At 43.1% G+C, this 576,716-nt stretch overlaps 5 protein-coding genes across 8 annotated transcripts; 1 reads left to right on the forward strand and 4 right to left on the reverse strand.

Annotated features, from left to right (window-relative positions):
• Positions 1-41,672: 41,672 nt before the first annotated feature.
• MTCL2 (microtubule crosslinking factor 2) lies at positions 41,673-147,734 on the reverse strand. Of its 4 annotated transcripts, none has more exons than XM_060231020.1 (15): positions 147,004-147,734; positions 114,482-114,706; positions 104,214-104,372; positions 80,499-80,561; positions 73,326-74,564; positions 69,425-69,589; positions 68,219-68,344; positions 67,000-67,230; positions 62,463-62,570; positions 61,316-61,486; positions 48,183-48,434; positions 47,065-47,136; positions 46,113-46,183; positions 44,204-45,647; positions 41,673-42,487 (listed from the first exon to the last, which is right to left on the reverse strand). In XM_060231020.1, the coding sequence occupies exons 1-15, from the start codon at positions 147,730-147,732 to the stop codon at positions 42,338-42,340; spliced, it is 5,205 nt and encodes a 1,734-aa protein (XP_060087003.1). In that variant the 5' UTR covers positions 147,733-147,734; the 3' UTR covers positions 41,673-42,337. The 4 variants fall into 4 exon arrangements, with proteins under 4 accessions (XP_060087003.1, XP_060087002.1, XP_060087001.1 ...); XM_060231019.1 differs by having other exon boundaries at positions 61,316-61,483; positions 69,425-69,592; XM_060231018.1 differs by having other exon boundaries at positions 69,425-69,592.
• Positions 147,735-212,555: 64,821 nt separating this feature from the next.
• TLDC2 (TBC/LysM-associated domain containing 2) lies at positions 212,556-230,589 on the forward strand. The gene is made up of 7 exons (XM_060231024.1): positions 212,556-212,882; positions 219,211-219,375; positions 221,158-221,310; positions 224,985-225,080; positions 225,675-225,748; positions 228,530-228,720; positions 230,360-230,589. The coding sequence occupies exons 1-6, from the start codon at positions 212,850-212,852 to the stop codon at positions 228,663-228,665; spliced, it is 657 nt and encodes a 218-aa protein (XP_060087007.1). The 5' UTR covers positions 212,556-212,849; the 3' UTR covers positions 228,666-228,720; positions 230,360-230,589.
• Positions 230,480-268,478, reverse strand: SAMHD1 (SAM and HD domain containing deoxynucleoside triphosphate triphosphohydrolase 1). The gene is made up of 16 exons (XM_060231025.1): positions 268,098-268,478; positions 262,830-262,896; positions 261,060-261,132; positions 259,538-259,698; positions 255,026-255,141; positions 252,660-252,730; positions 251,224-251,373; positions 249,913-250,013; positions 249,454-249,562; positions 248,503-248,594; positions 247,818-247,933; positions 247,406-247,545; positions 240,021-240,116; positions 236,700-236,804; positions 232,616-232,753; positions 230,480-231,622 (listed from the first exon to the last, which is right to left on the reverse strand). The coding sequence occupies exons 1-16, from the start codon at positions 268,303-268,305 to the stop codon at positions 231,521-231,523; spliced, it is 1,845 nt and encodes a 614-aa protein (XP_060087008.1). The 5' UTR covers positions 268,306-268,478; the 3' UTR covers positions 230,480-231,520.
• A 1,504-nt stretch (positions 268,479-269,982) lies between these two features.
• On the reverse strand, positions 269,983-324,322 carry RBL1 (RB transcriptional corepressor like 1). Its single transcript, XM_060231022.1, has 22 exons — positions 324,134-324,322; positions 320,925-321,058; positions 320,051-320,251; positions 317,471-317,535; positions 317,255-317,383; positions 317,004-317,164; positions 315,171-315,220; positions 314,043-314,226; positions 310,708-310,874; positions 305,529-305,641; positions 304,334-304,437; positions 303,137-303,274; positions 302,390-302,554; positions 301,861-301,996; positions 290,991-291,257; positions 290,452-290,660; positions 289,657-289,833; positions 279,903-279,974; positions 279,677-279,749; positions 276,809-276,972; positions 273,066-273,230; positions 269,983-272,802 (listed from the first exon to the last, which is right to left on the reverse strand). The coding sequence occupies exons 1-22, from the start codon at positions 324,290-324,292 to the stop codon at positions 272,632-272,634; spliced, it is 3,204 nt and encodes a 1,067-aa protein (XP_060087005.1). The 5' UTR covers positions 324,293-324,322; the 3' UTR covers positions 269,983-272,631.
• Positions 324,323-328,521: 4,199 nt separating this feature from the next.
• CHD6 (chromodomain helicase DNA binding protein 6) lies at positions 328,522-457,397 on the reverse strand. Its single transcript, XM_060231026.1, has 40 exons — positions 457,179-457,397; positions 427,024-427,193; positions 425,961-426,104; positions 413,425-413,477; positions 396,508-397,025; positions 385,689-385,836; positions 382,637-382,786; positions 381,217-381,282; positions 380,658-380,716; positions 380,117-380,234; positions 377,830-377,916; positions 376,307-376,441; positions 375,486-375,607; positions 374,972-375,215; positions 374,137-374,313; positions 373,256-373,399; positions 371,012-371,267; positions 370,240-370,450; positions 369,103-369,298; positions 368,480-368,644; positions 368,141-368,320; positions 367,018-367,128; positions 362,597-362,799; positions 361,967-362,166; positions 357,828-357,987; positions 356,597-356,686; positions 351,228-351,331; positions 350,336-350,465; positions 349,244-349,304; positions 348,858-348,912; positions 346,760-346,979; positions 345,764-345,972; positions 342,923-344,524; positions 342,246-342,394; positions 340,948-341,154; positions 339,951-340,397; positions 338,405-338,587; positions 338,204-338,323; positions 334,722-334,826; positions 328,522-331,480 (listed from the first exon to the last, which is right to left on the reverse strand). The coding sequence occupies exons 4-40, from the start codon at positions 413,455-413,457 to the stop codon at positions 330,581-330,583; spliced, it is 8,265 nt and encodes a 2,754-aa protein (XP_060087009.1). The 5' UTR covers positions 413,458-413,477; positions 425,961-426,104; positions 427,024-427,193; positions 457,179-457,397; the 3' UTR covers positions 328,522-330,580.
• Between the last annotated feature and the right edge of the window lie 119,319 nt (positions 457,398-576,716).

The following is a 576,716-nucleotide window of genomic DNA, read 5'->3' on the forward strand; positions in this document are numbered from 1 at the left end:
ACTGATTGATCCTACCTTGTGACAAGGGCAGTTGCTGCAGTTCTCACAAGACGTCTCTAAACAGGGCCAGCTATTGGACCAAGCCAAAGATAAAACCTTGACATGTCAACATATGCCTTGCTGCCAAGCAGCTGCCATCAGATGGGGGAAAAAATAGTGCTCATAGTGAAACCATGTATTTATGGAGTTTCAAGGGATGAAAGGTATACTATACACAATGCACATGAAATACTATAATCTGAGATCAGAAATAAGGAGGATGGGCGAGCTCCTCTTATGCAGTCAGAGCTGGATTTATGTGCAAGCTAGAGTTTAGAACCTCAATTTATGAATGCCCTCCAAACGCAAAAAAACAAAATTACTACAAATTACTAAATTGCCATTTTTGGCAATGCTATGGGGCCTCTTAAATTTGATATAGCTTAGGGCCTCAGCATATCTTGATCCACCCTTGTATGCAGTAGTTAGTACTTAATTAATGCAAAGTACCTGGCAATTTGCCTTTGTAATTCCAAGCAACTTTATTGTTATTGGAAAAAGCATTCTCTAACTCTAATGGATTCAGACTTCTTCAGAGGACAATTTCTTACCGTGTGTTATATATTCAATAAATGTAGTACCTAAACACAAGTCAATAAGGCAATTAAGTGAAAGATGCTGAGCAGATCTAGGGGGTGGAGTTACTGCAATCAGTAACATTGCCCAGTGTGTTTCCATTTAGCTTCCTGCAAAATTTGTCCCAGAATCATTCTTTTTGTAATCTTCTGTTAGAGAGATCTTTTTTTCCTAATGGATCTTCTTTCTACTATGAATGGGTAACAATTTATTTTAATATATAGATGTCTAAAATGACCAAATGAATATTTCCTTCTTGTTCCTAGCTGTCATGATTCTGATTGGAAATTAGAATAAGTGTCTCCTAAACTAAAACATATCTTGATAGGAGTTCCTCATTATCAGAGTATGGAACTTTGGTGCTTTACTCCATTTAGTAGTCTGAAAACATCCATTCATATATGCACAATGTGCATACTTTCTTCTGATTAATTTATTTAATGTTTACATTTATTGGGCTTAAATGCTGGTCAGCCCCAAGGAGTTCTTACTTATAGAGATTAATTTATACTTTTTATATCCATTGTTCTTATTCTGTTTATATGCATTGCAAAGCTTTTAGAATGATATCTGGCTTTGTTGACTCAAGTGATCTAGAAAGAAATGCAGCTCAGAATAATGCTGGCAAGGAATAACAGCAAATAAAATTATGAGAGCTGGCAACAAGTTGTAAGAATATCAGAGAAAGAATATTTCCTGAACTTCAGTTATATGAACATAGATTAAAGCATTGTTCCTCTCAGTGCTCAATGTACTTTGAGTTCACTAATACAGTATGTTGTACATAAAGAGGAAGAAGAAGCAATAAATGAATGGCAAAGAATGATTGGTCACTGGCAATGAGGCAATATGACAAGAGGGGAGATGTGCTATAAATATTCTTGAAAGTGTGACATACTTCTCCCTTCCTTGCAGCACCAAATTCTGAAAACTTAAATATGATTCTCGTTTTCTGTGAATTTGTCAAAACTACAAAAGTATCTGTTTCCTTCATTTATAACACACCTTTCTCCTCGGTGGGGACAAAAATCACCTTGAATAATTTTCCATTGTTCCATTTTATGCTCAAAGCAACCTTCTAAAGTAAGTTAGGCTGAGAGCACATGACTGGCCTAAGATTACTCAGCAAACTTCCATAGCACAGAAAGGATTCAAACTTCCCAAATCCTAATCTTACTCTCTAAACCAGAGATGTCAAACTCATTGGTTACAAGAACCAAATCTGATATAAATGTCACTTTATCAGCTGGGCCATGTGTGACATAAAATCTAACACCAGGTATACATCCTTTATAAAAGACATAGACAAACCCAGTTAACAATATTGTTATTCAAAATACAAACATGTTTAAAATATTAACACTCTTACAGTATCTCCTTGATTTAACACTCTTTGAAAATTGACAGTTCATGCTCTGAATTAGTGCATCAAAATCTGAAGTCAACATCTGTGCTGTAGTAATCTTGGGTATGCTGTTTAAATGTATTATCTGTAAACTGAGAATGTACTTTTGATTTATTGACCTTTATTACAGAAAAGAGCTGTTTACAGACACAAGTAGTCCCAAACATTGACAGAATCTTAGAAGCTGGTAAAATTTGCTAGTGCCAACTTCAGAAAGCTTATCCTTCAGTACAGCATCACCCTGCTCCCCCACCTACCTCTGATTTGTGGCATCCTTTCATTGGTACGTGGGGAGCAGTGTGCATGTCCCATTTTATTGACTATGTATAATCTGCCTTGAGTATACCTCTCACTTTAGATAAACTTTTTCTGTCCATCTCCCTGTCTGTCCCCAGCACAAGTAATCCCAGGGGTCCTCTTCCTGCTCTGAAAATATATTCCTCTATGCCGTGGAGTTTTGTGAGCAAAAATTCTACTTTGTGAGCTACTGGCATTAAAGTTGTGAGCTACTGCATAAATTAGTTTGCTCTGGGGCCATTTTTCCTGAGCTAAGACAAAAATATGCAAGTCAGAGGCTAAAAAACTGTAAGCCAACTCACGCTAACTCAGCTTAAACACTGTTCCCCATTACAGTAGATCAGCAACTTTCTTCCTCTGCAACCCTTGATGCATTTTTGTGTGTGAAGCAGGGTTTTTTCTCTCACTTAGAGAGGTTTACCCCAGAACATACACATATAATACTCTCAAGGAACTGGAGCCACTGCCCTCAACACTTAATCCTTTAAAAATAAAATCATGAATCTTCCACAGATTCACCAGCCACCTGCCAATGACAAGAACTCTTAAGTCAGCCCTTTTCTCCTACCACCTCTGTGTGATTCATCCACACCAATTCACTCTCTTCCAGATCTCAACTCTGCTCCCACTGAACGCTTCTTTCCTTGCACTTCAGTCCCATGTAGAGAACAGATCTGCCACAAAAGACACATACCGATTTCGCACTAGGTTTCTTCCGGGTGGAGAGCCCTTTTGCTCCCAGCACTTCTCTCAATTTTTGCACAAGCTGCCACGGAGTTGTGAGTTGGTGTGCCACTTTCCTGCAGCAAGCAAGATCCTCTTACAAGCAGTTTCTACTTGCCGTGGAAAAGCAGCATGCCAAATTGTAGCTCTGCGGCCGCTTGTGTGAAAATGGGGAGAAGCGCCAGGAGCAAAAGGGCTCTCCACCCGGAACAAGCCTAGTGTGAAATCAGTCACACATAAATGCATGGGGACTAACAACTAGGACACCCAGGTTCATAAGCTCCACTCTGCCATGGAAGTTGCTAGGTGACTTTCGGCCAGTTACTCTTAATCTAATGTACGCTGCACAGGCTTTGTGTAAGAACAAAAGCATAGACAGGAAGAACAATACTTGTAAATTGCTTTGAATCCCCATTTGGATTCTTAGAAAATAAAAATGATGGAATAAAATGTCATTAAGTCTAAGGTGGCTCAAGACTCATGCTTTATCCAACTACACCCCTGCTCTTGAACGTCACTCCCACAAAACACAAACACTCAGCACCTTTCCTCACCTCAACAGCTATATTTCTCCTCCTCTCCCATGGCTTTCCAAGTGTAGTTTCCACTATGTACCACATTGCATGCACTTCAGCCCTTCCCTTTCATGCCCCTCCCCCCAGATACATTCTGGCATTCCCATTCCTACACCCATTTTTCTTAGCAGCTCCTCATTACCACACCACCTTCACACATAATGACTTTATCTCTCCCTTCTTTCTTCCCTCCTCCCAAAGGGCTGCTTCTCTGCCATCATGGTAGACAAAGAGAGGGGTGGGCAGAGGAGGAGAAGATGGCAGTGACAGTGGTGGAGGCAGCTTCTGCTGCTGAAGTGAAGGGGGAGGCCCAGTATGCATGTGCACTGACAGGGAGGTGGTGACCTGCCAATCTCTGACAGGAGGGGGAGAGGGGGCAGTGGCCACACATACACAGCCTGGCCCAGCTGAGAGAGAGAGGAGTGGGGGGGACCCTCCAGGCAGCAGACCTGATGTAGGTATTTTCATTGCACTTGCTACCACCCTTCCTCAATAACAGACCTGGACAGGCCAGTTCTGGGCTGTGGGCTGCATGTTTGATACACCTCCATTAACCACTACATCCCACTGGCATTTGGGAAGGGGGGTTAGATTTAGACTCAGAGGCGAATCTTAAAACTTAGACACTGACTAGGTAGTCTTGGGAAAATCAATATTCCTTTGCCTAACCTTCCTCTAAAGGTTGCTGGAAGAAAAAATGAGATAAAATAATAATAATGGGCACCGTGTTTGTGATATGAAACAAGTGTTGTTGTTCATGGTGTTCATCTCAATAATTTCTAATAAATATGTTTTGCAGGGTTTTACCATGCTTCAGAAATCTGGAACACTTCTTCAACTAAAATGAATAGGACAAAAGGAATGACTGACCTACTTCCCAGGCCAGGGTGCCTGTGCCATACCTCTTAAAAACTGTTGCCCATGTTCAATCTGAGACCCTAACCAAGGACGTTCTGATATGTCCCCACAACAGTCTTGACCACACAGACTCAGGGGATTGAAAAGCATGGCCTCTCCCAAAAATCTTAAAAGGTGGATGCTGGCATCCATACATATTTCTTGCTATTGAAATATGCTGTATTTTTGCTTTGCAAGTAACAATATGGAAGTCTCTTTAGCATCTTCCTGTTAACTTTTGATGCTCTTACATCAGCAAAAGTTGTATCTCACATACTATGTTGTTTCCCCTTTTTTATCTGTCACATCTGTGTTACACAATGCTGCTATATGTGTTTGCCCTCCACACCTGGATGTCAACAATAATTTTAACTGATACAGGACTGGCCACACATTTTTCCTTCTAAATGATTGAAAGACTTCCTCAAGGCCTCAACACTTAATATAACTATTGGATGCTAGCAGACAGGTTTACAATAGGGCACCACTCACTGGCCTTGCGAGTCCTAAGAGAAGCAAAACAGCTTCCCCAGGGGGCTGAAATAACCTATGTGAAGCAGCTGAAGACTTCTGCAAACCAAATAATAAAATGGAGATATGTTTTCTTTGAAACAGAGACTAGAAGAGAAGGTACAGCCTAAATTGAAGGGAGTTGAAGAAGAAAAGATCAAGGCAGATGGGAGGAATTTGAACTGACATTGACAAATACTTGTCGTGACTCTGCAGCTGGGAAGTATGGAAAGACCAGGCTGAGTCTCCCTGAGATGGTATCAATTTACTGCTTGGACCATGAAGATAAAAGGACACTGTCAAGGAGAGTTAAACTAAATTGGACTTGTCTGCTCTGGTAAGTTTCCACTATCAGACTTTTGTGTCAGGAAGCATACAAGAGCATGTGAAGAAGACTTTTATGAGCCCAGCTGGAAAAGCTGGGAAAAAAACTGAAAATAAAGCATCATGTTTTAAATTCTATATAGTGATTATGTCAGTGTTCCCTGTAGTCTCTTCCTAGAATATGGTTGCCAATCTTCAGGTGGTGGCTGGAGATCTCCTGAGATTATAACTGTTCTCCAGGCGATACAGATCAGTTCATCTGAAGAAAATGGCTGATTTGGAAGGTGAACTCTATGGCATTATACCATATTGAAGCCCTTACTCAAACCCTGCCCTCCTCAGGCTCCACCCAAAAAATCTCCAGGTATTTCCCAAGCCAGAGCCAGTTTGGTGTAGTGGTTAAGTGTGCGGACTCTTATCTGGGAGAACCGGGTTTGATTCCCCACTGCTCCACTTGCACCTGCTGGAATGGCCTTGGGTCAGCCATAGCTCTGGCAGAGGTTGTCCTTGAAAGGGCAGCTGCTGTGAGAGCCCTCTCCAGCCCCACCCACCTCACAGGGTGTCTGTTGTGGGGGAGGAAGGTAAAGGGGATTGTGAGCCACTCTAAGACTCTTCGGAGTGGAGGGCCGGATATAAATCCAATATCTTCTTCTTCATCTTCAACTGTATTTTAGGATCATTAAAATGTTCCTTCTTCCTTAGCAACTACCAGTGCAATCCTAAACAGAGTTATGCCCTTCTGAGTCTATTGATAGAATTCTGTTTAGGTTCTGAAACTCACCAAGGTCAAAAAGAACTTCTAAATGAATGAAGAGAGACAAGCTCTGGAATAACCAAGTGTCTGTCAAACTGGCTTGTCTTCTTTTTGCGTAAGTGCTCTATTTACCAAATTGGATAGCTAGGTTTTAAGTCCAGTAGTACCTTAAAGACCTGCAAGATTTTCAGGGTATAAGCTATTGAGTGTCAAAGTTTGCTTTGTCAGATTGGATAGAATCCTAAACTGGGTACAGATGGGCAGCTTCGAATGCACTGGAGACGTCCCAATCAGACACTCCCATATGCTGCACTCATATATTGTGCAAGGAGCGCTTTGTTGCATTCACACAGTTGTTGCAGACCACCCACTTAGTGCAGTTTGGATTTCTTTTTTTCTCTTACATTTTTAGTGGCCATGTGCTCATGTATTCATGCATGCATGCATGTACTCTGAGCATTAAAAAAAATACTGATGAGTGCCTAGAGCAGATTGGCAGGTTCATACCACCAATCCACCTCACTTGCTTACTCCCACAGTCAGATGCCTGGAAAGACGGAGTGTGGCCAAAGAATTTGCTACCACTTCCCAAGTGGTAGCTATTTGGTCCATCTCAGATACTTTGGAGGCTCTCACAGAGGTCTGAGAGGAGCAGAACAGAACAGAGCAGCTCTGATAGCTGAGATAGCTGGAGAAGTTGCTGAGAATTTCTGAGTTTTGAAAGACTTCATTCTGAGGTTTGTGTGGCTGCCTAAAATTCTGAGTTGTGATAGCTGGGGAACTGCTCTTTGTTTGCTCTTTGTTTGGTTGAGTGGGCTAAAGGTGAAAGAGATTGAGAGTGATTGAGAGTGATTGCTGCTGATTGCTTAGGAGTGCCTCTGCTCCACCCTCTTTGCATTTTAAGCTGCGCCTTGCCAGAGAGCTAAAGGGCTCTTGGCCTGTGGTTCTTCGCCTAGGGGCTCCCTAAGGAACAGGAACCCAGATCCCTGATTTCCTTGTTCTCCCAATAAGGTAAGTTGACCCTCCAGAAGGGGAGCCACTTAAACAAACAGCTTTTAAAGAGGACTGTATATTTAAAATATATATATATATATATATCATGAAGATAGAATGCCAGCAGGGGGTTGGGGGCTTTCCAGTGTCACATGTACGACTATCTGCCCAAAGGACAGAAGTCTTGGGTGTGTCCTCGATGCAAGGAGCTCCTGGTCCTCAGGGAACGAGTTCGTACCCTTGAGGCCGAGGTGACTGCCCTGGAGAAGCAGAGATGGTCAGTTAGGCACTTGGGGAAGACTCTCGGGGATGTATTAGATGAGCCCCGCTCTGAACGTAGCAGCCCCGTTGCTGCCAGAGAGCGTGAGGGTTGAGAGGGAACAGGGCACCGTGCTGAGGATAAGGGGAATGCGCCCTCAGAAGGGACCTCTTCTTCGGTTGGTGAGCGGGAATCCTTTCGCACCAAGGAACCATCCCTGGGCAGGGGGAGAGGGGGGGGGTGGTAGTTGGTGATTCAATCCTTAGGCAAGTAGACAGCTGGGTGGTGAAACCGCATACTGACCGTATGGTGACTTGCCTGCCTGGTGCGAAGGTAGCAGACATTACATGTGTAGTAGATAGGCTGATAGACAGTGCTGGGGAGGAGCCTGTGGTCGTGGTGCATGTTGGCACCAACGATGTGGGAAAATGCAGTCGTGAGGTCCTGGAGGAAAAATTTAGGCTGCTAGGCGGGAGACTTAAGGTCAGGACCTTCAAGGTAGCCTTCTCAGAAGTGCTACCTGTTCCACGTGCAGGGCAGGAGAGACAGGCACAAATTAGAAGTCTCAATGTGTGGATGAGACGATGATGTAAGGAGGAAGGATTTAAGTTTTTTAGGCACTGGGATGCTTTCTGGAACAAGCGGGAGCTGTACAAAAGAGACGGTCTCCACTTGTCCCCGGATGGAACCAGGCTGTTGGCGCTTAAAATCAAAAAGGTGGCAGAGCAGTTTTTAAACTAAATCTTGGGGGAAAGCCGACAGGAGATGAAATGTCTCTGGTTCGGGAGGACTCATCTCAAAGAGATGAAGGGTTGGCTGCTATTTTTCTACCAGGTAACGGATCAGAGTTGTCCACTGTGATGGTGACAAACAGTATGGACTGTCTGCCAGAGTCTCGAGGCGGCAGGAGGAAGGTGGCGGGCCTAGCTTGCCTGGGAAATTATAGATGTTTGTATGCAAATGCTAGAAGTGTTCGAAGTAAAATTGGTGAATTGGAATGTTTAGTGTTGGAAGAAAACATAGACATTGTGGGAATTTCAGAAACTTGGTGGGATGAGGAGAATTAGTGGGACACGGTGATTCCTGGATATAAGCTATATCGGAAGGATAGGGAGGGAAGGGTTGGAGGTGGGGTGGCTCTGTATGTCAGAGAGGATATACGGTCCAGTAAGACTGAGGTCAGAGAATTAGATTCACTTTTAGAAATGCTTTGGGTTGAAATAGAGGGCCCAAAAGGAAATTTAACTATGGGAGTTTGTTATCGCCCACCAAATCAAAAGAGAGAGGACGATTATAATATGATGGAAGGCTTAAAGATAGCGGCTAAACATAAAAACTGTGTTGTAATAGGTGATTTTAACTACCCGCAGATTGATTGGGTCAATATGTGTTCTGGTCGAGAGAAAGAGATTGAGTTTCTTGATGCTCTCAATGACTGTGCTATGGAGCAGATGGTCTCAGAACCTACCAGGGGTGGGGCGATCCTGGATTTGGTCCTAAGTAATGCCCAAGACTTGGTGAGAGATGTAAAAGTGATTGCGCCGCTTGGGAGCAGTGACCATAATGTTATTGATTTCACCGTTTGTATAAATAGGGAGTTGCCCAAAAAGACCGCCACAACCACATTTAACTTTAAAAGGGGTAAATTCACTGAGATGAGGAGTCATATGAGGAGGAAACTGAAAGGAAAGGTAAATACGGTCAAAACCCTTGGGGAAGCTTGGAGACTATTTAAAACTATAATCCTAGAAGCTCAGATAAAATACATACCACAAGTTAGGAAAGGTACAAACAGGCATAAGAAAAGGCCTGCATGGTTAACAAACAAAGTAATGGAAGCTGTAAAAGGTAAGAAAGCGGTGGAAAACCAGTCCAAGTGAGATTAGTAAAAGGGAACACAGGCTGTGGCAAATCAAATGCAAGACTGTGATCAGGCAGGCAAAAAGGGACTATGAGGAGCATATTGCAAAAAACATAAAGACCAACAATAAAAATTTCTTCAAATATATTAGAAGTAGGAAATCAGCCAGGGAGGCAGTGGGGCCCTAGGATGACCATGGGGTAAAAGGATTACTGAAGGAGGATGGGGAAATGGCTGAGAAGCTGAATGCATTTTTTGCCTCCATCTTCACTGTGGAAGATGAGAACTTTTTGCCCGCCCTAGAACCACTAATTTTGGAACGGATGTTGAAAGACCTGAGTCAGATTGAGGTGACAAAAGAGGAGGTCCTACATCTGATAGACAAATTATAAACTAATAAGTCTCCGGGTCCGGATGGCATACATCGGAGAGTTCTGAAAGAACTCCAAGTTGAACTTGTGGATCTTCTAACAAAAATCTGTAATCTTTCATTGAAATCTGCCTCTGTTCCTGAGGACTGGAAGGTAGCAAATGTCACCCCCATCTTTTAAAAGGGTTCCAAAGGAGATCCGGGAAATTACAGGCCAGTCGGTCTGACTTCAATACCGGGAAAGTTGGTCGAAACCATTATCAAGGACAGAATGAGTAGGCACATTGATGGACACGGGTTATTGAGGAAGACTCAGCATGGGTTCTGTAAGGGAAGATCTTGCCTCACTACCCTGTTACATTTCTTTGAGGGGATTAACAAATGTGGACAAAGGAGACCCGATAGATGTTGTTTACCTTGACTTCCAGAAAGCTTTTGATGAAGTTCCTCATCAAAGGCTCCTTAGAAAGCTTGAGAGTCATGGAGTAAAAGGACAGGTCCTCTTGTGGATCAAAAACTGGCTGAGTAATAGGAAGCAGAGAGTGAGTATAAATGGGCAGTCTTCGCAGTGGAGGACGGTAAGCAGTGGGGTGCCGCAGGGCTCGGTACTGGGTTCCATGCTCTTTAACTTGTTCATAAATGATTTAGAGTTGAGAGTGAGCAGTGAAGTGTCCAGGTTTGCGGATGACACTAAATTGTTCAGGGTGGTGAGAACCAGAGAGGATTGTGAGGAACTCCAAAGGGATCTGTTGAGGCTGGGTGAGTGGGCGTCAACGTGGCAGATGTGGTTCAATGTGGCCAAGTGCAAAGTAATGCACATTGGGGCCAAGAATCCCAGCTACAAATACAAGTTGATGGGGTGTGAACTGGCAGTGACTGACCAAGAGAGAGATCTTGGGGTCGTGGTAGATAACTCACTGAAAATGTCAAGACAGTGTGCTTTTGCAATAAAAAAGGCCAATGCCATGCTGGGAATTATTAGGAAGGGAATTGAAAACAAATCAGCCAGTATCATAATACCCCTGTATAAATGGATGGTGCAGTCTCATTTGGAGTACTGTGTGCAGTTCTGGTCGCCACACCTCAAAAAGGATATTATAGCATTGGAGAAAGTCCAGAAAAGGGCAACTAGAATGATTAAAGGGCTGGAACACTTTCCCTATGAAGAAAGGTTGAAACGCTTGGGACTCTTTAGCTTGGAGAAACGTCGACTGCGGGGTGACATGATAGAGGTTTACAAGGTAATGCATGGGATGGAGAAAGTAGAGAAAGAAGTACTTTTCTCCCTTTCTCACAATACAAGAACTCGCGGGCATTCGATGAAATTGCTGAGCAGACAGGTTAAAACGGATAAAAGGAAGTACTTCTTCACCCAAAGGGTGATTAACATGTGGAATTCACTGCCACAGGAGGTGGTGGCGGCCACAAGCATAGCCACCTTCAAGAGGGGTTTAGATAAAAATATGGAGCAGAGGTCCATCAGTGGCTATTAGCCACAGTGTGTGTGTGTGTGTGTATAAAAATTTTGCCTCTGTATGACACAGAGTGTTGGACTGGATGGGCCATTGGCCTGATCTAACATGGCTTCTCTTATGTTCCTATGATGGGGTGGGACCAGCAGTAGCTATGCCCGTCTGACCTTGTTTTTTAATCCACCTGGGGGCCATCCCTATGTTGACTCAGTGTGAATTCAGCCCCAGACTCACTTCCAGATAGCTTCCCTTTGGCATTCTGGGTCAAATTGATGGATCTACCATAATGTCTTACATGACTTCTTGTTCCTTTCCAGTTTTTGAAGATAAGAAGCTTAGCAGGGCTATCCTCAGTTTGAAATTGGTTTTGATGACAAAGCATCAATAAAAGAGAACTGATGTTGCCTGATTTTTAAAAAATCCCTGGTTCGAATGTCACCTTTTGCATTAATTCACAAGGGAGCCTTAGGCAGTTTATTCTCTCGGTCTCAGCCTCCCTCTTGCGGTATAGGTAAGGCAGCCAGTGCTGGGTTGGGAAATTCCTAGAGATTTTGGGGGTGGAGCCTGGGAGGGCAGGTAGGGTTTGGGGAAGGGAGGGACTTCATCAGGCTATAATGCCATAGAGAACTGCTTTGCCAAATTGAAATTGAATAGACAATTGTTCTGCTCGAAATGAAGCATCTTTTGACTGTTATGCTTAAATAATGAAGGCTTTCAGTTCTGTCTGTTCAAAGATCATGGAAGCTCACTGACACTCCAGAATAGTACGCTGACCACCTGAAATCTCTTTGGAACCCTAATTCAGGGACTTGTGTATTTTGTGTATTGACCCAGTAGGGACTCTTGTTATATATGCTATTGTGCTTTGGGGCTCCTTGGGGCTTTTTTCAAATGTGTATTTGATGCATAGACATGTTGTAAAGAATATAAATAGTATAAATTGAATGCTGAATATAGAAACTGTATAATATACTTTCTGTATAAAATAATTACCATAACATAGAGATTTTACTAGCAATGTTGCACCATGCTTATTTTGTTATAATATAATGGAGACCAACTCTGCAAGCATCCATTTTCTTCAGGGGAAGTTATCTCTGTTGGCTGGAGATCAGTTGTAATTCTGGGAGATTTCCAGCCACCAGCTAGAGGCTGGCAACCCTAAGTATAGGAACAATACTATTGACTGAATTTACAGGGCTGTTGTGCAGATTATAATCAAGTAATGTATGGAAAAAGCTTTAAGCAAACTGAAAGTGCTGTGAAATCCTTTGTTATCAATGTCAGAAATTCTTCCCGGATTTGTTTATTCCAGTTATTCTTCTGATCGGCATACAAAATGGTAGGAATGAGCTTATTCTGCCTTTCCTTCGAGGAGCCCAGGGTGGCATACGCTGTTCTCTCTTCCTCCAACAACAATCCTGTGAGGTAGGTTAGCTTGAGAGCACATGGCTGGCCCCAAATCACTCAAGCAAGTTTCTTGTAGAAGGGGGTCTGGATGTAGAATTCCCAGGTTCTAGTCCAGCACTTTCTCTGCTATACCACACTGGCTTTCAGCACAGTCATGGGTTGTGTGTAACCCACTTGTGATGTTTCCCCCAGAGGCTTATTTGCTCACAAAGCTTTTCCTCCTTCATAGATGCAATTAATCAGTGACTTAATTACTTAAATGGGAGATTCCTGAGTTACATTTCTCTGCTAACTTCCCTCTCCAAGCTGAAAATAATTCCCCATCAGTACAAGGAAATAAGGGAAACACACTCTGCACATGTACAGATTGTTTACAGTCTTGGCATTCAGAGCAGAGAGCAGTCAGTTTTTTAGATCTTCCCCAAGACCTGATTTTTCTGCAGAGATATGATGGCTGTTGACTGCCTGGACTTTATGCTCCTTCAGCCCTTTTGCCTTCTGCAGTGAAGTATTTCCTTCTCTGTACTGTGAGGTTCTGGAACTTAATCTTGCCTGAGCATTATGTCTCTTCAGTCTATTAGCCCTAATCTCAGGAGAAGTGGGGACAGGAATCAGACAGTAGTTATTCATTGGTGAGTAAAGGCAGTTTTGTACGCAGTTAGCAATTCATTGTTCTTTGATTCTAAAACAAGAAGTGAACCTAACTGGAAGGAAAATATACCCAAGGAGGAGGCGTTCCTGTCTATCAAGAGTCTATGGCCATGAGGGGTTACTCTCCCTCCCTTTGCTTGCCATTTGTCCCCCTGTAAGTATCCTGCACCCATGCATTCCCACTGCCTTTGCAATCAGATGACAAATGTGCAAGGATAACATGCCTTTCTTCTCCAAGAGGTTATATGCACGCATCACTATAGCAAGATAGTTATGGCCCTTTCAGGAGTGCACTGTTTCTTCCATGCCATGCTTTGCACAAACCAGTTTCTTGCAGGGAGTGGGGACAGTCTTCTTTAACTTGAAGCAGCACTGGCCAGGTTTGGGAAACCCTTAGACAAGATGCCCCCAGAGAGGCCCCTGCTTTGAGTGGACTCACACACTGCTCTTCACTCCTTTCCTTTTCCCCTCTGGTCCTAATCCACACTGCTACCTGGAGGGAGAGGGAGAGGTGACTGACAAGAGCTGTGCCTTTTCCTTCCTTCTTTCAAAATGATAGACAAGCAGACCGCAAAAGTGCAGAAGAGAAACAGCAGGGCCAGGTGGGGCGGGGTCATAAGAACATAAGAAGAGTTCTGCTGGATCAAATCACTGGTCTATCTAGTCCAGCATCCTGTTTCACACAGTGGCCAACCAGTTACCTCAGAAGGCCAACAACAGGGCATAGAGGCCAAGGCCTTCCCCTGATGTTGCCCCTGGCTCTGGCATTCAGAGGTTTAGTGCAGGGAGTAGAGGGTGGAGCCCCTTTTAGTCCATGTGTCTCGCTGGCTCTGATTTAGAGTAGGAGTTGCCCTGCTAGGGAACAAGATGTTTGATTAGTGATGCTATTGTTACTTTTGTAAAGTTTGGGGGAGGTGCCATCTCATGTAATGCAAGTCTTCCAAGTGCCACAAGAATGCTGGTTGCTTCTGCAATGTCATTATGGTGGACAATCTGTATAGAGCACAGTAGCACTTGTTTTAATCTGTTCTTGAAGTAGCCACCAAAGTGTGTGACATCTGACATAAAAGGTTGAGTATACTACCCTCTGCTGAACAAGTATGGATTTGTTTGAAGTCACTTGTTCCTCTTTTGTTAACCAGTTGGCCAAATGCACACTCTGGAGTGTGTTCAGCAAGAAGTGTAAATGTAAATCACTTTTCAGTCTTTCTCATATTATTTATATTACCTCTGATCAGTGTTTAGGCGGAGGAGAATGCAGAGGAGCGGAGTTCTGGCCAATATAGATTTTACAAACTGGATTTAAATGAAAGTCAAAAATAGCCCAAGGGCCCCTTTTTGCTTTATGTAGCAGCACTCCCTATTTACTATGTCCTACAGCCACACAGAAGACCAGTGTTGAGAAACGGAGTCATATTTTCAAACAGCTCACAAGGATTGAGCTGCATCACAGTGCAATTTATATGCTCTCCCAACACTTCCTGCCCAGAGGAAGCAAGAGGTCAGGTTCCTAGCATACCATTCTCCCTGACATGCTTTCTTTCTACATGCAGGGAGTTATTGTTTCATAGCCTAGAGAAGTCTTCAAACATAGAATCCCCTTGCACCCCAAGAGGGCTAAAACATATTGATTTTTTTCTTGATCATTTGAATCTGCTCACATGTAAGCCATACAAAAAAGATGCATATATTACACACACACCTCACCATACTTCTCTCATTTTGTCCATCAAAATGTTTGGGTTTCAGGACTGATGGTGCAACCCTAAACAGTTAAGTTGTCTAAAACCATCAACTGCAATTTACTTAGAAGGCTGTAACTCTCTATTTAGGATTGACCATGAGGTAGCTATTTCAAATGCCATGACTCTACACACAGTCTGCTTCCAGCATGAGAAGTGTTTTATGGGACTTCTTGTAAAATGCAGTATGTTTTAAGGCTGGGCTTTTAATTGTTTTATCAATTGTTATATCTTTGCAGTGTTTTAGGTTCTTCATCTGTTTTAGCTACTTTAAACAGACTGTATGGAGAGGCATTGTCTAAGTAAGTAAAATGTCCTCTTTCTATCCATGGCACTCCGTTTCCTGATTCCCTTCCCCTTTGTTGAAATGCTTGCCTTGTGGAAATGTTGCTTGATTTGTCATTCTTCAGGTTTCATCTTCTCTGTTTCATTCCCACTCTAGAAGTGCAATCTCTGAAATGGCTCTTGGTGTTTACTGTGTATGTGTCCATACACAGGTGGACTGCCTATGTAGGAAATTTTATAGCACCATTTTTAAGTTTAAATTTGAAATTGTTTACATGTGTTTTGATTTTATAATTATAATATATTGTTATTGTTGCATTATGACTGTGAGCCGCCCAGAGTCCGCATGGAGTAGGCGGCATATAAATTTAAAATAAATAAATAAATAAAATATACATGGACCATAAGATACCAAGGCCTGCAACTTCACACACTGTAGCTGCAGAGCTATATTGAATACACATGAAGCTGTCTTATACCAAATCAGACTCTTGGTCCACCAAGGTTAGTATTGTCTACTCAGAATGGCAGAAGCTCTCCAGGGTCTTAGGTGGAGGTCTTTCACATCACCTCCTTCGTGGTACTTTTTGCTGGAGATGCAAGGGATTGAACCTGCAACCTTCTGCATCCCAAGCAGATATTCTACCACTGAGCTACAGCCCCTCCCCAAACTTTTAGGACAACAGTAAGACAATTATCTTTTTCTAATTTATCTTTAACAACTAGGCTTCCCAATCCCTATATCCCAGCGGGGGACCCCCCCCCCCGGTTTTACAGGCTCTACTCTGCCCCCAGCCAGCTGGCCACGAAGGCGAAGCCCCACCCCCACAGCCAGGTTTAGAAATCTTCAAACAGGTCCCGTTTTAATGTGTGTGTGTGTGCCTTTAAATTTGAGCATGAAGCAGGAAGTTCTTCATGGGGAAGAGTCAGCAGCAGAGCGTCCTGAGAGCACAGTCCCTCAGTTTGTTTTGCTTTCATTTCAGAGCAAGTAAGTGTGTTTGTGTGAGTGTGTGTGTGAGAAAGAGAGCAGTGTAGCCCCTGTACTTTTCAGATGTCCTTGTGGAGGAGCCACAGCCAGTAAGTGTGTGTGAGAGAGTGAGAGAGAGAGAGCACGCACAGCCCCTGTACTTTTCAGAAGTCTTTGTCGAGCCAGTAAAAGTGTGTGTTTTTCCGTGCTTGTTTTGCATTGTTTTCAGAGTGCCTTACCATGAGTTTACAGACAACTAATTTTAAAGTAAGATTCAGACCATGAATGCATTTTAAAGCAAGAGGAGGTTAGGGCACCACTGTAACTTAGATTTTCTTCATATACATTTTTCAAAAATCTGTACGTTAAAACAAAGTCTCCTGGCTCCACCCCCAAAGTCCCCAGATATTTTCTGAATTAGACTTGGCAGCCCTAACAACACATACCACTGTCTTTGGCTTTTCAGTTAGTGACACTCTCCCCTCAGGTATTGTGCCACCTGAGGGTGTTGAACATATGAACATTTGAAGCTGCCTTATACTGAATCAGACCCTCGGTGTTGCTGAATAATGTTGCACCATGGTGAGGCCAGCTCTGCTCAGCGTATGAAGGGACACTGCAGGTGACTCCACCACCACCCCCAACTGCAGGTGCCTCACCATGAGTTTACAGACAACTAATTTTAAAGTAAGATTCAGACCATGAATGCATTTTAAAGCAAGAGGAGATTAGGGCACCATTATAACTTAGATTTTCTTCATATACATTTTTCAAAAATCTGTACGTTAAAGCAGTCACACTGCCTTTCTGTTTCTCATGCATGCCCTGGAACAGTGGGGGCAAGGCTGAAAGTTGTTTAAATGGAACATGTGAAGCTGGCCCACTGAGAGCACAGAAAGTTGGTTCCTAGCAGCCCCAATTGCTATACAAGCAGCAAAATCTGTTTGGCAGGTTGCTTATTGCTAGCTGTCCACCAGAGGGCAGTATATAATTATAGGTCTCTTTCCATGAGGAGTTTTGCAGGCCAAGATGTAACAAACAGGGCAAACAGACAGCATATGTAATTGTAATTTTCCAGTTCTTGGTTTATCCCAGCCTCGTGTTTGACATGAGATGTTATCAGATCCACTGGGTTACCAGAAGTCTTATTTTCTTGGTGTCTCTTTTTTTGGGCTCTTTTTTTTAAAAAAATGGTGAAAATCTTCTCTATTGGGGTTGAAAGATTAGAAATATTCTTAGTTAAGTAGCAATTATTATCACAGCTTAAATAGTAGAGGTACTTAAAATGAGATTTGTCATAATGATCGCTTGTTTGAAGTACTCAGTCGAGAAATATGTCCTCTTTTTTGCTTTTCAAAACATGACAACCTTAGATCTGTTCAGCAACCTGGAGCTAAGTGTGAGAACGATAACACTACAGTAAAGAGCAACTTAGATACATAGTAGTCTAGTGTGTGCCAAGATTTGTGTACAATATTGTGGGTGGCTAGGGTTGCCAGTTCCTAGTTGGAAAATACCTGGAGATTTTGAGGTTGGAGCCTGAAGAGGGCAGAGTTTGGGGAGGGGAGGGACTTCAATGGAGTATAATGCCATCAGGTCCACCTTCCAAAGAGGCTGTTTTATCCAACTGAACTACACTCTGTTGCCTGGAGATCAGTCACAATCCCAGGAGATCTCCAGCCACCACCTGGAGATTGGCAACTATGTGTGGCAGCCTGTCCTGCTTCTTTCCCATGGCAAAGCAACCTCTTTTTTCTCCAGTAGAACTCATTACTTGGATGCCTCTTGAATGCACAGTGAGAAGGCTTGTGACATGACGCACAATGACAACCTGCTTGTTCAAACTGTTCACATAAGCAGCAGCAAGTGCCACAAACAAAGTGGCCCGTCCACCATGAGCACTGGCACAGAGCAACAAAGCCCGAGTTTTCTGGCATGTTTGGCCAGTTGCTTGGTGTGTTATTTCTGCCAATTTGCTAATCTTATGTGTTTGTAAAATGCCATCAAGTTGCAGCTGAGTTGTGGCAACTCTGGAGAGTTTTCAAGGCCAGAGATGCTTAGAGGTAGTTTGCCGTTGCCTTCCTCTGCATCCTGTGGACAAAGGGGACCCAGTAGATGTTGTTTACCTTGACTTCCAGAAAGCTTTTGATAAAGTTCCTCATCAAAGGCTCCTTAGTAAGCTCGAGTAAAAGGACAGGTCTTCTTGTGGATCAAAAACTGGCTAATTAATCGGAAACAGAGAGTGAGTATAAATGGGCAGTCTTCGCAGTGGAAGAGGGTAAGCAGTGGAGTGCCGCAGGGCTCAGTACTGGGTCCCATGCTCTTTAACTTGTTCATAAATGATTTGGAGTTGAGAGTAAGCAGTGAAGTGGCCAAGTTTGCGAATGACACTAAATTGTTCAGTGTGGTGAGAACCAGAGAGGATTGTGAGGAACTCCAAAGGGATCTGTTGAGGCTGGGTGAGTGGGCGTCAACGTGGTTCAATGTGGCCAAGTGCAAAGTAATGCACATTGGGGCCAAGAATCCCAGCTACAAATACAAGTTGATGGGGTGTGAATTGGCAGAGATTGGCCAAGAGAGAGAACTTGGGGTCGTGGTAGATAACTCACTGAAAATGTCAAGACAGTGTGCTTTTGCAATAAAAAAGGCCAACGCCATGCTGGGAATTATTAGGAAGGGAATTGAAAACAAATCAGCCAGTATCATAATGCCCCTGTATAAATCGATGGTGCGGTCTCATTTGGAATACTGTGTGCAATTCTGGTCACCGCACCTCAAAAAGGATATTGTAGCATTGGAAAAAGTGCAGAAAAGGGCAACTAGAATGATTAAAGGGCTGGAACACTTTCCCTATGAAGAAAGGTTAAAACGTTTGGGGCTCTTTAGCTTGGAGAAACGTCGACTGCAGGGTGACAAGATAATGCATGGGATGGAGAAGGTAGAGAAAGAAGTACTTTTCTCCCTTTCTCACAATACAAGAACTCGTGGGCATTCAATGAAATTGCTGAGCAGTCGGGTTAGAATGGATAGAAGGAGGTACTTCTTCACCCAAACGGTGATTAACATGTGGAATTCACTGCTACAGGAGGTGGTGGTGGCTACAAGCATAGACAGCTTCAAGAGGGGGTTAGATAAAAATATGGAGCAGAGGTCCATCAGTGGCTATTAGCCACAGTGTGTGTGTGTGTGTGTGTATAATTTTTTTGGCCACTGTATGACACAGAGTGTTGGATTGGATGGGCTGTTGCCTGATCCAACATAGCTTTTCTTATGTTCATTAACTGATCAGGAGTTGCCTGGTATACAGTTTTCTTATTTTTGTGTTACTATCATCCTAAAATGGACTCCATTCTATGCTAGATTCCTGGGCATCAGCAGAACTCTAGATTAGAATTCCTATAGTTGCACCCCACTGAGCTGCCCTGTTGGCTTCTATGGCTGGTCCAGAATTGCTGGAATGTGAATCTCCAGACAGCACTGAAAGTCTGAAAAAGCAGATTCCCGCCTAGTCTGACAGATTCCAAAGGTCCTGGTCTGGATGCAAAGTGGCCCTGGGTGCTGAATACCTGGTGGAGCCCTATAAAGAAGAGCTTTTCCCTGAGGTGTATCATTGAGGGAGGCAGTCACAGGAGATCAGTGTTCAGAAGAGCCAGTCTGAGGAAGTGTCATATCAGAGCAAAATACATAAGGGAGTGCAGGTAGAAGGGGAGACGGTTAGGAGGATTTAACTTCCCCACACAAATGGGGCAGGCTTCACAGACAACCAGTAGCATGTGGGGAAGCAACACCCCCCATCAGTTCATTCAGAGTGCTGCCTACACAGCGGGAAGGAGCAATTGTAAAAGCTACAGCTCTGCAGGGATTCCAGCTCTCTCCCCACCCCTTTCCATTTCTCCTCCATTCCTGTTTCCATAGAAGCCACCAAATCTGTTTCCATGGAGATGATAGTGATTGTTTTGAGTTCAGTGCAATGAAAACAAATGTGGGGGCTTGACAGAGCTGCAGAGGCTCTGGAGGGTAAGCAGTAGAGGAGAAATCATCCAAAGAGGGGCATGGGGTCAGCCAGCCTGAGGATCAGGAACCAAAATAAGAAGAGCAAGGGGGTGTGCAGTGTACTAAAGGGGGTCTTTCTACATGCCACCACTGCTGTCTTTTGATTACATCCCCAGTGTCCCAAGGGGACAAAGTGGCTTTGAATACCAGATGCTAAGAAGAAAGGCATACAGTTGCCATCCTCCAGGTGGGACCTAGAGATCAGCCAGAATTACAACGGATATCCAGATGACAGAGATTGGTTCCCCTGGAGAAGATGGCTATTTTGGTAGGGGGGATTCCATGGCATTATACTGTCCTCCCCTCCTCCAACCCTGCCCTCCCCAGGTTCCACCTCCAAATCTCCAGGAATTTCCCAACCTGAACTTGGCAACCCTATGACCAGGCATGATGTGGTTATTTCCCCTCATCTCCCTTTTAGCATGGCAGCTGCGTCTGACCCTGCTTATGGTAAAGGGGTCATCTGATTTGATCACCATGAACAGAGGCTGAAGTTTCCTGCGCTAGCATCACAAACTGCCTTGGCAGGGATGAGTCAATAACATGCAGGGCTCAGGTTCAGCTGGGGGAATAGACCTCAAAACAGGTCGAGCATGGGGAGCAAAAGGGAGGGGTATCCTTACAAAGCAGGACAGTCATCATGTGCCCTCATATGTATCATTGTGGTTTCTACAATCGCACAAACGAGAACAAAATCCATGTGGTACCTTTTACCAGACCAACCAAATTAGCTCATCACCTGGAATTTACCAAGCATGTGCTGGTAAATTTACCAAGCACGTGCTCTTTAGCATGTGCTGTCCACACATTAGGAGCCTGACAGAGATAAAATCTCATCATTATAGCAGAAGGGATTATTGTCGTGGAAGATAGGGGTGAAACATATAACAAGGAAAAATCAGCACAGGTTTTATAAGGATGAGCTGCGGGCAGGATAGGAAGGGCTCCTGCTTTCAAGTCTTTCCTGCAAAACACATGCAAGATTTTAATTCAGATATAATGCTGGCAAAGTGTCTTCTCTACAGTTACCAATGCACTCCTATGGAAGATAAAGAGTTCCAGCGCTAAAGCATAAATTAACTAACTTTATGTAGCAGCATGCTTCCTTTGGGATATGGTGTGCACTGTCTTTTAATTAGACTCTAACACAAAAGATTTCACCATCAGGACTGAGTGCAAAATTGAAGCATAAGACTAGAATACTTTTATTAAAATTGCCATTACTGAATTGCAGTAACAACACATAATGTTGCATGCAGGGCTAGCTTGACAGCCAGATCACTCCAAGAGGAGGAGGAGGAGGAGATTGGGCTTTATACCCCACCCTTGCTCGGAGTCTCAGACTGGCTCACAATCTCCTTTCATGTCCTCTCCCCACAACAGACACCCTGTGAGGTAGGTGGGGCTGGGAGAGCTCTGAGAGAACTGCTTTTGGGAGATCAGCTGAGAGAACTGTGACTAACCCAAAGTAACCGAGCAGCTGCATGTGGAGGAGTGGGGAATCAAACCCATTTCTCCCGATGAGTCTGCCACTCTTAAACACCAAACTGGCAGTGGTCCTCCTGTGGTTAGCAGATCCAGCATCTGCTCTGCCTTTCCACACCTTACCCAGTACAATTATTGGTTCTGAGACCCCAGCAGGTCAGACACCCCATCACACACACAAAGCAAGCAGTTCATGGGAATCTCACTGCTCTCAGCTACTAGCCATGGTGACTGAGGGGAACCTCCACATTCAGAGGCACTAATCCTCGGAATCTCAAAGCCTGGAGGCAACATCAGGGGAAGGCCTTGGCCTCTATGGCCTGTTGTTGGCTCTCCAGAGGAAATGGTTGGTCACTGTGTGAGACAGAATGCTGGACGAGATGGACCACTGGTCTGTTTCAGCAGGGCTTTTTTATGTTCTTAGGATTACAATGTACTCTGTTGTAATTTGTTGTAATTCTGTTGTAACCCAGCATGGCTGGATCATGGGAGAGGTCAGGAAGTTGACAAGTAGCTGAAGTGCACCGGACAGGAGGCATGGAAAAAATGTGGAGGCAAATCTGACTTGAAACTTTAACAGCAGTGGTCACCATTTGAGGAGAAGTGCAAAGTGTAAAAAGAAGTCCAGTCCTTTCTGCAAGCAGAGTCCCAGGGTGGTGTGCAGTCAGCCCTGTTCTGTGCAGAATGGCAGCTCAGCATGCTTTGCTACTGAGTCTCTCATTTTATCCTTGCTTCTCCTACAAGGTGCAGACTGCACTGACAGCACTGAAAGCGTTGGGAGAAAAAGACAGATATCAATGAGCTTGCGGGAAAGGGGAGGGAGCTGGTTTCAGTTGCCATTTGGAGAGATTTGCTTGCGCATGGCTGCATATGATGGGATTAAATGGTAGAAATATGTTTAGGACACGTTCTTCTACAGCCAGTGGCTCTGCAAGAACTGCATATTGTGTCCAGTGCTATTAGTTTGGGCAGCAACGTCTTCAAAGAGGGCAAGCAGCCAGAGCTCCCCTGAATCAAGGCTACTGCAGTACATAATTCATTGCATAACATTCTCCACTGCAAATGGAGAATGCAAACACAACTGCTCTTGCCTTTGCCTTCTACTGCCATTACCTTGTGTGTTAAATGCAAATCTCTCAGTACTTGTTTTTCAGAATGTGTTTGCATTGTCTCTCTTTCGTACAATTTGGACAGGAAGCAGGTACAGCCCATAAAAGATCTCATGTTCTATACAACTTCCTCTTTTTTGGTGTGTGTGGGGGAGTCACATGAAAGAATCTCACGGAACAGACACTTACCTTAGTGAGCACATTTCAGCATACTCTGTGAGCCGGCCCCTCTCCTGCTGCTCCTCCTATTCTACAAAGGGCTTTTGTTTTAAACTTGCCCATGCAACTCCTATGGAATAGACAAATTGTTTCTGTTTAAACTGTCTCACCAGAGAACGATCTCTGAGGATAGATGGAAGAAAGTGGGAGAAAATACACTGAAATTCTGCAAATGATCAGACAATGGAAGAGACAGGCCAGGGTAGGTAAGGAAGTTCCTTCCCTCAAGCCAGTTTCAAGGGCAAATAAACGCAACTGTTTTGTCATTCCTCTGATCCCTACCACCAACCTTCATCATGAAATAAAAAACAAACAAGAAGGGTCCAATGGCATCAGGCTAAGGGTGCAGTACCCTAGTACTCTGCTTCCAGTAATGGCCAGTCAGCTGCCTTCAGGAAGCCCCAAAACAGGGATTGAAGTCAACAATCCTCCACCATGGTTTGTTCCCAGGTTGTTTCCATGTATATTGCAAGGTGGAGGGCAGCATTTCAACACATGCATCTTTCATGGCCAGTAGATACATACATGTATTAAAAAAATCTAAACTCATGATCTTTCACCCAAATGTAAACATTTAAGAGTGAATCAGCTCTTTGTGTACTAATGCATGACACCCTTTCGCTTTGCTTTAACAGGCTGAATTGGATCATGCTTTGTGCTTGTGATCCACTGTAGATATGACCACTGTGCACAAGCAATTAAAATCAGGGCTGTTGGTGTATTACATATGAAAAAGTTACGTGAACCATCTCTAGGAGAATGGAATTCAGCCACTGCATGGTTGCCCTTGCTCTCTCTTCTATCGCTATGGTTCATCATCTTCTCAGTACTACTCCAGCCATGAGCATGGCCCACTACAGCTGCATCTACACATCACTGGGTATTGCAATCTTGTTGCACCTATAGCCTTCATTCACCTCTGGGATAGTCTTGTCCACACAGGAAAATCCAGCTATGAACAACTGCTCTGGGGCAAGGGTAGCACAACATCAAATGATATGTGGATTTTTTATTTTGCTGTCAAATCACAGCTTACTCGAGGCAAGAGATGTTCAAAAGTCTAGCACCCCTAGACTTCTAGTGGTCTTCCATCCAAATAGTGACCAGGGTTGACCCTGCTTAGCTTCTGAAATCTGACAAAATCAGGCTACCCTGGGCTGTCCAACATCCAGGCTATGAGGATGCAGCTTATGTTTTTGATGTATTTCATCTTCTCAGGATGAAAGCACCATGGCGCCGCGTCTCCTCCCTCCCCTCCATGCCGCCCCCCATGTCAGTTTCAACGCTGGGGAACCTGTGGTCAAATGCTGCTCTCCCCGGCTATCTAAAGGTATCCCCCCCACCGGTCAGCTGATTGGCAGCAAAACTGCAGGGCATTCACTGTCCATGCCCAGGGCAGGCCAGCAGCAGCAAGAGGAGCGAAGTCTGAAAGTGCACCACCTCCTTCCCACTTCCTGGATGGGAAGGAAGTGGAAAGGAGGCAGTGGCGTGCTTTCAGACTTTGCCCTTCCTGCTGCTGGCCTGCCCTCGGTGTGGACAGTGAACGCTCCATGGTATTACTCGCCAATCAGCTGATTGGGGAGGGGGACACGCCTTTAGATAGCCAAGGATAGTAACATGTAACTGCGGGTTCCCCAGTGTTGAAATTGACATGGTGGGGGAGAAGGAGGAGGTTGGGGAGCAGGCAAACTAGGTGTTTGTCTAGGGGGGAGGGGGGAAAGACCGAATTCAGTGCACCTGCCCTGCCAGCACCCTAGGCAACCGCATAGTTTGTCAAGTGGGTGAGCCGACCCTGGGTCCATTGCCACTGATGAAAGCCAATCTCACTTTGCATGTCCATTCTGAGGTGGGGAAAATCCATGACCTTCACAGGGTTTCTGTTAACAGCTAGTTTGAGGCACGTATTCCCAGTATGTTGCATGGCAAAAATAACTCTGGGTGTTAACAGGGACTGCCAGGAGATGGACTGGCCAAGTTGCTACTTTTCCTACTAAGAAATTAGGGGGAAATGGCTGAATACATCTATTTCCTTAAACATGCTTGACAGAAGAAAAACCTGGATCTAGATTCAGTATAAACATAGGCCTGGTCCACTCATGGTGTAAGAGAAGCAGCAAGAGTGCTGAGGGGATGGAACCACTTCAGATGGTGCAAGAGGGATTACTTTCTTAATCCCCCCTACATGAATAAAGGTGCAATGCAATCCAGTGCACACTTACCTGTAAGAGAGCATCCTGTCCCACTGTGGTCAGAATAGACATGCACAGGTTTGGACAGTAATCCTCCTCAAGTGCAAACTGGCACATGTGAAGAACTAGGCCAGAACTTCCCTCCATGTTGAACTAATATTTTGCAGAGAGCTTTTACACAGAAGAGGAGTCAATTGACCCTTTCCATACCTATAGTCAAAAGCAGTGCACCCATTTCTACCACCCCCAGAATTTTACCATCTCATTCTGCTACATTAGCTTTAAACATTTGTTTCCTGCTTTTTCTCCCCCAAGAGGCTTCCAATGGTGAGAAATGCAATACAAATGAAACAACACACAAGAAAACTGTCTAGGGCTACTGCTGGATTCAGTAATAGGCTGATACAAGGGGCACAAGTCAAGAGCCAAAGGAACAAGAGCCCTTTGATTCTTACATCTTGAGACATCCCTGAGCTTTATATGTGCGACATGAAGGGAAAAGCAAATGCTCAACACAAGGTCAAGACTAGTAAAGAGGTTTCCTCCGATCTCTCCATCCCTGTGTGTATGGACCAGGCTTCAGTCTATCCAAAAGTGCCGAAGCACATGGTGTCCTCATAACCATTTGATTCCTTACAGTAGACAGCAGCATCTCATTCCCTCCTTCTCTGAAGGACTCACCTATTCAGACAAATGAGATTATTTGGCTTCTTAAACTGTAATCTTTCATGTGTTTGAGGATAAAGATACATCCTGGAAGGAAATCCCACAGGACTAATAATAAAAGGAGGTAAAGTGAATTTTGTTTGCTTCTTGCTATAGCAAAAGCAAATTATTTCACCCTTCTATTATTTGAGATCTCAGAGAAGGCACAAAAAGCCCCTTACCCCATTCCAATTTGTTTCACTAGGCCAGTGGTGACGAACCTATGCCACGGGTACCAGAGCTGGCACTCAGAGCAGGCTGTGGAGTCATATATTATTGAAACTCCTCCACTCCCCAAGCTCAGGCTCCTTCCCCCAAATCTCCAGGTATTCCCCAACCCAAACCTGGCAACCCTAACTGGGCCTCCTTCAGAGAGAGAGCAGGGCACGCCAACCTTTTTGAGCTCATGGGCACCTTTGGAATTCTGATTGCGGGGGGGGGGGGGTGTGCAACCACAATGCAGCCCCCAAGCACAATACACAGAGGAAAATTCCTTGCAGTTCCTGCAGTTTTAGAGAGTGGGTTAGATGGGACCCACCTGGGCAGGGATGGCCAAACTTGCTTAACGTAAGAGCCACATAGAATAAATGTCAGCTGTGTGAGAGCCACCAGACACGAATGTCAGCTGTCTGAGGGAAGGAAGGAAGGAAGGAAGGAAGGAAGGAAGGAAGGAAGGAAGGAAGGAAGGAAGGAAGGAAGGAAGGAAGGAAGGAAGGAAGGAAGGAAGGAAGGAAGGAAAGAAAATAGAGGGAGGGAACAGGGAGAGGTGGAAAGAAAGCAACTTGAACTTTAAATGCATTCTCCAAGCTACTGGCTGGCTTGGCTTGAAGAAGTGGTTTAAAGAGACAAATGCCTTCTCTGGTGGGGGCTTCAAGAGCCACATGATGTGTGTGAAAGTTTGGCCACCCTTGCACTAGAGAGATGGGTATAAGACAGCTTCACGTTTTCATGTGGCCAAGACCTGGTTGCGTTTCATATTTCAAAACTCTTGTGGCACAGTCCAAGCCAAAGGGAAGAAGAGAGCATGGGTGTGTGGGGATGGGTGGAGAGAGATCAGGACCTTAAATCAAGCACATTTTTTGAAGGGATGTCGGTTTATTACAGGAAATGTTGGATTCCACTAATCTGGCAGAAACAGCGGACAGGATCACCTCTGGTTTAGGAGTGGAAAGGGAGGAACTGCAGGCTTCCTTGCTTTCAAATACGATGCTTCTGATAGCAGTATCCTTGTTTTCAAATACAATGCTTCTGATAGCAATATCTGAGCAGAGCTCTTTCAAGCTACAGGGACCATAAGGCAAATTGTTGATAAGCTATTTTTGAACTGTTACACTGCTGTTCTGGTCTTCCAGGGCATCCCTGACAAGTGTTTGTCCAGCTGCTGCTTAAAGACTGCCAGTGAGAGGGTCGATTGCACTGTTGAACAACTTTTACAGTTAAAAAGTTTTTCCTATGCCAGTCCTCCCCTCTGCTGTCAGCAGGAACAGCTCCCTGCCCTCCTCTAAGTGGCAGCCCTTCTAATACTTTAAAAGAGCAATCATGTCTCCCCCCTCAACCTCCTCTTCTCCAGACTGAATATCCCCAAGTCCCTTAGCCTTTCCTCATTGGGCTTGCTCTCCATGGTTACTCGGAAGTAATCTACAGTGAGCACTGTGGCACCTACTTTCTACACATGCACAGGACTGCAGTTTTATTTTAAAGAAAGAAGATATTGGATTTATATCCCGCCCTTCACTCTGAATCTCAGGGTCTCAGAGCAGCTCGCAATCTCTTTTATCTTCCTCCCCCACAACAGACACCCTGTGAGGTAGGTGGGGCCGAGAGAAGCTCTCCCAGAAGCTGCAAGTGGAGGAGTGGGGAATCAAACCTGGTTCTCCCAGATACGAGTCCATGAACTTAACCTCTACACCAAACTGGCCCTCCTTTCTCACATCAGACTTTCTAATTAATACAATTCAGACTATCCCTGAAGGGTAGCTGTGCTGGTCAATAGTAGAACAACTAGATTCAAGCCCAGGAGCACCTTAGAAACCAACAAGATTTGGGGGGAGGGGGCACAAGCTTTCCAGCATTAGAGCTCCCTCGATTAGATAAAAGGAGCTTTGACTGTCAAAAATCTTGTTCTCGAAGGTGCTGCTGGACTCAGATTTAGCTGTATAAATCAGTGGACTCCTTTCATCAACTTAATTTATTAACTAACATCATGTATCCCCTGCCTTCCTCCCCCAAAAGGACACTGAAGTGGTTTGACACACTCTCCCCTTCTCTTTTATCCTCACAATGAACCTATGAGGTGGGTTAACTCAGAGTATATTACTGGTCCAAGGTTTCCCAGAAAGCTGCCAGGGCAGAGTGGGCATATGAATCAGGACCTCCCAGATCTGATTTGGACACCCTAACCACCAGCTCCTACTAAACACACTATATTTTAATGTATTCTTTTTTCCTAATGGCAAACTAGAATGTTGTTTATAATGTATGTTCTATGTTCAAAAGTAAATTAAGTGGACAGGAACACCTCTGGGAAAGGCATGTTCTCAGTTTAACCCAGACCTGCAAGGAACAGAGCAATGAACAGCCTCCGTTTATCGCCTTATGACACTCTCACCATCATTCTCCCATTCTGACATGTTACTATTTTGTTGGTTTCCTAAGCAAATGCTATCCAGACCAAATGTTCTTTCAGTTTGTTAATTCCACTATGAGTTGTTTTTTCTAAACTAAAACCTCCGTATTCAGGTTAAATTGCTGTGTTGGCACTTTGCGATAAATAAGTGGGTTTTGGGTTGCAGTTTGGGCACTCAGTCTCTAAAAGGTTTGCCATCACTGAACTAGTGAAATTTTATTGCCACGAAGCACCTCTTTGTTTAAAAGATGTTATCAGCTGAATCCAACAACTGCAGAGCTGTCACCAAGAACTTTCCTCTAAATGTTTGTGTTGTCAAGATGCAACATAGTGGTAGCACTGTTAAGATGGGGATAAGGGTCACCATGAGACACAGGAGAGAAAACAATCTCCTTGGAATGTCAGATCGAAACAGATTTGTTATGTCTTTTCATGGAGACAACCACAGCTGAATGTACACAAGTGTACAAAGTATAATAACAACCAACCACCACCACCACCACAATAATTGCAATTGTGCTGTTTTCTTTTCACATCTTCTGTGATTGAATATGAACAATAATGCAAAATATTATGAAAAGGGCAGCGGGGGGGGGGGGTGGAGAGTGACAATAGCCCTGACATCTTTGTGCAGTGCAGAGCCCCCCCCCCCAAGTCCCTCACACCTTGCAGCACAGCAACACAACTCCACACTATGACTATGCTAGTTGCTATATGTTATGCTGAGGCACACAGTGGATACATATTTACAGTGCTCCTCTGGTAATTCAGAGGCACATTACAGATTCCACAGTAAATAAATGGGTACTTAACTAGTAACACCAATGTAATTGAGAGTCATGAAACCATTTAGACATAAAGTGTAGCTCTTTACTGCATCTGTGTCCAAAGCCACACACTAAAACAAATGGCCATTGATTCCATGAGTGCTATATAAAATCTTACTTTCATATATAATCTGTAGTTTCAGAAAATACCTTGAAGAACTGAAATTCTCCAATGCAGTACAGGATCTCAGGTTTAAAACATCAACCAGTGACAGCTTAAACAATGACAACAGAGACAGGTTTTTAATAGAGTTTTTTTTATTGGCTCTTAACAGACTTTTATATTCTCATATTCTACAACAATTCTGTGTAAAAAGCCCCAGGACCATATACAAGAGTTTCAGAATGTGGAGTAAAAAAAAAAAAATCCAGCTTAAGGGCATTGTGCAGCTCCTATGATTAGTTCCACTTGCTTTTTAATACAGGTAGTTACCCCAAGGAAATGGACCAGACAGAACATTTCAACTTAAACACTTGAAAAAATAAAACATCAGATAAAATCAAAACCCTTTTGTTATAACACTAGGAAGACATGCCCAAATCCAGAATGAGTATTTACAATCCTTTTAGCAAGGAAAGGCATTGACTGGGAACAAGGCTGCCTGGTGGCAAACTTGCAACTCCACATGAGAAGAGTTCACTTCTCTGGAATACAGCAGGATGGATCTCAAGAATATAACAGTGAAGATAGTGGGTGTTCCCCACCACCACCCCTTGAAAGGGCAGCTGGAATATTGTAGGTGGCACCCAGAACCTGGGCTCTTATCCCCATGTGCTAGCCAGAAAATCTGAGCCAACCTGGGATGAAGCTAGCAAGGCACGAGGCAATGTCTTTCCTCAGAGTAAAATAGCTGTCCCTACAGAGTCCTAAGAACTGCCAAGAGGTGTGTGGCCTGTTCTTATGTCACAAACAACCCCACTGTTTCCAAAACTTTTAAGAGTTAAGAGTTTTAGTAAAAACCTATATTTGAAATATTCAGAAATTACATCCAAGAAAGACTTGAGACACCATTTTGTTTTGCACAAGCATACCCTTTCACATTAGATGTGCCATGCATACAGACAAAAAGAGAATCAGCCCTAATTGGCACTGCTGCTTTAGGAATGTGGTCTTCTAAAGAGAAAAGGATGCCTCCTCCTACATGTAACAATTTGTACACAGATGCAAAGCATAACACTGCATTCTGTGTGAGGGAGATGCTCGAAGAATGCCTTTCCCTTGCACAGACTGCACAGAGTAAGGTCCTCATGCAAATACACCCATTTTGAAGTATACTGTTTTTGCAATCTGGAATCAAGAGATGAAGAAAGGTAGGCAAGTGGAGGAAGGAAAGCACAATCACTACTGGAAGGTAATCTGAAAGGAATGTAGAAAATGTATACTCATACACCAAAAATGAAATTCAGAGATGCAACCACATAACAGCATTGTCTGAGATCTCACAAATGGGAAAATCAGGATGGTGTATGTATCTCTGCACAAGATAGAAGCCTTCTTTGTGTGTATGTCGTCTTCAATGAAACAACTGGAACCAGCATCACAAGTGAAGCAGCAATAAAGTAATGACGGAGGAACAAGAAAAGGAGGCCGCAGCAGTATTCTTGTGAACAAGGCCAAAAAGGCTTATGCAGCCATGCTGAACACTAGCAAATTGGAAAGACACCAAGATGGCAAAGCACGAGAGAAGCAATAAGAGTTAACAGAAATACAGGAATTGCGTGCACTGAAGAAGATGCTACAGTGGGAAGTAAGGCGCATTTGATGATGATAGGAAATGGTGGAAGAAGCACACTGTGACTTGGTGAGCCTAGGGGAAAAGCTAGAGATGTGAAAAAACAACAGTGAATTAGCAACAGAATCATGTAGGAAGCACATGCTGGAGAATGACTTAGGAGTGAAGTCATAAGAAAACATGGTGATACATGATAAGGCTGGAGATGTACAGTGCAATCCCAAGCAGTTACAATGTTGCCAAGCTCACAAATTTAATGGACTTAGAAGTCTGCAACTCTGTTTAGGATTGCACTGTCAGTCAGAAATGAGCAGACAGAAGAGTCAAAAAATAGAGAAAGGCAATGAGACAATAACAGCACTCTGGACTGAAATGAAAAGAGGAGTAGGATACTGTGCAATTGGCAGAGGCAGGCAAAGATCAGAATAGGAAGACACAAAGTCGGTGATGGATGGAAATGAGAAAACAAGCCGGTGTCAGATGTGCCAAATATGCAAACAGACCTGGCTGGCAATTATGCATCTTCATTATAGGCTCTCCTCATGGTGCTTCCACTTTAGAATTTTTGCTCACAAGACTCTACAGCTTAGAGGGAATATTTCTAGAGAGGGTCTTTTTTGCAGTGATGTTGATGCAGAACTTCCTCCTAACTCATATATGCTTGATGTACATGCTTAGCATCATTTAGGTCACAGGTTCCATTCTTTTTACCCATGTTCTTAATTCTATAAGAAATATACCGTTTTGTAGCTGATTTTATTATTTCTGTTTTAATTGGGTTGAATCCTAGAGGTGCTACTGGACTCAAACTTTATTACTTCAGACCAACATGGCCATCCATCTGAAGCTAATGAACTGAAATTAAATCAAAAGGGTTTTCAGCTAAACATTAGGAAGAACTTCCTGACAGAGCAGTTCCTTAGTGGAACAGGCTTTCTCTAGAGGTGGTGGGCTTTCCTTTTTTTAAGTTTTCAAGCAGAGGCTAGATGGCCATCTGATAGCAATGCTCTGTGGATTGAGGTGGATCATGAGGGAGGGCAGGAAGACATGGTCAGTGCTTGGCGCTCGTGTCCTTTTCTTACATGCCGAGGGTAATGCTGATTGCCACTTTGGGAACTTATCTCCAGACAAGACAGGCCAGGGATCCTGGCGGTTTTTTGTCTTCCTCTGGGCATAAAGCAGAGGTCAGTGGGGGAGCGGTGGGAAGGTACTTGTGAATTTCCTGCATTGTGCAAGCAGTTGAACTAGATGACCCTTGAGGTCCCTTCCAGCTCTGTTTTTAATTCCTTTCTGCTAAGTGTGGAGCTCCCTCCACTGAAGCCAGCCTCCTTGCCTAGCAGAAGGGAGTTGTTGAACCCAGCCTCCTGGCTTGCCAGCTGTTTTGAGTACCCTTTAAAAAGAAAAACAGGATAAAAATCTCTTCAATAAATAAAACACACTGGAGACAAGTTATTATGTGTATGACAGGAACCAAGGAATGACAGAAGGAGATAAGGAGTGTGCTCTCTGAGTATGCAAAGCCGTAAGAGAAGCAGGAAAGCCCAAAAAGTGGAAATAGAAAAATTATGACAAGCCATGCAAGTACACAAGAAGGTACTAAAGTGGCAGACCTGAGGTAGAATTATATCAGCTCATGGGAATTCGAAAGCACACAGATGGGGGAAAGGGGGAACTTAGATGAAGAAATGCTCATGCTCCCAAGCAGAAGGGGCAGCACTGCAAGAAGAACCAAGAAGCATAAAAGCAGGTTAGGAAATGACAGGTGGAGGAGATTAAAAAGTAAATATGGACAGAAATGATGCAGTGTGGAGGATGGAGGATGAGAGCAGGAGGACAGTGCAGCAATTTAAAAAGGAAAAATAGAAAAAAGCAAAGGGAAGACAAGGAAAGCCTAGTGATGACTAGAGGGAGGAAGTCGGAGAGAGCTAACTCAACCAAGGGTAGGATGGAGGGGAAACCTTTTACATGTTTTTTACAGCCCCCTCAAATGAACAGCATGTGAAAAGAAATGCTTTTGATGAGGGCAGGGGGTGGGTGAATTCTTGCAACTTTAAAATACTACAGCCTTTGCATGCTTTAGGCAACCTCCATGGAGAGGGCTTGGGTGTCAGAGAATGAGGGGAGTTTGCAGAAGCAGAACAAGAAACCCAGATGAATCAAAATAACAGAGAGGGGAACCAGTTCACACGGCTGAATTTCCCCTTGGAATTATATCCAAAAGGCTAGTATGAACCAGTCAGCTAGCAGCCAACTAGCTGACTCCAGCTGGAAAAAGTGCAGCCACAATTTTAAAAAGATGGTTCACAAGCCTAGTTCACATGGCCACATGCAATATGTGATTAGTGAACATGGTGATTTACAACTGAAAGAATGAGTTGCCCCCACCAAAAAGTTCCTTGAGTGAGTGAAAGGCACTTTTGCTTGAACACGGGAGGGAATTTCATTCCCACTCCCAATTCTAAGCAACCATCTTCCAAGCCTCATCCCCATCTTTCTAGGGCTTTCTTTGCTGGCAAAAGTAGGTGGAAGTGAAGTGCAAGGGCAGAAAAGAGGGGACAGGAAAATCCTGTTGCAGAACTGGATCTCTACTTATGGCTGGTCCTTTGTGTTACAAAAATTCTCAGTGGTGCTGAACCTGTGAGGGCTTACAGAGGGGACAGCACTGCGCAAGCTGCCACGAGCTACTCAGAGGAATGAAACAAACTGATACCCCTACATGAAAGCCCCAAGTTGATGGCGTGATTACCAAGGTATGAATACTGGTGTGATGACCCAGCCCAAACAGTTCTCCCCACAACTGCTTATGACCATTCCTATCCACACGGAGACATTCAACTGCAAGTACAAGCTGAAAGATAGCAGTAGAGCTAATGGGAAGGAGAAACACAAAGCATGAAGGAAATGGAAAACAGAACTACACTGGAAAGAGACAAATGAAGATTAAGGAACCAGAGGAAAAAGGGACGCAGTAATAGTGGGAAAGCTCCCTAGAAAGTAACACACCAGGAGCAAAACAACTGCAGAAGCATGGAAGCAGCCATGATTGGAAAACTGGAGGGAGGCATGTGATACCTTCCTTACCACTTCACAGGATGATTCCAGCAATCATCAAACTATACAGAGGAGGTAGAGTTGTCCTTGGGTCACTCTGTCTAGTGTGACATCAGAATCAGTTTGGTGTTTTATCTTTCTTCCAGATTTGATCTCATCATTGCTACCTAAACCAGAGATCCAAAAGGTGAAGGCTGAAAGAGAAGTTCTCATCAGGTTTTAGGGCCCATTTCTTTAGAATGCATTAAGAGAGTCTGAAAAATCAATTTACTAAAAGCATAATAAAGCTACTTCTGATGTAAAGCAGCTAAGAAAAAATGAAACAGGGAGTTGTTTGTAAAACATGAGCAAAACAGGGAGTGGGTTCAAGCAAGATCTTTTCAGAGACCTGAAGAGGGTATGAAGTCATTGTCACTTTCAATTTTTAATTTTTAAAAATTAATTGCAGTATTTCTTCAAACAGGCTTTTCGAGCGCTTCAAAGATTTGCAAAGTTGATTTGCAAAGGAAACCACAATAGGATAGAAAACACAGATGTTTGTTCCACAGCTCCATCACCCTATCTTCAAGTCTGTGAAAAAAATTATATGCATTGACCCTGATTATTATTTTCAGAGGTGCCACACACTGAATTCAGTATTTCAGTTTCATTTTGGAAACTATGTGATAAAAATTCCATGAGAAAGAAAATGGCAATTTACTGCAACAGAAAAAATACTTGAAAACTAGCATTCTTCATGACAGAGGTTTTCATTTTCACATGGGAACTGCCTTTTTCAAATGAGCTCAATGCATGAAAAAAGAAAGAATTCTACTGCCTGAGAAGCACAGACCAGCCTTCTGGGAAGGACAGGAGACCACGGTAAGCCTTTGTCAGAGGAAATCTCCCGATCTCCTTCCTTTGCTACAAGAAAGCCAGTGTCATGGACAAACTAGAAGTTGCAAGCAATTACCTGCAATAAAGCTCCAATATTTTTTTTTCTTAAAAACGGAATGAAAAGCAGCCTGAGAAGTCTGCAATTTTAAGTGGGGAAGCAGTGAGTGAGGGGATACTTCAGCCTTCCCTCTTGATTATTTTTCTGTCCCAAATTACCCAAGCTGTTTTTCCTCATAGTGTCCCAGCTGTGTTCATGTAAACATTAGACCTGTAAAAATAATGAGACAAGAAAGGGCTAGAATTCTCCACAAGGTCTGAAAACTGCAGCCTCCTTAAGTTCCTTTTCACTCAGAACAGAACATTTGCTGTGGCTACATTACCTACAACAATCTCGAAGAACTGGACTGGACACACAATACGAGTCACTGCGCTGACATAAGAAGACATAAGGAGGAGGAAGAACAGACACTGACTGAACTGAACTAGTCATCTAGTTGTATATGAGACCTCCTGGTTTCTGCAGTGCCCTTTTGGGCATGCCAGACTAAGAGCCAAATGCAATTTATGGGATGCACACAGCCTTCCTTGGAGACAAAGGGAAATGGAAAATGGGACAAGATTGTCTCAGCCCGTTGTGCGGGGGGGAAGCTTAAGCAATTGTTAAGCTCATGTTCAAATCTGAGCAAACCATTTTTAGATTGGCCTGTCCTCTAGGGATGCTTGTGAACATAGCCCAGTTTTTTTGTTTAAACTCCATTCTATCAAAATTCAGAGCAGAGAGATTATAAAGAATCCATTTTGGAGATTAATAGTTTGTGCGCTGCCCACGTCTCAGGCTGTGTTGTCAAGAAAAAGCCCAATTTGTGGCATATGAGATATGCTGCTAAGTGGGGCACTACAGGCAAAGGAGATGCCACAAGCAGGCACTGCAGGACATCTTGCCTGAGGAACAAGGCTGCAATTTGCTGATGACAAACTGTCCTGGAATCTACTAATGCCATACTCAAAACAAAACAAAATCCATCACTGCTATTTACAGAGTAAGACAAAATTTAAGAATATACAAATAATTAAAATACATTTATTTTAAAAATGATCCCAAAATCACAATCCAAAAAGTAGAAGATTCTTTTTTAAAAAAAGTATGCTAATAACCATCTAAAAAGGAAGTATTTACATCAGGAGTTAGCAAGCACGTTGAAGCTCATACCCTGCCCACCCACCTCTTTATACAAGTTCATGCAAAGAGTAGAACGGGGCTGCCCTAGAAAAGCCAGTCCAGCCCTGAGCCGAGGGAGCTGGTCAGCTGCTGGTGCCTGCTTTGCATTCTACTCTCCTTCCTGTGAGAACAGGCCTGCCTCTGTAAGTGGGAAAAAGACAGTAACAGCCAGGCAGACAATAGTTCTGTTTCCCCAGCACAGTAAGGCGCTTGGTGGTGAGAGCTCAACTCAGTTGCTGCCAGCCCCTCACTTGCTAGCAAGAACTGAAGCACTCTTATGGTGGGATATAGACTGAAAACAAGGCCACAGATGTGATATTTGAATGCATCTCACCAGTATGCCAAGGACAACAGCTCAGCTATGTAGGCCTGGGATAAAACAGTTTACTGAGCTGTAATGCCAAGTAAGGCTGTGCTTAGCAGGTTCACTCAGGAGTTCACAGTCCTGAATGCAGAGACCCAGTACCTTGAGTCCCACACTGAGCATCTATTTAAGGGCACGGGGCTTGCTGCACCTTCCAACTGATTTCATTCCAACACTTTTAGCCCTATCTTCCACATCCTCTGTGCATTATTGCCATTTTGATTTGTGGTACATATGACAAATGGTTTCCAATGTTACTTTAACGGTGCTCACCTGAGGGAGCAAAAACATGCTACAAGCGCCTGCTGATTCCCTGCAGTTAAAATAACATATGATGGGGCATTTCTGCTTCTGAAACTGAAGTACCATTAGAATGGGCTCTAAGAAAATCCTACTACTAGTAACAGGAGGCTTGTTCCCTTTCCCTTCCTCTGTTGAACTTCTTTATATCCAAGCAATTACTAGTATCCAAGCAATTACTAGTAGCTGTTCCAAGAAATGCTCATTTTTAGCTGAAGGTTTTAAGTAATGTTCCTTGTAGAAGAGTTAAAGCCTCTCCAGTCTCAGATTTTTACTAGTTATTTATTGGGTCATTTGCTTTCCCTCTTAACTTGTCTACTAAACAAAGGGAACACAGGATGTAGCACAAAGACGATCCCAGTAGCTGCTGCATACCTGCAGTCCCATTACCTGAGAGGTATTCTTATTTCAACTCATTTTCTATCTAGCTCACCTTCTCCAAGTCCTCACAGTTAGAGAACATCCATTACTTAAAGTGATTCCTTTGTAGCAAATGTGCTGGTTTCTCTATCCCTTAATCTGTGCTCAGTGTAGCCTATTAATGCATCAACAGAAGAAGATGCAGGGGGGGTTGGCAGGATTGGGCCACCTCTTTAACTAATTTTGTGCATGTGTGTCTATTTGTAAACAATCAAAAAGACAACCTGGATAGAAAAGCACTAGAGTACAAATCCATTTAAATTTTCCATGTCCATTTTGTTTTCTTTAGCTGGCAATCCTATGCACACTTACTTGGGCCAAAGTGCCACTGAATTCAATGGGAGTAAGGAAATACGAAAAGGATAAGTCCTCTCTATTAGAAATGGCAATCTAGACCATTCATCCCAACATGCCTGTAATGGGCAGGCACTTCAACTCCAGAGCAAGGACGGCTGAGATCAGAGCAAGTGCCTGTCAGTCAATGTGGAAACAAATCATCCAAAGGGCAAGCACTAGAGCACACACAGATATCTCCATGGGAATCTCAGAGGAACCATCCATCCCTCAGCCACAACAACATGAATGGCTTTGATCAGGGATTAAAAACCAAGTGGTTTTTTTCATTCCTAGCCAATATAGATTTGCAAAAAAATGGCAGAGCTGGACAGTGCAGAAAATGCAGGGGGAAAGCCAAGGGAGACTTGCTCAAGTGTTGCTTGCAAGTGGAGTGCAGGAGTCCCACAGCAGAAATATCGCTACTGGGATACCCATGCAGACTCTGGTTTGGAGCCACCAGAGCATCTTAGTAGATGGCTCTCTGCCCATAGAGCACAACTTTCCCCTCTTCCCATCAAGTTAGTGGGCTTGGAGGAAGAAAGATGCACTTCATGGGGGTGTTTCTGTGGATCCAAGCCATTCTATTCTCTCTCACAGATATGATGCTTAACAGAAACCATGTTCTGGGCATAACAGGGCAGTCACCTGCTGGTACAGCTTCCCAGAGTAGAATTGTAGGTTCAGTGTAGTTGTGCATTTCTCCCTGAGGGCTTTCTTTCATCAGGTAAAGCAGATGCTAGAAGCGGAATTCATAGGGCAAGGATAGACCCTTTTTTTCCTGCTCACAACCGCTGCTTCCACAGCTGCTTTTCTCCCTGAGAAAGCAAGGGATCCATATCTTTGATCTGTCAGGGAGAAAAGCAGCTGGGGGCGTGCCAACCCACCACTTAACACAAAGCCATCCACTGCTGCTTTGCCAGATAAAAGAAAGCCCTCAGGGCAGAAAAAGAACAGCAGGGAATGTGTGTGTAAAGTGCCACTAAGTTGCAGCTGACTTATGGTGACCCCAGCAAGGGGATTTCAAGGCAAGAGAGAGGAGAGGAGGTTTGCCATGGCCTTCCTCTGCAGTCCTCCTTGGAGATTTCCCTTCCAACTACCAAACCTGCTTAGTTTCTGAGATCTGATGAGACCCATTATCTGACATGGTCTATTTATATCATTTCAGAACTGGATATTTTTCTTTCATGACTCATTAGAATGTATGTTTGGGATAAGATTGTGTGTGTGTATTAGTTACTAGTTCATACCAGGGTCAGAACATTTTAACTACAAAGTCTTGGATCCAACGATGCTCAAGCAGAAACATGAACAGACTTGGTACAGTTCTACTTGTTCAAGATCTTGTGAAGTACCTAGTGCTATCCTCCCTATATATCACAGTGCCCAGAAATCTACTGCAGAAGATCTTGCAAAACTGGAAACTCAAGTGGGGATACAATAAATTTGACTTAAGTGCTACCGTGGTCTTTTTCTTGCATTTCCAGTTGACACAACCCTATCTCTTCAACTGTAAACATTTCTTTAAAAATCAGAAATGTTCTTGTTTGTAAATTCTATTCCACAGACAATTATATTGCTATGTAACTAATGGATATAATTAATGAACTAAACTAGGGACTCCTGAATTATATCACTCAAACGATGAAGAATAAAACTCATATTAATGGGAAATGCAAATAAAAATAATTGTGAGATATAAATTTAGCAGTGTGTTCAAGATCAGTGAAAATTCACTGAAGCTTAGAAAGTCTACTGAAAGAAAGTTATTGTTCACAGTGATCTAATAATCTGAGATGCTTCATATTCATTTTGGGTTTCTGATCTAAGTGAATGAGGGAGGATAATTTCAATCTTCCCCACTGAATAATGTGATAACCAGTCATTCCATGGCAACAATGTGATCTGCCTTTCATGGGTCCGTCAAGTTCTAGTACGTCTGTCCTGAAGACCATTTCTCCTTGATGATCTATATACATTTCTTAAAAGGATGTTGCCTTCCTGAAGCTTTCCCACTTTATTTTATTTATTTTATTCGATTTATATCCCGCCCTACCCCACCGAGTAGAACATACTCTCTTGAAAGCTTTTGCCTGTAGAAGTTAGTGCATCAGAGAAAAGTGTACTAGGTTAGCCTTCTCCAAGACTTGTTAATTTTCTATATGCAGGGAGCCCTGTTTGTTTTTCTAACATGGAGAAGCTTTCAAAGTTGTGACACCTCGGCTGGATTCTGAAACGGTACAGCTTCCGGAAGAGGCCATTCTTTTACTCTTTAGAAATATTATTCCCAGGAAACTGGAGAGCCAGTTTGGTGTAGTGGTTAAGTGTGCGGACTCTTATCTGGGAGAACCGGGTTTGATTCCCCACTCCTCCACTTGCACCTGCTAGCATGGCCTTGGGTCAGCCATAGCCCTGGCAGAGGTTGTCCTTGAAAGGGCAGCTGCTGTGAGAGCCCTCTCCAGCCCCACCCACCTCACAGGGTGTCTGTTGTGGGGGAGGAAGGTAAAGGAGATTGTGAGCCGCTCTGAGACTCTTCGGAATGGAGGGCGGGATATAAATCCAATATCTTCTTCTTCTTCTATGCCTTAGTCCATCTTGCACTTTGGACTGTACACAGTGGCATGTATCCAACCAGCTGGAAACTTCAAGGAGTGGGACTTTCTCATGTCATATGCCCAATGCAGCCCACTAAGCCCCACCTGAAATTTTGTTTCTGGACATCAGCAGACTCTCAGGAATGGTACAGGGGCAAAGTGAGGACCTGCAGCAGAAGGGGGAATGGTGGAAATCACAGTCTCCTTTTTTACAATTACAATTCTACTAGAGGAACTGCACAGTTGGATAGATGCCAACACAACTGGTAGCCTATGACATCTGAGTCATGAGATGACACCTGTAGATTTTTATATATGTTTGTATATAAAAATCTACCTTTTCAGATCATAATCCCTTACAAGTATGGCACTCAGGGAGGTGAATCATAAACCAACTCTACAGTACATATTCATTAGTGGTGTCAGCAAAACTTCCCCCAATCATTCCTCAGTAAACCAGGGAGGAACTGTCAGTCAGTAGAGAGAGGGGCTTCTGCAGCTGTGAAAACTACCTACAAGAACAGTTAATGATGGGCTGGGGACTGAAGGGGCATTGACAAAGAAGACACAGCTCTTCATTTCTTTGTCCTGGCTTAAAGTTAGCTCACATTAACTACAAAGCATCAAACAGACTGTAAACGAAGTGCTGTCTATAACAGACTAAGAAGGTGATACAAAAGAAACCCTGCTTTGAGATGTGAAGTTCCCAGAGATTTGGAATGTTGGGAACTCTTCATCTCTGGAAATGTGATACCTCCTCTACCTATTCTCTTCTCCCAGCCATGTGAATTTTCACTCTGTTGGATTTGTCCTTGCCATTTCTCCCTTAAAGTAACTTATTCTTAGGAGGCCAGCTTATCACAAAGATTTGAAGCCTCCATTTTCAAAAAAAGATGCACCTGAGTTTCTTTAGGAACGGCAACATCTTCCCTTTGTGCAAGGCAGGTACAGGTAGAAATGAGATTGGTTTTGGAGACATAGAGATATTTCTGCATTTCCCTTTTCATGATCTCTCTGGACTCAACCACACCCAGACTAGCCAAGAATGAAAACAGATGCTGATCACACAAAGGAGAGATTGTTCTGATCTATAGAAATCATTTGCCTAAAGAGGAAAGGCAGGCTCTGCTAACACATTTCACTAACCATAGGGAGTCAGATGCACAGGGACAAGGAAGGCAACGCAAGCCATTACTTGCAGATCAGATGCAAAAGTGATCCTCGTTTTATCAAGAACAGACATTGGTGCTGATATCAGCCCTACAGGCCCATACTATGCCAATACCCAACTGCAGCACCCACTGGGTGGCTGGCACATACAGACACTACCGTCTCAGTATACTTGAGGAAAACTATCCATGCACAGATGGCCATAGAGAAGAACCAGCCATTTCCAGCCTACTTGTACACACCCCAATACCCAAGAGCAGTGACCTTATTCAGATTCCCCCCCCCCCCCAGCAAAGATTAGATCAAAACAGATTCTCCCCACCCCACACTTCCCTCTATATAACACAAGAACCTCATTTTTGGGGAGGAGGGGGGATTCTTTATCATACAGCTTTTCTAGCAGATAATGGCCCTCAAAACCAGCTCTGCACTGTTTCTGAAGGACTGTGGTTTCCGCTCCCTTTAGACCAAGGCAGCCTCTTTGATGCTTCCCCAAATTCCCTGTCCCTTCTCACCATGACGCCCTTTGCATGGGAAAGGGGATCCATCTCCTCAAACTGGTGACCATTGGGGAAAACCTGCCACACTCCACACTGCATACACACACCATGTGCCATGGAAACAGCACAAACTGCTTCATTACACTCCAGCAATGCTCCTCTGTTATGGAGTGTGGCTGAAGGGTTTCCAGGGACAAGAAGCCACCCCACCCCGGCAAGGCTCCCACTCTGTCCCCTAGCTCTATAGCACAGCTTCTGTGTTTGCCAGCACCCCTGCTAAGGAGAGACAGGAGATGCATGTTACTGCTCTGAGTGTCTAAGAGTGGAGCCCCTCAGGATCTCTGCTGTGTCTGGCTTTCTCAGAGGCAGCCAGTCCTTGAGTTGCCAAAGGGACCAGCAGGTTCAGGGAGGAGCCGCTCTTCCATCAGCACAGCAGCCAGCACAGCAGCCCCTTTCACTCACTCAGTGGCCCCACCCTCTCCTCTGCCCGGCTGCCATCAGTGGGGTGCAACTTGCACTTGGAAGGGGAGTGGCGGACAGATGAGCGTGAGGGCCGAGCAAAACAGGAGGTCAGCGATTGGGAGCTGCAGTCACAAGCAACATCCTGCAAAGAGAAGGAGAAAGTGGAACAGTGAAAAAGGATGGGCAATAAAAGGAATGTCACTAACTGAGATCTGGTGATGAGTAGGGACTAGAGAGTTCCTTGTTCAAAATCCATCTCCATCGCTAGGCAACCTTAAGACAAGCTTTCAAACCTCACCCTCCTCTAGGTAATAGGGAGATTATCACAGAGGTCAACCTCACAGGGGTGTTACACTGATAATGTCACTATGAACAATGGAAGTGCATGGAATAAATTAAACATTAATAACAACTACTTGCACAGTTACTGTGCAGAGGCAAGTGATGGCAAACCACCTCTGAGAGTCTCTTGCCTTGAAAACCCCATGGGGTTGTCGTCAGTCAGCTGTGACTAAACAGCACTTTCCACCAGCACCACTGTTTGTACAGGTGCATTGCAAGTATGGCTTCTACATTAAGGTTTAATATCCAGTTTGCTCTGTTTTTAATCTATTTCATTTATACTCCACCTTTCACCCCAATGGGGACCAAAAACCATTTTCATCATTCTCCTCTCCTTCAGTTTCTCCTAACAAGAACCCAGTAAGGTAGGTTTGGTTGAGAAAGTCTGGCTGGTCCAAGATCACTCAGCAAGCTTTCTTGGCAGAGTGGGGGCTCAAACCTGAGTCTCCCACATCCCAGTCAGACACTCTAACCACTACAACACACTGGCTCTGCTGCTGTTGCACTTTGGATTTACAACTTATCAAGGCCACTGTGTAATTTGTCTGCAGCTATTGCCAGAAAAATGCATATAATTTATCAGCTGCCTTACCCAAAGCAGACAGGACACACACTTGACCACTAGATATGACAATGTAGGTTTAGAGGCTAGTGGAGGTTTTGTTGAAGTCTTCAAACTCTATGTTAGGGATTATTAGGAAAAGGAAGGAGAATAAAATGGCTAATATTGCAATGCCCCAATATAGATCTATGGTGTGGCCACATTTGGAATACTGCACACAGTTCCTGTCACTGTATTTCCAAAAGACACTGCAGAGCTGGAAAAAGTACAGAGGAGGGCAGCAGAGATGTTCAGGGTATTGGAGCACCTTCCCTTTGAGGAAAGGGTGAAGAATCTGGGACTTTTCAGTTTAGAAAAGAGGAAACATTATAGAGATGTATAAAATTGTGCAGGTGCAGAGAGTTGGCAAAATTTGTCTCCCTCTCCCAAAATTCTAAAACTCGAGGGCATCAATGAAACTGATGAGCAGTAAGTTCAGGGCAGACAAAAGGAAATACTACTTTACACAACAAGTGGTTAAAATGTGGAATTTGCTGCCATAGGATGTAGTGATGGCCACAGGAATAAACAGTGTTAAAATGGGATTAAGTGGATTCGTGGAGGATAAGTCTATCAATGGCTACTAGCCATGGTGACTGAGGAGAACCTCCGAACTCAGAGGTGCTAAGCTTCTGAATTCCCATGGCCAGGAGGCAACATTAGGGGAAGGCCTCAGCCTCTATGTCCTGTTATTGGCCCTCCAGAGGAACTGGTTGGCTGCTGTGTGAGATGGGATGCTGGACTGGATGGACTTTTCTTATGTTTTTATATTCTTTGCTCTGTGGCCCCTTCAAGTTTTCAGAAGATAGAAGACATCCTATGCTACATTTTACCCCACAGAAGAGCCTTCAGGACACATCAGACCAAGGCAGTTTGTCTGCTAGTATGTTATTTCTTGGGATAGAAAAATGTTACCTCATTGGCAATAGTAGCAGAAATGATGTCCGGCTCCCTTAAGGCTCTGTCCTTGCCTCCTTGGCTCAAAGTGGACAGCTTTGGTTCCTCAATGCAACCCTGCTTCAAGGGTTTTTTGTCCAGGGTCTTGGAGGTACTTTCAGACTGGTGAGGCACAGTTAAAGATGGATGGTCTGCCTTCTTGCTGCTGCTTTCTACTGCTATGGGGTCCTTCTTCTCAGGAGGTAAAGTGGGGCTCTGAGTTCTGCCACACACATTCCGGAAAAACTCCTGCACTATCCCGTACTTGGGTGCTTCTGGCTTGGCTTTGCTTTCCTGGCACCCTGGCTTCCAGATGGATTCAGTACTCCCAGAATGCTCCACAACATTGAACAAGCTAGATAGGCCATCATTAATATTGCTAAGGACTGGACTGTCTCTGGTGGTTGTAGAACGAGCCCAAGCGGACCCATTTTGCTTACTCTGATGGAGGTTCCACAGGCTTCGATCTTTAGAATTGTCCAGCTTAGAAGATGATCTTCTCTGGAGTTTGGGGGAGCCATACTTTGGTGAGCAACAGGGCCGTTCAATTCTGGAGTGGACTTTGTCCAGAGATGAGGAAATCTGCTTGCTGCGCACAGATATGAGGGAGGAGCTCCGGGGGGACCAGCTTTTGCTGCTGTGAATGCTGCCTCTGGGCATGTCCGTCTGTAGGCCAACGCTGACAGTCTGGATGGTCTGAGTACTGATGCTGGTCAACCCCACTGTCTGGCTGGAAGCGCTCTTCACCTTTCTCTCAAGAGAGCTGGAGCGAATAGCCTGCCGGACACAGTTGGTGATCTCCTTCATGTCGTCGCTCATGTTGCCAGAGATCTCCAGGTCATGCAGGGAGGATGGAAATCTGGGGACGGAAGTCACAGCTTTTTCGCTAACAGTACTTCCATCAAGCAGCTCACGGTGCTGCTTGGAGAAGTTGCACAGCCACCTGCTGTACATGTTTTCTGAGTGGTCCGACTCCTCCTTGGGCTTGGCCATTGTGAACAAGAAGCCAGGCTCAACCATAATCTTCCCCTCTCTGTTCTGCACTAGAGGCGCTTCCAACCTTCGTACCACCGGAGGGCTATAGTATATGCGGATCCCAGTCTTGTCTGGGGCTGTGTGGCTCCTCTGCATTTGTTTCTGGGACTGATCCTGCACAGACAAGCTGCTTGTCTTGGTACAGTCACACGATGAGACAGGGAGGTCCTCTGTGGCCTGGTTCTCAGATCTGGGTTGCTCATTATGAGCACAGTTATTGTGGGTGACCCCTACTGTTTCCTTTAATGTGTCAGGTAAGATCTGAGTAGCTGGGGATCCCTTTTTCATGTTGGCATTATCTGTGATCACTGGGCTGGTCTTGCCAGGAAGGTAAGGAGAACAGTCGAGCAAGCTTTCAAATTCAGACATTGAGGAAACCGACTTTGTCCTGGCCGGAACAAGAAGGGAATAGGTACAGCATACATTAGTGACAATTTTGAGAAGCGGATTATTTTTGGCTCCTGACTCAGAACTTCCTAAGAAGCACTTTTCCATGGCTAAGCTATATACCTAGCTGTGTGCCTCCATATCTCTCACCAATAAGGGCCAATTTTGCTAGTTTTCTTACTCTATCTTAAATGTATGGGGAAGGCAGCAGAAGGTAGCGGAACATTTTGTGTTATCCAGCCAGCTGCACAGCTAAGCTGAGCCTGACACAGTGTCCACAACAGCAACTTCTAGTACACTCAAAGGAAACCAGTGTTGCTGCTTCCTATGGATGGATGTGCTTCTCTTTCTAATCATCAAGTGGGGGTGCTGGCAGAGGAGCATGCTACCTACTTTTGGACAGCTAAGAATGGAGAGAAATAAGCCGATCCCTGGTGCTTTGCAAGACACACTGCATGCTTCTTACCTTTTTAGATTACTTTCTTTGATGTCCGTTTCAGAAATGGTTTCTTTGTCAGTGATCTTCTCGTTGAGAGTCTGAAAGAACATTGAGAGAGTTTTATCATCATCTGTGCTTTGTTTGATTTCTGTACACTTAAAGGTCTCGGTTGAGACATAGCAGTAGTTACAGGTATCTTGGTAACTTCCAGAATGGACTACTGTAATTTGATGTACATGGGATTGTACTGGAAAAGGGATAACTTTGGTTCAATTTTCACTAATTTCCAGTTTGTTTCAGGGTCCAAAACGCCACATATGTCTTCCAAAAGCAGCCTACTCAGAGAGACCTTGTTCTGCATTCCATCACTACAAGAGACTCAATAGGAGGCCATGTGCAACAGGAACTTTTTGGTAGTGGCGCCAAGACTTTGTAACTCCCTTCCCTGGGCAGTGCGTTTGGCTCATGCTCTTTAATTTTTAGAAGGTAGATAAAGACTATCCTTTTTTGGTAGGCTTTTAATTTGAATACATGGTGGTCATGGTGAAACCTTATAGATATTTAATTTGAGTTCCTGCTGACATCAGAATATGGTGATCACTACTACTGGATAACTCTTTGATTTCTTTACATGCCTTCCTGACAGTCTTAAGCAGTTATATGGCAAAGAGAAATTCAATGGGTGCAGCTTTTTTCTAGATTTTTGGCTATAACACAGCTGTTACCTTCTCAGAGCTCCTGTCACAAAAACACATTTGTTTATTTAGATTTCTGTGTCCCAGAAAGGTATTTTTCAAATACCCGTGGTGCTCCCAAGCATAGCCTGAAGAGGGATGGTCACCTCTAAGATTTGTCTCCAGAACAATTACACAGCTTCCCTCCCCTTCTGCGATACAATTTTACTTCAGAAGTCTAACTGCAAAAGCCAAGCTTATTCTCTCCTGGATCTTGCAGCAGAGAATAAATCCATTCCTCTTACCTCTTTCCAGCTACTGCCATGCTTCTCCATCTCTGAATTTTTCAAAGCCCAGCGGTCAGCTCCCTTCTGCAGCTGGAAGAGGATGCACACAAAGCAATTTGCAAGCTTGGCTTGTACATAAGAAGCCTACTGTCCTTGACATGTCATTAATTTGGAAGCCAATTTTGCTTCAGTTTCCATTGGGCATATTGCAAATTCGAACTGCATGCAGGGACTTCCCACTAACACAACAATACCAGGAGATTACCAAGTGTCCCCTACAGGACCCCACATATCATTCATTGGCTTGCTTACTGTTCTAAAAGGAAATCAATCTCTTAATACAAAAACTGGAGCTTAGAGGCAAATTTCCAGCTTGGCATCCAAGCTGACACAGGGTCATGCTGAGGTTGCATCTGTGAAGCATTAACTGCTAGTAAAGATAAAAGTTCGGTAGGTCACTAGGAGGGAGGCAGATCAATTTGACTGTGTCCATTGAAAAAACTGAGGAAACTCCCGGAAGATATTTTTGCTACAAAGGAGCGTCCTTCAAGGAGGGTCCCATCATACCTCTCCTATGTTCACAACAGAGACTCTTTAATCAGAGAATAATGAACCATCATTATAGACAAAATAATTGTTTAGCAAGTATCCACAGCTTATTATGATTTTCCTTGGAAAGAGTCAAGGTATTCAGGGCCTGAGTAATCACCATATTTGGGATCAAAAATGAATTTTCCCCAGGCCATATGAGCCAGTGACCTGTCTAGAGCTGGGGGTAACTTGTATGCATGTCTTGTTTCATAAGATTTACCTGGAGCAATTTACTATGCAAGTGAGATCTACTATAGTTTACTTTGTTTGCCTAGGCTCTTTGCTTGGAGAAGCAGTGAGGTCTATGGTGTATACATGTGAGGTCATGCCTGACTCATACCTGCACATGTACACGCATACTAACATTCTTGCTGGACATGGTGACACATATTAGGAACTCAATATATGTATATTCATAGCAAGAAACAGACATCAGTTCTGGAACAAAATGCACACACATATGGGATATATTCACACTTGTCCAAGTACAGAGAGATGCACTTAAAGGAACAGTGATTATTTAGGCACATGTGCTTAGCTCCTACCTGGTTCAGCTTGTTCTGCAGCTCCCGCACTTGCTGCTCTGCTGCCTGCTGCTCAACCTTGAAGTGGCCCAAGAGCTCCAGTTTCTCCTGGTCCCAGTTCTTCTCGCTGATTTGCAGCTGTTTGGTCAGGTCCATGACAGCACTGTAGGACTCAGCCAAGAGGTGCTGGTGTTCTTCCCGCTCCCTCTTCAGAGCTGCTTTCCAGTCAGAGAGTGCTCGCTCCGTCAGGCCTTTCCCACCCTTGGATTCCAGCTGCAAGGATCAAACCAGCAACTGTGTCAGGGAACCTGATCAAATCAAAAGGCTCTGGACAGAACATCTGTATCTGGTGACAGGAAACTGCTCAGCACTTTTTCACCTGTCATCTGCTCTGTTAAAGGATGAGCAGGTCCCTTTCCCTTCCGAAGGGAATGCTGGGAGCAGAATGGGAATAGATTCTTACCGAATTCACTATGACCGAACTTCTCCTCTCAGTATGATCTGTTCACTCACTGGCACATCTGTGATGCCTTTTTTGTCTACAGAATCACCTAATAAATTATTAATAAATACATTCATTAACCTGTTTATGTACCTGTTTGTCTACATACTTAATGCTTTCCAACTGGGATCCAACATGCCTCACATCATTATTCTTCCCTTCTCCATTTTGTCCTCACAACAACTAATTGAGGTTAAGTTAGGCCGACAGTTTTTACTGGCCCAAGATCATCCAGTGAGCCTCCATGGCAGAGTGAGAATTCAAACTTAGGCCTCTCAGATTGTAAACCAACATGCTAACCAGTACACAACACTGGCTCTCTTGCACTGAGATATATTTCTCAATGCAATGCCAGAACTAAGCCTATGCAGCCAGAGGAGGACCAGCTGATCTCAGAGGGCAGCCTTTCACACCTCTTATCTCCCTCATCCAAAACCTGCAAAACACAGAACAGTGTATATCTGAAGTGTTCACTCATTCAAATGCATATGAAATGTCATACTGAATAGCAAAGTAAAATACATATTCAGATATGTACTTTCAGGTGCAATGCAAAAGAGAGAGAGAATTCTCAAGAGAGGAGTGGAAGGCTAGAGGAATGGAATGTCTGTGTGCATGGGGGATTTGCTCTTTCCCACGCAGGCGTTGTCAAGCTAAAACAACAGTCCACAACGGAAGCAGAAAATATGCCTGCAGCTTTCAAGCACAATGTAGTGACATCTTTCCTAACGTGCCAGTGGGGGGGAGTAGAAAGAGGGAAAACTCTGGCTGCATGGAGATCCCCAGACAGATTAGACATTTTCACCCTTTTCCTCCAAAGAAGCTAACCAGTGGATTTACTTACAGCCTTAACTTGCAGATGGGTTCTTTTTGTTGTTTGTACACAGACTACCCAGACTGCTGCCGCTCTGTACGCTTAAGATACTTTTGCCAGGAATTATCAAAGGCTTGGTTATGCTTCATGCCTTTTTAAACACAGCAGCAATCAACATGTGACAGAAGCCCACATTAGAGTTTCAAGAGATGTCCCTTTAATGGTAATGGTAAGTACTTGCATTGGTGAAAAACAGAAGGAAACTATATGAAAAATGAAATTATACAAGCTACCACTGCATCAGCTGCATTATCAGAATGATTTGAGGCACTCTGGGACTGAATACAATATTCTGAGACTGAATTCTACTTTTGGAACTAAAACAGTCTTAGTTGCCTTAACTGATTATCTCTGCCTTGAGAATGGCAGGGGAAAGCAACCTTATTGATTCTTCTGAACCTTCTGATAGCTTGTGATACTACTGACCATGGTTTCCTTTCCATTAGACTGGCTGAGTTTGAAGTTTGGGGTGTGCAAAAAAAAAATCATTTTTAGATCCAAAAAATATTGGTATTCCTGAATACCAGTATCAGCATTGTTTTGGTATTTGAGTACATATTTGGGAAACTTGAATTTATCAGATTTCATTCACCAAGTCATATACGTGCTGGCACAACATGGTGAGTGAACTGAAGGCATTTAAAGTTTAAACTTTAAATGCCTTCAGTATGTTTGCTAAATTAAGCTGCCGCTGAGGCTGAACTCAGCGAGAGAACTGAAGGCATTTAGCCATGTCCAATAAAAGCTGAATAGTACCAACTTTTATTCAGGTGTGGCTATCTCTGATCCGTATTCAACTGAATAAATACCCAGAAAATACAAATAAGGTATTTTGGGGTATTTATTTGGCTCAGTATATACCAATCATACACCCCTACATCACACTCCTGTGATTCCATTCATACTTGACCAGCCATCTCCAAAAAGAGGTACTCTGGAACAGCTGCTCATGGCATTTACACTAGAGAGTTCTATTCCATCTCTTACTTTATTTCACATCTAGCTAAAACCACTGGGTGAGACTGTTTGGGGATTTCAAGTGAGGGACCATAAATATGAGGATGACACCCAGTTCTACTTCTCTTTAACAACTGAGACTGGTGTGTCTGCCAAAGTTCTGAACAAGCATTTAGAGAGCATAATGAAATGGTTGAAAGCCAGTAAACTTCAGCCTAGACAAGCCTGAGGCGCGGCTGGTAAATAATTCTTTATTGGGGAATAAGCAGGCAGCCTGTTTCGGATGGAATTGCATCCCCCACAAAAGCAAGTTCAGAGCTTTGCTCTGAAGTGCTCCTTGAACAACCTACAGCTGAAAGCTCAGGCTGCCTCAGTGGAATGTACTGCCTTTTAGTATGGCTTCAGCCATTCCTTGTAATGGCTTCAGCCATTCCTTGGGAAGTGAGGTCTGTAATCTATGTCCACTAAATCCAGGTTAGATTACTGTAATGTAGGGCTTTTTTTGAGCATGAACACACTGAATGCCATTCTGGCTGGCTTGGCACCAGGGGGTGTGGCCTAATATGCAAATGAATTCCTGCTAGGCTTTTCTACAAAAAAGTCCTGTGTGAAACAATGGTGATGTCAGGAGGTATGGCCTAATATGCAGATGGATTCCTGCTAGGCTTGTTCTAAAATAAATAAATATATATCCCCGCTGTAATGTGCTATACATGGGGTTGCCTTTTAAGATACCCTGGGTGCTTCAATTAGTACTAAATGTTGTTGAGGTTTGGATACAGAGAACATATCAGCCCTGCCTTGGAATATCTACCCCAGCATCCTGTCTGTTTCTAAGCACAATTTAAAAGTCTGGTTCTTACTTTTAAAACCAAAATGGCTTAGGACCTAGGTACCTGAATGGCTACCTCCTCCCATATTGTCTGGCCATTCAGTTGAGATCTTCATCCCAAACTCTGCTCTATGTGCCACTTTTCATGATGTGAGAAAGCTGAGGGCTAGAGATAAAGGCTTTTTCAGTGGAATGTTCTCTCCCCAGAGCTGCATGGTGCCTACTTATTTGGTCTTCAGGCACTAGGTCAAGACTTTTTTACTTGCAGGCTTTTAACTGAGCTTTCTATATTTACCATCTTTTTTCTTATTAGGTTGGTCATTTTTATATCTAATTTATGGCCATCCTATTTTATTCTTCATTTTATTTATAAAGTGTGCATGCTGCCTCTCCAGACTGCTTGAGGCAACAATACCACAAAACCAAAAGGAAAAATTATGTCAATAAAAATATGTATCAATAAAACTAAACTAAAAATTTAAAAGGGCAAAAACTGCCAATAAACCAAGCCTAGGAACAGTCCAAAATGATACTGATAAAACGTCTCTCAACCTTAGGTGACCATAAGACATTGAAATAAGACAAAATTCCTTCAATAAAAAGCCTGGGTAAAGAAAAAATTTGAACTGCCGCCTAAAAGAAAGTAAAGTATGTGCCGACAAGCCTCCTTGTGGAGGGCATTCCAAAGGCAAGCTGTCGTGCAAACCCCCTACCCCTGCATCTGGTTGCCACCTGCCATAACTCTGGAGGCCATAGGAAAGGCAGCAGAGCTTGAGTACAGGATCTCAGACGGCTGATGCAATCCCACACCCTACCCCTGACAATAACCTGGCTGCTAACACTCTGGATCAACTGAAGTTTTCAAAGATGGATTCATGCCCAGCATATTACTGTAATCTATCAGGGATGTGATCACATAATGGGTCACTATGGCCAGATCATGTTTTCTGAAAGAAGGTCATAGGTAGAGGAGATCTGAGCCTCCAAGAGTAGTCCAGGATCCAGCAGCACCCACAAGTTACAAACCTGCTCCTTCATTTTGTTATCCGACAGGTTGCTTATCAGTTTTCTGTGGGGTTTGGATATATTTTAGTTTTTGATAATGTTGCATGTTATTGTTTTACACTATACTGAGTTAATAAAATGTCCCTTTGCTGGCCTTGGTTGTGTGCTTGTATAGAACTGCAATGCAGAGGCCCAAATCAGTCATCTTCAGTAATCAAGTTCTGTAATCAGTTCACAAAGAGGACAATTAAGGTATGGTCATCCAGAAGTTTGGATGTGGAATGTTATAGCATTCATCAGATCTCAGGAGTTAAAGCAGATCTCAGGAGTTAAAGCAGAGTCCATATTTGGATGGGAGATCACCAAGATAGACTTTGCAGAGGAAGGCAATGGCAAATCACCTCTGCTTAATCATTGCCTTGAAAACCCTATGGAGTCACCCTAATTTGGCTGTGACTTGATGACAACTTCTCACACACACACACACCATAGAGGTCAGAACAGCTCCAACAATTCTGCCATGCATATTATGGAGTGAAGGTCAAACTGCAGCATCTGTCAAAATGCTTAGGGGATTCCAGTAATGTACTGATGCCAAGGAAGTCAGTTGCATAGTCTCTTGTCTAGGAATATATATGGGGCAGGGAATATCCTTGTGGTTAACATTCTGAAAACTCTCCTTTGCTTTAAGGATGCAAACAGATTAACATAATTGTTACCAATGCCTATTGTGGGCATGCATAATATTGTATCCTTCAGATAAACTCAGTACAAACCTATTCACAGCAAGAGATGGATTTGTACAGAGCTGAGAGTTGACTCCTCATGGTCACGCATACATACCCACCCATACCCCAGCCTCTTTAATGTACACCTGAACATAATGTGGATTGGTTGACCCTTGGACCAGTCATGAAGACACCTCCAGTCCTTCTTGGAGCAGTTTTTTTTTTAAGTGTCAGAGAATTTTTAAGGCATCTCCAACAAATATCTGAACAGATAAACATCGGGGGGGGGGGGAGTGGAGACCAGGAGGGGAGCCAGAGACTGTGTGTCAATTCAGCCATAAGGAGGTTAAACTGCTCCCTGCAGCAGAAAAGGTCACATCAATTCCTGTATGAGGATATATCTGTATACTTCATAAGAATGGGATAAGACAAGCATGACAAGAGATAATGGCAGGCAAATTTTAAGTGAAAAGCAATACAGAATATCTTTACTTTTGTACACTTGCACAACCATATGGACAGGAGATAAATAACAAGGCAAATCAATCTATCGAGAGGAACAAAACAAGATGCATTTTTGGACACAAGTTAACCACATGGACCAATTAGGGGAAAAAAGCTGAAGCTCTAAACTCCTACAGTGCTCCAGAGAATGGTAAGCTAATTTTAAAAGCCCCATTTCCCATGCTCGCTGGCACCTGACAGTTCAGATAGCTGAAGAGGAAATGATTATTCTAATCAGATAATAATTGGGCATGTTTACTGCATTTATGCATAACTGCCGTTCAGCACAGATGCCATTCTGGGTGATAATGGGCATCTGGGGGTGGGGTGGGGATCCACAAAACATCTCATAATGGCATCTCTGGAGTACAGTATCAGCAAGTGGGTTATTACTCAAAACTTCTTTATTATAATCCTAATGAATTTTCTCAGAGATGCTGAAATTAAGGTGCAATCAAACCAAAGTGGCATCAATTCACAAGGATTTCCTCATGAGTTATAACTTGATAAAATAACTAATCTAAGAGATTACGATGGCTGGCTTCTAATGCTTTCTGCTTGTCAAACCCCCACAACGTATGTTCATCAGTAGGAGGCTGGGGGTGGCAGGAAACTCATACTGTTACAGTAGGACAATGAACTGATAGATAGATCAGAGCACCCTGCAAAGTTTAGCACTGTCGTAATCTCTAAGGACTCATCCAACAGCTTCTGAAATTCCTGAGGAACAATGGGCTCTTATTTGCCCTGAGACAGCATCATACTTAGCATGGGATGACAGCTGTATACACTGCACAGCCAAAGTCCCTCTCCACACTGTGTACATGCTATCAACCACCAGCGTGGGATGAAGCATGCCATAAAGTTATATTGCAAGAGGATCACAGATGCTAACACAGTGCTCCGTTCTCTAAATTAGGGCCATTTGCACATGTCGTAACTATTCAAAATAAATGAAGTATCCGATTTCTCACTGCGTGTTACCAATGGCTTGAGTGCACTGAATTTGTAGCTGGTAACTGTAGTTTAACACCAGTCTATAGCCCATTAGGGACCCCAGACATCTGTGCAGAGTGCAGGATGATAATCAAGGGGGCTGGTCAGTTCAGCTCAGATGTTCTTGGCTTCCACAAAAAAAAATGCTTGCTCACTCACTGCCCTCAAAATTAATCAGACTGCCCAATTTATTGACATCTAAACAGCAGGTAACTCTCAGCTGCTAACAATGATGTGAAAGCACTGCATGTAGAGATGCCTTTGGAGAAAATAAGTCAGATGCATTAGGCTTCTCTCATGACTAAAAATCTATTAAAAATCATACTTCCTATGTTGCCTTCTCTTCAAAGGAAGTTGTTACAGGTCCTTATTGATGCTCCCTCTAAGCTGTGGAGCATTGTGAGCAAAAATTCTACTTTGTGGGCTACTGGCATTAAAGTTGTGAGTGAGCAATTAGCATAAATTAGTTTGCTCTGGGGCCATCCTTCGTGAGCGAAAACAAAACTGTGTGAGCCAACGAAGGCTAAAAAACTGAGCTAGCTCACACTAACTCAGCTTAGAGGGAACACTGGTCCCTACGTGTTATATATGCTTGGCTGCTACAACAGAAAGATCATTCACATGTTATGAATATTCTGTGATATGTGAATATCTGTTCACACAAGCCATCTACTCATCTGTGCAATGTAACATTCAAGACGTTTCTTAACAGAAGACTCAGAAGCAATTAGTGGTGAATGCTGAGGATAAGGGAACCCCTTGTACATAGAAATGGATACTTCTATACAGGGGTTGTTTTGTAGAAAAATAGGTGGTGGAGCTCATCCAGGAATTGTTATGCAGCTGCAATACTATTCAATGGACAAGAAGGTGGAACTCTCAGGAGGAGGTGGAACTCTCAGAAAGATTCAGGAGCGGTGCTCCTGTGAGCTCCCACTGAATCTGAGGCCTGCTTCTATATAATATGTGAGTTTCTCCAATGTTCATGTGTATCAGAGGTAATTTATGAAGTGGCACATAATCAACTTCAAGTTGGAAAACATATCTCAGGATTGCTAAACTTCTGCAAATGTCAGTGTCTAGAGCACAGAGTCTATGACAATGGAAATCTTATACGCGTTTATAACATGATAAAAGTGATTTCTAAGTGAGAGGTGTTCATTGGTTCTAGTTTGGCAAAACCACCAGAACCCCTCAACGCAGTTTGCTCATCTCACTGTCCACCTTAGAGTGTCTTTTTTTTGGGGGGGGGGGGAGCTGAGAAGCAAGACATAACTCTTTAAAATAAATATAACCATGAGCTTCTCATTGACAATACACAACTAAAGTGCCTACTATCTTCTTTTGGAAGGTAGGCGCCATAACACCTCACCCACATACACAAACATACACTATCGTGTCTGATTCAAAACAGATTCAGCATTATTCTCATGCTGCAAACCATAGGATGGACAGTAGGGCTTCCAGCAGTCCAGCTAGATCAGAATGAAAAATATTGATCCACATAACTCTGGACAAGGACCAAGTGTCTATTAATTGCCTCCTAACAAACATACTTCCTCTGAGGCCCAAGGTGCGGCACACATAACGCTGAGTATCTTCCATTCATCTTGGCCAAACGTTGGGGAGAGAAATCAATAACATTCATGAATAGAGCTTGCTTCAATAGTAGCCATTAAGATTCTGATGATGTCAGGCTGAAATAGCAACTGCTTAACCACACCCAAATGCTTTGTGTGGTGCCAAACACAGAGCTGGCTATAAGATGGCAACAGCAACTGATGCACACAGCAGGGCCAAGTTTGTTTGTTTGTGCTTTTGTTTTGGAAAAAGCCCGTGGAACTGACATTACACACCTTAATAGGACAGATCATTAATACTGAGTTGAAGAGGTGTTAGGAAAGCTTATGGAATCAATCATCTTGATGAAAGCAAAATGAGAACCAAACAGATGGGGAGGTTTTAGGGGAGCCTGAAAACCCCATCCTCTCACAGATAAGAAATCCTGTCACACAGATATCAGATGATGTCTGCTTTGGCTTGCTGCCTCTGGAGTTGACAGCCACTTTCAGTAGGTAAAACACATACTTCCGCAAGCCTCTGCTGAGGTTTCAGAGTTGTAATATGTAAGGAACTAATGCATTCCTTCCTTTGTACTAGCAACCAAGTCAATTTTCAGTGCTTCTGAATGGGAAGAGAGAGATAGAAACTGTCACACTCACACAGCATGTTATCCAGCTGATTTTTCCAGGTCTTGTAATTAACAAAAAAGACTAACAGTCATTCAACTGTAGGATAAGCCAAACACGATAGAATATCTAAGACAGTCATACATCTTCAGTGCGTGAAAGTGCTGCAGTGAGGAAGAAGTCCAATGCAATGCTAAACAGAGTTACACCCTTCTAAATGGGCCCAGAAAGGTGTTACTGTGCTTAGGATTGCACTGGTACGAGTTTCTCTTCTTCCTTTGTACAAGTTATGTTACACTCTTAACTTCTACTGCCTGTCTACACAGGTTGTTCATCTCCTTTTATACTTCTCTTTTCGGTCTCTGACCTCACCTGGCTACTTAGCTTCAGAGTTTCAAAATATATCATTTATTGCTCTGAATCACCACACAAACAAAAACACAGCATTTCCCCCTTCCTTCTTTTGAAGTTCAAACCAGTGTATAAAAGCAAAACAAGGCATTCAGGATTGGAGCCAGGACCAACAGTGTGGGGATGCCGCAAAACCAGCAAACTGTCCAATATAGGCACAATCCACAACCAGCAAAACTCAAGCAATCTGTTTGTTATCCATTTCCTTTAATGTTCAGAGGAAAGCTGAAGCACCACTGGGCTGGGTCTGACAGAAGAGGGGCAGGAGTTCACTGGGGTTACAAAGACCCTGAAAAAACTGGTATAGCATCCAGAGATACACCTTTGTTCCACAGGGTTGCTGATACTTAACATGGCTTATCACAGGTTGTTCAGACATGTTCAAGATAATTTTGGAAACCATTTTCATTCAATCGCAGCTGCAGGGCACAAGGCAAAACCAAACAAAGATTTCAGCCAAAATGAGATTAAGAGAGAACAGGGTGTAAGGTCACACTTAGGTTTTAATGGGAGACTTCAGGAAATTACTAAGATCCATTTCCAAAGACAAGGTGTTTTTGTTTTTTTAATTCACATTGTTTCTTACTGTACTGGAAAGGAGCTGCAATAATGCAATGTGAAAGGCTACACTGTTTTTATGATGAAATAGTCCATGATGACAGTGCTGAGCAGATCTGAGTACAAAAATGAAAGCGGCATTTTAACAAATGATGGGGGAGGGACAGGATATGAACCTGCTTCTTCATGAGTTATTTTCATGGCAGGGGAAATCAAGGAGGTGACTCAGCAAGTCACAAAGGGTGAGGATGTTACTCTTCATTTTAGCCACAAACCAGCCAGCTCATTTCCCTCTTCCTACACACTAACCTAACATATGCTCTTTAGGAAAATTGTGCACAAGCAGCCTGAAGGATTAGTGCTGTGCAGTCACCTACATGCACACAAACACAGGAGTCAAAAGTGTGACTAAGTCTTCTGTGATGTCAGGTTGCCAGACTTTCAGAAATCACTGCCAGTGGACATTATGGAGGAGTAGTTGAGATGTTATCAAAACATGAATACTTCTCTTGACGTTTTCCAACTGCTGATGGAGCCTCAGGAACCCACAAAGCATAAGAAAACCCACAAAGCACAGAACAGAATGGGATATATTGTTTCTTTCCTCCACTATTACGGACAGAGAATTGGACATCTGACTTCAAGGAAGGACACAAGAAATAATTCTAAGGGGTCTGTAGGCAATGGCCTGGAGTACTCTTCTATTCCTGGAAATTGGCAACCCCAAATGTTCTCAGAGTAGATATGTGGCCCACAGCACAGCTGGAGAGTCAAAAACAGGAATAGACTTGACATGGCTGTTATTAATGATTGGTTGGCGTAAAATGTCCCTTCCCATGGAGGATGTAACATATGAAATGGTGAATGCCTGTATACAACTGCAGCTTCCAGTTTCTGCAGTCATGAAAATTTGTGCTGGTGGTGGGGAGTCAGCCACCCAAATCATCAACACTGCTGTCTGTAAACTGTATCTGCTCATGTATCCTTCATGCAATCATAGGAGTGCATTTGAATGAGGGTAACTCAGGGTGAACTGGATGGACAAGCTTCACACCACATGGACTAGATGACTGCATTTACAAAAGAAACAGAAGGAGGATGCCCACAGGGCTGTCATGGGAATGCAGTAATGTTTTGACTTTGCAGAAGCAGAGCACAGGAAATGAATAATTTACTCATAAGGTTTTAACACATGTGTATATAAAAAACACTTCTGCTGTGCTTTGAGTGGCTGCTTTGAGTTTTTCTGTTTTTGTAGATTTTCTTAAAATAATAATTATTGGATTGTAATTGTTAGGTCAGCCTAAGGACTGATTGGTTGGGGTACTGTATGTTAAAACATATAAATGTTTTAAAGAAATATGTGTGTCTGCACCCTGAACTTGAATTTATAAAGGCATCATACTGATGGCAACATTTACAGCCATTTCTTTGTATATATCTGGGGATTTTGTTGCAAGCATCCACACAGCCAGAGTGTTTTAAAACACGCGGAGAGGAAGCTTGTGAGCTGCATGCAGCCTGGTCTGAAGGGAGCCCTTTGTTGGTCAGAACCAGTGGTGTGCAGCTATTTCCACAGCAGGCTGCTGCAGAGCTACAGTAAGAAGACTCCAGTTTTATTATATTCTTCCAAAGCCACAGTCCAGGGCTGAGTGCCAGATTACATTAGTCCTAACGGTATGCTGAGTGACAAGAGGCTTTTTTACCGTGTATGCCATACGGAGTGGGAGGGAAATAAACACAAAAAAGAGATATGCACTGGGTTCCATATCTGCACAATCTCATGCATGTACCACCTGAATGCAAAGGTCAGAGACTAGACACTAAAAACTGCAGATGCTCTGTCTTTTACTCTCTCTTCCTCATCTCATCTAACACAAACAACAAATGGTGATTCATCATTGTGCTGCTGCAAATCTTCCAACTCCCATCTCACAGGAAAGATTATGCAGGCAGGGCGGGGAGAGGCAGAGTGTGATGACAGCACACTACACATTGTTTGTATTAGACAAGGAGAGTAAGGAAACACAATGCCAGCTTCATGTCTCTTACAAAATCTAGTTAAAAAGATCTGTAGCATGCTGGTTATTTTTCCTCTTAGAATAGCAGCAGTTCAGGGTTGCCTATGTTTTTCTAGCAGCCTTTGCAACTTGCAACTCCATGCATGAAAAAGATCCATCATGTGCAGCCATCAAAATTACATAAGGTCTGTCACAAAAAAGAAAAAGCTTTTACTCCTATACTAATTCTATCTAGACCATACTTTTGTAAGAGTGGCAGTTTATGCTCTTATCCAATCTCATTTTTTCAGTGCCACTTATACACTGAGGACATGAAGCTCTGTCCTTGAACTTTCCCTTTCTATACAATTGCATATCTCCAACTGCCTGTCTGAGGCAACAATGAGAAATCCAAGCAGATAAGTCAAACCAAATCCTTTCCAAGCATCTCCTCTTTCCATATTCATTATCTCTTCATATTGTTTTTGTACCCACTGACAACATCAATATCCACCTTGCTGATCAGATTACAATCTTGCTTTTATCTTGCAATCCCCGTCTCATTTGCTCCCCATATTCAGTCATGTTGTGTTACTTCTGCCAGTACAACACTGCGAAATGTACAGCTCTCCTTCCCTTTCCCGGAGCAAATGTCTGACTCGTGCTCTGATCATGCCTTGACTACTGCAACCTTCTCTTTCCTGGTATCTGTCATCTCTAAAGAATCTCACCAGTATCCACCCTGTATTCCTCACCTGTTGATCAGACATGCAATGTCCCCCCAACGAGAGCTCCACACTGACAACATGTGTAGTCTCAAGTCATCATATATTCCTCATCCTCACATTTAAAGCCCCCCATGTTTTTGCTCACCTCATCTTTGTTCCCTTCCCTCTTAAGATTTCTCTCTCCTTGACCACTGCTTCTCCAGTCTTATCTCCTTCTCTCACCCAAATTCTCCTGTTCCCTTAAACTAAACTTCACTTTTTCCCTTGCTGCCTCTTATGCCTGGAAGGCCAACCATGAGTTACAGAATGCCACTCCACAGTCTTCCTATAATGCTATCTTACCAGTTGATGAAGCTACAAATATCCTAGAGTTCTGTGGATTTGATGCTCCACTGCTAAAAAGCATCACCTTTGATTTCAGAGGCCTCCTGCCTCCCCATCATGGAGCATAACTGAAGATCTCAACAGGAAGCACAACCCCTACTTGGTGTAGGGTTGCCAAGCATAGCAACTCTACATAGCAACTAGCAGGAGACAGGCAGGAACATAGGAGCCGCCAGCAACAGCATGATGTCACTTCCGGGGGAATCCAGAAGCAAAGTCCCTCTAGGAATCATTGAGAAGTCTATAGTAAAATCAGAGGTTCTAGTGATTCCTAGAGAGGACAGACACCACTTCCAGGTTTTTCTTGGAAGAGAGTTCATGTTGTTGCCAACAGGAGGGGTTTTTTTTTGTTTTATTTTTCTCCCACTGGCTGCAAAAGTGGCAGTGGGAAACTGAAGCAAGAGGCAGGGGAAAATGGTACCCCTAGCCTTGAAGAAGGCTCACACAGGGAGTTAAGAGAATAAATGTGATTCTTGAAAGTCTGACCTGAGTGATGAGACACTTGAGCTCCGTCCTCTCCATCTCCCAGGTCGCTTTGGCCTTGACAAACTGTTGCTGCAGTTCATTCATGCCTCTCCTCTCTTCATGCAGCTCTGTGCACAGCTCCTTTAAGATCACCTTAATGTCTGACAGGGTCTTAATGTACTCACTGGGCTGCTAAAATGACAAAAAAAATGTACCTAGTGAGTTCTGATGTATTTTGGACAGTGTAGCCACTGGTTACCATCTCCTATAACCTTTCTTAGTTTTCAGAAACACAGCTTCAGAAATTCCTTTCCATTACATTTTTACTACTCTTCCTCCAGAGAGGTCAGGGACATAAGCACAGTTCTTCTTTCTCCTATTTTATCCGTTCAACATAATGGTCTGCAGTCACATAGTGAGTTTGATGGATTTGAACCTGGTCACTCAAGTCCTAGGTCTGACACTCTTAACCACAATATACACTCTGCCAACTTTGACAAAGCAGCACGTACTGAAAACTAAGAGCTATACCACTTCTCACAAAGTATGAATTCTTGCGGGGGTGGAATTTGCCTAGTTTGATAACTAGTTTGGGAAAGCCCTGCCCAGCCTCAGAAATTATATGTCTGTGTTTCATAAAGTGCAGGCAAAAAGGTAGAAGAATATGCTACCTAAGTGAAAGTGACTGGTGGCCACAGAACAGAACCTGAAGACCAGCTCAGAGGAGATGCTGAATGCAGCTGCCAGCAGGTTTTAAAAAAAAGTTCAATGCTGTGGGGCCCAGTTCTGGTAATGACTGTGGCATCTGGGGAGTGGGGTCATGCCTTCCACTTCACACCATTTCCTGAATGGTATAAGAACCCTGAAGCCTGGTTGCTGAATTTGTAAACCCACTGGGGACTTTGTTGATGAAATCCCTGGAATCTCCTTGTATACATGAATGAGTCATCTCAGATCAAAGTCTGCAAACAAAACTTTCACATCATAACAGGCAGAATTAAGTCAGCTCATATATTCAGATGCATGCAAATAATCAAGTGGAGCTATTAAGGAATGCAAATGAATGTAGGGCGTGTGTGAGAATCAGTCCTAAAATACTGCAAAGAATCTCCAGAAGTCCAGGCTGCATAGATGTTGGTCCTCCCATTGCTCCCAGGTCTCATCTCACCATGTTTTGAAACCAGCCGTCTCCAATACACGTCTTGTTATCTGCTGGCTGCTGGGGGTTCAGTTCCTCTTCTTCTATCAGCAGGTACAGTTCTTTCATGCTATTCACCTGCAAAAGCAGAGAATGAAGCAAAACATGAGCAGGAGAGTCTGCAATGGCTGCACTACATGTTTTGTGTACAGAAAAACAATATGTGACCCACTGAAAGTCCAGCTGGTGGTAAAGGGCTGAGGACTATCTGTAGCAAGGTAAATGGAAGAGATTAGAGCACAAGATGAGGCTCTCTGAAGCGTGTACAAAGTTGCTCCATTGTCACATCATCCTTGTTGCTTTTTCCGTACCAGACACTCTACAGTACACTTCTGTATGAAGAGAGAGTCATCATTTGAATTCTTCCCTAGCCTGCTCTATAAAGAGGCTGTTGTTCTGAAGCCTACAGTCACTCAACTGCCCACAGACCATGCATTCTGCTTTCATCAGGAATTAATCTGTTGCAATAGCAAGAAGCCATTTTATTTCTCTGTTTGACTATGGTTCCCCTTCTCATATTCAGATGAGGGACTTCTTGAGAGGAACCTACTAGGCAATCTTGGACTTGGTCCTAAGAAATGCCCAAGACCTGGTGAGAGATGTAAAAGTGACTGCATTGCATGGGAACAGTACCATAATGTTATTGAATTCAACATTTGTATAAATAGGGAGTTGCCCAAAAAGACCAACACAACCACTTTTAACTTTAAAAGGGACAACTTCTGTGAGAAGAGGGGGCATGTGAAGAGGAAACTGAAAGAAAAGGTAAAAAAAGAAAGAAAAGGTAAAAAGGGGAAGCTTGGAGACTGTATGGAAGCTGTAAAAGGTAAGAAAGATTTCTCTAAATGGTGGAAAGCTAGTCCCAGTGAGGTTAACAAAAGGGAACACAAGCTGTGGCAAATAAAACGCAAGTCTGTGATGAAGCAGGCAAAAAGGGACTATGAGAAGCATATTGCTAAAAACATAAAAGACAATAAACATTTCTTCAAATACATTAGAATCAAGAAACCAGCTGGGGAGGCAATGGGGCCCTTGGATGATCAAGGGATAAAAGGATTACTGAAGGATGACAGGGAAATGGCTGAGAAGCTGAATGTATTTTTTGTCTCTGTCTTTACTGTGGAAGATGAGAAGTGCTTGCCCACTCCAGAACTGCTGATTTTGGGAGGTGTGTTGAAAAGACCTGAGTCAGATTGAGGTGACAAGAGAGGAGATCCTATAACTGATAGACAATTTAAAAACTGATAAATCACCAGGCCGGGATGGCATACATCTAAGATTTCTGAAAGAACCTGTAGATCTCCTGACAAAAATATGTAATCTTTCATTTAAATCTACTTCCATTCCTGAGGACTGGAAGACAGCTAATATCACTCCCACCTTTAAAAAGGGTTCCAGAGCAGATCCAGGAAATAACAGATCGGTCAGTCTGACTTCCATACCAGGTAGATTGTTAAAAAGAGAATTAGTAGACACATTGATGAACAAAAGTTATTGAGGAAGACTCAGCATGGGTTCTGTAAGCAGTGAAGTGGCTAAGTCTGTGAATGATGCTAAATTGTTCAGGATGGTGAGAACCAGGGAGAATTGTGAGGCACTTCAAAGGGATCTGTAGAGGATGGGAGGGTGGGCATCAACGTGGCAAATGAGATTCCATGTGGACAAGTGTAAAGTGATGCACATTGAGGTAAAAAATCCTAACTATAAATGCAAGTTGATAGGGTCCAAACTGGTGGAGACTGACCAAGAGAGAGATCTTGGGGTCGTGGTAGATAACTCACTGAAAATGTCAAGACAGTGTGGACTGCAATAAAAAAGGCCAACACTATGCTGGGAATTATTAGGAAGGGAATTGAAAACAAATCATCCAGTATCATAGTGCCCCTGTATACATTTCATGGTGTGGCCTCATTTGGAATGTTGTGTACAATGCTGGCCACCACACTTCTAAAAAGATACTATAGCACTGGAAAAAGTGCAGAAAAGGGCAACCAGAATTACTGAAGGGTTGGAAGACTTTCCCTATGAAGAAAGGTTAAAGCGCTTGGGGCTCTTAACTTGGAGAAACGACGACTGAGGGGTGACATGATAGGGGTTTACAAGATTATGCTTGGGACAGAGAAGGTAGAGAAAGAAGTACTTTTTTCCCTTTCTCACAATATAAGAACTCGTGAGTACTCAATGAAACTGCTGAGCAGTTAGAACGGATGAAAGGAAGTACTTCATCACCCAAAGAATGATTAACACATGGAATCCACTGCCACAGGTGGTGGCAGCAGCTATAAGCATAGATGGTTTCAAGAGGGGATTGGATAAACATATGGAGCAGAAGCCCATCAGTCACTATTAGCTACAAGGTATAGATAGAATGGAAACAATCGGTGCTTGCACAAGGGACTACTTTTACCTTTTTATAGCTAGAACTTTCTGTCTGGGGCAAGTGATGCTCTGTATTTTTGGTGCTTGAGGGGGAGGCAACAGTGGGAGGGCATCTAGTGTCCTGGCCCCACTGATGGATCTCCTGATGGCATCTGGTTTTGTGGCCCCTGTGTGACAGAGTGTTGGACTGGATGGGCCATTAGCCTGATCCAACATGACTTCTCTTATGTTCTTATGGGACTTATCAGACAAGTAAAAAAACCCAAACAAAATGATGCTTCTCTAAACAAAAGCAGGGTTAAAGTGGATGCATGCTACAATGGAACTTATAGGCTGCCACATGGAGTCAAGATCTCATCTTCAGGCAATAGTAGATTCTACAGCTCTCTGCATTTATGCAGAGGCCAATTGTCTTAGCACATTTTCACCTTTGATAATAAAGAACACCTTTACACTTTTTGTGTTCCCCCCACTCCTCAACCACTTGTGAATTTTATTCATGCAGGAGAGAATTCAGAAGAGACACCAAATGCACACTGCAGCCATGGTAGATTTTCATTTACATTAGGAACAGATCAAAACTTATCTACGCTCTTCTTGATACGCACTGTTTGAAAGAATATGGCATCATGTGCTCTCTTCTTGGATAAATAGTACCATGAAATCCATCCATCCTATTATCTTAATTTTATATTTCTCCCCTCCCTTCCTTATTTCTTTGCTACAATAAAAATTCATGGGTTATAGGAACTGGAAAAGAAGTTGTGATGGACTCAGGCAAGTTAGCCTGGAAACTGGGGAACAGTCTTGCAACGATTGGCTGGGCCGCAGCTATAGCAACAAAAATGTAGCAAATTGAGAGACGCTTGGAGGGAAGTAAAATGCCTGAGAGTTGAGCTTTAGGACAGGAACAGTTCAGTTCAGTCTGAGAACTGTGGAGTTCAGTCAGAGAACTGAAGCTGATCAGTTGTGAAAGCAACTGGAAAGGAGCTGAGACAGCCTGTGGGCTGAGTTCCTTGGGAAACAGAACAGTTTCTGTCTGTGAGAGAGTTATTGGTCAGAAGGAGGCAAAACCAGGCACCTTCTGTGAGGAGAAACTCTCTGAGGAGATCTGTCAGCACATTAGGACAGTCTCCTGGTCTAAATAAGAACACTCTAACACTTAAATACTGGGAGTAGATTCTTGTGGTCAGGAAGGATTCCCAAGAGTCAGACAAGGAATCTAGCTGGGTGGGACACACAGGATTGAGGGGCTAGAAGAGAACTCAAAAAGGTGTGAATCCTGAATGCTAATGTGTGAATCTGAGGGAATATTGATCTGGCACAAGTCAGAAGTCTCCAGTGTGTATGGAAAAACAGTATGATCGTTTATTATTTTTATGACTCAAAGGAGCCTGAGCATAGGGCTATTCCATCTCTGCCTAGAGTTCTTAGTACCAAGTAGGCATTGCCTGCCTGTCAAAAGATTTTATTACTAAAGCCTGCCCGATGTTAGTTCATAGTTATTACTAAAGCCTGCCTGTTTATATATTCTTAAAACTATCTCAGCCTGACAAATCTCTGGAGTTTAGAGATTGTTTATTTTGAATTCCTGCCTGCCAACTGATTTGCCTTCAAATAACTAATTAATATTATTTTACCCCTCTCCCTTACCTTTTGTGAACTAATAAACATTTTTTGTGGCTTTTGAAATTCAAAAACTGACCCTGACCAATTCCTCACAGATGTAAACTCAGCAAAAACTATTAACAAAAAAAATGTGTGTGAATGCCATAACTGCCTATTCTAAAATCAAATGCATTTTGCATTTATTTTGTATTTATTTATTTACATCTCACTTTTCTCCCCAATGGGGACCTAAAGCAGCTAGGAACATATTTCTCCTCTCTTCCATTTTGTTCTCAAAACAACCCTGTGAAGTAGGTTAGACTAAGAGTGTGTTACTTGCCCAAGGTCACCCAACAAGTTTCCACACAAGAGTGCTGATTCAAAGCCAAGCCCTCCCAGTATTCTAGTCTGATACTCTACCCACTATGCCACACCAACTTTCAATGATAGTACAGAAGTTCCCCAGGGACTTGTTTGCCCTAGAGAGGACCAGCATGCTTGTACTTGCAGCTCACCGTACCTCCAAGAAGTCATTGCCTTCATTCTGCAGAATCTTGCCCTGCCTCCAACGTTTCAGGAACCACTTGAGCTTCATGAAAAGGAGCAAAAAATTTTGCTTGAACTGCTGGGATTCCTGCACCAGAAGATTTTTTTCTTGGCTCCAGAATTTCTGCTCCAGCCTCCTCTGAAGGTTCAGGCTCTGCAGCTCAAATTCCCGCCTCAGGAGGGCCTTCTGGTGATCATCCTTCAGCTGAAATAAAATATACATAAAATATACATAGAAGCCTCACTAAAAGCACCAGGAAACTGTCTTATTTCACCTACATATATCATTACAGGATTTCAACAGAAAGGGCCAGGAAACAGTTTTTGGATTCTCAGGCTTGCAAGACAGCATCCTATGCAACTCTGGTTCTTTAGCTAGTGGTGGTGCAAAAACAGCATATTAGAGATGCAGTGAAAGGCTATAACCACCCTTATTTGGTGTCATTCACAGCACAGTAGGCCTTGGATAAAGCCATGGTGACAGGATGGCCATTTTTATTTGTGAACAGATGCATCCAGCTGCTCCAGAAACTTGCTCCCAGATCTCCAGCAGTCTTTTATGGCTTTGAAAAACCACCCAAGTTGCCCAGCTTGGTTATGACATCACAGTACGCATGGTACAGAACCATCTCAAGCAGCATACACTCAACATATAGGGAGATTATTTATTTATTTCAATTTGTACCTTGCCTTCCCCGCAAGAAGGCTCAGGGCGAGTTCCATCATAAAAATCCACAATATTAAAATCAGAATAACAAGTTAAAATACACCTAAAATAAGCAGAACATTAACAACTAACTGGTGCCTCAACAGATAAACAACCGGTTGGGTCTCAGGTGGTCACTTGGATTTGAGGTTACTGGAGGGAAAGATGGATAAAAAGTGGGTGCCTACTGCCTCAACTGAAGGCCTGGTGGAAGCTCTCTGTCTTGCAGGCCCTGTGGAACTATGGTAGCCCTGATCTCTAATGGAAGCTCATTCTACCAGGTAGGGGCCTGGCCTGAAAAGATCCAAAGACTCAGCCAGATGCATTTGTCTTTTTAGCTAAAGAAGGCAAGGGGCTACTTTGTACTTCCACACATTGCTGCACTTGGATGTGCCTGAAGCAGTAAGGCCTGTACTAAAAACCTCTGTGCCTTTGTGACATGTATGCCTCACGGCCTGAAGAGTAGCTCCAAGCAAATCTCTCTGACCTGGCAGATTTTCTGGGTAAAGTTCTCTGCTTCCTCCTTCCTCAGTTGCCTCTCCTGGGAGAGCTGTTCCTGAAGGCCCCGCAAACTCTCATTGGCCTCTGACAGAACCAACTGCAACTCCTTGATCTGCAAAGAACAATAACAAAGACAACAATCACAGGGGACATCTTAGGGGGAATACTTTATCTCTCTTTTTCATATAAGATTTGCTAACCATAAGGGAACAGTGCCTGTCTCCATCAGAAGTGTCTTAGGCCTAAGTTTGTGATTCTGTAATTTCAGGTCACTTGTACCATTGCAAACGTCACTGATTTCCTATATTTGTTCTTTACATTTTTAACTGATCTGTTGAATAATGTGACGTTAGAAGAAAACAAGAAATCAAGTAGCTTAGAAATATTTGTTTAATTAGTGGGTTTATTTGTAGCCACCAAACAAACTTCCTTGCCTGGCAAACTTCCAATACAAGCTGAGTCACAGAGTTGCTCAGAAATAGTCACAGAGCTGGTCTGAGTCTTGATGATCAGTAGAAAAGAGGGATATATTTTAAATAAAATAAACTTAGTGCTGATGCAAAAACAGCACTACTTCCTTTTTTGATTATTTGTACTGAAAAGCTGTTAAATCAGTAAGCATGCTGTCATTCTTAAACACTAGCTTTAAAAAATAATTGCCCATGTCTCTGGGAATTATATGTTAGTGTTGTGTAGGAACACAGGAAAGTAAGAGAAGAAGAAGGAAGAGGAGAAGAAGAATTTATACCCCGCCCTTCTCTCTGAATCAGAGTCTCAGAGCAGCTTACAATCTCCTTTATCTTCTTCCCCCACAACAGATGGTTGAGGCTGAGAGAGCTCTCCCAGAAGCTGCCCTTTCAAGGACAGCTCCTGTGAGAGCTATGGCTGACCCAAGGCCATTCCAGAAGCAGCAAGTGGAGGAGTGGGGAATCAAACCCAGTTCTCCCAGATAAGAGTCTGCACACTTAACCATAAACCAAACTGGCTCCTCTGGATCAGCACTGAATACGAGGAACTGTAAACTTTCAATTGGAAGCTTTCTGACTGCTACATCTGTCTTCATGCCCATTCCTTTCCCAAGTTTATTTTGCTCCTCACTAAAGGCGTATATCTCTTGAACTGCCATTTCTCCAGCCAGGACATTCTCCCCAGCATCTCTCTCCTCCCTTCCCTGGGGTCAGTGAGTACATACCTCAGATGCATAGGAGTCTTTTTCCTCTGGTTGGTATGACTTGTAACTCCGGTCAAGTTCCACATTGGCATCCACATCAGTGGTGTTGGTGTTGCTACTGCTGTGGTAGAGGTCAGAGGGCCTGCTCTCCCCGATGTCCCAGTCTGGGGCCTCCCTAAAGTCAGACTGCTGCATGCATGGGCAAGTTAATGAGAACAAACCAAAAGAGTAGAAAAAAAGAAAAGAAAAAACAAACAAAACAATGGGTCTCAGGAACAATAAGAGAGCTACAAGACAACAAAAAGGATGAAGAGGAGAAGGAGCTTCGCTACTGTGGCAGAAGACAAAGTGGAAAACAAAAGGAGACACAAAATGAGCAGACACGTGGGCTGGATTGTTTGGGGGAGGGGAAAGAGAGAGAGAGGGAAAAAATGCGCAAACACCAGTTATGGTGCCATGCAGTGCCAGGGGTGGGATTGGAGCTAGTTGGGTTGGAAGGGGATGGCCAGCAGCATGCGCAAAAATAGAACTCTGAAAAATTGGAGTGTGCTTTAGGAGGTTGTCAACCCAAATACAGCTCCCCAAAACTCCTTCCCCTCCTTTTAACCTTTTCTTGGATTGTGGTCTAATCATGACACCAGTTCATGATGAGCAAAGAAGGTCTTGACTACTCTACCACTTGGTGTTCAGCAGTATTCATAATATTGCCAATATTGTTTTTGTAGAGACATCATTTCCAGCACCTACTTTTAAGTCCAGTCTATAAAGGGCAAATGCAGTAGAGCCTGCTGACACATGAATAACACCTTACTCCCATAGCCCCCATGAACCTCGAGATAAGTGCCTGCATCAACTGAACCAAGCATTTGGGCCAATGGTTGCCTTCTGATGCTACAAGGCACTGCAGTGCAACTCCCTTCAGCTCTCTGAACTAGAAAAGATGAGACAACACTCAAAATCAGGAAATAGTTTGATCTTTCCTCTCTCTTCAAAGTTTGTCAAACAAGCCTTGGGCAATACTTTGAAGCATAATTCCTAGAGTTAAGAAGAAATCTAATCTCCTTCTTCAGTAAACACTTTCCACCTTTTACACCCATAAATTATCATTGTCCAAAATAAAGATGGCCTCATGCTCTTGAATTCATGTGGAACAGCCAATACCAGGTGTACAACATAAGAACATAAGAGAAGCCATGTTGGATCAGGCCAACGGCCCATCAAGTCCAACACTCTGTGTCACACAGTGGCAAAAAATTTTATATACACACATACACTGTGGCTAATAGCCACTAATGGACCTGTGCTCCATATTTTTATCTAAACCCCTCTTGAAGGTGGCTATACTTGTGGCCGCCACCACCTCCTGTGGCAGTGAATTCCACATGTTAATCACCCTTTGGGTGAAGAAGTACTTCCTTTTATCCATTTTAACCTTTCTGCTCAGCAATTTCATCGAATGCCCACAAGTTCTTGTATTGTGAGAAAGGCAGAAAAGTACTTCTTTCTCTACTTTCTCCATCCCATGCATTATCTTGTAAACCTCTATCATGTCACCCCGCAGTCGACGTTTCTCCAAGCTAAAGAGTCCCAAGCGTTTCAACCTTTCTTCATAGGGAAAGTGCTCCAGCCCTTTAATCATTCTAGTTGCCCTTCTCTGGACTTTCTCCAATGCTATAATATCCTTTTTGAGGTGCGGCGACCAGAACTGCACACAGTACTCCAAATGAGACCGCACCATCAATTTATACAGGGGCATTATGATACTGGCTGATTTGTTTTCAATTCCCTTCCTAATAATTCCCAGCATGGCGTTGGCCTTTTTTATTGCAATCACACACTGTCTTGACATTTTCAGTGAGTTATCTACCACGACCCCAAGATCTCTCTCTTGGTCAGTCTCTGCCAGTTCACACCCCATCAACTTGTATTTGTAGCTGGGATTCTTGGCCCCAATGTGCATTACTTTGCACTTGGCCACATTGAACCGCATCTGCCACGTTGACGCCCACTCACCCAGCCTCAACAGATCCCTTTGGAGTTCCTCACAATCCTCTCTGGTTCTCACCACCCTGAACAATTTAGTGTCATCCGCAAACTTGGCCACTTCACTGCTCACTCCCAACTCTAAATCATTTATGAACAAGTTAAAGAGCATGGGACCCAGTACCGAGCCCTGCGGCACCCCACTGCTTACCGTCCTCCACTGCGAAGACTGCCCATTTATACTGACTCTCTGCTTCCTATTACTAAGCCCGTTTTTGATCCACAAGAGGACCTGTCCTTTTACTCCATGACTCTCAAGTTTTCTAAGGAGCCTTTGATGAGGAACTTTATCAAACACATTCCTGTGTTATAAATTTTGAGTCCAATGGCACCTTTAAGACCAACAAAAGTTTATTCAAGGTACACACTTTTGTGTGAAAGCACATTTCTTGAGATACTCTGTGTATCTGAAGAAGTGCGCTTGCACATGAAAGGTCATACCTTGAATAAACCTTTGTTGGTGTTAGGATGCCACTGGACTCAAAAAATTTTCTACTGCTTCAGACAAACACAGTTGCCCACCTGGAACTAATTTCTGTGTTATGTTCAAGATCTCCTGTGAAGCCCAACACTTGATACTCTGAGTTCTAGTACACTGTAGACTTTAAAGCCATACTCCACTTGAAATACTCCACTTTAAAGCCATACTCCACTTGAAATAAAATTTTAGTGGCCATGTTGATCTGTGTAAGTAACAGTAAAATATTAAGTCTTCTAAGTCCACTGAAATCAATGGGCTACTTAAGCTTGCACAACTAGGCACAGTGTTGGGATCTCCCGCTAAGTTTTTTTAAAATTGTAAACTGCAACAGTAGAGACTGTAGAGACTCGAATCCAGATCAGGATTGTGATATGTTCGAAAGGGATTCATCCTTTACCCCCCCCCCCCGCCCCCCCACTGGCTATATCCCTGATCTCAATCTATATCCCTCAAATGCCCTGTGACATAACATATACAAAACCTTTGTGTATTCCACAAAACACAAACAGTAACCTCAGGGGGCCAAGAGCAATTGAAACTGGAAAAAAAATGTCAGAGGGGGGTTCCTGCTAAATCCAAAATCTGTGGCTTTGATCCAGATTTTTTTTTCAACTTATTTATTTGTTTGTGAACCTCCCAACAACACATCTATTTGCGGCTTTAAAAGCTGGGGTCTGAAATATCAGCTGGTGGCATAAGCAAAGTGCTATATTAACAGAATATTAAGCTGTTGATAGCTCATGAATTGTTAACCTTATCACTTTCTACCTCCAGAACAATTCTTAAATGAACATTTGAGCTGGTTAAACCAATACTTTACCAGTGTAATTCTCAAGGGAAGCTATTTCTCTGAAATAATCTCCAGTGTGAAAAATCTCCCAAGTTATCTCATCATAGTTCAATTCTACCCCTACCCCACCCCGCAACCTAGTTAACACTACAGTTTCACAGTGGCACTATTTCAGGAACTCTCTCCATATGTGAAATTGGGTTGTTAAAACTGAATGTTGGCTTTTCCCACCTCAAAACCTAAATATGTTAGGCTATCCATGACATGGAAGCCCTCTGGGCAAGGGCTATGGCATTTCTCTGTTCTGCACAACACCTGCACTCCATCTGACACTAAATAAAATAAAAGTCAGCAGCAGCCACAGCACAGTATATGAGTCTCTCCACCTCCTGCCCAACGCACACTCTGCTAAACCAGAGTCCTATCTCATTGGCCTCAGTTCCATGCAGTGAGCCAGTTGTTAGTGTGTCATTTCACTCTTAAGAGGCAGAAAGGGGGAGCTACATTAATAGGTTCTAATTTGTTAAAGCAGGAGAAAACAGCATGGCAAATAAAGCAATAATCACTGGAAAGGAATCATTGTCAACAAACCTGGGGGAAACCCTCACCTGGAATTCAGAGTTATGCTCTTTTCGCAAAGCCTCTTTTGTGGCATCCTGGGAGCTGGAACTTGGCAATGAGTCTTTCTGGCCTTTCAGGCAGTCACCAATGTGATCCACCTTCTTCATGAAGCTGTTCAGCTCCTGCTGAAGGACCCCAAGTCGCATCAAAATGGCACTTATTAGTTTAGAGTCCGTGGTGCTCTCATTATCCATGGCCTCACTCAGCACAAGTTCTGCACAGTCATTATCCATGCAGAGCTTTAGGCTGGAAGTGAAGCCATTGGCATCCGAGATCAAGACATCGATGGCTTTGCTGACCAGCGCAGCCTGGTCCCTGATGTCAAGGAGGGTCTCAAAGTCCTTGGATCTGAGAGGCCAGCTAGGGCTGGTTTCATGGGATTTGCTAATATTGCTAAGACTATTTCCAGGTGATCTCTCCTTAGCATCATTCTCTCCCCCAACTGGCTCCTCTCTCCAAAGGGACGTTGGAATGCATTGGGCAGAGTCTCCAGCCTCAGCATCTGTCTCCAGCATGGGCCGGGTGGTCTGGCATGAGGCAAGGTCACAGCGCTGCAGATTAGAAAGCAGCACTCGGTTCTCGTACTGCAGCTTCTTGACCTTGCCGCTCAGCTCACTGATTTGGACCTTGGCAGTGGCCAGCTCTTCTTGGGAGGTCTCACTGATCACCGAGCAGCTGTCCTCAGAGAGGGTGATGTCCAGATCATGATCTGACTTGTACTTATTGAGCTCATTCATGAGGAGCTTGTTTTGCTCCTCCAGTTCCATCAGTGATCGCCTCAGCAGTTCCGCCTCCTCCTCCACAAACTGCAAATGTCTTCTGAGTTCCACTATACTCTCCCCTGAGTCCCCACAGTTTGTCATGGAGAAGGAAAAGCGGATGTCTTGCCCCAAGAGTTCTTTGTCTCCTTGCACCTTCATGTCATCCATTTCCGCCCTCAGCCCTCGGTTTTCAACCTCAAGCTCCACTATCCTCCGGCTCAAGATGTTAGCTTCTTCCTCAACAAGTTTCAAGTGGACCTTCAGCTCTGCCTCTCTGGAATGAGGGGAGTCAGCCAGCTCCTCTATGGAGAGGGAACTCTCCAGGTCCCCATACAAGGACCGATATTTCATCAGTTCCTCCTTCATACTGTCATTCTCTTTGGCTACCTTTGTCAGTTTTTTGCACATCAGAGCAGACTCCTCCTTAGCAAAATGCAATTGACATTTGAGGTCCGCACTGTCCTCCTAGGATTAAGAAAGGAAATGGTACAAGAATGTTTTAAAACCCTGAAATTTGTCAGGTGCTAAAAAGATATTCATTGAGAAAAAGGTAGGACCCCAAAATTATTCATCTTCCAAATTCTACCCTCATGCTGGCAAAAGATCTTAGGGGATTTCCCTCCATATCGGAAAGATAGCAGGAGTCAAGACTATACATAGCTATTTTAAAAACTTGCTAGAAGAAAAATAATTGGCAGAACAAGTTGCCTGGGGTAATTCCAGGATTCGGGGATGGGAGGGTGGGTTAATAGGAGACCAGTTCAGCAACTGTTATGGATGGTATAACCTCTACAAGTCCAAAGGCTAAGGAATGGTCTAACAGAGCTTCAGAGAATGCCATCCAGACAAAAAAAAATCTAAAGGCCAGATGATTGATGGCAGTATGCCTACAGTTTTCAAACTCTACAGTTTGGAACACGTGGGAAAGTATAACGTCTGTGAAAAGGGTAAGTTTAAAAATGCCAAAAAGCTCATGAAGGATAATCAACCATCCTAGAATGATGTGGCAAACTGCTATCACATCTGCTTCATAATTCTCTGGGAACTTCATCTCAGGAGAGTCCAATTCTCATGGCCAGATTACCCATGCACAGAATTTGCTGATTTTTCAAAATAAAGCAAAATAAAATCGTTTAACATGTAAACATTCAGTACTTTTTACATGCTTGCTCCCACAGTGGCTTTCTACCACAGGTCTGCTAACAACTACTAACAATAAAACAAACTTTTTAAAGTATCAATAGAGTATCAAAATGTTCATGAACAGTAAAAATAATAATGAGAGAATAAAAACCAATTAATAAATAAAACAGCATCATTTGATCACAGCATCACATGAAAACAATAATAACCAGAGTGGAGCAAGGGAAGAATGGTCAAGGGAAAAGAGCAACAGAATTTTTTTCAACAGGAAAACTGCCAGAACAGAAGAGATTTAGAAAAGACTCACTTTGCCCTGGCCCAGATAGCCCCGGCAAGCTCGATCTCATCAGATTTTGGAAACTAAGGAGGGACAACTGTGGGTAGTACTTGGGATAGGAGACCTCCTTGGAATACCAGAAGTCAGGAGGTAGGGGCAGGCTTTATTCAGCCACGTGAATATCCTCCAGGTCCCCAGAGGTTACCACAACTACCAGGTGCACACATGTACTCACACATGCACACACACATTTTTTTTAAATAATACCCAAACAGAGAAAGGGGAGGGAGGCTCACTGTCTAGGATAAAAACTGCTGGAAGTATAATTTCAGGGGGTTGTGTGTGTGTGTGTGTGTGTGTGTGTGTGAGAGAGAGAGAGAGAGAGAGAGAGAGAATCTCCACAACTGTAGTGAAAATCGTTGTCTTTCCCTAAATAGATTACTACTTGCCTTGTATCTGACTCACATTACTATTCATTAAAAATACGACACTAGATCCTTACAAGAACTTCCCAGTAGGAGGGTGTGGGGCTCTCCCAGAATTTTTAAAAACTTGGACTTAACATCACCAATTGTTCTTATCTTAGCCCTAAAGGAAGGAATTGGTGTCTTAGGATTCAATAGAGAGAAATCTTTCTCTGAATCATATGCTTTATTAGCTTTCCAAAAAATAAGAAATAAACAAGCCTTGTGCCAAATACATACTAAAAACGAGAAAATGAGCAGTAATTTTTAACTATGATAATACAAAAATTGTAATGAAGGCCAATCTATTCCTCCTCATAGGCTAAATTCATACGGTTTTCTGTACAATACAAATCTTCCACATTATTTTCAGAATCCAGAAAGATTTTACCTTCCTTTCTTCAAGAGCATGCATGGATAAACAAGTCCACTATGTTTTCAACTCCATGCACTCATTTTTTAAAATATATTCTAACAAGGGTTTGAGGCTACCACTACTCCCAATCTAAGCAAATATATCTTTTTCTGAATACTACATTCTGCCACAAACTCCTAGGTCACCTATTCTAGTCCAATCTCAATGCATGCTTTACTTCTTCCAGTCCCCCTTTTAATGTTTCTTTTCCTTGGATTTCAATTATGTATTTTAAAAACATTCCCTTAGTTTCCCAATCCATCCAATATATATAAGGAAAGCCTTCCAATAAGTGGTACAGCCCAGGCAGAAACATTTCATACATTTTCCTGTGCATCTGAATTGCTTGTAAGGTTGATTTACTTTGTGTGAGGAGTGGGGGTAGAATTCAACCAACAGGAAACAAGATGTGAGTTGATGGCCTAATCCTGCCAAATCTTACAATTCTATCACTTGTTCCTAAATAAGCCCTAAAGAAGAAAACAAGGCTACAGTTAGGACTGTGTTTCTAGCTGTTTCCAAACATAGCCAGGGAAATGTGACTAAGCCACTGTTTATACATTTCCTAGTGCTAGATCTGTTCCCTTTCCTGAAAGTAATGGAAGAGGGGGACTCAGCTCTGTTCTTTCAGACTTCTGAAAGCAAGAAAACCGTTAGGAAATGCTACACAGTTTAGAGAGTTCTTGGATTCCCTGTGGCAATTTGAGGATTTGAAATTTCCCCCCTCAATAAATATTACCTCATAAAAAGTGACCGTTGGTTTTAAATCTCAGTGCTCATTTCCTGTTTCCATGGCTCACTGAGGGGGGAAAAACCCAGACAAATCTTTCCCCCTGTAAATACACTAGGCACTCAAGAGCTCCTTTCCAGATGGCCAGTACTGTATGAACATTCAATTGCAGCCGTCATGCCTGAGATTGCATCAGCCCAGAGCTGAAAAGAGGCTATTATTAACTCTTAGACTGTTGTGTTACATTTACAAAAACTTCATTGCACTGGATTCTGGCACAGCATGAAGAAACACCAAAAACATCACTGTAGAATAAACCACCCGTGAAGAGCTGGAGACATGGTAACCTTAACCTCTGATGCAAGCAGGTATTTATGTTCTCTCAAAAACCAAATGTAGTTCCAGCTCTGGAGTTCAATAGAATCCCTTTAAGAGGAAAACAGCATACAATGTAACATGCTTCTAACTACTAGGGGCTGATTTTAAAATGCTCACTGTCCCTCAAAAAGCTTACATGTCAAATTCCAAAAGCAACAGTAATATAATAGACTTTTTTTTTGCCATCAAGACTCACCACAGACTTATGGCAACTCCATAGGGTTTCAAGGGGAGAGACATTCACAAGTGGTTTCCCACTGCCTGCCTCTGTCCAGCCACTCTGGTATTCCTTGGTGGTCTCCCATCCAAATACTAACCAGAGCTGACCCCGCTTAACTTCCCAGATCTGATGAGATCAGGCTAACCTGGGCTAAATGGATCAGGACCTTTTCCATTAGAATCAATCAAAATATCACAAAACAGTGAGCAAACCCATTTCCCAGTCTTCATCAGGCTGGATGTTCAGTTTTTAAAAGTGTGTGTGGGGGGGGGGAGGGTGTTTCATGGGGATTACAGAGAAGTAGCCATTTCTGTAGATGTTAGTGTGTGAAATGATATGCCCTTCCTGCCCTCCACTTTGTACCAAAGATCCAGTCTGATGAAAAGTTCCACTGTTTTGATCACTGTTTGTGATACTCTGGTTGGGGAGAAGTTCCTGCCAAAACTAAGTGCAATGTAAAGGGGGAGAAACCTGAATGGCATACAAACCACACTAGTGCAACTCAAGCTGTGTTTGTGGCACTTTTCTTCTGCTGTACTGGCAGGATAGAACAAAGAAGCGGTGGATCAGCTCAAGTCAAGTGTACACTTGCATACTTTTTCAATATATGCAGCCCAACACTATGCATATTTACTCAGAAGGAAGTCTCACCATGCTCATTGGGACTTGCTCCTAAGTTAGTGTGTACAGGATTGCAGAATTTGATGTTTTGAGCACAGATCGCTCAAAGCCTTCTAAAGAGAAGCCAATTACCTAAGAGGCTCTAGTAATTTGTGTATAAGAATGGCTAAAACCACTAACCCAGTATTACCAACTGCACAAATGGCAGTCATGGACCTACACAGAGAAAATAGATGGGTCTTTTAATTTCCTGCTAAGGTTATTTTCCTTTCAAATAAATCATGTACTGGAGTATGTTTGGCAGATATATGTGGACAGGAACTCTCAAGAGGAATGAGTAGCTTGGGAATCCAAACTGACAGGGAGTATGGCATGTAACCTTTCTCCCACGCAGCTGTATACTCTCTACATGCATCTGGTCTCTTCCCCAGACACTGGCAGTGATGGGGGGAGGGGGATAATTGGTGCAACCACTGTCTTTTCCAGGTGTCCATAGAGCACAGATAAAATTTTACTCTAAAAATTCCTGTATGGAAAGCACTTCCGTCTACTGCCTAGTATTAGGGCTTTATCAAGGAATACATATTCTGCCATTTGCCCATCTCAGCAACCCTTTCCAAGGCAATAGAAGGAGAGGATGCTGATGCCTGTTATGCTGCCCTTTTGACACCTGAGGAATCTGAAGTACAAAGAAAGATGCCATATCTGGCCTTGGTGTTCAAGGGCACAAAAGAATCCTAGTTTTTAAGAACCATAACCCCCCTGATTATTTCTGTTAGTAAGATAAAGCTGCTCTTCCAATATATTATATGTTCTAAACAGTTTGAAGGTCCCTGAATAAATTATGAATACACTGGCACGCTACACGGACAACCAAAATCAGGAATGCACCACTTATTTCAGTAGAAATAGGAACAATTCCCCTAGCTATTCATATAACAAATGTTCCTGCACATCTACAGTATCAATTTTTGTCTCGGTGAGGGGCATAAACTCCATTTTAAAAGCAACAATACATTGCAAGTTGCTGAAACTCATCCCAGTTCTCATTCTGCTCTGCAACTGATCTGTTTCATTTTGCATCATTTCTTTCTAATGGCACCCCTTGGCATCATTGTGGGGGATTTGGTCTCTTGACATTCTACGGCTATTTGGGGGTCGGCCAATGAACTACAGAGTATTTAACTACTAAAACCCTGCACACAAAATTAAGTGAGAGGGTTTGCCAGTTTGTTCTGCGACTTGTTTAAAATGTGTTCATTGACATTCCAAAACGTTCAACAAAAGCAACTGAGTGAACAACCACCTCAAAAGTCCTACTGCTGTACTCTTACACCTTCAGCTTTGATCCTTTGCATCATGGTACCATTGAATTTAACTGCATTTGGTAGATTAAACCCCCCTCAGCTTATTAGCTGACCGAAAGTACTTATTTATTAGAATGTGTTGCAACTTTTAAGTATGCAGCAGCAGGGGAGAGGTGGGCAAGCTAAGACATTTTGGAAAATTTACAGCTCTGCTGCCCATTCCTAACTAGGGCTTTAATTACTGTGATACTGCTGCAACCATAAAAGCTAAAGTGGCGTCCAATGAAAGAGGAGCAAAGCAGAGCTCACCACCCGGCTTGCCTAAAAAAACTCACTCCTCACCCAGTCACCCTATTTATTTGCAGGATTGGGCCACTCCTTACGCTTTTTAAAATGCCACACAAGGGTGTATGGCTAAGTTTGAGCCTTAAAGCTCACTGCACAGCTTTCTTGACACAGGAAACAGCAATAGCTCCCCATGTTAGGTCACGGCCACACTAAGCTTAACACACCTGGCTCAGAAAGCCATATGCTAGAACTTCCTTTCATAACCAGCATAAATATTCCACACAACCAGTCCTCAGGAATCAACTGTGACTGATGGTATAAAAAGCAGGAATACTGTCCTTGTATGCTAGGTTAAGCAGTGATTTATAATCTCGCATCGCCTGTTGAATGTATTATATTGTTTTGTCTTCCACAGTCTGCCTTGAGTCTCTTTGAAAAAGTTGGATGATAAATAAATATTCCCACAGCTAGTACGGCCTTTATGTTAGCACGCACTGCAGGCTGCATTTGCAAAAGACAGCAGAAATGTATGTACAATATGACTTTAGAAAGATACCTGGACAGATGATTTTTTGTCTGTCTTTCCAAGAGAGCATGATCCTCTTTTCTTCAAAGAATTCTGAAATAAAAGACAAAATGGATTAATGATTGGCTAAACACTGATGCTTATTTCTCAGCATGAGTAGACTTAATACCAATTCCAAGTCCTCCTATTTTTGTATTGTTCAGGTATCTCCACCTACCTGGATATAAATACATGGTAAGAAGGATGACAACTACTCTGGATTAAGTGCCAACATGAAACTTGAGTGATTTACTCCCTCTTGAGTGTTAGATTTAATTCTAGGTCTGAATCTGAGTAAAAGAAATGTGTTATTATTTGGCATCCATAGTTACAGTTAGAACTAGAAATATAAAATTTTCAAAAATGCTGAAGCCATGGAAAATGGTTTTTAAAAACTTAATATATGTAATACTTATTTTCATATCAACTGAACTTATTTTACTGATTTAACAACACAAACATGCATAATTTTAACAGTTCCCATATAAAATTGTATTATTTGGTAGATTTATGAATTTTTAGCTATAAATGCCTGTTTTCTATAATATCAAAAACATTCAACCATTCAATAGTGCATCATCATCATACCTCTTATAACTTATTAACTGTGGAAAACATTAACCACATAAATAAGCATATGTTTCAAACAATTTCATTAGTAACATATGGTAATAAATTTCAATTTCTTACATAATTAATAACTACTTTTTAAATCTATCCCATATATTACTTTCTACCCACCCCTCCCCCCATTACTTGACCCCCGCTGGTGTTATATACTTAAAATATTAATATTAAAGGTACCCTTAATTAATAAGAACCAAAATTAATATCCTCCTCCCTCTTGTACTTAATCATTAGCAAAAATTGTCCAATGCTCTTTTATTTTCCACTCTTTTTCTATGTATCTTCTGAACTTTTTCCACTCCATCTTAAATACTTCTATATCATAGTCTCTTAAGGTTCTTGTTAACTTGTCCATTTCACTCCATGTCATAACTTTTACAATCCAATCCCATTTCTCTGGTATTTTTTCTTGCTTCCACAACTGCGCATACAGTGTCCTAGCAGCTGAGAGCAAGTACCAGATTAAATTTCTATCTTCTTTTGGAAATTTTCCATTTGTAATCCGAACAGAAAAGTCTCTGCAACTTTGTTAAATTCGTATCCCAAGATCTTAGAAATCTCTTGTTGAATCATCTGCCAATACTTTTTCGCTCTTTCACAAGTCCACCGCATATGGTAGAAAGAACCTTCATGTTTTTTACATTTCCAACATCTGTCCGGCATCTTAATGTTCATCTTTGCCAACTTTTTAGGAGTCATATACCATCTATACATCATCTTAAAACAATTTTCTTTGATACTCTGACATGTTGAGAGTTTCATAGAGTTCTTCAACAAATATTCCCATGTATCCATCTGTATTTCTTTATTTACATTGATTGCCCACTTAATCATTTGAGATTTCACTACTTCATCTTCCGTAGACCATTTTAAAAGTAATTTATATAATTTTGAAATTTTTCATTGTCTCCAAGCAGAACTTTTTCCATTTCTGTTTGCTCTTTTCTTATTCCTTCAGTTTTAATGTCATTCTCCACCAAACTCTTTATTTGTTGCATTTGAAACCAATCATATTTATAATTCAGCTCCTCAGCAGTTTTCAACTCTATTTTACCGCTTTGTATTTTTAATAGTTGATTGTATGACATCCATTTTCTCTCTCCTGACTAAGCTGTTATTTTTATTACTTCTGCTGGCACTATCCATAGTGGTTTTCTCTCATCGCCATATTTCTTATACTTCATCCAAATATTTAGCAAATTATTTCTTATGTAATTGTGAGAGAAAAAACCATCCATCTTTTTCTTCCCATAGTACATATAAGCGTGCCAGCTGAATTTATTTCCATGACCTTCCAACGTTAAAAGTTTTTTATTCAAAAGCATCACCCAATCTTTTATCTACACTAAACAAACTGCTTCATGATATAATCTTAAATATGGTAACTGGAATCCTCCTCTTTCTTTAGCGTCTATTAAAACTTTAAGTTTAATCCTTGGTTTCTTTCCAGCCCATATAAATTCTGAAATCTTTCCTTGCCATTTATTAAATTGTATACTGTCTTTCACAATTGGAATAGTTTGGAATAAATACATTATTCTCGGCAAAATGTTCATCTTAATTGCAGCTATTCTACCAAGCAATGACAAATTAAGCTTGTTCCACTTTATCTTATCTTCATCCATTTTACGCCATAACTTTTCATAATTATTTTTGAACAAATCAATGTTCTTCATTGTTATTTCCACACCCAAATATTTTACTTTAGAGGTAACTTCACATCCCGTTAACCTCTGCAATTCCTTTTGTTTATTTACTTGCATACTTTTACATAAAAGTTTTGATTTTTCTTTATTAACATAAAGTCCCACCAATTCTCCAAAATCTTGTATTTTAGCTAACAACAAAGGTGTTACTTGTATAGGATTTTCATTTATAAACATTATATCATCTGCAAATGCTCTATATTTATAGGTAAATCCTTTAATTCTCAATCCTTCTATTTCTTCATCATCTTGTATTTGCATCAATAAGATTTCAAGAGTCATTATAAACAACAATGGTGAAAGTGGACAACCTTGTCTTGTACCTTTGCTGATTATCATTTCATCTGTAAGATCTGCATTTATACATAGCCTTGCACATTGTTCAATATATATTACCTTTATCATTCTTATAAAGTTTTCCCCCAACTTTATTTTTTCCATTACTGCAAACATAAAGTCCCAGTTTAAATTATCAAAAGCTTTCTCTGCATCCACAAAAAATAATGCAACTTCCTTCTCTGGATGTCTTTCATAATATTCTACAATATTTACAACAGTTCTAATATTGTCTCTTATTTGCCTTTTAGGGAGAAAACCCACTTGATCTTCCTTTATAAAATTTATGAAATATTGTTTAAGGTGTTCTGCCAAGATTCTTGTGTATATCTTATTATCATTATTTAATAATGAAATTGGTCTATAATTCTTTACATTCGTGACATCTCTTTCTTCCTTTGGAATCAACGAAATTACAGCTTCTTTCCATGTATTTGGTATTTTCCCATTTAATCTTATCGCATTCATCAATTTTTGAAGTTTCGGTACTAATTCTTCTTTAAGCTTTTTATAAAATTTTGCTGTATATCCATCTGGTCCAGGTGCCTTTTCAATTTTCATTACATTAATCGCTACTTCAATTTCTATTTTTTCAATTGGATCATTCAAAATTTTTTCCATATATTCAGTTAAGGGTGCTATTTTGATTTTTTACAAATACGCTTCGATCCTTTCTTTCTTTACTTTAACACCCTTAAATAATTTAGCATAATACTTAAAAAATTCTCTCTTTATTCCTTCTTGATCTACCATCTTTTTTCCATCAGCCACAATTTTATTAATAATTTCACTTTCTCTCTTTTTCTTCCATTGCCAGGCCAAGTACTTTCCAGGTTTGTTTGCTCCCTCAAAAGATTTCTGTTGTAATTTTTTCAAATTCCATTCCATTTCCTTATTTAACAAATGTCTCATTTGTGTTTGCAATATTATAATCTCCCTTATAATTTTCTTTTTTCCTGGCCTTCTTCTTAATTCACCTTTTTTTCCCTTAATTTCATTTTGAATGTCCAACATCTGTTTATCTTTTGCTCTCTTATCTTTATTATTCAATGTTATTAATATTCCTCTCATTACTGCCTTGCAGGCATCCCATACCGTCTGAAATTCTATATCTTCTCTATCATTGACTTGGAAGTAAGCTTTAGTTTCATTTTCTAAAGATGTCACTATTTCTTTATTTTGTAGTACATCTTCATTTAATCTCCATCTTCTCGACTTTTTAGACAATTTTGTAATCCACATTATTGGGTTATGGTCAGCTACTATTTTGGGTAAAATCTCTATCTTCTTTGTTATAAGTCCCAAATCTTTGGTATCCCACAACATGTCAATTCTAGAAAAAGAATTATGTTTGGCTGAAAAAAAGGTATAGTCCCGTACTTCAGGATTGAAGTTTCTCCATATATCCTCCAAATTCTCTTGTTTAACCAGCTCAAAAAAAGACTTTGGCAATTTCCCTTCTTTATCAATGTTTTTTCTTCCCAGATCTATCTACTGTGTTCTGAATTGTTCCATTAAAGTCTCCCATCAACAAAATTTGCCCACAGGTCACTTCATCAAGATGTGGCGTAATATTTTTAAAGAAAATGTCCTTTGCACCATTTGGAGCATAAAGTCCCAACAATAAAGTTTTTTTAGCATTCAATGTAATTTCCACTGCTATATATCTTCCATCTTTATCTTTAAAAACCAATTTTGGGTCTAATTCTTTTTTAATATAAAAAATTACTCCTCTCTTCTTCTGTTCAGCCAATGTATAAAATTCTAGTCCCCACTGCTTATTCCATATAAATTTATAAACCTTTTGTCTAATGTGCACTTCCTCTAAACAAACTATGTTACAATTTTGGTTTTTTTATCCAATGAAATGTTGCCCTTCTTTTTTGTGGTGAGTTTAGTCCATTTACATTCCAAGATATCAATTTGTAATCCATCATGGTGCAAATTCTTTATTTTCTCCATAGAATCTACGCAATTCCTGTGTGTTTGTAATTATAATCCTTTTCCCTTGAAGTTCAAAGCTCAACCCTTCAGGTATTATCCATCTGTATCTCATTCCATTGTCGCATAATTTTTCTGTCAGTTTTTTATATGCATTCCTGTCAGTTAACACTTGTCTTGGCAACTCTTTCATAATGCTTATTCTACTACCTCCCACTATCAATGTCTTTTCAAAAATTTTGTTCATGATTTTTCCCACCATTTCTTTTGTCATAAATCTTATGACCATATCTCTTGGCAGATTATTCTTTTTTGCATAGAGTGAATTCACTCTATACATATAGTCATACATATTTCTATTCCCTTCAGGATCTTCCTCCAAAAATTCTGCAATTATTTTTATTATGTATTCTTTCAGATCTGATTCTTCATCTTCTGGTACACCTCTCAGACGGATCTGTGCCTCCATCAACTTGCAGTCATGTACTATCACTTCTTGTAATTTTAACAAGGTGGAATCATGTGTTTTCACTCTCTCTTCCACCTCTTGTACTTTTTTTGTTATTACTACAGTTTCATTTCTGAGATTCTCTATTTCTTTTTTTAATTCTTTTTTTGAATCCTCAATATCCTTTCTTATTTCTTTTTTAGAGGCAGTTATCATTTCTTTCACCCCCTTCCTTATCCTGGCTTCCTTTCCATCTAATTGGGCTTGCATTTTCTCCATTGAAGCAGACCTAGCATAAGTTTGCTTTGGGTCTGACATGTAAAAAAAGATCGAAAATTTTTATCTCACCAAATTAAATTTGGACCATCAGGTTTACTAGAGTGAAGCTTGCCCTTTCCAATGAACCCAATTTCGCCGTCCTCTGAGCCTCCCAGGCTCAGATATTAATGTTTAAAGTTTTTATTTTTCCAAAAATGGCGGTCGCGACTTTTGCTTCACTTTAAAAAAAAAAATCTTCTTTTCTCTTTAACCAATTCAAATCTTCTTCACCACTATCCAATAGTCCTTATTTTATAATTGCCAACTCAGTTAACTCCACCAATTTTTATTGTCCCAGTCACTTTAAAAACGTTGTTAAAACTCTGTCCTCCCAGCAATGGCCGCCGATGTTTCTCTCTGATATTATAATCCTAGAGTAGGCTGTTTACTTCTCTGACTTCCTTCTTCTTCCTCTGGTACTTCCTGCTTTTCCTGCCACCAAGTCTCGTTTAGCTGGTAGAGAAATCTCACGATATCTGACGTACTTCCTGTGTTGACTATGAGTGCTGTAGAGCTATGACGATGGGGCTACCTCCTCAACCGCAGAGGGACTAAACAATACATTCCTTTCTCCTTTTAGCACTGTCTTTTAATATTACAAAGTTCAAATTTAGCCCCTTTTCTTCTCCTCCTTTCAGGCTTCCATTGTTTCCAGCTCCCACTTTTTAATTTTGTTTTGTTTATCTTTAGTTAGTCTTGGAGTGAAAAGATAGCAATCAGTACCTTTATTTTTTTTTGTAGTTTATCCAGATCAACACCAGTCTTTTGTAAATTAGATGTTTAAAGTTGTAAAAGAAGATTCGGATCCTGTCGAGCTTATGTCAAATAAATGACTCTGGAAACTTCTGCAGATGATGAATATGCAACTTCTCTCCGGAGATCCCTCAAAGCCTCAAAGGAGCACCACCACCCCGGACTCCCTTTCAGCCAAGGTAAGTCTCCTCAAAGTATCTGTGCATATCTTGGACAATTCTCTAGCTGAGAAAAGTAGGCAGTAGGCATTAATTTGCCTTTTACTACCCCGAACAGAAGTGCCAGCCTGCCCCTGTTAAGGAAAGCAGCTCAGCTCGCCATTTTCCGATCCCGGAAGCCTCCACATAAATAAACATATGAAAATACGTTGCACAAGTGTGGGGCTCTCTATAACTCCTGTGAGGAGGGAATTTCATCTACACACACTGCCTTTCTCTTCCTCTTTGCCACACCCTGGCAGCACATGTCTTCCCCTTACCCACTTACCTCCCTCTTTCTGTATCCTGCCTCCATCTTCAGCTTTCCCTCCCCCTAGCATTCCATCCCCTTTTCAGCTTACCTTATCTCCATCTTCAGCTTTCCATCATTCTAGCAGCCCTTCCCCTTTCCTTTACTACTACCTACCTACCCTTTTCCCCAATTCTCCCCCTGGCAGCCTCTGCCCTCCTACTCATCTAACTTTCTCAATTTCTCTCCCCCATCTTCAGCTTTCCCTTTTTTTTAACCTTTTATCTTGCATTAAAAATCTAGTCGATGGGCAATAGTGACCAGCATCCAAAGTAGGAGACCAAAAGAATAGCACAGGGAACTATCTCCAACTCTCATCAAAAGCAGAGAGTAGACTTAGAACAGGAACAAACACAGCTCAGTAAAAAGCAACAGAAACATGTCCTACACACCATAAAATAAAGGACAGTGCTGCATAGAAAATATGGTGCCAGAGCTTTGATACCAGAGGCCACAATTTCTTTATAAAAGGCTGAAATACATAGCACCTTGATCATAAAAGGCAGAGTGTGACTAACTATTCATGCTCTGCTTCAAGAAAATCATTATTCATTGCAAGGTCCTATAAGAGATTACCTCTTAATCATCTTGGCTGCAGCTTTATGGATGAACCTCCTTTTCAAGGCTCCAACAACAAAAAACCTTAGTGCTTTCAAGTAAGCAAGCAGTTGGTCCTTCGAAGTCAGTGGCCTTGCCACAGACTAGGGTCTTCTCCTCCTTCATCTTCCATATGCAAATTAAAATGATGCTTTGAAAGTTCCAAGAACTAAAGATAGGTACCAATTTATAACTCATTTAACTAGAAATATGCCACTCTTTTCTCACACAGTATTCATCACCAAAGGATAGCTATCCTATGACATCCTGTGCTCTCTGAGTACTGTTAGGAGTGCAAGTCCCTGGTTTTTGGGGCTCTCCCCAGATGCTGGCCAGTGGGGGGAAGCCCTACTCCAACAGTCACTCATGGCCCCTCTTGAAAAGAGCAGGAACTTTGCACACCTGCCCCACAAGCTACAAATCTGCAGCTTGCAAGGCAGGTGCACATAGCGCCTGCTTTCCCCCCAACCATTGGATTGGGGATGACCCCTCTCAGAATGCCTCCCAAATCCCCCAGTGGGAAGAAATGGGACCTGGCAACCTTCCTTATGCTCTTATAATTTTTTTTAAAAATCAGAGGCTAGTTAACTATAACCATTTTTAGGATATGAAGAGAGAAGACCCTGGGAACTCACTTCAGCTAAAACAGCAGATTTAAAATATTCCTGCATTTTGGTCATCTAATAAAACTGTACTGACAGTAAGCAGTATGCTGACAGTTGCTTTGCTCTCCTTGTGGAGTGTAGAACTGGCCCAGAGGGAAAGGAAGTATTGAAAGCATCCAAATTTAACAAAATAGTTTCTTTGCAATACTCCGCAGAGCCAAGCTAGTGGAGAAAGCTATCCTTATCCTCAACCAAGTACCGTATTTTTGCACTATAAGGCGCTCCGGACAATAGGACGCACCTTCCTCCTGGGGGGCAATCTGCTGCCTCTGCCTTCGATCCGGCGCTTCCCCCGCGCCTCCCTGCCTGGCTCCATCTTCTTGCAGCAAGCGCTGGGATCGCTCCACGTGGCCCCACCGCAAACCCAGCGCTTCGCGAGCGCCGGCTGCGGAGGGGGCAGCGTGCTTCCTCCTTGCCTGTGTGCCTGGCTCCACCTCTGATGCTTAAAGCAAGCGCTGGGATCGCTCCTTCCACCCTCCGATCCCAGCGCTTGCTTTAAGCATCACAGATGAAGCCAGGCACACAGGCAAGGAGGAAGCACCCGCCCCCTCCGCAAACCCAGCGCTTCACGAGCACCAGCTGTGGAGAGGGCAGCGTGCTTCCTCCTTGTCTGTCTGCCTGGCTCCACCTCTGATGCTTAAAGCAAGTGCTGGGATCGGAGGGCGGAGGGAGCGTATCGCCCCCCCCCCAGGAAGGTACGTACCTTCGCTCCATAAGATGCACACACTTTCCCCCCCACTTTTTTTTGGGGGGGGAGTGCGTCTTATGGTCCGAAAAATACGGTAAGTATAATAAAACCTAATGATACTTTGAAGACCAAAATAATTTATTCCAGCACAAGTCTTTGTGAGTCAGGCTTCACTTCTTCAGATGCATATGGAATCATGTTATAGGCTTCTACATTTAAAAAAAAAAACTTCAGGGGGAGAGGTAGAGCTGTAGCTGAAGATATGTTGTAAATCATTTAAGTGTGAGTCCCTGTGAAAAGGATTGCAGTGTATGTGGTTGCTGCTCATAATGAGTGGTAAAAGAAATCAAAGATTCCAGGTTCTCATGGGGTGCAGATAGGAAAAGATCCAATCAATACATTAATTAATCAATTCAGAGTTAAGTATAGAAATGGGAAGTCATCATAATTCTCAACCAGGACAGCATCAGGAAACATGCTGAGTTTTTCAGTGCTCAGAATTAGCCTTGTATAGTATATGAGAATTAGAGAAAGCATGTCTTATGCCAATGTACCTTAAATTTCTCAGGCAGCCTGTTCTGGGAGCTTCTATCCAAGTGGCACCTGGAGATCTCTCACTATTACAGCTGATCTCCAAATGACAAAGATCACTTCCCCTGGAGAAAAGGACAGCTTTGGAGAGTTGACTCTATTGGCATTACACCCTGCTGAGGTCCCTGCCCTCCTCAAGCTCTACTCCTCCCAAATCTCCAGAGTTTCCCAATCTAGAACTGGCAACCCTATTCTATCCCCTTCTCTTCCTTAGATGTAATGGTTAGAGTGCCAGACTAAGATCTGAGAGTCCCAGGTCTGAATCTCCACTCTGCCATGGAAGCTTTCTGAGTGACCTCAGGCCAGCCACATACTCTCAGCTTGAACTGCCTCACAGATTCTTGAGGAGGATAAAATGGAGAGGAGAATAATGTAAGACACTCTGGGGGATACAGATAAAGCAAATAAATACAGTCAAAATGCTGCTCTGTACTGTCTTTTAGACAGACAACTTCCTATATCTCTATATTCTAAATTCCAATCTCTTCTTTTCAGGTGTCTTCTTAAGGGTCACTAAAAACACCTATAAATCTGGAATGGATCACTTGAGAATGTTATTAATCCACTACATCAAATGGAAGTGCCATATATTCTGCTAATTGTGTTCTTTTTGTTACATTTGCAGAGAGAAGAGTTGAAAAATAACATAGACGTCATTTGTGGAAACAGCTTGTCAATACTGATGAAAGACAGAGTATGTTTAATAAATAGCCAGTATTTTAGGACTGGTTTACACATGCAGACCTGCAGTGCAAATGAGGCAGCAGAGCGTCAAATGGACGGTAGCATTCTAGACTGAAGATGGGGGATTACAGCATTTCAGAGTTCTCCTACATTATTTATTCCTTAGAAGCACAAAACAAGCACAGCACATCAGAAAATCAGGTTAGAGATTTCCTCCCTGATGTACTGGAATTGTTTGTTTTGGGAGGGTTTTGTATGGAGACCATTAAAGATGAGCCTCTGCAATCTGAAGTCTGAAGTAGTTCAGCCCATTCAGCCCATTTGTTTTGGGAAAGTTTTATATGGAGAGCATTAAAGACGAGTTTCCGCAACCTGCAGTCTGAAGTGGTTCAGTCCATTCCAAGCTATCAGAGGCATCAGGCTTGCTGCTGTTGGAAAGAGAATACTGGACCTTGGTCAGACTAGGATAGCACGTATACATCCATATTTATCCTGATTAGCAGTGCCATCCTAAGCAGGACAACTCAGAATACTACTGATGTCTATCCAATGGAGAACTGTTCTGAGGACTGCACTGTTGGCATGAGCTCAGATTCCAAAGGAGCAAGAAGAACAGAATACATTAAAGTGACTCCAGCTATCTACCAAGCTCACAGCTTCTCTTTCTTCTTCCTCAATAGCTTAGCGTATCATCTTATTGCCAACTTTTTCATCAAATACCCCGCTAACTAATGTGGGGACACCACAGCTGTAATTGGGCTATGAAGACTTGGACTGTGATCCCAGTTCAGCCAAGAGTTTGCTGGGCAGACATAGTAACATTGCTCTCATCAAGTCTTATTCCCTGCTTGTAAATCTGGAATAAGAAATTTTAAAGATGCTTTAACATTGACTAACATTATAAGGCATTTGATGCACTTAAATTACTCAATTCTCCGGTTAAGCATATAGTTTTTATTGGGCCTCTTTTTGAAGCTCAAAAAGCTAGTGAATACTCAGCAATAAAAGGTTTCTCCTTACTTAATTTATGTTGCTCTTCCTTTTCCTACCAAGCATCCCTCACCCCCCTCCACATCTCTGCTGGAGAAGCTTTGGAATAAAGCCAGTGCTTTTAAAGAGATCCACCTGATGAAGAAATTACAAGCCAAACTGCTGCCTGTTGAAACCTCCCCCCTCCCCCTCCAAACAAAAAGTGTTTCACAAACTATGGAAGGAGATGCACATCAATAACTTATACCATGGGGATCCTTCTTAACAATACCCCCTTGGATGCCATTCTGTTCACATACCCTGAGACAAAAATATTCACAAATTAGTGTTAGAGTTCTGTAGCCAAGAAATGTAGCTGTGAAATGTGAGTGGATGCCACTGCCAAGCTCTGAGACCCAAACCACTCCTATTAAGGATAAACCTTTTCTTCAAAAGCCGCAGCTTCTTTCTGTGGCTTGGCACACCCTGCATAACAAGCACTAGGGAGGGGTATGGAGGCAGCTACGCAAATAGCACACTACTTGATCACAGCTCCTGTGGAAATCTAACACATTTCTATTGCACAGTATGTGATATTTAAAACAGTAACTAAGCCAGCCATTCCTTTTCCCATCCTCTCCTGAAGTTTAAAGAGAAAAAGAGAGAGAGAGAGAGAGAGAGAGAGAGAGAGAGAGAGAGAGAGAGAGAGAGCGCAAGCTAATTATTTAAGTTTCATCAATGCCAGTGAACACAACAACACAACAATCAGCCTGGGAACAGAGGGTGTGGAGGCTACTCACTATGCTGGACCCAATGCTTCTGCAAGCATCCTCTGCAACCTATACACAGCCACATCTGAGGATACTTAAATCTAGTGACTGGGACAGTGAATGGTCAAGAAAGATCTTTTTACAAGCTTGAAAAATACCCCAAGTTTGCAGAAAAATGTGAAATTTTAAAAAAGAATTGGGGGTTTCCAAAAGCCTAAAATGATAAACATAGCACCTATGGCTTAAAGCAATGGATTCCCTCAGTAGCCAGGCAACCACAGATTCCATGCTTGGGTCTGTCAGTAAATGGCAGGGGGAGGAGCAGGGCTATTTCCAGACCTATTTTAGTCTTTGAGGGAAGATTCAATGGGCCAGGCCTATCTAGAGTTACCAGCTCCAGGTTGGGAAATTCCTGGAGATTTTGTAATAAAGAGGGCAGAGTTTGGGGAGAAGAAAGCCCTCAGCTGGATATAATGCCACAGAGTCCACCCTTCAGAGCAGCCATCTTCTCTAGGGGGACAGAACTCTGATGTCTGGAGCTCAGTTGTAATTTCACAAGATCTCTAGGTCCTACCTGGAGACTGGCAACTCAAGGCTTGGAAGCAACCTCTGGATGACTTGATACCACTCGACTTGCATGACTCAACTACACCTGCCTGCTTGCTACTGTACAAGCAGCCACCCTATGAAAACCAGTGTATTCTAGTGGTTAGAGCTTCAATGTAAGATATGGAAGACCCAAATTCGAAACCCCAACTTCCTATGGAAGCTCACTGGGTTATTTTGGACCAGTCACATACTTTAACTTACCTCACAGGGCTATTGCATGGATAAAAAGGAGAGCAGAATAATATAAGCAGCTTTGGCCCCCACTGTGGAGAAAAGTGGGCTATAAATGAGGTAAATAAATAATAAATATAACTGAAGATGGAAAGTAGATTAAAAGCAGCCTGGTGAATGGCTGAGGAGGAGAAAATGAGGAAGGGGAGAGGATATGGAGGTTGCCGGGGGAAGGGAAAGAGGAAACGGTGCGGGGGGGAAAGTGAAGTGCCACCTCACAAGTCCTTGAGAGTTCCCTACCATTCAAGTGGGCTTGGCCCAGAGACTGGCACCACACAACTGGACCACAGTTTCCCTAGGCAGAGGCTGCTAGCGTGAGGAGCAGAGGGAAAACTCAAGACAGATTAATAGATAAAGGTAGGTTGACTGTTGAGTGGGAAGGTGTAGGGTTACCAACTCCAGGTTAGGAAACACCTGGTGATTTGGGACAGCAGCCTCGGTTAGGTGGGATTTGAAGGGGAGAAGGACCTTAGGAACATATAATGCCACCCTCCACAGCAGCCATTTTCTCCAGGGGAACTAGGGTTGCCAACCTCCAAGTGGGGGGTTGAGATCACCTGGAATTACAACTGATCTCCATATGGCAAAGATCAGTTCTCCTGGAGAAAATGGCTGTTTTGGAGGGTGGGCTCTATATCATTGTACCCTGCTGAGGTTGCTTCCCTCCCAAAACCTCACCTCCCAAGCTTTCATCCCCAAATCTCCAAGAATTTCCCAACCTAAAGCTGGCAACTCTAGGGAGAAGGAAGCAGAAAAATGGTAAAGGCTATGGGGCTTGCAGGAAAGGGAAATAGCAGATAAGGGACAATGAGATGCTTTCTGCAGGACCTTGTGGGTTCTCACTTGTAAGGCTATAATATGGAATGGTTTGTAATGTTTTAGAAACATCTATCCATAAGATACTGCCATTTATACCAGCACTCATATTTCAGAGCTAAGGGTGTTCTGTGATTGCATAGATGCTGCAGTTGTGCTAACTTGAGCATTGCAAATTCTAGGTTTCATAGGCTAAAGAATGTCTGAGCCATACAAATGACATATAATCAGAAGTCTCAAAGATTTACCATGGTCGGCATCCAGGACTTTCAGGTACTTATTGGTCACTTTCCAGGACTAGCAGCTTTAAACAAATAAAGCAAACATGGCACATTTGCAGAACGCAAAATGGGTTGTAGAATTCTGCTTCTTCTAAGGCAAAATAAGGGTTGCCTTGGCTGGCACAGAATTCCAGTACATTTATTTTATCACGGAGTGTACTAACATTGCTGCACTGTCGCATAAACTGACAAAATCTAGACAAGATAAAGCAGATCAAATCTTGGCTTTTACAATGAAAGTCATGCTGTCACAAGAGAAATTTGCCTTTTTTCAGGGAAAGTTCCACTGAACAGGGGGGAACCCTGTCTCAGAACACATCTCTTCAGCAGAGCAAAACACAATAACTGTGGCCATTCTATCATCACAACTAGGAGGCACTGTGACCAGGACTGTTTGCCTAGCATACTGCCACCTCTCATGGCTGCTAGCCATATTTGACTGGGCTTATTTTCTTACCGCTTTGCCTCTGGCTTTTTTCAATGCATTTTTTATGGTATGGTTTGTGTCTAAGTTCATTGGACAGCCAAAGCTGACAAATGTGATTAGATTTGACTGCTACCATACTGATGCCACCAGACATACGTATAAGATCCCTTTCACCCCCTTCCTGGGTGATGCCCCAGGCTCAAGAGAAAACAAGTCCTTCCGAAACCCTCCCAGCAAGACAAATGAAGCCACAGGTGCAAACAGGCACAAGTGTGACAATTAATTGGCCTTTCCAAGACTTATCCAATTATCGGAGATGCTCCCTCCAGCTGGAGAATAATCAGCACATAATCCCCTTAGGAGCAAATGTGCCCCCCTGCGCAGAGCCTGCTACAGGCAGAGGCGGCCGGGGGGGGGGGGGAGGAGACTGTTAGCCAGGCAATAGCAAAGGCCTGATAACCTGCTTATTGAACACTGATTACGCAAACAACAGAGTACTTGAAGCTGCACTGCAGGCAGCAGAGCTGAGCCTGAAAGGCCTCTTGAGGGTTCCACTTTATGATAATGTATAAGAGGCATAACCATTCCAAGATCCCTCCCAGGGATCCCATAAATATGCCAGCTCTTCCTTTCACAGAGCAGCCTAAGACAGTAACACAGTTTGGGGTCACTGCCAAAGAGGGTAATATAAATAAATTTACTGAAAGGTGTGGATTCCCCAATGGGTGCCAGCTGGATTTCATGGGCTGTCATCAGCCAAATAGTTGTACTGCCTGCACACAAAAAAATGCTCACTATTTGATGCAGCGTTCCTGGGAAGAGGGAGTTTCCACCCGTCACTCAGCATCTGAAGTAAGATATTTTCTTGCCTGGTCATCACAAACCACAAAGTAGGAGTCAAAATAACAACAACATCAAAACAGAAAGGCCTTCATGGCCTAGGCCCTAGGGAGACCCACATATCTATAGGATCACTCCCTCAGTATGTCCCACTACAACAGCTGTGCTCATCTGAGCAAAGCCTGCTAAAGGTACCACCCTGCAAAGTCAAGATCAACGTCTGCATTCTCTGGGTTGTAGTTTATAACACAGGTTGTTACACGAACTGCATTGTTTTTCTAATTTTGTAATCCACCTCAGGAGGTCATTTAGCCTTTTGTGCCCTCACATTCCCTTGGCAAGTATGACCCTAATCTATATCTGTTGGTCCCTTCATGTTTTTTGCAAAATTCACAAAATTCACTTGGTCCAAATAGCTTTAAGGATTGCTAACAAGAATTCAGGAGAAGTTACATTTCATAGCAGGATACATTTCTGTGCCCTATATGTAGAAGACCTTTATGCCAACTACCACACAGCTTGGAAGAAAATAGAAAGGGAGTGGGGAGGGCTGAGGTGGCAGATTGAGGGCTCCGTCGCTTTCCCCCTCCATGGATAGAAATAGCTGCTGAATAATTAAAAAATATATATGGGTCTTCTCCACCTAGCTCCAAATTTATGACTGATTAACCCCACCTATTCATGAGTAGGACAGAGGGCCAAACCAAATATAATGCTGGGGACCTCTAGAGATGTATTTTAGTGGCAAAAAACAACTGTGAGGATGGAATAATATGAATCAGGTTTACAGAACTGGACAAGAGAGGGCTAACACACACACACAATTTCCCTAATCAGATATGCTCACTAGGTTGGAAGTTGACAGGATTCTCGCATCTGCTCGCCCTACAACTTGCAATCTGGACCCTTGCCCCTCCTGGCTTATTAAAGCTTGCCAGAGGGAGCTCAGATATCCTGTACGGGATATCATAAACAAATCCCTGATGGAAGGGCATTTTCCAGCGCCTCTGAAAGAGGCTGTGGTCCGCCCTCTACTGAAGAAACCAACCTTAGACCCGGCCGAATTGACACACTATCGGCCGGTTTCGAATTTACCCTTTTTGGGTAAACTCATTGAGAGGGCAGTGGCGTTGCAATTGCAGTTTTCTGGAGGATGCTTCCGTTCTCGACCCCCATCAGTCCGGCTTCCTTCCGGGTCATGGGACGGAGACGGTGCTGGTCGCTCTGATGGATGACCTCCAGCGGCACCTGGATCGAGGCGGCTCGGCGGTGCTGGTGGACCTATCAGCGGCGTTCAATATGGTCGACCACCGGCTGCTGACTTGCCGTCTCACCAACGTGGGGATTCAGGGGTTGGCCTTACAGTGGCTCTCCTCGTTCCTTGATGGTCGGGGACAAAGGGTGGCAGTTGGGGGTGAGCTGTCCCAGAGGCGCACGCTGGATTGTGGGGTGCCTCAGGGGGCAGTTCTTTCTCCAATGTTATTTAATATTTACATGCGCCCCCTTGCCCAGATTGCCCGGAGGCATGGGCTGGGTTGTCACCAGTATGCTGATGACACCCAGCTCTATCTGCTCATGGATGGCCGGCCTGACTCTGTCCCAGAAAACCTGGACCGGGCATTACAAGCCGTGGCCAGATGGCTCAGGCTGAGTAGGCTGAAACTCAATCCAGTGAAGACAGAGGTCCTTTGCTTGGGTCGCCATGGTCTGGGGGGGGGGGGGAAATTCCCCTTCCAGCCCTTGACGGTGTGCCACTGACAATGGCGCACAGGGTCAAGAGCTTGGGGGTACTACTTGAGCCTGCCTTATCTACGGAGGCCCAGGTAGCAGCCACTGCTAAGTCCGCATTCTTTCATCTTAGGCGGGCAAGGCAGTTGGCTCCCTTCCTGGAGCGGGATGACCTAGCAACAGTGATCCATGCAACGGTCACCTCAAGGTTGGATTACTGTAATGCCCTCTACATGGGGCTGCCCCTGTGCCGAACCCGGAAGTTGCAGCTAGTGCAGAACGCCGCCACCCGGCTGCTATTAGGGCTCCCTAGACGGGAGCACATTCAGCCGGGCCTTCGGGGACTGCACTGGCTGCCAATAATATACTGAGTCCGGTACAAGGTGCTGGTTATTACCTTTAAAGCCCTATATGGTCTAGGACCTGCCTACCTTAGGGACCGTCTCTTCCCATATGTTCCCCAGAGAGTACTGCGATCTGGCTCCCAAAATCTGCTCGTAATCCCTGGGCCAAAGGAGACCCGGTTGAAGTCAACCAGGGACAGGGCCTTCTCAATAACAGCCCCTTGCTGGTGGAACCAGTTACCGGAAGAGGTCAGGGCCCTGCGGGATATTGGACAATTCCGCAGGGCCTGTAAGACAGTCCTCTTCCGGTTGGCCTATAACTGACCAGCACCAAACCACCAAACTACCAAAATACCTAAGGAAGTGTATAGATTGTACGTTGTTGGACTGATGCACTGTTTTTAATGTTTTTAATGTTTTAATTTCTTAACTATGTAAATTGCTATTATATTTAAAATTTGAATTCTATGTTAGAATCTCTGTATTGTAAGCCGCCCTGAGCCCGCTTTGGTGGGGTAGGGCGGGATATAAATCAAATAAATAAATAAATAAATAAGGTGCTTTAAGCCTTGGAGGGGTAAAAAGACAGGCACCTCTATTGTGCCTGCCTCTCCCCCCTCAAAAGGTTTTAAAGGAGCTGGAAGGACAATATTTCAAAATGGGGAAACTATTCAGGAGAAAAGCATATCCCTTCTCAAGCACCATGACCCTAATCTATATCTGTTGGTCCCTTCATCTGTTTTTTGCAATTAAGTTACATGTCTGGAAGAATCACAGATCTGAAGCGTTTGTGTAGAGTTGGAGTACATGAATGAATGTATGAAAATTCTGAGTAGCTTGCCAACTGCCTGGAGATAAAATGTTCCATCTAGTTAAATAGAGGCTTAATTTGTGGAAATGGATATTTAAGGTTCCTCTCTATTAAAGGGACAGGACATTTTCCCCCAACCATAGTTGCACAGCAATAACTGCACAGCTGCAATCACCTTTTTTTGGGTGGGGGGTGTCAACCTTTGTCACGCAGACTCTCTGTTTCAGAATGGTATTCTGTGAGTGGGGAATAGCATCCCCCGGAAATCTTAACCTTTTCCCAGCGAGTGCAGGATCTTCTTCCTTCCCCAGTTCTGAGAAGTCAGATAGGGTGGGTGTGAGGGATGTTCAGGGTCAACGGGTAAAGAAGGAACCACTTTGAATGAGAACAGCACAGCTTGTTTGTTTAGGATTTGGTAAAAGATTAAGATTTGCTTAAGAGGTTTGGTTAAAAGTTTGTTACCATGTTTGTTACTAGGCATCTCTTCTTGCCACAGTACACCATAATGGCTTGCTGCATTCATTGTTTTTCTCTCTCATTTTGACTCAACAAGAAGTATGAATCAGAATATAGAGACACTAGGTGATCTTTGGGTCCCTTTCCTGTCCCCTGTCCCACAGTATTATTATTCTAAATCAGGGTTCCATACCTCTTTATCAATGTGAAGTAATTTTAGATACAGGCTGAAGGGGGCTGCTCTAGAGCTGAACAGAAGGCCTGCAGAGATAGCATCACAGCACCTAGCTTTCAGTTTTGTGTGCAAAGACCTAGTCTGGGGGCTTTAAAAGGACAAAGTACAAGAACATAAGAGAAGCCATGTTGGATCAGGCCAATGGCCCATCCAGTCCAACACTCTGTGTCACACAGTGGCCAAAAAAACCAGGCGCCATCAGGAGGTCCATCAGTGGGGCCAGGACAACTCTTCGGGCCAGGAATCACTACTAGGTTATAATTGGAGTGTAATGCTCTTTGGTGGATGTACCAGGAGAGGCAGTCCCTGAGGTATGCTTGTCCCAGACGGTTTAGGGCCATAAAGGTTAACCCAGAACCTTGAACCTGATCTGGTATTCAACCTGGAGCCAGTGCAGCTTGTGGAGCACTGGCTGGATATAAGCTAAAAGAAGATAATGTAAGAACACCCCCAACTGCATTCTGGAGCAGCTGTAGTTTCCAGGTCTATCACAAGGGTAGCCCTGCATAGAGCGCATTACAGTATTCTAACCTGGAGATGACCATTGCATGGAACACTGTGGCTAGGCAAGGGGGACAGGAAGGGGACTAATTGCCTAACCTGATGCAGATGGTAGAATGCCCATTTAGCTAGATTTGTGACCTGGGCCTGACAAAGAGGCATCCAGGATCACACCCAGATTCTTAACAGACTGCACTGGTGTTAACATGCTATCAAGAGCCATGAGTTAACATTCCAACCCTGCATCCCCCTGGTCCAGCCACAGAACTTTCATCTTAGCTGGATTTAGTTTCTGCCACCTCTGTTTTAGTCAACCAATCACAGCCTGCAATCCTCAGGCCAAAATATCAGGGGCAGTATTTGGCCAGCTGCTCCTCAACAGATACAGCTGGGTATCATCAGCATACTGGTTACACCCTAGCCCAAAGCTCTGCACCAGCTGTGCAAGGGGATGCATAAAGACACAAAATAACATTGGGGAGAGGACTGCCACTATACCAAAGGGTATAGTGGTGAAACCCTCTCCCCTAGCGCTACCCTCTGTTTTCAGTCTTGGAGAAACGAGACAAGCCACAAAAGCTGTCCCTCAAATCCCCACATCAGCGAGGCAGTGGATCACCAGGCTGTAATAGACCATGTCAAACACTGCTGACAAGTCAAGTAACATCAGCAGTGCTGACCCACCTTGATCCAGCTGTCTGAAAAGGTAATCTGTAAGAGTCCAGCACTGTTTCCATCCCATAGCCAGGGCAGAAGCTGGGTTGGATGGGGTCTGGGGTCAAAGTGTCATCTAGAAACCCCTGCAGCTGTTCCACTGTCGCTCTCTCAACCGCTTTGCCCAGGAACAGTAAATTCGAAACTGGGCAGTAGTTGGATGGATTTGTGAGATTCAAAGATGGTTTTTCTAAGAGTGCCCCCCACTGTGTCTTTTAACTTCCCCAGGATGACCCTTGAACTCAGGAACAGGTTTATAATGACCTCCAGAGGAGCCCGTTTTACAACACCATTGGCTTTTACTAATCATGATGGACATTGGTCCAAGAGGCATGTGGTAGGCTTCACAGCATCCAGGATCCTGTCAACATTGGCCTGTTGGTCCATATAACAGATTCAGTCAAGGGGACACTAGTTCCTGTACTGTATCTATATTGGCAGGCAAGTTCTGGTGAAGCAATAAGACTTAGTCCACAGAAAAGCTTGCAAAAGTCCCACAGCTAATTTCCAGATTACTAACATTTTGGATTCCCGTTGAGAGGGAAGTCAGTGACCTAATAACCCTAAATAATTTTGCCAGGCAAGAGCTAGAAGATGCAATGGAGGTTGCATAGAAATCCTTCTTTGCAGTCTTCACTACCATTTCATAGGATTTCATAAACATCCTATAAGATGCTCTTGTAGCTTCCTCACAAGTCCATCACCAAACTAGCCATCTAAGCTTGAATATAACTGATTCAATTGGTGTGAGATATCCAACTCTCCTTAGAAGACCACAAGAATAAGTCTCTTAAAGGGCCTGATTAAGTTGCTAAGAGGTTTGCAAACACTCCTCATAAAGCCCAGAATCAATTTTCTCCATCTGACTCCATCTCCTTTCCAGGTCACGCATCTGCAGAAATTTATTTATTTATTTTTATTTATTTGAGATTTATATCCCGCCCTTCCCACAAGTGGCTCAGGGCGGCTTCCAAAATTGATCAAACATGAAAATTAAACAATTTTAAGTTTGCCTCCAAAATTGAGTACCATTCTACAGCATAGCAGCACTGTTGTATATGCATTCAAGAACACTGTGCCAAAGCATGGAAATCCTAAATCATTTCTGTAGGTTTCCTTTCTCATTGTTTTAATTGGTTAAGAGAAGAGATATTCCTCAAACCAGTCAACCATGGTAGGAGGAGGGAAACAGTGCATGATAGGCTGGCACAGTATGCTAACATACTGAGCAAAAATAAATTTTATATACTGCATTCATCTATATGCAACACTTCTCCCTTGTATGCACGTCATGTGATTTCAGTCTAGCATGCAGCACACAGAACAACCCTCTCTTTCTTTCCACTTCCCAGTCCTTCAGTAGCAGCCGTTCCTTTTCTATTCATTTGCTATTCGACTCGTGTTTTCAGGCTGCTCAGAAACCAATCTCATGCCCATTAGTGTTCCTGCTGTGGGGATAAGCAGTACCATTGCCTCGACAGCAATAGCAAAAGAAAAAAGTGATCAGTCCTATCAGCCAAGGACAGGAAGAGCTGAGGCTCCCAAGTTGCCTGTGTGGCCATTTTGTACTGAAATCTGACCTAGACAAAAGGTTACACATCCCAATCTCAACAGCGAAAGTTTCTCTGTATTATTGTGTAGGTAATATAGCTGCATGGGGAAAGACTACTGTGAAAACTAAGAACAAGCCATTAACACACAAGCCTTTCTTAACAAGATGATATGTTGCATATGACTGCATGGTGGAATTCAATGGCATGAGCCAGCCCTAATTCTTAGCCACCTGTGATTAGGAATAAAAGAACTTTCCATATGTAATGAGAGCTGAGATCCTTTTGACATGTATCAAGAATACCCAGGTGTCCTACACAGCACCACACCCAGTACTGCTACTTGTCAGGCAAAAGATTAAACGGCATTATGCAGAAGAGCTGGCTAGGCAAGCAGCCTCACCAGAACAGCATAGCAGACTCTGCCAGGTGTTAATCCTCTTTGTTGCATGAACCAATACAGAATTGGTGCTGCAACAGAGTGGTAATGAAGTAATGTTCTGTAAAGGTCTAGTTTCTTAGAGCAGTGATAGCTAGCAGAACCTGTCAACTGTGAGCTGGAAAAGCTGACAGAGACTTTGGAAGAATCAGGTCAGTAAAGAAGGCTGCCAGGCGTCACTCCAGTGACAGTACTTCCATGCTGCCAACACTGTATTCCTGCTGTGATGGCAACTGGACACCAGATTTCTTTTGGCCTACTGCCCTGGCCTCTCACACAGTCCTGAGCCTCACTATTTTGGCAACCCTGTAAGCACCATGAGCCAGTTCCTTTCTCTAAAGATAATATGATGCCCTGCTGAACACACCTGCCTTGCCAGCTTTGCTTTACTTTGGCTTGCCAACCTCCAAGGTTTATATTATTATATTACTTTAATTGTAAGCCACCTTCAAGCATGACTGAAGAGGCAGCACAGAAATATTTTAAGTCTAATATTCTTATTGCTTTATTTGTATGTTTATTAAGCTCAGTAAAAAGTTTTTTTGGGGGGGAAAAGTCTAATATTCTTTAAAAAAATAGCAAATGGTTCATAAGTTTTCTTCAGTTTCCAGTTGCTGTTTGATGAAATATTTGTGTGGATTAAGATATCTATGGATACGTGAAATGCCTAAACTAGGCAATATGGCAATGGCATCTCTAAGTCCACCCCAGAGAAACACCAATATCTGAGAGAAGTGAGTGCCCACCAGGGAACTTATTTTAATAGTGTTGAATGGGCCTGATTCTGGATAGGATCACCATGCCATGGGGAAGGAGGGATTCCTGTCTTTCCCCCTGAGTCATTTTTCTGACTCAAAATGACACCAGAGGGGGAAAAGCTGGCAAATAACAGGCCTAAACTATCCCTACTAGTTGCTTGAAGAGGCAAGCAAGGCTATGGAGAATTCTATCTGCTGCAAACAAATAAGATCCAAGAAGACAGGCATAAAAGACTCTATAATGGGCTTCTAAAGGCAAAACAGCTACTCAAGAGCTCTCCCCCACATCCAATATCCCTCCACAGCAACTGGCTCCAATGTGATCCCTTCTTCCTACAATCTGTAGGACTTAGCTACACCCAGTTCTCTTGAACAAACAGTGCTCTTCATAAAAAACACTGCTGCAGCAATCTCTTCAGTAAACTACAAGGACACAAAATATACTGTCTCAGGAAACTTACACTCTATCCCCAGGAAACTTCAATGCTCTCTGCAGGCTTTGTATTTGGCAATTCCATTTAACAGCATCAAATGTTGGTCACGTTCAAGGGCATGCTCCTTTCCATAGCTACGTTCTTTAAACATATGGTGCATAGTATTGCGAACAGTATGAGAATAGCAAAGAAATAGCCAAAGATGAACATTTGCATATCATGCATGTAGATGGATGCCAATATAAGACACACAAAAAACAGAACAGCCTTGAGAACACTGCCAGACATGCATTTCAGCCTGTCATCTAAATATCTGCACATGATGAAGAAGAATATCTCTGATCATTTTTCAGTGCCTCTCTACACACATATGAAAAACATGTGCTAGAAGCAAAGTGTAAAGCAAAAGGTCCCAGTGTAATGTCATGAATTCACAAACATGCAAAGCTGGATGATTCCTAAATGGAGAACTGATTTACACACATACTAGCTTTGTATGAAAAACACAGCATTGTTTGAGAAACAAAAAATTGTTGTATACAAAAAACCCCCCCGATCTGTCTTCGGCATTAATGTAGAGGAACAGTTTAGAGATGCAGACATCTACTACAACTTCTCAACACCTCTACTTTGAAATAATCACTTGCATTCTTTGAGGTCTCAGTTTGAAGGGAAGGCATGTTCCAGATGTTTGGGCAGAACAGAGAGCCCACTAGCAGTGGCTGAAAAGTTGGGACTACATACGGAAAAAAACTAAGTGCATATATTCTCCAGCATCACCCACAAAGCTAGTTCAGTGGGGAGCTAGTTCACAAGTCAATCCCACCCAGTCTATCCACTGCCTTGTTGTGTGTCAGAACATAACTCTAAGCTCCTTGAAAGAAAACCAGAATGCAAGCATAACAAACAAGTACCCTAAGAGATGCGCTTACCTCCCGCAGTTTGTCCATCTCATTCCGCAGCACCTGCTTAGCCAACTCACTCTCAACAAGCCGCTGACGCAAATCCTCATTCTCCTCCTCCAGCTTAATCCGCTTTTTCTCCACTGCCTCCAACTCATTATGTAGCCGGACAGAAACATCTTTGGCTACCTGAAGATGCAGCCAGGAAAAAAAACCAGCATTAAATTAAGCCATGAGGATTAATGCACAGGGCTCAAATCAACTATCATTTACCAGAAGTACCAACACTGGGCATTAGATTCTGTATTTTAGATTCAGGGTCATTTCCTGTTTCTACTCCAACATGCCAAGACTCAGGCACTAGCACTGGGCCAAAAACAGCATCCTTAATCCGCTTTAAAAGATTTTCTTCCAAAAATGTCTTTAAAAAAAAGACTGGATTTCTCTGACTTATTTTCTTTAAAGGAGATCTTGATTAGGAATTAGAACACTTGGATTGGTCTTTGTATCTTGGATAGTGGAGTGATTTCAGATGCCAAAATGATAATAGTACACACTGGTAATGAGATAGGAAAAACTAACTCTCAATTCAGTCCGGGAGGATGCATTGTCTTGAGCTTCATTATCAACTGCAATTCAGCGCTCTCTTTCTAATCTCCCTTTGCAACTCCTTTGTAAGAGCACTGCTACTCTTAGGGCAGCAACTGAATGTTGTGGTTTCTGACGTCAGACTTATGTTCATTGATTCTTTGCATCCTCCTGGATGGGATTGAGACCTAGGTTTCCTGTCTCATTACCAATGCTGGTATCTCCATGCCTACTACCCCTCTGCGTATCACATCTAATCCAATCAAACCTGCTATTGTCATTCACCTGCTATTGACATTTGAAATCACCTTTATAAAATTTATATCTCTGGTACCTTGTGTTACATTTTATGGCATGCATGGCCTGGCCCAACAAAATGGTATTTATGTTAGATCCAGCCCTCATAACAAACCTCATATCTAAAGATTTCAGCAGCACTTGCCAAAGATTATATGGGTATAAAAAAACCAAAATGCCCAAACATGGATAGAACAGAATCCAAGAGGCCTTGGCACTAACACTCAGACAGCTGGAGTCCGGTTTCATAGCTGAAACATAAGCAGAGGAGTCAGACCACATTGGAAAGAAAGAATTAGCACAGTGACAACCTCAACCTCCCCATTAACATGAAGCTGAAAGCCTGAATTGCATCTCCTGCTACTCAGCTCTCAGGACTCTGTTTAGATTATGACTGTGTAAGGGTCAGCTGCTACTGATTCCAATTAGACCAGCTTCCTGAAACAGCCATAGGCAAGAAACAGTCAGAAGGGTTGTGACCAAAAAGCAAACAGTGAGGCAGGGGGCTTGGTCAAGGCAGGCAGAAGATCAGTCTAATAAACAGGCAGTGTACAGCTAGCCCCTTTCACATTGGTTGCTAGGACCAAGGAGTACTTGAAGGGCTGTCATATAGAGGATGGTGTGGAATTGTTTTCTGTGGCCCCGGAAGGTAGGACCAGAACCAATGGGTTGAAAATAAATCAAAAGAGTTTCCGCCTCAACATTAGGAAGAACTTCCTGACCGTTAGAGCGATTCCTCAGTGGAACAGGCTTCCTCGGGAGGTAGTGGGCTCTCCTTCCTTGGAGGTTTTTAAACAGAGGTTAGATGGCCATCTGACAGCAATGAAGATCCTATGAATTTAGGGGGAGGTGTTTGTGAGTTTCCTGCATTGTGCAAGGGTTGGACTACATGGCCCTAGAGGTCCCTTCCACCTCTATGATTCTATGAGTCAGAACAACAGCTTATGCAGCCCATGCCCTGCCCTGATTGGCTCTCTCAAGACCGAACTACACATTACCTGTACAGGAACATCAAACATGAAGCCTGTTCTAGAGTTCTTATCTGGCTCAAAAGCAACTAGTGCGAGCAAAAGGAACAGGAGGCTGCTCAGGGGGGTGAGCGAGCATAATCAGACCAACTGTGGCTTCACCACAGCAAAATAACCTCGTCTGCAGCAGTCAAGCAGAACCCATTAACTTCAGTTTATCTCATTAACTTCAGTTTATCTCATGGTCAGCTTCCATGGTAGCCCAGGAGTTGGGGGGGGGGGCGCAACACCTAGCTTCTTCACGTTTTCCCCTTGAGGCCTGGGATCACAGCACTGGTGGTGGGAACAGGGTGGGGAAGGGTTTGCTCCCCCCAGGCAGCATGGGGGCATCTGTCCAGCACTGTACCACCGGCTCTTCAGTCTGCCCATGCTGGCACACCAATTTGGAGCTTACCAGCTACTGTACTTTATAAAGTTTATAACTCCAGTACTTGCCATTACATTTTATGGCACACATTGCCCAGTAAACAGTGAGGGGGAGGAAGGAGCCCCTCCTCCCCAATGCTGCAGTCCTGTTCCAAAGTTGCCAATGAAATAAGGACACCCATACATAAGCAATGTGGGATGTCTCATAATCACTACTCAACCTGAAGCAGCTTTGTACCAGAACTTCCCCTATTTTTATTTATTTATATAATGTGATTTATATCCCGCCCTCCCCCACAAGTGGGCTCAGGGCAGGTCACAACAAAATGATAAAACAATCAAACAGACAAACAATTCCCATAAAATCTGAGCCAATTAGTATCCATGAAATGAGCTACTTTCATATTAAAGTTCTTTCTACAAAGTACAGTGAATTACACCTCCATCCCTTTTGGGAGTTTGTTTCACATGATGGTGGCACAGCTGCATATGTCCAAGATGGCTGCTACTCCTAACATCTAAGCCTGGTGTAGGGTCTTGAGCTATAAAGTAAAGAATAAGACTGTTCCCCTGCTAGGGCATTACATTGACAAGGATTTTACAACACAACAGATGTGAAGGTCAAAGGGCAGCAATACAGTACTTTAAAGTAATAATGATGGACAGGGCAGGTTGGAGAAGAAGGGGTGCTGCACTGGGTTATGGGGGGGACATGCAATAACCCCCTAGGCAGCTGATGGTAGGGTACGGGTTGCCCTGTGCATTACCTTTTGCAATTTTTTATGCAAATCCCCAGTCGCATCCTGGTTATGGGAACTGACAACAGAGAGAAGCAAGCGGCCGCCACATAATTAGTGCAGCTTGGAGATAAAGAATGAACACCAAACTGGAAAAAAGCTCCAGTTATTTCCTGTTTCTGCAAGCAAAATACTTGATCATAGTACATGGTAAGACAACCAGCAGACAGCTGTTAGGGGCTTTAGGGAAACAGAAGAATAGAGAAATGTAGTCTGACAAGCATATGGGAGCTATCACATCTTATCCAGCTTAGAAGAGAACCAGCCCATGTGGTGACCTGTATAAATTAAAACAGAAGGGTGAGGGAGTGAAATAAAATGCTGCATTTCTGACTCCTGAACATTTTCTCTAATCAACCCCATAACCATATCCTTCATAAAATTGTAGCTTCTGTGTTCATGTTTAAGATGTTAGTTACTCAGCAACTGACTGTGCTGACATCATGAAGAAGCTAATAAAAATATTTCATATACAGAAAGCCCTAACTGCACAAGAGTATCTAAAGTGTGGGATGCATAAATGCAAAGTGTACCAAACCAAGCTACAGTTGCTGGAATCATGTCAGAATGGCAGAGCTCAAAGCAGAACTAGAATGAAATGCCTAGTTCCTAGGGCCAGATTTTTGCAGGGAGTCATCAAAAAGAAAAATATTAATATGGCTGTCCTGACCTCCAAAATATTTCAAGCAGTACACCTTGAAAAAATCTGATGAAACAACTTCAGAGAACTAAAAAGCTTATCTATAAGCAAAAGAAAAAAGAAAAAAGCTGGAAACAACCTGCCAGTCAGTAGAAAGCAAGAAGATTATGCCTCCTGAAAAGGCAAAAGGACTAGTCATAAAAGGTGGGGGAAATACATGGAAGGCTGTGTGCCAGGCAAAGGAAAATCAGGAACAATCACTTCATTCTTGGTTTTTTTCATTAAAAATATCCTCTGTCTCAAAGTAAAGGCCATGAAGCACAGGTGCATGTGAATGTGAAGCACAGGTGCATGTGGATGTGCTAGGTGTGGAGGGTGCATGTGGCTAGGGTGCAGGTGCATGTGGCTAGGACAGAAGTGTGGATTTTGGAAACTTGTATAAAAATGAGTAAGAAAACTTGCAACCTGTCCCAGAAGGCTTTAGGTCAGGCAGAAACACCTGTCCTACCCAGGTCTATTTGTGTAAAGAGCCATGCTTACCAATTCAGCTGATTTCTCTGCAGTTTCTTCTTTTGGCCAAGGTTGAGTAGCACACAGGCTGAAACCCCAACTGGCATCCTTCAGGCTGCCACTTCCTGACATACAGGATTGCAACATGGACATATGGACATATGAAGCTGCCTTATACTGAATCAGACCCTTGGTCTATCAAAGCCAGTATTGTCTACTCAGTATTGAACATCCCCCCACCCCAAGGCTAGATCCAGAATTCTCACATATCAACAGTTCTGAACAACAACACCAAAAAGGGCAGCATTATGCCCCTGGAAGAGGCAGCACAGGATGCCGATCAAAGAGTTCTGCCACCACTGCAGCGCATCTCACTTTGCATTTTTTAAATCCTCAAAGATAGGGAAGGTGGCAGCTACCCCTGTTTTTAAGCAGCCATGCAAGCATATCCTGCCTGTTAATTATAAAGCAGTTAACGCTGGATGCTAGGGCGGAGACCATCAATCACTTGTGACAGCCTTCCTTTCCACATTCTGGTGCCTGGGGCACTTGGCAGCAGACCCTCTCCTTTGTGTAAGGCCTCGGCTTGGCACAGCCTCAGGCTTTGCTCCCATTTGCCACAATGCAAAAGCACTCTGTGGCAACATAAACAATGGTGGGTCACTTGTGGTAAGGGGAGAGGCTGCTTGTGCCTACTGTTGATGAGGGAAGACAAATGCAAGCAGAGGGGCTGACTGCAAAAAGTTACAAGGGAAGGCTGCAAACAACAGTAGAGGGCATCAGTTCTTCACCCTCCTCCAAATACATGTATTGGAAAACATAGCAATAACATGTCAAAACAAGCCCAATCAGCATTGAATATGATTAGTAAATTATACATGAGGATTGGCTAGGTCCTGAAAATATTTAAAGGAGGAACAAGCTGGTTTCAGAGTAGGCTATTCAACAGTAGATCAAGGTCTTATTCTTCACCAAGAGGCAGAGTACTTTATGTGGCTTTTTCTGATTTTTAAGTCAGCATTTGATCTTATGCCTTGTGCTAGGTTGTGGGGTAAATCTGAGAAGTCAAATATAGATAGATGGCTACTAATTCTTATCTGTTACCTATACGAAAACCCATGGCTTCAGGTTAATTATAACTTTGTTGGACATCAGTCAGCTTCTGTTCCTACTTAAAATGGTGTTACAGGCCTGTATTTTGGCACCCACTTTATTCAATGTCTATATTAACTCAATGGTTAACAATTTCTGAGACCAGCTTTCATCTTCCTGAATTGGCTCTAGACCACTCTCAATTTTACTTTATGCAGATCATGCAGTCCTCTGTCTTGCACCAGTATAGGTTTAAGGCATATGCTGCATCTTGCATTGTACTGTGACAATGATCTTCTCACTATTAACTACAGTGAGTCCAAAACAATGGTGTTCTCCAGAAGAAGACCTAAGCCCAGATGGATGATTAACAGGAATGTTAAGGAGCAGGTGGCATGCTTTAAGTACTGAGGTGCAGTTTTTCATTCTTCTAGGTTTTGGAACACTCAAATAAATAGTGTGGTTGGGAATGTCCACAGAAATGTTTCTGCTCTGGAAAAAAAATTACACTAGAGGCAGCCAATATGTTCCTTCAGCTTTGCATATCTGTTGGTCAAGGTGACTACACAGTTGCTACATGACTCTCAGTTATGCACACATACTACTTAAAGGTCTTTCAAAATCATGAAGATTAAATTTCTGAAAGCCATACCTGCAGTTTCCTGCTGTGTTCCCAATGCAATTTTGCATTTAGAAGCTGACTTCCTGTCTCTGGAAGCCAGGGCATGAATACACAGGATTAATTATTCGATGAAGCTTATTTTCTCCCTTCTGGGTCATGCACCTCTGACACTAACAGACGCCTTCCAATCAAAATGGAAAAGGTCCCTTTTAGCGAAATTACACGCCACTAGACACTCTCCTAGCAGGTTGAGAACCATGGGTTATTTAAAAGCTAAATCAGTAATTAAACAGAAGATCTGGGACATTGAACTTCAGCACCATCTATGTTCTACTGCAAAATACCACCAACTCAGGAACAAGAAATTGATGTTGTCAAATTACTTAGCTAGTTTAATGATTCCCAAGTATTTGCTATGTGTATTACTAGAAGGGAGATACCATGGTGTCCTGTTCCATGAGCATCCATGGCCCTGCACCTCTGAAGAAATCAAAACAGCAGGACATGGATATATATTTTTGCATTGTCCTTTGTATGACGACCTCAGATACATATTTATCCAGCCTATCCTCCAAAGGATTCCAAGAACATTGGAGAAATGGTATACCTCCTTTCTGTTAGCCTACCTTGAGTCTGGAATCTTAGATACAATTGGGGGATTCTGTGCTGCTGCCAGAAAGACTGCCGAGCTACTGTGCTGACATAGTGATTTTTAATGTAAATATTCTAAGAAGATATTGAATTTATATCCTGCCCTCCACTCCAAATCTTAGAGTCTCAGAGTGGCTCACAATCTCCTTTATCTTCCTTTCCCACAACAGACACCCTGTGAGGTGGGTGGGGCTGAGAGGGCTCTCACAGCAGCTGCCCTTTCAAGGACAACCTCTGCAAGAGCTATGGCTGTCCCAAGGCCATTCGAGCAGGTGCAAGTGGAAGAGTGGGGAATCAAACCTGGTTCTCCCAGATAAGAGTCCACATACTTAACCACTACACCAAACTGGCTCTCACAAAAAGAAATATTCTCTTTTTTTATTGTGCTTTTTATATACATCTTCTTGGAATTACTTTATTAATGTATGTCTGTTTCGCTTGTCTTTGACTATAATAAATGTCAAATATGTCAAAAAAACCATTGATAAGGGAGTGGCATACTTCTCTTGCACTGTTCAACTATGTACATCACAAAGCACCTCTCAGTTCACTGTTTCTTTTCCACTCTCAGATACCCAGAAAGATCCTGTGAAAGGTCTGTTCAGTTACAAAGCTTGTTCAGAAAGAATGAGAGTTCTATATTTCCCCATCCTGGAGCAGCATGGAACTGAGAGCATGACAAGGCCTTACACAGCCTGCAAATGAATTAGTCTTCTTTCTCCAACTGTGAGTTGCTCAGAGCAAATACAAAACACAAGAGTGACAGAAGGTACCAGAGCAAAGTGTGGTAACTATGCCACTAGAATAATGGCTGAACTATACATTATACTGGGACGGTTACTGAATTTCACAATGCAGTTTAAATGCAAAAAGAAGCAGGCATTGGAGAGGTGTAATGCCCAAACCAATGTTCTATTAAAAGAAAATAAAAGAACTACTCAAAAAAGGATTTAAGCTACCAAACTGGTGCTGAAGTATGGGCATTTACATTTTAAAAAGGTTCAATGTTCACAATAAACTTTTCTTTCAGGGTAAATTTAATTAAAATGATAAATGACATATGTCAGCAAGTAAATTAGCTAAGATACCTTGTAATAGTTGGCTATGTGGAATAGGCAACACTTCTTTTTTTCACCTTTGGTGCTAATGACCTCAGACAAAGAACTACTGGAATATGATGTTTTCAAGTGGCATGGGATTCAGAGTCCCTAACTCCAGAATCTGCAGTGTCAAATTTTATGCTTTTATATACCATCAAGGCTGCTCTTTGCAAAATACTGGAAGACAACTAACCCTCCAAACAAAGGGGAATGGATTAATAAACTAAAAATATTTATTTTGTATAAGATTAACTTCCTATATACAAAAATAAAATCTGTGACATTTGGTATCAGATCAATGGGCATTTGATAGAAAATAGAGGTTGATTTTAGTTTTTGTTGATATATTTTAGTATATAAATGGACATAGAGCATAAAACTATGTATATTGTTGCTTACTTCAATAAAAAGTTTGACAAAAAATGCATGTTGAACATCTCACAGCTGTTTTTTCAGTTCAAATTACACATTGCCCAGATTCAATCACAGATCACCAACATGACATGTAATTCAGCCTGAATTACACCTGCTCTCAAGGAGATCCAGTCCACAAGCAAAGCTCCTGTTGAGTACTTAATGGCATCACCAAGAGTTCTGATGAATTCGCAGATTCATCATTATCCAGAAAGTGGAGAACAAGGATCTGGAAGGAATCTAAATCCACTGTTTTAACTATCCTAGGCAGTATTATTTGTGCAGGATGTTTATGCAAGTCACTGCCAGAGAAAGTTCAAATGGCTAAAGCTCTGGAAGTAAATATTCCCACATTTGTAATCATGTCAAAAGGACTCCCTGGTAATGCATATGCAGTGTAGCACCTAAGTCTGCCTCATCAAGCAGCATAATCTGTCTTTATTTTCCCCTTGTGCCCAATCACACTAGTCAGGTTTTCATCATTTTTCTGACACACTGTTCCTGCCCTTTCCCACCCCAGCTGTTTGCATTTCTATCCCTTGTTGAATACCTAAACCATTAGCTAAAGAAGCTACAGCCAAGAGACCAAAGCTACAGGCCTGGGAGGCAGCAAGAGAGGATGCATTCCTCTAACAGACTGTGTTGCCTTGCAGTGCCAAGAAAGTGCCACGCTGGAACAACATATGCACCACCCAGCTGCCCTGTACAATCAACATGTAAAGGCCCCTCAGGCAGTTCAAGGGAGGGAATCAGGCTCTCTGGTCAGCTGCTTAGCTGCAGGACTGTAAAATGAACTGACAAGAAAGCATATCCCTTCTAACTAGCCCTTCCCCATGAAGCCTAAAGGCCATGCAATGGAAAAAGGCTACAGACTGGAAAAGGGAGAAGAAGAAGACCAGCTGCTGTCGAAAGGATGCCATCTCTAACCAGAGCAAGAACAAAAGGATTGACATAGTACTTAGAGGAAAGTATAACAGTTGTGATCCAAGCTCCAACCATCCCAATATGATGCAGTGATCAGAGAGGGTATTCCCCAGGCTGAAACCTCCATAAGCAAGATGATGACACTGTTTTTAAGCCTGACCAACACTAACAAGAGTAGGGAGAGTAAACTACCACTCTAAGGTTCATTAGAAATAAAAATGCAAGGTTCTTAAGAGGAAATCAAGTCTCTTTTCCTAGGAAAAGGGAGAGGCCAAGAATCTGCAACTTGAGACAGGAGCCTGCAATGTGAGACCAGCTTACACACAGCCCCTCCCCAGAAACCCCAGGATTGGCCAGCTCAAAATTATACCATAAACTAGCCAGGAATTAAGAGTTGAAGGAAGTCTACTCCCTAACAGCATTTCAAACAGGCTAAATTCTAGCCGTCTGACCACAGAAAAGGCTTGAACCAGAAAGAAGTTTTATTGGATTGTGGATACTCCATACCCATAAAGGAAAAACAGATAATTAAGTTAAGGGGACTCAAGCTCTTCACCAACAAAAGATCTAATCTTGGACTTGGTAAGCATTATCAGTCACATCTGCATACATTTGACATGTTTTATTCCAGGGGTGGCCAGCAGTAGCTCTCCAGATGTTTGACCATGCTGGCTGGGGCTGATGGGAGTTGTAGGCAAAAAACATCTGGAGAGCTACCCTTGGCCACCCCTGCTTCTGTTTGTGTTAATTATGGGGATACATGGCTCCTATGTCCTGCTCCTCTCTCCCCCGCCCCAGTCTTCTGAGATTTCACTGAGTAGTTTTTCCATAAATTTTCCTCAAAAGTGACTTATGAGAAAATCGACAGAAACACTAAAAATATTTAAAGCAGTAAAACAACAAATTAAAATGCAGCATAATACACCATAAGGCAAAACAGCATTTTTCCTACAAACTTCACAGCCTTTAAGAGCTAGGATGCTGAATTTTTTATCTCATAACAAATGCTTTGACTGTGAAGATAACCAAATTGTGAAACATACAGGAGCCATGGCTCAGCTCAATAACAGCACATGATTTACCTGTAGATAATCTCAAAACAAATCCCTGGTTATCAGAACTGGGAAAAGTCACTGATTAGAGAGATGCAGTTAGCATCACTGATCAGTGGACCAATCAAATGCTACAAAACAAAGCAGCTCATGATACTCAACCCATTCAAGTGACCTCTCTCTTGTGAAATAAGACAACTTGCAACTGCAGGCTTACTTTGACATCTTGTTCAAGGCTGTGGATGAGCTCTCCATCCACTTGGCCAGTCTGTGCCACACGGAGACTGCGTCGTTCTGCCTTACGCAGGCGGTACTGCAAGATGCGGCAGGTCTTACTGGCTTGGTCCAGCTGCTGCCGGAGCTCTTGTAGCTGGTAGACATCTTCCTCCATGTAGACATCTCTCATCTCCAGCATTTCAGCACGTAGCTCCTCAATCTCATCCTGAGACAAACAGGCACAATGGTCAAAAGATGGACAGAGCAGATGTCAGAAAACCACAGCTTCTAAACTAGTACATTTACTGGGGACACCCTGCACAGGCATGAGCTCTCAAGAGATAACCTCATCAAAATGGGTCCTTTGTAATTACTTTTAAATTCCTTGCACCCGTCTCTCACTCCCCCCGCCTTTTCCTTCACAAAATCTTCTGCCACAATGCAAAGCAACCAAGAAAGGTATAACAGCAGGATAAAAACAGTAAGACTCTATGAAGGCATTAAAGACACTGGAAATTTTGGTGTATATTAGATGTGGGGTGAGATATGCTTTATGTTTCAGATACTTGCATATAAACACACTCCTTATCCCACCTACAGGTAGGAGGCTGTTCCTTTTTTGCCAACCCTACATGTGAAAGACATCAAAAGAAATGATAGCAGGGAAAGAGGGATGGTTAACAGGGATTTATTGTTCAGTACAGCCTCCTATTATTGGCAGTAGAGAAATACACAAATATCTGTTTTTCAAAACAGGGCATCATCAGAAATACAAGTGGAACATGGGGTGGAAGCTCAGTGGCAAACAAAATTACAAATACTTGTCCTTTCCACTGTCCAGGATGTGACCCAGGCCAGATCTATTATACACCCCTAAAGGAGTAAAATGCACTAGTGATATTTCATTAGTAAACTACCTTTATGTATAAGAGTATTCAGCTTGAAAAGAAAAGTCAGAATTTCCCAAATTCTGCTTTCAATACCTGTATGTTATTAATGCAATCCTGAGCCTACCAGCACCCCAGAAATATTTCAAGGGCAATGCTAATCCTTAACTAGTTTTCAAGACTACACTTAAGAGAGCAACAAACAACAGATGAGATTAACAGCTACAAATCCAACATTTACAGAGAAAAGATCAGAAAAAACTCCCATACACAAGGCTCTGAATCCACACAGCACCACAGCACAGGCTGCCAGTGCCAATACAGCTAATTGGTCCTAGGAGATTAGAAGCACTGGATGTGCCACACATGCAAAACGACAGCCCAAGTTATAGCACACAGCAAGGAAAAAAGGCAAGATAGTGCCATTCAGGACTGTTATCTGAAGAACTATACAGTAAGGAACACACTGTGAGACCGTAAAAAAATGACAATGCATGTGTGAAGAAGCCACTCCTGTCCCTGGGTGAATAACCATGCTCTCTCCAACAGACATGCTTCCAGAGTTGCAGCCTAATTGCCACTAAGTTATATTTCCTTCATTCTGGAAAAGAATCCCAAAGAATTATATACATGAACACAGCAAGGGAGAGAAAGCAAGGCCTCAAAGAAACTAAAAAGGCCCTTCCATATGCCTCCAGTAATGCCCTGTACTGATGGGCTCTGGTATGGTTTACTATGAACACACTCTTCCCACAATGGACTGGCTCCACTCTACATTTAGTGTTAGAGCATGCACTGAAAAGTAATATGATCCTGAGCTCTGGTTTGCCAAGCTACCCTTTCCCTGATACCAAAAGAGCAGCAAGCCTCCCCAAGGCTTCCCAAAGGGTGATTAACACATGGAATTCACTGCCACAGGAGGTGGTGGCGGCTGCAAGCAACAGACAGCTTCAAGAGGGGATTGGATAAACATATGGAGCAGAGGTCCATCAATGGCTATTAGCCACGAGGTATAGATGGAAAGCTCTGTATTCTTTGTGCTTGGGGGGAGGGCACAGTGGGAAGGCTTCTAGTGTCCTGGCTCCACTGATGAACCTCCTGATGGTGCCTGGTTTTTATGGCCACTGTGTGACACAGAGGGTTGGGCTGGATGGGCCATTAGCTTGATCCAACATGGCTTCTCTTATGTTCTTATGTATGCCTTTCAGCTCAGGCCTATTTACAGTGAATGTGCATGCACACACTTTAAAACAGCTCATTAACCACCACTCCAGAGCAGCCACTAACTAGAACATCATCTGTATGTCTTTAAATCAAGCACCCTGCCGTTGGCATCATGAAATTCTGCCTAGGTTTCCAGAGTTTTGTTCATGTTGCCACATCTATGAACTACTGCCTACTGCTTATTAAAGCATGCTGAATTAAAGGGTTCTGTAATGCACTTCACCACCACCTCCTTCAGTCACTTGCAAATCATCACTGTGTCCTTTTCCATAGAAAATGAAAGGAAATAAAAGTACCTTTGCTTGTTCAATTAGATTTTATTTATTTTATTTAATTCCATTTATATCCTTCCCTCTCCACCGAAGCAGGCTCAGGACAGCTTACATGCTCATGCGTATGCATGAATATAAAACATATAAAAGACAAAAACCATTAAGCAGTTTAAAACATTAAAAAGTTAACATTTTGATGCTATGGTCTTAAATTCTTTATGTTCTCTGTAGGCAGATCTTGGATGTTCCTTTCCACTGCTGCTTCAGGGCAGCTTGCAAGAGGTGATCCAGATGTTTCTTGAGGACTGTAGTGGCCAGCAATCTAGTTTGCAAATGCCTGGTGGAAGAGTGCCATCTTACAGGGCCCTAACTGCTTCTGGCAACTCGTTCCACCAGCATGGGGCCACTACAGAGAAGGCCCTGGCTCTAGTTGTCATGAGCCTGGCCTCCTTAGGGCCGGGGATTGAAAGCAGATTTTGTGATCCAGACCGAAGTGCTCTCCGGGGAACATGTGGGGAAAGACAGACCCTAAGGTATGCAGGTCCCTAGCCATATAGGGCCTTAAAGGTAAGGACCAGGACCTTGAAACGAACCCAGTATGCAATAGGCAACCAGTGCAGTGCTTTCAGCCCAGGTTGAATGTGCTCCCGTAAGGAAAGACCCAATAGCAACCTGGCTGCCGCATTCTGCACTAGTTGAAGCTTCCAGGTTTGAGACAAGGGCAGCCCCATGTAGAGGGCATTGCATTAATCCAATCTTGAGGTGACCATAGCGTGGATCACTGTCGCTAAGTCGTTGCGTCTGAGGTAAGGGACCAACTGTCTTATCAGCTGAAGGTAATAGAAGGCTGATCTGGCGATGGCCGCCACCTGGGTCTCCATATTTTAGGAGGGATTCAGGAGCACCCCTAAGCTTTTAACCTTGGGCACCTATGTAAGTAACGCCCTGTCAAAGGTCGGTAATGAGACCTCAGTTCCTAGACCGTGACGACTTAGGTACAGGACCTCCATCTTCGTAGATGAAGTATCCAGAAGATAGCATATCCTGTTGCCATATAAGTGGTATTGGTATGGGGTTGGTTCATTTACAATTTTGGTTAGTCAACTGTTTAATGGCAATTTATTGGTTATGTCAATGGTTCAACTCCATAGCATTAGGATAACAGTTTATCTATCAGACTGATAACAAGTCTGGCAGCTGAGGAACTTGGGCATTATTCTTTTCTTTACGTTGCCCCAACTTGAACAGCTTTTATTTATTTAGAAAAATAATATGTCGCCTCTTCAGAGGCAGACTTTATAGCTAATCCACAAGCAATACCTCATCAGTGCAACTTGGTATTAGGGAGGGATGCTAGCTCTAGTGCATGGCTGGCCAAACTGTGGCTCAGGAGCCACATGTGGCTCTTTCACACAAAATGCGTGGCTCTCGAAGCCCCCACCACCCTGCTGGCCAACTCAGAGAAGGCATTTTTCTTTTTAAATTATTTCACCAAGCCAAGCCAGCTGAGGGCTTGGAGAGTGCATTTAAAGTTAAAGTTGCTTTCTTTCCACCTCTCCCTCCCCCAACTACCCTGCCTGCCTGCCTCCCTGCCCGCCCTCCTAACATCTGATGTTCATGTCTTGTGGCTCTCAAACATTTGATTTTGATTCTATGTGGCTCTTTTGTTAAGCAAGTTTGGCCATCCCTCCTTTAGTCAAATCAGACATTCAGGTCTAACCATCTACCCACACATCACTTTGCCTCACCAGCCTCAACCCTCTGAAACATTAAAAAGCCTGACAGTCTATAACTCCAATATCAGAAGGGAACTCACTAAACACAGAGCTTAGAGTGAGGGTGGCTCAAGAGAGAGATGCTTGTTGCTATAAATATTTTACAGGGAGATAAAGAGGAAACTGTGGGTGGAGATGGGATTCTCCTCACTGTGAAACTTAAAACAGGAGGAATAACTAAACTCAAAAATGTAGGTCAACTTGAAGGAAAAAACTACTTCCCTAGTGGATAAAAATATCAGCAGGCTGTGAAGTGACAGCAGCATTTCTTACAGAAGAATACAAAGTTGCTCCAGTTACAACTGCTACCCCTGGAGAACAATCAAGAGAAATGCATGCACCTGCTTTTATAGGTCAAGCCTGATGGAAGGCCCTACAGAGGTACTCAACGTAGGCTGCTTCTCTGTAGGGGCATGAAAACAACATCACCACAGCAGCTGCTGTAAGTGGGGCAGAAATGGGCATAAGTAGTGCCACATGCTCTGATTCTTGCCATGCTTTATATAATGCTACAGTACAGCTTGGCACAGAAAGAAAAGGTAGGGGCAGATGTGGAACTTACCTCCATCTCCTCTCCACTGTGGCTGTGGGTGGAGCATCCACCCCACCATTTCCCCTTTGAGCTGGAGAAAATTAGATTTAAGAACATAACAAGAGCCCTGCTGGATCAGATCAGTAGTCCATCTAGCCCAGGATTCTGTCTCACACAGTGGCCAACCAGTTCCTCTGAAGGGCCAACAACATGGCATAGAGGCCAAGACCTTCCTCTGACATTGCCTCCTGGTTCACAGATTCACAGGTTGCCTAGCTCTGAATGTGGTGGTTCTCTTTAGCCATTGACAGATCTATCTTCCATGAATCTAATCCCCTTTGAAAGCGGTCTATGCCTGTGGCTATCTCTACATCCTCTGGCAGCAAATTTCACATTTATATTTTCTTCAGCTGGGAGGAGGGGGACATAGGATCCAAATTGGGTGCAACATCATCTGGATGTTCTCATTTGTTGTGGGGGCTTCCTGCTGACCAAGCAGGGGTAGCAGTCACAGGCTGGCCTTTGATTCAGCGGGAGCTCACAGGAGCATAGCTCCTGAACCTTTCAGACAGTTCTACCTCCTTCTTTCCACCTTGTCTGCTGAATAGAAGGTGCAGCTGCATAACAATCTCTGGATGAGCTCCACCACCTTTTTTTCTACAAAACGACCCCTGCACAGGTAATCCAAACATAATATAAACTGAAAATCTTGCAATTTATAGGTGTTCCAAGCCCTTTTCCTAGAATATTCAATATCTGGATTCAGAAACAAAACCAAATCTGACCCCATTTATGGAAAGACAAGTTCCATTCTAGTGTTCATGGTTTACAATTTATGTGAATATAGTACCCTTATATCTGAAATTTTTGCTCAAATTGACATAAATTTATCAAAGATTTTAGGTTTTCACGGCTGGTAACATCATTAGGGTTTGTAGAATCTTTCGGGATCAAGTGCCGTGTTCTACTGGAGAAAGTTTTCCTTCCAGACGTTTCGTTCTCAGCTGCGGAGAACATCCTCAGTGGCGTTGCAGCCGGAGCAGGCGCTCAGACATTCTTGGCTGCTGTGCATTGAGTGGGGCCAGGGCTGCTGGAGAGCTGCTATTTCTAGGCTGGAGGGGGTGTGATGAAAGGGCAATTGGTTTGTGGATGTGCCCATTGTTTGGTGGGGCTTCCTGGAAGGGTAGTGATAAGGAAACTGACTGTTGAATGTGACCATTGTTCCATGTTAATTGCTGGGAGGCAATGACATAAATTTGCACTTCAGGAAGTGGTGATATCTTTCTATTGACTAGGAGGATCAATGAGAGTCCCTACTACCACCAAATTAAAAACGTGTCAAAAGCTACTCCAGTAAATACATCATACTGGTTACGAATATCTTTCTTTGTATACAAAAATCAGAACTATTACAAAGCCATATTTAAATGCAACTAGACTATGTTACACTATAACCTAAGAGAAAAGAAGAAATCCCTCTTGTTTGGATCTCTCCAGCCCACTTCTCTCTTACAATATGGGATGCAACTAGAATCCCAGCATCTGACCATCTGTTGTTTCCTGTTTCACTAGCAGTAGTTCCCCTGAAAGAGAACCAAGCTCTCTCAGCCACATCCTCTGGCCCTGGTCAAATTCTCTGCTCCCTTTGGGAGATCGTTCTGGCTTTTGCTCATTTGAATCTGGAGGGTGGGAGCAGATATGTAAAATCCCTTTTACTCCTTTATGAGCCTAATTAATCGTCAGTGAAGGAAAGGAAAGCCAATCATAGAATGGCATCCATTAGGAAGTTCTTCTATTGAGCAAGTGAGCAGAGAGGGAACACAAACAATGGCTTCACAGCCGGCCTCCCAGACAGCATGTCAAATCTGATGATGAGGTGAGGAATCATTTCCAAGGGCACCAGAGGATTCAGTTCTCTGTACTAACAGCATCCCAGCAAACTGCAACCACAAAGCAGTCTTCTTCGGCTAACCCTCTTTTAAACTAAATTACACTTTGGAAAACCTCATAAACTTCCCAAGTTGCAGCAGTCATACAATTTATAGAATGAGCTTGTGCAAGGGAAATTCATTCATTTTAATGAAACTGCAAAAGAAGACCTGCCTTAATCATATACTTCAGTGTGCTACAGGAAAAGCACTACCACCAGTGTGCTTAACAATGTACCATGCACAGAATAAGACTGCGGAGGGATGTCAAAAACTAAATCCTGTACAAAGCAGCTCATGTACAGGACCAGCTCTACCAGGCAAAACTGGCTGGAAGGCAAACACTAGGAAGGCTTTTCCAGTGGCTTCCATGGGATGGAAGAGAGCATGAGTCACCTTAGTAAGCTCTCAGATTGCAACTTGAATTAGATAACCTCTTAAAAGGTTATCTAATAGACAATCAGTTTTATAAACAGGCTAATTGAAGTTTGACTAACTTTATTAGCTAATGCAACAGGGAAAAGAAACTGCTCTATTTCTTCTGATGCCGTGCTCTTGTTTGACAAATTTCTTACTACAATGTAGTACTAAAATTGTAATGGGAGAGTATTTAAATCCACATAATTACTGATAATTTTAGTGACACACATTACTCATTATGGAAGTATCAGCATAGCGCTGATCCCCATTTATGTGCTTAGTGACACTGTTCAAGAATGAGTAGAAGAAAGCAAGTACACTGTATGCACCATATGTAAGAACTGTGACTGTATATGGGAGGGGAGGCACACATAGCATATTTGCATCAGGCTTACAGAAATACTGCTTGAATCTTGCATGGCAGTTCATATCACTTTTTTTGTATTTTTTTGTGTATGTGCGTGTCCGTGTCTGCAACTGGAAGTCATGTCAACCTCTGGTGACTGACCCCTACTGGAGGATATTCTGGGAGGTAGCTGAATAAGCCTGCCCCCACTTCCCAACTGGCTATTTCAAGGACAGTCACCCATCAAAGTACAGTTGACCCTCCTTAGCTTCCAAGATCTGACAAGAACAGGCTTGCCTGGGCTATCCAGGTCAGGACCACATCAGATTTAAAAATCATCACAGTTATATGTGGTACCACACTCCTATAAAAACTGGTCGTTTTCTCAGACATGAAATAAGAAGATCTTTGTACAAGACGTGGAACGAAATTAAAGTACACTATACTTATACCCCCAAGTGGCTATCCCCGATAGAAGCTTTGACTCATCCAAATCTATACAATTGGGATAACCCACAGGATTATGTCTATCTATTAAACGACCAAAACGATTTGATTGAGGAAGAACTCTCTAAATTAAGTTGATGGCTTCAATGTCAACTCAAATCAAGATTTCGAAAAGACAAGGAAAACGGCTTCACTAAAACACCAATTGAACTAGATCTTATCTTAGAGTCTAAACAGAAGTTAATCTCTAAAGTGTACGATTGGTTACTGCAAATCAAGATGCAGGAGGAAGTCGTAAAAGAAGCATGGATCCGTTGGTTGAAGGACTTTGGCTATAACATAGACTTGGAAGAGTGGGAAAAAATATGGAAACAGAATTTAAAATTAACAAAACCAGCAGATTTTAAAGAAATATAAAATGGTATACAGATGGTATCTTACACCAGACAGGTTGGCCAAAATTTATCCTACATACTCCAACAAGTGTTGGAAGTGTCGAGAAACTAAAGGGTCCTTGTTTCATATATGGTGGCAATGTAAAGATGCCAAAAAATACTGGACACAAGTTAATATTTGGACCCAAAAGATCCTAAAAATACAAATCAACCATGTGCCGGAGCTGTACCTTTTAAACATTTGTAGACAAAGCCTTCCTATGACCAAATTGAAACTGTTATTGTACATAGTTACTTCTGCTAGAATACTATATGCTAAATATTGGAAAAATGACAGAATCCCTAATAGAGATGAACTTATTAGTAAGCTGTTGGATGCCGCAGAGTCTGATTTAATGTCCACAAGATTAAGAAATGGTAACTTGCAAAAATGTCAGGAGGAATGGGATCCCATTTATAAATGGGTCAAAAGTAAAGGTTTTGGTTTGGAGTAATTATAATTTTTTTTTTGCTCTTTAATCCTCTCCGCCTCCCAGTGTATGATTGGGTATTTGTTTTTAGATGTTTGATTAGGAATGTATAGTGTGGTGTATTGAGATGTGTAGTTTGTAGTTTGTTAGTGGTATTGTTTGTATGATTGTATTTGTATGTGTATTGTTTTATGTTTTTCTTTGTTATGTGCTAACCTTCTTTCAATAAATACTATTTCTCTAAAAAAAAAAGATTTAAAAATCATGCTGGCTGCATAACCAGCTTTAAGTTTCAAAATATGTCTTCTTGGAGACACTTTCCATGTTTCAGGTTTAACCTGAGGACATACAAGTGGAGTACTCTAAGTTCCTGGCACATGTACCAGCACAATGCATACATTTTCAAATATGCACGGCATGTTCACATTTCACACATATTAAATTTATATCCAAAATGTTTATGTACACACCAACAAAAACAAGATGAGAGAAGCAGCTTTCAGAAAACATTCCTCAGATCTGCACTTCTTACCACAACTTCAAGAATTTGAAATACCTAAAGATTTAGATGAGGAACTGAACTGCCTTGTAAGAAAGCAAATAATAAGCCCTTGTGTTCTTTACTAATAAGATAGTAAGAATTAACACTTGGGTCTGTTTCCTACAACTTCTCAGCTAGATCTGCAGAGATTCTGAGTTAACATTAAAGAACAAAGGGCCATTCACAAGAGTTACCTAAAGACACTGCTCATAGGTACTGAACACTAGATTTCAGCCCCAGTCACTGTGGAGAGCGAAGGTTATGACTCAGTAGTAGAGCACATGTCTGGCATCCAGAAGACTCTGGGTTCTATCCCTGACATCTTCAAGAACCTTAAATAAAAGGTACTGAGAAAGACTTTTCTGTCTCTGACAGAGTAGAGAAGACTGAGCTAGGTGGACCAATGGGCTGACTCGGTACAAGGGAGTTTAATTTGTTTGGAAAAGCAGCCTCTGGAGCCCTTCCATAACCAGCTGAAGTTGCCATTGAAAATGACATCTCTGCAATAGCATTTAGGTCACATAACCAGCTTTTTGCAGGTATTCACAAAGGAAATCTTGATTTAAGTATGTGAGCAGAAATGCCAGTGTGAAATGAATGAATGCATAAAACTATTTGTTGTTTGGAACAGAGAATCCTGCAGCAGATAGTTCTCATGTGTAATGTTTTCTGATGGGTTAATTCAGTGTTGCAAGGGACTAGAGAAAGAGGGATGCTTTTGAAAAGAAATCTACATTGTTCAGAACTGAATGGCAGCATTATTGCATCAACCCTATCTTATTAAACAGGCATTACTTGAACCATGATCAAGTTTCAATGAGAGTATGTAATTAAAGGCCATATCATAACGATGCTTTTCCTCCTTTGGAAGGCAATATTATAACAATATTTAAAACTAGAGGCTGTAACAGTAGAAAACAAAGGAACAGAGCAATTAAATCCACAATTCCACTGGCCCTAACATCAAAGCACTGCCCACAGGTATTTATTGGAGGGGGGGGGGACTTTTCTTTGACAGCTGCAATAATAAAAAAAAGGAGAGCTCAAACTGAACAGGCAAACTGAACAGCTTCAAAAGCCAGACCAATCTTGGAAGACTTGGAACAACAGCAAAGTCACCAAATGATTACCTAAAGAAGGGGTGGCCAAAATGTGGCTCAGCAGCCACATGCGGCTCTTTCACACACATACTGTGCAGCTCTCAAAGCCCTCACCACCCTGCTGGCCAGCTTGGAGAATGCATTTAAAGTTAAAGTTGCTCTCTTTTCACCCCTCCCCATCCATCCATCCATCTTCCTTCCTGCTCTCAAACATCTGACGTTTATTCTGTGTGGGTCTCATGTTAAGCAAGTTTGGCCACCCTGACCTAAAGGATGTTCATCCATAGGGTTGTTCTGACAATATAGACTGCCTCCCATACCAACAGTAATGAGTGCACAAAAGAAGGGCTCCCTTGATTATACATACAAAACATTCAATTCCTGCAACAAGGGTGCATACAGGCAGTCTTGACATCTTTCCTCACATTCTCCCTCCTCCATCCAGACAGCCAGTGTGGCTTTGAAGGATCATCTGATTCTGTATGTCCCTGTGCACCAACTACAGTCATCAGGCAGCAATCTGTTGGCTCTCTCACCACTTAGGGTGGCCTGTCTGCCATCAGTCAGAACCTGGGCCTTTTTCAACATGGCCCCAGCACTGTAGAATGGGCTTCCCTGAAGAGGTGAGGGGGGACCTCTCCCTGGAGATTTTCAGGAGGTGCTGCAAAGCCTGTCTGCTTGCCAGGTAGAGATGTTTTCAGCAGCAGAGAAGGGGAGAGATTTGGGGCTTGATATTTTATTTTGGTTTTAACTGAAAATGGTTTTCACTATTATTGTAAACTGCCTTAAACTACAAGGAAAGGCGGGATATAAATGTTTTAATACAAATAAAGAGGTTCAAATGTTGAACTAGGACAGGGAAGAATCTAGTTCAAAATCCCACTTGACAGATAAGTTATTGTGTGACCTGGCTAGGACCAGTCAGAGTCTCTCTCTCCTTCTCTCTCAATAACTTACCTCACATTGTTGTTATGAGAATAAAACAGAGGGAAGAATCATATGCACTGGCTTGAGGTCTTTGGAGGCAAGAAAAGGTAAAAATGAAATTGAATAAATAAATAAATTCTCACCAAGAGATTCCCCAGAGCCCAAGCATTCAGAAGTAATGCCAGGTGTTCTCTTTACCTGACCTGTTTTTCAACAACAGATAGAGTAAAGCTGTAAAGGAATTTACAATCCAGCTCAGGTTTTATATGTTAATGAAAATGTAACTAAAACTTTAAATTTAGATTTTATTTTTAAGGACAGTCTTATCTATTCTTTCACAAGACATTATTATCTATTCTTTCACAGATAATTAAGCCATAAATCCTTTCTCATGCTACCTAATTCGTTTTCCATTTCTCTGAATAAAACAGAACTGTCAATAAACCTGAGAAATCTTCAGGAGATAAATCATTCAACAAGTGATGCTGCCCTACTTTTACTGAGGTTTTCACAAAATCAGCCCAACAATATCCAATATTGAGGCAATCTGATGACATAAAAAAGCCATTTCCCAGGAGATACCAGGTCATACCATGATGCTTGATACGTTTGTTCCTATTGATATGTAGAAGTATCACTTTGCTATTCCAATCAAGGTCAGGTAGAATACATAGAATATTTCCACTAACCCTTACCTGGATAACCCAGGCAAGCCTGATTTCATCAGATCTTGGAAGCTAAGCAGGGTTGACTCTGGCAAGTACTTGGATGGGAGACCTCATTGGAGTACCAGAGCTGAAGGCAGGGGCAAGCTTTATTCAGCCACCTCCCAGAATTCACCCATGCCCCCAGTAGGGGTCAGTCACCAGAGGTTACCATAACTTCCAGGTGCATACACACACATTTAAAACAATACCAAATTAAAAAAACAGTTTCCACTAAGCAGCTCACTGCGAAGGAGGCCAATACCTTTTGCCTAGGTTTGCAATCCTCTCAGTATCTTCATTTAAACCAGAGCCCAGTGTTCAAAACAATTCAACCAGTTTTTTCATTCTCTTTTTTTAATTCAGGTGGGTATCTGTGTTGGTCTGATGTAGCGGAACAAAGTTTCGGTCCAGTGGTACCTTTAAGACCAACAAAGTTTTATTCTTTATTATTATTATTATTATTGTGGTGGTCGTGGTTGTTTGCATCTGTGAGCTTATATTCGTATTCCTACTTCTTAGGTAAGGCTCACAGAAAATACCTTGCCCAAGGGTACAAAATAAATCTGAACTCAGGTCTTCAGAACGAAAGCCAAGCTCTTTAGTAAAGTACACACTCTCTCATTTGATCCAGTTTGTATATTACACAGTCTAAACTCTCTAAAGAAGAGCTGCAGCCACATAGGATAAACCTCAGAATGCAATACGGCTGCATTTTCCAGGATCAATATTTCATATTGAGGTACAGAGTTCCTATTAATTCATACTGTGGAACAGAAGATCTAAATGTTCTTAATAAAAGTAAAGTAGGACTCTTTACTACAGAGAACAACAAGTAATACAACTAAGGTATCTTTTGACCCCCTTTCTTAATATAGACCCCAGTCACAAAAAGTATACAGAATGACACATCCAAATAATAAAAAGACAGAAGTTAAACTCTCCAATTGCCTAACTATGGGTATATTGCACTGCACTCTTTCAGGAATACATCTCTGAGGTTTCCATGTGACACACCACTCGAACTATTTCTGCCAGACTGAAATAGGATGCGTAACAATCTTTTGAAGACGACTGAAGACTGCAGATTTATACACCACCCTTCTCTCTGAATCAGAGACTCAGAGTGGCTTAAAGTCTCCTATAATATCTTCTCCCCCCACAACAGACACCCTGTGAGGTGGGTGGGGCTGAGAGGGCTCTCACAGCAGCTGCCCTTTCAAGGACAACTCCTGCCAATAGCTATGGCTAACTCAAGGCCATTCCAGCAGTGGCAAGTGGAGGAGTGGAGAATCAAACCTGGTTCTCCAAGATAAGAGTCTGCACACTTAACCACTACACCAAACTGGCTCTCACTTGATCATGTTAAGTCTAAAGGCAACTCGCCTGACAGCAGAATGCAGAACGACAACAATTTACAAAGTCTCATTTAATCTAATTCAATCTTCACCAGATCTCATCTATTAAAACCAATTACCCCACCAAATTTCGGTAGTTAATATTTCTGGCACAATTTTGCAAATTATAACTTTTTTTTATTCAAAAGGAGAGAGAATTGTAACAGTGTGCAGTAACACATGCAAACAGCCAGAAAGGGTAATGAAGATTACATCTGGCAGCCATAAAACAAAAGCAATGAAATATTTGGAGAATAAGGAAGACAGAATACTTTGATCTGGATTTTACATTAGTTAAATCACTGTCTCACAAAGACCATAAAACCAGTTAATACAAACTGGGCTGAGCATACAGATTCCACAATAAAACAAAACCACTCAGGATACACAGTAGCATAACATCGTGGAAAGCCAAGTCCAGGACAGCAACTAACCCATAAACCTACACTTGTCCCATTAAGTACAAGACCAGTGTAAAAAAGAGTGCCAAGGATAAATAATAATTTTGAAGATCCAGGTTAGAAAGATTTTATTTGTCAACAGAAGTAAAAGCATTCAGGTTTCCAGCACTGTATCGTGCATTTGCAAGGAACATATGGCATAAATGCACAGGCAACCATTATCCCTCCTGCTAACAGTAAAGCAGCTGGCCCCCATTAAGGCTTCTGTCCATCACATCTACATATGTGAAGGACTCCCTGAGCATTTGCTTTGTTTCTTTTACTGGAATGCGGTGGGTTGGATCCAAAGTACCATCAGCAGATCTAACATAATGAGACTTTTCTACATTTTTGTCCCACACCACAACACTGCCATGTGATGCTACCTTCAGGATTTAGGGGACCAGTGCTAGTACAATGTGGATGGGGGCCTGGGGAACAGGATTCAGCTAATGCCCTTTCTGCCAGATGAAATGAGGGCCTTGCGGAACCTTGTGCAGTTCCACAGGGCCTGCAAGACTGTCCTCTTCTGGCTGACATTCAATTGACTTGGCACCGGTATTTAAGAGAAGTGGAAGAAGGCTGTCGCCACCAGAATAGCACCAACTCAGTACTCTGTTCTAACTGTTTTAATTATTGTATATTTATTTTATTATTGAATGTGTAATTTTAATACTCATTAATTTAATTGTTTGTGGGATTTTATGTTGTGAGCCACCCTGAGCCTGCTTCAGCGGGGAGGGCGGCATATAAATAAAATAAAATAAATAAATTCCTGTACTGGAATACAAGTATCAAATTCAACTGAGTTATGATTTGCAAAGTTATATTACTGAACTGTGTTCTAATTCTTGCATTTATGTCCCCCCCAGCTGCTCTCAAGAGCCCCGTGACGCAGAGTGTTAAAGCTGTAGTACTGCAGTCCTAAGCTCTGCTCACGACCTGAGTTCGATCCCAGGCGATAGCTGGATTTTCAGGTAGGTGGCTCGAGGTTAACTTTGCCTTCCATCCTTCCGAGGTCGGTAAAATGAGTACCCAGCTTGCGGGGGGGTGGGGGGAGTGTAGATGACTGGAGAAAGCAATGGCAAACCACCCCGTAAAAAGTCTGCTGTGAAAATGTTGTGAAAGCAACGTCACCCCAGAGTTGGAAATGACTGGTGCTTGCACAAGGGACCTTTCCTTTCCTTTCCAGTTGCTCTCAGTTTTTGTTTAAAACAAATGGCTGACTATCATATTTTAGATAGAACTGGAATATGTGAAACTACTGTTTACAAGTCAGATCATGGGCCAACTGTTTCCAACTGGCAGGGGATCTCCAAAGACAGAGACAAGCCTTACCTAGTCTTGCTATCTGACATCCTTAACTGGAACCTCCAGGGGTCTATCATGGGACCTTATCCACACAAAGCAGCAAGCTATGGCTCCTAGCTGCAAAGACCTCCTCCCTGTACCGAATTTTCAAAAATAACTCAATTCTGTCTCTGCTTATCATTTGAGCACACAGTATTTATATTCTAATGGAATGTATCACACCTCCATTGCGTGCATGCACATGCACACACACAAGCAGCTATTTATTTATTTTTTTGCCATCAGGTAATAGCCAATTCATGGCAAACCTGTAGTGTTTTCAAGGCAAAATGCATTCAGAGGTGGTTTGCCATTGCCTGCCTCTGCATACTGACCCTGGTATTCCTTCATGGTCTTCTGTTCAAATACTAACCAAAACCAACCCTCCTTAGTTTATGAGATCAGACAAAATCAAACTAGCCTGGGCTATCCAGGGCACAAATAAATTTTAGGAGAAGTGTAAATAAAAATTGACACAAGGTTGTCGAAAATATTTTAGGCATGCATGTCCCAGAGGCATTTAATATGCTATACTAGGGCAACAGTTGCTTAAAATTCTAAAACAGGTGTCTGTCGAAGACACACTCCTTTACCTGACAAGGATTGCCTTGTCCCAACACGTACTTCAAGGGGTCAATAGAAGGACACACTAGGAAGGCTTAGCATAGCAGCATCACATTGACTATGGCATCAGTGTGTGTTCCAAAATTTAAGTAATAAATCTGTCAACCTATCTGCACAGCCCCATAATTGCAAGCTGTAGGTTTCCATACTACACATGACTGGCTCATTAACTTTTTGGCAAACTGCTGCTCCAAGCCATATAAAATGGGATTTACACTAGAGCACGGTGGCCAAACTGGCTCGGGAGCCACATGTGGCTCTTTCACATATTCTGTGGCTCTTGAAGCCTCCACCACCCCATTAGCTGTCTTGGAGAAGGCATTTCTTTAATCACTTCTCCAAGGCAACCCAGCTAGCGGCTTGGAGAATGCATTTAAAGTTAAAGTTGTTTTCTTTCCACCTCTCCTTCCCCCATCTATTTGCCTGTCTTCCTGTCTTGCAGCTCTCAAGCAGCTGATGTTCATGTCTTACAGCTCTCAAATATCTGGCATTTACTCTATTTGGCTCTTACATTAAGCAAGTTTGGCCACACCTGCACTAGGGGGAAAGAGTGGAGAGTAATGGGGGGGCCAGTATAATTATCTGGTAATTAAAAACACCAAATATGTATGCCAGTGTTAAGCAACAAAAGACAAACAATGCAACGGTCTTTCAGAAAGCTATCTACTTCCAAGAGCGAATTACTATTTGTGGTTAGTTGAGTGCGACCTTGTGTTCTACAGGCAAATAAACCACTAATTAATATCCCTAATTACATGATGAAAATATCTCCTCTTATTACATTGACACCCAACCGTTCCTCCAAGATATTCATTCCAGCACTCATGTTTTCCTCCCACCCCCATTTTATCCTAACATCCCTGTGAGGTAGTTTAGGCTGAGACCAAGGTGGCCCAGTAAGTTTGTGGCAAAACCACAATTTGAACACAGGACTCCCCAGTCCTCTTCCAGCACTATATCCAGAGTTGTGTATAAGTCAAGCGCATCAGATCTGGGAGATTCATGTTCAAACCTCCATTCTGTTATGGACACTTGCTGGGTGACCTTGGGGCAGTTATATACCCTCAGTCCAGCCTATCTCACAGGATAAAATGGAGAAGAGGAGAGCAAAACATTGGAACTTACCTCAAAGTTTCTTCTCTTCAGTGCGGTGAAATCATCCAAGCTGGTTAGGCCACGTCTCTGTTTGTTCAGGTAGGGCTATGCAAATTTTGCATGGACCCTTACTGGAGAGATCACTAGAGACCTAACCAGCTTGGAGGACTTCTCCCACTGAAGAACAATGTAAGCAGTTTTGGGCCCCCACTGGGGAGAAAGGTGGGATACAGCAAAGCAAATTAACAAATATCCACTATACTGTGCTGGCTCACCTCTTGTTCAACAGTACGCTTTCACTTTCTACTTGGTCCTAAGCTAGTTACTATTTTGAGAGGGAGCTTGAACAACATGAAAATTTAAATTCTGTCCAGAACTGACCCCATACTGCATGAGCTGCACTTGTATTCTTACAATCTCCCACTATAACATGGAAATCAGCATCAAGGAATAACAAGGAAACATTTCCTTGAAGATTAAAGAGAACAAAAGCAGCAGCTTTCAATTAACTCCAAGCCACAGACTGACAGAAGGAACAGCACTATGACAGAGCAGGGAAAAATAAGATAAAATTTCCACAGGGAACTCTAGGGTCTCCAGCATGCTGTGGGGTCAAGGCCTCTGGCCTAGCAGGTTCATGTGACCCAGAAAACCAGACTGCTCCCAATAGAATCTATTACAAGAACTTTGTGACTGAAGCAGCAGAGCCTCGGAACACATGGATCATCATAAAGCCTCATATGCGATAAGTCTAGCAATACTCAGCATTTAGAAGAGAGGATTTATATCCTGCCCTTCACTCAGAGTCTCAGAGCAGTTTACAATTTCCTTTCCCTTCCTCTCCCTACAACTGACACCCTGTGAGGTAGGTGGGGCTGAAAGAGCTCTCTGAGAACTGCTCTTGTGAGAACAGCTCTACAAGAACTGTGGTTGACCCAAAGTCACTCAGCAGCTGCATGTGGAGGAGTGGTGAATCAAACCTGGTTCTCCCAGATTAGAGTCTGCACACTTAACCACTATACCAAATTGATAACACCATAACTGGCTTTATACAGCACTTTTAGCGCTCCCAGGCTAGCCTGATCTTGAAAGCTAAGCCTGATTCTTAGATGGCAGACTACCAAGGAAGTCTAGGGTTGCTATGCAAAGGCAAGCAAACCTAGACTAAAATCACCTCTGAACTTCTTTTGCCTTGAAAACCCTACTAGGTCACATATTGGTAAAGTTGCCAGCTCTATTAGAAAATCATATGCGGGGCCAATATAGAATAAGTTCCTTGAAGACAGTGTGGCAAACGGTCCCCTAATCACCCATATGTTCACCTTCTAAGAATTTAATGTTAAGAACAGAGATAACCCCCCCATGCCAATAAGCTTCCTAATTCATGTAGCATGATACATAAACTTCATTTAACCTTCCCAACCTTTGTTTTCCCCACATGACTTTTTGTATTTCAGATTGGGAAGTACCTGGATATTTTGGGGGTGGAGCCTGAGGACAGCAGGATACAGGAAGGACTTCAGCTGGGTATAATGCCATTAAATTCATCTTCTAAAGTGGCCATTTACTCCAAGTGGGCTGATCTCTGTCATCTGAAAATCAGTAATAATCCTAAAAGATCCCCAGCCACCACCTAGAAGGTGGCAACCCTATCTACAGGGTTGCCGTAAACTGGCTGCAACATGATGTCACTGTTTTATTGCAATCCTTAGTTTTAATCTCTGTAGAGCATCCCAACATTATTACGCCCCACACTACAGATGAGAAGGGCAAGAGAATTCCTGACTGAAAACCACCTAATGAATTTGTGGTAAAGGAGAGATTTGAACCTAAGCCCTCCTGGATCACAACTCTTTCTCTTTATCATTACACTACCACTAGCACTCCTTCTACAAGCTATGTGTCTTGTTAAATAATTATCAGGACCACCACTTAAGATTCCCAATCACTGAAAAGCTAAATATGTTGTAAAAGCTTTCTCAGGTAGTGTTCTCAGGTGTCAACTTTAGGTATGTCTACATCACAACATGTATTTTGAAATTAACATCTGATTGATCAGTAAAAAAAAAACCCTACAAAAATGTAATCACCTACATTACAGCTTTATCCTACTGGAGAAACTGAAGGAAAGTGTTTAACACTGGTTGTGTGTTTGAGGATTCATAAAAAAGAATACAAAAGGATAAAGGGGTAAGGAAATCTTATTTCTACCTCATGGGGATTTTCAGTAATTTCTTTGATAGCATGAAAGGAAAAGAGACAGTCATGTCAGCAACAGGGCAAAGGCCAGCCACACTGAAACCCTCTGCCAGCACAACTAAGGATGCCAATCTCCAGGTGAGACCTGGAAACCCCATGGAATTACAGCTCCTCTCCAGACTTACAGAGGTTAGTTCTCCTGGAGAAAATGGATGCTTTGGAGGGTGAACTCTATGGCACTGTATCCCACTGAGGTCTCTGTCCTCCCAGGCTCCACCCTCCAATCTCCCTGAGTTTCCTAACCTGGAGCTGGCAACCCTACACCCCCACCTTCCACCAGTGACTAGGGGGACTGGCAACCTAAGAACAACAAATTGGGCTGCCAGAGGGGAGAGGGCAGACGGGGAGAGAGAGAATGAGAATAAATAGGTAAAACACTGTTGCAACTTGACCCCAGTCTGTACAAATTAACAGCCTCCAAACTGGGAACTTGTGAAGCAAGGCTAACACAAAACACATTACAGCTCAAAATGTAAAAGGTTTGCAAAGTGTTGTTTTTATTGCATGTTACACTGGAAAAAACATATTGTTTGCATGCTAGTTATTATGTAAAATTTATATTGCATAATGCCTACTATTCTACAAGTCAGTGTTGATCTCAGTTATTTGCACTGAGGAATGAAACAAATGGTAAATTCTAAAATGTAATTTTTCCAGCCTCATTATAAATGCAGTGGCCACATTTTCTGTATTATCTATCATATCCTGCTAGGAATGCTGTTAAAAATTAGTAAAAATAACAAATTGCTGCTTCCCACAAATGTACATTTGGAGCTAAGCATTTATGGTGTTTCACACAGGCAAAGTTTAGACCTTCCATTAAAATTACAAAGAATAAAGTATTTGCTATTGGGGCACTATTTGAAGGTGGAGATTTCCTCCTATATGGCTCCTTTTTCACTTTAGGAAGAAAGAAAATGCCCTATCAATTAATTCATAGACAAGTTTCACTTTTTAGCAAGAAGGGAGAGAGGTCTGAGATTAACACAGGAATGAAAGGGAGGACAGAGCAAACAAGCGAACAAGACCTGAATCTGAATATGAGGAGAAGGCCAGTTAGAAACCCTGAGCTCACATCTGTCTGAATCCCATATGTCAGTTCTCTATGGTGCATGTCTATTATTTTGACATGTGACTGACTGAAGAGTTCTCTTGCCCTTGTTGCAAAAGGGTTCCCCAGTGCCCATTCTTTGTCTTCCTCTCCTTCTGCAGCTGCTGCCAGTATCACATCTCACATTTTCCATTCTGCCGAGCAGAGCTCTTGTTTCCCCACACACAGATGACAAGCCAGTGACCTGCGAGTCCTCTTAAAGGCACAGCATCCTAGCATGGCCACTGTCGTTAACAGGTCTTTGACATCTGGTGAGAGGTCAGGCAGAGAAGGTCAGCACAAACACTCTCAATACCACCCTCACAGGTTCACCACAGGAGATAAACAGCCTGGTATGGTCCTCCAGCCCTGTGCTGTCCGACTGAATCTGAAACTTCAACAGCACAGCCTAGCTAAAAAACAGCACTGAGATCAGTAACAGAGAACAAAGAATGCACAAAGAAATTTCAGAAGATGGTCATTCCTAGCATCAGCTGTTTGAACATGGGCTATTTGTCCTTGGTTGGATGCTGTTGAGAAGCATTTGCTCCCCCTGCTTCCCTGCAGCATCACGGTGCATTCACAGTCCTCCCAGGACAATTGGGGAACAATTGCAGCAAAACCTGGATTGGTTGCCATCTGGGTGAAAATGTTTCCTAGTTCTGCCCACATAGCAGCTATTTTCCGTGCCCCTGCACCCATGGAGACAATTTCATTCCCCTACCATATCTGCAATGAATTTACTCCTAGCATTACAACACTACAACAATTTCTGTGTGTATCAGGTTCCTTAAATTCCCATCTTTTTAAAAAAAGTTTCTAATTTAATTTAATTTAATTTTTCAATTTATACCCCACCCTATCCCGCAAGCGGGCTCTGTCTATTCTAGCTCTGTCTATTGTGGAGAAGTAAGGAGAAAGGAGTATCTCCACAGCAAAAGAAACACCTTTTTTCTTTTTAATGAAAGCTGAAAATTCAGAGACGTTAATCCTGAGATTGCTATAAAATGACGATATTCAACTGGAGATTTTTTAAAAATTGAAAAGGCCCTGGTGGCACTTGGGGGGGGGGATGTCCCAGCTGGTGAACCAGGGCAGGGAAACTGCCACATTGAAGCCCTGTTGCCACTGCACTGTATCAGTAGCTGCTACAACAATGGGAAAGCTATACAATCCTTTCACTGTGCAGAAAACACAATCTTCACATATATTTCTAGAGAAGATACAGCAGGCAAAAAGCCAGCAACAGCAATGAAAACGAAAAGAAACAATAAATCTTAACTCTTCATCCTTATAATTTGAATGGAGGAGAAAAATGAAACGATCAGATGTCGGCCTATTCTTCCAACAGGCCAACATCATTCTTCCAACAGGCCAACAAAGCTAAGCAGTGAACTAGTACAGAATCCACATGTTGAACCTGTGAATGCCACTGCCATTTTAAAATGATTTTAAAATGCTGCAAGGGCCCAATTCTGATCAGGGCCATAGCGCAGTCAGCTGAAGCATTCTTGTCCCAACCCCACACATTTTCAAATGCCAAAATAGCTGCAGAGGGGGCTGGGTTTGGTCCTAAGAAAAAGCAGAACGCAAAACTAATTTATTTAGAATATTTCTATGTCACCTCTTTGGAGTCCTTCTCAAGGTGGATAGGAATTAAAAACATAGTTTAAACAAGAACACAAAAAAGTCACTGAAAACAAGCTTTTAAATAACAAGCCATTAGACTAGGCTTCCCAACCCCCCCGCCCTGGCGGGGGACCCCCAAAATTGCATCCTCCTCCCCCACTCTCAAAAAATCTGGGGGCGGGGGGGGGGAGAGAACATACCTTCAGGCATCATGTTGTACAGCTTCTGATCCGTTTTAAAATGTGTCCCTTTAAGGCTGAACAGGAAACAGGAAGGGCTTCATGGGAAAGTAACAGTTTCCATGGAGAACGGCCCCTCCCTTTCTTTTCCTGTGGAACCTTGCTTTCGTTTTCCCAGCAAGCACATTCTGCTGGAAGAAGACCAAGTACGGTAAGTGTTTGTGTGTGTGTGAGAGAGGGAGGGGGGATTCCCTGGTATGGAGGCCCTTCCCCCCCTTTAGAAAGCGTGGGGGGGAGGGAAATGTCTACTAGGCACTCTATTATTCCCTATGGAGAATGATTCCCATAGGGAATAATAGGGAATTGATCTGTGGGAATTAGGGGCTCTGGGGGGCTATTTTTTGAGGTAGAGGCACCAGATTTTTAGTAGAGCATCTAGTGCCTCTCCCCAAAATACCCCCCAAGTTTCAAAACGATTGGACCAGAGGGTCCAATTCTATGAGCCCCAAAAGATGGTGCCCCTATCCTTAATTATTTCCTATGGAAGAAAGGCATTTAAAAAGGCGTGCTGTCCCTTTATATGTGATGGCCAGAACTCCCTTGGAGTTCAATTATGCTTGTCACATCCTTGTTCCTGGCTCCACCCCCAATGTCTCCTGGCTCCACCCCCAAAATCCCCAGATTTTTCTTTAATTGGACTTGGCAACCCTACATTAGACATACAGTAAGCAGCATAAAAACTATCCACAAAACAACAGAACAGAACCATTAAAAAGCTGATAAGATAAAAACCCTAATTAACTAACAATGTCACCAAAGTTTATAGATTATCTTGTTTGTAATGCTTGGCTGCATTATAAATCAAAAGCCACATTCTGAAGGTATTTCTCAGTAATACATCTAAAATTTTCAAAGGCCTGTTGTGCTCCTGATGTTTACTGGGAACCATAATAGGGCCAAGTGTTTTCCCTCATATGAGCCTGCTAAATTCCACTCTAAGTCCCTCAAATCTTCCACCAGAACCCACATGCACACCACTACTCTTCATATACTAAGAATCATGGATCTTTCTGCATTCCCTCTTCACAGAAGCTCTGATACCAGAAAAGTTTATTCCCAGGGTCACAGGGATCGGGAGGCTGCAGTGGAAAACAAGAAAAGACCAAAATCATGGTCTGTTCCCTCTTTTTGCTGACAAACGTTTCCTGGAGTCAGAAAGGACTATAGTGAGAGGGGGGGGGGAATGCAGGGGGGCACCATTCTCTTCAGCTGATTGATCATGCTGATCCAAACACTTGTGTTCACACAGAAATTTCAAGTCTTTAGTTCTCATATACACATTCTAGGTGCCATCAAGTAGCAACCAATTTATAGTGACCCCAAGCATGGGGTTTTCAAAGCAAGTGAGAAGCAGAGGTGGTTTGCTGCTTCCTTTCTCTACAAAGAATTCCTTGGTGGTCTCCCATCGCATCCAACTACCAACCCTGCTTATCTTCCAAGATCTGATAAGATCTGGCTATAGGTCCAGGTGGGTGGCCTTGTTGGTCTGAAGTAGCAGAACAAAATTAAGAGTCCAAGGACACCTTTAAGACCAACAAAGTTTTATTCAGGGTGTGAGCTCTCATGTGTATGCACACTTTCTCAGACAGATGCTGCCTTCCTTCCCCTAGACCTCACAGATTGTGACAAAAAAAACTTTCCCACTATGGATAATAAAATAAAATAGCATTGATCTAAACAAAAAGTACAGCTTTGTAAAACAAGGTCATATTGGGCAACAACAGATTCTAGAACATCCTCAAGGAGGGAATACCAAGAAATACTTCCTGGTTTTTCACTGCTTCCCTTTTGGTATCATTTCTCTTCCGGTCTCCACCCTCCCTAAGTGGCAACAGATTCCAGAACAGTTTTAAGTTAGGTGGTTTTCTTTCTTACAACCACAAAACTGTAAGACTCTGGGGAGAGGGTCTGGCACCCCTCACTCTCATTGGCCCACCTGCCCTTTTTGTGTGTCTGTGTTTACATCTGCTTAACTTTTAAAAATATTTTATGTATAGTTGTTTGTATTTTAACATTGTTGTGACTGTTGGCTGCCCTGGGGACCCAAAGCTAGGTTGAAAAGCAGCATACAGTGTTTTAAATAAAGATCTTTTTCAAGATCTGGACTTGTATCCTACTACTTCCATCAGCCAAGTCTGAGACCTGCCTTAAGCATATCAATCACAAAAAAGTAGCCATGTTAGTCTTTAGCAGCAAAATAAAACAAAAGTCCATTGTTACCTTAAAGACTAACAACATTTGTTTGTATTTTGTGTGTGTGTGTGCATGCATGAACCTGGAAGTCATGGTTACCTCTAGTGACTGACCCCTACTGGGGGCATGGAGGATATTGAGACGTGGCTGAATAAAGCCTGCCCCTGCCTCCAAGCTCTGGTATTTCAAAGAGGTCTCCTATCCAAGTCTTGCCAGAGTCAACCCTGCTTAGCTTCCGAGATCGTATGAGACTGGGTTCGCCAGGACTATCCAGGTCAGGGCAACAACATTATTTTAATAAGAGCTTTTGTGAGTCACACCTCACTTCTTCACATCTGAAGAAGTAAGCTGTGGCTTGTGAAAGCTCCTATTGCAATAAATGTTGCTAGATTTTAAGGTGACACTGGACTTTTTATCTAGCCTAAGAAGCCTTGAATGGCCCAGCCTAGCCCAATGTTATCATATCTGGGAAGCTAAGCAGCGTTGGGCCTGGTTAGTATTTGGACAAGAGACCACAAAGGAATTCCAGGATTACTATGCAGAGGAAAACAATGGCAAACCTCCTCTGTTAGTCTCCTGCCTTGGAAACCCTTATGGGGTCATCATAAGTCAGCAGTGATTTCATGGCACTACACACACAAACACACACAAAGCCTTCCTCTGATGACCTAGGCTCTTTAGTCAAAGAAAGGCTCCTTAGACTGGAGGTAGACTTCAAACAGCAGAGCCAAATGATAGGAATTCAAGCCTTCCTTAGTATTTCCTGTAGTAGTACCAGATGGGAGAACTACACCGTGGCACCCTATCTGATTACATTTAAGATGCATAAGTTCTTTAAAGATCTATGCGCTTCCTTACATTTACTGTGATATCTGTTTTGTGCAAGAAGTGTTTAATAACATATACAGCTGAACAATCTAAACAAAAAGTGAGGCTAGTATATTCCAGAATTTAATGGTTTAACTCCAGTATTCTTATCTACTTGGAGGGAGGGGGAGACACTCTATAGCTGCTTCCCCCATTGTCCTGAATAATCACAGATCAAGGATATTTCTTCCCATTTCAGACCCACAAAGCACCATTCCCAAAAGGTGTACCAGGTAGCCAAGTCACCAGACTAGAAAACAGCTTCAAGGGATACACAGCAGGGATATCCAGAACAAATATCAAATTACTTGGAAATATGTTCCTTTATATAAAGACAGCCATGATAGTGAGCATAAATATGGCTAAATATGTGGGTGGAGACTATTCTCTATGTTCTGTTCTTGACAGTGAGTTTTTGTATCTGTATACGAAGCCAGAGCAAGTTAGAGGTTATGATTCAACTTGCACAGAATGCAAAAGGTCAACTTCCAATGCCAAGTTGGAGCATATATTTAGAAATCTCAGCCTTCCTGTCTAACATCTGCATTCAGATCCCCTTGAGATAAAGACATTACAATATGTTCTACTATCACATACCTGTTGTTGTACCCGCTCCATTATCTGCTCTGGTATACTTGCATTTGAGAGGTTTAACTTGGTCACAGCAGCTGAGTCTTTTGCAAGCAGTTCTGCTTTGACACAGCATGCTATTTCTTGCAAAGTTTAGCTTACCTATACTAATTGCCAGTGAATTATCTAAGAAACTTCTATGGAAAAACAAACCCTTTAGCTAAAACTGACCAAAGGAAAACCAAACTAAAAGATGACAAAATTCTATAGTGGGGTGGCCAAACTTGCTTAACGTAAGAGCCACATAGAATAAACCTCAGATATTTAAGAGCCACAAGACATGAACATCAGATGTTTGAGAGTTGTAACACTGGCCAACCAGCCAGCAAGCAGGCAGGCAGGCAGGAAGGTGGAGAGAGAGGTGTAAAGAAAGCAACTTTACCTTTAAAAACATTCTCCAAGCTGCCAGCTGGCTTGGCAAAGTGATTCAAAGAGAGAAACACCTTCTCCAAGCTGGCATGGCTCAGAGAAGTGATAGAAAGAAAGAAACGACAGGGTGGTGGGGGCTTCCAGAGCCACACAATATGTATGAAAGAGCCACCTGTGGCTCCTGAGCCGCCATTTGGCCATCCCTGTTCTATAAATACAAATTCAATACAAATATATATTAGCCCTTCAAAAATTAGACTACCACCCAAAAACTTTGATGTTTGGAAAAATTAAGCAACATTTCTACAACTAAGTTCTTGTGTGAGATGAGTCAAAGCTCTTTTAAGATCCATTGATTTCAGAGGAAGATTTATAAAATCAATAGAACAACCACTTTCAACTTTGCCTCAACTGTGCCTCACACCTTTAACGAAAGTATACTTGTTTATTTCTAATTAATATGAAACGTAACATTGCCGTGACAACATTAAATCTCTGCAGCTGTTTTCTATCAGAATACTGAGAAGTCTTGACTTTATGCCAATTTTCCTTTAGTTAGAAGGGGGGAGATAAATAATCAACTACTTTATTTGGTTTTGTACTGAATGGTCTCTGCATATGCAGCCCTATGCTTCAGCCCAAAAGCTCCACCAGATTCTGAAATCCAAATACACTGCACCAGCCCTATACATGCAAGCACAAGAAGTTCACACCATAAGCCTATAATCTCAGCATGAACAGTAATGGAATCCTAAACCACATGATAATAGATGGGGGACAAAGAACAATTATGTTGGTTTCCATGCAGGACAAAGGCATCAGAACATGAACTCAGAGTGCCACTTTTGCAAGGGGCCACTATGACACTCTAGATCCATGGCATTCAGGGATTTCCCTTAATATATGTTACTCTGACTCTAGCTACAGAGAGGAATTCTAATCAGCTCTATTCAAATTCCTATTCACGTCTACAAAGGTGCTTGCTCCTAGGAAAGTGTTTGTAGGGCGGCACTGTAAAATGTTTACCACAAGCCAAAGAAGTTGGAGTATGCCAAACTACATACCCCAAAAAAGTACTCCATTGAGGATCAGGGCCAAAGTTTCACCCTGATTGTTTCCCCAACTAGGTGGCTTTAAATCCCAGGAAGCAAAAAAAAAAAAAAATGCAATATATATTTGGGGGAAATAACTGGCTAATTAATAGTAAGCAGAGAGTGAGTATAAATGGGCTGTCATCGCAGTGGAGGACGGTAAGCAGTGGGGTGCTGCAGGGTTCAGTACTGGGTCCCAAGCTCTTTAACTTGTTCATTAATGATCTGGAGTTGAGAGTAAGCAGTGAAGTGGCCAAGTTTGCAGATGACACTAAATTGTTCAGGGTGGTGAGAACCAGAGAGGATTGTGAGGCACTCCAAAGGGATCTGTTGAGGTCGGTGAGTGGGCGTCAACGTGGCAGATGAGGTTCAATGTGGCCAAGTGCAAAGTAATGCACATTAGTGCCAAGAATCCCATCTACAAATACAAGTTGATGGGGTGTGAACTGGCAGAGACTGACCAAGAGAGAGATCTTGGGGTTGTGGTAGATAACTCACTGAAAATGTCAAGACAGTGTGCGATTGCAATAAAAAAGGCCAACGCCATGCTGGGAATTATTAGGAAGGGAACTGAAAACAAATCAGCCAGTATCGTAATGCTCCTGTATAAATCAATGGTGCTGTCTTATTTGGAATACTGTGTACAATTCTGGTCACCACACCTCAAAAAGGATATTATAGCATTGGAAAAAGTCCAGAAAAAGGGCAACTAGAATGATTAAAGGTTTGGAACACTTTCCCTATGAAGAAAGGTTAAAATGCTTGGGGCTTTTTAACTTGGAGAAACATCGACTGCAGGGTGACATGATAGAGGTTTACAAGATTATGCATGGGATGGAGAAAGTAGAGAAAGAAGTACTTTTCTCCCTTTCTCACAATACAAGAACTCATGGGCATTCAATGAAATTGCTGAGCAGTCACGTTAAAACGGATAGAAGGAAGTACTTCTTCACCCAAAGGGTGATTAACATGTGGAATTCACTGCCACAGGAGGTGGTGGCGGCCACAAGCATAGCCAGCTTCAAGAGGGGGTTAGATAAAAATATGGAGCAGAGGTCCATCAGTGGCTATTAGCCACAGTGTGGATGGATGGATGGATGGATGGATGGATGGATGGATGGATAGATGGAGATGGACAGACAGACAGACAGACAGACAGACAGACAGACAGACAGACAGACAGACAGACAGATAGATAGATAGATAGATAGATAGATAGATAGATAGATAGATAGATAGATAGAACATGGCTTCTCTTATGTTCTTATTGGGATTTTTTTTAATGCACTGTACCCTCAAGCCACATCCACTCTCCCCAGTAGCTGTTTTCAAGAGTTAAGGAACTCCTCAACTGTTGTGTGTAGTTTGGCCTTACATAGCAAGAAGTGCTATGCCACTCAATTTTAAGCCATCGAAATCACAATCTCGCCACACACCACTAAATAGGTATGTTTGGTTTTGGTGGGCCCCAAATTTGTCAAACATTGCAGAATGCCTGCAAGTATAAACCAGCAGAGCATAAACCAACAGCTGATGTGCATATGAGGACCGCATTTTCCATTAGTACTCATTTCACAATTTGGCACACAGTGAAGGTATATGGGAGCCAACAGTGATGAAAGAGAAAGGTTTGGAACACCACGCAAAGGCTTCTAGCAATGGATCTGGCAGTGAGTGACTTTCTCAGGCACAGGATGCCCACAGATGTATCTCTAAACAAAGACAGAATTCCAGTGCTGGGTCATTTGTGTTACAAAGGTGGAGAAGAACTACTCTGCAGAACAGGAAGGATAAAGTATCCCTACAAAAAGCAATACACAATCATATTCTATTTCTAGTTGCATTTTCCAAACTTCTTTCATACAGAAAGTCAGATGAGACCATTGTTTTGGCTTTTTGCAATAAGCATGCATATATGGCTTTATATTTCTAGGACTCATGTTCCTCCCTCTTGCTAGATACTCCTGCTTCATCCGGCAACCTTATCCACCCTCACAGCAAGTTCTTATAGACAGCCATTCAATGAATTCCTTAGAAGCGTTGCCATGCCAACACCAACCTTGCAAAATAAACCCATCACTACAAGAAAAACAGGGCAGGAACTGAACCAAGAAACAACCCAACTACTACTTCCATTCTAGAAACCTCAAGGCAAACTTGTCAAGGAATATTCTTACATTATCCAAATAGTTGCTCTAGCAGTCCCTCCACACCACTCTGAGAGCAAGAGAACGTGCCAGGCTATTAATTTAGCTAAACCACATAGCAAAAACATTCTTCAAGAAAGAAGGTACATTTTCCACTTGTTGAAGATGAAAAGTAATTGTAGAGACAGTATAACCATGGATTGGCAGCTAGGAACAGAAGAGAACCCAGTGCATTTCCAGAAATGGACAATACATAGACTCTGGGAAACCCACCACCAAATGCTTTCAAAATCTCCACATGGATGGTCTCTGAGAGCATGTGCAAGGGCTATCTTAAAACTACCTTGTAATTATGTATGTGCAGAGGAAAGCACACCCAACATAACCAAATGTATCCGAGTTTTCCAAGACCACACCAATGCTTTCAAAAATGCAACTAACTCCAAAATAACAAACTCTCAGGGCCAGGGATAAATGTTAACTATACTTCTTTTCAAGAATGCTGAATCTTATATTCTACAAAGCTGAACTCTGACAAATGTGGAACTTGGAGGTGTCCACCCTGTGGAGTTATGCAGGCCACACTTCACAGAATATGCAATCCTCATTAACTGAAAACAGGGGAGCATTTACAGGGGAGAGTAAGCAAGTGGGAGGAGTTTCCATTCACTAAGTGTCCCTGCAACTGTCACCCCAGATTGTTTTTAATAATTTCCCCCCATTAAGCTCTAAAATAAGAAACAAGACCAGCTGGAGGGGGAAGTAGCTCTCCCTTCTACTCCTCTCTCCCTTCTATTTCATTTCAATCCAGATTAAGGGTCTGTGTTCAGGACAGAAAGGGCCTGTTTGACCTTAGAATTTTCACTAGGAGGGTGATGAGGGAAAATATCCCAGATGGTTCTCCTGCCCCCCTAGTGACTTTTGATCATGGTATCCTTCTGGAGAGGATGACTAGGTTAGGAGTGGCGGACAATGTGTTTTGGTAGTTTGGTTATTACTCGGTGGGCTGTTTCTGGAAAGTGATGCTGGGGAACTGGTGTTCAAGCCTGTGACATTTGAACACATGAAGTTGCCTCACAGTGAATCAGATTATTGACCCGTCAAGGTCTGCTCTGTCTACCCAGATGGCACTCAGCTCTACTTCTCTGTAACAACTGAGTCAGGTAGAAGTCCTAAACAAATGACTGGGGAAAGTAAAGGGGTGGAAAGGAGCCAACAAACTGAAGCTCAGTTCAGACAAGACTGAAGTGGTATTGGTCAATGACAAAGCTGTTTGAGGGTTGAGGAGTCAACCAGTCCTGAAGAAGAATTTCATAGCCTGGGGATACTGACCTATGTTGAAGGCTCAGGTCTCCTTCATGACATATAACATTTTTTATCTGCTTTGGCTGGTACACCTGCTAAAGAAAGAGTGACTGCCCCAAGGTCACCCAATGCGTTTAATGGCAGAATGGGGATTTGAACCTGGGTCTTCTAAACTCTAGTCTCATACTATGATCACTAACCATGATGGCTTTATGTGAGGCTGCCTCTGAAAATGGTATGGAAACTTTAGTTAATCCAAAATGCAGCAGTCAGCATATTAGGCGACACACAGGAATCTATTCAGCATATTATTAGGGCCTGATATAGGAATCTATATCTAGAGATGTTAAGGCCCTGGGGAAAAAACACAACATATGTTTAATGATAATACATTATTAAAGATAGATTCAGGTAGGTAGACATGTTGGTCTGAAGCAGCAGAACAAAGTTTGAGTCCAGTGGTACCTTTAAGACCAACAAAATTTTATTAACAGCATAAGCTTTCATGTGCAAGCACACTTCTTCAGATCCAGTAAAAGAGAATTTCCTTAACCACTACATATGGGGTTGCTGGGGGTTTTGTCAGAAAAGGACAGTTATAGTCAAGATAAATAAAAACTGGGTGATTATAGCTAAGATTGGATTAAGATGGTTGGTAAGATCTGTGAACTGCAATAAATTAGCACACAAATACAAGAGTTAACAGGTGAGAACAAGGTTTGAGTTCAGTGGCACCTTCAAGACAAAGTTCAATTCTGGGTATAAGCAGTCATCTCCCATTCCAGTCTGTTTCTGAAGTTCCTTTGCAATAAAACAGCTACATGCCAGGCACACCTCCCTAGGGATGTGGTTCCAGAATTGTGGTGCTGCCACTGAAAAGGCCCTCTCTCATGTACCCAGCAAACAAGCATCTTTGATTGATGGGACAGTCAGAAGGGTCTCTCCCTGTTATCTTAATTATGATATTTAAAATCTATTTATCTTTAAGGCACTCTTTTTGGTATTGATATGATAGACACTGATGGAAGCAATAATTATTCTTTTCCCATGAGTTGATGTGACACTGTAAAATATCTTATGTGGGACTGAGTCATCAGTTCCATCCTAGCTTTCTGTGGTACCAAAAACAAGGGATTTTATCATGTCACTGCATCTGGTTCCATTTGCTGGCTTTAATACTGGAAAGAAAGTATATTCTCTTGAGATACAAGATCTCATTTAAATGTGGCTGCGGAAAATCTTTTCCCTCTGGTTCTAGAAAAGGAAAGTCATCAATATTATAGATTGTCCATCCCAGTGAATCCATAATGCGGGGTGTTCTTTAAGGATTCATGAGTGCCCCATGAGGCAGAGGAATATCTCTCAGAAGGAGCTTTATAATACCAGCAAGTGACCATCAGATGCTAGGGGAGGGGAATTATTCATCTATGCCAAGGGGAAATTCTGGCCAGCAACAGGTCTAGTCTGAGGATCAGGCCCATAGGGTCTGACCGGCATTTGTGTGATGGAGCACTAGAAGACATGTGGTGGGAGGATTGCCTGCTGGAGAGGCTTTAGAATTCTGTAGCAGGTTTGCCCTGTATATATGAAGTCTGTGTTGCATGATGCTGAGAGGCACCTGTTTCGTTTGGTTTTATGATCTGAATGAGCAGGGGAGAATGCGATCACCGCTTTCCTTTGGGGGCAGTCCTCCTGTTCCAAGGGGCTAGGAAGGTGCACGGCGGGCTCACCCAGGCCCCTTAGTCTGGCCAGTGCTTGCAGGAGGGAGATCTGTTGCACGAAACTGAAAGGCGAAGCCCCAGAGAGCCCCGCGCCCCCCTCAGGCCTCACCTTGAGATAGTCGTTCTCGGAGCGCAGCTCCTCCAGCTCCCTGGCGACGCCGGCGTCCAGCAGCTCCTCGGTGAGGTCGGAGAAGGCGAGGGAGGTGCTGAGCGGCAGGCGGCTGCTGGCGAGGGAGGCGGCGGTGGAGGGGTCGTCGGGCAGCGGGGACAGGCCGTCGGCGGAGGCGCTGTGGGGCTGAGCCGGGGCGCTGCTGCTGGGGGGCGACTCGGTGTCGCTGCTGCCGCTCAGGCCGCCCAGCTCCAGCAGCGAGAGCAGCTTGGCCTCCTCCGAGGCGCTGCAGTCCGACACCTCCGAGCTGCTGTCCGTCAGGCTCAGGCCGGCAGGCCCCTGAGGGCGCCCCGAAGCGCCACAGGCTGCCCCCTCGGCGGCCAGGCGGCTCCGCCCCTTCCCTCTGGCCCCTGCGCGCCCGCCCGCGCCTTTGCCGGCGCCCCTGGCCCCCGCCGCCGCCTGCCCGCCCTTGGCCTTCCTCTCGCCGCGGCCCTCCTTGGGGGCCCCCAGCCGCCGCGAGTGGCCCAGCCCGGCGCCCGCCTTGCCGGAGAAGGAGGCGGGCGAGCCCGGGTGGCTGCCGCGCCGGCTCTTGGCCAGCGACCAGCCGGGCACATCCTTGGGTCTGGCCGGGGACGGCGCCCGCTGCAGCTTCTTCTTCTCGGGCGGAGGCGGCGGCGCGGGGGCCGGAGCGAGCGGCTGGCTGGACTCTGCCTCGGCGGGCGCTGCCATCCCCGGCGGCTGGGTCCTCACTGGAGCCGTCTGGGGCTGCCCGAGTCGCTCATCGTCACGCCCGGGGAAGCCTCGCGCCCTCGCCACGCCACGCGCGCGCACGCCCCGCTCGCGGACTCCCTGGGAAGGCGAGGGCTGCGCTCCGGCGAAATGGGAGTCGCTCGGCCGTTAAGCTGCTTCTGCCACGCCGCGCTGATGGCTCCTCCACCAGCAGCAGCAACAGCTCCTCCTCGCCTCTCTCCGCCCAGCCGCTAAGCCGGTGACGCGCACGGTCAGGGAACAAAAGGCGGAGAGAGGCGCTCGGATCCTCAAGGCAACAGCGACCCCCTTCTCCGGACGGCTGCGCCGGGGAGGGAATTGGCTCCTCCGGCCGGGTGCTTTCGAAAACGACGAAATGCCGTGCCTTTTCGACCGCTCTCTCCCGCGCTCGCGCCTTTCTCCAGCAGCAAAACTTATTTCAAGGAAGGCTAGCGTCGGAACCGATTTTGAAGCCAGGCAAGGTTCATCTTTGGAGTGCATCAAGTGCTTCTGAACATGTGCAAAGAGCAGTACTAATTTATACCTTTTCCCACATACACTCCCATAGGCCCCTCTGGAAAACGACCCCGGCTCACCCATCACGTCTCACATATATGTGCGCGCAACAGCGGCAGGGGTGGAGGTGGGGGCAAAGTCGTGATGTTAATCTCCACGCATGATGTGCCCCGGTATATGTGAATACAGTAACACTGCACAGGAACTTTTGCTCTTGAGTCATTTAACACTGAGTTTGCTTTGTTTATCATTCTGGTTTATCTTCATTATGTTAATCTTTCCTAAGCCCAAAGCTTGCATCAAGGTGAGCATCAAGAACATGTTATTATGTTACAAATCCAAAGATGGCTTTTCAAATCTCTGCTTGCAGCAGCAAGCGCTCAGAGATGAGCCGCTTGCAGCTTTCTTCCTCCTCAAGCTCCGACTGACCTTTCTTTGCAGAGGGATATTAGCAACAACATCTCAGTAATCCATGCATCCTCCCTGTAAAGTAGGTCATTATGATTATCCCCCCAATTATAATGCACATGGGGAAACTGCCTTGCAAAGATAATGGATTTCCTAAGGCCACCCAGTGAGTTAATGGCTGAGCTGAGATCTGAACCAGGGATTCCAACCTATAAATTCATTTGTTTGCACAAATCTACAATGCAGTGCGCTGCTAGGGCACATATCATATGCCACCAATCAAATAACTTCCAAACAGCTGTTAGTCGTTTGCACCAAAATCAAAGCAAGAGCCCAGTGGTATTTTAAAGAGTAACCAAATTATTTCCAGCATAAACAGTTCATGACTCTTGTATCAAATTAAATATTATTTCTAGAAAAAAAAATAACATTGAAGGCACCATGGGACTTCTGTTTTGTATGCCTACACCATTTTAACACTGACACCAAGTCCTTCTAAATAGCCTTTACCTTGAATTATCTTCATCATGAGGCTCTTGTTCAAACTGAACTCTTGCCAGCTACGCTGCTACTCTCTTGTACATAGGCTGATTCTATTTATCAACAATTGTTAGCTCAGCTCTGCCAGAGTTTATTTAAAAGGACACTATTTATAGAACAAGATTGTTTGAGTTATTTGCCAAAGGTACTTTTCTTCAGCTTGGTTTATAGCAGCCTTCTGATTCTCTTCCAATCCAACAACATCATTTTTTCCTACAGAGTTTCCATCCTTTACCTTCTTTGTCAAATCAGCTGTGAGTCTGAATATTGTTCTTTCCCTGGCCTGCTGCCTTCTTTTTTTTAATATGATTTTTGGAATCTGGCTATTTCATTCATCGATATTTCTTCCTTCCTTCTTTTCTTCCTTCCTCCCTTGAGAGCATGCTGGTGTTTATGGTCATAAGAAGAGATGTCATGATATGTCTATAATAGCAGGAGCAGACTGGAAAGTGAAAATGACCCTGGAGCAGTCTGGAAATGCTCAGCAGATGTTCTACACACGTGATGGAACCATCTTAAATTTACAGGTCAGTGCTAAGCTGAGTTACACCCTTATATGTCCACTGAAATCAGTGGGCTTAGTGGTGGTGAAAAGTGCCATCAAGTCACAGCCAATGTATGGCTACCCCATAGGGTTATCAAGGCAAGATACTAACAGAGGTGCTTGCCCACTGCCTGACTCTGTAGAGCACACTGAGACAAGAAATCCCAATTTCTAGGCTAACGGGGTCTGAACCTGGTGTAATTGAGAGGAAAAAAGATCTCAGAGTAATAGGGGATAGCTCAATGAAAGTGTCCACCCATTGTGTTGGAGCAGTAAAAAAGACAAACTCTGTGTTAGGGATTATTAGGAAAGGGATTGAGAATAAAATCACCAATATTGTAATTAACCTGTTTAGATATGGCCTCATTTGGAATACTGTGTACAGTTCTGGTGACCATATCTCAAAACAGACATTGCAGAGCTGAAAAAAGTACAGAGGAAAGCAACTGAGATGGTTAGGGAGTTGGAGCACCTTCCCTATGAGAAAATGTCGAAGAGCCTAGGACTTTTCAGTTTAGAAAAGAGACAACTAAGGAGGGACATGATAGAGGTTTATAATATTAGGCATAATGTGAAGACAGTTGACAAAAAAAATTTCTCCCTCTCCTAAAATACTAGAACTCAAGGGCATCCAATGAAGCTGATGAGCAGTAGATTCAGGACAGACAAAAGGAAATATTTCTTTACACAGAAAATTACTAAAATATGGAATTCTCTGCCAGAGGATGTAGTGATGGCCACAGGAATAAATCACTTTAAAAGAGGATTAGATTCATGGGGGACAGGTCTATCAGTAGCTATTATCCATGGTGACTTAGGGGAACCTTCACATTCAGAGGCACCAAACCTCTGAATCCTGGAACCAGGAGGCAATATCAGGGAAAGGCCTTGTCCTCTATGCCTGTTGTTGGCCCTCCAGAGGAGCTGGTTGACCACTGTGTGAGACAAGATGCTGGACTAGATGGACCACTGATCTGATCCAGGAGGGCTCTTCTTATGTTCTAACTTGGTCTTCCTTGGCAATCTCCCATCCAACTCCTAACCATGGTAGATACTGCTGGACTTCCAAGATCTGACAAGACTGGGTTAGCCTGAGCTATCCAGGTTAGGGCAGTGGGCTTAGAAGAAGGGTGTAACTCTGTTTAGGACTGCACTATCCAACAAAACAGAGATTTAGCTCTTTTGATTATATTTTATTTATTTATTTATCTCTTATCTATTTATTTATTTCCTTTTTTACCCGATGGGGACCCAAAGCAGCTTACATTATTCTCTTCTCCATTATATCCACATGTGTGATTGGCTGGGTTGAGTATGTGTGACTGGCCCAAGGTCTCCCAGCAAGCTTAGGGCTTTTCTGCATTTGTTGTTGTTCTGGACCCACACTGTTTTATTTATTTATTTATTTGGTTCACTTATATTCCGCCCTTTCCCAGACGGGCACAGGGTGGATCACATACAGATAAAAACCAGTCACATATAATAAAATCAATAAAAAATAATAAATACAATTTAAAACAGCAGCATTACATCAACATTAAGTAACAGAGGTGGGTGGCACACAGTGCAACTTTAGGTGTAATCATTCAGTGGCCCGAATATAAAAGTTCAGATGATAGATCACTGTGGTATAGGCAACAGATGGTATAGGCAACAGAGTAGAGGACGCCCGACTGCCTCAACTAAACGCCTGGCGGAACAGCTCTGTCTTGCAGGTCTTGTGGAAGGGTAACAAATCCGACAGAGCCTGCACCTCCACCGGGAGCTGATTCCACCAGGTTGGGCCGAAATGGCCCTGACCCTAATCGAAGCAAGTCAGACGTCCTTGGGGCCAGGGATGACCAGAAGGTGTTGGTTGGCCGATCGCAACGCCCTTTGGGGCTCATATGGGGAGAGGCGGTCCTGCAGGTATGTTGGTCTCAGGCTGTGTAAGGCTTTGAACGTCAATACTAAAACCCTGAAACGGATCCAGTAGTCAACCGGTAACCAGTGCAATGCGTACAGCATCAGTCGACTGCCTGTATAGGCAATCCAGTTAGGAGCCACGCTGCTGCATTTTGCACCAGTTGAAGTTTCCAGATCAGCCTCAAGGGCAAGCCTGTGTAGAGCGATTTACAGTAGTCCAACCTGGAAGTGACCATTGCATGAATCACTGTAGCTAGGTCTTGGGATGTCAGATAGGGCATCAGCTGTTTGGCCTGCCGCAAATGGTGAAAGGCAGATTGCGCAACTGTTGTGACCTGGGCCTCTATAAAAAGGGAGGCATCCAGTGTCACCCCCAGACTCCTCACCTGAGCTGGCACTAAAGGGGTGCCATCTAGGGTGGGTAGTCAGAAGCCCGATCTTGGTCCCCACCGACCCAGGTACAGGACCTCCGTCTTAGTTGGATTTAGCTTCAGCCAGCTTAACTGCAACCAACCTGCCACGGCTTCTAATGCCCTGGTTAGATGGTCTGGGGCGGCATCCGAATGGCCGTCCATCAGCAGATAGAGCTGGGTGTCATCTACATATTGGTGACAACCCAGCCCAAAACCTCGGCACTCTGGGTAAGGGAGCGCATGTAGATGTTAAACATCATTGGTGAAAGAATAGCTCCCTGCCACATTCAAGTGGGTGTCACTGAGAGGTCTGCTCACCAATCGCCACCCTTTGTCCTCGACCATGGAGAAAGGAGGAAAGCCACTGTAAGGCCACTCCTTGAACTCCAACGTTGGCAAGGCGGTGGGTTTTAATACCTGATTTCCATTTTGTGCCTTTAGTTTCACTTCAGGTTTTTTCCCACTTCTTTTGAGACCACTTTTACCCTGATCTTTTTCTGAAAGCTAATTTGAGTCGCCTTTTTCCTTATGCTTAATATTTCTATGGATTTTTTGTGTCCTGTCCGCCTCCTGCCCTCTTTTTTTATTATTGGACTGTCATCACCATCAACCCATTCCTTCTCCTTACCCCTGCCCTGAAGATCAGTTGGGGAGGTATTATGTTTTAAACAGCACTAATATATTAGTATACTGTTGTAACGATAGGTCAATCAGGTTCTCTAAATTCCAACCTTTCTTTTAAAAAAAAAGTCTCTAGCATTTTACCTTGTCAAAATGTAAGGAAAAAGGCCTATCTCCATGAGGAAAGGAGATAGAGACTTAAAAAAATGAAATCTGGGAATTCAAAGAACCTGCTTGAACTATCAATACAACTGTATATAGATATTTTCATGACATTAAAAAAAAATCAGCCATAATATCGATATATCAATTTTTCTCCCCCCCCTGCAAATTACAGCTAACTTATGGCAACCCCCAAGAGTTTTCAAAGCAAGAGATGTTCAGAGGTGGTTTGCCATTGCCTGACTCTGCATCATAACCCTGGTATTCCTTGGTGTTCTCCCTTCCAAGTACTAAACAGGGCCAACCCTGCTTGCCTTCCAAGATCTGATGGGATTGGGCTATCCAGGTCAGGGCTTTATCAATATAAGCATGTGCAAAAAATAAAAAGGGGGTTGTGACATCACCAGTTACACCACCAATGATGATATAGCAACCTCCCTTCAAAATCCTGATTATTTGTGGAACAAGAAAAACTCACTCCACAGCTCTGAAAATTCAGAAAGAGGAGAGAGATGCAGGAGAAGAACCATGCCTAAACCAATTTCAATGCATGTGGTTTGACTGCAAAGAAAATCAGAGGTCGAGCATGTGGAAAAGCCTGTAGAATAGGGATTTGATGCTGGGTTTCTCAGATCCTGATCTGAAACTCTACCCACTACACCACACTGGCCTTATGGACAATTCAGTAAGAAGAGAATAGCATAAACTGACCTGTTCACTACTAACCACACCAAAAACTGGTTACTTCCAAATGACATTCCCCAGCATCACTGTATATTGAAGAATGGCTACACAGAGGCTTGAGATATCATATTCACAGCAACCTGTCATTCAGCAGCAGTCAGGCATGGACACAGCTTGTTGCCATGCCCACATGCTCCCTTTTCTCTTCCACCTGCCTCCTCTCATTTGCAGAATTTGTTTGCAAACTTTCTGGCTCAAGCAGGCTCACCCTGCCATGACATCCAAATGCAGGCATCTCAGCAAGTGGAGTTTGTTTCCACTCATGCAATGAAGTTATAACTTTTAGTTAAATCCCAGGTTAGAAATATGGAAAATAAACAAATACCAATTTGTCAAGGTGCCAGCACTCACGTATCATGCTAAATTAGAACTTGATCCAGTTGGGAGGTTTTCAATCAAGCTTCATCCAAAAGAGGAAGGCAAGAGCAAGGCCAGGTCTCCTACTCCAATTACAAAAGCTGTTAGATGGGGTGCCATAATAAGGCGGGGAGCACAGCTGTTGACAGAAAGGCTTTCTGTTTAGAAGTCTTCCCTGCACTGCCATTTCTGAAACTGCCCAAGTACTTCAAGGAGCAGCTGAACAGGTACAATCCAAAAAAATCTTTCTATTCAGAAAGCCTTCCTCATCCCTGCTCATCAATTCCTGGAGAGACCTGAATCTCTAGGAAGGGCTGAGCTGGAAGAACCCAACAACTGGCCTGTACCTGTGCTTTTGGCACTGTGGCGCCCATCTTGTGGAATGTCCTGCCCAGGTCAGGAAAGTTCTAACTCTCCTGGCTTTGTTGTGTTTACTGCAAGAGACTAAAAAAGCTTGTCTTTTTTGAGAAACTGCCTGAATTGCAACCCTTCAGATATTTCTTATTACACCTCAGTTATTTAACATCTACAGAGATCTAGAGAAAGCACCTCTTGAATTTTGCTTGTGAGCCTACATGCAGGAACATATGGAGTAGGTTTCAGTTTCATTTACATCCCACCTTAATTGATTACAGCCTTGGGGCTGGGGACCACAAAGAGGTCTGTGAATCCATATGTGCACCAAGCATTGTCATTTTGAACTTTTTGTCATTATACAGTTTCTAAATCAGATATGAATAGTACAATTGCTATCATGTGGGGAGGGGGTTATGTGAATTTTTTGATGTTAAAAAGGGGGCCTCATACTCAAAAGGTTGGAAACAACTGCCCCACCTTATCAAACAATAGCATAGAGTCTCTGCCACAGTTAAATTCTCTGGGCAGTTCATGAAGAGATATGTGTTTCTTCAGCTGGGCTCTGCTGAATAGCTAACTATAATCCTAAACCTGCTGGCTTTCCTCTCTTCAAGAAAGAGATGAGGGAAAACAGAGGAATGGTAGCCAGGGTTCCTATATGTGGACACATTTTAAATGCTAATAGTGAAAGCAAACCTTATTAGCAGTCATCACTTATTAGCAGTCTCCAGATATTAAAGGTCTCCAGAAATTCCCAATTAATCCTCTTATTAAATAGAACAAAATAATCCCTATATTGTCTTGTTTAAGCATGACAAGGCATGAAATATCCCCAAAAAAACCCTAACTATAATTGAAAAGTGACGGAAAATATTGTAAAGGAAATAAGAATTTACATGGCATTGTATGTAGAATACTTCTTAAGAATAAAACATTTTTTCAACTGCAAGTTTGCCCAACCTTACATGGGTTGTGGCCAGTGTTCTCACTAAACTGAGAGTGAGCTAGCTCACAGATTTCTAGACTCCAGCTCACAAATTTTGTCTTAGCTCAAGAAGGATGACCCCAGGGCACACTAACTTATGCAGTAGCTCACAACTTTAATGAAAGTAGCTCACAAAGTAGAATTTTTGCTCATAAGACTCTGCAGCTTAGAGGGAACATTGGTTGTGGCATCTGTATCTTGGTTACTATCCAAGATGGAGGGAATCATAATAGGAAGTTCACCTCCTACTTATTCAGAAAGCCTTCCTCATCAAGCAAGCATCATTGGGTAGAAGGTAAAAGCTTTTTGGATAATAGAACTACCACTTCTTTAAGCCTTTCCATGGAAGAAAAAAACAGGCATTCATAAACGGCAGCCAGACTTTTTGGCCAGTAAGATAAAAGGACTGTAAAACTGGCCAACAAGCCAATCAGAGAAAAGTATATAACAAGACACTGAAATCATATAAGAAGGTGAGTTCATCCCTTACTAGATTCCCTGCAATACACATCCGACTGCTTGAGCAGACAGGAAATGGAGCATGCACACACATTCCTTAGAGATACTCTGCTATCAAGGAATAAGATGCCTGGGCTTCAGAGAAAGCTGGTCAAGATAGCTGACCAAACTTTAAAAATACATCCACGGCAGATTGGTTTCATCACACCTGCGAAGAATCACACAGAACAGGGCTGGCTTTGGCCTTTTCTTTTTGTTATTCATCACATAAAAGCTGAGCTTGCCCCTACCCCAGGTGCTGTAGGCCCCCCACCTCCACCAACCTGGCAGGCTTCCTTCAGCAGCAGGAAAACATAAGTATGTACTATCATACTTATCAATATATGAATATTGTATGAAGATTATCAGTATATGAAGATTGTGTTACTTCTACCTGTTTGGTTCTTAGACTGTAGGTTGGGGCATATGGGGCACCTTGGTGGCAAATTTGACAGTGAGAGACAGAATACCATTCTCCACCACCACAAGCCAAGAGCTGTGTAGATTATCATAGAGTTACACCATTTTCAGCCAGCAGCCTTTAAATGACCCACATTGGTGGACCTTCATTAAACCACATTGGTGGTGACTGAACCCTTCCTGCCTCATCATTCCTAGGTGGGTTTTGGGAAGAGGGAATTCAGAAAGAGCTTTGTTCTTACATTTCTATGTGTGGCTTTAGGAGGCCTTGGAAATATTCTGTGAGATTACTACCATGGATCCTCTGCCCAGAGCTATATAACTATGCAAAAATCTCTGCACATTGACCTGCAGAACAGACAATTTAGAAGAGAAGCAAACGTTCAAAAAGCTTGAGGAAGATTAACTGGAGATACCATATGCTGAGAGACTTAGTGTACACATGTGCTGTCATAATGAACTACAGCCCTTCTCTGAACACCCTAGGAAGCCTGCACATTATGCACACACCAAGCAGCATCTTGTACTTTCCCCTGCTTTTTCAAGGACTGTTGTGTGTGTGTCTGTGGCTTTTTTTTTTTTTAAGGACAAATTTTACCATCCTTATAGTATCCCAAAATCTGCAGGCTTGTCTTAAGTTATCTTTGAATATGTGAGATGAGAAACAGAATGCGTGCTCATGTGTATTTGCATGTGTGAAGGGTTGTTGGCACAAATATATATCTGTGACTTGACATTCCAGTTCACCAAAGAGTGTTCATGTCTTTTAACCTGGTCCTGATAAAACTGCTGGTTCCCATGCATTTTCTCTCCCTTTTGGTTACTGTTTCTGTGAGATTCAGCTCTAGACACCAACTCAATGCAGTGACCAGAAGGATACAATCTAGACACAAATTCAGAATAGATTCTGTTTTGAATATTCATTTGGGAGGGGAATCTGCTGCGGTTTTGTTTTGTTTTGTTTAATATATTCTACTTGGTCTTCCCTGAGTCTGTAGATCTGTAATTCGGTATCTCAGAAAATGTTCCATTATCAGGGTATAAATCAAAGCTGGCATTCAGAGCATCTCAGGAAGTCATGTGACTTGCATACAGCAGCTGCAGGCAGAGCATATGAAGGCAATCAATGGAGCTTCTACTCTACGATTGTGACTGCATCTGAAGACCTGGCAGCGAGACAGGTGTCTCTCAATAAAGTTGCAAATTAGCTCAAAATCACTGTTTGGTCTGTGATTCAACCACAAAGCTAAAATAACGGTGTACTCAAAGTTTTCAGCTGTTTATGAAGATGCAACCAGGTGCCCTTTTTTTCCTGTTGTGCAGATATACACAACCCGCAAGATCCCTTCTGGTAGCAAATGTGATTTACTCAATCAATGCCAACACATCTTTGATCAAAGATTAAAATGTACAGCAAATATTCCTTAACAAACATGTTAAGCATATCTAGATCTAACTTTGGAGGATGGATTGTTGTCACAGGTGCCATTAGAGAGCTACTTTAGACTATATTGATCCATGACGGCAAGGCCCAGAATAAGCAGGGCCAGTGCTTTTTTTGTAGAAAAAGCCCAGCAGGAGCTCATTTGCATATTAGGCCACACCGCCTGGCCAGGGAACACATGGCTGCTGCATAGTGGGTTGGAGCTCTCCTCCTGTGGGCTCCAGCAGAAAAAAAAACCCTGAGTAGGCCTGTCCATATACCAGTTTTCCTAAGCATGGAATATGTCTACAGTACATATCTAGGGCCCACATAAACAGGGCCAGTGGTAGGGGTTCTGCTGCTGGAGGCAGCCCCCTGTGCAGCGCTCAGCTTCTTTAAGAAAACAAATTGTGTGTGCGTGCTTTGCACAAGCACGGCACAATGATGTCACATAAGTTACATCATCAAGCAGGCAGGGGGAGCCGATGCTCGCATCCAGCACGCCTTGCACGGCACGCAGGACGCAAGCCCTGGGCCCAATCTGGCTTCCTGCAAGGGGGAGTCAATGCTCACGTCTAGCATACCTTGCAAGGTGCGCGGGATGCAAGCCCCAGGCCTGATCCAGCTTCCTGCCTTGCAGGAAGCCTGATCAGGGACTCGGGTGGGGATCGGATGCTCGCATCTTCCCTCTCCAGTGCCACCACAGCCTTCTGGCCACAGGGCCACCACCCCGGCTGCACACTGCCTTCCAAGCAGAGCTGCCATCGCCAAGGAGCTCCTCTCTGCCCCCGGCACCTTCACGCTTTCTGGGCCCCGCCCCAGCTTCCTCACTACTGCAGCTGAGCAGCGAAGGCTGGAGGAAGGCGGGCAGGCAGCTGTGGCCCAGCTGCTGCGGCCCGGCTGCTGCACAGGGCTTCATCTCCGTCAACATTCTGTCGACTCCGGGGAAATCCCCTGACAGTGCCCACCTTCGCTCCTCCACCAAAGACAAGGCCTGAGCGAAGAAGGCCGTGAGTAGGGCAGGAGGCAGAACCTGATGGAAGGGTTGCTGTCCTGGGACGCTTTCTGAACTCGGAGAGCGCTCAGGACTGAAAGGTGACACGTTGTTTCTGGGCACCCAGGGGCAGGAAGAGTTCTTCCAGGCTCTGCACACCCAGAAACAATGCACCCCCCCTAGAGCCGTCGCCCGAGGCAACCGCCAAATATTGCCTTATGGACATGCTGGCTCTGCACATAAATACCATTGCTTAAGGTCAGAGATGCTAATCAGTCGAAAAAGACTGATTGAAAAATTAGAGAAAAACTAATCAACTGTGTATGATATACAAAATGTTGCCCCAGTCGTGCACATGTTCATCAAGCTGCATACCACAACATCATCTTAATAGATGCCTGAAGCTTTGAGATGGAAGCACAAGGCCAGAAGGGGCAGTGATGTGCTGTCCAGCACAAGAGAAGCCATGTTTACATCAAGGTAGTAAAAGTAATCATTTTACCATTTGCCTTTTTTTAATGGGCTGTATTGGTGGTGTAGCTCTAATAAATAGTATAACAAGTAATAATTTAATAAATGGCAGGATGTTTTGGAAAAATAAGTAGCCATGATATTTTTAGAGTGTTATAGTTTGTAATAGTGCTGCTCCCATGTTAGATTTGCATAGCAGGGAAATGTGCAGACAACAAGGGCATTCTCAAAATGGTGTGGGCACAGTAGAGGCATGAGGGAAAATTATACTTATTGAACTCTTAGTTAGGTTATTTACATGTTACCACTTCACAGGCCTGTTCATCTTACCAGGGCTTTTTTTTGTAGAAAAAGCCCAGCAGGAACTCATTTGTGTATTAGGCCACACACCCCGATGCCAAACCAGCCAGAACTGTGTTCCTGTACATTCCTGCTCAAAAAAAAGCCCTGCATCTTACAATTAGACAATATCAAAATATTAAAAAGAAGCCATTAAAAGCAAGCCACTGAACATAAGCAGCATAAAAGCTATCCATAAACCAGAAGCAGACAATTAAAAAACTGGTAGGATAAAATCACTGTTTAAAAAGCCTGAGTAAAAAAGGTGTGTTTTGGTCTGCCACCTAAAAGAAAGTAAGGGGAGCCTCAAGAGGGAGGGCATTCCTGAGGCAAGGGGCCACCACAGAAAATGCCCTGTCTCCAGTTGCCACCTGCCTCACTTTTGAAGGCAGAGGCACAGGTCAAAGGGCTTGAAAACAGATCTCAACTGGGAGCCTAGATGGTATGGGAGGAGACCAGGACCAGCCCTAGACTGTCTGGCACCTTAGGCAAGGCTAACTTATGGTGTCCCCCTCCCCCTGCACTGATAATGTTGCTGAGTCACATGGGGATGCCCAATTCAGCACCCCCAGAAGGCTGGTGCCCTAGGCAATTGCCTAGTTTGCCTAGTGGCAGAGCTGGCCCTGGAGAAGACAATTCTTTAACTATCCTAGCCCCAACTATCCTTTTTTTGAGCAGGAACTCACAGGAACACAATTCTGGCTGGCTTGGTGGCAGGGGGTGTGGCCTAATATTCTAATGAGTTCCTACTGAGCTTTTTCTTGAGAAAAAGCCCTGCCCAAGCCATTTAGGAACTTAATGCACTTTGAATTGTTCAGTTTAAGGAAATGAAAAAGTGTACATTGTGTTCCCAATGCAGCAGTGTTCTTGTGCAATCCTATGATGATGACATCACAAACAATATCCAATAGGAACCCATGATATTACTGCATTCCAAATGGCAGTAACAGTAGCAATGAATACCCTATTCTGAACACTCACAAATGCAGTATCACTTCAAAACAAGTGACACTTGAAACAATCTTATATAAATTGTGCATTTATAATACAGACAAATTAATAATGCAAAACAATTCTAATGGTCTCCAATCTATAGATTAAGTAAACATTCCCAAAGCTGCACATCACAAAATGTCAAGAAAAGCCTGTGGAAGGCATCACACAATTACTAATGCATAATATAAAAGCTACAGGTATTGTTTCAAAGGCTAATGAACAGAAGGCAGCTGTATTTCTCACTTTCACAAACCTCAAAACACCTGAAAAACAGGGTGCTTACCCAGAGGAAGATTAACAGTTGAATCCTAAACAGGTAGATCCTTTACTTCTGTTAACTTGGAATAACTTGGTTTAGAACTACACTGAAAGAGAACCAGGGACCAGTAAATGATTTATTGTGAAAGACCTATGCATCTGGCATTAAAGGTACACACACCCCACACACATGCACAAACATGGAAGGATGAAAGAGGTAAACTGGGTGGTGCAACTTGGTGATAATTTTAGCAAATTACATAGCTACAAATTAGCAATTTTTACAATTTGGAAGTAAATGAGACACATTTAATAGAAACTGGACAACAATGCAGTAAACTGCACAATCAACACCAGAATAACTTGGTTAATCTAAACACCCACCTGGTCATAATAACTCTACTTCCTTCATTGTCAGTGGAGTGCAGGGCAGAATCAGACTATCTGTCACAGGATATTAGGACTTGAAAGTAACATAAGCTAAATCACAAGCAGACTAAGGAGGTCCAAGCATGTGAGTAGGCTTGCCAGCCACCAGCTGGGGCCTGGCAATCTCCTGGAATTACAACTGATCTCCAGACAACAGAGATCAGTTCCCCTGGAGAAAATGGCTGCTTTGGAGGGTGGACTCTACTGCTGAGGTTCCTCTCTTTTCCAAACCCTGCCCTCTCCAAGTTCCACTCCCGAATCTCCAGGAATTTCCCAACCTGGCGTTGGCAGCCATACCTATGGGCAAGGGATGTTACGTCTCAAAAGAGTCTGCAGCAGGGACAATAGTCAGCTGTAGAACTCACCAGGGAGCAAAATCTATGCAAAACCTGGTTGCAACATAGAAGAATTCGAATCAACCTTATGAAGGCACTTTTTGGTACACAAGGCCAGAAGGAGCAGTGTTTTGATTCTGCCGATTTCCAGTAGAGTTCTCTAGAGTAGGATTTCCCATTGTGGTGCCCAGGAAACCTTTCTTGGCACCTGCCAAGTGTTTTTAGATAGTAGGCAGGGCTAATTAGGGCTTCTGCCCAGCAGGGCTTCTGATCGACCGTTGGAGATCTGATTCTCCGTGCAGATTTTTCAGCAGCCCAACAGAAGGTTCTTCTCTGTATGACTGAAGATAAACTGTGGGTATACAATTTTTTTTTTAAACAATATGTTCATTTTAAAAGCCAGACAGAGCTTCTGTCTGAAATATTGAAGAGTGACTGTTAAACTTCAGTCCTGGAGATTTTGTGTTTGGTTCCATCTCTTGTGGAAACCATATTGTGGTTGGCTCTACCTCTTGAGGCAGCCATATTGTGTTTGCACCCACCATCCAGTGTCAGAATTCCCAAGGTGCCCACAGGGTCAAAAATGGCATAATCTCTTTTTTGGAATATCTGTAATCTCTAGAGGCATAATCTCTTTTTTGGAATATCTGTAATGCTGTTTTATATTATAAGGGGTCAGCAGTCAGGATATGAACTCAGTGCCCTCCATCTCAGGAGGATGAGCTGGTATAATCATCAACACCATTTATGGGTTCATGCATATGAAGATATTTCAATGCTACCAAGAATCTAACATGCTCCATCATGAAACAATAGCACAGTGAAAACCAGGCTGCAATAGTAGCAGTAACACAGAGAGGAAAACCCATAGCTTGAGAAAAGCTCAGTGTTGTAGAATTTGCCAGTCTCTATTCCCTCTGCAACTTGCCCATATGTCCCTGAGACTCCATTCAAACATGAAGAAATTAGTAAAAGAAAAAGAGGCTATTGGCTTCCCAAATGGTTTCATCATCAGTCCTCCAGCACAATTACTTGTCTGTTCAGTGAATTTGAACAACCAATTAATGCCACAATTAATTTTGTCTCCAAATGCAGCTACTGAGGCAGAAGGAAAACAGTGGGCAGGGAGACCAATGCATGATCATTTGCAAGTGCTCTCTCTGCCAGCCTGTGAAACTGACAGAAGAGAGCTCTGCTCACAGAGGGGTTTGGAAGCTCAGTAGGGAAAACATGGTTCCCAGATGTCTCCGTATTGCAAGGACTGTCCAGTATTATTAGAGTGCAATCCTAAGGCGGGGTGCTGAGAGTGCTTTTAGAGCAAACTAATTGCCACATCGGTGGAAGTTGGAGTTACAACGGCGCAAATCCACTTACATTCAAGCAGAGGTGACTTACACGAGTGTGGGCCCGCTTGAGTGAGCCCCTGCTCCAAGGCAGCGGTGCCTCAGCTCTGCACCCAAGCGCAGATGTGAGCTGGAGAGGCCTATGCCAGCTCGAGGGGGACTGAGTCAGGGCGTGCCTCAGCTTAGTGCCCTAAGAACTTGGGGCCTTACACACACCCCTGCCTAGAGGCGCAAAGTTACGACAACGAAAATGCTGGCATATCCCATAGACACCCATTGAAACAGAAACCAAAGTCCACCGCCACACAACCTTGCAAATCCCTTAGGGAGCCGTGTAATTGCTTCACCAATCCCCTCATGCCCCGGGTTGGGGGAGCCCCCTCAACACCCAGTAGCTGCTTGCCATTTCCTAGAAAAGCTTCCGCCCCGGTCTCACACAATTCTTCAGGTAGAGTAGGGTATGCGGCATGGGATTCTGCTACGGAGCTCCCTGATATGCAAACTTAGCGAGGGCGAGGCACTGGTGGTACGCACGGCACAAAGATGGCACTGAGACAGTACAGAGCAGGCTCTTTAACACAGAAGGAGGAGAGTGAAGTCTCTGCTCCATGGCTAACCTCTCCTGTTTCATTTATATATATTTATTGAATTTTGAAAATATACAAGTTAATATCAATATTAATACTCATATACAATTAATTAATCTTATGGGATCAAGTTATAAACAAGCATAAATACTTACATACATACAATAAAATATCTAGTAAGAATTTTAAGTTATACAGATGTGTCTAGATATGTAGACCATTCTCTATCCAAGGAGAGAGATCAAGATGAAAACAAGATTAAAGTTAAGGCAATAATTCCTGCATCAAAATACAATCAAGTCCCCACAGATATCTGACCTCCAGAGGCTCACCGCTCAAGGGTGGTTGCAAATGGACAGATAAGTGCGACTGCGCTCCCCAAACGTGCCTCCCCCCTCCCCTTGCTCAAAGCCGGGCAGAGTGACAGCATCTTTGGCACTTGAACTGGGCAACGAGCTCAGGCAGGGGGCAGTTGCCACAGCCCCCACATGCCACTGGCTGCCCCCCCCCTTGGTCTGTCCTCTATCTGTGGGCTCCCCAGAGAATGTCTAAGAGGGCAAGCTCACTCACTCTGGGGGGGGCGGGGGGGTGAGGGAGGGAAACCTATGAGCCACCTCTGCAAGAGGCTGGACAGGGAAGCCCGCGGGTCTTTCCCCCCCTCATCCCATAACACAGAGCAGAGGGGAGTGGGAGGGCAATGTAATGGGCACCTGGCTGGTGCCTTGCACTCTGTGTCCTGCTGCCACCAGGGGAGAGGTTGCCCACAAGTAGCAGGGGGCGTCCAGGTGAGACTCCATGTCCATGCCAGGGAGAGCTTCCCTGTGGGACTTGGTGGCATGCAGGGACTCTGTCTGCTTGTTCCAATAACACATTTTGTCTGGTTTCTCTGACTGCACTGTGTTTTCCCTGTTTGTTTATGGATCGCAGGGAGGGCATATGACTCTGCTCGTCTGCTTGCCATTGGCACAAGTCTCTGACGGTGGGCGCAGCCACAGGAATGGCCAATCCTGCAGCCCCGTATTTCCCCTTCCCACCTCCCGCCCCACCTTGGTAGTGAGACAGGCTTCTCTCACACATGTGCACACACCCAGCCTCGCTCCTTTCCCCTCCCCATGTCGCCAAGTCTTCTCTCCTTTGACTTGGGGAAGGACAGGCAATCAGCCTCTCCGGTGCTGCCTCCCCAACTGTTATGTGCCACATATCTGTGCTGGGACTGGCCAATCCAGCGGCCCTATGAGGCCCCTCCCTTCCTGCCACCACCAATGGAGTTGCCATGGGGATGGTCTCGCATGCGGAGAGCTACACTTCTTCTCTCCCCCACCCCCAGCCTGGGCATGCCAAAGCCCTTATGAAGTAGACTAGCAGTGCCTTAGTTTACGCCCATGTTCCAGCAGCCAGCCTCCGTGTAAGTCAGGATTGGGCTGCCCGAACAGTAAGCCCTCATAGTCCGTCATGTGCAGCTTTGTCTTAACAATGCAGCTCTGCACCAGTGTTCCCTCTAAAGTGAGCTAGCTCATAGTTTTTTAGCCTCCAGCTCACATATTTTTGTCTTAGCACATGAAAGATGGCACCAGAGCAAACTAATGTATGCAGTAGCCAAATCACTCTCTCACAACTTTGATGCCAGTAGCTCACAAAGTAGAATTTTTGCTCACAAGACTCCACAGCTCAGAGGGAGCATTGAAATTTCTAAAGTTGAAAGCTGCAAAAAGCATTTTTAAAACTTGCAGCTGACAAAACTCAAAACTAACTGATCAAGTGTTTAAAGGAGACAGCAGAGAAGTCCAACTGACAGCTGATCCAGACTTCAGCTCGCTGAAATGTAAGTCCTCCAATATAATTTGCAATGCCAGGCTCCCTCTGTAAGGGAATAAACCTGCTGTGACTGTTCTTAAAATCTTGTGTGTCCTCATTCTTAGGCTTCAGCAGCATAGCAGGCAGTCAGCACCTCACAAACTAGCAGGTGCTCCGAAGTGCTTCTCAAAGTCAGCATAATAGTTAAATGTCCCACATACTCAGCACCACCTCATGTGCATGGCTGTGGGGGGTGTTGCAGAGAAGTTTTGTGCTCTTGACTTAAGCACCTCCTTTAAAAGATCCAAGCTTTTTAAAATTGATTTGCTTCCCTCACAGACTGTCCATTCTACTGTGGCCATCCTTTCTTTTTCTTACATGTGAAATGCCTCTCTCCCCCACAATAACATCTTTCTCTTCTCCATAGTGACATACTATGACATCATGACATGGCTGGTGGACTCTAACTTTGTTCTGTTGCTTCAGACCAACATGGCTGCCCATCTGGATCTACCATCATGACATACTGGAGACTCCCAATGCCTCAGGCAATCTCATTATTATGCTAACTTAAATCCTCCCTGCTCATTACTCTCTTGCAAATAAATACAAACAAAAATCCACAGAATATAGACTCTCTATTCACATGGCGCAGAGTGGTAAAGCTGCAGTACTGCAGTCTGAACTCTCTGCTCATGACATGAGTTCAATCCCGGCGGAAGCTGGTTTCAGGTAGCTGGCTCAGGTTGACTCAGCCTGCCATCCTTCCAAGGTCGGTAAAATGAGTACCCAGCTTGCTAGGGAGAAAGTGTAGATGACTGGGGAAGGCAATGGCAAACTATGCCATAAAAAGTCTGCTGTGAAAACGTTGTGAAAGCAACGTCACCCCAGAGTTGGAAACGACTGGTGCTTGCATCTTTACCTTTTTATTCACATCTAAGCAATAGATGCAAAGCAGAGAACAGTAGACATATCAGGTCATTTTCAGTTTGTGACTGATAGAGGCTTACAGTCTATGGTTAGAGGCTATATGAAATTAGGAAGAAAAACAATACAGAAGACTCCAGGTATTTATTTATATGCCACTTTTCTCCTCTTTGAGAACTAACTGCTTACAACATTATTCTCCCACTGTCATTTTATCCTCACAACAACATACCTGGGAGGTAAGACTGAGAGAAAGCTACTGGCCCAAGATCACCCAATGAGCCTCTATGGTAGAGTGGGGGATTCAAACCTAAATTGTATTGTGGCTTTGTTTTAGATATGTTTCAATTTGTAGTACAGCTATATCTAAGAATCAAAACAACCCATATTGCTCTTCTGCATCAACCCTGCTGTAGATGTCAGCAGTGCATGGACAAAGAGTAACCTAAATCATGTCTAAAGACTTGTGACAATCCTATTGGATGCTAAACCACATAGCACACCATCATGTAGACTTATGTAGTCTTTAGTCTGCTCCCAATGGCTCGTGTCTCCATTTTATTCTTAACGCCAGGACATTTGGAAAGCTCTGAGAGATAGAAAGGACTTATGCTTCAATCTTTCCTAAGCAGTGGCAGAGCCTTTGCATAGCTTGCAGATCAATAGGAGTAGCCCATACCTTGCATATTATTCCCTTCCTGTGCCCACAGATAGGAATTCACTTCAAAGACAGAGAGGTTAGGCAAAAAAGAAAAAAGGCACTGCCTTCAGCAGAGGTCATCTTGCCTCCGGGGCTTTGGGAGAGTACAGCTGTGCATTGCTCATCACAGCCCTCTGTCAGCGTTAATCATCTACAAGCCAGCCAAGAAGGGGAGTTAGCTAATAATACAGCCCTGTTATTAAAGTTGCTTCAGCCCCGCTGCAAAACGCTATTCAAGCTCTATTTCATCTGCTTTTTCATTCTGTGTACAGAGCAGCCAGCAATGAACAATGTTTTCTATGCACCGGCAGGGGAAGGAACACTTGCCTGGACCTTCTTGCAAATATATCCTTAAATAACCAGTAATTAGATGGTCAACTACAGTGAGAAATTAAGAACCTTTGCACTATCAAAAAAGGAAAGGTTTGATTTAATGAAGTAAGCCTGTTTCTCCCAGTCAGATTAGGCCAGAAATGCAGAATGGTGTAAACCCTCTTAGGTGCTCCTCAGATCAGGAGTTCATTGTTGTCACCCGGCAGTTTAATATTAAAGGTTGCCAAAAATGTCTGTTCAATACTTTCATTTTTAAAAGTAACACACACGCGCACACACCTAATATTAAGAGAGAATCTGGCAGTTTTAACCAAAGCATAGCACAGGTAAAGAGAGGTAGAGGACACAGTCTGATATTCAGAGCTGTATCTGAAGAAATGAGCAGTGACAAAAGGTTACTCTGCCACAAATTTTGTTAGTCTTTAATGTGCAACTGGACTCTTGCTCTTCTCTACTGATATTCAAAAAGGAATAGATATAAAAAGCAAACCAGACATGGCTTTTTTAAAAGGTAGAAAATAGAACACACTGTCTGCTGTGAACTTATCTCCATTCAAATGTCCGAGTTTATTTCCAAATACTTATTTGTCCTATTAAACTATGTAACTTCTCCAACCTGGAAAAGGAGTTCAACCATGTTGGTTATCTTCCTAGGGAGCTTCAAGCATTTCCATTGTAACAAACATGATTCCTAGCAACAAATCCCAGCAATTCCTGTCTTCTGCTTCTAATAAGTCTCCCTGATATTAAAGTGACTACACTCCACAGATTCCTGAATGCAAAATACACACATGTAGTTTCTAAGGATTCACATAAATTGCAGTTTTCACATTCAAAATATATGAATATAGTAACTCAAAGAGACATTAGTGTCTGGGTCCCTGCTTACATTCTTTTAATGGAATGTTGAACAATGTTTTTAGATGAATTCTCTTTGTTGATGCAGCATGCATAAATTTTGTAGTTGCAAATTGGTTCCTGATTATCAGTGAAGCAGATCTCTCTATTTAAAACTGAGATCCCAAAAAAGCATTTTGCTGGGCACAGCATATTACCTATAATGTAAAGCTGGGCTTTCTGTCTTTGCACATGATATGTCATAGGTTTCCAAAATCCAAGGGTAAGTTTGGCAATGGATTCATACAGAAGCAGATTTGTGTCAATGCATCATTCAATACAATATCAGACAATAATTCACTGAGACAGTCAGAAGATTTCAATTTGTGTTGTTTCCAATCCTTGAACACACAAGGCTCCCAGATGAACTGGCATTAACAGTGAAGGTATCGGACACCTCTGGAAAAGGGAAGCTCATTTTCAGTTCCATATGGCTGGCATATCCCCACCACTCACAGAACCTCTCTTGACAGGCAATAATTGTCTATTTGAATCTCATTTAAGCATTGACTGGGACCTCTGCTGGGAAGTGTCAGTGATGGGGTGATGCTGATGGTAAGATTTGTAGATGCTTGAGCAGCCAAGGGAGAAAGTCAGCATCCAGGTGAAAGAAGGAAGAGGGACTAACTGGCACAGATCATTTAACAGACATAAAAATCTATACCTGTCCTAGAGAAAATCCCATTGTGCACTGATTAGCATTTGGACAGGCTTGAAGGCTCCCTGGACTGGGAGGGGGCAAGAAAACTGGGGGCACTTGGTGCTCATTCTCCTTCCAGTTGTCACTAGCTCTGCAAGAAGACATTAGAGACAACCAAGCAAGAGCCAAGAAAAGGAGGCTGTTGCAGCTAGAAGCATCTGTTTTAAGTGCATTTTTCAATCCTGCCCTTCTTCCAGGGAGCTGAGGGCAGCATACAGTGTTCCCTTTCCCTCCATGTTATGCTCACAAACAATCCTGTGAAGTAAATTAGGTCAGGCTGAGAGAAAAAGATTCCAGGTTCACCCAATCAGTTTAATGGTAAGTGAGGATTTGAATCTGGGTCATTCCAGGCCAAGTCCAACACTCCACTACACCACACCAAACTTATTTCTTTGATTCTAGTGAGCCAGTTGATCCATGGTGTGTTGTTCAGTAAATGTGAATTAAACACATGTGAGTAGCTTTTAGAGAGTCTAATGAAAACCACTGAGTGTTTGGAAGACACCCAGACCAAACTCTGCGGTAGAATTCTTTAGGTTTGCCAGCAGCTGCTGGAACTACTCTCTGCAGAGGAAAAGGCTCCATTCTTTGCTAGAGATGTCCAGTCTTAACCATCTTTCATTCAGTGAGCCTCCAGTAGAATTTCCAAAAAACCCAGGCTGATAGTTTGACAACATTCCTAAGCTGCATTCAGATGTAGTTTGTTTAAACCACAGCGTGTTGCATAAACACTAACAAGATTACCCTTCTTGGAAGTGGGAACAGAGGAAAACTTTGGTCTGTTATGAACATAAGAGAAGCTATGATGAAGCCATGCAGGCTGATGACGCATCCATTTGGTACAGCCCTGTAGCCAGGATTTTAAAGGTCAGGGGGCCTTTTTTGGGGGGAAGGGGAGCATTCAGCGGCCCCAACCCATAGCCTCTCTCATGCTGGCTGGCACCCTCATGGCCTTCCCTTCTCTTCCTGCCACTCCTCAGTCACAGCCCTCCCTCCCCCACCACTCACATAGTGCAGGAGAGCGAGAAGGGCAGCAAGAACACAAAAAGGGTAGTGGGAGAGCAAGAAGGGTGGCAGGAGCACGAGAAGAGTAGCAGAGGTCCTGGGGGCACCCAGAAGTCAGGTGCTGTGCCCCCACAGGCCCCCTCATAGTTATGGACCTGATTTGGTAGATTAATTGGAATTTGTGCAACTACTTTAAGCAAACCTTGGTTTATTGCAGCATCTGAATGCAACTCTTGTGTTTGCATACAAATAATTATCTATTTGAATCTCATTTAAGCATTGACTGAGACCTCTGCTAAGAAGTGTCAGTGATGGGATGATGCTGATGGTAAGATTTGCAGATGCTTGAGCAGCCAAGAGAGAAAGTCAACATGGTGTTGGAGCTCTATGACTGGATTTCTTGATATGTAACCTGAATGTACAAAGCAGAAGGGCAGTGATATGGGAGTTTACTTGTTGCTGCACATGCTTGTATGTGTGCACGCACACACTGTTTCCTTGACTAAAAATATCCCCCTGGGGGGGGGGAGGGACAAAGCAGGACCTCATGGCATGTCTTTTCCTCCAGGCATAAAGCACAAAGCAACTAGGGAGGGGGATTTTCAGCTGAGAAAATGGCACAGGAAGAGGACTCAAACTTCCCCCTTCCCTAGTGACATGGCCCTGTTCCACATTGCCCCTTTATGACAGTTTTCTAGCATCATTTGATGTACTAGCTGTGGCCCTTCAGTGGCCGTAAGGATTTGGTTACTGTGTAATCTGCCCCAGTAACTTCAAGACTGCATTCTATGTGGGGATGTCTTTGAGGGTATTTCAAAATCAGTTAGTCATGAATGCTACAGCTAAGGCTTTTGATTGGGACCTTTTGTAGCTAAATGCAACATAAATCCCTACAGTGGTTACTGGTTAGTTTCTAACTCCAGTTCAAAGTACTGTATTTGATCATTAAAGTCTTAAATGGTGTTGGGCTAGAACATTTGAAGATTTGCATTCTCCCACATGTTTCCCCATGCATTAGTTATTTAGGGAAACCATGTCTGAGCACCTCTGCCATCTAAAGCATGGTGACAGATAGATCTGGGATTTCTCAGTGACAGCACAGCACCTTTACTAAAGCGCTCCAATATTTATGGAGCTCCATCAGGCTAGCTTCCTTTTATCCTTCATAAAGCCTTGGGGGTTTTTTTAACTTGGGGAAGCCTACGACTGCTGAATTTTAGCCACTTTTTGCTGACTGCTAGTTAGTCTGTAGTTCAGTGCTTTACACATATTTGCATTCTGTTTTCTGTTCTGAAATGCATGCATGTTTGTATTTTATTTGCATTTGTAAACAACTGAAAGAATTCTTTTGGTTTAGTCAGCAGGGTGTTAACATTCAGAATAAGCTTCTGTTTCCCATCCCTTCCCCCTTACACATTTGTTTATTATGACTAGTGGAGAGCAGAATTGGAAGCTCCATCTTCCAATCCTGTTATTGCTCCACAGTGACATAATAATTCTAACTGGAGTACACTAAATCCCTTTTCTCCTACCCAGGATGCTTATTACTAGGCTGGCCTGCTTCTTCACAAAAGAGACATTGCCATGGAAACCACCAGAAGCTCAAAAGTGCCTGGCTGAGGCAATGAATGATTTAACTATTGTACTGTGTGGAAGTGGGACAGAGAATATTCTCTGTATATGAAGGGGACTCAAGAGCCTTCCCTTGATCCTATATGCCCCCTTGCATCTTCCTTTTAAGATTTCCTGGATGGTGACATAATATAGTGATTCTGTTCAGTATCTACACATGGGCCTTTCAGCAGCCTGTCTTGTATTGGCATATGCAGGGCTTTTTCGGTACAAATAGCCCAGCAGGAACTCATTTGCAAATTAGGCCACACCCCCGATACCAAGCCAGCCGGAACTGTGTTCCTGATAAAAAAAAAAGGTCCTGGGCATAGGGATCAACTCTCCCTCACACATAGGCCACTATCAATACCAGAAGTCTACCAGCACCATGGGGACTCCATGGGATGGGCTTTGTGTGGTCCACATAGCAAATTGGCAGCAATGGGAGGGCAACAATGGCAACAATACTGCGACCTCCCTCTTCTGAAAGTCTCGGACTACGAAGGGGGATGGGCTCAACTGGCCTTCCCTCCCCAGGCACAGTTCTCTGAATGTCCGTGCCAATATTATCATCTGGCCCGCCCCTGAATCAACTTCCATCTGGCAGGGCCTGCCCGCTATGAGCACAGTCACCTTGTACTTGCCCAGGGAGGGCATGGGGAGCTGGCATACCTGGTCCCTTGCCTCGGTGAGCACCTGAATGTCCTCCATGAATGTGACCTCGTGGCAGCGGCCATCTTTCAGTTGCGGTTTTCCGCCAGGGTGTAGCAACTTCGACCGACACACCTGTGTGAGGTGCCCTGTTTTTCCACACATGTGGCAGACAGTGTTCTGGAACCTGCAGGCACGATGCTCGTGGGCTTCCCCGCAGCTGGCGCATCCTCCCATCGAGGTGAGGTCAATGGCATGTGGCTGTTGGCGCTTGAGGGTCTGGCGTGTCTGAAGTGTGTCTTCCTCACGAGAGTCTTCCGAGTTGGACCCACTGACGACCTGGTTCGTTGCAGTGTTACGCCGCTCCTTATGCAACGCCTCGTCCAGGGCATCCGCCAGCGTGAGCTTCTTGTGTCTTGTCAGTTTGGCCTGTAGCTTCTCGTCGCAGACGCCTACCACAAAACGGCACAGCAGCCCTTTGTCGAGGCTCACAAATTCACAATCTCGGGCTAGGTGGTGCAGCTCAGCTAAGAAGTTCGAAGTGGTCTCGCTGGCTTTCTGTACCCGCTTGTGGTACTCTAGTTGCTGGGCCGTGAGCATCGGCCTGGGTGAGAAATGCTCGGTGAGCCTCTGCATGATGACCTTGTATGTGGCGGTGTCATCAGTCAGCAGCACTGGTGACATCAGGTTCTCTGCCAGCGCCAGCGTGTCTTCTCCACAGAGGCTGAGCAAAAGCTGTTTCTGCTTCCGCTCGTTTTTGACGTTGTGGTAGAGGAGGTAGAAGTTGAGTCACTTCACCCATCGGTCCCACCTTTTGGGTTGATTGGGGTTGAACTCCGGCAGTTGCCTATGGGGCTCTGGCGCCATGGACTGATCGGGTGTGGCCCTCAGAGAAGCTATTTCCCCAGTGCTGGAGGAGCTGGAAGCTTGGCTCTAACTCATTTCCTGTCCTGGCGTGGCGACCCTTGTTAGCAATGGCGGTGTGATGCGTGGAGCTGGAGCTTGCTGCGTAGCGTGGTGCGTTGCCGGTTGCTGCATCGCCTACCAGCATCCCATCCTCGTCACCACTATAATATAGTGGGGTCAAAGCATTGCAGAGACGAGATCATAGTGAGGACAGCTCTTTATTAAGGTAAGCATGGTGAAGGCTGCTCCCAACAAAAGACTGACTAAGGGCCTGTGGGCCAAACCTATATACAACTCTAATCTCCCGCGCTGGCTTGTCGTTGGTTCATTCAAACAGTCAGGGGTCTGTGATTGTGCAGGGCGGCAGGTATTTGGATCCCACTACCCATTGTTATACAGCCCCCAAGCTCTCCTTTCCTGGCTCCGATGAGCAGGCAGGAAGTACATACTTTAAGGCACATACATAACAATATGTATCAAAGTCATTTTCCATTGGAGGAAGTTCTTCCCCTTTTAAGAGAGTCATAGGAAGCAACTCAGCAGAACAGCAACAAGATTTTCAGGGCACAAGCTTTTGAGAGTCAAAGCTCCCTTCATCTGACAAAGGGAGCACTGACTCTCAAAAGTTCATACCTCAAACATTTTGTTGGCCTCAAAGATGCTGCAGGACTCAAATCAAGCTGTTCTACTGCAGACCAACATGGCTACCCTCTGAATCTTATCAGAAGGAAATTATAGAGTCCAATTTAGGGTTACCAATCCCAGTTGGAGACAGGGGATCCCCCAGTTTGGAGGCCCTCCCCCCACTTCAGGGTCATCAGAAAGTGGGGGGGTCCCTGCTGGGTACTCCATTATATCCTATGGAGATCAATTCCCACAGGGAATAATGGATAATTGACCTGTGGGTATCTGAGGCTCTAGAGGGCCTGTTTTTAGATAGAGGCACCAAAATCTTAGCATAGCATTTAGTGCCTCTTCTAAAAACACCCCCCAAGTTTCAAAAAGATTGGACTAGGGGATCCAATGCTATGAGCCCCCAAAGAAGGTGTCCCCATCCTCCATTATTTCCTATGGAAGGAAGGCATTTAAAAGGAGCACGGTCCCTTTAAATGTTATTGCCAGAACTCCCTTTGGAGTTCAATCATGCTCATTACACCCTTGCTCCTGGCTCCACCCCCAAAGCCCACAGATATATCTTGAGTAGGACTTGGCAACCCTAGTCCAACTCCATATCCTTTCCTGTTGCTACTAATCTCTGCCTCTGCTCCTACAGACCATCCATGCTCCACAGCACTTTCATTCTCCTGGCCCACTAAAAGAAGGTCCAACCCCAACGTTATAATACAATAGCCTCAAAACATGTTAGGTACAGGATTTACCTACAGTTACCAATCCTCTATTCCTCTTATCTAACAAAGGACATGCATATGGGCTGTGTCCACAAGGCTTATGGCATCTGTACTTGAAAGATAAGCTTTCACATCAGAAGCCCTTTGTTCTACCTGCCTGTCCCATGCAAATGTGTCGGCTATGAACAGCTATTGGGAGACTTCCTATTAATTCATGTTTTCCAAACCAAAGTATTAACGTGTTTGCATATTTCTTCCCTGGCACCGAATGTGTGCTGTTTGTTTAATAAGCAACTTTTGCTCCCTAGTACAATGATTCTTCATGTGAGCCATATACCCTTCTTGGAAGCAACTGAAACATCTGTGGGGCATTCAACATTTTAGGAAGCCCTTTCTCTTCACTTGGGATAGCTTCTGACAAGCAAGGAGATGGCTGTTTTACATCACTCAGCTCACACTGCTAAAATTCCCAGACACTGGATTTTCCTCAGAGTCCCTTTAAAAATTAGCACACTGAAAATTAAAAGTCTAGAAAAGTCCAGAAAAGGGCAACTAGAATGATTAAAGGGTTCGAACACTTTCCCTATGAAGAAAGGTTAAAACGCTTGGGGCTCTTTAGTTTGGAGAAATGTCGACTGCAGTGTGACATGATAGAGGTTTACGAGATTATATACGAGATAGAGAAGGTAGAGAAAGAAGTACTTTTCTCCCTTTCTCACAATATGAGAACTCGTGGACATTCAATGAAATTGCTCAGCAGTCGGGTTAGAACGGATAAAAGGAGGTACTTCTTCACCCAAAGGGTGATTAACACAAGGGATTCACTGCCACAGGAGGTGGCGGCAGCTACAAGCATAGCTCCAAAAGGGGATTGGTTAAACATGGAGCAGAGATCCATCAGTGGTTATTAGACAGAGGGGCAAGTGATGCTCTGTATTCTTACTGCTTGGGAGGGGCAACAGTGTGAGCACTTCTAGTGTCCTGGCCTCAACTGATGGAACTCCTGATGGCAGCTGGATTTTTTGGCCACTGTGTGACACAGAGTGTTGGAATGGATGGGCCATTGGCCTGATCCAACATGGCTTCTCTTATGTTCAAGCATCAATGCCCTACCCCCACTGGGGGACACACACACAAAAAAAAACCCCACAGAACAAGAAGAGCTTATTTGTAAAGCCACTCTCTGCACAAACTTGCATCTCATTCCACCAATGGAAACCCAATTGGAGCAAAGAAGGATTAAGAGTCCTAAGGTTGCCAACTCCAAGTTGTGAAATTCCTGGAGATTTTGGGGTACAGCCTGGGGAGGGTGAGTTTTAGAAGAGACTTCTGCAGGGTATAATGTTTTGGAGGACTGACTCTAAAAGCAGCCATTTTTTCTCCAAGGGAACTGATCTCAGTCATCTGGAGAGCAGTTGAAATTCCAGATCTCCAGGCCCCACCTGGAGGCTGGCAACCCATGCCAGGCAGTGCATTCAGTGCTGGGAGTATGGCTTCTGCAGGTATTTGACCCCTGGGTGTTCCACATGAATTCAGGGTCCTATGGGAGAACAGCACAACATTCTCAAAACCTACTATTCACCTTCTTGAATTGTACAGCTAGCTTACTGGAGGGTCCATGCTCGGATGCCTATTGTACAAAAGCTAATAAAATGCCAAGATAAAAGAGAGCACAGACATATATCAACATTGTTGGAGGGTGGGGGGAACAATAAGCAAAGCCCAAAGCTTGGGGAAACATTTAAAGGAACAATACATCACAGAGATCAGAGATAATCTGTTTGGTCCATCCCTTCAAATCTCTGAGACCATCAGGGACTTGTCATCGAATGGCTCTATCCAGTAAATGGGATTATATGGATAACCAGATTAGCTCCTGCTGTGGGGGGAACATGAAGCAAGCAAAAACAAGCAAGTGCAAAATGAGGGACAGGTAGGAGATAAGCCAGCTCTTGCTGATCATAGCAATTTGCTGACATATGGGGAGAAGGCTATAGTTCTGATACGAGGAAAGTGTAACCACCCTCAGTCTGCCTCTATGTCAGGCTCGCTTAAGATATCCTAAATTGTCCCAAGCAAGGTGGGAAGGTACTTGTTGCCACAGCCTTCCTGAAGTGAAGACAGTCTGGGTCCAGTCTCTGTTTAGAGAGGAGATTTTGCCCCGCTGAGAGGTGTTTTATAAGAAAAGCACAGTGGTATAGTGCTTAGAGTGCTGCACTAGGATTTGGGAACCCTAGATTCAAATTCCCACTCTGCTGTGGAAGCTTGCTGGATGACCTTAAGACAGTCTCTCAGCCTAACCCACTTGTTGTGAGGATCAAATGGAAGAAGAAAGAATCATGTCACAAGCCACTCCCCACTGGGGAGAAAAGTGGGGCATAAATACCTAAATAAATAAATAAATATAATAAATAGGATGGGATCTCTAGACAGGTAAGATAAGGTCATCAGAAACCCTGTCCTGCTAGGTAAGCTGAAGGCAGACCCACATATCTTAAAGAAAACACAAAGTTCCCAATCACAAACTGGATGGTAAATCCAGGGTCACTTACTCATAGGGGGAAATTGGCAAATGGGAGGGCAAAGCTTAGTGCTGTCCACCAAACATCTCTTTGAGCACCTGCATTTTCCTTCTGAGAAAGAGAGGATGTGCACAGGTTAAAGATTACTTATTTTACCCTGCCCTACTACACAGAGCTTAAAATTTTAGTATGTTTTAACTTGTCATGGTCAATGGCCACATACAGTAAACTTGACTACTACACAGAGCACATCTTATTTCTGGTCTCACTGAACCCTGAGGTCATTCACAACACATTTCTAATCATCCCTTGCCAGTAGGTTTGATGTGGAATTAACTGAAAAAGCAGTTGCTAACAAAGAGGAATATGGCAGATGCTGCTGTGATCTCAAACAGTCAAGAACTGACCTCCAACAGACTAGGAAATATACTTTATTTTTGGTCCATTAATAGAGTTGCCAAGTCCAATTCAAGAAATATCTGGGGACTTTGGGGGTGGAGCCAGGAGACATTACGGGTGGAGCCAAGATCAAGGCTGTGACAAGCATAATTGAACTCCAAAGGGAGTTCTGGCCATCACATTTAAAGGGACGGCACACCTTTTCAATTCCTTCCTTCCATAGGAAATAATGAAGGATAGGGGCACCTTCTTTTGGAGCTCATAGAATTGGACCCCCTTGTCCAAACTTTTTGAAACTTGGGGGGGTATTTTGGGGAGAGGCATCAGAAGCTATACTGAAATTTTGGTGCCTCTACCCCAAAACACAGCCCCCCCAGAGCCCAAGATACCCACAAATCAATTCTCCATGATTTTCTATGGGAATAAATCTCCATAGGGAATAACAGAGTTCCCAGCAGACATTTCCCTCCCCTCCCCCCGCTTTCTGACAACCCTGAAGCGGGGGGAGGGCCTCCAAACCGGCGGATCCCCTGCCCCCACCTGGGGATTGGCAACCCTATCCATTAAGTGTCTGAGCCCTCACCCAAGTTGCCCCCATTGTGCAAAGACAGAAAGGTCTGGGTCTTACCGTACTTTAATGGGCTCTTCCTATACAGCCCTGGCACAGGTCCTGGCCCACCATGGCAAACACATATTCAGTGCTTTATCTATCTATGATGATTTGCCAATATAATGGCCTTATATAGCCAATGTTGACCCTATCACTCAAAATCCTTGGCTCTCGTGACATGTTACAGGAGGCGGCAATTTGACCACAAAAGCTTATGGGAAATGTTTTATTTTCCCAGTGCACTTTGGTACACTCTCCTGTCTTATAACAATGATGGCAAAGTGGCTGATAATGGAAAAGAGTAGATGTGAATCCAGTAGACCTCTTGCTTAGGCCCATAAACAGCCTGAACTTGGATCAGAGGCAGATTATGTACCCAGGATTTTTGAACTGGCCTATTTGTCAGACAGATAATTCAGTCAACTTGCACTCCCACACTTTTTATCAGATTGGATCCAGCTCTGCATTTCTGCCGGTACTAGGACTTCCACCCATAGAACACAATGTTCTTGGTTCCACCTTCCTTTGTCACTCCAAAATACTCCCTGAGATCCTGTTTCTGGGGGTTCCCGTCTCCCAAAGGAACAGGATTTCCAGGGACATTTCATGCTGGAAAGGAACCCAGGCTTTTGCATTGTACTATGTAAATTAGAATTATTCTCTAAAGGACTGCCAGGGTGGTGTAGTGTTTTGAGTGTGGAAGTGGAACCTGGGACATCCAGGTTTGAATCCCAATTCTCCCACAGAAGCTTGCTGGGTGACCTCAAGTTATTCACTCACACATATTCAGGCCACCCTACTTCACAGGATTGTTGTGAATATACAATGGAAGAGAGGAGAACAATGTAAAATGCTTTGTGTCTCCACTGGGGAAAATGATTGGTAGGGCAATAACAAAACAAAACAAACAAATAAATCAAAAGAGGCACTGCAATAGCACTTGGAGCTATTTTGTCTTTTCATTTGATATTGTACACATTACTGGTATGAAACGAGGTTTTTTACTTCTGGTACCAAAAGCAGGGTCCAGTTGAGTATCATAGCTCCAAAATACTGAACCTCCCCACCAATCCTCAGACTGTCTTTTTAAGCACAAAGCAAGCTTAAAAGGCAAGCTCACAAGTTTATCTGATTAGAACATAAGAACATAAGAACATAAGAGAAGCCATGTTAGATCAGGCCAATGGCCCATCCAGTCCAACATTCTGTGTCACACAGCGGCCAAATATATATATATATATATATATATATATATATATATATATATATATATATATATACATACACACACACACACACACACACACACACACACTGTGGCTAATAGCCACTGATGGACCTCTGCTCCATATTTTTATCTAACCCCTTCTTGAAGGTGGCTATGCTTGTGGACGCCACCACCTCCTGTGGCAGTGAATTCCACATGTTAATCACCCTTTGGGTGAAAAAGTACTTCCTTTTATCCGTTTTAACCTGTCTGCTTAGCAATTTCATCGAATGCCCACGAGTTCTTGTATTGTGAGAAAGGGAGAAAAGTACTTCTTTCTCTACTTTCTCCATCCCATGCATTATCTTGTAAACTTCTATCATGTCACCCCTCAGTCAACGTTTCTCCAAGCTAAAGAGCCCTAAGCGTTTCAACCTTTCTTCATAGGGAAGGTGTTCCAGCCCTTTAATCATTTTAGTTGCCCTTTTCTGAACTTTCTCCAATGCTATAATATCCTTTTTGAGGTGCGGCGACCAGAACTGCACACAGTACTCCAAATGAGACCGCACCATCGATTTATACAGAGGCATTATGATACTGGCTGATTTGTTTTCAATTCCCTTCCTAATAATTCCCAGCATGGCGTTGGCCTTTTTTATTGCAAACGCACACTGTCTTGACATTTTCAGTGAATTATCTACCATGACCCCAAGATCTCTCTCTTGGTCTGTCTCTGCCAGTTCACACCCCATCAACTTGTATTTGTAGCTGGGATTCTTGGCCCCAATGTGCATTACTTTGCACTTGGCCACATTGAACCGCATCTGCCACGTTGACGCCCACTCACCCAGCCTCAACAGATCCCTTTGGAGTTCCTCACAATCCTCTCTGGTTCTCACCACCCTGAACAATTTAGTGTCATCCGCAAATTTGGCCACTTCACTGCTCACTCCCAACTCTAAATCATTTATGAACAAGTTAAAGAGGATGGGACCCAGTACCGAGCCCTGCGGCACCCCACTGCTTACCGTCCTCCACTGCGAAGACTGCCCATTTATACTCACTCTCTGCTTCCTATTACTCAGCCAGTTTTTGATCCACAAGAGGACCTGTCCTTTTACTCCATGACTCTCAAGCTTTCTAAGGAGCCTTTGATGAGGAACTTTATCAAAAGCTTTCTGGAAGTCAAGGTAAACAACATCTATCGGGTCTCCTTTGTCCACATGTTTGTTCACCCCCTCAAAGAAATGTAACAGGTTAGTGAGGCAAGATCTTCCCTTGCAGAACCCATGCTGAGTCTTCCTCAATAACCCGTGTTCATCAATGTGCCTACTCATTCTGTCCTTGATAATGGTTTCTACCAACTTTCCCGGTATTGAAGTCAGACTGACTGGCCTGTAATTTCCCGGATCTCCTCTGGAACCCTTTTTAAAGATGGGGGTGACATTTGCTACCTTCCAGTCCTCAGGAACGGAGGCAGATTTCAATGAAAGATTACAGATTTCTGTTAGAAGATCCACAAGTTCAACTTTGAGTTCTTTCAGAACTCTCGGATGTATGCCATCCGGACCCGGTGACTTATTAGTTTTTAATTTGTCTATCAGTTGTAGGACCTCCTCTTTTGTCACCTCAATCTGACTCAGGTCTTTCAACACCCCTTCCAATATTAGTGGTTCTGGGGCGGGCAAACACTTCTCATCTTCCACGGTGAAGACGGAGGCAAAAAATGCATTCAGCTTCTCAGCCATTTCCCCATCCTCCTTCAGTAATCCTTTTACCCCATGGTCATCCAAGGGCCCCACTGCTTCCCTGGCTGATTCAACATTCCCTGATTCAACATTCCCCACTCCCTTGCAACTCCTTCTAGTACTTTTCCATTCCTCCTGTCTGCTTCCTTTATCAGCTTCAGCAAGAAGCTTCTCAATGAGGCCTCTTTGTCTTATCCTAATACACATCTGTGAGCTCACACCCACTGAAGGCTGTCTGTGCTTCTAACGAACATTGCATGACACCCTATTTTTGAAGGCAGAAGCATGCTTTCATTCATTATTATAGGGATGTTCATTAATTATTCAGGGGTCCCCCTTCAATATAGTAGCACTTGTTATTTTGAAGCTCAGAACATATACTTCAAGCTGTACAAACTTGCTGTGACCTAGATAACAGCACTTAAAAAAAGTGAGGTGTGGATTTCTGAAGGACAAATCTCTGTCCTACCTAACAGTGACAATTTGCATTCCTGAAAATTACAATTGACAAGTTGGAACTTACAAGAAATTGGGAAGGGGAAAGTATTCCTTTGCTTCCCCATTTTCTTCCCCTTGAAATGACATGTTCATGGTGAGGAGACAGCCTCAGACAAAAACGTGCCTTCAAACACATCCACTCCCCTTACTATATCCTTTTTCTAGAAAGGGAAAGCCTAAATTCATTGCCCTATTGACATAAAGTGTGATGAGGTTAGGCTAAAGAGAGCTGTCAGTGGAAGATAACCTCTCTCAGACTTCTATTGCCTACATTTTAAAATGTTTTAGAACATCTGAGTCATTTGGCTAGTTTATATGAATGTTAGTGTTACTACAGTTACTCTATGCTTCCTTTATCTTACCATAGCAACATTTATGCCTAGCAACAGGGCTGCATGTGTTACTATACATTCTACACACACACCCTCCTCTCTCTATCATGGCAACAGCTGTGCCTAGCAACAAGGGTCCTCATTCTCTACTAGTAAATAATATTTCTGAGGCAATCTGATGTTTTGGAATTCTGGAATTTTCGTAGTGATGCTAATCTTTCACATCCCACAGTTCAGTACTAGCAATTTTTTCATCTATCATGTTTGGGTTTTTTCCCCCTTAAAACCATTTAAGGAATAGAGCCATCACTTATTTAGTAAAATATTTCTATCCTACATTTCCCCATGGCTCAAGACAGCTTACAAACTCAAAATTTAAAATGCAGAGTAATATATAAAATGAGATTGTTCAGGATAGCATCTTCATGATAGGGATTAATGCTGAAGTTAAAACCTACGAAATTTTAGGCAGTTTGCCTTACTTTCCATGTATATATTATATTGTTTTTACTGCATTATTCTGCAGTTTTGAAACTCACCTCTGTTGCCCTGTTTGTATGCATCAGTTTTTTGTGCATTGTTCTTTAATTTTTATGCTCAGTTGGGTTCATGATTGGTTATATGTTTCCTACAGATCTTATTGCACTTTTAAAATTGTGTAATCCACTTTAATTTCAGGAAAATAAGAAATGAATTAAATAAATCACACACGAAAAATGCCTACAGCCTAAAATGGATCACTTCAGGAATTTGCATGTTATCCTTGCCCTGGAGTCATGATAATATTTTTGGTATTGTTCTACTTTTATTGTAATTGCTTCCGTAAGGTGATTTTTAAATTGCAGATATTTATGCCAGATATAAATCTGTGTGATACTGAGTCAACCACTAGGAAGAGCAAACAGTGTTGCCAGGTGCAACTCAGGAAATATCTGGGGATTCTGGGGGTGGAGATAGGAGCAAGGTTGTGATAAGTTCAATTGAACTCTGAAGGGAGTTCTGGCCATCACATTTAAAAAGACTGCACTCCTTTTAAATGCTTTTCTTCCTCTGGAAGTAACAGAAGATAGGGACACCCTTTGGGGGCTCATAGAATTGAACCTCTGGGTCCAATCTTTTTAAACTGGGAGGGGCGGTGAGGAGAGGCACTAGATGCTATGCTAAAACTTTGGTGCCTCTACCTCAAGCAAAACAGCCCCTCCAGAGCCCCAGAAATTGATTCTCCATTACACCCTATTGAGACTGGTGCCTGGAATGCCTGGCAAATATCCCCCCCTTCTGATAACTTTGAAGTTAGGGAGGGCCTCCAAACTGGGGGATCCTCTGCCCCCAACTGGGGATTAAGCAAATCACAATCAATAGGTTATAGTGACATAAAATTACTAAGAAACTTATACAAATCTAACAATAATTTTTATAATTTATGTACAATGCACTTGCAATAATTCCATAAAAGTAAATACAAATATCCATTAATTTCCAGGAAGATTCCTGGAAATTTGTATTTACTTTGATGAAATTATTGCAAGTGTATTGTACATAAGTTATAAAATTTGTGGTTAGATTTGTATATGTTTCTTAGTTATTTTATGTCACTATAACCTGTTGGTTGTTGGTTGTTCATTCTCTAGTGACAGGCCTCCTATTGCCCAACTGGGGATTGGCAACTCTAGAAGCAAAACACATTTGGAACAGAAACTTACCAGTAAGTAAAATGAGAAAGTAGAAAAGCCCATAGTGAAGTTATCATGGGCTGCTCTATCCCACCATACTGGAAAGTAAAGAAAGAAGGAGGCACCTAAATGGTGAGTCAGGTCCTATTATTGCATGGGACCATTGGTGGCCTCTTCCAGGAACTGCTGCCATGACAAAAGTAAATTCTTTAAATAATTAGCACTCAACATTTGGAGGCATTTATAGGGCAATCCTGAGCAGTGTTCCACCCTTCAAAGTCCATTGAACACTTGTATGCTGAAGATGCGAGGGGCAAGGAAGACTTGCAGAGCTGGGAGTCAAGCACGAACTAAAATCATAGCAACAAGCTCTGGCATAGTTTCACTCACTCAGTGTACCATAAGTATGTCACACCAAATGGGCATAGCACATTTAGACGTAGCAGAGTCATCTCTCTCTGCAGCATGAGTGGAGACATTAATGGAAAAAGCATTGAAGTAGTCATTATAGGGAAAAGTCAGATCTTAGGTGGACTTCTTTACACTCCACTCCACATTCTTCCTCCATTTTTAAATTCTCTTTTCATTACTTGTTCTCCACCTAAACCAGAGGGGTGTCTTGCTAACATAGACTAAAATAATGCAGGGAAATCAGATCCTGTCATATGTTGACCTCTGTCAGCCATTTGCAGATTTATTTATTTATTATGTTATATTTATATCCCGCCCATTCCATACAGACTCAAGGCGGCTAACAGCATAAAATAGACAGTAGACAAAACAATATTAAAACAATAAAACAATCAGATAAATAACAATGGTGCTACTTCAGGCAGATCATATAATATTTTCTTTCTCATGCGCATAGATCCTGGGCAGTTAGTAATAAAAGTGCTATGGATCCAGATGTGGTGGCAGCCCTCTCCCATTCGATGTTATATGCCATCTGAAACAGTTCAGTCTTGCAGGCCCTGCAGAACTGTGATAAATACCGCAGGGCCCTGATGGCTTCTGGAAGGGTGTTCCAAAGTATTGGGGCTGCAACCGAGAAGGCTCTTGCTCTGGTGGAGTTGAGCCTAGCCTCCTTTAGCCCAGGGACAGCCAAAAGATTTTGAGAACTTAATCGCAGTGCTCTGTGGGGAACAGTGCTCTGGGAAAGATGACCACTTTGAGAGAGGATTTTGAAAGATTTGAAAACATATCAAAATATGCCTTGCCTGTACTGACTACAAAGAAGCCCAGCCCCACAGCAAATAAAGGGAAAAAACAAGTATGGCAGGGCACCAGAAACAGCACTGAATCTTAGAGACAAATTTTGCAGTTACTATGCCATGATCACGATTGATACATCTGAAGATCATATGATGAAGATAAATGAAATGTACAAAGTAGTATCAAGTATCATTTCTAAATGATATGAACTTATCTGACAAACAATAAGATTCCCAAAAGCTAGTTGACTCATACCTTCTTGCAGGGGTAGAATTCTAGCAGGAGCTCCTTTGCATATTAGGCCACACACCTAGGCTTCCCAACCCTCCCGCCCTGGCGGGGGACCCCAGGATTTCCACCCTCTTCCCCCGCTCCCCAAAAAAACGGAAGCGGGGGAAGGGGGGAAACGGCGCCGGGGAGCATGGCGAGCCGCCCCATCCCGGAGCGGGTGAGGCCGCCGCTGCCGCCCCCTCCCCGCCCACCGCAGCTGCTCCTCCGAGATGGGCCCAGGCTGAGCCCATCTCGGAGGAGCAGCCAAGAGGCGGCAGCAGTGCAGGGGAGGGCGAGGCAGGCCTGGAGCATGGCGAGCCGCGAATCCGGGCCCTTCTAGGACCCGGACTCGTGGCTCACCACGCCCCCGGCCCACCTCCACCCCCCCCTCTGATTCTACCCCAAAGGCGGAGCGGGTGAGGCCGCCACGCCACTGCCGCCTCTTCTCCACTCGCCGTGGCTGCTCCTCCGAGATGGGCTCAGGCTGAGTCCATCTCGGAGGAGCAGCCACGGCAAGCGGAGAAGAGGTGGCAGCTGCGCAGCGCCGTCACCCGCTCCGAGACGGCGTCACCCTGCCCTGCTACAGCTTTGCTCTTGATGAGATTTGAAAGCACACACACATTCAGAAACACAAACAGTTGTGAGCCGCTTCTAAACCTGGTAAGGTTTGAAGGCACATTCAGGGTCAGCCCTGCCGCTAGACAAAGTAGGCAATTGCCTAGGGCACCAGGCTTCTGGGGGTGCCAAACTGGATGCTTCCATGTGACTCGGTGACATTATCAGTGTGTGGGGGGGAGCCTTGCCTAGGGTACCAGACAGTCTAGGGCCAGCCCTGGGCACATGGTGGCTGTTGGGGGAGCCTTGCCTAGGGTGCCAGACAGTCTAGGGCCAGCCCCGGGCACATGGTGGCTGTTGGGGCAGGGCTTCCAAAAACTGAAGAGCCTGAAAAACTGAGGGATCCCCCACCCAGACCTGGGAACTGGCAAGCCTGAAATATGGATGGCCCAGGCTAGCCTGATCTCATGAGATCTTTGAAGCTTAGGGTCAGACCTGGTTAGTACTTAGATGGGAGTCTACCAAGAAAGTCCAAGGCTGCTATGCAGAGCTAGGGAATGGCAATCCACTTCTGTTCATCTCTTGCCTTCACAGGGTTGTTATAAGTCAGCTCCAAGTTCGAAGCACTTTCCACAGTATAAAAACAAGAAGTCTGTATTTGTCAGAACTTCTTAGTATCTCAGGACAAGATAAGTAATTGAAAACAAATAAAAAGGCCTATTTAGGGAAAATAGAAGGAACCAAAAATCAGGCATATAAAAACAAAACATGGTACACTGAGGCCAATCCTTTGCCTTTTTAAATTAAAAAGTTGGGTTTGCCAGCTCTGGCTTGGAAAATTGTTGGGGAAATCAGGAGTTCTAGAACCTTTTCCTAGACTCCCATCCACACCATGTTCCCAAGGGAAGGGGAGAAATGCAGGGACCCCAACTGCACCAGCGAGAGAAGTAGTTGTTTCAGAGAACCTCTTGTTTATTGAACTTTAAGACCAAAGAATAAAACCTTCCAAACATCTTAAGAATTTAGTATACAGCATGCAACATTAATCCAAAAAAACTTAATTCAACAATTTAAATATTGTGAACAGTAGTTCCATAAAGGATATTCTTGGTTGGCAGAACAAGGAACAAGAGTAAGTCCAGATACTAAGTACCTTTTTCCATCCATAGGAGCTAATGTAACTGTCAGTCAGATCTGTGATAAGCATCTGATATATTCAACAAAGCCCAGCCCCATAAGTGAGACATGTACTTTGCCTGTAGTTAAAACAATTTCTGTTAGGGCAAGAAACCCCAACTATCCTGGCATCTCTTCAAGTGACAATCTATATGTTATTGGTGGTTCAGGCTTACTTTGGATAACCTCTCTGTGTCAAGGAGGAACCATGGAGATACATGCTCCATATCTAGATGTTTAGACTGTTACCCTGGTCTCTGGAAATGTAAACCATTCTTTCTAGGACAGAGGGCAGTCTCTGACAGTGCTTGCTTGGGAGCAGCTAACCACAAAGCTTTATGGGAAAGAACCAACGATTCATGGGAACCAAAGAACCAAAGCTTTATGGGAAAGAACCATAGAATTTAATACAGGGTTTGCAAGGGACTGAGATTCAGTTGAGGCTCTAATTCCACAACAGAAATACCTGGAGATTTTGGGGGTGGAATCTTAGGAAGGCAGGGTTTGGGGAAGGGAGAGACTTCAATGGGATATAATGCCAGAGAGTCCGCCTTCAAAAGCAGCCATTTTCTGCAGGTGAACTGATCTCTATCACCTGCAAGGCAGTTATAATCCCAAGAGATTTCCAGCTACCACCTGAAGATTGACAACTGTAATTATTAGTTGGCCAGCAAGCTGGGCAGGGTTCTACTTTAACATGTCAAAAGAAAGCTTTGTAGCATATAAACGTTGAGGCAAATAAATAAATTTTCTTACCTTGTATTACTGAAGTGCTTTTAATATATTTTAGCTCTGTTTCAATGCCCTCATCCATTTGGGGCTTCAAGGGAGGGAATGTAGTTTCCAGGCAGACGTGGGTGCTGGTGTATCCATTTTTAAGCTTGAATTCTTCCTTATATGATTATACAAGATGACAACTACTTTATTAATTCATAGCGCCACACACAGTTTTGGATGCTGCTGAACAAGAATTCAAAACAGCAGGGCTGGTTGGCTATTTCACCCTCTCAAATTTCTTATATCCCAAATTACCTCAATGTACACAGTGAGATTTCCTTTCAAATAGGCTTTTGTGCAAATGCAACAAGATATTGCGGTAACAGAGATCCTGGGGTCATGTTAGCTGCATGGGTTAAATTCTTTATCAGGCCACTGTTCTCTCTGCTGAGCGTGAAGTGCTGCTCATCCAAAGCAATGCAGATTACAGCACTATCAATATTCTCCTGGGATGTTAGTGCCTTAGACATTCCAAACAAGCCTACTGCATAGGTTGAGTACTCCCAGTAAATTACACAGAGTGGGGCACACACCCTTCCCCTGGCTTGCAGCCCTGCAACTCACTCAGGCAAGCCAGGAAGAGATGCTAATTGGTGTTTTGCTTTGTTGGAAACCTTCTGCTTCCCTACAAGTAAAGAGAAACTGCCATCAAGTGGCTGGACAGGGCCACATTTTAGTGCCAGTTCAGAAGGGCAGTGGCATCCTGTCCGCTTTCTCTTTTTCAAATCTGTCTGGGATTGCATGTTTGCATTCCAGGCATAATTGAAGGTCAGTCACAGAGATTCTGGGTCAAACTGTATTTTGGGGCAAACATCTCTCACCTGTTATGTTTTTTCAACAATAAATTACATTCTTCCATAACTTTAGGATGCGGTCGCTGCTGCCCAAAAATTTGACAAGTGAAGGGAGAGGAGAAGGGCAAGGTACAGGAAACAGCACAGACACACTTTTGAACTTTGCCAGGTAGTTCTCCCATACAAGGCAGAATAAGAAGAGTTGGGGTTTTATGCCCTGCTTTTCACTACCTGAAGGAGTCCCAGAGTGGTTTACAATCACTTTCCCTTCTTCTCCCTGCAACAAACACCCTGTGAGGTAGGTGGGGCTGAGCAACCTCTGAGAGAACTGTGACTGCCCCAAAGTCACCCAGTTCATGTGGGGAATCAAACCCAGTTCTCCAGATCAGAGTCCATCACTCTTAACCACTATACCACACTGGCTCCATCACACTGGTAGCCATCTCTGGAATTAGAAGTTGGAAATGTTATGTCTCTCTGAAAATGGAAATTTCCTTCTATCTAGGCTATAGCAGAAATAATTATTAGACCTTAGGCATTGCCTAAGCATTTCTGTGGAAGAATTATACAATGGATTGGATCCGATCAGCTCTTTCACTCAAACCTTGACCAGTTCTCTTTATTACAGTCCATATAGTTTTTGCCCATGCAGGTCCCATGATCCCCAGCATAGCTTTTTTCATACTAAAAAAAACACTCCTCCCTTTTTCACTATCAGAAAAGGTGGGTGGCCCTGACCTGGATCGCCCAGGCAAGCTTGATCTCATCAGATCTTGGAAGTTAAGCAGGGTTGGCTCTGGCAAGTACTTGGATAGGAAACCTCCTTGAAATACCAGCAGCTGGGAGGACAGGAGCAGGCTTTATTCAGCCACCTCTCTGAATATCCTCCAGGCCCCCAGTAGGGGTCAGTCAGCAGATGTCACCATGACACACAAAATACAGAAATATCAGGAAGGAAGGAAGGAAGGAAGGAAGGAAGGAAGGAAGGAAGGAAGGAAGGAAGGAAGGAAGGAAGGAAGGAAGGACACAACTGTGAAGAACTTACATTTGCTGTCTTGAATTACCTAGGGTTGCCATCTCTGGATTGGGAAACTGCTGCAGAATCTGAGGGTAGAGACTGGAGAAGGCAGGGTTTGGGGAGAGGAGGGACCTCAGAATAATGCCATTAGAATCCACCTTCCAAAGTGGCCATTTTCTCCAGGGGAACTGGTCTCTATAGCCTGAATATCAGTTATAATTCTAGGATACCTTCAGACTCCCTTCTGGAGCCCAACTTGAATTCCCTGCCTATTGATTTCAGGGGACAATACCTAACTGTTGGTATTCTAAGCATTAACCTTTTGCTTTAGCTATTTACTGATCACACCATGCATGAATTTATAAACAATAATCATGTCACACATAAAAATGCTTCATCTTAATTCCATTACCTGATGAACCTGCTTAAATCTGCTTTTTTGTTGTAATATGTGCCCTGATTAAAAGTTCTGGGGAACTCAAAAGTACACATACTTTTAATTGTCATTGGGCTGGCCCTAATAAGGGTATTACATGTATACAGTAATATACATCACCATGAAGAGATGGTGAGTTTTTGACTTTAAAGCTTGGTCAGACATGGCTGTAAGCAATTTGTCTACTTTCATGATTGCTAGTCTCAGAATGTGATCATATATCTGCCTACACTGCCATCTAGTGACAATTTAAGATATAGGCCCAATTCACATGTTCTGCAAATGGAGTCTGTAATTATTCATGGGCAGTATAATAAAAAGTCGAGACATCACCCTGCCAACAAAAGTCCGCATAGTCAAAGCAATGGTACTCCCAGTAGTAATGTGAGAGCTGGACCATAAGGAAGACCAAGCGCAGAAGAATAGATGCTTTTGAGATGTGGTGCTGGAGAAGAATCTTGAGAGCTCCTTGGACAGCAAGAAGATCAAATCAGTCAGTCCTAAGGGAAATCAACCCTGACTGTTCCCTGGAAGGTCAGATGCTGAAGCTGAAGCTCAAATACTTTGGGCACCAAATGAGAAGGGAGCACTCCCTAGAGAAGATCCTGATGCTAGGAAAGACAGAAGGCAAAAGAAGAAGGGGACAGCAAAAGATGAGATGGCTAGACAGTGTTACTGATGTAACAAACATGAATTTGAGCAGACTTCGGAGGCCTGGCGTGACTTTGTCCATGGGGTCACAAAGAGTCAGACTCGACTGAGCGACTGAACAACAAACAACAATTATTCATGGTAGAGCCCTGAGGAGGTAGAATGGACTGTCCCTATGGCATGTGGCAGATGTGGCTCCATTAAGTTTTTTTTAATCCCTAAAGCAGAAAGCTGATGGAGAAGGGAACTGACAAGAACGGACATTTCTTCGTGATTTCTTAATGTTTTTAGTCATAGTGTTTTGAAATGGGGAACATTTGGAAAGAAATAACACTGTAATGACTTGAAAAATTGGAAAGCCTCGCCAGGTGGTTCATCAGGTCCTCTGGAAATAGATTTATATATCTGACTCTGTCCCTCAGTAAAGGAGTTCTACCAAGACAAGGCTTCAGTGGTCAATCTCCCCAGCAAAATAAAAAGGCCAAATTTCCCTACTCCTCCCACCCAGCTGGTATTTTATAGGAAAAGGAGTTCGACAAGGATGTATATTGTCACCCTGCTTATTTAATTTATATGCAGAGTACATCATGCAGAATGCTGGCCTGGATGAAGCAGAAACTGGAATTAAGATTGCCAGGAAAAACATCAACAGCCTCAGATATGCAGATGATACCACTCTAACGGCAGAAAGTAAAGAGGATCTAAAGAACCTCTTGTTGAAGGTGAAAGAGGAGAGCACAAAAGTAGGTTTGAAACTCAACATCAAAAAAACTAAGATCATGGCATCCAGCCCCATCACACCTTGGCAAATAGAAGGGGAAGACATGGAAGTAGTGACAGACTTCACATTTTTGGGATCCAAGATCACTGCAGATGGTGACTGCATGAAATTAAAAGACGTTTGCTCCTTGGAAGGACAGCGATGGTGAACCTGGGCAGTATAATAAAAAGTAGAGACATCAGCCTGCCAACAAAAGTCTGTATAGACAAAGCGATGGTATTCCCAGTAGTAATGTATGGCTGTGAGAGCTGGACCATAAGGAAAGCCAGCGCAGAAGAATAGATGCTTTTGAGATGTGGTGCTGGAGAAGACTCTTGAGAGTCCCTTGGACTGCAAAATCAAATCAGTCAGTCCTAAGGGAAATCAACCCAGACTGTTCCCTGGAAGGTCAGATGCTGAAGCTGAAGCTCAAATACTTTGGGCACCAAATGAGAAGGGAGCACTCACTGGAGAAGATCCTGATGCTAGGAAGGACAAAAGGCAAAAGAAGGGGACAGCAAAAGATGAGATGGTTGGACAGTGTTACTGATGTAACAAACACAAATTTGGGCAGACTTTGGAGGATGGTGGAGGACAGGAGGGCCTGGCATGGCTTTGTCCATGGGGTCGCAAAGAGTCAGACTCGACTGTGCGACTGAACAACAACAACAAAATAGATGACGTCTTGTTTGGCCTGGCAGCTTCCTGTTGATGCTGGTAGAGGACTGCCTCAGACAGCTTCGCAGTTTTCCCTCTGATCCTGCCGAGGATATCTTCCCACCTGTCAGAGACCTAAGCCTGGGTCCCCCTAGGTCACTTGAGCAATACCCAGCCCTGTGGATCCCCAAGGTTAAATGCACACAGATAAAGCAAACCTGTTAAAATATATAAAGGCTTATTTAAAGATTGCACTATGCAGTATAGTCTCTATAGTTTAGCAAAAGAGAAAACAAGAAATACATTGGATACCTAGTATGAGATGGCATATCTTCTTGCAGCATAAAAATCCAAGCTGTAGCCTAAAAGCATTCTATATGTTTAAGTTCATGATGATGAAGCATAACATATCAAAGCATACTACCATAACATGAGCATAAAGTCAGCATGACTTCCCTCTGGCCTAGACTCTTATTATAGTCTTTTGTTCTCTGGCATCAGATGGTCTTTTGGATACAATCAGGAATCTCTCTTGATGGAACTTTCCAGAGGACTTGGCCATCTGCTCCTAATTCCCCCCTCCTATTTGATTATACAGCAGAGCACAGGTTCTCATGATTAATCAATTATCTCATTCCTAAATCCAGCCTTCAAAAGAGATAAGAATGGTAGCTGGAGAAAGGCTCAAATCATGAACACCTGCAAGCCAGACTAGCTCCTGTAATAATCACATTAACCCCCCTGCTTTGCCTCACACCATCTCTTCAAACAGATGCATGCAGCCATGGATCTCATAGTCTCTTCTAAGGCTATCTGTGCTCTTTCTCCTCCCTCCTCTTTGATGATGAATCCTCCTTGCTTTCAGCCTCTCTCACATATATACAGTTCTTGGAATCCTACTCCTTCACATGACAACCTTTCACCTGCTTCTCTGCAGCCTTTCATGAATGCCTTTCTCAACTGCCCCTTATATACCATCTCAGGAAGGTTCCATCCAATCAACTGAAAGGCTTGAACCTTGCTGATCAGCTCTGGAATACTGGACTTCAGGAGCCCCTCCTGGGCTGCCTCCATACAAGGGTGTTTGTCCTTGATGGTCAAGTTGCTGACGTGAGCCTGTGTTGACTTATCTTTGTAATGGAGATTCTAGACAGCTGAGGATAATCTGTTTGCTCTCCATACTTATTGGTGGTTCACTTTTCACACCTGATGTGCATTGAAGCTCTCCTCTTGCTGTGCACTCACATGACAATCAGGATTCTCCATTCCACCCTATTATTTTTCATTTTCAGGAGCTTGAGTAATGCTGCATAGAAATAATGTGATACATTTAAAAAGAAACTTCCACATATTTGCACAGGCACGTCCCCCATTTCAAAAGCAGGTTCAGTGACAAGCATCTCTTCTGGTTTTGTTTTTTAAACCATCATGTGTAATACTTCATGGGAATGATGCGATCGTTTTTACCAACTTCTAAAAATCCTAGTATTTGCAGAGCGCTGTTTGCCATATGATTATTTTTTGAGATATGTACTCCTATTCATTTGAAACAGTAATGCTTCACCCAAGTCTATGTCTATGTGGCAATGAGAACATAGTACACTCTGGGGAAGGCTATAGTTTTGGTGGGCACCTGTCCATGGCCAGCAGAAGCAAAATAAATGTATGGAGGCAAATTTGCTCTCTTGGTACACGTTAAAAGTTGCATGATTAAATATTTATTGAAAAAGAAGTTGCTATTGTGTTTTGCTTGTTTTATTTATTTTTTTGTTAATCTATTTGGTTTTGGCCATAGTACATGCATAATCCACACTGGTATCCAAAGGTGTGACTAAGTTTCATATTTGCATGCTTGAAATGACCTCTCTGGCTAGAGGCAGCAGCTTTATTTTGCACAGACAAACAGCCACTGTCTCTATAGAGACTGACTGTCTCTCCTCTCCCAGTTGAGCTCCCTACACACCTGCATCCAAGAAAGAGTCAGCAGTAATCAAGGCTGCAGCTGAGGCACAGGAAATACCAACCTCTGTGGCTAATAGTAGGCAGATAAGAGCAACCCTCAGGGCATCTGTAGAGGAACAGGACAGTCTGTAACCCAAGTGACTTGTTGAAAGTCAAGGTGAGGTTCTGGTAGACCAGCAATGCTGTCTTAAGCAGAGTTACATTCCTGTAAATTCATAGGCTCAGAAGGGCATGACTCTACTTAGGAGGGTATAATCTGTCATGATGATTTTTCCTTCTCTGATGATATGCCCTTCTCTGAGGGGGCTGAGTGGTCTCTTAACACCTAATTCTCACCACACTCACAATATTACAGTTCCCAGGGTCCCTGCAGGAAGTGATGAAAGTGAATAGGCTTTTGAATGACATCTTGTAGAACAACAGAGCCTCTTGCCAGAAAGAGACAGGCAGCTCTTGCGGCTTATAAAATGGGATGCTAACAACAGCAGAGATTGTATTATCAGTATACCATCATCTGCAGCATGCTTTATGAGCATTATTATCTTTATGACAATATTTTCAGGTAGGTCATGCTTATGTATATATCCTTAGTCGTTTAGAAAGGGAGGGATGCACCATATTTAAAACCAAAACACAATTTTTGTTTGGCCATCAAATTGTAGTGAATTTATGGCAACCCCATAGGGTTGTCAAGGCAAGGGACATTCAGAAGTGGTTTGCCATTGCTTGCCTCTGCATAGTGACCTTGCACTTCTGTGGCAGCCTCTCATCCAAATACTGACCAAGACCAGCCCTTCTTAGATTGCACTAGTCTGGGTTATGCAGGTCATGGTAAAAACACATAATAATAAACTGCATCCACCACCACCACAACCCCCCCAAAAAGCTGCTATATTTTTTTTCACACTAATCCCAGATTAAAAATCTTTGTACTGGGAAATTTGACCACACAATGCAGTTGTACTGTGGTACAGTTCCTTCTTTGGTCAGCAGAAAAGCCTCTTGCATCAGCCAAAGGTTCCTTGTGCTGTAAGGATGTGCTGCCATTGATGGAACGATTCCATGATGGGATCTAATCCAATACTTTGGTGACAGATGGTTATGTTTCTCCTACAGAAGAAGTTGTTAGGAAGTGACTCTGATCTTGAATTGGAGTTTGCAGAAGGCAACTCTTCCTAGCTGAGGGGAAGAAGTATATTGTAAAAAAAGGCAGGTTTGGTGTTTGGAAGAGAGAGGGGGGAAGAACAGCAAACTATCAGTAGGAAAATGAAGTGCAGTCTCTCTCCCTCCCCCCCGCCCCACATGCTCTACTTTCCACATTGTTCCCCATTTTGTTGAAAGGCTGCCTTTTAAATCAGGTTCTTCTATAGTTAGTTGAAAGGTAGGATTGTTTTGGAGAAACAACCACCACCACCGCCATTTTAATGCTTCAGTTTGGTACCTACAGGCCAGAGATTTTTGCAAGGTGCCGTGGTTTTGGGTGAGATGTGATTACATCAAGGTTTACACAAATAGATAAATAAACCCATTTACTGCCTGTGCCTGGCTTACTCAGCAAATAGCTGCATTATCATCTGGGGACAGGTGACAACTGACTGTAACAAGCAGAAAAAGAAGGGCCCCTGCAATTGAAGCAAAGAGACAAAGACAAAACAATGGTGCAATTGGAAGATGATTTTATTCCATCATACTGATAACTACTACCTGTTTTGCATTAAGCTTTCTCAGAGGGATCTGTGAAATGTAAAAGCAGCAGCATGCTTTTACATTTCCCCCTGAGGAAGCTTAATGCAAAACATGTAGGGGCTATTACTATATTGGAATAACATCGTATTCCCACTGCACCATTGTTTTGTCTTTGACATCTGACTATAGCCAGGGGAAGGGGAGGAGGAGGAAAAATGGTGTCAGTCTTTGACCTTTCCACAGCAGAAGTTTTGCTAGCAATACATACATTGCAACATCATTGCTATAAATGACAACACTTATAACAACCTGTCTATTGATCCCAAAATAATGCCATACAGCTGAGATACATTTATTGTGCCCATTGAGTGGTTGGCAGGAAACTGGCACAGGTGAGTAGGATGACAGAATAGACCAGCCAGAACTAGCCAGGGCACAAATGATTTCTGTAACTATCCAGTGATGGTTGTTTCAGCAGTAATGAAATCTGATAGTTAGTGAGGGACTTATGAGGTACTCATTAAACAACCAAAAGAAACTCACTGTTGCTATGTACCTAAATTTACCTAGGTGTATTGTGGAGCACTCACTAGAGAAGATCCTGATGCCGGGTGAGGCAGGATTTACTTTTGTACACCTCAGTACTTTTGTACCCTCAGTAACCTAAACCACCTGCAGTTTTCAGAAGGCTAATACAGACAAACTAATACGTTTCAAGACCATACAGATAAACTTTATTAGACTCCAAGCTTCTCCTCCAGACAGAAGGCTTAAAATATATGGATAGAAAGGCAAAACAATTAGATAACATTAGTACAATTTCAAAATACAGTTAGAAAGCATTAATTCTATGAAAAGTCTAAGTCCCTGTTCCAGGGACTACACCCTGTCCCAAGTCCCATTTTATTGGCAAGACCAGCATAGAGACAGTCTCCTGTCTCCAGTGCAGATCAGCAACGTCTGCTCAAAATTTCAGGGTTTATACCCCGGAAACTGGTATCAATCTTTATTTTATCTGATTATATGCATCATCTACATTCCAGAACCACCAGCTGCATTTGCAGATGGCCATTCACCCTCTGCCAATGGACCAGTTATCTTTACACTATCTGGTTCCTCTCATACCATATATGGATAAGATTGCCCTCAAATAATTTTTACATTTAACCTACTTTCTACTGACCTACACTTCTAGCAGCTAACTCTCAGCCTAAGCTATTAGCAATATGGATACTTGAACCCTTGGTGGCCATTTTCATAAGAGAACCAACCCCAAAAGAAATTCTGCCACACTGGGAAAGACAGAAGGCAAAAGAAGAAGGGGATGGCAAAAGATGAGATGGCTGGACAGTGTTACTGATGTAACTAACACGAATTTGAGCAGACTTTGGAGGATGGTGGAAGACAAGAGGGCCTGGCGTGACTTTGTCCATGGGGTCGCAAAGAGTTGGACTCGATTCTGCAACTGAACTACAAAAGCCTGTGGAAAAAGCCTCCCTGGGATCCCTATTCCAGTGAATGTATCTTGTAAACAAGCAATTGTGTTTGAGCTGTTGTGGGTTGTACCAGAGTTCTTATAATTGCTGTAATATGGGTCTGTCATCATTTAGGTTTGGGTTCTGTTTGGTGGGAGGGAGAATTTTAAAAGTGAGAGTGAAGGTACAATGAGATTTCAGGATGGGAACAATATAGAAAACAGCTGAGGGCAATAGCAGCCTTTTATAGAAGCAGAAGACGAAACAAGTTCCTAATTTAATGCCAGTTTGGAACCTATCTAGTTTAATTTAATTGTTTTAATGTGTACTGTACTTCAGTAGAACCAGACTAGAAGAGTAACAGAAGTCCCTTGGGAGGGGGATCACCATAGTAATCCAAGGTGTCAATCTACCGTGATGTTGTGTTTTGGGTTTTGGAAACAACACAACCTTCTGCTGTCCATACAAGAGGGCAGGGGATCTGCACAAACTGAAGATTTGCATGGGAAAAGACTAGTGCAAGAACAGAACCTATGGATTAGTGTACGTAATCCCTGGGGAAATTGTTGAGCAGATCTAGACTAAAGCTACATGAATTGTGTACTTAGCAGAGACAGGTGCCAGTTTTAAAGGAATGTATCAGCCACTGTTCCACTAAAATGAAATATCAAGACTACTTACAACATAGAGTTTAAATTCTTATGAAAACAATATAAAATACAGTAAAATTGTGCAAATTTTTATGTTGTGTTTCCTAGCAAAAAAATACTTTGTCACATTAAATGACTTCTTAGCCATTTGAGCTGAATGGAACATAAACAATTGTCAGCTCACATGAAAAGGGATACCATATACAGAAACCCTTCCTTTCAAGGTAACGGTGGGTCAAAGATGCCATCCACATTCTGGGCATAGCTTCATAAATTATTATCTCATAGGATCTATTGGCTTGAATGTTTCCTAGAAAATATTTGCTCTTTTTGCTGTTCTCCCAAAGTTAGTGCAGTTGTACCCAAAGGCCAATGGTTACACTTTTGTTCATAGGAAAGGAGAGTGGTGATTGGTAGTCGTCACATCTTCAGAGGAGTCCACAAAGGTTTCCGGTTCCGGCAAGCCCAGCTTAAGGATGGCGGCAACTTCGTCTCTGATTAAAAAGCTAAGCTTTCAAAGTTTTTAAAACTTTCTACTGATGTTTTAAATTCATCTACTTCTGCTTCAACTTTGTTCTTCCTTCTTGGCAAGGGTGGACAAGTTTTATCTTATCTTGTTTTACTAACGAGGAGACAATTACCAGCTGCCCATATACTGCCGGGAGTGGACTTTAAGAAATTCCGGCCAGAGGATTTTATGTCTTTCCCTCAAGTCTGGATTTGGAAGTTTATTCTTGGGCAGAGGAATCGCTCCAAGTTGTGAATTCTGAGAGATTATTTAGCTCCTCCTTTGAGAAAAGACTGTTTGAAGTTTCAGAGTCATTATTATCTCCACTTGCGCTATTCCAAGCATTTTCCTTCTATCTCTGGATTGAATTTTTCTGCTCCAACATAGTTTTTTGTGGTTTGTGCTTTTGCTGTTTGCTAACAATGGGATTGAAAACGACATATCCTTTTGAAGATGAGGTCTTCCAACCGTCACTCAAACAATCCAAATTGGATCATTTCTTTTCTGCAATACCTTTGCAAAACAGGTTTGAGTGTTTGGAGGCTGTTGCTGAGGAGGGTGAATTCCCCACCCATCAAATCACCCCAGAGACTGAGCAAGGTATGCCTGGATTCTTGTCTCCTAAAGATAGACAAGCTACCAGACCATAGGAGGGGTTGGAGCTGGAGCTGCTAGCTCAACAAAGTTTTAGTTGCTGAATCCTTAAACAAAATATTCCAAACCCAAGAGAGGATGTTGACCCTGCTTCATGAACTGAATAACACCATGTCTGTCAATAAGGCTAGCAGCCCACCAACCATTAAAGGGAACCCAAGTGTGCGATCCCAGCCTGACAATCATGATGGTGACTAGAAGGCTAATGTAAAAGTCTCCTCTACACTAGTTTTTAATCCTTATGCGGTAGTTGTTAATGTGTTTCCATGAAGAGGGAGACACATTGATTGGAGTCAGAGAAGCAGAGCAATAGGTCATCTGGCTGATATTTTTAAGCTCCACCATAAATATATTGATCTTATTCGGATCGAGAGACTAAGCAGCCCAATCAGGTTTGAACGTTTTCTTTTGTATTTCCGTTCTAAGACAATACCATCTCGTCTGTTTGCCCAATCTACCAAATTAACTGCTCTGGGCATTCGGGTACAGAGACATTTCAAAACCACCTCTATCCAGGAGCTAGCTCCTGAATTTGCTACAATAAAATTATAAAAAAAACGTTCAAGTCTTAAATGCAAGGGCACCAGGGACCCAAAATGCGTTTATCAACCCTTGGGATCTGCTGATGATCCTAGACCTGCCTATTCCCTCAAACTTACAATAGCCATCGAGGGGGTTGTCATGGGTGCTGGGGACCCTGCAGAAGAAACCGAGCCTGCAGAGCCTGCAGAAGGAACTGTGCCCCTGCCACCTGCACCAGTGCCCCTGCCTCCTGCTGAAGAAGATCCAAGCCCCCCTGCCTCGCCCTCTCGGGTGGCTCGTGTGCGTGACCGCCTTCGTCAGGACCTCAGGGATCGGAGGAGGGCGGCACGCTCACAAGCAAGACGCTCCCTGAGCCCTGAGTGGTGAAAGGATTCTGGCCCTTCTAAGTGTGAGGATGCTTAAGTTTCGGCAGGATCCTGGCTGCTGCTCTGAGACAGCAATTAGCCCAAATGAGCAACAGGCAGCAGAGGGCTATATAGCTGTGGACTTTGGGAGGAGGCTTTGTGGAAGCAACTAGTCACATACCTGACATCCTAGCATCCACTCCGGCTCTTGACTTTGGCTTTTGGATTCCTGACTTTGGCTTGGACCTCTGGACCCCCTGACTTCGGCTTCTGAACCTCTGACCTGTGATACCTGGATTACGATTCTGTTTTGGCGCCTTGGACCCTCCTTGCTCACGAGTTGCTGACCTTGGACTGCCCCTGGACTTTGCCTGACTCAGCCCCAGCTCGTGACAGGGGCCAGGACAGGAGCCCCCTATTGATATCTCTGTCCCCAAGATCCCAGAAACTTTAAATTCAAGGAGTCAGATCCCCATGGATCCCCCAGGTGCAGAGGATGTGATAGAGGAAAGGCTTCTCACCTCCTTTATGACACTACCAACTCAAGAACAAGACTGTATACTTGGTCGTATGGAGCTCTTGGTATCCACCCTGAAGGGCTTAAGACAGCCCCTGGCAGAAAATAAGAACCTAATGGACACCCCCCCCCCCTCTGCCTCAGACAGTTCTCTGGTGCCAGCGCCATTGAGTAGGAGTCCACAAAAGAAAACACTCCAGAAGACCTAGGTGTTCAGTTTCATTTATTTGCACTGCAACACTATGCAAAGTTATTCAATCTGTTTAGACCGCAGTAACTCTGCAGAGGACTGCACTGTTAGTCAGCCCACCCCCAAATATTCAGGGAAATATCTGGAATATATAGCAGCCACTTCATGGGCAGTGTCAGGAACTTGACTTTTACCTGGAAGGCTCAGGTGACAGGGAGCTGCTACAGCAGTCAAGAGCACATAATGTGCTCTCAAGTAACCTACCTTGGCAGGAGATGAAGAACTGCACCCTGCATTGGCTACTGTCTTCAGATATCTAGCGCAGGGGGCATATGGAATACACTACAAAAGTCAAGGTACACATGTCAGTTGCAGGATTGCAATGTGGAGGGAAAGGGCACCAATGCGTTTTAGACTCCTTTATACCGTTTTAGCACAGAACTTATGAAACTGCCTTATACTGACTGAGACCACTGATCTGTCTAATTTCATAGAAAGACAAGTTGTTGATTTGGGGAAGTTACGATGGATTTGTCCCCAACAGGTCCTGCCAGACCAACCTGGTTTTCTTATTTGATTGGGTGATGAGTTTACTGGATAGTGGGAATACCTTTGACATTCTTTACCTGGATTTAAGTAAAGCTTTTGACAGCATTCCCCATATGTTCTAATGGGTAAACTGGAAGACTGTAGACTGTACTTCAGGATAGTTAGGTGAATAGGGAACTGGTTGGAGAACCACACCCAAAGATTAGTGGTCAATGCCATTTCATCTGATTGGAGGGAGGTGATCAGTGGGGTGCCACAGGGTTTGACTCTGGGCCCAGTACTTTTCAATATTTTTATAAATGTTCTGGATTAAATTTGTAGATGACAACAAAATTGGGAGGAATATCAAGCACCCTGGAAGATATAGAATTCAATGAGATCTGAACACAGCAGAAAAGCAGGTGGATGTGAATAAGATGCAATTCAGCAAAGGTAAATGCAGAATTCTCCATCTGGGCAGCAAAATAAGAAGCACACGTATGGGATGGGGAGATACTTCTGGGTAGCAGTGTGTGTGAACAAGATTTTGGGATACAGATGGACTGTAAGCTAAATATGAGCAGTCAGTGTGATGCAGGGGCAAAAAAAGGCTAAGGCAATTTTGGTGTGTATCAGCAGAGGCATAACATCCAAATCACAAATGTCAAATTTCTACTGTACACCACATGCCTGGAGTTCTGGAGGCCTCACTTCAAAATGGATATGGACAGAATGGAACGAGTGCAGAGGACAGTGACAAAGATGATCAGGAGCCTGGAGAAAGAGCCCTATGAGGAAAGTCTGAGGGACTTGGGAATGTTCAGTCTGGAGAAGAGGAGGCTATGGGGGGGGGGGGGGAAGGGACGTGGTTGTTCTCTTCAAGTATTTGAAAGGCTGTCACTTAGAGGAGGGCAGGAAGCTGTTCCTGTGGGTAGGACTTGCAACATTGGGTTTAAATTACGAGTAGAAAGATAGCAGCTGAATATTAGGAAATGATTTTTTACTATAAGAATAACTCAGCAGTGGAATCAGCTGCCTGGGGAGGTGATGAACTCATCCACCTGGCAGTCTTCAAGCAGCAGCTGTTTGAACACTTGTCAAGGGTGCTTTAGGGTGATCTTGCATTTAGCAGGGAGTTGGACTAGAAGGCCTGTATGACCCCTCCTGAGTTTGTTATTCTGTGATTCTAAAGTGTATCTTGACGGGAAGCAGTAGTCCAGGATCTTCCCAATAGCAACTTTTGTGAGATCCTTTAACTGGAGATTTCAGGCATTGAATCTGGGATCTTATGCATCCAAAACATATGTTGTATAGCTGAAACACTAATTCTGTCCTGAAACCATAAGTATTGGGTGTGGATAACTGAAGTTCAAATCCAGAGTGAGCAATTGGTTTCCTGGATCTTGATGCCAGGCAACAGTAATGCCCATGACTCATAAAACATGGACATTTGCATGGTACCAATGGAGATGTCTGTGACAGAATGGTCCTGCTCTGACCTGCGGGCCCTCTTCCACTCTGCCCTCCAAGGTTTTCCCAACTCCAAGAGGGGCTTTACTCTCTCCTTGTTGAACCACTGCCACCACCTGACCTCTGTAGGAACTGCACATTGGGAGGATCAGGATTCCTAGCTTGCCTTCCCAGTCCTGAGGCCTTGCCTCTGCATCTGCTGCCACCCAGTACCTGGTTACCATGAAGGCAGCTTTCTACTTGGTGCACTACTTGCCAACTGACTGCTCTCGCCTTCCTTTTGGTGCTTCTTTTAAAACAGCATGTCCAAGACAGTCGAGGTCTATGTGGCATAGAGAACCACTACCAAAATAACAAGTTACAAGGGAAAAAGGAAAGGAAAGGTCCCCTGTGCAAGCACCAGTTGTTTCCAAGTTACAAAGCATGTATTAAAAAGAAAATGTTCACAAGCATACTTTTAGCACACCATCAGATTGAGCCAGGGATTCAAAAGAAAAGGGTAACATGCAATTCTCCTGTCTGTCCCTCTATACATGCCCTATCAGTTGTTAAACATAAGACTTAGAAAGTTACAGATTTTTACAGGAGAACCCTTACTTAGAAGCCTCCTTCAGGTGTGCAGGCCATCACATGACAATGGCTGCCTCCTCCAGACCTTAGTTAAGAGTTTTGTCCGCACCAAAGAGCTCTTCCTCCTTGCTCCCAGGGGTTTTATAATTTCTCTTTCCCCTCTCAATGAACAGGTTAGGGTTGCCAATCCCCAGGTGGGGGCAGGGGATCCCCCGGTTTGGAGGCCCTCCCCCCGCTTCAGGGTTGTCAGAAAACGGGGGGAGGGGAGGGAAATGTCTACTGGGAACTCTGTTATTCCCTAGGGAGATTTATTCCCCTAGAAAATCATGGAGAATTGATCCGCGGGTATCTGGGGCTCTGGGGGGCTCTGTTTTTTGAGGTAGAGGCACCACATTTTCAGTACAGCATCTAGTGCCTCCCCCCAAAATATCCCCCAAGTTTCAAAACGATTGGACCAGGGGGTCCAATTCTATGAGCCCCCAAAGAAGGTGCCCCTATCCTTCATTATTTCCTATGGAAGGAAGGCATTGAAAAGGTGTGCCGTCCCTTTAAATGTGACGGCCAGCATTCTCTTTGGAGTTCAATGATGCTTGTTACAGCCTTGATCTTGGCTCCACCCCTAATGTCTCCTGGCTCCACCCCCAAAGTCCCCAGATATTTCTTGAATTGGACTTGGCAACCCTAGACCAGGTCAAAGAAGCTTTTCCTGAAATTTCCAGAACTGTCCTCCTTAAGTCCCTCTAGTACTTAATGCCTCCAAATCTCTGTTACCTGCTGTGAGGGGGGGGGGCAAGCTTGATCATCCCACTGTCTCGTGCTAGACCTATTAGCATTTCTAAAAAGGTGGCTGAGGTAAGCCAGAAAGCAGTTGAACTGTCTTCCCTCATCCTGAATGTTCTCTGCCCAGAAAGGAAAACTTTTAAAAACACAAGGTGAAGGTTTTGCTGAGTTCAAATCTCCAAAGAAAATATGCATTTCTTCACAATGTCCAAACTCCTGCAGGTTTGGATTTCATCACAATCACCACTCATGAATATCCTTCCAAATGAGCAGTTATCAGATTGAGGGTTCACTGTGTCTGCTCGAGGCAGGATAGAAATATAATAAATAAATTACTTAATTGGAGTTTTCCAGGCAGCTGCAAGCATGCTTGGGAGCAACTGCTGTCATAGCACAAAGATCTTCACTGTGTGACTGTAGGTAGGCTGTGGCAGCCATTTTGCAGCTGCGCATATCATCCTGTGTCAGAATTCCATAGATGCCTGCATGCTCAAAAAGGTGTGGGACTTCTGCTTTATCTGATTATCTCCTAACACTGATGAACTGCCTCTGATCTGATTCTTACACCAATGCTTGGAACCAGCGGGTGAATAAGAAATTCACTGAAGTGGATTTTTCATTGACATATTGAATTTAAATAAAGCTTTTGTTTTACTGGCAGTAATACTTGAAGAATTAGATTGGCAGCTTCTTGTAGCTAATGCTGTTTGTTGACCTATGTATCTGGACTTTTTTCCTTCAGCCTCTATTTTCCTGAAACAAATATTTATTTTATCTTGCATTTCCTCATTATTGTAGGCTGTTCTTGCTAGCTTATATGAAAGCATTTCCTCTATTGGAGTTAATTGGCAGATTTAGGTGAATTCCTAGGGAGCAGCAGAGTAGACTCGCTGGAAAAGACAAATTAGGACAAGTTGAAGGTGGTATTAAAGGGGAAAGACCTATCATGAAATAGATTGATTCTGTAAAGGCAGCCATGGCCCTCAGTCTGCAAGATCTGAGCAAGTCTATTAATGATAGGAGGTAATTCATTCATAGGGTTGTCAAAAGGCAGAAATGACTTGATGACAGATAACAGACACCAACGTTATGTCCCTGTGGACTTTAGAATTAATTTCACAATTTTTCTCACTAATTTAAGAGCTGATTTGATCGTTCCTTTCCTCCTGCTATCGTCTCTTAAATTTTATTTCAGAAAATGGCAAAAAGACTACAGAAATAGCAGTAAAATTTGTCTTGTTGACATAACACCTTCATTACAATGTTCTGAAGCCACTCTAATATTTTATTTTTATTTATTTATTTACTTTAAATTTCTGTCCTGTCCTCTCCGCAAGCAGACTCAGGGTGGCTAACAACATTCATATTTACAAGTTAAAACTAATAAAACATAATTACAATTTAAAATAGACTTGTCTGGACTTTGATCTTAACCTTCATAATAGATATCTATCACTTATGGCTATTTTAAAGTATAATTGTGTCAACCGGTTTTTGGGGCAATGCCCCTTCTTCCAGATACCAATTACCAGGCTGGAGGCATGTTGTTCAGAGAAAAGCAGCTTTATTTTCACTTCTGCAGAAAGTGGAGAGAAAGACAAGCAAAGGAACACCTTTCTCTGCCAATTTGGCCAAGCCCCCGCCTTTTAACAGTTCCCGACATCACTTACTTCCTATCTTGCTCTGTGGCTGTTTGCCATTGGTCAGAGCTCACAGTCTACCTCGACCGGCCGTCAGGTGAGGGCTTTAGCCATATAAGGTAAAAGTTACAAATATCTCCGCCCAGCAACACTTCCTCTTGTCAGAACTTGTAACTTCTTTATCTATATGCTTAGCTAGAATGGTACTCAGTTAGCACAACCGACTCCATATTGTGAATTTTACTAACCCTGTGATTCTGCATTTCAAACATCCACTAACCACTGAAGGGTGATGGATAACCACTCACAAACATCTGCAGATGCCCTTTGAAGATCCCACTTCTAACACCTCTTATCTATGCAGTAACAGTGCGCATGACTCAACTGAGTATACAGCTCTAAAACTAATTTTGCCCTAGTGGCTAATTATTTGTACCATATTTTACCCTACTCTTCATGCTAAATATCAGATTTATAACAGTTTGGCTTGCTTAGTTCATGAAAAACATTTCCCCAGAAAAAAGGTTACTTATGCTGGCTAGAAAGGTATGAAGAGCAGGAAACAGCTAACTAAGCTTAGAATAAACTGCAGTAGGAAATAGCCTAACCACAAAGCCACATCAGGAAGCTGGCACATAACAGTTCGACTGTCAGCAGCTGGGGAAGGGTGGGGGCCTTCTGACTTTTATTTTCTATTGAATAAATGAATGTTATTTCTTCCTAACAATTGTACAGTTTTATTAGGTGAATTTTTGAGGCTGTTGTATTTCATTTTTTACATTCTGATTTAACTTACTAGGGTGAACAAATGGGAAAAGTCTATGTATGTTTTGTTAGATAGTGCGTGGAAGTTCCGCGGTTGAGTGTGCTGATAAGAGCAGCCTCGAGGAAAAAGTCTACAAAGACACAGTCTTAGTAAGCCAGTTGGAACAGTTGTATTGGGTTGAGCAAAAGAGTGGTTAAAGGCAGTTCCAAAGTAGTCAGTTCACAGTTAGACAGTCCAGCCAGTAGAGAAGTACAAAGTCACAAGTCCAAAAGATTAGTCTACACATACCAGGGTCATAGCCATCATCAATCAAACGGACAGAGTTTCAGTCTGTAATCAAAATAGCTCTCCACGTCTCCAACACTCCTTCCTCTCCATTCACCCAAGGGTGGCCGAGGCAAAGTCTAAGGGCTAGGCTGCTGGTTCTTATGGTAGAGCTGGCCTATCAAGTTACACCCCACTTAACTAGCTTCACATGCCTCTCATTAGCTAGTATAGTTGGAGTTACATAATGTTGCATCAGCAGTTTTCCTCTTAAAGTGCCTGATGCTGTCATTCTCCCCTTATGTAACGACATGTACTATACAGGTTAGCTCATCATAAAACATTTAGTTTCCTTATACATTCATTTATACATCATGATTTCACTGTATCATTTTCTAAGCCCCAAAGATACACAACTTTCTTTGTGCTTTATATGGGTTTGCAGTTTGGTAAATACATCAGCGATGTTGGCATTCGTTTCACAGTATTCCAGTGCTATCAGTTTGTCATCTAAACATTGCTTTACATTATGAAAGCGTACATCTGTATGTTTAGACCTGTTCTTAACTCCATGAGAGGTTGCTAACTGGATAGCTGCCTGATTGTCTTCCCTTACCACAATGGGATTCATGTGACATATGCCAAAATCCAACAATAGTTGTTTAAACCAGATGATTTCTGTACACACTGCGCTCAACGCGGCGTATTCTGCCTCGCAGGTGGACAGGGACACATGTTTTTGTTTCAGTGATCTCCACCCAATTAGGGCGCCACCCAGAAAGATAGCCATTCCTGTTGTGGACTGTCTAGTTTTAGGATCATTAGCGAAACTAGCATCCGCATAGGCGTACAAATTAAGATCACCAGTAGGTGTTAAGAATAAACTCCAGTCTATGGTCTGTTTCAAATATCTCAATATGTGTTTGGCTGCTAGCCAATGCATTTGCCTAGGATCTTTAACAGCTCTAGCCAAAACATTAGTGGCCATGGCTATATCTGGTCTGGACCAGTTTGCGAGATATGTCAGACTTCCAATCAGGGATTGATATATACCTTGATCAAACAGTGGACTCTGTTCACATTCAGATTCATTACATGGTAGCATAGGATTTTGTACCCCTTTACATTGTTCCATTTTGAACTGTTTTAATAATTGGGATATCTTAGCCCGCTGTGATATCTTGTACCCATCCTGCACTTTAGCAATTTCTAATCCCACATATTGCCTGATCTCACCTAGATCTCTTACAGTAAATTTTGCTTTCAGAGCATCTATGGTATCATTCATTATTTTGGCAGTTTTGCATATCAGTGCCAGATCATCAACAAAAATTAAGATGATGGAACGTTGTTCCCCTGTTCCCTTCATGAACACACAGGGATCTGCAACTCCTTGTTTATAACCCATCATTTTAAGGTTATCCACCAAATGTTGGTTCCATTCGAACCCGGATTGCTTTAAGCCATACAGGGATTTCTTAAGCATCCAGCAAGTGTTAGCATTATCACCATCATCTGAGACACCTAGGGGTTTTCTCATATATATATTGTGCCTCAGTGGTGCATGTAAGTATGCTGTTTTCACATCAAGGTGCCTAACTAAACATTTCTGTTTGGCAGCAATAGTGAGTGCACAAAACAGTGATGTGGCCTTCAAAGTAGGCGCAAAAGTTTCGTCATAGTCTTGCCCCCCCTGTAAAAAACCTTGGGCTACAAGCCTGGCCTTGTACTGAGTAGTACCATCTATGCCAGCCTTCAGCTTATACACCCATTTACACCCTATGAGTCTCTGACCGCTAGGTAGAGTCGTTTCCTCATAGACGTGCTGGCTTTGCAGGGATTCTAGTTCAGACTTCATTGCAGCGCGCCATCCAGCCTGCTCTGCTGCTGATAGGTGCTGTATGCTGTCGTAACTTGAAGGTTCAGCAATCACAGCGCATGTCTGTCCTGGACTATAGCGATCAGGTGGCCTCGTTTCTCGAGCAGACCGCCAAAGAATGGGCTCCTCAGCTGCATCAGACTCAGTCTGTTGTGCTGCCGTCTCAGGTTGCAGAGAAACGCTGGCTCCTGGCGATGTAGGAGTTAACGGTTCTTCCTTGATGTCTCCGTTGCTAAGCGACGGGCTCCTCCTCCCCCTCTCAGGAACGGGTAGCAGATCTTGTTTCACTCCGACCGGAATGATTAGAGTTGAGGACGTTCGCTGCCAGCCAACTGTTTTTTCAAGGAAGCTAGCCGATGCGCTAGTCGTTATTTTCTTCTCCCCATCGTGGCAGAACCTGAAAGCTCGGTGATTGTTAGTGTAGCCAACAAACAATAATCTTACAGCTTTATTTTTCCCTTTCCTTCTGAGCTCCTTAGGGATATGGACGTATGCTGGAATCCCAAAGATCCTTACATGCTCTAAGGAAGGTTTCTTGCCGTACCACGCCTCTGCAGGAATCATACCTGTGGCTGATGACCAAGATAAGTTTAGTATGTGAGAAGCACACATCATGCCTTCTCCCCAGTAACTCATGGGTAAATTACTGTCCTGTAACATGCAAAAGCACATATTGGTCAGGGTTTGATTTCTGCGTTCGCAGAAAGCATTATGCTGAGGTCGGTAGGGGGCGGTGCATTTCCTTTCAATGCCGTGCCTCCTGCACAGAGCAATCATTCGCTCATTACAGAATTCAGTACCGTTGTCACTTAAGATAGTCTTAGGGTACTTCCCTGTCTTGCGGTGCACAAACCGAAGCCAATTATGAAATGCTTGGAATGTTTCTGCCTTGGACCTAAGTAGGTAGCAGAATCCATACCTTGAGAAGTGGTCTTCGATGCATAATGCAAATTTGGCTCCGCCCAGACTCCTTGTAGGGAATGGACCTATCAGGTCGACGAACACCAGGTCGAGTATACCATCGGACTGAAATTTGCTTGGTGATTTTGCAGCTGCTGCCTTGGATTTCACAGCTTTGCACACCTCACATTCAATATAACACCCACACGGCTTGGTCTTAATTCCAGCTGCCTGAAGCGTCTTCTTCACTGCCTGGAAATTAAGGTGCCCCAGCCTGCGGTGCCAAAGATGAATGCAGTTATCATGCAGGGGTTCATTAGTACTCACATGTTGTACTATTTGCTCCTTCTCCAGGAAATAGAGGTCGCCTTTCCTCTTAGCTTTTGCAGTTATTTCTCCTGTACATATGTTACAGTCAGTAGCTGTAAAACAAACTTTATAATTGTGTTCAGTCAATGCAGAAACTGATAACAGATTATAATTCAAGCTTGGAACATTGAGCATTGGGAATTTCCTCCCCAGGCTCGGGATGTTTACAAGACCATTCCCAGCTACATTGGCAGTCAGCCCATTTGCAAGCTTCACGCTCTGACCTTGCGTAGGAGTAAAAGTCTCGAAGAGCTTTCTGTCCTTGGCTATGTGCTCCGTAGCACCACTGTCAATCATGAATTGCTGGCTGCTGCTGGAGGAATTATTAGTGATTACATTGCACCCACCTCCTTTGGTAACAGCTGGAGAATGTTTCTTCTTGTTCAAAGAACACTGGCGTTGCAGGTGTAGTGTGCTCCCACATAAGTAGCACTTACGCACAGCCTTTGTTTTCGCTACTACTGCCTTGCACTCTGCCCCTTTAAGAGCCTCCCGGGCAGGAACATTCATTGTTGAATGAAAGTGAGCGGCGTCCTTCCGTCTCATAGCCTCATTCAACAGGCGTTGGGTGATGCTGGACACGTTAATATCAGCTTGTGGAATAATATCTAAATTAGCCACAAATTGGTCATACGTACTGTCCAGAGAACATAGGATTATGTAGGCCTGCTGCAGGGGAGTAAAAATTACCTGCTTGTCCTGCAGCTGGTGTAACATACGAGTCATGTGCTCCAAATGAGTCATCATGTCACCACCGGCCTCCAGACGTGTGGAGAAGAGCTTTTTCATTAGGAAAACGCGTGACCCAACACTTTCTCTCTCATATATCGCCTTAAGTGCATTCCAGCACGACTTGGCTGTGTCAGACCCTTTGATATGGATGAGTTGTGAATCTTCCAAGGTCAAGCCTAGCAATGCAAGCGCCTTCTCGTCATTGCTCTTATGCTTTGCAATTACCTCGGCATCATCCTCCGCATGTAGTGTAGATATATCTGGGGGGTGTGCCACATACTCCCACAGCCCCTGGAACTTCAACAATAGGGTGACCTTCTCTGACCATGTCCCATAATTATCTCCATTAAGCCGCTGTATCAAGAAGCCAGAGATATGAACGCTGGACTCCATGGTTGCCTGTAACACAACAAAGTGCCACGCCCCAAACTGTTCGCTTACGCACGAGTAGACCTTCTGGCGAGTGCTGCAGCCGACAGTGCTTACTCTCACGCAGACCACGCTGGGCCCACAACCGATGACAGATAGTGCGTGGAAGTTCCGCGGTTGAGTGTGCTGATAAGAGCAGCCTCGAGGAAAAAGTCTACAAAGACACAGTCTTAGTAAGCCAGTTGGAACAGTTGTATTGGGTTGAGCAAAAGAGTGGTTAAAGGCAGTTCCAAAGTAGTCAGTTCACAGTTAGACAGTCCAGCCAGTAGAGAAGTACAAAGTCACAAGTCCAAAAGATTAGTCTACACATACCAGGGTCATAGCCATCATCAATCAAACGGACAGAGTTTCAGTCTGTAATCAAAATAGCTCTCCACGTCTCCAACACTCCTTCCTCTCCATTCACCCAAGGGTGGCCGAGGCAAAGTCTAAGGGCTAGGCTGCTGGTTCTTATGGTAGAGCTGGCCTATCAAGTTACACCCCACTTAACTAGCTTCACATGCCTCTCATTAGCTAGTATAGTTGGAGTTACATAATGTTGCATCAGCAGTTTTCCTCTTAAAGTGCCTGATGCTGTCATGTTTCTCATTATAAAATGGGATTTTTCATTATAAAGTGGGTTGGAGGAGGTGGCTTATGTATGTATGTTTGAGAGAAACGTGAAATTAGATCCTAAATTAGGATCAGATTCTAAGAAGAAATTTAACATGTGTATTGAGACAATCCTTTGTCCCCATTCAGCCCGGGGTGTGTGTGTTTCCATTGTTCTGAACTTGTGAAGGAAAGCACTTTCCACAATCTTGCATTATAATGTTCGCTTGAAGCTTCTCTGCTTAAGGGCTTCTGATTTAACTTACTAGAATGAACAAAAGGGAAAAGTCTATGCAGATATTCTGTAAAACACAATATCTTCTTAGACTTTTCCCATTTGTTTACCCAAGTAAGTTAAAGCTATAGATTCAGAGGAGTTAGCCACGTTAGTCTGTTGCTGCAAGAGTCCAGTAGCACCTTTAAGATTAACAAATTTTATTGAAGTGTAAACTTTCAAGAAACACATCTGACGAAGAGAGCTGTGTTTCTTGAAAGCTTATACTCCTAAACTAGTACCAGATCCTAAGCACAAAATTAGCATGTGTAGTGAGACAATAATCCTATGTCCCCATTCAGCCTTTTTTTTGGGGGGGGGGAGGGGAATCCATTGTTCTGAATCTGTGAATGAAATCACTTTCTACAGTCTCACATTATAATCTCCCCTTGCAGCTTCTCTGCTTGAGGACTGCCACTCTTAGGTCAGCTATGGAATGACCTGGAAGACTAATGTGTTCTCTCACTGGTTTTTGAGTATTGCAGTTTTAAATGTCAGATTTATGTCCATTTATTATTTTGTATAGGGACTGATCTAGTTGTTCAATGTAAAGACTGGAAGGTCATTGCTGACATTTGATGGTGTATACAACATTGGAAAATGAACAAGTGTATGAACCTGAGATGGAATGAGTGGTATTATTAAGTCTGATGATTGTGTTGGAGTGAATATTGGGACAGAGTTGGCATCTTGGCTTGTTGAAGGCCTGGTCTCAGTGTCCATGTTCATATTAGGAAGGATATTGTTGTGGGTGACAGCTTATTTAAGGATAGCAGACTGTCTCTGTGCAAGAAACAGCCTCAGAAACAATCTTGGGGGGGGGACCTGGGGGGGGATGAAGTCCTTGTCCAGGGGCATTTTTTCCCTTCATGTCTGTTCTTGCATCTCACCAAATTCAACATGTACAGGAGCCCAACATGGGTTTGCTACTGGATTATATATAATATACCTTTTGCAACCCTAGAATTGCCAGCTAAGGGATGGGAAATATCTGTAGACTTGGAAGGTGGAGACTGAGGATGGTGGGGTTTGGGGGAGGGACTTCAATGGGGACTAATCCCATAAAGTCCACCTTCCAAAGCGGTCATTTTCTCCAGGTGAACTGATCTGTCACCTGGGGATTGGTGACCCTATGCAACCCCCCACCTACACTTGGATCCCCACATTTCCACACACTCTTCTGCAAACTCCCTGAACTTGCTCATTTATTCTTCCTCCTCATTCCCCTACAAAAAAGGGCTCCCTACTGCAAACCAGGTCTGATTATTTAAAGCTTTTGTTGCCCTTTGCTACTGCAAGTTCTGGATTTGCCAAGGTTCTCTCTTTCCCCTCTGGTACTTGTGTTTCTGAAGCAGTAGATTGCAGGTATAGAAAAGCATATGAGAAGCGGAGGTTTCAAGGAATCTCAGGTGATAACAGAGAAGGGGTAAAGTACATTGTGTTTATAGGGAAGTGTGTTGCTTTCAACAGGTCATTGGCAGACACTTGCTCTCCACTCCCCTCTCTGCCTCCCTCCCAGGAAAGAGAGCCCTTTGCTGGTCTTACCTTGGACAAGCACAGACAGGATGAAAACACCAACCTGCCGCTACACACTCCTGGTAAGTTCTGGGGGGTCTGTGCATCTGGGGAGGGGGAAATGAACAGCAGGTAATGAAAATGAAAGCTAACTTGTATTATATCTCCTTTCTACCCACCCATCATTTCCGTCTTTCCGAAACCACCTGGCATCAGTGCTGGGAATTATTGATGCTACCCCACTGCGGTTTGGATGCTATTGTTCTCAATTGGGGTGGGGGGCCGTTCATGTGCTAACCTTAATTCAAGGCAGTCTCAAAATGTGAGGAAAACATCTAAGTGCAACAAGATCTGCACAAGATAAAGAGGAAACTGTGATTCACAGATAAAATTTGGCCTCATTCCAAACTAGAATTGCAATGAATTAATTATGGCTTCCTGAGTCCACTCATGGCTGCGAAGTGATATGTGGCCTGTCATGTAACAAGCTGCTGTATGTTAAACTGTGCTGACTCAAAACATCCCAGACCATAGACAGTGAGGCATGTGCTCCCTCAGCGATATAAGCAGGTGGAGGGAACCCTTCCTTCAGGCATGGTGTTGTGTGGAAAATAACTAACCCTTCAAGTTTAACTGTTAGCTTCACTCACAGTTTTGAAGTGAATGTCTATATCATGGCAAGTATCTGATCTTACCACAGGGGCTCCAGTTTTGTGCTGATAGTAACTAATGCCATCAGCACTTGACACCTTAACACCACTAGTAGTCAATAAGTATAGTTAACCAATAGGGATGGGTGTATCTATTCTGTATATGCGCAGTAGGGATGGGTGTATCTGTTTTGTACATGTACATGTTCCTAGAATTGTAGGTCTCTTCCTTTTTCTAAAGAAAAGGCAACTTTCTAGTCCTTCCAGCTGCAAAAATAGGTTTGGAAGTATATGCATAAGAACATGTGAAATCTAACAAGAAATAGGTGTGAGGTGGGGCCAGGCATTGTTTTAGTAGTATATCTATCTTGTTTTTTTTCCATGACTGACAAAGCAGAATAAATTATGTCAAGTATGCATGTATGTAAATACAAGTTATAAAATCCATTTCTTCTTAGTGTAGAATTCGTAGTAGTAGAAAAGCAAACACAAAATTTGGTGTTCCTTTGATTATAGATGGGGCATGGTTTGTGACGCAGCCTTTCCTTGCCCTGCAGAAAGTCCCATGTTCAGTCCCTGGCACCTCCAGTTGAAAGGATCAAGTAGTAGGTGATATGTAAGAATTAAATGTATAATTTGTATAATGTATTCATTATACGTTTTAAATCATCAGTCATTAACAGTGAGGTTTCTTGCTGACTCTGACTGGAAAACGTTTTGTTTTTTGTTTTCTTTCTCCTGCTTCTTTTTGGGACTAACCTCATGCAACAAATCATATTACTTTCAGTCTCTTATTTATGATGGGATTACAACAGTTCTTTCTTTGGGCTGCCAACAGGCCTGGAGGAAAATATTCTGTCCTTTTAGTAGAGGATTCAGTGGCGTAGGGAGGGGGGAGGGGGGGCGGCTCGCCCCAGGTCTGGGGGGTCTGGGGGGCCCCTCAGAAGCCGGCTGCACTCGCCGCCTTCCCCGCCCGTGCGCGGGGCCCGGCGGCGGTGGAGGCCGGGAAGCGGCGGAGAGGCCAAGCGGCCCCTCAGAAGCCGGCTGCACTTGCCGGCGCCGCCTTCCCCGCCCGCGCGCGGGGCCCGGCGGCGGCGGTGGAGGCCGGGAAGCGGCCCTATTGTCTTGCCCTGCGGGAAGCAAGAAGCCACCCTCCGTCCCTAGTAGACACACTGAGAAGTTTTGTGCTTTCTGCGTGCAAATTAAGTTGGCTGCTAAAAGTCGCAGAGAGGTGCATCTGTGTGTTTAGCAGGAGACACCAGCCGTTTTAGTTTTGCTTGCTCTGCTAGTCTCTTTACAACCCTGGCAGGTATATTTCTGCCACTTTCAAGCCTTGCTTGAAGCAAATCCTCCTCAGCAAGGGGCTAGGGCTGCAAGTGTGGACCTAGAGAGCTCTTCCTCTCGCCTTATCCCGGGGCAAGCAAGCACCCACCAGTAGACTTCTGTTTGTGCAGTTTCTCTGGTGATGGCATCTGGAGTGAGATGCCCCCTTAGTGTGGTTTCTGCTCTAACTTGGCTGGTGGGGGGGGGGGGGGAGAAGAAAGGGTGTGCGCGGTTTGCATTCTGAGTAATAGAAGAGAGCCCGTGCAATTGCCGCTGTGCCTCTCCCAGGCTCTTTTGCACACCCCCTCCAGTTTTCTTCGGCACTCGCTTCATGCTCACCTCCCCCTTCTACAATTTTAAGCAGCACATGCAAGGTTGGAAGTGATTTTTTTTCTTCATTGGGATGCAAAAAGGGGCATGTGTTTTGCTTTGCATAAAACAGAATCTGCCGTTAGGAGCTGTGGTGGTATGTGAGGCAGCCGGAGCGGGGTGTGTGTGTGTATGTAGCATCCCCTCCCTGCTGCCTAATAGACACGGAGGAAACTTGTGTTTTCTACATGCAAGTTAAGCTGGCTGCTAAAGTCATGGGGGAGGGGGTGTTTACTGGAAGGTACTGGCCCTTTTATTTCTGTTTGCTTGGGAAGCAAGCAGTCTGTCCGCTGCCTCTCCCCTTTGGTTTACAACCCTGCTGACAAGCCAGCAAAAAGGAGCCTGAGGTCGGAGTAAGACAGAGAATGAAGGGCACATTTCTGCCACTTTCAAGTCTCCCTTGGAACCAACAGTCTTCCCTCTCACCTAGGGTTAGAAATAGTTGCTTTCTGCAGCACCCGGAGAAGTGCACCCGCCCCCTTTGCCTGGGGTGAGGAGGTGCAGCGGGAGAGCTATCCAACAGCACAGCCCTTCCCCCCCTTCCTCTGTCACTTTTTATTGGGGAGGTGCTGGCTTGTCCCAAAGAGGACAATCAGCATTATGAGGAGGTAAATCCAATCCCAGATGAATGATACTTTTGCTTCAGAATATTTATTCCAAATCAGATAATCCAGATTCAAGATCTCTGTATGCATATGCAGACTAGTAACTGTTAATTCAAGAGAGAGTTGTAAACACACTTTAGTTACATGCCCATAAATTAGCCAAAGTTAAGCAGTTTGAAGATTTGGTTCATCAGAGTTGTAGCCGGGATTTCTTGTTTAGTGAGGTTCATCCTTCTGTAGTTTTTATTAAGGAAAAAGAGAGAAAGGGAAGTCGGATCTACACGGATCTGCATGAATTCATATGTTTTTTATATTGCAATGAAATAAAACCAGTATTATTCTGTAGATCCTCTCTTAGACTATAGGCAGGACCACAAAAATCATGCCTCCATGGATTCGTGGTGCCTCAGCAGTGCAAAAACAGGGTCCCAAAGTACAGATCCTCATGAATTCATATGATTTTTATGGTGAAATGAAATCAAACCATGATCATGCTGTAGATCCTCTCTTCGACTATAGGCAGCACCAGAAAAATCAAGCCTCCATCCTTCCTTTCTTCCTTCCCTCCTTCCCTCCCCCTTCCTTCCTTCCTTCCTTCCTTCCTTCCTTCCTTCCTTCCTTCCTTCCTTCCTTCCTTCCTTCCTTCCTTCCTTCCTTCCTTCCTTCCTTCCTTCCTTCCTTCCTTCCTTCCTTCCCTCCCTCCCTCCCTCCCTCCCTTCCTTCCTTCCTCCCTCCTTCCCTCCCTCCTCCCTTCCTTTCCTCCCTTCCATCCTTCCTTCCCTCCCTCCCTCCCTTCCTTCCTTCCTTCCTTCCGTGGCTCTCAAATATCCCATGTTCATGTCTTGCGGCTCTCGAACATCTGACCTTTATTCTGTGTTGCTCTTTTGTTAAGCAACTCTGGCCACCCCTAGACAATACTGACTTTGGTGGACCCAAGCACTGATTCAGTGTAAGGGAGCTTTGTGTTTGTGTCTTCTGGTGCAATTTTGTTCTCAGATCCTGTATTTACTTCATCAGTATATGGGATAAGGCACTTTCTCAACTGTGCTGCATAATGCAGCCTATTTATTTTGTCCTGTTGGCTCTGTCTGCGCCACCTTCATCACTTTCGGGGTGTGGATCCCCCAGTGGGGTGGTCTCCCGACTCCCTCCGCCGGCTGTTTCTGATAGCCCTGTGCCCCCTCTTTCATTTGATATGTGTCCCGTGCGGGTGCCACCCTCCCGCCGGGAGATGCCGCAAAATGAGCCCCCTTGAGGCTTATGGCTGCAGGGCTCGGGGGAAGCGAGCTAGACTGCTGTTCTTTTGAGGGGTTATAGAGTGTTTCGAGCCCGTCCCTGTGGCATCGGTCCCATCGTTGTGGGGCCCAGGGGGCCAGCGCAGCGGCCCGCTGAAGCAGCCTGTCGGTCACTTCCGGGTTCCTGTCCTGCATCTCGACCTGTGTTATTAGTGACAGGCTGCTTCGGTGGGCCGCTGCGCCGCCCCCCTGGGTCCCACAACGATGGGACTGATGCCACAGGGACGGGCTCGAAACACTCTATAACCCCTCAAAAGAACAGCAGTCTAGCTCGCTTCCCCCGAGCCCTGCCGCCATAAGCCTCAAGGGGGCTCATTTTGCGGCATCTCCCGGCGGGAGGGTGGCATCCGCACGGGACACATATCAAATGAAAGAGGGGGCGCAGGCCTATCAGAAACAGCCGGCGGAGGGAGTCGGGAGCCCACCCCACTGGGGGATCCACACCCCGAAAGTGATGAAGGTGGCGCAGATAGAGCCAACAGAGCAAACAGGACAAAATAAATAGGCTGCATTATGCAGCACAGTTGAGAAAGTGCCTTACCCCATATACTGATGAAGTATATACAGGATTTGAGAACAAAATTGTTTCCGGCGGTGATATTTGGGGGATTTTTGGGGACGTCACAGGAAGTGCTGTGAAGTCACTTCCTGTTTCCGGCAGTGGCATTTGGGGGAAATGATGTCATTTGGGGGAAGTGATGCCACAGGAAGTGATGTTACTTCCTGCTTCCGGCAGGTGGCGCGAGGGGGGGAAATGATGTCACAGGAAGTGATGTCACTTCCCATTTCCGGCAGGTTGCACGGGGGAAATGATGTCACAGGAAGTGATGTCACTTCCTGTTTCCGGCGGTGGCATGATGTCGCCGGAAGTGATGTCGCCGGAAGTGACGTCACTTCCTGTTTCCGGTGGCTTGCATGCACGTAGGGGGGCCCACATAAATCTTGGGCCCCGGGCCCCCAAAGCCCTAGCTACGCCCCTGAGAGGATTAATGTGTGGAAATGGGCAGTTGAAGCTTTTAGGTAGATATCACCAGGCAAAATAGAGAGCCTGGTAAAAATGAAAGCCAGCATGGCATAGTGGTTAAGAGTGGTGGATTTGGAGAACTAGATTTGATTCTCTACTCTTCCACATTAAGCCAGCTGGGTGACCTTGGACCAGTCTCAATTCTCTCAAAAGTCTCTCAGCCCGACCTACTTTACTTTACCTGTTGTGGGGAGAGGATGGGAAGAAGACTGTAAGCTGCTTTTAGACACCTTAAAGCAGAGAAGAGAGGGGTATAAAAATCTACTCTACTCTTCTTCTAAGCCGCCCTGAGCCACCTGGTGGGAAGGGCGGGATATAAATCTCAAATAAATAAATAAATAAATAATATCTCTATTTTTTCTCCAGGCAAGTGGCAGCTTTATTTGTAAGACAAGTCCCTTCAAACTTGTAATTCTGATTGTAAATGGTTGTGCCAAGTAAATGTTCAGTCCATCATTCTAACAAAGTGACCTCAGCTCGCAAAAGATTAAATAAAAATTTGTTAGTCTTTAAGATGCCACAAGAGTACTGGCATTGCATAGTGGTTAGAGAGTCAGACTAAGATCTGGGACAAACAGTTTTAAAATCCTGTCACCAGGTGACATCTTTACCTACCTCACAGGTTTCTGTTGTGGGGATAAGATAGAGGGGAGAATAATTATATAACAAGCTGCTTTCGGTCCTCACTAGAGAGTAAGTGGGTACAAATTAGAAACCCAATAAAATAAGAATCCTCTTTATTTTATAGACAATAATATGTTTTGAAGATACAAGTTGAAGGATATGTGTGGGGTTTGGGGTCATCAGAGTAATATTTTTCCTGGCAAGTTAACTGGTTAGTAACTTACATTTCTGGTAACTTACCTGGAGTAACAGTCAAAATAGCAAATGCTGATTCACTGAATGAATGCTCCTGAAATTAAAACTCTCCAGAACAAGCAATTTAAGATTAATGTCTGTATGTCAGTTTCTGTCTATTAGCCTTTATTTTTGTCTCTGAAAAGTATCCTTCTAACAAGCTAGAGTTCCATCTTTTTTTCCCAGAGGGAGATATTCTGTGGGCCAAGTGTGTGTGTGGGGGTGGGAGATGGGGACAGTTGTCACATTGTTCTTTTCACCTTTAACAATGTTTGACCTTTCACTAGCCCAGCCTAGGAGAGGAAAATTTTCCTCTTGAACCTGAGGTAGTTGCTGAACAGGAGAACCCAGCCTGTACAGCTACAGATGCTCCAGCCTTATGCACAGAAGACTTTCACGAATTGGTGCTGAATGAAAAGAGCAACATTGTGCGCTTAGAAGAAATACAGAAGGTGAGCACATTTCCAAACGTACGCTATAATTTTGTAGAGAACTGGGGGTTGGCTTCACTTTGAGATTCAGCATTTTTGCTGAAAAGTTACTGTTGCAGGACTCTCGTGGTAAACCCCTTACCTCCATATATCACTTCCAAGGTTTTCCCTCAGTTGATGTATGTTCAGTTGAGAATTCTGGGCCCCCGGTATCATAAATAGGGCAACAGAAGCATCATTTACAAGAGTTTTACACCCACTTGTTAACAGACAATATCAGGAGCTGGCCAGGGTTAAGGGGAACCAATGGCTGAGGTTAGCTTGGAGGTGAGGAACAGATTCTTGCAATGAGTAGCTCTAAGACAGTGGTTCCTCATTTATGGGCTGGTAGCTCCTGGGGTGCTGTGGAGTTATTGCAAGGGATCTATTAATCCATCCAGGTTGGGAATCCCCATCCCTAGGTTCTGTGTCATCCACCAGCTGGCTTGATGCAGTATGGCCACATCTCCTCAAATGGTTCTGCCTGCTTGGAGCCTCCAATCCAGGCAGGTGGCATCATCTGGAATTTCCAAGTGTGTACCTTCCTAGTCAAGGCTGCTTGCCTACTCATGAAGGGAACCACTCCTAGTGAGAGGTTTGATTGGAGCATACTGGCTTCCATCACCCACCCCCTCCCATCTCTAGTGCTGCAGGAAATGCCCATGCCTTGAATTGAGGCATGGGCTCTGCCCCTTTAAGAAGCCACTATTTTAGCAGTGGCTACCTTTTTGGTTCATCAGTTGGATTCCCTGATTCCTCCCTAATTTCTGCCAGCCCAGGAAGGGCTGCATGATTTCGAAGCCCTCAGGGGCCAAGAGCCTCATCAAGACACACCATTTCTCTTTCAGCCCCTCTCCCTCAGGTAACCCAGTAAGCTTAGGGGAGGAGTTCATGCATCTACAGTGAACTCTGATTAAAGAAACTGTATGCTGGAATAAATTTTGCTACTCATTAAGGTGCCACTGGACTTGTAATTTATTTTGCTACCTAGATTAGTAATCACTACACATTCAGTTGTGAAAAAGAAATGTGCCCAGAGATCTGACAGCACTTTCTGAAGCTGAGGTCCCCCTTCCTCCAACCTGACTGTCATCGCTAAGGACATGGTATGGGGGAGCAGCCAGGCATCCCTTGATCAGGCCTGGATCCATCACGACTGAGAATTCTCTCCATAAGGAACATTTTGTATTGCACTACAATCACTACTTGTATTAGATTTTGATACCTGTGAACTCCTTTGGGAGCCAACTTACCACTGAAAAGAAGGGTTAAAATCAGAATAAATAAGCATCCACCAATTGTTCTGTCAAGGACCAGAAGCTCATTGTGCGTCTAAGTAAATTCCCATGGTTACAGACTGCTGTGTTATAAAGGAGTTTTTCTGAGTAACTATGCCACTAACTCCAAAGTATACAAATATGTTAAGCTTTTGTATACTGTGTCAAATTCATTGGTTTGCATTGCTTATCTTTCAGCCAGATGCCTGAAAGCTGCAAATCAGCAGCAGTCATCTCATTCAAGAAGGAGTTTCAGGTTGTTCATCCTCATCCAGTCCATTACTGACTCCAAGTGCTGGCTGGTTTATTTTCTCAATCAAGGGATACCAATAGTACAACTACTATTGGGTGGGTGGGTGGGGGGTCTGTGAAACATTGTGATGTTAAAAAGGGTCCTCATAAGATTGGGAGCCACTGCTCTAAGGAGAAAAGAGACTGCATGAGGGGCAATAAGAGGACTGAGTTTGTATATCTAATACTTCCTCAGCTTGCTGCACACTTCCCCCTGAGAGTAACTGAACATCCATGGAACCTCATCTACTTTACAACAAGGGATGGATTTAGCCTAAAGACCTTGTATCGAAGCATGACTGACTTGGTCTCTCCTATATTGCTGGTCATTAGAGACACTGATGGTCAGGTAAGCAGGGGTTGAAATGTCCAAAGAGTAGCAGAATAAACCTAATTAATGTTGGAGGTCCTTAGAATTTCTTCCTTATTATGAATGCCTGAGTCGGGCAATATGACTGCTGAAATTCTCTCTCCACAGGCATTTATTTAAAACATTTCTACCTTGCCCTTGATATATGGCTCTCAGCATGATTGCTAGGGCTAATGACGACGTATAAAATGAATAAATAATAAAACAAGCATTTCTGGGAAAACTCGATGGTTTTCCTGGACACTCTAGCAAGTTGGGAGGAAAAAACTCCATGGTACCTATTGTACCATAAAGTTTTCCTTCCCAAATTGCTAGAGCATCCAGGAAAACCATAGAGTTTTCTCGGAAACACCTAGAGCGTCTGGCACATGACGTCGTTGGTGTGATGGCATCACTTATGGGTGATGTCATCATGCTGGCAATGTCGGGGGAGGTTCCCCCCACCGGCCCAACGTGGGTCAGGGGGTTGGGAACCTCCAGGGCAGGAGAACCCCTGCCTGGCCCGGGGGCTTGGCAACTCTACAATGCATATGGATCTCTGAAGTGCATAAGTAGCATTTCAACAGCAATACATACACTCAAATAGGCTTGCATACTGTTACAGAATAAGAGCCTGGATTGAGTCTCAGTCCCTTGCTAAACCTGCTACTTTAATTTCTGTAGTAAATTAGCCTCTATAGTTGAATCTTTGGTTTTGTTTCCCAGGAGGCTGCAGAATTCTACTGGTGTTGTGGCCTTCTGGAACCTGGAACCCTGTATGCAATTGTTGCCTTAGACTGAGTATGTTTGTACATTTTGGGAGTTAGTGGTGCTTAGGGGTTGCCAGGTCCAACTCATAACATATCTGGGGACTTTGGGGGTGGAGCCAGGATATTTTCCCATTCACTAAAATAAATAAGAATACAGCAGTGCAGTTCTCCTGAATACAGTCTTCAATTCCTCAACCCCCAGCAGCTAAACTCCCACTAAATGAAAGTGAACATGCACACTCTCACAAAGCAGCCAAAAGCATGCACACACTTTTGTGATCTCACTAGGGCTGTTGACTCACTGGAGCTGCTAAATATAACAATCTGCTGCATTTCAACCCGCAATCGGGCCTTCTTCTCTATAGCTCCGAGCCTATGGAACCAACTTCCAGAGGAAATGCGGGCCCTGCGGGACCTTGAACAGTTCCGCAGGGCCTGCAAGACCTTCCTCTTCCGACTGGCTTTCGCTGATGAAAATGGAAATTGCCAAGGAAACCGGCATCATAAAAGCAAACATAAAGTAAACATAGCATTAGCACTTTTATTAATTTAATTTAATTTTAAAACTTAAGCAGATTTTTAATTAAATGTTCATGTTGTTTAACTGTAATTTTATCTATCTGTATAGCTAAACTTGAATTGTGTTGTTAGCCGCCCTGAGCCTGCCCCGGCGGGGAGGGCGGGATATAAATAAAATTTTGTTGTTGTTGTTGTGTTGTTGCCTCAACAGACTAACAGGAAAACAAAAGCAGAGCAGCCTAGGGGGTGGAGTTTTCCTCCAAACAAACATAGGGACTTTGCAGGTTTATCTACCTTTCTCACATGCTTCATAGAATCACCATGAAGACCCAGGTGGCTCTGCCTACTCACCCTGCCCATTCAGCTTTTCTCTTGCTCAGATTTAAAGGCACACACACAGTCCAAAACACAGGTAGTTTGCAGGCTTATTTTAGGCCTGCACAGATTTAAAGGCACATGGTGGATGTTGGGGCAAGGCTTGTCCCCGCTGGCCAGCTGGCTGGCGCTGGGGAGGACCCTGCAAGACCAGGGATCCCCCACTGGGACCTGAGGACTGGCAAGCCTTGTGGTGCCACTATTAAACTTTAAATCAGGGGTGTCAAACTCATTTGTTATGAGGAACGGATCTGACATAAATGAGAGCTTGTTGGACCGGGCCATGTTTGTCATAAAATGTAATGCCAGGCAGTGAAGATGTAAACTTTATAAAGGGCACAAACACACATAAAATTTTTTAAACTTAAAATAAAATATGCTTGAAACATTAGCACACTTGCAGTATTTTGTTTAACAGTCTCTGATAACTGACACCTCTTGCTCTGAATTATTGCATCAAATACTGGAGACAATCTCTGTGCTATAGCAATCAAATACACTGGGTTTCTGCATTCTACTTGATATCTGCTTGGAACATAAACTGAACTTAGAATGAAGCTTCAGTCTGTGCCTCTCTCTCTCTGGCAAGGAAGTGCCTACCAAATTGGAACCTGGGGAAGGCGACTTGGGGCTCCAGGTTTCCCAGCCTCTTAATGTTTTCCCCAACAATACCATATGCAAATTTTAAATATCTCTACTGAATTAATCTAAACTGTATCAAGAATAGCAGAAACATGCACTCTGTATAAAGTATGAGCATTAATGTATGTATTTCGTCATTTATCCTGTTTCCGCTAGGCAGAGTGAGGTGTATTGAGCTATGTATATTGAAATCCTGTCCAGTGGAAAACGTTTTTGGCTACTGTTATTGACTTGGACATCTATCTTTGTTGCCCTGCATAACATCTGAGATTATTAGGATGCTGATACATAGCATTTGAGAGAACGAGGTTGCTCAGTTCTGCACTCATTGAAATGTCATTTTTAATTGTGGCAGAGAATGTCAAGTACTTAGCCCTTCTTGAAATGTGATGCCCTTTATATCTTAGCTTTAATTCCTGGATATATGTTTGACAGATTATTTTCAGTTTACCTGTTCATGGACAGCAGAAGAATTTCTCTTGCACAGCCTATGAATGTAAAGCAACTTACACTTAAAAACAGGGTAGAGCATGACCTACAATTCCACTTAGAAAAAGTAATATACTTTAAGATAGGGGTGTTGAACTCATTTGTTATGAGAGCCTGATCTGACACAAATTAGACCTTGTTGGGCCGGGCCATGTGTGTCATAAAATATAGTGCCAGGTAGTAGATATATATAAACTTCATAAAGGACACATACAAACACAATTAAAGATTTTAAAAACATTTTTAAAAAATATATCCTTAAAAGATTAGCATTCCTGCAATATTTTGTTTATTTAACAGTTTCTGATAACTGACACCTCTTGCTCTGAATTATTACATCAAAATCTGGAGACAATGTCTGTGCTGTAGCAATCTTGAGTATGCTGTTCAGGTGTATGTCTCTAAATTGCAAACCTACTTTTGATGTATTGACCTTCGTTACAGAAATCTCATTGTCAATGCTTTGAGCCTAAGACCTAGGGAGAAATATGAAATGGCTGGGCATTGTGAGCTTTTGTACATAAGTTGCTTCATGTGCTGGTCAGTCAATGGAGAAAATAGCTCCTGTGCAATTGACCAAGCCTGGCAAAGCAAGCTATGATGCAGAAGGAAGCAAGAGAGAGAAGGAAGCAGATGAGACTGAGTTGCTTACGGGCCTGATAGGAGCTCTCCAGAAACCTGATCCGGCCCTCAGGCCGCACATTTGACACCCCTGCTTTAAGAAATCTGAAACTACACATTTTGAATGCAGGTATGGACATCCAAGTTCAGAATACTGTTGAATTTTGTGCCTGTATTTTGAGCTGCTTTGGGTATTTTGCAAACACAAAACCCCTACTTGTATAAATAAATCTCCCTCTTCTGCATCCCTTTTTTTAGATATTTGGGGCCTTTTCTTCTACAGCCATCCATCTCAGCAGCTGCTTTTATGGAAATGGAGAAATGTTTTTATTCTCCTTGACTCCAGAACTGAAGGTGATTGAAACCATACTTTTTTCTAAGTAGAGGCATTGCTGCAGGAGTGCATGACTGTGTTTGTGCTACTTCAAAACTTTAGAGATATTAATGGTTAAACATCTGACACAGCTGAAAATCAGTCTGTGCACAACTGAAAGACTAAATGGGTTGGACTAAATTTTCCAGTTACAGAATGGAAATTTTCTGGAACTACGCCCACTCCTATAGCAGCCCAAACATACTCCTGGGAAGCAGTGGACCCTAAGGAATGACATGAGTGGGTAGGGTCAGCAGCAGAAAGGGGAACTGGTGGAAACTGCCAAAATATAGTCTGGATCCAACATGCTGTTGCTATCCATTCCACCACTGTACAGCCATTGTTCTACTATAATCTTACCCATTCCATTTTGTTAGCCAAAGTCTACAAGATTTTAATAAAGGATGCTGGTACAGTGCTAAATAAATTTCAGATCAGTGTGCAATTTAAAGAGCTTCAGGCAAGTTCTGAAACACAAAGTGCTTGTTGCTTTATCAAACTTTACAGTAGCAGCTGTGCTTATTCCCAAGATGCCTATTTGCTAGTTGCAAATATGTTTTTTTTCCCATCTCCAGGTATTTAAATGGACTGGCAAAAACACCTTCTTTATGAAAGGAGATGCTGATTCACTGGCAATTGGAGGAGGCAGGTCTGTAGCTGTGAAAAGAGTGGGTATGGGAGGCTGAGTATTTTTGGTGCACAATGTACGGTAAATCTGTTTCTTTGAAAACATGCAGCTAAGGGACTCAGCAAACTAACAGATATTTGTTGGCACTGCCTTGGCTTTATTTGGAGCCAATTTTCTCAGCACTTCCTGAGCTAATCAAGCGTTTCAGCAGCCAAACTTTTGAATGCAAAGGAAATCACCACCATAGCAACACTGTTTCCTTGTCTCCATGTTTGTTGGACTTTCAGGGGCCACAAGTGACTATCCAAATCAGAGCTCCAGTTTATATCTATATGTTTGTGGATGGCTATTGGGTAACAAACAAGAAAGGTTTTTTACCCAATAGGTAAGTTGGAGCCTGGTGAGATTGCTTGGCAATCATGAGCCATGAGTAAACAATTTATTACATTATTTATTTATTTAAATTTATAGCCCACCCTTCCCATAGAACAGGCTCAGGGCAGGTTACATCATAGAAGATGATCAACAGTTAAAACCAAATTAAAATATACAAAATCTAAAATTACAGACTAAACATTGGAAGCTAAAAATGACAAATTCTGCCTCGCAGGCATGGCCTATTGTCCCAGTCCAGCAGGTCCTACAGCACTGAGGTAGAATGGAAGGGGGGAGGCCAATAACGAGGTCTGCTGCCTCAGCTGAAAACCTGGCGAAAGAGCTGTTTTACAGAATTGAAGTAGGTATTGCAGGGCCCAGATCACCAGGGGGAGCGCATTCCACCAGGCAGGGTCCAGGGCTGAAAAGACTGGCCTTGAGGCCAGTCGGACATCTCTGAGGCCAGGTACCACAAAAGTTATTGGGTCCCTGATCACAAAGACTTATGGGGCTTGTACAAGGAGAGGCAGTCGCAAAGGTATGCTGGCCCCTGGTCGTATAGGGCTTTAAAGGTAAGTACCAGCACCTTGAACCAGATCTGGTACTCAATAGGTAGCCAGTGCTGTTAGAATCGACAGAGTCCTTCCTTGAGTACCTCTTTCCCTTCCTCACTCAACAAGCTTGAAATCTTAACTGCATTATCCCAGAATCAGATTATGCTTTTTTGGCATTCTTTGACTGGGTACTGAAATAGTCCAGTTTGGGTGAAAAATCATAACCTACGGTTGGGTCAGGCTTGTAACTTTGTTTCTTCAGTAATACTTTTCAGCTACTATGAACTGTTGGTTACATGAGCAGTTGAAGACTGCTAACAGCAGCAGATAAGCCAGAGAAGCATTGGGCTCAGTTACATGATACACATGACACTCTTTGTCAATAAATGTGGATCCCCACAGCGGAACAAACAAGGACCCCACGGCCATTCCATGGCTCTGAAAATGATGAAGGCTGAAGACTTTCCTTCCTTATGCTGTTCCCACAAGTTGAATCCAGTTTTGTTGTACTTGGGAACATCAGTCCAGAGTGTCACATGTATTGTCTAGTTATACTCTTAGCCTACAGTTTCATACTCTTATCATAGTGGTACCAGACTCAAAGTAATTATATGGCTATTAACAGAGAAAGGAAGCAAAGAGTAAATATAATCTTACCTGCCCTACAAGATGGCATGATCTAGCCACAGGTCAGTTCAAGTGAATCGTGTGCCACGAGCAGAAAACAAGTCCATAGCAATGAGAGATCAATGTGTGTTACTCAAACTGGCCTAATTAATTAATTGGTTGATTAGGGAATTTAGCTTTTAGCAAGAAGAGGTAACTGAGATTGTTTCACCTGTGTCTACCAGTACTAATTCCCCCAGAGAACTCTCAAAATAAACAGTCTGATGGTAAACAAGATATTTTATCAGAATAAAACATGCATAAAAAAAGAAAAAATTCTGAAAACACACACAAGACTAACAAAAGGGAGCAAAGAGTAACAAGGATATAGAATTGGGAAGTGGGGTTATATCTACCAATCTTACATAATGAAGTCCATGGAAGAAGACAACAAGATGAACAGTGTCTTGGGTGTACAGTCTGGATCCGGAAGAACACACACAATGTGGGTAGCTTAGGTATTATTTAGTCCCAGAAATGAATGCTGATTTTATGCATCAAAGGGACAATGTTTATGTGTTTACTGAAAAGTTCCCAGAGACCTGGACAAAAGGTTAATGGCATCTCCTGAGGGAGATCAAAGTATTGAGTGAACCCTGACAGCCCTCTGTGGCTAAAATATATGGTTTTGGCACCTTGAAGTCAGATGCTTCTGTTGTTCTTAGCTATGTTGATAAGGATGGATGGTCAAAGGATCCCACAATTAAGATCAAAGACAGACTGTTTTCCTGTGAAATCCATTGTTGGGAGAACAATGTTTGGGTAAATCAGCCTCTTTGAATCACTTTCAAATATTTTCCCAAACTGGTTGATTTCCCGACCACCATACCTGTACTTCATTCCTCGTTTGAAGAAGTGTGCATGCACACGAAAGCTTACGTTCTGAATAAAACTAAGTTGGTCTTAAAGGTGAAATTGACTCCTATTTTGTTCTACTACTTCAGACCAACACGGCTGTTTATTTGGATCGATCATACCTGTTTGTTTACTGTTAAGTCAGGCAGTGTTCTATATAAATGATATCTGGAGTGATATTAAACCTGAAGGGTATCTGGGTGTAAACTGCTCCTGCTGGAGGCAGATCTCACTGGTAACATGTGGGCCAAAGCAAATGAACCAAGCAGCACTTTGTTCTTAACTACAAGCCTGTGCCTATGCTGTAGTACAACTTTCATGCCATAGACTGCCTCTTTTCTTATATTTGCAGTGGAAAATTTGGATTATGGCTAGATGGAGATCTGAACCATGGAGGAAGCCATCCCTGTGAGACATTCAATAATGAAGCATTATCCCCCAGAGAGGAATTCCTCATCCAAGACTTGGAAGTTTGGGCTCTGGCTTAACCAGAAAAATGAAGTTCCTCCCTGCAAGAACATTACAACATAAGAATAGAATGAGGTCAGTAGACCTCCATTAACAACCTCTCAAAATCTCTTCAAAAGAGCATACACCTCCTTGTGGATTCACTAATGTCTTGACAGATGAGCATGGAAGAAAAAGATGGATTAACCTAACCTTTTCTCACATTCCACTCCCTAACATTGCCCCTTCTTCATCTGCTCTGTTGCTTTCCACCTTTTTGCCCCTAGATAATTTTCTATTGTTTAAGTTGAACTTTACTGGTGTATGTGTACTGTACAAAGTTAGGTGATATTCTGCACAGAAGCAGTTAGCCAGGCTATTCTCCTCAGTCGTATGCATTATACCAAGTAGTGGCCACCCTTTTTAGAAGTGTAGTTTTCTTTAACACAGGAAAAGCATAAGATATTGTTTGCCACATGGTATGTCTTGGCAGCTGGAGTAGAGGTTCTAGCGATGACATTCAACTCTGCTTCACTATGGGTATTTAGTATGCTTAAACAAGTTAATCCAGAGCAGAGATAACCCAGTCAAAAATTTTCCAGATGACAGCTCTTCTATTCCACAATACGTGCAGGGGAGAAAAGCAGGGTATAAATAAAAATTAAAAAGTTAAGCCATTTAGCTGCCTAGGTCATCTTTTTGTACATTGCACATTAAAATATTAGGCACAAACTCATATAAGCTTAAGACAGACCTATGGGTCTTTCAAGCTTTGGGATCAGCTCTGCTGTGGCATGAAATAACACAGTAGAATGGGGGTAACAACCACCCCCACACAGGTGTGTACTAAAGTTTCACACACACCACTTTGGATCCTAGGCAGAAAATGCAGTGCTCCAATACTTCCATGGAAACTACAGTTTTAAAGAAGACTGTGCTGACTCTTGATTCAGAGCTCAAGTAACTGATTCAATCACCTACACAGGAGCCTTTCCTTAGTGGACAAATTTCTGAACAGACATCAAGGGCACATGTGACGGACTGTCAAGGCCTAACAATGTCTGAGAACCTTTGAGTGACAGGTTGTTCAAACAAAATTCTTTTGAGTCAGTCAGTTAAGGAATGACAGCTGAAGAAGAGACAGTACTGACTGTAGACTGGGAAGGAGGCTGAGATAAGTGGATCAAGGAGGATTCTAATTCAAACAAAAAAAGTCAAAACAGCTTCTAGTGAAGAGAAGCAACCACTAGTTTGTGTATATAGAAGGATTTGGGGAACTTGGTTGTATGTTCCTACCTTCCACACTTTTTACTTTTCGGTGAAAATCAGAAACCTATCCTTAAGTATTTAAGTAGAAAGCCTCTCTCCTCATAGTTTTAACAGATGAATAGCAGAAACACAGGTTGGCAACAAATTATCAGGTGTTTGTGTGAATACAAAGTTACCTCAATTTTATTATTGTTCACCTCATACATCCTACGCCTGATTCCACTTGACCTTTTCTCCTCCAAGTTAAATAAAACATTTTATTTTGAACTTTCAAAAGCCTCTTGTGTGCATTTCAAAAACAGAATATAAGGTGATCTATCTTATCTATCAAAAATACATAAAGAGGCTTCTCAGCAAGACAGATGGGAAAATCCTGTGTGTGAGGGAAGGAAGAGGTAGAGAGTGTCAAAGCGTGATTTATTTGGTACTGTTATGTCATGCACCATCTACTGTTCTTGTTCTTTAGGAGGAGAGCAATGGAGAGACAATTCCATACAGTGGAGTCGGAAGAGAGGAAGAATTGGCAGGGCAGTGGATCATGTCCAGTGTTTAAATGTGTCCAGGATTAACAAATCCACACAACCACTTTTGAACACTTTTTAAAATTTATGCAATTCTTCTATAGGTTATCATTAAAAGGGGCTTAAAGAAGAATAGGAAAAAATCCAGAAATTAAACGAGTTAATTCTCAACAATGACAGCTGACTTCTTCAGGAAAAACAGCTCTTGTATATAAAAGCATATTTTTGGTAGCATAAAGTGCATGTCACAGAAATATTACCAAAAATAATACATCTTAAAAGGATGATACAATACCCTTATACATACAATCATTGTCTCTGGCAATGTGGAAGAGTTAAAAATACATTCAGACTTTTCAAAATAGAAAAGACAAAACCCTTAGCACAACATCTGCTTTTTAAATAGCCATTGGCCTCTCTATTGCAACTGATTATTTCCTCTATAGCATGTGTTGAAAGGACACCATGTCACTGGTTTGTTATTTGCTCTTCTGAGTATTGACTCTGGCCATTAAAAAACAACAAAAGTTAAAAAAAGAAAAAAGAAAGATCTAAAGCAGCATATACTGTGAGAAAGTTTGTCAGAATTACCACATGTAATGCAAACAGCATGTCTCCTCTTCCTGCCCTCAAAAGCCATGATTGGTTTACAGTGTTTTCCTTGGTAAATGAGCTATAATATTTTGTCAGACCTTGGATAATTGTGTTCATTTAAAAATACAGGCCTCTGGATTAGATTTTGATTTTTAAACATTAGTGATTTTACAAATGCCTCTGAAGCCTCCTTTAGCAGTCAGTTCTTACTTCACTAATACATGCTCAAGCCAGCATGTAAAGGGAGCACTCCTCATAAGCAATAATGTTCTCATTACCAGTGGTTAAATTTCCATATGATTGCCACAACACATGGAGAGTTTTTAAAGTTTCTACTGCTAAGCACGCAAGGCCTTTCCCATCAAACTTTCTCCTAACAACATAGTGCGTATTTTTTCTGTGCTTTTATGGAATATTTGAAGTAAACATGATAAAATCTGTCTATGCAACCTGATGTATCAAAAATGGTAGCATGAAAGTCTGGTGACTGGAAAGAAGTTTAAGCTGCTCAGTTAGAAAAGAGATTTTTTGAAACTCTGCTCTGCTTCTTTGTCACCATCCTGATTCCAGTCTTCTTTCATTGGAGTAAGTTCAGGGGCAACCACATCACCATCCTATCAAAGCATCAAATGAAAAAAGAAATTCAGCCTTTACTCAATATGATCTCAACCTAGAGTCAGTCACAAGCATGCTACTTCTCACTGCAAAGAAAACATGATGAATACACTACACTGTTCTATAATTAGAACAAAGTTTGAGTCCAGTGCATGCACACGATAATGTATACCCAGAATTAAACTTTGTTGATCTTAAAGGTGCCAGTGGACTCAAACTTTGCTCTACTGCTTCAGATCAAAACAGTTATCCAACTGAACCTGTTCCAAAATTCTTAATGGCTGTTCCACTTCCCACCCATCCCCATCTCAGTTACCAATTTTTTGTGTGTGGTGATGTTATATTTGTCCTATAATTCAGGACATCATCTTTGCTAAAACAATTTCTGGGATTTTAAAGAATTCTATCTATGTGGGAATACTTACAAGTTTCTTCATATGAAGCATTTAAGAGCTGTCAGTGTAGAACAACATACACATTTGGTGCAAGTGAGATGTTTACTACTGCCAAAGAAACCCCTACTCCCAGTGTGTGTTCCCATCATACTACCCAAAACAATGCATACAACAGTATCCAGGAGCATTTACATATAAGGGACAAAAGGGTGGTTTCAGCAAGATCCAAGTCTCTCTCTGTTGAGCCATGCACAGAACATCAATACATTTTATAAATTCAAGAGGTTCTAAGCCGTACTGCTTTTTGAGAGGTAATGGGTCACTTACAGAATGACATCCTCAGACAGAACTAAGGAAGTCATTACACTGCACTTGTTGGTGCCAAGTTACAACTTCATTTTACAAGTTTTAAGGAGTGATCTTGCAGCTATGGCATTTGCTTCTTCTGCCAGCAGGAAACACATTTTTATTCTTAAACTGCTTTGCAGATTTTATTGCAAAAGCAGACTACAATTGCTTAAATGAATGATGAAAAATAAATATTTGGTAAATACACATGCCAAATGCAAAATCTGTGGTCAACTAAAAATATCTTACCTGTGGTTTACTGAAATCCTTGTCCATGCACCATTTAACGAAATATTTTCTAGCAACATCAATACTCTCTTTATCCATTTTCTTACAGTAAACCCTGATCAACTGTTCAGCAAATTTCTCTGGCAGAAACTTTGAGACCTCAAATAGAAGACAGAGGGTCAGAATGTAAAAGAAGCAAAGCTGTCACTGAGAAAGCAAACTCTTCAGTGAATTTCCTGATTCTCCATTCATTTACACTTAAACAACGTATCACTGCAGTAACATGAGCAACAAGAATTTCACAGTTTGATACTGAGAAACATTAAATGAATATAAACAGGTTGCTTACCTGTAACTTATGATCTTCGAGTGGTCATCTGTGCAGTCACACACATGGGTCTTGCCGCAGGCAACGGATCCATACCTCGGAGCTCCAATAGCTCGCCTATAGCGTTTTTTCGCGCGCTTCCCTCCCGCTCTGGGGAGCAGGCACCGATCGCGCATGCCTGGAGTGGGGGTGGGGGAGCGCCCTTCCCACTCAGTTTCTTCCAGCCGCCACTGACACTCTATCGAGTTAAACAGGAGTCAACCAAAATCAGAGAAGGCCAGCAGCGGGGAAGGCTGGGTGGGCGTGTGTGACTGCACAGATGACCACTCGAAGATCATAAGTTACAGGTAAGCAACCTGTTTATCTTCTTCGTGGTCTCTGTGCAGTCCCACGCATGGGTGACTAGCCAGCTAAGTTGTCACGGTGGAGGGTGCTGGTGAAGAAAAAATTAGTCACAAAAACACATTGTGTAGATAACGGATGGAAACGGATACACTCACCCATAGCTTCAGTGGAAGATGGATCTGAGGACCGCTTGGCCGAAAGAGGCGTCTCGCCTTGCACGAACGTCCAAGGCATAATGAGAGATGAACGTGGAAGGAGAGGACCATGATGCAGCAGCGCAGATGTCCTCTAAGGAGACGCCCTGCAGGAAAGCCGAAAACGTCGAGACCGCTCTAGTAGAGTGAGCCTTAAGGCCTTCGGGCAAGGGCTGGTTAGTAAGTTCGTAACACAACTTGATGGCACTGGATACCCATTTGGATAGTCTCTGGGTAGAAATTTTGTGCCCCCTGTGTGGGTTGCCGTAGGCCACAAACAGGTTAGGGTCCTTACGGAATTGTTGTGTACGAGAAAGGTAAAAGGACAAAGCTCTTCTGACGTCCAAAGCATGCAGAGCTCTCTGTCCAGAGTCCTTAGGATCAGGAAAGAACATTGGTAACGACGATGTTGAGGTTGAGAGATGAAAGTGGGATACAACTTTGGGAAGGAAGGAGGGGTCCGGCCAGAGGACCACTTTGTCCTTATGGAAAACCGTGTAGGGTGCATCATGGCGGAACGCACACAAGTCACTGGCCCGTTTGCCTGAAGTGAGGGCAACTAATAGTGCGGTCTTCCAAGACAGTAAATGAAGATGTATTGTGGCCATAGGCTCAAATGGGGGTTTCATGAGGTGTGAGAGTACTAAAGATAAACTCCACGTTGGAACAAAAGGTTTAACCGGAGGGTGAAGGTGCAACATGCCCTTCAGGAAGGATTTGGATAACTTATGTGAAAAAACAGTCTGCCCATCCACTGGGTCATGAAAGGCAGAAATGGCCGAAAGATGAACTTTTAACGAGGAATAGCAAAGTCCTGATCTATGTAGAGACAAAAGATATTCAAGGATTAGATGCAAGGGCATAGATTCTGGTTGGATATCCTGCAATGACGCAAAAGAGCAGAAACGTTTCCATTTGAAATTATAGGAACGTCTGGTAGAAGGTTTCCTTGCATTGAGGATGACTTCAGCTACTCCTGCAGACAGGGAGGTGGACGGATTCTCCATGCTGTGAGGGCCATGACCTGCGGGTTGTGATGCAGAACTTGGCCGTTGGCTTGAGTCAAGAGATCGCCTACTAGAGGGAGACGACGATAGGTGTGGTGGGACATTTGGAGCAGTCTCGTGAACCATGGCTGCCGTGGCCACCATGGAGCAATGAGAATACAGTCCGTGCCCTCTCATGCGATCTTGAGTAACACTCTTGTTATGAGGGGAGTCGGAGGAAACAAGTAGTGTAGTGGGCCTCTCCAGGTGTGCAGGAAAGCATCGTTGCCCCTCCTCGTATAGAAGAGAGGAGGTGCAGTGGAGTGAACACTCTGGGTGCAGTGGAGAGTCCGAATGGCAGGGCAAGATATTGAAAGTGGTCGTGACCTATGGCGAATCGAAGATATTTCCGATGCTGAGGGCGGATGGTCACATGGAAGTAAGCGTCCTGAAGATCCAAGGAAGCCATCCAGGAACCCCTGGGGATCAGAGGAAGGATGGATTGCAGGGAGATCATTCTGAACTTCTTGTAAATTATGTGCTTGTTTAGCTTCCTTAGATCTAAGATAGGGCGCTTGCCGCCATCCCTCTTGGGCACCAGGAAATATCTTGAGTAGAACCCCGTCCCGCGGTGTTGAGGAGGAACCGGTTCTATGGCATTTTTCTGGAGCAAGTCCAGAATCTCCTGTTGGAGATGCGGGGAGGGAGGGGTAGTGGTGAAGTAGTGGTGGCGAGGTGGTGAAATGAACTCTAGGGCGTAGCCCAGATGGACTATGGTTAAGACCCAGGAGTCGGTGGTGATCGAATTCCAGGTGGGGAGAAAGGGAAGAAGCCGTGTCTGGTAAGCAGGCTGCAACTGGTGAGGGAAGTCAAAGAGACTGTTTGGTTGGGAGGGAGGCCTTCTTGTTCTGTTGGGATCTAGGCCTCTGTTGGAAGGGAGGCTTTTGTTGAGTTGGTTTTCTCTTCCAGTAGTCACCTTGCTTGGGCGACCGCGGGCATCGTTGGAAGGATGACCTCCAAGGCTTGCTTCGGTTAAATTGCTGGGTGGGTGGTTGGGAAACTCCCAGACGCTTTGCCCTCTTGCGGCCATCGTCCACGGAAGTCAAGACCTCATCAGTGGAAGCGTGGAAAAGGCCGAGGCCATCAAAGGGGAGGTCCTCTATTTTTTGTTTGATGTCCGGCTGCAGGTTGGTGGATCTCAACCAAGCGTGACGCCGTAAAGCCACCGAGGAGGCGAAGACTCTAGACAAACAGGAGACCGCATGCCGAATAGAATTGATTTGTTGCTTGGATACTTGGGATAGTTCCGCAACCAGACCAGACGCCGTTCTCTGGGAGGTCTCAGGCAGAGAGGGTATAAGGGGCGTAAATTGGTTTGCCAAGTTGTAAATATAAGCGGCAAAATAAGCCAGATAATTTTTATTTATTTATTTATTTAGAATTTATATCCCGCCCTTCCCACGAATGGCACGAATTGTTAAGCTTCGAGTTAGTAGAAGCCAAACTAAACATCTTGCGTGCTAGAGTGTCCAATTTGCGCCCTTCCCGGTCAGGAGGTGTGGGGTGCCTGGAAGGTTTAGCTTTAGTGGCAGAGTGTACGATGATGGAGTTGGGAGCCAGATGTGAAGCTAAAAATTTTGCCTCGGGGGCGTGCACCCTGTACAGGGAGTCAAACCGTTTCGAGGTGGGCGGAACAGAGGCAGGCTTTTCCCAGGCCTCTCGCAAGCCCTCTAAATGCACAGGTAGCATGGGAAGGAGGGACCCGGGCGGGAAATCCGCTTGCACTAAATCGTGAACCACGTCAGGTACCTTTGGTGAATCCGAAGGGAGTACAACTTTCAAGGTCTCAGCCATTGTGGTGATGAGATGTAGGTATGCTTTAGACGCATCCGATGGAGAGAGGCGAACCTGTGGAGTCGAACCCGAAGCTGGTGAGGCAGGGACTTCGTCGGAGTCGGGGGATTTTCGCTCCACAGCCCCTGCACTTTTTGAACGTAACTTTCCCTTCCATACGCTCCGGACGGGGGAGGGAAAGGGGGGGGAAGAAATAGGGAAAGAAAAGCGCAGAGGCGGTTCTATTGGAGCTCCGAGGTATGGATCCGTTGCCTGCGGCAAGACCCATGTGTGGGACTGCACAGAGACCACGAAGAAGATTTGCTTATATTCACAGTACAGTACCTCATATCAGAACAAAATCATCACCAGTGGAATGCCTTTTCTCAGCGACAATTAACCATTGAGCTTACACTTACCTGTTCTTTTGTAATTTTGACTGCCTTAGTGATATCAGACTTGCAGTAGAAACGAACATTATTGATAGGATTCTTCTCTTTCATTCCATAATCCATGTTGATAACCTTTACAGAGGCAAGAGAAATAAAGTGTAATTAAGCTATTTGTCTGAACATAAGGCAAACTTCTAAAACCAGCTGATAATCTATTTAGGAGAACGATTAAACTCTAAGCCAGGGTAACTCAGAATTATGCTAACATAGCAGCCCAACACTACACCAATGTAAACACAATGCTGGCATATCTGTGCTAACACAGAGGCCAGAAACAGCTTCAGGTGTGTACCTGGGGAGAAGTCGTGCTTATTTGCCATCCTAAACCCACTCAGGACATCTCTTGCCTCAAGTACAATGTCACAACTGCAAAATGCTAGTGTAAGTAAAAATACTCCCACTGAACACAGCTGAGTGAAAAAACAAAGCCCACCTACTATGCCTACATAGTCACTGCATCACTTAGGTTACCAACTTAAGTCTGCAGCCAATCACAGGACTCCTAAGTACTATATTAATTTCACACAGGTGACCCCTACATCACCTGAATGGGTGCATATTAACCATCTCCCAGGAACACTTAGTGCACACACAAGGACACTCTGGTTATGGGAATTCTAAATAAAGGACATTTTGTGGAGGCTGAAGGAAGCAGAATTTCTGCTTTAAGATCCTAATGAAGCAGTGTTGAAATAATTATACTTGCCAGCCAGACACTCTGCTGTCTCTCAGTCTCCAAAGAAACAGGTAAGAGTGCTAAATCTGGGACTATTGCTATAAAGCAGTACCTGCAGCCACACCAATGCATGAAAGGTGCCACCTTTTCTTCCTGTTATCAAATTGCTAGCTTGCTGAATGTAAACATCAACAGTATTGCTCTGCTTTTTGGTTTGTTTTTCAGCATCCCTTTAAAAAAGGCTGTGTTTATTCTGTACCTACACAGCGACTCTGAATTGTTGGTTTTTGACATACATTATTAGTTGATCAGTTTGGAAGAACTACATTTGCTGCTTATGTTATCCTACAGCTATAAACTTTGTCACACTACACTTTATCGAGCCATTAATCTACTGCTAGAATAATCATGCTGGGTCTGGACTCTTTTTTCTTTCTACATTGAAAAGTATGAAAAGAAACCTTGTTAAAAAAACTAGGTTACTATGAACAACATAAAGCAACATATTGTTTATATGTGGAAACATGGTATCTAATAATCTGCTGCTACATATTTTGTTTTAGAACTGTTAAAAAAGAGAAAAACTTTATTTCATGATAGTAACACCATTTGATTAATATTTTATGGACAGAGCTAAGAGAATTGTCCTCTCTATCCTCTCTGGTGATACAGACTACTTGATGGGGTTATATGTCTTAACAGCAGCAGAATAAAGAAACCTGCATGTATTTTCTACTTGAACACTAGACCGGTCAAAAAATCTGAACCTGATTTAGGAGAAAAATTTCCTTCTACTGATCAAATCCAAAATCTCTTCCAGTTTAGTTTAGTAAATTAGACTGTATTGTAAGAGAAAATAAATTTTTAAAATATGGATTAAATGATAATATCAGAAACATAGTAGAAGATGCTAAAGTATATTGCAGAAAACTCACAGATAAAAGAGCTGCCAAGATTTCAAATACATGAGAAAGATTTGGGTAAGAAGCACCATGGAAGAACTATATTATGGATAATATAGAACTGTTGGATAAAAAAATACTAAGACCAGAACCTAAAAGAAAGTTTGGAAGAGGATCGTTTAAACCATTATCAAGAACAACTATTCCACAATTTGTTCCATTTCAAAACACACTGTTAGGTGTGTGGTTGGTGGACAGCATAAGTGTGGGAGGTATGGATTCTAGTTCTTCCTACTCTGTTGTTGATTACCTTATTGCTGAGGAAAAGATGAGCTTTGCCTTACTGACAGCTCCCCATTGGGTGAGATTTAATCCACCCCCCTTCCAATTTCTCACAAGTGTTTTTCCCCCGCAGTGATCTGCTGGGTGGATGTCAGGAACATATTCTGTGAATGTTCTACTCTATTCTCCTGTTGCTGCCCTAGTGCCTATGTCCACCTAATTTCATTTAAAAAATTCCTGGGCTTCCTGTGGGAGTTTCTGCCAAGTGAGATGTCACCGAGTCTGGGTGAGACAGCTGAAGTGGCTATTCAACTGTGTCAAACAGGAATGTGTTTACAGAACAGGATTCCAATTCCCATTTGTAGTACTTACAGGGCAGCTACCAGGCACATCAGGGTTTTCTCTATAGCAGACAGTGCTGAGTTTCCTACGTAGTGGCACAGGATGCATTGCTTGGCTGCTTCTGTACATGGCTAACATGGAGACACTGTCAACATGCTACTTCATGACTATTGGGCATGGGCAGTAGGGGTGTGCAGGTCTATAGGACCCCTCCCATGCTGAGAGTTTGTCCAATAGACCCAAGATTTGGTGTGTGTGTGGGGGGGAAAGCAACCTAGGAGAAGCAAAGTTACAAAACACAGCTGAGCAGCAGCAGCTCCTGCTGCTCAGCTGTTTCCCCATTGTTTTCAGCCATCTCTTTAAACCAGTACAGCTGGGTTTAAATGGACTGCAGAAAAGGGGGAGGGAAGACAGCTGATAGGCGGGGAGCAGTTTCCCTACCTCTCAGCTGTTTCTCCAATCTTTTCTCAATCCCCTTAAACCAGCCTGGTTTAAAAGGACTGCAGAGGAAAAAAGCAGGGGGAAACAGCTGAGAGGTAGGGAACAGCCACCCCACCTATCAGCACTTTCCTTGATTTTCCTGTTTCTTGAAAATATCCAGGATACTTTTTTTTAAATTTCCAATAAGGTATTTTTCAGGTATATTTTTGGCTCAAGAAGATCCAAATACGCAACTCTAAAAGGGCAGTGTTGCTATGAATTCCAGTGCAGTTGCTATGCCCTCAGTTCACTGGTGTTAATTATTGTTTAAAGTATCAGAGGGCACAGGATACCAACAAGTTATGCCCATCACTGCCAGTGAACTGGCATCCAGGACTTGGGATGCTGCTGCTATGATTGTATTTAACAGAGATTTTACTGATGCAATAGGGAAGGCAAATGATCTTGACAAATTCCCTTTCTCACAGAAGCCCTTCAACCCACAGGGTTTGTCATGCCATCTGCAGGCCACAGGGAATGGCTGTAGGAATGGGAGGGCAGAAAAAGTTTAGTTTCTCCCAGTGGAATGTTTTCAGGAAAACCATATGTGCTTCAAAAGTAATCAGAGCAACATACTAAAAAGCGTGGTTTTTAAAAAGAAATTACATCAACTATGAAGTCTTCAGCCATCAATCCAACATCCTGACTTTCTGTCTCTGGCTTAGATGCAGCAATTTCAGCGGACAATTTATCGTACTGCTCCTGTGAATATAAAGCCTTTCACTTTTTGTATAATCAGATGTTTAGTAAGTTCACATTTTGAAATAAAAAGTAATTCAAACAGGTCTAGGGGTGTGCACTTGGTATAAACTGCGTCAAAACCAAAAACACATGGTATTTCCTCAGCTGGTTACTGAGTGGCCTAGTGACTGAGCTATCAAAAAAAAGCTGCCCTGAAAAATCCTGAAAATATCTGGGATTTTTCAGGACCACCAGATAGCTACAATTAAAGGGCATTTAAAGGGTTCTCAGTCTCTTTACATGCTTTTGGATTGAACTCTCAGCTTAGAGAAGGCATTTAAAAGGAATGCAAGCCCTTTAAATGCCTTCAGCATTCACTCACTGCAGAATCACATGGCTCAGAGAAGGCATTTAAAGGCAATTCTTTAAATGAATTTTCCCCACTCCATTGGAAATAATGGGGATGAGGCACCCCTTTTTTGTAACTTGTGTTTGAGGAAAGGCACCAAGAGCTATGCTGCATCGACTTACATGCAATATTGTAAGATATCAGGAGGAAATTGTGCCTCTTAGAAGGTTTTGTATTGGATGTTGTTACTATGTGGAATTTAATCTGCGTATAACATATATATTAAACCACCTATTTTGTTTGTTATGAGAATATAATAACTTGTTAACCATTTACTCTTGACATGAGAATTCTAATTGGTTTTGATATGAGAATATATATTTCTATGATTGTAAAATGTGAGAAAAACAGGTTTCTTACCTGTAACTGATGCTCTTCGAGTGGTCATCTGTGCAATCACACACATGGGTTATCCGCCAGGATTGATCCCGACCTCGGAGAATTCAAAGCAATCTTGGAGCGTTAATTTTGGTGCGCACTTCCTTTCGTCCCGGGGAGAAGGCATCCACTGCGCATGCCTAGACGAGAGGGAGGCGCTTCACCCACCCAGTTTCTTCCCGCCACCATATAGGAGGAAAATTTTGAATTAGGAACAAGGAACCAGCAGCGGGGAAGGTTGGGTGGGCGTGTGTGACTGCAGAGATGACCACTCGAAGATCATCAGTTACAGGTAAGAAACCTGTTTATCTTCATCGTGGTCTCTGTGCAGTCCCACACATGGGTGACTGGCAAGCTAATCTGTCCGGAGTTGGGTGCTGGATCTGTAACCAAAGGACAAAGTTAGTTATGCATATAAGAAGCAATATTGTACTTATGGTGTAGCCGACTGCAGACATCAGTCGAAAATGGATCATAGCACAGCCTGCCCGAAGGATGCCTCACGCCGAGCATGGATGTCTAAAGCGTAGTGTGAGGCAAACGTAGATGGAGACGACCAGACCGCAGCGGCACAGATGTCTTCCATCAGAACGCCCTTACAGAAGGCTAATGAAGTGGCAACGGCTCTGGTAGAATGAGCTCGTAAATGTTCAGGTATAGGCTGTTTAGCCAGTCAACAGCATAAAGTAATAGCAGCCACAATCCATTTTGAAAATCTCTGGGTTGAGATTTTAGTGCCTTGGTTGTGGGTTGCATATGCTACAAAGAGTCTAGTGTCTTTTTGAAATGGACGTGCCCTCTCAGTGTAAAAAGCAAGGGCCCTACGTACGTCCCGGTTGTGTAAAGTTCGTTGACCTGTGTTGGCAGGGCGTTGAAAAAAGGCAGGTAAAGTAGATGACTCTTCTAGATGAAACGGTGAGACTACCTTGGGTAAAAAGGAAGGGTCAGGCTGTAAAACAGCTCTGTCATGATGGAAAATAGTGTATGGCGGGTCTGCTCTGAAAGTGCAGATGTCGCTGGCTCTTCTGCCAGAAGTAAGCACTACCAGTAAAGCTGTCTTCCAGGACAGCAGATGCATAGGAATGGATGCCATGGGCTCAAAACGTGGCTTCATTAATTGGCTCAGCACAAGAGACAAGCTCCAGGTGGGTTGAAGCTGACGGATTGGAGGATGAAGGTGGAGGATCCCCTTCATGAAGGCTTTGGTAGCACAGTGGGAGAAAACAGTGCACCCTTCGATGGGTGGATGGAATGCAGAGATGGCCGCTAAGTGGACCTTCAGAGAAGAGTACGACAGTCCTGAGTTAGAAAGGGATAAGGTGTAGGTCAGGATCTGAGCTATAGTGGAGAGTTCAGGCTTGAAATTATGTAGAACAGCATATGCCGAAAAACGTTTCCACTATAAAGAATAAGATTTTCTGGTGGCAGGTTTTTTGGCATTGAGTAGGACATGACGAATGTCCAAAGGAAAATTCAGAAACTGATTTTCCAGGCAGTCAGTCATAGAAGTCCCGGATTGTGGTGTACAGCTTTGCCTTCTTGTTGGGAAATCAAGTCCTGAACTTGAGGAAGTCGGAGGAACGTGCTGTCCGAGAGGAGAAGAGTGGTGAACCAGGGTTGACAGGGCCACCATGATGCAATTGGTCCAATCTAGCTTTATCTTTTGCAATACTCTCGAGATGAGAGGGATTGGTGGAAATAGATAATGTAGTGTCCCGGACCATTGATGGAGGAAGGCATCCCCTGCAGAGAGTGGGGATGGAGGACGCCGGGTGTAAAAGTGCGGACACTGGGCGTTGTCTGGAGATACAAATACATCTATTTTCGGAACTCCGAAAGTCTCGAACACTGTGTGCAGGTAACGATGGTTGAGGGCCCATTCGTGGTCGTTGACTAGATGACGACTCAGTGTGTCTGCTTGGACGTTTTGGACTCCTGGTAGATGCACCGCTGTCAGGAAAATGCCGTGAACGATACTCCAGTGCCATAAGGATAGGGCTCGTTTGCACAAGTGAACAGAGGCTGTGCCTCCCTGCCAATTGATGTAGAAAACAGTGGCTACATTGTCGGAGGTGACCTGAATGTGGCGATTGTGAAGAGATGGTAGAAAAGATCTCAGAGCTCTGTGGACCGCCAGGAGCTCTAGGCAATTGATGGGAAGGGATCTCTTGTACTCGGTCCACTGTCCCTGAACTGTCAACGTTCCCAAGTGGGCTCCCCATCCCCACTTGGAGGCATCGGTCGTGACAATCACAGTGGGTGGTGTTCGTACGAATGGCATTCCTGCCAGGAGATGACATTTTAGAGATGGGATAATGTGAGATGGGACCGTAAGTAAGGTCATTTGGTGTTGCCGGTGTGGATGAAATGTCCGGACAAACCACAGTTGCAGACGGCGCATATGGAGTCTTGCAAAACAGAGGACGGTGGTGGTGGCCGCCATGAGACCTAACATCCGCTAGAAGATGAAGGTTGTTTGGGTACGGTATGTGATTATGGTATTGGCCAAGGACTGGATACGATGCACTCTGTCTGGTGGAAGGAAGGCCTTGTGTGATATCGTTGACAGACGTGCCCCTATAAATTGTATGTTCTGAGTGGGATTCAGGTTGGATTTTGCATGATTGACCTGAAGACCTAGTGCAGACAAGAGGGACAGAGTAGACGAGATGTCCTTCTGAAGTTGTTCTTTTGTTTGAGATACGACCAGCCAATCATCTATATAAGGGTAAATGGAGATCTGTTGTTGCCAGAGTACAGCTGCTACCTCTGCCATACATTTCGTGAAAACTCTCGGTGCGGTCGAAAGACCGAAGGGGAGAGCGTGGAATTGATAGTGTTGATCTCCGATAGCAAACCTGAGGAATCTTCTGTGATGATGATTAATGGTGAGATGGAAGTAAGCATCTTGTAGGTCTATCGACACCATCAAGGCCTGTTCTGGAATCATTGGTAGGATTGCAGAGTAATCATGCGGAATTTTTTGTAGCGAATATGGAGATTGAGTTTTCGAAGATCCAGTATAGGGCGCTGCCCCCCGTCCCTCTTTGGAACCAGAAAATAGCGGGAATAAAATCCCGTGTGATGGAACTGCGGTGGAACTGGTTCTATAGCTCCCTTGTCCAGCAAGGTGGCGATTTCTGTTTGAAGTGGAACAGATGGGGGTGTAGGTATGAATCTGTGGAGTTTTGGAGTCGAATCGAACTCTATGATGTAGCCCCTGTGGCTGATCGCCAGGACCCATGAATCCGATGTTATGGATTCCCACATAGGGTAGAATGGTCGTAGTCTGGTGGTGTCTGAATGGTGTTGTAGCTGATTGACAGGTAGAAGAGAGGAGTCAAAGAGACTGCTTTGGAGCTGGTGTTGTCTTCTTTGAGGTTTGTGAACGTGTTCTTTGCTGAAATGGTTGTTTTGCCGGAGGAGCCTTATGTCTCCAGAATTCAGCTTGTCGGGGGGATCGGGAACATTTGTAGTATGACGGTTTCCAGGTTCTCTGCCGAATAGGGTGGGATTACTGTTGAGAAACTCCCAATCTTTTGGCCCTTTTCCTACTGTCATCAACAGTGGTTAAAATATCATCTGTGGTGGCATTACCGTCGAAAGGTAAGTCCTCTATCTTGAATTTGATGTCAGGTTGCAGTGACGAGGACCTGAGCCAGGCATGACGGCGTAGAGCAATCGATGTAGCCATAGTCCTAAATGAGCATGCCACAGCATGACGTACTATATTAATTTGCTGCTTGCTGACACGAGAGAGTTCCTGAAAGATGTGCGAAGCCTGCTTCTGTGCTGCATCCGGAAGGGAGGGGATCAACGTGGTAAATTGGGAGGTCAGATTGAAAGTATATGCCGAAAAATAGGCCAAATAATTGTGAATTTTGGAAGTAGCAGTGGTAAGAGAATAGATCTTTCTTCCTAAAGTGTCCAATTTTTTCCCTTCCTTTTCAGGTGGAACCGTGTGTCGTGTTTGTTTGGATTTTGAGGACGAATGCACAATCATGGAATTTGGTGCCGGATGATTGAAGAGAAATTTTGATTCAGGAGCATGAATTTTGGAGAGGGATTCAACTCGTTTAGATGTCGGTGGCACTGAAGCGGGTTCGTCCCATGCCCCTTTCAAGGCTTCCAAGTGGACTGGAAGCATCGGGAGAAAAGAGCCTGCCGGTAGGTTTGCTAAATCGTGGACTACATCCGAAACTCTAGGTGCGTCAGTAGTCAGTTTAATATTAAGTGAATTTGCCATGTTGGACAGCAAATCTAGGTAAGATTTAGAACCCTCTGAGGGTGATAGGTCAGCAGGTTTGATGATGTCGGAGGCTGGTGAAGGAGGAGCTGAGGCTGTAGAATAGGAGGAACCTGATTGTTCCGCTTCAGATTCTTCCTGGGTTTCAATGGGTGTATCAATGGGCTTGGTAGGCATTGATATTTGTTTGGTCAGCAGGGGAGGCTGTTCCATCTGTTGTTTCAGGGAGACCGAGCACGCTGAAGTCGATCTAGCTGGAGACAATGGTTTTGATACCATAGTGTAATGCTTAGGGCATTGATAGGGACTCTCACGGGGTCGATAAGACACATCCTCACAGTACCGAGGACAATCCTCATGGTATATGTGCTCCCGATGTGGATGATAAAGCACCTCATGGTATCGAGAGTCCTCATGGTACCGAGGATCTTCACGGTACCGATACCAATGGGAATCTGAGGAAGGTGATCTGTAATATCGTCAGTACCTACGAGGAGATGGTGATCTGGACCGTGATGGGCTATAATAGTAATAGCGTTCCCTATGACGACTTGAGATCTCTCGGCTCGGACTCGAGTGGATGGCTCTCTTGGTGTTGAGGGTTCTCTTACGAGTAAAGATGCGGGTGTCACTATCTGTTGTTTGCTAGGCGTCTGTCTACTAGGCATCGAAACTTCCAAGGAAGGAGTGTGTGCCGAGAAGGTTAGCACACTGACTTCTGTGTGAATCTGGAGATTCGGTGTCGAGGATATTTTCTGGCAAAGACCCATGAAGTGATGGGGACCGAGAATGGATATGTACGACCTCGAGAGGTACAGTATTGATGGGTGCCGAGACCTCCGATAAAGTCGGTGCTATCTGTACCGAGGCCGCAGTGTCAGCAGTCGGGTGTGATGTAGAAGTCATGGTGGGAGACTTCGAATCCGAGGACCTATGGCCCATCTTAGATTTTGTTTTCGGTGATGTCGAAGCGAAGGATCTTTAGAAGTCGATTGCTGTGCGATGTTTCTTTTTAGAATCGTCAGACTTTTTTGAGTGCTTCCCGGACTTAAGTTTGCTGGGAACCGAAGCCATGGAAGCTGCCAGTCGAGCCACTCCCTTTTGAGTAGATAGGGAAGATGGTGAGGTTTGGGATCCCGAAGTATGGGACATAGTAGGGCGCAGTGACGACTCTAACAAATGACTTCTGAGTCTAGCCGCGTGGTTTTTTCTTGTTTGCTTTCCAACCTGATTACAACACAGGCAAGTGTTGGTACAATGGGCCTCACCCAGACAAAAAAGGCATAAAGAATGTCCGTCTGTGGATGGGATTTTTGAGGCGCACCGAACACACTTCTTGAAAGTGATTTTGTCTATCCCTTCCATCCGCCCTGGGGAGGGGGGGGGAGGGGGAAGGAAAGGGACGAAGGTAGAAAGAGAGTAGAAAGATAATAACAATTTTTTTATTTTTATTTTTTATATAACGAAACCGGTGAAGTTGAAGAAAGAGACGAAGACAAACGGTGAGGAGAAAGTGCAGGAAAACAGATGAAGATTGCAGTGAATAGAGGAGATTCAGCGAGGTAGGTGTATCCCGGGTGGCGATAAAGAAGAAACTGGGTGGGTGAAGCGCCTCCCTCTCATCTAGGCATGCACGGTGAATGCCTCCTCCCCGGGATGAGAGGAAGTGTGCGGCAAAATTAATGCTCCAAGATTGCTTTCAATTCTCCGAGGTCGGGATCGATCCTGGTGAATAACCCATGTGTGGGACTGCACAGAGACCACGATGAAGATTTATTTGTTATATAAACTTATGTATTTTTGAAAATAACTGATTGTTTAATGCAAGGTTACTGCTTAGTGAAAGGTGATTGCGACAGCCACAGACTTCTTGTTGCTTGGATCTCAGATCAAGCATACACCACTAGGGTGGTGTAGTTATAAAGTACTGGGATTGGATCCAACCAACTTTTTTGCTAGAGAAAAGAAATTGTGGGGTCACTTCCTCAACTCTGATCAAACAAACACAATACACGCAATCACTTCAGAGATTAAAGTCAGCTGAGCCGGGGAGGTCAATTCAGTTGCCTGAAGACAAGCAGCAGGCAAAACATTCCAATATATCATTAAAAATGCCTTTCCTGTAATAGTTGTTTTGAGTCTGAAAAATGCAAGCAACTTGGCTTTGATATTTATTGACAATGGAGGAGGGGGAGCTATTTGTGCATCACTCCATGATTACAACTGAAAAAAATTGGTAAAATACCTAACCAATGCAACTTTGATAACCATTTCTACCTCTTTAATTTCCTTGCCCTCTCGAGGTTTAGTCTCTCCCAGGTATTTGTAGAGATCACGACACTCTATTTTACGCAAAATTTCCTGTGCTTCATGTAGCTCTGGGAGATCAGAGCGCAGAATTGTCAAAAAGATGTCATCTGCCAGAAATCAAACATAAACAATGCTATGATAATCTAACCCAACCAAGAATTTTCTTTTGCACATCTGAAAAATGTAATCTACAGCCTAGCTGTCATCTTCAAGTCTTTGAAACACAGGTGAAAAAGTAAACCAGTGTTTTTATGCTTAAATGGGATCAGAACCTAGCCTAGACAAATAAAAATCCAATCTTTCCTGAAATCAATGAGATAAAACATAATCACACTGACTTTGTTGGAGTGTATCAGATATCATTAACAGCTGCCCATACCTGTTAGTTTAGTGTAAGCTTGCATATCCTCTATTGCTGTAGAGAGGTGGTATTCTTTTCCTTTAGAGCCCTTTATCTTGATGTACTTATCAGCTTTCAAGAAAGCATCTGTAATCCTGGGTTGAAATAAGTGACATGAATAAGAATTCTTAACTTCACTATTACTTATAATCAAAGATTTCAACTGATTTTAGAAACTTTCCTAAATTATGACCACTTAGAAGCAAAGCGAAGACAAGGGTGGCAAAAGCTCAGAGTAAGTTTAATTGGTCTTTTTATTTAAAGGATATTTAGCAAAATTATCTTCCAACAATAATTTAAGAAAGGTGGTCATTCACCTAAGTGGCTCCCCAAAACACCCCAAAAGGAGAGTTGTGACTTTTAACTGATTTCTTGGTGAGATTAATTAATTACAAATCTTGTGATCAACTGTAAATGTACCCCAATAAAATTGGGCAACGCATTCTAAAAATACAAGTACTTCTAAAACCTGGAGTTTGAATGTATTATTCTCCCTTCACCCACACACAAGATGGAATGCTTCTTCTAAGATGATGCCTGCTATGACATACATGTGTACCATCTAAAAACAAAAAAATTGATAGTCTAAATACATCTGCAAATTAAAGTTCATATGACTCCGTAACATCAAGCCCTATCTGATAACCCTTCAACTTTAACTTACATGGTTTCAATGATGTTGCCAACCTTGTGCTGATAGGCTCTGCGGTGCAGGCAGTTCCGAGTGTAGAACATGTCATATAAATTTCCAACCTCCTAGAGTCCAAGATAAAAACTGCCTTTTAACTAGCTTCTATATTTAGAACAAAGCACTAGACAATGGATTATTCATGGCAAATGCTAGGCATCTTGTTCACACAGCCTTAGAAATACAAGTCCACCAAGGAGGACCTTCTGGTTACATAAAGGAGAATGAGGAGGTTTTTCCCACAAATGTTTGTCTCTCAAGTGAATGCCTGGGAGTGGGTGGCATGGATCCAAAGACAATTTTTACAGATGTAAGAGGGGATCCAAAGAAACATTTTGTACAAGAACTGGTATTGGTACACTTGTTTAATCAACTACTCCTACTTGGTTCCTCAGCAGAGACTTATCTCTGAATAATATGCAGCATGATCCTAAGCATGTTTACTTAGAAGTAAATCCTAATGAGTTCAATGGACCTCACTCCTTAGTAAGCATGATGAAGATTGGAACTCAAGAACACAAAAGAAGACTGCTTTAATAAAGGGAACATGATCCCTTTAAATGCCTTTGCAAGCCTTAGAACTCCAAAGGTATTTAAAGGGCTTGCGATCTCTTTAAACACCATTTCCAAGACACAACATCACCCAGAAAATATTTAAAGGGACTGAATCCCTTTAAACACCCTTTAACTTCAGCTGTCTGATGGTAATGAAAAATCCCCAATATTTTCAGGATATTTCAAAATCAGCTGCTTTGGGCAGTGGAAAAAAAATTGAGATCTATATCTGGCTGAAAGAATAGCCAGAAAATACAAATAAGGTATTTCCCAGCTATTTTTTCAGCTTGGATATAGCTGGATGCCCACCCCTTTTTCACACTGTCATTAAGAAAGTAACCTAATGCAACTCTCTTTCATTTCTGAGCTTACCTTATCACGAGTACAAATATGCTTCTCATTATCTACTTTACAGACCCGAGCAAATTTAATGAAGCGTTCATAATCAAAGTTATTCTGGATTCCAAGATGATGACAATCCCTAAAAATATTTCAGAAACAGTCAATCACAAATTGTCCAAAGCCAAAGATCAGCATCATCAAGAAAACATGAGAAAGATCAGGATCTCATTAAATAATGGATGCTCCTGAAGTTAATTTGGGTGATTTTTTTATTTCCCATGAATATCTTACTAGAGAATGGTGATGAGGTGTTTTGTACTGTGGTTTATGTGCAAGTATATAATAATTGTTCTTTTCCTTCTAATAAATGGCTGTCACTCTCTGTCATTTACTTTAATTGGAAAATGCTAAGAAAATAGGATTTGTCTGCAGAGAAAAATATAACAAAAATCTTTTAAAATGTTGTTTGAACAAAAAAAAAGTCTATACCTGGCAAAGTAATCCCATTTATCTACATCAACACCATTTCTTTGGTTAGCCACAATCTCATAAAGAAAGCTCTTCTCTTTAGGTCGTCCCCTGTAAGGCCACTACAGAACAGGACAAAGGGACCAAGTAAAACCAAATTAGTATCCACAGTAAGCACCAAATTAGTAGCAAAATAGGATTTCTAAGCAGTTATACTCATCATTATAGCTTTGTACTTGGTGAAAACAGACCATTATTACTAGTACATCAATTATTTGGGCGGGGGGGGGGGGGGATTAGATCAACTTTTTTTGTACAACATGTCAAGCACATTTGGCTATTTGTTCAGCTACAAACAATATATTTTATACTTTGCCCACTAGGACATCTGAGTTCAAAATCCCTAAGATTATTTCCAGACTTCAGAAGTTATAACATTCATAGTAAACAACACTGATTTGGTCTATTTGGAGTTCAATTTAGACTGGAAGATGAACTGATTTGAACTTATATTTGACAAAGGGAAACTTTGACTTTTGAAAGCTTATATCCCAAAAATCTTGTTGTTCTCTCTCTGGTGCTAGTGGACTTGAATTTGGCTGTTCTACCGGACCAACATACCCTACCTCTGAAAATAAAAAAAACATTATTTCCTTAAATTGGTTTAGACAGTCCATCTCACCCATGACTATTTTCTACTCCTCAGCAGCAGTTCCCTTAAGTCCTAATTCAGATATATCTTATACCTCTGTTACCAAGAGATCTATTAACTGGATGTCTTCCCTTTGGCCATCAAGTCTGTTAGAAAGTGGATGGGGTGAAGTGGCAGTTTTGCCCAGCAAGGCATCTGATTGGCCACTGGAGATCTGACTGGCTGTGCAGATTTTTTAAAAAACACTGCTTTGATAGCAGCTGCTAACAACTCTATAGGGCTTTTCACAGTATGACTGAAGGAAAGCTGCATCAGCCATTTTTATCTCTGGCTCCACCTCCTATGCCAGCCATTTTGTGGCTGTGTGCACCTGTGTCAGAATTCCAAAGGTACCAAGGTGGCTCAAAAAGGCTGGGAACCCCTGCAGTAGGCTATATCCCCCCACCCCCAGCCCATGACATCCAAATAAAATGAAAATGTATCTGCTACATATGGCTCCTTCTTTTCCCTTTAGGTTCTTATCCCTTAGGAATAGCAAAGCCTAGTCCACTAAATATTGTAAATAATGTATATATTTTTGTGCTGTTCTATGAGCATACTAAATAATTCATTTGTTTAGTCACTAAGCTGAATAGTATTTAATTCTGATAACATCCAGAGGGGTGGAGAAAAAGACTCACTGAACAGTCATTAGTTTTTGTGGGTCCTCCTATTTGTTCTTTGATAAACTCTGTATCTTCTGGCAGTCTGAGACCATAATATTCCATGACTGGTCCCAGCTCATTGGAAACAATCAAGTAATCAAACATCTTCACAGAAGCCTGTTCATGCTACAAATAACAACAATAACATTATTTATCAGAACATGTTGTCAACAAACAACCATAATTAAAAGCAAAATGTACCACATTAACCATACAACCTCTGCAAATGTAACAATGGTACTCTAGGTTTAGGCTCCTTAAGTAAAAGAAGCCTTGTAGCATCTAAAAAATTAACTGATTTACCAGTAGTTATAGTATGCCTTTGCTTCACTTTAAATATGCATATGGGTTAACAAGATACTTTGCAAACACTGAAGAGCAAAGTGCATTTGAATGACTAAAAATTCAGAGTGGGGTGATGCAGGCATAGAGGCAGTAACTCTGCTCTTCTTTCTCTCTCCTTGTCAGTTGCTAGTCAAGTTTATAATAGCATTTGACTCTCCTGCCAAAGAACCAAACTGGTATTCAGTTTGTAAATAAATAAGTAAATAAAGAAGCAAAGTCAAAGAAAGAAAGCATACCCTACAAAAATACATTTGAGATGCAAATCCTGCGAAAGAAGAAGTTAAGAATTTCCTAAAGATACAGAAGTGTATCTATATATTATCAAGATATTAAAAAGGGAAAGGTAGTTCCCTGTGCAAGCACCAGTTGTTTCCAACTCTGGGGTGACGTCACATCATGATGTTTTCATGGCAGACTTTTTATGGGATGGTTTGCCATTGCCTTCCCCGGTCATCTACACTTCCCCCCTCCCCCAGCAAGCTGGGTACTCATTTGACCAACCTAGGAAGGATGGAAGGCTGAGTCAACCTTGAGCTAGCTATATGAACCCAGCTTCCGCCAGGATCGAACTCAGAAGAAGATGATGATATTGGATTTATATCCCGCCCTCCACTCCGAAGAGTCTCAGAGCGGCTCACAATCTCCTTTACCTTCCTTCCCCACAACAGACACCCTGTGAGGTGGGTGGGGCTGGAGAGGGCTCTCACAGCAGCTGCCCTTTCAAGGACGACCTCTGCCAGAGCTATGGCTGACCCAAGGCCATTCCAGCAGGTGCAAGTGGAGGAGTGGGGAATCAAACCCGGTTCTCCCAGATAAGAGTCCGCACACTTAACCACTACACCAAACTGGCTCTCCAGGTCGCGAGCAGAGCTTTGGACTGCAGTACTGTAGCTTACCACTCTGCGCCATCGGGCTCGTATCAAGATATTACTAAATCATTTTTCTCAAAGGAACAATTCAGAGATCTATGTACTTCTGATCTTATCCCACCACCTGAATCTAATATGAACATTCCATTTGTGTGTGTGTGTATGTAAAAGGTCACATCCTAAATGCAGCATACCCACCTTCCATTTGGATTTTGGATTCGCAAGTGGGATGAATCTTCCATCAAACATATGAGAGAATGGCCCATGACCTAGAAAGGAAGGAGTGTGCAATTCATTTGTGTATCAGAGGAAAGATGTACACTTGTTTAGCATACTAATTTAGATATTCCTCTTGACTATACCAAAGCCCTTTTTTAACAGTAAAATTGGCTTTTTCAAAGGTAAACCTTCCAGAGCTGAGACCTGGCTATCTTTTGATCTCCTCTAATCTCTGTTGCTGCTTCCCTGATAAATGTTATCAATCTCTTCTGGGCAACAGGCCTCCTCCTTTGCCCAACAACATCTCACCTCCAAGTTTTTACGTGCTTTACAATGCTAGCTAGGCCTCTCAATTGGCTGTAAACCATATAGTTCTCAATGACATTCAGATAATAAATGTTTTTCATGCATGTATGTATCACCAACTACTTTCTCCCTTTCAGTCTGGAGATCTGAAGGAGATTTTGGGATCCTGAATGTAGTGCTCTCTGGGGCACATATAAGGAGAGACAGTCCTGAAGGTAGACGGGTCCCAGGCCGTATAGGGCTTTAAAGGTTATGATCAGCACCCTGAAGCGAATCCAGAATGCCACAGGCAACCAGTGTAATGTTTCCAGTGCAGGTTGGATGTGCTCCCATACTGATAGCTCCAACAACAACCTGGCTGTTGCATTTTGCACCAGTTGCCGTCTCCGGAGTTGAGTCAAGGGCAGCCTCATGTAGAGGGTGTTACAATAGTCTATTCTTGAGGTGACCATCACATGGATCACTGTTGCCAAGTCGTTATGCTCCAGGTACGGAACCAACTTCCTTATCCGCCTAAGATGATAAAATGCAGATTTGGCTGTGGCTCCTACCTGGACCTTCATTGTTAACGAAGGCTCCAGGAGCACCCCTAAGCTCTTAACCCTCAATGCTGGCACCAGTGGCATCCCATCAAAGGCTGGCAAAGGGATCTCTCTACCCAGGCCGCCGCAACTAAGGCACAGGACCTCTGTCTTCGCTGAATTCAATTTCAGTCGACTCTGCCTGAACCTTTTCTCTACAGCTTGCAATGCCAGGTCCAGATCTTCCAGGGCGCAGCTGGACTAGCCTCCCATCAATAGATAGAGCTGGGTGTCATTTGCATACTGGTGACAACCCAGCCCATATCTGTGGGCAAGGGGGCGCATAAGTACTTGTTTTTTTTAACTTTTGCTTTTCTTTTCCCTCAGTCAACATTTTGCTTCCAAATTTGGCTTCAGGAATTCAGACCCAAGACTTAAATACATAACTTAGATCACATAGAAAACTGGCATTTCACTGAAAAGGGTAATTTCCCTGGCATGCCAGGACTGTAGCCAGCCCGGGGGGGGGGGGGCATTGGGGGTGGTGCCTCTTATAGAATCTGCACTCCACTGAAAGGGAAGATTGGGTGGGGGTGCTGCAGATTCTATAGGGGGCACCGCCCCCCCTGTGCCTGACCAGCTATGGCCATGTGGCACATTAATGTAGTCTGTGCAGGGAGCTCCTTCTCCTTGCCAGCATTCAAGCATGTGCACCCTCCACAACTTGAAGGGGTACAATATAGAAGAAACCTTGTCATGTGAGACTGCCATTTTGTGTAACTGGCCTTTTACAACCAAATGGGAAGCTACAGGGCTTTTTTTGAGCAAGTACGGACAGGAATGCAGCTCTGGCTGCCTTGGCGGCAGGGGGTGTGGCCTAATATGCAAATGAGTTCATGTTAGGCTTTTTCTTCAAAAAGCCCTGTGTGAAACAATGGTGATGTCAGGGGGTGTGGGCTAATGTGCAAATGAGTTCCTGCTGAGCTTTTTCTACAAAAAGAGTCCTGGGAAGCTAGATATGTTAAATCTCTTTTTCCTAACACCTGTTAATATAGCCTATTAAAAACTACTTTTATTAATTATTAAGGAAAGATAAAATCTGGAAATACTGATGAACAACTTCAAAGGAACAACATGGTATTGTGATTAGAACATCAGACTAGGATCTGGGAGATCCAGATTCAAATCCCCACTCTGCCATGGAAGCTCACTGGATGACCTTGGGCCAGCCCCACACAGTCAGCCTAATCTACATCATAGGGCTGTTGTGAGGCAGACAATGATGTCAGTCACTTTGGATCCCACTAGGGAGAAAGGTGGGGTGTAAACAAAGTAAAACAAACAAATGGTGCCGCCCTGAGCCTGCTCCGGCGGGATATAAATAAAATGTGACTGACTGACTGAAATGATTGTTTAACATAGCCTAGAAATATATAACATAGAAATTGCTAATATATTTCTTTATATGGTACACTGCACAGATGTTACATTTTATACAATCTATGAAAAATGGCTTACCCAGATCATGACAAAGACCAGCAATCTGGACACACAAAATATCCCTCTGATTAATATCCAGCTCTGGTTGTCGTTCCTGCAGTGCTCGGACCAAGCGGCCTGCTAGATGGCCAACCCTGTTACAAGAAGTACAGGTCTCTACTTGATGAATTTCTGACTTTAAAAAGTAACTTCAGATCATGGTTATAGCATATCTGTGAGATGTTACTAGGTTCACACATTCTGAGCTAAAATTCTGTTGTGAAAGTTGTCCTGGGTTTTCCCCTTCTCCCAAGCTCAGGGGAAGCGGAAAGACCCCTTTTAACAGAACTTTTACCAGAAAATCCTGCAGAGAGTCTATACCAGGGGTAGGGAACGTTGGCTCTCCAGATGTTTTTTGCCTACAACTCCCATCAGCCCCAGCCATTGGCCATGCTGGCTGGGGCTGATGGGAACTGTAGGCAAAAAACATCTGGAGAGCCAGCGTTCCCTACCCCTGGTCTATACCCTCTCTTCAGGCTACACTGTAACTAGGCTCTTAAATATTCCTAAGAACTCTAGAGGGAAGAGCCAGCCTCTAGCCTTTCAGGGAAATTGCTCTAGAATTGCAATGTGGGCTTGCAGCACCGAGTTTCCAAACTAAAACTTAATTGTAGGTGAGCAGGTCAAGGCTCCTGGACTTAGCTTTGGAGCTGTAGAGAAAAGATTCATGCAGATATATTTATAAAGACATGACCATAAAGGATTCAAATAAAAGAGCCCATTCTTCTCAAGTCTAACTAATACATAGCGAAGTTATATAGCTATTCAGGTTCCAAACAAGCATAAAGCTGTTCAGTATTCACAATACAAGACCTTCAGGAACAGACAAACTGCTTTTTGCCACTGTCAGTCAATGCTTCAAGCAACTGTCTTCTAGGCAAAGCATAGCTTAACTTACAGAAATAGGGTCTGGTTGTCTCTGGGCCCAGGAACCAATCAGAGTCTACAGGATGATGTAACTTCCACCTCGTTGCCAGGGCAACCACCAAGTCATGTGCTGGCAATGTCCTTGGGTTCCCAGGCTAGATGTTTATGCTCAGCTGTAAGGAATCTCTTAAGTGGAAGCAGTCAGGAATGGTACAGTACCAGCTTCCACAGGTGTTGATAACTGCACTTGAAGGCCACTAGCAATTATCTCTTGTGAGAAAATATTTTCAAGAAAGCTTTCTCAGTCAGGCAGCCTAGCTGGGATCTTAAAGCCAGGCTAGATTGACCAAAGTCTGCAAAGAACCAAAAAGCACTACAAAAGTTCACTAGCATAGCATAGTATTTGCAAACATATATCTTCTCCACCTATTCATACAAAGAGGAGCTGGTTCCGAGAAGTTCATAATATTGGGTGGGGCATGTTTTCTCTTTAAAAAAAACAAGGGGAGGGACATGTCTCCTGGGAATTCTATTATTCTCTATGGAGACTTATTCCCATAGGAAAAAATGGAAAATTGATCTGTGGGTATCAGGGGCTCTGTGGGGGCTTTTTTTTTAGGTAGATGCATCAAATTTTCAATATAGCATCCAGTGCCTCTCCCCGAAATAGTTCCCAAGTTTGAAAAAGATTGGAACAGGGGGTCCAATTCTATGAGCCTCCAAAGAAGGTGCCCCTGTCCTGCATTGTTTCATATGGAAGGAAGGCATTTAAAAGGTGTGTGGTTGGTCCCTTTCAATGTGATGGCCAGAACTCCCTTTGGAGTTCCATGATGCTTTTCACAGCCCTGCTCCTGGCTCCACCTCCAAAGTCTCCTGACTCCACCCCCAAAGTCCCCAGGTATTTCTTGAATTGGATTTGGCAACCTTAGTCTCAGTGAGAAAAGCAGACTATAGATTAATAAATTGTTCCTCTTTTAGTCTACTGCTTTTAGGGAAGAAACAAGGATCTATATTGTCTGCATTAGCAAGCTATAACTATCAATTCTTTATTGCTTCAGAGCAAAATATATCCATAAGTAATAAGCAAAATTTCAGTAGTAATTATTTTGTCGAAACAAAGTATACGGTTCTTGTGTTTTACAGGCAGGATAAGCGGTTCCTCAGTGGAACAGGCTTCCTCATGAGGTGGTGGGTTCTCCTTCCTCGGAGGTTTTTAAACAGAGGCTAGATGGCCACCTGACAGCAATACTGATTCTATGAATTAGGCAGATCATGAGAAGGAGGGCAGGACGTGTTGCATCAGTGCTTAGTTCCTGCAGCCTGTTCTTACATGCCCAGGGAAATGCTGATTGACACTTTAGGGTCAGTTGGCAATTTTTCTCCATGTCAGTTTGGCAAGGAATCCTGGAGGTTTTTGCCAGATTCTGGGTGTTGAGCAAGGGTCACAGGGGATGTGTGTGTGGGGGGCGGAGGTATTTGTGAAGTTTCTGCATTGTGCAGGGTACTGGACTAGACCAGGGGTGTCAAACATGCAGCCCAGAGGCCGAATCAGGCCCCCAAGCAACTGGCTCTTCTGCTTCCTTCTGCATCTCAGCTTACTTTACAAGGCTTGCTCAATTGCACAGGAGTTACAGATGTTCTCCATTGGTTGAGGCTTCTTCCCCTCCTGGTCCCTAGGGGAGGGAGGGAAAGAGCCAGAGCTTCCTTTGCCCAGTTCCCTGGATCTCATGGGAGAAATACAAAGAAAACACCTTTAAGACCAACAAGTACTAATGTTTTAAGCATATTTTATTTTAAGGGGAGGGGGTTTAATTGTGTTTGTCTGTGTCCTTTAAAAAGTTTATATCTCTGCTACCTAATCTTAAATAGGTACACACATGGCCCGGCCCAGGCCAACAAGGTCTCATTTATGTAAGATCTGGCCATCAAAACAAATGAGTACGACACCCCTGGACTAGATGAACCTTGGAGATACCTTCCAACTCTATGATTCTAAGCAGATGTGCAAGGGCACATCCTTGTCCTGTGTTTATGACGTGCTTAATATGCAAAGCCATACTCTTGAGTAGTACCGGTACTTATAATTCTACCAATAATATTAAACAACAAGGCAATTTATTTGTATCCTCATACAGTAGGTAGGAGCTGAGAGTGGGCTGCCAACCTCCAGGGGGTCCAATACTGTTGGGGAGAATCACGGGGAGGTTGAGAGCAGGAAAACACTGTGATACAGTAATGAATACAATAAATACCAAAATGTAACAAGTTTAACCAAATTTAAATAAAGTGATATTAACACAACATACATGTCCTATTTTCACAGGGTAAGATAATTCATAACAAAATATCCTATACAACTGAGCACGTATAAAGGTTTTGTTTGGGCTTGTATGAGTTTTTGTATACTTCTATGATGTAAAAGATTTGGAAGGACTTAAGGCACTCCTCTTTGACAAAGAGATTTGAAATGACACGGCAAACCAACAGCCAGCTCCAGGCTCTGTCAGAGGTGGATTTGGTGGAGTCTTCTGAAAATGGACTTAGGAATTCAAAAAATGACACTTCAGTATACAAGCACCTTTTTGCACCCGACTAAGCACTTTACTGACTGAATTAATTTTCATATAAGGATTTATACGTGCTCAGTTGTATAGGATATTTTGTTATGAATTATTTTACCCTGTGAAAATAGGACGTGTATGTTGTGTGTTAATATCACTTTATTTAAATTTGGTTAAACTTGTTAAATTTTGGTATTTATTGTATTTGTTATTGTATCACGGTGTTTTCTGGCTCTCAACCTCCAGGAGGTGGCTGGAGATCTGCTATTACAACTGATCTTCAGGTGAGAGAACAGACAATGAGAAAATGGTTGCTTTGGAAGGTGGGCTTTATGGCATTATACCTCATTGTAGCCCCTTCCAAAACCCTCCTCAGGCTCCATCCCCCAAATCTCCAGGTATTTCCTAACCTGGACCTGGCAACCCTAGCCTATAAGCACAAGAGAGAAGATTTGAGCATTAACCTTTCTAGATCACAGCTCATTCTCTTAGCCCGTACACAGTATAATGGTTAGTTCATCCTCACACTATTTTATACTTTTTTTAAAATGCCAGTTCTTTGGGGAATGGTCTTTGCTATGCTTTCCAAGTTCAGCAGGACAGAACTCAGTCAATATAATATGAGCCAGTGATGTTTAAAAAAAAAATGGCACACCTTCAATGCTAACCCTCTTTCCACTCTTCTGTTCTGTGAATCTGTAGTTAGTTTTATGATTTGGAAGCTGAACTTCATTCCACCTGCACACTTAGGGGCACATGTCTAGCCAGACTTTTTTTAAAAAGGGACACTCAACGGTACAGCTATATGACATGTATAAAGGTGTCGCTCCCACCTATTAAGTTAGATGGGGACTTTATAGGGATTTGTAGAAGTGTCATGTAAAACCAATCATGCTAAAGTGTGTCCTTTCTTTTACTATATATACTACAATGGACCTCTTGTTACTGAAGAATTGGCTGTGCCAGTAAACATCAGCAATATGAGTCAGGTGGCCAAGTACACCAATTCAGTAGAAACAAAGATACAGAATATCTACAGAGAATGAACAGGGTGGCTCCTTACCCAAGGGAATGTTCAAAGCGATTGTGTGATGCTCCTGGGAAAACATAGTAAGTGCCACCTAATTGTTTAATGTATCGTAGACGCTGGAATTGGGGTGTATCAATGATTCGAACAAGGAGAGGATGCATTTCAAAATGGCCATGAATTGGATCATTAAATACCTGAAAGGTGTAAAAAATATTTAAATGTACAGAAATGATCTATGAAAAAAGCAGAAGCAAACTTGTGTTATTTTCAAGTCAGTGGACAGAACCAAACATTCTTTTTCACATTTCATACAATAAAAGGTAAAGACACAGAATAACTGAAACATGAGGCTGTCGATCCATTAAGCTTTTTAACCAGTAAATGCGTACTTCAATTAGATGAACAGCACAAACCACGGAAGCTATACAGAGAATGTGAAACGTGATTTAAAAATCTGTCCTTAATGCATTTTGGTCTCATCCTACAATATAATTAAAATCAGTGGTCATTGCTCACAATCTAATTTTAGAGGAGCCCTGTATTCCAAATTTACCCAATTAAGAAAACATTTCAAATCAAATTTATCAAGGATTTCTTTACGGCATATCCAGTTGCTGTACAGAATGCTTTTTAAGCCTCGATAACATAAAAAGTAACGGAAATAACTTATGTCAGCTTTTTTAGAAAGACTGTTTGATCCCATCTATTTGTCTAGACTGCCATTCAAAACTCTACCAATACCAATGTAAGCATTTTATAATCAGTATTCAACAACAATATTGGCCAATAGGATGAGAACGGTCCCTTCCTGGCTTAAATAGATTTATCAAGTTTGCATCTTCCAAGGATTAAATGTCAACCCATCTAATAATATGTATAAAATATGTACAAATAAGTTCTCAATTGCCCCCACCCCATAAATTTGGTAAAACTACGGTAATTGGTCAGAACACCTGGGGCTGGACTCTTATTTTTCTTCAACTGGTTCTTCCTAACTAGTCTTGTGTTTGTTTGAAATACTAGGCAAAGAAAGACTGCAAAGAAAATTTCTCATATCATCCTCACTACCACATTCTTCAGCTTCCAAGTTATTTTTCTAAGTCACAAGAATCTTCCCATTTCACTTTTGTCTGCTCATAAATGGGCCAGCAATTTTCATGAAATTGTTTTCTCTAAACAAGGATTGCTTTGCATTCAATATTGTTTGCTGTTTAGGCATCATGGCGATGGGGGGGATGACCAAAAACTATCTTCAACATTACAGTCTAACTCTGCAATCCTAATCTCAGTTTTACCCTTTTCAGTCTAATGAATCAAGGGGTGTTGCTTTGTTTAGGATAACAAGAGTCCACTGCCACCTTAAAAACTAACAAAATTTGTAACTGAGCTAGCTCATGAAAGCTCATAGCTTTTTTGTTAGTCCTTAAGGTGCTACTGAACCCTTACTCTATTCTATTGCTACAGACAAACGCAGCTGTCCATCTTGATCTAGGATAACACTGTAAACTGTAAATTTTTATGTTTTGCTTCAGATTAATGTAGCAGCTTTTCTCACCTTCATTACGTCAGTACAAGTTTGTTCCAGCTTGCGCAAACAAAGCAGAAGTTTTGTTCTCACTGGCAGACATCTAAAAATAATTAAATCAACAGTTTATAGTTCTACTTTACAGTGTATTTTACATTTACATTACAGTCAAGTTAACTGTTAGGATTGTCAGTGTCCCTGTATCAATTTTAGGAAAGGATCTTCAACATATTTGGAAGTTACTGATTTTTTTTCAGTTGTAGCAACTCCAAGAAGAAACATTCAAGGCTTTTTTGTAGCAGGAACTCCTTTGCATATCAGGCCATACACCCCTGATGTAGCCAATCCTCCAAGAACTTACAGTAGGCCCTGTAAGAAGAGCCCTACAAGCTCTTGGAGGATTGGCTACATCAAGGGTGTGTGGCCTAATATGCAAAGGACTTCCTGCTACAAAAACAGTCCTGGGAAAAATTTATTCTTAAGTCATTATTCTCAAATACTAAAATCAACTTTTCTACTTATGCATTGCTTCCTTTTCTAGCCATAACCTGAATTAAATATCTGCTGCCATGAAAAGAGGAAACCTGAATATATAATACTATTCATGCACCAATAAAAGCCAGACTCCTCTCAATATTTCATTTAACAAATCTTGTAACATCTAATCCAAGAATGTAATAAAATTGAATGTGTTGCTATTACTATAGTGGAAGGAGGCTTGTTCTAATTAAAAATTGCAGCTTGGATCTAAATACTGCAGCATTTGTAAAACTGAACTGTAGCATGAATTTTTAATGGAACAAGCATACTTCAGCAGATTTTCAAAATGGACAAGAGTGTGTTGGAGAAAAACATACAGCACTGGATAAACCAATATATAAGGTGAGAGTCAAACCCTGGAAACTGGTTTCCACTCATGTGTGACTCATGTACACGTATATTTCATGCACCTGGTAACAAAAACATTTGCCTATGAAAGCTAACTCTAGAGAAATCACATTGTCACTGATGTGATTATTTGCTGCCAACTCTTCCACAGAACCATTGGAAAGAAGCGTTATTTGAAAATCACACAGTCCTTTGATTACTGAAATTTACAAAATGATGTAGTAGCCCTTTGTTAAATTTGATCCTACTCTTCAGGCAAACCTCTCCCTCTCTTTAAATTCTATTGTCACGGCAACACCTGTGTTACATTCTTCTGCACTGCATTTCAGTTGCAAATGTGCCAGCAATGGGCCTATTTTACAGTCAAACAAGGGAGCAGGGGTTATTATCTTGCCTGGCTATCCTCTTCACAGCAACTCCTCCCCACCTTTCTGTCTCCAAAGGTACACCTTCCCCTGGCCAGGCCTTTCCTGCAATCACAGTGGACTGCAGGGGGAAGACGACAAAAAGATTTACTTCTGGCAGTGGCAGCCAAATGTCTTCAGAACATAACATGCTAAGGAAGACAGGAGATTAAAGAACATGTATTTTTAATGGTGCTTGACAGCAAAGGCACTATTCAACAATTGCCGAATTAAAAAACATTAAGATTAAATGTAATTTTTATTATTCAGAAAGTGCTTTACCAAAAAACTGCCAATTTATCATTATATATATAAAATCTTTCCTAGGGTAGAGTTTTTATTCATAACTACAGTTCAAGTTAGCAATGACAAAAAAATCAAAATCCCTAATCTACTTTCATATAAAATGAATGAACCTAGCTGCTTAAATAAATACAGAAGGTGCTCGCTTAGGGAATTAAAACACACATACTCATAAGAAATTTGGTTAGATGAAAGTTTCCCTTACCTAACTCCCATCTTTTCAAGATAAGGTTCATCGATGAATGGCAGTACTGAACCAGTCATTTGATTTTCTAAGGCGTTAAGAAACAATTATTGCCATCTTTCGTTCATCTGAGAATACATTCCAAAAATAGCAATTTACGAAGCTCTTTCCAGAAAAATTATTTCAGTTTGTAACTTGTGCAACAGATCTTTGGTAGCAGCAATGCATTCTGGGACAAATGAGCAAACACTAAAACTCAACAATCTATATGGGTTCCTTTACAGTAGCAGAGCATTAAAAAAACATGGAAGTACTGGACCATATTAACCATGCATTGTACATCAGATAACTTTATTGCTTCAGCTCAGCCAAAGTAATCAACAAAACACCAAAAGAAAATACAATATTTAAAACCAAATTACAATGCCAATACAAACTATCACATAAATTTATAAATAAAAAATACAAATTAACATCAATGTCAATGTCAAAATCCATAGAATCCATCCAGTCATATACTATATAAAAAACCCTACAAAAAGAATCTTAATAAATAATTTATTAATATAGTTCACTTCAATCATCTTAACTGTATCTTGGTAACTGATGTTACAAAATTTGCCATCTATACTGTGATCTATCATCTGCCAGTAACACAACTAAAACAGCTGGATTAAAACAGCTGGTAAGATCTGTGAATAGCAGTAAATTAGCATACAAATACAACAATTAACAAACAGATGTGAGAATTAAGTTTGAGTCCAGTTTCACATCTGTTCGTTAACTCCTTTGAGGCTGTTGCAAAATAACTATTTGCAACTAGTTGCCTAAGGAATCACATGTTACAATTCTGCTTTATAAAGGGAATCAGGTATTGGATTAGTGCTGGAGAGAGATATGTGACAAAATGAAGGGACCAGCCATAGTTTGAAGAATGTCCTGTGCTGCTGTTAAGTGTTAAGCAATTTCAGAGGCTTTAATCTATGGGAGTGAGTTGCTGGAGTTCACAATGGGACTTTTCTTGCAATACTACAGACAGGTAATTCACCAGTTTTTAAATTCTGTATTCATCTGATGAAGAAAGTTGTCCAAACAGGTTCCTGTAATATCTTCAGGTGTATATCTCCAATACATATCTACATAGTTTCTGTTATAGCATGTGATAGCCTACTCCTACACGATTCTCTTGCCTTGGGATAGCCCAGGCTAACCCAGTCTCATCAGATCTCAGAAGCTAAGCAGGGATGACCCTGGCCAGTATCTGGATGGAAAGACCTCCAAGAAACACCAGGGTTGTGACATGGAGGCAGGCAACAGCAAAACCACTTCTGCATGTCTCCTGTCCAGAAAACCGTACAGGGTTGCCACAAGTCAGCTATGGCTTGATGGCATTTTTCAGCATGCACACCCACCCACAAATATAAACCTGTCATCACACATACATAATTTGGACTTCTCTTTGCTTACTTTTAATGGAATTAATTTATATATTAACTCTTTATTTGTGTGCTTTTTTTTACAGTGTGATGCTTTAATAGGATTCTGTATTTTGTCTGCTAGAATTTCTGAACATTACTCAAGCCTATTCTAAAATGTTTATTTGCAACTGGTTGTCTAAGAACTTGAAATTTTAAATTCTGCCTTATAAAGGTCCCATTTGTTTGGATTAGTACCCAAGAGACATCTGATTAACTGTGGAGTTTAACTGTTGTTTATGCATTGAAATCGCATCTTGTCTCCTGTGTCAACCCTTTCTGTGTGCTCTACGAACACAATGAAAATTCCTGGGGAAACTTCCCTGTTTTGCAATATATCTCAGTTGGTCCTTGAAAAGGTTTTCCTTGATTGTTCTGAATTTTTTCGATGAATGAATCACACGTTATTCAAATAATGAACTCTGAAAAAGGCCCAGCCAATGAAAACAGAAAGTTTGAAAACAACCTTTATCACTACTGCTGCTCTAAACTTCAGTTGCTGATTGGGGTTTTTTTTATCCATCCTCTGAAGAGCGGATTTGGTTCAGGAACAGCATACCTTCAGGATAGCCTACTCCTATATGAACCTCCCAACCATTATGGTCATTTTCAGAAGTCTTGCTTTAGGTACCCCACCATCTGAAGATAGATGGGTGTCAACCCATGAGAGGGCCTTCCTGGTTGTAGCACGGCACCCAAACTCTGGAACTCCCTCCCCAGAGAGATTCAGTTTCCTTCCTTGCAAATGCAATTTGGGGCTGTATCAACAGAAGTACAGTGTCCAGATCATGTGCAGTGATGGTATCGCTTTACTCTGCTCTGGTAAGACCTCACCTGGAGTACTGTGTTCAGTTTTGGGCACCACATTTTAAGAAGGATACAGACAAGCTGGAACGGGTCCAGAGCAGAGTGACGAAGATGGTAAGGGGTCTGGAGACCAAGTCCTATGAAGAAAGGGTGAAGGAGCTGGGGATGTTTAGCCTGGAGAAGAGGTGGCTAAGAGGTGATATGATCACCATCTTCAAGTACTTGAAGGGCTGCCATATAGAGGATGGTGTGGAATTGTTTTCTGTGGTGTGGAATTGTTTTCTGTGGCCCTGGAAGGTAGGACCAGAACCAATGGGTTGAAATTAAAGCAAAAGAGTTTCCGGCTCAACATTAGGAAAAACTTCCTGACCGTTTAGAGCAATTCCTCAGTGGAACAGGCTTCCTCGGGAGGTGGTGGGCTCTGCTTCCTTGGAGGTTTTTAAACAGAGGCTAGATGGCCATCTGACAGCAATGAAGATCCTGTGAATTTAGGGGGAAGTGTTTGTGAGTTTCCTGCATTGTGCAGGGGATTGGACTAGATGACCCTAGAAGTCCCTTCCAACTCTATGATTCTATGAATGCTAAGAAAACGGCTGCCTGACAAAATGTCTGTGGGATGGGCTCCTGGCACCAGTCTGCCTAAAAAAAAAGGAACACACCTGGTGTCAGGTGGAGGGTGCCCAATTTGGTGCCCCCTGAGGGCCAGCACCCTAGGCAATTACCTGTTTTGCCTAATGGCAGGGCTGGCCCTGACAGTGGGAGGATTTTTAGTGTCCTGGCCCCACTGGTGGACCTCCTGATGGCACCTGGTTTTTGGCCACTGTGTGACAGAGTGTTGGACTGAATGGGCAATTGGCCTGATCCAACATGGCTTCTCTTATGTTTTCATGCCTCTTGCCTTGAAAACCATATGGGGTTGTCATAAATCAGCTATGACTTGACAAGGGAAAAAAAGTTGTAAAGACAGGTGTCATGATCCTGGGCCTAGCGAGGCCTGCTGGCCCCAGGGAAGCCTGCTTAGGAGTTACTGGGAAGAGCCTACATTTCCCAGTATCCCTCCTGTCCCTCTGATTGGATGGCCAGTTTTGGAGGGAAACTGGCTCAGAGAGGAGTAGGGCCTGGGGAGGAGGACATAAAAGGGCCAAGCCCAGGAAGGGGGTGTTCTTTCCCTGGAAGGCTGAGCTGGAGGCAAGCTGTAGCCTGGAGAGGTTGAAGCAGGGGAAAGACCCTTACCCAAGGGGGTAAGTATTGGTATTACAGTAGGGACTGTATAGATGCCTTAGGGCATTTGGTTATTTTCCCCTTCACCCCTTTTACTGTTTTATGCACTTTGTTTGTTATATTGCACTGATCTTTTAAATAAACCTTTCCCCCCCGCTGTTGTTCACTCTGCCTTGTCCTCACGCCCATTATTTGGCTAAGCTCCGGTGGGGAAAGTGTAAATGACTGGGGAAGGCAATGGCAGACAACCCCTTAAAAAGTCTACCGTGAAAACGTCATGAAAGCAACGTCACCCCAGAGTTGAAAATGACTGCTGCTTGCACAGAGGACTTCCTTTGCCTTTTTTTTTTTTTAAGGGAGGGAGGGTACTCTGGGCCTTCTCAAGGGAGACTTTTAACCCAGAGTGGTGGCAGCAATTGGTAAGATCCCCCTGAGTCATGACAACAGGAAACAGAAACAGGCTCATGGCTTGAGTAGAAGAGAAAGCTGAAGCTATGACAGGCTGGAAAACAGCTTGATAAAGGCATACAAAGATTTCAGGTTTTCACGGCTGGTAACGTCATTAGACAATGCACAGACAGCCAAGAAGGTCAGAGCGCCTGCTCCGGCTGCAACGCCACTGAGGATGTTCTCCGCAGCTGAGAACGAAACGTCTGGAAGGAAAAATTTCTCCAGTAGAACACGGCACTTGAGCCCAAAAGATTCTACAAACCCTAAAGGCATACAACTTTAGGCAGCACAATTATGACAAGAGGTAGTGGCCTGGCAGACAACCAGAACTTTTTACAATGTGATTGGATTCCTAATCTGCATTATTACAGCTGCAATCATTTACCTGAGCCCTACTGAACAAAGCAGAACTGAATAAACATGCATAGAACTGCACTGTATGCGACCTTGGATCAGAGCCATGCAAACAGTAGCAGACATAAAGCTAAATAAAGCAGTTCATTAGCACATTTAAAGACTAACAAAACTTATTCCAGCATAAACATTCATGAATCAGAGCTCTCTTCATCATACAGATGAAGTATTTAACCACTAGGCATTTGCATTTATAGTTAAAACTATAGACAACATAAAGTTAGGGAAAAGAGAACAAACAAGATACAGAATCAAACTAATGCAACATCTACAACTATAATTTAACTAATTAACATTCATTGGTAGTGGGAATGTGCCATGAGATTAGCACCTCTGGGGACTAAGAAGTCCTTCAGATCTAGTGGGGAGATCATATTGATTTACTTGATGAATAGTAATATCCCATTGGATTCTCCCTCCGAAGTTCTTTGAAAGAGACAAGTGAATTTTAAATCAGTAAACGAATATTCTGGAAGACGACATCATTTACCCACTGGTTTCTGACTATTGTAATTTTTAGTATCAGATTTGTGTCCATCCGTCCTTTTGTAGAAAGCTAATTTTGAAATGTGATTCCAAATAAAGGCAAGGCCAAGAACAAAGCTTTGGACAAGAAAAGTTTGCTGGGGTTAAAAAAATGTATAATTGGGGGAGGGTCTTCATTTGTGGGGAATAGTTCAGAAGTGCTCAGCAAGTCTATCAATAAACCCCATAAATGTTTTTCAGACTGCAGCTGTATACTGGTAGCAGCCAAGAACGTGCCAAAAAACCCAAGTTCAACTCCTACTCCAGCGAGAATTCCCCTTATAACCCCAGGAATCCGACGGCGGAGAACGCAGTCACCGCTAATCTCCCACCATCACACACGTGGACACAACTGGCAACGACCCTCCCGCTCATTTCCAAGTTTCTTTCCGCTCACCTCGGAAGCACCCCTGCAGCTCCGGGTCGTCAAAGCCCTGGCGGCAGAGGAAGCAGCACAACTGCTCGGTTCCCCAGAACCGGGGATGGAGACGGTCGGGATCCGCATCCTGCCAGGCAGAGACACGTTTCTCTGGCGTGTGGAACCCATCCGCCGGGCTGTCGGGCCGGGCCCGTTTCGAGATTCCATCCTTGCCAGACTTCTGCATCACTTTCGCTTCTGCGAGGAAGAAGCCACGCGGCGCAGCCCCTCTCCTCTCTAGCTCAGCCGAACTGCCTCGTCGCCAGCCCAGAGAGGCGCGATTCCCCGGGAAAAGAGCCACGTGACCTGCGGCCGCCTCTCAGTGCCACGGTGGGCGGGCCATAAGGGAGCTTCTGGGAGAGACGCAGGCTGGGCTACTACGATGTAAATAAACTAGCGGCTTTCGCAATAGGGACGCGCGCTTAGACTTTCAGGGCCGCCGGGTTGAGAGTTTGCAGTAGATGCATAGAAAGACATAATGGGGGGAAAAATACGGTGGCCGTATTCAGATGAGCCTTCAAGGTGCCCCAGGGCTAAGTGTAGTAAAGTCCGCCCCCGCTTCTCCGATCTGACTTTAACTTGTTCTTATGGAGTAGAGTAAGGCAGTCGATCTATTGAGACCAGATTGGAGATATACCACACATTCATCTATAACAAGGTGGCACTTAGCCTTTGACCTCTGTGTTTCTGCTCTTTCCTGAGTGTTTGTGCAGTGGTGTTTGTGTCCTTTTGTTATTTATGGTTTGAAAACAGGGCCTGGAAGAGGTTGTTGAAGGGTGAAGAAATATTCCAGCATTACCCCTAATATTTCCTTTTTCTGGGTCTGGGTCTTTTCATTCCCAGGATCAGAAAATGGATACCTCTTAGCCTTTCAACAAAGCCAAAATGTATGCCAAGCCTGATCAGCCAGACTTGGTAGAACAAAATAGGAGTCAAGTTGCACCTTTAAGACCAACTTAGTTTTATTCAGAACGTAAGCTTTCGTGTGCTCTAAGCACACTTCACCAGACGAGGAATCCGGTACAGTGAGCAGAGCCACACATACCTGATAGGCAGTGGCTCAGAATGCAAAAATGGTACAAATTGAAGATCCAGTGACAGAATAGTAAAATTATCTTGTAGGCATGCAAAATGATACAAATATACGATCCAATGACAGAATCTGTCATTGGATCGTATATTTGTACCAATTTGCATTCTAAGCCACTGCCTATCAGATAATTTTACTATTCTGTTATTGGATCTTAAATTTGTACCTTTTTGCATTCTGAGCCACTGCCTACCAGGTAATGTGTGGCTCTGCTCGCTGTACCGGATTCCTCGTCTGATGAAGTGTGCTTAGAGCACACAAAAGTTTACGTTCTAAATAAAACGAAGTTGGTCTTAAAGGTGCAACTTGACTCCTATTTTGTTCTACTACTTCAGACCAACACGGCTGCCCACTTGATCTAGCCAGACTTGGTGTTATGCTGGCCTGCCTGGGGGCCTAGAGATTTGATTGGGCTTGCCTCTCTTCTGTGGAAAAGAGACCATCCCAGTTCAGGTTGGCATATGCTGTATTATTTTCTAGGGGTGCATAACTATATCACATTCCAGGGCTGCACTGCTGGGTATCACTATTCGGCTGATTCTTCCATTTGTCTCAATATCTCTGGGTATAATATCCTAAGATCCTTCATACTGCTTCTCCATGTAGAGTTTATTCCCTCCATTCTCTCATGCAACAAGCGTAATTCCTATTGTTGCTTTAAGTATACAAGACGTGTTCTAAAAAAGTGAGGAAATACAGGTAGGGAGTGAGAGCGCGTGCACATTTATTGGTATTTAACAGACTATATTGAATCAAGGAAACAACCAAACCAACTCAGATTAAGTCAGAATTTTGTTTATTTTAAGATTTATATTTACAAGCATGTTTCCAAAGCATGAAGTTTTATAAAAACAATTTCTAGAAAGTACAGCAGTAAAAGTGTAATTAGTAGAAACCATAAAATAATGATTAATAAGAATTTAAATCTGAGCCTTTTAATACAAGATCTGAGAATAACAGATGCTTATATTATAGGCCAGATAAATTCACGTGAGAAATTAAGATCAACTGATTACAGAAAAACACATTTAGAACTACCAGATTTATGGCTGAAACGGCATTAAGTTTGGTGTATGTTTTGTTATATTGTACAATTTTACTTTAGGAAGCAAAATGCATATTTTTTCAAAGCCATCACCAAGGGCTATTGTATTCTACAGAAGCTGAATGTATTTAGATCCTGAAATATTAGCTATGAAAGGGAAATCTGTACATTAATGAAACACAAATGGACTGGTGCTTTATTGTGTAGCATCAACTGTTTTTTAGCTTCATTTTCCCTGGAAGCCACTCTCCTAATGACAGTGTAATATGTTTGACTATTATAACTTCTAGATTAAGTCAAATATTGCAATATTGATTAAAGATAAAAAGAAATTACAACTGAATGGATGCTTATGGAAAAAAGTCTGATAAATATGATTCCACCATTTTTTTCTTGTTGTGTGGTGATACAAGACCTTGTGGTGCCTTCTGGTGCCAGAAGAAGTCATAGCACCAGCAGGCAGCTTCTTAAACCAGAGGAATACTCCAGTGGCAGTGTAAAAAATGGTAGGATCCAGACCATGACCTACAACTACATGAACAAGTCAACAGAAAATACAGTATAATATTATGGCATTTACTTTGAATAGACCTAAGTAATGAACAAAATGAGAGACAGCAGTCCTGTGCACAAATGATTAAACATTCCAGATAAAATATTCCTAATCTTTACAAACAGTTCAAAAATAAGAGTTGAACACTGGCTTGATAACCACTGCCAATGACAGAATATAGGTCAAAACCCCTAATAGCGACATAATTTTACATACAAGCTTATCTAATTTGATAAGGCTTACATTTTGTGTAGATACTACACAAATGAATGGATGCTTTTCAGAAAAAAATCTATTTATAGGAATGTAAAAGTCTGGCTATCCATTACAGTATACATAGGGAAAGCAGCTTGCTCTTTTTAGACTCCCAAAGGATTCTTCCTGCAACTATCCCTGCGGGCAGAGAAGTGGTAGATCATCCCTCAGTCTCCTTTCCCAGGAATAAAAATGATAAATAGCCTTAGGATATTGAAGGACAAAGTCATTTCCTTATCCTTGTCCTTCAGAGAGCAGAAGTAGCAGTTAACTGACTCTTCACACCACTCCAATCTCCTCTGTCTGCTGGGATACTTGGGGAATATAAAACACCTAAAAGACTGACTAAATTTGTGGCAGGGTACAAGCTTTCCTGAGTCACTGCTCACTTTTTCAGATACAGAGCAATGACTCATGAAAGCTCATTCCATGCCACAAATTTTGTTAATATTTAAAGTGCTACGAGACTCTTGCTCTTTTCTGCTCTATAATCAGATTAGCATTCTACCTACATCTATATCCATGGGAAACTTGGGGGCATACATTTGAGATTCTAAAGAGAGCTGGCTTCTTCCTACAACAGCAGCTGCAGTATGCATCTAAGTTCCAAGTATCAGCAATCACACTAACCAAATTAGTAAAAGGTGAACAAGTTATGAGCTACATGCTTTTCATAATTTGTAATGCTGCAGCAGAATTAACTTGGGAGTTACAAGGAATGCTTCCATCCAAAAGCAGGACTACTTACTTGTAGAGGAAAGCAAACTCAAAATGAGGTAGCAAGAGAATACAAATTCTCCCAATATGGGCTATGACAGACCACTGCATACCACTTTTACCTCTACAATATTAATTTCTTCCAAACTGGAAAAAAACCCTGAACAATCCCAAAACTATAATCCCAAACCCTCATTTAGTTCATACCACAGAATTTGTTGCCATGCTACCAGTAGTTAAGAGCACAGCATTTTACAATTATATACATAGCTTAAATTAAAATGCTATGGAAACATCTGATTAAAAGTTTCTCTGTCCACAGAAAAGTAGGGAGTGAAAGGCATCTGACTTTACTATATTCATTACTAAATATACCAGATCTTCCAATCTCAGTTTACATTAAAATAATGTACCGAGGGAAACTGTTTTCTTTTAAAGAATAAAGCCCAGTATTTTGAAGTGAAACTTACACAAAGAGAACTGTACCAAGGTATAACCAATTAGTGCTTTCTTAACATTGCATTATTGCAACCTGATCATTTTCAGCCTTTTAGTAGGAATTGGCTCTTAAACTTTAAATACAAGCATCAAAAGCCACTAGCTTGTTTCCAAACGTATACCTTCTCACAGTTTAGGTTGAAACCAACTTCAAAACAATGCTGTAAACAATATCAGTTATATGGCATCAGTTCCGTAACTGTTGAAAGTTTAATAGTGGAATTAGAAACATTAAAAGTATTAAAACATTACTTTTAATATTGTTTACCTACCATGAGGGAAAGAAAGAAAAAAACTGAAAGGGATTTTGTTCTGCAAGAGACTGTCACTAAAAGCTTAGACCTCAACAGCTGACTTAATGATTTGCTCTTTCACTGACAACATCCTGAAGGCGTTTAAGTAAGACATCATCATTTTCCTGGCACAGTCTCTTAGCTGGTGACTCTGTATCACTGTCCATTGATATTGTTCTCTTCTTAGTTTTCTGTCCTCCTTCTTTTATCATATTGTTGATTTCTTGCAAACTCTGTCAAATTAAAAGTTACAGTCAGCTTAGATAATTACTAGATTTTTAAAGCATTATCATACAGGAGCCAAACACGTACTTTCTTAAGGTCTCAGACTCTCAGGTTTCAAAAGTGGTTATATTTTTACAGCAGCTTCAGCCACCTAAGATTCTCCAACATAAAGCACATCATGTTTACCATGTATACTATTTAAGTCTTTTGGAGAAAGCTGTTTTGAAATTAATAAGCATAGATGTGATTTTAGAAATGGCATGCCTCCTACCTTAGAAGGACTCCCATTGAATTTATACAATAGTCCAGTCTTAGGTGTCAAAGAAGCACCATTCTTATGTGGTGAGACATAAACAGAGTGTTGCTGGGATATCCGACGAGGAGACACTGGCTGCTGTTTAATGCTGGGAAAGGGAGAAAGAGGAGGTGCTTCCACCTTGGAAAGGGGGGGGAAAGTGCATTCAGTGCAAGGAGTATTAACTGTATGCAGGGTTTAACTGAAAACAAACTCAAAAATGGTAAATGTTGAAGTATAATTGATTTGGTACAATCCTCTAGCTGAGACATGTTATTCTACTTCCATCAACTTTGAATACAGTTTGGAATGTTTATATTTTATTTAAAATATTTTTATTCTTTCCACTGAAATAAGGTCCCCAAAGAGGCAAACATAAAAATATTTGAACTTTAAAACAGGATTTAAAACAATGTATAAAACAATAGAAATTAACACACAAGCCTATATATGCATTCCTGACAAACCGCAGTTTAGATACACATGCTACACACTATTCCAGTAACACTTTCCAGTTAGAAGGTACATATCTTCACTAAAGTGGTATGTGAAATGACTTTTTGTCTGAATAATATTTGATAGCCAAGTTCTTCATAATAATAGAATCCAGAAACTTCAGTGAAGTTTTTGATAGCCATTTAGACAGTACAGAAACTATCAAAATACCTAATATTCCCCTGAGATTCTTTCTTTCTCTTTCTCAGACACACACATTATTTTTCAGACCAATGGATATGAAAGAACATATAGAAAGTAAAATTATACAACAAACAAAAAATAAAAAATGTTTCTTCCCAACAGCCCTTTTAATACATTTTTTAAAAACACTGTCTGTAAAATACAATAAATATAATTTTTGTTGGGATACACTTATGTTCACTTAACTTTTAGAACTACATCTCATTCTGCTTCTTCATTGCAATACATTTATATACCAAATTTGAAACCACTTCTCATTCTAGACTTGGCTTATGCTTCCATACAAATATTGCACACTCCCTCTGTCCTTAAATTTTAACTGATCTATTTCTCAAATAAATGTTAGTTTTGCCATCATTGCATACTCAGTTTTTCGACTCTTCTAATCAACGGCAAATGTTGCTTTCCATTTCACTGCATAAATAATTCTAGCCACTGTCACCACATATCTGAATACATATTCCAAAATTTCTGGCAAATTGTTAGGGAGAATACCTAATAACATACTGTCAAAAAACCCTAGTCCAAGGGATTTTTGGTATGGGGAAACAGAACACAAAACTATCCAGAGTCAGCACTGGGCGGGCAGGGTGCCTGGCCAATAGCAAGCAAGTGTTCCAAATGGTTTTAGGGAGCCATTAGGATCACACCCAGTGAACAACATAACATTTTCCCCAAAACAGGCTGAAAAGACTAAATTTTTATGGCCAAAGATTCAACTAGGTTTGGGGCCCAATAGACCAATCAGCTCTCTGGCTGATAACTGTAAATTGACAGTGTGATCCTTTTACTAGGCTTAAGTCCTGAGGGGGATTGGAATCATGTGAAATGCTAGAGTTATCTGCAATATAACCATCCTATTTCTACCAGGTGTAAACCACGAGCACTAATTAAATGGAATGCAGTTAATTATGGTTACCATGGTGCCACAGTTCTGCCTTGGGAACAAGAAGAGAGTCACAATAATCACTAGTTTCCACTGCACCTGAGAACCACTAGCCCTTCTCTCTTTTTCTCGTGTTGTATTACTTTGAAACTTACTCTTGGTATTTTGCCTTTCATAAAAAATTTCTCTGTCTTTGCCATTCTTTCAGTGTTCTTTTTTCTATATGCATAGGTAACATTTGAAACAAAAGTTTAGTTTGGGCAATACATTCATCTTGATTGCAGAAATTCTGCCCAGCCAGGAGATTTTTAATTTTCCCCATCTGGATAAATCTGCTTGTATCAACATCCAGATCTTCTGGTAATTATTTTTCAAAAGATTGCCATTTTGCCCTGTCGCATTTCCCCCCCAAATATTTTATGGGATTGGTGGCAACTGTACAGTCTGCGTTCCTTATAATATCCTCTTCTTGTTGTGTTAGAAACTTTTGTATTATTTGGTCTTCTTTCTATCAACATTATAGCCAGAGGATCTGAATTCTTCAATATCTTCCAATACATACTGAAGTGATTTTGAGGATTCAGAACTGTCAAAATCACTTCATCTGCATAAGCTTTTCATTTTAAACTCTGTACTGTCCACTTTTATTCCTTGAACCTGGCCTCTTCTGATCTTTTCAGCCTGTATCTCCCTCGCAAGAATAAATAATAATGGTGACAAAGGACATCCCTGGCTGAGATTATTTCTTAAATCAATGGCCCAAGGTACACCACCCGGTTTACACGATACAATCTGTATTTTAGAAAAAGTTGCTTTAGACATAATTAATTTTGACTATATTAGCCAGGATTCAGGATGTTTAAGCCAAATTCGTTTTCTACCACTTCAAATTATGTTTAATCAAATACCTTTGGGGTGAATTCTAAGGTAAATTTGTCAGCACAACAGTATTTCCTTGCTTTCCCCTCCTGCTGCAGTTGAAAATGATTCCTGAAATATAGCTTCCTGGGGGACAGCATGAGGGGAGAACTAGATGAAGGCAATAGGAAGTAAACTGGCAAAAATCTCACAGCCCCTTTCATATAGCAGAAGTTCTCCATGGAATTCAAACCCTGCCCTACCATCTAGAGCAGTGGCCCCCAACCTTTTTGGCCCCAGGGACTGGCTCTAGGGCTGGCCCACCCACCACAGCCCCAGGGCCAGCAGGGTGGGGGCACCCAATTCGGTCGCCCCCCACGGTGCCTGCTCCTCCTCCCATTTTCCTCCCTCCGTTTCTTCCTCCGCCCACCTCCTGTGCAGCCTCAACCCTGCCCACCCCCGTTTTTACCATTTTAAGGCTGGAGAAGGGGCCATGAAGCGCCTCCCAGACTGACCCCCCCCCTGCTGATCAGCTGATTGGCAGGGAAAACCACAGCAGCAGTGGCCAGCGACCTGCTGAAAGAACGGCACTGCCCTTGCCTCCTCCTCACTTCCTTCCCACACCCAGGGGGTGGTGGGGTGGGGCTGCGCAGCCCGGTTGGAAACAAGCCATGGACTGATACTGGTCCGTGGCCCAGGGGTTGGGGACCCCTGATCTAAAGTCACTTCAACTGCTGACAGTTTTAAGCTTCATACAACCAATACACAAGGTTACACTATAAAATATACAGTAAAAGAAAATGTTGATCAGTACCTTATTTAATCTCTGATTTTCAAAATATACATGAACTTCTGTGTTGCTTATCCTTATCATCCTTTTAACCTTATATATACATTTATTTCTCAGATTGCTCTGGACTCCTTGGGTTTTCTTATGCCTATGTAGGCTTTTGGTTTGTGAATGGGTTTTTAACAGCAAGACATATGAACTCTCATCCTGGCCTCAACTCAGAGATTTCAGCTCACCATATTTATCTACACTCTGCTCCTTTCTCTAATTATGAGTGCTCAAGCCTTTTTGAAGGGATCATGACTATGCAATGTTTGCAAATCTGCTATGTTTTTAACATACCCCCCTTTTTGAAAAACTCATGAAGTTGTCCCTTGGGGTATGGAAAATTCAACGCTGTCTCATATTCAGGAACAGAAATCCTTGTTATTAAGCTACCATCGAATTCTAGGTCATTTTGCAAACTCTAAGAAGAAATCCACATACCACATTATCCTGATTTGAAATTCCATATTTTAGAGCAAATGTCTGTACTCTTCCTACATAGATGGTGTTGTAAAATTTTACCAGATGCCCTCTTTCCTCATTTTCCAAGTTTCTGGAATTTTCTGGTGTCCTTACAGGTGAGAAGCTCATCTTCTGAGGGGAATCTATTAAAAGGAAGACACAAAGAACACAATAGGCTTTTAACTAAAAAATAAGAGGGAAACTAAGCAGATTCCATGTGATTCAACATTCATATTATAGACCACTGTAGGGCTGCAGACAGCATCTAAGAGGTGTTGCAATAAATGTGGGTTGACTCAGAGAGCATTCACATAGTGAATCAATCACCAACCTGTTTACCATGTACTGCATTCAGTTCAAAAAACTCCACCCTTTCAACATGTGAATAAATTTTTATTTCAGTGAAAGATACAGCACACAAGAGGCAGCTTTACTGTAAAGTGTCTGTAACCCTTAAGTTTCATATATCATTTTGCCACTGCCTCCCCTCAGGTCATCTGTGGAATGTCACCAATTCCATAAAATAAATTTTCATTTGGTGTTATATCATCATAAATGAGAGAGGTTTGAATCCTAAGTCTTGTTCCCACATAACAGTGCCCTTTTTCTTTATGGAGGCAGTTGTCCTCTGTGGCATGCATTCCTCCAGTGTTTTGCACTTCTGCTCATGCAAGACAAGTCTCTTTTCAAGATGGGCACATGTGTTAAAAATCAGCTCCAAGCCTGATTTTTTCTTCTGTTGGGTCATCAAAGCCTAACTGATGTAAGGGTTATGACAGTTAACAGAACAAAGGTACTTTCCCGTGGTACCTACCATTCAATATCAGCAATCTTCTGGGGGGTTGGTATTAAAAAAGAACAGATCTGTTGAGGAGATTAGCAAAGGACAGAGTAGCAGTTTTTGGATGCTGGCTTATGACATAGAGAGGAATTTTTACAGAGGTTAGAAACAAAGCCGTTCCTGTGAAAATTGGCTATAGCAAGTACAGGACCTCTCTGTGGGAATCAGCTGTCCAGTCTTTTTGTCTCTACTCAGCCCTATGACTATATTTGTAAATAAAGTGAATACTACAAAGATGCCATAAATAGGGGTATGAAAAAACCCAACCCTTTTGTGAGTGTTTGGGTATATTGGACCCCAAAAATATCAAATTTGGGGGCATATTGGACCCCAAAAATACTCTCCTGAATTTGGTTTCGTCAGGTTTCTGAATTTTTGGGGTTCATTATTCCCTATAAGAAAACCTTCAGAGAGGCTGTAGGGGGGTTGTTTTTAAATGCACAAGCACCAAAACTATAGCAGAGCTGCTGGTGCCTGTCCTTTAAATAGACAGGACCAAGGGGTCCAGTTCTATGGGCCCCTGAACAGGGTGCCCCCAACCATCATCCATTATTTCCTATGAAGGGGAAAAGGGGGGAACCCTGCAAGTTGCTTCCAGGGCAAAAGCCAAGCTTGTAAGTAGCAATCTCCGAGAACCAACAAGAAGCCCAACGGAACCATTGCCAAGCCCTGCTGGCTCAGATTTTGTTCAGGAAGATCCTGAGACTCTAGTCTCATAGGCAGGTCTGCCAAGGCAGGGCTTGGGAAAAAGTTGGCCTCATCCTCCCATGCTAAGAGAGGGTTGTCCATGACAATGTAGGTCCCAGGTCATGGAATGCAGCCAATGCAGTTGTTTCAAAATGGGCAACATATGTTCCTAGCAGCTTGCCCCGACAACATATATATAAAAGCATGGATAAGAGACCAGAACTCTGAGGTATTCTGCAAGACAAAATCCACCCAACTGATTCCTCATCTCCAATGAAGACTCTTTATGTCTGGCCAAAGAGAAGAGTGAAACTACCAAATGTCTATGCCCTTAATACCAACTCCATATTCAAGCTGATGGATAAGAAAGGAGTGGTCAACTGTGTCAAACACTGCTGAGAACAGTAGGCAAGTGTCTCCTGCCCAACTTTAAATGAAGGAGAAGCAAGACAGCAACACAAAGCCACAGTGATGGAAAGGATTACTCCATGGTTCTAGCCCAGGAGTGGCCAAACTTGCTTAATGTAAGAGCCACACAGAATAAATGTCAGATGTTTGAGAGCTGCAAGACATGAACAAATATTACACACATTTTAATTAAAACTCTTAATACTGGACTTAGCGGTGCACCCAGCTGGACTCTGTAGCACAGCTGGCAGCTTCCATCCTCTATATACTCGTTTTTCTCCCTTGGCTCTTGCACTCTCTTTCCCTGCTCTAGGTGTCCAGGTGACGTCTGAGGTAGAGGAGAAGAGCTTGCAAGCCTGCCTATTTCCCTGTCCTTCCCCACTTCACACAGTGAAAATAGTTGCCTAATTAATGGTCAGCACTCAGAGGCTGACAGTTCCCAATGTTATGCACACTTACTCAAGAGTAAGTCTGCAGTAAGTTCTTCCTCAGCCTCCAGGAGCCGCACCATATGTGTGAAAGAGGCACATGTGGCTCCTGAACTGTGGTTTGGCCACCCCTGTTCTAGCCTGTTCCTCTCTATAGTACTTCTCCAAGTGTTAGGCTTGTGTTGACACTCATGAGGTTAAACCACTGCTCGCCCCCTTCTGTCACATTACTGTAATGTCACACACAATTCTATGATGTTGCCTAAGAGTTAATAGTGTGTTCTGGATCTTGCCACCGTACAAACTATTTAATTAGATGTACTCATTCTTTTCAATCAAATAAAAATCTGACTGGATGGAAACATACAACTCTGTAATTTATAGTGCAGTTTGCAGAACACACACTTCATTTCCTGAATGTCATATATTAAGGACACCCAAACCTCCAGTAAAGTTTTAAGATCAGAGCAACTGTTTACTTACCCTGTTCTGAAACCTCTTCTTGTTTTATATCTACCTCTATGGGTACTTTTTTCAACAAAACACTTCTGTAGACCTAAAGCAAGTGGGAAAATGTAAGTTTTTGTAATTACAGATATATTAGCATATAATCTGAGAATGTTCTCTTGGTGTATATGTGACAAATATCTGTCTATTGAAAGCCACAGCAAAATAGTTTATACTTATGTTGGTTTTTAAGCACACTTACATGGCTGTTTGCTTGTGGCTGGTTTCTATAGCTTTCAATTATATCCTGAAAAGTTCTTTCCTCTTTAGACACCTGAACAAAAAAGACAAATTGATCATACAGGAAAATAAAGTTGCCAGCTTCAGGCTGGGAAATTCCCGGATATTTGGGGTGCAGCCTGGAGAGGGTGGGGTTTGGGGAGGGGAGAGAGCTGAGCAGGGATGTGATGCCAGGGTCCACCCCCACCCTGCCCATGGCAGCCATTTTCTCCAGGGGAAATAATCTCTGTAAGGGAAGACCAGTTGTAATTCTGGAAATTTCTGGGCCCCACCTAGAAACTGGCAACCCTACAGGAAAAGTATGCCTCTTGTTATGCCTGTATCCAAGGGGCCCTTTTGTAAAGAGTTTCTGTATGACAAACTGGATTACTGTGCGCCACCAATTATAGCCCACTGTGTTGCCTTAAAAGCTTCTCCTCAAAACTTAGGAGACCTTCAGGAGCACACTCCAACACACTACAAAGAGCTTCACAAAGAAAGAGCAATTGTACAAGTACAATGCATTAATGATTCCATATGGTCTATGGGGCTATCTGCATCCCAGTAATAGTTTCCACAAAGCACCTTGGTGGGGTGTGTTTATAAAAAACAGAGCTGCCAAGAATGGGGTAGGAAAAGAATTAGAAGGGCAAAGGTGGGGTGGAGCTTTGACATTTTGGTTGCACAAGTCACATTTTATTTATTTATTAACTTTCTATTTATATCCCGCCCATTCCAAACGGACTCAGGGCAGCTAACAATCATAATAAAACCAACATCTCAATTTCAAGTGTAAAACAATAACACATAAACAGTTTACAATTTAAAACAAAGTATTGGTGCTATACAGAATGTTAAAGCATAGGCAGCTCAGATTGTATTAGACCTTCCATTTATCTGTTGGTGGTCCTTCTGGTGGAATTGCCCAGCAGCATAAAAGCGGCAGCCTTCTCCCCTAGTTGTGACTTTCCATACAGACATAAAGTTCACAGCATACAACAATGAATTAGTGGGTTTAATGAATTCACTGATTCATTGTTGTAAGCTGTGAACTTTGTGTCTGTATGAAGTCATTGAAATCGGATTCCATTTAACAGCCTGACAACTGAAGAAGAACAGAATTGAAACGTCTTGAATTATCTAGAAGGGGCGTCTGTATGAAGGCTGTAAAGATTTCCTGATCCCTCCTTTGGACAAGATTTTTGCACATGAACTGACTGTATTATGGACCTTAATTTTTTGGAGGGTTGTAAGAAAAAAAGGTTGATCCTGTGATTATATACACTGAGATGGAATGTTGAAATTGAATGTATTAACTCTATAAAAAACGTTTCTTAGTTTTTTTTAAATATCAGACTGTTTTCAATACTAAGACCCCTAGTTTGTGCTTTTGTATTAGTAACACCAAGTTTTTAAGCAGCTAATGTGAGGAAGGCTACTGTCTGAAATGAAAGAGAACTATGATGCCTTTCCCTTGATCATGCAGTTGGTAGTATATCTCTGAGAAGAAGGATTTTTTTGAGCCTAAAAGGTATAGAAGTTTCCAGAATGAGGCCCTCTATAGGTATAAAGACAGGTTGCTTACTTGTAACTGTAGATCTTCAAGTGGTCATATGTGCATTCAGACTCATGGGATAGAGCGCTTGCGCTGATCCCTGAATCGGTACCTAAAAAGCCCGGGATTTTTTCACGCTCGGCACCAACGGGCATGCGCAGGCGTCCCAATGCGCAAACTCGCTGGCGCCAGAGCAAGGATCCCGCCAGTTCCTTCCTGACCACTGGAAGCCCCTACTGGAGGAAGATCGTCAGTAGTGGGGAAGGAGGGCGGGTAGTGTGAATGCACAGATTACCACTCGAAGATCTACAATTACAGGTAAGCAACCTGTCTATCTTCTTCGTGGTCTCTGTGCTTCACACTCATGGGAGATTAGCAAGCAAGACATACCTGGAGGCGGGAAGACAGTCAACCGGAAGAAACAGCTTGCAGCACTGCAGCTCCCAAACGAGTCCTCTGCTGAGCATGCACGTCCAGCACGTAGTGCTTCATAAAGGCCTGTCCAACACTAAAGTCAAATCCCACAACTGTGGGGGTGATCTCGATGGAGGATAAAGCCTAAGCAAACCCTTCAAAAACCTCTTAGAATGAGGGTGTGCAAAAACTGAGTGCCCCTCAACTGGTTCATGGAACGCAGAAATTGCTGCCAAATAAACCTTGATGGAAGAAAAAACAAGGCCAGCATCCACCAGAGATAACAAAAACTCAAAAATTATCGACAATCCCACCCTTTGGGGTGAAACTGAGGGATCAACTAAGAACTGCAGAAACCTCCTCCACTTCCTATCATAGGAAGCGTGGGTAGAAAGTTTCCTGCTGTTCAAGAAAACATGTTGGACTCTGCTAGAGAACCCACAGGGTCAATGAACCACGCTGTCAGCTTCAGGTGGGGCACGTTGTGATGCAGTACACGACCGTCCTGAGCTGACAGAAGGTCTGGTTCCACCGGAAACTGGTAGAAGACCCCCTTTGCCAGTTGGAGCAGGATCGGGAACCAGTTCTGGCAAGGCCACCAGGGAGTCACCAGGATGCAGCATGGTCTCTCTCTTGCGATCTTGTTGACCACCCTTGTCAGTAATGGCAGAGGTGGGAACAGATAAAGGAACCGACCTTCCCACGGGAACAGCAGACTGTCTCCCAACGACTCTGGATCTGAGCCCCCTCTGGAGCAAAACAGAGGACACTTCCAGTTTTTGGCTGTGGCAAAGACATCCACCTGAGAATATCCCCAGAGCTGAAACACGGGTTGAAGGAAGCTCCACTGTAACTCCCACTTGTGCGAAGAAGCTGCACCCCTGCTGAGGGAGTCTGCTTGCAAGTTGAGGACCCCTGGGAGATGCGCTGCCTTCACAAAGATGTCATGGTCCAGGCACTCCGACCACAGATCCAGCGCCAGTGCACAAAGCCGTCGACAGACTGTCCCTCCCTGTCGGTTGATGTAACACAGGGCAGTGGTATTGTCTGTTAGAAGAGCAACAATCTTCCCCGCCACCAGCGGTTCCAAGTAATTTATGTGGCAGTGAGTCAATTTCAAAGGCCAAGGACCCGCCACACACAGATCGTCCATGTGGGCCCCCTAACCCCATAAAGACGCATCTGTTGTGATAGTCACAGTTGGTGCAGGTAGATGGAAGGGAGCTCCCTGACAAATGTTGTCCTTTGACTTCCACCATTGCAGTGTTTGAAGTATCACAGGTGGAATTACAAACCTCTTTCGAGGTGAGTCCCTTAACGGGCGAAACTGCTGCGCCGTGCCCCACTTTCGACTCTGCAGAAGTTCGACAAGGTTGATAATGTCCATCGCTCTCTGCTGAGGCAGAAACGCGCGATGAAGGTTCGTATTCAGCAAAGCCCCTATGAACTGAACTGTCCTTGATGGAGTAAGGTGTGATTTCTCCAAATTGACCTGCAGACCCAAGGTGTTAAGAAGACGAAGAGTGATGGCAATGTGGGATGACAAACTCTCTTTCAACTCCGCCACAAGGAGCCAGTCGTCGATGTATGGAAAGACAACTATCCCTTGAAGTCGGAGATGGGCAGCCACAACGCTCATCATCATCAGTGGACAGACCAAACGGAAGAGCCTTGAACTGGAAGTGCTGAGAACCTACTGTAAACCGAAGGAAACGTCTGAATGCAGGATGGATGCTGATGTGGAAATATGCATCCTTGAGGTCCAGCGTTGCCATCCAATCCCCTTGGTTGATGAGGGGCAGAATTGTTTGCAGAGTGGACATTCTGAACTTCTGGTACAAAATAAATTTATTCAGATTCCGAAGATCCATGATTGGTCTTAGACCCCCGTCCTGCTTGGGAACCGGGAAGTAATGAGAGTAGAAACCTACCGTCCTGGCCTCCATTGGGACTAGGGGTGTGCAAAAAAAAAAATTCGGAATCCCCGTATATTGCTGAATACCGCATTCGGAATAGCCGCATATACGGTAGATTCACGGCTATTTCCGAATATACGGCCCTATTATACCCTATGGGCCATTGAAATCAATGGCAAATAGGGTATATTTGAAGCCGCCTGGAGGGGAGGGGGTTTGAGGGAGAGCCCCCAAATTTGCAGGGGACCTGCAGGGGACTCTCCCTCCAACCCCCCCAAGTCCCAAAAAGATTGGGCCAGAGGATCCCATTCCAGGGGCACCCAAAGAGGGTGCCCCTATTCCATCATTATACCCTATGGGCCATTGACATCAATGGCAACATAGGGCATAATTAGAGGCTACTGGGGGGGGGGGCAGGGGTTTTGAGGCAGACCTGGCTGCAGCAAACCCAGATGCCAGCTCTCCAGCCCTGCCCCAAACAACACGGGGAGAGCTGGCCAACCACAACAAGCCTGCTGGTTCTGGGTCTCTCACCCAGGTGCCAGCTTCCCTGCCACAGAACGCACAATCTACAGATGCCAGCTCTCCAGCCCTGCCCCAAACAACACGGGGAGAGCTGGCCAACCACAACAAGCCTGCTGGTTCTGGGTCTCTCACCCAGGTGCCAGCTTCCCTGCCACAGAACACACAATCTACTCTATAAAAACAAGAAAGTGACCCAGCCCACACAGCCCACACACACCCTTGCCAACCCCCACACCAACCAGAGGTAATTTAAAAAAACCAAAACAAAACCAGCAGAATCACAAAAGGCCAAGTGTTAAAAAAGTGGCCTTTTCACCAACAAGAAAGCTCAGGCCAAATAAGTCAACAACACCCCCACCCCCAAACCAGGAAAAGGGACAACAGGAAAAAAGGCCAAGCAACTCAAGTGTTTAAAAAGTGGCCTTTCACCAATAAGAAAACTCAGGCCAAATCAGTCAACAACAACACCCCCACCCCTAAAACCAGAACCAGGAAAAGGGGGACAAAAGTGGCCTTTTAAACAATGAAAATTAGGCCAAACAGCACCCCCCCAATAACCTGAAGATAAAAGTAACAGCAGCAGCACAACACAACAGCAACAAATCAAACACTGAATACTTTTAAAACAGTAAAAAAACCCTCAACTTTTAACAATACAGGAACTTTGCCAACCCCCCCCCCCAAAAAAAACCTTCACCCTAACCCCAAGAAATTCAAGCCACCCACCCAAATCAGGAGAAGTAAAAGGACACTGCACTTTTAAAAGTCCTCTCGCTAAATTAAGATATGGGCAAATTAGCAATCCCCCCACCCCCAGCAGAACCCAACCCCAAATAGGCTACCCACCCAGTACTCACCCACCCAAATCTGGGCAAGTAAAGGGACTCTAGTCCTTTTACCAACAAAAACTAAAACAAGAACCCCAAAACTGTCTTACCTTGTCTTCTCTACTCCAGGGAAGTCTGGTAAGGCTGAGTGAGAGAGCAGCAGGCAGCAGCTGAAGCCAAGGGCCAGCCAGCAGCAGCACAATCTCTCTCACACCACCAACCCACATACACCAACACAGCAATGGAGGAGTCCAGCCAGGAAGACTCCTTAAAAAGGTTCTCTGGCCCTACACAGAGCAATTTCAAAAAATAGCACTGCTCTCTGATTGGCCAGACAACAGTGCTTACTTGGATACCCAAGTAAGCAAAAGATCAAAATAACAATGTAGCTGATGGCTGGGCCATCAGCTACACAACAGCCCTGCAAAGCATGCATTTGCAATGCATTTTGCAAATGCATGCTTTGGATTGGCTGCTGGGGCTCCTCTTCCCCCTCCCTGATCCCAGGGAGGCTATGGGAGAGGCGGGAGGAGGCCACTAAAGGCGGGAAAGTAGGCAAGCAGCTCCACTGAGGCTGCAGAAGCCACTTTCCCGCCTTTTCCATTGACAGCTGTATACTTCCGAATAGCTATTTGGCAGTTTACGGCGAGCCGTATTCGGCTGCCGCATAATAGGCGGCAATGGGAATCGGCTACAGCCAATTCCATATACAGCTGAATCAGTGTTGATTCGGCTGTATATACGGTTCGGCCGAACCGAATGCACACCCCTAATCGGGACCCTCTCTATGGCTTGTTTCTGTAAGAGGTTGCTCACCTCCCCCAGCAGAGGTGGGGAAGGGGGAGTGGTAATTACCACAGATTGGTTCAGAATCGGAGCAAAATCTATTTTGTAGCCTTCCGCTACGATGGAAAGTGCCCACCTGTCCATAGTGATGGACTCCCAGGCCAACAGGAATGGGCGGAGGCGGATAGACGAAGAGGAAGAGGGGGCGGTGCCGCGTGCTGCCAGAAAGTCAAAGGCCCTGCTTTTGAGGGCGAGTGCCCTTGGACTTGCCGGTGGTCTGTGCTGAAGCGTAACGGTTTCTGTTGTTCCCCCTGTATGGGGACCTACTCTCAGGTTGAGCAGAGCGAGGTCTTCACTGCTGTTCCAGAGAGAACTTTTGGTATGGCTTCTTTGCCCAAGGCTTGTGCCACTGTTTCTGTTTTGCCGCTCTGGAAGATGCCGGTACGCCCAGGTTCCTGGAAGTTTTTATACTTTTATCCATTTCCTGGAGCACATTGTAGGTGGTAGAGCTGAACAGGCCTTCACCCTCGAAGGGCAGATCTTCAACGAAGGCCCTGGTGTCCTGCTGGAGGGCCGTGGATCTGAGCCAGGAGTGGCGACGGAGGCAGACGGCAGAAGTGATGGGCCTTGCTGAGATGTCGACCATGTGCTTTGCTGCAGCCAGTTGTTGTTTGGCTACAGCAAAGCCTTCCTTCTGCAAAATCTTTGCAGCCGATCTCTTCTCCTCACTCAGGGAAGCCTGGGGGGGGGGTAAGTTGTTCCCACACTGAGTATTGGTATCTAGCCATGCACGCGGCATAGTTACATACCTTTACTCCCAGCGCCCCAGCAGAGTAGAACTTCCTACCGACGTTATCCAGCGTCTTTCCCTCCTTGTCTGGTGGAGAGGAGTGCATCTTGCGGGCCTTCGACGAGGAGGAAACGACCACCAAATTGGACTTTGGGTGTGTAAAAAGGAACTCAGCCCCGGACTCTTGGACACGGTACATATGGTCCAGCCTTCTCGATGACACGGGTGTAGAAGCAGGCTTCGCCCAGGGCTCCTTCACCGCCTGTAGGATGACCTTCGTCACTGGCAGGGCAACCGCTGTAGATGTATTCTGCTGCATGATGTCGAACACGGTATCGTCTACAACAGGTTGTGGCTGTGTCACTGGAAGCAAGAGGGAGAGTGCCATCCTCTTCACCAGGTCCCCGTACGACTTCCTCCAATGGTGAGATGGGAAGATCCTCAGCCGTATGAGACACTGGCGAAGGTTCCAAAGCCCGGTCCGGATCGTCGGTACCGACCTCGGAGTCCGACGATGAAGACTCTCTGCGTAGAGAGTGCTCTGAGAGCACCGGCATTGACTCTCTGACAGGCGACCGGATTGACACCGACGACCGAGGTTGGACTTCCTCCACCACTACACCACGTCTGTCAGGCAGGACAGAGATTGATGCCGAAGGATGCCGTCTAGAGTGTTGAGACAGCCTGGACATATGGGATGCCTCAGACTGCTGGTCCCAATCTGCGAACTCGCAAGGAGGATACCATTGGTACGGTGGGTAGGGATAGGCGTAAGGAGGCCATTGGCGCTGGTCCCATGGTGGAAGCGGTGGGAAGTGACGAGCTACTGTAATTGGTTCCAGCTCTCTCCGATCTCTCGCCTGATACATCGGTGCCGAAGGCTCCATCGGTGCCGACACCTCCACCTCCGAGACCGAGTCGCTTTCACTGTGACGCCTGGACCCTGAAGAGTGGAAGCACTGAGTCAGGTCAATCTCTTGCTCCGATGCTGATAGGCGCAGCTGCGAAGCACTGCCTCTCGATGCTGAAGGGCTATGATGTGGGGACGCCAAGATCTTCCTCGGTGGAGCTGTCGATGTCAAAGCGTCATGCAAAGGTGAAGGGGTGCAGGATGGTCTCTTTTTCCGCTTCTCCTTCGATTTCACCTTCGACGCGGATGATCGGGTCCCTGAATCATCCCGATGCTTCTTAACCGGGGTGTCCACTGATCCTTCAGAAGGCCGTTTTGTGGAACGCCCGCACTCAATTGGCATCTCGGTCCTGATTGGCGAAACCTCAACCGATGTGATCGTAGGGGCCACGTCCTCTCCCATCTGTACCGACGGGCCCGATGCCATCGTTTGAGGACGAAGTGCTGACTCGACCAACGCCGCCGAAAGCCTCACCGCTCGATTCTTACAAGTTTGCTTGGAGAAACTCAGACAGTGTGATGCCATGTCCCTCGCCCAGACAGAGGAGACAGCGGGAATGGCCGTGGGGGGGGGGCAATCTTCTTCCCACAGGAGTGGCACCTCTTAAAAAAACCCCAACATCTTTCCATAGACGCCCAGGAAAAAACCCACCCAGGAAAGTCTCTGAGGGGAAAAACACGGGAGAAAAAATGAGCCCCGAAGGGCAAGTCCAACAAACTTTTTTTTTTAAACAACACTAACCATCTAACAACTAACTAACTAACTACACTAAGAAAATAACAAACGGGCTATATACAACAGGAAAAAAGCAATCTAAGATTACTTTACCGACCGGGGACACGAAAGGAGATCCTATAACAGCACCCGCCTCACGGTCCCACTGGATCGCTTCTGTGTGCTGTTTATGGCTACCCCAGCCCCTCTTTCTCCTCAGTTCTTCCTTTTAAAACTTTTCCCTCAGGACTATAGAACTCAAGAGGTGGGTATGATATGGATTTCACTCTTCTAGTCTCTTCGGGGTTTTTACTTTCAGATGGATGTATAGTTCAATTTGTAGCGGACCACAGCAACTTTAACAGTTTTCCCAAATTATAGGCACCAGAGAACTTTAACGTAAACCACAGATATTTATTTTAACACAAAGACTTAAACTGGGGATATGGGAGATATTTACATGGGCTATAAAGTATCTCAGGCAGTTAACAAGTTGCTCAGTTGTTTCAGGCTTTCTAATATAACTTTCTCTTCTTAGGTCTCTCAGGTTCACAGTTTATATATAATACTCTCCAACACTAGCAAAGGCTGGCCTCTTGGGTGTAATGTGCCAAGTCTCTCAAGTCGACTGGAGCCTCTACTCCCAGCCCTTCAGACTCTTAGACCCACATATATTCCCTCAACCACCTCTCTAGCTCTTAAGAGTCGTGTATATATGTGTGACCGCTCAGGTCTTCACAGTGACTCTCCTTCTTAGTCACACACACAGCCTCTTGGCTGTTTTTACAGAGCTAGCAGTCAGCTTTTCTTCTCACGAAGATTCTCCTTAGCTACTGTCTCAGCTCCCTCAAAGACCAACTCTCCCAGACTCTGTCAGGCACTAACTGTCTCTGACTCTGGCAGGCACTAACTGACTCTCCTCCGCCGTTAGCTGTCAATCTCACAAACTGAGAGTTCCGAGCACTCTGGCCCCCACCCTCAGGTCACCTGACGCAGGCTCTGTGCATCTTTGGTTTTCCTTGGTTTTCTGTTAACCCATACCTTACTGTCACAGATTCTCTCAGCACAGCGGTCAGAAAGGAACTGGCAGGATCCTCGCTCTGGCGCCGGCAAGCATGCGCATTGGGATGCCTACGCATGCCTGTTGGTGCCGAGCGCGAAAAAATCCTGGGCTTTTTAGGTACCGATTCGGAGATCGGTGCAGGCGCTCTATCCCATGAGTGTGAAGCACAGAGACCACGAAAAACAGGTAGAAAAATCAAGATTGGACTAATTATGCATCACCAAGACGGGCCTTACTTTTGCCATGATATAAAAAGCACATAGAAGGAGCTGGTCCAAGTGTCTGTCTTTCATTAGATCTGTGCAATTAACCAACGTGAATTCAAAACATGTCCACATTTTTCTCCGCAAATCATTGGAAACATCCAGTCTTAAGCACAAATCACGCAAGCGCACACTTGCCAGATGATATACCTAAGAGGAAACAAGGCAGAACTTTAACTGAAATTGATGTTTGTAAGTGTATTAATCTGAGGAGCAAGCAGAGTTGGTGGTTGGAAATGCAAAGCACTATCACTTTTTTGTGCTCAGTTCATTTCAACTGTTTTAAAATATTTATATACTTCTCTCTCCATTTTTAAGAACACAAAAAGAAATTTAGAAAATTTGTAAATAACAGAATCCTACATAAATGTATATTTCTGAGACAGTAGAATTTCAGAATAATACTCCAAAGTGGTTTGAATTTTATTGATACTTATCAATTTGTACTCGCTTGCACAAGTAGTTGTATTTCTGTTCATGCAAGGTAGGTTTGCAATTTTCAAATATATCCCACTCTACAACTGCTAGAGCAGTTGGTGGGGGAGGTAGAAGTACAGTGAGGGAGGGAATCAGTGCACTCCAGTTCACATGTGGTACTTTTGCTTAGCCAAACAAACCTTTGGACCCAAATCTGTATGTTACCATGTCAAATAAAGCTACTTTGTAATAGTATAAATTCAATGTAGACATCAAGACTGTGAGTTGAACAGGAATAATTTTTTTTTCTTTAGAGGAGGAGGGAGAACTTTTAGTATAAACACTCCCTACCTTTCTGAAAAACAGTGCCAAGGATCCAGTTTTCTTTGGCTTGCTTCCTGCTGCCTGATGTGCTTGTATCACATGAGGATGAGTTGGGGACACGCTGACTAAGGCTTGAGCAGTGAGAGGCACTTGTCCATGGCCATCCCCTTTAGATTCTTGAGGCAAGCTGACTGAAATGGGTATGAGAGTGATCCCTCCAGTATTATTTGCAATACCTAAGGTACATCCACAAGTTACGGAGGGGAAATCAATATGCAATGTATGGATAAACTGCAAATCTCAGATTGATATAAAACCTTTTATTTTTATAAGGGTGATTTAATATATATTATTTTCTCAACTAATCAGTATAATTCCTCCATATAGTGCATTTATAACAGAACACTCTAAAGTACATTTTCCTTAACAGTTAAGAGAAGGAACTTAATGAAGTGAAATTCCTTGTACCCCAAATGTTTATGATTATTATATCACTCTAGCTTATTATAAAGTTTTTAATGCTTATTAATAAGCTTAATCAACTTAGAGAAAAGAATAAAACTTACCATGCAGTGGGATTGTCATTGTCTGTCCTGCTGCCCCTGGTACTGCAGCTGTTGCCATAGTGAGAACTGTCTGTTCTGGCAAAACAGACACATTTTCATCAGCAAAGCTCGAAACTGGGGCTATTTTTAGTCTAGTTCCTTCACTCACATTCTTTTCCGTGGGTGCTTCTTTGGGGCCTTCATCTCCAAACAACCTTCTCTTAGCACTTCCTGCCACAGGAGAACTGTAGCGTTCATGAACAGAGATTGGAGACAATGGCTGCATATCTAGAGTCAAAAGGAACACAATGCATCACTACAAAGACCAGCAAGATAGAAAGATATTGCTTCAAATTTCAGGAATGAGTTTAGAGCAGTGCTATAATCATTTACAGATAAAGCAACAGAATATTTTTGTAGTCACTAAAATTCCATTATTGTTGTGTAAAAATTCTTTTCTAGTGTCAACATTTATTACTGAACTGAATGTTTCATTTAATAACTGCATCAGTTGTTTCTAGGAAAGTGAGCCCAGCAGTTTACAGAGAAGTGCAGAGTTGATAGAGAGAAAATTCACACTAGGTTGCTGACCCTTAAACATTGCTTGCAAGTTCTTTGAAAACCTAGTTTAGAAGAAAACACATTTGAATAACTGATATGAAATGAAAACTAGCCCCAGCCTTAAAACTTCTGTATGACCCACTAAAAAAGAAACACTTACCATGAAGGTTTCCTCTCATCAGTGGACTGGAAGGCAACCATACAAACGATAAAGCTTCCCCCTCCCCCCACTCCTTGGGTAGGGATTATGCAAATTAATTTACTGAGCCTCCTGGCTGCCCTCGATGTGAATCCTCCTGTACATGTCTGGCCAAGCTACTCAGTCTGGGTAGGCTAGACCAGAATATAGAGTGAAGGCTGCAGGAAGTCCCAAGGAAGGAGAGAAGACAGATGCAAAAAAATAATTCTTCCCTGGGAATTCACAAACCTCAACAGCCCTCCAACCTGAGGTAGTCTTTTTTCAAGAGCAGACACACCCCAACACCCTGAAAAAACTATGGGCCTTCACCGCAATGCCACCATTGCATCCAGGAGTGGTGTCAAAGGTAAGCCTGTAAGGAGCCATTGTTTGAACTTGAGAGATACAGCTGCCAAAGAAAGGGCTGGTTGCTTGCCATATTCCTCTGTGCAGTCCACCCCCCCTCCCCCACCTTCTCTCCTCCTTGATGGTACAATGGATAAGCAATTGCTATAATCCAAAGGTCCCAGTTTCCAATGTGCTCAGAGGCTGGCTATTGTCTGACAGCAAACATAGACAAAAAATCATGCCCCTAGCTCATCTCCGTAGGTATGAATGGATTATGACTGATACTATGTCTCCTACTGTCAACACTATCACATTCCAGGTTTTGCACAATCTCTTCCCTCCAGCTAATTACATCTTTCCTGAAAGCTATTCTTCTAGGTGATAGTCTTTATCTGCATTTTGTGTCCTCAGTTCCAAACTATCAAGAAAATAATTAACTTCACAGTTTTTACCAAATTGCCATCTCCTGGCCCCATTCCCTAAGCAAACATAGAACATTACACTTTTGTTTAGCACCTGGGAAGCATTCAACTCACCCTTACTACACAATGGGAATCACATCTTGCATTGTTCTAAGGAACACTCTGACCACCTATGCCTCAGGATACTTTTTTGCCTACTTAAGGTGGCACTCTGGACATACTCAGTGTTGTGTGTTCCTGGATCCAATCACACCCCCAAGATGCTAGTCATCTTGTCCCTCTCCTCCATGAACTTCTACTCCTCCATGGACTTCTACTCTTCAGACAGGTAGCTATGAATCTTCCAAACCCCCCCGCTAAAAATCTTACCCCCTATTTGCTTTGCTAAAACCTATTTTTCTGGTGTTCTTGTACATGTGTTAGTTCAATTCAGTGTGTGTGTGTATTTTTGTATTTTAATTTTAAATAAAATTCCTTTCTTAATTACAATTGGTTTGGTCATATATATATATAATTTTGTAGCAGGAGCTCCTTTGCATATTAGGCCACACACCCCTGATGTAGCCAATCCTCCAAAAGCTTACAGGGCTCTTAGTACAGGGCCTACTGTAAACTCTTGGAGGATTGGCTACATCAAGGATGTGTGGCCCAATATGCAATAAATATATATATTTTAGTACTGGTATACACCTGATGGGAATCGTGCTCCTAAAGAGCTCTACCTGGGTCTGCCTATGCTATTCCCCCCATAAAAAGAGGAGACTCCCCCCGCCCCAGCATTTCTGGTAACAGTGGAGAAAGGTATTCTTATGATGGGATGTTGGAAAGCTGAATCATTTTGGGTGGAAGATGCTGAGGAATCATTTGGCAACAACCTGTTGGAGAGCCCTTTTGCCAAAAGTTGCTTCAGCCAAGGGATAGAGATCCAACTTATAATGTCTCAAAAATGAGGAGACAGAAGATCAAGTGGCTGCTTTACAAATCTATTCAACAGGACCACTGGAAAAGAAGGCTGCTGAAAGTCTTTGCTCCGCTTGAGGAATGCACTCTTGATGCCAGAGAGGTTAGGAAATACAAGCTTCTGGTGAATCCCTAATCCTTCTGAATACTTTTGTCCAATTTTCCTGGGCATTGAGAGACATACAGGAAATCTGAGCAACAGGAATAGAGAGCTTAATTTATACCTTGTATGCCTACTTTATATCCAACTTGTGTCAATTCCTAGGATGTTTTGGATGTGGGCAGCAGAAAGTAGGAGAACTTACTGATTCCTGTGAGATGTGAAGTGTGGAGAAAGAGGTGTCAATTATTATGGCCATTTGGCATGGAATCAAGAAGCTCTTCCAGTCTTTGCTAAGAAGCCCATGTTGTCTCAGGGTCTGGAGTGTTAGCTGGGCATGGAGTTTATCCTGACTCCTGGACATGGATTGGATCAGGAGGTCATTCAGACGGGGTAGACGTGCACTCCCTGAAGTCCAAGATGTGCCACAATGGTTTTTTTTTTTTTTTTTTTTTTTTTTTTAAAAACAGGTTTTATTAGACATTTCATAGTTCCATTTACAGATAATTCACACAGCAAATTCTTAACCTGCCATTTCTTCCCCCTATCCCCCCATCCCCACCCCCAAGGAGCGTCTAGGTAATGTCTAACATAATTTTTATTCCTTATCTTTCTAATATATTTATCCATTGGTATAACTTATTCCAAGTCTTTCTTAATTCTTGCAGATTGCCTCCTCTTAATCTAACCGTAAGGTTATCCATTTCTGCAGCCTCTAACATCCTCTGTACGAATTCATCCCTGGTTGGTATTTGGGAATTTTTCCAGTACTTAGCGTAAAGAATTCTGGCGGTAGTGATTATATGTAGTAGAAGTTTTTTATCATGTTTGGTTAAATTTCCTTTACATACATTTAGTAGGTACAACTCTGGTGTATGGCAAATGTTAATTTTTAATATTTTCTGTGCCCATGTGTTTACTAAAGCCCAGTATTTTTTTGCTGTTTCACAGTTCCACCATATGTGGTATAACGATCCCTTGACCTTTTTACATTTCCAACAAGCGTTAGAGTAATTGGGATATATCTTACTTAGTCTTTCTGGTGTTAAATACCACCTATGTGCCATCTTATAGATGTTTTCTTTAAAGAGGGCCGATCTTGTCAACTTTAAGTTTTGAGACCAAATTTTCTCCCAATGTTCCAATTCAACACTATATCCAAAGTCTCGTAGCCACTTAATCCAACTTTCCTTTACCACTTCTCCCATTAGTTTAATTTCTAATAGCCACTTATATAGTCTGGAGATGAGCTTTTGTCTGTCCTCTATTATGTTATCGAATTCTGTGTTTGTTTTACTAAAACCCTTTTCTTTGTCTCGCCCATATTTCGATTTAGTTTGGTTTTCGAGCCACCAGTCCAGTTTGACATTTTCATTCAATATCAAATTACAGTCCACATCTAGTAAGTTTCTGTAGTTGGAACTGGCACCCCAGTCATATAAGTTTGGATGAGAAGAGGCCTCTACTGGGGATAGCCATAAAGGCGTCTTAGGATAGATCATGTTTTTATACTCTATCCAGACTTTATATAATGATTTTCTGATTTCATGTCTATGGAATATATTCTCTCTATTGGGAGGAGTATACCACAAATAATGATGCCAGCCTCTGCTTAGTCCGGTGCTCTCTAATATTAATAATCTCTTGTTTTCTAATGTAAACCAATCTACTATCCATGTCAGGCAACATGCCTTGTAATATAAATTCCAATCGGGCAGGCCGAAGCCTCCCCTGGAGACGCTATCTTGCAGTATTTTTAATTTTATTCTGGGCTTTTTATTTTGCCATATATATGCAGTAATGAGCTTGTTCAATTGGACGAAAAAGGATTGCGATAGTATAATCGGTATTGTTTGGAAGAGGTATAGAACTTTTGGTAAGATGGTCATTTTAATCGTAGCTATTCTCCCAAGCAATGAAATCTGTAGGTCTTTCCATCTATTTAAATCCGTTTTGATTTCTGTAAGGATTTTATCGTAGTTATCCCTTTGTAGGGTTTTTAAGTCATTAGAAAAGTGGACTCCCAAATATTTAATTTTCTTCTCATAACAAAATCCTGACTTCTTTTCCAGCAGTTCAATCTCTTCCTTGGTCATGTTCTGTACCAAGAATTTCGATTTATGAAAATTAACTTTAAATCCGGAGATTTTCCCATACTCTTCCAAAACTTTCATCAGATATTCAATTGAGGTCATTGGGTCTTCAAGTGTAAGGAGTAAATCATCTGCGTAAGCCCGAACCTTGTACCTTTCTCCCTTGATGTTGGCCCCTTGGAGTGCATCTTCCTCTCTTATTCTTATTAGTAATGGTTCCAGGGTGAGTATAAATAGTAAGGGGGATAGTGGGCATCCCTGCCTTGTCCCCCGTTCTATTTTGATCGAGTCTGACAGATTTCCATTAATATTAACTCTCGCACTTTGATTAGAATAGATAGCTCGAATTAATTTGGTAAAGTTCGGACCACAACCGATAGTCTGGGCAGACTTTACGATGAAGTTCCAGTTTACATTATCGAACGCTTTTTCAGCGTCAAGTGCAATTCCGGCAAACTGCTTTCCTGGGTGTAATCGATAGTATTCTAATATGTCTATAAAAAATCTTGTATTTTGCCGTATTGCTCTGCCGGGGACAAATCCCGTTTGGTCGTCATTAATTACTGTGTGAACAATCTTCTTCATCCTGTTAGCCAGGATTGTTGCGAAAATCTTGTAATCTGAGTTCAAAAGTGAAATAGGTCTATAATTACGTATATCCATCGGGTCCAAATCTCTCTTATAAATTAATGATATCACAGCCTCATTCCATGAGGGGGGAAGTTTGGCAGATTCCTGGATCTCCTCTATCAAGTATTTATAGGGGACGAGTAAGTTCTCTTCAAAAGTTTTGAAAGCTTCAATGGGTATACCATCTGGCCCAGGGGCTTTGTTCGGTTTCTGCATTTTCAATGCCTCAGTTATTTCATGCATTGTGATATTACTTTCCAAGTCCTTACGATGTTCTTCTGATATACTCTTGGTCCGGAGCTTGCTAATAAATTCTTCCTGGGTCTGAGGTGCGATTTCTTGTCTTTTATATAGGTTTTGATAGAATCTTTGAACAATTCCATTTATTTGATCTTTTTCGGTTACTTCTTCGTTGTCTTCATTTCTAAGCACTCTTATGGCCTTCTTCTCCCTTTCTTTTCTTAATTTGTATGCCAACCATCTGCTCGGTTTGTTGGCGTTCTCAAAATAGTTTTGTCTGGCCCATGTTATTTTCTTCTCAAGTTCCTCCATTAATAGCAAGTTTATTTCATGTTGAGTCTTATATATTTTAACTAATACTTCTTTAGAACTTTTATTTTTGTGTTGTTTTTCCAGATTTCCCAGCTCAGCCACTAAATCCTTATACGCTTTCATCCGTTCTTTTTTCCTTTTAATTGTGTAGCTGATCGCGATCCCTCTGAAGAAGGCCTTGAACGTATCCCAAACTATTTGTATTGAGGTGTCCTCTTTTAAGTTGCAATCAAAAAACATCTTGATGTCCTTTTTTGCTTTCTCTAAGAATGCTTCTTCCTTTAAGATTTGTGTATTAAGAGTCCAGCGAGGTTTATTTACTGAGTCTTTCAGGATAATCTGTATAGGGTTATGGTCGGCATAAGATCTGGGATTGATGTTCGCTGCAATAACCGACCATCCTAATGAAGCTGATAGCCAACACATATCCAGCCTAGACCAACTGTTATGTACATGGGAGAAGTAAGTAAAGTCAGTTGTTTGGGGATTTTTCATCCTCCATACATCAATCAGGTTATATTCATCAGCAAGCTTAAAGAAAGATTTCGGGAGTTGAGTTCGAGTTTTCCTCCCCTTGGTGTTCACATATTTCTTATCTTTATCAATGTCTAATATGGCATTGTAGTCGCCCACAATACACAAGTTCTGTAAATTGCAGTTTATTAATCTTTCATGGAGCTTTGCAAAGAATTGTTCTTGATTATTGTTCGGGGCATAAATGTTAACCAAAGTTATTTTTTTCCCGTTTAGTTCCAATTCGATCATTATAATTCTTCCGATTTCGTCTTTAAATAACAATTTAGCTGGTATTGATTCTTTGACGTAAATGGCTACTCCTCTTTTCTTCTTTGAGTCACATGAATAATAGAGTTGGCCTAGTTTTTTGTTCTGAAGATATTTTGTATCGCCCTCTTTTATATGAGTCTCTTGTAGGCATATTATTTGAGCTCCAGTCTTCTGTAGTTGTAGGAACAGTCTTTTCCTCTTCTTGGGTTCGTTAAGGCCATTTATATTCACTGAGAAAATCTGAATTCCAGGTTTTGTCATCATTTCACCGTTGAATAGTCATCTACCGGTTTTTTGTGTCTTTTTTGGGTTTGTGATCTTGTCTTTATTCTTTCTTTTTCCCTCTCCCGCTGAACTCTTCCTTCCTGTCCTTTATGCTCCTCTTCTTCTTCTTCTCTATCTTCTGTTGAGTCAGAGTCTTGGGATTGTCCTTCTATCTGTTTCCTCCAGAAGTCTTCCGCTTTTTCGACTGATGATATGTTATATCTATTGGATTGATACATGAAGAAGAGTCCTTCTGGAATTAACCATTTGTATTGTATTGACTGTTTCATGAGCCAGCTGGTCAGTTTTTTATATCCAAATCTTCTTTTTCTTATGGACCAGGGGATGTCTCTTAAGACTTTAATTTCTTTTCCCTCCCAAATCAAGGGTTTTCTTTTAATTGTACTCAAAATGTTTTCACATGTCACAGTACGAATGAATTTAACTTGAATTTCTCTGGGAATGTTTAATTTTCTAGTGTATGCCGAAGAGACTCTTCTGGCCCACTCGATTTCTGATCTGCCTTGCTTCAAAAATTCTTGTTCCTCTTCTGAGTTTAACAAATCAACAATCTTGTTCTCTACATTCTCATCTTTTTCTTCAGGAAGGTTTAGGAATCTTAGAATATACGCAGATTTTTCCATTTCGAGTCTGGCGACTCTGTTTTCTAACTCGGATACACTGGCCTTATTTTCTTGTATGTCTGCAGAGGTGATTTCTTCTTGATCTTGGAGATCCCTGACTTTAGCTGAAAGTTCATGCATTTGTTGGGTGTTAACTAGTAACTGTTTCTGAAATTCCACAACCTGCTCATTAGTTTTCTTGATCTCGGTTAACAATTGTGTCCTAACTTCTTCCAACGCTTCTTGATTCTGTTTGAATCCAGCCGTCATTATATTTTGGAGCTTTTCTATTGGATCTTGATTACCTATAAATGTTCCAACTTTACTCCCCCCAGGGGGGGTGGCTTGACCGAGTTTTTAATTTTGGCTTCCATTTCTAGTCTTCTTTCTTAATATCTCTCCCAGTGAGCTACTTTAGAGATAAGTCTAAACAAAGCACCTGAGACCTCTAGGATGGTATGGACACTATCTTCTGCACACTTATTCTGAATCTATTAGGTTTTAAACGCCTGAGTCTGCTCTGACACCAGTAATTACCAGTAGTTACTCCTCAAGCTTCAATTTCAAGCAACTCAGACAGAGCAAATTAATATCACTAATACCAGTCTCAGCAGCAATAATCAGTAGTCAATAATCAATAATCAGTAGATATTGGTCATAAATCACTAAATCAGTAAATCAATCAATTAATTAATCAATCAACTTATCCAATTATTAATTAGTCGGTAAATTGATTTAGTCTAATTTAGCCCAATTAATCAACTACAGAACCCTAATTATTCAGCCCAAACAGTTCCCACAACCTTATTGCTCAGTATACACTTAATATAAAATGTGCAATCCCCCTCTTAACTTATATTCTTAATTACCTTAAATAAACAAATTATATATATTCTACAATATGTATCCTAATAGAATGCCCAATAGCCAATAATCACCAATAGTCTAATTTTACAATCCCTTTTCTTCTTTCTTCTTCCTTCTTCCTACAAATCTTCTTTCCCTCTGATCTTCTTAAATCTTTCTTTTGTGTCTTTAACCACTCTTCAGGGAAGGTACAGCCGCTGGATACAGCTAAAAACTGTCCCTTCCCCCTTTACACCATCTAAACTCTCCAGCCGACCTTTTCCAGTCAGTTCTCTTACTTATACAGCCTTAGTCCAGATAGTCACCAATAGTCTAATTTTACAATCCCTTTTCTTCTTCCTTCTTCCTACAAATCTTCTTTTCTTCTGATCTTCTTAAATCTTCCTTTTGTGTAAACCGTCTTTAACCACTCTTCAGGGAAGGTACAGCCGCTGAATACAGCTAAAAACTGTCCCTTCCCCCTTTACAGCATCTAAACTCTCCAGCCGACCTTCTCCAGTCAGTTCTCTTACTTATACAGCCTCGGTCCAGTTTTTCGTATTCCGCTGTCTGCTATGCCCTTCTAAGTGCCTTCTTACATAGTTCTCTCTCTGCCGACCGTCGCCATCTTAGCTCTGAGAAGGTGCCAGGGGGGGGGTTCTCTACCGTTCCAATCTGTCGTGCCAAAAGTCCGTTTGTCAGCTCAGTTGTCGGCTAACAGTCTCCTATACTTTTGTTTTAAAGTTTCTGACAAACTTGGCAATATTATAGACAAAGTTCTGTTCTTGGCTTTATTTACTAGCCCCCCTTCTTTTCTTAAAGTCCCTGCTAAGCCGCGCGGCTTCCCACGAAATGGCGCATCAAGAAGTTTTCTCCGGAACTTTCTGTTTCGCTTCTCAAGCGACCTCACAGTCACTAAAGCTACCACCTTCGTTTCCAACCCCTTCTTATCTGTTCAAGCTTCTCTGTCAAAATTATTAGAAATTATAGAACAAATAAGGGGAGCCGCCAGATCTCTCCCTTCTGTATCAAACGTACCAAGTCTCACTGTCTCCGCCTCGGCAGCCGTCCGCTGGTGACACCCGGCTTTTTTTCGCCCGCCGCGTCTCGGCTCTTCGCCTCCATTCAGACTGGCTGCAAGACTTGAAAGTTTTAAACTCCAATTCAACGAAAAGGTTTAAATTCTTACTTCTTCAATATCTGTTTCGTTATCCAATTGGGCAAAAAGAGAAGTTGGAATTCCGAGTCCTGTCTGCTCCTTCCCGGCGGCCCAGTTAGTCGCACCGGCGTTGGAAGGCTCCTGTCAGCGGGAAAGGCTGAGCTCTCGAGGGAAACCTCCGCTTCCCTCCAGATTCTCTGCCAGCTCCTCAGACTGAGAAGCGTCCCCAGACGCTTCTATTAGGGGGTATACAACAAGGTATCCCCCAGGGAGCCTGCCAAAACAGGGTGTTCAACGGAGCTCCGTGAACAAACCCTGCTTCACAGCGCCATCTTGCCGAGTCCAAGATGTGCCACAATGGTGAGTGTGAGTTTGGTGAAGACTTGTAGGGAGAAAAAAAGATTAAATGGGAACACCCAGTGCTGAAAGCGGCTGCAGGCACAGGTGAAGTGGAGGACTTTCCTTGAGGAAGAGTGTATTGTACATGAGGGTAGGCATCCTTGAGGTCTATATGAGTGCCAGGAAATCTCCTGCCTAGAAAGTTTCTAATATGGAGTAGAATCACCTCTTTCTCTCAGGTCTGTTGAACTGCTTCAGATCTAGAATTTCCTTCTAGTTTCCATTCCCCTTGTTCACAACAAACATGCTAGAGTAGTTTCCTTTAAAAATTTCATTCTCCGGCACTGGCTCCATAGCCTGAACCTGGGTAAAGTGCTAGATAACGTTGCATGAGTCAGTGACATGCCTCCTTTATCTGGGAGACAGGACAAACCTGTTCCAGGGTGGCTGGGAGAGGTCTATCTTGTAATCCTTAGCTTTACAAGGGAGTCAACCCTCTAAAACATGAGAAAGAATAAAGATACAACGAAGTATCTTTTATAAGGAAATATCTTTTATCATTTATAAAAAAAATTTATTGTATTTTATTGTTTTATTATATGTTGTACACCCTGAGCCTTATGGGGAGTGGGCGGAATAGAAATATACTTACTAAATAAATACTATTTATAGAGACACTAATAAGCATGACTGGGACACTCTTCAGAAGGATACTAAATGAAAATGCTCCCCAATTTGCATAAACCCTACCCAAGGAGCAAGATGTATATCAGAGGAGCAGCAGGGGCCATAACCCATTGTGAGGATACCATCCTCCACTGACAGGGAAGAGGAACTTTCAAATGTTGTCTTCTTGACCAAAAACAAAGAACAAAATTCACGTTAATACCTTTTTGTTGGCCAACCAAGTTAGCACAATAAAGCCCTAGTTACTGACTGCAATCAATCATCACAACTAAAGAGAAACATTTAATATCAATACTTTCAGACACAGAATATAATCAAATACAAGGCAAACACTTCAACATACCCCGCCTAAGATTTCCCCCAAGATCTGTCCGAACTTCTTTTACTCGAGGATGCACTATAGGAGACACTGGCATCATAGGCAGATGTCCTAGTCCTCTTCCCCCATTTCCTATTTCAAAATTACATGGGAATATTACCTGTAAAAGAGGAGGTAACAATATTTCAAGAATCAGGAACAATACTTCTATTTACATAGGATTTAAAAACAAGAGTATTGCACTAGGTGTTCTAATTTAAGAGCCAATGTGGTGCAGTAGTACTGAATGTCTGATTAGGACTGGATTTAAATTCCCTGCTTACTATAAAACTTACTAGGTTCTTTGAGCCAATAACCCTTCTCAGCATAACCTACCTCACTGGTTCATCCTGAGGATAAAACTGAATAAGAGGAGAGCCATCTATGCCACTGTGCATTGCTTAAAAGAAGGGCAGGATTAAAAACATATTAAAAATAAACTTTTAGCTGAGATATTTTTCCTGTTTCTCAGGAAAAAATATTTTTCAATTTAACTATTTGCCTGCTGACATACTTCTTCACAGGTGGGAACCTTGTTTTCTGATGCTTGGAGTGCCTCCCAAAGTGCAGAATCTTTTGTCCAGGCTAAGCTTTCAAGAATCTTTTCCTCAATGCTGTTGAGATGTTTCACCATATCTCTAGAGAGACCTTCTTCTGACCGAATGAAGACTTCAATCACCTTGAACAAAAGAAGGCAGTTTGCTCACTAATCCACAATGCAACTTGAGATTTTTCCCCTTACTTCTGTCTGAGTTTCCACAACCCAAACATTCATTTCTCTTGTCCACCAACTTTTCATTTTGGACATTATATATAACCTCAATATTTGAATGACAGTATCCAAGAAAATACCTTTTTACAGGACATAAATTTTGATTTTATAATATGAATTCAAGAATGATATATAGGAGAAGGATTTTTAACCTTTCCAGACAATGTGACTGTGACAACCATAAAACTTTCATTTGTATAAGCAGGAAGAAGGAAGGTCTTCCAAATGTAAACCATTTGTAAATCCAATTATTCCCTTTTTAACTAGTCTTCTTCCTACCTTATGCTATTTTAACACAAACTAAGCAATTATAATAATGTGTTGCTAGTCTGAAGATAAAACATGAAGTTTAAGTTAGCTTCATGAACTTTACACCAAGTTTTTTAGGGTTATCTCTCCAGTATGAAAGGAAAATCTGGGTCACCTGGACATTAGATTTATGTAGGTATACACCCAACATGATTTAAGATGTACTCCACTCATATTTACCTTATAAAAATAGAACGGTCTGAGGTTAAGAACTTCAATGATCCATGGGAACGTTCGTGGTGAACTATATGCAAACAGCACAATCTCCAAACAACATGCCAGCAGGGAACGATGGAAAATGTCCTGTTCTAAAAGAGCCTACAGTGAAAGATCAGAGAGAACAATTACAACCGATAACCATAAGAGATATGGGTAATCAGTGTGCCTTTCAGGGTCTACTACTAGTGAGAATGAGATGTATAAGTGGTTCTGAAAGAAGCAGCTAACACTTATGTGGAAACTGTTTTGCTGTCTTACAGCTCAATGACAACAGAACACACAGCTATGGATTAATAGCCCTGCTCCATTTCTGCTTGCAATTAAGTTCTCCTTTTTTGAAAAAGGTCTTTCAATTATTCTATTACAAACAATAACCATGTAGTAAAACCCAGTGCAATTTTAATAGACAATTTTTAAACAGACAAGCATTTATCTCTTTACAATATTAGCCCATTAATCCTTGATTAACACTGATTACAACAGCAGACTCTCAGTGCAACTCTACAAACACTTTCCTGGGAGTAAGACCTGCTGAAAAGATCTGAATAGAATTCTAACTTGACATGTTTAGGATTGCTCCCTCTGTAGATTATTAGGCATATGAACTATTAATACAAGGAACAAAAACAATTTGTTCTAGAAATGATATACAAGGACTAATACAAACAGAAGAAAATATTAATTAAAAAGACTAATAGTGTTATTCAAGATACTTCCACACTAGAATATTAATGCTGATGGTCCCACAGGAAAGACCAACCCCACCCCAATCCCCAGGGGAAGAAATTAGGTCTGCAGATTCTTTTATTCCTGGCTAATTAGCTGAGAAAGCTGTAATGAAGATTACATAATTAATATATATAGTTGGCTTGCACTGTTAGGTCATAGTCTACCTAGCCAAGTACTAACTCCCTTGATTGGTAGCAGCTCTTCAGGCTTTCTGGCAAATTCAAGGCCCTTTTAATGGGAGATATTGGAAGTTGCATTGGATCTTCAAAATATATCTACCACACAACTACAGTATCTCCTACAATTAAAGCAGCATGGTGTCAAATGCTGTCTTATGAACAAGAAAACAGTATGAATATTGTGGGCTTTCTAAAATATTAAATTTACAAAGGAAAGCTTTCCATATTTTTCCTCCTGTCATCTACTTACGGTCATGTCTTTCCCATGCAACCTTCGCATTTCCTGTATCATTATGGTCTCCAAAATTTTATAATACAGAATTTCTGCCAATTTAAATCGGTTTACAGCAAAATCTGCAATTTAAACCAAATGTTCATGATGTCGTGATTTAAGAGTTTTATATAGTTTATCTATCATATCACATTTTCTCCCAAAAGCTAAGAAGTCTGTGACTTTATACTGAAAAAGAGAACATCAAAAGGTGCAAATGTAAAGAGCGAAATTCTGGAAATAGTGCTCATTGAGTACACCAGGACTTACTTCTGAGAAAATGTGCATAGGACTGGGTTGTAAATATTACCTAGATACTGTGTGCTATTGAGACAATGCAACATTTGGGCAAATACAAAAATACTTACATAACAACTTACGTTTACAGAAATGGTTGAACAAATGGTAGTCCTCACATGAGTGAGAGAGAAATACAGAAAACTGTGTTGATTAGTGTTGGACTAGGACCAAGGAAACCCAGGAGCCTATTTGTCTATGAAGCTCACTGAGTAACTTTTGGACCAGTCACTCTTTCAACCTAAACTACTTTACAGGATTGCTGTGACAATAAAATGGAGAAGAGAACCATGAGCTGCTTGCATGACAAACACAGGTATATGGGACATCTTTCTCCAACTTCCTTTCTACAGTAATTTCAAGGTAAGAGCCTGATGCTATTCCTGGAAAGATACCAGAGCTAGTTGCAAATTATCAGGTTCTACTTCATATCTGATTTAGTGATATACTTTTTTTGTCCTTTAATTGACATTAAGAATTAATGGTAGTGTTTCAGAAGAATAAAACACTAACAACCTTACAAAAATCTTCTTCACCCAATTAAAAAGGGATGTAGAGAAATAAAATATACTTTTTAATATCCATTTTCTACACAAAAATTCCATTATTAAAATCACAGTAGGTTGGATCCTAGAGACCTGTTCTGCTAATGATTATTTTCTACCAAGGCAAGGAACCTTCCAACTGTGAAAAAGCTTGCTGCATCTGGCAAAGGCTTCTTTCCACTAGAAGAACACATGGCCAACAGCAGAGCTCATCACTAGGATCAAATCATTTATGCATCATGCATCAGCCACTTTTTGCAAATCATGCATTTTGACAACTGGCTTTGAAATTTGTCATGTTTTCTATTTCCCTCCCCCCCTTCCAGTCTTACCTATGTGTGATCCGGGCTGGTCATCAGTCGACCGAGTGTAGCACTGGCAGAAAGCTTCGCCAATCTCTCTTACTCTGTTTGTGATGGTTTCAACTGGGTTGCGTACACAAGATCTGTAGTAGTGCACACAAACACACACACACACAAACAATAGAAAGGTTCTTACATTTGAATAATACATTTTAATGTATCATCTTCTGTGTACCATAATTTTGGTAATAATTAATATTCTCCTTTTTGCATTTTAACATTCTTAAAGGTTTACAGACCAACAAGAATCCCTAAACATTTTTGTCTGTTGGGTTGGGGTTTTGGGGGGGGGGGGGCGGGGTGGTTTGCCCTTCATACTTCCCATTTTGAATTGTAATCCTGCCTTATTCTAATCTTTCACAATCATCTAAGCATAAACATAGTTTAAATGAATAAATTCATACATAAGTACTTGTATGTTCTAATGGTAACAAAGTACGGAAGTCTACTGTTCCGATCCTACCATTCCCTCCTTTATGCCACTGTGGAGAACTAAACCTCAACTAACTACTAAGTGTAACTTGGGTCTGAAGCCTGTACAGCCAAGATCCTGTGCAACCAATCACCAATTCCTTACCAACCAGTTCTGGACAACTGCATGACCATGACCTGAATACTGGTTTGAGAATAAAGAGTTTATTAATATTATTAACACTTATCCCACAGTTTTTGCCACTGTACCAGCAGTTTAGAATTGAAAATGAGAATAAAAATAACTATGCAAGATCCCTATATGACTAATAGTGTTGGCTTGCCATCTTGGCTTCCTGGTAAGTTAGTTCATTGGCTTTAACTCCAACATGTCCTAGAATAAAAACAAACCTAAAGAAAACCTTTTAACTATGAAAATACAATAGGAAACAAAGGATGCAAGTTGAAGATGATCACTGAAGTTAATAAAGAACTGCAACCATCCATACACAAATTTTCTGAAGCACATGGATGTCTTGTAATTGAAGACTAGTGAATTTTCAGATTTTTTTTTTTGCAGGATTGGTACTCATTACATGGCTTGCAAAGAACCACATTCACAATTAAAGACTTAAATGACTACTGAATGCCTTATGCGTGCCACCTAGAACAGACATATGTATTAAGACCATAGGAGAAGTCGTTGGATCAGACCAGTGACCCATCCAGTCCAACACTCTGTCACATAGTGGCCAAAAAACCAGGTGCCATCAGGAGGTCCACCAGTGGGGCCAGGACACTAGAAGTCCTCCCGCTGTTGCTCCCCCTCCAAGCACCAAGAATACAGAGCATTACTTGCCCCAGAGAGTTCCATCTATACCTTGTAGCTAATAGCTACTGATGGACCTCTGCTCCATGTTTATCCAATCCCCTCTTGAAGCTGTCTATGCTTGTAGCTGCCACCACCTCCTGTGGCAGTGAATTCCATGTGTTAATCATTCTTTGGATGAAGAACTACTTCCTTTTATCTGTTCTAACCCGACTGCTCAGCAATTTCATTGAGTGCCCATGAGTTCTTGTATTGTGAGAAGGGGAGAAAAGTACTTCTTTCTCTGCCTTCTCTATCCCATGCATAATCTTTTAAACTCCTGTCACGTCACCCCTCAGTCGACATTTCTCCAAGCTAAAAAGCCCCAAGTGCTTTAACCTTTCTTCATAGGGAAAGTGTTCCAACCCTTTAATCATTCTAGTTGCCCTTTTGTGCACTTTTCCCAATGCTATAATATCTTTTTTGAGGTGTGGTGACCAAAATTGTATGCAGTATTCCAAATAAGGCTGCACCATCAATTTATACAGGGGCATTATGATACTGGCTGATTTGTTTTCAATTCCCTTCCTAATAATCCGCAATGTAGCACTGGCCTTTTTTATTGCAGTTGCACATCGTCTCAACATTTTCAGTGAGTTATCTACTATGACTCCAAGATTTCTCTCTTGGTCAGTCTCCACCAGTTCAGACCCCATCACCCAGTATTTATAGTTAGGATTTTTGGCCTCAATGTGCATTAATTTGAACTTGGCCACTTTGAACCTCATTTGCCACATTGACAGATCCCTTTAGAGTGCCTCACAATCCTCTCTGGTTGTCACCACCCTGAACAATTTAGTGTCATCTGCAAACTTAGCCACTTCACTGCTTACTCCCAACTTCAAATCATTAATGAACAAGTTAAAAAGCATTGGACCCAGTACTGAGCCCTGCGGTACCCCACTGCTTATCACCCTCAACTGTGAAAACTGCCCATTTATACCCACTCTATTTCCTATTAATTAGCCAGTTTTTGATCCATGATAGGACTTGTCCTTTTACTTTGGAATGCTCTTCCAGAAGCCATACGGGCCCTGCGGGATCTGTCTGCGTTCCGCAGGGCCTGTAAGACCGAGTTGTTCAAGCAGGCCTTTGATGCTTGACAAAAATATGGCTGCCACCAGACATCACACAGAAAGCCGGTGATCACTGCTTGGAATTTAATGCCGCTTATAATATATGGATTCAGCACTATATAATGGTTTTTAAAAAAAATTGTAATTGTAATATGCTTTTAAACTGGAAAATGTAAATTATGGTTTTATATATTTTATTGGTTTAATTGTGTAGATGATACTGTGAGCCGCCCTGAGTCTGCTTGCGGAGAGGGCGGGATATAAGTCAAATGTAATAAATAAATAAATAAATTACCCCTTGACTATTGAGCTTACCTGGAAGCCTTTGATGAGAAACTTTATCAAAAGCTTTCTGGAAGTCAAAGTAAACAATATCTATTGGGTCCCCTTTGTCCATGTGTTTGTTCACTCCCTCAAAGGACACTAACAGGTCAGTGAGACAAGATCTTCCCTTACAGAACCCATGCTGTCTCTTTCAATAGCTTTTGTTCATCAGTGGGCCTACTAATTCTCCCGACCCTTTAATAATGGTCTCCATCAGCTTACTCAGTATTAACATCAGACTGACTGGCCTGTGATTTCCTGGATCACCTCTAGAACCCTTTTTAAAGAAGGAGGTGACATTAGCTACCTTCCAGTCCTCAGGAAGGGAGGCAGATTTTAATGAAAGATTACATATATTTGTTAGGAGAACTCTTGGATGTATGCCACCTGGACCTGGTGATTTATCAGTTTTTAAATTAAAATTGTCAGTTTAACCTCTGTCCCAGAAAAATTTTAAAAACACTGATTTGTAAACATCTAGAGAATAACTTGGTGTAAGAAACAGTCAGCATTGATTTGTCCCTAATAGGTCTTCTCTGGCTAATCTCATTTCTGTTTTTCATCAGGTGACAGGAACGGTAGATCATGGGGGATGCCAGGAATATTGTATATTTGGATTTTAGTAAAGCATTTGATAATGTTTTCCATGATGTTCAGTTGGCAAGTTGGACTGCTGTGGGTTTGATTTTAGGATGCTTACGTGGATGAGGAACTGGCTGAATAATCACACCCAAACAGCGGTAGTTAATGGCTCCTTGTCTGATGGAAGAGTAGTATCTAGTGGGGTGCCACAGGGTTCAAGTTTTGGGCTCAGTCCTTTTTAATATTTTTATCAATGCTCAAGATAAGGGTGTGAAGGGACTACTCATTAAATTTGCAGATGACACCAAATTAGGTGGGATAGTGAACACTCCAGGATATAAAGATAAAATGCAATTATAATTGGATACATTGGACAGATGTGAGCACGATGTGATTTAATAAGAGATAAGTGCGAAGTTTTGCACATGGCCAATAAAAATGCTATGTACACACACTGCATGGAGAATACTCTTCTGGGTAGTAGTGTATGTGACCAGGATCTTTGGGTTTTGATGGATTGCAAATTGAGTATGAATAGCCAGTGCGATGTGGCAGCAAACAAGGCAAACTTGATTGTAGGATGTAGCAGCAAATGGATAGCATCTAGAATGTACAATGTGATAGTAGCACTGTATACTGCACTAGTAAGACCTCATTTGGAGTACTGTGTCCAGTTCTAAAGGCTTTTCTGTAGGAAGGACACAGAACTCTAGATTAGGTGTAGAGGAGCACAACGAGGATGATTAGGGGGTTTGAAGACTAAGACTGTGGGAATTGGGAATGTTCAGGCTGGAGGTTGAGGGGCATATGATTACTTTTTTTAAGTATTTGAAGGGCTGTCATTTAGAGCAGGGGTCCCCAACCCCCGGAACGTGGACTGGTACCAGTCCGTGGCCTGTTAGCAACCGGGCCATGAGTTGTATAATTATTTCATTATATATCACAATGTAGTAATAATAAGACGAATGGATTTTTATCCTGTCCTCCACTCCGAATTTCAGACACCCTCTGAGGTGGATGGGGCTGAGAGAAGGACAACTCTGCAAGAGCTATGGCTTACCCAAGACCATTCCAGCAGCTGTATCATCTCGAAATCATCCCCCCCGTTTGTGGAAAAATTGTCTTCCACAAAACTGGTTCCTGGTGCCAAAAAGGTTGGGAACCGCTGATTTAAAGGAGGGTAGGATGCTATTTCAGCTCGTAGGGGAAGATGAGACTTGTAATAATGGGTTCAAATTACAGGTGGGGAGATATTGATGGGACAGTAGGAAAACCTTTTAACAATAAGGGCAGATCAAAAGTAGAATTGGTTGTCCAAGGCTGTTGTGTGTTCTCCCTCTGTAAAGTGTTTAAGCAGACATTAGACAGTTATTTGTCAGGGATGCTTTAGGTCATTCTGCATGGTGCAGGGGGTGTGAATGGTCTTTAGGCACCTTCCAACTTTTTGATTCTATGCCATATCATAATTTACAAAGCTCATTTTCAAATGCATTTTACCTTCTGGTATATTAGGAAGGCTACTGTTGGGGTTTTTTTATTATTATTGTTCCCCAAGTTTAAAGCAATGAACTACTTGACAACAATTAGAAAGAAGACATAAAGTATACATCAGCAGGTCCTAACAGAGCCCTGACCTGGATAGCCCAGGCAAGCCTGATCTTGTCAGATCTCAGAAGGTAAGTAGGGTCCACTCTGGCAAGTACTTGGATGGGAGACCTCCTTGGAATACCAGAAGTCAGGAGGTGGTGCCAGGATTTATTCAGCCACCTCCCTGAATATCCTCCAAGCCCCCAGTAGGGGTCAGTCACCAGAGGTCACCATGACTTTCAGGCGCACACACACACACACACACACACACACAAGGTCTTAACAGAGAAAGCCCACTTACTCAAAAGTAGCTAGAAGCTGTTCACTTGGTGCATTTTTTAGCCCTGCTACAATGCTTTGTAGCCGGCTTACACTTTGTGTTGCAGAAGCAACTGGAGTAATTACTGCTTCCTTCTCTCTCAGGTATCTTCTGCCAGTCAAGGGAGTGGAAGGTGCAAAAGATCTTTCCTAGCAGGTCAAAAGGAAACTTCTGTAAATGCTTTGGTTCACTGTTATGTGTACAAATCCTATTGAAACTCAGATGAACAACTACAGACTGTAATACCACAACTACATCATCTCCAATTTATAAACCACTAGTTATTGAAAGCGGAAGCAACCAGAGTAAGGCAATGTCAAATGAAACATAAAAATCCTCACTCCTTGATGGAAGATGACAACAGAAGGGGACAGACAAGAGTTCCAGAGCTTTGGTGCCATGACCAAGAAGACTCTCTCCTGGGCTGCCACCCACACAATCCCAGAAGACAGCAGCACCCAAAGTAGGGCCTCTGAAGATGATAGTAGTGGTCAGGCAAGTTTATAAAGGAGTAGGTGGTTCTTCAGGTATGTTGGTCACAAACAATATAGGACTCTGAAGGTCAAGACCTTGAATTGTGCCCAGAGGCAAACTGGGAGCCAGAGTAGATGGGTCAACACTGGAGAGATATGGTCCAGTTAACATCCTGACTGCAGCGTTCTGTACCAACTGAAGTTTCTGAACACTTCTCAAAGGCAGCCCCATATAGAGCAGATTATAGTAATCTAATGCTGAGGCATTAAATAACGTGTAAATTCTTAGTGCTGCAACATCTTAGTGAGCACATTCAAGAACACATAAGAAATATGTACACATTATAATTTGAACTGAAAAAATATAGACCGATTTCCCACTTACCTTACGCCGCTCTCATGTTTGTCTTCTTAGCGCAGCTTCCTTCCGATTTCGCACTATCTGCCCCGGGGCTGCAGCAAATGTCAGTGTTTTTGCACAGCAAACAGAAACTGCTAAAACCCAGTTTCTGTTTGCTGCATGAAAACACTGACGCTTGCTGCAGCCCTGGGGAAAATAGTGTGAAATCAGAAGGAAGCCACGCTGAGAAGACAAACCTGAGAGTGGCGTAAGGTGTGTGGGAAATCAGTCAAAGTTTCTTTTATAGACAGGGCCCTCTGTCAAAATGTAGGAATTACTAGACCTATCAATATTTCAAAGAATTATTACTCTCTTCTTTTGTCACTCTCCCTTTTTTTTTTTGTCAGAGGTTTGCACCTTCCAACAAACCATTATTTTATATTTTCTACCACCTAGGATAGTTTCTTCAAAGGTGATAACATCAAATTTCCATAAATATGTATAGAAATGACGCATACAGCAATGGGATACAATAGATTTTTGTTCATGCATACTGAAAGTTTAATTTTAGGTTGAAAGTAAAATTAAACAAATAAAACCAAGAACAAAATCAGGGCCAGATAAAATGTATGGGTGATCTTTCATACTAAGCAAGAAAAACTTCAGAATGTGAAACACTTTATCAAAACAGAAAGTGCACAGTCTGTCAGATTTGCATTTAAACAGATCTGCATCAATGCTATCTTTTTCCAATACAGTAAATGAAACATTTTAAATTAACAAGTCAATTGACTTATTGGTCTTGTCTCCCAACATGCAGATAAGATCTCTTAAAATTTACGTTTTTTAAAAAACAAAATTATGGCAATGCTTAATACAAAGTATAACCCCCCCCCCCATTTTATGTTGCTTGTTTACCTCTGACTAGCAGTATGACCAGGTAGACTACTCTTTGAGGTTTTTATTCCATAAAGAAAATTCCTTTAAAGAGATTTCAAAATATCTCTGCTCATCCCCCAGAAGTAATATATAAAAGCTATGTCAGTTGATGAAGATTTTACATGACCAAGAGCCAGTGGCTACTGGTAAAGTTTTGAGTTGGTGGGGCCAATTTCTTTTGCTTATGTATAATATGCATCACTGCAATAGTTGTAGTGTTGCATGTGTTCAACATGCGTGTACAGTTTTCTTGTTTGTGTGCATGTACACATTTGGATAACCACGGTATGCCAAACAAAAGCCCTTCAGTGGCACTTCCCCCAGTTTTTTTTCAAAAGCATTATCTGCCACTCTAGCAAATTACAACTGAGTCACTTCATGCATTATCACACTAGATCTGATATTTGTGTATTTAAATTTTTGTAAATTACATTAGGCATACTTTGAGGCCAGGCAAAATCTTTTTTATTTGGGCACAGAAGCACATTTGCAAAAATTAGGTCCAAGCAGCTGAGAAGCAAATGGTAGGAATTCACTAAATCATCTCCAATCATGCTGAAATTACCTTTTAAAGATACCAAAAGAGGATAATCAGATCTACAGTTAGGTAATTCATCTTTTTCAGTTTTACAACTACAAACTCCACACCAACTGGTTCTGTCAGACTAGGACCTAGGACTCTCGTAAAAAAGGCAGGGGTAATCTGTTTATAATTGTGCCTTGTCTTTCTAATATGGCAGCTCACTCCTATCTATGGTCCTGCCCTAATAGGAAAAGTCAGCCAGTTGCAAGGAAGCAGTATCTAAGAGGTATCCAAAGGCCTGCCCTACCAAAAGCTTACTGTATTTACGTGACTGGCTAAAACTTGCCTCACAATGCTGGTAGCCTCAGCAGCCACTGGATGAAGAGTGATAATTCTCTAAGAAGAGCTGAGAAACAAAACAAGAAAATGGGCCCGCCCTACATTAAGAACTGTTGCAAGGGAGTCTTGCCACATGAGTCTGTAGTCTGCAGGCTCCATCCGCTTGCCCAACAGCCTCAGAGAGGAATGAATGAATCAACTTACAACCAGAGACTCAGACATGAAAGAGAAGCCGTGGGATTGGACAACGGGATGAAAAACAGAATTGACTTAGCCTAGGTCACACAGAAGCTTTGAAAAATTTAAAACAATAAAGTCTTCAAATGCATCTTTTCTTTTTTCTTAGAGAAGCTAAATCCCATTTACCACTATGGTTGAGCCTCCACTGCTAACAGCTGTACTAAAAGCAATCCAGAGTTATTTGTAGAAAGTGAAATTACTTGCAGGAGCTCAGAATAGAACAGAAATATAAGACACCTTAAAGTATATGCAAGACATATTCTTCTAACAGTAAAGAGTGCAACACACATTATGATAGTTCATCCCATAAGATACTTAAGAAATTTTGTTAAGAAATTATACTCACTGCTGTTTCCTAGGCACTAAATCAAAACATGCAGGCAATGACTAGAATGAAAATACCTGATTATTCTTGCTCTCACAAATAACTGCAGCAAGAACACTATTCCTAAACACATTGTACCTTCTCAAAATGCTGTTGAAGATGGCACTCCACATGAATTCTTGTTATCTTCCCCCCTGATACTTCAGTATGAAACTTTTGAGGAGTTCCAATTTCCTCTTCTGCATCTGCTCCCAAGAAAACTCTCTCATCAAAATCACCTACTGTCAGAACATATTCTTCATATTCCTTATTCAGTGCTTTGCTGAAAGATAAGGCACACTGTTAGAAAGAAGTTGACTAAGATACCAAGTTGACTTATCTTTATATTTTATCTGTTATATACAATCTCTCTCTCACACACACTATATATATCTTGAAACCTGTAAAAGTACAAATTACTTTTGATAGGAATGGAAATGGAGAAAAGCATAATCAAACAACAAAAACAGCCCTGTTAAATGTGTTTCATTTTACAAAATGTAATTAATTTAGCAGGGCCAGCAGGATCTGAATGAAGTTGCGAAGACAGGAGGTAAGGCACTGCACACATGCTGATCAACTGCCCATCTCTGCTTTGTACAATTTGAGTCTTAAGAGTAGCTAGCACTAAATGATCTCTTTACTTGAAGGCCAAATCACTGTGGTATTGGAGAGCCTTCATAAATGGCTTGTCCCAGGGATACTTGCTCAATGGCCCAGGAGCCATATGTCTCGTGTGGCTCTTTTGAGCACTGCCATCTATTCCATGTTTCACAAAAGTAGCAAGGCCTTGGACCCAGTGCAGCGTGTGGTTTGCAGCTAGTTCTCACCTTGAAACAGCCACTGCTAGAAGAACAGGTAAGCTGTGAACTTACCTGGATTGCAGCCCTCATGCCAAACATGAAAGTAAATGTGGCTATTTGGGGTGATGATTATTGCAAATGTGGCTCTTTGCAGACTATGAAGTGAGTACTATGGAGGTATTACCTAACTTCTTAAATCCACATGCCTGGGCTGTTCATAATTAAGGTGTTACTACTTTACATAACAAATGGTAATGTAATTTTGAAATACTGATGAACATTTTTCCAGTTATTGTCCTTATACAGTTAGTGTACTAGAATCCCATGACGGAATTCAGTAGTCCCAAAACAGTTTACCTCAAGATACTAAAGTGAACAATGTGATAAATAAGCAGAGTACCCTTAGATCAAACACAGCACTTACTTGTTATCTACAAAGTTGTTAAGATCCAACAGACAATCACCTTTTAAAATCTGAAAGAAAAAAAGTTACACCATGAAATAGGTTTCTGCCATCCCATCCCCATTTACAGACCCATCAGCTGACAGTATAGCTTTGGGATAGCTTCCATGCAAGTTTTTAGAATAAGTGTGTCACATCAAAAATGAATGTTCTCTATTTGTTTCAAAAATATTCTGCCGTTTGTAAGACTTTTCTAGTGTTTGCCAACTGAAAATAAAAAATAGGTTAAACTGTGTTATATTGCGCTTCCTTGATGAACACAAAGCAAACTTACCTTCTTTCAATGAAGGAGGAGGAAGAGAAGAAGAGATTGGATTTATATCCTGCTCTTTACTCAGAGTCTCAGAGCAATTTATAATCTTTCCCTTCCTCTCCCCACAACAGACACTCTGGGAAGTAGGTGAGGCTGAGAGAGCTCTGACAGAAACTGCTCTTGAGAGAGCAGGTCTTTCAAGAACTGTGGCTGGCACAAGGTCACTCAGCAGGGGCATGTGGAGAAGTGGGGAATCAAACCACTTAATCACTACACCAAACTCACTCTCACACCAACTGGGAGGAGACAGCAGTGTTAGCATGTTGCAAGCCAAAATAACAGTCACAAAGCGCTTCAAGACTTTTATGAGTCAAAGCACACTTCATAAGATGCATTAGACAAAGCGGACTTTAGCTCATGAAAGCTTCTGCTATAATAAAGTGTGCTGTCACATTGCAACCAACTCATGGTGACTCCAACATGTTCTACCTCATGCTGTTTTTAAAGCAAGAGATGAACAGCAGTGGGGCTTGCTATTGCCTTCCTCTGCATATCAGCCCCATTTTCCTTGGTGGTCCCCCACCCAAGAACCAACCCTGCTTAGATTCTGAGCTCTGATGAGATTTGGCTAATCTGGGCTATTATAGTTGACACAAGGTATTTATTAATCTTTAAGGTACAACAGTTTTTCTTCTAATAGTTACTTTAGAAATCCCACTGTCAAGTTCCTAATGACTTCTCTTTTTCTACTTCAGCTGTAAAAATAGATGAAGAAGTATACTCTTCAGGCATACAAAAATAACAAGACTATTCAGTTTGGTAGTAAGCACAAAACAGCAGATACAAGTGATTTATATTTACACATCACATATGACAGAAGGGACATCACACTGCAGGTGAAATAATAGAATTTGATCCTGTGAGATTGTCCCGGTTACTAAGCCATGGTTTTGCAATCATGCAGCCTTTCATCTGCACCAGGTTAAAGAATGAAAAGGTGGTATGAAAACAGTAAAATCTGAACTGCCATTTCTTCATTCTATACTGTAATGTACTAAGAAACTGTGTGCTAGAGACAAGCATTCTGGCAGTGACTAGCTGAACTGCCAAAATGTCCCAGAGGTAGGGCAGGCAAAGAATCTCTAACCACCATTACCTGAGGCATTCTAAAAAAGGCAAAGAAGGCTGGCAGAAAGATGAGGAATCTAGGACACAGAATGGGCAATGTCAAGAGTTACACATGGCCAAGAACTGTAAATGAGAGAAACACACTTACTGATTTGAAATAGCCAGTCAAATTTTTGGATGCTGAGCTTGTTTTCCCTTATACATGAAGAGGTGCCAACAAAACCAATGATTACAAAATAAAAGTAATGTAATCTTAAACTCCATACTTTTGTCCATTTACCATATGCTACAGTCCTTCAAAGCAACCTTATTTTAATTGGCCTTCTATGTCACAACTTGCAACAACCTCTCCCCCTCAGGAATCCTTTGAACACTACTACTGTACAATCAGTTAATTATTTGTGAATACATACCTTTCTATCATAGAGTTTTGAGATATATGGTTTAAAATAATGTTCCTTTATGCCCTTGGCTTCAACTAAAAGGCCATCATGTAATTCACAGAGTGTAGCAATAATGCATGGAGGTTCTTCAGAGGCATGGAAGTCAGCAGCATGGAAGTTTGCTGGCAAACCTTGAGAGAAGGAGAAAGAGAATTGTTAAATAACCCATTTCAAAAAGTCATATGACAAATGTATTTTAGAAAAACAAGTCAGAAACATACCTTTAAAAGATGAATTCAATAAATCTTTTTTATTTGGGCACAGAAGCACATTTGCAAAAATTAGGTCCAAGCAGCTGAGAAGCAAATGGTAGGAATTTACTAAATCATCTCCAATCATGCTGAAATTACCTTTTAAAGAGACCAAATCAGGATAATCAGATCTACAGTTAGGTAATTCAAAACTAACATAAGGAATAAAATTCAACCACCACATACCCTTTGTGTAAACAAACAGTGTCCAGCAGAAGTTGAATAAATCTTTAATGCCGCAAGGTACTCGCCTATGGGATGAAAGGAAAGGCCAACTTTCAATACTTTAGCACTCTTCTTCAGAAAACCATTCACAGCCATTTTCAAAATGATGCATACAGCTGGAAGATTAATTTCACTTGAACTAAATGCCACAAGCTACTACTGGGTAGGATCCACACCAAATTTTTCATCAGTTTCATCAGAACACCCCCCCCTTTTCAATGCAGACCACTGATCTTCACAAAATGCTGTTCTGGGAGACGGGTAACTCCAAGGAATTACATGGAGAGATGTCTGCCACAGAGAGAGGGAATGGGTAGAAACTGCCAATTTATTTTGGATACAATCAGAAGGACCTTGATAGTCTGATCTCATCAGATCTTGGATTTAAGCAAGGTCAGCCCAATATTTGGATGAGAGACCTCCAAGGGATATCAGGGTTGTGATGCAGAGGCAAGCAATGGCAAACCATCTCTGAACATCTCTTGCCATGAAAAACCTTGGGCGGTGTTTCCCAAAAACAGGGTCGCAACCCGGCACCGGACCATGGAGGCCTCAATGCCGGGCCATGGGGCCTCCCATTCCCTGTCCCCCCCCCCCCCCGCACGCGGCGTCATGCCCCTCCATGCCTCCTTCTCCCTCCCTTCCCCACCTCAGGCAGGTCAGTTTCATGCTACGTAAAGCCCCATCAATTGCCGGGAAATCCATGCTGAGCTCACTCTGCACTGGGACAAGCCGGCAGCTCGAACACACCGCCAGCACTTTCTGAAATTGACCTGCCTGAGGTGGGGAAGGGAGGGAGAAGGAGGCACAGAGGGGCACGATGCCACGCGGGGGGGAGGTGCAAGGGGGGAGGGGGGCGGCCAGGGGACAGGACCTGGTGTTGAGCCCTCCATGACTCAATTTCCCACCGATGGGGGGGGAGGCTTTACAGCCTGAAATTGACCTGAGGTGGGGAAGGGAGGGAGGCGGCGGCAGGAGAGTCAGCTGCGCAGCAAGAGTGAGCGGTTTAAAGGTGAGTTGCTCCCATCCTGTTTCTTTCTGTTTTTCCTTTCCTTTCTTTTCTCTTTCTTCCTTTTGTCCCTCCTTCCTTTCACTCCTTCCCTCCCTTTACCTTCCTTCCTATTTCCTTTCTCTTTCTTTTAGTCTATATTTGTTTCCAACTCCCCCCCTCTTTCTTTCTCAGTCTTTTCCCCTGTCTTCTCCTTCCTTCCTTCTCTCTCTTTCTGTCAGTCTTTTTCCCTGTCTCCCTCCTTCCTTGCTTGTCATTGCTAATCTGAGTAGACTGGGGGTGGGGGTGGGGAAGAAGCTTGAAATGCCCTGCCATTTCATGTTTTCCCAGGCTGAGAACATTTTATATTTTTAGTTTTCTGCTGTGTGGTCCTTGTGCTTTTTCTTAATGTTTTATTTTTAAAATTGCATTGCAACATCCCACTATTCTCCTACATTTCCTAAACAAAAGATTGCAAGAGTTTTAGGCTTGTTTGTACATCATTTCCTGTCTCCATCCCCAAAGTCTCCTGGCTCCACTCCCAAATTTTAGTGGGCCACAAAGGAGAAGTGTAAAAATAACCAAGCCATGGGGGGGGGGGGGGAGTTTGGGAAACCCTGCCCTAGGGGGTTGCCATAAATTAGCTGTGACTTGATGGCATTTTCCAACACTACTACAATCAGTAGGAGTTTTTATAAATCCATTAATGCACTTTATTCCACCATTAATTATACTTCAGTTTGCTAAAGTGAAGGAACGTCACTATTACCACCAGTTCTTTTACATTATATAACTTTCTCATTAGATGGTGCTACTATGGTCTTTACATTAGGGATAGTCATGAACCTAAAAAAAATCCAGTTCGGGCCAGTCCCTCCAAACTGAACCGAGCCCAAAGGCCCTGAACTGAGTTTGGTTTCCCCTTTCTCCTGGCTGCGGATCACTGCAGCTGGGAGAAGGCAGAGAACACCCAGGAACAGTTAAATGTCTGGCAGCCATTTAACCCATTCATTTTGCTTCCGTTTGCTTTGAAGCGGGGTGTGGAGTGAGAGCAAAACTGATGGGTTTAATCACTGGCAGCCATTTCAACCTAACAGCTGATGGGTGGACCTGCCTCACTGTTAGGTTGAAATGGCTACCAACAATGAGGCTTCAAAGCGGTGAAGAAGCTTCAAAGGTGAAATGGCTTGCAGTCATTTAAATCTAACAGGTCAGCTGTGGACTTGAGCCTCTCAACTGTTAGGTTTAAATGGCCTGAACAGCTGAACCAAACCAAACAAAAATCTGGTGAATGTTCAGGGAAAGCAGCTTCCCCTAACATTGGTTTGCGTGCTCCAAACTGTCCTATATTCATGCTGAATTTTGGCTTGTATGTCGGTTTGTGCCCACCCCTATTCTATACAACACTGTTTAGCAAAATGTTCTAAACAAAAAAGGTATATATAAACATGGTAAATAATTACACAAGCTACTTTTCTATATATTATTTATGCACATTTTCATACAGCATAGAATCCAAAATACACGAGGACCACTGAACACTCCAGTAATACCTTTGTTTCCTGCTTCTCTGAAGCTTTGGTTGTTCTTCATAAGGATTTTGAAATATATCCAAAAAAATTGGTTTGAATTTCTTGAAAATCACTGTGGACACTTCAAAGTTTCTCTCCAGCCTCTCCACTCTCACTCTAAACTCCTGGGATAGGTTTGACATGTCCATCCATTTTTTCATTTTACTAAAAAACTGAATTAAACTTTAAAAAAAAGTCAACATTATATTGCAGTTTATAAATTCTGAAACACTTATAAGGATTATTTCACCAATTTACACATGCATATATATATGCATATATATAACTGAAATACATAGTACTTGATGACTAGTACTGGAATATTTGAACTAACTTTGCTGAAAAGGGCTTGTGCATCCTTCACATCCAATATACTACCCACTGGCACATTCTTTGGCCAGAAAACTACCTGTAAACAACGAAAGAATGGAATGGTATTTGTTAGTTTCGCTGTTGGCAGAATGGACACATTGCTGCAGTCTCCATAAATTCCTGTAAGCAAGGCTTTAGCACTTCCAACCATGAACGTGGGTAAGGAAACAAGGAAAGTATTATCCTTAAACTAGGCTTAAAGGTTGTTCAATAATCCATTGTGAAGAATTTCAAACTGATCCAAGATTTTGAAAACTATCTTAGATACGTAACTGGGGTTAAGTTTAACTAAATTCATTAGGATATTTTGAAGTAAGAATGTGCATGTTCTGAAAAGCCAATTATCCAATTTTTATAATGGTAAAAATTTAGTCTGTAGATTATTCTGAATGTTTGGAGATGGAAACACACATACAAAATAAGATGAAATGATAAGAACAGGTATAAGCACACACTCAGTACTCAAAAGGAGAAATATTGATACCTTAGCTTTGCTGAACGCAGTATTCTTGTCAAGGAGACACAATTTCCTTCCATTAGTCCACTTCCTACAGTGGGGATTATACTCTTACGGCAAGCAACATAAAGAGCACAAGCCAGCCAATGTATAGTTTCTCCCTGTCAAAAGAAAATAGTTAATGAAGATACTGGATTTATATCCCACCCTTCACTCCAAAGAGTCTCAGAGTGGCTCTCAATCTCCTTTACCTTCCTCCCCCACAACAAACACCCTGTGAGGTGGGTGGGGCTGGTGAGGGCTCTCACAGCAGCTGCCCTTTCAAGGACAACCTCTGCCAGAGCTATGGCTGACCCAAGGCCATGCTAGCAGGTGCAAGTGGAGAAGTGGGGAATCAAACCCGACTCTCCCAGATAAGAGTCTGGACACTTAACCACTACATCAAACTGGCTCTCCAGTTTGGAATCTTCAGGAGCAACAATGCTCAGGTTGTAGTCTCAACAAGTCTTTATGTAAGCATTTGCAAGAAACTTGGGAGAGGAATATTCAGTTCCAAAAGTCAATATTAAAATGTTGCCAAATTTCATAGATGTGCAAAATTTATGTTCTAAACGGCAGACTGCCAATTTCCTGTTCTTTGTGGCAAGAATATGGGAAGCTAAACGTAACTAACGACATCTTGTTATAACAACACTGAGGCTGAGGTGACTGATCTGGAGAAACAGACAGTCAGTTAGGCACTCACAGAAGACTCTTGGGGACGTGTTAGATGAGCCCCGCTCTGAACGTGCGGTCTCATTTGGAATACTGTGTGCAATTCTGGTCACCGCACCTCAAAAAGGATATAGCATTGGGAAAAGTGCAGAAAAGGGCAACTAGAATGATTAAAGGTTTGGAACACTTTCCCTATGAAGAAAGGTTAAAACACTTGAGGCTCTTTAGCTTGGAGAAACGTCGACTGCGGAGTGACATGATAGAGGTTTACAAGATTATGCATGGGATGGAGAAGGTAGAGAAAGAAGTACTTTTCTCCCTTTCTCACAATATAAGAACTCGTGGGCATTCAATTAAATTGCTGAGCAGTCGGGTTAGAACGGATAAAAGGAGGTACTTCTTCACCCAAAGGGTGATTAACATGTGGAATTCACTGCCACAGGAGGTGGTGGAGGCTACAAGCATAGCCAGCTTCAAGAGGGGGTTAGATAAAAATATGGAGCAGAGGTCCATCAGTGGCTATTAGCCACAGTGTGTGTGTGTGTGTGTATATATATATATATATATATAAATTTTTTGGCCACTGTGTGATACAGAGTGTTGGACTGGATGGGCCATTGGCCTGATCCAACATGGCTTCTCTTATGTTCTTATGTTCTTAACACTGCTTTCACATGAAATTGATCCATGATTTTGGGTATTCCTAAAATTCCAATAACAGCAAGGTCTGCAGTCAAAAGAGAATTAGCTTACGTGTTTAAAACTGCAAAGAAAGACTTGACATTTTGACTGGGTGCTTATGGTACTTAATTCCTTATGTTAACATTAACATAAAAGTGCTAAGGAGTACTCTAATTTTTTCCTATACTTGGAGTCAAAACTTGCACAAAGTGGGCTTTATTGTACAATCCTAAGGAGGCCTACTCAGAATGCTATTCAAGTCTACTCAACAGGGCTTACTTCAAGACAAATATTCATATGATTGCACTGTCAGTTTCATATACCAAGCTGCAGAGATAGCATGATCACTAAGGTGTAAATTCTATAATTCAGTTATTGACATATTGCATCATAATAGAGGTTCTCAAAGTGGTGTACAAAAACTAATAAACAGATCACAGTAAATAAGAACTACAATAAAATCAGCAGAAACAATTTTTAATTTAACAGCAGATAATTATATAATGATATTTAGCAATCAATAACACCCTAGTTACTAAAGGATGAAGAGAATAGAATTTTTAAATTGTCACTTGGTGTTTAAGACCTTAAAGACCAAGGACAGCAACAAGGAGTGTAAGGTGGAAAACCAGGAAAGTCTCTTCTCCTTCCATCATCTCAGTTCAAGCAGCTGTAAACTCAGTGGAAATCTCCTCTGAATAAATATGCTTAGGATAATATACCTCCATATATTATTGGCAAGATTACTATATAAGACTCAAGAAGCTCATTCACAGCCTAGGAACTTTAGGACAAACATCCTTGATATTTCCGTATTTATAAATCACAGTAACATAGCTCTTATTAGGATCAACCAAACTGTAATAAATTAGGGTAACCCGATGCCCTCTTTTTACAGGACATATCCTCTTTTTTGTGTATCTGTCCTCTTATAGGCTCTTTTTAAAAAAACTGATGAAAATGTCCTCTTATGGATTGGAAGGTTGGAATATTGCTAATTAGTATCAATGATCACAGCTTAAATAGTAGGGATATTTAAAATGAGATTTGTCATAGTGATCACTTGTGTGAAGTAGTCAGTCGGGAAATACCTCCTCTTTTTTACTTTTCAAAATCTGATAACCCTTGATACATTCAAAATTCCATTGGCTCCTCCTCGGAATCTCCATTAAGCAAAACATCCAGCCAGATCAAGAGCTCTGGAAAACTTGATCGCTAATCAGTGATCTTTTGCCTGCTTCTGCTAAGCAGTACTACTCTCACTATGTGGGCGGGTGGTGGATTCGTTGTAAAAATCCAACATGCCACCTTCCAGTTTTAAGTCGATAGTTATTTTGCCAGCACTCTTGACAATCGTGGGGAGGGGGGTTCACTTATAAGTCCCCATTAAAAGTCGCGGACATATGTCAAAGTGACTTGTTTTATGCTAGGGCCAAGTCCTAAGTAGAGCATCAAGTTCAATAAGAGACCCCACTCTGAGCAGATAAGGGCAGTTCCCAGACGCGCAAGGGCATGTGGCTTATGTGACTCCTAGAAGTTATATACTCAGAAATAAGTCTGATGTTATTCAATTGGGGCTTACTCCCAGGAAAGCATGCTCTCTAGACTGTAGCCCGACTCACTTTATAAGACTAAAAGCTCTATGAGAGATATCTATGAAGCCTACTGAAAGCTTTACAGAAGTGCCTCGCCGCCTCCCCTCAGAGGTGCGACTACCAGGCGAAAACCACACTTTCGCTTGACAATTTAAGAATCGCAGCGCCCGAAACCTTCACTCCCCGGGGAATGACCCCCCCCCACACCTCACGCCCCGCCCGCCTCTTTGACAGACCGACGCTCACCTCTAGGCTGTAGGTGCCTCGCAACGCCGTGAAGTCCCGCAGGGCCTCAGCGGCGCTGTTGGCGTCCAAGTTGAGGTCCTGACAGAGACGGTCGATGGCAGCCCTCACCGGGCACTCGAGGGCTCCAGGTTCCCCGGCGGGATCTTCTTCTCCCGACATTATGGATCCCTACCCGCAACCCCCTCCCCCACAACCACTCCAGACACAGCCCACAATCCTTTGCGCCGAAGCGCGCCAAAACTGCTTCTGTGGGCAGGGAGAGAACGCTCTGCGTCCCGCCTTCCGCCGCTTCGTTGAGAGGCGGGCTGCTCTACGGTGACCCCAGCGAGGAGATTGCAAAGAGCCTTTTGTACAGCTAGTGCCTTTCAGATACCCACAGATAAAGTAACTGGCGCCAGGGCCGTAGAGCCGGGCGTTAGGAGAAGATACGTTTCTTTTCCGCTAAATCCCAAACACACTCCGACGCTGTAGCCGTAAGTTTTGTGGCCCTTAGCCCGTTCACATTTAGCGTGCTGAAGCCTTCGTCACAGTTATGTCACTTCGTTCGGCCGGTTTTAATTTCATGCATATGTAATGCAACATTTCTCTGTATTGTGTTCTGTCTGTACTCAGAGCATCGTTTGATCTTTTGCTGTGATTTATTATTTGGAAGCTACCCCAGGCCCATTTTGTGGCGAAAGGCGGTGTAAATATTTTAAATAAAAATGGTCCATACATGTTTAAATCAAAAGTTATAGCTACAAGTTGAAGCAATACAAGGGTGTCTTTTGATTTACTTTTTATTTCACTTTTAAAATGTACCTACCCACACATCACTGCTTCATGTACTTTTATGTGCTCTGGCCCTGGAAAAAAAACCTTACCCCACCATCTCTTTGATCCCACAGTAGACTGATTCTGTCACCCCCAGGGTCAGTTTTGAAGATAAGAGCTGTACTTTCCACATATTTTTCACAGCCAGGCACTTTCCTGGGCACAGGCTTTTTCAAGAAAATGTTGCATTATCTTAACTTTTGTTCTGCTAATACAGGCTGTCACAGCTACCCACTCGAAACTTTCTCAGTGATAGTCAGCCAGGACCAAGCTTCTACAGCCTTTGAAAGCAAAAGATGTACTTGACAACATCTAAGTGCATCTATAAAACATGACTAGGCACTAGTCAAGACTGATACAAACATGCAGACTTGTTTGTAAGACATTGATGCACCACACAGATAAGGTTAGGACTGGTGCTGAGCAAAATTCTAGGAGCTAATTGGAAGAATCTGTGTCTTCCGTGGAAAACTGGTGTAGCTGTTTCCCACACTTACAATTATACCTGCAATACAAAACATGACAACTGAAAACCAATTACTACCATATAGATAGATCCAAGAGGGCAGCCGTGTTGGTCTGAAACAGTTGAACAAAGCAGGAGTCAACTTGCACCTTTAAGACCAACCAAGTTTTCTTGAGAATGTAAGCTTTTGTGTGCTCTCTTAAGCACACTTCATCAGACAAGGGGATCAGGTATTGTACTTGATCCCCTCGTCTGATGAAGTGTGCTTAGAGAGCACACGAAAGCTTATGTTCTCAAGAAAACTTGGTTGGTCTTAAAGATGCAACTTGACTCATGCTTTGTTCAATTACTACCATGTCAGTAACCTTGGTTTTATTCAATTATTGTTTGGCAGCCCTCAAAAACCAATTGGGACATCACATTTAGGATGCAGTATCAGTCTTCCTAAATTAGTCCTTTCACTGTTTGGTCATAGAGCTCCCTCAGCATGCTATCATCCTACCTCTGGTTTTCTGTACATTCCTTGCCATATGTTTGACTGAGATCACTAGTTATCCAGAGAGTGCTACAACTTTAGTGCCATGGTGCAGTGCTAAACAAAGGTAGAAATAAGGAGTAGGGTTCATGATCAGGAACACTCCTTTTCAAGAACAGCACTGCTTTTTCATATCTCAAAGGTAACTATCAAATCAAGTTGGAAAAAGAAATACACTTTTTTCTAATAAAGCATGCTGGATAGTGATAAAGAATCCCAAGTAGGCTAACTCGGGACCAAAGTACACATTTTTTGTTCCTATTTTTAACTAACTGAGTCTATTGCTACCCCACATGGAGTAGTAAAAAACATAACTCCCTTCCCCTGCTCTTTCCACAAGGGAAAATGTTGGAGGGGGAGGCAAAAGCCCCTTTCTCCCAGCAATGGCTTTCTGTGGACTCTCCTTTATTTTTTAAGAACCCCTCCCCACAGCTATGGTTTGGCTGAGAGGAGCCCAGTATGTTAAAAACCCAAACATGTTGTTTAGTCCTCATAATCCTACTCAGATCTTTTTGATGTGGGAAGTGTTCTTAGGATTACACTAATGACTCCTTATGTATGATAATATTTTTCAGAGGCTAGGTATGGTCTCAGCTAGTTTCCCACATCCAGATCAAACAATTCAATATGCTGATAACTTCTCTATTGACTTTTGATTCAAATTTAAGGCAGTTTGTGCAATCTCCAGGATGGTTACTCCCCATGCTGCTTGCCTTCTAGACTGTTCTGTACATTTGCATAATGAAAAGTTGGAACAAAAATCATTTACGTATAAGAACAACAAAACAGTGTCCTCCTAAACAGAAAGGTTATCTTACTGGAAATATGATTATCCATATTTATAAATATCACAATGAGGAATTAATATAATGACTGTGGATTCTGGATAATAAAACATTTGACAGTGTATAAACACCTCTGGCCCTGACCTTGATAGTTCTGGCTAGTCTAATCTTTTCAAATCTCAGAAGTTAAGCAGGGAACACCCTGGATAGTATTTGGATGGGAGACTTCCAATAATGCCAGGGTCGTGTGAAAGCAATGTCACCCCAGAGTCGGAAACGACTGGTGCTTGCACAGGGGACCTTTCCTTTCCTGGCATGGAGGCAAGCAATGGCAAACCACCTCTGAATGTTTCTTGCCTTAAAAACCCTGTGGGGTCACCATAAGTCAGCTGTAACTTGATGGCAAAAATGAACCAGAACACCAAAAACCACAATTGTGATGAATCTGAATCCCCCGGAAGGTCTCTGCAGAAGCAGAATGCTCTGCATAAGGAAACATCCCTTGGTTTGGGACTTTAGAGTTCATTACAATCAAAGGTGCAAGGTTTTGAAACCTTATGACTTGGTCAGTCTGCTGCATGCCACAATGAGTAAAACAGCATGAAAATGATCTTGAAGTACACCATTTCTTTTTTGTAGAGGAAAAGACCAGATTACTGAATAATATAGGCTGTTATAACCAAAATATTTCTGTTCAGTTTTCTAACAGCAGGTGATGATTTTCACCTAAGAGAATCATTTTCTGGAAGAGTGTTATTAGGAATCAGGTAGTGAAGCATTTATTGGCACTGACCACCACAGCACAATTTTTGAATGGAAATGCTCAGAATCTTAACACGTAAAACCACTACATGCTTTATTCATACTAATGCAATGTGCTATGCAAATGCAAAAGAATTATCACCGTTACTCGGGGATTTGTGCAATTGCCTGGTTATCACTGTGGTGAGTCTTTGCAGAATCTGTCTACCTTTCAAGAGAGCATCTCTATTGTATAGACAGGGCTCCCTTATATTGCTACTTAAGTGGCATGAAACATTGTGTAACACTTAATCTGATATAAAAGGATAATATTGTAGATCAGTTTCTTGAAAAATAAGTAAATATTCTGGAATTAATGAGATCTCCAACTAAGTCCATACTTTACATAGGATTGGCTTCTTGGGTCATGGATAATGAAATGAAAGGAAGGTAAGCTATAGGCTAACAGTGATCATGCAGAGAAAAAGGCAAATCATGTTTAGTTCCAAGTCAAGCAAAATAAGTAGAAATGGATTTCCTAGAAAAGGTATACACATCTTTAGCAAAGCTGCACCAAGGATCGTCGTCTTCTTTTTAAAAAGGAAGTCACTAAATCAAAAAATAAAAATCTGACTTTTAAATCTATTTGTTCATTTTTACAAGCACAGACAGTTTATTTTAACAGCACAATTGATGAATCATTTATGTTTGTGTGAGTGTTATGAAATAAGTGAAAAACCTGGCAATCATTCTTGAAGATGATTATGGTAAAAAATAAGAACCCATATATGCCTTTCAATGTAAATAAGCCAGAACAGCTCAATCAGTGCAAAAGGATCAACATTAAAGTCAAAGAGAAGCCTATACACTCAGACACACACGTTCAATAAGAAAGGACAAGGTATATAGAACATGCTGACAAACTAAATAAAGTTCACACTCAACCCTGTTCCTTACGAGTGTAACCCTGGCCTAGCATATAATATATATTACAGCTAGACTCCACAGAGAAATCTGCATCCATTCATAGTAAGGCTTTCAAGATATATGAAGTTTTATAGCTTTTGTATTTTAAGTATTTAGGGCAAGTACATGTTTTCCTACTAAATAAAAAGTTAGTACTTAAAAGGTTCAAAAATATATCAAGTGATTTTTTTACATAAATAAATTATATTGATTTTGGATTTAACAGCTGAAAAAAACCCTCTCTGCTTCCACTGGAGGCAAAACTGAACAAAATGTTAGTTAAACAGTGATAGCAGCATTTCTAAGAAATCTGTCAACAGTGATACAGTATCTGTGCTACAGGGTGTTATTAAATAGGGTAAATTCATTATCTATTTTTGCAATAACATAACCAGTTATTCAACTGATTCCAACTGGAAAAACAGATAAATTCATTGCAACATACAGACTTAATTTTAGTTCATGGGTAACAGACTTCTTTGAGATGCTAATTTTAACATGTACATACTTTATATTCCCAAATGTATAAAAGACAATGAAAAAAGCATCATAAATAAATAATGCAAACTGAAATAGTTATGTCAAAACATTTGGACCATCTGATAAATTAGCAAAACTGTAACAGAAAAAAGTAAAAAATACAGTAAATTGTGACAAACCAAATATGAAACTGAATACTAGCAAATACTTCCAAGCCCCTTCTAATGGTTTGCCATTTAAACATCGCACCACGAAGTGTTTTTTTTTCAAGTCTCGAAACATGAGCTGTAAATCAGAACAAGCCCAAGTGAAAGAAAAGTGACAGAGTGGGAAGAAAAACCATCTGTGTAAGAATTGCCTTTGGAGGGTGTTTCAGCATACCAAGCTTTGGAAAACTGTTTATGTTTTAAAAGGGTTAATTTAAACCACTAACACAAAATGGATATATGTGCAGAGATACTGGGAATACCATTCAGCAGTGCAAGAGATGAAGATAAATGGAAATAAAGAGCAAAAATGTTTTCTTCACAGTCTAACACTAGAAACAGAGGATCAACCCAACCTTTGAAACTGTCAACAGTCTTTCTCAAAGGCCATCTAAAATGTAAAAGCCCAGCATACAGGTTTTTAGAATTCTGTTTTCAAAAATAACATCATTTATCAGGGAAGGAGAAGAATTGCTAAACCTCAGTCCCAGTTTCTTTACAAGAAAATTAAAAGCAATGGTCTATTCTTCATTGGAAAAAATACTCTTCAGAGGCCTCTGTGAGAAATGAACAATATAGTAAAATGGAAAAAGCAACTGGTAATTATATACTCAATTTCATAACCCTCATTCCCACCCTGGCCACTGCAAAAATCAATTTTTAAAAAAACCCATACAAGATGTGCGTAACTTTCTCAGCAGGAGTTGGAAATGGCCTGCAAAGAATCAAAAAGGGGACAACTGAAATGTACCTTAACATAAAACAAAATTTGGTTTTAGAAATATAAAAGTTCAGGTAATCTTTTCACTTACAGCAGTTTGTTTCCAAAACGTTGTAGTGTGAACAGGAGTAAATTATATATCTACCATTAATGCCTTTTTCTTAAAAAAAAGAAATGAATATATGCATTTTCAATCATTAGTTATATACTTCTGTCTATACTACTATTCTAGTAACCATGATAAAATAGGGAAATACTTTAAATCAAAAAATACACATTAGCACTTACTATAACTGTGCTTTTTACCCCAAAATACAAGATTTTTTTTAAATTCAGTGTCATTGTAAAAACATCTACCTTTTCCTGTGGTTTTTTTTTCAGTTTACATCAGGAGAGAAGCACTTTTTCTCTGATTCCCCCCCTCAAATGAGCAAGCAGTTTTGGGGAGTGATCAAGTACTTATTATTGGGGAGGGGGAGATGAACAGCTGGACAACTGAACAAAAATTCTGTGCCTCTCATACTAATTATAAACACTGCTTATCTATATGGCAAGACCTTGCAACTATTAACATGTCACCATAGTTTTCTTACCAGGAATTCGGTAGATAATACTACTTATAGAAACACAGGTTTTTATGAAGGTGAAGTGGGGACAGAGGGCCATAACAAATATTTATGGGATGAGAAACTTACAAGCCACAATATTTTTTTTTCAAGAAATAAACAAAAGTTCTAATTGGTATCTTTAATTTCTTTTAACTTTTCTTCCTCTTCCTCCTCATCTGCTGGTACATCATGTTCATTCTCTGTTGACACAGATGGTATTTGTTCTGTACAGTTTTGATTATTTGTGTATTCCTTTTCAGATAACAAGAGAGTTTCTGGTTCTGGATTTGCTAATTCCCCTTTAGTTTTCTTTCTTTTTCGCTTCTGGGTTTCTAGATTTGCTGCATCTGAGTGTCTGGTTTGCTGAAGGCCTGGCAATGCCATGCCAATGCCAGGAGAAAGAAACATTGAGGGATAGATCAGTCCAGAGGACATTCCTGGAATAAGAAATGGGTTAAAAGCTACAGGGCTACTGGTAGTTATTGCAGGTTCTGATTGATCAGAAAATGAGCTAGGACCAGACTTGTCTTCAGAAAGAGTTTCCGTTTTTGCACCCTGGCCATTCTGTTTGTCTTCTGTATCCTTTTCTGTATGTGAAGTACCACTTTTAGTTGTGCTTGCTAATGAAGTTGGAGAAGTTGAAGTACTTGTCAGTGATGGACTGAGAAGTCCTCCAACACCAAACATTTGTGGTACAGCAGCCATGCCAGGTAGCATCATCGGCAACATATTCAAAGTACTTTTAACATCCTCACTAGCAGGCAGTGCTGCAAATCCAGCAGGAAACCCAACTAGCCCCGTTAAAGGAATGCCTTGCATGTTTCTCATATTCTGAAGTCCTACTAAATCCATTCCAGCAATAAGTCCATTCATGAATAATGGTCCCATTCCAGAAGAAGCATCTGCCACTATGCCAGGAGCTTTGAAAAGTTCACTTCTTGGCCTTCTGCCTCTCCGCCGAGGCCCAGCATCTCGGAGTACAGGCTCAGTAAGAATACGATTAAACTTGTGTTCAGGTAAAAATCCCTGAAAAAGAAACAGAATACACATTTCAAATACAGATAGCATCCTAAATAGTTCAGCAATGTGCCTATAACCAATTTCCCCATGGAATAAATCCCTAAGTACTGTACTGTATGATCCATTATGAAAATTAAGAGGAATACTGAGAATACAGAGAAGCTTACAACATGATTGCTGAATTTGAGTTCATTCACAGATTCAAAACAACAGATCCCACAGGGCTGAACAGGAACGCAGGATTCTTATTTAACTACAGAAGCTAATTTTCTGCCCAAAACATTTCCCTTCTGCTCTAGTGTAGCAACTTGCATTGTACTTCTGCATCCTGAGTTCCTTCTTAGTAACACCCCTCCCAGTTTCTGCCTGGAATATAGGCACTCAGATCTCATTTCCAACTCATATCTAGTGAAGGGAGCTTTGACTCTCCAAAGCTCACACCTCAGAAATCTTGTAGGTCTCTAAGGTGCTATTGGACTTGAATTTAGTTCTATGGCTACCCTCTAAAACTAAGAGGAAAACAGAGAGTCCCATAAATAGAATATCACTAGTGTAAACATGAAGAAGACGACTGCAGATTTATACCCTGCCCTTGTCTCTGAATCAGAGACTCAGAGTGGCTTACAATCCCCTATATCTTTTCTCCCTACAACAAACACCCTGCAGCAAGGTAGGTGGGGCTGAGAGAGTTCTCCCAGAAGCTGCCCTTTCAAGGACAAGTTCTGTGATAGTTATGGTTGATCCAAGGCCATTCCAGCAGGTGCAAGTGGAGGAGTGGGGAATCAAACCCGGTTCTCCCAGATAAGAGTCCACACACTTAACCACTACACCAAACTGGCTCTCATAAAACAAGCAAATGAACAACAAAATGTTGTGTGTAAACGTCTCCCCAGAATAGTAGGTAAAATTATAAAGGTAAAGGTAATCCCCTGTGCAAGCACCAGTCGTTCCAACTCTGGGGCGATGTCACTTTCACGATATTTTCATGGCAGACTTTTTACGGCGTGGTTTGCCATTGCCTTCCCCGGTCATCTATACTTTACCCCTAGCAAGCTAGGTACTCATTTTACTGACCTCGGAAGGATGGGTCAACCATGAGCCAGCTACCTGAACCCAGCTTCCACCAGGATCAAACTCAGGTCGTGAGCAGAGCTTGGACTGCAGTACTGCAGCTTACCACTCTGCACCACAGGGCTCTTCAAGTAAAATTATCAATCCACATTAAACTGTGTTATGGTCCCCTTTAACAGATGCATATTGTAACCTCTTGTGCCTTACTTAACATTCCTATGCTATAAGTACTTTCTGGTATTCCCATAGATAAAAGTATATTATTATTAATTCTCAAGGTTCTGAGACCTAAAGGAATAAGTTTTACTCTCCATTTGATTGCAAGAAATGCTTAACTTCTTGACAAGCCACCTTAAAAACAAAACGAAACCTAGGTCTAGCATATCTGTTATCAGATAGTCTAGCCATGCCAGTCAGTGTTCCTGATTTTTCTGCTTCTTTGTAATAAGCCAGGGTATCCCAAAAGGAAAAGTTGCTTTTTGCCTCATTAGAATGTGGTCATAATCAGTGAGGGCACATACTGCTGGTATGATACCTGCAAATACACATACCTGGTTAGATACTAGCACATGGACAAGCTCTTCTTGCTGAAGATGCAGCATAATGAGCATTCAGAAAAGGTGGTTGTGGATTATTTATAGAAAGGTGTGCCCACAGCTAAACACAAGTGCAAGTGTAGGCATTAGGGAAGAGTGCCTATTTAGAATGTATATGTTGTAAGTTCTAATCAGCTAAGATTGCTCTAGATGTTTACTTCTTGTATTACCTCTTCCCTTCTCATTCATGCAGGGCACCACATAAAATACCACAAAAAGTTGAGTAGGCATATAGATAATCAAAGGAGAAGCATGAGAACAAGAGAAAGGTTTTACCGAAATATTAGATCAAATCTTCTTATTATCTTCAAGACAGTTAACACCTTTCATTTCCTATCAGCCACCAAATTTGCAATTCTATAATCAAATACCCACATGCCACCAAAAAAAACCCCACTCCAAACAAGCAATTTTATTTATATACTTATGATATATACAAAGAAGGGAGAAACATTTATCCAAGATCTGCCAATCAAACTTGAGCCTGGTTGGCATATTTCTCCCTTATCTTTGGTGTTTTTACAAAGTCGCTCAACCTGCGCCCCCACCCCACACCCCCCGGTTTGTGTGAGCTTCCAGAAAGAAAACAGATGTAATGTCATGAATGGATAGTACTTTTGTAATTGTTTTCATCCCAAGTGGGGAGGGCACATTCCTGTTTGATTTCTATTGATAAGATTTCTGTAATATGTACATATCTCATTCTTAAATACCTTATAGAGTTTAATTATTGGCAATACTAAAAGTCACAGTCCTGTGGGTGTAAGCAGTAGAGTTTTTGTCAAGCATTTAATCTTCACTTTTCAGAGCTCCTATGATCATATGAACTCGAGCAATGACTAAAAGAATAATATGTTATTTACTAAAGGAAAATATGCTAGACAGAAATTTGTATCATACAGAAATAATATATCATATAGTTAGCAACCAAGTGGGTTGTGTCTGGGTCACTGACTAGCATAAAATAGGGAATATTTTATTACTGAAAATGGTAAAAGAAATCCAACATTTCAATATCTGAATATGGAATATAATGGAATCTGCCATGTAGTACCTCAGAAGGGATAGAATTAAGGTGAACTAAAGCACCATTAGGTGTCTCATGTATAATGGCAGAGTCCAAGGAGGTAAGATACTAAAGAATTGACTTGAGTAAACTCAAACGAATCAGGAATGTCTGCTACCTGGGGACTGTTTTTTCTTCAAACATCTCCTGGTCCCACCAGTGTAACTTTACTTCTGGAGCAATATTTCACTTCTTCTTTACAAGGGGAAGAAGATATATCCCTGGTGCAATTCAGGTGTTCAGCTCTAAAATAAATACCCTAGCTACTTTATGATGTCACTATCTGGATATCAGTGATCCCAGAATCTTTGATCATTCCCTATGCCAGTTTATACGTAAAATAATGTGAGTCCCTCGTTGCATCTCAGATGTATCTCTCAGAGCTGAACTTGACCAAAAGTCACTGGAAGCCAGATCATGCATTTAATAAAAGCTCACAGGAAATGGGAAACAGAAAAGGGTAAGAGAAAGAAAAATGTGACACAATTGACATTTATCCAGAGTGGTAACTTACTGAAAGCTTAACAATGTCAGACCAGTCAGCTGCAACAGCATACTCCATGTTAGCATCAAGCCATCTTGGCAGTTCCTTCAGTGCTGGTGCCATGGCTCCTCCTAACTATAAACATAGTAAAAAGGATGATTTATTTTGCAGAAAATATTAAACATAACCAGTATGATTAAACAACCAGAGAAAGTGAAGATATGTTTAACCAAATCCCCTACTCTTCAAAATTACTGCTGTTCTAGAATACTTCATCTTAAAACAATAGTCCAAATATATACTTGCATCTAGTTTTCTTTCTTTGGATTAAAACAATGTTTCTAATCTTTTGTATGAAGGAGAAAACTCAAAAACATGAAAATCTGTGTATGCAAGAATATTTCTCAATTCCACCATCATGGCTGCACATGATCACCCAATATGCAAGGCAGTGCCACTGTACCCAGTGAAACAACTATAAGGCTAGTTTAGCCTATGTCAACCCATGACGAGAGTATGATCCATGACTAGAGTATGTGGTGGTTGTTCAGAAGCCCTAGAAGATTTACATTTTCCTCTTGTAACAAAAAAAGTATGTTTGTTCGCAAATTCCTATTTGAGAACAGAGTGCAGGAAGAACAGATTAGGTTGTGCAATAGGGAGCACAGAGGGAATTTAGGCATTCTATTGAACTTGGAGGTTTTGGCCTTTAGGACTTCTGCAGCTGAGAAACCAGTTAGGGCTATTTGATACAAAGCAGAAAGAACCTGTATGTTCTTCTCTTGAAGGTACAGCAATACAACTGACAAGTAGCAATTCCAGTTACCATTGCTGTATAAAAAGAGGTAATGGCTAAAACCCATTTAGACTTGACCTTACTTGAAACTGGTTTACAAGCATTTGTCTGCCAACTAGGAGATGGGAATCTAGAGATGCATAATAGATATAAACATACCACATTAGCCCACTCCTTTTTCTAAATGCCAATGTGTACTATAATGTATCATATAGTTAGGCCCTGATTCACAGAGTTCTTTGTCAATCAGGGCCTAACTATATGATACATTATCCTTGCATTCTTCCCAGGTCTGCCACAATAGAATTTGGAGGCGCTTTATGAGTTCTGTGTTTGGAACTAAATTTTCAGGTCCCAGGGACCTGATTCAGATTGGGACTGTGGCATGTGGGAACAAGGTGCTTAAGCCTCCCCAACCCTACCCCAGTGTTGTTTTCCTTATGTGAAACAATCTAAGGGAGACCTACATGTAGCCATCAGTACACTTCAATTTCCCCAACTGGGCAAACAGTGGTTTCCCAGAGCTGTTTAGGTAAGAAAAACAACGTGGTAGGGGGAAGAGACTTAAGCTTCCTCTCCTTGCAGTCTCAGTAAAAATTCATCTAGCTCATTTTCACATCAGGGTATTGGTTCAGCCTGGCTGTCAATACAAAGCATTTTTTCCCTGCTTCCACACATGCATTCATGCACCATCTACTTTTCCCTGGCTTTGCTATTATCATTTCGAATCTTTCTTTACTATGATGTCTTTGGAAAGATTGTAGGCAAAGCAGAGCTAGATGCAATATGAGTAGGACAGTGTGGACCCACCCACATTGGATCCATTTTTCCTTCTTCTGGATAAGGATGCCAGACATCTGAGGCTTCTTCAGCTTCAGCACCAGGCTTTTATCTATGAATATATCCTGAAAATTAGCTGGTACAACCTGCAATTCATCCCAATGTCATGCATTAGGACTTTGCTTATTGTAACAGAAACTCCCCCCACAATGTTTCTGATGATGTTCAGAAAATGTGGCAAGGATTACTGCCTCTTTCCCAGCCAGCAGATCTGTTTGAAAGGAAAGATGGCAGCTTATTTACCATGGGAAGCAGCAAGCTGTAGTCTTCTTTGATGACTGTGCATTTTATCAAAGATTTCAGGTTTTCACGGCTGGTAACATCATTAGGGTTTGTAGAATCTTTCGGGCTCAAGTCCCGTGTTCTACTGGAGAAAGTTTTTCTTCCAGACGTTTCATTCTGGGCTGCGGAGAACATCCTCAGTGGCGTTGCAGCCGGAGCAGGCGCTCTGACCTTCTTGGCTGCTGTGCATTGAGTGAGGCCAGGGCTGCTGGAGAGCTGCTATTTCTAGGCTGGAGGGGGTGTGGTGAAAGGGCAATAGGTTTGTGGATGTGCCCTTTGTTTGGTGGGGCTTCCTGGAAGGGTAGTGATAAGGAAACTGGCTGTTGAATGTGACCATTGTTCTGTGTTAATTGCTGGGAGGGTTGGAAGGGGTGTGAAGATAAGGAAGATGGTTGTTGACTGTGCTGATTGTTCTGTAGAATATGCTGGTTGTTCTGTGAATTTCTGCAATTTGTAGTCTGCTGGTGTTTGTAAATCTCAATAGCTTCTCTGTTCAGGCGGGTATGATGTGAGGCCGTAGAAAGGACTTCAGTTCTTTCAAAGTGGATGACGTGGTCTCCTTCTTGAAGTGCATGTTCAGCTACAGCTGATTTTTCTGGCTGAAACAAGCGACAGTGTCTCTTGTGTTCGGTGAGGCGGGTGTTGATACTGCGTTGGGTAGTGCCAATGTAGACTGCACCACAGGAGCAGGGTATTTTGTAGACTCCAGGGGTTGAAGGTGGATCTCTCATATCTTTGGCTGAGCGCAGCATGTGGCGGATCTGTTGTGTGGGTTTGAAGATCCGCCACATGCTGCGCTCGGCCAAAGATATGAGAGATCCACTAGCAGCCTCACATTATCATACCCGCCTGAACAGAGAAGCTGTTGAGATTTACAAACACCAGCACAACTTTAACAGAAAGGAAGAAGGCATTTCCATCCACCAATCTTGGTATCCAGCTCTGCAAAACACCCTACAGACTACAAACTGCAGAAATTCACAGAACAACCAGCATATTCCACAGAACAATCAGCACAGTCAACAACCATCTTCCTTATCTTCACACCCCTTCCAACCCTCCCAGCAATTAACACAGAACAATGGTCATATTCAACAGCCAGTTTCCTTATCACTACCCTTCCAGGAAGCCCTACCAAACAATGGGCACATCCACAAACCTATTGCCCTTTCACCACACCCCCTCCAGCCTAGAAATAGCAGCTCTCCAGCAGCCCTGGCCTCACTCAATCCATAGCAGCCAAGAAGGTCAGAGCGCCTGCTCCGGCTGCAACGCCACTGAGGATGTTCTCCGCAGCCGAGAATGAAACGTCTGGACAAAAAACTTTCTCCAGTAGAACACGGCACTTGAGCCCGAAAGATTCTACAAACCTTAATGACTGTGCATTTGTTGACAGGAAAGAGCTGCAGCTCATGGCAGCCATTAAATATTTGGGTGCTGTTCCCTGTGCATATGTACTCCAAAGGAATGTATTAGGGCAAGGAAGGACAAACTTAAGATTATATTTCCTTCACCCACCACATTTCCATTTTGTGTGAACACACACCATACTAAATCCCTTAAAAGACAAAGTGCAGAACATGCTTTTGCTTACCCTCCGTCCTGTACCCTTATGGACCACAGGCACTCGCTCCTCCCCTGTCAGAGAATTTATGTCCAGTTTGCTGGGGTCCTTACAACGCTGCCTCCTCTGTTTAGGCTTCTCTGAAAAATTCTGAAAGTAACAGGAAGAATATAAATGGAGCTTATTTCTGAGTAAACATGCACAGTGTAGGGATGCAAGACCTGTACTTACTGTGCCAAAGCCAGGAATTTCAAGAGTGTAATCAGACTGCTGTCTCAGCCAATCCAGAAGAGTCTTGTTTGGCACAATCTTCTCTGCCTGGACATTAGCGCCTGGAACTGTCTGCTGAGTTGAGGTAGAGATGGCTGGCCCATCAGGATTCTGGTTACTTGGTACAGTCTGGGCTTGATCTTCCTGAAAAATGTCATTGGAAGAGAGAAGTAAAAGGTTATTGTTGAGATACTGAAAGAATACATTTTTTTCCAACTGGAACTGGAGAAGGAACATCATCTGTCCTGTCATGGCAGGGTTCCTGAGCAAACTCAGGCTATTATTTACAGGGATAAGAAAACTTCTACAATGATGCAGAAAGCCTAGGACAAGTTTCCTATTATGAAGTGACTCAGAATTTAATTGCTTGCCTATGGAAAAGCAAGCCAATCCTCCTTGGCTTGGTTCACACACACACACACAACACATTCTGATACACTGTGTTGTTTGTTACATGGAGCAATTCTTCAACACCCCAGCATTTCTACTGCCTAACCTGTGCAGACTCTGCAAATCTGCCATGCTGCATTTGTATCAGGAGGGATCAGCACAGATAAAAAACAAAGTTCCTGACCAATGTGTGCTATCAGTGTTTTTATCCTTCCCTTTTTCCTAGGCATTCAATGAACTGCCTCATGGAGTCTGCCCCCTCTCTTGTTTTCAGTCTCCCAGAGTGATGCTTTCTTTAAAATAAATTATCTTGTGACAAGACATACACAGTTTAAACATTGCTGCTTTTTGTGGATTACACAGAGAATAATTAAATACAAAAACGACTATATGGGGACAGTAGACAACTAGTAACTGTGGTTGCCTTTCAGTTGTTGGAAAAGCAGCTGACAGCAGAAACATGGATGTTAGAGTGAAGGATACAGAATGGTACCACTTCCTAGGCAGCCTATTTTTCATAGCAAAACTTTCTGACATCATTAACTAACTGACAGATCTACATCAACTCTTAGAGCTGCTGCAGACATTACAGCTGCTGGCTCGCCCCTTTGACTAATGACTCTTGCAAGCAGAGTAATTGAGAGAGTGTTGTAACACTCATGGAAAACTGCAGTGGCTATTTTGATGCTTAAAAAAATCTCAATAAGCAGTTTTTCTAATGATGAAGGTAGTTGCTGCGATCTTTGACAAGTGTCATGTTGAACATTAATACACACACAGAAAAATAGAAAACTGTTCAAAATGAAATGTTTGTATAAACTTGTAGACCTTGTAATTAGTCTTAGAATTGCAGTTTGTCTGCTGTACCTCTTACAGATGCAAATATAACTGCTCCCTTTATATAGGTTGACATTTGATCTTGTTAAGGCATGATCTAGGATAGGAAGCATGATCCTCATTATTTCTCTCTTACATTCCTTTTCAAACATTGTTCCCCTACTTTGAACCTTAAGATGGGGTAAATAGGAAATCCAAAATCTCAGTCAGTTGTGACATGACATTCTTCTAAGAGGGGCAGGTGTGGAGAGAAAGGAACAAGGTGGAGAGTATTACTCACCAGCAGACCTGTCTGGAGGCTCCTCTCCTTCAAAAATATCAGATCTATCCCTTCCACATTTTTTCTCCTGCCCCGCCTTCTCCTCATGGCAGCATCATCCCTTCGCAGACTCCCATTGACAATCTGTCCTGTGACAGGATGAATTAATCCTGCCTGAAGGATACCAGACAAGTCCATGCCCAGAGAGCCTTGCAGGGCATTCACTGTTCCTAATTTAGGTATACTTGTGCTCAGAGAGAAAGGAGAGCTGCTTCCTGGAGATCCATCAGGTACTCTTGAAAAATCCACTGCAGCATCCCGCCAGCCATTCAACACAATAGGAGGATGGGGATGAGATGCAACTAGCTGTTCAAGGCTCCGCTGCTTGGCATCTCTTTCCATCTCAAATTCAAATGGTCGCCGGTGCTTCTGTTCATCTTTGACAAATGTGGGAGCCAAGAAACCTTCCTGTATTTGAAACCAAGAGCAGAAAAAAGTAACTCTTACAGATATTTGTTATGACTGAGATCATAAGACCTCTTCAAACTAAATCCAGGGGACAGCTTTGTGCTAGAACATTTGGCCTCTGGCCCAACATCACTATCCTCTACTGAAGGTACTGAGAGTCTTGTTGGAAAGTAACCAGGCCCAAAGTAGAAGCATCTCACTTTAAGTTCCCAACAAATCTTTCTCAAAGGGAGAAGCACCAGCAAGGCTCTCTGTATTTATAACTTATAAGTGGATCCTCCTGCCCAATTACTTAAAATAAATCAGTTAAGGGATGATTCTGAAAACTGCTTGTCTGCAAAGGATTTAGCAGTCACAAATGGACAAGCCAGTATTCACTGTTTAGAATCCTCCAGCATATACCAGAAGGGTATAATAGTACCTATAAGGAGGATATGGCCTGCAATTGAAGAACAGAAGACTGCAGATTATAGAAGCAGTTTGAAATGTGATGTAAGTGAGCTTTACAGCAGGTAAAGCAGCTACCAAGACAGCTCTCTCATCAGCTCACCTTTTGGACTTGTGCAGCTATCATTCCATTGCTAAAACTGGGCTCTGTGGCTTCTGGTTCAGAGTAGTTGTTCCTATTGCCTGTACTACTGGTTAACACAGCAGCAGGCATTACATTGTGTATTTCAAATGGCTGGCTGGAAGAAGGCCACTTGCCCTTTAAGATGGCATGACAGATGTTGTCAATTCGATTGATGATCACACGATCCTGCCAAAAGAATGAGATATATTTCACTAGGGTGCACACACTGGTAATCACTCACATTATAACCCCATTGCCTGGCATCTCTTTCCATCTCAAATTCAAGTGAACTAATTTTAGTAAACTAGTTTAGCTTCAAGAATCCTGTGTTTGGTTATTTGGCAGCTGACCCTTGGCCAGGCTATATGTTTACCAGTTTATACATCAGAACATCTCTCCTGGACCTTATGTAAGCAAGATAAAAGCATTTGGTCACCTTGTGCAGAGTGCTCATGTCAACAAGGCTTTAATTTACATGTCTGGGATCTGACACGGACCCACTCGCTTGATGTTATACTTTGAAAATGTGATTGCATAATGAAAGAAGAAATCAGAAGAATCTACACAGCTAATCCTCCCATCACAAAGCACAGTCCTCTCTTCTCACCATAACTTAAAACTGCTGTTCTAAAGTGGATCCTATTAATGCTGCATTAGACTGCATATACACAAGCACAATGGAAATAGCTAATATTACAAGCATTCCAGCTGAGTTATTATCTCCTGATAGCAATTTTTCTACAAGTGATGATAACTGCAGTGTTCTGCAGTCTGGAATATAGAAATAAGGGAACTGCAGAGCCTCAGGAACTCTGCATCACCAGTAAGAGAAAAGACAGCAGTGGCCACGCCTGCAAGAGACCCATCAGGTCTTCTGAACTCTTATTTGACCTGAAGCTCAGCAGAGCTGCCCAAAAACTAAAAGGGAACTAAAGCCCACTGAAATGTGCACTCAAAACTGCTTTTCACATTACCTGTTAAAGACACAGAATACTGGTGGTGATGGTAAACATTCATGTCAAATGAAATATGAAACTATAATGAAAAAGGAGAACACAGGAAATCTGGACAAATTCTATAAAGGTGCTACACACACACACATACACATATCACACAGACAGATCTATCATCTCCTCTTCTCACACTATATTTTCACAGGCATCCAGAAACTTGTCAGAGTATACCTCTTTAAAAAAATAATGTGATAAGTGGATCTTAGTCCAGGCTGAGCATTAACCTACAGCCCTTATTCATGCATACTTAAGCTACCAAGCCACCTTAGGCCATTCTGAGAAAGAGTAGAGTGTCTTCTCCTGCAAAAGCTGAGCTATGGTAGGTTGCCGAACATCTTGAAGATCATCACTCTCTTCAGGTACAGCAAACGTAGAACTCTTGCTTTCATCTTCAGAAAACTTCTCATAACAATCTAGACAAGAGTGGCAAACAGTAGATGCTACCATGTTAAGACCTCAAATCACTCTTTTCAATCACTTCTAGGTCATGGAATAATACACAATTGAATAGAGTTAAAAAATCACTAGTGCCCATATTAATGGAGTCAGCACTGTCACCAAATTCTTACAAAATTCAGCTATGGTTAAAGGATTCAATTAAAAGATTCCAGTAGGTACTGGAATCTCAATAGCGGGAAGTATGGCTGACAGTTCATACACACTCTGGCAACCCATACTGAAGAGTATAACTGTAATACACACAATTAGCCAAGATCTTGCAGAGTCATAATCTGTTAAAATAAGCAGTCAAACTGTTTTCTGGCCCTGCTTAAAAAACAGGACATTATGAAGACTTAGCGTCTTTATTCTGTTATTTTTATATGGATTTGTGGCTAGATTTTTACCTAGCAAGTTTCACTTTAGGTAAGCTTGTTGTATGGTAAACCATGAGCAGCAAAAAAATACAAAAGAATGCTAACAGAAATATATCCTTGTAGTACCTTGATTTTGATTTACTCCATCCCTTTTCTCTAGATCTTGGTTCTCACACTCTTCCTCCTCTATCTTTATTTCATTCCTACAGAAGGGCTGAGCAGCAGGACTACCTCTCTTCCCCTCAGTGTCATCTCCCCAGGGGTCCACCTCCATGCACACAGAATGTGACTTAAGTAGCTCCATTTGAACTGCTGAAGCCTGACTTTGTGCAGAGTGATGGTGATGGTGGTGGCAGGCCTGGATCTCCTGCAAGGCTGGAATGTGTTCCTCGAGGCTCTCACATTCAGCCTGGTCATCCTCTCCAGCCCCTGGCTCACTATCACATTTAGATGCTGCTTGCTCACTTGAGACTGATTCAACCAGCTCCTTATTCCTTTCCTCTATGAATGCATCCAGAGTGGTCAGAATGCAGGAACTCTGCTTCTGCCCCTCTTGAGGAACAGTTCCGGCTTCCCCACCATCAGAGGTATCGAGACAGCTTCTAAAACCTCCCGCAGAGTCAGTTGCTGTCTCCAAATGATCTTCCTCTTCCTCCTCCTCCTCTTCCTCCTCCTCCTCTTCACTGTGGCTCTGACTCTGCACTGATTTCTCCTCCAAGCCCTTCTCATGCAACAAGCTCATAAACCTCTTCTCAGGGTGGACTTTGATATCAAAACTGTGAAGACTAGGGCTGTACACTCCTATACTCAGTACCCCTTCCATGCCATCTCTTTCAAATGGTACTGGTCCTGAGCTCCCCATGTGCTGGAGAGCTTCGGAGGGTTCTGCAGAAAAGTTCTCAGATGACTTTGCTTCCTTGGCTAAAGGCTCTTGTGCTGCATTTTGACACTCCATTTGGTCACTGCTGAGTTGCAAATGATCAAGATAGGAGGGGTCTCTTGTAGTATCAGCATCACAGCTAGATAGGTCTTCATCTCCATCTATTTTGCCCTCTGCTATTTTGGTAGTATTGCTACTGACATCTGTGCAGCTGGGGCTGTCACGGGCAAGGGAACTGTGTTCACTGTTGCAGGCCTTCTCATCATACAACATGCACATGAGAGAGTCAGGCAAAGAATTCTCATCATAGTTAACAGGCATCATACCACGGACTTTAGACATAAAGGTTTCACAGCTCCCATCCTGAGAGATGCTTTCTGTCCGTAAGAGGCCATCGCCTGTGCCCACCAGCTTGACACAGCTCTCAGTTCCCATCTCTACAGATTCATGCTTTCGTTCCACCTGACTGTACGAAGGGGAACAATACAGTTTAGAGTTTGCCTGATGATGGCAGCACAAGTTTTCTGCTCCAATAATCCCAGTCCTTTTGTGTTGAGCATAATTTCTGTAGGCATCTAAAAATGACAGCTGAGGGTCGTTCATGATGAAATAGTCTGTGCGGTTCAGTCCATGTTTAGCTGTACCTATCAGCAGATCCCGGTCATGTTTACCACATTCCCACCACACAGGAAGATACAAGCTTGGACGGCAAAGCTTGAGCCGTTCATGCAACTGCGGACACCTTAACACTTGCTCTCGGACCTTCCGCAAGAGCTCAATTCGGTACAATGTCCTTGCAGCACGCTCTTCTGTGATGGGTTCCACATAAATACTAGGATCTGCTGGGCCTACAGGTAAGGAAAAAGAAAGAGAGGTTGATAAAACCATGAAGGATAATAACTAAAATCAAAGTATTAAAATAATGTCAGAATGTATGTATTGCAGATACTTGGCAGCACCTCAATCTCCTGGTTTAGTGTAATACACAGAAGAAACTGAAGAAATGCCTCTGGAAAAGGCAGACTATCTTTCACCATGGAATCCCCTTGTCCAACAGAGGGACATCAGTGTGTATACTGCTTCCCCAGTAGCCCCTGCCTGCCAATAGGTGCACACTTCCTCTCTATGTGGGAACACCTGCTTCTAGATCTAAATGAAGACTTTAGAGAAAACAGTACCTAATTAGATTTCACAATTTTCACACTGTAGGAAAACAAGACTCACAAATCCTCATTTCAACCCACATGGAAATGATAAAACCACTTAGTCATTCACTTACTCTGTTCTTCAAAGGCGTTTCTCAATTTAAAGCAGAAAGGTGAGATATAAGTATTCTAAGTAAATATTCTTCTTGACTTTAACATTTTTTCTAAACTTGGGAATGTGGTTAAATACAGTATTTGTACAATTAACAGCTATTTTTATTCAATTAATATCCTTTGAAATCTGGCTACTTAATTTGAATTATCTAGCAGATATGCATTTCACTGTACTAGTAAACAGACAGTTGTAAACATGCACTTTATCAGTGACTGGCCACTTTTTTGCCACAGAGAAACAAGATATTCAGATTCAATCTCCCAGATCCTGAAAACTGGCTTTCAGGTGAGGCAGTGGATGTCACTTGTTAACAGCCTCCGCCCCTTCATTCCATCCCAGTGCTATAAGATCTGCTGGACCTGGACAATAGGCCATGTCTGTGAGGCAGAACCTGCCTTTTTAGTCTCTATTGTCACTCTGTAGTTTTAGATTTTATATATTTTAAATTGGTCTTTTATTGTTTTTTTACTGTTGATTGCTTTTATGATGTAACCCGCCCTGAGCCTGTTCTATTTATTTATTTAGTGGACTTATATCCCGCCCTTCTCACCGAAGTGTCTCAGGGCTTCTATGGGAAGGGTGGGCTAAAAATCGAATTAAATAAATTAACTAACTAACTAACTCTGCTCATGGTATTTTTATTGTGTGAAACTTCAAAATGCATAATCTGGGGCAATGGGAAGTTATAGCATAAGTGTGGCAAAACAAAATGGTCTGGGAATCATTTTAAGTTAGTAGTTTACATGCCCTTAATTGTTCTCACTCACCATCATCCTTCCAGTGGGGCAAACGACAAACATTCTTACACATGGCAACAAAGCTGTAGAAATATTTTTCTAGGCTCTCATCAGTTTTCTTCTCCAAACGTGAAATAGATCGGAACTGAGTCCAGTCAAAGATTTTCTTCTCTGGATCATAGATTATTCCAAATGAGGAGACAGTGCGGTAGAAATCTGCTTGCTCCCTTCTGGTCCATCTGCAGATGCAAGAGGAACATGCACAAAACCGCATGAAGACTGTTTCCCCCCTCCCCACAACATTTAGTCTGTCTGGACTTATGTATTCTGAGAACTTTAGTATGTTTTTCTGTTATTTTAAAATTCACATATAATACATAAAAACATGCAATTTTGTGCTGAAAGTAGCTCCATACTGATGGTTAACAAGAAATTGGAGGACAGCTCCTCAGAACTTATCTATGTTTCTCTATCCTAATTCAGTCAGCCACTTGGTGTTGGCTTGCTCAGATATTAATAAGAGGACTACCTAGTGTTCCTTCATAAGTATACAAATGGAAGTAATTTCTCATATCTGAGTTTCTCCTCCATGCACAAGGAGCTGGCACACTACAGGAGGAGGACAGAAATTAAATGTTTTCTGTACTAAGCTGCCTAGGTGAGAAATTGTTTAGATGTTTCTCAAATTTGATTAACTGAGTAGTTTTCTGTTTCCCACTCAGTCTATTATCTGTGAAAGGAGAGCATTCCTTGCCTTGTTGGGCCATAAGTTTTTTGGGGAGGAGCGTATTGTGTTAAGTCAGAACATCAATGTGGTTTTTGAGGAATGTGAGTACCATCTTCAGATTTTGTGATGGCTGGAGCTAGCTAAACTATTCAGGGTTAAAGCGTTCAGCAGATTCTGCCATTGCTTTACACAAAAGGGGGCCTGGGACTTAACAATTCCTCAAACGAGTCTCTGGCTAAATGGCATATCAATTTTATAAACAAACAAACAAATGAGCTCAGGCCTACTGTCTCCCTTACCTTTTCTGCAATTCTTTGTTCACTGGATCCCCTTCACTGGCTCTCCTGAACATTTCCTCTTGCAGCCAATAGCCATGGTTGCAAGGCCCCATGATTTCAGGTCTGGATGGCAACTCTTTACGATTGCAACGTTGATAGACAGTAACAAGACGCCGCAGTCTGGCTGTCAGGGCAGATGACACAGGCCAGCTGGATTTGTCTGAGTCGGAGCCATCCTGGGCTTCAAACATCAGCAAGGTCATTAGTATTACAATAAACCCTGAAGAGACCTTGAACACACACAAAAACACAGCTACTAATTCATTAAGTACTTTATCCTACCTATAAATATATATAGAGACCCATAAATCTGTCCACCACTCTGTGGTGGGTGGACAAGTAGCCAGCTTTCTGGGTTCTTGTGGTTCAAAGTTCAACAAGTCCTCTTATTTGATTTGTTTTCCTTTGCTTTCTTTCATATTGAGCAGTGTGCATTGTACCAGTGTGGAAATTACAATCACAGAAGTGGATGCATTAGCAGCACCATTAGAAGCACATACATACTCATGCATACCCAAAGGAGAAAAGAAACTTTGGCCTTTATGATAAACGAGATACCTGTCATGAAGGTGGCCAGCTGAAATTGCTTGCACATAGACCTGCCCACCATATGAATGACTGAATTTAATTTATAAAATCACTCAATGGTTTCTGGTCTGTGGCAGCAGATGATAGTCACTTCATCCGAATATACCAAAGCTAGCAGTAGATGAACTGCTGTGCATTTGATATTAAAGGCTTTCTTGGAAGACATGCTTTTTTCAAGAGTTCACATCCCACTTATGTTAGTACATGCATGCTGACGGTGCTGCATGCATTGTGTACATATGCATTATGTACATGCTAATGGTGCTGGATGCATTATATATGCATTTTTCTCTAGAAGCTATAGCGAAGAAAATTTGTTTCTTCTGGATAAATGTCTATTTTTTCTGTTTGTTTTTAGTAATGTGTGTTTATTTTTTATCTGCAGTTGTGCTGGTGCAGAAGGATGAAAAAAACCTGCATCGGAAGGAAATGTATTTCTTTTGGAGAAGTTTTTTTCATTTTTCTAAAAAACTGGTGACTTTTTGGCCATGAAATAAAATTGCACTAGACCACAATAAGCCCTTTTTGGAATACTACTGTGCTTTAGGGCAAATAATTTTGTTTAAATTAAAAACTATAATTTTAAACACCCATAAACCACTCTCCTACCTGGAAGTAACAAATTTTCTTCCTATGTATATTTGCACACTCCTGCATCAATGCAATAGTACTGTAGTAAAGAAAAAAATAATTACAGAATCTTGCTTCCCCAAATACAGTTAACATTAAAGGAGTTATGGACATGCACACACAGTAGTGTCCCAACACCTGTTTTCCGAATAAGGAGTTAAATCAAGATGGGTAGCTGTGTTAGTCTGTCTGTAGCAGTAGAAAAGAGCAAGAGTCCAGTAGCACCTTAAAGTCTAAATACTGAAGAAGTGAGCAGTGACTTACAAAAGCTTATGCCCTGCCACAAATGTTGTTCGTCTTTAAGGTGCTACAGGAGTATTTCTTGGGGAAATGATCCTACTTGAAATACACACAACCATTACAAGAACTAGACAAATACATATTCCAGACCACATGGAGAATTTCCACAACTGGAAGGTGAAGATTCTTGCCAACTTGCACCTTTCACTGCAGACTTTACACTCTCCCCCCCTTTCCAAACTATTCCTGAGGGTCCCCTGTCCTCCAGGAGCAACACTGAGAGGGCATTTGCTGCTTCAGCAAGAGAGAGAGGTCACTCTTTGCAGATACAAATCCCTTCACTTGGTGAAATTCTCTGGTGGATCCAAGTCTATGTAATCATAAACTTCAGTACCATGGCTATTTTACATTTGTATGTCCCTTGGATACTCAAGTTTCTATAGCATGCAAACAAATCTTAAGGCAATGGCCCAATTTTTTTTGCCTTTGATTAGGACTGACATACTGGCCACTTATCCAGGAATTAACATGTATTGCTATTCCAGCCAATAACTCTGATAAAACATCACATTCCTTAAAACTTCCATATATGCAGCCTCACCTGCCACACTATCATCCTTCTTCTCAGTGGTTTCACCACAACACTCTGAAGTCTCCTGTGGATAAAAAAAGAAACAAACTCATGTCAACCCATAATTTAGGCCCAAAAGCCAAAAACATGAAGTGCAAAGTCAAACAGAGCCTAACATATTAGTTTATTTATACACACTCTTAAAGTATACATTAAGGGGGGAAAGCTATATCTCCTTCATTTTTGTTTCAGTAACAGCCTAGCAAGGAATCATTACAAACCCATCTGCAAAACTTTATGCTAAACCTGCACTGAAACCCAAACTTGAAGTGGGGGGGGGGGCATATTTGTTATTTCTGACAGCTGAAGGTACCCAATTTAAGTATCAACATACTACCTCCAACAATGATACTTACATCCTCTTTCTGCAGACCATCCAGCTTTTCTGCACTGCCCCCGTCTTTGTTTATGTTGCCTCTAAATAAAACAAATCAACAATGGAGTGAATCTCTACAAGCTGCATCAAATAATCAAATTTTGTGAGAGCTCTCCAATCATTCACTCAACTGATTCAGAGCGTACACAGGCTTTTGTTCTAATACACATACACACTGATTTTATTTACTTAAAATATTTATGTCCTGCCTTTTCACAATGCCCACAGGCTACAGGCTAAATGACCTGGCTTGTGTGAAGCATCACCAACAACAGGAGTATTTCTTCCTTATCTTCTCCAGATTTAACACTCTATGATTATTCAAAGTACAACCAATTCTTCAAGTGGCACAAACATGTCTTCTCATAGCTATATGAGATAGTATGTTCAAAGCCTATGGAAGAAATTTGTTCCAGAAAGTATCACTGGAGTTTCATATAGACCACAGTCTTCCTCATCAACCACTCTGCAGCATCACTCTGAACAGCTTATGCCTTTCTAATAAAGTCTTTAATTTAGTATGCTAACACAGTGAGACCAGCACCTAGGCCAGGCCCATAGCCAAAAAATTTTAGGTGGGGGGGCCCACAGAATTAAATTTCAGGTGCAGGGGCTCACCACTCTTGTGGCCCCTGCTTCCTCTGCGGCCGCTGCTCTGGCGGCCCCTGGGGGAGGCGGCCTTGAAAGAGTCTCAGGAGCCAGCACTTCGTTCGGCCAGTGGGTGAGAGGGAGGGAGGAGGTGCCGCGGAGGGGGGCAGGGGCCGCCAGAGCAGAGGGGAGATTGGGGGCTGCCAGAGCAGTGGCCGCGGAGAGAGTGTGGGCAGTGAAAGCGGCAGGGAGAGCGGGATCGCCAGGAGGGGCCATACAGGTGGAGGGGGGGGTTGGGTGGAGTGGCTGGGCCCCCCCAGGGCCCCCATAGCTACGGGCCTGACCTAGACAGTCCCTAACACTGTAACTGATGTATGTATGACACATGCCTCACAAGAAATCCTGACCCTGTGGCAAATTGATGATCCCACAAATTGATGAGAGGGGTTTATGACTGGTGCTTGCACAGGTGACCTTTCCTTACCTTTCTGGAGCATCCAGCACTCCATCAATGACACTCTGTTCTGCAGACAGCAGTTTCTCATCCGGCATGCCTGCTTTCTCAAGAAAGCACAGGGCTGGATCAGCTCGCATGGCACTGTACCGCTCATAACCTGACAAAAGCCACAAGAAAATTTTGTAGATATTCATCCAGTCACCTCCAGCCTTAAACACTATTATCACCTCCTTAATGTCTATGTAAACAGCCAGAAACAGTATGGTAAAACAAACAGCCTCTCAACTTTGTGTGCGAACAATTGCTATCAGCACAATCCTGAACAAAATTACACCATTCTAAGCCTCCTGACTTCAATGGACTTAGAAGGGTATAACTTTCCTTAAGATTGCATAGTATCCCACAGATTGCATAGGCAATGCAGGAAGAAATCTTCAAATGCAGAGGAAGGCTCAGCAGCACATTAAGTATTAAATGTTCTGCATAGTTTACTGCCTCTCCCCATAACAACAAAAGCACAATTATGAAAATTAAGGAAGTGTACACAAAATACATTTGTTTTGAATATTCATATATCACTGAAATAATTTAGATTTTTACAGCATACAGCATTGTCTGTGTTTTTCATATACAGAAAAAATAAGAAAAAGAATCCTGAGAAACAAGAAACTTGGAAATGAAGTTGACTGACTGACTGACTGAAACCTTTATTAGGCATTTGTGAAATGAAGTTGCATCTTTGAAAAGTAATTTTAAACCACCCAAGAGCCGCCCTGAGCCACTTGTTGGGAAGGGCGGGATATAAATCATAAAATAAATAAAAAATAAATAAAATTCTGTCTTAATTTCCCTCTCCCAAGTAGAGCCTCACACAGTGGGAAATGCCTATTAACACTCCAACCCACATACAAGGAAATACCATGTTTGAAAACTCCAATGAGCAGGGATTTATCTGCCTCAGCATTCCACCAATCCACAGGGATCTCCACATAGTCGATGTCTGGTAGCACAACATCCAGATCTCTGTGAAGAATACAGAGGTTGTATTTCTTGGGAGTGTCTTGCATGGGTTTACGCATTACACTAATGCATAAGATTCAGGTATGAAACCATCTTTTAAACTAGTACATCCAAGGTACACCAGGGGCCGACCAGCTTCCTTTCAGTTAGCATTCTCCCTACATAGAGACCAACAGTACCATCCTAAGAAAAGCTCCATCCTTCTAAGACCTGGAGAGCCAGTTTGGTGTAGTGGTTAAGTGTGCGGTCTCTTATCTGGGAGAACCAGGTTTGATTCCCCACTCCTCCACTTGCACCTGCTGGCATGGCCTTGGGTCAGCCATAGCTCTGGCAGAGGTTGTCCTTGAAAGGGCAGCTGCTGTGAGAGCCCTCTCCAGCCCCACCCACCTCACAGGGTGTTTGTTGTGGGGGAGGAAGGTAAAGGAGATTGTGAGCCGCTCTGAGACTCTTCGGAGTGGAGGGCGGGATATAAATCCAATATCTTCTTCTTCTTCTTCTTCATTGCAAGCGTGCTTACCTAATATGTCCCTGTGATGGTCTCTTTTCACAAAGTAAAATTTAATTATGTGTGAAACAGTTCCATTAGCTTTATTCAAGGACTTGGGATATTTTGATAGCAAATATGGTCACACACTGCTCACTGCATTGGCATTTTCAGAAATTTAAAAGAGAGACATCAAAAAGGAAACTTCAGCTGCCCTTTTATTCAGTCCACTGGCTTGGCTGTGAAGGACTTTGAAGGACAAATCCCAGACTGCAACATTTAAGACCAGTTGGCCTAGCCTGGGTTTCAAAGTCAGAACAGCAAGCTGTAAATTCAGTGCCAGGGGCTGTGGAGATGGTTACTACTTTATATGGTTTTAAAATAAATTAGACAAATTCATGGCAGAATGATCCACTAATGACTATTAGCTAGGGTAAGATTAACCACCCAGACTATAGTGTGAAATCTCAGTTTTATTTATGTGCTGCCTTTTTACTAATAGCTAGAAGGAAAGCTAAAGGAGCTCAAACATCTACAACTACATGCATGTACCTGTCCATATATTTAAAGAATCTACACAGCAGCAATCTTGGTAAGCAGCACAGAATATAGGACCAAAGTCATATTTGTTTTCTCCTGACATATGACCTTTTTAAGCTGCACAAATTGCCAGTGCCACACCTGGCACACAGAATGCTGGTTCTATAGCTTAGACTTGCACTTCTGAGCTCCAACTAGGCAAAGTTCCTCTGATTTGTCTTCTGAATAGGTTAAGCTGTACAGCAAAACCTCCATGCCAGTTTGGTGTAATGGTGAAGAGCATGGACTCTAATCTGGGAGAACCAGGTTTGATTCCCCATTCCTCCATATGCAGCTGCTGGGTGACCTTGGGTCAGTCACAGTTCTCTCAGAGCTGTTTTCTAAAGAACAGATCTCTGAAAGCTCTCTCTGCCCCACCTACTTCACAGGGTGTCTGTTGTGAGGAGAGGAAGGGAAGGAGATTGTAAGCCACTCTGAGTGTAGGGCAGGGTATAAATCCATCTCTTCTCCTCATCTTCTTAATTTCTCCTGTCTGGCTTCCTATTCTCATCCAATCAGCAATACTCTAAGCTCAGAATGCATTTTTCAGCTTTGTGCATATTATGTGCTCCACTAAAGATCTCAGGATAGAAGTTCATGTAAATTATTATTAACATATTTTGCCTTTCACAAGTGCTGTGATTTAATGTGGAAGTTTAAGAACCATATATGCTGGGGAGATTTGAACTTCTGAGAATTCAATCATGCTGATATGGAAATACAATCAACAACTGACTAAATAATTACTAGTGAATACTCTATAGCCCTAATGAATTAGACTTTGTTTAGACTTGCAATGTAGAAATCTACCGTTTCAAATATTAAGAATAATAAAGTTCTTATTTTCTTTTATCTGAAATGACTGATAATTTTCTGTTTAACTAAGGCTACCATCTTGGTCTCGATGAGATAAAAGCTCACTGTGAAGGACTCCAAATTTGATAGTAGCAGAAGTCTATGAAGGGTGATGGCATTTTAATCATTCCAACTTTCAGTCACCTAAATGCTGCTGTTAGTAAAGCCACTGAGTAAAAATTGCGGGTACTTTCCTTCCCTTGTAGGATCAAGGTACTTCCCCCATCACTCCTGCTGACAAAAGAAAAATAGCCTTGGGGAGAAGTATTAAATGCCTCCTCCCCCAGTGCAGATGTTCTGAACAAATCTGCAGTCAGTGAAGACAATGGCAGTGCAATCCTAAGGGGGGCGCTGAAAGTGCTTTGGGAGCAAACTAACTGCTACATTGTCGTAAGTGTGAGTTGAGCCATTTTAACTCCCTCCCCACCAGTGCAAACAGGACAGGCGCCCATTGTCTGGCGCTTCAGTGTACGCCCACCCATGGCTGCTGGCGGAGCAGTACTCTGCCCTGCCTGTGGCGCAACTGGGGCAGAGGAAGCCACGCCGGCACAGAGGGGGGCAGTCCCAGGGGCATGGCCTTCTTTAGTCGGCTTCCAAAGATCTTCCAGCTTGGGAACATCCCCCACAAGAGGCACAACAACGACGACAAGTTACGACAACGAAAATGCTGGCGTATTCCATAGACACTCATTGCAACAGAAAACAAAGGCCACTGCACAAGCTTGCAAACTCTTTAGGGAGCTGTGTAATTGCCTCACCAATCCCCTCATGCCCTGGGCTGGGCGAGCCCCCTCCCCAACACCCAATCGCTGCTCCTCGCCTCCTAGAAAAGCTTCTGCCCCAGCCTTGCAAAACTCTTCAGGTAGGGTAGGGTACGCAGCATGGAATTCTGCCATGTGGACTTAGCATGAGGGCGGGAGCACTTCGGTGGAGGGAGCTGCACAGAGAAGGCATGTAGGCAGTACAGTGTGAGGTATTTGACTTGTGAGGAGGAGAGCAAAGTCTCTACTCTGTGGCTAACATCTCCTGTTTTCAAGCCCCCCCTCCGGAGTGTTCGCACATGGACAGGTAAGAGCAACTGCACACCCTTGCCCCCCCCTCGCTCGAGGCTGGGCAGATTGCCAGTATCTCCAGCACTGGAACCTGGCAGCGCGCTTGGGTGTGTGGCGGTCACCCCAGCCCCTGCATACCACTGGAGGACACCCCCCTTGGTGTGCCCCTTGCCTTTGTTGCCAAGGGGGAAGGGGGGCAAAGGGGGGGGGGGTCTGGAAGCTGCTCTGTTGCCTGTAGGGAGGCAGGTCAGCGACCATTCCTTTAAGAGAGTCCCTGGCTTTGACACAGCCCCATGCTGCAGCTGCTGTTGAATTACAAGTGAGCCAAGAATGCTTTAACCCAGGACAGGTGGGTCTGCGCTGGCTGGTTCCATCATGTGCTGCAGGGTTGTTTGTTTTCTCCCCACCACACACACACCTCTGCTGCCCCTGTCAGGACAGGACCTCCCTGGCTGCCAGTAGCATGGCACTCCATCCCGAGTGCAATGTGTCTCTTTCTCTGTTTTGCAGGTGTGGATTCAACAGAGCAGCTTCCATGTGTGGCGATGCAAACCCTGCCCTCCCCCTCCACTCAGTCAGCTATTCCTACCCCCCTCCAAGTGCAACCTGCCCTGCAAGACTTTCCAACTTCCACCTGGGACACTGTTCTACTTGACTGCACCACAATAAAACCTAAGACATGCAACTACTTTGTCTCTCCTGCTTGACTTATGCTTCGCTCTGTCCCTTTCCTCTCCCCTCTCCCCGGCCACTCTGTCAGTGAGTTCCCCAAGGGAATGTCTCCATGGATGGGCTCGCTTGTTTCTTGGGGAGCGGTGTTGGGGGAACTATGAGCCACCGTGAGACTGGACAGGGGAGGGGGGGGTCTTTGCCCCTCGCATCCCAGGGGTGGGGGGGTTAGGCCAGGTGCCGCACCTCCGTCTGGCCGGCCCAACAGTCTGTCCAACCCCACAGGGCTAAAAGAGTGGATGCATGCCTGATGTCTCACACTCTGAGTTCTGCGGCCCCCCGTGGGGGGAGTTCCATGCACGCAGCAGGGGGGGTCAGGGCAACACGGAGGGTCATTGAGTCTGTGTTGGGGAGAGGCTGTCTGTGGGACTTGGTGACAGGCTGTGACTCTGTCTGCTCATTCCCATACACACATTCCAGCTGGTGTCTTTGGAAATCGACTCCTGCACTTTGTGCTTCCTGTTTATTTGTGGCTGGCTGGGGGGCACATGCCTCTGCCCGTCTGCTTGCCATTGGCACGGGTCTCTGACAGTGGGAGAGTGCAAGGGGGTTGACAGCCTCTCAGGAGCAGGCTTTCCACCTCTCCTCCCGATCATATGCAACTGACTGGTCAATTCTGTGGTCCTGCACTGCCCCATCCCTCCCTCCACCCCGCCTCAGCAGTGGGCCAGTAACGCACGTACGGGCAAGATCAACATGGTGACGGCTTCTATCTCGCTCGTCAGCCTGTGCTCCCCCTCCCTGCTTGGCGTTTCTCCCCTTTGGAAGCCACAGAGAGCTGTCCACCTTAGTCCTATGCTCGGGCAGGGCTACACGGCGGTACTCAGGACTGGGCTGTGGAAGACCCAAATCACAGATCTCCAACATAATATAACTTTGTCCTATATCTCTGTGATGTCTAGCATAATTACTTTTATTTTGATGTTAATATTAACTCTTCTTTATTCATTAAAAAAACCCTGCTGTTTAGTGCTGTTGACTTTTGTTGGTAATTTATTACTATTTAAATTTGTTATGTTGTTTACATGTTGCTCTTTCATTTTTTGGGGAGGGGGATCTCATGGGCAGCTCCAAATACTGAATTTGTTACAAACAACTCTGGACTGGTCTTTAAGTAATACTTTTTGATCGTATATCTATGACCAGTTTACAAGGCTGGCTGGCAGTGCATTCCTATGCAATAGTACTCCAGTCTATAACTGTGAAAATAATTAACAGTAGAGTAACTTTGCATAGCATTGAACAGAAAATGACTTCAGAAGGAATGGTTGGATTAAAATATTTTCAGTCTGCTACTGGAGTTTTGCTATTCACTGACCTTTCTAATGCAGATGTTTTTATTATCACTCTCATTTGGATTTATTCCCAGAACCAGGAATAATTTACAAGACCAGACTTACGTCTTTAAAGTATAATTTGCAAATTAACCTATAAATAACAATCCACTATAAAATGCATACACAGGACTAGTGTACTCCACTCATAAGCAGGGCTACATTTTCAATACAGTAGATGAAAAACATTTTCAGGGGATTCTACAGTAAATTCCAGAGGGCTAGCATAACATACTTGGCAGGAGTTCCTTCAAAGGCTTTGTCAGCTGCCTCCCCCAGCACTTCAGCTTTCAAATAGTACAGCATTCGCACTCGCAACAGCACCCTGCCAAAAGAAAAAGCTGTAGGTGATACAGAAAACAAACCTCCATTTTCAGCATTCTTAGTTCCAGATCAGCAGCACAATGTGCGGAACCAAACAACAGGCTGGTTTGAAAACTAGCAGCAGATTAGAAGTTCCTATCACTACCTTCCAAAATCGGCATTACAGAAGGCAAAACCAAATTCTAGAATAAAATGTGACAGAATACATGCTAGTGAATGAGAAGCAGTGACTAAGAGAGACCTCACTCTCTTATCTTGATTAGCATATTGAGCAGCCAGCTCTAAGGCCCCTGAGAAAGCACTGAATAAGAAGCAGGAAAGCAAGCCCCAGTCACTGTAAAAAACAAATTGGGTACTGCCCAACCTATGTGCATAAAAAGATAAATGTTGCACATGTGATCATGGAGGAGCAGATTATGTGCTGCGAGCAAAATATAACCATGGTATCCAAGATAAATCCCAGACTGGCTAAAATCAGATTGCTAACAGAGAAACATGCTCTCTTGCTATCTTCATAATGGCTGTCTCCATACTGACCACCCATCTGAGACATGAAAATAAAAGCATCAGGCCATGGTTCTGCTGTGTATCCAAAATCTCTCAAGCACAAAGCCTCTCCTGGAAATTATGAAAAAATCCACATATTTGTCAAATATATTTCCCACTCAGGTCAGTTCAGGTCAATGGAATGTATTTGTCCCATTAACTTAAAGGGAAAGGGTCACAACCTATAAATCCCAGTGAAAAGAAGCACAAGTTCTAGAATTTAAGGGGATAGATGTGTTTAAAGGGTGTGTTTTCCTTTGAGGGGATTTTCAGCATCTTTTATTTCCACACAATCTGGAAAATGGCGAGGGGTCCCCACTCTTGAACCTCATGCATCTGTGACAGCAGCTAGTGGGGAAAGACGTTCCTCCTACAAGCAATCTCCATTTTTTGAGAAACATATTGCCAATGTCACTGTTGGCTCAGAATTTTATAGAGGAAATCTAACTCTGGGATCCAAAGAGATGAAAGCAGGAATGAACTTTTCTAGGCAGGATCTGAAGCATCTCAATAACATACATACACAGCAGTTCAAAGGCCAAACAGTACTGAGCAAATGCATTCAGGAGTCCCCTGGTCATTTCCCATTCTCTCACTTGTTGCAATGCTGCTTTAGGTGCTTTTTGTAGCTGTCATCATGCAAGACAATCTCAGGATTGCAGGTTGTGAGCCAGTCTGCATTCTTGAACTCAGGAAGTAGCATCTGGTTCTTCGGTTTCTTTCCTTTCCTTCCTCTTGGCACTGGTGCTGACAAGCCTGAAACATGCAAAGGTAAGCATGTGAGTAGCATCAAAGGCTCCAAATAGCTCTAGTTACTTTTAAATCCAACTTTAAAAGGTCAGGCAGAAGTTCAAGGAACTGGTATGCCTTGGAGAGATTTCTCTCCATCAAATTCAAAGAATAGCTCAGTTATCCATCCCAAGTTTTATATTCCACATTAAGTAGCCTGAACACAAGAAAATAAACAACAATCAGGTTCCTGGGCGCTTTACAGCACAATCCAGAGGGGGGGGGCAGAAAGTCTTTTGGGAGCAGACAAGCCGCTACATGGGTGCAGGAAGGGTTTGCACCAACATATGACCGGCACCACCACAGTGGAGGGGAGTTACGTGGGTGGGGGGCCACCTGAGCGCTGCTCTACCTGAGGGCAGCGGCACCTGAGCGTGGGCGGACGTGAGGCGAAGCACGGCATTCAGGCGGAGGAGGGGGTGGAGTTGGGGCGCGGCCAGGCTTAGGTGGCTTCCTGAGTAGTTTGGCCTGTGACCCCCCCCCCCCCCCAGAGGTGCGTTATGCCAACAAAAATAGCGGCGTGTCCCTTAGGCACTAATTGAAACCAAAAACAAAGGTCGCCTCCACCACTGCAGAAGCTCGCAAACCCCTCAGGGAGCAGTGTGATTGCCTCACCAATCCCCTCGCCCCTTGGCCTGGATAGCCTCCTCCCCAGCGCCCAATCGCACCCCCCCTCCCCAGAAATACTTCCGTTCTGCTTCACACAACTCAGTTGTTAGGGACAGGTTCTCATGGCGGGAAGCTCTGCCAGCAAGCTCCTGGCCCTACAGACTTAGAGTGAGGAACAGGCAGATACGTTGGTGACGGGTTTTGCACTGCGCAGTTGCTTTGACAGTATCTTTGACTTGCGAGGGGGAGAGAGAGATCTCTCCCCTGGGGCTAACTGCTCTTGTTTCCAGGTCTCCACAGGTTCCGGGCTCCCGGAGGCTCTGCATGCAAGCGAGGACTGTCGCCCATGGCTGGGTAAGTTCCACTGTCCCCCCCCCCCCCCGTCCTCCCCTCGCTCTCGACCGCTCGGTGTGTGAGCATCTCTGGCACTTGAACCTGGCAGTGGGCTCCAGCAGGGGGCATTTGTTGACCCCGCTCCCCTGTGCTGTCGCCTGCTCCCTTCCCTTGGTCTGCCCTCTGCCGCGTTCCCAACCCCTGGCAGGGCACGGGGTGTGTGTGTGTGTGGCAGCTGCTCCGTTGCGGGGAGGTGGGTCAGAGACTGTCCCATTAAGAGCGCGCCTGGCTGAAACGCAGCCTGCTCTTCCAGCCACCATCCCTGCAGGTGCTCTTGATCTCTATCTCCATTTTGCAGGTGGGACTCCCAACACAGAGGCTTCCGCGTGTGTCGCTCCACCGCCCCCCCACTCCTTCAACTGTTTCTGCCAACGGCGAGACTGCCCAGCGTGCACCAGGGAGACTGTTGCACTCTGTTCTGGAAAAATAAAGTCTGAGCTGGTATCTGCTGCACATTCCCTGGGCACCCCCCCTTCTGCCAGTGGCCTCTCCGAGGGAATGCCTGGGAGGGTGGACAGACTTGGTTTTGGAGGGGGGCATAGTCTACGAGCTGCCACACTGCCCCCCGCGTGGTCAGGGAGGGGAGTGCCGCTCCTCAGCCTGCCCAGGCTGATAGCCTACTCGACCCCACAGGGCTGTTGTGCACAGGGCACTAAGCGGGGGCTGATGATGTGGACTCAGAGATCTGCGGCTGATGTACTCGCACTCTGAGTTCTGTAGCCCCCGGGAAAGGTGTTTCGTGCACATGGCAGGGGGCGTCAAGGCAACGCAGGGAGTCACTCCCAGACACACATTCCAGCCGCTGTCTATGACAGCCAACTCTTGCACTTGGTACATCCTGCTTGTCTGCCTGCCATTGGCAGAGTCTCTGACAGCAGGAGGGTGTGAGGGTAATGATGGTTTCTCCATGGTCCCATGTGGGCCTGTCTCACCCCCACCCCCACCTCGCCACCAAGCCAGGGTTCTCATGCGCACATGCCCAACCTCACTTCTGTTCCCTCCCCATGTTGGTGGGACGTCTCTCCTTTGCCTTTGATGGTCTGCCCATCATTGCCTCCGTTCTCTGTTTGGGGGCGGGTTGGGGATGGCTATCAGCCTCTCTGGGGCCGCCTCTCCCCATCCCTGACTGTTATGAGCTGCGGCGCATGCGCCAGGACTGGCCAATGGGGGGGTGGGCTGGCCCTCCCCTCCGGCTGCCTCCGCCTCCCTTGCATGCCTATGCCAGCGGCATTGCCATGGCGACCGTCTCCCTCATGGCAAGCTATGCCTCTCCCCTCCCCACGCTCCAGCATGCTGAAGTCCTCAGGAAGTCTACTAGCGGCGCAGCAGCTATGCCACAGCCAGCCGCCACTTATGTCTGGATTGGGCTGTAAGAAAGCTAGCCATGCAACACAATAACCTGATTCAAACACATCAAACTAAGGAGTAATATTCCTTTTGCAAAGGGCAAGAATAGAGGAGGAGGACATAAAATCCCTTCCCCTCTCCTATTCTGAAGCCCCTGGATCCTGCAGAGAGAAACAACGGAGGGCATGCTTGACCAAGGGAGCCTCCTTTAATGCATCTCACCCTCACAAGCACTTTTCTAACAAGGCATCAGTTTACAGTTTGAGAAGAAAAATCAACTAACAGTAGAACAGATCACAAGCCATTGGCTGTCTCTCAAAACATGATCATATAAATTGCTTGGCCTGGGTATCTTTTCTTTTCCCCTCAGTGCACACAGGTCTTGAACTAGCCTTAGGGAAAATACAGAGAACTGCCTCAGCTACTGTCTCTCAGGTCCTTGGTGATTTCCTTTCCCTTAGGATAAATAAACTCTTTCCCTCTGATTGACACACCTACCTGTCCTATCAACATACATTGAGAAATGAAGAATATCCTAGTCACAATTCTGAGATGCAACAATACTGACTGTATCACATATCTAAAGATCTAGGTTACTGTGGTGGGGAGCAAATTTCCCTTTCACACAAAACTGCTCATCTTCAAGTCCCAGAAACTACCACAGTTTAACTCCAATAACCAATATTTGTTATTTCTTCCAATTAAAAATACAGCCCATCAAGACCACCACTCAACCCATGGATTACACTAGTCATGCCTTTTAATCTTTTATATTGGCTACCACCAGACATGAGTAGCATTCTGTGATTCTTCACAATCTTGGAATAAACACAGAATTTTTATACTGAATTTAGCATACTGAATTCAGCTTTTTTTCCCCCCCTAGTCTTTAACTCTGACTGTAAACTTGATTGAGTACTGGTGATGCCAGATAACCTCCCTTCTAGTTTATGAAATATTGATTACTATTTCCACAGAACAGGACTTCAGTGTCCGATACAATATTTCTCCCTCCCCATTACCAGTAGTATCAATGACAAAAAAATAAGCAAATATTTGCAAATGTGTATAATTTATATGGTTTTCTTCAGGTTTTCGTCACAATTTTTAAAAAGAACACAGACTATCGTCAATTTAAAATGAAGAACATCTGTGCAGTCCTATACAGATTTACTCCTGCTGATTTCAGGATTATATTGCATATCAAGCCATCAGTCTGGGATCTCAATGTCTAACAACCACACAGAATGAAATCAGAACTCATGGAACCTATTTGCCTGAAGAAATCCTTGTGTGTGATTTTCCTGTTTATGCCTCCTGGGATGTATACATTACTCATCCTCCTCTGGGCTATCCCTTTTTTGAAGGTCCTGTCCCTTTCACAGTGCTTCCCAACAGCCTCATTTATCTATGACTGTCTGATTCTTTTTGGTTCAACTATTACTTTAACTGTGAGCACAACAAAGCTGAATTTTATGAAAGCTGATTAAAATGGCAATAGCCAAAGGCCTGGCGTGACTTTATCCATGAGGTCACAAAGAGTCGGACTCGACTGTGCGATTGAACAACAACAAAAAGCCAAAGATGTCTGTGATACCTGAATGATTCTGCAGGGCCTGATTCTGTCCATCCTTTGTGGGGGTAATCAAATCCCAGATAAAACTTTTAATCTTCTCATCCCCCTTATAATGTTTGACACAATAAACTAGGAGTGCTCGACAAATCATTTCCATGTCTTTCTCATTGAGATGCCATTTAAACCGGCCATGAGTCAAGATGTCTTTCCAGCGTCCCCAGCTTGAAAAAAACAAAAAAGATGTATCATAAATACAAGGTAGGACTCTTACATCTCTTTAGCTCTTTCATATTCTAACTTTTACCAGAATTTATCAATTAAGTCTGGCCAGATCTAAGGAACAGATGATACACAAACAGGGAAACTATGAAAGCAGAATCAACAAGGCACTGATGAAAGAGGCAGGAACACTCCCACAGAGATCTCAATTGTCAGTCCTATTCCAGCCACAGAAATGACTATTCCATCCATGAATTTTCCTCTAGAAATTTGGGCGGGGAGAGATAATATAGGTAGTGGAATTTGAGAAAGACAGAAAAGCTGTTTCAATATGAACACTGCAGAGATTGCTGAACAAGGTCTCTTCCTGACAGATTCCTAAACCTAAAGAAAGTACAACTATTCCAAGGTAAGTTTAACAACAAAACACACCCAAATATAAGCAGGTTCTTCTCCACACGGAAACATTCTGCCCGTAAGTAGCGCCGCGTTTTCTCATTGAGACGCCGTGAGCGTGTGGGCCGCTCATCAGAGTCACTGTCTAGCTCAGAAAACTCCATAAGCTCATCCTCCTCAAATGAATTGTAGTGTTTGGTCTGCTTACGGACACGGGGCCTGTCAATTACTAGGCTCTCCTGCAAATTAAAAGAAAGAGAGAGAGAATTATTCATATCTGCTCACCAAACTCCTGGGGGGTAAATGTTTCTAAATGTAAAATACTGAGTCCTGTATTCCATCAAAAGGATATACACACACACACACACACACACACGACAAAAATTGAATCTGAGACTGTCTCTCCAGATTCTTGTGTTAAGGATTCTCTACCTCATCAATGAACAGAGCTCCCACTTGCCCTATTACACCAGGAGAGGCTATTAACTTTTTTCTTTCTGTGTTCATAATTAGAACCATGTTGCGGGTAGGGTATTTGAAGAACCATCTCCACCTTTACACTACGGAACCCATCCATAAATATTCTTTTCTGAAGTCCTGTCATCTATGCCCAGCCTGCACAGGTGAGCTGGGTCACGACCAGAGGCAGGGCTTTTTCAGGGTGGCACCCTACCTTTGGAACATCCTTAACTTTTAGTAGGTTACCATTCCTTTTCACCCAGATTTTAAACTAAGATGTTGTATCTTTTAAAGCAATTTTATCATCTACTTCTGGCCTTAGAACAATTTTTGGCAAGATCATTTTTGGTTGCTCCATTTTGGTTTTATGCTCTTTTGATGCCATGGCTTATTTTTCAATGGCTTTATTTTGATTTTAATGACTATATTTCAATTTGGTTTAACTGTTTTAGTTGTTAAGCTACCTCAAGGAGGTGTCTGGAGAGATGTCATACACATTTCCCAAATAAACAGGATCTGGGATTTCAGGAATCAGCTATGAGATTATGCTCTAGAGATCTGATTGATTTGATGATCAATTTTGCGATAATTATAAGGTATTCAAATTTTACAGAGTGCTCACATTTTTTGACAAGCTATTTTTACAAAGTAGGCGTTTTCCTGCTCTAATATTACATGAAAAGTGATTTCTGAACTGCATATTGTCTATGAGTTAGATCCCACAAATTGTTCCATTAGCAGTGGAGCACTCCTCTGGAGCAGCCTTTCCTTCATGCAAAAGATTCTTCTGTGGTGGAATACATCTGTTAGATACACCCCGCTAGTATGATATGTATGCATTTAGGATTTTTTAAAAATGTATTAATTATAAGAATTCAGATTTGACCTGATTTTGAAATAATGCATTTAACTTTTCACAAAGCTAGTGTTTTTTTCTTTAAAAAGCAACCTGTCAATTTAAATTTTAAAAAGATTGCACGGACTTGAATCTATTCACAATTTATACCCACATCAAAATCTTCTGTATTTAAAAGTGTTAATTCTACATTCAGAGGGACCATCATCTGGTAATTCTATTTAAAGGTTTTTCCTGCACAAAAAATGGAGACTCTCCACATTCCTGCTTGCTTGCCACACTGATTTTTTATTCTCTCGACACACATACATAATTGTGCATGTGAACCTCAGTGTTAAAACAGGAAAACAAGAAGAAAAACTCTTTGTGGTTTGTTGCCTAGCAATTTGCCCCTCCGCTGCTATCTAAGCCTCCTTCTGCCATGGCTCCAGATTCCCTGGCTAGAATTTTAGAAAGCTGGACCCCCTAGTGTATATGCTGAGGCAAAAACTGCAAACAGAGGACCACTCCTGCCAGAAGAGGCTTGACACCAGCAAACCAAGCAAGTGGGCACAACGGATCAGCTTTGGAAGAGGAAGTCACATATGTCTGCGTTTCTTCCAGAAAGACAAGCAGCTTCACTGCTCTCCCGTTCTTGACAATGAGCAGCAACCACGTGCTTTGTTTTCAGTGATGCTGCTAACTACAAAGATTGGCCGCAATGGCTACAGCAGGTCAAGACACCTACTGCTGCTGGCTATTAGACTCTTGTATGTCAGCTTGGGGGGGGGGGAGTACAGGGGCGGGGGAAGGAACAGCTTCTTTTGCCTATTATGCCAGCAACTGCCTTATAAACAAGCACAAAAGGATCAGGCAAGACTGACTGCATCCTCCTGGGGACTCCACAGTCCTGCCTCCAGCACAGTAGAGTGCACAGGGGTGGGAGTAACTGCTGTTGATGTATGCCAATATCAGAGGAGGACAAAATCTGCAGGCTGCATTTTTCACTAGCTTTATACATAGCAAAGGATTCCCAATCTGATGAAAAGTCACAGCTCTTCCGTTTGAGATTAAAGGCACAAATTCACAACAAATTTGCTAAAAATACACAGAATAGTTTATTAATATTAAAACTATTTCTATATTATAAATAAAAACTGTAAACGCCACTATTTTTACCCCAAAGGAACGGTCAGTCAATTGTCAATGTACTAACTACTGAAAGAAATATAATATCACAAGATTCTCATAACGAAGTTTCACTCTAAAGCATGCTGTCTGCACTGGCCTCAGCTGATTTTTCACTTTGAAGCAGTGTTAGAGAAATCAGCAAATGTTTAAAAAAAAAAAGCAGATCAGTTTTTAAAGAAAAAAACCTTAATTATATATGCTTGAATTTTACATTCCCACAATGTCAGCTGATTTGATTTTACAGCACAGAGAATCTAAATTGCTAAGTGTGGGAGCTGAGGACAAATTGCATCTGGTGCTTAATTTAGAGACTGTTTTAAAATTGAAACAAGTACTGAATGATCAGCTGTTATAAAAATTCTACTAGCTTCATTCAGAATGTTAATACTAACTTCAATCACTGTGTTTGTCTTTCTATGTATCTTTTGGAAGCAGCTACATTTACTTCATTAAAAGGTTTTCTCTTGTCTTGCTGATTTTTATCAGCATTCTATACAACACTGGCCACTATTATGCAAATGTACTTAATGTGTACAAAGCATGTGTGCATTTGCCTGGTGAATGATCTTATCCTGCTGACTTATGGCCATTCTGCTGACTTACTGTGTTATTATGTTTCATTTCTATATAGTGTTTTATATTTTGCTGCAAACTATCTGGAGGATTCTATAGTGCAGGAGTCCCCAACCCCTGGGCCATGGACCAATACCAGTTCATGGCCTGTTAGTAACCAGGTTGTGAGTTGTGTAATTATTTCATCATATATTACAATGTAATAATAGAAATAAAATGCAGAATTGTATCATCCCGAAACATTCCCCTCCCCTGGTCCGTGGAAAAATTCTCTTCCATGAAACTGGTCCCTGGTGCCAAAAAGGTTGGGGGACCACTGCTATAGTAGATAGAAGGGGATATAAATGTTTTAATAAAGAAAGAAGGGAAGGAAGAAAGAGAAAGAGAAAGTTTTGAAAGACAGGATGCAACCTGCTGAATTTAAAAGAATCTTTTTAATCACAGCTCACCACCTCCTCAGTTAAGGACAGGAACAAGAATCTACAAGTTATAACTACATATTTGCGTAAATTAGTTATTCTTTTCTAGGATTTTTTAAACGCAGCACAGGAACTGGTGATATGATGTAAATGAAAGAGTGACTTAAAGATGAAAAGACATCTTAGTCCTTTCCCTCTCACTCCATTTTCTTGTTATAAGCTGCCACCCCAAAGATGCTTGTATCACTTCTGGGGGAGGGGGCGGGTTTTGACAATGGCTTACTGGCAGAGCATCTGCTTTGCATCCAGAAGGTCCCAGGTTCAATCTCTGGCATTTCTCCTCAAAAGGATCAGGTGGGTAGGTGATCTGAAAGACCTCCAACCTGATATTCTGGAGAGCCACTGCCAGCCAGAAAGTAGACAATGCTGTCCTTGACAGACCAATGATTTGAGTCACCATAAGGCGGTCATGTGGATAGACAGCACAAGGTTTTATACTACGTTCTCACTCAACTTCAGTCTCCAAGGTTGTGAACAATTAAAAATATTAAAACAGATACACATACACACACTCCACATCAAAGAAGAAGAAGAATTGCAGATTTATACCTTGCCCTTCTCTCGGAATCAGAGACTCAGAGCGGCTTACAATCTCCTATATCTTCTCCCCACACAACAGACAGCCTGTGAGGTGGGTGGGGCTGAGAGGGCTCTCACAGCAGCTGCCCTCTCAAGGACAACCTCTGCCAGAGCTATGGCTAACCCAAGGCCATTCCAGCAGGTGCAAGTGGAGGAGTGGAGAATCAAACCCAGTTCTCCCAGATAAGAGTCCACGCACTTAACCACTACACCAAACTGGCTCTCAGAAGCTAACAGAGTTTGCTGCAAACAGCTGTTTGGTGTGATAGAAGCATCAGCAGCAGCAAGACTGATGCCCACTCCACCCCCCTCCAGAGTACAGAGCAAGAAAGTAACATTACCTTTTCATTTTTTGCATCGGTATCTAGCTCTGCTATTTTTGCCCATTTCTGCCAGAAGTTGGGATCATCCAATGAAATGTCAGTTCTGTTCCCCGAAGCAACAAAGCTGGCCTGGAAGTGAAATGAAAGTTAGCAAAAGCAGGCCTCACCCAACAGTAGTAGCTGTACATTCCTTATGCAGAGCCACAGGGGCATGTCTGCACTGACATGAGAGAAATAACACCAGAATGCAGCTGTAAAACTGTTAATTAAAACTACATCTTGACCTGCAGTGACTTTCTGCTCTATAAGGTACGGTACCACATACATGAAGCCCTAGGATAACAACAGCCAATTTAGAGCCTAGCAGACATTAGGAGGAGTTCAAGGTAGGTTTTCTTGAGCAATTATACTATGCTGGGCATTACATTTAGCTGTCCTGACACACAGTTTAAAAAGGATTTGCTGACAAGCTGTTTGTTTTTTTCAAATATAGAACACATTAAAATCAAGAATAATGGAGACAAATGATTTAAAAGGTAACAAAGGTAGATAAGACCAGAACCTTCATTCCTGCTCCTTGGAAATTCTATTGGAGTGTTTCCCAGTGCTTGCAAAGTGGTTAATTGAAAAGGAAGGATCCTTGCACAGAGATTTCACTTGAATAAGAAAGGCAAGGAGCATGGCTGGAGCTTGAAGAAGTGGACATCCTTACTGGATAGAAACAATCTGAAAGAGTGCTCTGTCTAGCCAAGCAGCTCTAGTAGAAGAAAGGATAATAGTCCTCTCCTTCTTCATAACAGGTCCTCATCCCACAATCACAATTATGATTTATAACAATGTTATTCTCCTAATTCCACCATACTTCTTCAGCAGCCATCAATGGTATCGCAAAAAGAAGATGGGATTGTAGCTGCTTGAGGGATTCTGACTGAGGATGCAATGGGGCATGAAGGTAGAAGAAGCTTCATTTTTTACAAAAAGGAATCCTTCCGGGGGGGGGGGGACTGTGGAAAACTACAGCTGGAAACTTACAGGAACATATTCTGCTCATCATCCATCATCCCACACACTACTGATTAATAAACAATATTTCTCACTTTGTGGGCCTAACTGGTTTCCACCCCAGTGAGAGCAAACTAACCTTGGAGAATGTAGAGCCCTTCCCCTCAGTCTGAATAGTGATTGTCTGGGTTCTCCGTTGCAGGATTTGATCAATATCTTCCTCACAGAATTTGGAACCTTCATCTTCCTCATCCATTAGTGCCCCATAAGCTCCCTTTCGCAACAAATCTTCAACCTCCATCTTAGAGAGCTGCTGAACCTACCAGAGACAAAAGAGTGAGCCCTGAAATTCATTTTAGGACAGGAAAAAAAGCAGGAACTCTGGCAATTTCTACAAGCCAGCAACCAAAGAAATTTTAGAGAGGAACAAAAGAAAGCCACAGGGCCTGAGCTCCTGGGCACTATGAGGCTCCCTTACCCCATTGTTGCCACCTTTACGGTTGATGTCCTGTAGCACTGCTTTGTCCAAACCCAGTTTCAAGCTGGCCTTGTCAAACATCTCTCGCTCATAAGAATTCCTAGTGATGAGGCGATAAACCTTCACTGCCTTGCTTTGCCCTATCCGGTGGCAGCGAGCCTGAGCCTGTAAGAGAAAATACAAATACCACTTGAAGCAGAGCTGGCAGAAGAAGGGGAGACCATGCTTCCACCAAGGAGAGCACTCCCCATCTCACACCACTGCCAAACCCTAAAAGCCCCCGACCCCGGATTCATTATAGCTGAAATCAGCTAATGAAGGGCTTCTGATTTAGAAGAGATTGATATAAAAGATGTCAACATGAAAATACTTTAGAGTTTCTTTTTGCCAAAGAACATAATAAAAGCAAGTGAATTTACAGATAAAGCTAGAATAGATAATTATGGTGAAAGTGTTTGCTGCTGTAGATGCAGTGCAGGAACATTGTTGCCTTGAGAACCTGGATTCAAACCTTCCAATTATACTTCATATAACCTGCACTCCCCAGAACAGCACTATGTGTCGGCACTGGCTAGCCCTTTCACCCACATGGTCTCATTCCAGGGCTTTCTGGTGGTCTATACCTGCAGGTCGTTCTGGGGATTCCAATCTGAGTCAAAGATGATGCAAGTGTCAGCAGCAGTGAGATTGATGCCCAGCCCCCCTGCCCGAGTACAGAGCAGGAAGACAAAGCGGTCTGAATCTGGCTTGCAGAAGCGGTCAATGGCAGCTTGGCGTAAATTCCCACGCACTCGTCCATCAATGCGCTCATATGTGTATCTGTATAAAGAGATGGACATGGGTTGCTTTGGGAACAACAGAAAGGAAATCACAACCAGAGATCATGGATTTTCAGCTTCCAATTGCATATGAAGAAAAAGCATGTATGTTAGGATAATACATCCGATAATACATTACGATAATACATCAGATAATACTACAGTCACTGTACACTAGGATAGAATTGGGCATAAGGTAACTATCCCCGTTTTAAATCTCAAACCCACAATGAACCCACTGTTTAATGAGATTGCATGCTCGTGTGGAAGCCTCATTAATAGGGTGGTTCAAAAGATTGAGAGGGGAAGGCAATGGCAAACCACTCTGTAAAAAGTCTGCCGTGAAAACATTGTGAAAGCAACGTCACCCCAGAGTCGGAAACGACTGGTGCTTGCACAGGGGACCTTTCCTTTTTTAAGGATTGAGATAATGTACATGACATCTTTTGAGCATGTGCAAAAAGTATAATAGTTCAAAGATATGCACAAGAACCAGGAGACGTCCTCATACCAACAAATGTTTCTGGTATCCCAAGAAAGCACTCCTTGATGGTCTAATAAGAGTTTGGTAACAGTGGCTCCACTCAAGTCAGTTCCCTACAGGTCTCTTCTGTCCCCAGCTCCCCACTTTTCTTAGCGGTATAAACTTTGGAAAATCGCCAAGCATTGGCACCATTTCCAACAACACATTCCAGAAGAATTAGCACAGAACAGCAATCCTGCTTTGTTTTGTTTTTCTAACAAACAGAAAGAGCGCTTGCACAGTGGATGAGGAGGAAACATCATAGATGGCGCAGAAGAAACTGTGTTTGTGTATGATGCACTCACACACACACAAACCCAGACGACAAGAAAACAGACTGTCAGCTAAGCATGCTCTTGAAAGATGACATTGATTTGGGTGATGCTTTCTGTGGGGAAAATTTCTTGGGCTGTACTGACCGTCTTTGGATGAGATAATCCTCCAGGATATCAAGACAGCGCACCATCTGGGAGAAGATCAGCACCTTGTGCCCGCCTGCAATCAGCTTTGGTAACAGCTTATCAATCAGGACCAGCTTGCCTGCTGCCTGGATCATTGCCTGCAACTGGAAGTCAGGAGCATCTGGGCTGTGTGTTTTACGAAAATCCTCTAGAATCTTCTCTTCTGCCCCTAGAGCACAGTAGAGAAAAGCACGGGAGTGAAATCACCAGAAGCCCAATTTGTATAACAAACCGGAAGAAGAGCTAGAGACCATTCCAAAATTCTTTGGTGCACACATACCCATATCCATTCCACCCCTCAGTCATATACAGTTGGCCCTACTGGCAATCATAATTCTGGAAAGGAAAGCCATGTTAGTCTTTTGCAGTAAAAGCAAACAGGAATCTTTTGGCATCTTGACAACTAACAAAACCTAATCCACAAAAGCTTATATCAGAATTTTTTAAAAAATTAGGCATTAAAGGTACCATAAGACACCCATTTATTTTTTTCTGTGCCAACCTTGTCCTTAACTATGTGTTGGATCACCAGTTATAAACACTAAAGAGGGCACCTCATTTGTGCAAAGGGAGCAGCTGCACATTCAAAGGAAGACCCCACTCCTCTACTAAAAGGAAGATAAAGAAATCCCTCCACTGAGGAAAGCCCCACCTCCCTAAATGATTGATAAAGAAGGAACTGCAGTGGCTCTCACTTTCCCCATCATAAGACTCCAGCCCTACTCCTTACCATTGATGAGGTAGGGGTGGTTGCAGCACTTGCGCAGCTCCATCATGGTGTTGATGAGGTTGGGCATGTTGTGCTGGTTAGCACCCTTGGATAAGAAGGTGAAATTCTTCTCTAGGATAGCCCGATAATATTTCTTCTGGATGTTGGTCAGCTCTACCTCAATGATAGTCTCTTGTTTGGGTGCCAAATTCTTTTCCACATCATCTTTCAACCGTCGCAGCATCATAGGTTTCAGGAGGGACTGGAGTTTCTTAACCTGTTAGGATGAAAAGAAAGACTGCCCATAACATTGCTTATGATCTCAGCCCAGATAAGCAGAGACTGGGACGTCACGCAGAAAAGTTCTCAGTAATGCCAAGTGCATGTTGTTGACATTTGGAATTTATCTGTGCCCCAGGCCTGCAAATTGTAAGGACAAAATCATTTTACTGATCTCCCCTGCCCCATTCTGCCAGTGTCAGGCAGGAAAAGCCATGTGCATGTGAATGTAGCTTAAACATGCAAAGATACCTGTGGCTAGAAGTGTAATCTGTGTGTGCAGAAGGTAAGCAGAGACTATGTACTTACATAAGACGTATTATATATATTTCCAAACACAGATGAGATGCAATAAAATAGCATAAGATATACCTCAGAATTATGTACCCAAGATATGCTGGATGCTCATAAGGTGCATCATGTTAACTTATGTGTTCTGAGGCAGGCTGCAGCTCTTTTACACTAACGATGAAAAGGAGCACTCTCTGGGTGTGCAAAGTACACAGATGTACTTTGATGGGGCATGCTCTATTTAAAACTCTATTTATGGGGCGTGCTCTATTTATAGGAAGCAGAGAGTGAGTATAAATGGACAGTCTTCGTAGCGGAGGACGGTAAGCAGTGGGGTGCCGCAGGGCTCGGTACTGGGTCCCATGCTCTTTTAACTTGTTCATAAATGATTTAGAGTTGGGAGTGAGCAGTGAAGTGGCCAAGTTTGTGGATGACACTAAATTGTTCAGGGTGGTGAGAACCAGAGAGGATTGTGAGGAACTCCAAAGGGATCTGTTGAGGCTGGGTGAGTGGGCGTCAATGTGGCAGATGCGGTTCAATGTGGCCAAGTGCAAAGTAATGCACATTGGGGTCAAGAATCCCAGCTACAAATACAAGTTGATGGGGTGTGAACTGGCAGAGACTGACCAAGAGAAAGATCTTGGGGTCGTGGTAGATAACTCACTGAAAATGTCAAGACAGTGTGCGTTTGCAATAAAAAAGGCCAACACCATGCTGGGAATTATTAGGAAGGGAATTGAAAACAAATCAGCCAGTATCATAATGCCCCTGTATAAATCGATGGTGCAGTCTCATTTGGAGTACTGTGTGCAGTTCTGGTTGCCGCACCTCAAAAAGGATATTATAGCATTGGAGAAAGTTCAGTAAAGGGCAACTAGAATGATTAAAGGGCTGGAACACTTTCCCTATGAAGAAAGGTTGAAATGCTTGGGACTCTTTAGCTTGGAGAAACGTCGACTGCGGGATGACATGATAGAGGTTTACAAGATAATGCATGGGATGGAGAAAGTAGAGAAAGAGGTACTTTTCTCCCTTTCTCACAATACAAGAACTCGTGGGCATTCGATGAAATTACTGAGCAGACAGGTTAAAACGGATAAAAGGAAGTACTTCTTCACCCAAAGGGTGATTAAACATGTGGAATTCACTGCCACAGGAAGTGGTGGCAGCCGCAAGCATAGACACCTTCAAGAGGGGGTTAGATAAAAATATGGAGCAGAGGTCCATCAGTGCCTATTAGTCACAGTGTGTATGTGTGTGTATATATAATTATATATATATAATTTTTTTTTTGGCCACTGTGTGACACAGAGTGTTGGACTGGATGGGCCATTGGCCTGATCTAACATGGCTTCTCTTATGTTCTTATATTCTTAAAACCATGTTATGTATTATTTACTTCATTTATAGCCTGTCTTCCTTGCAGATCACAGTGTAAAACAGTGCAATCAAATAGCACGAGACACTGAATAAACAGGGCAACAGGACTAGAATCACAAAAATTAGAAACAATGCAAAAAAATAACTTGTTCACAGTTTTGCTTGTTCATAGAATACCTACTTCGTACAGGGACCTAACTGCTCAAGCACTTATCAGCTCCACTCAGCTAGCACAGGAGGTGATTCCTAGTATTGAACACAGTCCCCATCCTTGTCATTAGCAGAGAATTAACTCTGCAAAATCATTTTGTTTACCTGCTCCTCTGTCTTGAGGTCTCCAAACTCCTCCAGGAAGGCAGTCTCAGATGGGAACTGCTGTGGCTCCAGGAAGTTGAGTAGGCTGAAGAGTTCCTCCACAGAGTTCTGCAAAGGTGTCCCAGTCAGCAGCACTTTGTGTTCCTGTTCACCATACAAAGAAAAATCAGGGCAGTTGCTCAAGTGATATAATGGAATGGGTGCTACTCCCGCATTGTACGCTGGAAATGATTTCACTTCTGAGACTGAGGCAGCTGACTCAAGACAGTCTGCAAGGCAGATCATCCACCATTATATCTCAGAGAAAAGAGCTTTTAACAGGTTCTCACATCATCTCAGTGCAGCACCTGTTCTGTCCAAGCCACTGCCATTTAAGGAACAGTCAAACATGCTTTACCAAGCCAAATGTCTGTGAGCCATTCTCCTACTGGAAATCTCTTTCAAGAAATGGAACCATGTAAATGGAACCATGAGTAGCCACAGGAATTGACCTATAGGAGTTGACTGATAGAAATGCTGCAGTGCCACATTTCAAAACCAGCGTAGAGAAAAGCTGTGCTGTGTTTGCCTCTAGCATGCATGAAAAGAAAGCACTACACAACTAGCAGGCATCTGTAAGATCATCTGCCCTCCGGTGTCCTCTCAGAGCTACACAATGATGAAGAACAGCTCTTTATGGAACATCACAAATCTCAGGGCATGTGCTGCACTACACCAGCCCATGGCAGTGTATGGGTACAGGCCACACCACAGCACCAGCTATACATGTATGTAGTACCTCTCAGGTACATGCCAACTGCCATCCTTCATACATCCCTGCCATCCACACAGATGTGAATCCTACAGCAATCAGAAGAGCAGCATGATCAGAACTTTCTCACCAAAGACATCAGCTTCAGTCCTTCCAGCAACTTGCAGTTCCTGTTTTTAAGCCGATGGGCCTCATCGATGACCACACAGCGCCACTGGATTTTCTTCAGCTCAGGGCAGTCAGCAAGGATCATCTCAAAGGTAGTGATGACCACATGGAACTTAAAGAGCCCATGAAGAGGGCTGCCCTAAAGACAAGCAAAACAAGAGGCAGGTGTTTACTCTCTAGAGCAACAGTGAGGATTAGCCTATGAAGTTCTTAGTCAAACATCAGAGCAAAGTGCCTGGAGTTCACAAGCACCACTCTCAGCACAGCAAAAGGAGATTGCAGCAATTTCTGCCTCAAGCAGGGAATGCACTGCTGTATTACTAACTAGCTGTTGCCTGTTGTCCTACTGACAGGGTCACATGAAGATAGACAGCAGTTGCTTACACCTAGAATTCCATCATTTACATGAAAGCCACTAGGTATATCAATAAATGCAGAACAAAGGTGAGGTGGGAGAACTAAATGTAAACCAGCAGCTGGTGACTGGAGGAGGGGATCATCAATCTTCACCAGGTAAGTTTCTCCTCATTCTCAGCTTTCTAGGATACAGTAAAATAGTAAATTAAAGCCTGATGTGAAGATTACTAAGCTAGCTACAGCATTCACAGAGGCACCAAGGTCTCTGTTTCATGCAAACCAGTGTTCCATCCTAGCCATAGGGACTAGATTCTCAAAGCTTTGGGCAAATGACAATCTCCACCCACACACCCTGAAACATTCTGCAAACCACATTTCCGCTGAAAGTAAGCAGTCAGAAGCAAGGACTCTGTTACCTATGATTTGGAAGAATTACATACCTGTGCATCACGGTACACCATCTCATATTGCTGGATCATCTGGCGGCTAATTTGGCTGCCATGGTACACAATGGCATTCATCTCAGTCCATGTGCGGAACTCCCGCTCCCAATTTGTGATGGTTGAAAGTGGAGCAATGATGAGGAATGGACCCTGAAGACCCATCAGGAAAATCTCATGAAGAAATGTAATTGACTGAATTGTCTTCCCAAGACCCATTTCATCAGCTAGGATGCAGTTCTTCCTATAGAATGAACACAAGCAGTCATTACAAACCCGAGGAAGTCCACCTCTAGACAAGAACTCCCACACACTATTCCTGGCTCTAACACTGACACAACACATCCCCCGGACAAGTCTTTTTTCTTATTGGCTCCCCTCCCATCTCCTTTGAAACTCATATTCTAAGGGTTCAACTACAATACATCTGGAATCTACCTCACTGCCTCAAGATTAGGTGTTCGTACTACTGATGACATCCACTCAGACTGACTCACTGCCATCCACAACCTACCTGTTGTACCAATTAAACAGCAGCCAGTTCATTCCCTCCAGCTGATACTCCCGTAACTGGTTGTTGTTTTTATAATCTCGAGACTTCCCCAACTTTTGCCAGGACTCAGAGGCAGGACGTTCCTACAAAAAGATAACCAAAAAGTAGAGTGACCAGTGCAAGGACCAAACTTCTCTCTATCAAAAGGACTAAAGTATATGTGAAAGAAAAACCCATCCACCAATTCTCCCAGCTGGGATATGTGTATTGCTCCTCTGGCATAAACACATCCCCATACAAGTTCTCAGCCTGCATTATTTTGTATATCAACTTTTTGAGAAAAAGGAAAAAAAACAGAAAGGGGCAAAACCAGAAGCAGGCTGATAGGACAGCAAAGGTCTGGAATTCAGACTCTCATTCAAAGAGGGTATAGTTCTACTCATCAAAGCAGTCCTGTGGTTTGTGCTGTAGAAGATACTCAGAAGCACCCTAACCAGAGCCTGCAGCACAACAAATATGAAAAGGCCACCATAAATCCAACTACACAATGTCTGTGACTAGCTAATAGTAACACCACATGAATAGCCAAGGCCAGACAGCAGGTACTATATGAAAGATCTGGATAAAAACAGGAAAAACCTTAGTAACTGAGAAAGTTATTGATCAGAGCTGAGTAGCTTCAGCAAAGATTAACAAGAGAAAGAACACAGCAGGAGCACCACCATGAGAAAGACTGCCAATTATTAGCAGCACCAAATACTATTACCTTTAATTGCACCTGTTCAGCACTACCAGCATTTTTCCTAAATGAATGATCAGTTCATTCACAAATAATTTCTTACCAAAGGTTTGATCTCTGGTGGGATTTGTAGAGATTCAAACTCTTTTATCTTCCCTGGATCAACATCTTCTTCCAGCTCCCAAGTGCTTTCCTCATAAGGCAATGAGCACCACTTTACCAGGTAGTGAGTCACCTCCTGCAACCAAGGGGGGGAAAAGATGCACTGAGTATTCAGAAATAAAGTAACAAACAGCAAGTGACTAAACTCCTTGGAAAATCCTACTGTACGTAAGCCAAGAAACACTGTAAAGCTACACAAGTTCATTTATTGACGTCTCAAAAGAAAAAATTAGGATCCCTAACAGGAAAGGATTGGGCGAGCAGCCTTGCCTCAAAATTAACAGAAGCTGTGTGCAACAGCGTAAATACTAACCAACACAACATAAAGCTTGCTGTCACAAAAAGCTACTGGAGCAGAGGAGGGGATTTGCTTAAGCAAACACAAACCTTAACTCAGAGGGGAAGAAAGTAGAGCTATCCAGTGCCTGCTGGCTATGGGATTAACGCAAAGAATACCAGACTTGAAGGAATTTGCTTTATTGCAGCAAGCTGCATCTTAGCTTCATAAGGAGAAATGTATGCATGGGATCATGGTATGCACTCTTGATTAAAATATGTAATACACACCAGTGAACTATGGGGGCTGTAGAAGAAAACAAAGCAGGCCATGCACGATTAAAGTGTGCCACCCCAGCCAGTTGAAAAATAGATATCTCTGGGCATGTGTGTACCTTCTCCTGGTAGCACTTCAACAGGGAGAAGAGGCAGGGAGGTAATTTTCACTGTAAAAGGAATAACGAGGACCTTACACTGACACCATAGTGACCCTTTTGCAGCAGCACATTCACACTTTTAATTGTATGGAACTGCCACTCAGATCCCTCACACTGGTTCCAACGTGGGGCTACAATGCTATGTAGATCTCCTAGAATACCATGAATCTGCTTTAAAAGAAATCTGTATTTATTTGCTGATTTTGAGGGTAAGTGAAAATGTGCATAATTGTTGCACTGAAAATATATATGGGTGTATTTCTGATGTGTATAAACAAATTAAAGAAATTTCCTGAGCTCTGAGCACATAAGAGGCCATGCACAACGTATAGCTCTCAAGCTTCTTTTTATTTAATCCTGCACTTTATATATCCCCCTGTAGGACTTGATATCTCAATCAGAGTACATGCAAACATCATGCATAAACCACAAGGCAACCAGTACTTCTATGTTAATAGGAGAATAAATGTGCCCTGCAAGAACTTGGAGCGTGTCTCAGACAAACCTTGCATTTTACTTTTTATTTCTGGGACTGAACTTGCTGAGTCACCTGGGTAAAACTACTCAAACTTCTGCAAATAATGATGCTGTAACAACCTTGGATACTCTCAAATAGATGGTGGCAAAGCCTTCTACTACGGCATGTTGCTAAGAAGCTCCTTCTGCATCCTATCTTACAGTCAGACACAAAACTAAAGAGACCCAGAAGCTGTAAGCTGCAAACAGTAATCATGCTGACAGTAGCATCTACCTCCCCAGTATCGGTGTCTTTTGTGTGAGCCACCTCCAAGATTCTATCGACCTCCACATAGTCTGGGTTAAACAGGTCTTCATCAGGCTAAAAGAACAGGGAATAAAATAACAGAGATACAGAGATAAAACTAGACCAGACATTGGAAGGATAAAAAGAGCCCCTTTGTCTGCCATTATGCAGAACCCTGTCAAATGATCACAGCACAAGAAATCAAATGAAGAAAGCCACTGCAGCATCCCTTTTATGTATACAGGAAACAGCTGAAACTGAGCAAGGGCTGACGGTTCAGCAACACTTGGGCTGTCCACTAACTTGTTTGCATAATTACCTATGCCACAAGAAAAATCTTTCTAGCAACCTCTCCCACAGTAGGAACAAAGGCTCTGGCAGGGCTTTCTCCTTACACATCTCAGCAACTGACTCAGGGGCCTACTCATGCAGCAGAATGAAGTGGAAATGAGTCAGCAAAGTTTCGAGGTGGAAAAATGAGTGCTGCCAGTTCAGACTGAAGATGGTGAATAAATTTTTCAATGCTCCCCTATGTGAAAAACTCCCTGCAAATAGAAGAGTATAAAACAAGGAAGAAAGCTTAGAACATCTGTGACTGATAAGGGTTTTTTCCTTTGTTTTGACTTGCAGTTTTTCAAAATTAAAAAATGACACCTGCCCCCCAAAGTGGTACAGTTCACTCTACCACCTCAGATAACCATCACCTCATTTTCTGCTTCATGAATGAATGACCTCAGAAGCACACCAAGAAGTGTACTGTATAGAAGGATAAAGGCAGAGTTATGACTAAGTTCTTTTGCTAGCAATTAACAGTCTTTTGATTGCTGAATGAACAGACGAAATATGTAAACTAAAAAAGTTCCTTGGATTCAGGGTTATGCTTGGTGTCAAAGGGAAACCATCAGAGGCCAGACTGAAGCACCAGGCTACCAGTTTCCTATCTCTACAATTACATGCCCAATACCACCATGTAAAGCTGTGGTATCCATCTAAGAAAACAGTATTTTCTCACACAAAGGATCACATTCACAAATCAATGCCACAGATTTGGGAATGTGCAAGATGCCATCAAGCAAAACTCATATCCCTACTATGATAGAGATGTCTCTATCACCTTGGCCTCCCCTGCCCACAGCAAGCTATCCCACTGATCTCCAAAAGGAGGTATATTGGACTGTTCTGAGCAATGTATGTTTTTTGCTATCATCTTGTATTATTTAATTGATTTTAATTATCTACTTATTGTATTTTATTTATGTTGTTAGCTGCCCTCAGCCCACCATTTGAAGGGCAAAATATATGCAATAAATAAATATGTATTTTTCATCAAAATGGGCAACCATTACACCATATCCTTCCCAGGCTATGAATAAACTGACAGTTTTATAAATGATGCTGGGGAAGCAACTCCAAAGCTCTAGGCTGTCAGCAGCCATCCGTCCTTTCTTGCGTTTTCTCTCACTCTCTGCTTCAGGTCCTAATAGTACGGAAGTAAGAAGGAAAAATGCAGAAGTATGTTTGCCTAACACAGCAGAGTCCCTCTAAAACTGCACATGTTCTGGCATGGAATGCCACAGATACTAGAGGGAACTGGCTCTCTTGCTAAAAATGAGGTCCTATCCTCCAAGCATCCTAGCAAGAAAGCCAATCTTTTTCTGGCAGCCATAGCCTTCCATTCCAGAATATGGGAGATTTGAAGAGACTATGCTGTGTTAAGCAATCATATCTCCACAGTCTTCCCTGCATTACTAACAGAGAAGCAGCTGCTCATCGTAGACATTGGGGAATAATGTGCCACTTTCCACCAGAAACATTTCACACTTGCACCAAGAACCTTTTTAGACAAAGCGATGAAAATTCCCAGGATTTACAACCACAGTTAGAAAGCAATTTCAGTTTCATAGTACCCTGATTTACACCCACCAGGGATGCATGAGGAAAGCCACAAGTAACAAGCCTAGCAGCAGAATAATAAATTCTGTCAAATGTCTTTCATATTGAGTGGGACCAATAGATGAAGCTCCTGCACAACTATGCATGCAGGTATGTAGCTGAACAAATCCGATCATACCCAAAGCCATCTGTATGGCAGCTGGCCACATTTCTACTTCAGGGAACCTTGGTATTCTCTCTCCCTCCCTCCCATACCTGCACGCTGCTTGGAAATCTGACACTTGAAAAGGCCTTGCCAGGTACTGCAGCCCTGACAAAGTGATGCATCACATATTCTGAGAAGGGAAAATGTCAAGACAAGCCTGTCAGCTCCACTGCTCACCTCAGTAAAAATGTGCTTCATCTGTGCCTGCTTGTTGCGGAAACGCTTTATCTTCTGGGAGATACGTGGATCCTTCTCCAGTTCCTCCATTGTGGCCCATTTACAATGCAAGTAAGAACTGCAAACAGAGAACACAATTTAAGACATTAAGAAACCGTACAACAACCCCCAGCAACAAACAGGGCATCCTTAACATTAGGATCTTAAAAGACATAACCAGAAACCAAGTGAACAAGTAGAAGAGCACCCAGTGGCTGGCAGGCAGAACCCGCAGGCAGCTGTCTACTGTCATATCTAAAAAAGATGACTTAGGAGGGTGGACCTGCTAATAAAGAAGGGGGCTGCAAGCACCAGACTTTCCACACAAGGGGATGACAAAGCAGGGATAAAAAGCCAATTTCTGAAGCAAAAAACAATTTGTTCCCTATCAAGAGAAGGTGCATGAGATTGGGACATTGCATGCAATTGTCAGGGTGTTCTTTGCAGTCAGTGTACAATGAATGGTAGCATGTCGGAGAGAAAATTCACACACTATACGTACAAATTACGGTATTTTACGTAGAACTCCTCCTGTTCATAAGTTGGTCCTCCAGGGTGAGTCTGGAACAATATAAAATGTTCAGTAAGCATCATTTAAAGGAGGACAGGACAGATGCAAGGACCTCATTGCACAGCTAATGCAATTTCACATGGAGTGAGAACTAATCTCACTTAGCAGAATGAGAGAAGCACAAGACAGCAGATTCCTCAAGCACCTTCCTGAATAGAAAGAGGCAGGAACAATTCTGGGAGCTAGTTGCGCAAAACAGCAGAAGTGCCTAAGTAAGAAACCTATACAGGGATGACAGCAAATGACATACTCATCTCCAGCAGGCAGTGCAGTTTCAAGATTTTCAGTAATCCTGCACAGCAGGAAGGGGCATGGGTTCCCCACCCCCCCGCCATCAACTGCTGCAGGAGGAAAGTACATAGCTCATGAGCGTTCTGCTGCTGACAGAGTTTACATGGTACAGTCAATAGACAAAACTCAACCAAGAACAAAGAGAGAGAAAGCCTTAGACTGGGGCCAATTAGGGTCTCTAGGACAAAATGCCACTTGCCTCTTTCTGCACCATTCTGGAGACAAGAATTTTCTCGATGATGTTGGCATCATCCTCAGGAGGCTCCTATGGGTCCAAACAGGTGGAAGAGAATTTAGCAATATCAGCATCCAGAGTTACCAAGCAGAAATATTAAAAGGGGCAAAGTTAACATCTCAAACCCTGAGATCCCATCTGAGACTTCCCCTGGAGTTGTCAGAGTGGGGAAAGCCCTAGATCAATCCTAGCCTGTGACTTTACTGAACCTTGTTGGGAAAAGAACACAGGACTGCCAACATTCTAGTCCTACTGCCTTGAAGGCAGGGCCAAAAAACTAGGGCCAAGAGGGAGAAACCCCTCCCCTTGCAGGAATTGGACAACAGTTTTGGTGACCCTGACAGCCCAGAGGGAGAAGTTTTTCCCACTGGTCAAGACTGACCCACCCCAGGACCACTGAAGAACTATAAACCATGCATGATTTCATATACCAGTTCCAACCACACTGTTTCAAACACCATGTTTGTCAGTCATGCATTACCTTTTTTTTTTACACTTAAAAATGTAATATGTTAGCTCCAATTGACCACATTACTGGAAACCCAGTGAACTGATGGACTGAACCACCAACCCAAACCCAGACCTAAATCCAGATTGAATTAGGTTGAGATAATCTGTCTTCTCCAAGACTTCATAAAGCTGCATAGCCACCATCCCATTTAAGCACCTTGACCAAGAATGGAATGTTGGCCACCATGTGATAATTTACCTAAGTTATTCTAGTCCAGGGATTCATTCTTCAAAGGGTGTCTAATATACCTCTTTCAAAACCAGACAATACCCTTCCTTGGAGGAAAAGCTAAGCAGTTGTGTAAGGGAATATTTTTTTCTCACACACTAACAGCAGAACATGCTTTATGCATCTCACAACATGAACTCTGACTCACAACATTTATGCTGGTATGAATGTTGTTAGTCTTTAAAGTGTCACTGGACTTTCACTTAATTTTGCTGCAATAGTCCAACAAATCGACCAGTATTGACTTCAATACATTTAGACTAGAATAAGCCTAACATTGTGATGTAATTCATTCTAATACTCTCTTAAACAAATATATACACACTTAGGGTGGCTGAAAAATAAAAGGGAAAGTTATCCCTGCATCTCCATGACATACTGACCACAACCCAGGAAAATCTTTCCTTCGAAACTACAGTGGGATAAGGTCACTTACTTATGTTCAGCTAACAAACCTCTATTCAATGCTTCAACCACAGGTCCAGCAATATACACAACTCTTCCTCAAACCTAGTACAAATACTGAAACACACACACACACATCACATCACATCGCTACTGCGTTAGTCCTTCATTTCAGTAAATGATCTCTCACAACAGAAACACGATAAGGCAAACCTTGTTCTCCCAAGGGACCATCCCTACCTCTGCTTGCCAGGCCAAGGTAGAAGCAGAGAGTGCAGAAGCCCGGCCAGCTCCCAGCACAGCTATTGTTTCTCCATCATCATCCACCACCTTGAAATCCAGGTCTTCATTGTACTTCCTGCGCTTCACTTGGCGTCCAGAGCGGCGCTTCTGCACATACCACAAATAAACTCAGATTATATCCTAGACGTAAAGCCAACCAGGCAATGACCAGGACAGGTCACAGGGCAGCGAATGCAAGTAACTCTAGGGGCACATCCCAGTGAATACTAAATATGTAATTCCTTCCCATTCTTCCATTTACCGCAAGTAGTATCACTGTGATTTTATACTCTACCTGTTCTAGCATTCCTTTTCATCTGGCTCTCCCTAAGAGGTTGGAGGTGAAAAGAAACAAATAGCTATCTAAAAATTGTGTCCCCACTCTGTCTGAATTAGAAATGTAGAATGGAAATCAGAGCCGGATTAACAATTAGGCCAAGTAGGCACTGGCCTATGGGCCCCCACACCTTTAGGGGCTGAAGGCCGACTTTTCCTCCTGGTTTCCCCCCTGCTTGCAGCCCTAGGAAGCCTGCACGTGCAGCCAGCACCTGAGCCGCTCTTTGTCTGATTTGCATGGTGAGGCTGCTGCTAGCATTGTTGCCAAGTTTGCCTCTCTCTGCCTCTCCCCTGCAGCTCTTGAGAAAGTGCCTGCAGGCTGCAGCAGGGGCCACAGGCGGTAGGACGGGCGCTCCAACTCTGAGATAATTTGCAAGGGCCTCCCAAGATTTTGACTGCCTAGGGGCTTCCACAGGGTTTAATCCGGGACTGATGAAAATGTATATAAACATATATTTAAGGAGACTGCTGTATGTACAGCACTGCTCACCCAGAAGATAATTTCCCACCTTTTTTGGAACTGCCTCTGAGAAACCCACCAATCTCTTCACTCTACAGACATTCTCTAAACATACTCTTTGCTTCCTTGTTCTCCTTGCACATTTCTTTTATCTTGCAGTCCCAGAACCCTCCCTTCAGCATTCCTCATCTCCCCTCTCCAATGCCAGTGCCGCTGAAAATGCTTTTAGTTACTGAATTCTACTGAAGACCTAATGTTTATAGCACCATATTGTTAACGTTAATTTTAATAATCTGTAATTGTTTTAACCATGATTTTATAAGTATAACTGATGTATAATGTATGTTATGTTGTGAGCCGCCCTGAGCCTGCCTCGGCGGGGAGGGCGGGATAGAAATAAAAAATTATTATTATTATTATTATTATTATTATTATTATTATTATTATTATTATTATTATTATTATTATTATTATTATTATTATTATTATTATTATTATTATTGCCCTGGAATCTGCCCAGGTAATGAGTGCATTTGGGAGCTGATTCATATACACATGTCCGGAATTTGCCTCCTTGTTACATCATTATTCAGCATTTGACAATTTGAAGCTGAATTTGTGAATTGGCATAAGGCCATTTTGGAGTTTCTGTTATGTTTTTTAATCCACAATGGCTCTAACACAGGGGTGCCAAACTCATTTGTTAGAAGACCTAGATCTGACACAAATGGGACTTTGTGGGGCCAGGCCATGTATGTCATAAAATGTAATGTGAGGTAACGGAGATATGAACTTTATATAAGGATACAGACAAACACAATTAAAGATATTATTTTTTAACTTAAAATACAAATATGCTTAAAATTCGGACAATATTTTATTTAAAATGGAAAGATGGGAGAATAGTGGGATTTGGCAATGCAATTTTTAATAATAATAATAAATTTTTATTTATACCCCGCCCTCCCCGCCGAAGCAATTTTTAAAATAAAACATCAAGAAAAAGCACAAGGATCACAGAAGAAACTAAAAATATAAAATGCTCCGAGCCTGGGGAAACAATGAAATGGCATTGCAAGCTTCTCTCCCCCCACCCCCAGGTATACTCAGACTGGCAATTGCTCTCCAGTGTAATATCCCTCAAGTTAGAGTATTCACTAGGTCAGGTCAATTCAGGAGAGAAAAGCTGGCTCAAAGCATCAACCCTTCAATTTGCAAGGACACAACTTCAGGAAGCATAAGTTTCAGCTGGCCATAAGAATGCTGAAAACTGAAACTGAGCTCCACTCCATTGAAATGCGTTGCAACGAAAAATATGGAATGGATTTTCCATTAAGGTCCCTGGGTCCTACCTATCTGGGCACAGAGACTTAATGGAAAATCCATTCCATGTTTTCCTTGCAGCTTTGCTTCCTGTTGCAGAAAGAGCAGGGAACTTCATCAGCCTCTGAGCTTTAAAGGGTGAAAACAGGAAGGGGACAAAAAAGAGCCCCACAGACTTGATTATGACCCTCTGCTCTAACACAGTTCTGGCCCACAGGCTGGACATTTGACACCTCTGCTCTAACACATACCAGTCCCCACTTGCTACCACAGTTACCACATTATGACCATGCATGTGTGGAACTCCCTACCATCGTCTTGATAATTTCTGTACAGAAGCCCTGCCCCCAAACACACTCACACTCACCAGTCTGTTCTCCAATTCTTTTTTTCCCTAGTATGTGCATCCGCTGCCAATTTATACACTGGGAAAATTCTTGGAAACAGAAAGAACTTTCTCCTTGTGCTAGTTATGCCTCTGAGGGTATATCCAGACAACTGTACGCAAGAGGCTGTGTATGTTACACGTGCACCTCTAGATGTCAACAATCCTGTATTGCACTGATCACTCACCTGTCTATACCACAGGCAATAGCAAAATTTCTTCACAGGCCTTGCTGTCCATATGGAAGAGTAGTACATAAAAAATAAGGTCCTTCCATATGTAACGTAAAACCCAGTCTAGCAGCTTTCCACACTTCTGCCAGTCATTCGCATCCTTAGGGGCTCCCAACATGAAATTCATTATAAAGAAGAAAATGTTCAAATAAAAAACAGGAGCACTAATGGCTATATAATAGGACAATTTACACACAGACTCAAAGTAGGAGTATCTGTCATTCTTCAAGAGAGATCCATCTATGGCCATGAAGATGAGAGGGCCTAGCTTACCTGGCTGTCAGTCGATTCAGCAGACTCCTCAGGGCTTTGCCCAGACAAGGAAAGGAGGCTTTGATCCAGCTCTAGGCTTTCCACTGAAGTGTCATGTTTCCTCTTCCCTTTTTTCTTCTTCTCAACAGGAGTTGGTCCTTGCTCCGTGCTGCAGACACAAATTGGTACATAAAATATTAGAGTGCATATCTCAGGAAGCGGGCTCAGCATGCAACTTCATTTTAGCATTTCTGCACAAAATACCACCCTAATAAGTTTCCCTTTATGCCACCATGATTTTGACAACTGTACCATGTCTTTTTGAGTCAACAGTTTAGAATCCAAAGGATCATGCAAGGCATCAGTCAGGCAGGGCCGGATCTAGGGTGGGGGCAGAGGAGGGTGCTTGCCCCGGGCACCGACAGAGGAGGGGGCGCCAAATTGGGTATGGAGTCCATTGTATTCTATGGAACCATAAGACAGAATGGCCCATAAGGGGATGCCATTTTTTAATTTTGCCCCCCCTCAAAAAACATGTAGATCTGGTCCTGAAGCCAGGTCTTTTAAATGCTCTGTTACCAACAAAGCCATTTAAAAAAAAACTCCTTACGGTCAAGAGATAACTCACAGTGTACCTCAAAGCAATATCCAGTGCAGTGTAAAAAGGTGTTGCCATTAGGGAAAACAGGCAAATAGTTGTGTGTGTACAGAATAATTTTAGGCATGCAAACTTTGGATCCCAGCCCACATTCTTCTGAGAGGACTATCACTGCAGAACTATTATTTCAGGCTTTCTGTGGACTCATGCAGTTGTGCTCAACTGACATCTTCAAGTTTCACTTCAAGGGATGTTTTTCATGTATTCTTGTCGGTTGATAGCACTTTTGTAGTGCCTTTGTTCCATTCAGTGAGATAACTTTAATTAATGCTGACTCCAATCATTATCATGAGTCTCATATACATTTGGGAAAGATTTTGTTAAAAGGATAATTGCATATTGCAATGGGTACCACATATTCCTGATTTTATTTGCCAATCCAGGTGACAGTTGATTACTTTTTAAAAAGTAGACTTGGAACTGTTAGAAGCTCTTGTTTTTAAAAGAACACCAAAATAGGAAAATTATTCTTTTTTCAAAAAGATGAACAAAAGCCAAGACACAAAGAGAGAGACATGCCAACTCCTCTACCAGAAAACTGAGCCAGAATAAAGGGGCAGGAGGGAATACTGGCTGGTATCAGCAGTTTAATTAATTCCAGTATCAGCAACACAACCCAGCTACTTTTGCCTAAACCTTAACCAGACACACAGCACTAGGAAGCACTCGGCTGGTAAATACAATGACATTGTTACAGTCTGGATTCACCTTTTTATCCAAAGTCAAATCTGGGCCAATATTTTAATCAGAGAGAACCAGCTGGCAGCCTGAAGCACTTTTCACTCCCAGAACCCCAATAAAGCATTAGTCTAGGTGTCATAAACATTTCTGCCTACAGAACACAGCACAATGAACGATAATACTCCAAAAAGGAAGCAAGACACTGTGTACATTTCAGATACATTTTATTTTATTGGTCTCTTACACAAGGGTCCATAGCTCAACTACCTTTTGAGGGGATCTTTGGAAAGCAGATTTGTTCTTTGGTTCATTCCACATATGCACACATGTTCCTTTGGTACAAAGGTGAAGAATGAGGTTGTACTGTGAGCAAAATATATGCCCACCCTCCATCTGACTGGGGGAAAAGACTTCAAGGGCACATTCCTGGTCCATGTGGTGTTGGAGATGAAGCTCCTCCAACACCACATGGAAGCAAAATCACTCATTATGCTTGGTGATCAAATATTCATTTCACAATGCATGAAAGTTAGACAAAGATGATTTGCTTGGGCTTACCCAAGGCTCACCTAAAACAGACTTTCCAGGAATACAGTACCTAAGCAGTACCCTGAGAACATCAGTCCTCTGCATCAATAGATGTTCTATGCATATTAACCAGTTTGCCAATAGATAAATAAATCCATTCATTGTTCCCAAGTGTTTATTCTTACTTATTTAACACATTTAATAGCTGCCTTTCTACTCTGTGGAACTAAGGCAGCTTACAATGTAACTAAAGCAACAATTATTAAAAAAAACAAAACATAAAAGACCACAATTCAAAAATTCAGTTAGATCTGCCAATAAATAAAAACTAAATTAGTTAAATGCAGTCCTAAATAAAACTGTCTTCCGCTACCTTTTGAAGATCAAAAGTGAAGGGGTCAAGTGCACCTTCAGTCAATCCGATACCCAGGATCTGAAGAGCAAGATTTGAGTACAGCAGCACCTGGTGGAGAGCCAGTTTGGTGTAGTGGTTAAGTGTGCGGACTCTTATCTGGGAGAACCGGGTTTGATTCCCCACTCCTCCACTTGCACCTGCTAGCATGGCCTTGGGTCAGCCATAGCCCTGGCAGAGGTTGCCCTTGCCCTCTCCAGCCCCACCCACCTCACAGGGTGTCTGTTGTGGGGGAGGAAGGTAAAGGAGATTGTGAGCCGCTCTGAGACTCTTCGGAGTGGAGGGCGGGATATAAATCCAATATCATCTTCTTCTCCTTTTTCCATAATGGGGACCCAAAATAATGTACAGCACTCTCTCTCCCCTCCTTTTTAGCCTCACAACAACCCTTTGAAGCTGTTAGGCTGAGAATGTATGACTGGTCCAAGTTCACTCAGTGAGCTTCCAGGGCAGAAAGCCAAACTATGTTTTTTTTCCACTTGTATATATCAGGGTGGCCAATGGTAGCTCTCCAGATGTTTTTTGCCTACAACTCCCATCAGCCCCAGCCATCAGCCATGCTGGCTGAGGCTAATGGGAGTTGTAGGCAAAAAACATCTGGAGAGCTACCGTTGGCCACCCCTGGTATATATCATTTCCCCTTGTTTCCAGCAGCCACACCGAAGGCCAAGGAATTGTTTCTTAAATTAAAAAAAGAGAGCCAAAATGGGTTCAGAACAGTGATGCCTCACCACCACCACCAACACCCAGCAGTTTTCTCATGCTGGGAGGAGTCAGTTTATTGATATGTGAAGTATCTGTGCATGTGGAGCAGCAAAATTGGGGTACAACTTCCCCAAAACAGTTTTTGTGTTAGAAAATAGCTTGAGGGAAGGCAGGACCGCTTTTTCCTCTTGTGAGACTGTTCCAAGCCTATTTGAGCTCTCCTCCCCTCCCCCGCCCCCCCACCATGACATGGTTCCCAGAGCTGCTGTGTGGCTGCAAGGGACCACCAGGAAAGGTGTAAACAAGTAGGGGGAGAAACATAACATATAGCTTGGCTTGGAGGGGGAGGGGGTGTCTCCTAGATTCTGGTCTGAAGCTGATTTGGGAGGTGGCTGCTATTGAACAGTAGCAAGCAACCAGTCCTGGGTGAGTGATGCAAGTCACATGGTATCAATTTGCCTAGTAGTTGCTGCCAGGCCTGGCCCCAATGAGTCCTGTCTTTTACTGGCAAAAAACTAAGGCTGGAGGGCTGTCAATACTATTCTGGTTGCCTAATAACAGCCACTGAGGGCATTCATTACCTAAAGCTATAGGCACTGTCTTGTTTTGGAGAGATAACCCCCCCATGCTTTTGTTTTTTAAGATTTCAAATTTTTCTGCAAACCTGATGCTGTTCTCAGATTTGCAGAAATATTTGTCTTGCCTTTGTTTTCAGTGGTCTTTTGCTACTTTGCTCCTGGTGAAAGATCCCCCTCAGCAAAACCGGATCCCCCCAGCAAAACCGGATAGTTTGTATTCCAGTTAGCATAGTCCCTGTTCAGGGTTCTTGTTCAATTCTGGTTTCTGTTTGCTTGAAGAACACTCAACTGTGCCAAGACACCCACTTGCAATGTAATATCCCAAACTAACTCCGCCATGCAATGGTTTGGTTTTTATTCCTTTGAATATTGAAGGCTGATGAAGAGCTCTTTGTGACTTTAGGGCATGTGCTTTTAGCATTTATAATGTTAATTGCTTAAGCAAAAATGTCTCTGTATTATGGTTAGTAGGGTTGCACTGTTTTGTTACTGCTTGCCATGGTTTGCTGCCTTAGTTCTAATTAAGATACTAAATGTACAAAAATCTGCAGACAAAAATATTTCAGCACAAAAATGCAAAGAAACTGTACTACATAGCACTTTCCCAGATTGTTTCTAAGAAAAATGACCTTGCAGGTGTTTCTGAGAAAAAAAGAAAGACCAGAACAGGTCAAGTTTACCGAATGAACCATATAACTTCCAGTAACTAACGCATACTCCTTATTTATCACTCTGCCAATGTGCTGCCAGCAAAGCTGATCAGCAATTATTTTGTGATTACCCCTCAGCTGACTGATAAAAATAAAAATGAGGAGTCTTGTTCCTAATTTATCTTTCTTCTAGACTCCAGTCTTAATTGAAGAACCCTCAGTTCTTCAAATAAGAGTTTTCTAACTTGGGCTTGATTTTGCTTATTACAATGCTTTATTCAGAATGTCTACAAGCTAAAGAATCTAGCCACCTCTCCTTTATGGAATTTTACACAAACCTTTAAGAAATTTTACACAAAGTTCTTCAACTATTAGAGATTCACGATTTAAAAACAAGGTGCATATTGTTTGTGCCTCATTCTCCTTCACAGAGTCTCAACCTACCGCCTTCCTAGTCAGCTTCAGCATCTGTTGAAACTAGGAATCTGTGCTTGGATAGATCTGGTCTAAATATATACCAGAAAAACAGTATTTTCCAGGTATATTCAGTCATCTGCATATCTAAAATTCTCAGTAAGACCAGCGTTTTAAGGATCCCAGACCTGGTTTCCCCCCCTCCTCATTTAACGGACTTACCAGGCAATGAGAATGACGAGGAAGGGAGGCACCTCTCACAAGGCAAATGGTGTCACAAATCAGGGAAGTTCTATATGCCCAAATCGTTACAATTCTCTTATGGCCCATAGCTTTCTGACTATGGGCAAAGAGACTAAAAACCAGGCCTGGCTGTAGCCAGAGCCAGCCCTGCCACTAGGCAAACAAGGCAGTTGCCTAGGGCGCCAGGAGGTGGGGGTGCTGAATTGAGCTCTCCCCCTTCTCCCTAGGCAAACACCTTGTTTGCCTCCCCTGGCCTTCCCTAGCAGGTCAATTTCAGTGCCGGGGAACCTGCGCTCAAGTGCTGCACTCCCCAGCGGACCATCTAAAGCCACCCGCCCCCCACTTCCTGGATGGAAAGGAAGTGGAAGGAGGGAGCAGCGGCACGTGCCCTTTTCTTCCCTTTGCGGTCGGCTGGCCCAGCACTGACTTTGAGCGAGTCTTTACCCACCGATCAGGCGATCGGCAGGGGGGCAGCTTTAGATGGCCTGCTGGGAAGTGCAGCGCTCGATCACCGGTTCCCTGGCACTGAAATTGTTCGGATGCGGAAGGGAAGCTTGCCTCCCTCTCACCCCACCCCCGCTGCCAGCTCCCACCGTCACACTCAACTTGCCCCCCTGCCGCTGCTCCACTCTGCAGGGGGAGGAGCAGGCTTTGTTTTCTTTGTTTTGTTTTTTTAAAATAGTTTTCTTTGATCTTGTTTTCTGCTATTTTAAGGTTTGTGCTGTTTTGTTGGGGTCTCTTGAACTGTTTTAGAATTTTTAATTTTAACTGCTTTGCACTTTAATTTTTAAAAAAACTTGTTTATGAGGGAGAGGGGCTTCCAAGGTTATTGCTGTTTTTAAAAGTTTATATTTTGGCACTTTTCAGCTGATAACAGAAAGCCGGCTCAACATCAAGCTGCAACATCAAACTGCCCCAGAAGTGAGCTGGCCAGAAACGGGAGCCTCTGGATGGCACATGGCCTGCCCCTGGAACAGGGACGGGCTGCATGCACCCTGAAGGAGCTTTCAGAGCACTCATGCGCCTGCCGGTCACTCCTCGGGTGCTTCCCAGTTGTCCAGGTGGGCAGGGAAGAGCCTCAGAGCCACCTCAGAATTTAGGCACCACGTTGAAAGTGGTACCTTTCTGAGGCAGTTTCAACCTGGCCCAGGACAGGCTGCATGCGGGATGGGGACGGCAGGCAGATGTGCATGTGTGTATGCGCTGTTTTGATCTACCTGCCTGCCATCCCCAGGATGGCTTAAACCGCCCGTCTGTTATCAGTCTTCTGGTTTGTTCTACAGTTGTTTTAAAGATCTGTTTATGTTTTGGGGGAATGGTTAAATGGGGTTTTGGGGAGTTCCTGCTGGTTTTGAAAAACACAACTGTTATGAAGGAAATTTCTAGTTAGGTTTTAATAACAGTTTGCCATGGGTAGGGCTCAGGTATTTAAAAAATACAAACAAAATAAGTTTCAGCCTAGTAAGTGTTCACAAAAAAAAGGCTTTTGTCAGAATTCCAAAATACTGCTGGGTGGGCTGGAATAGCCTTGCAGTTCCTTTGCAGTGATAGCAGTCTTCTGTATAATAAGCGAGGTGTCTTTTTTTTAAAAAATGGAGAGTTTAGGTATACTTTAAAAATTATTAGACAGACTTCACCTAAACTTCAGTTCAAGACAAGTGTTTTGTTTTGTTTTTAAAGGGTTTAAACTGGCCTTTAAGTCTTCAAAAAATCTGCAGTCAAGTTCTCAGAAAGACTAGGGATTAGCTTGCTTTTTAAAAAGACTTTGCTTGTAGGATAGGAAAAATAAAATAAATTGAAGTTTTGAAAGAGTTCCACACAGTAGGATGGGGAGGCAGTGGGGCCTTGGTGGAAAAGTTCAGCAGAAGAGTAGCAGGATGGAGGGAAGGAGAGCCATGGCTTTCCCCCCACCTATGTGGAGGCCTGCCTCACAGTAGCCTTCCATCACCCCATTTTCTGACTCAGCTGGTGCAATAATGGGGACTTCATTGAGGTTGCCATGGAAGTCACATCTGCAGAGGTGATTGATATAGGTGCAGGCACTGGGCAGAGGTCTGCTGCTCAAGATGCCCCTCCTCCAGCTAACAGAACTCAGCAGCAAGAGAAGGAGTCGTCTGAGCTGTCATCTGGGCTGAACCTGGGAGACAAGAGTCTTCCAGCTCTTGAGTGCACCCCACTGACCCAGAGGCTGCTGGAGAAATTGCAGAAGATACTGAGCACCCCTTCTCCAGTTCCTACAAAGTTCAACAGGTAAGCTGGAAGTGGCACAAGAGGAAGAGATGCTACAAGAGACCCCAGAGTGCTACCATCTCAGCCCCTTCTCCCTTGGGTATCTCTGCACAAATTTAGTGTCATTTGGTGGGAAAACAGCCACTCCACTTCATCCCCTTCCCAAAGCCTCCACAGGGAATTATGGACCTCCTAAATTTTGAAATTCCCCTTCAAAAAAACCCCAAAGCCAAATCCTGAAATGGTATTAGCGGAGCTGAATACTCCAAAACACCAGTATTTTTTTCCCTTCCCAAAATCCAAACGTTAAAAATCTCCCCCCCCCCCCCATGTTAAAATACTTAACTAACAAATGCTCATGCCATAAACAACAATCTTTGAGAGATGCCACAGGATTCTTTGCCTTTCTCCTACAACTGACTAACATCACCACTTCTGGTAAACCAAAGTTGGTATTTCATGTTAAAAACCCTTAATTTTGACTGACGGAGCCAAGCCTGTAATTATATTTCCATTTCAGCTCCTTCTTGTCCTGAGATCAGCCATAGGTGAGTAATCTTTCATGTGATTACAATGCTCTATTTGCAAGACAGATTTAAATACTTTTTTAAAATGGGAATTTGCTGAAAGTCCCAGAGTCCCTATGCAAAGAAAGAGAGCTGCAAAGAGCAGAGCCTTCTGCATATGCACTTTCAGCATTTTGTCCTCATCAAACAGCAAACCAGGCAACAAGAAGTCCAAGTACAGAATTTGGCAGAGTGCAAACCCAAATTTCCTAGTGTTTCCCACATGTTCAAAAACTCCCACCTTGAAACATAAGCAAACTTTATGTAAAACAACGTAAGGATAATGAAGGGGTTTCATGTTCTTTCACTAAAAGCAATCCTTATTTGGAATACATCTGTTTCAGCAGGCACACAGAAATGCCAGACATTTCATTTCACATGCCTGGTGCCAGCATACACTATACCATTTGGTCAACTAGTAGCAAATAATTGCTTTAAACAACATATTCACTAGATCTCATGCTCCAGTTTTCTGTGAAGGTGCCTGGCAACTGTGTAAAATATAACTTGCCAAGCAGTTTCTAGGGCAGATGTGACCCAGCCACACATATTTTAACTGAATCAGAAACTCTAGAAATGCATGGAAGCTAAAGCTTCTGCTTTAGTGGTAGGTCCCCAGACACTGATTTTGTAGTCACAATTAACTGATCCATTCATGAATGCTGAATCTAGCTGTGATTAGAAATAATTTAGAGGAGATTATGCCACTATTAGCAGCTGCTTAGTGTCTGCAGCAATTACCCCATTTGCATGAATGCTTTTACCCTGCCTGTTTGGAAGGAACTTTCATTACCTATCTGCTTCTACAAATGCACTGTGGAGTAACACACTGGATGTGAATCAAGGGTTCTGAATGCTTGAAGCACCAAGCATGACCAGTTTTTCACTGGCTTGGCTAAACAACACCCAATACAACACAATATGTGACAAGGGTTTGATTGACTAGCAAGGAGCAAAAGCCCTGATGCACAACCAGCATGGTTTCATATAAACTGTTTCTTTCCCTCTCACTGAAGGGGAATATTTGCACATTCCATGGTGAAATGGACTTGTAATATTCCTACAGAAGTATCTAACATGCTGGTCACAATGGAGTGGCACAGCCAAATTTCTTTTTGACCCAAGTTAAATACTTTCATAAGAAAGAGCTCTGTATGGATCTTATTACAGGGGAGGGATGCAAAAATCAACACATGCTAGGATAATTGATTGAATCCTATATATGGTACAGGCTTGGTCATTGTTTACTGTTGCAATGCACAGCTTGAAGAACAAGTGTTAATCCCATGGTTTCCCAGTCAGTGTTGTCTTTGTGCGTGAATTCTGAAATCAATCCAGCCAGGGCCATACTAAAGTTTACACATCTCTGCCAAAGCCAAGAGACAGAGCTGCAAAGTCTTGAAATACCACCACCACCTATTATCAACTGTCCAAACCTGGGTAGCCCAGAGTAGCCCTTTCTCATTATATCTCAGAATCTAAGCAAGGTCAGCCTTGATTAGAATTTGGATGGGAGACCACCAAAGAATGCAGAGGCAGGTAATGGCAAGCCACATGTCTTGCTCTGAACTCCTATGAGATTGTCGTTAGTCGGCTGCAATTTGATGGCATGATCACACACACACATATAGGGACTCACTCAAAGGGTACCAGCTTGTTAATACACTATCTTGGGCAACAACACAAAAAACTTCAAATATCTCATTTGTCATGGTCAAACACCAATGTAGACATGCAGAGGAAACATCCTTTGGCAGTTTGAGGAAAGGAATGTTAACTTCCCTCCTCCCAACCATTCATTGCATTGCATACCAGCTTTAAGCACACAGCTTATACAACCTCGCTTGGATAAACTGAGTTAGTGCCTACGCTGCCATCTAATTTTATCTGACTATTACTATGTTAAATTGTTTTAATTCCTAATTGTGATATGGTTTTAATTTGTTGTTAGCCACTTTGAGCCCTGAAGTGCAGGGGAAGGCGGGTCAGAAGTCTAACAATTACTACTACAACAACGATAATTCTAGAAAAGCCACATTGTCAAGTGACTTAAACCTAGGGGTGGATTCACCTCCCAGTTTTGCTATGGCTTCACTTCAAATTTTGGATACCTGTTTTTCTATATATTTCCATTGTTTGCATTTGAAGGACAGATAATCACCAGAAGACCAACATAAAAAGGCCTTACACAACAGGCACTTACAGTTTTCAGCTGTTATTCATCATAATCATTTATTTATTCATTCTTTCCAAATCATGGCATGTAACATTTGAGACAAAAACATGCACTACTGCAAGATGCAATCAAACTTCAAGACTTAGGCTCCCCTCCATATATATGTATGGTACTTGCAAGTTACAGGTGAATTATGCACCCATGTTAGAGAGGGACACCCCTGTGGATCCTACCTATAAGTCAGTCACTTGGAATCATACCATGTGGATGTGGCTCTCATACCAACTGGCTACAAATGAAGAGGACTTTCAGCTGAATCCCAACTGGGAACATTTATTTTCATTCCCTTCAACAGAAAAGAACAATTAAGGCCCTTCTGGTCTTTACTCTGTAATAGGAAAATGGGAACTCCTGCAGCTTTGACAGACAAGCTGAAAGGGCAGCAATATGATTCTAAATGAAATGCTATAAATAAGGCAAATAATCCAATACTTAACAACTGATTCTATGAGCAAACTCACTTGTAGGTTTCAGTATACTAGTGTCCAAAGAGGAGGATAATGGGAGGGTTCTCCATACTCTATATATGTCTTCCACTCTAGATCATCATCCTCATGTTAAATCATTAGCTTACCTTTATTCTGCAACAGTACTAAGCCACTTCTTTACCATCCAGAATTTCCTTTGTTCAGCAGGCCAACTAACATACAGTGCAATTTAGCAAAACTGTCTGAAAAGCTGCAGGTTGGAGATACAATTGGCTGCATCTGGCACATGCAAGCAGTAATTTGCCCAATAAGCACACTACAGGCTCCGCTCAGAGAAATTTCACATAATGTTCCACTGGGATGGGTTCTGCTTTGCATTAAAAAGAAATGGAATCACAAAAATCAGTTCCTAGTAAATGACCAAAACATGTAGGACAAAGCTAAGCAGTTCCGCAAGAGAAAAAAACAGCTGTCCTGCACGGATGCAAATAAATAAAGTAATTAATACCAACCTAGACTTCTTGGGCCTTGCTTTGGGGGGAGATTCTGAGTTGCTCTTCTTTTCTTTAGGCTCCTTTGGGACTTTGGGCTCCCGTGGCTTCCGTGGCTTCTTGGTACCCTCCTGTTTAGGTTCCTTAGACTTCTTGGGCTCCTTGGGCTTTTTGGGTTCTTTTGGTTCCTTAGGCTCTCTCTTCCTCTTTGGTTTTGCTTCTCTTTCACCACTCAGCTCCTGCTGCCCCGCCTCTTTTTTCTTCCGTTTCTTCTTCACTCCAATGCCCCCACCTCCATCATCCTCCACCCCATTATGGGAGGTCACCATGTTCTGCACAATCTCATCAGGCACCACACCAGGTACCACATTCTGCTGGTCCTTCTGGGCCAGGCTCACACTGGCCAAATTGGAGATTGTCACAAGGTCATGTAGATCTTCCTGATCTGTGCTATTGTCAAAAGGGGACTGTGGCTTGCATTCGAAGGTGATGGAGGCATCAGACATTGGGGAGTGAGTCAGCACTTTAAAATGCACCAGCTACAAAGAAAGAACAGAAAGAACTATCATCACATATGCATATGAAGTGTTTAGGTGTTGCATGTAATACCTAGTGCATTAAATAATAGGGCCTGTTCAGCTTCCATTACTTTGAATGGGAACTGATGCACAATTACTGTTTAACAATGGCTGTTTTACTGTTTAACAAAACTGTCAATAAATCCACATTGATTCCAGAACTTGCATCCATATCACAGGCTGCTTGGCATGTCACCTGTTCCAATTCTACATCAGCTTTCCATACCAGAATAAATGCAGGCACTCTCCAAAACTATAGGGGTTTAATGCCTTTTTATTATAAGGAAACAGATAAAGGGGTTTGCTTCCTGTTATGAGTAAATGCCAAACAAAAGAGAAACCAGACTAATAAAAGACACCTGAATGTTGCAGTACACAAACCAATCTACATAAGAACTAGCCCTCTGAATGCTTTACACAAAGTTGGAGGAATAAGGCCTGGGATAATGTGAAAAACAGAGACTCTCTCATACACAGCAGTTGCCAACCTGTCAGTCCAGACCCTTCAGGCTCCTGCAGTGCAAGCTAGCGGATGAGAATGACAGCTGCAGCAGTGTGTCAGCAATGACATGTGTAAGAGATGTAAACAAGTATGGCCTACAAGGAAAAAAATGTGTTGCACTGCACATCCTGATAGATGATGCAATTTAACTCCCATAAGAAAATAAGGACACTAGAAGAGCCCTGCCGATCAGACCAGTGGTCCATCTAGTCCTGGATTCTGTCTCACACAGTGGTCAACTAGTTCCTCTGAAGTTCCAACAACAGGGCACAGAGGCCTAAGCCTTCCTCTGATGTTGCCTCCTGGCTAGGGGTGTGCCCCCCCCAAAAAAAACCCCCAGTATTTTTCAGGTTTGGGTATACTAAAACCCAAAAATATTGGTATATGCTGATATTCCTAAATCCCAGTGTCAGTATGTTATTGGAATTTGGGAAATAATTGGTATTGTCAAATTTATTCAGCAAATCCCCTCCTTCCCTGAGTCGCACCCCAATGGCCACACACCTCAGCAAGTGAAGCGAAGGCGACTCAAGGAGGGAAGATGTGCCAAGTTAGGCTGCAACACACCTCAGTGAGTGAAGGGAAGGCATTGAAAGATATTGAGGCTCTATATTTACACCAGCTCCATATTTGCTTTTGAAAATGAATTTTCTGGATCAAAATAGGAAGCTACACAATTGAAATACCATTTTGATTATATGAATCTGACTTGGACACAAGACGATACCACATGAGACATGTATATAACATCTTCGCCTTGCGTCACTGTTATTTATCAGAACACAATTTTCACTTGGTCCTATTTGGGTTAATATTAGTATTGAATTGGTTGAGCCTATGTGTAACATTTATGCTTGACCACTGAAAAAGACCAGTAGGCTGAAATACACCTGTTTAAGGGTCACATAAGGTCCCTATTGTGCACAATGTATGATTTGTAATTTTAACTGAGCCCAGAATTGGGTCTAGAATTCTTTTTAAACTAATTTGTAATAAATACATGTATTTTTGATAATTTGTAATATTTATGTTATACATTTATTGATTTTAACACTGAGGCCCCCTAATTTGTATCCATTTAACTTTTCAGGTTCTTAATTCAATTTTTTTGCTTCCTCTTTCTCCCCCTATTATTACATGTTGAAGTTGAGCCACCCTCAAAAGCTAAGAAGCAGATATCTACAGACTATGATTAATTACAGACTGATCACTGCTCGTTATTTTACACAAAGCATATGTAACTGCATGAGAATCCAGCTATAGATTTGTAGAGCTGACTAAGTTTGTATATCCACTGGATAACAAGGAAGGTTAGGATTCATTTTTTTTTTAAAAACCCACTTTCATTATGAGTGTACATACACTCTAGAATAAGATAACTAGCAGAAGCAAGAGTGTAAACTGGTGGCCATCCCAAGTTAAACAAGGGTGTGCTTAGGATCTAAACAGATCTGTGGAAAGGAAGAGAGACTAGTAAATAGACACTCAAAACTGATGACCAACCATGCATTCCTACCAGACAGGAGAGATGTAAGAGGACAAGGAACACTATTGAAATTATTCCTGCGAATACAAGCGAAAAATGATGCACTGAGCAACCACATAAACTTAATAAGAAAGACGTAGAAATAAGAAGCTAAATTTCAGCCAACTCCTGCCTTTAAAAAAAAACCTAACTTTCTGGAAAGTCCATGTGTATTTTCAAATACAGTGTAACATTTTCCAAGTGTTGTATTCCTCCATGGGCATCATTCCAAAAGTACTTCCACAGAGGGAAATATTACATTGAAGGAGCTCAGAGAGTGTTTAGTTGCAGCAAGACACACCTGCCAGTTTCAGGAAGGAGAAAGACTCATTGCTCCTGGCATGGATTAGCATAGCTATCTTCAGCCATATAGTAAAATCCTAGGAAACAGAACATATGCTGCTGCATCTGGCTGTTCTCAGACTTGTAAAAATAACCAAAAATATTTCCAAAGAAACTGACTGACTTGAAACAGGGGTGAAGTCTATAATGTTTTTGTATTTATTTGAGACTTCTACCAGACATCACACTGATCATGATTCTCTATATCTGCAAAATTAGATTGGAAAAACCATGTTGTGTGAGATGCATGTGCCACAGTCAATGGTCTTAAATGTACAATTTCAGAGTAGTGCAATACACTGCAAAATGCATCTCATATTAACTGTGAAAGGAAGAAGACTAGGATTTGCTATCTTTTTAAAATCAACATTTTAAGCCAGTGCTCTTGAATTTTTACACAGTTTGATAAATTTCTGTGTTGTATAGAGGAATGACCGTAAGACTATAATTTTTGTTTTTTGCTGTTGCTATCGTCTCATCCTATAAATTTGTTATTTTTCTTAGGCTGGCTGACTTCATGTATGGTTTTTATTGTAAACTGCCTTAAGAGACAGAATAGTGTAACATAATGTTGTTATGCCAGTCTCTGAACATTAGCAATCAGTAGTTTATCTGTCCTGGGATAAACCTAATCTGAATTACCTTTTTTTCTTTTCTCCCTTTCCCTCTTCTAGAAGTCTGGTCTAACAAGCAGAAAAATGAGCTAATAATGTGCTGAGGTGGTAGAATGGGCCATACGACTTCAGTCTTAGGTGGGTTATAACAGAATTCCTTCCAAATAGGAGGGAAAATGCACAGTAGTAAAAAAAATCTAGGACAGTCTCCCCCCCCCCCCCCCACTCCCCCAGTCCAGCTATTTTTTCCATTTTCAGGACGGCTTTTTCAAGTAAAGGAGCATTCAAAACTGGAATCCACTAGTTTCCACCTAAAATTCATTCTGCCACTACATTCTTACCTTACCTTCCTGTATACAGAGACCAGGCCAAGAAATCTTATAAAAATACAACCCACACCCACCCCTCCAAACCAGCACAATTTTTTTCTTTCCTGCATGCTTGCATTTTGAACATGATACTGTCCTTCCATAGCAAAAAGAACAAGCGGAATCATTTTTGTTGAAATTACTTTAGCATGAAGGCTTTTATTTACTTATACACATTCAAAAAACAAAACGGAAGAACATAACACACTATCCTAACACATGTGACACTGTCACTGTAATGATCATTTGCTACTCTGATGCTCCACATAGCTGCCTTATAACCTGAATACCTCAGGCCCCCTGCTGGAAAGAAAAAGCAAAGATGTTGGGGCAGAATTACTGTTTAAGATTATATTTCCCAGCACCAACTTTGGCTTCTAATTACATTAACATCTGAAGTTCTCTTCAAACATAAGTTCTCCCCGTGGCTAGTTCTGGCATTTGAAATTATAATATATTTAAAGGACTAGCACAGCACAAACCACTCCCTTCACTAACGCATACCCTCCATTTTTCCTTCTTCCGGGGGTGGGGGGGGGGGTGAGGATTTGACATCTGCTCCAAATATGCCACCTTTGGCTTGACATAAGCATGATGCTGGTGAAGCAAAGGAACTCACCCATACCAACATGCCCACACCCAACATCTCACTTAAACTGAGTGCAAAGCAACTACACAGGCTTTATTAGCACACCAGCATAACACTCATTTGCTTTGCACTGGTAGTGACCATTTAAACTAGCTGCTGCAAGAGTGCAAAGTCCCACAGGTAAGTGCTTTTGGCTATCATGATAAGTGCTTTTGGCTATCCCTGTTGCCCAATCAAAGCCACTGATCTATCATGTTTAGATCAGACATCAGCTACAAGTACAAGTGTGTGTACCATAACCTTGTTTTAATTTTCACATATGAATCTAACAATTGTAAGATTTAACAATTTAAGAACTTTAAGATTTATCAATCCTTCTCTTTAGCTCCACAATTTAAAAAATGGTCTCATGAAATATGTCATTTCAAACTATGATGCATCTCACAGAACAACACACCAACAATCATCTGAACACAAGAAAGTCAGTTCTTGAACACAATATGAAGCCAGACATATTACTGGACTGCTAGCAGAACCTTGGTGAGTGCTGAGAGCTTAAAGTGTTGGCCAAGTTCAAATCCCCACATAGTCACGGAAGTCCACTGGGTGACCTTAAGACTGTCACATACTCTCTCTCTTTGGTCCCATTAAAGCAGAGATCCAGGATCTGAAGTTTGTTCAGCTTCATGTAATTTGTTCTTGTTCAGGCACTGTGCAATGCACAAAATGGTGGGAATTCAAGTACATCCACAGCTGCATGGAGGAGGAGAATGTATCCCTGCTGCCCAATCAAAGCCACTTGGAACACAGTATGAGAGATGCAGTTAAAATGCTAACTGTTAAGGTTAGTAGGTCTCAAAAGTATGACCTACTTTTTTGCTGTTTGCACACGTATTTGCAGATTTACAGTGCTTCTTAAGCAAGTTCACAATACACTTCAGAGGGCCACAAAAATTTCATTAACCTAACACCACCCCAATTAACTCCTTAGCTTCAGACCTGCAAACTATCAGCCCTGAAAGACCTTAAAATATGTCCACAGCCCTTGTCTATCGCCATGAAACCCTAGAATAAACAACAAAGAGATGTTATTTCTTCAAACCTAGAGGCTAATCTAGTACACACAGTGGTGATTTGGCTGTGCATACCATGGAAGCAAAAGGCACCCAGTCTTCCATTCATATTACAAATTGCATGTGTTTTCCCCAACACAGAAGTTAATTTCTGTGGACAGAAGAGCATTTGCAAAGAGACAAATTGTTGTTTAGTTTGAAAAGCAGCTTGCGTTTTCTACCACAGAAAAGTCTGCAGCAAAAAAGAAAAGATATGCTCCCCCTAAAGTCATGGGGTTGGATCCAAACAGCCATCAATAAAAGTACAGTAATATTTAGAAAGAGTTACACTATGGTCTGTTTCTTAAGCAGAAAAATGTGAGGGATGTTGTTACTTTGGGCACCAGGACTGTGAAGCTTTCCCACCTTCACATCCCCTGAATAATCTGTCCAACCCCAGGAAGCCAATTCCTGGAGGTGATAGTACCAGCATACACCAGTAGCCTCCTGTGCTGCACTGAGCTGAGAAGGGAGAAGAGAACCAAAGCATCCTTCAAGTCTCCTCCATAAGCTAACTGAAGATGGAGAAGAGGGTTATTTCTTTCCCTTTCCCCTCCTTAATGCAGCGGTGACAGCGGCAAGATTGCCCAGCCCAGCTTGGAAAAATCCTACAGAATTGGGGGGGGGGGGTTGCATCTGGGAAGGCTAAGGATGTGATGCCATAGAGTCCCCCCTCTGATGCTGCCATTTCTTCTGTGAATACTGATCTCTGTAGTCTCGAGAGCAGTTGTGATTCCAAAAGATCTCCAAGCCCCATCCTAAAGTTTGGTAACCCTAATTTATAAGAGGCCAGCAGTATATGTTAATACCACAGCCTCAGGAATCAGCTTTCTTGGTTCAGGTGGGAACATGGGAAACAAGGGCACCATAGGTCCCTAGATAAAACAGGAAGTTTCAGTTAAGGTGGCCAAGAGAATAACAGCCGCAACACTGTGATTGCTGAGTGCTAACAGAAAGTTATGCAGGCTACTAAGAACCTGGGCAAGCACCAGTCATTTCTGATTCTGGGGTGACATCACATCATGTTTTCACAACAGACTTTTTTACAGGGTGGTTTGCCATTGTCTTCCCCAGTCATCTACACTTTACCCTCAGCAAGCTGGGTACTCATTTTACCTACCTCAGAAGGATGGATGGCTGAGTCAACCTGGAGCCAGCTACCTGAATCCAGCTTCCACCGGGATCAAACTCAGGCCATGACCAGAGCTTGAACTGAAATATTGCACCTTGCCACTCTGCGCCACGGTGCTCTGAACCTATCTCAGTGTAAATGTTAACTGCTCACAGCAATGTCCTCTTCCACTAGTAGTAGATTACTCACACCCAGGGCTTTTTTTGTAGAAAAAGCCCAGCAGGAACTCATTTGCTTATTCGGACACACCCCCTGATGTCACCAATGTTTCACACAGGGCTTTTTTTTTTTAGAAAAAGCCCAGCATGAACTCATTTGCATATTAGGCCACACACCCCTACCTATCCAGAACCCAGCCAACCCAGTCAGAACTGCGTTCCTGTGCCTTCCTCCTAAAAAAACCCAAAAAACCCTGCTCACATCAACAAAAAGGCAACACTGGATCCAACCCATGGTTCTACCTGTTGGCACAAATCCCTCTTTTAGAACATAGCCTGGGTCAGGAAAAGTACACGTTTGAAGTGCTCCCTTCTGCAAAGTATACAGAAGTGTATAATATTTAGTAACTGAAATATAAGATACAAAATAAAGATGAAATCAAGACAAGGCTGTATTCAAAGACTAACTTACACTTTAAATATAAAACAAAAGAGGAAAAGCTGAAAACATCAGTACACGGAAGTCAAAGAAATCATCTTTAGGCTTTCTTCAAAATTAAAAACAAGAAGACTATTCCAATATCAAGGTGTAATCAGTGACAAGAGCCAGAGATGAGAGCTAGAAAATGCTGGGTTCAAAGAGATTGCTTCTGGAGGAATGAACAGTATAAATAAATAAGATAGGATGAAAGAATGATGGGACAACAAAACACAGAGAAGCTACAGTGATTTCTACAAGGTCCAGGGAGAGACAGAAGAAGGACAGAAGATCAAGTGGGCAGCAAATTTAGGAATGGCGATAAGAGGGGCAAGGTGAGAAAGAGGTTACATTCTTCATTGTCAGGTCAGCCCCAAGCATCATCCATTCTGTTTATGACCCATGAGGCCAAGCCTTTCTAGAGATTCCAGGCTATTAACTACCCAGCCTGTTTCTCCCAAAACCCTTTCACTTTTTCAAGAAAAGATTTGCTGTGACCAGCTCTTGTAACAACAGCCATGCACTTAAGACAGCCATAAGAAATGAAACGCAGCTGACCTAGATGCCACTCTCTGGCCTTCAGCCAACTGGGTTACATCAAACTGCCCAGGCTCCTCCCGAAAATCCCTGCAATTCTCAGAATAATATTACAGGTACCGTATCCAATTTCATGGACCTCTGACTGCTATACATTTTCCTTCTATTTGCACAATAGATGTGCAGTGTTTTACAGCTGCAGAAATGCAATAGTTCCCTAAACAGAAAATTCCTTATTATTGTACCAAACTTTCTTGCACAACTGTTAACTATGGGATGTATCACTGAATGCGATGGGTGATAATCACACAAATTCTCACAAATAAGCATACCATTCTGTGACTATTTGTTCAGCATGATGGTGCAGAAGTGTTCATCCAGTAACTTTTTAAAAAATTACTGAAGCAAAATTAACCACTCACATCAACATCTTGAAATTATGAAAACACAAATGGGAATCCACAATACTCACAGGGGGGGGGGGGAATCTCTTCCCCCTCTTAGCCTTCTTCTACCCCTGCTGCTGCCAGGTGCAGCTCCTGGTCACCCCCCTCACCATCACCACCACTGCAGGACCCAGTGCAGCTTCTTTCACCCTCCCCATCCCCACTCTCAGCAGTGAGCCCAGCACAACTCTCAGAGGGCCAGCTGAGGCTTCCCTCCCCGCTATCACTGCTCTCAGCAGACAGCCCAGTGCAATTCTTGCCAGGCCTGCTGGAGGCCCCCTATGACTACTGCTGGGCACAGCTAGGCTTCCTCTCATTACTCCCCAGGCCCACTTACAGAGGAAGAGGAGGTAAGAGCACTGTCTGCACTTCCTCCCCCTACCCCCCAGGCCCACTTACAGAGGAAGAGGAAGAGGAGGTAAGAGCACTGTCTGCACTTCCTCCCCCTACCCCCAGGCCCACTTTCAGAGGAAGAGGAGGTAAGAGCATTGTCTGCACTTCCTCTTCTGCAAATCTGAGGAGTCCCCCATGTTTGCAAAAATATTTGTTTTCTTTCTGTGTAGTCCTGATCTGCGGATTTAGATATCAACAGATTTGGGTGGGGGGGGGACTTCACTATTAGAATAGATTATTTGACTGGTTTATCTTTGAAACTCTTTCTTCATCTTTTGCCAGCATGGGGAGGGGGAGAGGAGCCTGATTCATCCTGCTGCTTACAACTACAGGCAATCAAATATACTTACCACTCCATAATGAACCCATCCCAAGTTTATCAGATGCTGCAAACTATCCTCAAGCCTTGCTTTATATACTAGATCAGAGATAGCAGCAGGGCCCAACCCAAGCATCAAGAGCTGAACAACCTGAATGAGGGTTTTCAGACTATCTAAGGATGTCAGTACATGCACTTCAAGAAGGAGACCACGTCATCCACTTTGAAAGAACTGAAGTCCTTTCTATGGTCTCACATTATCATACCCACCTGAACAGAGAAGCTATTGAGATTTACAAACACCAGCATAATTTTAACAGAAAGGAAGAAGGTATTTTCATCCACCAATCTTGGTACCCTGCTCTGCAAAACACCCTACAGACTATAAATTGCAGAAAGTCTCAGAACAACCAGCAAATTCCACAGAACAATCAGCACAGTCAACAACCATCTTCCTTATCTTCAAACCCCTTCCAACCCTCCCAGCAATTAACACAGAACAATGGTCACATTCAACAGCCAGTTTCCTTATCACTACCCTTCCAGGAAGCCCCACCAAACAATGGGCACATCCACAAACCAATTGCCCTTTCATCACACCCCCTCCAGCCTAGAAATAGCAGCTCTCCAGCAGCCCTGGCCCCACTCAATGCATAGCAGCCAAGAAGGTCTGAGCGCCTGATCCGGCTGCAACGCCACTGAGGATGTTCTCCGCAGCTGAGAACGAAACGTCTGGAAGGAAAACTTTCTCCAGTAGAACACGGCACTTGATCCCCTAATACCATCCAAATACCATAGAAGTACCACCCTTGACACTTAAGGGTAAACCACAGACCAGGGACTAACAGTCTTTTATAACTGAAGAGCCACAGTTTGGCCACACCTGGGTTAGCATATGCAGTGAGACAAGAAACCAATACTTGGGTTTTAAAACTTCAAAATATAGTTAGAGTGTGGTGCTGAGTGTATATTGCAGCTCTGCCACTCCTGGGTAAGCCCCCCCCCCCAATTTTTTCCATCTCGAATCTACTGGACTTGGGAAAAATTGGGATTTCCAATAAATCCTGGATCCAAATACTTTGCCAGTATTAGGATTCTGGATTTTTCAGAAATCCTGAAAAAATTGGGGGTCCAATAGGCCCAAAATGGAAAAATACCCCACATATCCCTAGTCCCCTTTTCTCACACATTTGCAAGCTCAATTCCCTCTATTCCTTATGTGTTCCATCAGCAGCTTAGCCACACCCTTCAAAAGGTACATATTAATTATAGTTTAAGCCTCTTTCCTCCAATCAATACTAGTAATGACTGACCAACTTTCTTAAAGTGTGAGTGACAGCAGGTAAGGAAAAATTCTGCATTAAAAAAAGCTGAATTCTATGATCTGCTTGGACTGTGCAAATGTGCATATATGCATTTCTTTTGAGTAACTTATTCTCGAAGTGCATACAGCCTGGATTGCAAGAAGTATGGCAGCATATAAAAAACAAACACAAAGAGATTAGAAAGGTAAACTAAGTTCTCAGTTCCATCTTCTCTTCTGCAAACTGTTGCCATTTAGAAGGGGGGTTTTTTTTGGCAGCCCAGTTCCCACCACATTTATTCAGAGATACCTTCTATTGATTTCAATTAAATTCGCTGATGTTTGCAATCTGAGTTTCCTGGCTGAAATTTGGCCTTGCTCTGGCTACAGACTGAGTTCACTTCCACACAATGCCCTTTGATCTGCCAAAGCTGTAGTATCATCTCTCAGATTCAAATGCACCATGCCAAAATGAACATGGGCATCCCTCTTTTCCTTCTCAGCTAGAGCCAAGCTCATTATTGTATAGTGCCTAGCACCCTGCTGATATTATATAAATATTTAATAGCAGAGCTACACAATAAGGAAACCTGAATTATTTCCCTTCTTTTCGTTTCTGAAAGAATTGTGGATTTATAAGTGAACAATTGGAAAGAATACAAAGGTCACACACAACGGAGAGGCTACTAGCATCTCTCAAATCATTCTGATGAACTACCCAAAGCAAGGGATGGGCACAAAATGAACCATGAAGCAAAATTTGTCGCATGTTTTTCTCTGTTTGTGGTTTGCAAACCAAAGTTTATGATGGTTCTACTGTCACGAACTTCCACAAACTTTTTAAGCAGTCTATGGAGGTTCCTGGATAGAGCAGAAAGCAGGTAAAGACACAGGTATATGATGAGAGAAAGAGCCCTGTGGCACAGAGTGGTAAAGTTGCAGTACTGCAGACGGAGCCCTCTCCTCACGACCTGAGTTTGATCCCAGCGGAAGCTGGTTCAGGTAGCTGGCTCCAGATTGACTCAGCCTTCCATCCTGCCGAGGTCAGTAAAATGAATATTCAGCTTGCTGGGGGCAAAGTGTAGATGACTGGGGAAGTCAATGGCAAACCACCCCATAAAAAGTCTGCCATGAAAACGTTGTAAAAACAACGTCACCTTAGAGTTGAAAACGACTGGTGCTTGCACAGGAGACTACCTTTACCTTTATATGATGAGCAAATGAGCTGAGAAAGGAAACTGAATCCTAGACTCATCCCACCATTTGGCTAAGCTCTCAAGAGATGGACATTCCTGATTTCTTCCTTGGCACCTTATAACTCCTTTTGAATCGAATGGTCAAGAGTTAGGATTAGAGGGAGAAATTTAATTGGCACCCTAATGAATGGTTTAGAAAGGGAACTCCTAGACTGCAGAAACATCTATAAACTATAAGCTCCAAGATCTCTGGCTGCTTTCAAACCTCTATAAAGCTCAGCACAAAATCAGAGATGGATCTCGCCCCTACCTTAATTTCTACCCTTTTGGGGGGGAGGGGTAAACCTCATCTCTGACCACATTCAGTATAAGAAGCACTCAAGAACAGTGAGACTTCTCACTGCTTCTAAGTACCTCTGAAGATTAGCACAAGGTCAGAAATAAGACCCTTCTAGAGTCCTCTAAGCATATCAGAGTCTCCTGAGCAAGCCACAAACCTGGGGGCAGGGCAGGTGAAGCAGGGTTTGTCTCCCTCTCTCTCTCCTCCTGCTCAATACAAAATGGAAAGCCACCTTCCAAGTTTTCTGTGGTATGGAAAGAACTCTGAGAAGGGGCGGTATCTCTAACTTCATGCTGGGTTAGAGGCAAGCTGTCACCAAAAATCAAAGATACCGTTGCTATTGGCAACTATGCTTGTGGAGTCCTATATGCAAATACATAATTTTTTCTGGCAGCAAAATTTCAGAATCCTTAGCAGAAAAATCAAGATTTATTGATATAGCCATCATACTAGTACAACCAAATTGTACTACAGGCTGAGTTTGTGCAAGATATTGGACTCAGGAGAAAAATAAATGTTATTGTTTATTTTAGGAGATGTTGTAGTCTTCTATTACCACATAAACAGCAAGCAGAACCTGCACATGGATTTCGTCAGTCTCTACTGGATTCCAGAGCTCAAAGCCAGAGACAGACTTAGGATGCCCTAATATTAGTGAACACAGGGCACTGCCCAAATCATAGAATCATAGAGTTGGAAAAGACCTCCAGGGTTATCTAGTCCAACCTCCTACACAATGCAGGAAATTAACAAATACCTCCTCCCCACCACCACATACATCCCCAGTGACCCCTGCTCCATGCTTAGAAGATGGCAAAAACCTCCAGGATCCCTTGCCAAACTGGCCTGGAAAAAAATTGATGACTGACACCAAAGTGTCAATCAGCATTTCCCTGGGCGTGTAAGAAAGGGTCACAAGAACTAAGCATCCCCACCTTCCTTCTCATGGTCTGCCTAATTCACAGAATCAGCATTGCTGTCAAATAGCTACCTAGGCTCTGTTTAAAAACCTCCAAGGAAGGACAGCCCACCACCTCCCAAGGAAGCCTGTTCCACTGAGGAACTGCTCTGTCAGGAATTCCTTCCTAATGTTGAGCCAGAAACTCTTCTGATTTAATTTCAACCCACTGGTGCTGGTTCTACCTTCTAGGGCAACAGAAAACAATTCTGCACCATCCTCTATGGCCTGTTAGCAACCAGGTCGTGAGTTGTATAATTATTTCATTATATATAGCCAGGTACCTGCATACCTTAGGGACCGCCTTTCCCCGAATGTACCCCAGAGAGCACTTTGGTCAGGGTTACAAAATCGACTCTCAATCCCCAGCATCAAAGAGGCCAGGTTTAAAAACAACTAGAGCCAGGGCCTTTTCTGTTGCGGCTCCTGCCTGGTAGAAAGAGCTTCCGGAGGAGGTTAGGGCCCTGCAAGAGCTCTGCAGGGCCTGCAAAACAGTGCTCTTCCACCAGGCATTTCCGAATTAAAATCTATGGCAACAGAAAATAGATATTACACCATCCGGCCCAAAAGAAATAGACCTCGAATACTCCATTGCGACCTGGGATTTTTAGTTTAATACACTAAACTACAACGACTAAATTGGAAATTACCCGCCATTATTAATACAATCTACTGAAAGATCAAATAGCACTTACCATTGTTTATGATACTGTTTTATATGTTTTTACTTATGATGTATTTTATATTCTTATGTTACAGCTTATGAATACTGTTTTTTATGACCTTTTAGGGTGAGCCTCCCTGAGCCTGCTTCGGCAGGGAGGGCAGGATATAAGTTGAATAAATAAATAAATAAATATATTACAATGTAGTAATGATGATGATGATGATGATGATGATGATGATGATGATGATGATGATGATGATGATGATGATGATAAACTGGATTTATATCCTGCCCTCCACTCCGAATCTCAGAGTCTCAGATCAGCTTACAATCTCTTTTATCTTTCTCCCCCACAGCAAGACACCCTGTGAGGTAAGTGGGGCTGAGAGAGCTCTCACAGAAGCTACGCTTTCAAGGACAACTCTGCAAAAACTATGCCTGACTTAAGGCCATTTCAGCAGGTGCAAGACAAAGATGCAAGACAAAGATGGCGAGGGGTCTGGAGACCAAGTCCTATGAGGAAAGGTTGAAGGAGCTGGGGATGTTTAGCCTGGAGAGGAGGTGGCTGAGAGATGATATGGTCACCATCTTCAGGTACTTGAAGGGCTGTCATATAGAGGATGGTGTGGAATTGTTTTCTGTGGCCCCGGAAGATAGGACCAGAACCAGTGGGTTGAAATTAAATCAAAAGAGTTTCTGGCTCAACATTAGGAAGAACTTTCTGACCGTTAGAATGGTTCCTCAGTGGAACAGACTTCCTTGTGAGGTGGTGGGCTCTCCTTCCTTGGAGGTTTTTAAACAGAGGCTAGATGGCCATCTGACAGCAATGAAGATCCTGTGAATTTAGGGGGAGGTGTTTATGAGTTTCCTGCATTGTGCAGGGGGTTGGACTAGATGACCCTGGAGGTCCCTTCCAACTCTATGATTCTAAGTGGAGGAGTGGGGAATCAAACCTGGTTCTCCCAAATAAGAGTCCACACACTTAACCACTATACCAAACTAATAAAGTGCACAATTGTATCATCCTGAAACTATCACACACACACACACACACGGCCCATGGAAAAATTTTCTTCCACCAAACTGGTCCCTGGTGCCAGAAAGGTTGGGGACCACTGCTCTATATGTCAGCCCTTCAAGTACTTGAAGATGGCGATCATATCGCCTCTCAGTCATCTCCTCTCCAGACAAAACATACCCAGTTCCCTTCAGCCTTTCCTCATAGGACCTGGTCTCCAGATCCCTCACCATCTTCACTGCCCTCCTCTGGACATGTTCCTTCTTAAATTGTGGTGCTCAAAACTGAATAAAATGCTCTAGGTGAGGTCTAACCAGAGCAGAGCAAAGTGATACCATCTGTTTGTGTGATCTGGACACTATACAGCCCAACATCACATTTCCCTTTTTAGCTACTGTGTTACACTGCTAACTCATGTTCAGTGTATGATCCACCAAGACCCATAGATCCTTTTCACACATACTATATAACATACCTTCTTTCTGTCCTGTCTACTCAATTTATTGCATTAAAAGATATGGTACTAAGATATCATCTGACCCTAAATATTTTTTACTAAACCTCCACTACCCTATACTTTCCTCGTAACTAACGCAGCTTCCAAACCTGCATGAGCACAAGGAATTTCAGAATAAGCATGTAAAAAAAAAACAGGAAAGGAGCATGGAAAGGTAGCCTTCCCAGGAGAACAAAAAAGAAGGTGGCTAACAAGGAAATGGTTAAGCGTACTCCAATCTCCAAAAGAGAAGGGATTGGATTTATATCCTACCCTTCATTCAGTCTCAGAGCAGCTTATTTTCCCTTCCCCTTCTCACAACAGACACCTTGTGAGACAGGTGGGTCTGAAAGAGCCCTCCAATAGATGCTCTTGAGCAGAACAGCTCTGAGAAAGTTATGACTGACCCAAGATCACTCCAGCAGGTTCATGTGGAGGAGTGGGGAATCAAACGCAGTTATCTCAGATAACAGTCTATGAACTTAACCTAGCTGATATAGAAGAGAGCTACATGAAAAAGAGCCTCCAGAAGAAGGTGGTTAGATCCAGATTACATTTTCCCCTAACAGAAGGGGAGGTATAATTTCTGACCACTCCTCCTCCCTACTACAGCCCCTCCACCTTGTCTCTCATGTTACTCCTGGCAGCATTTGGGAGAGGAGATCAATGAGCTGCTGTAGGAGGGAAGGAGGCATGTAAGTTCTGTTCTGCTGAAAGGATGCCTTCCACTAGTGAAAATTTAGTTTGGATGCAACCTAGGATCACCAGATAAGACAGCCTGAACTAAACTCCTTTCCTTTAGTTCCATGAATGTTAAAGCCAAAGTTAGCTAATGTTGCTTTAAGACTTTGTTTCAGCACACGCTTAGAAGGGCAGATTTATTCCTTTTATAAGAAGTTCAGTTTTTAAAAATCCCATTAATAGCAGTCAGGGCACAAATCAACGTGCAGCAGATTGGTTTGTTCCATGCCGCCTAACATACTTCACCCATGAAGTGAAGTTTTCATAAATTAAAACAAACTCTTTCCCTTTATCACACAGGCCACAGTCAGGCTGCCCCATGTACACAGGAAATACAACAGTCACTGATTCATCAGTCTTGCAGGCATACTCATTTAGTGAACTGCACCAGCATATCAAAAGTGGCAACATATCGTACACAGAGGAAGGGAAAGAAGCTCATTCTAGCTTGCCTTTATTTTCAGCCCCAACTGTTAGAATTTTTCCCTCACTAATTAACTCATTAACTCTTACAATCCAGTTTTTTCTTTTCCTTTAATGGTCAACTCATTTGACTAAAGGTCTCAAGTTAGGCCAGGCTAAATTATTCCTATATTATATCATTATTCTTATATTTATATGTATTTTACTCAACTCTATTTTTACATTTAAAATTAGCTCTGTTTTATTATTACTCTTAAGTTTTTTCTTAGCCCCATCATTAAAAAGACACCTTCAATGTAATCAGCACCGATAAGAATTTTTCCAAGGCTAAACTAATCCTTGGATCCTCATTAATAGCCCAGTTTTTTTCCTCATTGACTGGCTGTTTTGAGCTTGAAGTAGCTCTCTATAATCTGCCATTTATGCTTCAATAATTATTTATTTAGAACTAACTCTACTATTATTCAAATAGTGCTCTGGGAAACTATGGTGAGATTACAGCTAAGGGTAGCATATATACAAAGAGCCTTGAGAATTCTGCTTCTCACGGAAACAAACACTGTTAAGGAAGTTCTCCTTTCTCTCATGGAAAAATAGAGCCAAATCTCTTCAGATCCAAGTGGAGACACCAGAACTGGACTATTCAACCACGCAGGTAATGTTTTACTCACTGATGCAGTGGGAGAAGAAAAAGATCACCAACCTGTTTTTCTTTCTTCTGTATTTTCATTATCATCAATTTCAGGATGTATATTTCTGCAAAACACAAAACAAAAGGCTCATACAAGATCTGCTTGAGGAAAATGTTTATATAATGCCCTCCTTTAAAATCTAGGCCTCAGTCACATACAAGATCAGTTTAAAAATATTATTCCAAAAGCAAGAGCTTCCACCAGCCAAGAGTTCTGCAGTAACATACCAATATAATAAATAGTGGTTAGAAAATCACACTAGGATCTGGGAAAATCAGGTTCAAATCCCCATTCTGCCATAAAAGCTTGCTGGAGTCACCTTGGACGAGACACTCACTCTCTGCCTAATGTACCTTATAGGGTGGCTGTCATGAAGATAAAATGGAGGAGCAGAGAGCAATTTTGTAAGCCACTTAGTGTCCCGATTGGGGAGGAAAAGTAAGGTAAATAAATAGAATGTAAATAAAATATGCAAAATTAAAAATACACCATAATATGTTTGTTAGTTCTGGAATGACCATATGATTATTTGCTGGTTTTGCTGAAAGAGACTAACGTGACTATTCTTTTGAGACTGTGGCCTAAATGGGCCCACAAATCTGAGAAGATACCACTACAGTTACAAGCAATAACTCTTCTTTATACACAGTAAAGACAAGAATGGTGTTTTATTCTCAGATTACAAGAAATGCTTAAAAACTTATCCCATGGGACTGTAAGGTATATGGAAAGGTATTCATCAGTACCTCGAAACTACACAGTTAAATATCTAGCACACCAGTCTTCCTGAAATTTCAGAAAACCTGAATCCGTTTTTCATTGTCCAGCAAAATGTATCTTATTTTCAAGAACCCTGATGAACAATAGGGGTACACAAAAAAATCTATGGTATTTTTTGGGTTCAGGTACATTGAACCAAAAAAAATCAGTATTTCCCAATATTCCCAAATCCCAATACTGGTATGGTATTTGGATTTGGTAAATATTCAAGATTCCCAATTTTTTTCTTGGCTCCATTATATCCTATGGGGGCCATTATAGTCAATGGTCTTCATAGGGTATAATGGAGAATTGATCCAGAGATGCCTGCGGGCCCCATGTTTTTTAGGCAGAAGCATCATGTTTGCAGTATAGATGCTGGTGCTTCTCCTAAAAAAAAGAGAGAGCCAAGTTTCAAAAAGATTGGACCAGGGGGTCCAATTCTATGGGCCCCCAAAGAAGGTGCCCTCATCCCCAATTGAAACCAATGGAGGGGGGATGAGTGTTTAAAAGGGTCACAGTCCCTTTAAATGCCTTCTGCCAGCCACGTGAGCAGCACATTTCTGAATCCCTTTAAACACTCTCTCCAAACCTTGGACTTCTGGGGGAGGAAAATGCCAAGCTGAGCTGTCTCTCATAACAGGAGCAGGCTGGAACTTCTGTTCGGGGTAGTGGAAGGCAAATTAATGCCTACTGCCTACTTCTCAGTTAGAGAATAGTCCAAGACATGCACGGAAAACTTTAAGGAGATTTACCTTGGCTTAAAGGGAGCCCCGGAGGGGGACTTCTGTGAGGCTTTGAGGGGTCTCAGGGGAAGTTGCATAGTCATCATCTGCAGAAGTGCCCAGAGTCATTTATTTGACATAAGCTCATCAGGATCCTAACCTTCTTGGACATTGCTAAACATCTAAAGCTTTGAAAGACCAGTGGAAACTTGGATAATTGGAAGAAAAGGTACAGAAGATTATTTTTTCATTCCGGAGCTATTTATAGCTTAAAGGGACAAAATTAAAAGGTGGGAAAAGAAAGTATAGAAAGCTTGGAAGAAGAGGGAAGGAAGAGGTGAAATTTGGATTTTATAAATATAAAGGACAGTGTTAAAACTGCTAAAAAGTGAGAAGGAGTTTATTGTTTTGTCTACTTGCAGTTTGGAAGTAAAAGCAACATCGTCATACTGGAACAGACCTGCAGCACATCTGAGCAAGACAGGAAATACGTCAAGTATCGTGAGAGCTCCTTGTGAGTTGGTGGCAACAAAAACAGGAAGCAGTAGAAAGAAAACCTACTCTAGGAATATATACCGTTGAGAAACATTGGCAGCCATTGCTGAGAGGCTAAATTAAAAACATTGTTTTTAAAAGAATTTGGGACATTAAAAATTGTTGGAATCAACTGAAAAGAGGGTAAGAAGATAAGTACTATTGGTCATATTATTTGTGGGCTCCTCGGAATTTTTTAAAAGGAAAAAGAAATTATAAGAAATAATAAAAAGTTGCGGCAGCCATTTTGGAAAATTTAAAGACTTTAAAAATAAATATCTGGACTTTGGGGGCTCAGAGGATGGCGAAATTGGGCTTGCCATAAAGGGCAAGTCCTAATCTATTGAACCTGATAGTTAAATTGAAAATCGGTGAGGTCAAAAATTTTGTTATTTTTTGAAGGGTTTAAAAGTTTTAAAAATTCATATCTTGGCCTAGGAAGCTCCGAGGAAGATAAAATAAAGTTTATTATAAAAAGTAAGCCCAAATCTCTTGAATCTGATAGCTGAATACGAAATTTGTGAGATTAAAATTTTGGGGCTTTTTTTTTTAAATATCTGAAGACAAGCAGCCCCGAACAAGGGCTCTTTTAATGGAGAAAATGCAGGAACAATTGGATGCAATGGAATGATGAGAGGGGTCAGGAAGATGATAGATGAATCGAAAGAAGAAATTATTGCAGAGATTAAAAAAGACATGGAAGATCTCAGAAAGGAAACTTCGGGAAACAGTTAAGAAAGTGCAAGAAGTAGATTCCACCTTGTTGAAAATTCAAGAAAAAGTGACAATTCATGACTGCAAATTGATGGAAACTCAGATACGTCTGAGAGGAGTACCTGAAGTGGAGGATGGTGATCTGAAAGGATATATAATAAAAATAATTGCAGAATTCCTAGAAGAAGATCCTGATGAGACCAAAAATATGTATGACTATATGTACAGAGTGAATTCACTTTTTGCCAAGAAAAATAATCTACCAAGAGATGTTGTTATAAGATATATGACAAAGGAATTGGTGGGAAGGATCGTGAATAAAAATTTTGAAAAGGCATTGATAGTGGGAGGCAGTAAAGTGAGAATCATGAAGGAGTTGCCAAGGCAAGTGATAAATGATAGGAGAACATACAAAAAGTTGACAGAAAAACTGAGAGACAATGGCACGAGGTTTAGATGGATAATACCTGAAGGTCTGAGCTTTGAACTCCAGGGGGAAAGAGTCACAATTACAAATGCTCAGGAGTTGCGCAGATTTTTTGAAGAAAATAAAGAATTTGCACCATGATGGATTACAAATTATTGTCTTGGAATGTTAATGGACTAAATTCACTACAAAAAAGAAGGGCAACATTTCATTGGATTAAGAAACAAAATTGTAATATAATTTGTTTGCAAGAAGTACACATTAAACAAAAGGATTATAAATTTTTATGGAACAAACAATTGGGAGTAGAGTTTTTTTCACTAGCTGAACAGAAGAAAAGGAGAGTGGTTCTATATATTAAACAAGAATTGGAGCCAAAATTAGTATTTAAAGATAAGGATGGAAGATTTGTAGCAGTGGAGATAATATTAAATGGGGAAAAAACGTTATCGGGACTGTATGCACCTAATGGTGCAAAGGATGCCTTTTTTAAAGACATTACACAACAGTTGGATGAGCTGACTTATGATCAAGTATTGTTAATGGGAGACTTTAATGGAACAGTTAAGAACTCACTGGATAGATCTGGAGGGGAAAAAATGATGGGAAAGAAGGGAAATTGCCAAAGTCTTTCTTTGAATTGGCTAAACAAGAAAATTTAGAAGATATATGGAGGAAATTTAATCCAGAAGTACGGGATTACACTTTTTTTTCAGCAAGACATAAAACTTTTTCTAGAATCGACATGCTGTGGGAAACTAAAGATTTAAGTCTTATAACAAGGAAGACAGAGATTTTACCTATAATTGGGGCCAACCATAACCCAATAATGTGGATTACAAAATTGTCCAAGAAATTGAGACGATGGAGATTGAATGAAGATTTGCTACAGAATAAAGAAACAGTGATATTTCTGGAAAAGGAAACTAAAGTTTTTTTCCAAGTGAATGATAAAGAAGATATTGATTTTCAGACGGTTTGGGATGCTTATAAAGCAGTAATGAGAGGGGTGTTGATTACTTTGAATAATAAAGACAAAAGAAAAACAGTTGTTGGACATTCAAAATGAAATAAAGAAAAAAGAGGGGGAGCTGAGAAAAAGACCAGGGAAAAAGAAAATTCTAAGGGAAATTTCAATATTACAAACTCAATTGAGACATTTGTTAAATAAAGAAGTGGAATGAAATTTGAAAAGACTTCAGCAGAAATCGTTTGAAGGGGCAAATAAAGTGGGAAAGTATTTGGCTTGGCAAATGAAGAAAAAGAGAGAAAATAAAATTATTAATAGAATTGTGATAGATGGAAGAGAAGTGGTTACTCAAGAGGGAATAAAAAGAGAATTTTTTAAGTACTATGCCAAACTGTTTAAAGGTGTTAAAGTAAAGAAAGAGAAGATGGATGAATATTTACAAAAGTTAAAAATAGAGCCCCTAATTGAAAATATGCGAAAAAGTTTTGAATGATCCAATTGAAAAGAAAGAAATTGAAGTAGCAATCGACGCAATGAAAAATGGGAAAGCTCCCGGGCCAGATGGATATACAGCTAAATATTTTAAAACTTTTAAGTACGAATTAATACCAAAATTGCAGAACTTGATGAATATAATAAGAATAAAAGGGAATGTACCAAATACATGGAAAGAAGCTGTTATTTCCTTGATACCTAAAGAAGATAGAGATGCCACGAATGTAAAAAATTACAGACCAATTTCGTTATTAAATAATGACTATAAAATATTTACAAGAATCTTGGCAGAATGGCTTAAACAACATTTGATAAACTTTATAAAGGAAGATCAAGCAGGGTTTCTTCCCAAAAGACAAATAAGAGACAATATTAGGACTGTTGTAAATATTGTAGAATATTATGAAAGACATCCAGAAAAAGAAGTAGCATTATTCTTTGCAGATGCAGAGAAAGCATTTGACAATTTAAGCTGGGACTTTATGTTTGCGGTAATGGATAAGATGGAGCTGGGAGAAAGTTTTATAAGAATGATAAAAGCAATATACTCTGAACAAAGGGCAAGGCTGTGTGTTAATGCAGATCTCAAAGAAGAAATGAAAATTAGCAAAGGTACTACACAAGGTTGTCCACTCTCACCATTGTTGTTTATAATGACTCTTGAAATTTTATTGATGCAGATTCAAGAAGAAAAAGATACAGAAGGCTTACAAATAAAAGGATGTACTTACAAATATAGAGCATTTGCTGATGATATAATGTTCATAAATGAAAACCCCATACAAGTTACACCTTTGTTGTTAACGGAAATACAAGAATATGGGGAGTTGTCGGGACTTTCTATTAATAGAGAAAAATCTAAAATTCTGTGTAAGAATATGCAGATGAACAGACAACAAGAATTACAAAAACTAATGGGCTGTGAAGTTATCTCCAAGGTAAAGTACCTAGGGGTGGCGATAACAATGAAAAACATTGATCTGTTTAAAAATAATTATGAGAAGTTATGGCATAAAATGAATGAAGATATGTTAAAATGGAACAAGCTTAATTTGTCATTGCTGAGCAGAATAGCTGCAATAAAAATGAATATTTTACCAAGGATAATGCATTTGTTTCAAACTATTCCTATTGTGAAGGATGCCAAACAATTTGATAAATGGCGTAGGAAAATTTCAGAATTTGTGTGGGCTGGGAAGAAGCCAAGGATTAAAATGAAAATTCTGTCAGATGCAAAAGAGAGAGGCGGATTTCAACTACCAGATTTAAAATTGTATCATGAAGCAGTTTGTTTAGTATGAATGAAATAATGGATAACATTGTTAAACAAAAAACTTTTAGTGTTGGAAGGTCACGGAAATAAATTTGGCTGGCCCGCATATTTATATTATGGAAAAAAGAGGATGGATGGTCTTTTCTCCCTCAGATGCCAAGATCGACAAGGAGATTGACAACAGGCTGGCAAAGGCAAACCGTGCATTTGGCCGACTGCACAAAAGAGTGTGGAGCAACAAGCATCTGAAAAAAGGCACAAAGATCAATGTTTACAAAGCGGTTGTGATGACAACCCTCATCTATGGCTCCGAATCGTGGGTTTTATACCGTCATCACCTGCGACTCCTTGAGCGCTTTCATCAGCGCTGCCTTCGCACCATCCTCAACATCCACTGGAGTGACTTTGTGACCAACACTGAAGTCCTCAAGCGGGCAGAGGTTACCAGCATCGAGGCACTGCTGTTGAAGACGCAGCTGCGCTGGGCAGGGCATATTTCTAGGATGGAAAACCACCGCCTTCCCAAGATTGCCCTGTATGGCGAACTCTCCACCGGCCATCGAAATAGAGGGGCACCAAAGAAGAGGTACAAGGACTCCTTGAAGAAATCCCTTAGCACCTGTCACATCAGCCATCACCAGTGGTCTGACCTAGCCTCAGATCGCAAAGCATGGAGGCACACCATCCACCAGGCTGTCTCTTCCTTTGAGAACACACGCATAGCTGGTCTTGAGGACAAAAGGAGATTGAGGAAGAATCGCACTGCTACAGTACCAACCCTAAATCAGACTTTTCCCTGCAGCCGCTGTGGCCGGACCTGCCTGTCCCACATTGGTCTTGTCAGCCACCAGCGAGCCTGCAGCAAACGTGGACTATTGCACCCTTCTTAAATCTTCGTTCGCGAAGCCAAGCCGAGAGAGAGAGAGAGAGATATAAGAAGCAACCTATTAAATACATGGATAAAATATAAGAAATATGGAGATGAGAGAAGACCTTTATGGATAGTGCCAGCTGAAGTGATAAAGATAACGGCTAAGACAGGCGAAGAAAAGTGGCTGTCATATAATCAATTATTAAAAATACAAAGTGGGAAAATAGAACTGAAAACTGCTGAAGAATTGAGTCATAAATATGATTGGTTTCAAATGCAACAAATAAAAAGCTTGGTGGAGAATGATATCAAAACTGAAGGAATAAGGAAGGAACAAACAGAAATGGAAAAAGTTCTGCTTGGAGACAATGAGAAACTAATTTCAAAAGTATACAAATTACTTTTACAATGGTCTACAGAAGATGAAGTAGTGAAATCTCAAATGATAAAATGGGCAATTAATGTAAATAAAGAAATAAAGATGGAATCTTGGGAATATTTGTGGAAGAACTCTATGAAACTCGCAACATGTCCAAGTATTAAAGAAAACTGTTTTAAGATGACGTATAGATGGTATATGACTCCTAAAAAATTAACAAAGATGAATAACAAGATGCCAGACAGGTGTTGGAAATGTAAAAAGCATAAAGGTTCTTTCTACCATATGTGAAAGAGGTAAAATGTTTTGGCAGATGATCCAGCAAGAGATGTCTAATATCTTGGGATATGAGTTTAACAAAATTGCAGAGACTTTTCTGTTGGGATTACAAATGGAAAAATTTCCAAAAGAAGATAGAACTTTAATCTGGTACTTGCTCTCAGCTGCTAGGACATTGTATGTGCAGTTGTGGAAGCAAGAAAAAATACCAGAGAAATGGGACTGGATTATAAAAGTTATGTCATGGAGTGAAATGGACAAATTAACAAGAATATTAAGAGACTATGATTTAGAAGTTTTTAAGATGGAGTGGAAGAAGTTCAGAAGATACGTAGAAAAGGAGTGGAAAATAAAAGGACATTGGACAAACTTTGATAATGATTAAGTTTTTTAAAAACAAGAATATAACTTTTGGTTTTTTAATAGTTAAGGGTACCTTTAATATTTGTTTTTCTTTAAGTAAATAACACTGGCGGGGGTCAAGTAACGGGGGGGAGGGGTGGGGGAAAAGTAAGATAAGGGGTAGATAAATCTTTCCTTTTTTAAGTTGTAAGATATAGATATAGATTTGCTACCATATGTTATCAATAAAATTGTTTATTGAAGAAAAAAAACCCACTCTCTCCAAACCTTTTAACTTCAGCTATCCAGAGGTCCCAAAAAATCTCAAATATTTTTGGGATTTTCAAGGACCAATCATTTTGGATAGCTAGAAAATGGCCAAATCTCTATCTAGTTGAAGGAGCATCTGGAAAATACTGATAAGGTATTTTGGAGGTATTTCTTCAGTTACGATCTAGCTGAACGCACACCCTTAATGAACACAGGACAAAAAGAGAGGAACATTACTTGCTGCTACTTTAACTGGAAAAAACCTTGCACAGTCAGGCACGGCCTGTATCATTGTACTTATGTTTATACACTGCTCTTCCTTTCAGAAAACATGAAGCAGCATAATGCTTTACCATACAAGTAATGATAAGGTCTCTATTTATTTAGTTTCAACACTACTGCATCATGAGCTCCCAGATCATTCAGTATACCATTCCTTATGTTTTGCCATAGTTGAGAAGAAAGAAGAAGAAGAAGAAGAAGAAGTAGAAGAAGAAGAAGAAGAAGAAGAAGAAGAAGAAGAAGAAGAAGAAGAAGAAGAAGATGATGATGATGATGATGATGATGATGATATTGGATTTATATCCCGCCCTCCACTCCGAAGAGTCTCAGAGCGGCTCACAATCTCCTTTACCTTCCTCCCCCACAACAGACACCCTGTGAGGTGGGCGGGGCTGGAGAGGGCTCTCACAGCAGCTGCCCTTTCAAGGACAACCTCTGCCAGAGCTATGGCTGACCCAAGGCCATGCTAGCAGGTGCAAGTGGAGGAGTGGGGAATCAAACCCGGTTCTCCCAGATAAGAGTCCGTGCACTTAACCACTACACTTAACCACTACACCAAATAAGTATCTTTTAAAAAAGAAAAGAAGAGAAAAACTAACAACTGACCTGAGAAACACGAAGACATGAGAAAGCTGGCGAGCAAAAGAGATTTCCCAAGGAAACACCACATCAATTAGGTTTAAGAATCAATTCAAAAACTGCCATCACTAATAATAACCACTGAAAGCATCCCAAGTGTAATTCTTTTGTTTGCTTGTGACAATATCTGCACCTTTTATTATTTCAAAGTGTTATTGCTGTTTTTAGGATTGCTTTTATTCTGCTTCAAGCTGCTCGTGTGGGATTCTTTTTATTTTATTTTTAAACTTGTGTTACAATTGCATAATGTTTTAAACATGCTGTGGGCAACTGTGTGTGCCATTTTAACAGCAGAAATGCCGGATATAAATCTTCTAAATAAACAATGCCTCATCTTTTAAAAACATTTCCTGACTGAAAACACCTCCTGCCTGTACCAATAAATGTACTCACCACCATTTGACTACCAAAGGACCAATAACACCAAGAAGCTCAGAAGCATTATCTATGCGCAATGCAACTAACAACCTATATGTCTAGCCTGTCCACTCTCCATTGTTGCCATGATCTCTCTGCCTTCTATGTTGGCATTTACTTCTATTCCTTGGCCTGTGAGGAACCTGGCTTTTTCTGCCAAATTCAGAAAGTTATGGCCATTCCTCATCAGGGTGTATTCTGCAGGGCATTTACAGAACAAAAGGCAACAGCAGGCTGCTTACATGATCAAATTATAGTCATGAAAGAACAAGGGCTTGTAAACTTGGACAAAGCCAGAAAGATGAAGCCAGGTTCAATGGAAAACCCAGAAAGAAAGAGATCCAGACAGGTACAATACTCTAAAAGAAACCAGCTTGCCACTTAGTAAGTTTTACTCCTGAAGCTGACATCTTTCTCACTTCCACTATGGAAGCCCCTTCTGGACATACTTGGGGTTAGACATAACCATGGGGGATAAGCATCAATGGCAACCATCCTTGGTAGCTAAAGGGAACCTCCATAGTCAGAGGCAGCAAATCTCTGAATATCAATGCCAGAAGAGGAAGACCTTGGCCTCTATGCCATGCCCAGTAACTGATTGGGTGGCTGCTGTGTGAAGCAGGTTTTGGGATTAGATGAACCATCAATTTGATCTAGAAAGGCTCTTCTTTTGTTCTCCTTCCAGATCAAATCTCCTCTTAATTTTTTTTATTTATTTGTACATGTGTGCATCTGTGTGTGAGCATGTGTGAGTGTGCGCACCTGGAAGTCACGGCAGCCTCTAGTGACTAACCCCCTACTGGGGGCCTGGAGGATATTCAGGGAGGTGGCCAAATAAAGCCTGCCCCCGCCTCCTGATATTCCAAGGAGGTCTCCCATCCAAGTACTTGCCAGTGTTGACTGTGCTTAGTTTCTAAGATCTGGCAAGATCAGGCTTGCCTGGGCTATCCAGGCCAGGGCATCAAATCTCCTTACCTCTGACTTCCCCTAAGGCTTACCTCTGACTTCCCCTAAATTTACCTTCCTCCCTCTAAGCTCACAACATCAAAATGTTTTGCTTTCTTTATCATCTGGCCCCAAACTTATGAGCTATTATTATTCAAAATCGTACTCTAGGTGTACCCTGGGTTTTAACTCACTTGTCACACTCAGATCTGCTCCATGTGCTCTCCATTTTGGATCACTTTAGATGACTTCCTGGAACCACTATCTAGATTCTCACTTGCCTCTCTTAACAAGTTCCTCTCCTAGAATTTCAGATCTACTTGGTTTTGTGTAAGGTCAAGGTTCACAAGGATCACTGGATATCTGTACACCTGCCTTCCCAGAAGACTCCTCTGTACAGAACTGGATAGGTAAAATTCTTAAGAAAGGCAGACTTTAAGCTGGAGAACTGGGTTTGAATTCCCACTCCTCCACATAAAGCCAGCTGGGTGAACTTGAGTCAGTCACAGTTCTCTCAGAACTCTCTCAGCCCCACCTACCTCACAGAGGGTCTGATGCAGGGAGAAGAAGGGAGGGTGATTGTAAGCTGCTCCAAAACTTCTTCATGTAGTGAAGAGTGGGGTATAAAACCAGCTCTTCTTCTTCTTCTCCTTGTTCTCTTCTCCCTCCTACCCTAAGTTACATGCTATGTAAGATATATTTTGTAGGCACTGGAAATAGTTACATGTTCTTGTGGGCATGTACAATACTGACTGCATGCACATATTATATTTATGCTTGATATCTATTCTTGGTTATTCTGCTAAATGTCAGCCTGTTTTCATTTCCAAGACTGCCTCAAAGTTTCATTCCTTTATTTTAAACATCTCTTGGTGCGTGTGTGTATGTGTGTAAGAGAGAGAGAAATTCCCCTCAAGCAAGCATGTTAAAACCAAAACCAGCAGCTCCACACCTGAATGTAGCATCCCCCAGAATGAATTTGGAGCCAAGTAAGAAGCAGATGTGTACCATTCATTCCAACATATTTCCAGTGGACATGTGGGCTTCTCAAGATACACAGTAACTCCATCTTGCACCTTCCCTCTCAAGTACAGTAGGTAAAAAATGGTAAAGGTAGTCCCCTGTGCAAGCACCAGTCATTTCTGACTCTGTGGTGACGTTGCTTTCACAACTTCACCGCAGACTTTTTACAGGGTGGTTTGTCATTGCCTTCCCCAGTCATCTGCACTTTCCCCCCAGCAAGCTGGGTACTCATTTTGTCTCTTGAAAAATAACAGACCCAGACAAACATAGAGAAGAGCTATAGGCACAAGCATATTAAAACACATACATTTTCACCAGTTTGCAAGACCCTGCTGGATCAGACCCACAGACCAGCATACTGTCTCAAATAGCGGCCAACTGGCAACTCCAAACGGTCAACAACAGGGCATAGAGGCCAAAGCCTTCCTTTATGTTGCCTTCTGGAACTAGTATTCAGAGGTTTACTGACTTCATATGTGGACCCTTTTAGTTCATGGCTAGTAGACACCAGTAGGTCTATCCTCACGAATGCATAAAATACTTTTTAAAGCCATTTATGCCTGCTGCCATCACTACATCCTCTGGCAGCAAATTTGTACATCTTGATCACTCGATATGTAAAGTAGTGGGTTCAGGATGGACAAAAAGAAATACTGTCCATCCATTGTGGTTAATGTTTCGAACCAGCAGCATAAGCAGGCAATAAGTTGCTTTACATCAGATCAACAGTCAATCTAACACAATACTGTCAAATTCAATGAGGAACAACTCTCCAGTGAGTCAAGCAGAACTCTTCCAAACCTTACAAATGGAGATCCTTTGAGGATCACTTCATACACAATGCATGATAGGTGCACTTAAAAAATGAAGTATGGATACAGTAAAAATATATATAATATGTGTTCACTCATCAAGACACACATGGCAGACTGCAGCTCCATTGTTGAGTGTTTAGCTGCTGGCAAACCTGAGTATGCTTTCATAAAACACACAAAATGCCCCTAAGATGCAAGGCACAGAACCTGGACCTTTATCTCAAACAAAACATTTGCCCTGCCACTTAAGTGGTATCTTTACCAACTTCATTGGGATGTAAAAAGTTGAACTGGGGTGGGGGGGCGGGTGGGGGCGGTTAATGGGCTACCGTTGGACCTTGCCACATGCATATACCCACATACGCACAAAGAAGGAAAATGTGCTTGCCTTCTCCAGAAGCAATACATTGCCAGGAACCCCAAGAGGCTTGTAGAAAGCAGAGGAATGAGGCAACTTGTTCAGTTAGAAAAAATGACTGAGAAGAATGTGGAGTCTCTTAAGCCAGCGCCTGGATGTTCTTATTTCAGCATCCTAGAAGGAAATGAGGACACAGAAGAGACTGATGGTTAACAAAACTGCACATAAAGTAAAGAAAGAGAATCCATGTCAATTATTACTGTTATTGTTGTTATTCATAAATAACCAATGCTGTACAAAACATTAAAGAAAACATGCACAACATATTACTATGGAGTTTTACAGTCTTTTCAGTAGCTTAGCTGGCCACCATACTGTGGCACCTACAGCAATGCAATGCCTATATAACCATACAGCAGGGGTGGCCAAACTGGCTCAGAAACCAAATTTGGCTCTTTCACACATATTGTATAGCTCTTGAAGCTCTCATCAGCCAGCTTGAAGAAGGCTTTTCTCTCTTTAAATCACTTTGCCAAGTCAAGTCAGCTGGCGGCTTGGAGAATGCATTTAAAGTTGCTTTCTTTCCAACTCCATCTCCTCCATCTATTTGCCTGCCTACCTGCCTTCCTTCCTTCCTTGCAGCTCTCAAATATCTGACATTTATGTCTTGCAGCTCTCAAACATCTGATGTTTATTCTATGTGGTTCTAATGTTAAGCAAGTTTGGCCACCCCTGCTATACAGGTTTCTTCTCACTGTATTACACATGGCACAGTGAATTTAAATCTCTGAAGGGGATTGCCCAGGGATGCTGTGTAATGTTTTGCTGTGAGCCCTGAAGCTTCATCTCCAAGCCATATTTCAAATGGTTAATAGCAAAAATATCAAGGAAATACCTTCAAAGGACATTAACAAATCCTACACAGAGCAAGTAACAGTATGTTCACTAAATGGTGATCAGTCTTACTATATGTAGTAAGAAACAAGGGTGGTCTGAGCTGCTTAAGGTAAAACAAATATTTGTTTTTGCAGTCCCCAAGAGGTTTTCATGCCCATTTCATCGGGTGTTATAACACAATGAACTCCAAACTTACCCATGGGGATTGCATCAATGTGATTCTTGAACCACATGCTCTAGAGAAGGGCCAAAGACAAATTCTCTCAAACGTCAAGCTTCAGCTCACTCAGTTTCTCAGAAGTGCAATCGGTCCAGTCCCACAGTGCTAACAGAAGAACGGGGCTCCTCAGAAAGCTCAGAGTGCAGCTACACAGCCAATGGCAAGTGCACCAAAAAGCAAAGGGAAAAAAGTGCTTTGTCAACTAGACTTGCCAAAAGCCCACAGAAAGAGCATCCCTTTCTTAATAAAGTCTTAAAGAGATGGTATTTATCAGGTGATGCTACTTACCCCATGCCATGAAAAGCTTCACCTGTCCATTTCTACACATTAAGCCTCTACTAAAGGGAGTTTTTTCCCAGGTTGTTGGCAACCCCATGGGCAACCCACTTTCAGTAGGCAGCAGTCTACAGAGGGTACTTCTTGCAAACAACACCCAAAGAAACCCAAACCATGGTTTTATTTAAGATGTTTTTACCCCTCCTTTCAATTTTTAAAAAGTGACTTACAACATAAATCACTACATCACAAAAAAGCTAATGAATAGCAACAACAACAAAATAAAACAGAAATAGAGTCAAACAGCCGCAAGACTTCTAGCAATATATTCAGACATCAAGTTAAAACTTTATAACACTGAACTTTTCAATAGTGCGTTATCATCCATGTTACAGCAAATCAACTGTGGGCAAAATTAGTCATATTGATACAATATATGTATCTTTGAAAACATGATATAAATGCCGATAGTATATACTATACCTTCTACGGTAATATATTTATTACCTTATATGGAAGATTGTCTTAAAATATTTTTAATATAATTCAAGTAAAATACTGTCTTAAAGTATCTCAAAGGAGAAAACATTTCACAAGAGGTTTTTTTCAGTGCTCTCCAATGGAAAAAAGCCCTCAGAAAACAACTTTTACCTAATGAAGGCTTTTTGGCTTTCGCATCTTTAGTCTGAAAGCCACAGAAATAGTACGTCAAACAGACATGAGGAGAGATTTTAACATCTAGGTTAGAATACTGCAATGAGATCTGCATTGGGCTGACCCTGAAGAGAATTCTGAAATTATAGTTGTTACAGATGCTGTTGACTGGAGTAGGTTGTGAGGAAAATATTGCTCAGTTCTTATTCTACCTACATTGGCTCCTAATCAGCTTTTGGGCTCAATTCAGCCTGTTGATATTGACCATTAAAGACCTATATGGCTTGGGTTCAACATACCTTAAGGAACAGTCCTGGAACATTTAGAAAGGATGGCTGTGATTACTAAGAGCCAGCACGGGTTTCTCAAGAACAAGTCATATCAGACTAACCTGATCTCTCTTTTTTTGAGAAAGTGACTACCTTGCTGGATTCAGGGGAATGCTGTAGACATAGTTCTCGATTTCCGTAAGGCTTTTTATAAGGTTCTGCATACTATCCTTGTTGACAAGTTGGTAAAATGTGGTTTGGATCCTGTTACCGTTAGGTGGATCTGTAACTGGTTGACAGATTGCACCCAAAGAGTGCTTGTGAATGGTTTCTCATCCTCTTGGAGAGGAGTGACAAGTGGAGTGCCTCAAGGATCTGTCCTAGGACCTATTTTGTTCAACATCTTTACAAACGATTTGGATGAAGGAACAGAGGGAATGCTCATTAAATTTTCAGATACAACAGGGTCCTCTTTGGAACACCTAATAATGACCAACTTGCCATCTATAATCACTGAAATTCTAATTGTCTGTATGAATTATTGCACTAGTACCTATTGATATTGATGTTTTAATAATTGTTTTATTTCTTATTTTATTGCTGTTTTATCTTGTTTGGACATTGTTTGACCCTAATCTGTGAGCCGCCCTGAGCCTGCCTTCACGGGGAGGGCCGGATATAAATTAAATTAAATTAAAAGAAACAGAGTACAGGATGATCTTGACAGGCTGGAAAACTGGGCTAAAATCAATAAAATGAATTTTAACAGGGATAAATATAAAGTTCTACATTTAGGTAGGAAAAATCCAAAGCATGGTTATAGGATGGAGCAGACTTGACTTGGCAGTACTATGTGCGAAAAGGTTCTAGGGTCTTAGGGAACCATACGCTGAACGTGAGTCAACAGTGTGATGTGGTGGCTAAAAAGGCAAATGCAAGTTTGGGTTGCATCAACAGAAGTATAGTGTCCAGATCACGTGAAGTGATGGTATCGCTTTACTCTGCTCTGGTAAGACCTCACCCGGAGTATTGTGTTCAGTTTTGGGCACCACATTTTAAGAAGGACGTAGACAAGCTGGAATGAGTCCAAAGGAGGGCAACAAAGATGATGAAGGGTCTGGAGACCAAGTCCTATGAAGAAAGGCTAAAGGAGATGGGTATGTTTAGCCTGGAGAGGAGGCGGCTGAGAGGTGATATGATCACCATCTTCAAGTACTTGAAGGGCTGTCATATAGAGGATGGTGCAGGATTGTTTTCTGTTGCCCCAGAAGGTTGGACCAGAACCAACGGGTTGAAATTAAATCAGAAGAGTTTCTGATTCAACATTAGGAAGAACTTCCTGACAGATCGGTGGAACAGGCTTCCTTGGGAGGTGGTGGGCTCTCCTTCCTTGGAGGTTTTTAAACAAAGTCTAGATGGCCATCTGATAGCAATGCTGATCCTGTGAACTTAGAAGGAGGTATTTGTGAATTTCCTGCATTGTGCGGGTTGGACTAGATGACCCTGGTGGTCCATTCCAACTCTATGATCGCCTACTCCCATAGGAACCTGCCTGACCACTGCAGTCATCTTGAGTAACTTTCCTTTGGGTGCCCTTGCCATCTTAGGCTAGATGGGTAGCAACCTGAGAAAGCTGCGACACCAAAATTATGTAATTCGTTCCCCAGATAGTCTGTTCTGTTCTATCATTGTCTTTCACTAGTAGGTGAATACTTGCCTGTGTTACTGGCACTCCTTTGTTCCTTTTTTATTTTGTTAAATTCGTTAAGATTTTTTTACTGATTTATATATTTATGTGTTTTAAAAAAACTTCTTGCAATGGTTTTGATAGTTCACTGCCTCGCAGATCTTAAGTTGAGTGGAAAGGCAGCATTAAAATGTATAAAAGAAAAATTAAAAAGAATGCTCACTTCCGCCTGGTAGCCACTCATGTCATCTCCAAAGGCAGGGAACACTCAAAGACGGGCCACTCATGAAGACCTTAATAACTGCACAGGTTCATATGGGAGCAGGTGGCCTTTAAAATATACCAGTCCCAGATACTAAGAGCTTCATAGGTCAATATCTGCATTTTAAATTGTGCCTAGAAACAAGCTCACAGTCAAGGAGTTCTTTAAATAATGCCATGTTACATACATCCCTGCTTGTATTATCTGACCAATTAATATTATTGCAAAAATTGTTTTAATATTTAATTTTATTGGTATTGTTTTATTAATGTTGTTACCCTTTCTGAGCACTGTTGTACAGGGAAGGATGAGGTATAAATCTTGTTTTTCCTGTTGTTAATAGCCTTGAGGTTATATTCTAAATCAGCTGAATTAACACCAAGCAGAACCTATCACAATATTCTAACTAGATACCCTTCATTTGCAGATGATCTCTCAAAACAAGCTTGACCCAGGCAGAAATACTACGGCGGTGCTATTCCCATGAGCTCTTCAGCATCTTCCGCTTTCTTGAGCCAAACTCATTACTGTCGCACAGCAGCTCCTTAGCTAAGAGGCAAAAACCATGTGACAAAAGAACACCACAAGCAACCACCCAGCAGAGACAACAAGCTGCCTAGCAAACGCCAGACTAGTTGGACACAGCATGTTGGAATTTTCTGCAGGTCAAATTTCCTCCATGCATACATAAAATGGGATTCATTACTGTCATCCTAGTTTGGGGGGGGGGGTGATTTGTCATGGAAATAATTCCTAAGCAAAGGCAGAGAAAGGTGGCGTCAGGAAACCCAGAGGGATACAACAGAAGATGGCAAATGATTCCTGGAATCAGTTCACCAGGCAACCTCTCAGCCTTTTTAAAATCAAGCTTATGCCAGGGCTATAAGGCCATTCAACCTTTACAGGATGGCATCAGCCCAGAAACGGTGTTAAGGCCCAATGAAGTCCATTTAGCTTCATTCAGAAGACTTATTTTTTTCAATGTTTCAGAGACTCCCTATTTGCTGCCTCAAATGGGTTTAAAAAAAAGAGACATGGGATAGAGTCAAGACATCACAACAAACTGCAATTAAGCTCAAGTTTTGCACAAATGCAAGGTATTGCTACACTCAAAGGCAGCCCTCTCACCGCCGCCACCCCTGTCTTGTACACAGAACTGGATAGAAAACTTCCAAATTAGATCAAGTTCTAACACACAGTGATGTCTAAGCACTGGAGCATCAGTGAATCAGTCTGTTTACTCAACACAAGCCAGGATTCTAAACTTGGAGGTTTAATCCTTCCCATTACCAAAAGGCAGATAAAAATATGATAAAATTGTTCCATTACAAAGAAGATATAAATGCATTAATTTAAACACACACACACACGTCATGCCACTTCTAAAAGCTCAAGAAGTCTTGGATGTTTAAAAGTACAAAACGTATCATGTATACAAAATATATGTTGCATGCCAAAAGCCTCCAACCTATTTGCCCACAGTTAACATCTATTGTGGAGGTTGTCCACTGTAAGACTCAGTGCTTCGGCTTTTTCTTCTTCCAACCTTCTTCTGCTGTTAACAGCTAACTCTGCTGTGTCAGGTGTGATTGGCTAATTATTCCCCAATACAGAGATGCTGCAAAGGCACATCTGGAACTGTGGCTTATGCAGAAAGAGAATGATTCCTTGTCAAGTAATTTTTGCTCTTATATATGCTAAAAGTAATTCTTAAGGACGTAAGAAGAAAATGTTCCTCTAATTTCAATTTAGAAACACAGCATGCCTCAAGTATGATAGGTAATTTCCTTTGTAAAAGCAGAAAGGAACACAGACTGCATACATGACACATGTACATTTACAGAATGAAAAGTTCATTGATCACCTTATTTATACATTTTATTTAGAAAATAAATTCCTGAAAAGTTGCAAAGTGCTCTAGTGTCTTCATGATGTCACACAGGCATTGACCAATCAGCAGGCATACCCCATCAAACTCTGCTGCAAACTTGCAGAACTGGTTTTCCCTGAGTTTGATCCTGGTGAAAAACCATTTATTTGCACAGACTGGGTAAACACCCATCAAGAACAGTCCCAGCATCTGAGTAGTGTTTCCTTTGTAGCAAAATATCTTCTGACAAGCCAGGCTCCTAAATCCTGATACCATATTCATTTTGCTTAATTTGTGTTTCTCTCTTCATATCCACACCTCCTTGTACTTAGCTTCTTTTCTGCCTCAGTGTTGTTGCAGCTACAAGTGGTGGCTCTCACCATAGCAGAGGAGTGTCCAAGTCAACTGTTTTCTCTTTCATGTCTGAAGGTATCTCTTTAGTGTGTCCCAAAAGCTTGTTTTCGCACCTAAGAACTCACTGTGCACCTCCACAAGAGTACACAGTACTACATCTCATTAAAGACCATTCACCTAATGCACACACATCTGCATAACTCAAAATTGAACAAAAAACCTTTGTATTCATCCTCACTCTTTAAAAACATTTTTAATGGCATCACTGGCAATAGCTGGATGGTTATGAGCTGCCCAGAGTAACTCACAAGAGGCCAGTTTTCAAGCTAAAGTTACCATGTGTAAGCAACTTGAAAACAACTCTGTGCCACAGGAACTAAAATGTTAAGAGAAGCTCATCAATCCTTAACAGAAACATCGGCATATGTACCATCCCTGCCTAAAGAACATCCCACATTTCTCCAGTTTCACAACTGTACCATCTGTTGAGATGAGAGCATTTACCTGCTGCTGTATCAGCATTCCCACATTATGTCCAGCAGTTCCCCTCTGCACTTTAACAAGTAAATCTCTGCTTCTATGTTTACTAAATATTCACAGATTTTAAATCTCTGTTTAATCTCAATCAAAGCTGCCCAATTTTCTAAGAGCTCATGGATTTCTTATGGAAGAGAAGCAAGTTTCTTCTGGTGCATCATTTAAGCATTCTGACAGTTTACTACCATAATTAGAAATGCGTTAAGTTTTATACTACAATCAAAGATCATTGTTTTGTTTTTAAAAAATCTGTTTACTCAAAATAAGGTATAGGTATTTCTAACAACCCAACACTAACATGGAAAATCATCCTACAAGCTACAGAGAAATATAAACATTTCCTGCCAGGTGGGGTTATCAATATCTATGTATCCATCAGTACTGGTACTAGGAAGCATTTGCCTGCTGTCATGCACTCTTTGATTTATTTTCATTTGCCTCAGCACGACACATTTGTCCAACAAGGCTGAAGCAAAAATCAAGTTCCAATTATGCATCCTTTCCATCCGGATGCTCTTGGGAATTTTCAGAGACACATAACACATACAGGGGGAAATCTCTTACTGAATCCACAATGCCCCATTCAATCTACGTATGAACCGTTACTATCCATGCTGGCCCCAAGCAAACAGAGATGGAGTAAGAAACACAATAAGAACATAAGAACATAAGAGAAGCCATGTTGGATCAGGCCAACGGCCCATCAAGTCCAACACTCTGTGTCACACAGTGGCAAAAAAATTTATATACACACATACACTGTGGCTAATAGCCACTGATGGACCTGTGCTCCATATATTTATCTAAACCCTTCTTGAATCAATCACAACAAAAGCACTATTTACAGAAATGGCTTGAGTTTTGCTCAGAAGTGAACAAATTTCCCTTGGAGGTGTACAACATCTTTTGCCATAACATATATTTCAGCAACGAAGAACGAATACTCACACAGACTCCAGATTTGCAAAAGCAAACAGCAAAAAAATTACACACTTAATTTTGCACTGCAGCTGAAATCACTATCATGTTAATAATACATATTGGTACTATCAGCTTTTTGCATGTGATTATTGATACTAACATCACGATGAACATTGGGGAATTTGGGTGGTTGGAATGGTAGCCTCATGGTCCAAACCTACAATCTAGTGTGGTAAATTGGAAGGGGGTGGGGTTTCCATGCCTCAAAGAAGGGAAGACAGGTATGCAACACATCCTCCATGACTGGGAAGTAATACTTATTTGTTTACTTATTTATTTACATCCCACTTTTCTCCCCAGCAGGGACCCAAAGCAGCTTACATCATTCTCTAGGGATATGCATTCAGCATAAACCAAACCGAATAAAAAACTGAAAAATACCTTATCAGTATTCTGGGGGTATTAATTCAGCCAAATATAGATCAAAAGATCTGATTCAGCTACCAATGTAGCTGAGCCCAAATAAAAACCAGGTTTTTCCAGCTTTTATTCAGGTTAGCTATGCCAAGGAGCCCCATGGTGCAGAGTGGTAAGCTGCAGTCCTAAGAGCTCTGCTCATGACCTGAGTTTGATCCAGGCAGAAGCTGGATTCAGGTAGCCAGCTCAAGGTTGACTAAGCCTTCCATCCTTCTGAGGTTGGTAAAATAAGTACCCAGCTTGCTGGAGGTGAAGTGCAGATTACTGGGGAATGCAATGGCAAATCACCCCATAACAAAAAGTCTGCCAAGAAAATGTCAAGATGTGACTCCTCCCCATGGGTAATGACTCGGTTGCTTGCACAGGGGGACTACCTTTACCTTTATATCAAGGAAAGGATCAGCTGGGGCAATGAGAGCTGAGAGTTCTGTGCCACCTCAGTTGGTAGGCTCCTCAAGCCACGTCTGCATCCAGTGGGGAGAGACCCGCCTTCCACACACAGATCCTGGGGCCATCTTCTCCTGGTCCACAGTTTAAGGCACATGGCAGGAGAAGCCTCCCAGCCAGGTCTGCATCTGGCAGGGAGACACTTCCCCACCACATGCAGATCCTGAGGCCAGCTTTTCCTGACCTGTGGTTTAAAGCACTGGGCAGTAGAAGCCTCCCAGCCAGGTCTGCATGTGGCGGTAAGAAATCTCCTCCATTGGAAACATGGCCCCCTTCTTCTGGGGCCCACAGAATTAGACCCCCAATATAGTGGCCCACATAGAGTATAATGGAGCTGGGGCGGAGTGGAAATTCAGCAATCCCCAATATTTCCCAAATCCCAATAACATACTAATATTGGGAAATACTAATATTTTTCATGTTCAGTATACCCGAAGTGTAAAAAATACCAATATTTTGTGCACATCTCTATTGTTCTCCTCTTCTCCCTTTTATTCTCACAACCATGTGAGGCAGGTTAGGCTGCGAATGTGTGACTGGCCCAAGGTCATCCAGTGAGTTTCCATGGCAGCGTGGGGATTCAAACCTTGATTTCTCAGATCTTAGTCCAACACTTTAAGCACTACACCACACTGGCTCTCTAGAGGTATGAAACCTCTAGACCAACAGTTCTCAACTTTTTTTTTTTTTTATCATGACCCACAAACCCAAATTTACTTGTTGTGGTGACCCAGCCAGTGCTGGTCCAAGGTTTTTCTGGTACCCTAGGCAAACTAGGAACTTGGCACCCATCTATTCCAGCATTCCATTTTCTATAGTACCCAACAAATACACATCACAGAAAGGGTGCAGCTGCCCCCACTAAGAATCCCAAGCAAGTCAAAGTTCACCTCTGGGCAAGAGACTTGCCATTTGGGAGGGCTGGCCTGCACTCTACTTTCAGAGGCTTTGTGACCCACTTTTGGGTCCCTATCCACAGCCTGGGAAACACTGCTCTAGACTGACTAGGCCAGATACTAACATCTGGCTTTATGTCTTGGCTCAATCAACGAAACCATAAATTCTGCTTGCTGCACTTTGAAGTCCAGTTCCTCCCTTCAACCTTTGATTGACCAGTCACGAGCCCCAGAGCATCCACTAACATGCTGTGCAAATTTGTTAATAAAATATGCAGCAGTGCAAATCCCACCAGACTCCCAGTTTGCTTCTACAGCAGTCCTAAACACCACACTGAACAACAGACTAAATAACTCACCTCCTGCTGAGTCACAAGTGAAGAGAATGGCTTGTTTACAGCAGGACACACAAACATACAAATCTTCTAAAAAGTAAACAACTGTATCAGGCTTCTGCTTGAGGCAAACTGGTTCTACAAAGAAAACTTTTTGCTCCCAACATAAGAAAAGTCAGTTCTGTTAATGTGAAACTGGAGGCAGAGTTCTGACCATCCAGGTTTAATCTACTTGCCTACTGCCCAAGAGCCAATTTAAAAAACAATTCATTGTGCCCTTCCTTGCTGCCTGCTCAGAAGCCACCGCCTATCACTCTACACAGGCTGAAGGACTCACAGCGCAGTTTCCATACAGAAGATCCTAGTTTCAATCCCTGGCACCCCCAGATAAAGGAGCTCAGTTTGTAAGTTTGGGAAAGACCTGAGACTCTGGAAAGCCTTCGATCAAAATACTGAACAAAGTTAATGAAGGTTGTTTCACATTTTACATTGCCTTGGCCTGGACAGCCCAGGCTAGCCTAATCTCATCAGCTCCTGGAAACTAAGCAAGGTTGGTCCTGGTTAGTATGTGGGTGGGAGGCCACCAAGGAAGTCCAAGGAGGCTACACAGAGGCAGCCAACAGCAAACCACCTCTGAACATTTCTTGTCTTAAAAACCCTATTGTAGTATTTCCCACCTTGTGTCATGGGACCCAAAAGTGAGTTGTGAAGCTTCTGAAAGAGGGTTGCATGCCAGCCCTCCCTAATGGCCACCCCTGCTCTTTCCATTGCGCTCTTCTTGGCAATTATGGTATGACTTTGAACACAATCTTGTATGTCATATATGAATTGTTATTTCTACTTCACTGTTTCTTAGAGACTGCAGGACGAGGGGAAGGGTTGTTAAAGGGAGTACTGGAGAAGGAGAGAGTGGTCAAAGGTTGGCATGTAACCTCCGTACTCAAAGGCTATGTATGTCAGAATGCCACTTGCTTGGGGTTTATAGTTAGGGAAGTTTTGCCCTTTGTGCAATGTTAGTTGGTTTCTCAAAAAAGACAGGTTGCTTACCTGTAACTGTAGATCTTCGAGTGGTCATCTGTGCATTCACACTCATGGGATAGTGCGCCTGCGCCGATCCCCGAATCGGTATCTGAAAAAGCCCGGGATTTTTCCGCGCTCGGCGCCAACGAGCATGCGCAGGCGACCCACTGCGCATGCCCACCAGCGCCCGCGCGGCAATCCCGCCAGTTCCTCCCTGACCGCTGAAAGCCCCTTACTGAAGAGAGACCGTCAGCAGCGGGGAAGGAGGGCGGGTAGTGTGAATGCACAGATGACCACTCGAAGATCTACAGTTACAGGTAAGCAACCTGTCTATCTTCTTCGTGGTCTCTGTGCCTCACACTCATGGGAGATTAGCAAGCAAAGCATACCTGGAGGCGGGAAGACGGTCAGCCTGAAGAAACAGCTTGCAACACCGCAGCTCCCAACCGAGTCCTCTGCTGAGCATGCACGTCCAGCGCGTAGTGCTTCATGAAGGCATGCGGAGAAGACCAGGTAGCCGCCTTGCAGACATCGGAAAGGGACACCCCCTTCAGGAATGCCACCGACGTGGCCATCGCCCTTGTGGAGTGTCCACGAACAGGTCCAGGCAAAGGCTTCTTAGCCAACAAATAACAAAGTTTGATCGTCTCAGTAAGCCATTTGGACAGTCTCTGAGAGGAAATTTTGGACCCTAACTTTGGGGCAGAGTAGGAAACAAAAAGTTGATTGTCCTTACGAAAACCCCGTGAACGATTCAAATAAAACAGGAGGGCACGCTTAACATCTAACGCGTGCAGTCTGCGTTCCTCATCCGAGGAAGGACTAGGGTAAAAGGTGGGTAACCAAACTTCTAAGTTAAGGTGAAACTGGGAAACCACCTTCGGGAGAAAAGTAATGTCTGGAGCCAGAGAGACCCCAGCCTCCCTAAAGGCAAGGTATGGGTAGTCACAACGCATCGCTGTGAGCTCCCCCGCACGACGTGCCGAAGTTATGGCAACTAAAAATGCAGTCTTCCAAGACAAAAGTTGCAGGGAACATGTCGCCATAGGCTCAAAGGGACGACGAGTCAACTTGTCCAGAACCAAAGTCAAGTCCCACAGCTGTGGAGGGGATCTAGACGGGGGATGAAGGCGGAACAACCCCTTCATAAATCTCTTGGACTGCGGGTGAGCAAAGACGGAGTAACCCTCAACTGAACCATGAAAAGCAGAAATAGCTGCTAAATAGACCTTAATGGATGAGAATACCAGCCCCTCATCCACCAAGGACAAAAGAAACTCAAAAACTGTGGGCAGCCCCACAGTGTCAGGTGACATTGGAGAGTCAGCCACAAAGTCACTAAACCTTTTCCACTTCCTCTCGTAAGAGGCACGGGTGGAAGGTTTCCTGCTACTCTGGAGCACTTGCTGAACCCTGGTGGAAAAGTCTAGTGGTCGATGAACCACGCTGTCAGCTTCAGGTGCGGCACGTTGTGATGGAACACGTGCCCTCCCTGGGCCGACAACAGGTCCGGTTCTGCCGGGAACTGGTAAAAGGTCCCCTTCGACTGCTGGAGCAGGATCGAAAACCAGCTCTGACGGGGCCACCACGGGGTCACCAGGATGCAACGTGGCTTCTCCTGCACTAATTTGTGGACCACCCTCGTTAGCAGAGGTAAGGGCGGGAACATGTACAGGAACCAGCCCTCCCACTGAAGTAGAAGTCCGTCTCCCAAGGAAGCCGGATCCGCACCTCCCCTGGCACAGAACAATGGGCACTTCTTGTTCTGCGCTGTGGCGAAAGCGTCCAACTGTGGGTAGCCCCAAAGTTGGAACACCGGCTCTAGGAACCTCCAATGCAGTTCCCATTCGTGAGGGGAGGCTCCACCCCTGCTGAGCGAGTCCGCCTGTATGTTGAGGACCCCCGGCAGATGTGTAGCTTTTACAAAAATGTCCCACTGGAGGCACTCCTCCCAGAGGTCCATCGCCAGCGAGCATAGCCTGCGAGACACTGTCCCCCCCTGTCGGTTTATATAACACAGGGCAGTGGTGTTGTCCGTAAGCAATGCCACAGTCTGTCCCACCAGCAGCGGGCGGAACGATCGAAGGGCAAAGTGAACTGCTAGCAGTTCCAGATAGTTTATGTGGCACCGGCTCAGTTTCGGTGGCCACTTGCCCCCCACACATAGCTCTTCCAGGTGGGCTCCCCACCCCCACATGGAGGCATCGGTAGCGATGGTTACTGTAGGGGTCGGCAGATGAAAAGGGGCCCCTTGACGGATATTGCTCTCTGTTCCCCACCATTGCAGGGAGCGGAGAGTCCCGGGTGGAATGGTGAACCTCTTCCGAGGTGAGTCCCTGAGAGGTCGAAAATGGCGCAAGAACCATATCTGTAGGCCTCTCATGTGCAGTCTTGCGAAACGTAGCACGCTTGTCGTCGCGGCCATCAGCCCCAGCATCCGCTGAAGCTGCTGAGCCGTGCCCCACTGCCGCCTTTGAAGTAGCTGTACCAGAGTGATAATGTCCTTCGCTCTCTGCGAAGGGAGGAATGCTCGATGTTGTTGAGTGTCCAACAGAGCCCCTATGAATTGAACTGTCTTTGAAGGAGTGAGATGGGACTTTTCCAGGTTGACTTGCAGGCCCAGGGTGCCAAGAAGACGCAGAGTGATAGCGATGTGGGTTGCTAGACTCTCCCTCGACTTCGCCACAAGAAGCCAATCGTCGATGTATGGAAAGACAACGACTCCCTGCAGACGAAGATGGGCAGCCACCACACTCATCAGCTTCGTGAACACCCGAGGAGCAGTAGACAGTCCAAACGGCAGGGCCCTGAATTGGAAGTGACGAGCACCCACTGCAAACCGTAGAAAACGCCTGAACGCTGGATGGATGCTGACATGAAAATAAGCATCCTTGAGGTCCAGAGTCGCCATCCAGTCTCCCTGATTGATGAGGGGCAGGATTGTTTGCAGCGTAGCCATTCTGAACTTCTGGTACAGAATAAATTTGTTCAGACTCCGAAGGTCCATGATAGGCCTTAGGCCTCCGTCCCTTTTGGGGACCAGAAAATACCGGGAGTAGAAGCCTCCCGTCCTGGCCTCCGGTGGAACTACCTCTATGGCTTGTTTCTGTAGGAGGTTGTTCACCTCCGCCAGCAGAGGTGGGGAAGGGGGAGTGGTGACTACCACGGACTGGTTCGGGGTCTGAACAAACTCTATTTTGTAGCCCTCTTCTATGATGGACAGAGCCCACCTGTCTGTGGAGATCAACTCCCAGGCCGGTAGGAAAGGGCGTAGGCGGATGGATGAATTCCCAATGGGGGCGATGACGCGTGCTTGGAAGAAGTCAAACCCCCTGCTTCTGGGAGCGAGCCCCCTTCGACTTGCTGGGCGGTTGTGACCCGTAACGGTTCCTGCCGTTGCCTGAGTAGGGTGATCGTTCGGATTGGGCAGGGCGAGGACGCCACTGCTCTGGGGAGAACTTCTGGTAAGGCTTTTTGGTCCAGGGTTTGGACCATTGCTTGGATTTGGAAGCCTTAGCAGCAGATTGGACACCCAAGTTCTTAGATGTCTTAACGCTCTTGTCGAACTCCTGGAGGGCCGAGTCAGTCGTTGTACTGAAAAGCCCGTCACCCTCGAATGGCAGATCCTCAATGAAGGTCTTAGTGTCCTGGTGGAGCGTGGTAGACCTGAGCCAGGAGTGCCGTCGGATACAGACTGCAGACGTGATCTGTTTGGCTGAAGCTTCCACCATATGTTTTGCTGCGGCCAGTTGTTGTCTGGCCACAGCGAGACCTTCTTTCTGTAGCCTGGTTGCAGCAGCTCTCTTGTCCTCGGTTAACGAGGAAAGGAAGGGGGAAAGTTGTTCCCACATGGCATACTGATATCTAGCCATGCAGGCGGCATAGTTAGACACCTTTATGCCGAGTGCCCCCGCGGAGTAGACCTTGCGGCCCATTCCATCGATCTTCCGCCCTTCTTTGTCCGGTGGGGAGGAGTGGACCTTCCTTGCCTTTGAAGAGGAGGAAACTACCACCGAGTTCGGGCGCGGATGGGTGAACAAAAATTCAGCCCCGGGCTCCTGGACCCTATACATATGGTCCAGTCGTTTGGATGAGACTGGCGTCGAGGAGGGTCGTGCCCAAGGCTCCTTGACCACTTGAAGGATCACCTTGGTCACTGGCAGAGCCACCGCAGTGGATGTGTTCCGTTGCATTATATCGAACACGTTGTCGTCCACTACAGGCTCTGGTTGCGTTACAGGCAGCTTGAGGGTGGCAGCAATCCGCTTCACAAGGTCCCCATAGGACTTCAGATCCTCCGACGGTGAGATCGGAAGATCCTCGGCCGTCTGGGAACCCGGTGAAGGCTCCAGTCCCTGGACTTCACTCTCCGATTCCGACGACGAGGAGTCTCTGTGTGTAGAGTGCTCCGAGAGCATCGGGGTCGACTCTCGCGGTGGAAGGATTGGTGTTCTTCGATCCGCATCTACCGGAACCAGCTGTCGATCCGGGGGAACCGATGCCGACGCAGAAGCCTTTCGGGACCGATGGGAAACCCTCGAGACCGATGAAAATTGGGATGCCTGCTCCCAATCGGGGTAGTCGTCCGGGTACCAACGACAGGTCTCGAACCGGGAGTAGGGAGGCTGCCACCTGCGTTGCTCCCACGATGGTATCGGGAAGCGTTGAGGAGGGTAGAAAGTTTCTCGCCTGACTCGGGGCTTGAATGGTGGATCGATCATCGGTGCCGACGCGTCAACCTCCGAGGTCGATCCGCTTTCGGAGCGACGACGGGAGCCCGAAGACGAAGACCGCTGGGTCAAGTCGATTTCCGGCTCTTGTTCCGACGCCGACAGGCGCTGCTGGTCAGCTGGGCTACGGCGCGGAGGCGTCCGAGGTTTTTTCGGGGGTTTTGTCGACGTCGATGCCGACGTACCGCCCGATGGGGAAGGAGTGCGGGGTCGCTTTCGCTTCTCCTTCAACTTCGCCTTTTTCGGAGGTCGGGTCCCCGAATCCTCCTGGCGCTTTTTAGCAGGCATATCCACCGTGCCCTCGAGGGGACGTTTAGTGGAGCCCCGCTCTTCCGGCAAGTCCAGAGTCAGTATCGGAGCCGCATCGGCCGATGCGAGCTCCAGTGCCGGGGTTTCGGACGACTTCGGTGCCGATGCCTCCATCGGTCGATGGGGTCTAAGCGCCGATTCGATCAGTGCCGCCGATAAACGAGCCGCCCGGTTCTTTCTCGTCTGCTTCGAAAAGCGGAGACAATGCGGGCACGCGTCTACTCGGTGGGCCTCTCCCAGGCACAGTAGGCAGAGGGAATGACCGTCTGGAGGGGCGATCTTCTTCCCACACGCACGGCAGCGTTTGAAAAACCCCCAGCGACTTTCCATAGAAAGTAGCCGCAAAAAAACTCCCCAGAACAATCTGAGCGAGAAAAAGAAGAGCGGGGGAAAAGCGCGGGCGAAGTGCCCCGAAGGGCCGTAGCCTGACGAACACAAAACGCTTTTTTTTTTTTTTTTTTTTTAACTAACTAACTAACAACTATAAACTACAACTAACTACTAAACAACAATATTAAACGGGCTAACAAGAAGAAAAGGCGAAGCCAAAAACTTCTCACCGACCGGGGAAAACGGAAAGGTAAACCTCTCAGCGCAGCGGTCAGAAAGGAACTGGCGGGATTGCCGCGCGGGCGCTGGTGGGCATGCGCAGTGGGTCGCCTGCGCATGCTCGTTGGCGCCGAGCGCGGAAAAATCCCGGGCTTTTTCAGATACCGATTCGGGGATCGGCGCAGGCGCACTATCCCATGAGTGTGAGGCACAGAGACCACGAAGAAGATCATCTGGTCAGTCGCTTAAAAAAAAATGGAATGCTGAATTAGATAAGTGCCAAGGTCACAGTTTATTTACTTTGGACCAGTCCTGGATGGGTCACCATATAAAGAAAATTTGGGCTTGTGGGTCACCATATGTCAGCTGTTTTTTGCCAGCAAAAAAAGAAAGTTTCACATTTGCAGCAATTTAATGATGACCTGTGGGGAACTTGGTCATCATCCAGCTCATCAAGAGTCTGACTGCCCTAACACCAAGCAACAAGCAAGCTCAACTGCTTTATTTTTGCTCATTCCTTACAGAAAGGACTAATACAGATGCAATAAATCCATTCACTGATTGGGGTTCCTTGCACATCTTTACCACAAGATGGTGGAGAAGATGCTGAGGAACATCTGGATTTCCCTTCCTAAAGCTATTCAAAGAAGTAAACCCTTGGAATGAAACTACTGACAGAACAGTGCCACCTTCTTCTAGTCTAGGATTGCCATTACTCTATTGTTCTCCCTCCAAAAACTAGAGTATGATGCACAGCTTCCACCCAGCACAGTTTCAAACAAGTTCAGCAGAAGTGTGCTTCTTAATCTAGTGTGGGAGGGGGGTCTTTTAAATTATGCAATAAGAATCTGCTGTTTGACAAAATATCAGATACACATTCTTGCTCCTGGAAGAAAGGATTCTCAAAAGCAAGAAGTGTAAATTTCAGGGACAATCAGATTCTAGCTAATGGGCACAAGCAGGCTCATGCCAGCCAATAAAGTGCTCAGTTCTCCAGTTTTAGAATTGCATTATGCAGAGGTGCAGAGAGAAGGAGAGAGGGAAGAAGTCAATGCAAAATGAAGCAGAACCTTGAAGACAACAGCTTCTAAGCAGGTAACAGCAGCTTTAGTTGTTCTGGGACCCTGGTAAACCCCAAGGATGATGCCATAGAATCACTCATCTATGGAAAGGGGGTGATCATTGGCAAGTCCTTGATCACCCTATAGTTGATTGCCCTCCACCTGTACTGCCTGTATCTGAAGCAGCACAGAGGAACAATTGTAGGGCAGTAGCTGGAGAAGCTGGCTTAAAGGCACTGAGGGTTCTGAGCCCCCCACAGCACAGCACAGCTGCTGCCCTGGATACCTCATGGTTAGGACTGCCCCTGGGGCAAAAGGGGAAAAAATGCAAAACTATGCAGTATCCCTGCAAAGAAACCAAAGCTGGTTGTAAATTAAAATTAATTCTCTCAGATGTCTGACCAGTGGGAAACTCCTGCCTGGGGTAAAATGGAAAGTAAGGATGACACTTGCATACATACAAAGCGTATTTTACCTGTGATATCCCATCCTGCTTTGACTATCAAAAACTTACACCCCCAAAATCTTGTGGGTTTCTAAGATGCTACTGGAGTCAAATCTAGCTCTGCTACTGTAAACCACGGCTACCCTCCTGAAACCATTCTATGCTGTGACTCCCACTTTGTGGAATGGCCTGCGTGAAATCAAACTGTAAAAACAAAATAGTTCAGAAGGGCATTTCCATAGAGGGAATAAGGTTGTAGTATAATGGAATGACGGGCATGTTTATGTAACAGAATTGTAGGGTATTCCTCTGTTTACTGTATTATATATCATATGTCAGATGCATTTTTGTTGCATTCTTTCGAATTTTTCTACTCCTTTTCCTAGATATCTCACGCTATTTGACTGCATTGTCTTATACTATGTAATCTGCCTTGATGCTAAGAAGGAAAGATGGGACTTTAAATGAAATGCATAACATAAAAAACAGTGGGACAGGAGTATAGGAGACCATCTGAAAAGAGCCGCCATCCATAATACGATTATGGAACCATTTAAACTGGCAGAACCAGCGCCAAAATAATTTTATTGCTGCCAGATACATTTAATGCAATTTGAATTATGTATTTAATTTAATTGACTGGTTCTTATGTTTAAAAATTTTAATTGTTAAATTTAAAGTTTTATCTATCTATGTTAATTGTTTTAAATGTTGTTAGCCGCCCTGAGCCGCCTAGGCGGGGAGGGCGGGATAGAAATAAAATTTATTATTATTATTATTATTATTATTATTATTATTATCATCTGGCCATGTCATCAACAGTGCACTTGTGTATTCTACTAGAAGGTAACTGTTGTGAGGGCTCACCAAAAATTTTTGTCACTTCCCATAAGAGGATCTGAGAAACAGACCATTCCCCCTGATCTAGGCGACTCCATCTGAACCAACTGGTTTATAAATTGGAAATCCCATTGCTAAGTACTCCTCTGAGAGACTCCAGATGTCATTTTACCCAGGACATGAATTATGCTGTTTCCCATTACAGGCTCCAGGACCTGGTACCTGCCGATGATTTATGTGAGCCTTGGCTGTCATATTAATCAGTCAGACACAGATGTGCAGGTGACAAGGTCCAATTATGAAATGCTTCAGAGTGAGGAAAATGGCTCTGAGGTTATTCTCCTGGCTAGCTAGGTGAGACCAGACTCCCTGAACCTGACACAAGGGGCAATGTGGTCCCATAGCCCACCAGACTCACTTTGTGAACAACCAATCCATCGATGATTATGAACACATCAACACATGAAGTTGCCTTACAGTGAATCAGACCATTGGTCCATCAAAGTCAATATCATCTACTCAGGTTGGCAGTGGCTCTCGAGGCCCTTGACATTATCAACCACCTGATCATTACTGGAGATTCTGAGGATTGAACCTGAAACCTTCTGCATGCTAAGTATATGCTCTACTACTGAGCCATAATCCCTCCCTGAGTCCCAAGGTTTTGCTTCAATTACCAATCCACCCTTAATCATGGGTGTTGCTTGATTGCAAGTGGGTGTTGGGAGCAGAAACACTGTGAACAAGCCTATGTTCATGGCACTGTCTCTGTGTGAGTCAAAAGTTTTTTGTTCGTGGCCAAAGACCATCACAATTGAGCAGATAAAACATACAAATAAAGCATGGACAAGAACAGCAAACAAGGCTATAATGTTAAAAACATAAAGGTTTGTTAAAATGAATTCTTTGAGTACTGGTGAAGGAATCATTAAGCACAGCTCAAGCATGCATTTTCTTTGCTGCCAGGGCAAACTGTGCTCCTTTATAAGAGCCATAAGAGTCCAAATTGGAAAGAAGAAACTAGGCATTTCAAAATTTCTCCAATGAATGTTTCTGGGTTCTGTATACAAAGGGCAGAACAGAGTGTAGCATGGAAAGTTTTGGGGGATTAGGGATCCCCAAATACAAAAATGAGCAGCAACTGATATTTGTGTATATCAGCCATCTAGAAAGGCTGATGGCATGGTTTGAAACCTCCAAGAAGTTAAAGTCATTCTAAGACTAGGAAAGGTTATTGGGTCAAATAAGGTCTACTGTGGTCCCTTTTGTGTAACTTGAACCAAGGAGAAAATTTGGAATGGAGAACTGTACTTCTGTCTAGTACAGCATTGATCTTAAAGATCCAGTCTTGTATAGAAACCAGGCAAGGGGACAGCCTGAAAGTCATCCACCAGAGAGTAACAATGGAGGGTACTGTTGAAGCCAACTATGCAAATAGTATCTGAATATCTGACAGGATCCTCCTATCTGCACGCCCAACAACCTGTAAATTGGACCCATGCCCCTCTTGGCTTATTAAGACCTGCCAGAGGGAGCTAAGATATCCTATACGGGATATCATAAATAGATCCCTACTGGAGGGGCATTTTCCATCAGCGCTCAAGGAGGCGGTGGTCCGTCCCCTCTTGAAGAAAACAACGTTAGATCTGGCCGAATTGGCACACTATCGGCCGGTCTCGAATTTGCCCTTTTTGGGCAAACTTATTGAGAGGGCAGTGGCGTTGCAGCTACAGAGTTTCCTGGAGGATGCTTCTGTCCTTGACCCCTACCAGTCTGGTTTCCGCCCGGGCCATGGGATGGAGACGGTGCTGGTCGCCCTGGTGGATGACCTTCAGCGGCATCTGGATCAAGGTGGCTCGGCGGTGCTGATGTTGTTGGACCTATCGGCAGCGTTCGATACGGTCGACCATCGGCTTCTGGCGTGCCGCCTTGCCGACGCAGGGATTCAGGGGCTGGCCTTGCAATGGCTTTCCTCTTTCCTTGACGGTCGGGGACAAAGGGTGGCGATTGGGGAGGAACTGTCCCAGAGACACACGCTTGATTGCGGGGTGCCTCAAGGGGCGGTACTTTCCCCGATGTTATTCAACATCTATATGCGCCCCCTTGCCCAGATTGCCCGAAGGTATGGACTGGGTTGTCATCAATATGCTGATGACACCCAGCTCTATCTGCTTATGGACGGCCGGCCCGCCTGCACCCCAGAAAATCTGGACTGGGCGTTACAGGCAGTGGCTAGGTGGCTTAGGCTGAGCAGGCTGAAGCTGAATCCGGCGAAGACAGAGGTCCTTTGCTTGGGTCGCTGCGGCCCGGGAAGGGAAATCCCCCTGCCAGTTTTTGACGGCGCGCCGCTGACAGCGTCGGGCAGGGTCAAGAGCCTGGGGGTGCTATTGGAGCCTTCTCTGACGATGGAGGCTCAGATAGCAGCCACTGCCAAGTCTGCTTTTTTTCACCTTAGGCGGGCGAGGCAATTGGCCCCCTTCCTGGAATGCGACGACCTAGCAACAGTGATTCATGCTACGGTCACCTCGAGGTTGGACTACTGTAATGCCCTCTACATGGGGCTACCCTTGTGCCGGACCCGGAAACTGCAGTTAGTGCAGAACGCTGCTGCCCGGCTGCTATTAGGGCTCCCAAAATAGGAGCACATTCGGCCGGGGCTCCGGGATCTGCACTGGCTGCCAGTAATATTCCGAGTCCAGTACAAGGTGTTGGTCATTACCTTTAAAGCCCTATATGGCCTAGGACCTGCCTACCTTAGGGACCGTCTCTCCCCACACGTTCCCCAGAGAGTACTACGTTCGGGTTCACAAAACCTGCTGGTAGGCCCCGGGCCAAAGGAGGCCCGTCTAAAATCCACCAGGGATCGGGCCTTCTCAATAGCGGCACCTTATTGGTGGAACCAGCTGCTGGAGGAGGTGCGGGCCCTGCGGGACCTAGGGCAGTTCCGCAGGGCCTGTAGACAGCCCTCTTCCGGCAGGCCTATAACACCTAACTGATGAGAACATCTCTGGATGGAACAAAATGCTCTTATAGACCACTGGTTTTATTTTATCTTGTTTTATTAATTATGGTTTTAATTGTACTTGTAAATGTTTTAAATTGAATTATATGAATTACTATGTTGTGAGCCGCCCTGAGACACTTCGGTGAGAAGGGCGGGATATAAGTCCATTAAATAAATAAATAAATAAATAAATAAATATATTGAATATATATTGAATATATGAAGCTGCCTTATACTGAATCAGACCCTCAGTCCATCAAAGTCAGTATTGTCTACTCAGACTGGCAGCGGCTCTCCAGGGTCTCAAACTGAGGTTTTTCATGCCAATTTGCCTGGGCCCTTTTTAGTTGGAGATGCCAAGGATTGAAGCTGGGACCTTCTGCTTATCACGCAGATGCTCTACCACTGAGCCACCATCCCTCCCTGAATGCAGCAGTGCATTGCTCTCACTCAGAAGAGGATTAGTGGAGAGAAGGTAACCCAAATTCAGACCTCACTAGAATTGCCACAAGGCAAAGCTATGATTCTCTTTAAAAATAGATTCTGAATTGGTCCTAGGGTTGAAATCCAATGTTCATTCCAACCTCTGATCTTTGTACCACATAAAAACTGAGGGATGGCCTTGCTCTGGAACAGTTTCAAGGCCAGTTCAAGTAGAAATTCTCCTTTTGAGGTAAAGAATTTAAAGATGGCCCCAGTGGTTCTTGACACTGAGGCTTTTGTTATTGCCAGGTGAGCTTTCCATTAAAGCGGTTCACTAAACATCATCCCAAAATACTTAAAGGTTCTGCATTGTTTGATGGGATTGCCATGTACTGACCATTTGGATCTTTGAGGTCTTCCCAAAGACCATTACTTTGGTCTTAGCAAAGTTTAAGGTCTCATCCTTACAGAAATCCTTACAGAAATAATCCAGTTTCTATAAAATCCTCCTTAATCCAATGCAAATTAAAGGCACCAGCACCATGTCATCTGAAAACAGGACGGCCAATACTTTCTGTGCCCCAAAGGATGGTGGAAAGAATTTAAGGCCAAACAGACTTGGAAGTGTATCATTTAAATAGACTGAAAAGCAAAGAGGCCAGAACACAACCGTTTGACCCTCTGAGTAATCAGACTCTCCTCTGTTAAAGTGCCTATGGGGCCTTCCTTAACTCTAGCAGTTACATGAAAATGAAGTCCCTTAATCAGGAACAGTCATTTATCAATAACAGTGCCTGCTACGTTTGCCCATAGGTGATTCCGATCCACTGAGTAAAAGGCAGCAGTTAGGACCACAAATGCTGCATACATAGCCTTGGTTGGGCCCTTAATGTTCTGATAACCCAGCTGGTAAAGAGTTAGGCAATTATTTATAGTGTCTACCCCTTCCTGACCCTGCTTGTTCAGGATAGAAAATGTTATTGGAGGTCTCCCAGTCCTCCAGTTTGTGCAGCAAAAATGTCTGTACAACTTGGAGGCTATATTCAGCAGACTAACAGGTTGATAGTTCTGGGGCACTGATTTACAGCCTTTTTAAAATACTGGGACAACTATGCTTAGTTTCCACCCTGCAGGAAATTTGCCAGTTAGATTGATCTTGGAGAACAGTTTGGCTAAGATGGGCACTCACCAATCAGGAAAAGATTTAAACACTTCCGGAAGGATCAAGTCCTTGCCAGGGGACTTATCAGAGGAATGAGAGGACATGAGGCCTCTTATTTCAGAGACTGTAACGGGAGCCCATTGTGAACAATGGTGTCTGCCTCATTCTCTCAAATGGGGGGGGGGCTGAATACTTGGTCGCAATGAGGTTTTGCCAGTCTTCTGCTGAAATCTGAACCTGCAATAAAAGAGAAGGGGGACTGCCAAAGAATTCCCAGAATAGGGACCCCCCCCCCTTCTTTTCTTGAAATGTCAGACTGAATTTAGCAAAGTCAAGCCTCTTCTGCCTAATGAACTTCTTATAAGCTGATCTTAGGGAGATCAGATGACTGATAGATGTTCCTTTCTTATGGTGGCAAATCTTTCAAGTATAGTATACTAGGTCTTTCCCAGCAGTTCTATATTCCTGATCAAAACACCCTCTGCTAAGATGAGGTATAATTTTAGGAGGTCTGTTATTAGAAACCAGAGATTTGAAGAGTCGAGTTGTGGCTTCAAAGCACTTCACAACATCAGAGCTGTCCTGCATTAGTTCTTGATGCAGAAACCAAAGCTTGTCCTTCACCAGAGACTGAGCTAACTGCAGTGTAACTGTGAGGACCACTGGATTCTCCTTACACAGAGTTGAGCTCCCTCAAGGGGATCCTGGGTAGGACTCAGCAAAATGTTGCCCCCGAACTGAAGCAGAAGCCTTAAAGGGCAGTAGTCAATCATGGTTCTGCTACCTCAAAACAGAGGGCCAGGAACAAGAATGAGGGGGATATGGCAATGTAATCTATTGTGCTGACACCTTGTGTAGATCAGAATGTGAACACGCCACTCAGACCTTGTGCCATAGAGAATATGCAGCTGATAGAGTGACAGCAGTTCTAATAATCTTAAACCTGGGTTATTTATAACTGCGTCTTGTGAAGACTGGTCCAAAAAGCAGGCTTGTTCAACAGCCTGGTTACAAATACAGGTAGAGAAATGGAAAAAGCCAGATGTCTGCCTCATTCTCTCTAATGTTCTAGCACTGAAATGTCCACATAGCGTGAGATGAGAGATGAAATCTCTGGATGAAGTCATGGACTTTAGCAGTTAGGACAGAACACCAGGTCCACTGACTTGGCAGAGCATACCAAACTGACCATACTTGTCAACTTTTTGGCCCTCTGAGTTGGCTTTTGCCATAGTCAATCAGGACACTGTGATCTGACAGGAACCTTCTGGTGATCTGGATGTCCGAAGTGCTTAGTTCTCTAATGAGTGATATCAGCAGATAGTCCAAACATGGATGCAAGTGGATACCCTACATCCTGCAGCTTGACACAAGAGCAACAATCAGCTTTGTGTATAGTTCAGAGGCTGAAATCAGAACATATGACAAGACTTTAAACTGGAAGTGTCTCTCGCCTGAGATGAAATGAAGAAACCTTCTGAACAGAAGGAGTATTGGAACATGAAGATATGCTTCTGTTAGATCTATGGATGCCACAAAACCCTTTGCTTTGGTCTTGAGCATTTCTATCTTGAACTTCCAATATTTCACAAATTTATTCAGGGATTTCAGATTGAGTATGCCTCCCCCTGCCCTGTGTCAGTCACACTGTTGGTGAGGATTGGTTCCCTTGTTTCTGGAGAACTGATTAAAGTTGGACTGAGAATCAGGCATAAAGAAAGATCTTCCCTTCACCTGTGAAGACCTCTTTTAAACTCCACTGATATCTGGAAAGTACTCTGGAGCCATTGCTTTTATGGCATTTGTCATCATGCTTGGAAAAAAAGAGGACATGGCCTTTTTCCTTGTTGCAAAGAAAATGTGGAATAGATTTTCCATTCTCAGAGTAGTCTATATGGGCCAAGAGACCTTAATGGAAAATCCATTCCACATTTCCTTTGCAATGTTTTTTGTGCTGCAATGTATTTCAATGGAGCTCATGCAAATCAACTGGTATTCTTGGCTCCCATTATCTCCAATGGGCCTTTAAGCCTCGCCCATCTCAAACCACCCTGTAAGAAAAATTGAGACCCTATAGTGTGGTATATTTATTGTATATATGTAATGGAACAGTCTGCTCCCCAACTGATATGGGCATCAAGCTCCCAGCTTTGGATGGTGCCACACTGGAGCCAGCCCAACCTTGGATGCCTTCCTTTCCACGGAGGCCCAGATCACGATGGTTGCCAGGTCTGCCTTTTGTTATCTTCGGCAGATCAGGCAGCTAGCACCATATCTATCCCCCCATGACCTGGCTACAGTGATCCATGCAATGGTCACTTCCAGACTAGACTACTATAACTCACTCTATGCTGGCTTACCCTTGAGACTGATCCGGAAACTGCAGCGGGTGCAGAATGCGGCAGCTGGTCTGCTGACTGCACCACCTTTACAGGTGCCAATCAACCGGCCCTCTGCAGTCTGCACTGGCTGCCCATCGAGTACCGGATCCACTTCAAGGTTCTAGTGCTAACATTTAAAGCCTTATGCAGCCTGGGACCAACATACCTGCGGGACCGTCTATTCCATATATGCCCAGGAGGTTGTTACGTTCGGCCTCCCAACATCTGTTGGCCATCCCCAGCCCAAGAGACACCTGCCTCGCCTCGACTAGGGCCAGGGCTTTTTCAGTCCTGGCCCCAACTTGGTGAAATCAGCTCCCTATTGAGATCCGGACCCTACCTGGCTTATTAGCCGTCCTTAGGGCCTGTAAAACGGAGCTGTTCCGCCAGGCTTTTAGCTGAGGCTGTGGGCGCCTATTCTTGATCAGGTTGGCCTCCCCAGCCAGCACTGTCATCTGTGCTAGGAAATGGAATAAAAACTGCCATCCCTATGAGATATCATAATGTGTGATGTCATGATAATCTGAATGCTGTTGAGTTGTCTGTTTATAAATATTTTTATTGTATTTGATTGTTTTATTATATGTTGCACTCCGCCCTGAGCCCTACGGGGAATGGACAGAATAGAAATATACTAAAATAAAAAAATAAATAAAATATCTGTGTGATTTAGTATGGTCCTATTGGGTGGAGCTCTTGCTTCAGTTTTGTATGTTAGCTGTAGTTGCTGGTTGTGGTTGTTTATTGTGGGAGTCGTCCTCTTGCAAATAAATGGCTGATGTTTTGAGCCAGTTTGCCTCTACTGAATGGACCTGAGAATGGGTGTGAGTACCCTAACCTGGGAACCCACAGCCAAAGGGGGATATTACAATGGAGGGCCATTGCCAATCTGAGTAGAGTGGGAGGGGGGGGGGGAGAGAAGCTTGCAATATCCAGTCATTTCATATTTTCCTAGGCTCACCAGATATCATATTTTTAGCTATATTCTCAGTTTCTGCTGTGATCCTTGTGCTTTTCCATGATGCTTCATTTTAAAAATTGCATTGCCAAATCCACTATTCCCCCATCTTTCCATTTTAGGCAGGCATCTTTTAAAAGCTGGGGGAAAGTTTGGAAAGTGTCAGATATCAAAGATGGTTAAATAAACAAAATACTGCAAGAATGTTACTGCTTTAAGCATGTTTGTATTTTAAGTTAAAAATATCTTTGTATTTGTGTGTGTCTTCTATAACATTTGTATTTCCACGACCTGGCATTACACACAGGGCCCAGCCCCACAAAGTCCCATTTATGTCAGATCCATCCATCGCAACAAATGAGTTCAACACCCCTGCTCTAAACTTTCATTCACTCAGGGAAACAAACAAGAGTCTTTTGGCACCTTAACAGCTAACAAGTTTTTATACCATCATAAGCCCTTCAAGTACCTGAAGGGCTGTCATCTAGAGAATAGTGTGGAATTGTTTTCTGTGGCCCCACAAGGTAGGACCAGAACCAATGGGTTGAAATTAAATCAAAAGAGTTTCCGGCTCAATATTAGGAAGAACTTCCTGACCATTAGAGTGGTTCCTCAGTGGAACAGGCTTCCTCGAGAGGTAGTGGGCTCTCCTTCCTTGAAGGTTTTTTAACAGGCTAAATGGTCATCTGACAGCAATGAAGATCCTGTAAATTTAGGGGGAGGTATTTGTGAGTTTCCTGCATTGTGCATGGGGTTGGACTAGATGACCCTGGAGGTCCCTTCCAACTCTATGATTCTATATGCAGACAAGAACCCACTTCATCAGATGTATGAGATGGATTTTTGAAGTTGGCAGGGATTATACATTTTTACACAGATGTATAACCTCACAAGGAGAGAAAAACTGTAGACCACAGGATCAAAAAATCATGTGGGGGTTCAACTAATAGTTGTAACTCTTCCAATTCCTGTAGCACTTTCCTATGCCAAGACAAATGGCCAGACACATGCTTGCTCAAATGCTCTCTTTCACTCACATGCACTCACATTTACATGTTCAGTGTTTTAATGTTATCCACACTTTAATGTTTAAAGCTGTTATCCACATATGCTGACAGTTCTAATATTATTACTGTATGAAAATGTTTGTGTCCAAATGATACAATTTCTTTAACTCACTAAAGCATTCATTTTCTACCTTTCGTTTTTATTTTTTCTTACCTCTCAGCTGGAAAAAATTAAGATACACGTGCTAAGGCAGCATAGGATAAAACAGGTTGCTTCTCTCTCTCTCTCATTGGGTATATTTGCAGGCCCTCCTGCATAAAATTTTAATACTTTTAAAATCCATGGGTACTTTTAATACCCATGTTATAAACATAGGTTTTAAATTATGCATTTTATGCTCTGAAATCGGCAAAATAATTTTATGTTTGATAGGAAAGTAAGTATTGCACACATTTCAATTGTTTCCAAAATTTCAGGAGGCTTTTTTCCAAAAAAAAAAAAAAATTAGGAAATCTGTTTTTTTATGGCCTAAACTTCCATGAGTTTTACATTCCTATTCAAGACCACAACTGTTATGAACTTCCTTGAACCCAGCCCAAGAAGCAAAGAGTACAGTAGTCCAGGGTACATATATATGAAGCTGCCATATATTCAGTGAGAGCTCTGGTCTGTTAATCCACACTGCTTGGCAACTCACCAGAGTTTCAGGCAAAGTTCTTTCCTAGCCCAGTTAACTAGCAGAGACTTTGTTTTAAATAGGATATGCTGAGGACTGAACCTGTGGCCTTCTGCATGCAAACTATGTGTTTTGCCACGGAGCATTGGCCCTTCTTCCCATGCAGCTACAAGGCTGAACAATTTACACAAACATTATCACTTTCCACACATTCCAGGTCATCTCCAAAGCGTGATGGGGTTGAACAGTTCCAAATGATGCCCTGTTCAGAAAAACAACAGAGCATGTATCAAGCAGTAACAAAGACTGAAATAAAATCAACAGCTGCACTGATTGCTTTTGCCTTTAGACCATTCCATGTAGAATCCTTCTCTTGCCATAGATCCAGGTGGGCAGCCATGTTGGTCTGAAGCAATAGAAAAATTTGGAGTCTAGTAGTACCTTTAAGACCAACAAAGTTTTATTCCGAATGTAAACTTTCATGTGCATGTACACTTCATCAGACAATGAAAGGGGGTGCACTGAGCAGTTACATATAGCTGGTGGACAGTGGTTAAGCATGTATGTTATTTTGCAGGCTTAACCTCTGCCCATCAGCTATATCTAACTCTGCTCACTGTACACCATTTCATTGTCTGATGAAGTGTGCATGCCCATTAAAGTTAACATTCGGAATAAAACTTTCTTGGTCTTAAAGGTGCCACTGGACTCCAACTTCCCTCTCTTCCCATGTCACCTTAAAGCACTCACAAGAGTTTTAACGTTTATTTTACAGGCTTTTTAGTTTTTGAAATTTTAGGATAGGTTTGGCATTTAATCACCAAAACCGTGGTTTCTAAACCCTGTATAAGAAACCCAAAAGACTATGGCAATCTCTTGCGGGGGGAGGGCACAGTCATGAGACAAGACGTAGAAAAGGAGTGTAAGAGGAGGCTCTGAGTGGCCTGATGACCTTTGGTTTTCCTCTGCACAATATGTGTGAAGGCCATAAAATAAGTCTGTTGTTCAATAATGCTATACATATATTTATAAATACTAAAAATAAAAAATACAACATAAACGTGTTAACTAATTATTGAGTTTTAGGTTGACAAAAAGAACAGTAACCTGGAGTTTCTATACAAAAGGGTCCTGAAAAGTAAATTCTCAAACGGGACCCACTTCAAAAAGTGCACAAAAACAAGAAGGGATGAGCTGTACACAAAACAATACCAGACAGGGGAGTGTTTCCAGTGCAGGCTGATGACAAGGTAGACTAAGGTCTATAAAGCCCATATGAAGCTTTCTATCTATTTTATTCCTTTATTTTCATTCATTTCATAATTTTCTCTGCTACTGTTGCCCCCCCCCCTTTTTTCATTCCTTGTCCTAATCCTTATACAAAAGGATGCTGAGTGAGCCTCTCCAAACTTCCCAAAATGTACCTTCCTTCCATCGGGCAGTTTCCCAAATACCTATTTCCTTCTACTGCCATGACATTTTATATTATTGCACAATGGTGCAGAAAAGCTGCAGTTGCTAACAGTACTGAGACCCACAGCAGTGTTACAATTTGTGTAACAAAATGCAGTTGACAATTGCTTTCGTAACAAAAATCATGACAGAGATTTACTCTCACAAGCCAAACAAGAAAACATAAAAGAATCTGAAAGCAATTCAAAATATTCATGCACAGATTACCACAATTCTGAAAGCAGAATTTTTGCAATACTTATAACTATTTTGCAAAAGTTATGCAATTTTTGCACCTGTTATAATACTGGATGTATTTATTCTTCATTACCATTCTTACATTCAACAAATACTACATCTGGTCAGTCAATGGCACCCATTTTACATCAAAACACCTCAAATAATCTTATTTCAAATCCTGTTTGAATTCACCATTCCAGAATAAGACCAACCACTGAGGCTCCACATTCATTTAAAGAACAGGAAAATCTGTTCATTACAGGCAAACAGATTACTCGACTAACCATAGTATTTCCAATGCTGTCCTCAGTGCTGCAAAGGTTGCCCAACCATACTCTACATACAAAACAGGAACTGGGTCAGGTTAGTAGTAGAAGAGGAGCTTGCTGGTGTATCTGGGACCAAAGATTCTGGTGGGCTACAGGAGCCTTTAATTAGCAATTAGCATGTATGGCTAGAAGCACGGCTACCTGCTTTACTGCTTTTATCAAACACCCTTCTCAGATTCCCTGAAGTTAGCAGAGATGCATACAGCATCTCTAGTCTGCAAGGAAAGACTGACTTATCCTCTTTTGTTTGCAGCAAGGGCTGCTCAGCTGGACCCGTCTTGGCCAGTGAAACAGCTGCAGCTTGAAAGTATGGTGTCTGTGGTGCAATCCAGTGGGAACCCCAACAACAACATTCCTGTGGTTTGAAGGGCAGTGGGTGGGAGGGCTTCTCTAGGAAAGATTCAGCCAGCCATGCCATGACAGTCCACCAAGGAATGTTTCCTCCCCCTCCCGGGAATTTGCCAAGATGCTTGAAAGGAGATAGGGACAGGTGCGTTTCACAGTATGGAGAGAGAAAAAGAGAGAGAGAGAGAGAGAGATAATACAGTGCTTTCCAAACCTTTTCTCCATGGCATTCTGCAGCAAGTGCTGTTTACAGCTACGCTGCAGCTGCTGAGCTCTTGCATGGGGGAGTGCGCATTTGCTGTGGGAATCCAAGCTGAAACTCCAATGTAGCAGAGCAAGAAAGCAGCTCTTCTGTGTTCTCACTTCACTGCCTCGGGAAGCAGAGAGCCATAAAGCCTAGCAGACAGTCTCAGGATGTGGCATGGGCCTCCTAGGAAGCAAAGAAGCCTTGTTTTTTTATCTGCAGTCCTTTCCCCCACACCAACTTTCCTTCTATGTTGGGGTACTAGACACCAGCTCAGTGACAAGAATGGTAAAGAGACCAGAGCACAGGGCTCAAAGCCAGCATATAGAGAAAAACACCCGCCCCAGGAACGGGGACTGGCTGGGACCACTCTGTGTCTACAGTCCACATTAAAAATAAACAGTTCAGTACTGAGACCATCTATATTCTATACAAAAGAAAGCTAAATGCTGCAAACTCACATTAATTACACAAATTTAATTTATTACCATTATGTAAATAGCACAACTTTGCATATTTTATCATTTTGCCATTCAAGGGATTTTACCATGCAATGCCTACATTTTATTTGAGCTCATCTTCACAGCTACATAAGGGCTGGATAATTGCTGGTAAACCTGAATTCTGTGCTCTCATTCTGCATATCTTCTGTGCCTGTCTGCAACACATAGATCTGGCCTAAAGCTAGGGGATAAAAGAAAACAGGCTTCCTGTAACTTTTGTTCAAAAAAAACATACTGAGAAACAGTAATCTGAAAAGTAGTGTAAATGCTTAAGTAGGGATAGGGTGACACATCGCTATGTATACTGTCAATTCATATTTCGCATAGTTCATGCTGAGGTCAAGGGACACAGTGGGCTGCATGTATCAATCAATGAAGCCAGGGCAGGTTCCAGATTTTGGGGGGTGGGGGGCATGGACAGAGAGTGCCCAGACCCTCCCAGGCCCACAACTAGGCTCTCCTTTCTGTCCACTCATCTGCATGCCCCCACCTATCTATGTATCTTTTCTCTACCCACTTGCAAGATCTCCCACCACCTGCAGTCACAGCTGCCCAGACGCCCTTTCTCCAATGATGCTGGGGTGGTGGCTGCAGCTAGGAGTGCTACTACCATGGTCACCAGGAATGTTGATGCTTTGTGCACCACCCACCTGACCTTCTCCAACAGCACTAGGTAGCATATGCATCTGGACAGGTAGCAAAACACCCACAAGCAGGCAGTGGAAGGCTTATGAATGCAGATATCAGAGGAGATACGTGAGCAGGGAGTCAGCAAACATGGGCCCTTCCAAAAGCCATGGGACCTGGCAATTGCTCCACTTCAATGTATGCTGATGCCAGTCCTGAATGAAGCAAATAAATAATGCACATATTTACAGGGCTGTGGGTATAGCAAAGTATGGTTTGGGAACAGATCCTGACTCTCCCCTATACATGCAGATAGCAAGAGCTAAAGGACAGAATCACAGAGATCACTCAATACATCTGCTGATAATACTTCCATAAAACCTCATGCATTACTTTTTAGTTACCATTCCATGCTTATTTTTCTTCTGTGCTACAATTGCATTGAAGGATAAACCACAGCATTCTTTCCTGGCCAGGTGGGATTTGACAAAACAACTAAGAAAAGAGAGGCAGGGCTGACTCATACTGTGCATATACACAAACCCACCTCTTAGTTAGCTAAGCTGTATGTAAATGCCATGATCCATTGGTACCTCTCAACCAACAATAAAATCAAAATACTCTGTAAATCATGCATGTCGAACTGCAAGAACTTGTGACTGACTCAAGATCACATCAGCAGGTGCATGTGGAGGAGTGGGGAATCAAACTGAGTTCTCCCAGATAAGAGTCCATGCACTTAACCGCTACACCAAACTGGTTCTCTAGCACAAGCTTGTATGGACTAGATACCACATCATCAGATGCATCAGGGTTCTAAGGCCACAAAAGCTTGTGGCATAACACAAGCAGGTTAGTCCTTACAATGTTTAAGGAATAAACATGTTTAAGGAGTTTATTTTAGCAATTCTTGTAGAATTCAGACAAACACAGGCAACCTTAGACAGCTAAGGATTTATATAGAAGAGGTCCTACCACATGTTTTACTTTTCCAGAATCCTTATGATTAGGGATGTGCACTAAGATATAACCCAGTCAAATATGTATCTGACATACATTTTTGGCATTTTTAAAATATAATCAGGACAGGTGTCCAAAATATATCTGGGATTTTTTCAGAATAGTTTCAGATTCTTGCATTTTACATAGTTTTAGATTCTCAGGTTTTATATTGCACTTTAAAAATAGTTTGCAATAGCCTTCCTATGGGAGAAGATTTTGGGTATTACATTTTTCCACAGGTATTACACTTTTCCAATTTGGGTATTACATTTTTCCAATTTCTGTTGATTCTTAAAATAATCTCTAACTGCCAGTTACATCCAACTTTTTCCTCCATAGGAAACAATGAAGGATGGCTGAAGGCACCTTGTTCAGAAGCCCACAAAATTGGATCCCTTAGTTCAATTGATTTGAAATTTGGGGGTTATTTAAGGGACACACCCCAGCAGTTCCCCTGCAATTTTGATTCCACTGCCTTTAACAATACCCCACAGCACCCTGGAAAGATTCCCCATAGGAAATTACAGAGCTGAAAAAAAACTGATAAAATTTGGAGGGGAGCGGTGGGGGACCAGGATAAAAATACCTTACCAGTATTTGGAAAGTAGGAATACCAATATTTTGGGGGTTCAATATATCTGGATCCAAAAAGTTTTTTCTTTTCTTTCTTTTTTGGCTGCACATCCCTACTTGCCATGCCTTTCCTCTTAGTTTAATAGACTTATCAGGCCATTCAGTAGCTTGCTTGCTCTCTCATATTCTTTTTTACAATAAATTTAGCAGAACAACATCCACTATGCAAGTCACCTAGTTTTCTTAAAGCACCAGAAGTAACAGGATTACTCCACACATACCTAACTTTTTGCCACTTTTTTTCACTGCTACAAATGAAGAACAACACTTTCTGGAAGAAACTGTACTAGCCAGGATGGGCCAGTCATATAGGTGAACTATGAAATCACTAAAGTGGCAGGCTTTAAGAAGTGCCAAATTAGACAGAAGTTAATTTTTTTATATATATTAATATAATATAAACAAGTTTTAAATACTGTATTTTTCTTTTTTTCTGAACTAAATGGGAGGAGTAGCCAAGTAAAAGTTTGCATACGGTGCCAAAAACTCTTGAGTTGGACTATGCAATACTTTTCAATACAATACATCACTGTTCCAAGTGCTGTTCATTTATTCCTGAGCCAATTCTATTCGACTGGGATCTTAATATCATCAAATGATCTAGCAAATCAGAACCACACACGCATCCAAGGTCACTAAGACCAAAAGATGCACACAAAACTAAGAGGCAAAACTTTCATCAAAAGGAGGATACCAAACCAAATAACAGGTTCATGCTGGGAACCATATCTACACAGCTATGTTTATTTTCCCCAAGGACATTCCTCAGAAAGTCTCAAGTGTATGCGGTGCTCTGTGCACAGGCCTTGGCATTACAGCCCATGTGAACTGCAGGGGAACAGGAAGATTCCTTGCACATTTTGATTTGCTTTGAGCATCCGAAAGAACATGAAAACTGCAGTGTAAATTCATAACTGGGGCTTATAAATCTTCCACAAGCAGTTTTAAGCATGTAGAAGTAAGGATTTTAAATTATATTCTCCTGGATCACAGAATGCATAATACTTTGGTTACAATTATAGTCCCTGATACATTATTATATTATTTACACAGAGTGTACACTGTTCTTTGTATGAGAACTGACTTGTATAAACCAATTTCCTGTTGATTCTTAATTCTATCCTCCATTTACACAAATTCAGGATCATTTTAGATGATTCACAAAACCATGGTTCAGAGGACTGCCTGAACTAAACCTTTTTTCTTTAGGAATTCTGGTGACATTCAAACATCAAGTTAAGTTTGCAACTTAAACAGATAATATGGACAAATGGAGGTTGCTTGCTGTGCCCCTTGTTCTTCCCCTCATTTTTAGTGCAGAGACCAAAAATAATCTCTAACTGCCAGTTACATCCAACTGCAGACACCTTAACAAATTGGGATATTTTTTGTACTCCACAAACAGGGATTCTAAGCTGTGATTCAACCATTGTATAGAATTCTAGGAACCTTGGATGCTCACTGTGAGGGTTCCCTCTGCTCTGAGATTAGGAGGGCATCTTGCAATGGGTGATTCTCACCAATTACACAGGGAGGCAGGACTAAACTCTCCAACTTCCAGTCTCTTGGGTGGGAGTTGCCCCAGCGCAGTCTAGTTACTTTGCAAGCTAACGAACCCAGGAATAGGAAGGAACACAAGAGAGAAAAAAGTGACAACCAGAACAGGTAAGTCACTGTTAGAAGCATAACAATTGATGACCAGAGAAGAGAGATGAGCGGGTTTAAGGAAGGATTAGAGCCAGTAGGCATTTTCCCCTACAACTTGATCACGTAGGTTTTATCAGACTCAGGACCCTGCTTTTGTAGACATTCCTGTTCTTTCTGGGAGTTTTGTCTGGGACAAGATGCCCTCCTAACCTCAGAGCAGAAGGAACCCTCACAATGAGTATCCAAGGTTGTGTTCTCACTCTGAGGAAGAGGGCATTTTGGAATGGGACTTCCAACAGGAGTGTCCCAGTGACAGGTTGAATGACAATCTTCCATCATATCCTGCAGTACCCTACACCAAAAGGCGGTGGTAGCTGTGGAGGAAAAGTATGCAATATCTGAAGAAGGTTGAGATTAAATACCATGACCTTGCACATTTCTTCCACAGAGGCTTGATGATCAAAGGCTGAAGTGGTTGCTGCACTTCTCACTGAGTGGATTGTGATCCCTGATAGAACTGGAATGTTACTTGCCTTGTAGGCATGGGAGATGCATTGTCAAATGGTGTAGCTGATGCCTGATCTGGACTTCTTCCCTTATTTGGGGCTGTTAATGAAATGAAAAGAGCCTGTCTTCCTGATGAATTCTATATGTCAGAGGTAGATTCTGAGGGCCCTCTGGAGGTTTGAGGAGTGCCATTCTCTCTCCTTGGGGTAGCTAGGATACAGGTAAAAGGAAGGGGAGGTGAACTTCTTCACTCTTGTGAAAAGTTGAATTCACCTTAGTGATGAAGACGGGATCTGGCCTGAGAACCACCTTGTCCTTGGGGAAGACACAAAGCTCCATGTTTTCACCCCCTTCTAGCTGAAGTTACTGACAGAAGAAAGAAGGCTTTCAGGCACAGCCATTTAAGAGGAATCTCCCTTAAGGGTTCAAGAGCTGAAAGAACTATATGCAGTTTCCATGAAGGGAATTTTGATCTGTGCAACCACCCAGAAAGAAGTGGAAGATATAAGGATGTCTGGATAAAGGGATGCCAGCTACATAAGGAAGGATTGTGGTAACAGCTGCTACCTGGCAACAAAGAGTAGATGTTTTCAGCTTTTGATGAATGCTGTCCTGAAGGAAGGCCAACAGATGGCCCAGGCCAAGGTCGAGGGGGATGACATGATTACATTGGCACCAACTCAAGAAAGGTTTCTATGTAGCATTGTAGATGCATCTTATGCAGGCCCTCCTGGAAGCCATGATGGTTTCTGTGACCTCTGAAGATTGGTTGAGGTTCAGGAGCCCATTCCTTTCAAGACCTACATGGTCAGATGGAGTCACTCTGGAGCAGGGTGCCTAACAGGCCTCTGCTGCAACATGTCTGGGCTCAAAAGAATCTCCCAGGAATCTTAACTAAGAGTTTCAACCAAGGATGGAAACTATGTCTGCAAGGCCAATCTGGATCCACTAAGATCACCTCCTCCTGACGGATCTTCCATAGAGCTTTTGGGGTCACTGGAAGGGGCAGGAGAACATACAATAGGCCCTTGGGTCACAGAGAGGTTAAAGTATCTGCTCTTTCTTGCAGAGGGAGATAGTATCTGGTGAAAAATCTTAGTACCTGATGACTGGATGCCAAGGCAAAGAGATCCACTTCCAGCATTCCAAATCTCACTGCAATTAGTAGGAAGATTTCCCATTTGATGGACTATTTATTTTTATCAATGGTCTCCCTGTTCAGCCAATCAGCCTGGACATTCAGGGATTCCTGGATGTGTTCCACTGCTGTGGACTGTAGGTGTTTCTGTGCACAGAAAAGGGATGAGTTGGGTCTCTGTGTGTAGGGAATGACCCCACCCCCTCACTTGATATGGGCCTTGATGAAATACTGTCTGTCCTGATGAGTAAATGCCAGTCCCTGATGTCTGCCCAGGAAATGGTGAGTGCTTTCTTGATGGTTCTATGAAGGGACTGATGTTCATTGCCTTTTCCTCTAATGTCCATATGCCTAGGGCTGGACAGCTGAGAAGAGACACTCCCCAACCAGACAGACTCAAGTCTATTAAAAGTTGCAGAATGTGTTCCAAGACATAGGATTGGTCCCAACTCAGTTGCTGTGGTTCGCCCACCAGGCCATGCATTGTCTCAGAATCAGTTTTAGGTTCAGATTTAAGTTGCTCCTCTGCAATATCTCTATTTGATAAGGCCAAAGGAACCACTGAAGTGGTCTGACATGTGAAAAAGAGAGGGAAAAGGCTGGCACAAGTTAGAAAAACTTCTCCCTCAAGATCACTCTAAGGAAAAAAAGACCAGGAAAAAGGTGAGGCGCCCACTCAGAAGCTGCACTCCCTGTGAAGGCAGGAAACAAACCAAGTCGGGGTGACTCCAACTTGGGAGACAGGAAGCTGAAGAGTTTAGTTTTGCCTCTCTGACCAATCAATGGGAATTACCCATTTTAAGATGTTCACCTCCTCAATCCAAAAGACTTCCCCCTCATCAGAGCAAGAACTCCAGTTTTCCCAACTCCTATTGGCTGTGATGTAGTCAGACATCACAGCCAATAGGAATTAGCTTTCACCAGGATTTTGTTTTCATGCTCTGCACAAGATACCGCAGGTAGAGGAGGAAAGCACAATGAACAATCCACATTCATGTCCATCACAGAAATTAGTTTAATTGTGGCTTAGTGTGACATCTGAATGAAGCCATTAATCTCTTCTACAGTGCTCAGACAGCTTTCTTTCTGGAATTAAGGCTATGTTTTTCCTTTTTGTGCACAACTATGACATTTTCTATTGAAAAGGATTATGTATGTCCACATTTTCAAAAAGGTAAAGAAACCTGCCCTCACCCACATGGTTAACTTCACTGAGATGAAAACTAATAGTCCTCCAGGAAACTAGTATACGGGGCATGGTAAAAATGAACCAAACAAAAGTACTGGACACAGAATTGCAGAATTACAGCACAGAACTTTCTGTACCTACTGCTATTATAGTTACCATTAAAATATGAAGGTTGTGTGTGTGTGTGTATATATATATATATTACTCTATATCATGAAGACACCGAAGTTTAAATTTCTGCTTATATTCATAAAGCACTACAGACTTTTCTAAAAACAAAAACAAAACAACAAACAACTAATGGATTCTTTCTATTATTTTCTAGCATCCTTTTATTTCTAGGGGAAGGGGAGGGAATTCTATTTCATGTTCTCAACGTTACAACAGAGGTTATAAAAGCCCAGAAAGAAGCTACTCTTTTGGCAAGCTGGCAGTCAAGCCAACTAGATTACATAAAGCAACTTCAAGCATGCTGGAAACTGATGCACTGCTGGGCAGCAGCTTTGAAAGTCTGTTCATGGCCAAGCATCTTTGCATGTCATAGACAGGACTGAGATCAAGAGGATACCAACTGAGGTTGCAGTTCCAAGGAGCCCACAGACACATGAAGAGGAATGAACCAGAGCAGTTCTTCCTGTTGCCAGGATTGAGCTACTAAGTTTAAGAACTGGCACTGAGTACACTGACAAACTTTCTACAAAAACACTGGAAACCCTCACAGCAAGAACAGACCCACAGGATGATTTCACAGCCTCCAAAGAGAAATGAGAACTGGAATATAAGCCTTTGTTTTCATACTGTGTGTTTTTTGATGGTCATAATTGACCTTGGTTTTCATTTACCATCTATCCGGTTAATTATTTTATTAAATCAAGTCTGTTTTAACATTATTTACTAGTCTATGTCTGTGAGGGCATTGACACCTCAAGGCCTAAGCTGACTAAGGCCTCATCATACCATGTCTTCAGTATGAGTCAGCATCCAGCCCAACAACCAAGATAAACTGCAACTGAAACTGTTCAGTAAATAATGCTGCAGTCTTTTCATGGCAACAAGTTTGGAAATCATAACTTTCTTTCAAATACATATTTGACTAATAACCCATTCTTAGAGTGGAAACCAATTCTTCAAGCAACTCTGTAAAGAAGGTGCACTGAGAATAGGATTGAGCACAAACTTAATTATATATAGAGTTCTTAAACTCACATATCTACATGCAAGCCTGATTTTCTCCCATATTAAGTAAGCTTTCTCATCCCCAAATCCCTCTGTTCCCACTTCCAAAATTTTCCTGTGGCTGTTCAGAAGAAGAAGAAGAAGAGATTGGATTTATATCCCACTCTTCACTACCCAAAGCAGTTTCAGAGTGGCTTACAATCTCCTTCCCCTTCTCATAAAAGACAGTTTGTGAGGTAAGTGGAGCTGAGAGAGTTCTAACAGAAACTGCTCTTGAGAGGAACAGCTATGCAAGAATTTGTGACTAACTCCAGCAGGTGCATGTGGAGGAGTGGGGAATCAAACCCAGTTCTCCCAGATAAGAGTCTGTGCACTTAACCACTACATCAAACTGGCTCTCAGCATCTTTCAACATCCTGTAATATTCATTTTGCTCAGCAACTCTAGCAAAAGGGACTAGTCAGGCATAAGCAATTTTCCTCATAGCTGAATTTGGTTCTACTGACTTTTCATCAGCTAACCAGTCTTCATGCTCCAGACAACGGTCCATGGGCCCCAAGCAGCTTAATTCAGCAAAATTAAACTGGAAAATGTACTTCCCACATTCCAGCAACCAGGTAATAAGTGTGGAATAGGGTCTGATGGATAAAAACAATTTTATTATGTATAGCATACTGTAGATCACAACCACAGTACAGGCACATCAGCAGAAGAACATGAAGACCATACTAGGTGATCAATGTATTATGATACCAACTTTCTTTTCCAGTAATGCTGCCTTGTACCTCACTTGCAACCAACAAAAGGTTTGGTTTGTCCTAAGAGCAGCTACTTGTGCTGTAACACAGATCATCAACTTTTCCAGCAATTTTTAAAATTCTGAATGTACAATGTTTGGTACTGGGGGGAGTAGAGAAGTTTCCTTAATCCTACTCATGAGTCATATATTATAACCCACTCCCGGCCCCTCATCAAAGAAAGCACCCAAGGTTCTGTATTTGAAAATCCAACAATGCATCTTTGCACTGCAAGGTAGGAAGATTGTTTTTACCTAGAAGGCTTCAACATTATATGACCGCCTTAGGACTGCAGCCAACATCAATCTGGTTAAGCGGAGAAAAACAGTATGCATCAGCAGCTCCATGGGGTACAACACTCCTCATATTTAAAGCTCCTCATATTTAAACCTCATACACAGCACTGACTACTTTATTCATTGTAAAGCCCTTGAGCTGAATTTGGTACATCTCATAAAAGTATGAAAAATATCAACCATGTGATTAAGCTTTAGCTTTAAAGCCACAATCCTTCAATATGTGACAACCTGATCTATATTTATAAAGATTGACCTTGAAATCTAGTTAAAGATGTTCCTCTACCACTTGAGAACCGTATGAAAAAGAGGGGGCAAGAACAGCCTGCATATAAAAGGTCTTTAAAGTTTGATGAGGACTTATTGAGTCAGCATATTTTTTAAAAACTTTATTCAAGTGATGTAATAAATTACAATGAGTTTTAAGGCTTAACATAGGTTGGCGTGTTTTTAATTTCAAATAGATTTCTATTTCTAAAGGCATTATCATTTTTCTTTGTTAAAGTAAACCCATTCAAATTTTGAAGAGAATTATTCAATATTTTATTCAGCCCTCTAGGTATACTGTAAAAAATATCTATGGCTCAGCCCAGCAGTTCAGAGCATCTTCGAAGAGCACCATGATTCTTGCATGGCTCCCATTAACTTCTAAGGGCATCATGCAGGAGATAGTCCTGCTAAATTGCAACTACATTTTAGAAAGCTGATATATTACAGTGCTAGACACCAAACCATTTTGGTGTACTGGTTAGAACATCAGGCTTGGATATGAGAGACCCCAGTTTAGAATTCCCTCTGCCATGAACTTACTAGGTAAAAATAAATCAAACAAAGAGTGTAGTGGTTAAATCAGGGGCATCAAACTAATTGGTTATGAGGTCCGGATATGACACAAATGAGATAAATGTGTCATAAAATGTAATACCAGGTAAAAAAAGGTAAACGTAGTTCCCTGTGCAAGCACCAGACGTTTTCGACTCTGGGGTGACGTTGCTTTCACAATGTTTTCACGGCAGACTTTTTACGAGGTGGTTTGCCATTGCCTTCCCCAGTCATCTACACTTTCCCCCCAGTAAGCTGGGTACTCATTTTACCAACCTTGGAAGGATGGAAGGCTGAGTCAACCTGGAGCTGGCAACCTGAAACGACCACTGGATACTTACCGTGAAGGGTCCTTCTCCTCTGAGGACAGGAGGACATCGTGTGGGTGTTTTCCCATTCTACTTGTAGGGAGGCAGGAACAAACTTTCAACTTCCTGTTACTGCTGGGAGTCACCCATTTTCTTCAGTTCGGCGACTCCACAAGGAGTGGGAATGTAATATAACTATAGAAAAAACTTAATAGAAGGAAACAACATTCAGAAGGTTACACATGGGGCAACAACCTAACGAAGTGTAGTGTTAGGACACAGGCTAGAACATATATATACTGGTGAGTATGTCTGACTTCTGAACCTAACACTGGAACTGCTGATGTTCTAATTATATATATACTGATGTAAACCGATACATACTGCAGAGAATCCCTGAGTCACCGACCTTAGTTTGGGTGGGGCCAAGATGTCCTCCTGTCCTCAGAGAAGGACCCTTCACGGTGAGTATCCAATGGTTGTTCTCCCTCTGAGGCAGTTGGACATCTTGTGGGACATCCTAAAGCAGTGTCCCACAATCAGGGAGGGTAACCTAGTCGGTGAGCCCCAGAATGCTCTGCAGTACTTTGCAGCCAAAGGCTGCCTCTGCAGATCCATATGTATTAATTTTGTAGTGTCTGATTAATGTGGATACTGACAACCACGCTGCTGCCTTGCAGATTTCTTCAACTGATGCTCTATTTGCTAGAGCTGTGCTGGTAGCTGCGCTCCTTACAGAGTGTGCTGTTCTGCCTACTGGAACTGGCAATTTTTGCACCTTATATGCTTCCGCTATGCATAGTCGGATCGCCTTGCTGATTGCCGCTTTGGACATTCTTTTCTCTGCATATTGGGGAGAAAGATTTATGAAGAGGGCATCCATCTTCCTTATGGATTCAGTCCTAAGAACGTACACTTTCAGCGCTCTGTGAACGTCCAGGTTGTGCCACATTTTCTCCTTCTGGTGTTTTGGGTTGGGGCAGAACGACGGTAAGGAAATTTCCTGTGAAGAATGAAACTTGGGTACTATTTTCGGTTGAAATGTAGGATCTGTGTACAGGACGACCTTGTCTTTATGGAAGATACAAAGGTTGGATTTAATTGAGAGCACTCCCAGTACTGATAACGGAATGTTTTGATTGGCTCAAATGGGGCTTTGGTCAATGCAGCTAAGACTGTGTTAAGCTTCCATGTGGGACACCTGTGGGACTGTGGAGGCTGGGACAGGGTTGCCCCTCTTAGGAAGCATTGTATATGGTGATGCCGTGTGATTGACACTCCCAGACACTTGGGTAGGACCAAAGACAGTGCTGCCACCTGTCTGCGTAGAGTGGCCGCCTTTAATCCTGAGGATAAGCCGTCTTGTAGGAAGGATAAAATGTCCTTGATTTTGGGATGTAGCGCGTCTCGGTGTTTTCTGAGGCACCACCTAACAAACGCCTTCCATGTTGTGTTGTAGATCGTAACTGTAGAGGCCTTCCTTGAAGCCAGCATGGTACCTGTTCGGAATAGCCTGAGCAGAACAGTTTTTCCCTTTCAACTGCCACATGGTCAAATGGAACCATTCTGGTCGCGAGTGAAAAATGGGGCCTTGATGGAGCATGTCCGGATGAGGCGTCAGTGTTAATGGATGAGAGATAGTTCCTGGAGATCCGCAAACCACAGTCTCCTTGGTCAATATGGTGCTACCAGGATTACGTCTGCTTCCTGCGTCCCAATCCTTCTGATCAGTCTGGGAAGTAGTGGAAATGATGGAAATGCGTATAGTAGCTCCTCTGGCCACTGTGTTGTCAATGTGTCTGTTGCTTCTGCTCCTCGCTGGTGATAACGGGAGTAAAAGCGTTTGAGCTTGTTGTTCAGTGATGATGCAAACAGGTCGATGGTCAGTTCTCCGACGTGTGCTATGATCACCCAGAAGGATTTCCAGCTGAGTGCCCATTCTCCCTGATCAATTGTCTGGCAGCTTAGCCAATCCGCTTGTATACTGGCTGTCCCTTTGATGTGTTCCGCTTTGATAGACAATATGTGATCCTGGGCCCAGGAAAACAGTTTGCATGCTTTCCTGTGCAATGCCCTGGATCTGGATCCCCCTTGTTTGTTTACGTACACCTTTGCTGAGATGTTGTCAGTGCAAATGAGGACATGGGCTTTGTGGAACGTGGTGCAAAGTGTATAAGAGCTAGCCTGCTCGCTCTTAGCTCCAGAATGTTTATAGGGCGTTTCCTCTTTTCCTTCGACCATTGGCCCTGCACTGAGGCTTCTTGAAGTGTTGCTCCCCATCACGTCAGGCTGGCGTCCATAAACAGTTGGATCGTTTCCTTGAACCAGAAGTATTTCCCTTGTATCAAGTTTTGAGGCCTTGTCCACCAACGAAGACTCATCTTTACCTGTAATGGTACCTTCAAAGATATGTTCATTTTTCTGGAAATTTTGCTCTGGTATGACCGCAGAAATTCCTGGAGAGGTCTGATGTGGAATCTTCCCCATTGCATCGTGTCCATGTCAGTGACCATCATGCCTTGCAGTGCTGCTAGTGACATGAGAGCTAATTGTCTGGCCTTCATTATCGACTTGGCCGTTTCCTGTATCTTTGAAGCTTTCTGACGTGGTAGATATAGCTTAAGAATATAAGACAAGCCATGTTGGATCAGGTCAGTGGCCCATCCAGCACAACGCTCTGTGTCACACAGTGGCGCATATACACACACCACCTCCTGTGGCAGTGAATTCCACATGTTAATCACCCTTTGGGTGAAGATCTTGGGGTCGTGGTAGATAACTCACTGAAAATGTCAAGACAGTGTGCGATTACAATAAAAAAGGCCAACGCCATGCTGTGAGTTATTAGGAAGGGAATTGAAAATAAATCAGCCAGTATCATAATGCCCTTGTATAAATCGATGGTGCGGTCTCATTTGGAATACTGTGTACAATTCTTGTCACCGCAAGGTAAAATCTATTGGGTCTCCTTTGTCCGCATGTTTGTTCACCCCCTCAAAGAACTGTAACAGGTTAGTGAGGGAAGATCTTCCCTTACAGAACCCATGCTGAGTCCTCCTCAATAACTTATGTTCATCAATGTGCCTGCTCATTCTGTCCTTGATAATGGTTGTTCTTCTTGGTATCTATGAGCACTCCCAGATGCTCCATTTGATGAGATGGCTGGAGGGAGCTCTTTTGGCAGTTCACTATGAACCCAAAGTCCTGAAGGCATATGATTGTTGTGGCCATGTCCTGATGTGCTCTTGCAGTGTTGGATGCCCTTATCAAAATGTCATCGAGGTATGGGTGGATGTGAATACCTCTCTCCCTGAGGCATGTGACTGGGCTTGCTAGGAGTTTGGTGAACACTCGGGGTGCTGATGACAGACCAAAGGGTAGTGCTCTGAATTGGTAATGTTTGTCCGCATAACAGAATCTTAGAAACTTTCTGTGGCCCACAAAGATGGGGACATGAAGGTATGCTTCCGACAGGTCGATTGATGTCATCATCTCCTGGTGTTGCAGGGACTCCGCTATGGTCTTCATCATTTCCACCCTGAAATGTTTTGTCTGTACAAATTTGTTCAGGTATTTTAGGTCCAGTACTGACCTCCAGTCTCCTGACCTTTTGGGAACCGTAAAAAAGATTGAGTACACTCCAGCAGTCTTCTCTTCTGATGGAACGTGTTCTATCGCTCTAATGGACAGTAGGTGGTGGATTGCCTGGAGTGTTCTCGTCTTCTTGACGGCGTTCCTGTGGTCCGTTGAGTGTATGAATCTGTGAGGAGGGAATGACTGGAATTCTATTTTGTATCCGTCTGAAGCTTTTTCTTTGCACCAGTTGTCCGCTGACATCATTTGCCAATGATGTTGAAAGCGTAGAAGTCTTGCTCCGACGGGAATCTCTGGATAGTCATGCTTTGAATTTAGAGTCTTTGTCGGGTCTGTCCTGTTACTTGGACAGCTTGTTGAATCAGCTGATAAATCCGGGTCTTCTGAAGCGTTGGTTGGATGTGTTCTAGGATCCCTTCCTTGTATCTTGGCGAAAATGTGGTAGGCTGTGCTGGGATCGAAAGGAAGAGGGATTAGATGCCCTTCTGTCCCCCCGACGTATGAACTTGGGCATAGCTTTTTCCTTATTTTTTGTCTCGACTAAGATTTTCTCTAGGGCATCTCCGAATAATAGGCCACCTTTAAAGAGGTAGGCCATAACTATATTTTTGGATCTGTGGTCTGCCGACCATGCTGAGCCATAATGATCTCCTTACTGCAGAAGAGGATGTGATGGCCCTAGAAGCAAAGACCATTGAGTCAAGGGTAGAATCAGTTGTTAAGAATGATATTGCGTTCAGAACCCTTTGTGCCCCATCCAGGGTACGTGAGTCTTCCTGGGGAATTTTTGATATTAATTTTCGCATCCATACTATAGATGCCCTGGCCACCATAGAGCCGATTGCTGAGGCTTTTAGGGACATCGAGCAGCTTCATGAACTCTTTTTAAAGCAAACTCAGATTTTTTATCTAAGTTTTTCTCTAAGCATGCCTTGCCCATCCTCTGAAACCAACCCAGCACTTTGAAGGGCTGTAATGGGGGCATCTACCAGAGGGATCTGCAGAAAATCGTTAGTGAATGCGTAAAGATTGTATAATTTCCTTAGGTAGCCTGGGTATTGTTTGTTAGCACAGGGTCTTTTCCATTCAGCCCTCATCTGTCTCTCGAAGTATGCCGGGAATGGAAATGCCCTTTCTGATGAAATAGATCTGGGGGGAAATTCGCTGTCCCCCTCTTTACGCTTATTTTTTGTGGGTTCTCCCTCATTGTCTGCCGTATCTGGGTCATCTTTTAGATCTAATGCTGCTAATGTCTTAGATAGTAAATATTGGAAGTCATCTGCATTGAAAAACCTGCGGGCAGGGTTTGGAACTTCAATGTCTCCCTCATCATCATCTGTAGAAAACTCTCCTTCTTCCCCTATCACTTCTCCTGTCATCAGACTCATCACCTCTAAGTGGGGATTTTGGTCTAGTAGCACTGCCTTGCTTTTGGGCTGCCTTGGTGGGCCATGTAAGCTTTGAGCACACAGCTCACCCTCTGCATGATGACACTGAAGGAGAGGTAGAGAAGGAAGAAGGGGGAGAGCGGTGACACTTTCTTCCCCTAGACTTACATAATTCCAAGATTTCCCTTTTTAACTGTTCTCTAAAAGTAACAAAGAAATCATTAATTCCCCTTCATTCGAGTCTGTTTGGCTTCCTCCCACGTCTACTCATGAGCTGCGTGTAAATGGCATGCTTCGGGAATGGATTCGCGCCTGCAGTCCCCTTCTGTGAGCCCTGGTCCATGGCAACGCTACCCTCACCGCCTCCTGAAGAGGCCATGGAGTTCAGGCATTGTTTCTTCCCACCACTGCAAATTTTCTCTCCGTTTTTAGCGGCCGTGTTTTTGGCGCACTTTTTAGTGATGACGCAGCTATCTGATTCCTTCTGCGATCGGGAGGCCTTGGCAAGATGCGAGTGGGTCTTGCCAGTCTCTGCATCAGCGGTGCTGCCCAAGAGTCCTTTCTTGCACTCGGACACAAAGTTCCCTTCCGAGCTGGGCTTAGGTAGGGCTGCTTTAGTCGGGTGCCTCAACTTCAGGAAAGGGTCTCTTGGAGGCGCCCGAAAATGGTGGGCGGAGCTTGTCGGGTTGTTTGAGGAGCACAGGGGGAAGACAGACAAAATAAAGTAGAGAGGGTAGGAAAGGACAAGGAGGGTTTTTTTTTTAATTAGAGTAGAATAATGAAGATGATATAAGAATAAAGGAAAGAGGCTAGATAAAGCCTATTGAGGTACTCTCCCTACTGAGGCAGGAAACAAACTGAAGAAAATGGGTGACTCCCAGCAGGAACAGGAAGTTGAAAGTTTGTTCCTGCCTCCCTACAAGTAGGATGGGAAAACACAAGATGTCCGACTGCCTCAGAGGGAGAACAGCTTCCGCTGGGATCGAACTCAGGTTGTGAGCAGAGGGCTCCAACTGCAGTACTGCAGTTTTACCATTCTGCGCCTTGTTAAATCTTTAATAGTGTTTGTGTCCTTTATAAAGTTTATATATCCAATACCAGGTAGTGGATATATAAACTTTATAAAGGACACAAACACTATTAAAGATTTTTTAAAACTTAAAACATTAGCTTAAAACATTAGTACTCTTGCAATATTTTATTTAACAGCCTCTAATAACTGACACCTCTTGCTCTGAATTATTTCATCAGTGTCTGTGCTGTAGCAATCTTGAGTATGCTGTTCAGGAGTTATTCAGATGTGTATCTGTAAGTTGCAAATCTACTTTTGATTTACATTGACATTCATTATAGAAATCTCATGGTCAATTCTTTGAGCCTAAGACCCAGATGAAAACATGAAGATGTGAGCTTTTGTACATAAGTTGTTTCATATGTTGGTCAAGAACATGTGAAGGCAGCATGAAGCAGAGTGAGGGCTATGAGTTTGTTTACAAAACTATAGCTTTCCCAGAAAAATAACTGTAACTCCTATGAGGCAATGCAAGAATAGAGAGACAGCAATGGATAGTGGCCAGTATCAGCCTCCTATATAGGAAGTCTAGGTTCAAAATCCCCAGTCTACAAAGGAAATGCGCTTGGTGAACTTGGTCTAGAAACAGCCTCAGCCTAATCCACCTCACTGGCTTTTTGTTATTCCTTATCTAAGTCGAACACAGTTCTTTCCTACTGAGAAAGACTGGATGATGAGTGCATGAATACAATGAAAAAGACAAGGGGAACCCAGCTGCACCCAGGAGAGCCCTAGCATAACAAGACTGCCTCTCTCTCACTCACCCCCCACCACCTTGAATAAAACTTCGTTAGTCTTAAAGGTGCTTTCTTTGTACCTCTCCTATGTGACTGAGGGAACTGGACAAAGCAAGCTCTTATTCTTTCCCTTCCTCCCCAGGAAATGAGGAGGAGAAGCACAGAGAGGATTGGCTCAGTAACTCTGCTATGCAAATGAGAGAGCCCAGCAAAGCAAGCTCTCACTCTTTCCATCCCTCTCTCTTCCTCCCCAAGGAAGGAGCCCCAGTCATAAGAACATAACATAAGAGAAGCCATGTTGGATCAGGCCAATGGCCCCTCCAGTCCAACACTCTGTGTCACACAGTGGCCAATAAATAAATAAATAAATATATACACACACACACACATATATATATACACACTGTGGCTAATAGTCACTGATGGACCTCTGCTCCATATTTATATCTAACCCCCTCTTGAAGCTGTCTATACTTGTAGGCGCCACCACCTCCTGTGGCAGTGAATTCCACATGTTAATCACCCTTTGGGTGAAGAAGTACTTCCTTTTATCCGTTTTAACCCGACTGCTCAGCAATTTCATCAAATGCCCACGAGTTCTTGTATTGTGAGAAAGGGAGAAAAGGACTTCTTCCTCTACTTTCTCCATCCCATGCATTATCTTGTAAACCTTTATCATGTCAACGCTTCTCCAAGCTAAAGAGCCCCAAGCGTTTTAACCTTTCTTTACAGGGAAAGTGTTCCAAACCTTTAATCATTCTAGTTGCCTTTTTCTGGACTTTCTCCAATGCTATATCCTTTTTGAGGTACGGTGACCAGAATTGCGCACAGTATTCCAAATGAGACCGCACCATCGATTTATAAAGGGGCATTATGATACTGGCTGATTTGTTTTCAATTCCCTTCCTAATAATTCCCAGCATGGCGTTGGCCTTTTTTATTGCAATCACACACTGTCTTGACATTTTCAGTGAGTTATCTACCACGACCCCAAGCTCTCTCTCTTTGTCAGTCTCTGCCAGTTCACACCCCATCAACTTGTATTTGTAGCTGGGATTCTTGGCCCCAATGTGCATTATTTTGCACTTGGCCACAATGAACCTCATCTGCCATGTTGACGCCCACTCACCCAGCCTCAACAGTTCGCTTTGGAGTGCCTCACAATCCTCTCTGGTTCTCGCCACACTGAACAATTTAGTGTCATCTGCAAACTTGGCCACTTCACTGCTCACTCCCAACTCTAAATCATTTATGAACAAGTTAAAGAGCAAGGGACCCAATACCGAGCCCTGCGGCACCCCACTGCTTACCATCCTCCACTGCGAAGACTGCCCATTTATACTCACTCTCTGCTTCCTATTACTCAGCCAGTTTTTGATCCACGAGAGGACCTGTCCTTTTACTCCATGACTCTCGAGGTTTCTATGGAGCCTTTGATGAGGAACTTTATCAAAAGCTTTCTGGAAGTCAAGGTAAACAACATCTATCGGGTCTCCTTTGCCACATGTTTGTTCACCCCCTCAAAGAAATGCAACAGGTTAGTGAGCCAAGATCTTCCCTTACAGAACCCATGCTGTCTTTCTCAATAACCCGTGTTCATCAATGTGCCTACTCATTCTGTCCTTGATAATGGTTTCTACCAACTTTCCCGGTATTGAAGTCAGACTGACTGGCCTGTAATTTTCCAGCTCTCCTCTGGAACCCTTTTTAAAGATGGGGGTGCCATTTGTTACCTTCCAGTCCTCAGGAACGGAGGCAGATTTCAATGAAAGATTACATATTTTTGTCAGAAGATCCACAAGTTCACCTTTGAGTTCTTTCAGAACTCTCGGATATATGCCATCCGGACCTGGTGACTTATTAGTTTTTAATTCGTCTATCAGTTGTAGGACCTCCTCTCTTGTCACCTCAATTTGACTCAGGTCTTTCAACACCCCTTCCAAAATTAGTGGTTCTGGAGCGGGCAAACACTTCTCGTCTTCCACAGTGAAGACGGAGGCAAAAAATGCATTCATGGAAGGAAGAGAGGCTTTGCTCTGTAGCTCCTGTGTGACTGAAAGAGCCTGGGGGCAGGCTGTGATGCAGAAGGAAGCAGGAGAGAGGGAGAAGGAAGCAGATGACAGCCAATTGATTGCAGGATGCATACAAGCCCCATGGGGGCCAGATGCATCCCACAGACCGCATATTTCTCACCCCTGACTTAGAGTTTTAGACTAGGATCTGGGAGACCCAGGTTCAAATCCTCACTCTGGGAAACCTTAAGCCAGTCATACACTCTCAGTTTAACCTACTTTACAGGGTTGTTGTGTGGATAGAGTGGAGGACAGAGGTATATGTAAGCCACCTTGGGTCTCCACTGGAGAGAAAGGTGGGGTATACATTCAGTAAATAAAATAAAATAAATACATTTCTAGACATAGATACATGTCCAAGACCTGTAAAATACACCGTGGCCCAAACCACACATTAACTTCTAAAACTAAGTCACTGCAGTTTGCTCAGTTTTACATAGCATATGTTTTTTCCAACCTGGAAACAAAGAAATGACACACCCTTATTTGGAGTGAAATTTAAGGATTTATCTTACAAATGGAAGTGAATGGATCCCTCCCCCCCAAAAAAATATCTCTTTGGAACTAAGGCCTGATGTACACATATAAAATAATAAAATATCAATGAAGTGGCAGAGTGCTTAGGTAATAGATTGGACTGAACCACATCAAACTACAGGTGTGGGATTACATTTTCCAATATTCCCCTACATCAATAATTATTTATGAGAGGAAAACTAGCAAGAGATGTAAAGAGGCTAGAACAGAGGTGTCGAACCCATTTGTTAGGGCGCCAGATTTGACATAAATGAAGCCTAGTCAGGCTGGTCTGGGCTATGTCGGGTCAGGCCATGTGTGTACCTATTTAAGATTAGGTAGCAGAGATATAAACTTTTAAAAGGACACAGATGAATGCAATTAAATATACATACTTTAAAGAACTTAACAAAAAACACACTTAAAACATTAGCACTTGTTGGTCTTAAAGGCGCTTTCTTTATATTTTTCCCGTGGAATCCAGGGAACTGGGCAAAGGAAGCTCTGGCTCTTTCCCTCCCTCCCCAGGGGACAAGGAGGGGGAGGAGCCTCAACCAATGGAGAAAATTGAGGTTTTGCTCTGTAGCTCCTGTGCAATTGAGCAAGCCTTGCAAAGCAAGTTGAGATGTAGAAGGAAGAAAGAGAGGGAGAAGGAAGCAGCCAAGAGCCAGTTGCTCAGGGGCCTGATAGGAGGTCTCCGGGGGCCTGATTCGGCCCCCGGGCTGCATGTTTGACATCCTTGGGCTAGAATTTCTCCGTCTTATGTGCTTTTTATATTCAGGAAGTTGTTTACATAGGGGAGCAATAAACATGTGACCACCACACCCTAATTACATTCTGAAGTTTTAAAACCTAAGTATTCAATCACCTCATTCTACCACATATGTAGACAAGGTCTCAAAAACCACTAGATCACACCCAGAAGCGGTATTTGATGACCAGGAGGTTTATGTAGATTCCTGCCTGGAAGCAAATGACTTCTCCTTATCTCATTTGTAGATATAAACTGATGTCATAAACTCCCAGAAAGTTTGATATGCTCAGTGCAAACAGCTTCTGGTATAAGCAAACATTACTGATACAGTTATAAGTATAGATTTGAATCCTGACTAGCATTTCCATGGATGCAAGGAGTTTCACTTGAGGTGTGTGATTTCACCCCTCCCCTGGGACCCCAACATTTCTGGGGCATTTCAGGTTCGGGGGGGAGCTGGGAAGCAAGAAAATCATGCTCCACTATTAGAACTCCTGGTATCTATGGAAAGGCACAGCACACAACAACAGATTTCTGACACAAGGAACAGTGGACAATACCAAACATAAACCCCATGTGTAGTGTTGTAATAGAGATAAATGAAAGTAAATGAAATTATCTAATACCATCAAATGGAAATAAGCCTACTCAGACCTCTCTGGAGATCACCAGCATCATGCTTAGCCACAATAGAGTCTAACTCAAGTGTTCTTGAAACCAGGATCTGATACTGTAGATTGAAGTAAATTTTAATTTGTTTTTATTTTGTTATGCTTACAATATACTCCTCAGTTTTACCCTATACCTATTTGCATTTATTCAGCAACTTTTGTGACACTAAATTTGCCAGCTTTTAACAAATTTTACTTGAAAATGTTTACTTAAACTCTCACCTAACATTTACTAAAATGCAGAAAGTCCTAAGTCCAATACCTGGCACCACTTGTTAAAAAAAATCTCACAGAAAGGACCTCTTCCTGAGTCCATGGAAAGTTGCTGTCTTTTTAGCTGACTGTTACAATGAAACTAAATTTACCAGCTTTTAACAATAGTTTAACTACAATGAGCCCCATGATGCAGTACTGGGTCTGATCCATAAAAACATCATGATGCGACATCACCCCAGAGTTGAAAATGAGTGGTGCTAGCACAAGGGACTACCTTTTTACAATGAAACTACCACCAAGGCAGCAAGATTTTGTGCCCTGTCTAGCTCAATCAAACAGAAGATTACAACCTCTTTTAAGAAAATGTAAATAATTTAAATATATTCTAACAATTTGTTAACTTAGCACATATATTTATTTACTTAGCTCAATATATGCTCAGGTCTATACAGACATGTAAGTAATGTATTTGTCATATAGTGATGTAATTATTTTGTATTATTCATGTATATGCCATTTAAATTCTGATCTTGGATCATAATAATAAACTTGAACTTGAGAACCGCTGCCAGTCAGATTGTGCACACATGACACTGTCTTATACTGAGTCAGATCACTAGTCTACCAAACTCAATACTGCCCATTCTGACTAGAAGTAGGTCTCCAGGCTCTCGGCAATAGCAGAGCTCAACAAATCTCAGACATCAGGTTGCCAATGGTGCCTAGAAATTTAACTACCGTGCCTAGGTCTTTCAGAAATGATTTTATCACTGCATCTCTTCTGTAATTCTACGTGCATGAAGTTCTTTACACCTCATTGGTGAAGGATGAATTCACTTCTTAACCAATAGCTTCCGATAGTGGATCCAATATTTAATTTAAAACCTAGCATTTTAAAGCAATAATAAAATTATGAAAAAATGGGAAGAAGTTAGGTTAGGGTGGGAGGGCAGGTTTTTGTTGTGGTAAAGACAACCAAGATTATCCTTATGTTTATTAACAATATTTAATCACGACTTCTACAAAGGGAAGTCCTGCAATGTATTGGAGTTCTTTGGGAATGTGAACAAATATAGAGAGAGTAGATGTTATATACTTGGAGTTTCAAAAGACTTTTAGAGACATCTCTCCAAAGACTCCTGAGTAAACTTAGCAGTCATGGGGTAAGAGGATGGGTTCCCTTATGGATTAAAAACTGGAAGTGAAGAGTAGGAATGTAAAGGGACAGTTCTCACTATGGAGGGAAGCAAGCAGTGGGGTCCCACAAGGATCAGTATTGAGGCTGCTGCTATTTAATTTGTTCATAAATGAACTGGAACTAGGGATGAGTAGCGTAATGGACAAGTTTGCAGATGACATATAACTATTCAGGGTAAAGAAGTCTAGGCGGATCTCCACAAATTGGGTGAATGAGCAATAATGTGACAGATGAAATTCAATGTTGGAAAGTTTAAGGTGATGCACAATGGAACAAAAAAAACCAACTTCAAGTACAGGCTAACAGATTCTGAACCTGCTGAGAGAGGGTGGGGGGGTGGGGGAAGATCTTGGGAAAAGCTTAATGGAAGTGTCAACCCAGTGTGCTACATTGGGGAAAAAGGCAAACTCTGTGTTGGGGATTTTTAGGAAAAGGATCGAGAATTAAACGACCCATATTATAATGCCCCTGTATAGATCAATGGTGCAGCCTCATTTGGAATGTGGTTCTGGTAAGTGTATCTCAAAAAGGACATCACAGCCAGGGCAGAAAAACGTACAGAAGATGATTCTGTAGGTTGGAGCACCTTCCCTATGAGGAAAGGCTGAAGCATCTGGGACTTCTAACTTTAGAAAAGAGACGACCAAATGATAGAGGTTTATAAAATTATGCACGAGGAGAAGAAATCTGAAAAAGAGAAATTTTCCTGCCTCTCCCAAAAATACTAGTACCTGAGGGCATTCAATGAAGCTGATGGTACTAGATTCAGGACAGACAAAAGGAAATACTACTTTTCTCAGTAAGTCATTAAAGTGTGGAATTCACTACCAGAGGATGTAGGGATAGCTACAGGCATAGATGGGGAGACATATTTGCAGAGGACAGGTCTATCAGCGGCTATTAGCCATAGTGACTAAAGGAAACCTCCACATTCAGAATCCCAGTGCCAGGAGGCAACATCAAGGGCCTCAATGCCCTGTTGTTGGACCTCCAGAGGAACTGACTGCCCACTGTGTGAGACATGATGCCACACTAGATGATACGATCCAGCAGCATTCCAACAGGCATTTCTTATGGTTTTATGTTAAGAAAGAAAGTGCCTGGCAGCTGGCCATATGTTTCCTATCCAAGGCCTGTACTCCATAAAAGTAGTTCTTTAATTCTTTTGTGGATCTTCAGCTCAAAAAAAACTACACGCAACTGCTTTGGCAGGGAGGGCGGAATATAAGCCGAATGAATAAATAAATAAAATACTAGCAACACCATTAGGTGGCAAAAGCACAACCCTTAACTGTCCAATTTGGAAGAAGTGTATGTGCATACAAAATCTTACACCTTGAATAAAACTTTGTTGGTCTTAAAGGTGCCACTGGACTCTGTTATGCTTCTTCAGACCAACATGGCTACCCACCAGAATCAATTTGGGTCAAGACTATACATCCTACAAGAGACTCAGGATCTAGCTGAAACTGCTTCTCTTTTATAGCCAACTCTTTCTGTAGTCATCGCTTCAAGCTAACAGGCCCCTTGTACCTCCAATCTCCTTCCATGCTCTCCAATTGCTTCCCAAATGTTGCCATTTTGAAAGTAACAGCAAATATTGTGCTTTCCCTCCAAACCAGAACTGGAAACTGCTTCAAACCCTGGATTATAATTCTGGTTTGGCAAAAAAGTGCAGTAAACCATTCACTAAAATGGCATAACTGTTAAAAAGAGTCAGATCCTGGGAGAGCCAGGATCCAAACCTTCTTTTGCCACAAATTAAGCTTGGGCCTGTCAGCTTCTCTCATCTAACCTACCTCATTGAGAGAGTAAAATGGATAACTGAGAACCATGGACAGTGCTCTAAGTTTTTTGGAAGAAAGGAGGGCTAAACATGTGTTAGGGGTATTGAACTCATTTGCTATGATCTGACATAAATGAGACCTTGTCGGGCCAGGCCATGTGTGTGTCATAAAATGTAATGCCTGGTAGTGGAGATACAAATTTTATAAAGGACACAGACAAACACAACCTAATTTTTTAAAATGTAAAATAAAACATGCTTAAACAGTTAATGGTCTCTGATAACTGATGCCTCTTGCTCTGAACTATTGCATCAAAATCTAGAAACAATGTCTGTGCTGTAACAAACTTGAATATGCTGTTCTGGTGTGTGTCTGTAAGTTGCAAACCTACTTTTGATTTATTGCCATTCATTACAGAAATCTCATGGTCAATGCTTTGAGCCTAAAGCTCAGGGGAAGACATGAAATGGCTGGGCATTGCAAGTTTTTGTACATAAATTGCTTCATGTGCTGGTCAGCCAATGGAAAAAATAGAGGCTTTGCTCTGTAGCTTAATTGGGCAAACCTGGCAAAGCAATCCGCGATGCAGAAGGAAGCAAGAGAGGGAGAAGGAAGCAGATCAATGAGTTGCTCACAGGCCTGATAGGAGCACTTCAGGGGCCTGAACCAACCCACAGGCCGCATGCTTGACACCCCTGTGTTAGATGGATAGATTGAAAGGCCATTCCATCTGAATCAACAAACTACGGTTTGACTAAAATCAGAGATCAAAGCATACAAGGAGCATACAGAACCAAGCCTTGGAGCCAGCCTTCAAAGCCAGTTCTGAATTTAAACTGGCTAGTTGCCTTCCTTTTTTCATGCTTTTATGTTTGACCTAGGTGTTTCCACATGGGTATAGCTCTTGAGTTGAAAACGACTGGAGTGGACAGCTAAAGCTATCTCCTTATAAACAAAAATCTTTTATCCTGTGTTAATGGAACGGTAACAGAAGTCAGAGAACATAAAGTGAAATTCAAGAAAACAAACGCACAGCCCAACTGCTGCTATAGATGCCAAAACATTGGCTTGGGCTGCTGTAGCATATCCCAAACCCTACACATATTACTGGAAACATCTAATCAAGAGGAGTCCCATCTTACATAATCTGGAGGCACCCAATGCTACTGAGTTACCACCTGAGACACCTCCCCACTCCCTGCCATACCAATGCTGGCTTCAGAGTTGAATTTACCATGAGGAAAAATGGGCACTATATGTGCAATCCACCAAGAAGTTCTCTTGCACAGGTTTGTGAAAGAGTACTGTGCTCTTCTTGCACAGGAGTTGGTTTGTGCATGAGAATATCCTGTGGACTATGTCTTATGATATGTGGTGAGGGAGAGCTGTACATTTCTTACCACAGCAGCAAAATGACTTTGGTGGGCCCTGACTGAATCTGGTATCATCACTGGACAACAGGTTCCTTGTACTCACTGTTGGCACAAAAAGCTTTTTAAAAACGGCAGCTGCACATTTTACAGAAAAGTCTACGTTCTGAAGCAACCCACCTGATAAGATACAGGAAAGATTTTGTTTTGACTTAACCAACTTTAACATTTTATATTACTCTTCCTGAAGATATGAAAGCGATAACATTAGAGGCCAGAAATATTATCAGTATGATTTTGAGAAGATCAAAACATTATTAAAATAATACTGCAGTGGGAAATTCAGGTCTTGTAAAGGCAAAGTGTGTGGGGGGGAGAGAGAAAACATTTCTTTTCCTGAGGATCTTTTTCATTTTCCCAATGGGAAATTTGGAAATTTGGGGGAACACTGAAAACAAACCTCCTATAAAATATTTTATCTTTTAAATATTTTTAAACACAAAGAAAGGAATTGGCAAAAAATCACCTACAGACACCAGCACAAGTATTTTTCCACCAGCAGAAAATGACCATTAGATATAACCTTCTTTCCACCATAGCACACTGAATTCTCATCTACCTTTCCATTAAACCACCTGATCTGTTCAACTGCTACAAACAGTGACTGAAAGCAAGATGTCATTATTTCCATAAATGGCAAACGACTACCAACATTTCTCTGGTTTAATCAACTACAAGTACCATGGACTCCTGAGACAGGTAGGAAGAGATGTACCAAAAGAAAGGCAATGCTGATGAAGAAATACTGAAGAGAAAGATAGTTGTTTTAATGCTAACATTCAGTTATAAGGTCAATATTTCTCCAGCATGTATACTACTTCATATACTGAAATATGAGTCAGAGCACAGCAACAACCACAGAAAACATATACAGCTTAATTGTACACTGCAGAATAGGCAAAACACACACACATGAAATTGGTGATAGTATTTGCTAATTTTAGGAGCTCCCTAGTTAGTATCTGCCAAAAAGCCATTCACATTTTTCAGAACCAAGCCCTATGACAGACCAAGCCCTATGAGGAAAGGTTGAGGGGGAATGTTCAGTCTGGAGAAGAAGAGGTTGAGGGGGGACATGAGTGCTAAGTATTTGAAGGGCTGTCATGCAGAGGAGGGCAGGGAGTTGTTGCTGTTGGCAACAGAGGATAGGACTCACAATAATCGGTTTAACTTAAGGGTTAGACAGTCCTGGCTGGATACTAGGAAAAACTTGTTTACTATAAGAGCTGTTCCACAATGGAAGCAGCTACCAAGGGAGGTAGGAGCTCCCCCTCACTGGCAGTCTTTAAACAGCGGCTAGACAAACACTTGTGGGGATGCTCTAGTCTAGGCTGATCCTGCATTGAGCAGGGGGTTGGACAAGATGACCTGTATGGCCCCTTCCAACTCTGACTCTATTAACCACGTTCTTCTTAAAAGGAGAATACTTCAATGTAACATTCACTTCTATGGTAATCCATTTTTACTGTTGGCTTGAATATTTTTAGCTTAATGTTTACATTTGCATCATTTTATTTGTATACCGCCTAAAGTGTTTTGGCAGATGGATGGGATATAAATTACGGAAATAAATAAAGGAGGGTGGAGCATGCAAATGATGAGCACGTATCTATTTCACTGTGTGTGTATGCACAGGATTGCCAGAGGTTCCTCAACAAAAAGATACACTTACAATTGTTACATGCGACAATCTATTCATAATTTGCACACTTTTTCCTTCACAGTACTCCAATTAATGTGATTATGCACATAGAAGTACTAAATTACAGGGCAACATTATGTAATAACATCATTACTATTTCTAACAACCATGTAGAAAAAAATATCACATTTAGACTTTAGAAATCAACAATCAAAAAATAAACCATCAGGGGGGGGTTGTTTTGTTTTGCTGAATAGCGTTAAGAAAAGGAAGGGATATACCTTAATGGTAGAGCACAGACTTTGCAGATCTCAGGTATCATGTGCTGTAAACGACCTGTCGCTGCCTAAAATCGAAGACAGCTGATGCCAGTCAGAGCAGGCAATGTGGAGCTAGGTGGGCCAGTGAAGTAACTCGGTATGACACCTTCAGAAGAATCAATATTTCAAGTTGTCTGCTTACAGTTAGCAGTAGCAAATAATCAAACCAACCCCCTCAGTGAAGGTTTTCCAAAATAGTTTTCCTGCCAGCAATTCACTTGTACAAAATAACTGAATTTTAACCCTGAAGATAGATTCAGGTGGGTAGTCATGTTGGTCTAAAGCAACAGAACGAAGTTCGAGTCCAGCGACACCTTCAGATTAGCTATACAGCCATGGGCACTCGCAAGGCACCACAGTATGCTAACATCTTCATAGTCAACCTGGAACAATGCTTCCTAAATTCCTGCCCACTCGCACCTCTCTTATACCTGTATTACACTGATGACATCTTAATTGTCTGATCATATGGTAAAGAAGCCCTGGACAAATTACACCAGGCATTTAAAGGCTTTCACCTTACCACCACCACCACCACATTATTATTATTATTATTATTATTATTATTATTATTATTATTATTATTATTATTATTATTATTATTATTATTATTATTATTAAATTTATATGCTACCTCTCACTGTAAAGTGGCTTCAAAGCAGCTAACAACAGCTAAACTATTAACAAACATCAATTTAAAACATAATACAAATAAATGGACCCCCAGAAACAGGCCCAACTAATGGAAAGCTAAACAGAACAGCTCTGCTGTGCAGGCCCTGCAGAACTTAGGTAAGTCCCGCAAGGCCTGCATACCATCTGATAGCTGGTTCCCCCAGGACAGGGCCACCACAAGTAAGGCCCTCATCCTGGTAGATGCCAGGTGAACATCCCAGCAGCCAGGTACCACAAGCAGGTTGAGGGTTGAAGATGCAAACTTCAGGGGGAATATGTCAGAAGAGGTGGCCCACCAGGTATGAAGGTCCCAGACCATTTACACCTTTAAGAGTAATCACCAGTAACCTGACAATGAACCAATCTATGCAAGCAATAAATCTTCTGGACACTACTGTATAAATACATGATGGCTGTGCAGACTGTCAGACAACACCTTATACTGGAAACCAGATGACAGCACACATCCAGAGGCATGAGCTCCAGGGCTCCTTTCTCATGGCTTGCAGCCAATCCCTGGGACAAACCGTGCATCCAATCGCAGCAAACCCAAAACATATTTTTTGTCTATGTAGATGGATGGATGGATAGATAGATAGATAGATAGATAGATAGATAGATAGATAGATAGATAGATAGATAGATAGATAGATAGATAGATAGATATACACACGCACACATATATATATAATTAATTTCTCTTTTGTTTATTGTAAGTCACTATGGATTCCCTTTAGGAAGAAAAGATACAAACATTCTAAATAAATACTATGCCATACATTCGAAGAGTGATTGTGTCCTTTGAAAAAACTGAAAAAGCGTTTTTATTTATGAGGGATAAGCAGATAAATACATGGACTTGAATATTTTTGTTTATTTTTAAAGGTAGTTATAGTGTGTCTGACATGCTATCTTGCTGACTGCTGGGAATATTTTTTTTGTGGAAGAATGTTCAATGCAGTTAAAAACAGTATCAGCCAGGAGGGGGAAAAACTGATTCTGCAAATTAAGTAAATGAATCCTGAGGACTGAATTTTCAGCCTACTCTGTTGGAATCGACTGCTGCCTGTGAAAGTTCAAGCCTATTCCTTGACATGCCTTTATATGAAAGTATACTGCCCCAAACAGGCCATATCACCATATTTTCCTTATATTTATAGCCAAGTTTAAAAGCAACCCTGCTAGAGGTTCATATTTGTGAGCAAGTAATGATTAAACTGGGTCACAACAAAGACAAATTTCCAAAACAAAATATAAAATATTTTTGTTATTTTTAAAACTTTATTTATATCCCATCTTTCTCCCCAATAAGGACCCAACTTGGCTTACATATGCCTCCTGCCCTCCACTTCAGTGATCTTCCATGGCAGAGTAAGGATTTGAACATGGGTTCCCCAGATCCCAGTCCAACAATTAGATCCAAGATACAAATAAAGTATTCTGCTTTTTGTGGAAAATGTTTGAGTACTGGGATGACAGAAACATACAAATAAAAGTTTGCAGCCAAAACCAACACCTGTGATTTGCATTCCTCTGCCAAAAGTATCATAGGACCCCTAAAGATACTGGAGAAATAGCATCCCACAGAGATAAGCTAATATACCAGAGGTTCCACCAGGATTGTATAGAAAACATCTCACCAGGGACTACAGTGAACAGGTTGTTCAGTTCCTATGGAGTCTCAAGAGGTACAACTTCAATCTCCCCTGATATCAGGATATACCTACGAACAATATTACTGAAATCACCCACTAGCACTACCCAGTAAAAAGACAGCAGTAGCAAAGTTCAGCTTTGGGGACTTACTCGTCAAACTCTTAGCCAGTAATATAAAGATACAGGCAATCCCCCTGTGACAAAATTTGTCAGTCATTCAAACCAAAGACAGAATTCAAAATGAATAACAATCTAGAAGCATAGCCTACAAGCATATGCCACATATTCTAATTAAAGGAAAACTCCTTTCTACTGTTGTTGTTGCAAGAATTGTCGCAGGTACTCCCCCCCCCCCATTCACATAACTGACATGTTAAATCTGGAACACATATTTCAATATATATGCCTATATACCACCAAACTATCACCTCTAAAGAAAGCGGTTAACAATTTAATTGAATAGCGCCATCAAAATATCATAGCTCTCAATGATGTGCTAACCTATGCCTGTCTGTACCACTTGGCGAGAGGGACTCAAATTTTCCTCTGAACAAAAAGGTTCCTTCCATATATAAAACAGATGTCAGGATCATTTCTGTAACATATGGGCCTTCTACATGCAGGGATTTTTCTTTTTCAATATAAAGAATCATGTCAGTTCTGACTGCCCACCTGTGCTTACCACCTGTGTGAGAATTATGTCTAAGTCTAAACAGCAAATTATATGTAAGAGAAATAATCTTCAAGTGTTTGCATTTTTTTTCCAATGTTTATATCCCACTCAAAACAGAACAGAAGAGACAGATTAGGATTGATCCAAAGTCACCCAAGTAACTTCATAATTAAGCAAGAAATAGAACATTTTTTTTCTTGGCATTTGTCCAGCTCTTCACCCACTACACCACACTGTCTCTCAGAGTCTCACTAGAGGAGATATTGGGAGATCAGTGTTTTTAAAGTAGAAAAAGCACATGCATGGAGTCTATATCTGGATAAGCACAATGCAGGGAAGAGAAAGAGGGTTTAACTCTTCCACCCCCACAGGATTCTGCAAAATAAAACCACCCTTCCCATGTGATTATCAGCCTTGGAAAGAAAGAAGACAGCCAACCCCTTTCACCTGTCTTCTTTTTTTTATCCCAAGGTTCACAGCAGTGCTACTGGGGAGTTGCTTCTGACTGCCAATACAATGTAGGGTTATAAGCACCCTTATAAAGGGGAGGGATGGTGGCTCAGTGGTAGAGCATCTGCTTGGTAAGCAGAAGGTCCCAGGTTCTCAAACCCCGGCATCTCCAACTAAAAAGGGTCCAGGCAAGTAGGTGTGAAAAACCTCCATTTGAGACCCTGGAGAGCCACTCACTGCCAGTCTGAGTAGACAATGCTGACTTTGATGGACCAAGGGTCTGATTCAGTATAAGGCAGCTTCAAATGTTCATACATATGTTCATATGTTCAGGAAAAGTGGAAAACCCTCTCCTCCATCCACAAGGCCCTGATCCAAACTGCCCCCATACACACACAGAAATACAAAAATACAAAATATTGTGCACAAATACTCTTAACTGGTGTAAATAAAGTTCTATTATAATGAAATGAACAGCCTACAACAGTGGGCATACATTCATACAGTATAAATAGAAATAGAAAACAACAGTCTCAAAACAATATTCCAAGGAGGACCCCACACAGTCACAGAGTTTTCAAAATGAGTACAATGACTCAAAAATAAAGTTCCACAGGAGTCCCTCCGTTGTGGGACTATGGCTGTCCACAGCTGCTTACAAAGCGCAGAAAGCCTGGCTCATTAATTGCTTTCATTTGTGTCTTCTAATCAATTCAGGGTTGGAAGATGCCCTTGCTTGCCCTAGGTCAAGAAGCCCTGGGATATGACTTTAAGATAATGAGGTGTTTCACTGGCAGCCCGTGTTACTGTACCAGACCACATGAATGCACATTCTGGTAAATACTACAGAAGTACAAAATAGCAGCTTTTATGATACCTTTCTCACATTAGTGTCCTAATGGTACTACATAGTGGCATTTCCACTATGTTAAACATTATGTTACAGGATACTAGTACATCCCACCCTCATAACCCTTTTGTAGAACGCATAGGAGCTAGTTCATATTTCAGTCCTAAAGGGTTATTGAGGAGCACTTCAATGACTAGGGGCTCTGCTAAGATATATATCACCCTGCACTACATCCACACTTTGTAAGTTATTAGCCCTTGGAGTCAGTGTGTGCACTCTTCCAGGTTCACATTTGTCCTTATGATGCCATTCAGACACACAGCCTTGCATGTGTCATACTATGCAAATCAGTCTAGAATCATCACAGAACACAGTCACATAACCACAACATACTGCACTATGGAAGCTACAGGCTCCACACAAAGTGGGGACCTGCTTTTATCTCTTTGGAAATATCAGGAGAGTCAGAGCACCCTAACTAGGGGGAGGGGAGCAAATTTCCAAAAATTTACAAGCCCAACACAAAAATACCACCAGCTCCAGGCTGGTAACACTGAAGAAGATGGCAATGTTGTCGGCAAGCACACAAAACAATGAAAGGGAGGGGTGGAGAGATGGATTGAGTTTCCAACTCTCTCCATCGATGCTAATCTCTCTCCAACCCCCGAATTGCACCAAACTTGGTCATGGTTGCTGGAATGCACATGACTCATGGACGTATTGTGGATGGATCTGTAAAAGAGGCAGGTGGGCTGGACTGGATTTTTGTTCCTATGCGAGGGGAGGGCGGTTTGAGAAAGAGAGAAAGCCAACTGCAGTGCGTGGGACTCGACCCAGGGGAGTCGCAGCTGGGGTTGGACGGCACATCCTTCTCATAGCCACCCATGCGAAACAGTGGGCAGGCGCAGAGAACTTCTGGGGGTGAGAGGGTCAGCAGCAGCCGCCACATTCATACCCCCACGGCTTGCCCGCCCTCACAGAGGAGGGGAGGAGCTGCGGCTTATCTTCCCTCCCCCTCTCCAGAGCCTTGTGCTTGAAGGGGGAAGGTTGGTGCTGCAAGGGGAAACCTGCGGGGCATCCCTGCCTGCCTCCACATGGGCATCTGCATCCTCCCTCCCTTGTAACTCCGTGCAAGGGCATCGCATGCACCGTCCCCTCCCTATCCCTCCCCCCACAACGCCCAAATCCGTTCCCAAGGACAGAGCCTCTGTAACGCCATGACAGTGTCTGAGAGAGAAACTAAGCGCCTGGCGGACCCCCTCCCCCGCCGCCAACGAGCCCGGGCCGCCGGCTCCTTTGCCTCCGGTGCCTACCCTGCCCTGCGAGCTCAGAGTTCATTCATAGGCTGCCCCGGGGCTGGCTACAGCACCCCATGCGCCCCTCGCCTGCGCACGGCGCGCCAATAAAAAGTTCAGAGCCCAACTTACCTAAAATGGCTCCTGCAGCAGCCAAAATACAAACAGCTATTATTTGGTGAAGTTTAGCCCAGACACCCTGCAAGGACAGCCTAGCCTGGCCCTGGCACGCCCTCACACCGCAGCCACTGGCCACCCGCAGCCCCCCAGCGCCTGCCATTGGAGAGTCGGCCCGTCAACCAAGCGCAGCCCGCTCCAAGCTTAGCTGCAGCGCGCTTATTGCTAGCTCCATTGTGCTCCTATTTGCATTGATGTGATCGGTGCTGGGATTGGCTGTGGCAGGGACCGTGCAATATCCCCCTCCCCCGCGTAATTCCTTATACCTCCCGGATCCGCAGCCCCGGCCCTTCGCTAGCCCCCTTCTAAGGTTTCCAGCTCTGCTGTTCACGGCAGCTGTAGCTGTAACTTTCCAAGGTTTGCAGGGGTGAGAAAGACTCTTCCCCCCTGCATCCTCCAATCAAGGGGGGTTTTACTTACTTCAGCCAGCATTAAAAGCGAAGAAGAAGGGAGGAGAGAAAAAAAACCTCTCCCCTTTTTCATTCCACGTCTTTGCTCGCTTTTCATTTCCCGGATGTGAAATTTCCTGCATTTCAAGCACAGTGTCTGGAGGTGGGATGTGCAACCTCTGAGCAGGACGCTGCAGGTCTTTCTTTCGTATCTGGAAAAAAGACGAAATGGGCATAGGACTTTGGGGGGGGGGGGTCAAGTTTCCTTCATCTGCAAACTCTGGAGATGCAGGCTGTAATTTACTATAGTCTTTTTTCCCCTCCCAACAAATCTGCGAACAGATCACTGCAATGAGTGTTAACAAAACAGGTCCCGAAGCTCTGCATTTCGTTAACTGATTTTAGCGTCATTTAATTGGTGCCAGGGCAAGGCACGTGCCAGGGCGGTGTGTGCACTTCTAACACCGCTGGAACAGTGTTCCTATTAAGTATAACTGAGACTTTATATTTCATCAGTTATTTCTTTTTCCATACTGAGACTGTGGAGTAGGGTGTTAGCCTTTGGAAAATATGACCAGATTGATATGGCGAAGTAGAGCCATGCCAAACATCTGTATACAGTGAAAGAGATGTGGAATTGGTTCACCACATGCCTCACACCCCACATTTATAATAAAGCAGGAGTCAAGTAGCATCTGAAGAAGTATGCATGCACACGAAAGCTTACATTCTGAATAAAAGTTTGTTGGTCTTAAAAGTGCTACTTGACTTCTGCTTTGTTCTACTGCTTCAGACCAACACGGCTGCCCGCCTGGATCTATCCCACATTTATGACATAGATTGGTCAATTCAGCTTTGTTGTCAAACAGCAAATGTTGGTGGATTTACCAGTTGCCCAGCAGGAAACCAATCTCAATTGTTGAAACTGGCAAGAGGTTATATAGTAGGATGGTAAAATAGATGCTGTGCATATTGAAGGTCTCAGGTTCAGTTCCTAATGTCTAGCAGGACTGGGAAAGACCTAAGTTTTATAGGAAGACGCTGACAGATGAAGTAGACTGGGGTGAATGGGCAACTTCATACGATGTTTTCATCTGACTGTATGGCAGTCCCCCCATATACTAACTATCCTGTTTTATTGCATTGCTTCCTAATGTTTGTAATCTAGTTTGACTACATTGTTAAACATATTACGCTATTTTATTGCATTTTTATTGTAATCTGCCTTGAGTCTTAGCAAGAAAGGTGAACTACATATGAGGGGGGAAATATATTATTTTCATATCATTCATGGATGGGTCAGTTTGATCATCTTGGTCACTGCACCATACCATCAAGATTTTCTGATGTTACAAGGGATCTTAGCTTATACCTCTCAGATAACAAGACACTTCACTGACATTTTGCAACCTTCTCAACTGCCTACTTTGGAAGTCAAGCTGATCCTAATTTGAACAGAGCTTAATATCTGAACATGCCAATTTAGGAATGTTAATTTGTCCTCAGTCATATAATCAAATGACAGATGCACTAAAAAAAATCTGTAACTGTTTTCCAGAGTCACCATTCAGTCTTCACACAAATTCCACACAGGTAAGATTCCTTCTGTTAATATGCTTAGTACTAGGGAACACTCAAATCAGGGCATATCCAAGCCTGCAAAAAAATTATAGTTTGGTATTAGAACTTCAATATTATGTTTACATTACCAAAATTTTCTTTTTCTCTGCTACTTTCATTAACAGATAAATTAAGTATCACTGGTAGTTTGTTACAGTTATTCCAGAGTAGCCTCACAAGCTTCATAATCAAATAAACATGCTACCCCAGAGGTTCATGTTCTTGTTTCCATCTGTTCTTGTAGTTCTTCTCTCTTTACATTATCATTTCCTTTACCTTCTTCCCAATGGAATTCTCTCACATACACTCTTTATTATTTTTCCATCCCCTAATCTTTCTAGGTTAAATATTGTGCTCACATTTCTGAAGTAACTGATGAGCTATGTTTAACACAACTTCTGGACACATTTTTTCATACCAAACATCAGTTTCCTAGCAATCACATCCATTATATAAGATGGACTTCATTTTTTATATTCTTTGAATGTTTCACATCTGTTGCCATGCTCCATAGTCATTGGAAGTCATGCCACTCACAAGGAAAGTTTAAAACCATCTGCTTTTATATGAAAGAAGACCTATTTAACTTGTGCTCAGTTTCCATTCTGGAAGACCAACAATTGTATAGCCTGCATACTTCAATACTTCATTCAAGATCCCAGCAGAAATAGCCACTGTTGATTCAAGTCCTGGGAGAACATTGGGGGAGAAAACACCATTATCATAAAGTGAAGATATTGTTAAGAACTGGAAAATAAAGATTAGAGGAGACAGTTATTCAGACATTAAAATTTGCAGAAGGGAAGTACTCAAATAGAATGAACAGATGTGATCATCAGTGCATGACCCAAGCAGGTCTCTCTAAGAAGGCACAACTTGGTCCTTCTTCCATTTTCCTATTTCAGCATCGCCAGAAAGCACTGTGGAGTTCTCAGTGAGTGCAATTAGGGCTGTGTTATTGGGGTTGTGCACTCACCAGCTTATTTTGTCGATGGCTGGTCCTAATCCAGTGGATAACTAGCGTGGTGTTTCATGGGTAGGTCCCTCAATGTAGTGCATAAAATACACCATGTCATAAATATCTTCATTCCTACCTTTAACTTTAGTCCTTCCTGTGTTTGTGGGACTAGAACTGGCATGCTTTCTTTTTTTCTTAGTCTGGCTTGATTAATTATACTTTTTGGTGTAGTTGAAATATACCGTAACACAGTTGTAACATTTTTTTATTCAGGGGATAATCTTGCATTGACTGCCCATTTACTAGTCAAGAGGGTTTTCAAACTTTCTATTTTCATATAACCCTTTCCGTGGCAACTCACCTGCTGATAAAACTCTCTCTGTGTGCTAGGGTTGCCAATCTTTAGGTGAGGCCTGGAGATCTCCTGCTTTTACAACTGATTTCCAGCTGGCAGAGATCAGCTCCCCTGCAGAAAATGGCTGCTTTGAAGGGTTTACTTTAAGGCATTATACCATGCTGAGGTCCTGCCCCTCCCCAAACTTCACCCTCTCCCGAATCCAATCTCAAAGTCTCCAGGTATTTTCCAGCACAGGCCTGGCAACCCTAGCTTGTGCCATAGAATCTCAGCACAGTAGATTATGGGAATGATTGACAACTACAGATGGGTGATAGAATACCTCTGTGTTGATTATTTTGGACTGCTTAGTGTCTTTTGTCACAGTTGATCATACTGTTCCATTCTGACTGAGCCAGCTTTTCATGCCTTTTATGCACCCTGGTGAGATTCTGCTCTTCAAGGATTTGTGACTGTGATTTTTTTTACTCTATATAACATATTGTTAAGACTTTACTGTGTTGCCTATTATTTTGTGGATTGTCTTTTCCTGCCACCTAACATATAACTTTGGAAAAGCAGCATAGAAATTTTTGAAATAAAAACAAGTAGATTGTAAAATACAGTTTCATGTCACTTGGGGCAATAGCTGTTTGGGGTGTCATTCCTTCAGCTGAGTATGTGAGATGCACCAGAAGACATTCATTATTCCCCTATAGCTGTTTATCAAAGGGGACAATCGGTAATAGAAGACAAGATACCTTTTCCACCATTGCAGATCTTCTCATTGAAGAATGCCTAATAATCGTCGGGTATCCCCAAAAGTTCTCAGGAATGCAGTTTGAAAACCACTGCATTAGATAGTGAAGTATCTTTGTCCCAATATTATTAAGGATAATTGGACATTAGTTGCAGTAAAACAAACTGTAGCATTACTATCAAAGCACTAATGGTCCTGTGTGTACTTATTCATAAGAAACTCTCACTGAATCCAGTGGCAATTGCTCCCAGGTAAATGAATATTGGATTACATCCTTCAGTTTTCTCATCTCAGCAAAGCAAAAAAGGCTAGCTAGCAATTGTGGAGTTGTAGATAGCTAAAGAAACAGTAAAGAATGAAATAAATCTCCCTCAAATCTGACTCTACATTTAGTAACTTTCGTCATGGGGCAATTTTTTTTAACAGTTTTGCTATAAAAATCTTTAAAATATGGCTTTGCGATGGAAGCTCATCTACCACTCAGTCTGAGCTAGATCAGTGCTGCTGTTCTTGGCCAGACAGCAAAAGCAGCCGTAACTCCCAGCAAAAGAGTAGGCTGTGTGTGATAGTCTTCTATTATTAACGGCATTGCAGCATGCCTGCTACTCATGGAACATCTCGCTGTAGAAGACATTTTTTTTATGTAGCCAGATGCTACTATTTCTTGGTAGCTCACCCTGCAAATAAATACTGTATAACTGAAATCATTTTGAAGTGGAAATCTTATTGGCAAGAGCAGAAAAGGATAAGCTTGAAACAGCCCATCTCCTGCAGGGGAATATTGTTTAGAACACTTACAGCAATACTTTCATGGAATAATTCACTGTGCAATCTTAAACATAGTTACAACCTTCTATATTAATTGAAGTAAATGGGTTTTAAAACATGTCACCCTGCTTAGCATGGCATCGCTGTTATTTTTTTTATAAGAACCTCTGAATAGCTTTGGACCTATGTATCTCAGAGACCTCCATCCTTATGTTCCGTCACAAAGGCATATAAAGGTATTCTTAGTAGATACAATACAACAATGGAACTCCCTTCCTCTAGAAGCTTATAAAGGTTAGAACCTCAGTACGGTTCAGATTAGTTTTCATGCCATAATAATATACATAAGGAGGCTTACATCTAGGGTTGCCATGTCTGTGTTGGAAAATACCTAGAGACTTTGGGGGGTAGATCTGGGAGATGGTGGGGTTTAATGAGGGGAGGGGCCTCAGCATGGTACAATGCCATAGAGTCCATCCTTCAAAGCAGCCATTTTCTCCAGGGGGGCTTGCTAAGTGCAATAAATAAAAAACTAAAAATTGAATTTAGGAAGCTTGGGCTTGGCAGGAAGTTGGGGGGCCTTGGCAGGAAGCCAGGGGGCTGGGCCCTGAGGCCCCTCAATAGCTACAGGCCTGCCTTGGAGACTTGACTAATGTCAAAAAATCAGGCACTCAGTCTGAGGCTGTGGGCTACGGTTTACGCAATGAGTGATTAAAATTTTCAATTTGCTACCAGAGTATGTAGTGATGGCCTTAGGCATAGACCACTTTACAAGAAGACTAGAAAGATTCATGGAAGAGAAGTCCAATCTTTTTGAAACTTTGGGGGGGAGGTGTTTTGAGGAGAAGCACCAGATGATATGCTGAAAATTTGGTGCCTCTACCTAAAAAAACAAACCTCCCGGAGCCCCAGATACCCACAGATCACTTCTCAAATATACCTTATGGGAACTGGTCTCTATAGGGTATAATGGAGTGCCCAGCAGACATTCTCCCCCCAACACACACACACTTTCCGATAATCCTGAAGTGGGGGAAGGACCTCAACTGAGGGATCCACTGCCCCCAACTGGGGATTGGCAACCCTACTGCAAGACCACCAGGTTCACAGCAGAGGCATCAGGTGAAAGGCAGGCATTGAGCCATCTTTTTATCAACCAATCAGCATTCTTTTTTGTTTAGGAAAGCTATACTCTGCTGTTCTACTAAAGAAGCTCCTGGATTGGATGAAATCAGAAACCTTATTGGAATATGAACAGATAGTATTTAGGTGGGGTTCTTCAACATATAACCACTGCCTATTTTTTGTCACCTGGCTGAGAAATACTCATCCTTTAAGGGGGGGCATCTATATGCAGCTTTTATTGACCTTAAGGGGGCTTTTGATTCTATAAATTGCCCCAGATTGTGGAACAAACTTAATCTAACTGCTATGGACAATTATTATATTTAGGTTCAATGTGGGAATGATGGGGAATTTAACAAATCCATTTACAGTAATTTGGAAAATGGAATAAGACAGGTTGTTTGTTAATGTCTTTTTTTGTTTAATTTATATTTAAATTATGTAGCAAGAATCTTTATTGACTGCTGCCACCCATCAAAATTAGCAGAGATTGGGGTGCCTATTTTGCTTTATGCAGATGATGCCATGATCTTGTCCTGAACTAAGGTCAGGCTACAAAAGGCCTTGCAATCTTTTTCTAATTATTGCTCTCAAGAAAGCCGGGTGATTAACTATTCAAAATCTAAGGTCCTAGTTTTCACCAAGACCAGAAGATTGATCCTGTCTCAATGGTCTGTCAACGAGACCAATATTGAGCAAGTCAAGGCCTTCTCCTATTCGGCAGTGTTGTTTTTGGCAGATCTATCTTGGACCTCTCAACGTAGAACAATGCTTAATAAAGCTAAACCATGCGCAAGCCCCATAAATAGGTTCTTCCATAATAAGCGGGGGGGAGTATATTCCAGGAGTGGTGCAAGCTTTAGATTTGAAATGGTGCCCCTCATCCTTTATGATTCAGCTATTTGGATTAAAATTATCTCTGATAACATCGATCAACCCTTAGCCCAATTTTTAAGGAAAATTGTGAATATTCCCTGCTGTATATCAAACATTGTATTTATTTATTTATTTATTATTTATTTATTACGTTCGACTTATATCCCGCCCTCTCCGCAAGCGGACTCAGGGCGGTATTGTAGGCAGAATTTGGACAGATACCCTTGGAAGCCAGAGCATGGCTTTATGCCTTTAAACTTAGATTAAAATAGCTCTGTGCTGAAGATGGTTTGTTAGCTGCTCTAAATTGAGATACCCACAAACTGACTTGGATGAAAGCCCTGGATGAGAAATTTATGATAGCTGGAATGTCAATTAATGATATTTTTGAGATGAGTGAATCCAAAGCATTTTCTCCCATCAAAAAGCATGTCCTATAAATTAAGAACATAAGAGAAGCCATGTTGGATCAGGCCAATGGCCCATCCAGTCCAGCACTCTGTATCACACAGTGGCCAAAAATTTATATATATACATATATATACACACTGTGGCTAATAGCCACTGATGGATCTCTGCTCCATATTTTTATCTAACCCCCTCTTGAAGCTGGCTATGCTTGTAGCCGCCACCACCTCCTGTGGCAGTGAATTCCACATGTGTCATTGCAGTTTCCTAGTGATCACTGCCTTGTAGTAAACTGGCTGGCCTGCATATAGCTAACGAAAGCAGCAAAACTGGGCCACAGACAAAGGAGATGTCTCTACCTACTCAACCAAAAGAAATAATCCTTTTTAAAAACACCTCAGGATAACTGAAAATGCTTCCAAAGGGACAGAATGTTGAAACCAATTAAGTGTCAAAAATGTTTTTAAAAGGGGAGAAATCAGCCTGATGAAGCTCCAGAAAATCCTAGACAGGGAGATTTTGAGGCTGACATGGGATTTCCTCCATTTCTAACTATTCCTTGCAGACCTCCAGCTTGTTGTCTTTATTGTTAATGAATAAGTATGGCCAAGAATGTTTACATAAACAGGCAAACTTATCATTCATCAAGATCATTCTGTATGCTGGAAGAAGCACCTCAGTTCTCGCATTGAAATTAACAGAACTTTCAAGTGTTTTTTTTGTTGGCTGAGGGTAGGGAGACCAAACAGAAAGAAAAATAAAGGTTTTGTATCTTTAATAGTAGATAATTGTGCAGAACAGGGAACTGTGGGAGATGCAGCCAGCCATGTTATACTGAGAAATTACATTTGCAGCAATTTCCTCTTATACAAAACTTTTAAAGGTACAAGAAATATAATCTGTCAAACAACAGCTGAAAAGAGATGTAAGTAATTTGGGAGCTATCCCAGTGAGATTTCTCTACAATTAAGATACTTTGAAAATTGGTGACAAGTGTCATACAAACTATCACTGTATTAGAACACTTTAACACAATATCTCTAGCCTCTGAAATCAACAAGACACTTGTGATGAAAGCATGAGGAATTGTTACTGAAGTAAAATCAGTCATAGTTTACATGTGGCGGAACAAACCAGTACTCTAGCAGTTAATATTTTTACTATGGGACATTACTATTATGCATCATGAATCAAGTGAGCAGCTCAGTGAATATGGCCCTTTTCACACTTACCAGTGGAAACCGGAAGGGAGTCGGTATTGGGCCGCTTGCAGCAATCCGAGACAGGGATGGGAGTTTTCAGACACATGTTTTTTTTTCCGGTAGGGTTCCGTGATTGAAGCGAGCCATTTCACACTGTTCCGCTCTTATCTCGCTTCCACCAGCGCCAGCCATCTTTGCCTGCTGGCTCGCGATCTCCAGCTTATTTTTGGGGGGGGGAACGTCGGGCTAAGATCGCTATAGCGCTATAGCGCTATAGCAACGTATCACAACAGCAACACCATAGAGATGGCTAGGCTCTATTGAGATAAGTTACCAGGTTTCAGCGGTGGCGATATCTGGCATCTTAATGGAGCTCGGGCATCCCTATGGTGATGCTATTGTGATACGTCGCTATAGCGCTATAGCGATCTTAGCCGGACGTTCCCAAAAAAAAAAGCCGGAGATTGCGCGCGCCGGTGGGCGAAAAAGGGCGCGAAAACTGCTCCCGGGTTAGATACTGGACATTTCACACAGCACCCCATAGCGATTTCAACCCGGAAGGAGGGGTTGAAAAGTGGAAGAAGCTGCTCTTTGTTTGTAACGACTCAGGCACGCCTCACTACCGGGACAGCCACGGGAGTGTGTGAAAAGGTGAGAGTATTCCGGTAGCAGCCAGTTACTGAATCGGGTCTGTCTGAAATGCCAGCAGAAACCTGTTACTGTTCAGTAACTGACCAGCTTCCATACCGGAATACATAGACTGTGTGAAAAAGCCCTATGATAAAAGGCAGCAAATTTTCTAAATATCCTGGACACCTTTCTCAATTATTTGTAAGAAGGATGGGCATGACAATCAGACAGGCCCATAGCTAAAAAAGAATTATGGGGTGGGTGGGTGAATTCAGTAGTAGTCAGCTCATCATTCATTATTTGCTTTATATTTTGTTTGTTTATACTTTATTATTCATTTACCCAGGGCTTTTTTTGTAGCTGGAACTCCTTTGCATATTAGGGTTTCCTCTTCTTACAGGGCCTTACAGGAGGAGTGGCTACATCAGGGGGGTGCTGCCTAATATACAAAGGAGCTCCTGCTACAAAACCCTCCCTGCATTTACCAATTTTCTACTTGTGACAAGGTGATTACGTGGTATAGAAGAATATAATCATGACAGATCTAATAAATAATGTAATAGGATTAGGATTACACAAATTATAAAAATGCAAAAAAGTATCTGATATGTCAAGCAATGCAGAATATGGAATTACAAAAAATGAAAACAGTGCTGTAAGAGCAGGATAGCATCTACAACAAATAAATAATGTATAGTGCACAGTGTGGCATAGACTATAGCCCTATTCTTTATAAAAATGCCCTCCCAAACAACTGTTTTACATAGTTTGCAGAATTAAAGAAGTGTGGGAGCCTTTATTCCAGATACTGAAACTGTTAATACAACCTTCTTTTTGTTGTAAATCACTAGTTTAAGACTTCTAATAGTGCCACTCAACAAATGGATAAGATCAGCAACTGTCAATACACATTAAGGTTGCCAGGACCAACTCAGGGAAATACCTGGGGACTTTGGGGATGGAGCCAGGAGACTTTCCTATTCCCATAAATAAAATAAATACAGCAATCCAGTTCCCTTGAATACAGCCTTAATTTCCTCCTCCTCTTTTCTGCCTTCAAAGGGTTTCCCAAGCAGCTGCACTTCCACTAAATGAAAGTGAACACACACACTCACAAGACAGCCAAAATGGACAGTTTGCAAGCCCTTACTTTTGTGATCTCACTGGGGCAATTTACTAATGGGAGTTGCTGGATATAGCAGTCTGCTGTATTTCAACCAACTTCTTCAGAAGACACAAGAAAACAAAAATACTGAACAGAGCAGTCTAGGTGCTGGTTAACTCTTTACTATCCATACAAATTATTTCTGAAATGAATGCCAAACAAACAAAGGGACTGTGCTGACTTCCTTTCTCACACACTTACCAGGAAGAGCCAGGTGACTATGTTTGCTCACCCCACCCCCCTTGCAGCTTTGTCCTGCTGAAATCCAAAAGTACACACACACCTTCCAAAACACAAGAAGTTATTTGCAATCTTCTTCTAAGCCTGCTGAGATTTAAATGCACATGGTGGCTGTTGGGGAGGGGCTTCCCCCTGCTGGCCAGCTGGCGGCAGAGAGGAGCCTGCAAAACCAGGAGATCCCCCTTTGGGACCTGGGGACTGGCAAGCTACCCAGCACAAGCATTTTTCATTGTGGCTCTCATTTTGTGGAATGGCTTTTCTGAGGAAAATAAGGAAAGCTCCCACACTTTTGTAATTTTCTGCAAACTATATAAAACAGAATGGTTAAACAGGGAATTTTTATAAGGGTTAATAGGAGCTTTTATAAAAGAAACAGGGCTATTATCAAAGTATACTATGTATTATCTGTTTGCTACATGTATTTTCTTGCTTACTACCTTTGTGATACCATTTTCTGTATTGTTTGATATATCATGTTTGGCATATCGTGTAATTTTCTGTATTGTTTGACATATGTGTAATGATCTTTACTCTGTCTTAAAATTGCTGTAATTCTAGTCTTGTTGCATTGTTTATTAGATGTCTAACCTGACTGTATTTATTTACACTGTATAATCCATTTTGAGTCTCAGTGAGAAAGGCAGACTCTAAATAAATAAATAAAATGCATAGAATCAGGCTGTGAGAAGGATTCTTTTCTAAGTGAACATAGGGTCAAACTGCAATCACATTATCTACAGGTAAGAGATCCTTTCTCAGCAATTTTCCATCTTCAGAACAAACTCTACAACCCTCCCCTGTAAATAAGATCCCTTCCTTTATTAGCAAAAGAAGATTTGTGCTCATTTACCCCTTGAGCTAAATCCCTTATTTGTCTCCTCACAAAATTTCCCCAGCAATAAGATTTCAACAGTACTATTGTGGAACACTGTCCTGTTGTTCTTTTTTTTTTTGGCTTTTTACGAGTCTGTCTTTTTACTCCTTCATTCTTTAAACTCTCTATCCCTCTCTGCTTTACTCCAACATGATTTTATTCCTCCCTCCCTGCACACAGCTTTTTAAAATCAGAACTCTCCAAGCCCTGCTAATTCTGTTCTAGCCAATTGCATAGAGAATCCACCCTTGGAAGATTTATGACATGATTTACACCTTTTTACCTCAACCCCTTCCTTTTTAACACAGAGAATTTACACTCAAAAGACTTGTGACATATTTCACACCCCCTAGTGATGGGGACGCAGAGTGGTAAAGCTGCAGTACTGCAGTCCTAAGCTCTGCTCACGACCTGAATTTGATCCCAGCGGAAGCTGGGTTCAGGTAGCCGACTTGAGGTTGACTCAGCCTTCCAGCCTTCCGAGGTTGGTAAAATTAGTACCCAGCTTGCTGGAGGGAAAGTGTAAATGACTGGGGAAGGAAATGGCAAACCACCCTATAAAACGTCTGCTGTGAAAACTTTGTAAAAGCAACATCACCCCAGAGTCGGAAATGACTGGTGCTTGCACAGGGGACTACCTTTACCTTTAGTGAGGATTAGAGGGGCATGACAACTGCCTCTTTTGTACCACCACAGCTATAGGCCTACAGCCAGATATTATAAAATATTTGCATGTATTAGTCTAAAAGAAGATTAGTCACATTCTATATGGCTTGTTGTTTAAACTCTGAATCTAAATAGATGAAGTTGCCTTTTACTGAGTCAAACCAAGCTTACGCTGAATTAGTGTCTTGGCCAAGAAACCTGCTAAATATTAATTTAATATATTTTAAATCGTTGATGGTAGATTTTGTTTTTCTCTTTGTATGGTACTCTTTATTTAATCATATTCTTCCATTACCTAATATAAGAAGAGTCCTACTAAAACACACTAATGGTCCATCTAGTTTAGCACCCTGTTCATACAACAGCCAACCAGTTGCCCTGGAGGTCAACATATAGGGAACAGAGGCTAATGCCTTCTCCTGATGTTGCTTTCTAGCACTCGGTTTTGAGGTTTATTGCTTCTGAATACAGATATTCCTTTTATTATAACTAGTAGTCACTGATGTGCCTATACTCCCTTAATTTGTCTAAGCCCCTTTTAAAGTAATCTATGCTTGTGGCCAATGGCCGTCACTGTCTCCAATGACAGTGAATTCCACAATTTAATTACCCATTGATTAAACAAGTATTCCTTTTGTCTGTCCTGTGGCTATTATCCATCAACTTAACTAAGTTCTAATATTAATGGCGAAGAGTGGTAAAGCAGCAGTACTGAACTCTCTGCTCATGACACTGAACTCTCTGCTCATGACACTGAACTCTCTGCTCATGACACTGAGTTCGGTTCCGGCAAAAGCTGGATTCAGGTAGCCAGCTCAAGGTTGACTCAGCCTTCCATCCTTCCGAGGTCGGTAAAATGAATACTCAACTTGCTGGGTGGGGGGAAGACTGGGGAAGGCAATGGCAAACCACTCCGTAAAAAAAAAAAGTCTGCCGTGAAAACGTTGTGAAAGCAATGTCACCCCTGAGTCGAAAACGACTGGTGCTTGCACAGGGGACCTTTCCTTTCCTAATATTATCTAGTACAATATCTTTTCCCAAAGAATTTTTGTTGTTTTTGCTGTTTTTGTGCATGGTTATTGCTTCTTCTGTTGCTTCCATTTCTGTGGCTGTTCTGCAGTAATTCAATATGAATATATAAGACATTATTACAATGCACAGAACTACAACCTATTGCATTCTCCTCCTGCAAATCCCCTCTAAAATTGTGAGTTATCTTGATACACCTGCCCAGTTAAATGTGATGCAATGCACCACATTTATTAAATGCTGAAGGATCCACAGCCATGTGATACAATGCAGTTTAGGTCAGGCCAGGACGTAAATAACTTATTTCAGTACGCCTAAGGATTTGGGCAGGCCTATTGGGATGTTCTTTGAAAGACAGATCCCAATGCTTCTTTTAAAAACCCATGTCATTTCAAAAGAGGTCTGCTGTGATGCACAGGAAGCTGTTGTTCTAGAAACACAAGCCTTGAGTGTGTCCTTGTGTGCATGTGAAACTTATTGTGGGGGGTGGTCCCCCAAACCACACTACATAGGATAATTATAGCCTGAAGGGGCTTGAGTTAGAAGAATGCTTGGGTTTACTAGGCTGTGGTGTTTAAAAGCTGACACCTTCCAAGATGAAGAGGCAGCCTGTTCTCTGGCCCCACACACTCAGGGAATCCAGAATGCATCACTGCACATTTGGAATGTTTATTTTTTCCACAGCCAGGAACACTTTATAAGCTGGTCCTATTCTTTTCTTCCTCTTTTTTAGTGGAATGTTACATTTTGCAGAACATGTTGGTCATTCCTTCTAGATTATTTAGATTGGGTCAAGAAAGTTGTCAATGTACAGTTTCTGCAACCCTTTAGCCATTTTTGAAAAAATATTAAATGTTGACAATTACAAACATCTGGATAGACAAGCTTCCTTGAGAGTTATAAATGGTAAAAACATGAACACAGTGATATTGATCTTTGGTCTTCATGAATAAACTTCTAGTTTATCACCATTTGAGTGGCATATTTGTTATTTAAATATCTGATAATTAATGTTTCAGTTATATGGTAGGATAATAGGTCAGACAATTATTTCAGCATTTACAGCTATAGATTTTTGTTGGAACTACACTAAAACAAAACCTCAAATATTGAGGGCCATTGTTGAAAAGCAGCAGTATATACTTGGAACACTGGGAACCAGCTACTCTTACACATTAGCTGTAATTCTAGTTTGAGAGACAGTGCATGCACCAGTTCACTTGCAGCTTTCAGTCTCACCTCACCCCATCCTTGATGTGGATGGATTTGTTTCTAATCTACTGAGTTTGGAATAGGGTTGCCAAGTTGGTCACAGTTCTGGAATAGGGTTGCCAATCCCCAGGTGGGGGCAGGGGATCCCCCGGTTTGGAGACCCTCCCCCCGCTTCAGGGTTGTCAGAAAGCAGGGGGAGGGGAGGGAAATGTCTGCTGGGAACTCTATTATACCCTATGGAGATTTATTCCCATAGAAAACCATGGAGAATTGATCTCCGGGTATCTGGGGCTTTGGGGAGGTTGTTTTTTGGGGTACAGGCACCAAATTTTCCATATTGCATCTAGTGCCTCTCCCCAAAATACCCCCCAAGTTTCAAAAAGATTGGACCAGGGGGGCCAATTCTATGAGCCCCAAAAGAAGGTGCCCCTATCCTTTATTATTTCCTAAGGAAGGAAGGAATCGAAAAGGTGTGCCGTCCCTTTAAATGTGATGGCCAGAACTCCCTTTGGAGTTCAATTATGCTTGTCACAACCTTGATCTTGGCTCCACCCCTAATGTCTCCTGGCTCCACCCCCAAAGTCTCCTGGCTCCACCTTCAAAGTCCCCAGATATTTCTTGAATTGGACTTGGCAACCCTACTCTGAAAGCCCTCTGATGTGCATACAAAAACGCCAATGCAAGAGGAACTGGTTTCAGTCCTAATACCTTTTTAATCTAATGGTTGTTTTTTTTAGCTAGAGGCACCAAATTCTCAGCATTGCATCTGATGCCTCTCCTCAAAACACCCTCCAAGTTTCAAAAAGATTGGACCAGGGGGTCCAATTCTATGAGTCCCAAAAGAAGGTACACCTAACCTTCATTATTTCCAATGGAGGGAAGGCATTTAAAGGGTGTGCAGTCCCTTTAAATGTGATGGCCAGAAATCCCTTTGGAATTCAATTATGCATGTCACAACCTTGCTCCTGCCTCCACCCTCAAAGTCTTCTGGCTTCACCCCCAAAGTCTCCTAGCTCCACCCCAAAGTCCTCAGATATTTCTTGAATTGGACTTGGCAACCCTAGCTGCAATAGCCATTAGGAAAAACCCAAAAGTTCCATTGTTTTTACCATAGAGTTTTATAGGAATTCCTAGAGCTATCCTATATCACTTCTGGTTTTTCTCTGGAAATGACAATGCTCTAGGACTTTCCCAAATCTCTACGGTAAAAACTGGAAGTGAGGTTACAGCATTGTGTAATGTCACTTTCCTGAATCTCTGCCCCCTTCACAAAGCTCCTGGGAGCTGCCAGCTGAGGGCTGGCAATCCTACAACATGCCTGGGAATTTAGCAATCTGGAAAAAAATACACAGTATGCATCATGTAATGTAAGGAGCAAGAACATAACTCTTTCAGATCATAGAAGGCTTTGGGTGCTGTTGACTGTGTGCTAGAGGTTGTAAGGAATATGAAATAAGAGGAAGTTTGGTATTCTTGGTGTTCAGGAAAGCCCCAGCCAGCTGCCCACCCCCAGAATATGAGCTAATACAGCATTCAGTGCTCCACAGTAGACTACAGGGAAATAACAAATGAAGCACTCGTCTGGGGATTTGAGGTATCAAATTAATATTCAGTGTGCACATTTCTGAAGTCCATACAGATGTCTCAAGCTCTTCTCACAAATATACATCTCTGCCTGATTTTATAGCTTTATCTCTGTCCCAAATATGGCATGGCATGTATTTAGAAGCTGCAGCACCTCTCAAGGAGGGTGGGTCCTATCTCGTTCTATCACAAAAGTCAGTGTTTCAAACTTTGGCTGCTTCCACTCATCAATGGATATTATACTATATTTTTCTAGTATCTCAGTCATTCATAACTAGATTTTCCTGTTTTGACAAGACAGTCAAGGAGCTAAATGGTGACAATAACACAGTATCTAGTCATGTGAATGCAAACCTAAGTTGTGGTGGACTTCCAAGAAAGCAACTATCCAAATAGCTGTACATGCAGCCAGAGGGTTCAGTCTGCCACCATGTGGTACCAGAGAGGGGTAAAGGTAGGCAAATGGCCATCCAGAAAATTGCATTGTTCACCGTTCTTCCTTTCACCCACAAGGTGACAGAGGTGCATGACAGAGAGCAGTTCTCAACCATGCTGCTTGTTTTAAGTTCCTGTGTAGAACTCAGACAAAACGTACGGACAACTGGTTCACCCCATTACTGGTAAACGGTTCGTTCTACCTCAGTTCCACCAATATCAGTGAAAAGACAAAACCACTTCTTCCTAAAGTCTTGGTATGTGCTGCTTCAGGAAACGGAGAAAGAAAGTAGCATGTATTAGTTTGAGGTAAAAGGAAGAGAGGTGGGAGGAAATGCCTCAAATGCTGCCAAGGTAATATTGTAAGAGCAGTTTCTTCTATTACAGCTTTCATTTGGGAAGCTTTCTCTTTTCTTTAGTTGCATTATTCCTTTATAGAGTTATGGGGCTCATAAATCAAACTACAGCTCAGTTACATTTTTGAGGTTTCATGGTTTATTTCTAATTGTCCAGGGTAGATTCTAGGCTCCAAAGATCTGGATACAGAAGGGCTGAGAAATAAACATGCCTCACTAAATGGGTAATTAATTGTCTCCAGTTGCATACAGAATAAAAGAATCTGATCTTTAGGTAGTCGTCCCCCGCTCCCCATCTTTCAATACATTATTAACCCCAGTCTATTTTCTGCATTTCAGCTTTGCTGCCTTTTCTCTCACTGAACTGGATATCATGCTCAAGGTTCCCACATATCTCCACTTGCCCTGCTACCCAGAATGCAAAGATTGGCTCACTTGCTTGAGCTGTCTGAACTGTTTATTGAGGTACCATCTTTTTCTCAAGGCACCTGAAGTACAACTGCCTATCTGTAACTGCTACTTTTTTCTGCCCTGGTTCCTGCACCTTTAAATGTCATGTACCTAGCAGAAATGCAATAGGCAACCCTTTCAAGCACTTAATGTCCATGGTGAGGAAAACTTGTTGAATTTCTCTTTCAATTTAAAAAAGAATAGGTGACTTCCATGTGGCAATGATACTCCATGATTTTCTTGTTGCTGCTGCATCTGCTGATTCAGGACAGCAGCAACAGAGATTTCTGGGAATTTTCCCTGCCAACCTAGTATTTGATTTTGACTATTTAGGGCCCATATAAAACACCTAACATGGATGGTTCTAATCAAGCTGTAAAAGTGCTTAATTTTGATTTATTTACTAACTTTAGGATTTGTAATCTGCTTCCTGACCCTTCTATATATGTCCCTGTGCACAGCTACAGTCATTAATTAATTAGGTAGCCATCTCTTGGCTCTCCCACTACTTAGGGCAGCCCTTCTGGCATTGACCAGAGCCTGGGCCTTTTCCATCATGGCTTCAGAAGAAGAAGAAGAAGATATTGGATTTATATCCCGCCCTCCACTCCGAAGAGTCTCAGAGCGGCTCACAATCTCCTTTACCTTCCTCCCCCACAACAAACACCCTGTGAGGTGGGTGGGGCTGGAGAGGGCTCTCACAGCAGCTGCCCTTTCAAGGACAACTTCTGCCAGAGCTATGGCTGACCCAAGGCCATTCCAGCAGGTACAAGTGGAGGAGTGGGGAATCAAACCCAGTTCTCCCAGATAAGAGTTCACACACTTAACCACTACACCAAACTGGCTCTCTCAGCACTGTAGAATGGGGTCCCTGAAGAAGTGAGGGGGGGACCTCTCCCTGGAGATCTTCAAGAGGCCCTGCAAGGCCTGCCTGTTTGCCAGGGCTGGGAGCGGATTTCTAATGGCAAGCCCTGACCTGGGTGGCCCATTGTCAAATAGAAATTAAGCAGTGTTGGCCCTAGTTAGTATTTGGATAGGAGATCATCAAGGAAGTCCAGGGTTGTGACACAGAGAGAGGCAATGGCAACCCACCTCTGACGGTTTCTTGCCTTAAAAATCCTATGGGGTTGCCATAAATTGACTATGACATGATGGCACTTTCCACCACCATAATCTTTTAAAAGGGGGAGGGGGAAGGATTTGGAGCTTGCTATCTTACCTTTGGTTTTTACTGGAGGTGTTTTAATTATTATTATAAGCTACCTTAAACCGACAGAAAAGGGGGGGGGCGGACGGACAGACAGATAGATGATAGATAGATGATAGATGATAGATAGATAGATAGATAGATAGATAGATAGATAGATAGATAGATAGATAGATAGATAGATAGATAGATAGATAGATAGATAGATAGATAGATAGATAGATAGATAGATAGTGGGTTGTATCCAGTGACATGGTGGCACAATTATCATAAGTCTTTGTGAGATTTGCCTCCCCCTGCCAAACTCTTCTGGTCCAAGGGAGGTTGGTTCCTTGTCTGGTGGGACTCATGTGGACTAACAGCCACGCATGGTGAGACCACTGCACGGAGAAGGAATCTCTGCAACAGGCACAAACTCTTCTGACACCAGAAACAGGAGTGTGCTTCATGTTTTTGGTGGTTAAAAGACTAATGTAAAAACAAGTCTGAGCCCATCTGAAAATCTCAACCTCTCAGTCTGGTAAATCCCAAATGGTAATAAATTTCAGAAACCCAAGACAGTAATTCTTTATTATCTGTTGATAACTGTCTAGCCTTTGAAGGAGGTAACATCATCTACATCAAAGATTATTTACAGGATCTTTATGATCAGTAGATCTACATAGGCGTAGATGCTCCCTCAGGCATCCTGGGCTTTGGGCGTAAAGGAATTCAAGGGTAAGAACCAGCATCTTGATATTAACCCAGAAACAAACCTGTACTTGGTTGAGCACCTGCACTATTGGTGTTTTGTCTCCTGATAGACTTCATGCATCACCAGGTTGGCTATCACATTCCAGACTAACTAAGGTTTCCAAACTGCATTCACAGTAGCCCCATATAGAACACTATACCATTGTTCAGATAATAGGTACAAGGGCCCACATGATGCATATCAGTGGCCAATATCTTTCTTTTTGCATTTTCCACATCTGTAGTTCCCAGTTCACTGCCAGAGGATGTGGTGATGGCCACAGGAATAAACAACTTTAAAGTGGGATTAGATAAATTCATAGCAGGTAAGTCTATCAATGGCTACTAGCCATGGTGACTGAGCAGCACCTCCATATTAAGAGGTATTAAACCTATGGACCCCAGAGCCAAGAGGCAGCATCAGGGGAAGGCCTTGGCCTCTATGCCCTGTTGTTAGCCCTCCAGAGGAATTGGTTGGCCACTGTGTGAGACAGGGTGCTGGATTAGATGGACCACTGGTCTGATCCAGCAGGGCTCTTCTTATGTTTTTATGTAAACCCTACAGTGCAGTAGAATCACTGTATCTAACAGAAAATGACTAGTTCCAATGAGGATAGGAAACTTGGGCAATAGGACCAGTCACAACAACCAGGCCTCATTTTGGGCAGGAGCTCACAGGAGCAGAGCTCCAGAACCTCCAAATTTTATTGTGCTCTTTCTTTCTCCCCCCCCCCGCCCCCATTTGCTTCTGGGCTACATTGTTCAAACGGTCTGTGAGAATTTCTAATATTTTCCCCACAAAAAATGCAAAAAGAACCACAACATATAAAGCAGACAGATGAAAATCTTCATCATGTCACTGGGGTCACATAGGAGAAAGTAATTTACAAAGTATGATGGGAGTAAGGTTTTATTGTGACAATTATAACTCAATAAGCATTTCAAGGTAGATGATGAGCTAGGTATGTCAGGGGTGTGTGGCATATGCAAATAAGTTATACAAATGAGTTGTGCTAATGAGCTCCAGCACCTCTTTTTCTACAAAATGACCCCTGACAACAACCATTATGGGATCTGCAAACCTGTGGGGAGGGGCAGGTTTGCAGCAAAATGGAAAATCATCCAATGGTTTGGGGAAAACATTCTAAAGCATGACATCTGCACATGCATAGCCATGAACAAACAAACAAAAAAAACCCCGGTCAAACTTCAGCCAGCACAGCAGCCAGAATACATGCAGAAGCACACACTGGGAGATTGGTGACATGGCTGAGTGGAATGCATGAGGAAATGGCAATTGGGTGGTGACAACAGCAATAAGGAGAGTGGTGGCAGAACAATTTTTTCTTGTGCTTTCTCCTCCCGATGAAACTGACCCTTTAACAGCAAGTGTGAATTTACCACCATTAGAGGAAGCAAGACCAGAGCAATGTGTAATCATTTTAAAATCCTGAGTTGCACCCAGCAAATGTGTTATGCTAATAGTGGAGCTATCCTTCAACAGAAGCAGTGTCTTCCTCCACGGAAGGCTTGCTGGACTGAATTAGTATTCCTTCAACAGCAATAAGAAATCACTGGAAACAACCTGTCCCATATTCCTACCTGCTTTGTTGTTGCTCAGTCGCACATTCGAGTCTGACTCTTTGCGACCCCATGGACAAATTCATGCCAGGCCCTCCTGTCTTCCACCATCCTCCAAAGTCTGCTCAAATTTGTTTTTGTTACATCAGTAACACTGTCCAGCCATCTCAATCTTTTGCCGTCCCCTTCTTCTTTTGCCTTCTGTCTTTCCTAGCATCAGGATCTTCTCAAGGGAGTGCTCCCTTCTCATTTGGTGCCCAAAGTATTTGAGCTTCAGCTTCAGCATCTGACCTTCCAGGGAACAGTCAGGGTTGATTTCCCTTAGGACTGACTGATTTGATCTTCTTGCAGTCCAAGGGACTCTCAAGAGTCTTCTCCAGCACCACATCTCAAAAGCATCTATTCTTCTGCGCTCAGCCTTCCTTATGGTCCAGGTCTCACAGCCATACATTACTACTGGGAATACCATCGCTTTAACTATACGGACTTTTGTTGGCAGGGTGATGTCTCTACTTTTTATTATACTGCCCAGATTCGCCATTGCTGTCCTCCCAAGGAGCAAACATCTTTTAATTTCATGGCTACAGCCACCATCTGCAGTGATCTTGGATCCCAGAAATGTGAAGTCTGTCACTACTTCCATGTCTTCCCCTTCTATTTGCCAAGGTGTGATGGGGCTGGATGCCATGATCTTAGTTTTTTTGATGTTGAGTTTCAAGCCTACTTTTGTGCTCTCCTCTTTCATCCTCAACAAGAGGTTCTTTAGGTCCTCCTCCCTTTCTGCCATTAGAGTGGTGTCATCTGCATATCTGAGGTTGTTGATGTTTTTCCCAGCAATCTTAATTCTGGCTTCTGCTTCATCCAGGCAAGCTGTTTGACCACATATAGTTTACCTTGATTCATAAATCTTGCATTCCACGTTCCAATGCAGTATTGTTCTTTGCAGCATCGGACTGTTCTTTCACCATCAGACACATCCACAGCTGAGCGTCCTTTCGGCTTTGGCCCAGCTGCTTCACTCTGTGGTTACTTGAATGCTCTTCCTCAGTAGCATATTGGGCACCTTCTGACCTGAGGGGCTCATCCTCCAGCGCCGTATCTTTTAGCCTTTTGTTTCTGTTAATGGGGTTTTCTTGGCAAGGATACTGGAGTGGTTTGCCATTTCCTTCTCCAGCGGATCACATTTAGTCTGGATTCTCAGCTGTGGCCTGTCCATCTTGGGTGGTCCTGCATGGCATAGCCCACAGCCTCATTGAACCATGCAAGCCCTCTCGCCACGACAAGGCAGCAATCCATGAGAGGGCCTACCTACTTAAACAGCCCCAAATATCTTGTGAATTATTTGCAAACTTATAACCTCTCTGTCTCTCAGGATATATGTCTATTTCTCATGGGAACTGAAATCTGTTATCTTGGCATGGACAACCCAGAGCATTTTAAGATTTACCATGTAGCTTTGCAATGCAAATATGGGGACCTCACCATGGGATTGGGCACATAGCCTCCCCTTTTCCTTATTTAATTTATATTTCACTTTTCTTCTTATCAATATCTGGTGGCTTATCACAGGATTCTAGTCTCCTCCACCTTATCCTCACAACAATGACTTTGTGAGGTTGGCTGAGAGACTGATAGACCCAGGGTCAACTAGCAAGTTTTCATGGCAGAGTAGGGATTCAAAACTGATTGTTTCCAGGTCCTAGTCTGAAACTCTAACCACTATGTGCATCACTGGCTATCTCCCTTGAATCCTCCACTTTCTTATAAAAAGCCTATCATATTTATAGAGACAAAAAATAAAAACATAGTATTCTATCCAATTGTTCAGCAAGAAATAAATTCAAAACTCCAGTGATTATAAAAACACTTAGATCAGAGGTGTCAAACATATGGCCTGCAGGCTGGAACCATCCCATTCAGGACTCTTATATGAAGAAGATGAAGAAGAAGATATTGGATTTATATCCCGCCCTCCACTCCGAAGAGTCTCAGAGCGGCTCACAATCTCCTTTACCTTCCTCCCCCACAACAGACACCCCGTGAGGTGGGTGGGGCTAAGAGAACTCTTACAGCAGCTGCCCTTTGAAGGACAAACTCTGCCAGGGCTATGGCTAACCCAAGGCCATTCCAGCAGGTGAAAGTGGAGGAGTGGGGAATCAAACCCGGTTCTCCCAGATAAGAGTCCACACATTTAACCACTACACCAAAGTGGCCTGTTGATATCCAGAAAGACACCCCTGTACTGATTCCCAAGCCATGCACCCCTGGAATGTGATATTGCAATGTAACCCTAGAATATTAATATGACACAGCAATGCCCATTTGAATTGGAATGGTCTTTCTTGCACATAAGGGAGAAAAATCCAATTCCTTCTCGGCCCCAGGCAGGCTGGAATGATGTCAAGTCTGATTCATAGGCTGGACATGGTGGCCAAATGCTGAACAGTTGAGAAGCATCAATCTTTCTGCTCCTGGAAATAAAGAATTCCAGGCCCAGAGAGGGACGTATGGTGGGCAGAGCTGTAAAAGTTCCTTCACTCTTTTGGCAACCTTTTAAGTCCTGATCAAAACATAAAGAAATAAGGGTTACCAGGAACCCCGCAACACAAATAAATGGCTTATATATATATGTTCTGTTATTCTTCAGGGCAAGACAGCAAAAACACAAAGGCTAAAGGTTAAGTGGTCATCTTGTTGTGAATGTGTGGTATATCTGTAAACTGGTCTCACATTTCTAAGGGAGGCAAGCAAGGTAGGAGGCTACTTGAGGAGGGGTGAACAAGTGAGTGGACATTTGCTACAATATCATATATAAAATATTATATATGTGCCCATATGTGTCGTGCCTGCCCCTGCTGACTCAGAGCAGGTGCCTGCTGCTGACCCCGCCCCTGCTGTGCAGATGCCTTCAGCAACAGAGGACGTAAGTCCTGAAGGAGCCAGCCAGCAGCAGGGGCCACCTGAAACCAATCTGGCCACACCAGGTACTAGCTCATCTCCCCCAGACTCACCAACACCTGGGGCCCGCCTGCGCGAGAGGAGACGCCTGGAATTCAGGAACAGGCGTAGAGAGGCGCGCATGCGGGCTAGAAGAGATCTGAGCCCGGAGTTCTAACGAGCCAATTAGCCAGCAGTATATCTGGGATCCTGGCCTCAGGCCAAACTGTGCTGGCAACAAGCGAACACCCTTGGATGTGTCTGCGTCTCGCACCCCTTGCTTCGGAAAGAACCTGTGCATTCCTGACCCGGCCTGACCCATAGACTGGTATTCTGGACTCTGGCTTTGCTTATCGGACTGGCTTAGGTATCGTTTGATCTCGGCTTTGCTTCCCGGCTTCTGACTCTCGGCTCTGTTTCCCGGCTTCTGACTTTCGGCTCGGCTCCCCGGCTCCTGACTCTCGGCTTCCCTGACCAAGCTTCCGTCTCACCCTCCAGCCTGCCTGTTTACGTTATCAATCAACTGGACTGTTTTACGACCACTCCCTGTGCTTCGCCTGGGCTGTCTGCGAGAGGTCCTGGCTCGTTGCCAGGACGATAGCAGCCGCAGCTTCGTGTCAGAGACTCGGGCCGTGACAGCTTGCCAGCACCCAAAACTCACCAGGCACGCTCATGACGGACCAAGCGGCAGGAGGCATGGACCCCTTGCCGGGGCTCCTAGACCAGGTGCAGCAATTAACCCAAGCGGTGATTACTCTGCAGCAGCAGACTGCGTCCAATGCCGTGGCCTTGGCTGCCGCCGCTGCTCCCCGCTCTCGCTGCCCGGTGAGCATTCCTGAGAAATTCGCAGGAAACTTGGAAGAGTTCCCTGCCTTCCTCGCCCAGTGTGAACTATACATGGAGATAAGGCAGGGCGACTTCCCTACAGACAAAACAAAAGTCTGTTTTATCCTGAGCCTGCTTAAAGGGCCAGCGGCCAAGTGGGCCACTCCTCTGCTGCTAGAGCCCTCGCCGCTGCTAGCAGACTACACACGGTTCAAGGCACACTTCCAGGCCGCCTATGCCAACCCTGTGCGTGCTGAGACAGCTAATCGCAAGATACGGGCTCTGCACCAAGGCCAGAACTCTGTGTCTCAGTATACCACAGAGTTCCAGCTGCTGGCTCAAGACCTGGCCTGGAATGAAGCTGCCTTGGTGGACCAGTACACTGAAGGCCTCTCCGATGCCGTCCTGGACGAACTGGCACGCACCGACCGCCCAGCCGCCCTCCAGGACCTGATCCTGCTGTGTCTACGCATTGATGGGCGACTGCAAGGTCGGCGCCAGAGGCAGAAGAGGGGCACTACTCCAACAAGGCCCCCCCCGGCGGCTCCCGTTCCAGGTACCCCAGCTTTACCGCCGGCTGTAGAACCCATGCAGCTGGGCGGCGCCCGCCCTCGCCTGACCCCTGAGGAGAAGAACCGACGGCGCACCCACAACCTGTGCCTGTATTGTGGAGGGGACGGGCATTTTGCAAGCTCCTGCCCGGCCAAATCAAAGCGCACCCCGAGCTCCGCTGCCTCGGTAAAAGGCCAGCCCCAGGTCTAGCCGGATCTCCTGGCCTGGGGCACTCCTTGAGGTCCTCTAGCTCCGTCCATCCACCACCCACCCCGTTCCTGGTCCCGATCCGCCTGCAGCTTCCCGACGACCGGTGGATCTTCGTCCATGCCATGTTGGACTCAGGGGCTGCCTGCTGCTACATGGACAGCCACTTTGCCAAGGAGCATGGCGTCCCCGTTCGGGAAAAGGGAACTCCTACACTGGTCGAGGCAGTGGATGGTCGTCTGCTGCGCTCGGGGCCGGTCCGCCACGAAACTCTACCACTCGTTTTGTGGGTCCAACAGCGCCAAGGGAAGCAGACCTTCGATTTGGCCCGCATGCCACGCTTCCCTGTTATCTTGGGCCTGTCCTGGCTGCAAGCCCACAACCCCCATGTGGACTGGGTGCAACGTGAACTGAGCTTTTCGAGTACCCTCGCACCCTGTTCCCCGCTACCACCCGACTCGACTCAGGTGCCGCCTGTCAACCAACCCGGTTCCCCACGCACCACCAGCCTCCTGGGGGCCGCCACCACACTCCCAACTCCCTACCAGGAGTTCGCGGACGTCTTCAATGAGAAGGAAGCAGACCAGCTTCCCCCACATCGGCCCTACGATTGCGCCATCGACCTGGTGCCCGGCGCTCCGCTACCCGCGGGCCGCCTGTACCCCATGGCAGACCCGGAACTGGCTGCCCTCCGGGAGTACTTGGACAAGAACTTGGCCCGAGGGTTCATTAGACCCTCCACCTCGCCCCTGTCTTCACCTGTCCTGTTCGTTAAGAAGAAGACCGGGGACCTGCGACTCTGCAACGACTACCGGGCCCTCAATAAGATTACCATTCGGAACCGCTACCCGCTCCCACTGATCCCTGAGCTCCTCGACCGCGTCAAAGGGGCCACGATCTACACCAAGCTCGACCTTCGCGGGGCCTACAACTTGGTTCGTATCAAAGCCGGGGATGAGTGGAAGACCGCTTTTGGCACCAGGTATGGCCAATACGAACATCTGGTCATGCCCTTTGGGCTCACCAATGCCCCCGCCGTCTTCCAACATTTTATGAATGACGTTTTCCGTGACCTGCTAGACCGGTTCCTGATCATTTATTTAGATGACATTTTGGTCTACTCTGCATCCGAACAGGAGCACATCCACCACGTCCGCCAGGTGCTACAGCGACTCCGAGCCAATCGCCTGTATGCCAAGCTGGAGAAATGTGCTTTCCACCTCCAGTCCGTTGAGTTCCTGGGGCACATCATTTCCCCCCAGGGAACCCAGATGGATCCGCGGAAGGTCGACGCCATCCTTCAATGGCAGGCCCCTCGAAGTCGGAAGGACATCCAGCGCCTCCTGGGCTTCGCCAATTATTACAGGCAATTCATCGCGGGCTACGCCGACCTCACCAAGCCCTTGACCAGACTCCTCCGACCGAAGGAGCCCTTTCAGTGGACCCCCGAAGCCGACCGGGCCTTCCGCCAGCTCAAGCAGAGTTTTTCCTCCAGTCCCCTTCTGCGGTACCCTGACCCGAGCTTGCCCTTCATGGTGGAAGCGGACGCCTCCAATGTGGCCCTCGGAGCCGTGCTCTCCCAGCGGGACGAGCCTAGCCAGCCATGGCAGCCCTGCGCCTACTACTCCCGGCAGCTCTCGGCTGCCGAACGCAATTACACCATTTGGGAGAGAGAGCTCCTGGCTATCAAGGTGGCCTTTGAGGTCTGGCGCCACCACCTTGAGGGGGCCAGGCATCCGGTCCAAGTCTTCACCGACCACCGTAACCTGGAACATTTGCAGACCACCCGCCGGCTGAACCAGCGGCAGATCCGGTGGTCCCTGTTCTTCTCACGATTTGACTTTACCATCACCTACGTCCCGCACTCCCAGAACCAGAGAGCCGACGCTCTGTCCCGCCGGCCGGACTATAACACCTCTAGTGCCACCGAAGCCCCCAGGGCTAGTATTCTGCCACCCTCGGTCTTTGCCGCCACTCTGACCGCACCCGCCCTGGTGGCCGAGATACAGGCCAGCCAAGACACCGACCCGTGGGCGCAGAAACACCTGCAGGAACCGCAGCAAGACCCTGCCGGAGAACTATCCACCCGGGATGGGCTGCTCTACCATCGGGAGCAGTTGTACGTCCCTCCCGGGCCTCTCCGATCCCGCATCCTCCGGCTGGCCCACGATGCCCCCCCGGCTGGGCACTTCGGGCAGCACAAGACCGCCCATCTGTTGACCCGGGACTTCTGGTGGCCTCGCGTCCGAGCGGACGTTAGTCGCTACGTGGCTTCTTGCGAGGTCTGCCGCCGAGCCAAGAACGTACCGGCCAAGCCCTCCGGTCTCCTGCAACCCCTGCCGACTCCCGCCGGTCCCTGGGACGTGGTGTCCATGGACTTTATCGTAGACCTGCCACGATCCCAGGGCCACACCTGCATTTTCGTTGTGGTGGACCTGTTCACCAAAATGGCCCACTTCGTCCCCTGTGCCAGAGTACCATCCGGGCCGGAGACTGCCCAGCTGTACCTAAACCACGTCTTCCGCCTGCACGGGTTACCCACGCAGGTCATCTCGGATCGGGGCCCACAATTCACATCCCGCTTTTGGCAGGCCTTCCAGCACGGTTTGGGGACAGAACTACACCTGTCTTCCGCCTACCATCCCCAGACCGACGGGCAGACCGAGCGGACCAACGCCACCTTGGAGCAGTACTTGCGCTGCTATACCAGCTATCAGCAAGACAACTGGGCCACTCTGCTACCCCTGGCAGAGTTCGCGTATAACAACGCAGTCCACAGCTCTACGCGGACCACGCCGTTTGCCGCCAACTATGGACTGCACCCCCGATTCTTCCCTCCGCTCGGCCCCTCCGCCAACGTTCCCGCAGCCACCGACCGACTTGAGGAACTCCACGCGCTCCACGCCCTCCTGCGCACTCAGCTCCAGCGCGCCAAGGACGCTTACAAACTGGCCGCGGACCGACATCGCCAGGACGGAGCCCCCCTCAAGGTCGGAGATTCTGTCTGGCTCTCGACCCGGTACCTCCGGACTCCTGGCCGGTCCTCCAAGCTAACCGATCGGTTCATCGGGCCCTTCCCCATAGAGGCGCAAGTCAACCCCGTGGCATTCCGCCTACGCCTTCCGGCCCACCTCCGGATACACCCCGTATTCCACCGCTCCCTCCTCCAACCAGCGGCAGCGCCGGACCCAAACAGGGACGTTCCACCACCGCCTCCGCCACCGGTGCTGGTGGACGATGAGGAAGAGTTTGAAGTCCACCAGATCCTAGACTCCCGGCTGCACCGAGGTCAACTCCAGTACCTGGTGGACTGGGAAGGCTACCCTCCCGAGGATCGCTCCTGGGAACCGGCTGCCCACCTGCATACCCCTGACCTGCTCCGGCAGTTTCATGAGGCCTACCCAGATAAGCCAGGCGGCTTGGATGAGGGGGGGCCTGAGGGGGGGGATAGTGTCGTGCCTGCCCCTGCTGACTCAGAGCAGGTGCCTGCTGCTGACCCCGCCCCTGCTGTGCAGATGCCTTCAGCAACAGAGGACGTAAGTCCTGAAGGAGCCAGCCAGCAGCAGGGGCCACCTGAAACCAATCTGGCCACACCAGGTACTAGCTCATCTCCCCCAGACTCACCAACACCTGGGGCCCGCCTGCGCGAGAGGAGACGCCTGGAATTCAGGAACAGGCGTAGAGAGGCGCGCATGCGGGCTAGAAGAGATCTGAGCCCGGAGTTCTAACGAGCCAATTAGCCAGCAGTATATCTGGGATCCTGGCCTCAGGCCAAACTGTGCTGGCAACAAGCGAACACCCTTGGATGTGTCTGCGTCTCGCACCCCTTGCTTCGGAAAGAACCTGTGCATTCCTGACCCGGCCTGACCCATAGACTGGTATTCTGGACTCTGGCTTTGCTTATCGGACTGGCTTAGGTATCGTTTGATCTCGGCTTTGCTTCCCGGCTTCTGACTCTCGGCTCTGTTTCCCGGCTTCTGACTTTCGGCTCGGCTCCCCGGCTCCTGACTCTCGGCTTCCCTGACCAAGCTTCCGTCTCACCCTCCAGCCTGCCTGTTTACGTTATCAATCAACTGGACTGTTTTACGACCACTCCCTGTGCTTCGCCTGGGCTGTCTGCGAGAGGTCCTGGCTCGTTGCCAGGACGATAGCAGCCGCAGCTTCGTGTCAGAGACTCGGGCCGTGACAATATGAGACATTATGCTATAGGGTTCGATCATGACCTTCCTGCCTACCTTATTCATTCATTCATTTATTTATATAATTTATATTTCAACCTTTCCTAAACGAGCTCAGGGCGGATAACAACATTTTAGAAACAGTATAAAACAACAGTTAAAACCAATAAAAGTGAACAATACAGTTTGGCGGCTCAGTTGGGCACATCATAATATACTGAGAATCTCAAACAGCAGATAGTATAAAAGTATTTCAGCAGAGGTGGTGGCACAGCATAGGGCCAGCCATTAGAATGGGATGCCAGCTGCCTCAACCAAAAGCCTGGAGGAATAGCTCCATCTTGCACGTCCTATGAAAAGGTAACAATTCAGTAAGGCTCCAGATCTCTAAAGGGAGCTGATTTCACCATGCTGGGGCCAAGGCCGAAAAAGCCCTGACCCTTGTTGAGGCTAGTTGGATGCCCCTTGGGCCAGGGACAGTTAGCAGATATTGTGTGCCGGATTATAGTGTTCTTCAGGGCATATATGGGGAAAGGCGGTCCCATAGATATGTCGGTCCCAGGCCATGTAAGGCTTTAAAAGTTAAAACTAAGACCTTGAAATGGATTCAGTACTCAATTGGTAGCCAGTGCAGTTTGCACAGCGTTGGCTAGATGTGTATCAAAATGTTTCCATGTGTGCATTTATTTCTCACATGTGATAAGAGAGTGATATTCTTAAAAGTGACATCAATAAGGACATTTATTACATGCCAAGCAAGGACATTTATTACATGCCAAGCAACTTCTACATACTAAGCTATTAGATTCCAGTTGCATTCAGGGGGGTTGCAGGTAGGATAGAATAATACACTCGTTCTTTACAAGGAATATTAGTTAAAATGACAATAATTTAATATAGTCCTAACTCACAACAACCATGCTGATTTCTATAGTTAGTTCTCCTATCTCTTTATAAGATATACTTTTAAGCTATGAAATTATATATATATATATATATATATATGCATCAATATTTCTGGAGAAAATAGCAGCTACATCTCAGCCTTCCTCACCAGAGAAATTTGGTGCACAAAAATTAAACTCCCCCTTTTTTAATTCACTACAGATCCTGGAGTCCAGATGTTCCTTTGTTAGAAACAAATAAGCACCTTTATATACCAAGAATTCATTAAGCAATTACTGCTAAAAAGGACAAAAAACAAAGTCACAAGGGTATCAATTAGCACCTGTTTGTAGCTGAACTCTGAGCTAAAACAAAGGAAGCACGTTGTACACCTTCTACCTGGCCTCACTTGCTTGTGGGGAAAAGGAACATTGTGTGAGAGAGACAGCAGCATAATTAGTTTTCTTACCTGTGGGATAGGATGGATCCCCAATGGAAGATTACGCAGGAACAGTAGCCTTAGGCACAGCACTAAGATTCAGTCCTAAGCAAATAAGGATTCTTGAGTCAAATGGGAACTTGAGAGAAGGCAGGGAGAGAATGTGGCAACCCAAAAGAATGTGTGCATGCTGTGGTTGCAAGAAAGAACCAACCATTAAATTACAAAACCAACAACACGTAGTGCTGGAAAATATGGCACTGTTTTACATTTTACTCTTATTTCTGCTGAATTATGGTGTATTTCAGAGAACAACCTATGCCTACCTGGTACTAGGTTTTTAGAGAACTTCAACCAAGGCTTTGCAGTCGCTTCCCTCTGCCATGCCCATTCCTTATGTCCCACCTAGCAACTACTGTGTGGTTTAATTCCCATTCTCTGAAACAAATCAAGGACCTGGGGGTATCCTCCTGTTGTTCCTGAAGGGACAGAAGCCCTGATTCTATGGAGAAGCTGAAGTCAGTGGCTGTTCTGCAGCTTATTGAAAGTACTTGGACCTTAGGTACCTGCACAGGTTTCCCGAATGTCGATACATACAGTTGTTTCCATTCCATGCTGTAACTGCCATCCTCCAATAGGAATCCCTTCCGGTTTGTATTTCTGATGTCCCCACCCTTCTCCGTTAAAGGAGCATAACACTCTTCAGAATATTAAATTTATTTCTTCATTTTTATTTTATTGTTATTGTGTAGCTGTTTTTCTATAATGAGTTTCCACAGATCTCCAACCTGTGAATCAGAAAGCCTACCTCCTAGCACTACTTGTGTAACTATCTTTTTTATATATAAATTGTGTCTACTTTCAGAGAAGACAAGTCCTATTAGTTTCTATAGACAAATGAAATTGTTATTATTTTTATCATAAAACATTGTCTAGTACAATCTATCCATGCTTGTTACTACTTGGCTTTGGAGCCAATATTTCAAATTAGAGCACAGCATAGAACCTTTCTGATTACAATAATTAATCAGATGTAATATTTTGGGACTGGAAAGAAAAAAGGGGAAACTATATGCATATCCACAAAAACTAAAAGAAGTGGGACTGCTTATATTTTCTCCAGCTTCTTCTGGAAGGTTTGCCATGTAATGCTTGTAATTTTGGCAGTTGTTTACTTTTATGTGATTTGTGGGTACAGCAGACATTTGCTCTCCTTCATGGGTTTTGTAGTCTTAAGACTATGGTTCTTGTACCTGTGTTCTTGGGCTCCAGTTTCAAGTGAAACAGTTAAAATAATGCAGACGGAATTCACTTACAAATATGAGCTTTGTTGGTATGGTAAAAAGGCACTATGCTCACATACACATGAATACAGATGGTTTTTAAATTAGAATACCAATGGATTGGCAAAGGTGGTTTTGATATGATAATTCAATATTATGAAAATATATAATAACGTTTGTTCATGCAAGCACAAATTTGTCAAAACATTGGAGATTTTATAAGAATTTCCTAATCAAGATTTAGGAGTGATAGAACTATGATATTTGATCCAAATTCTCTCCCAGCATATTGTTAACTGGGAAAGCTGTTGCTGTTGCACTTCTGTTACTCAAAAAAGCTCATTGCCCAGGACTGGCTGACAGACTGCTCTTCAGAATGGATTAGTACAACTGCATCAGCTTTCAAATATTGTGCCAATCCACAGTTTAAGCTCCAGTTTAATGTGATGTCTGAATAGTAGACACTCCATTAACTCTGATAAGTATGAGGGCCACAGAATTCATATCCACTGTTACATCTCTGGCTTGCAAATGCTGATTTTTATAACTCTGTTAAATCATTACATCAAAATGCAGGAATCCCTGCTTAATCCCAGTTTATTCAGTACCTCCATCCCAACAGAGCACAGAGTTATAGATGTGGACTGGCAAAAAGAAAAAAGCATTTGTCACTCCTGCTACAGTAACTTCTCATGGGCAGCAGATAAACAGGGATTTCCAAACAGGCTGGTTGGATTAGACCAGTTGCGGCGCTAACCAAGATTAGTTCAACAAACTGTGGTTTAAATTAGCCTTAGTTAAAAAATGATGCAGCCTGTGCTTTTATAAGCAGGTGGTCTGTACATCTCATAAATGCTAACACTGAACCAATGTGCAGCCTTCACTGCAGACAGGTGTTGTTGCAATGTATATGCCTTTACACTGTGATAAGAGCAGTACCAGTTCTGGATTGTCCCATCCCACTGCTTTTCCTGCTCAGAGATAAATATCAGACGAACCATGTTTATGCATGTTTCTTCTGTGCTGGGTCTGCAGGAATCAATGAAGCAGACTGTAATGTTATGGGTTTCAGATAAACCTTCAGCACTTGTGATGCAGTCAGTTGTTTGTTAGCTGCTGAACCATGTGTTTGCCTTTTTTCTGATACAAATGAGATATGTATTATTTATTGATAGCATTCATATCCCTTCTTTCATTCATCATGGAACCCAAGGTGATGTGCCAGATGGACACCCATTCAGATACCAAATTCTGCTTAGCTTCAGGAAGGTACTGGGTGCCCTCAGACCCAGGTATACATAGGTTTGGACACTAACTGTGGCACAATTTTATCCTTTGTGCGTACAATGAGGGCTGAATCTGGAGGAAAGGTCCAAGAAGATATTTAGGCAGAATAAAGAAATGACTGTTTCTTTCCCAGTCTCTAAATCCCAAACTTACCCTTTAATTCAGGGATGTCAAGCATGCAGCCCACACAGATGTGGCCCACACGGGGCTGAAATCCATCCCCCAAACAACTTCCTTCTCCTGCTTTCTTTTCCAGGCTACTGATGCAGCTGCACCATCACTTGCTTTTTTCCAAGCTCTCTCAGTGGCTCTTTGCTTCCTGTTTCCTCCCTCCCTCTCTCTCTCTCTCTCCCGCTCTCTCTGACAGAGCTTCTGCTTCTTTCTCTGTGGCTGCTCCACCTCTTTGGGGGAGGAAGGGGGAGGAGGAAAGAGAGAGAGAGAAACCAAAGTTGTTGGAGCCCCATGACAGTTTCAAGACCAAGAACATTTTATTACAGGTATAAGCTTTTGTGTGCAAGCACACTTCTTTGAAGGGAGGGAGGGTGAGTGGGTGGTGGATTCTTCTGACAAGCATCATGTACACTGAGGAAATTATTTTGGCTTTTTCTGAAAAGGTTAAAAAGAAAAGAAAAGAAGAAATATTGGATTTCTTTCCTCCTATCTGGATTTATTTTCTTTTAAAAAGACCCTAATTAGAAATTACAACACTTGGATTGATCCTTATATCTTGGAGAGTGGAGTAATTTCAGATGCCAAATGATAATACCAACATTGGTAATGTGACAGGAAAACTAGTTCCCAGTCCAGTCCAGGAAGGTGCATTGTCTTGAGCTTCATTATCAATTGCAATTCAGCACTCTCTTTCTAATCTCCCTTTGAAATTCCTTCGTAAGAGTACTGCTACTCTTAGGTCAGCAACTGAATGTTGTGGTTTCTAATGTAAGAAGAAGATATTGGATTTATATCCCGCCCTTCACTCTGAAGAGTCTCAGAGTGGCTCACAATCTCCTTTACCTTCCTCCCCCACAACAGGCACCCTGTGAGGTGGGTGGGGCTGGAGAGGGCTCTCACAGCAGCTGCCCTTTCAAGGACAACCTCTGCCAGAGCTATGGCTGACCCAAGACCATGCTAGCAGGTGCAAGTGGAGGAGTGGGGAATCAAACCCGGTTCTCCCGGATAAGAGTCCGCACACTTAGCCACTACACCAAACTGGCTCTCCAGACTTTTATCCATTAATTCTTTGCATCCTCCTGGATGGAACTGAGACCTAGGTTTCCTGTCTCATTACCAATGTTGGTATATCCACGCCTACTAACCTTCTGCATATCCAGGCCCAGTGCTAGGGCCTTGGGTGCCCCAGGCTGGTATCTGCCCCACACCACCCCCCATGCCTGCCCTACAGCAGCATCCCTGTCTGCGAGGAGGGCAGGTGACTGCACAGCAGGGGAAGAAGAAGAAGAAGATATTGGATTTATATCCCGCCCTCCACTCTGAAGAGTCTCAGAGCGGCTCACAATCTCCTTTACCTTCCCCCCCACAACAGACACCCTGTGAGGTGGGTGGGGCTGGAGAGGGCTCTCACAGCAGCTGCCCTTTCAAGGACAACCTCTGCCAGAGCTATGGCTGACCCAAGGCCATGCTAGCAGGTGCAAGTGGAGGAGTGGGAAATCAAACCCGGTTCTCCCAGATAAGAGTCCGCACACTTAACCACTACACCAAACTGGCTCTCCTGGGTGGGCTGGGTGGGCTCCCGGCCAGCCATGCCTGCACAGTGTGCTCTCGGAAGCACTCCAAGACTGCCCTTCAAGACTGCACCTCCAAGACTGTGCCTCCAAGAGTGGACTGTGTAGGTGCAGCTTGCTTGCAGCCTCCGTTCAGAATTCTCAGGCAGACCTGAGAAGGCTGAGCTGGGGCTGCAGGCGAGCTGCACTGAAGCCCTGCCCAGCTGCTCTCACTTTCGAGATGAGAGCAGCCAGGTGGGGAGCGTTCTCCTCTGAGCCTGGCTTCCCTTGCAAGGGAAGCTGGCCTTGGAGAAGCCACATGGTCCCCCACCCAGCTGCTTTTGGCTTCAGGGCAAGAGCAGCTGGGCGGGGTGAGTATGTTCTCCTCTGACCTTGGCTTCCCTTGCACCAGAAGCAGGGCTCACAGGAGAGCTGCCCTGCTGTTTCCAGCTTCCCAGGTCTGTGACCGGGGAAGCTGAGAGTGGCAGGGCAGGGGGAAGGGGGCACTCGGCAGCACTCCATAGGCAAAGTGGTGCCCTAGGCAGCCGCCTACCTCACCTACTCCCATGTGCCGGCCATCTGCATATCACACCTAATCCAATCAAGCCTACTATCTCTCTGAATATCACGCCTAATCCACTCAAGGCTGCTATTGTAATTCACCTGCTATTGCCATTCAGCATCTGTAATTGAATGTATAAAGTTTATATCTCCAGTACCTCATGTTATATTTCAAATTCAATTAAAAAAAAACCCTTTAATGGCATAAATGAGTTAAATGTGTTTACATTTTATGGCATGCATGGCCTGTCCCAACAAAGTGACAATTATGTCAGATCTGGCCCTCATAACAAATGAGTTCAACACCTCTGCTTTAAAGTATTGCCTCCTGGATTCCATCCATTTGAAATCCAGGGACACCCTAATGTTAGGCAATGCTAGAATCCTTGCTACTTCACAAGGTGGTTATGAGGGGAAATGGAAGAGGGGAAAACCAAGTAAACTGCTTTCAGTTCTTTAGAAACAGGTTAGAATAAAAATGTGATAGATAAAAACATTTCTTTTTCTAAAAATAGTGTTTTTCTTAATAAATAGCTTCCTGTTTATGATACGGGAGTTGAACCAGGCATTCAGCTTCAAGGAAGCCTGCCTAAGGAGGCAATCTTAAGCCAGTCTTCTCAGAGGTAAGTCCCATTTTATTTGCTGGGCCTTACTCCCAGGAAAATGTGTAAGGACTGCAGCCTCAGTGCTCTAGTAATGAGCTTTCCTTTGTGAACAGTATGATAATTCTGTAAGAAAATGAGTCTGGGTCTTAAGCCTGTATACCAGTAAACTGTTATATGTATTGCAGCTGTTCGCAACATTTGGTTACCACAAAAGGGTCTGATGATGTCAGTGATGCTAAAGTTCAACTTGAACCTGTCAAGATCAGTGGCAGGGTGTTGCTTGTGATGCAGGCACAATCTCACTGCTGCTGGAATATGCACTCGGCAACATAACTGTCTGAAGACACAGAATCTGAATAAGAGAAGCAGGTGCTGGCATGAGGAGGCCTGCTGTTTGGTCATTTGCATCTAATTGGCTGCCCAGATACTATATCAACCTGGTGATGAGCAGGCCTGGATACACCGCAAGCCTGGTTTAGAGCAGCAGGTGCTAAAGCAAAAGCCATATGGATTATAAAATTATCGCTGCATGTAGCATTCCCTGAAATTTTGGGTATAAAAAATGCTATTTAGGACATTACAGGGTTTCAGAGAGACTGTGGGGAATTTGCTTATGTTGGAATGCATAGTTTTTCCATGTTATTTTTGTCATTGGATAAAATGAAGACTAGGAAATCAAAGCATATTTCAAAGGCTGGGTTATTTTGTCTCCTTTCGAACATTTATTTCTATAGATGTATTTCGATAAGTTATAGACATTAAAACTATTTAGCCTGTATTGAATTCAGTGGTGTTCTCTCCAGCAAGATGACTAACAATTTTTAGAATAAATAAAACGATCACACTATATGAGAGATACAGTATGCTTGTCCATGTGTCTATCATAGTGCTTTTCAATTAACATATGCTGAATTAATTGGGCTGGATGAATTATATCAGAAAAGATTGGGACTCTCACATGAGATTGGGACTGTGATTCAGACCAAGCGATAATAAAGTGAAAGAATCCCATATGGCGGAATGTTATAAGAAACTGGTGGTGGCGAGGCAGACAATCAGGCCAGAGCTTCAAAGCAGCCAGGCTGAGTGCAGGATGATAATGATTGTAAAGAACAGATTCTCTCTTATCATCAAGAAAATGTCTATGACATTATATACGGAATATATATACGGAACAGAAGGCAAAGTTGTGTATAAATGCAGACCTTACAGATAATATGATGATTAGTAAAGATACAAGACAAGGCTGCCCGCTTTCATCACTGTTGTTTATTATGACTCTCGAAATTTTACTGATTCAAGTACAAGATGATAAAGAAATAGAAGGGCTAAAAATCAGAGGATCTATTTACAAATATAGAGCATTTGCTGATGACATAATGTTTATAACTGAAAATCCTGTACAAGTAACACCTTTGTTGTTAACTAAGATACAAGAATATGGTGAATTGGCAGGATTTTATGTTAATAAAGAAAAGTCAAAACTTTTATGTAAAAATATACAAGCAAGCAAACAAAAGGAATTGCAGCGATTAACGGGATGTGAAGTTGCTTCCAAAGTAAAATATTTGGACTTGGAGATAACAATGAAGAGTATTGATTTGTTTAAAAATAACTATGAAAAGCTATGGCATAAGATGGATGAAGATTTGATGAAATGGAATAAACTTAATTTGACATTGTTGGGTAGAATAGCTGCAATTAAGATGAACATTTTGCTGAGAATAATGTATTTGTTTCCAACTATTCAGATTGTGAAAGATAGTAAACAATTCAATAAATTTCAGAATTTGTCTGGGCTGGGGAGAAACCAAGGATTAAAATGAAAATTTTAACAGATGCTAAAGAGAGAGGAGGATTCCAGCTACCAGATTTAAGAATATATCATGATGCAGTTTTCTTAGTATGGGTAAAAGATTGGGTGATGCTGTCAAATAAAAAACTTTTAATGTTGGAAGGTCATGGAAATAAATTCGGTTGGCATGCTTACATGTACTATGGGAAGAAAAAAATTGATGGCTTTTTCTTTCACCATTATATAAGAAATAATCTGTTAAATACATGGATGAAGTATAAGAAGTATGGTGATGAGGGAAAGCCATTATGGATAGTGCCAGAAGACGTGATAAAAATAACAGCTAAGACTGATGAAGAAAGAGGGTTGTCATACAATCAACTATTAAAAATACAAAGTGGTAAAATAGAATTGAAATCCATGGAGGAGTTGAATAACAAATATGATTTATGGTTATGGATTTATGGATATGGTTTCAAATGCAACAACAACAACAACTTTTATTTGTATCCCGCCCTCCCCGCCGGAGCAGGCTCAGGGCGGCTAACAACATTTCATACATTAATTATACAATCAATAAAACTACTACATTAACAGTTTAATTAAAATTCTAGTTAAAATTCTAAAATTAATAAAATTAATAACATATATACTGGTGCTATGATTACATTTACGTTTATGATGGCAAGTTCTTTAGCAGTCTCCCTCTTATTCGGTGAAGGCCAACTGGAAGAGGGTAGTCTTGCAGGCCCTGCAGAACTGTTCAAGGTCCCGCAGGGCCTGCATTTCCTCTGGAAGTTGGTTCCACAGGCGTGGAGCCATAGTAGAGAAAGCTCGGCTGCAGGTGCTTTGCAACTTCACCTCTTTCGGCCCGGGGACGTTCAGCAGGTTTTTCCCAGCTGACCTCAGTGCTCTCTGGGGTTCATACGGGGAGAGACGGTCCCTAAGGTAGGCAGGTCCTCAACCATATAGGGCTTTAAAGGTGATAACCAGCACTTTGTAACGAATCCGGTATACAACTGGCAGCCAGTGCAGTTCGCGCAGCCCAGGCTGTATGTGACCCCACATTGGGAGCCCCAACAGCAATCTAGCCGCCGCGTTCTGCACTAGATGCAGCTTCCGGATTCGGTACAGAGGCAGCCCCATGTAGAGGGCATTACAGTAGTCAAGTCTTGAGGTGACCGTTGCATGAATCACCATTGCCAGATCTTGACGCTCTAGGAAGGGAACCAGCTGCTTTGCCCATCTCAGATGGAAAAAGGCTGACTTGGCAGTGGCTGCAATCTGCGCCTCCATTGATAGTGAAGGCTCCAGTAAAACTCCCAGGCTCCTGACCCGGCACGCCGCTTTCAGTGGCGCCCCGTCAAAGACTGGGAGAGGTATTTCTCTTCCCCGGGCGCCCCGATCTAGGCAAAGGACTTCTGTCTTCACTGGATTCAATTTCAGTCCACTCTGTCTTAACCAAGTTGCCATAGCCTGCAGAGCCCGGTCTAAATTCTCTGGGACGCAGTCAGGCCAGCCGTCCATTAGTAGATAGAGCTGGGTGTCATCTGTATATTGGTGGCACCCAAGCCCGTAACTCCTGGCAATCTGGGCAAGGGGGCGCATATAGATGTTAAATAACATCGGTGAGAGAACTGCTCCCTGAGGCACACCACAATCTAGTGTGCGTCTCTGGGACAGCTCGCCTCCGATTGCCACCCTTTGTCCCCGATCTTCAAGGAAGGAGGAGAGCCATTGTAGGGCTGACCCCCTAACCCCCACATCGGCGAGGCGGCGGGTCAGTAACCGATGGTCGACCGTATCATATGCAGCCGACAGGTCTAACAACATCAGCACCGCCACACCACCTCAATCCAGATGCCATTGGAGATCATCCACCAGGGCGAGCAGCACTGTCTCCGTCCCGTGGAATGAAGATGAAGTAGTAAAATCTCAAATGATTAAATGGGCAATCAATGTAAATAAAGAAATACAGATGGATACATGGGAATATCTTTGGAAGAACTCTATGACAACATGTCAGAGTATTAAAGAGAACTGTTTTAAAATAATGTACAGATGGTATATGACCCCTTAAAAGTTGGCAAAGATGAACAATAAGATGCCAGATAGATGTTGGAAATGAAAAAACATGAAGGTTCTTTCTACCATATGTGGTGGACTTGTGAAAGAGCAAAAAAGTATTGGCAGATGATTCAGCAAGAAATTTCTAAGATCTTGGGATATGAATTTAAGAAAGTAGCAGAAACATTTCTGTTGGGATTACAAATGGAAACATTTCCAAAAGAAGATAGAACTTTGATTTGGTACTTGCTTTCAGCGGCTAGGACATTGTACGCGCAGCTATGGAAGCAAGAAAAAATACCAGAAAAATGGGATTGGATTACAAAAGTAATAACATGGAGTGAGATGGATAAACTAACAAGAATCTTAAGAGACTATGATTTGGAAGTTTACAGAAAGGAGTGGGAAAAGTTTAGAGGTTATGTAGAAAAACAATGGAAAATGAAAGGACATTGGACAATTTTTTAATAATGATTAAGTATTAGAAAAAAGAAGAACATGAATCTAGGCTTATATGGTTCATATGGTTTAAGGGTACATTTAAGTGTTAACATTTAAAGTTTATAACATCGGCGGGAGTCAAGTAACAGGGGGAGGGGGATTTAGAAAACAGCATATGAGGAAAATAAAAAAAAGTTATTAATGAATAATGTTACCATATGTTATTAATAAAATTCTTTAAACATAAAGAAAATGTCTATGACTGGTATTTTTAAGCTCCAAACCTGAAGCCATGATGTCTTTAAAACTATATTAAAGTTTACCTTTGGGCATGTCTGGCACAGCATATTACCTATATTTCAAAATATTTCATTTGTGGATGTTAACATTCAGTAGATTTCATTTGTAGGCATTGCAGCAGTTAATTCATATGGGGAGATCAGAAGCAGGGGAAGATTGTTACGCCATGTAAAATGTTTCTGTTCTTGTCTGCTGAAGACTGTTTCTATTCATCACCACAAGGAAATTTTTACGTTTCTTATAAAGAAGATAGCATTCTGTGTTCTGAATAAGTCTAATTCAGACACACAGCTTGAATTAGAACTACTAATGACCTGGTTTGCCATCCACCAGTTATATTGCTGTCCTCCAATATGTCTGGAGTTGAACTCTGAGAATCAATAGCAGGAGACAGGGGACTTTTCCCCGATAGAGCAGTTTGAAACTTAATTTTCAAGGCCCCATTTTTCTCCCAAGTGTGGGGACCCAAAGCAACTTATGGTGTCATTCTCCCCTTTTCCATTTTATTCTCACAACAATAACCCTACGAAGTAGTTCACAGGGCAATTTATTCAGCAATCTGAGACTAGAGTGCCGCTTGTCAAAAGAATTAAAAAATTAAAACAAGGAGAAAATTGAGCTTGTACACCAATGAAGGTGGGAGGATGGCAGAAGATGCAGAGAGGGCAAAATGACCTTGATGTGGGCAGGGAGTAACTTTCAAGGGGGGAAATCCAAGGGAATCTGTACAGGGCTGTAGCCAGGATTTTAAAAGTCAGGGGACACCCTTTCCCAGCAGCTGCTGGGCTTGCTGTTTCTCAGAAGCTTTCTAGGGTAGGGGCAAAAGCTGGAGGCTCTAAATGTGGCCAAGTTGAGGCAGCCAACCCTGTAACTTTGGAGACAAGAAGGGACTGCACCTTGTGTACAAGCTAGGTGGATTCCTTCTACCTCCCTCTCTCCTACCCTGGTGCTTTGCAGCCAGCAGTCCCATCCGTCCGTCCCTCCCTGACCCATTCCAGATTCTTTTCTCTGCCTCTGGCTCCTCTGCCTCTCTTTTCTCTGCCTGCTGCTTTTGCTGCTGCAGTGCACTATGCCCTGCTCAGCTCTCCCTGTTCTGGCTGCCACTGATGACACCTTGTCAGCTCAGCCATGGCAAAAAAAAAAAAGGGCTGTGCCCCAGTAGGCCCCTTGGAAGTCATGGGGCAGTGCTCCCACAGGGCCCCCCATTGGCTACTGGCCTGAATCTGTATGCTTTTTAATTACCTTCAGCTTGGAAGTGAAACTAGGGGAAATCAGCACAAAAGCTCTCTCAGAAACCCTGGGGAAACAGCAACCAGAAAGCAAGCTGGGCACTGAAAGGAGGAAAATCAGCGCAGAACAACAAAGAAAACCCAACAGACACTTAAGGTGAAAGTGAGAAAAACACCTTTGCTGAAACAATTGTTTTATTATTCTTCCCCCACAAAAACAAAAACAAAAAAACCCCTGCTTGACCAAAGGGAGTGAGGAATAAAAGGAATGTGTGCATATAAGAAGGGAAAGGTCTCTCAGACTAACTACAACTGTCTAAACCATCCTGTCTGCCATAGGTTTAGTTCATATGTACTAACATATTGTGGTTACACATGGACACAAGAAGCTGCCTTCTTCTGAACCAGTCCATTGATCCATCAAGGTCACTATTGTCTACTCAGACTGTCAGTGCTCAGGCTCACACAGTCTCACCAACTCCTCCATTCTCCACTGTGATTCCCTCCCTTCTGCAGCAAATTATCATTTGCCATTACAATTTTTTTGTCTTAAAAGCCCAGCAAAAAGTCATTTGCATATTAGGCCACATCCCTGATGCCAAGCTGACAGAACTGTGTTTCTGCTCAAAAAAAGCCCCGCACTTGAAGTCACAAACTACGCTTTGGTCTTGCCCTTCAAACCCGCATTGGAAACCAGCAATGATTAGTATATCAGGATACAGCTGAGAAGACCTAGGTACAAATGCATTTCTACCATGTTTTGATTCCTATGAGCTACTTTGAAAACCAACTTTGGCTACAACATGGGATTAACTAACTACACATACAAACAATAAATAATAAAGCTTGCAGGGTGATCTTGGATCAGTCTCCATTTCTCATCCTAACCTACATCCCAGGTTTGTTGTAAAGATAAAATTGGGAAGGTGAGAACTATATATGCCACCATGAGTTCTATGGAAAATTGCCAGGATAAGAATAAAATAAATAATAAAATTGCCAAACTGCTGTTTTCAGTTTTGATTAGGAGGACAAATAGAAACCATGCAGGTTTTTTTTTTAAGATATTGGATTTATATCCTGCCCTATACTCTGAATCTCCTTTACCTTCCCCCCCCTTCCCACAACAGACACCCTGTGAGGTAGGTGGGGCTGAGAGAGCTCTTACAGCAGTTATCCTTTCAAGGACAACTCCTACCAGTTCTCCCAAATAAGAGTCCCTGCACTTAACCACTACACCAAACTGAAAGATCAAACTGTGGCTGATGATGAAGGGGAAAGAAAGAGAGAGAAGTGCAGTATGGGAGGGAAGGAGGGGCCCAGTGGCTCGTTACATAACCTTAAACCATGGTTTACCAGCCCACAGCTTTGCTGTCAATGGCTAAGTATTACATTCTACCACCTGTTTTCCTGTAATGAGGAACAAATCAGATGATGGAACTGCTGAAGCAGCATCTGAGCAAGGTTAAGCTTTCTTTCCTATTAGGTAATAGGTGATTTTAACTACCTGCAGATTGATTGGGTCAATATGTGTTCTGGTCGAGAGAAAGAGATTGAGTTTCTTGATGCTCTCAATGACTGTGCTATGGAGCAAATGGTCTCAGAACCTACCAGGGGTGGGGCGATCCTGGATTTGGTCCTAAGTAATGCCCAAGACTTGGTGAGAGATGTAAAAGTGATTGCGCCACTTGGGAGCAGTGACCATAATGTTATTGATTTCACTGTTTATATAAATAGGGAGTTGCACAAAAAGACCGCCACAACCACGTTTAACTTTAAAAGGGGTAAATTCACTGAGATGAGGAGGCATGTGAGGAGGAAACTGAAAGGAAAGGTAAATATGGTCAAAACCCTTGGGGAAGCTTGGAGACTATTTAAAACTATAATCCTAGAAGCTCAGATAAAATACATACCACAAGTTAGGAAAGGCACAAACAGGCATAAGAAAAGGCCTGCATGGTTAACAAACAAAGTAATGGAAGCTGTAAAAGGTAAGAAGGACTCCTTTAAGCGGTGGAAAACCAGTCCAAGTGAGACTAGTAAAAGGGAACACAGGCTGTGGCAAATCAAATGCAAGACTGTGATCAGGCAGGCAAAAAGGGACTATGAGGAGCATATTGTAAAAAACATAAAGACCAACAATAAAAAATTTCTTCAAATATATTCGAAGCAGGAAACCAGCCACGGAAGCAGTGGGGCCCTTGGATGACCATGGGGTAAAAGGATTACTGAAGGAGGATACGGAAATGGCTGAGAAGCTGAATGAATTTTTTGCCTCTGTCTTCACTGTGGAAGATGAGAACTTTTTGTCCGCCCCAGAACCACTAATTTTGGAAGGGGTGTTGAAAGACCTGAGTCAGACTGAGGTGACAAAAGAGGAGGTCCTACAACTGATGGACAAATTAAAAACTAATAAGTCACCGGGTCCGGATGGCATACATCCGAGAGTTCTGAAAGAACTCAAAGTTGAACTTGTGGATCTTCTAACAAAAATCTGTAATCTTTCATTGAAATCTGCCTCCATTCCTGAGGACTGGAACGTAGCAAATGTCACCCCCATCTTTAAAAAGGGTTCCAGAGGAGATCCGAGAAATTACAGGCCAGTCAGTCTGACTTCAATACCGGGAAAGTTGGTAGAAAGCATTATCAAGGACAGAATGAGTAGGCACATTGATGAACACGGGTTATTGAGGAAGACTCAGCATGGGTTCTGTAAGGGAAGATCTTGCCTCACTAACCTGTTACATTTCTTTGAGGGGGTGAACAAACATGTGGACAAAGGAGACCCGATAGATGTTGTTTACCTTGACTTCCAGAAAACTTTTGATAAAGTTCCTCATCAAAGGCTCCTTAGAAAGCTTGAGAGTCATGGAGTAAAAGGACAGGTCCTCTTGTGGATCAAAAACTGGCTGAGTAATAGGAAGCAGAGAGTGAGTATAAATGGGCAGTCTTCGCAGTGGAGGACAGTAAGCAGTGGGGTGCCGCAGGGCTCAGTACTGGGTCCCATGCTCTTTAACTTGTTCATAAATGATTTAGAGTTGGGAGTGAGCAGTGAAGTGGCCAAGTTTGCGGATGACACTAAATTGTTCAGTGTGATGAGAACCAGAGAGGATTGTGAGGAACTCCAAAGGGATCTGTTGAGGCTGGGTGAGTGGGCGTCAACGTGGCAGATGCGGTTCAATGTGGCCAAGTGCAAAGTAATGCACATTGGGGCCAAGAATCCCAGCTACAAATACAAGTTGATGGGGTGTGAACTGGCAGAGACTGACCAAGAGAGAGATCTTGGGGTCGTGGTAGATAACTCACTGAAAATGTCAAGACAGTGTGCGTTTACAATAAAAAAGGCTGAGCAGACAGGTTAAAATGGATAAAAGGAAGTACTTCTTCACTTCTTCACGGATAAAAGGAAGTACTTCTTCTATATATTTATATATATATAAAAAATTACCACTGTGTGACACAGAGTGTTGGACTGGATGGGCCGTTGGCCTGATCTAACATGGCTTCTCTTATGTTTCCTGGATTTCCTTGTTCAAAAGTCTTTCTCTAGGACAGTGTCGATAGAAACTATGGTGCTATCTGCTGGCAGTGCTCAATACTGCACAACAGGAGGAAGTTTTGAAATCAAATAGTGGTGGCCCCTACCATCTCTTAAACCAGCTGGAAAGTGAGACTATATAGACAGGCGCTCCCAATTATAGCTGCTGCTAACTGTAAAGATAAAGGATAGGATAATATTAACTTGCAGCTTTTAACTCCACAAATGTAAACACACACCTCAACAAGACATATCTAAAGATACCTGAGGTGACGCTTCCTCTGCATTTCAAAACATTGAAGTTACTGTAGCTGCCAGTACATATCAGGCCTCCCTTGACATCTATAAAAGGACAACAGGGGTGATAACAGATGGGTGGTTTGAGCCACCCCGGGGACAGGAGGCAGGCAGATTAAAAAAGTGCATACACACACGCACATCTGCCTGCCGTTCCCTATCCCACACACAGCCTGTCTGGGGCCAGATTGAAGCCATCTCAGAAAGGCACCACTTACAAAGTGGTGTCTAAATTTTGAGGTGGCTCTAAGGCGGTTCCCTGGCCTTCTGGATGACCAGGAACATATGAAGCTGCCTTATACTGAATCAGACCCTCAGTCCATCAAAGTCAGTGTCTACTCAGACTGGCAGCAGCTCTCCAGGGTCTCAGGATGAGGTTTTTCATGCCCATTTGCCTGGACCCTTTTTAGTTGGAGATGCCAGGGATTGAACCTGGGACCTTCTGCTTACCAAGCAAATGCTCTACCACTGAGCCACTGTCCCTCCCAGGGAGCTCCCAAGATGCACATGAGTGCTCTGGAAGCTCCTCCAGAGTGCACACAGACCTTCCCTGTTCTGCGGGTGGGTCGAGTGCTGTCTGGAGGCTTCCGGCCGCTTCTTTTCTTGCCGGCTTATTTCCAGGATGGTTTGATGCCATCCTGAGCCAGCTGTCTGTTGTTGGCCCAGAAGTCCCTTCTTTAGATGTGGTTTATTATCCAAATAATCGTGAAACAAGAGGATTTTAAAAAAACGAATAAGCCTATGTGATGATGGAATTGTCTCCAGTCACACACACATTTAAAGAGGAGGAAACTGGATTATTTTCTAAGAACCCACTGTGAAAATGAGAAAAGACCCCAAAATGCCTGATTAGTGGCATTTACTACCCAAAGAAAGGAGAATCAGTGATGATGGAGCCCCTGCAAAGGACTCCTCAAAATTACTATTATCTGCTAAGAGCATACAGCATGCTGCTGCTAATAGTCCCCTAAATATTACTTCAGAGTGGCTGAAAGCTCAGTCTTTTCTGGTATCTGCATTTGAGAGAGAGAGAGATGTGCAGCATTTTGTTGCTCTGCTTCTTCATGCTATTTATAGAAGCGCTCGTCACTATTGTAGACAAGTTGATTCATTCGAGGTCCAGCTATCTCAGCATATCTGCCTCCCAGCATGTATTCTGTGTTCATTCCTTGTATTTTGCTTCTACAGAAGGCCTGCCTGATAAAACCAGAACTATCTCTTGCCAAGTGAGTATCTTATCCACTCACCCTGCACAGGTTACACCTTTGTGTCACTCTGTTCATTGTCTAATTTCCTCTTTCTCAGGGCTTCCAAAAGTAAGAACAGCATATTTTTTTTTTCTGGGGTAGCATCTTGATACTTTGTTGCAGCTTCGAGGAAAGAATGTTTGCTGCCCTGGAGATAATGCTCCTGAATGGATGTTTCTGGGCCTTGTTTGTAAGCAAGGCTACCTATTTTGGATTCCAAATACTTGCCAAAGTCCATGTTTGAGTAATTACTCAGAATACATAGCAGTTCCAGTTTTGTCTAAATAGCTTCACCCTAGATCAGTGATTCACAACATTTTTGGCACCAGGGACCAGTTTTGTGGACAACAGTTTTTCCATGGACTGGGAAAGTGGGGGGAGGGGCGGATGATACAATTGTGCACTTTATTTCAATTATTACATTGTAATATATTATGAAATAATTATACAACTCACGGCCCAGTTGCTAACAGGCCACAGACCGGCACTGGTCCACAGCTTGGGGTTTGGGGACCACTGCCCTAGATAATAGATCCCTGGAATTTTCTCTCCTACTGTTCCACATAAGTGTAAAGTACACGGGGGCTGGGGGGCTGCAGCCCCCCCCCTGGGATTTTCCCACCCAGGGCTAAGCCCCCACAGGGCAATCATCACAGGACTTGGGGCTTCAAAGACATGAAAGCTGTGCATGATTTTCCCTTTGAGCTTCAAAGTCAGTGAATGACTTTATGAATGACGGGCAGCCCAATCCAGACATATGTGGCGGCCGGCCGCTCCAGCATGGTGGATCTATGGCGCCGCTCGTTGGCTTCCAAAGTAGTTTGGGGCGCTGGAGCGCAATGCGCCCAAGCCCAGGCCACCACCTGTAGATGTGTAAAATACGCTGAAGCGTGGGCTCCCCGAGCGGCGCGAGGGCGGGGACAGGAGAGGGCGCTTCCACAGGGACGCCAGGGATTGGCTGGCGGTGGCTGGGGAGCCGGCGCACGTGACACTTGGCGGTGGAGAGAGCGCATACCGCAACCCCCTCACACACACACCCAGCCCCATGGTGTGGCTGTGTAATCCGTGGGGAAGCATCCGTTTAGCACTTACCACTAGCTCCATGGAGCAGCCTACCCGCCAAAGGGGCAAAGCCGATCCCGTCAGTGTCCCTTCCATGGGCTGCAAGGCCGGATGGCATCCCAGATGCCACGGGGGCTTCCTGCCAGGACACAGTAGGTCACCCGCTGTGGGCACCCATGCACCAAAGGTGCCAGCGACAGTCGCCATGGTGGCTTGTGCTCGTGCCCGCTTGCAGAGAATTGGACACCCATGAGGGGTGCGAGGCGGTTTCGAAGTGGCCGTGTGCAGGACTCGCCTCCCCCCACCCCCAGATCCCCCTTGAATAAGGACTCAATGCAATGTGCAGGAATAAGATTTATTAAAGCACCGGGCTGCAGAGGGGCTGCCACCCGGCCCCCTCGCAGGAAGCCACCTCAAGCCACGATGGGCAGGGGCGGCCACCCAAGGGGTTCTGGACATCATCCCCAACAGCGCTCGCATGCAGTGTCTCCCTGTCCGCCTTGCCGGGGAGGGGGCCACCTCAGGAGCGGCAGGAGCAGTCCCTCCGCTGGCCACCAGAGACTGGTCAATATTGGCGAGCAGTCGCTCCACACTTGCGCCCCACTCCTGCGACTGCCTCACCATGGCCAGGAGACTGGACAGGTGGCCAGTGGCCGTGGACGCGGTCCCCTCCATCCCCGCCATCCAGCATTGGCCTGCAGCCGTCGCCTCCCACCATTTCCGGTGCCCCTTCAGCCGGTCCCGCTCTATGGCTGCCCATATACAGTGGCAGGGATTCTTTGAGCTGGCTGTGGTCCCTGAGCCCTGGGTCCCGGTTCCCAGCCACCTGCACAGCCTTCTGCATTGCTGCCACCTTCTGGATCCCCCAGCGGCTCCCCCTGGTTAGGGGCCAGGTCTGGGGGCAGCAGGGGCCACCCTGCACACAAGTCTGTCATGCCCAGCCCTCCCACATGCCCGGCCCCTGGGGCATGGGGAGAAGATGTGGGCAGATCCAGGGTCCACAGCATGAGGAAGGCAGCTAGAGCCGACCGTCTGCATGGGGATGCCCTCCGTTGGTTCTCCACCATGTCAGCCACCAGTGTCACGGTGTGGCTACCTGCAGAACGGGACAGGGGTCAGATGCTGGCACAAGTGGTGTCGCGGATGCCCCACGCCCCACGCTCAGTGTCGCACCTTGAGGGGACTCAGGCCGCTCATCATCTGTGGACAGACGGAGGTCACCCACCATGGCATCCATGACCTCCTCACTTGATGTGTCCTCCCCCTGATTCAGCGCCTGCTGATGGCTGTATGGATGTCCTGGGGCGGTGGGGGGTGCTGGACCTGCCAACCTCCCATTGTGCAGGTGCTGGGTGGATAGCTCCAGTCCTCGGCTGTCTCGCTAGAGTGGCCTCCCGCCTCTGAGTCCACAGTGGAGCTCGTGTCAGTCCGTGATGATTCCTGGGAGTCACCTAGGGGGGGGAAAGGGTGTTGCCATCAAAATCTGGCAGTCCCACAGTGGCAAGGACGCAGGGGGGGGGAGGTGCCAACCTACCACGGATCACCTTAATGCCATTGCCAGCTACAGCTACCAGGTGGATGAGGGGTCCCATGATTGCCTCAGAGCCGGTCAGGGCCCAGGCCACCGCCTCCTTATAGGTCGAGCCCTCAGCAATGAGACTCCAGACTTGCTTCTTGGCAGGGATGAAGAAGTCATTCCAATGCTTCAGGGTGGACTGCTGTGTACGGGGGACCTGGCTCACAGTGGACACTCACTCCGCCACCATACACCAGAAACCCCACCAACGGGAGTTCACCCCACTGGCTCTTATGGCAGCAAGCACCACTGCGGCGTTCTCAGCCACCAAGCCAAAGAGGAGCACCTTCTCTGCCTCAGTCCAGTTTGGTTGGCGGTGACTCTTAGTCGATGCTGATCTATCTGCTGCCATTCCTCCCACGGGCAGTGGAATGCGGGGGCTGCTGATCACATGGGATGGAGAACGTAGAGATAATGCATGGGATGGAGAAAGCAGAGAAAGAAGTACTTTTCTCCCTTTCTCACAATACAAGAACTTGTGGGCATTCAATGAAATTGCTGAGCAGACAGGTTAAAACGGATAAAAGGAAGTACTTCTTCACCCAAAGGGTGATTAACATGTGGAATTCACTGCTACAGGAGGTGGTAGCAGCCACAAGTATAGCCACCTTCAAGAGGGGTTTAGATAAAAATATGGAGCACAGGTCCATCAGTGGCTATTAGCCACAGTGTGTGTGTATATATAAAATTTTTTGCCACTGTGCGACACAGAGTGTTGGACTGGATGGGCCGTTGGCCTGATCCAATATGGCTTCTCTTATGTTCTTATGTTCAGCTGGCTGATAATGGTTGCTTTCACACCACCCCACCCAGCTTTCCCACCGGACACCAGCAGGGCATCTGTTGGCCTCGACCGCCCCATGCCGTCACTCGTTTAGGGACCCTCACAGCTCCAACAGTGTCTGGAAGCTGTGGTGGAGTGCCTCGGGGTGGTGGAGCGCCACAGTGCGCAAACCATGAGGGCCCGTGGTGGGTGGTGTCCCCTCACCCCGCCGCCAGAGCCTCCCCAGGTGCGGCCGTTGCACATCCTTCCCGCTCTCTATGTCTGGGTTGCGCAGTGGCGGCAGAGATGCCATCGGGTGCGCAGATACTGGGAGCACCTGAGCACTTTGCATCTTGAGGATGCCACCTGTCTGTACCACTTTCACCTGGACCACGCCACCATCCAGGACCTGTGTGAGCAGCTCGGGGCAAGCCTCTGCAGCCAGGTGACTGGCCCCCACCCCATCCCCGTCCTGCAGCGGGTCCTCAGCTCCCTGTGCTTCCTGGCGACCAGCTCCTTCCAGGGTGTGGTGGCCAAGGTTCTGGAGGTCTCCCAGTCTTCGGCCAGCTGCTGCCTCCACTAGTTCCTAGACGCCATGCTTCAGCGCCTCCAGCAGCATGTGCAGTTCCCAACAGGAGAGGAGGAGCTGTGGACTGCCAGATCTGGCTTCGCAGTGGTCGCGGGGTTCTCCAAAGTCATGGGGGCTGTGGACTGCACACGTCACTCTGGTGGACCCGCAGGAGGATCCCATGGTGTACCAGAACAGGCACTACTTCTACAGCATCAACATGCAGGTAATCTTTGGGGGCACTTGCATCAGGAGCATGTGCGAGCTCACATATAGGCCACTCGGCACGTCGGCAGGGCACCCAGGGACGAGAGCATGCTGTGAGTGCGGCCACTCACACACTTGGGGCCACCGGGGGGATACCGTGTGCTCCCATGTATGCTGATGCCTCTTGGGCACTTCATTTTATTATTAAACCAGAATTGTTGGGACCACTCTCAGGATCCCTTCAAAAATTCATGACACTAAATTGTTCAGGGTGGTGAGAACCAGAGAGGATTGTGAGGAACTCCAAAGGGAGCTGTTGAGGCTGGGTGAGTGGGCGTCAACGTGGCAGATGCGGTTCAATGTGGCCAAGTGCAAAGTAATGCACATTGGGGCCAAGAATCCCAGCTACAAATACAAGTTGATGGGGTGTGAACTGGCAGAGACTGACCAAGAGAGAGATCTTGGGGTCGTGGTAGATAACTCACTGAAAATGTCAAGGCAGTGTGCGTTTGCAATAAAAAAGGCCAACGCCATGCTGGGAATTATTAGGAAGGGAATTGAAAACAAATCAGCCAGTATCATAATGCCCCTGTATAAATCGATGGTGCGGTCTCATTTGGAGTACTGTGTGCAGTTCTGGTCGCCGCACCTCAAAAAGGATATTATAGCATTGGAGAAAGTTCAGAAAAGGGCAACTAGAATGATTAAAGGGCTGGAACACCTTCCCTATGAAGAAAGGTTGAAACGCTTAGGGCTCTTTAGCTTGGAGAAACGTCGACTGAGGGGTGACATGATAGAGGTTTACAAGATAATGCATGGGATGGAGAAAGTAGAGAAAGAAGTACTTTTCTCCCTTTCTCACAATACGAGAACTCGTGAGCATTCGATGAAATTGCTGAGCAGACAGGTTAAAACGGATAAAAGGAAGTACTTCTTCACCCAAAGGGTGATTAACATGTGGAATTCACTGCCACAGGAGGTGGTGGCGGCCACAACCATGGCCACCTTCAAGAGGGGGTTAGATAAAAATATGGAGCAGGCAGAGCTGAAGTCCTGGGGGGAGACACAAAAAAGAAAGACAAGGTAGAAAAACATAGGGAGGGGACCCGGAAACCCCTGTGCAATGCCGGACACGCCTCAGCAGGGTTTCCGCATGCCGAGGCCATGGGACTCTCAAGCAGGGCACCACGGCAGGCATTCTGTGAGGTGTGAGTGGCCACAGACTCAACTCCCAGCTAAAGCCGTCCCTCGGCAAACAGTGGCCAACGGGGATGATAGCCGCCACTCACACCTCCCCACATGCTCCCTGGGCTGAGCAGGCGCACCTTCAAATCCACAGGTTTATCTCATTTGCATATCGGAGTAGGAGGGACCGACCCAGGGGCCACTGCTGATCGGCTCCCAGAGAACTTTCGGTGTGGGAACGCTGTTGGTTTTATGATGTGAGCCATCCTGAGCCCATTTTGTGGGTAGGGCAGGATATGTTGAATACATGAAATGAAAGTTTGATTTCTAAGTGAAAACTGAATGATTTAGGTGTCAAGCCCCAGTATCAGCAGCAGCTGTAAACTGTAGCATTCTTATGCTTGCAGACTGCAGCGTAGCTGCTAGGCTGCATGAGCAGAGTTTGCTTCCCTGGATGGGAAGAGTCAGGGGGCGCCCGTTTTGGTGCGCGGAGAAAAAGCGGGATCTGACAGTCTGTCAGATCTGCGCTCCTTGTTGGCTCCTTCGTCTTGGCAGATGATCGGCTGAGGCTGAGGCTTTTCTTTTGTTTTTGGTTGGATGTCGGGGTTTGTTGGGGCAGTCGACTGCGCAGTGGAGGGTGAAGCGTTGGCTGGAGCGTCGGCTGCAGTGCTGCGGGCTGGTGGCGGCATCGGAGGCAGTGGAGGACGTGGCGTTGTCCTTCTTGTTGGCTGAATCTGCCTAGGGTTTGGGGTCTGCTGGGGCAGGGATTGTGGAGCCCAGGGGTAGTTCCCCTTTTAATTTTTGAGGGTGTGGGCCTGTGGGGCAATCTGGGTTTTTTTATTATTGCACTTGAGGTTGGCAGGTGACCATTTTGGAGAGCCTCCCCCTCCCCCTCATTTTTCTCCTACTGGAGACATTGGTGTGCAGCAGAGGCTTTTGTGGCCATTTTGAATTCCCTTTCTTCCTCCAGGGGGAAGCCATTTTAGAGTGGAGCTGCAGGAGGCCATTTTGTGGTCTTGTGCTTGCTATTTAGATGGCTGCTGGAAAAGGGTCGGGCAAGCCCAAAGGGAAAAAGCCAGCGCCTAAGGCATCCAAGGCTCCTGCGAAAAGGCCACCACCGCCGTTATCCTCTTCTGATGGGGAGGGCGATATGGTGGTTGATTCCAATATTGCTTGTAGATTGAGAGCATTGGAACAGGCAGCAGGCATCTTTTCTCCAGGTGGGGAGGATGGTGTGAGGCAATCTAAGAAGGGTAAGCAGGCGAGTATTCTCACCAGGCTGTCTATTCTTGAGGGCAGGTCTGGTGGAGTCGTGCCTGGCAGGGACGCTGGCCTTTGTGGTCTGGATGTGGGTTTGATGGTGGCTGGAGCATCAGGGGTCGGTTTGCCATTAGTTCCTGCTGGATTCGGAGGTAGGTCGGATGACAGGTGGGGCCTGGGCAGGTTTGGCCATGGGAAGCATAAGGGCCTGCTTCGGTGGCTGGGCAGGGCACTTCCGTGTCAAGCGCGAGGGTGCCTGCCTCCTCTGCGTTGGGTGCGTTTCAGAATTGGGCTTGGCCATGTGGGCAAGGCATTCCTAGTGTGTACCCAGGCGCAGGGCATCCTAGCATGGCTGGTTCCTTTATGGGGGCACCCTCAGCATATGGGATGGTGCTTTTTGCCGTTTGGGGAGGTTGCCTTGCCGCTGGGGGACCACTTGCTTCCCGCTACTAGGGAAAAATATTAAAAGGGGAGTACGTGGATATTTTTTCTCTTCTCTTTCAGGAGGTTGAGAAAAAAGACAAGGAAGAATTGGATGAGAAAGAAAAGGAAAAATTGAAAAAAATGGAAGGTGGACAGGACCTAGGCTAATTGGCTTCCTGGGTTCTGTATTTATGCCGGGGTGATTGTGAGGACGCAGCCGTGGCGGGCAGCATCCCTGTTCCAATATTTGGACATAATTTGTAAAGGCTATACGGCCTTTAGTGGGACCAGCCTGGTTACAATATGACCAGGAATTTAGGATGAGGGCTGCCCTGTATCTGTCCCTTCAGTGGGATCGGATCCATCAGCAGCTTTGGCTGCAGGTTATGTCCCCGGCTAGGCCTAATCTGGGTGATCGCTCCGATAGTGGTCACTTGGTGAGTAGGTCATCCACATCCGCTGCTGGTTCATCAGGCTCTCCCCGCGGTTCAACCCCGCATGATCTGCTGGGAATTTGGATCCCTTGGAGTATGTAATAGGAAGGTGTGCCAGTTCAAGCACAAGTGCCCCATGTGTGGTGGTTCCCACTCATTTGACAACTGCCCTAGAGCCCGTGGGCGTAAAAATATGAAGAAGCCTGGCGGGAGCGGATGTGCCTTTCCAGCTAAGAAAGGAGCCCAGCCCGATAAAGGTACCTCTTGAGCAGTGGCTGTTGAGGTACCTTCGAAGGGTTGATAGTTTGTATTTGTTAGAAGGTTTCAAAGTTGGGTTTAGGATCCCTTTTCAGGGTCCTCAAGTTCTGTTTATGTCAGGAAATCTTAAGTCAGTTCAGGGCTTGGAGCAGGTCGTTAGGGACAAGATTGCAAAAAGAGCTGGCTGAGGGAAGGATACTGGGTCCTTTTTCACATCCTCCAGTGAGTACTCTTAGAGTCTCACCTTTGGGTGTGGTGCCTAAAAAGGCGCCTGGTGAATTTCGTTTGATTCACCATTTGTCTTTTCCTAAGGGGAAGTCCGTGAATGATGGGATCCCGGAGCACTTATGCTCTGTTAGGTACACCAGCTTTGACCAGGCTATTGCCGTGGTGAGGCATTGCGGGGTGGGGGCAGAATTGGCAAAATGCGACAGTAAGTCTGCGTTTCGCCTTTTACCTGTCCATTCTGATGATTTTGAACTTCTAGGGTTTTCTTTTGAGGGTCAATTTTACACGGATAGAGCATTGCCAATGGGCTGCTCTGTGTCATGTTCGGCTTTCGAGCGTTTCAGCACATTTTTGGAATGGGCTGTGCGGGAGAAAGTGAGTTTGCAGGATGTCGTTCATTATTTAGATGACTAGCTTTTGGGAGTCCCGAGGGGACTGGGCGTTGTGGGCAGTTGCTGTCTGGCTTTGTTGAGCTGGCGGCGAAGCTTGCGGTTCCTTTAGCGCCTGAGAAAACTGAAGGTCCAACCCAGAGGTTGACCTTTTTGGGGATTAAGATTGACACTATTGCGCAGTTGTCTAGGGTGCCTCTTCAGAAAATAGTGGAGCTGAGGGCTAGAATTTCTACCTTTCTTCTTAAAAGGAAGGTTACTTTGTTGGAGTTGCAGCAGCTAGTTGGGCACCTCAACTTTGCTTGCAAAATGGTTGCTCCTGGGAGGGCTTTTCTTAGAAGGCTGTGCGATGCTATGGCGGGGTTACGCTTGCCTCAGCATAGAACTAGGGTCACCTGCAGCATGAGGGATGATTTGAGGGTTTGGCAGGAATTTTTGGAGTCCTTTAATGGAATCTCTTTTTGGAGGGATGACATGAGGCTTGAAGCTGAGCTTCAGGTCATGTCTGATGCTGCTGGTTCCTTGGGTTTTGGAGTCTCTTTCCGTGGACATTGGTGCGCGGATAGTTGGCCTGACTCCTGGGTAAAGGTTGGTATGAATCGGGATCTTACGTTTCTCGAGTTCTTTCCTATTTTAGTCACGGTTTGGCTGTGGGGGAAGGATATGGCCAATCACACTGTCCATTTTTGGTGTGATAATATGGCGGTAGTCCACGTCATTAATTCCCTTTCATCCAAATCTGGCCGGGTTATGAGATTGGTGAGGGCCTTCACTCTGTGCTGTTTGCGGCTTAACATTTTGTTTTTAGCCAAGCATGTTCCTGGGGTGAGTAACGGGGTGGCTGACGCTCTATCTCGTAAACCGATGGAGAGGTTTCGTCAGCTGGCCCCAGATGCCGACAGAGAGCCAGTGCCAATGCCCCAGGAGCTATGGCTGATTGGAGAGCCGAGGCCTGCAGAGCGATAGGTCTAGCCATTGCGCCCAGCACCAGGAAGTCTTACGAATGGGCTGTGTGAAAGTTTGAAGACTTTAGGGCTGAGGTAGGGTATTGCAGGGTTTGGCCCCTCCTGGTGGAGCATTTGCTCCATTACTGTGTTTCACTGTGAGGTAAGGGGTTGGCTGTGTGATCCATTAGGGGGCGCCTGTCTGCATTGGCTTTTGTCAGTAAGGCACTGGGTTATAGGGAAGAAACAGCTGACTTTTGTATTCGAAAGATGCTGGAGGGGTGGGCCAGAGAGGAATCCTGTGTCTCCTTTGATTCTGGGGGTTTAAAGAGGGTTTGGGACGTGGTGTGTGCTTCGTCATTTGAAACATGTTTGTTTCACGCTGCATCTTTGTTAGCTTTTTGGGGGGCTCTTAGAGTAAGTGAGCTGGTGGCACAGTCTAGAAATGATGTTTCTGGTAAGGCTCTGTTGTTAAGGGATTTGCAGCTATTTGCGGGTAAGGCAGTCATCACTGTCTGTCGCTCTAAGACGGATCAGTTGCAGAAGGGTACGGTGCTCGAGTTGGGTAGTTGTTCAGAGCTTGAGCTGTGTCCAGTTACTGCGTTGGCTGCTTATTTGGCAGTTAGGGGGCCCATGGAGGGGTTTTTGTTTATACATTTGAATGGTAGCCCGTTGACGAAGCATCAGTTTTGGGCAGTAACGTCACAGGCCTTGGGTGAGTTGGGGTTGTCTGGGGTGCGGTTTGGGACCCACTACTTTAGAATTGGGGCAGCCTCAACAGCGGCTGTCATGGGGTATCCTTCCACTTCCATTCAGAAATTGGGCAGGTGGTGTTCCTCAGCCTATAAGGCTTACGTGCGACCTTTTATTAGGCCGTGAGTGACTTGGTGTCTGTTTATTGTTGGTTCTGTTGTTGTTTAACTGTTTTTTCTCTTTAGATGCTGTTGTTCCTGGCCAGAGGAGCCGAGTTCTCGCATGTGGCCATAGCCACGTGTTTTGGGCCGCTCATCAGGCTTGGAGAACTGCGGTTGGCTCTCAGCTGGGACTCAGCCAGCAGGTATGTATCGAATGGCGGGGGCACCGGGGCCTTCAGTGGCCGTGCCTGCTGCCTTTGTTGTTTAAAGATTGTGTGGGTCCTCCTCCTCAGGTTTTAATTGTTCACCTGGGAGGTAACGATCTGGGACTCTTAAAGGGCAAGGCTTTAGTTTGGCAGGCCTGGGATGATTTCCAGCACATTTGGGAGTGATAGCCTGGGACCACCATAATTTGGTCAGCCATGCTGCCCCGCCTGGTGTGGCGTTGTGCTTGGGACCCTGTAGCTATAGAAAGGGCCCGGTATAAGGCTAATAAGGAGATCAGGAAGGTGCTGGGAAAGGGGCTGGGCCACTATTTGCCCCATCCGGACATTTTGTTGAAATTTCTTGACCTCTACAGAGGGGATGGGGTCCATCTCTCGGAAAAGGATAATATGCTTTTCCTGAGAGATTTGCACAAGGATTGCGGGTGGCTTTGGGCCTCCCGGTGGGCGCTAAGCCCTTAAGTAGAGACTTGGCCTTAGTAGTGGCAGGTTTTGGGGGTTTAGGGCACTATGCGGCTAGGGGAGGACTGTGAAGCCCGTTAATGGCAGGGGAGCGGTCGCGGTGACCCCTAGCCCTGGCCAGGCCGCTGGTGGGGTACCCTTGCTGTTTATTAGAATATTGAATAAAGTGGCCCAATTTTGTACCAATACTCTGTGTCTGACTCTTTATTCCGTCCTTGGGGAGCAATCTTATGCTTGCAGACTGCAGCGTAGCTGCTAGGCTGCATGAGCAGAGTTTGCTTCCCTGGATGGGAAGAGTCAGGGGGCACCCATTTCAGCGCAGAGAGAAAAAGGCAGGATCTGACAGTCTGTTGGATCTGCGCTCCTCGTTGGCTCCTTCGTCTTGGCAGACGATCAGCCCTCCCGCCCACCCTGCATGTTATGTGGGCAATTTGCTGGTTGCCTCCTTGGAGGAGCCAGGTAGGAATTTTTTACACCTTGGCTGATTGGCAGTGGCTGGGGTGCGTTTTTTGCCTACCCTACATAGCAATGCAGTGGATTGAGGATTTGACTATCGGGAGGTGTTAAATAGGCAGTCACTTTAGTGGCAGGTTTTTGGGGTTTAGGGCACTATGCGGTTAGGGGAGGACTGTGAAGCATCCCCCTCTTGGGGAATTTGGGGTCTGGCATGGTCAGCCTTCGAGTTTGAAAACTTGGGTTTGGAGAATGCAGACTGTCCGGGGGCTCGGCTAGAGGGTGCCTTTCTGGCGAGACGTGCATCTGGGTTTGGGCCCTCTGGTGCGTGCCTCCCTGCTGGGCCTGCCTGGAGGGAGCTGAGTAACACTCAGCTCCGGCTGGGGGGCTGTGTCTCTTGCCCGTTAATGGCAGGGGAGCGGTCGTGGTGACCCCTAGCCCTGGCCAGGCCGCTGGTGGGGTGCCCTTGCTGTTTTTTAGAATATTGAATAAAGTGGCCCAATTTTATACCAATATTCTGTGTCTGACTCTTTATTCCATCCTTGGGGAGCAAATACTGAACCCAACATATAGTTGGTGACAGCCAGTTTGGTGCAGTTAAGTGCGCGGACTCTTATCTGGGATAACCGGGTTTGATTCCCCACTCCTCCACTGCAGTTGCTGGAATGACCTTGGGTCAATCATCACTTTTGTAGGAGTTGTCCTTGAAAGGGCAGCTGCTGTAAGAGCTTTCTTAGCCCAATCTACCTCACAGGGTGTCTGTTGTGGGGCGGGGGGAGGTAAAGGAGATTGTGCTTCAGGGTCATCAGAAGACAGCGGGGGGGGAGGGAAATGTTCCCCTAAAGCTTTTCTGTATTGCCTTTTACTGTCAAATTTGTGACCATTAGTTTGTCCTATGCACGTGATATGTATATTTGCAGATCTTAAAGTGACTATTCTAAAAGTGAATTTCAAAAACAGGACACAGCAAGAGACCTCTGAGATACCACTACAATCCCTGGCCAACTCCCACCTTTTTCTGGGTTTGGCCTGGTCCATGGGCATTGTTGGGGGGGGGGGCGGTGCTCCCTAAATTTATGGGGAGGGAGCTTCTCCATAAATTCATAGGTAGTGATAATGGAGGCCCCTCCCTGTGATGTCACTGGCTCCTCCCTATGATGTCACTGAATCAAATGTCTCTGACTGGGCCCCAGCCACCCCCCGGGAAATTGAAAAGTCTACGCCCCTGCTGTTCCACATCTTCTGTTTATCCTATGTAAAAATCCTAGCCAGCCCATCTTGGTGATTACACTTTATGTTTTTACTGTTTTAAATTGTTTTAAATTACTTTGTGGTGAACTATGCGAGTTTGGCTCTTGAAAGCTGCCCTGAGCCTGCCTTGGCAGGAAGGGCGAGGTATGAATTGAATATATAAATATAGATCTAATATTTGGAAATATGGGACAAAAATTGGGCTGCCAACCCCCATGTGGGTTCTAGAGATCTCCTGGAATTACAACTGGTCTCTCTAGAATGCAGAGATCAGTTCCCCTGGAAAAAAAGGCTGGGTTTTTTTTTTGGGGGGGGGGCGGGGAGGTCTATGGCATTATACCCCACTGCGGTCCATCCCCTCCCCAAGCTCTTCACTCCAGAAATCTCCCAACCTGGAGTTGGCAACCCTAATGGGGGGAAGCAAATCTAGCTATGTTTCAATACCTGTCATCTTGGATTCTGTCTATAAAATGATAATATTGACATCCTTACAGAACTGTAGTGAGCAACAATTAAACATGGGCTAAAAATCTTACTTTAAGAGTTATAGCTAAGCATCATCATAATTATCTCAGTTCTTTCCTTTGGGCTAAATAATTGTGGATATGATGAACCTCCTCTTCATCATGTCTCCTTTGTATAATTCCATTCCACAATCAGATTCCATGTCTATCCAAAAGGTCCCCTTTCACACAAAATTGAACACGATAGGGGTAAGATTCCTGGTGTTTTGATTATCATATCATCTCAGGATTATTTTCTGATTATTTACACAATAAGGATACATTACTTCTGGGCTTTTTTTTTTTTTAGCAGGAGCACAGTTCCGGCTGGCTTGGTGTCAGAGGGCATGGCCTAATATGTAAATGAGTTCCTGCTGAGCTTTTTCTACAAAAAAAAGCCCTGCATTACCTCTTGTGGAACGTGAGGCCAAATCTGTAATCTGTGATGTTTACAGAACAAGGTGGGAACTAGATCACTCCAAGCTTTCTATGCCAGTCCTGCAGATTACACTGGAAATTTGCTACAATGCATATATAATTATTTGGTAAACTGAGTATCTTGGAGGCTACATCTTACTATTCACCACATTCCACATTGAATGCACAGTAAAATTAGCATTACCACTAGAAGATACAAATGACAAGCAAACTAACCTGGTGTGGGAGAATTCTCCCTGTGGTAGTTTGATAGTCTATAGGATTCAATGTAACATTCTGCCAAGCAGTCTGGAGATTAGTCAAGAGAAAGAAGAAAAAATTATCTGTTCACTTTCTCCAGGAGTCGATGCAGCAGAAGATTTCCAGATGTGCTAGAGCCCTTGCACAAGCAAAAAAACTACCAAAAGGACTGTGTGGTAGTTTGCACTAAGATACAATTATAGTGCTATGCAGGAGGCAATGGTTAACCATAGGGGTGTGCATTCGGTTCGGCCGAACCGTATATACAGCCGAATCAACACTGATTCGGCTGTATACGGAATTGTCCGTAGCCGATTCCCATTGCCGCCTATTATGCGGCAGCCGAATACGGCTCGCCGTATACTGCCGAACAGCTATTCGGAAGTATACGGCTGTCAATGGAAAAGGCGGGAAAGTAGCTTCTGCAGCCTCAATGGAGCTGCTTGCCTACTTTCCCACCTTTAGTGGCCTCTTCCCGCCTCTCCCATAGCCTCCCTGGGATCAGGGAGGGGGGGAGGGGGAAGAGGAGCCCCAGCAGCCAATCCAAAGCATGCATTTGCAAAATGCATTGCAAATGCATGCTTTGCAGGGCTGTTGTGTAGCTGATGGCCCAGCCATCAGCTACATTGTTGTTATTTTGATCTTTTGCTTACTTGGATATCCAAGTAAGCACTGTTGTCTGGCCAATCAGAGAGCAGTGCTATTTTTTGAAATTGCTTTCTGTAGGGCCAGAGAACCTTTTTAAGGAGTCTTCCTGGCTGGACTCCTCCATTGCTGTGTTGGTGTATGTGGGTTGGTGTGAGAGAGATTGTGCTGCTGCTGGCTGGCCCTTGGCTTCAGCTGCTGCCTGCTGCTCGCTCACTCAGCCTTACCAGACTTCCCTGGACTCAGAGAAGACAAGGTAAGACAGTTTTGGGGTTCTTGTTTTAGTTTTTGTTGGTAAAAGGACTAGAGTCCCTTTACTTGTCCAGATTTGGCTGGGTGAGTACTGGGTGGGTAGCCTATTTGGGGTTGGGGTTAGGTTCTGCTGGGGGTGGGGGCCTGGGGTGGGGGGGTTGCTAATTTGCCCATATCTTAATTTAGTGAGAGGACTTTTAAAAGTGCAGTGTCCTTTTACTTCTCCTGATTTGGGTGGCTTGGATTTCTTGGGGTTAGGGTGAAGGGTTTTTTTTTTGGGGGGGGGGAGTTCCTGTATTGTTAAAAGTTGAGTTCTTTACTGTTTCAGTGTTTGATTTGTTGCTGCTGTGTTGTGTTGCTGCTGTGTTACTTTTCTCTTCAGGTTATTGGGGGTGGTGGTGCTGTTTGGCCTAATTTTCATTGTTTAAAAGGCCACTTTTGCCCCCCTTTTCCTGGTTCTGGTTTTAGGGGTGGGGGTGTTGTTGTTGACTGATTTGGCCTGAGTTTTCTTATTGGTGAAAGGCCACTTTTTAAAAACTTGAGTTGCTTTGCTTGGCCTTTTTTTCTTGTTGTCACTTTTCCTGGTTTGGGGGTGGGGGGGTTGTTGACTGATTTGGCCTAAGTTTTCTTATTGGTAAAAGGCCACTTTTTAAACAATTGAGTTGCTTGGCCTTTTGTGATTCTGCTGGTTTTGTTTTGTTTTTTTTTAATTACCTTTGGTTGGTGTGGGGGTTAGTGAGGGTGTGTGTGGGCTGGGTCACTTTCTTGTTGTTATAGAGTGATTTTTGGAATCTCGGTTTGGCTAGGGCGCTCTCGGTTTGGCTAGGGCCACTAAATAGGCTGCCCCACTTATAAGGGTGTTTTTAGGGATTGTGTTTTTTTGAAATTTAAAACAAAATTAATCCATTAGGGTTTGTAGAGTCTTTTGGGATCAAGTGCCATGTTCTACTGGAGAAAGTTTTCCTTCCAGACGTTTCGTTCTCAGCTGCGGAGAACATCCTCAGTGGTGATGTAGCCGGAGCAGGCGCTCAGACCTTCTTGGCTGCTGTGCATTGAGTGGGGCCAGGGCTGCTGGAGAGCTGCTATTTCTAGGCTGGAGGGAGTGTGATGAAAGGGCAATTGGTTTGTGGATGTGCCCATTGTTTGGTGGGGCTTCCTGGAAGGGTAGTGATAAGGAAACTGGCTGTTTGGGCATCCGTTCACCTCTGAAGTATGGAAGCATTTCCAACTTATGGAGGATCCACGTTATGCACAGTGCAAGCTGTGCAGGGCCCGGATCAGTCGTGGGTGGGACCCTGCCCACCTGACTCCGGGGGGGATGTGGAATCACCTGCGGAAGCACCACCCGGGGGTGCTTCTTAAGGGGGAGAAGCAGGCTGGTGCTGTGTTGTCCAAGCGGACAACAACACCACCCAGCCAGGAGGTCCGTCCCATCGCGACAACCTCCGCTCTCCAGGAGCGTTCCGTGGGAGAACAGGGACGCCAGGCATCTCTGCCTGAGATGTTTGGTAGGGGCACCTCTGTGGGGAATCAGGCACGGCAGGAGGGTGATCGCCTGGCACCTTGCCAGGTCGGTCGCCCATGGGCTTCCATTTTCAGTGGTCGAGAATCCTGGGGTGCGGGGGTTGCTGGAGTACCTGGCGCCCTGGTACAAAATTCCTGCTAGAACCACCCTTAGCAGGACCATTGTGCCAGCTCTTTTCAGGGCGACCAGATCTGTGGTGAAGGAGCATTTGTCCCGTGCTGCCGGGGGGACTGTTCATTTCACCTCAGATATCTGGACCTCCAAACATGCGTTCGAGGGGTATCTCTCCCTGCCTGCGCATTGGTGGCAACCCACAGAGGTGGTTGGGGGTGGCAGTAGCGACAGGCAGGGTCAGGGCCGCCGGGCCGGCTATCGCTGGGCCTTGCTGCATGCCGAAGCAGTCGACGCGCCACACACAGCGGACACTCTCGGAGCCATCCTCTCACGGCAGTTAGAGGGCTGGGTAGGCAGCGGGGACATCGCCACGGGCTTTGTGGTGACTGATGGTGGCTCAAACATCAAGGTGGCTAGGACTTCCTGTTTGGCTGGAAGACAGTCTGCAGCTCCCTAACAGAGGGGGATTTTATTGTCACTGTTCAGGGTATTAAAGACCCCTGATAAGGTCTATGCTCATTAACCCTAGGCAAGGGTTAACCCAAGACGACTTATCTTCCTTTAATGCTGTTGATATCGGACTGGAGCAGTCAGGGAGCTGACTCCTTCATTTCTTGATGTCCGGCAATGGAATGTCAACCATCGTCTGCAGTGACTCTAAAGTGACTTCGGTCACTTAAGGCTGTCGGAATCCAAGCACTCTAGAAGGACTGATTTTAATTGCAAGAAAATAGCAGCCGGGGGAGTTGAGAACATCTAAAAGGTAGACTCATCATTCTTATCTTCACTCTGAGAGACTTTGAATATAGTTTAAACACTGAGTGGATTAATAACAGACGAAGGCAAAGCATAATTGAATGGGGAAAAAAACTTTTACCTTGTTAAGCTGAGCTCTGTGGCTTTGGATGTGAACAACAGCAAAAAAAAAAAAAAAAAAACCCTTCAAGATAAGAGTGAAAGTTGGCAATGGGAGGCTGGTGACGCAGAAGAAAGAAAAGAGAGTTGCCGTGTATATATGCCCATAAACTGCAGAACCTAGAATGAACTGAGCTGAGTGGGGGCATAGCAGGAAAAGAATTCAGCTTGTGAAAACTGAACGCCATAAAAACAATTGCCTTCAAAGATATTTTGGAGAAAAGACATATTGTTGTGAATTTTTGTGGTTGCGGTTTCTTCATGCAGCTCAAAAAACTGCGAGACTAGACACGAGATCAGTCTAAGCTGTGACAGGAAGTGAAACTAAAAGGGGCTGGACAATAAATCAGAGCCTATAAGGACAACAAGAGCTGTGACATCCGACCTTTGAACTAGGAAGGAATTGAGTCCAAGACTCAGATCAAGAAAGACGAAGAGAGACCTCTCTAGGCTGGAACTGTACCATAGAGAAATAACGATTGCCATTTTAAAAGGGAGAAAAACTGTCAAAATTGTTAAAATTCAATATCTTTGCTCAGGAAGAAGGGAGAAAAACGAAACTAGTCTCATCTGAAAGAACTGGCTCTAAGCTATTGGATTGGATGCTAAATTTTATGTGGGGATTTTTTTAAGGTTTGGTGATTTTTTATATGTCAGTAGAAAGAACAACACGTGCAAGAGCCCAATCATTTGACAAGATGCAGTCTCAATTTGACGCTCTGGAGGCAAAAATGTTAAAAGCTATGGACAAATTGCATTTGGCAATAAAAAAAGATATTAAAAAAGAAGTTGGAGACCTTAAGAAGGAGATAGAGAATTTTAAGGAAGAGACTCAAAATAAAGTGAAAGAGGTAGAGATGAAAGTGGATACACAGGCCTCTGCCTTGCTAAAAATTCAAGAAAAGGTCATAATACACGGCTGTAAGTTGCTGGAGTCACAAGTGCGTCTAAGAGAGGTACCTGAAAAAGAAGATACAGACTTAAAAGGCTATATGGTGGATATCATCTCTGAGTACATAGAAGAAGACCCTGACAGATTTAAGAGTATGTTGGAGGGTGCCTACAGAGTCAACTCAGTTTATGCGAAAAATAAAGGTCTGCCAAGAGACATCGTCATAAGATTAAGATCAAAAGAAGTGGCAGAGAAAATTTTGAGGAAAGGGTACCAAAAAGCCTGGGCAATAGAAGGGAGCAGAGTTAAAATAATGAAAGAGCTACCAAGAGAAGTGATCAGCGATAGGAAAAAGTACAAGAAGCTAACCGATCAGTTGCGTGCAGAGGGCACAAGATATAGATGGATAATACCAGAGGGTCTTGGATTTGAACAAAATGGCAAAAGGATTACAATAAGAAGCGAACAAGAGATGCATAGCTTTTTTGAAGAAAATAAAGAACCAACATCATAATGGAGTACAAATTACTATCTTGGAATATAAATGGACTAAATTCACCACAGAAAAGAAGGAGAACATTTCATTGGATTAAAAAGCAAAAATGCAATATAATTTGTTTACAGGAAGTTCATATACAACGCAAGGACAGTAAATTTTGGGGGAATAGAAATTTGGGGTTGGAATTTTTTTCACTAGCAGAGCAAAAGAAAAGAGGGGTGGTTTTTTACATTAAAGAACAACTTGACCCAAAATTAATCTTTAAAGACAAAGAAGGAAGATACATTGCTGTTGAGGTGACGATAGAGGCGAAAAAAACGTTACTACTAGGACTCTATGCACCCAATGGAGCGAAAGACAAATTCTTTAAAGACATAAATAGACAAATGGACGAAGAGACTTATGACCAGGTATTGATGATGGGCGATTTTAATGGGACAATACAAAACAACCTTGACAGATCAAGTCCAAAGAAGAATGATAAAGAAGGGAAGCTGCCCAATTCTTTCTTTGAGTTGATTAAACAGGAAAATCTAGAAGACATTTGGAGAAAGTTCAACCCTGAGGTAAGAGACTATACATTTTTCTCAGCAAGGCATAATTCTTTTTCCAGAATTGACATGTTGTGGGGTTCCCAAGGCTTGGGCCTCATAACAAAAAAAATTGAGATTCTTCCAAAGGTTTGGGCGGACCATAATCCAATATGCTGGTCAACAAAATTGCAAAGAAAATCAAGAAGATGGAGAATTAATGAGGATTTACTACAAAATAAAGACACTGTATCATTCTTAGAAAAGGAGACTGCAGCATTCTTCCAAATAAATGAAACGGATGATATGGAATATCCAACAGTATGGGACACTTATAAAGCAGTAATGAGGGGTATATTAATTACATTGAATAATAAAGACAAAAGAGCAAGAGAAGAAAGGCTGTCAGCACTGCAAAATGAAATAGATAAAAAAGAAAAGGACTTAAAAAAAAGACCAGGGAAGAAAAAATTAATAAAAGAAATTACGATATTACAATCCCAAGTTAAACATTTGCTGAATAAAGAACTAGAATGGAATTTAAAAAATTTGAAACAGAAATCGTTTGAAAGTGCAAACAAACCTGGTAAATACCTGGCCTGGCAATTAAAAAAAAGGAAAGAAAATAAGACTATAAATAAAATCATGGCAAATGGGAAAACAGTAGTGGATCAAGAAGGAATTAAAAGAGAATTCTTTAAATACTATGCAAATTTATTCAAGGGTGTGAATGTAAGTAAAGAAAAAGTGGAAGAGTATCTACGAAACATTCAGGTGGCACCTTTGACGGAACATATGAAAAAGATATTAAATGACCCAATAGAGAAAATGGAAATAGAAGCAGCAATAAAAGCAATGCAAGAGGGTAAAGCTCCAGGGCCAGATGGATTCACGTCAAAATTTTACAAATCTCTCAAGGATGAATTAACACCCAAACTGTTGAAGTTGTTAAACACGATAAGAGAAGAAGGGAAAATCCCAAAGACCTGGAGGGAAGCTGTAATCTCTCTGATTCCTAAGGAAGATAAAGATAGCACAAACGTAAAAAATTATAGACCAATCTCATTGTTGAATAATGACTATAAGATCTATACAAGAATTTTAGCAGAGCGACTGAAACAATACCTGACCAACTTTATAAACAAAGACCAAGCGGGATTTCTTCCTAAAAGACAAATAAGTGACAATGTAAGAGCTGTTATTAATGTTGTGGAATACTATGAAAAGCACCCGGAAAAAGAAGTGGCCTTATTTTTTGTTGACGCAGAGAAAGCCTTCGACAACTTAAATTGGGACTTTATGTTTGCGGTAATGGAAAAAATTAATTTAGGGGAACAATTTATAAAAATGACAAGAGCAATATATACAGATCAGCATGCAAAATTGTGTATAAATGCAGACCTTACCAAAGAATTGAAAGTGAGTAAAGGAACAAGGCAAGGATGCCCGCTATCACCATTGTTGTTTATAATGACTCTTGAAATTTTGTTACAACAAATTCAAAAAGATGAAAAAATAGAAGGTCTAAAAATTAGAAGATTCTCTTATAAATATAAAGCTTTTGCAGATGATATAGTGTTCATAATGGAGAATCCGGTTCAAGTGTCACCACTGCTGTTAGCTAAGATAAAAGAGTACGGAGAACTAGCAGGATTATACATAAATAAGGAGAAATCGAAATTCCTCTGTAAAAACATGCAACCAAATAAAACAAACGAACTACAAAAGGTGACAGGTTGTGAAGTCACAACCAAAGTTAGGTACCTTGGAATAGAGATAACAATGAAGAACATTGATTTATACAAAAACAATTATGAAAAACTGTGGTGTAAGATGGACAAAGATTTGATGAAATGGAATAAACTCAACTTGTCCTTACTGGGCAGGATAGCTGCAATCAAAATGAATATTTTGCCAAGGATAATGTATTTGTTTCAAACCATCCCGATTGTAAAAGAAGCAAAACAATTCAACAAATGGCAAAGGAAAATCTCTGATTTCATTTGGGCCGGAAAGAAACCAAGGATAAAGATGAAGATCTTAACGGATGCCAAAGAGAGAGGAGGTTTTCAACTTCCCGATCTAAGACTATACCACGATGCAGTTTGTTTGACATGGATAAAAGATTGGATAATGCTGTTAGATAAAAAACCTTTGTGGTTAGAAGCTCACGGAAATAGATTCGGCTGGCATGCATACATGTACTATGGGAAGAATAAAATGGATGGTTTTTTCTCTCACCACTATGTCAGAAATACATTACTAAATACTTGGATAAAATACAAGAAATACGGGGACGAGAGAAAACCATTATGGATAGTGCCAGCAGAAGTAATAAAAATAACAGCTGATTCTGAAGAAAAAAGAGAAATGTCATATAACCAACTGCTTAAGATTCAAGGAGACAAAATTGAATTAAAAACCTCAGAAGAGCTAAATAACAATTATGATTGGTTTCAAATGCAACAAATTAAAAGTTTGATGGAAAATGACATAAAATCAGAGGGGATTAGACGAGAACAAACAGAACTGGAAAGAGTCCTGTTAGGTGACAATGAAAAATTGATATCAAAAGTATATAAGTTATTATTGAAATGGTCTACAGAAGAAGAAGTAGTAAAGTCTCAAATGGTCAAATGGGCAATTAATGTAAATAGAGAAATACAAATGGAAACATGGGAGCACCTCTGGAAGAACTCAATGAAGATATCAACTTGTCAAAGCATTAAGGAGAACTGTTTTAAAATGATGTATAGGTGGTATATGACTCCGAAAAAATTGGCTAAGATAAGTAAGAAAATGTCGGATAGATGTTGGAAATGTAAAAAACATGAAGGTTCTTTCTTCCATATGTGGTGGACATGTGAAAGAGCGAAAGAATTCTGGAAGATGATACAACAAGAAATCACCAAAATTTTGGGCTATGATTTTAAGAAAATTGCAGAGACGTTTTTACTTGGATTACAATTAGAAAAATACCCAAAAGAAGACAGGACTTTAATTTGGTACCTGTTATCAGCTGCTAGGACTTTGTACGCGCAGCTTTGGAAGCAAGAAAAAATACCAGAGAAATGGGAATGGACCATGAAAGTTTTATCGTGGTGTGAAATGGACAAATTAACCAGAACACTAAGAGACTATGATTTAGAGATATTCAAAAGGGAGTGGAGAAAATTTAAAGGATATATGGAGAAAACTTGGAAAGTAAAGAAATATTGGACATTTTTTTAGTTGTAAGAATATATATACGGAACTTTGAGTAATCAGAAGTGCCTTTAGTATGGATTTGAACTTATAACCTCGGGGAAGTCAACATTGGAGGGAGGGGGGATGGAAATGTCATATGGGTTAATGTGAAAAAAGAAAAAATTAAGAAATAGATAAGCTTTGTAACCATATGCTACCAATAAATTGTTTAAAACGTAAAACATCAAGGTGGCTATCCAACGTCAGGGCCTAAAATGCCTTCCTTGCGTGGCCCACCTTCTCCACCTCGTGGTTAAGGATGCATTGGGACAGACGAAAAGCCAGGATCGTCTGTATCTAGCCGCGACCCATGAGTACTGACTTCTGCTCCAGAAGTGTTGGTACATCACAGGTCACTTCTCACGCAGCAATACGGACTCGTATCGGCTGCGTGAGAAACAGACACTGACAGGCTTGCCATGGCACCGCCTGCTCGGTGACGTCAGCACACGCTGGAACTCCACCTGCGCCATGCTGGAGCGCATGGTGGAGCAGAGAGCAGCCCTGGATGCCTTTGTCTCTGAGACGAGGGTCTTTCGGGATGAGAACCGTCTCACCCAAGAGGATTGGGTGGTCATTTCTCAGACTGTGGAGGTTATTGGGCCCTTCAAGACCTACACAGAAATGCTCTCGTCTGACATGGCGAGCATCGCACTGGTCGTCCCCATTGTCCAGATGGCCCGTGAGGACCTGGCCTCGTTTCTAGTGCCAGCTCAAGGCCGTGCAGACGTTCTTCCAGTGGTGCGCGCCCTGGTTGTTAGGCTGCAGGTAGGGCTAGAGGCCCGCTTTCAGACTTTCACCCAGGATAAGGTCTACATGATGGCGACCATGTTAGACCCGCGCCTTAAGGGCACAGTCGCCGAGCGGGCCAATGAGCTCGATCGCTGGCGAGACGAGCTCTCCCAGAAGGTCGAGCGTACCAGAGTCGGGGGGGCCCAGTGCCGGTAGTTGAGGAGGAGGGGGTGGTAGCAGCTCATCTGCGACTTCCACTGCTGTTGTTCATCCCCAGCTAGGCAGTGTTTCCCATCAGACTCACGCCACGAGGAGTGCTCAGGTGACATTCATAGGGCGGGTCATTGGCCCCTCTAGGAGCGGTAGGGCACCGAGAGTGGAGACGGGTGCTGCGATGGTGAGGGACTATCTTTTTGAGCCCCTCGAGCCGCAGGAAGCGTCTCCTTTGGACTACTGGGTCACAAAGGAGGGGGTCTGGCCGGCCCTCTCCTCCGTGGCCAAGGCGTTCCTCTCCTGCCCACCGACAAGCGTGCAGAGTGAGCGCGTCTTTTCACATATGGGCGACATTGTCTGCCCACATCGCAATCGCCTGCAACCCTGGACAGTTGAGCAGTTGATCTTCCTGAAGGTCAACTTGCCAATGTTCGGCTCCCCAAACATGGACTTTGAGATTGAATGAAGTGAGCACCTACTTGTGCCTGCATCCTCTCTTGGCCCGCGCTTGGAAGATGGTTGTAAAACGCTCCTCCAATAAAAATTGACTAGAGTCCAAAGACAGCCCAAAAACTCACTCACAAATTGATTGGCAGTGCATCCCCCCCCCATCCCTCCCCAAACCAAAAGTGAATGCTGGTTTAAAAACTGCAAAGCGATCCAAATTTCTCCAGTCCTCCATCCACACATGCCTAATAATACTGAAAGGGCCATTGCAGCCCCCAACTGTAACCGACAGCACCCACAGGCCCAGCCAGGATAACCCACCCAGTTTTTTTTTCAGGGGCAGGAGGAAGAAAGAGGGAGGTGCCAGTGATGATGACAGGCAGCCAGCAGCCATACCAATGCTGAGGTCCCTCTAATGGGACAGTGATGCTGCTGTGTTACTGCTGATCTGAGAGAGAAGGAATGGTTGCCTTCCTCTCACATAATCTGAGGCCCTCCCAGTGATCTTCCTCATTTGGGGTGCAATTCTGGCTCGCCTCCTCGTGGTGCACCCTGGGTAACGCAAAAGAGCTGGGACCAGCCAACCATCCATCACTCAAGGTAAGTCAAAATGCTTCTTGCTTTGTGTTACAGAATGATGTGGAGCTAGGTGTGGTGGTCCACCACTTCTCTTGTTTGAGACTAGAGTTGTGTTGTTTGGGGCAGGGAAGCTGGCACCTGGGTGAGAGACCCAGAGCCAGCATGCTTGTTGTGGTTGGCCAGCTCTCCCCGTGTTGTTTGGGGCAGGGCTGGAGAGCTGGCATCTGTAGATTGTGTGTTCTGTGGCAGGGAAGCTGGCACCTGGGTGAGAGACCCAGAGCCAGCATGCTTGTTGTGGTTTGCCAGCTCTCCCTGTGTTGTTTGGGGCAGGGCTGGAGAGCTGGCATCTGTAGATTGTGTGTTCTGTGGCAGGGAAGCTGGCACCTGGGTGAGAGACCCAGAGCCAGCATGCTTGTTGTGGTTGGCCAGCTCTCCCCATGTTGTTTGGGGCAGGGCTGGAGAGCTGGCATCTGAGTTTGCTGCAGCCAGGTCTGCAGAGCAGATCTTGAGCTGATTGTGTTTTCTGTGGCAGTGATGTTGGCAACTGAGTTTATATTGGTTCCAGGCCTGCAGGGTTCATAGAGTAGATAGAGGGATGTAGTGCATTTGGGTCCTATAGAGATTCTCTGGTGTGAAGTTAGGTTTGGCTTTGGGTGCCCCAGGAATTGGACCCCCTGGTCCAATTTTTTTTGGGGGGGGGCCTTGTGGGTTTTGTGTGGGACAGGGCCCTGAAGCTGCACAGCAGTTTGGGGGGCTCTCCTCAAAACCTCCTGCTCCCCAGAGCCACTTTTCCCACAGCAATTACAGTGAGGAAGTGGCTCTAATTGTTTTTTTCTCACCATTGGGAGCAGTGTTCCTTTTGGGGTTCCCACAGATGGGTGCAGTCTTTTGGGGCCAGGGGGGTTGCATGCTGGGGAGTCCCCTGAAGCTGCCCTGCAGTTTTGGGGGCTCTCCCTCAAACCCCCTGCCCCCCAGTAGCCTCTAATTATGCCCTATGTTGCCATTGATTTCAATGGCCCTTAGGGTATAATGATGGAATAGGGGCACCCTCTTTGGGTGCCCCTGGAATGGGATCCCCTGGCCCAATCTTTTTGAAACTTGGGGGGGTTGGAGGGGAGAGTCCCCTGCAGGTCCCCTGCAAATTTGGGGGCTCTCCCTCAAACCACCTCCCCTCCAGGAGGCTTCAAATATACCCTATTTGCCATTGATTTCAATGGCCCATAGGGTATAATAGGGCCGTATATTTGGAAATAGCCGCGCATCTACCGTATATGCGGCTATTCCGAATACGGTATTCAGCAGTATACGGGGATTCCGAATTTTTCCCCCCGTATACTTCCGAATCCGTGTAATGCCGATTTTTTTTTTTTTTGCACATCCCTAGTTAACCACTTCTGATTACTATTTATCTAGGAAACCATATAATGAGATGATTTTTAAAAAATGCAAAAAGACAGGGCTAATTTGGTAGGAAAAGCTTGGTAGATAGCTCAATGAAAATGTAATAAATAAAATAAAATGTCAAAACATTTGTATATTAGGCCACACCCTTGACATCACCATTGTTTCACACAGCTTTTTTCTTTGTAGAAAAAGCCCAGCAGGGATTCATTTGTTAGGCCACACCCCTTGATGCCAAGCCAGCCGGAACTGTGTTCCTGTTTGATCCTGCTTTTTAAAAGCCCTGAAAACATATTTATTTATTTTTGTTAACTTATATTCTGCCTTTCCAGTGAAAACCCCCAGATCAGATGGCATTTAATCAGCTACTGGGGAAGAGCTGAGAACAAATATTCATATAACGCTAACTGAGGCTATCATACTTTGGTCACATTATGAAAATACAAGATTCACTGGAAAAGATAATGCTTGGATAAGATGAAGGCAGCAGGAAAAAATTAGGATTCAACATGAGGCAAATGTATTCAATATAGGAAGTCATGGCCCTCAGTTTTCAAGACACAGGCAAAGAGTTTTGGAGGTAATTAACTCATAGGGTTGCCATAAGTTGGAAGCAACTTGACAGCATTTAACACAATCCCAACTTGCATTCCTGGTTGCATAAGACATTGTGCAAGGATGCACAATTGTGCATTGTGCATTGTGTATCACTGGATCCATTCTATGCATAATTTTACAAACTTCAGTCATGTTTTCCTTTAGTCATCACTTTTCAAAAGTAAAACGTTTTCCAGGCAGAGACTGTGTTTCAACTTTTTGATCCCCTTTGGTTCTTCTTTTGGAGCATTTTCCAGCCCTGCAACGTCCTTTCTGAGATGGGGAGACCAGAAATCAACACAATATTTGAAATATGGCTGTATCAGAGATTTATACAAAGGTTTTGTGATACTGTCCATTTTATTTTAAATACTCTCTAATAACCATAACATACAATTAGCATCTTTAAAAACCGCAGATGCACACTGTTTTGACATTTTATTTTATTTATTATATTTTCATTGAGCCCCCTTCCTGGATAGTCACTGCCAATTCAAAGCCCAAATCAAATAATAAGTGAAGTTGACATTTTTTCCTAATTCAGGTGCAGGCTATTGAGGTGACTCGAGAAGCTCTCGTTCTGATTATCCAGAGCAACTTTAAATATATATTAAGATCTTGGGGAATAGAATTCTCAGAATTACTTCTTAAACATATGTCACTTTCCTTGTGGAATTATTAAGACAATCCTTGGTTTGGTGTAAAAATATCCCCAATACTATGTACCAATTTACAGGACTGATTCCTCAATCCAGTTTTCTCTGATAGGGAAAACTGTTAATATGAACAAGGCTTGAATAGCTGAGTTTATTTATACTGAGTAATTGAACTACTACTTAATTATAAGGAATTGAATTACAGAGAAAGAGCAATTTTAGTCCAGCTATTAAATATGAACTGCAGACACGGATAAAATTATTCTTCACAGCAAACTAAATAGCTAATTTCAAGCAAGTTAGCTCCATTGTTAATGGGGCACACTGTAATTCCGTGATCCCCAGAGTGCTTGTTTGAAAGAATAGCCATTTAAACAAATGGGACTTGTGCAGACATAGTGCTGAGAATATGAATGAATAATATGAAAATGGATATCAAAGAAATTCTTATATTGAATTCTGCTTTACAAATGTATACAAATATAGAACTATTTACACCATACGTTATACCAACTGTTTTACTTGTTATAATTTTATTCCTGCCTCTCTTCCAAGCAGTATATAATCTCCCCCATTTTGTCTTCACAATACTCCTGTGAGGTAGGTTAGACTGAGAGTGACTGGATCAAAGTCATCCAGTGAGCTTCATGACTGCATGGGAATTTTGATTTAGGACCTCCAACACTAGCTTTTTATAGAATATAAAATCCTGTAGATTCTGTATAAATGTTGCTTTATATGTTCCTTTCCTAAAAATGCACACAGAGAAGTCTTGAGAAGGTAGCTGAAAACAAGCTTTTTTCAAACATGGGGCCATAGCTCAGTGGAAGAGCCTCTGTTTTGCATGCAGAAGGTCCCAGTTTCAATCCCCAGCACCTCCAGTTAAAAAGGATGATTCAAGAGGTGATGTGGAAGACCTCTGTCTAAGGTCCAAGAGAGCCACTGCCAGTCTGCGTACTGACCATGATGGACTGATGATCTGATTCAGTATAAGGCAGCTTCATGTAATTCATCAACTGGGAGTGTGACACAATACCTTGCAAAGATCTACAAATCTGATAAATGCAAGACTTATTACTAGGGTTGCCAAGTCCAATTAAAGAAAAATCTGGGGACTTTGGGGGTGGAGCCAGGAGACTTTGGGGGTGGAGCCAGGAACAAGGGTGTGACAAGCATAATTGAACTCCAAGGGAGTTCTGGCCATCACATTTAAAGGGACAGCACACCTTTTTAAATGCCTTTCTTCCATAGGAAATAATTAAGGATAGGGGCACCATCTTTTGGGGCTCATAGAATTGGACCCTCTGGTCCAATTGTTTTGAAACTTGGGGGGTATTTTGGGGAGAGGCACTAGATGCTATACTAAAAATTTGGTGCCTTTACCTCAAAAAATAGCCCCCCCAGAGCCCCCAATACCCACAGATCAGTTCCCTATTATTCCCTATGGGAATCGTTGTCCATAGGGAATAATAGAGTGCCCAGTAGACATTTCCCTCCCCGCACCCATGCTTTCTAAAGGGGGGGAGGGCCTACAAACCAGGGAATCCCCTGCCCCCTCCCTCTCTCACACACACAAATACTTACTAGATCTTCTTCCTGCAGAACTCTACTTGCTGTGAAAACGAAAGCAAAAGAAAGGGAGGGGCCGTTCTCCATGGAAACTATTACTGACCCTTTCCAATGAAGCCCTTCCTGTTTCCTGCGCAGCCTTAAAGGCATACAGTTTACAAATGGATCAGGAGCTCTACAACTACATGATGCCTACATGCATGTTCTCCCCCCCCCCCGCTTCCAGATTTTTGGAGAGCGGGGGAGGAGTCTGCAAATCTGGGGGTCCCCCGCCAGGGCGGGGGGGTTGGGAAGCCTACTTATTACGCAAGCTATTTCAATGTGGGGTGGGGAGACTAATCCAAACAGCAACATGAAATAGGTTAGGGAGTCACCAACATATGACTAATTAGGCACTAGGGAACTCAAGTATGGGTTGGTTCTTGTTCTGGCTTCAGCTCAGCAAGGCAGGGGGAATCGCAGCTCTTGTAATCTCCCCGAATTGAGCAGATTGAGGGGGTCTGGGAAGCCCAGATACCCAAGGGGACTCCTGGAGGGGGAGCCATAACAGCATGGGAAACGACATTCCCAGGGATTTCATTGGCGGGTGAAGCCTGGTTCTTTGTCTATCCTGAAGCCTCACTGCGACAATTGCCATTTTGTATGGCACTAGCGGTGTCTACCAGTAACAAAATACTTTCTTCTAATTGTCTTTCTACTTCAACTAATGAACTATTCCTTGCAAGTAAGTTCACTCTGGAATGTAACCTATCAACTAAAGTCCTATTATAAAACCAAATTTGACTGTTCAAAAAGAGGGGGAGGAGGTTAAAAGATCCCCATCCACCCACAAGAGAGGCTTCTAAAATTAAAAGAACAAGCTTATAACAATTGTCTTTATTTAAAGTAAAAGGAATTGGACTGAGCATATCTTTGTGGATAAATCTGGTTAAAAACTAAATAAGTGACAATTGGACTACCAACATACTATACAAAACTTGATCAAAGGTGGAATGTGACTTTATATGAGAAAAGCTGGATTTCTGGATTTTCAACCTGGCACTCTGAATTTATTCTCTGATTTCTATTATCATACTGATTATAACAGCAGGGAATAGATTAATAATTCAAAAGATTTTATGGCTACTATACTCTCCATAAGGCAGGGGCTTGGTCTTTTAGCAGAATTGATAAAGGAACAGATGGAAAATTCCTGGAGAATTGTAAAGAAATGGAAAATATACAAGAACAGAGGTATCAAAGAGCACAAAATCTGCCTGAGAAGCGGGCAAAAGTGAAAGACAATTGTCTGAGATTGCCTTCCCTGATTTTAAAATGAATGCAGTTTATGCACTTATGCAGGAGAAACGAAACTTACAGTTCACTGAGGCAAAGAAAGGGGGGAATAACATTGATTTGGCTCCAAAGCTTTTTGCAAAAATGCTCAGCAATGAAAGGGAAAATCAGTCAATTAAAATCTACAGCCTCAGAGCAAGTCCAATAACAAGGATTATGACTTGGAAGGCTTTCAGGAAGAAGAGAATATAAACTCTTACCATACAGTGGCTTGACATGAGCATAATATTATGGATCTGACATAACATCTTGGAATGGTTATCCTGATTTTCGAACTAGGGGATCTTCATTTTTATTCAAACTATAAGAAGAGATTATAAGACTATTCTCTAACAGGCACAATATTATGGGATTTAATTTTGAATTTCCCCCCTTTTTTTGAGGGATTCTTTAAACCTAAAGCAGGTTTATTTGATTTTTTTTATTTTTCAAATTGAATGGGCAGCTTTTTTTGGTTTGGTGTGATTTTCTGCAAAGCTCAAAATCATAATGAAGTTTAACAATCTGTTGCTAAAAGGGGGGTTTTAATGACTCTAAAACTTTTTAAAATTTAAGTATACGCTAATGTAAGGCTGAAAAGTTAACCTGTTTAATTAGAATTTGGACTATTGTAGCTAGAATTACATACACACATACATATATATAAGGAAAGTGTATACAGACCTTTAATATTTTGCTTTTTCTTGAATGGTTGGTGAGGAGGTGCCCTTTGTTCATTCCCATGCATGGAGATGTCTGCCAATGAATTAATCCACTAAGAGCTTTTCTCTTTGCTTTTCAGGGAAGTAAATGAGTACAAGTTAATGGGAGTGAGATGATCTTACCTATAGATCAAGGTTCCCCTTTCTGTTTAGTGTGAAGTTGTGGGAGCAATTGGGAATGGCTAGCGCCTTCTGAGATGAGGGCTACTATAAAAATAGCATTCCATGGGTTTGTGTTTTTTTTCTTCTCCTCCCTTGCTTACTTTTTCTCTTTTCTTTTTGAAAACCCACCCTTCTTGTTTATTAAAGAGAGATAACTGTTCAAGTAGATGCCTAAAATTATCAACATTTGCTAATAAGACATGAATATTATAACTGTACCCATCTAACTCAGAAGCCTTTCATGGTTAATGAGAAGCATGTTTTATTTTCGTTTAGCCATGAGATTCCTTTGTAAATTAGATAGAGATGCAGCTGCTGTTGCTACATATTGAAACCTCTTCATTAATAAGCTAGTACTGACCAGAATTTGAAACTTTCTTTCTCTTCTTTTTTTCTTCCTTCTGTTGCTTTATGTACATTAAAGATACATAGATTTGGTTTTGTATGATCACAGATATGATAGATAAGAACCTGGAATCTGCCACTAAATAGTTGGTAAAACATGAGGATTTTACAGTAATATCAAAAGATCATAAAATATTTGTAGACTTTAAAGGTAATATCTATGTATTAATTTTGAGTACTTGCAGGTATAATGAATTATACTTTTTCTTTTGTTTTTCTTGATGTAGTAATAACTGTAATCTATTCTTTTATTTTCTGTATCCTATCCCTGATCCTCCTCTCAATTCCCTAATTTTTCTTGTTAAATTTAATAAAACTTGTTATCCTGAGGACTCAAGTATGCGATCTGCTAAAGCAGTGGTTCCCAACCTTTCTGGCCCCAGGGACTGGTCCTGGGGCCAGCCATCCCACCACTGCCCAGGGCCAGGGTGGGGACAACGAATTTGGCCTGGCACCTCGCGGTGCCGTGAAGCCTCGCTGCCCCACCACCCGTGCCTCCTCCCTCCATTTTTACAATATTAAGGCTGGGGAAGGGGTCATGAAGCACCTTCCAGGCTCTGTAAAGGCCAACCCAACCCCACCCCCCGCCACCGATGACCCTGGGCGGGGGAAGGATGTGGGAAGGAAGCAAGGGTAGCGCGTCTTTTTCAGCAGCCGCTAGCCGCTGCAGCTGTGGTTTCACGTGGTTTCCCTGCCTATCAGGTGATCATGCAGGGGGGGTGTCGGCCTTTACAGAGCCCGGAAGGCGCTTAATGGCCCCTTCCCCAGCCTCAATATTGTAAAAATGGAGGAAGGAGGAGGTGCTGCAGGTGTGGGATGGCGAGGCTATGCGGGGTCGTGGTGGGATGTGCCTCTATTTAAAATAAAAATTGGCATCTAATGCATTCACATCCATGCTCATTATAGTGGTAATCTCTAGAATTTAGGAAATCTGAAATGTTATACAAACAAGCTAATACTAGGAACTTTCACTATATGTCTTGCTATACTACTGAAAGTCCACGTACACTGATGGTACTATATAAATATGAATTATTAAAATAAAAAAGTTACTGTGAAGCAATTTACTTAACAAAAGAGATGGGACATTCAGACACTTTGCCATTTTCAGATAACAGACCCATTGCAAGCAAATACACATAATGGAGGAGCCGAGCCCTGTCTTAAGTTGTCATAATCTTTATGCTTCCATTTTGCTGGTTTGTCTCTAAACCCCTCCCAAACCTGGATAGCTCAGGCTAACCCAATCTCATCAGATCTCAGAAGCTAAGCAGGGTCAGCCTTTGCTAGTATTTGAATGGGCAGCCTCCAAGGAATACCAGGGTTGTGATGCAGAGGCAGCAATGGCAAACCACCTCTGAAAGTCTCTTGCCTTAAAAATAAGTCTAGCTCTTCACCTAATTGCACACAATGCTAAAAAAGCTAGAACACCAAGCCCACACAATGGTACCACAAAAGCCAGCTTGCAAGGCATACCAGAAGTTCAGAGAGAAGGTCCTTGGCATAATGGAAGTCTTGACAGTCATGTACTGAAGACTCTTAGACTATTGTTAAAAGATTTTTGGTTCGCTCAGGATCAATGCTCCCTCTAAGCTGCAGTCTTGTGAGCAAAAAATCTACTTTGTGAGCTACTGGCATTAAAGTTGTGAGCCACTGCATAAATTACTGTGCTCTGGGGTCATCCTTCTAGAACAAAGACAAAAATCTGTGAGCTGAAGGCTAAAAATCTGTGAGCTAGCTCACACTAACTCAGCTTAGAGGGAACACTGCTCAGGATGTTCTGATATACAATATGAGTGAACCAATAGTCTTTAACAATAGTCTAAGAGCCTTCAGTGCATGATTGAGACAATATTCTGTTGTCTTGCTGCATTCTTTTCTTGCTACAGAGGTCCCAGTAACATCATTCTTTACATGCTTTATTTGTATAAGTCATAAAGTCATTTGTATAAGTTGTATAATACCCACCCAGGCATTTTTGTCTTTTCCTTATTTGGAAGTCTCTCCATGTTAGGGAAACTTCCTGACCAGACTTCTAACCAGTCAGATAGCTGTCTGCTAAGCTCACCTCACTTCCTGGCTTCTCTCCAAGCTCTGGAACATCAAAAGCTTTGCTTCTATAATTCCTCTGCTCCTACCTCAGGGCTGAAATTACTTCCCCAAAGCATGTTCAGTAACTAGTTTTTGAGGTGTTTCTGTTCTGTGTTCCCCGTGGCGCAGAGTGTTAAAGCTGCAGTACTGCAGTCCTAAGCTCTGCTCACGACCTGAGTTTGATCCCCAGTGCGTTTTCAGGTAGCCGGCGCGAGGTTGACGCAGCCTTCCATCCTTCCGAGGTCGGCAAAATGAGTACCCAGCTTGCTGGGGGGAAAGTGTAGATGACTGGGGAAGGCAATGGCAAACCATCCCATAAAAAGTCTGCCGTGAAAACGTTGTGAAAGCAACATCGCCCCAGAGTTGGAAACGACTGGTGCTTGCACAGGGGACCTTTCCTTTCCTGTTCTGTGTTGTATCCTGAGCCTTAGCTGTCCTGCTGCCATTTCCACATGACTTATATGTGTTTCTCCAGCCTGGGTGTCTCTTCCCCATGGATTTTATTGGAATTCTAGGTTAGGGCACTGCTAGTTTATGTGTATGGTTCCCAGAAGAGGCAAACATGTATAGGGATACGGTGGAGTCAGGTCTACCCATATGTTCCTCCTTTGCACATCCTGTACACCAATGTGTTATGTTATACAGGTGACTTCTCAAGTTTCTATCTTTTGTGTTCTGTATACTTGTGACAGAATGTAACTGTAACATTTCTTAATGCTTATTCAGTGTATAATTTTGAATTCTTAAAAAACAAGTGTTCTTCAAAAAATGTGTACAGGGCTGTGCAGACTGGGCCGTACAGGCTGTACAAGTGGCATTGTACATGTATTGGGCTTTTTCTGTGGTTTTTCAGGCTTCCTGACCACATGGAGACAACTTCATCACATACAGCTCTATATATGTAGACTCAGAGCTTTTTTTTGTAGAAAAAGCCCAGCATAAACTCATTTGTATATTAGGCCATGCACTCTGACACCCAAGCCAGCTGGAACTGCATTCCTGCTTTAAAAAAGCTTTGTGTAGGCTCCAGGAAAATATTCAGCTGAATGGGGCTTAAGTGCTATGTAAGAGACAGTTTGGTGTAGTGGTTAAGTACGTGGACTCTTATCTGGGAGAACCGGGTTTGATTCCCCACTCCTCCATTTGCACCTGCTAGCATGGCCTTGGGTCAGCCATAGCTCTGGCAGAGGTTGTCCTTGAAAGGGCAGCTGCTGTGAGAGTCCTCTCAGCCCCACCCACCTCACAGGGTGTCTGTTGTGGGGGAGGAAGGTAAAGAAGATTGTGAGCCACTCTGAGATTCAGAGTGGAGGGTGGGATATAAATCCAATATCATCTTCTTATTATTTGCTCCACAGTTTATACCAAATACCTATTTTCTCAAACCACACTCAACACTGTCTTTCTAACTGACCTGGAGACAGCAATGCAGAAACAATCTGAGAGACATTAGATTAGAACAAGCTGTTGGCTTTTAAACCTGATTCCAGTACATTTTTTATTTCCTTCAGCATTCCCTTTTGTTTAATAAAAAGTAGATGTTGTTGTTGTTGTTGTTATTGCAATCCATGTGACTGCCTCAATATTCTTTATAGGGATAAATATGCATTATAATAGCAGAAGTCTGCAGGGAAATAAAATTGCTTTTTAAAAACTCTGATTTTGATGTTGCGAAGAAAATATTCCTAGTGCAAATGAGACTTTTAATGTTTGCATGCTTCACTTGACTAGCTTTTCTGATTTATATAATGTTGTCATTGTCAAACAAAATTAAAGGCAACAATTTTTATACAGCCAATAACGAGGGAAAGTGCAGAAAGATACTTCCAAGAGGCAGCCTTCTTCTGTGAGGGGGAGGGGATCTGAATGCTGTATATTCCACAACAATGCACTCACAGAATCAGGATTTGGGGTTAAAAATTTTGATTTGAAGTTCACAGGACCATTATATCCTGCAGTGGGACATGCTGTTCTTCTTTACAAAAGTTCAGGATGAACTTCTGTGTTGGTTTTTAGTACTTGGGCTGGTCACATCCACATGCCAGGAGGGGGATTAAAATTAGTGTGGCAGGAAAGAGATTTAGTTGAAAAAGAAAGTTGTATAGTTTTTAATCCAATTGGAGTTGGAGAGGCTATGATGGCATGACCATCTTGAATTATGCCAGGTCAGAAGTGTGTGCATGTTTGAGATTACAAGTGTCATCCTAAAAACACTCTTTCTGGGTGTAAAATATTGAGCAGACAAATAGGATTCTGAATAGAAATGGTGAGGCTAGTACTGTTAAGGTGCTACATGGGTGGTAGAACTGAAATAATCTTTTAAAAGATTATTCACCCCTACCCCCATTTTGACAGGGTCAGAACCCTCAAAGGAAACCACTATAAAAACACACCAGGGATTCTTGAGAATGCCACCTAGTGGACTGCTGTAATAGTTTTTAGAAAAAGGAACCCCACTGGGCTGAAGGGAACTAATTTGCATATTTGTGATGCTGTTTTGCACTTTAAATAGCACAATTGAAAATGTATGTTGTTAATTTTATATTACGTTGTGTCATGTTTGGAGAAGGGTCACTGGCTGTTAAAGTATGAATGTGAGAGGTCGTGGGCTGTCCTTCATTGGAGGTTTTTAAGCAGAGGTTAGATGGTGATCTAACAACAATGCCAATTCTGTGAATTTAGGTAGATCACGAGGAGGAGGGCAGGAACGGATGAGTCAGTGGTCAGCTCCTGCGGTCCTTCCTTACATGCCCAGGGTAATGCCAGTCGCCATGTTGGGGTCAGGGAGGAACTTTCCTCCAGGCCAGATTGGACAGGGATCCTGATTTTTTTTTTGCCTTCCCAATCTGGGGGCATGGGAGGTATTGTGAATTTTCTGCATTGTGCAGGGGGTGGACTAGATGCCTCTTGATGCCCTTCCAGGTCTATGTTTCTTTGTTTCCTATTCTAAAATGGGTAGCTGAGCCAAAGCCTTGAAGAATCATTCCTAAAGGAGAGCATCTGCATTCTGCTCTATTAAACCAAAATCCAGCAGCATCTTCTAGACTAACAACATTTATTTCAGCACAAGTTTTTGTGAGCTCACTTGATCGCAGCCAATACTCTTTATTCATGTCTCTGAACATACAAGCTAAAACATGCCATAACTCATAGTGCATCATTTGCTTTGGCACTGACTAACTGTTTCAGTGAAATTCTAAACAAAACAAACATGTATATAGGCTATGAGCAACCTGAGCAAGCATTCTGTTGAATGCAATTACATGTTATATTACCCTAGAAACAACGGAGACAAAAGAGTAGTTGAAACTATCTATGCATGCTCAGCCAAACATTTGAAAAATGAGAACATAAGAAATAGCTCAAGGAATAAAAATAAACTTAAAAAGAAAGCATGATGAGAAGTTACTGAGGGTAAATGAAAAAATAACTGAAAATTCTTTATCAAAGATTTCAGGTTTTCATGGCGGGTAACATCATTAGGGTTTGTATAATCTTTCGGGATCAAGTGCAAATTCTTTGTACACTAAAATAGAAAAAAAAATGGTAGCAGAATTCTAGATTTACTATACTGGACACAGTAGAAAAGAGTAAGGGCATTTTCGCACTGACCTTACTCCGGAGAGACGTCCCTCTTCACCGTGCAGCATCTGCGCGGATTTCGCACCAATTGCTCTGCAGAACCTGGAAGAGCCGCAAAGTCCCGCGGCTTTTGCGTCGCAAATGTAAACCGCCAAAAACCAGTTTACATTTGCAACGCAAAAGCCGCGGGACTTTGCGGCTCTTTCGGGTTCTGCAGAGCAATTGGTGCGAAATCCGTGCAGACGCTGCGCGGTGAAGAGGGACGTCGCTCCGGAGTAAGGTCAGTGCAAAAACGCCCTAAGAGGCTAGTAATATCTTAAAGACTAACAAAATTTGTGGTAGGCTATAAGTTTCCATGAGCCGCAGTTCACTTCTTCAGATACAGTTAGAACATGTCCATCTGTCCTATACATTGGAAAGTGAAGTGATTTCAGATGCCAAATGACATTAGCAAGCAAATGATAATAGCAGGTGTGATTGGATTATGTGTGATATGCAAAGAGCTAGCAGGCATTAAAATAATCAGCATTGGTAACAAGACAGGAAACCTAGGTCTTGATTCAGCTTTATCAATTGCAGTTCAGCAGTATAACACAACTACCCATCTTGATCTATACTGGATAGTTTGAGAAAAGCAGCCATGTTAGTCTGTTGCATCAAAAATAACCCATGGTCTTGTGGCACCATGAAGACTAACAACCATGGCATAAGTTTTCATGGACAAGCCCACTTCATCAGATGCATGTGGTAGATCCTCATAACTGCAACTGTAGGTTATGAAGCAAAACATATTAATGATAAATAGCAGGGTTAAAAGGCCATTAAATGTAGCAGCTATCAACTGGCAAGAAAACTCTAGCAAATTGGGCATTGTTATTTTGCATACACTGGTAGCTGTCTTTCTGTAAAAGTACACTGAAAGTTTGAACATCAACAAACAAAAAATACAGACTAGACTTTTAAAAGACTATACTAAAAAGAGGAATATAGGAATGACATACGAAGGGACAGTAACCAAAAGAGCAGCAATAATAATCATAATCCATAATCAACCCATGCCTGGAGTAGGTATATATACGACATAAGAAGAAGATGAAGAAGATATTGGATTTATATCCTGCCCTCCACTCTGAAGAGTCTCAGAGCGGCTCACAATCTCCTTTACCTTCCTCCCCCACAACAGACACCCTGTGAGGTGGGTGGGGCTGGAGAGGGCTCTCACAGCAGCTGCCCTTTCAAGGACAACCTCTGCCGGAGCTATGACTGACCCAGGGCCATGCTAGCAGGTGCAAGTGGAGGAGTGGGGAATCACACTCGGTTCTCCCAGATAAGCGCACACTTAACCACTACACCAAACTGGCTCTCTATAAGGAATGTCTTCATCTGCCAGTGAATCCATTGCAAAGCGATTGTCCTGAAAATCTATTTGGGCTGAAAGAGTGCAAGAGCCATTGAGAAGGTTCTGCTCTGTTACTGATGCAATATCTTTTTAGGTTCAATGAGAACTAATAATTTACCTAATATCTCTTTAGAAAGCCATATTAATTAGTCTGTTTTGCCATGCAAAGGAGACAAGCAGTTCCTCTCAGGACTCGTTCCCCTCTAAGATTTTTTCAAAAATGATAGGTTCCCTATCTGCTTTTTTATTCTTGGGGTTCTGGTAGAATTTGGCTGAACAGCAAGTATAGCCTGGCATTTGTATTATCTACTCCAGAATCTAATAGAACTGGTCACTCTGAGGTGAAACAGGAAAGCCTTGGACCATTTAGTTTTTGCAGTGTTAATGATGTTGATGGGATTTGATAATTTGAAGGGGTTTTCATGAAACTCAGCACCACACCAAAGAACCATTGTATGGCAAAATGTTCCAGCGTGTTTAAAGTCAGCT

Source organism: Heteronotia binoei, chromosome 2 (assembly GCF_032191835.1).
Source record: "Heteronotia binoei isolate CCM8104 ecotype False Entrance Well chromosome 2, APGP_CSIRO_Hbin_v1, whole genome shotgun sequence".
NCBI classification, from domain to species: Eukaryota; Metazoa; Chordata; class Lepidosauria; order Squamata; family Gekkonidae; genus Heteronotia; species Heteronotia binoei.

Excerpts from the sequence above, each read along its gene's own strand:
- RBL1 (XM_060231022.1), bottom strand. The coding sequence starts at position 324,292 with ATGTCGGGAGAAGAAGATCCCGCCGGGGAACCTGGAGCCCTCGAGTGC. Across the intron at positions 317,536-320,050 it reads CAGAGAAGCAGGAAACAAAG|GCGAGTACCTTGCGGCATTA; the intron begins GTATTACTGGAG and ends TTCATCCCATAG. Across the intron at positions 301,997-302,389 it reads AGGTTCCCACCTGTGAAGAA|GTAATATTCCCATGTAATTT; the intron begins GTATGTCAGCAG and ends CCTCTTTTACAG.
- MTCL2 (XM_060231018.1), bottom strand. The coding sequence starts at position 147,732 with ATGGCAGCGCCCGCCGAGGCAGAGTCCAGCCAGCCGCTCGCTCCGGCC. Across the intron at positions 80,562-104,213 it reads AGATGGACAAACTGCGGGAG|AATTCTTTGAAGAAAAGAGG; the intron begins GTAAGCGCATCT and ends CTTTTATTTCAG. Across the intron at positions 46,184-47,064 it reads ATGGCAGTAGCTGGAAAGAG|ACTCTCAACGAGAAGATCAC; the intron begins GTAAGAGGAATG and ends ATGTTCTTTCAG.
- SAMHD1 (XM_060231025.1), bottom strand. The coding sequence starts at position 268,305 with ATGCAGAAGTCTGGCAAGGATGGAATCTCGAAACGGGCCCGGCCCGAC. Across the intron at positions 252,731-255,025 it reads TGGTCTTTGTCATGATCTGG|GTCATGGGCCATTCTCTCAT; the intron begins GTAAGCCATTTT and ends CTTCCTTTCTAG. Across the intron at positions 231,623-232,615 it reads AGGATTTCAGTAAACCACAG|GATGGTGATGTGGTTGCCCC; the intron begins GTAAGATATTTT and ends ATGCTTTGATAG.
- CHD6 (XM_060231026.1), bottom strand. The coding sequence starts at position 413,457 with ATGATAATGAAAATACAGAAGAAAGAAAAACAG. Across the intron at positions 362,167-362,596 it reads AAGAACCTGCTTATATTTGG|CTGGGGACGCTGGAAAGACA; the intron begins GTGTGTTTTGTT and ends GTTTTTTTCAAG. Across the intron at positions 349,305-350,335 it reads GTGCTGGATGCTCCAGAAAG|AGGCAACATAAACAAAGACG; the intron begins GTAAGGAAAGGT and ends TGTTTTATTTAG.
- TLDC2 (XM_060231024.1), top strand. The coding sequence starts at position 212,850 with ATGAAAACACCAACCTGCCGCTACACACTCCTG. Across the intron at positions 212,883-219,210 it reads CCTGCCGCTACACACTCCTG|CCCAGCCTAGGAGAGGAAAA; the intron begins GTAAGTTCTGGG and ends ACCTTTCACTAG. Across the intron at positions 221,311-224,984 it reads TTAGAGACACTGATGGTCAG|ATATTTGGGGCCTTTTCTTC; the intron begins GTAAGCAGGGGT and ends CCCTTTTTTTAG.